This window comes from Xenopus tropicalis, chromosome 4 (assembly GCF_000004195.4).
Source record: "Xenopus tropicalis strain Nigerian chromosome 4, UCB_Xtro_10.0, whole genome shotgun sequence".
In the NCBI taxonomy this organism is placed as follows: Eukaryota; Metazoa; Chordata; class Amphibia; order Anura; family Pipidae; genus Xenopus; species Xenopus tropicalis.
Genome location: NC_030680.2, coordinates 145268951 through 145775544, shown reverse-complemented (window position 1 = coordinate 145775544; position 506594 = coordinate 145268951). Strand labels below are relative to the sequence as shown.

The following is a 506594-nucleotide window of genomic DNA, read 5'->3' as shown; positions in this document are numbered from 1 at the left end:
GGGGACAGTTCACTCCAACTTGCAGCGCAGCAGTAAAGTGTGCCTGAGTCTGAGCTTTCAGCCAGCGCTACACATTAGAACTGCTTTCAGCTAACCTATTGTTTCTCCTACTCCCATGTAACTGGAGGAGTCCCAAGCCGGACTTGGATTTCTTACTATTGAGTGCTATTCTGATACCTACTGGGAGCTGCTATCTTGCTCCCTTCCCATTGTTCTGCTGATCGGCTGCTGGGGGGGGGGGGGGGGGGGATATCACTGCAACTTGCAGCACAGCAGTAAAGTGAGACTGAGTCTGAGCTTTCAGAAGGAGCTTTTTCTCTGTAATAATAAAACCCCTTAATAATTACCCCTTATTGGGGGCAGAACAGCCCTATTGGGTTTATTTAATGGTTAAATGATTCCTGTTTCTCTGTAATAATAAAACAGTACCTGTACTTGATCCCAACTAAGATATAATTACCCCTTATTGGGGGCAGAACAGCCCTATTGGGTTTATTTAATGGTTAAATGATTCCCTTTTCTCTGTAATAATAAAACAGTACCTGTACTTGATCCCAACTAAGATATAATTACCCCTTATTGGGGGCAGAACAGCCCTATTGGGTTTATTTAATGGTTAAATGATTCCCTTTTCTCTGTAATAATAAAACAGTACCTGTACTTGATCCCAACTAAGATATAATTACCCCTTATTGGGGGCAGAACAGTCCTATTGGGTTTATTTAATGGTTAAATGATTCCCTTTTCTCTGTAATAATAAAACAGTACCTGTACTTGATCCCAACTAAGATATAATTACCCCTTATTGGGGCAGAACAGTCCTATTGGGTTTATTTTATGGTTAAAAGATTCCCTTTTCTCTGTAATAATAAAACAGTACCTGTACTTGATCCCAACTAAGATATAATTAATCCTTATTGGAGCCAAAACTATTCTATTGGTGTAAATTACTATTTAAGTATTTTTTTAGTAGACTTAAGGTAGGCGCTCTGAATTACAGAAAGCCCCCTTATCGGGTCTAAAGCATTCTGGACAATGGGTCCCATACCTGTACTACAATGTGCCCCTGTTCTCTCTGACTATATGCATTGCTCTTTCCTTCCTAGAAAAGTAATGGATAGATTTTATTTGAAAGGACAACCATTCGTGTTCCATGTTTTTGCTTGAGATGCTGATGACCCAGTCTATGGGTTTAAAAGGTTAAAAAGTTTGGTTTCATAAAATTTCCGTCTTTGTTTGATTTTTCCAACAAAAATGAAAGAATATTATGGTCACTATTAGCCAGGTGTTCTAATAAGGGGTTTTATGTGATTGGGCAGTAGGGCAATGGCTGGGAATTGCACAAAGTGACGTTCCCTTGGGAGCCAGTTACCAGGCCATACTGTTCTTTGTTGACTTCCCCGACCAACTAAATGCTTGTGTGCCCCCGGTGAAATATCAGAATGAGGGTACATTGGAAATTTGGGATGACTTATACCTTTGATTGCTTTTAAAGTTTTGTATTAATAAAGTTTTCTGTATAAGCTTTACATGGGAGCACCAATATGGCAGATTGGGTGTGCTAACATTTAACGTTTTATGAAGTTTTCTATGTTTTGAATGGGCTTCAATTATGAGAGTACCAATATGGTGGATTGGGTGTACCTTAATTCAAGGCCTTTTGTGATTGGTGAGACAATTACCTTGTATTGGCAGGGACCATCATTAAATATCTTGTAAGTGTTGCTGAACACGAAACGTGTAGGGTGGTGATATTGCTCCTAAAGGTGCCCATACACCTTCAGATCCGCTCGCTTGGCAATGTCGCCAAACGAGCGGATCTTCTCCCGATATCCCCCACCTACGGGTGGGCAATATCGGGCGAATTCAGGCTAATTCGGTCGTTTGGCCTTGGCGCCAAACGATCGAATTATAATGACCATTATAGGCAAAGTCGGCCTGGGGACAACATCAACGAGCCAATGTGGTCCCCGATACGACTAGATTATTTGACCTGCCCGATCGATATCTGGGTGATTTTACTAGCGATGCATGAAATTGCGAATTTCCGCATATTTGCCATTTGCAAATTATTTCGCAAACTTCTGCCAAAAGTAACAACAAGAAAATTCAGCGCACGTCAAAATAAGTCGAAGCCGTGTCAAGTTGGGGCAAAGTTGCGTCAAAATAGGGCGCGGTCGTGTCAAAAAAAGACACCGGCGACAAGAAAAAGACGCCAGCAACAAAAAAGTAGCGTGACAAACGCGTTTTGCGAAATGGGACAGATTCGCTCATCACTAGCGACCAAATTTCCATTGAACTTAACAACCACTAAACACAGAAAGTTGCTCAGAATTCGATTTTCTTTCCTTCGGCAGAAAGTTATTTTTGGGCGCACGTCCCTATGAATCCATCAGACAGGCGGCTGACTCACATTGTTGGCAAAGATATCGAAGAAAGGAAAAAAAAAGCTGCTCCACAAAAAGGAATCCGCGCGGAAAGCTACCCTGGGGGGCATATTCATAAATGTGTGTAAAATATCCGACGCCAAAAAAAAAAAGGTGTAAAAATTGATGTTAAAAAACTGGCATATTTATAAAGCTCGGTGGTGCGCGGAAACCCAACATATGTATCGGCGTCACTGTAACGAGACTACAAAGAGCTGAATTAAAGGTGAATGGCTGCTCCTTACTGGCAGGGAAATGGCGGGCGCGGCCTATCGGAGTCAGTGGGCGTGAAAAGTTCCAAAAGGGCACATGCGATGGTTCTTTATGAGGCTTTTATTAAAGCAAATAACTCTTTCCATTTAGTCTTTTTATATTCAGCTCCACATTCACATAACTACTGTAAATAGCTGTTACTTTACAAAGTACACTGTTTGTTTGAAGTGGCAATGTTTTGTGTATTTTAATGCATTTTTTTATGTTCTTTTATAAATACGCCCCATTTGAACAATTTAACAGTGATTTTTTTACCTAAAGTAGGAAATATTACATTACTCCCAAAGTTGCCATATAAAAAGTCTATATATATATATGGTTCTGGGGTATTATACATGGAATTGGCCCTGTATTTATCCCGCTGTGTGTTCTGGGGTATTATACATGGAATTGGCACTGTATTTATCTGCTGTGGGTTCTGGGGTATTATACATGGAATTGGCACTGTATTTATCTGCTGTGGGTTCTGGGGTATTATACATGGAATTGGCACTGTATTTATCCTGCTGTGGGTTCTGGGGTATTATACATGGAATTGGCACTGTATTTATCTGCTGTGGGTTCTGGGGTATTATACATGGAATTGGCACTGTATTTATCCTGCTGTGGGTTCTGGGGTATTATACATGGAATTGGCACTGTATTTATCTGCTGTGGGTTCTGGGGTATTATACATGGAATTGGCACTGTATTTATCCTGCTGTGGGTTCTGGGGTATTATACATGGAATTGGCACTGTATTTATCCTGCTGTGGGTTCTGGGGTATTATACATGGAATTGGCACTGTATTTATCTGCTGTGTGTTCTGGGGTATTATACATGGAATTGGCACTGTATTTATCCTGCTGTGGGTTCTGGGGTATTATACATGGAATTGGCACTGTATTTATCCTGCTGTGGGTTCTGGGGTATTATACATGGAATTGGCACTGTATTTATCCTGCTGTGGGTTCTGGGGTATTATACATGGAATTGGCACTGTATTTATCCTGCTGTGGGTTCTGGGGTATTATACATGGAATTGGCACTGTATTTATCTGTCATGTGTTTTGGGGTATTATACATGGAATTGGCCCTGTATTTATCCCGCTGTGGGTTCTGGGGTATTATACATGGAATTGGCACTGTATTTGTACTACCTTGTGTTCTGGGGTATTATACATGGAATAGGCACTGTATTTATCTGTCATGTGTTTTGGGGTATTATACATGGAATTGGCCCTGTATTTATCCTGCTGTGGGTTCTGGGGTATTATACATGGAATTGGCACTGTATTTATCCTGCTGTGGGTTCTGGGGTATTATACATGGAATTGGCACTGTATTTATCCTGCTGTGGGTTCTGGGGTATTATACATGGAATTGGCACTGTATTTCTCCTGCTGTGTGTTCTGGGGTATTATACATGCAATGTGCACTGTATTTATCCTGCTGTGTGTTCTGGGGTATTATACATGGAATTGGCACTGTATTTGTACTACCTTGTGTTCTGGGGTATTATACATGGAATTGGCACTGTATTTGTACTACCTTGTGTTCTGGGGTATTATACATAGAATCACCCCACATGTGCAGGAGGCCAAACTACAATGATGCCTCTGGCACAGGCCAAGGTTTAACAAATAAAGGAATATTCTGGCAAAGTGGCCGTTCCCCAGTTTCCCATTCATGGCTCCTTGTTCCCTCTCACTCAATTTGCTTAATCACCGTATCCCTTGTCTATAATTTCATACAATGAGCTGTAAATTACAGACAACGGCTAATGTTATCATTGAAATTCTAACGGCAAAGCAGCACCCATTAATTCAATTATTACATGATATTCTGGAGCATGCACGGCCTTATTAAATGCCCATGGAATAGCCAACTGGGCACAGCAGGGCCGGGATGCTGAAAAATAACATCATTGTATGTTCTTCCTCGTTCGAGAGTCAGCTCTCTGCTCATTTTCACCGGTAAGAATGAGAAGTTTGTTTAGATTGACCAGGAATTGAATATTGTTGTTCTGGGAAATCAGTGGCTGGGTTTGGGGTAATAGGGGGAGGTCACTTGCATCGCGCTCTCCCAGCCTTAGTGGAGGCTTCTTGGAAGGAAAATGTATTTTGTACAAACTGTGTAATATGGTGAAACAATTGGAATTTTTGTCCAGATGGCCCCTCGAATGACACATTTGGCAGACAATATATAAACCACACCCACCAAACAGAATCTAGGAACATCCCGGCAGGACACCAAAACCCAAAAAGCAAGTCTCTTTAATGGTATAATAGATAAATTCTGCCTTTATTGCATTTTTATTCTACCATCAAAGTCCTTAGTAGGTCTCATAATATGGTCTTCTGTGGTGCTTTGTGCATGCAATAGGAAACCTCTAAATCTTCTTCTTAAGTTGTAGAAGAAATGGATGGAAATGGTGCACCAAATGCTTTTATACATCTTACCAGTGAATTTCATCTCTGGAACCTTGGTGTTGTGCCAATCTAGTAAGGGTACGGTTTTTGTCTTTACTGCCATTTTTATCCAAAGGACTGCGCATACGTCAAGAGCATCTCCATTGTAGTTGGAGGAAAAATGATTTCACCATTATGCCATTGTCATACAGGGACCTGTTATCCAGAATGCTCGGGACCCAGGGCTTTCCAGATAAGGGATCTTTCTGTAATTTGGATCTCCATAACTTAAGCCTACTAAAAAATAATTTAAACATCATTTAAACCCAATGGGATTGTTTTGCCTCCAATATGGATTCATTATATCTTAGTTGGGATCAAGTACAGTTACTGTTTTATTATTACAGAGAAAAGGGAATCATTTAACCATGAAATAAACCCAATAGGGCTGTTCTGCCCCCAATAAGGGGTAATTATATCTTAGTTGGGATCAAGTACAGGTACTGTTTTATTATTACAGAGAAAAGGGAATCATTTAACCATTAAATAAACCCAATAGGGCTGTTCTGCCCCAATAAGGGGTAATTATATCTTAGTTGGGATCAAGTACAGGTACTGTTTTATTATTACAGAGAAAAGGGAATCATTTAACCATGAAATAAACCCAATAGGGCTGTTCTGCCCCCAATAAGGGGTAATTATATCTTAGTTGGGATCAAGTACAGGTACTGTTTTATTATTATAGAGAAAAGGGAATCATTTAACCATGAAATAAACCCAATAGGGCTGTTCTGCCCCCAATAAGGGGTAATTATATCTTAGTTGGGATCAAGTACAGGTACTGTTTTATTATTACAGATAAAAGGGAATCATTTAACCATTAAATAAACCCAATAGGGCTGTTCTGCCCCAATAAGGGGTAATTATATCTTAGTTGGGATCAAGTACAGGTACTGTTTTATTATTACAGAGAAAAGGGAATCATTTAACCATTAAATAAACCCAATAGGGCTGTTCTGCCCCCAATAAGGGGTAATTATATCTTAGTTGGGATCAAGTACAGGTACTGTTTTATTATTACAGAGAAAAAGGGAATCATTTAACCATTAAATAAACCCAATAGGGCTGTTCTGCCCCAATAAGGGGTAATTATATCTTAGTTGGGATCAAGTACAGGTACTGTTTTATTATTACAGAGAAAAAGCAAATCAGTTTTAAAATTCTGAATTATTTGATTAAAATGGAGTCTATGGGAGACAGGCTTTCCGTAAGTCGGAGCTTTCTGGATAATGGGTTTCTGTATAAGGGATCCCATACCTGTATTTAATTCTACCCAGTGCTTTAATATTGATATAGTTAAAGAAAAAGTCACAATACAGCAGATTGATGTGCCCTCCTGTGCAATAGAGTGAGTGTTTCCCTTGGGTACAGAGTAGGCGCCACAATAATGTTGGAAAGAAAGACAAACTACTTTAATAGTTTCCTCTCTTCTAAATATAATTTAGTACATTAAAGGCCAGTAAGAGCTTCTCATTTCCCATCGGGTCCGTCGAGATACATCTTCTGTAAGAGCCCGATAGACTTCTTGAGGGATCTCTGTTTTATTTTCTCGTAATACGAGAGGGTCCACAAAATAATATTTTGACAGATCAAATCCCTTCACATCAAATCCAACAAGCACCCTACGGGATTGCGATTCATGGAAGATATTTCCGAGGTACTTAAAATTTAATTTCAGAAGAAGGACTTTTCTTTAACAAGGAACATGAGAAAACCGAATTCCAGTCAAGGGCTGCTGATAAGGAACGATCCCCAGGTAGGAATAAGTACAGGATGAGAAAGGAGAAACCACTGAGTAGCCCAGATGAAATAGAATATGTGTTATTTTCCCCAAGTATTATTTATCACTCCTATTTTTAAAAAATACTTTTTGAGCACAAAGCATTTTTTGATCACATGAGAAACATACAGACTGTTTGGTACAGACATAACTTGGTGATTGATGGGTTCTTCGAGCTCTCGAACCACAACAAAAGAACAAATATGGATCGGGATGATGAAGATATTCTACCCTGCTGTGTTAAACTCCTTTGAGATCCATATTTTTTTCACCATAAAACAAAAGGTATTTTTTGGACTTCTTCAGGACAAGATCTGAGAAGGTTGCAATGAAGAGCATAGTTGCTGTTCAAGAGTGAGCAAGATGAGCAGTAGGCAGAGGGTTATAGCAGTAACTTTGAGATCCATATTTTTTACCATAAAACAAAAGGGTTTTTTGGACTTCTTCAGGATAAGATCTAAGAAGGTTGCAATGAAGAGCATAGTTGTCATTCAAGAGTGAGCAAGATGAGCAGTAGGCAGAGGGTTATAGCAGTCCACATTGGTCTACCAAATAGCCAAGCAGTCCACATGGGGATACCAAATAGCCAAGCAGTCCACATTGGGCTACCAAATAGCCAAGCAGTCCACATTGGGCTACCAAATAGCCAAGCAGTCCACATTGGGCTATCAAATATCCAATTAGTCCACATTGTGCTACCAAATAGCCAAGCAGTCCACATTGGGCTATCAAATAGCCAAGCAGTCTACATGGGGCTACCAAATAGCCAAGCAGTCTACATGGAGCTACCAAATAGCCAAGCAGTCCACATTGGGCTACCAAATAGCCAAGCAGTCCATATGGGGCTACCAAATAGCCAAGCAGTCCATATGGGGCTACCAAATAGCCAAGCAGTCCAAATGGGGCTACCAAATAGCCAAGCAGTCTACATGGAGCTACCAAATAGCCAAGCAGTCCACATTGGGCTACCAAATAGCCAAGCAGTCCACATGGGGATACCAAATATCCAAGCAGTCCATATGGGGCTACCAAATAGCCAAGCAGTCTACATGGAGCTACCAAATAGCCAAGCAGTCCACATTGGGCTACCAAATAGCCAAGCAGTCCATATGGGGCTACCAAATAGCCAAGCAGTCCATATGGGGCTACCAAATAGCCAAGCAGTCCAATTGGGGCTACCAAATAGCCAAGCAGTCTACATGGAGCTACCAAATAGCCAAGCAGTCCACATTGGGCTACCAAATAGCCAAGCAGTCCACATGGGGATACCAAATATCCAAGCAGTCCATATGGGGCTACCAAATAGCCAAGCAGTCCATATGGGGCTACCAAATAGCCAAGCAGTCCAATTGGGGCTACCAAATAGCCAAGCAGTCCACATTGGGCTACCAAATAGCCAAGCAGTCCACATTGGGCTACCAAATAGCCAAGCAGTCTACATGGAGCTACCAAATAGCCAAGCAGTCCACATTGGGTTACCAATTAGCCAAGCAGTCCACATGGGGCTTCCAAATAGCCAAGCAGTCCACATTGGGCTACCAAATAGCCAAGCAGTCCACATTGGGTTACCAATTAGCCAAGCAGTCCACATGGGGCTTCCAAATAGCCAAGCAGTCCACATTGGGCTACCAAATAGCCAATCACAGCACTTATTTGGCATCCCAAAGAACTTTTTTCACGCTTGTGTGGCTCACTAGTAAAAATTGTTGGAGATCCCTGATTTAGTGCATTCCTGATATGGAAATTGCATTGTATGAGAATTGGTCCATGTTTGGATGTTGTGTTCCCTCAGGAAATAGTTATTGGGGTGCCCTTATTTAATTTAGACAGTTAAACATAGCAAGTTTAGACTTTATCTTGGGATATCCTTTATTATACAGCATGTTTAGATATTGAGATTCCCCGATTTTACTCTCTAAGATAATACTTTGTAAAACTCCCAGCTGTTGAGTATAACGTTCCTTTAGTGATATTAGTTGCAGAAGACGTGAGTTTGAGGTATCCGGGCGGCATATGGTAGTCTATAATGATTAACCTTCTCTTGTTCAACCATTTGCCTAATTATAACGGTGCAGTTAAAGACGAGCAGAATTAATTACTTGATTTTTTTTTTTTTACATTTTTCCCCTTTACTGTAAGAGCGGAGCCGGAGAAAGTGACTTGTGATTGGACATGATATCAGTTCCCAGCAGAAGCAGAGACGGCTCAGAAGGTGCGCAGTTTGGTATTGGCTGCGAGACACAGCGGGGGGCACAGGCAGAAGCTGCACGAGAAACTCTGCGGTTTTATGTTTGGGTTTTAAATGAAATGAACAGTTGGAACAGAACAAAAAAAAAAAAGGAGTCACGCAACGAGGTCATTCTCACTTATACTGTGCTTGCAGATAAAGGTGTTACCCACAGAGGGAACAGAACCTTGTACCGTTTATTGATAGGTATAGTTATGTGTAGTGATGGGCGAAATGTTTCGCCAGGCATGGATTCGCGGCGAATTTCCGCGTTTCGCCATTGGCGGATTGTTTCACGAAATGGATGAAAAAATTTGCAGCGGCAAAATTCGCTGCACGTCCAAAAATTGTCGCCGGCGTCAAAAAAGAATAGCCACGCGACAAAATAATAGCCGTGGGCAACAAAAGAATAGCCGTGCGACAAAATAATAGCAGCGGGTGACAAAAGAATAGCCATGTGACAAAATAATAGCCGCGGGCAACAAAAGAATAGCCGTATGACAAAATAATAGCCACGGGTGACAAAAGAATAGCCGTATGACAAAATAATAGCCGCGGGTGACAAAAGAATAGCCGTGTGACGAAATAATAGCCACGGGAAACAAAAGAATAGCCGTGCGACAAAATAATAGCCGCGGGTGACAAAAGAATAGCCGCGCAACAAAATAATAGCCGTGGGTGACAAAAGAATAGCCGTGTGACAAAATAATAGCCGCGGGCGACAAAAGAATAGCCGTGTGACAAAATAATAGCCGTGGGCGACAAAATAATAGCTGCGGGCAAAAAATAATAGCCGCGCGCGGAAAAATAATAGCCATGGGCGACAAAAGAATAGTCGCGGGTGACAATTTTTTTGGCCGCACAACATTTTTGCCGTTTCGCAAATTTTCCGCCGTTTTGCGGATCTTTTGAAAGATTCGCAAATTTTTCGGCGAAGCAAAACGGAACAGATTCGCTCATCACTAGTTATGTGTGCTCCTTAGAGCAGTGATCCCCAACCAGTGGCTCAGGGGCAACATGTTGCTCACCAACCCCTTGGGTGTTGCTCTCAGTGCCCCCAAACCAGGGAGTTATTTTTGAATTCCTGACTTGGGGGCAAGTTTTGGTTGAATAAAAACAGACAGGAGACCCCTATCATTTCCCAGGGACGCGTTAAACATGAGATGACAACACCATGATACTTGGCACCAATCAGCACTGGGCCTGTCCCAACCTACCAATGGTGCATTCACTCCGCACTGAGTAACTAGATACATCAGAGAGGAACATGCAGGGCCAACTGCTGGGCCAGGGCCTAAATATCTCCTGTGTTCCCTCTTGTTATTCCTCTCACTCTCAACTATTCTTTCATTTACACCTTATATTTCTCTTTCTTCTTCACCATCTCCTCATCTTTCTCTTTATCTGGAAGTGTTTGGTCCTTTCCAGTTCAGACCTGCTCTTTGGTGCCCAACTCAGACCCACTCCCCTTAGCCAATAATATAGTCACAGATATTAATCAGCCACAGATCTAAGGGCAGTAATTAAGTGTTTGGCCCACATATCACTATAACTGATCTTCTTGATGGACTTTCAGAAGAACCATAAGGCAAATCCTAATCTCATTCTAACCAACCCCTCTCCCAACCATGACAGACCCACCATATGGGAACCACTGCTTTAATCCATTACAGCTTCTCAATGGTAACCAGTTCCCCCCTAAGCCATTCTATTTGGGGGTCAGTTTTTTTTTTCTAAGATCTTGTACCTTGTCCATAACTGCAATGCTTACTGGTCATTTGCTTAGTGCCTGGCCAATCAAATCCCTGAGGATGTAGTGTTACCCGTATGTGATTGGTAACTGCTATTAGCGCCATGGGTGGAGCTCATGAATGTCAAGGTCTTGGCCACCATGGCAATACTTTTGCATTCCTTGATAAATAAGCCCCCTGGTCTCCCTTTCCTGTGTCTCCATGGCTGAATATCACTAGGTGGCTCCTTCTGGGAACAATACAGTTGGCTGGACATTGCATCAGACTAGTCAGGCCTATATATAAGCCCCACATACATACATGTGCAATAATCGGCACCCAGTGACACCCAACAAGGCCTCTGAGAATGAAGGGATAATGAATGTTATGGAAATATAAAGAACCCTAAATATGTGGATTAGCTCTTATACAACATAAGGGGTGTACAGATTGCCTAGACCCACTTCAACCAATCTGATTTATTCTTTCATTATTTAAATTGCCAAAGACTGGTCAAAGCTCGCATCTAATTGGTTGCTCTTTGGAGTTGCTCAGTGCAGCCAAGGGGAACCTAACGCTCATTACATTTTATTAACACACCTTTTTTAATTCTCACTTCCCACACATCAGCCACAATGTATAGAAAGAAGCAAGAAGGAGTAAATGTGGGTATTGCGGTACCGGCCCCCGGGATGTGCGAGTTACTGAGCGTTATTCCCGCGGCCACAATAATACCCGCCGTGCTGCTCAGGCTCCTAATGCTTTTATTCAGCCGGCAAAACAATATTATAAAGCAATCAAAATCTTATTTTCTATTTGTATTCCCTGCCATCGCCCTAATCTTCTTAAGTGTTTCATTATTCTGCTATATTTGCCGCTCGCTGGTATTAATGTTAATCTCTCCATCTCCATATTAGCCTCCGACTGCAACTAATTTGTTGTCCGGCGATTTGCTTTGCTCCAACGGCACAAATATATGGATATTGTTTCCCAAGGAATAAGGGAAAGTCGGCAGAATGCGCAGAGTCGCCCCCATTTTATATGAACTGCATTTAGTAAGAAGCTTTTGATAGGGACGGCCCATTAATGGTGCTTATGTCCATGGATGGGTTTGCGGACCAGAACCAGCAGTGACACAAAGTAAGATCTGCCCAGTGGCCTTCCTAGACCGTGCCGGGCTCCCGCAAAAAAATCTTTGGAGGGGCCCGACCGCAACACAAGCACCACCCACCTGCCCCTCCCATTCCACACCCACCACACATGCCCCTCCCCGCTCACCACTCACGTCCCACCTCCCCACCCACTAACTCTTGGGTAGGATAGCCGTGGGGAGGGGGTTTCGATAAAGCTATAGAGGAAGCAGACCCTGAGGTCCGGACCCCCATGTTTCCCCCCCCCTTGCTTATTGCTGTTCATTTGTATGGGAGGCGGGGCAAAAACTGAGCCACAGGTGGTAAGTTTAAGAGCAAAACTTTTACACTGGAGGGGTCATATATTATATACATTATATTGTGCAGGGCAGGGAGCAAAGTGCAACAAATGGGTCTCAATCTGCCATGTTTTATGCACATAGAAGCATTGCCCCATCCCTCTGGCCTCCACATGGGACCGCAGACCTGCTTGCCTCAGATGAATACAGCACCGCTTGCATTGGGCAGCTCTGTATTCATGAGGGTCCAGCCGTGGGAAGCCCATAGGCACTTACAAATTATTAATTTTGTGGTCACAGTCACCTCCACCTAATGGTTTACAATGTAGTGGTGAGCACAACTATCCCTTTATAGAGTGGGCTCAGGCCACATCCGGGCCCTGTTCCTATCGCTTTCCCCATGGTTGGTGGTAAGGTCTGGGCTGCCTTATAGGCGCACTTTTGCATCCCTTGGTGCCCTACACTTTTTGGGTCTTAGTAAATGATCCTGCCCAAGCCAATGAGAGTGCAGCGGATGGGGTGTGAAGGGGCAGCACCAGGTTGTGATTGAATTGATGGTGGCACAGCTTCCCGGGCACTACAGACCCACAGCAGCCACACTCTGCTACAACCATACACAACTATACACTAAGCACTAACTAAAGCACCACCAATGTCTTCAAGTTTCAAATCACCTAGTGGGATCCAGGGCCTGGAATGGCCTGAAACACTGCTCCGTGCTTTGGTCTGGGCCTGTCTGAGCCCAATAAGGGTCATTTCAAACAGAAAGTGATTCGGAGTGTTATCCATTTTATGGGGCGGGGCGGGGGGTCTTATTAACTTCTACATCAGGTAATTTCCATTATTTCTTTCAAATTATCCAGATATATCCAGATCTCATTTGAAAAGTATCTCTTGATTGTGAGCTCTATGGTGAATAAATGCTACAGAAAGATACCCCAACATAACACATATGTCCCAGTAGGATTAGGTTCTTATAAGAACGTATCACCTTAGTAACCTACCTTTCAGGCCACTTTGACATCCTGTCAATACTTTGGAGTTGCCGGAGCCAAGATAATTGAAGTTCTATTTGGCCTTCCAACCTGTCAGCCCAATAGACAGTGGGTATAACAATCAGCTGACTGTTGGAGAACCCAGTTCCTAAGAGATAGCCTTTGAGATTATGAATGATAAGCATTAATATGACCCTACTATCCAACCCACCATGGTCCTTCCCATCTAGAGAAGGTCACACCATGGCAACCTGAGTGCTCCAGCATTAACCTCGCACTTCCATGAAGCTTCTTTGTAGGTGCAACTTTATTAATGGATATTTGCTGATAGAGAGTCCAAGGATAACTTCATCCAGTGGAAAGATGGATCTCCTGAGGGTTCTTCAGAAGAGTGAAAGCTTGGCCAAATAGTAGAACATCTGTGTCAATGTTTTATTCTATCTCTGTGTAGGTCTTAACCATCATCTCTACCTGACATTGACTCCATCACAATTTTACAGCCGTCTAAATGCCTTAACTCAAGTGCAACCACAAAAAACATCTGTACACAGTCTCAGAATAACATTGTCCATTTCAAGTTGCCCCAGGGACTGGTCCGATTGCCATCTTGGAGTCAGGAAGGAATTATTTCCCCTCTGCAGCAAATTAGAGAGGCTTCAGATGGGGTTTTTGCCTTCCTGGATCAACTGGCAGTTAGGCAGGTTATATATAGGCATTATGGTTGAACGTGATGGACATTTGTCTTTTTTCAACCCAACTTACTATGTTACTATTTCAAAAGAGTGGTCAAGGAAATTCGAAAAATGAGATTGTTGAGTTAACTTCTAGTATGATGTAGAGAGTAATATTCTGAGACAGTTTGCAATTGGTCTTCATTTATTTATTATTTATGTTTTTTTTAATTAGTTCACTTTTTGTTCAGCAGCTCGGAATTTCAGCAGTTATCTGGTTGCTAGGGTCCAAATGACCTTAGTAACCAGGGAGTCGTTTAATTGATCGATTGGTATATGAATAGCAGAGGGGCCTGAACAGAAAAATAAGGAATATAAAGTAACAATTTGCAATTGGTCTTCATTTTTTATTATTTGTGTTTTTTTTTAGTTATTTCAATTTTTGCTCAGCAGCTCTTCAGTTTGAAGTTAAAACAGCTATTTGGTTGCTATGGTCCAAATTACCTTAGCAACCAGCGAGCAGTATGGGGGAGAGACTGATATATGAATAGGAGAGGGGCCTGAACAGAAAAAAAAGTAATATAAAGTAACAATAACAATAAAACTGGAGCCTCACAGAGCAATAGGGTTTGGCTGCCGGGGTCAGTGACCCCCATTTGGAAGCTGGAAAGTGGCAGAAGAGAAAGGCAAATAATTCAAAAACTGTAATAAATAAATAATGAAGACCAATTGATAAGTTGCTTAGAATTGGCCATTTTATTACATATTAAAAGTTGAACCACCCCTTTGGCTACGAAATTATAAGATAAAATACAAATGTCCACAAAGAAACCTATTTATATAACAAAGAGTTAAAGATAAATCCCTGGTGTTGTAGAAAATATGAATAAACTCCAATTTGGGAAAAGGAATAAATTCCAGGGGAATTCAAATGAGCAACAAAATGTTTTGGATTTTTTCCCCTGGGCTTTTGAGCTCACAATCCTTATCGGACAGGGCGGGGGGGGGAGGGGGTCGTTCATTCTCTCTCCGGCTTTTGAAAAAGCTCACACATTCTTTGGGACTGGACTTAATAAAACCAAAAACAAAACAACCCCCCCACCCCGGACTGTTCCAGAAAAACTTTCTTTGTAGCTTTAAATCCTCGCGGCTGCCAGTTAATCAAACCAATTAATGCAATTGCCACATATGCCAGGCTGGGCCTAATTAAAAGAAACAAAAGGATCATGAAAATACATCAACATTTGGCTGCAGCTTCTCTCGTGATCCAGATGAGGGGTGCCGGCGGGTTCAGAAATATCAGCATAAAAAGGCGAAATATCCAACTGCAACTCAGTCTGAGCTTCTCTCCGTCCTTTATATCCAATAATTACTGAAATGTCTGAGCGAGGAATAAGGAAAGGAAGGAGAATAAACACGGCTGGGTGTGTTCCTGGCATTCTAATCATTATTATAGAGAAATCATTCATTTTAGCTTCCTTGTAGGGAAGGGGTTAATGGCTAATGTACCTCCTACTGTAAATGATAAGGATATTAGCAGTCACTGAGGGGTTCTGTGCCCCCCATATAAAGGCACAAGGCTGCAGGCTGAGTTATACAGGGAACTCTGAGTATCACTCATGTATTATAAGGGATAATGTACCCCCTACTGTAAATGATAAGGATATTAGCAGTCACTGAGGGGTTCTGTGCCCATATAAAGGCACAAGGCTGCAGGCTGAGTTATACAGGGATCTCTGAGTATCACTCATGTATTATAAGGGATAATGTACCCCCTACTGTAAATGATAAGGATATTAGCAGTCACTGAGGGGTTCTGTGCCCCCCATATAAAGGCACAAGGCTGCAGGCTGAGTTATACAGGGAACTCTGAGTATCACTCATGTATTATAAGGGATAATGTACCCCCTACTGTAAATGATAAGGATATTAGCAGTCACTGAGGGGTTCTGTGCCCATATAAAGGCACAAGGCTGCAGGCTGAGTTATAGAGGGAACTCTGAGTATCACTCATGTATTATAAGGGATACTGTACCCCCTACTGTAAATGATAAGGATATTAGCAGTCACTGAGGGGTTCTGTGCCCATATAAAGGCACAAGGCTGCAGGCTGAGTTATACAGGGAACTCTGAGTATCACTCATGTATTATAAGGGATAATGTACCCCCTACTGTAAATGATAAGGATATTAGCAGTCACTGAGGGGTTCTGTGCCCCCCATATAAAGGCACAAGGCTGCAGGCTGAGTTATACAGGGAACTCTGAGTATCACTCATGTATTATAAGGGATAATGTACCCCCTACTGTAAATGATAAGGATATTAGCAGTCACTGAGGGGTTCTGTGCCCATATAAACTCAACTTCTTTGAATTCAATTAAGTTGTGTTTTCTTGGCGTCAATTCAAAAAAGTCTATTTTTTTACATTTTTTCTTGGGACTTTTTTATTGTAAATATTAGACATTCGGGTAAACAAATTTAGTCAAATTTGAAAATAAGAGAAAATGATAAACTATGGAGTTTTAGGAAATCTGTCCCTTTTGACCCTTATCGGTCTGGTTTGGGTACATGGGGCACCAGGTTTGCCCTCAGTCTTTTGACCCTTATCTGGTTTGGGTACATGGGGCACCGAGTATTTCCTCAGTCTTTTGACCCTTATCGGTCTGGTTTGGGTACATGGGGCACCGAGTTTGTCCTCGTTCTTTTGACCCTTATGTTTTTGGTTTGGGTACATGGGGCACCAGGTTTGCCCTCGTTCTTTTGACCCATATCTGTCTGGTTTGGGTACATGGGGCACCGAGTATTTCCTCAGTCTTTTGACCCTTATGTTTTTGGTTTGGGTACATGGGGAACCAGGTTTGTCCTCGTTCTTTTGACCCGTATGTTTTTGGTTTGGGTACATGGGGCACCAGGTTTGTCCTCAGTCTTTTTACCCTTATCTGTCTGGTTTGGGTACATGGGGCACCAGGTTTGTCCTCGTTCTTTTGACCCTTATGTTTTTGGTTTGGGTACATGGGGCACCAGGTTTGTCCTCAGTCTTTTGACCCTTATCGGTCTGGTTTGGGTACATGGGGCACCGAGTTTGTCCTCGTTCTTTTGACCCTTATGTTTTTGGTTTGGGTACATGGGGCACCAGGTTTGCCCTCGTTCTTTTGACCCATATCTGTCTGGTTTGGGTACATGGGGCACCGAGTATTTCCTCAGTCTTTTGACCCTTATGTTTTTGGTTTGGGTACATGGGGAACCAGGTTTGTCCTCGTTCTTTTGACCCGTATGTTTTTGGTTTGGGTACATGGGGCACCAGGTTTGTCCTCAGTCTTTTAACCCTTATCTGTCTGGTTTGTCCTCGTTCTTTTGACCCTTATCGGTCTGGTTTGGGTACATGGGGCACCAGGTTTGTCCTCGTTCTTTTGACCCTTATCGGTCCTCGTTCTTTTGACCCTTATGTTTTTGGTTTGGGTACATGGGGCACCAGGTTTGTCCTCAGTCTTTTTACCCTTATCTGTCTGGTTTGGGTACATGGGGCACCAGGTTTGTCCTCAGTCTTTTTACCCTTATCTGTCTGGTTTGTCCTCGTTCTTTTGACCCTTATCTGTCTGGTTTGGGTACATGAGGCACCAGGTTTGCCCTCGTTCTTCTGACCCTTATCTGGTTTGGGTACATGGGGCACCAGGTTTGTCCTCGTTCTTTTGACCCTTATCTGGTTTGGGTACATGGGGCACCAGGTTTGTCCTCAGTCTTTTGACCCTTATCTGTCTGGTTTGGGTACATGGGGCACCAGGTTTGTCCTCGTTCTTTTGACCCTTATCGGTCCTCGTTCTTTTGACCCTTATGTTTTTGGTTTGGGTACATGGGGCACCAGGTTTGTCCTTATTCTTTTGACCCTTATGTTTTTGGTTTGGGTACATGGGGAACCAGGTTTGTCCTCGTTCTTTTAACCCTTATGTTTTTGGTTTGGGTACATGGGGCACCAGGTTTGTCCTCAGTCTTTTTACCCTTATCTGTCTGGTTTGGGTACATGGGGCACCGAGTTTTTCCTCAGTCTTTTGACCCTTATCTGTCTGGTTTGGGTACATGGGGCACAAGTTTGTCCTCGTTCTTTTGACCCTTATGTTTTTGGTTTGGGTACATGGGGCACCAGGTTTGTCCTCAGTCTTTTAACCCTTATCTGTCTGGTTTGTCCTCGTTCTTTTGACCCTTATCGGTCTGGTTTGGGTACATGGGGCACCAGGTTTGTCCTTGTTCTTTTGACCCTTATCGGTCCTCGTTCTTTTGACCCTTATGTTTTTGGTTTGGGTACATGGGGCACCAGGTTTGTCCTTGTTCTTTTGACCCTTATGTTTTTGGTTTGGGTACATGGGGCACCAGGTTTGTCCTCGTTCTTTTAACCCTTATGTTTTTGGTTTGGGTACATGGGGCACCAGGTTTGTCCTCATTCTTTTTACCCTTATCTGTCTGGTTTGGGTACATGGGGCACCGAGTTTTTCCTCAGTCTTTTGACCCTTATCTGTCTGGTTTGGGTACATGGGGCACAAGTTTGTCCTCGTTCTTTTGACCCTTATGTTTTTGGTTTGGGTACATGGGGCACCAGGTTTGTCCTCAGTCTTTTTACCCTTATCTGTCTGGTTTGGGTAAATGGGGCACCAGGTTTGTCCTCAGTCTTTTTACCCTTATCTGTCTGGTTTGTCCTCGTTCTTTTGACCCTTATCTGTCTGGTTTGGGTACATGAGGCACCAGGTTTGCCCTCGTTCTTCTGACCCTTATCTGGTTTGGGTACATGGGGCACCAGGTTTGTCCTCGTTCTTTTGACCCTTATCTGGTTTGGGTACATGGGGCACCAGGTTTGTCCTCAGTCTTTTGACCCTTATCTGTCTGGTTTGGGTACATGGGGCACCAGGTTTGTCCTCGTTCTTTTGACCCTTATCGGTCCTCGTTCTTTTGACCCTTATGTTTTTGGTTTGGGTACATGGGGCACCAGGTTTGTCCTCGTTCTTTTAACCCTTATGTTTTTGGTTTGGGTACATGGGGCACCAGGTTTGTCCTCAGTCTTTTTACCCTTATCTGTCTGGTTTGGGTACATGGGGCACCGAGTTTTTCCTCAGTCTTTTGACCCTTATCTGTCTGGTTTGGGTACATGGGGCACAAGTTTGTCCTCGTTCTTTTGACCCTTATGTTTTTGGTTTGGGTACATGGGGCACCAGGTTTGTCCTCAGTCTTTTAACCCTTATCTGTCTGGTTTGTCCTCGTTCTTTTGACCCTTATCGGTCTGGTTTGGGTACATGGGGCACCAGGTTTGTCCTTGTTCTTTTGACCCTTATCGGTCCTCGTTCTTTTGACCCTTATGTTTTTGGTTTGGGTACATGGGGCACCAGGTTTGTCCTTGTTCTTTTGACCCTTATGTTTTTGGTTTGGGTACATGGGGCACCAGGTTTGTCCTCGTTCTTTTAACCCTTATGTTTTTGGTTTGGGTACATGGAGCACCAGGTTTGTCCTCAGTCTTTTTACCCTTATCTGTCTGGTTTGGGTACATGGGGCACCGAGTTTTTCCTTAGTCTTTTGACCCTTATCTGTCTGGTTTGGGTACATGGGGCACAAGTTTGTCCTCGTTCTTTTGACCCTTATGTTTTTGGTTTGGGTACATGGGGCACCAGGTTTGTCCTCAGTCTTTTAACCCTTATCTGTCTGGTTTGTCCTCGTTCTTTTGACCCTTATCGGTCTGGTTTGGGTACATGGGGCACCAGGTTTGTCCTTGTTCTTTTGACCCTTATCGGTCCTCGTTCTTTTGACCCTTATGTTTTTGGTTTGGGTACATGGAGCACCAGGTTTGTCCTCAGTCTTTTTACCCTTATCTGTCTGGTTTGGGTACATGGGGCACCAGGTTTGTCCTCAGTCTTTTTACCCTTATCTGTCTGGTTTGTCCTCGTTCTTTTGACCCTTATCTGTCTGGTTTGGGTACATGGGGCACCAGGTTTGCCCTCGTTCTTCTGACCCTTATCTGGTTTGGGTACATGGGGCACCAGGTTTGTCCTCGTTCTTTTGACCCTTATCTGGTTTGGGTACATGGGGCACCAGGTTTGTCCTCAGTCTTTTGACCCTTATCTGTCTGGTTTGGGTACATGGGGCACCAGGTTTGTCCTCGTTCTTTTGACCCTTATCGGTCCTCGTTCTTTTGACCCTTATGTTTTTGGTTTGGGTACATGGGGCACCAGGTTTGTCCTTGTTCTTTTGACCCTTATGTTTTTGGTTTGGGTACATGGGGAACCAGGTTTGTCCTCATTCTTTTGACCCTTATGTTTTTGGTTTGGGTACATGGGGCACCAGGTTTGTCCTCAGTCTTTTTACCCTTATCTGTCTGGTTTGGGTACATGGGGCACCAGGTTTGTCCTTGTTCTTTTGACCCTTATGTTTTTGGTTTGGGTACATGGGGCACCAGGTTTGTCCTCAGTCTTTTTACCCTTATCTGTCTGGTTTGGGTACATGGGGCACTGGGTTTGTCCTCGTTCTTTTGACCCATATGTTTTTGGTTTGGGTACATGGGGCACCAGGTTTGCCCTCGTTCTTTTGACCCTTATTTGTCTGGTTTGGGTACATGGGGCACCAGGTTTGCCCTCATTCTTTTGACCCTTATTTGTCTGGTTTGGGTACATGGGGCACCAGGTTTGTTGGGAGTCAATAGCCTTTCCAGCTGGACTGAGAGGAAACAAAGACACAAATCAGACTCTGAGGACATCGGAATAGTTATTTATTGAGAAGCCACAGTCCTCACACTTGTACAACTGTCGGCTTTTGTAAGGCAAAAGCAACATGGATCCACTATTTTACACCAAAAAAAAGCTTCTTGAGGGACCCCGGTGACATGCAATTACTGGTTAAAATGCAATGTACATGGCAGATATAAAAACAATTGTGAAACACAAATTAATGTAAATCAAGGTTACAACCTACGGAAATAAGTATTATATATTTTTTATAAACACAGTTTATAGTCTAAGATTCGTTATTAAAGTCGATTTCGTTGTTTTTTTTTTTTACGTACAACTTTTTTTTTATTATTAAAACCTAAATAAAATGTTCAACATTGAAGGATCAGACGTCAACATAAAATGGGTCGGCGACTTGTTCGATTGGGTCGGCATCTCCTAGCGACAAGGGGGGGCGTGGTTGTCGGAATACTAACATGTGACCTCTATGGAAGCGGTAGAAGGTTTGAGTAAAGGTCTATGATTTACAGAGAAGGTTTCCGGGTTGGATCTCGGCTTTTGAATGGATCACATCGACTGGACCTCTTTGGGTGTAGCCCTACTCTTGTTTACAAACAACGCCTTTTATATCTTTATTATTTTTTCATTCGTTTGAGCAGTTTACATCCACGCCAAAGAAATGAAAGAACTAAGTCACTCGTTTTCACGACAATGAAACCATCGACGGATATACATTTACAGTAATGAAGCATCGGATGATTTCCGCTGATTGGCCGGGACACACCTAGCATAGTTCCTATATATTTCAATTAACAGTGTTTAAACGAGGGTGCTCTATATTGCTTATGAACATACAGATCTGGAGAGAGTAAAACCCATGGAGGTGGGTGCTTGTCGGGTTAACACACAGCTAGGATGGAAATCATAGTGGTAAAACTGGTATGGGCGGTTAGAGCTGCCATGTGGCTAAACTGAAGAACAGACATGCAATGGGTACCAGGCTACATCCAAGTGAGGCTCTAAACCAAAATACTTAATCATCCTCCTCATCCTCCTCGTCGCTGTCCTTCATGGTGATTCCCTGGAGGCCTCCCCCCTCGCTCACGGACGCTGTGGCTTCTTCCACGGTGAGGCGGTTTCTAATGGTGTCGTAGGTCTTGCTGTTCAAGGTGGAGTCCAAGACGCCTTGCAATCGGAAATCGCGGTAGGTTTTCTGGGCCGAGCAGAGGAAACAAGATCATTAAGCATGATATTGACACATAAAGAGACAAATGTATTATTTGTTTGGATCACTTTACTATAGCAGGTTCCCTCATCGTGTATTGGGTCATGGTTATCACCAACCAGTGGCTCGGAAGCAAGATATTGCTCCCCACCCACTTGATGTTGCTCCCATTGGCCTCAAAGTAGGCGCCATTTTTACAAGTCATGGTGACCCTCAACCAATGGCTCGGAAGCAAGATATTGCTCCCCACCCACTTGGATGTTGCTCCCATTGGCCTCAAAGTAGGCGCCATTTTTACAAGTCATGGTGACCCCCAACCAATGGCTCGGACGCAAGATATTGCTCCCCACCCACTTGGATGTTGCTCCCATTGGCCTCAAAGTAGGTGCCATTTTTACAAGTCATGGTGACCCCCAACCAATGGCTCGGAAGCAAGATATTGCTCCCCACCCACTTGGATGTTGCTCTCAGTGGCCCCAAAGTAGGTGCCATTTTTACATTTCTGGCTTGGAGACAAGTTTTGGAAGCCCTGAGACACTTTTAGCTCAAGCAAAGCCTTCTGCAGGTCACATGGGGCCACCAAATAGCCAATCACAGTCCATATCTTCAAGATATATTTTTCATGCTTGTGTGGCATGGGTAACATCACAGGGAGCAGTGGCCAGTGATATCACGGGGATTCAGGGTCGGACTGGGCCGCCGGGACACCGGGAAAAATCCCGGTGGGCCCCGGCCCTAGTGGGCCCCAGCGGCCCAGTCCGACCTTTGCCGGCGCTCCCCGCTACTGACTGTTCCTCCCCGACGCGTTCAATTTATACGCGCTCGGGGAGGACGTCAGGCAGGGGCCCTTCGGGGGGGTTAGGGGGGCCCTTGGGGGGGTTAGGGGACGCGGCTGGGGCACCAGCAGGGCCCCTGGGGCGGGAGCCCCGGTGGGCCCTGCACCCCCCAGTCCGACCCTGCGGGGATTAGGATGGGGCAGGTCAGTGACATCATGGGGGCGGGGATTTGACATGGAGATCGGCGATTGGCCAATTGCCATGTCAATCTCAGCGAGTCCTGCGCGGTTTTCCTAATTTGGAAAGCCGGGCAGGCGTTTTTGACCTGGACAGCCCTTCTGAAAACCGATCAAAAGTGGACCGGTGGCAAATAGTAATGAGGCAAAAAATCCACCATTTTAGGGTCCAACTAAACCGAATCCTTTGTGAAAGTATTCAGCCGAATAGCGAACTGAATGGAAGGATTAAAGAGAAGTGCATGGTGAAATTGTTTTCATGTGAACCTACAGGGAGAATAATAAATTATTTACATAACATTGCCAGCATAGGGATTCCCCTGTACTAAGCACAATTCAGCAGGAACAGCCTCCTAAGTTTGCTCATAGCCTGTACAGAGAGATACCATAAAACTATGGCAACATAGGGATTCCCCTGTACTAAGCACAATTCAGCAGGAACAGCCCCCTAAGTTTGCTCATAGCCTGTACAGAGAGATACCATAAATCTATGGCACATAGGGATCCCCTGTACTAAGCACAATTCAGCAGGAACAGCCCCCTAAGTTTGCTCATAGCCTGTACAGAGAGATACCATAAAACTATGGCAACATAGGGATTCCCCTGTACTAAGCACAATTCAGCAGGAACAGCCCCCTAAGTTTGCCCATAGCCTGTACAGAGAGATACCATAAAACTATGGCACATAGGGATTCCCCTGTACTAAGCACAATTCAGCAGGAACAGCCCCCTAAGTTTGCTCATAGCCTGTACAGAGAGATACCATAAAACTATGGCACATAGGGATCCCCCTGTACTAAGCACAATTCAGCAGGAACAGCCCCCTAAGTTTGCTCATAGCCTGTACAGAGAGATACCATAAAACTATGGCACATAGGGATCCCCCTGTACTAAGCACAAGTTCATTAGGAAATATTGATGGTATTGGAGAACCTAGAACAACATTCCTTGTAGAGAACACAGAATTCCATACCAGTTTCTATGCACCGTCACACCGACACAAAAGAATGTTTCTTGCAGACAATAACGTGTTTTTTCTAAAGCATTATTTCATTTGTAGGTGTTTTTATTTCACAGAGAAACAGATTTTCCCTTTCTCTAAGGTTCCCTAAGTAGCAGCTTCAATTAAAAGCTAATAAAAATGGGGCAAAATAGGTGACAATTAAGTTGATATATCGATGCTGAGGGATATGTTTCAAAACCTTCCTTTCACACCAATTTCCGTGTAAAAAATAATACTTTTACAGCTTTGTATGTGGCATTACTACAATACATTCCCCCCGGGGGCACAACTTATTAGCGGCGTGTTTAAGGAGGTGATGATTTGATGGTAATAGCACTTCAGAGGCAGCCGCCTTCCTATCAGGGAAATTTGGAAATATATATATATATAGTATATAGAATATACAATAAAAGCAGGGTCGGACTGGGTGGGGGGGTGAAGGGCCCAGGTGCCCCTGCAGGTGCCCCCAGCCAGGGGCGTCCCCTAACTGCCCCCCCCCCCAGCAGGGGCCACCCTATCCCCCCTCGCAGGGCCCCTCCACTCGACATCCTCCTCCGAGCACGTAAATTTGACGCATCAGGGGAGGAGCGGCAAGGGTTGGGTCTGGGCCGCCAGGACCCACCAGGATTTTTCCCGGAGTCCTGGCAGCCCAGTCCGACCCTAAATAAAAGGCTTGTGTTCCAAATGGTGGCACCCAATGGAAAGTTGGGTGTTGGGAAGAGCAACGACCATTGCATTTGTATTAAAACTCTTAAGGTCCCCATACATGGGCCGATTCTAGCTGCCGATATGGGTCCCTTAGACCGATTCGGCAGCTAATCGGCCTGTGTATGGGCACTACCGACGGGCCTGCCCAACCGATATCTGGCCTGAAATCGGGCAGATCTCGATCAGGCAGGTTAAATCTCGTCGGATCAGGGACCACATTGGCTCATTGATGCGGTCCCCTGACTGACTTTGCCTATACCCTTCGTTATAATTCGATCGTTTGGCCCCAGGGCCAAACGATCGAATTAGCCTGGATTCTCCCGATATCGCCCACCCGTAGATGAAATCGGCCAGATCTCGATCGGGCAGGTTAAAAAATCTAGTCGGATCAGGGCCACATCGGCTCGTTGATGCGGTCCCAGGACCGACTTTGCCTATACCAGTCGTGATAATTAGATCGTTTGGCCCCAGGGCCAAACAGCCGAATTACCCTGGATTCTCCCGATATCAGGAGAAGATCCGCTCGCTTGGTGACATCGCCAAGTGAGCGGATCTGAAGGTATATGGGCACCTTTAGATTTACATGACTGAGATGTTTAGGCTCCAGTAGAGGACTTAGGTGGATGAAGATATAAAAGTAACACCAGCTAAGGAACTTGTCTTAAATTCAATATGTTTAAACATTCTACTAAAAAAAGGCTACAAAAATACTAATGCAACAGTCACTTTAGGAAACTGAGTTGTTAAACGCTTCCATATTGAAGGAGGGGGTGGGATATTTTTTGGAAATGCTCTGGTTGTTCTATGGCCTACTTTAGTACCTACTCTAGCGCCATTAAACAAATGCAGGGGATGTGAAGGAGTTAAGATGGCCATATACACTGTAAGATCTGTTCGTTTGGTGAGGTCGTTAAGTAAGTAGATCTTCTCCCAATATGCCCAAATTACGGGTGGGAGATATCAGGCTAATTCGATAGTTTGGCCCTAGGGCATAGGCACCATTGGTTCAGGGACCACAACAAGTCAATGTGATCCCCAATCCAATGGAAAAATCAAACCTGCCCAATCGAGATCTGGCCAATTTGAGGCAGTTTGGGGAAGCCCATACACAGGCAGATAAGCTACCAAATCGGTGTAGAATCGGCAGCTGAAATTGGCCGTGTATGGCCACCTTTACTCTTCCCCTACTATGTATGTGTAAGTTTATGGGAGGTGTGATTTCCCATTGAAAAAGTGGTATTATGGGAAATCTCTTGTCTATAAGTAGGGATTGATCCTATAGTTATTGCTCTTTGGACTCCACCCAAAGAGAGGGCCCGAGGCACAGATTCTCAACAGAGGAGAAGCCATAACCCAAGGACGTAGTACAAGTTAGGGAGCCTGTGAATAAGGGCCTATAGCCAGGACCCAGGGACCCAGTAAAAGTTAGGGAGCCTGTGAATAAGGGCCTATAGCCAGGACCCAGGGACCCAGTAAAAGTTAGGGAGCCTGTGAATAAGGGCCTATAGCCAGGACCCAGGGACATAGTACAAGTTAGGGAGCCTGTGAATAAGGGCCTATAGCCAGGACCCAGGGACATAGTACATGTTAGGGAGCCTGTGAATAAGGGCCTATAGCCAGGACCCAGGGACTCAGTACAAGTTAGGGAGCCTGTGAATAAGGGCCTATAGCCAGGACCCAGGGACATAGTACAAGTTAGGGAGCCTGTGAATAAGGGCCTATAGCCAGGACCCAGGGACTCAGTACAAGTTAGGGAGCCTGTGAATAAGGGCCTATAGCCAGGACCCAGGGACCCAGTAAAAGTTAGGGAGCCTGTGAATAAGGGCCTATAGCCAGGACCCAGGGACCCAGTAAAAGTTAGGGAGCCTGTGAATAAGGGCCTATAGCCAGGACCCAGGGACCCAGTAAAAGTTAGGGAGCCTGTGAATAAGGGCCTATAGCCAGGACCCAGGGACCCAGTAAAAGTTAGGGAGCCTGTGAATAAGGGCCTATAGCCAGGACCCAGGGACTCAGTACAAGTTAGGGAGCCTGTGAATAAGGGCCTATAGATAGTGGCAGGGTAGTTCTTGCTATGGCACAAGGGTGAGATAGATAGGCGAAGTCAGGCTATAGATGACACCCACCGGACTGTAGGGACTTGGATTGTTAGGCAACACTGTGGGATCCTGGGAGGCTGGGGCAGATGCCTCTGGTGTAAGTAATACCCATACTGAATTTGGTGATGTGATATTATATATATTGTGAATACCAGCATTTCCCTTATTGTATCTCTTTCTCTTACAAAGTTCCAGAAATACCTCCTATCCTCCATGTCCTATAACCTTCCCAAGTCAGTACATTAACTAAGTTGACACTATCTGATTAAATATATATTGGATACAGCCTTTGCCTTTAACCTATTATCCAGAATGCTTGGGACCTGGGGTTTTCCGGATAAGGGATCTTTTTGTAATTTGGATCTCCATAACTTAAGTCTGCTAAAAATAATTTAAATATTGAATAAACCCAATTGGCTTGTTTCGCCCCCAATAAGGGGTAATTATATCTTAGTTGGGATCAAGTACAGGTACTGTTTTATTATTACAGAGAAAAGGGAATCATTTAACCATTAAATAAACCCAATAGGGCTGTTCTGCCCCCAATAAGGGGTAATTATATCTTAGTTGGGATCAAGTACAGGTATTGTTTTATTATTACAGAGAAAAGGGAATCATTTAACCATTAAATAAACCCAATAGGGCTGTTCTGCCCCCAATAAGGGGTAATTATATCTTAGTTGGGATCAAGTACAGGTACTGTTTTATTATTACAGAGAAAAGGGAATCATTTAACCATGAAATAAACCCAATAGGGCTGTTCTACCCCCAATAAGGGGTAATTATATCTTAGTTGGGATCAAGTACAGGTACTGTTTTATTATTACAGAGAAAAGGGAATCATTTAACCATTAAATAAACCCAATAGGGCTGTTCTGCCCCCAATAAGGGGTAATTATATCTTAGTTGGGATCAAGTACAGGTACTGTTTTATTATTACAGAGAAAAAGGAAATCTTAAAAATTAGAATTATTTGCTTATAATGAAGTCTATGGGAGATGGCCTTTCCATAATTCGTAACTTTCTGGATAGCAGGTTTCCCATACCTGTATAATTTACATTTGATTTGTCGATTTTGCAGTCATTTTCAATATTCTAGTTATGAATATTTCTAAATGACTTTAGTTGAATGTATTGACGGAATCCCGTTCTTGGCTCTATTTTCCACCAATCCCTATTTCTGCCTATGTACATATTCTCCTTTTCATTTGGGTTCTTAATTTTCTAGAAAACCACAAATTAGTCTTAAATATTAAGACATTTTTAACGGTTAAATCTGTGTTTCCCATATCTCTTTCTAATGTGTCACAGAATAGGGCCGTCTCATACCTCAGCCTACTCGAACAGATTTGTGTTCATAACGATAGGTGACAAAGCATCTATTTATAATTGAGCCTAATTTCTGAAGAGGGTAAAAAAAAATACACTGATGTCATTAGTATTCACCAAAGAAAGCGTCATTATTACCAGATCAATGGGAACGTGTCAAAACACCTACATAATTAATATTTCCAGTTAACGCTCGTCGTCTCGACTGCTGAGTGTACATTTCTCAACTCACTTCTAGCTTTGAATATTTGGACTATTCCTTACGTTTATACAGTGCTGAGCTTCCCATGTCCGAGTCTAGATACAAATCTATGTACAGGTATGGGATCCGTTCTCCGGAAACCCGATATCCAGAAAGCTCCGAATTACGGAAGGCCTGTCTCCCATGGACTCCATTTTAATCAAATTGATTTCCTTTTTCTCTTTAATAATCAAACAGTGCTTTGTATTCGATTCAACTAAGATATTGGGTTTATTTAATGGTTAAATGATTCCCTTTTCTCTGTAATAATAAAACAGTACCTGTACTTGATCCCAACTAAGATATAATTACCCCTTATTGGGGGCAGAACAGCCCTATTGGGTTTATTTAATGGTTAAATGATTCCCTTTTCTCTGTAATAATAAAACAGTACCTGTACTTGATCCCAACTAAGATATAATTACCCCTTATTGGGGCAGAACAGCCCTATTGGGTTTATTTAATGGTTAAATGATTCCCTTTTCTCTGTAATAATAAAACAGCACCTGTACTTGATCCCAACTAAGATATAATTACCCCTTATTGGGGCAGAACAGCCCTATTGGGTTTATTTAATGGTTAAACGATTCCCTTTTCTCTGTAATAATAAAACAGCACCTGTACTTGATCCCAACTAAGATATAATTACCCCTTATTGGGGCAGAACAGCCCTATTGGGTTTATTTAATGGTTAAATGATTCCCTTTTCTCTGTAATAATAAAACAGTACCTGTACTTGATCCCAACTAAGATATAATTACCCCTTATTGGGGCAGAACAGCCCTATTGGGTTTATTTCATGGTTAAATGATTCCCTTTTCTCTGTAATAATAAAACAGTACCTGCACTTGATCCCAACTAAGATATAATTAATCCTTACTGGATGTAAAATAATCCTATTGGGTTTAATTAATGTTTTATTGATTTCTTAGTAGACTTAAGGTATGGAGATCCAAATTACAGAAAGACCCCTTATCCGGAATACCCTTGCTTCTGAGCATTCCTGATAACGGGTCCTATACCTGTATATATATATATACATTTGAAAAAAAATTCAAAATGAAAACAGTTTTATAAAATGTATTAATTGTGAAAAATAAACCTGATATAAAATTCCATAGGAATTCATGAAATAATTTTTGTTGAGTGATTACTAGGCATTAGAGATATTAAACTGATTTAAACTCCTATTTCAGGGCAGAACACTGTGATTTCACGCTGAAATAATTATCATTGCCCAATACATGCATACACAGGAATTAAAGAAAAAAAAAAATAAATCCTTGCAGGGCATGTGATCTCACTTTCGTGATCTCCTATATTTCAGTGTAAACACCCATTGTAAGAGAAACGACTTCAGCTAATTATAAGAACAATATCCATTTGCATTTTGTTTAATGATCGCAGAATATATTAAGCCGCGCTGTGAAACACTATTTGCATCACAACTAGGTACGGAAATGCGCTCCCCCTTTGTTATCGGATCTGCTCTTTTGGCTCCTTATAAACTTATTATTTAATTAGCAAGGGAATGAGTTATGAATTGGATTTGGGGACGGACAAGCTCGACGGCCAATGGATATTGCTGAACTATTAGTATCTGGATGGCTTCAAAGTTCCCCCGTGCCTTATCTAATGTATAACTCATTTAACTTCCAATTAATTCATATTCTGTCAAAATTCCTAAATGTCAATATATATATTGCTGTACAGGTATGGGATCCCTTATCCGGAAACCCGTTATCCAGAAATAACGGAAAGGCCGTCCCCCATAGACTCCATTTTAATCAAATAATTCAGAATTTTAAAACTGATTTCCTTTTTCTCTTTAGAAATAAAACAGTAACTTGTAATTGATCCCAACTAAGGTATAATTACCCCTTATTGGGGGCAGAACAGCCCTATTGGGTTTATTTCATGGTTAAATGATTCCCTTTTCTCTGTAATAATAAAACAGTACCTGTACTTGATCCCAACTAAGATATAATTACCCCTTATTGGGGGCAGAACAGCCCTATTGGGTTTATTTAATGGTTAAATGATTCCCTTTTCTCTGTAATAATAAAATAGTACCTGTACTTGATCCCAACTAAGATATAATTACCCCTTATTGGGGGCAGAACAATCCTATTGGGTTTATTTCATGGTTAAATGATTCCCTTTTCTCTGTAATAATAAAACAGTACCTGTACTTGATCCCAACTAAGATATAATTACCCCTTATTGGGGCAGAACAGCCCTATTGGGTTTATTTAATGGTTAAATGATTCCCTTTTCTCTGTAATAATAAAACAGTACCTGTACTTGATCCCAACTAAGGTATAATTACCCCTTATTGGGGGGCAGAACAGCCCTATTGGGTTTATTTAATGGTTAAATGATTCCCTTTTCTCTGTAATAATAAAACAGTACCTGTACTTGATCCCAACTAAGATATAATTACCCCTTATTGGGGCAGAACAGCCCTATTGGGTTTATTTAATGGTTAAATGATTCCCTTTTCTCTGTAATAATAAAACAGTACCTGTACTTGATCCCAACTAAGATATAATTACCCCTTATTGGGGCAGAACAATCCTATTGGGTTTATTTAATGGTTAAATGATTCCCTTTTCTCTGTAATAATAAAACAGTACCTGTACTTGATCCTAACTAAGATATTAATAATCCTTATTGGATGCAAAACAATCCTATTGGGTTTAATTAATGTTTTATTGATTTTTTAGCAGACTTAAGGTATGGAGATCCAAATTATGGAAAGACCCCTTATCTGGAATTCCCTTGGTCCCGAGCATTCTGGATAATGGGTTCTATACCTGTACTTCACAATATTAAATATTTTATGAAATCAGAAATCTATGTGTATCTTTATATATTGTTTTAACGTATTGATGTTTTTGTCTATAATTATTTCATTTTCCTAGTTGAGTCGGACTATTATAAAATAATATTTTGCCTGGCCAGGGGGGCTATGTGTAAAGTATAATGTAAAGAAGGAGGAAAAATAACCGTTTTGGAATGAATGATTTACCTTGACGACCCTAATTAGGGTTTTCAGCTGATAAATGTGAAGTTGCAGATCCATACGGTCGGTCAGCCAAGTACAAACAACATTCATTGAGCTGGTATACCATTGCTGAAAGAGAGATAAGAGTTCTCCAGACACACCATAAAAACAGAATACAACAGAGGGGGAAGAGCAGTGACCCTCACTTTTTAACATTCACAAAAAAAATTAAACACATTTAATTTGAAAGCGAGATTTCCTGTTAACTCTAAAGGGGAAATAAATCATATTAATGAATAATTCCTTTGTGCTCCTCGTTCGGCAAACCCTGCAAAGGCGGCAAAGGCTGAAAGAAATAAAAGATGAATCCAAGAACGCGATGAACTCACCTTGGAAGTCCCAAGTCTAGGTCGGAACCCTTCAGTCAGAAGATAAAGAGCATATGTTCAATCTTCAAAAAAGGCCTAATTATTCTTACACCCCCCCCCCCCAGCTCCCTTGGAACATACTAGGGAAATAGTCTAAGGAATAAACGGTTGTGTTTTGGATGGGAGTAAAAGTTATCATCAATTTACTTGAAATTAGAAGAATAATAGGGAAACACGTAGACGTATAAATGAGGGCTGATCAAGCTGTTGAAATAATAGTTCCCTGTATGAGAGATCATTGTGATTCCCGTCTGTGAGAAGCGCTCGGAGCTGTGACACTGCCGACTGCCACCCCTGCAGAGCAGGAAGTCTCGGGAGCACGTTTAGTCAACCGCGGAAATTTTCATATTTTCTTTCCACTCGGAAACAACAGGGCAGGTTAATCATTTTTTTTTTCAACTTCCCATGAAAGATTTAGCTGAAATTCACGGCTAAAGTCGAACGCGCTCATGGAATTGAATAACAACAATAGAATCTTCTACTGGCACCCGGATAATTTATTAACCACAATTAAATAGGGTGGGAAACAACGACTGTGCCAAATTCCATTTAAAAAATTCCAAGCAGAATATTCCTATAAATAAGAGAAATCATCACTTCATCTATGACTTTTACAAACACTTCTATCAAAAACTCCATCCATTCGCTCCAAGGAAACAATATCTGTATTCTAAACATGTTTCCAATGTAGATATAGATCAATATAAATGCAATTACCAAAAAAATCACAAATTGTTGTAGCATTTTACAAAGGGGTTCAAGCCCGTACAAACACAACTTTATAAATATATAATATACAGGTGCAGAATTATGAAAAGGCCATCTCCTATAGACTCACTTTAAAAAAAAAAAAAAAAATGATTCCCTTTTCTCTGTAATAATAAAACAGTACCTGTACTTGATCCCAACTAAGATATAATTACCCCTTATTGGGGGTAGAACAGCCCTATTGGGTTTATTTAATGGTTAAATGATTTCCTTTTCTCTGTAATAATAAAACAGTACCTGTACTTGATCCCAACTAAGATATAATTACCCCTTATTGGGGGCAGAACAATCCTATTGGGTTTATTTAATGGTTAAATGATTCCCTTTTCTCTGTAATAATAAAACAGTACCTGTACTTGATCCCAACTAAGATATAATTACCCCTTATTGGGGGCAGAACAATCCTATTGGGTTTATTTAATGGTTAAATGATTCCCTTTTCTCTGTAATAATAAAACAGTACCTGTACTTGATCCCAACTAAGATATAATTACCCCTTATTGGGGCAGAACAATCCTATTGGGTTTATTTAATGGTTAAATGATTCCCTTTTCTCTGTAATAATAAAACAGTACCTGTACTTGATCCCAACTAAGATATAATTACCCCTTATTGGGGCAGAACAGCCCTATTGGGTTTATTTCATGGTTAAATGATTCCCTTTTCTCTGTAATAATAAAACAGTACCTGTACTTGATCCCAACTAAGATATAATTACCCCTTATTGGGGGCAGAACAGCCCTATTGGGTTTATTTAATGGTTAAATGATTCCCTTTTCTCTGTAATAATAAAACAGTACCTGTACTTGATCCCAACTAAGATATAATTACCCCTTATTGGGGGCAGAACAGCCGTATTGGGTTTATTTCATGGTTAAATGATTCCCTTTTCTCTGTAATAATAAAACAGTACCTGTACTTGATCCCAACTAAGATATAATTACCCCTTATTGGGGCAGAACAGCCCTATTGGGTTTATTTAATGGTTAAATGATTCCCTTTTCTCTGTAATAATAAAACAGTACCTGTACTTGATCCCAACTAAGATATAATTAATCCTAATTGGAGCCAAAGCAATCCTATTGGGTTTAATTACTGTTTTATAATTTTTTTAGCAGACTTAAGGTAGGAGATCCAAATTACGGAAAGACACTTTATCGAGAAAACCCCAGGTCCTAAGCATTCTGGATAAAGGGTCCCATACCTGTATAAACTTTTTTTCAAATTTACCCCCAAGGATTATATTAAACACTTCTAAGCTGGTAAAACCCATCTGCAGAAGTTCAAACCAATTTTAGAATACAATGAAAGCTTAATCAGCCATCTAGAATGGTATATTGACTAATAGCCCTAACCAATGGTGAGTTAGATTTTCAACTTTACCTTCAATTCACAGTAACATGAAGCTTAATTTGTACCAATTCACCAAGTCTCCCCTAAATTTACATTAAAATTGATATAATACTTGTCTTACTGAAATGACCTGGTTTAATGCTGAACTCTAGCACCTGACATTATATTGGTTTTGCATTTATAAAATAGGTCTAAGAATCTCAAAGGGCAACTTTTTATTGTAAAATGAGTCTGAATCCTCTACAGTGCAAACAAAACCTTTTACTTTTATTTGGACATTACTCTGATCCATTTGGCAATACACCCAATGGTGAGTATTTTTGTAAAACAAATCTGAACATATTTACTTCAATTCAGAGGTCGGGCAACAAAGAGACGGCCTATATTAAATTCAATTCAAGGGAAAGTTCAGCCTAAAATGACATCTATTATGTTGTGCTGTTCTCTGGGTTTCTATTGGATTTCTAGGGCGGTTAATCCTAGCAACCAGGCAGGAGTGAAACATTTACTGGAGATGAATAGGAGAAAAGGAAGAAAAAGATACCTTACAAAGCAAAAGTAATAACGCAAACTACCTTATAATGTGTAATATATGTATCTATATAGATCAGGGATCCCTAACCTTTTATACTCATGAGCCACATTCAATTGGAAAAAGTGTTGGGGAGAAACACAACATGGAAAAAGTTCCTGGGGGTGCCAATAAGGGGTGTGATTGGCTATTTGGTAGCCCCTATGGGGACTGTCAGCCTATAGAAGGCTCTGTTTGGCTTTACACTGGGTTTTATGCAACCAAAATGTGCCCCTAGGCCAGAAATTCAAAAATGGCACCTACTTTCATCCAAGGGGTTGGGGAGCAACATGTTACCCCCGAGCCACTGGTTGGAGATCCCTGATATAGATGATGAGGCCCATTTACCAATTTAGGAGCAATTACCCCTATCAACCAGTTAGCCCTTGGCAACTATAACAGTGCCATTTAGAACCAATGTTGGCAAATGGGCCCATATTTTAGGATATATTTTTATATATATATATATATATATATATATCATTAGGTATCAAAAATGGGATTCTGTGTATTGTAGAAGTGTTAATCTCCTAAAGGGAAAGTACGACTCAGAGAGAGAAGAGAGATAAATGGGTGTATAGAATGGAGGAATAACTTGCTCTCTGTATGGATTTTACACATAATACAACCTGACATTTCTTTCTCAAGCCGACACATCTGTAGAAGAGAAGTATTCACCCATTAATAGGAGACCCTGTTCTGATTATATGGACAGTTAAAAAAAGAAAGGAAAGAGGAGCAGGTGTTTTACTACAAGCATTTGTCTTTCATTTAGATCTTTGGTGACTGCCCCAGAGCCTCGGTTATCAAATTATCTGCAGGGAGACAATGGGGATGATAATGCTTTCCCCTCATCTTAATGCACTTTTCTATCTTCACATTAGCTTAATGTGTTGTGATATTTCCTTTTAAATCAGTTTTTTGAAATTACATGTAAATCAGATACAACCAGGAGTGTCTGTAGTAGTGACAGCGCCCAAGGGCTTGAAGGAGACCATTAATTAGGGCTGTCTCACTTATTGTTCTGCAGATGTTAAACTACAACTCTCAGTATGTCTTAACTGCCTCCAGCTGTTGAGGGGTAACAGGAGTCGTACAACAAGCAAGTGCGACAGTTTCAACTGAAAGTTGCAATCTTGCCCTAATTTACCTTCTATACCATAGTCACAGAGTCTAGTATCCCCCCACTGCTACTATAGGCACCATCTCTCCCTACTATACCTGCTATCCCACAGCCCCAGTCCCTTCCCAGAGGCTATTATCCCCCCACTGCTACTATAGGCACCATCTCTCCCTACTATACCTGCTATCCCACAGCCCCAGTCCCTTCCCAGAGGCTATTATCCCCCCACTGCTACTATAGGCACCATCTCTCCCTACTATACCTGCTATCCCACAGCCCCAGTCCCTTCCCAGAGGCTATTATCCCCCCACTGCTACTATAGGCACCATCTCTCCCTACTATACCTGCTATCCCACAGCCCCAGTCCCTTCCCAGAGGCTATTATCCCACTGCTACTATAGGCACCATCTCTCCCTACTATACCTGCTATCCCACAGCCCCAGTCCCTTCCCAGAGTCTATTATCCCCCCACTGCTACTATAGGCACCATCTCTCCCTACTATACCTGCTATCCCACAGCCCCAGTCCCTTCCCAGAGGCTATTATCCCCCCACTGCTACTATAGGCACCATCTCTCCCTACTGTACCTGCTATCCCACAGCCCCAGTCCCTTCCCAGAGGCTATTATCCCCCCACTGCTACTATAGGCACCATCTCTCCCTACTATACCTGCTATCCCACAGCCCCAGTCCCTTCCCAGAGGCTATTATCCCCCCACTGCTACTATAGGCACCATCTCTCCCTACTATACCTGCTATCCCACAGCCCCAGTCCCTTCCCAGAGGCTATTATCCCCCCACTGCTACTATAGGCACCATCTCTCCCTACTATACCTGCTATCCCACAGCCCCAGTCCCTTCCCAGAGGCTATTATCCCCCCCACTGCTACTATAGGCACCATCTCTCCCTACTATACCTGCTATCCCACAGCCCCAGTCCCTTCCCAGAGGCTATTATCCCCCCACTGCTACTATAGGCACCATCTCTCCCTACTATACCTGCTATCCCACAGCCCCAGTCCCTTCCCAGAGGCTATTATCCCCCCACTGCTACTATAGGCACCATCTCTCCCTACTATACCTGCTATCCCACAGCCCCAGTCCCTTCCCAGAGGCTATTATCCCCCACTGCTACTATAGGCACCATCTATCCCTACTATACCTGCTATCCCACAGCCCCAGTCCCTTCCCAGAGGCTATTATCCCCCACTGCTACTATAGGAACCATCTCTCCCTACTATACCTGCTATCCCACAGCCCCAGTCCCTTCCCAGAGGCTATTATCCTACTGCTACTATAGGCACCATCTCTCCCTACTATACCTGCTATCCCACAGCCACAGTCCCTTCCCAGAGGCTATTATCCCCCCACTGCTACTATAGGCACCATCTCTCCCTACTATACCTGCTATCCCACAGCCACAGTCCCTTCCCAGAGGCTATTATCCCCCCACTGCTACTATAGGCACCATCTCTCCCTACTATACCTGCTATCCCACAGCCACAGTCCCTTCCCAGAGGCTATTATCCCCCCACTGCTACTATAGGCACCATCTCTCCCTACTATACCTGCTATCCCACAGCCACAGTCCCTTCCCAGAGGCTATTATCCCCCCACTGCTACTATAGGCACCATCTCTCCCTACTATACCTGCTATCCCACAGCCCCAGTCCCTTCCCAGAGGCTATTATCCCCCTCACTGCTACTACAGGCACCATCTCTCCCTACTATACCTGCTATCCCACAGCCCCAGTCCCTTCCCAGAGGCTATTATCCCCCCACTGCTACTATAGGCACCATCTCTCCCTACTATACCTGCTATCCCACAGCCCCAGTCCCTTCCCAGAGGCTATTATCCCCCCACTGCTACTATAGGCACCATCTCTCCCTACTATACCTGCTATCCCACAGCCCCAGTCCCTTCCCAGAGGCTATTATCCCCCCACTGCTACTATAGGCACCATCTCTCCCTACTATACCTGCTATCCCACAGCCCCAGTCCCTTCCCAGAGGCTATTATCCCCCCACTGCTACTATAGGCACCATCTCTCCCTACTATACCTGCTATCCCACAGCCCCAGTCCCTTCCCAGAGGCTATTATCCCCCCACTGCTACTATAGGCACCATCTCTCCCTACTATACCTGCTATCCCACAGCCCCAGTCCCTTCCCAGAGGCTATTATCCCCCCACTGCTACTATAGGCACCATCTCTCCCTACTATACCTGCTAGATATCTTTGGATCTCTTATTAGCAATCAGTTTACATACATGAAACAAATTTCATGTTATTTTATCTAATTATAATAACATTTTCTTTTTGCAAAAGAAACACCATTCTAATTCATGTCCGGCTCACTACAAACTTACCCAAACAGAACCAAACCACCGAGTATGAAAAACAATTCTGGAAATCTTTCATAATGAGATATTAAAAACCCTTCCATAAAATGATACAGTACTAATTCTATTTACAGAAGTAATTTCAGTTACTAAGTACTTTCGTGTTTTTTTTCTCTGAGAAAAATGTAGCGCACATAACATACTTGACTCTGAATATATAAATTGTAAAAATTGAAATGAATAAATCTGTAAATTGCACCCCGTCGGTGGCATATTTTAGCAATGAGGTCTCTTGGTTCCCTGCATCCCAAGAGATGGTGTCATTACACATGCCCTGCAACATCTGCAACCCCCCGTTTCATTTTGTTAGATTTCAATGGTGACATGACCTCCTGCTCCTTGCTATGAACCCTGAGTTCACACTCATATTTTACATGTTACAGGAAGCCGCTGATCACCCCAGGGGTGCTGCAAACAGAATCTTGTAAAGCAGATGCAGCTCTGGGTTTTTTTTTTTTAAAGCACCTGAAGGAGTTGAGTTCTTCATTCAAAAAGCATTCGTACTAGTAGCTTAATGTTCCTTTAGCTTTTTTTGTGAAGAGCAGAACAAAACCAGGAATGCTTATGGGCTGCAGTATCAGCAGGGAAGCCAGGGGATTACAAGGAACCTGTGACTCTGCCTCTTTCTGCCTTTGCTGGTAGTTTTTTTGTGTGAACAAGTGCTATACAACAGATTGGAGCCGGTATAAAGGCCTGAGACTGTGCAAGAGCTTCCCGCTGTGCTTCAGCTGTGCTTGCAATTAGCAATAAGCATGAAATGATTATTGTTTTGTTGGCTGATGGCAATCTAAAGTGACAAGTTGTACGAGGGAAGTTCTAGTGGAGATGTTCGTGCAACTTATTCTGCTCACTTTGCCAAAGACTGGGCGATATGGTCAGCCCGGGACAAAAGAGGAGTTGGGATGAGTTTAAAGAACATTTTCCATCTTTCAGCCGGTCCCATCTTGGTGTTGGGAATACCAATGGGCCTCAAATTAGCAGAAAGCTCCTAGTTAAGGGTTAGAGATTAAGCACACAAAATTACTCAGCAGGTGACCGCTGGGTGGATTTGGGAGTTGAGAAGTCTTTAAAACGGACTACAAGACATTTTCTACGCGGAACAAAAGGCAAGGGTAATCCTACCTGCTTGCTTTAACCACTATTATGTGCTTTAATGCTCATGAGAGCAAAACTATTGATGATCCTACTCAATTACCATAGTAACCCGCACCAGTGACCTCTTGTTTCAATACTAGCTTTCCAACTCCGGCCAAACCGAGCATTTCAAATCTATTTAAAAGGGGGACGCGTCTTACACGGCAAATAACTTTAGAGAAAAGAAGCGGCTTCTTTGTTGCCTTCTGTGCGAGGCTGTTTTTAAAGAGGAATTTAAAGAAGTTGTATGCAGTTTGTTGGCCTACTTTCTGGCACTCTTAAATATTGAGGAAAACAATCATCATTGATCAACAAAGGCCAGACCAACCGGACAAACCTAACTGCACAAAGGGAAAAGAGTAAAAAGTAATACATCCAGATATGTAATTCCAATGTAATGTGAGCAGATATTGCTGATAGGGCAGTCGTTTCCTGAGCAGTATCTGATTGGGCTTGTTGAGATGGTAACTGGGCCACTTGGAAAAACCAACTAGCTAAGGACCACATTAGTCCAAGTATGAGTTTAATGGATAACGGCAACTTCCACCCCAACCATACACAGGCAGATCCGCTTGCTTGGCAATGTCGCCAAGCGAGCGGATCTTCACCCGATATCTCCACCTACGGGTGGGCGATATCGGGTAACATATAGGCGAATTCGATCTTTTGGCCCTGGGGCCAAACGATCGAATTCTAACGGCGGCAATGGGGCAGTCGGTTCGGGGACCGCATCAACTATCCGACTGAATTTTCTAACCTGCCCGATCGATTTCTGGCCAATTTCAGGCCAGATATCGGTTGGCCAGACCCCTTGTTTCTGCCCCTACACGGGCCGATAAGCTGCCGAATCTGTCCAAGGGACCCATGTCGGCAGCTACAATCGGCCCGTGTATGGATGGGGACCTTAAGTTAGATTTAAAAAATTTACATCGGTTAAGATCTCCTTGTTTGGCAATTCGGCTGAACACGATGTGATCGTTACACATTATAGGAAACATATAAGTGGGGTTGTCAAGCACTTAAATACCCACTATAGGTAATAAAAAAAGCCATAAATGGTAAAATATATGCATATATACTTTTTTCCATTGTGGGAAAAATGTTTAATTTGTACAAAATAGTTTTTGCTATACATCCGGAAACCCGTTATCCAGAAAGGTCAAAATTATGGAATGGCCATCTCCCATAGACTCTATTAAAAGCAAATAATTCTAATGTTTAAAAATGATTTCCTTTTTCTCTGTAATAATTAAACAGTACCTGTACTTGATCCCAACTAAGATATAATTACCCCTTATTGGGGGCAGAACAGCCCTATTGGGTTTATTTCATGGTTAAATGATTCCCTTTTCTCTGTAATAATAAAACAGTACCTGTACTTGATCCCAACTAAGATATAATTACCCCTTATTGGGGGCAGAACAGCCCTATTGGGTTTATTTCATGGTTAAATGATTCCCTTTTCTCTGTAATAATAAAACAGTACCTGTACTTGATCCCAACTAAGATATAATTACCCCTTATTGGGGCAGAACAGCCCTATTGGGTTTATTTAATGGTTAAATGATTCCCTTTTCTCTGTAATAATAAAACAGTACCTGTACTTGATCCCAACTAAGATATAATTACCCCTTATTGGGGGCAGAACAGCCCTATTGGGTTTATTTAATGGTTAAATGATTCCCTTTTCTCTGTAATAATAAAACAGTACCTGTACTTGATCCCAACTAAGATATAATTACCCCTTATTGGGGGCAGAACAGCCCTATTGGGTTTATTTAATGGTTAAATGATTCCCTTTTCTCTGTAATAATAAAACAGTACCTGTACTTGATCCCAACTAAGATATAATTAACCCTTATTGGGGGCAGAACAATCCTATTGGGTTTAATTAATGTTTTATTGATTTTTTAGTAGACATAGGGGCACATTTACTAATCCACGAATCCGAATCACGAATGGGAAAAAATCGTATTGGAAACGAAAATTTCGGAAGATCGCAAATATCACGAAAATGCTTACGAAAAAATCGTATTAGTCACGATAATATCGTATTGGCGATCCGAAAATCACGAAATTTTCGTACCGAACAATTGTAAACAGCGGTAAAACCTTTCCGATTTTTTTCGTACAAACGTCCGAAAAAAGTTGTGCGCTGTACAAAAAAGTCGTGTGCCGTACGAAAAAGTTGTGCGCCATACGAAAAAGTCGTGCGGACGCCCGAAAAAAACGGCAAAAATACGCTCGGAGCGTTCGTGCTTTTGTAAATGTGCCCCTAAGGTATTGAGATCCAAATAACGGAAGGAACCCGTTATCCGGAATACCCTTGGTCCCGAGCATTCTGGATAAAGGGTCCTATACCTGTATATGTATTTTTCAAGCACATAACATCTGAAAGCACCTATTCCCACTTTATTGGCGGAACTGCATTTCCCTTCATTCCCCGACGCCCCACTACTAAACACCAACGTGAAACTGGAGGACGCTTCATTATTCGCCGAGGAACCTGTTGCTTTGCCAACATGTAAGCACCAAACGAGTTAAACAGTAAATTAGCAATGAGTTAATATTGTGAGCGATGATCAGCTAGACTTACAATTAATGCTTCAAAAAAACATCTCCATTATCCGCCGTGAAAAAAAAAAAGAAAGAAATTAAACACTTGTGGGTTGATTCTAAAGGCTGAATGCGACTGAATAAGCCGGCGAGTACTTGAGATTCTCAGTGTGCGCTTGAATAGAGCAAACCTCCGAAGTTGAATAGACTGCCTTTTGGGACCAATTTGTCTCTTTGCACTTTCTATTCTTCCCTTTCTGCCGACAGATGTACAAAGGCGGAACTGCACTGTGCGGCTTATCTGCATACATCGAGAGCAGCTGTCACTTTTTGTCAGGGAAGTTAATCAAGCAAATGCCACCATATCCCTCCTTTTATGTAAGAAATAACATGTTATGGGCTGCAGCCTTGGGAGAAGCAGATGACGTTCTAACTTGGATTTGGCCAATATGTTTATTTTTTTTTTTTTTCTCCACAAACAGTGCAAGGCAACACATCTTTTTTTCACTAAAACTGCTAATTATGTCAATATATTTAAAAACATGTATTGCCGAACTGGGCTGTCCTCTTTTAATTAAAGCGAGAAAAATAGATTTGCCTTCGATAAGTGGCTTCTTTGATCCAAATAATATTGGCAAAAGCAGACTACAATATTGGACTGTGTCTACATTTAACCTTTCAGAGCAAATCAAAGAGAATTTCCCCGCACACTAGGGGGCACATTCATTAAAGTACGACAGGTCTGAATACAAAAAATTTGTATTTTCTTCTAAAGTCTACAACTTTTGCGTATTTTCTGCGATATTTTCGTTAATTTGAGCAACTTTTTACGACAAAATCGTATTTGTCCCAACGAGTAGGAAAGATTCGGATCCATTCAAGCTTCGGTATGGTGACTTTCCTTGGGCCGGGTTGGAGCTGCAGAGTGCCATTGAGCCCTATGGGAGACTTTCCTTGGGCCGGGTTGGAGCTGCAGAGTGCCATTGAGCCCTATGGGAGACTTTCCTTGGGCCGGGTTGGAGCTGCAGAGTGCCATTGAGCCCTATGGGAGACTTTCCTTGGGCCGGGTTGGAGCTGCAGAGTGCCATTGAGCCCTATGGGAGACTTTCCTTGGGCCGGGTTGGAGCTGCAGAGTGCCATTGAGCCCTATGGGAGACTTTCCTTGGGCCGGGTTGGAGCTGCAGAGTGCCATTGAGCCCTATGGGAGACTTTCCTTGGGTTGGAGCTGCAGAGTGCCATTGAGCCCTATGGGAGACTTTCCTTGGGCCGGGTTGGAACTGCAGAGTGCCATTGAGCCCTATGGGAGACTTTCCTTGGGCCGGGTTGGAGCTGCAGAGTGCCATTGAGCCTTATGGGAGACTTTCCTTGGGCCGGGTTGGAGCTGCAGAGTGCCATTGAGCCCTATGGGAGGCTTTCCTTGGGCCGGGTTGGAGCTGCAGAGTGCCATTGAGCCCTATGGGAGACTTTCCTTGGGCCGGGTTGGAGCTGCAGAGTGCCATTGAGCCCTATGGGAGACTTTCCTTGGGCCCGGTTGGAGCTGCAGAGTGCCATTGAGCCCTATGGGAGACTTTCCTTGGGCCAGGTTGGAGCTGCAGAGTGCCATTGAGCCCTATGGGAGACTTTCCTTGGGCCGGGTTGGAACTGCAGAGTGCCATTGAGCCCTATGGGAGACTTTCCTTGGGCCGGGTTGGAGCTGCAGAGTGCCATTGAGCCCTATGGGAGACTTTCCTTGGGCCAGGTTGGAGCTGCAGAGTGCCATTGAGCCCTATGGGAGACTTTCCTTGGGCCGGGTTGGAACTGCAGAGTGCCATTGAGCCCTATGGGAGACTTTCCTTGGGCCGGGTTGGAGCTGCAGAGTGCCATTGAGCCTTATGGGAGACTTTCCTTGGGCCGGGTTGGAGCTGCAGAGTGCCATTGAGCCCTATGGGAGGCTTTCCTTGGGCCGGGTTGGAGCTGCAGAGTGCCATTGAGCCCTATGGGAGACTTTCCTTGGGCCGGGTTGGAGCTGCAGAGTGCCATTGAGCCCTATGGGAGACTTTCCTTGGGCCCGGTTGGAGCTGCAGAGTGCCATTGAGCCCTATGGGAGGCTTTCCTTGGGCCGGGTTGGAGCTGCAGAGTGCCATTGAGCCCTATGGGAGACTTTCCTTGGGCCGGGTTGGAGCTGCAGAGTGCCATTGAGCCCTATGGGAGACTTTCCTTGGGCCGGGTTGGAGCTGCAGAGTGCCATTGAGCCCTATGGGAGACTTTCCTTGGGCCCGGTTGGAGCTGCAGAGTGCCATTGAGCCCTATGGGAGACTTTCCTTGGGCCGGGTTGGAGCTGCAGAGTGCCATTGAGCCCTATGGGAGGCTTCCAAAATCATGCTCTGAAGGTTCAAAGTCAGAAAGGTTTTCCTGCCATTTCCGATTGTTTGGATACAAAAATTTTGTGACTTTCGGATCGCCAATCATAAATGATCGTAATACGATCTTCATATTCAAACGAACAGTATCGGATTTCGTGATTCGTATTCGTACTTTAATGAATGTGCCCTTAGGTCTTCCCTTCTCAACTGGTTTTGCCACTTGTATCACGTGGTGATACATTATATTGTCAAAAGTTGCCGAGCTTCTCAGGATCAAGATGGCTTCCACAGAATATATAATGCAAAGGTTTAGACTACAGTCTCTAAGTTGAAAGACCATTTATTCCTTACAAATCAGTGAAGCCCTTTGGGCATAATAGGGACCTGTTATCCAGAATGCTCGGGACGTGGGATTTTACGGATAAAGGATCTTTCCATAATTTAGATCTCCATAGCTTAAGTCTGCTAAACATCATTTAAATATTGAATAAACCCAATAGGGCTGTTCTGCCCCAATAAGGGGTAATTATATCTTAGTTGGGATCAAGTACAGGTACTGTTTTATTATTACAGAGAAAAGGGAATCATTTAACCATTAAATAAACCCAATAGGGCTGTTCTGCCCCAATAAGGGGTAATTATATCTTAGTTGGGATCAAGTACAGGTACTGTTTTATTATTACAGAGAAAAGGGAATCATTTAACCATGAAATAAACCCAATAGGGCTGTTCTGCCCCAATAAGGGGTAATTATATCTTAGTTGGGATCAAGTACAGGTACTGTTTTATTATTACAGAGAAAAGGGGATCATTTAACCATTAAATAAACCCAATAGGGCTGTTCTGCCCCAATAAGGGGTAATTATATCTTAGTTGGGATCAAGTACAGGTACTGTTTTATTATTACAGAGAAAAGGGAATCATTTAACCATTAAATAAACCCAATAAGGCTGTTCTGCCCCAATAAGGGGTAATTATATCTTAGTTGGGATCAAGTACAGGTACTGTTTTATTATTACAGAGAAAAGGGAATCATTTAACCATTAAATAAACCCAATAAGGCTGTTCTGCCCCAATAAGGGGTAATTATATCTTAGTTGGGATCAAGTACAGGTACTGTTTTATTATTACAGAGAAAAAGGAAATCAGTTTAAAAATTCTGCATTATTTGATTAAAATGGAGTCTATGGGAGACGGGCTTTCCATAATTCGGAGCTTTCTGGATAACGGGTTTCCGGATAAGGGATCCCATACCTGTATTTCAGGGTTTTATTTGATCACATTTTTTATTCATATTATTTCAGCTGAACCTAAATGCGCTACAGTTTATCTCCCTTTGTTGCTAAGGATTTTTTCCATTCCCACTTGATCTTTTTTGTTTATATACAAATCTCTCTTGATCTTTCTGTGAAATCCGTGCAAGTCTCATTATGCTTAGATATTGTTATGTATCAGGGACTGATATATTATATATATGTTATAACCTGACCTGTGCTGAATAGTTACCCAGAATGCCTCATAGAGTTTTGAACTTGTAACAAAGAACAAATAAAATGAAAACTGTAAAATTCAGGGTTTAAGTTTTCTTTTTATGGATAATTATTCAATTCACAATTTCTAAAGCATCGTAAGTTCTTCCAGAAATTGGAAACAACAACTCCCTTTTTTATAGGAGCCAATGTGACTTTCTCACGGACGTCTATTAGATTATGAAATTAAGGGGAAGATTTATCAAAACACAAGTTCGAAATCCCGAATTAGAAAAAATTCGGATTGAAAACGAAAATTTCTGAAGATCGCAAATAACACCAAAATGCTTGCGAAAAAATCGTAAAAGTTGCGGAAAATACGATTGGACCAATCAAACGAACGCTTGGAGCGTTCGTGAATAAGTAAATGTGCCCCATTTTTACATAATTGTTCTGATACCTGAAACAATAGTTTGGTGAGAAAAAAAAAACTCAAGGGAGAGCTAAAGATCCAAAATAGTTACCGAAAAATATGAACATTTTACGAACACTAATTATTATAGTATCTACTTATTATTAGTGATGGGTGTAATAATTACCCAGGCATGAATTCACAGCGAATTTCCGCATTTCTTTAGCAAAATGGTTGACAAAACAAAATTGTTGCCCACGTCAAAAAAATGTTGCGCAGCAAAAAAATTGTCATGCAAAAAATTTTTTCCCGATGCGTAACAATTTTGCCGTTTCACAATTTTTTTGCCAATTTTTGGAACGATTCGCAAATTTTTGGGTGACATGGGAGAGATTCTCTCATCACTAATTATTATTATTTAGTTTCAAAACATTATCATTCGTTTTTCTCCAGTTTTAAAACACATGACCTCATGAGCTAGCCAATCATGAATTTGTAGGGTATTTTGTCAGAGAATGATTTTTGTGAATTTCAAAAACTTCAGGAAAATGATGAAAGTATTACTAGCAAGTGTCTATATAGCAACAACGTGCCACTTAGTGCTTCACAATAGAAGGCATGCATGTCAAATACAAAGACTATGTACAAATATTGACCAAGGCAAGAGGCAAATAGGGCCCTGCTCGTTAGAGCTCACAGTGTAAAATTAGTTGTAAAGTGGCTTTTTGTTATATATTACCAAAATGAATGCACCTTGATTCTGATTCTTTATAGACACTTGTGTGTAAACAGTAATAAGATGGGAGAAATAAGAAAAGCAGATTTCAACTGAAAAAAATCTACACTCACATTTTGGTAAATTAGCAGATTTTTGACTAGGAAAAGAGAATTCAAATTAGGGATGCACCGAATCCACTTTTTTGGATTCAGCCGAACCCCCGAACCCTTCGGGAAGGATTCGGCCAAATACCCAACCGAATGCAAATCCTAATTAGCATAGGCTTTAAATCTGGGAAAAATGGGAAAATTGTCAACTTCCGTGTTTACGTGACAAAAAGTCACGTCATTTTTGGGATTTGGATTCGGTTCAGCCCGAGGCATGGATTCGGCCAAATCCGAATACTGCTGAAAAAGGCAGAATCTTGGGTGAATCCCTAACCGAATTCTGGATTTGGTGCAATCCGGATCAAAATGCAAAGGTAGAAAACATATTTTTTTTATAGAGCTGGGGTTGTCAGTAGTGTTCAGCCTGATTGGCTGACTTTGACTCCACCTACAAACTATTTGCATTGGTGTCCACTAGTGATGGGCGAAATGTTTTGGCAGGCATGGATTTGTGGCGAATTTCCCTGTTTCGCCACTGGAGGATTATTTTGTGATACGGATGAAAAAAATTGGTGTGGAAAAATTCACTGCACATCCAAAAATTGTTGCAAGAATAGTCATGGGCATCAAAAGAATAGTAGTGCGTCCAAAAATTGTCGCAAGAATAGTCACAGGCGTCAAAAGAATAGTTGCGGGCGTCAAAAGAATAGTTGCGTGTCCAAAAATTGTCACAAGAATAGTCACGGGCATCAAAAGAACAGTTGCACGTCAAAAGAATAGTCGCGGACAACAAATTTTGACGCCTGTGACTATTCTTGCGACAATTTTTGGACGCACTACTATTCTTTTGATGCCCATGACTATTGTTGCGACAATTTTTGGGCATCAAAAAAATAGTAGTGCACCCAAAAATTGTCGCAAGAATAGTCATGGGCATCAAAAGAATAGTAGTGCGCCCAAAAATTGTCGCAAGAATAGTCATGGGCATAAAAAGAATAGTAGTGCGTCCAAAAATTGTCGCAAGAATAGTCACAGGCGTCAAAAGAATAGTTGCGGGCGTCAAAAGAATAGTTGCGTGTCCAAAAATTGTCACAAGAATAGTCACGGGCATCAAAAGAACAGTTGCACGTCAAAAGAATAGTCGCGGATGACAAATTTTGACGCCTGTGACTATTCTTGCGACAATTTTTGGACGCACTACTATTCTTTTGATGCCCATGACTATTCTTGCGACAATTTTTGGGCATCAAAAAAATAGTAGTGCGTCCAAAAATTGTCGCAAGAATAGTCATGGGCATCAAAAGAATAGTAGTGCGCCCAAAAATTGTCGCAAGAATAGTCATGGGCATCAAAAGAATAGTAGTGCGTCCAAAAATTGTCGCAAGAATAGTCACAGGCATCAAAAGAATAGTTGCGGGCGTCAAAAGAATAGTTGCGTGTCCAAAAATTGTCACAAGAATAGTCACGGGCATCAAAAGAACAGTTGCACGTCAAAAGAATAGTCACGGACAACAAATTTTGACGCCTGTGACTATTCTTGCGACAATTTTTGGACGCACTACTATTCTTTTGATGCCCATGACTATTGTTGCGACAATTTTTGGGCATCAAAAAAATAGTAGTGCACCCAAAAATTGTCGCAAGAATAGTCACGGGCATCAAAAGGACTATTGCACGTCAAAAGAATAGTCGCGGACGACAAATTTTTTTGCTGTGCAACATTTTTGCCGTTTAGCTAATCTTTTAAAGGATTCGCACATTTTTTGGCAAAGCAAAACGGGACAGATTTGCTCATCACTAGTGTCCACCCACACTCCAAAAACATACAGGAAGGTTAAACATTTCATAATAGAACGGACCCTAGTGTGTGTGTAAAAGGGACCTCCACTGGGTCAGGCACTGAAATAAATAATGTATCATTTTTGTAAAAAGCTATAGAACAGGGGTAGCCAATAAGTCGATCACGGTGCACCAGTCGATCCCCAGTGGATTTCTGGTGGACCGCGATGAAGCATTCACGTCGCACTTCCGCATTTTCCGGTCAAGCGTGGACGAAAAAAGTCTGGCCACCCCTGCTATAGAATATGTTGGTTACCATATAAATAAAAAGAAACTAAAATAACTATTAAATGACCATGGACGAGCATTACTAAGTGCCACCTAGTCACAAACAGTGTCCATTTGGATGAGTGCGGTATCTGAAGATGCTAGCTTGTACAATTCTTTTGTTCCTATTGTCTAGTTACACTACACTACTGAATGAAAGATGCTTGGTACGCGTCTCGGGCTTGCAGAGATTGCAACAACAAGGAAGAGCTCTTGAAAACTTCTGCCTTATAATCCACTTACAGATTAACAACATCCACAAATGTCTTTCCTGACAACAGAAAAAAAACAAGGGCGGGGAGGAGGGCCAAGACCAGTAAACCCATACAGATTAGGAACTAGGATACACAGTGCTGTGGGCAATCTGTCTCTCATATTAATAGGAAATTACACAGTTTAACGCGCTGCTTGAAGGATAATAGGATCATAAAGGAATAGAGCGGTACTTTTCCCCTTAAGACGCATAAGGACAAGCCGATCTGCAATGAAAACAATTATCTTGTTCTTCAAAACAAGAAGTTTTTCCCTTCCCCCCTCACCTCCTAAAGGGGGTCACTGCATATACCCCCCCCACACCATTTTGCTCCATTCCCGGCTTCTGTAAAGCCCCGCAAAGGTATATTATAGAGTAGAAGTAATTGGAACACGAATTTCATCCCCATCAGTCGGGCAACACTGAGGTGACCTTAACATTTTCAGAGCAATCAGTTTGGCTTCTCGGAATGATTAGGGGAACAATCTTCTCAGCAAAGGATACAAAACAAATTAACTGTCTTCGGCAAATATCTATCACTGCTGCTAAAGCTTGTTCTCTAAAACTCTTATGAAGAGTCACAATCCTCCGGATGATCTACAACCGGGGAAACGTATTAAACAAAGCTCTCTGGGTTTGACCGGATAAATGAAAAAAAGGCACAACATGAGGGATAAAATGGACATATTTAATGAGGTGCGCTTCAAGTAGCACTTTATAAATACAAATACACATCCATGTGTATTGTTGTGATAACTGCTGGTCATGTGTAGGGTTATGGACCTCAAAACACTTTTTAAAGAGCATTTTTCATTGCTATTATCTGTTGTATAATGCCGACATATTACGCAGTATGTTATAGAGTATGTTCCCGTCAGTCCCTGCCCAGTCAAGCTTGAAATCATTTGTTTCTATCCTATAAGACACACATATACAAGTGAGGAACCACACAGCAGCCTAAAGGCAGCAATTAAAACCACTCTACAACCTTCAAACCTAACCCGACATTAGTAAAATAAATGAGGTATAGTTACTGTAGTTCACTTCTTAAGGTGGCCATACACGGGCCGATTCTAGTTGTTGATATTGGTCCCTTAGACCAACTCGGCAGCTTATCGGCCCCTGTATGGGCACTAACGACGGGCCTGCCAGACCATTATCTAGCCTGAAATCGGGCAGATATCGATCAGGCAGGTTTAAAAATTTAGTTGGATCGGGGACCGCATCGGCTTGTTGATGCGGTTCCTGAACCGACTGTGCCTATACCCGTCGTCAATCATTTGGCCCCAGGCCCAAACGACCGAATTAGCCCGATATTGCCCACCCGTAGGTGGGGTTATCGGGAGAAGATCCGCTTGCTTGGCGAGGTCTTAGCTTGTATGGCCACCTTTACACTATTACTAAGGTCCCTACTATGCACTCATGAAAGGCTCTGCGTAACCCATTAGCCAATAAAGGTATCACCTTAACACTACTTTTGTTATGCTTCACATCAAGAGTTTTACCCTATGACTTTAACCAGGGGCCAATTAATTGTGTGGGTGAAAAAGTGCTAACCACTATGATGCAATTTCTTATGGAGCTATACAGTATATATATATATATATTTATTAATCTGTGTGGCCACCCATACCAAGTAACCTGGCTACTCAAACTGCATTGCTATTGCTCTAAATAGCCTAACCAAACAGTTCAAATTTTTTAAAATAATAATAAAATTTTACCTTGTACTTGATTCTAAGATATAATGAATTCTTAAGGTGGCCATACACAGGCCGATTCTAGCTGCTGATATTGGTCCCTTAGACCGATTTGGCAGCGTATTGGCCCATGTATGGGCATTAATGACAGGCCTACCCGACCATCATCTGGCCTGAAATTGGCCAGATCTCGATCAGGCAGGTTTAAAAAGTAGTTGCATCAGGGACCGCATCAGCTCATTGATGGATGCTTATACCCATCGTTCTAATTTGATAGTTTGTCCCCAGGGCAAAACGACCGAATTAGCTCGATATCGCCCACCCGTAGGTGGGGATATCAGGAGAAGATCCACTCGCTTGGTGACCTTGCCAAGCAAGTGGAACTTAGTGTGTACGGCCACCTTAACTAGCAGGGCCCTAATTGCAGGTTTAAAAATTAGTCTGATCCGGGACTACATCAGCTTGTTGATGCAGTCCCCAAACTGATGGACGCCTATACCCGTTGTTCTAATTTGATGATTTGGCCCCAGGGCCAAATGACCGAATTAGCCTGATATTGCCCACCCGTAGGTGGGGAAATTGGGAGAAGATCCGCTCACTTGGCGACCTCACCAAGCAAGCGAATCTTAGCGTGTATGGGTACCTTAAGTGAAGGTGAAAAAATCCTATTGGGTTTAATGTTTATCCATAAGGTATGGAGATCTGGAAACCCCCAGTTCCTGACCATTCTGGATAACAGGTCTCATATCTGTACCATTTCCCCTATTATGAGCTGTTTCAGCAATATAAAGCACATTGTTACTAATATAACGTATAATAAAGTTTTTTTTAGAAACACAAGTGGTTAATAAAATGGTGTAGCCTTCTGACCAGTAGCCATCTTGTTGCTGTGTCCTACACTCACTTATAGAACTTTTATTTAAATAAATGTGGCCAGGAGTAAATCATAGATGCTCTGTCTGTAAGAACAATTCAAACCCAATCTGTTTATGCAACAATAGAGTTACTCAGGGGGGCAAGGGACAGCCAAATGGTATCCGATTACTCTTGGAGAAAGAAGTAGCACAGCTGGCATGTGGTTCTTCATTACCAATCGGCCCCTATCACTACTTGATTAAGTTCTTATTAGACTTTCCAGTAAGGGCAACCCGTGCTGATCTGATAACTGCCAAGGACAAGCCAAATACTCAGAGTCAATCTATGGCAGCTTAATCTCCCCAAGACAGATTAAGTATATAATTGACCCATATAATCCACGTATCATCTACAGTCAAATGTTTTCTGTGTCTGATTTGCTCTGACAAGGGCTCTATAGGAAAGCGATCAAGCACAGTATTACGGATGTGGTTGTTTTCATCAAAGTTGGGGATGGCTTTTTAATCAATGCTGTTGGGGACTGCTAGGCTTAAGCAGATCAGCTGGCACTAAGCACATCTGTTTTAATCTTTATCTTCTCCTTAGGACTTGTCTCCAAGATATCAAGGCAGGCAAAAATATCATATTAGTTTTGTTGACTTCCGAGTAGTGATTATTAACTAGTGTTATACCAGCTCCTTATTTACTGGTGCAATCCACGCGGGACGGTGTTGCTTGAAGTGAAGGACCATTAACATCGGAACATTAACGTTTTTTGTTTTTTTTTATTAAAAAATCTTAAATGTAATGTAAAAATGTAAAAAAAAACTATTTAAAAAACTCAAATTGAAATTTTTTAATGTTTTATAAACCCGTAAGCTTTTGATTTTACATCAAAGTTTTTCTAATATTTTGTGCTTTGAATTTTGTAAGCGCTAATTCGAATTTATGGGTTTTAGTGCCCATACACGGGCCGATAAGTTGCCGAATCGGTCTAAGGAACCGATATCGAATTGAAAAATTTCTTATGTTTTATAAATCCGTAAGCTTTTAGTTTTACGTTAGAGTTTTTCTAATATTTTGTGCTTTGAATTTTGTAAGCCCTAATTCGAATTTATGGGTTTTAGTGCCCATACACGGGCCGATAAGTTGCTGAATCGGTCTAAGGAACCGATATTGAATTGAAAAATTTCTTACGTTTTATAAACCCGTAAGCTTTTAGTTTTACGTTAGAGTTTTTCTAATATTTTGTGCTTTGAATTTTGTAAGCGCTAATTCGAATTTATGGGTTTTAGTGCAAAAAAAAAAAATTCAAATTGAGGAAAAACAGCCCTATAGTCCCCTATGCCCATAATGTTAACTTAATTTTAGGGGGTCATTTACTAACCATCAGTTTTTTTTTCTGATATGGATTTTTAGCTCTAAAAGTTGCAGAAAAAAGTCTCAAATTTTCTGAGATTTACTAAAATCAGTGATTCACCGTGGAAAAATGAAGAAAAAGTTGTGGTTGCGTCAAAATGGGCACGGTCGCATTAAAAAACCCCAATGCGCAACAACAAAAAAGTCACGTGACAAACACGTTTCATGGATTTTTTGCTATTTCAAAAATTTTCCTGTTGTTTCGTGAATTTTTAATCGAAGTGAAACGGGACAGATTCGCTCATCACTACTAATCAGAATCCAACAATTCGCCAGCTAAAACTTGCCGAGATCACGTAGAAGTCAATGGCAGAGGTCCCTTCTCTTCCCTGGAGGATCTTTCTTTTGCTTCTAACCTTAGGGGTTTTTAATAAATGTAAGACATTTGTGAAAATTAGTTTATTCGAATTGAAAAAAAAAAATAAAAAATGAGAAACCCGATTTTTAGTAAATCTACCCCCACGTTTCAAAGAATTAGGGGCAGATTTAATAACATTCAGATTTTTGTGGCTTTATAGTTTCCACAAACTCATTTCCACAAAAACCACCAATGTCTAGTCATTTACCAAAAGCACGAATGAAAAATGACGCAGAAAAAACCCCCAAAAACTTGACGTCTTTGAACTGACGCATAGTGATGAGCGAATCTGTTCCGTTTCGCTTCGCCGAAAAATTCGCGAATTTTTGAAAAGATCCGCGAAACGGCGAAAAATTCGCGAAACGGTGAAAATGTTGTGCGACAAAAAAAATTGTCGCCCACGGCTATTATTTTGTCGCGCGGCTATTGTTTCGTCTCCCGCGGCTATTGTTTCGTCGCGCGGCTATTATTTCGTCGCGCGCGGCTCTTGTTTCGTCGCGCGGCTATTATTTCGTCGCGCGTGGCTCTTGTTTCGTCGCCCGCGGCTATTGTTTTGTCGCGCAGCTATTATTTCGTCACCCGCAGCTATTATTTTGTCGCACGGCTATTGTTTCGTCGCCCGCGGCTCTTGTTTCGACGCCCGCGGCTCTTGTTTCGTCGCGCGGCTCTTGTTTCGTCGCGCGGCTCTTGTTTCGTCGCCCGCGGCTATTATTTTGTCGCCCGCGACTATTCTTTTTTGACGCCGGCGACAATTTTTGGACGTGCGGCGAATTTTTCCGCGGATCCATGCCTGCCGAAACTTTTCGCCCATCACTACTGACGCACAAATGAAAGCATCAAAAAACTAAAACCCCTTTAGAACCACGAAGCAAAGTAAAAATAACACCTGCCATTGACTCCTACATGATCTCAACAGCTTTTAGATGGTATATTTTTTCTTCCTGATTTGTTGCAATTTTGTCACAAAATAAATGGTGAAAATTTGATTTTTTTCTGTGAAAAAAATTGCATTTTTGTACAAAATAAATATAAATCATTAAAAAAAAAAAATTGAATGTTAATAAATGCCCCCCCTAATATTCAGCATCATGCCACTTTGTTCCTTAGGGTTGACACTTTTAAAGCTCAGTTATTTAAAATGAACATTTTGTGCAACCAAATACAGTATGTTCTATTTCACAAATTTTCAGTCGTTTCAAGTCATGTCTGAGTTCCCAGCGAATTTCCGCAAAACGGCATGAAAATTCATCACAGAAAAATGTGGCGCACGTCAAAAAATTGTCATCTGCATTCAAAAAAATTGACGAGTGCGTAAAAAAAACCAATAAGCCAGGCATGAATTAGCGACAAATTTCCACGAAACGGGCGTCAAAATTTGCCACATCCAAAAAAATTGTCAAGCACGTAAAGAAAAATGACTCGCATCAAAAAATTGTTGTACGCATCACTTTTTTGACGCGTGCGTAAAAAATGTGACATTCGCGGCAATTTTTTTTGCCGCAGAACAGTTTTGCCATTTCACAAATTTTCCTTCATTTCGCGAAGTCATGTCTGACTTCACGGCGAATTTCCATGAAACGCGCATCAAAATTCGCCACAGAAAAATGTGCCGCGTGTCAAAAAATTGTCATCCGCATCCAAAACAATTTGCAAGTGCGGAAAAAAAAATGCCGCGTATCAAAAAAATTCTTGTACGTACGAATTTTCCGCCATTTTGCGCATCTTTTAAAAGATGAACAATTTTCTTTGGCGAAACGGGACATATTCGCCCATCACTAGTGCATATTTATACGGAATCTATGAAGGCAAATATGACTTATATAAGCTACTTGTTATAGGTCCTGTCCTCTTGTCCATCATTTCATTCAGGGGCGTTGCTTGTTTCTCAAAAGACCTCCGGCACACTGAACCCCAACTGAAGAGTTCTAAAATACTCAAGTTGATTTGCAACGCGCCTGACTCAGTTTATATGTATCACGTGATATAACTGGATCTTGTCACCGGTTCCCAACCCACCAACCCATCAATCTGTATGTATATGCCATCTCTAGAGATGTAGTGAACCTCAAAAAAAAAGTTTGCGAACGCGTTCGCGAACTTACGCCAAAAAGTGCGAATATTCGCGATCTTTGTGAACCCCATAGACTTCAATGGGAAGGCGAACTTTAAAACCTAGAAAAGCCATTTCTGGCCAGAAAACTGATTTTAAAGTTGTTTAAAGGGTGCCACGGCCTGGACAGTGACATGCAGGAGGGGGATCAAGGGCAAAAATTTCTCTGAAAAATACTTTGTTGACACAGCGTTGCATAAAACTGCAAAGGCAGCTGGCAGATCTAGCGGAAATACGCAGCGTTTCTTGCTATTTCGCACTATTAGCACCATGGAAATGGGATTTGCTTACACCAGTACTAGGCTGAAAAACGCCATGTGTGGCTTGTGCGGCATTTTTAGGCCGAGAAAAAAACGCAGCGGGAAAAAAAACGCGGCGAACCCAAATTGCAAACATAGGCGGAAAGTTCAGGAACTTCTGAACTTGCGAACACCCGATGTTCACGTGAATTAGTTCGCCGGCGAACAGTTCGCTACATCTCTAGCCATCTCCATATGAATATGATTAGCGCTACATTTCAGAAACGTTACAATTAGGGATGCACCGAATCCCGGATTCGGGCCAAATCCAGGCTTTTTTTTTTAAGGATTCGGTTTCGGCTGAATCCATGGTCCTGGCCGCACCAAATCCTAATTAGCATAAATTAGCATATGCTAATGGTCAGGGGGAAAATTAATTTAGCATATGCTAATTAGGATTTGGATTCAGTTCAGGATTTGGCAGAATCCGTCAGGGTGGGTTTGGGGGTTCGGCCGAACCCCAAAAAAAAGTGGGTTTGGTGCATCCCTAGTTACAATATAAAACTGTGTTTTCAAACTAAAATATACAAATAACCTGTAAAATATGAAATATTTGTTAAAAAGTGACCCATTCAAAACCACATTTCATATTTCATATACATTTCCATGAAGCTCACTATGTAAGGAATACAGACACAATATTGCAATTTCTGAGCCCAAGGGTTGGCATAATGTTTTTGGCTCAAAGTACCAAGACCAAGGAATAAAGTCCCCCAAACGTATATGTTCCAAGTTAATATGGAGACGCAGGAGTTGGGTTGTTGCCCACTTTTCTCTATAAGAGCACCCAGCAGTGCTTATTGGTAAATTGGCCAATTAAAAAAAAGCCCCCAAAATGCGGTGATTTAGTAAAAATATGGGCCATTCTCAGTGACTCGTAGGGGCAGCTTTATCAAAGTACAATCGCTCCGAATACAACTTCAGAAAGGTTTTCCCGCCGTTTACAATCGTTCGGATACGAAAAAGTTGTGACTTTCGGATCGCCAATACACTATTATCGTGACTAACACGATTTTCTCATAAGCATTTTCGCGATATTTGCGATCATCAAAAAATGATCGTATCCAATCCGAATTTTACCCATTTGGGGATTTGAACTCGTACTTTGATGAATCAGCCCCATAGAGAGAGAATAATGGACACCGCTGCCATAGTGCGTATATACGGCTATGAGATCTGATTTTCACGTTTAACAGTACCTGCACCGTCCTTTCCATTCCTATGACAATAACAATCAATTCAAATTGCTCCACTGTGTACTGAGATAGAGAAAACTCTGAGGAGAAAGCTGGCATTAGAACTTTCCATTATAGAAACCATCACACGCCATGTAGCGTTGGAATGCTGTCACCACCACAAAATAAAACAGTAAAATGATGCTAAAATGAGTAATGATCTTGAGAAACGGAGATGGCAAAAATGAACATTTTTTAGATGAGAAAAAAAAAATTACCTCCAATATTCTCAGGTACATGACAGAACTATTACCATCCAGCCTTTTCTAAAATTGGAAAACAAGAGGGGTAAATAAAAGGATATGCAAAAAGGGACAGTGAGCAATTCACGCACAAAAATAAAAATAAAAAACAATGGGGTTGGGGGGGGTCACATAGAGTAAACTTGGGCCGGGAAGAGATAGAAAACTTACAATTTTTTTAAATGGTTTGGAAGACATAATAGTTATTTAATGGGCTGAACAGGTAGTACTAGAAACTGAATGTATTTTTTAAAGGGATACACCTTCAGATCCGCTCGCTTGGCCCACCTACGGGTGGGCGATATCGGGAGAATCCAGGCTAATTCGAACGTTTGGCCCTGGGGCCAAACAATCAAATTATAACGACGGGTATAGGCAAAGTCGGTTCGGGGACCACATCAACCAATACGGTCCCCGATCCGACTAGATTTTTTAACCTGCCCGATCGATATCTGCCCGATTTCAGGCCAGATATCGGTTGGGCAGGCCCGTCGGTAGTGCCCATACACGGGCCAATTAGCTGTCGAATCGCTCTAAGGGACCAATATCGGCAGCTAGAATCGGCCCGTGTATGGGGACCTTTATTCATTAAAAATTATAGCACAAAAAAAAATCAATTTAAACAAATTAATTTACACTGATTAATCAGTGTTCATTGATAATGCCATTTTGTTTGAGTCAGGCTGGCATCAAACTATTCCCCCCCACAATTTACATTATGTTATAGTTAGGGAGGCACTTTTTTCGGATTTGGCTGAACCCCCGAATCCTTCATAACGAACCAAATCTGAATCCTAATTAGCACATGATAATTAGGTTACAGAAGGGTTAAATGGGTTAAAAAGGGTAACATTTTTTTTAACTAATTCACTAGTGATGAGATGGTGGCGTCAAATTGGGACAAAAAAAGAAGCGGGCAACAAAACATTTGAGCGACAAACGCGTTTCGCAAATTTTCATGAATTTTACGGGAAATGGGACAGATTCGCTCATCACTAGTATTCACGTGACAAAAAGTCACATGATTTTTTAGGATTCGATTCAGTTCAGCCAGGAGCGTGGATTCGGCTGTATCCGAATCCTGGCGAAAAAGGCTCAATCTTGGCTGAATCCTGGATTCAATACATTTAAAGGTGGCTAACATCCAGATAATATGGCTAAATCTGTGCTGGATATTGATTACAGTAGGGGAAAAAGATAATGACATTAGAAGAGAATATCTAATAGTTTTATTTATAATATTTGCATTATTATACATTTTTGTTTTTTTGTTCTTCGGATCGTCAATTGGGGATTTAGACCGATAGTTGTCACTGACCCCAGTAATAAGGCATTTTGCCCCATTAAAAATAAAAGGAGAGGCCTGAACAACCATGGAGTAGTGCCCTATATCAGCAGTCCTCAACCTGTGGGTCGGGACCCCTTTGGGGGACGACCCTTTCACATGGGTCGCCTAAGACCATGGGAAAACACATATTTCCAATGGTCTTAGGAATAATTTTATGGTTGGGGGTCACCACAACATGAGGAACTGTATTAAAGGGTCACAGCATTAGGGAGGTTGAGAACAACTGCCCTATATCCAATCACAAGTCCTGTGTCTTTTTGCCTTATTATGGTAACAGGACGCCTCACTGCTAGTAGCCTCATATTTTTAAATAGGGCTTTATAAATCCCTTCATTTACCCACCCCCTGCCCAGTTTTTTTATTTGTTCTCCAAACCATTACTTTTTTGTAAAATGAAAGACCAAAAAAAAAAAAAAACATGGAAAATTGTTCGTTCTGATTTCTTTATCATTTAGTGGGTTTTAGGGTTAATACGTCTGATTTTCTATCAGACGATATTCTGTTAAGAATCTTAACAGGGCGATAAGTGCAATGATGAAATACAGGACAAACACGACCATGTTGAAATAAAAAGAAGGAAGGGGAGGGGAAAGGGGTCAGAAAAGGCAACATAGGCATCGAAAAGAACAATCCGCTGGGAATTTAGCGATGAAAACGGTTTTACCAATTGGCAGAATGACTGCGTTTTGCCTTGGGTTGACTCTAGGTCCGATGCCTAATGGATGAGTTACTTTTGGCTCAGGCTTCTATTGGTTGAGGCTTTGGATGAGCATGCATGCATAGAGCCTTATGGAGGTACTGAAAGTGCGCTTTATGCATGTATGATGCATTCTCAGTGGTAGCGGGTCATGCTAGTAGATGTACACAGGAAGATTATTTGACTCTAATTCATGCCGCTTGATAGAATGTGATAAAACATCTGACATGAGAGATAAGTTCCATTTTCATTTAAAAAGAAGATCAGTGAAGAAGTAAGAAACCATAAAGAAAAATCAAAAATAGATGTTTCCCTTTACAAAAACAAAAAAAGGAGGAGAAAATGCATGGATAACAGAACGAAAAGATAATGTAGAAGAAGATTGAGTGAAAAACAAAAGTTCTCAGCACACCATGGACATAAATGATGGTTGGATAAGCCGGGCAATGCATGATGGGGAGCGCAGAGGGCTCGGAGGTGGGGGTTGCACACATTTAGATGGCTGACAGAGAAAAAGAAGAGTTATTACAGAGATGCATGCCACACACAAGACTCCAGGTAATAACAGCGACATTGTCTGCGGCCGGACGTTGGCCATATCCGCTACAGTGTTGCACACAGCAATACACTATTGGCTTCACAGAATGAGGGAACACGAACATAAACGACAGAGAAGTCGGCTTTGGAAAAAGTCCAATATGTCAAAAAGTGAAGAGCAATTCCAGTGATTTGGGAAACTCCACTCTTAACATATCGGCCGATTGTTTTTATTCCAATTCTAAGAAAATGTACCCGAGGCAGTTAAAGGGGAACTACGTCCAGGCAAAGTATTAGGCTAGAAATAATGTATTTCGGACATTTGTTTTGCTTCAACGACCCGGAGGTTTTATGTGATAGACTGATAATCAACGTACAGGATATTAACCTTAAGTGCTCCCTTCATAAATACTAATACCTACAGTTAGTACTAGTGGGTGTATATATAGTTTATGTATGTGAGTGTATAGATTGGTAGGTGTGGGTTGTGTGTGCTGGGTTTACTTGGAAGGGTTGAACTTGATGGACTCTGGTCTTTTTTCAACCCTATGTAACTATGTAAGCCACATATACAGTACAGGTATCGGACCCCTTATCCGGAAACCCATTATCCAGAAAGCTCCGAATTACGGAAAGCCCGTCTCCCATAGACTCCATTATAATCAAATAATTCAGAATTGTAAAACTGATTTCCTTTTTCTATGTAGAAATAAAACGGTACCTTGGAATTGATCCCAACTAAGATATAAATCATCCTTATTGGATGCAAAACAATCCTATTGGGTTTAATTAATGTTTTATTGATTTTTTAGTAGACTTAAGGTGTTGAGATCCAAATTACGGAAAGACCCCTTATCCGGAATACCCTTGGTCCCGAGCATTCTGGATAATGGGTCCTATACCTGTATAAAGAAGGACTCCTGTACCTTCAAGCGTGAGAAACCCCCCAGCCGAATGCAGTTCATTATTTCTAGCCTTATACTTTGTGGAGCTTTGGCCATTTAGTTGTTTGAAAGGTTAAGATTATAAAAACCTATCAAGGAAATCCTGAATAAACGTTAGTGTTTTTATTTACTAGTTTGAACTTCTATTAATTGATTTCTCCTCATCACCCGATTCAGCCAATTTATTCTAAGACCCTGTTCTATTTATTTTTTTTGACATCTTGACTGATGCGGTTGGTTTCACAACACACTTCAGGGTGTTGCATAGGAATAAAGACTTATAATATCTCTTTACCTACATAAATCCATTATTAGACCGTTTCATAAAACCTAATTATGAGTAAACCTATATTATAAATAACCATTGATATCATTTCACCTGGTTTTGTCTGTGCAACTTTTCTCAGAAAAAGTCTCTGGAACAAACAGAGCTGGTTTTAGGTTAGGGCTAGGGATACACCCAATCCAGGATTTGGTTCGGTATTTGGCTGAATCCCTTACAATGGATTCGGGGGTTCAGCCGAACGTGAAAAACTGGGTTCGGTGCATCCCTAGTTAAGGTAGAAAGGGAATTCGTCATTAAAAAAATAAATGTAAAGGGGGCCAGTATTAACTGTTAGATGTTTCCTGTATAAACATCACATTTATATATCAATTACCCCCTTACTGGAGTAATACCCTGGCCCTGGGCAATGCCTCCTTTTCTAGTGCCAATATGAGAAGAGATCAGTTCCCATAAGGCTGATGGCAGATGAGACGTAGGGCGGATATTTACGGCTAGCGGAAAAGTGATTGCTGAAAATACCGCCCTACGCCTCCAACATATGCCTGCACCCGAAGGAATGAGATACGCTCTGGCGCAGGAACATGCAGCCGAAATACGCATAAAAACGCAAGAGAATGCAAAGTCTTGTGTTTTTATGCGTATTTCGGCTACATGTGCCCCCAATAGTATGTCATTCATTCCGGTGAAGGCACATGTAGGAGGCGTAGGGGGGTATTTTCAGCAAGCGTTTTTCCGTTTGCCAAAAATATCTGCCCTACGCCTCGTCTGCCATCAACCCAACAATCTAATGTTGCTCCAACAGGCATTCTGAGGCAATAATCTCCCCTGTGTGCATTATTTTTGCCTATTCTCATTGGCTGATATGGGAAGTAACCCCAAGAGTTTTTTTGAAAGAAGTTGCCACTTGAAGCCACCTATGGAGCTACCCTTTAGCAAATCCAAGCCAATGGCGTTACTATCAGCCCCAAGGACTATACTACGATTAGTGTCACACAAAGACCAAGAGACGGTACACCAAAGTACAGATTTAAAGCAGAAAAAAGAGCAAATCAGAGGGGAAAGGAAAAGCTCTCGTAAAGATAAGTTGTCTCAAAATGTGACTTATCCCCCTGTCTTTTATTTTGTCACATTTTGGCGAGTCTCCACCTTGCTTCCCAAGGAGGAGAAGGCATTTACTTACATCAAATAACCTTTCTATATATATCTCCTCATTGACCTTATCACGCAGGACATCCTGAGAGTGGCGCACAAATGTCACGTAGGCGTCGGCAAGGTCCATCCCGGGTTTCTGCGGAAACAAAACAAAACAAAAATTTGAAAATGAATTAATTCAAGAATTTTTATTACATTTTATTTCTAGTTATTGAGGGAGAATCTATAACAAAAATGTTCCATATACCTGATTTGATTATGCTTTATATATGCCAATATTTTATCATGTACTTTTCAGCTGTCAGAGTTAGGGGGGATTTTTAAAAGAGGGAAGACATATGCCCCCCCAAAAATGACTGGATTTGATATTTTATTAATAACCCTTCTTAATTTTCAAATAAAATTATATAAATACCATATATTTTTTCATGCAGAGAAAGGCTGATTAAACTCAAGCATATTTAGGGTAAGATTTATTTCACACATTTTGCTGTGATTTGGTGAAATCACAGTCCTGCCCTGCTTTATGGCTGAGATTCTAGCTATCTGTATAACAGAGCATTCTGTCACAGTGGCACAGATCCTATCTGATCCCCCCCATTGTAAGCAGCAGTCCTGCCCTGCTTTATGGCTGAGATTCTAGCTATCTGTATAACAGAGCATTCTGTCACAGTGGCAAAGATCCTATCTGATCCCCCCATTGTAAGCAGCAGTCCTGCCCTGCTTTATGGCTGAGATTCTAGCTATCTGTATAACAGAGCATTCTGTCACAGTGGCACAGATCCTATCTGATCCCCCCATTGTAAGCAGCAGTCCTGCCCTGCTTTATGGCTGAGATTCTAGCTATCTGTATAACAGAGCATTCTGTCACAGTGACACAGATCCTATCTGATCCCCCCATTGTAAGCAGCAGTCCTGCCCTGCTTTATGGCTGAGATTCTAGCTATCTGTATAACAGAGCATTCTGTCACAGTGGCACAGATCCTATCTGATCCCCCCCATTGTAAGCAGCAGTCCTGCCCTGCTTTATGGCTGAGATTCTAGCTATCTGTATAACAGAGCATTCTGTCACAGTGGCACAGATCCTATCTGATCCCCCCCATTGTAAGCAGCAGTCCTGCCCTGCTTTATGGCTGAGATTCTAGCTATCTGTATAACAGAGCATTCTGTCACAGTGGCACAGATCCTATCTGATCCCCCCCATTGTAAGCAGCAGTCCTGCCCTGCTTTATGGCTGAGATTCTAGCTATCTGTATAACAGAGCATTCTGTCACAGTGACACAGATCCTATCTGATCCCCCCATTGTAAGCAGCAGTCCTGCCCTGCTTTATGGCTGAGATTCTAGCTATCTGTATAACAGAGCATTCTGTCACAGTGGCACAGATCCTATCTGATCCCCCCATTGTAAGCAGCAGTCCTGCCCTGCTTTATGGCTGAGATTCTAGCTATCTGTATAACAGAGCATTCTGTCACAGTGGCACAGATCCTATCTGATCCCCCCATTGTAAGCAGCAGTCCTGCCCTGCTTTATGGCTGAGATTCTAGCTATCTGTATAACAGAGCATTCTGTCACAGTGGCACAGATCCTATCTGATCCCCCCCATTGTAAGCAGCAGTCCTGCCCTGCTTTATGGCTGAGATTCTAGCTATCTGTATAACAGAGTATTCTGTCACAGTGGCACAGATCCTATCTGATCCCCATCGTAAGCAGCAGTTCTGCCCTGCTTTATGGCTGAGATTCTAGCTATCTGTATAACAGAGCATTCTGTCACAGTGGCACAGATCCTATCTGATCCCCCCATTGTAAGCAGCAGTCCTGCCCTGCTTTATGGCTGAGATTCTAGCTATCTGTATAACAGAGCATTCTGTCACAGTGGCACAGATCCTATCTGATCCCCCCCATTGTAAGCAGCAGTCCTGCCCTGCTTTATGGCTGAGATTCTAGCTATCTGTATAACAGAGCATTCTGTCACAGTGGCACAGATCCTATCCGATCCCCCCATTGTAAGCAGCAGTCCTGCCCTGCTTTATGGCTGAGATTCTAGCTATCTGTATAACAGAGTATTCTGTCACAGTGGCACAGACCCTATCTGATCCCCATCGTAAGCAGCAGTTCTGCCCTGCTTTATGGCTGAGATTCTAGCTATCTGTATAACAGAGCATTCTGTCACAGTGGCACAGATCCTATCTGATCCCCCCATTGTAAGCTGCAGTCCTGCCCTGCTTTATGGCTGAGATTCTAGCTATCTGTATAACAGAGTATTCTGTCACAGTGGCACAGACCCTATCTGATCCCCATCGTAAGCAGCAGTCCTGCCCTGCTTTATGGCTGAGATTCTAGCTATCTGTATAACAGAGCATTCTGTCACAGTGGCACAGATCCTATCTGATCCCCCCATTGTAAGCTGCAGTCCTGCCCTGCTTTATGGCTGAGATTCTAGCTATCTGTATAACAGAGCATTCTGTCACAGTGGCACAGATCCTATCTGATCCCCCCCATTGTAAGCAGCAGTCCTGCCCTGCTTTATGGCTGAGATTCTAGCTATCTGTATAACAGAACATTCTGTCACAGTGGCACAGATCCTATCTGATCCCCCCATTGTAAGCAGCAGTCCTGCTCTGCTTTATGGCTGAGATTCTAGCTATCTGTATAACACAACATTCTGTCACAGTGGCACAGATCCTATCTGATCCCCCCCATTGTAAGCAGCAGTCCTGCCCTGCTTTATGGCTGAGATTCTAGCTATCTGTATAACAGAGCATTCTGTCACAGTGGCACAGATCCTATCTGATCCCCCCATTGTAAGCAGCAGTCCTGCCCTGCTTTATGGCTGAGATTCTAGCTATCTGTATAACAGAGCATTCTGTCACAGTGACACAGATCCTATCTGATCCCCCCATTGTAAGCAGCAGTCCTGCCCTGCTTTATGGCTGAGATTCTAGCTATCTGTATAACAGAGCATTCTGTCACAGTGGCACAGATCCTATCTGATCCCCCCCATTGTAAGCAGCAGTCCTGCCCTGCTTTATGGCTGAGATTCTAGCTATCTGTATAACAGAGCATTCTGTCACAGTGGCAAAGATCCTATCTGATCCCCCCATTGTAAGCAGCAGTCCTGCCCTGCTTTATGGCTGAGATTCTAGCTATCTGTATAACAGAGCATTCTGTCACAGTGGCACAGATCCTATCTGATCCCCCCATTGTAAGCAGCAGTCCTGCCCTGCTTTATGGCTGAGATTCTAGCTATCTGTATAACAGAGCATTCTGTCACAGTGACACAGATCCTATCTGATCCCCCCATTGTAAGCAGCAGTCCTGCCCTGCTTTATGGCTGAGATTCTAGCTATCTGTATAACAGAGCATTCTGTCACAGTGGCACAGATCCTATCTGATCCCCCCCATTGTAAGCAGCAGTCCTGCCCTGCTTTATGGCTGAGATTCTAGCTATCTGTATAACAGAGCATTCTGTCACAGTGGCACAGATCCTATCTGATCCCCCCCATTGTAAGCAGCAGTCCTGCCCTGCTTTATGGCTGAGATTCTAGCTATCTGTATAACAGAGCATTCTGTCACAGTGGCACAGATCCTATCTGATCCCCCCCATTGTAAGCAGCAGTCCTGCCCTGCTTTATGGCTGAGATTCTAGCTATCTGTATAACAGAGCATTCTGTCACAGTGACACAGATCCTATCTGATCCCCCCATTGTAAGCAGCAGTCCTGCCCTGCTTTATGGCTGAGATTCTAGCTATCTGTATAACAGAGCATTCTGTCACAGTGGCACAGATCCTATCTGATCCCCCCATTGTAAGCAGCAGTCCTGCCCTGCTTTATGGCTGAGATTCTAGCTATCTGTATAACAGAGCATTCTGTCACAGTGGCACAGATCCTATCTGGTCCCCCCATTGTAAGCAGCAGTCCTGCCCTGCTTTATGGCTGAGATTCTAGCTATCTGTATAACAGAGCATTCTGTCACAGTGGCACAGATCCTATCTGATCCCCCCCATTGTAAGCAGCAGTCCTGCCCTGCTTTATGGCTGAGATTCTAGCTATCTGTATAACAGAGTATTCTGTCACAGTGGCACAGATCCTATCTGATCCCCCATCGTAAGCAGCAGTTCTGCCCTGCTTTATGGCTGAGATTCTAGCTATCTGTATAACAGAGCATTCTGTCACAGTGGCACAGATCCTATCTGATCCCCCCATTGTAAGCAGCAGTCCTGCCCTGCTTTATGGCTGAGATTCTAGCTATCTGTATAACAGAGCATTCTGTCACAGTGGCACAGATCCTATCTGATCCCCCCCATTGTAAGCAGCAGTCCTGCCCTGCTTTATGGCTGAGATTCTAGCTATCTGTATAACAGAGCATTCTGTCACAGTGGCACAGATCCTATCCGATCCCCCCATTGTAAGCAGCAGTCCTGCCCTGCTTTATGGCTGAGATTCTAGCTATCTGTATAACGAGCATTCCTGTCACAGTGGCAGCAGATCCTATCTGATCCCCCCGCATTGTAGAGCTGCAGTCCTGGCCTGCTTTATGGCTGAGATTCTAGCTATCTGTATAACAGAGTATGTTCCTGTCACAGTGGCACAAGACGCCTATCTGATCCCCATCGTAAAGCCAGCAGTCCTGCCTGCTTATGGCTGAGAAATTTTCTAGCTATCTGTATAAAGAGCATTCTGTCACCATGGCACAGATCCTATCTGATCCCCCCATTGTAAGCTGCAGTCCTGCCTGCTTTATGGCTGAGATTCTAGCTATCTGTATAACAGAGCATGTCTGTCAGCAGTGGCACAGATCCTATCTGAATCCCCCCCATTGTAAGCTGAGTCCTGCCCTGCTTTATGGCTGAAATTCTAGCTATCTGTATAACAGGACATGTCTGTCACAAGTGGCACAGATCCTATCTGATCCCCCCCAATTGTAAGCAGCAGTCCTGCCCTGCTTTATGGCTGAGATTCTAGCTATCCTGTATAACAGACATTTCTGTCACAGTGGCACAGATCCTATCTGATCCCCCCATTGTAAGCAGCAGTCCTGCCCTGCTTTATGGCTGAGATTCTAGCTACTGTATAACAGAGCATTCTGTCACAGTGGCACAGATCCTATCTGATCCCCCCCATTGTAAGCAGCAGTCCTGCCCTGCTTTATGGCTGAGATTCTAGCTATCTGTATAACAGAGCATTCTGTCACAGTGCACAGATCCTATCTGATCCCCCCATTGTAAGCAGCAGTCCTGCCCTGCTTTATGGCTGAGATTCTAGCTATCTGTATAACAGAGCATTCTGTCACAGTGGCACAGATCCTATCTGATCCCCCCCATTGTAAGCAGCAGTCCTGCCCTGCTTTATGGCTGAGATTCTAGCTATCTGTATAACAGAGCATTCTGTCACAGTGGCACAGATCCTATCTGATCCCCCCCATTGTAAGCAGCAGTCCTGCCCTGCTTTATGGCTGAGATTCTAGCTATCTGTATAACAGAGCATTCTGTCACAGTGGCACAGATCCTATCTGATCCCCCCCATTGTAAGCAGCAGTCCTGCCCTGCTTTATGGCTGAGATTCTAGCTATCTGTATAACAGAGCATTCTGTCACAGTGGCACAGATCCTATCTGATCCCCCCATTGTAAGCAGCAGTCCTGCCCTGCTTTATGGCTGAGATTCTAGCTATCTGTATAACAGAGCATTCTGTCACAGTGGCACAGACCCTATCTGATCCCCCATTGTAAGCAGCAGTTCTGCCCTGCTTTATGGCTGAGATTCTAGCTATCTGTATAACAGCATTCTGTCACAGTGGCACAGATCCTATCTGATCCCCCCATTGTAAGCAGCAGTCCTGCCCTGCTTTATGGCTGAGATTCTAGCTATCTGTATAACAGAGCATTCTGTCACAGTGGCACAGATCCTATCTGATCCCCCCATTGTAAGCAGCAGTCCTGCCCTGCTTTATGGCTGAGATTCTAGCTATCTGTATAACAGAGCATTCTGTCACAGTGGCACAGATCCTATCTGATCCCCCCCATTGTAAGCAGCAGTCCTGCCCTGCTTTATGGCTGAGATTCTAGCTATCTGTATAACAGAGCATTCTGTCACAGTGGCACAGATCCTATCTGATCCCCCCCATTGTAAGCAGCAGTCCTGCCCTGCTTTATGGCTGAGATTCTAGCTATCTGTATAACAGAGCATTCTGTCACAGTGGCACAGATCCTATCTGATCCCCCCATTGTAAGCAGCAGTCCTGCCCTGCTTTATGGCTGAGATTCTAGCTATCTGTATAACAGAGCATTCTGTCACAGTGGCACAGATCCTATCTGATCCCCCATCGTAAGCAGCAGTTCTGCCCTGCTTTATGGCTGAGATTCTAGCTATCTGTATAACAGAGCATTCTGTCACAGTGGCACAGATCCCTATCTGATCCCCCCATCGTAAGCAGCAGTCTGCCCTGCTTTATGGCTGAGATTCTAGCTATCTGTATAACAGAGCATTCTGTCACAGTGGCACAGATCCTATCTGATCCCCCCATTGTAAGCTGCAGTCCTGCCCTGCTTTATGGCTGAGATTCTAGCTATCTGTATAACAGAGCATTCTGTCACAGTGGCACAGATCCTATCTGATCCCCCCCATTGTAAGCAGCAGTCCTGCCCTGCTTTATGGCTGAGATTCTAGCTATCTGTATAACAGAGCATTCTGTCACAGTGGCACAGATCCTATCTGATCCCCCCATTGTAAGCAGCAGTCCTGCCCTGCTTTATGGCTGAGATTCTAGCTATCTGTATAACAGAGCATTCTGTCACAGTGGCACAGATCCTATCTGATCCCCCCATTGTAAGCAGCAGTCCTGCCCTGCTTTATGGCTGAGATTCTAGCTATCTGTATAACAGAGCATTCTGTCACAGTGGCACAGATCCTATCTGATCCCCCCATTGTAAGCAGCAGTCCTGCCCTGCTTTATGGCTGAGATTCTAGCTATCTGTATAACAGAGCATTCTGTCACAGTGGCACAGATCCTATCTGATCCCCCCATTGTAAGCAGCAGTCCTGCCCTGCTTTATGGCTGAGATTCTAGCTATCTGTATAACAGAGCATTCTGTCACAGTGGCACAGATCCTATCTGATCCCCCCATTGTAAGCAGCAGTCCTGCCCTGCTTTATGGCTGAGATTCTATCTGTATAACAGCTTAAACCTACTGCAACAGTTTTCTACATGCAATAACCTTTTAGCACAATGAATTTTTAAAACCCTTAATGAAAGGAAAGTATTAATACAAGGCATGATAGAATACGTCAAAACAAAGTACAATGTACAGAATGCCTATAACACTGCAATTCTAAACCTGTTTGTTACCTTTATTTTGGATAAAGAGTTACATCTTGAGCCTCAATCTTCAAAGAACGGCTGCACGTAACATTTTATAAATAACAAAATGCATATTCCTTCCTAGAGACCCCCCCAGGCACCGCGGCAGGATAATATACTGGTCATGGTTTGAATATAACTGGTAACTCTGAGTCACGGAAAGCCTATAAAAAGCTCGTTTTCGGCAGCAGAAAATCCACTGTTTATTATCTCTGTTTTGATATTTAATATCCGTCAGTTTTCCAATCAAACCATTGCACTTACGTTGGCGATTAAGTTTTACACTTTCATCTCAAACCATCAATTTCTCGTACTATGTGTTTGTCAGGCCCTGTAAATTGAAGTTAGTTAACACTCCGGAGTAATTTCCATGGTGAAAATGAGGAGCATTTGGGGAGCAGAAGAACTGTAATTTGACTTTAAAAAAATAAAATATATATATTTTATACCAGGCGAACAATTACAAGCAATGGACGTCCCCTGAATGTTGCAACACTTGCTGAAACAATGACAAGGTACTAATTTGAAAAACAATAGGAGGAATCTCAGTGTTATTCAAGGCGAGCGCTTGATGCCCGGGCTGTGCGCAATGCACTAATAAACAGCAATTAGGGGCGTATTCGGGTTAACGGCGTGGGCTCCGAGGCGGTTTCCCCGTGCTCAATGGATAAGCGACAATCTAAATACAATCTTATCATCTTCTTAGCTACAAGCAATGTTTAGGCTGGATTTTTTTGAGTAGAAATTCTTCTTCTAAAAAGCAAAACAGTGGGGGTCATTCCCTTTGCGAATATAAATAAGCAATTGGCGAGATCATTTAAGCGAATATTTTTTTCCGCCACTAAAGTTTGCGGCTAGTGATGAGCAAATCTGTCCTGGCAAAAATGTTGAAAATGATGTGCGTCAAGCAAATTGTCACACTCATTATTTATTTGATGTGCGTGGAAAATCCGCTAATGGCGAAACATGGAAATTTGCTGGGAATCTATGGCTAGGAAAAATTTTGCTTATCACTAGTGATGAGCGAATCTGTCCTGTTTCACTTCACCATAAACAACAAGAAAATTCGCGAAATGGCGAAAAATCCGGTGAAACGCATTTGTCACACGGCTTTTTCGTCACCTGTATCTTTTTTGTCGCCTGCGTCTTATTTTTGTCACCCGTGCCCAATTTGACGCGACTGCACCCAATCTGACACAACCGCAACTTTTTCTTGACGCACATCAAATTTTTCCGCAGCAAATTTTCACTAAAGTTTTGCAGAATGGCAAAATGCGGAAATACACTGCGAATCCATGCCTGGCGAAAAAATTCACTCATCACTACTAATCACTAACTGTGGCGTAACTTGGACACAGAGTTTGCACATAAATTGCGAATTTGCCATATTTAAAAAGGACAATCACACTATGCATAAAAATCTTGCAATTATGTTTGCACATTAAATGCACCGGTTTTGTCCGGCTTTATAAATATAAACAGGGGCAGGGCAAATATGTTCACTGTGCAGCGTCGGACTGGGCCGCCGGGGCATCGGGAAAAAACCCAGTGGGCCCATATCAGATCCCCCCCAGGGCACTCCCGCAATCCCCTAGTCTCCCTCCCCTGATGCTCCGCAGGTAAGTTGAATTTAGGAGCACTCGGGTGTTGGGGGCCCCTGCAGGGGTAGGGGGTGAAGGTGGTGGGGGCCATTGGGGGGGTGTAGGGGACCCTAAGGCAGAAGCCCGGTGGGTCCTTCACCCCCCAGTCTGACCCTGTGCGGGGTACCGGGAAAAACCCCAGTGGGCCCCGGCGGCCCAGATCCGATCCCCCCAGGGCACTCCCACTATCCCCCGGTCTCCCTCCCCCGACGCGCCACAGGTAAGTTTCATTTAGCAGCGCACGGGGGAGGGGGTCGGAGGGTGTTGGGGAACCCTGCGGGGGGGTGTGAAGGCAGCAGGGGCCATTGGGGGATGCAGGGGACCCCAAGGCAGGAGCCCCGGTGGGCCCTGCACCCCCCAGTCTGACCCTGCACTGTGTACCGGGAAAAAACCTAGTGGACCCCGGCAGCCAAGATCCGATCCCCCCAGGCACTCCCACTATCCCCCGGTCTTCCTCCCCCAACACGCCACCGCAGGTTAATTTCATTTAGCAGCGCTCGGGGGTCAGAGGGTGTTGGGGGCCCCTGCGGGGGGAGTGAAGGCAGTGGGAGCCATTGGGGGGGTTGCAGGGGCCTCTGAGGCACCCCCAGGTCAAACCCTATTGCTGTGCAAATATTTCTACAGTGCACGAATTTTAGAAATGACCCCCAGTGTTTTTATAAGTGACAGCCCGTGTTTGTTTACAGCGCATACACACGATATGCCAAACGGAAGTCGCATAGTCACAGTGCTCCAGGCAAATTGTATATAAATGTGTATATTGGGTGCATATTACTCCCACTTTACTACCCAGACTTTCCCTTACACCTATAGCTTAATGCTTAAGGCATTTTGTCTGTCACCAATGCAACAACAATAGTGATTTTTTTTTTTTTAATTTCTAAGATTTCAAAACAACTTCAGCGAAACAACAGCGGCTGAAATTATAGTCTTCTCTATCACCCTTGTTACTAAGTGCCACTCAGGAACATAACCCTGTAACCCAATGCCGCTTACCCCTTTGTCTCTTATGTTAGAAATCCTTCCCTATTAACTGCCCTAAGCCCAAAGCATTCAAAGTTACCATTAGAAACCCAGTCAAACAAAGTATAATTTATCATCTAATTTCCACTCGATTATATTGATTTAATCCAAATGGCCGGGAGGAAATCTGGCACACTGAAGATCGTACTTTTCAGTCAAATCAAATACGATTGAGATGACAGCAAAAGGCTAAAAAATAAAATTAACAAGAAAATAAGATTTTTGAAAATAAATATCAATCTCATTATATAATTGGGGGGGCTGTAATTAATAAAAGGGTTGCAGATTGCAGTTCCCTCCATAAAGTCTGATATTCGGCGGTTATTATGTATAACGGTGTAAAGTAAATCCCAAAGGGGGTTTAATGAGCTCTTAAACTGTATGTACTGGCGCAACAGCGAGTTCTTATCATTCGCTTTAATCATAACCTCGATAAAATGTGTCTTTTTTGCTAAATATTTCATATAGATTATTCTAACGATCAAATAAATTAAGGCTAATTGAATATAAACTAGAAAAATGTCTTGAAAGAGACCAAACTGATTGGCTGATTTCTAGTGATGAGCGACATGTTTCGTCAGGCATGGATTCTCAGCCAATTTCTGCGTTTTGCCATTGGCTGATTTTTAAGCGAAACGGGCGTCAACATTTGCTGTGGAAAAAGTCGCAGAGCGACGGGAAATTGTCACCCACGTCAAAAAAAAGGGTTTTTTTGCAATCTTTTTTGGCGCTCAACATTTTCACCGTTTCCTGAATTTTTCACCGTTTTGCAAATCTTTTGAAAGATTCATCACTAATTTCTATTGGTAAATGATATAGTGACTTGCGGTGAATTTCTACATTTCGCCATTTTTCAAAATACTTGCCGTGCAACTTTTTTTTTTGCTGCGCGTTTTTTCTGCTGCAAATTTTTGGTGAACAAATCCACCAATGGCAAAATGCCGAAAATGGTGTCAAAACAATGTTGCTCGTGTCACGTTTCGCGAATTATTCACCATTTCACAGGTTTTTTTTCGCAGTTTCCTGAATATTTTGGCGAAGCGAAAAGGGACAGATTCGCTCATCACTACCGATTTCCCCTTATTGAATACACACGGCCTATTCATATCTTTTCAAATTATTAATAATAATAATTTCAAATATTTTTATAATGTGGGAAGGCTCAGTTATATCAGAATTCAAGGTTTACTGAATGCACTTTTTTGGATTGTGCCGAACCCCCGAATCCTTCGTAAAGGATTCGGCCTAATACCGAACCGAATCTGAATCTTAATTAGGTTTTGGAAGGGTTAAAAGTCAGTTTCCGTGTTTATGTGACAAAAAGCCATGTGATTTTTTTGGATTTGGATTCGGTTCGCCCAGGACTGTGGATTCGGCCGCATATGAATCCTGACGAAAAATGCCAAATTTTGGCCAAATACCGAACTGAATCCTGGATTTGGTGCATCCCTAAGTTAATGAAGGTTTATGTTTAAATTAAAAAAGGACTTTTTCCGGCTGAAAATATATTTACTGTTTCAGGGTCTCTGTTTGCTCTCTTTCTTGAATATATATATAATAATGTTCTTTTTTTTTAATATGCTGAGATTAAGACTATATGATGCTTTCCATATACTGTCGGAGAATATCATTTGGGTCCCGTGGCTTTAAAGAACACCATATTGCAAAGCAATGCCCCGTAATATGGGAAATTGTAGCGGATTGGTAGGAAGACGTGGTATTTCGCTGTGCCGGGCACTTCAGCATGTACCGGTGGCTGGGGGTTTAACAGAATATTTAGATAAGTAGTTAAGTATTAATTTTAATCACCAAAACTAGAGTTCAATTCGGAAGCTAGAGTGTTTAATCGTGAATTTGCTTGAAGCACTGCGCGTTTATGAAAGCGGACCGTTGCCTGCAAAGCTTTCAGTCAATATTCATGTGCTTAACCTCAATTTAAATGCAAATTTTACCCAAAGTACAAGTGTTTTATCGTCAGCTTCCATCAGGCAGTCATGTACGACCCAAAACACTCTAGGAAAATATAGCGCTGAATAAACGGATAAAAATAGCACCGTGATTACGCGGCAGATCGACAAGGAAGGGGATTATTGTTATTTGTAGTCCCTAAAAGTGTCAGAATTATAGTATTATGGTAGCTTAAAGGAACAGTAACACCAAACAAATTAAGGTGTATCAAACTAATTAATATATTAGGCACTATTGTCCTGCACTGGTAAGGGTGAAGACACACAGAGCTACTTAGTAGCAGCTTCTTGTCATGGCTACTAAACGCCAGAACATACCATGCCATAGACACTACATGAACACATGTACTAAAACACATGTAGTGACAATTATCAGTAAATGATCAGCATAATCTACTTTAGTAGCCATGACAAGTAGCTGCTACTAGTAGCTCTGTGTCTCTTCAGCCTAAGGGCTCTGGCACACGGCGACAAAACTCCCTGTTCGCGGGCGACTAATCTCCCCGAGTTGCCTTCACCTGCCATCCCACAGACGAAAATGTAAGTCGCCGGTGGGATGGCACATGCGGCGGCGCGATTTCGGGAAATCGCCGAAAAAGACTCGCAAGGCTTTTTCGCCGATTTGCGCTAAATTGTGCCGCCACGTGTGCCATCCCACCGGCGACTTACATTTTCGTCTGTGGGATGGCAGGTGAAGGCAACCCGGGGAGATTAGTCGGCCGCGAACAGGGAGTTTTGTCGCAGGCGACTAATCTCCCCGTGCGCCAGAGCCCTAAAAGTTGTGTGTTTGCTTTAAAAACCCTACTAGTATAACAGATAAGCTCTATAGAATACAATGGGAATCTATGCAGCTTATCTGTTATCTGCTATGTAACCTGTGCCTTTTCTCCTTTTTCAAGCTTGAATGGCTGCCCCCGTGGCTACACAGCGGGGTATTTATATAAACTATAGTAGGGTTTCTGTAGCAAACACCCCAGCTGTACCGGTGCAGGAATGGCTGCCCCCGGGGCTACACAGCGGGGTATTTATATAAACTATAGTAGGGTTTCTGTAGCAAACACCCCAGCTGTACCGGTGCAGGAACGGCTGCCCCGGGGCTACACAGCGGGGTATTTATATAAACTATAGTAGGGTTTCTGTAGCAAACACCCCAGCTGTACCAGTGCAGGAATGGCTGCCCCCGGGGCTACACAGCGGGGTATTTATATAAACTATAGTAGGGTTTCTGTAGCAAACACCCCAGCTGTACCAGTGCAGGAACGGCTGCCCCCGGGGCTACACAGCGGGGTATTTATATAAACTATAGTAGGGTTTCTGTAGCAAACACCCCAGCTGTACCGGTGCAGGAATGGCTGCCCCCGGGGCTACACAGCGGGGTATTTATATAAACTATAGTAGGGTTTCTGTAGCAAACACCCCAGCTGTACCAGTGCAGGAATGGCTGCCCCCGGGGCTACACAGCGGGGTATTTATATAAACTATAGTAGGGTTTCTGTAGCAAACACCCCAGCTGTACCAGTGCAGGAATGGCTGCCCCCGGGGCTACACAGCGGGGTATTTATATAAACTATAGTAGGGTTTCTGTAGCAAACACCCCAGCTGTACCAGTGCAGGAATGGCTGCCCCCGGGGCTACACAGCGGGGTATTTATATAAACTATAGTAGGGTTTCTGTAGCAAACACCCCAGCTGTACCAGTGCAGGAATGGCTGCCCCCGGGGCTACACAGCGGGGTATTTATATAAACTATAGTAGGGTTTCTGTAGCAAACACCCCAGCTGTACCAGTGCAGGAATGGCTGTCCCCGGGGCTACACAGCGGGGTATTTATATAAACTATAGTAGGGTTTCTGTAGCAAACACCCCAACTGTACTGGTGCAGGAATGGCTGCCCCCGGGGCTACACAGCGGGGTATTTATATAAACTATAGTAGGGTTTCTGTAGCAAACACCCCAGCTGTACCAGTGCAGGAATGGCTGCCCCCGGGGCTACACAGCGGGGTATTTATATAAACTATAGTAGGGTTGGTGTTACTGTTCCTTTAATGCTCAAAATGCCTTAATGTCCTTCCCTTATTGATAATGGCTGCAGGGGACCTCTGTAAGAATTCTAGACCAATCCATTTTTCATACACAAAGAATAAAACTGTACATCACCGAGCACTAAAGAACAAACAAGAACTAATCTATGAATTCCACAAATGACGAGACTTGCGGAATTTTGCCACATGCAATCCATAACAAAAATAAAAGCACACCACGTTGTGTATACACAAAATACCAACATTTAAGGAATACTTACTGGTACATCCACATACTTGGAAGCTGCTTTCACCTTAAAGGAAAAAGGACAGTTAAAGAAGTCTATTTTATTCTCCTTGTTTCAGAATAAATATCAGGAGATCATACAGTATGGACTGGGCAATATTAATATATAGGAATAGCGTTTGGAAGCAGAATCTGAGCCATTGTTTCAGCAACATGTACAGGGGGGGGATTAGATGTTTGTTTCAAGAATTTTCTACCCAAAACTGCTAATAAAATGATTATAACACAGTCAGGTCTGCAAAGCAACACAGTCTGGACTCAGAGTTACCAGGGGTTTCGGGGTAACAACGCTCTATCTACAATTGCCTAACGTAGGAATATACATCAGAAAGAGGGGGGACTTACAGTAAATGACAGAAAGGAGGAAAATAATGTCCCTTCATCGTATCTGGATAGTTTGGACAGAACTCCTTCTAGAATTGTGACAAACTAGGAATAAAGAAATATAAAAAAAAAGAATTGTTAAGCATTTTAATAACAAGCCGGAAAAATAAAATTACAATTCAATTACATTAAAGGGCACCTATCACTGTAATCTGTTTCCATGGTTGGACTGGGGGGTGCAGGGCCCACCGGGGCTGCTGACCCAAGGGGCCCTGCAGGTGCCCCCACCAGCCGCATCCTCTGCACCCCCAAACCCCCCCAGAGATTCCCTTACCCCCCCAAGGGCCCCCCCTGAGCCTCCCTTACCCCCCTGCAGGGGCCCCGCTGAGTCTCACTTACCCTGCCCCTGCCTAGCCTCCCTTACCCCCTCAGGGCCCCCCCCCCTGAGCCTCCCTTACCCCCCTGCAGGTGCCCCACTGAGTCTCACTTACCCTGCCCCTGCCTAGCCTCCCTTACCCCCCCAGGGCCCCCCCCTGAGCCTCCCTTACCCCCCTGCAGGGGCCTCGCTGAATCTCACTTACCCTGCCCCTGCCTAGCCTCCCTTACCCCCCAGGGCCCCCCCCTGAGCCTCCCTTCCCCCCCTGCAGGCGCCCCGCTGAGTCTCACTTACCCTGCCCGCGCTGAGCCTCCCTTACCCCCCCGCAGGCTCCCCCATCCGACTTCCTCCCCTGAGGAACAGTCAGCCAGTGGAGCGCTGGCAAGGGTCGGGTCTGGGCCTTCGGGGCCCACTAGGGCCAAGGCCCACTGGGTTTTTACCAGTTTAAAATGTATGCATAAATACCATTTTTATATGTTTGAATCCAGCTGCAAATCAGTCCTTTTTGCATCATGAAAAAAAAGGGGAGAAGGGACTAAACCTCACAGATGGTATGCAGGAACTACATATCCCACAATGCATTGCACTGTGATGTTCCTTTCCTTATTGACATCACATGTGCAGCAGGGAATTGTGGGATTGGGACAGCATCGGCTTGTTGATGCGGTCCCCGAAACTATGGTGCCTATGTCCACCATTTTAATTCGATCATTTGGCCCTAGGTGGGCATACCGAGAGAAGAACGAGCGGATCTTACAGTGTTTGCCCACCTTTAGTCATATTAACTAGCTCTGCTGGGCTGCTGAGTACGGCCAATTGCAATTTATCATTGATAGTGAAGGTTCCCCATCTCAGTCATTCCCAAAGATTTTTAAGACATCCCCACAGGGAGTAGTTGTAGAATTCCATATCTAATTTCTTGTGGTGGTGGGGGGGGGGGGGGGTGAGTTTAATTTTATGGCTACACAATACAAAATAATTTGAGAGTAGAGGCTGCCAGATAATTTATGAGACCCAGTCTCCAAACTATTATAATTAACTATCTATTTCTACAGTAGAATGGTAAAAAATTGTGATAGTTATATTATATATATATATATTATATAGTTATATTTTTGTATTTTTATTTTGGAATAGTTATTTAAACCTTATTTGAATCAAATTCCATTACTTTCCGGATAAATGGTTGCCTTCCCTACTTCCCTACTAATACAGAATTGTGTATTTTTTTACATATATATATATACAAATACATATACAATGGCCGTTATATATTTGTACAGTCCGACGTGTGTAATCACTAGCACGTTTTAGATGATAGAATATGTGGACCCATAGGGTTAATATGCCTCTATAGCTTTAAACCCTACAACTTCCTTTAGTCTTGTTGTTACTGGGCAAAGTCCCATGTATCAGTTCAGAGATACCTTATTGGTTTATAGGTTGACTCCACCCCTTGCACTCCAATATAGTGTTTGGCAAAGGGGTGGGTCTTCCTCTTTGGCTGCATCTGCTGACCCAGGTGGGAGTTCCACTGAGCCTGGGATCAACAGGGCCTACTCTAGAGAAGTTGGGGACAGGGACCCCATGAACGAGGACCAGTTAGATAGTAAGTCATGTCGAGCACTTTTTAGGAAAGTGAGATAAGAGAGGGAAGGAAGCAAGAGCAGTTTTGGCTCCACCAAGGAAAGTAGTTGGAAGTAGCCTTCCAGATAGGCACTGTCGCCTCAGCATAGGGCCATGGTTAAGACATAGGAGGCAGGCAGTATCTGAACCCTGATCCATAGTTGCTGTGGGACCCTGTCGGCTAGAGGTAATCAACCTGAGGGGTGTGGTATCCAACCTGACTGTTCCAAGGGGTTGACAAACTGATCAGGTGGCACTGACCCTGCCCAGACTCAAGAGGAGTTGGGATAAACCGGTGTGCACCCTCTCTGTGCCGTCCTCAGAGTATTGCTATTCTAAACTGCTATATTGCTATAACCCTGAATATTGATTGTCTCTGACAATAAACTGATTCTTTTGTTCAACTGCAAGAACCTTATGGCGCCCATTTGTTACTCTGCACTGCACACACTACAGTGGGTTGTAGTTGCGCTACACCATAGCTCCTTTTGGTCCCTTCCACTTAGCGAAGGCCCATCCTGAACGACTGAGTCGCGTGTACCCCATGCTCTAAGCCTACACTAGCCGTGCTGTTGGCTTGGTTACAGCCAAGAAGGGGGTTAGAATTGAAACTCCCACAGATTTCCACCAATGGCCTCATTATATTAAACAAAGGCAGCTTCTGCAACATTATAAACTACACTGTATAAGGCGTTGCCACCTAGAAAATCACAGGACTTAATAGATGCAAATATTTTAACATTGTGGCTAAACATGTAAACAAATGGAAAAGTCAGCAAAGCTCCACTATATAAATAGCAACGTTTCTCCGAATTCCCCGGGCAGATGGAGGCAACGTATACATCGCAGGGTTTCAGCGGGTCACATCTCCTTATGCAGAAAATTACCTTTGCCACTAAGAGTGTGATCATCTCTTTAACTGTTTCTTCAATTAGCTCGTCAATTTGGGAGTGGTACTGGTGCTAGGGAAGACACAGAAGGGCAATTTTTAGAACGCAGTAAACAAGAGCAGCGGAATCATAATGCTTTTTTTTTTCTCTCTAAAGTAAAATCTGAATGCTACTTTTTTTAATTTTAATCAGCTGCGAACATAAACTGTTAATTAACCTTTTTCGGAGAATCAATACACGACGTGTATTTCTACAACAACAGTTTTTCCTTTTTACTTTTAATGTCCGGTAGCAAAAAAGCTGCAAGACGAGACGTCTTTTGTTTTTTTTATATAAAATAAATTAATATATTGAAATAAAAGAATAATGAAAAATATATCTCCGAAGATTCATTTTCACTTGCTTGCATTAATGTCTATTTAAAATGCTAATTAAGTCAAAACAATGCGCATGTTGACAGAAGGGAGAAAAGGAAACTGATATAAATGCTAATTATACATCGGGGAGTGAGAGGTGACATTACGGAGGAAAATGTTAGGCACACTTACCCACTGTTTAGCAAACTTTCAGATGATTGGGAACAGAAATAAAGGAGGAAGGTACAGTAGACATGGAAAAGAATAAATTGAGGTAATGTTTAATGAGAACGGAAACAGAATGATGGATTTAAAAAAAAAAAAAAAAAAATACGGAAAATTGTAAATGAGAAAATGAATGGTGTGAGCAAAAGATGAGAAGGAATTAATAACAAACAAGGTTGAAGAACGAGGCAGGTAATAAGGTAACATTATACAGGGGTTCTGTGTTGGTTTATTGCTCAAAATAAGTTCTATAAATTACAAGGCAATAAAAGTTATAATTATATCTTAGTTGGGATCAAGTACAGGTACTGTTTTATTATTACAGAGAAAAGGGAATCATTTAACCATTAAATAAACCCAATAGGGCTGTTCTGCCCCCAATAAGGGGTAATTATATCTTAGTTGGGATCAAGTACAGGTACTGTTTTATTATTACAGAGAAAAGGGAATCATTTAACCATTAAATAAACCCAATAGGACTGTTCTGCCCCCAATAAGGGGTAATTATATCTTAGTTGGGATCAAGTACAGGTACTGTTTTATTATTACAGAGAAAAGGGAATCATTTAACCATTAAATAAACCCAATAGGGCTGTTCTGCCCCAATAAGGGGTAATTATATCTTAGTTGGGATCAAGTACAGGTACTGTTTTATTATTACAGAGAAAAGGGAATCATTTAACCATGAAATAAACCCAATAGGGCTGTTCTGCCCCAATAAGGGGTAATTATATCTTAGTTGGGATCAAGTACAGGTACTGTTTTATTATTACAGAGAAAAGGGAATCATTTAACCATTAAATAAACCCAATAGGGCTGTTCTGCCCCCAATAAGGGGTAATTATATCTTAGTTGGGATCAAGTACAGGTACTGTTTTATTATTACAGAGAAAAGGGAATCATTTAACCATTAAATAAACCCAATAGGGCTGTTCTGCCCCCAATAAGGGGTAATTATATCTTAGTTGGGATCAAGTACAGGTACTGTTTTATTATTACAGAGAAAAGGGGATCATTTAACCATTAAATAAACCCAATAGGGCTGTTCTGCCCCAATAAGGGGTAATTATATCTTAGTTGGGATCAAGTACAGGTACTGTTTTATTATTACAGAGAAAAGGGAATCATTTAACCATGAAATAAACCCAATAGGGCTGTTCTGCCCCCAATAAGGGGTAATTATATCTTAGTTGGGATCAAGTACAGGTACTGTTTTATTATTACAGAGAAAAGGGGATCATTTAACCATTAAATAAACCCAATAGGGCTGTTCTGCCCCCAATAAGGGGTAATTATATCTTAGTTGGGATCAAGTACAGGTACTGTTTTATTATTACAGAGAAAAGGGAATCATTTAACCATTAAATAAACCCAATAGGATTGTTCTGCCCCCAATAAGGGGTAATTATATCTTAGTTTTGTTTTATTGATTTTTTAGTAGACTTAAAGTATGAAGACTCAAATTACGGAAAGACCCCTAATCTGGAAAACCCTTGATCCCGAGCATTCTGGATAAAAGGTCCTATACCTCTATCTCCCAAAACAAATAACAAATCCGACACAAGACTATGGGCAATGTTTTATTTGATAGGATCTACATGAAAACTAACTGAATTAACTTTTTCAAAACTGAACATGAAGTTTTGTATCTATTATAATCTATTGATTCAAAAGTATTTTTTGCCTTACTCTGTGAGGTGTAAGGTAGATATAACCCTAACTTATATGGATGGAGCAATTACAATAATTACATACTACATCTAAATGAATAATCATTGGGCAAAAAAACCCCCTCAATGCCTAGTGTAAAATATCTCTTTCCCATCTTATGAGCATTTCAGATTTTTTTTTTTTATATTTTCTCTTTAACATGCAACCTGCCATGTCTAATTGTGGTTTATAAAACGGTACAATAATTTATTCATGAAAAACACAATAATTAGGAATTTCAGAGTTGAAATAATTATGATAATATAAATAACAGGTGGTATTACAGTGTGTTTGTAATTGTGGGCTTGGTAGCCATATGAGCTAAAGAAAGAAAGAAAGAGAGACGCTGCAAAATCGAAAAAAGTAAAAAGTAACGTGAAACGACCATAAATAAATGCAGAAAAACCATAATGCTGCAAATTTATATCTATAAATCCCTTTATTCTTCACACTCACACACAAGAAGTGAGGAGTTTATAAAGGTGTTGAGAATTCAACACTATTTGCTTGATTTGTGATCAGGGCAGGTTAGTATTAACCCCAGGAAACATCTAGCCCTCTTTGGACCTTTATTAAGCATGAAACATTGTTCTACTGCGATTTATGTCTAAACATGTCAATAAAGGGTTTATTTTTAATTAAAAAAGCCATAAGAAGTGTTGTCTGTGCCACTGGAATTGTCCGGTGTAAGGTGGTCCTCTATCGGTGTGAACCCTGGGACTGAAACATGTCCAGTAGGAAGTTTGTTTTGTCTCATTATTTCTCATCATTTGTCTCATCAAAGTAAATAAAGGTTTTATGGTATAGACTATATTGACTATCTAGTGCAGGTATGGGATCCCTTATCCGGAAACCCGTTATCAAGAAAGCTCCCAATTACGGACAGCCTGTCTCCCATAAACTCCATTTTAATAAAATAATTCAGAATTTTAAAACTGATTCACTTTTCTCTGTAATAATAAAACAGTACCTGTACTTGATCCCAACTAAGATATAATTACCCCTTATTGGGGGCAGAACAGCCCTATTGGGTTTATTTCATGGTTAAATGATTCCCTTTTCTCTGTAATAATAAAACAGTACCTGTACTTGATCCCAACTAAGATATAATTACCCCTTATTGGGGCAGAACAGCCCTATTGGGTTTATTTCATGGTTAAATGATTCCCTTTTCTCTGTAATAATAAAACAGTACCTGTACTTGATCCCAACTAAGATATAATTACCCCTTATTGGGGGCAGAACAGCCCTATTGGGTTTATTTAATGGTTAAATGATTCCCTTTTCTCTGTAATAATAAAACAGTACCTGTACTTGATCCCAACTAAGATATAATTACCCCTTATTGGGGGCAGAACAGCCCTATTGGGTTTATTTAATGGTTAAATGATTCCCTTTTCTCTGTAATAATAAAACAGTACCTGTACTTGATCCCAACTAAGATATAATTACCCCTTATTGGGGGCAGAACAGCCCTATTGGGTTTATTTAATGGTTAAATGATTCCCTTTTCTCTGTAATAATAAAACAGTACCTGTACTTGATCCCAACTAAGATATAATTACCCCTTATTGGGGGCAGAACAGTCCTATTGGGTTTTATTAATGTTTTATTAAGTTTTTAGTAGACTTAAGGTATGAATATCCAAAGTACGGGAAGACCCCTTATCCGGAATACCCTTGGTCCCGAGCATTATGGATAATGGGTTCTATACCTGTATAAATAAATCTAAAGCAACTGGACTTGTTCAGTAATCACTGAAGATGTTTCACTACTCACCCGAGCAGCTTCTTCAGCTCAACTGACTGGTATGAACTGAAGAAGCTGCTCGGATGAGTAGTGAAACATCTTCAGTGATTACTGAACAAGTCCAGTTTCTTTAGATTTATTTATACTAGATATACCATGACCTGGATGAATGAAAAATCTTCATAGTCATACTGTATTGAATACATACTGTATACATCTTAATACACCAAATGTTCTTTAGAGTCTAAAAGGCAAAGCCAACTGAACTGGAAAAAGTATATACCTAAATTGGGCTTTTTGCCATTAAAATGAAAAAAAAAAAATGTCTGGATAATTGCTGCATATTTAAAAGTATGTTTCCAACTCTAAATGTAATTTGCTTGGACTGAATCCATCAGCAAAAATAAACAATAACATAAATGATATATATTTAGTAGTCAGAGAATTAATTAATGCACAGATTCTGAAGGAGAACAAACTGGACGCTGATAAGAAATATGCCTCCATCTAAAGTTCTATTTATTTGACCAGGATGCCAATGAAGTGGATATTTAAAATGGTTAATCCAATGGTTGGTTAGTAGGTTGATATAGTCACTTGGCTAACAGGCCAATGACTGGACTGTTCTGCCCCCAATAAGGGGTAATTATATCTTAGTTGGGATCAAGTACAGGTACTGTTTTATTATTACAGAGAAAAGGGAATCATTTAACCATTAAATAAACCCAATAGGGCTGTTCTGCCCCCAATAAGGGGTAATTATATCTTAGTTGGGATCAAGTACAGGTACTGTTTTATTATTACAGAGAAAAGGGAATCATTTAACCATGAAATAAACCCAATAGGGCTGTTCTGCCCCAATAAGGGGTAATTATATCTTAGTTGGGATCAAGTACAGGTACTGTTTTATTATTACAGAGAAAAGGGAATCATTTAACCATGAAATAAACCCAATAGGGCTGTTCTGCCCCAATAAGGGGTAATTATATCTTAGTTGGGATCAAGTACAGGTACTGTTTTATTATTACAGAGAAAAGGGAATCATTTAACCATTAAATAAACCCAATAGGGCTGTTCTGCCCCCAATAAGGGGTAATTATATCTTAGTTGGGATCAAGTACAGGTACTGTTTTATTATTACAGAGAAAAGGGAATCATTTAACCATTAAATAAACCCAATAGGGCTGTTCTGCCCCAATAAGGGGTAATTATATCTTAGTTGGGATCAAGTACAGGTACTGTTTTTTTATTACAGAGAAAAGGGAATCATTTAACCATTAAATAAACCCAATAGGGCTTTTCTGCCCCCAATAAGGGGTAATTATATCTTAGTTGGGATCAAGTACAGGTACTGTTTTATTATTACAGAGAAAAGGGAATCATTTAACCATTAAATAAACCCAATAGGGCTGTTCTGCCCCCAATAAGGGGTAATTATATCTTAGTTGGGATCAAGTACAGGTACTGTTTTATTATTACAGAGAAAAGGGAATCATTTAACCATTAAATAAACCCAATAGGGCTGTTCTGCCCCCAATAAGGGGTAATTATATCTTAGTTGGGATCAAGTACAGGTACTGTTTTATTTTTACAGAGAAAAGGGAATCATTTAACCATTAAATAAACCCAATAGGACTGTTCTTAGGACTGTTCTGCCCCAATAAGGGGTAATATATAAATATATATAAGGATGATGTAATTCAGAACTTTCGGGATAATGGATCCCGCACTTGTACTAGCGCTCTGGAGCCCACCTGAGTGTCTGAGTGGAAATCTATCAAACCACTCAGAACCACAAGTAAAATCTAAATGTTACTGTCCCATTTATAACGATGCATAAAAATATCATGAAGTTTTGAGGGACAGCAACCTTCCTCAGGAGTAACCCCAAAGCTGAGGCTCCACAGTGGGGATGGGACCAGCAAACTCCAGTGTTAAAACAGCTGAACAACTCAGGGAATTGTACTTGGAAGAATAAAATCACATACTTTCACGGCAAAATTTCTCTTGGGATGTTTAGAATGAGCTGCTGCATATTTTGTTATACAGTTGCCCAGTAGAACTGGCAAGGTTTGGCTGGTTGCAAACTTATAGCTGATAAATTATGGGTTTTAGCAAAAGGATAATGACTAGGCGTGTGCAAAATAATACAGCGTGAAATGTATTGACAAGCATATCATGCAGATGATTTTCAATTAAACCTTTTCTCTGAGGATTTGAGTGTGTACAGAATACTAGACGCAGCAGACATTCATTAGAGCGTTTCACACACATATTTACTTGCTTGAGTGAAAGGCCGGGCTTTTTTGTCTGACTGGGGGGAATTTAATATTGTACTTGCCCTGACCAATCAGCCCTTACAGCTCCATTAGTTGTACAGGAAATATGTAAAGATTCTGGGGTTTGTAGCACTCAATTATCTCATCTGTTTCAGAACCTATTGGAATTAAGCACTATTTATATAGGTTGTTATTCTAAAGGGCCACCATGGAACCTTAGGCATGATGGATATTTCTTTAAAACTACCATTTACAATAAAAGCTAAGGATATCTATCATTTTTTTAATTGAAATCACCTATCATTATATGGATGGTTAGGCTAAGCCAATATTTTATAAAAAATAAGCACATTTTGCAGTCTTTTTCTTTAAAGCAAAGGGCTGTTCTCAAGACTGAAAAAATGGCTAATGTTTCCAGTTTTACATTTGTATCTTAAACCAAAATATAATTGATATATAATTAGCTCAAATCTGTTATTATTATTTCCTACGGGAGGGTGAAGAACTGTCACTCCTATTATTTCCTTAGGGGGGGCGAAGAACTGTTACTCCTTTTATTTCCTAAGGGAGGATGAAGAACTGTTACTCCTATTATTTCCTAGGGGAGGATGAAGAACTGTTACTCCTATTATTTCCCAAGGAAGGGTAAAGAACTGTTACTCCTATTATTTCCTAGGGAGGGTGAAGAACTGTTACTCCTATTATTTCCTAGGGAGGGCGAAGAACTGTTACTCCTATTATTTCCTAGGGGAAGATGAAGAACTGTTACTCCTATTATTTCCTAGGGGAGGATGAAGAACTGTTACTCCTATTATTTCCCAGGGAAGGGTAAAGAACTGTTACTCCTATTATTTCCTAGGGAGGGCGAAGAACTGTCACTCCTATTATTTCCTAGGGGAGGGTGAAAAACTGTTACTCCTATTATTTCCTAGGGGAGGATGAAGAACTGTTACTCCTATTATTTCCCAAGGAAGGGTAAAGAACTGTTACTCCTATTATTTCCTAGGGAGGGTGAAGAACTGTTACTCCTATTATTTCCTAGGGAGGGCGAAGAACTGTTACTCCTATTATTTCCTAGGGGAAGATGAAGAACTGTTACTCCTATTATTTCCTAGGGGAGGATGAAGAACTGTTACTCCTATTATTTCCCAGGGAAGGGTAAAGAACTGTTACTCCTATTATTTCCTAGGGAGGGCGAAGAACTGTCACTCCTATTATTTCCTAGGGGAGGGTGAAAAACTGTTACTCCTATTATTTCCTAGGGGAGGATGAAGAACTGTTACTCCTATTATTTCCTAGGGGAAGATGAACAACTGTTACTCCTATTATTTCCTAGGGGAGGGTGAAGAACTGTCACTCCTATTATTTCCTAGGGGAAGATGAAGAACTGTTACTCCTATTATTTCCTAGGGGAGGATGAAGAACTGTTACTCCTATTATTTCCTAGGGGAGGATGAAGAACTGTTACTCCTATTATTTCCCAAGGAAGGGTAAAGAACTGTTACTCCTATTATTTCCTAGGGGAAGATGAACAACTCTTACTCCTATTATTTCCTAGGGAGGGTGAAGAACTGTTACTCCTATTATTTCCCAGGGAAGGGTGAAGAACTGTTACTCCTATTATTTCCTAGGGGAAGATGAAGAACTGTTACTCCTATTATTTCCTAGGGGAGGATGAAGAACTGTTACTCCTATTATTTCCCAGGGAAGGGTAAAGAACTGTTACTCCTATTATTTCCCAGGGAAGGGTAAAGAACTGTTACCATGTAGAAATAAAAAAATCCACTGGAGAGCCAAATGCGTTCTGTGTTGTTTATTAATTCAGAGATGCATAGCACTACATGTTTCGGACCGCTGGGGTCCTTCCTCTGGTGCAGAGGAAGGACCCCAGCGGTCCGAAACATGTAGTGCTATGCATCTCTGAATTAATAAACAACACAGAACGCATTTGGCTCTCCAGTGGATTTTTTTATTTCTACATGGTACCAATTTGTAGACCTGGCGAAATCTACACCATTGTGATTGAGCCTCCTCACTGAATTTCACATTTTGTGGCACACCAGCTGTATTTTCCTTTTTGTTAAAGAACTGTTACTCCTATTATTTCCCAGGGAAGGGTAAAGAACTGTTACTCCTATTATTTCCTAAGGGAGGGTGAAGAACTGTTACTCCTATTATTTCCTAAGGGGGGTGGGGTAAAGAACTGTTACTCCTATTATTTCCTAAGGGGGGTGGGGTAAAGAACTGTTACTCCTATTATTTCCTAGGGGAAGATGAAGAGCTGTTACGAAGAATTATTACGCAATCTATTATCCAGAATGCTCAGGACCTGGGGTTTTCTTGAAAAGGGGTCTTTGGATATCCATATTTTAAGGGGGGGATTTGTTAAAGATCCAGTTTCATGATTCCAGATTTTGTGTGCTAAAAAAATTTAAATTCATATTATGGTTTAAAAACTCAAATGTCTGATATTTATTAAATGCCAAATATCCGAAAACTTGTCCTATGAAAAGTCAAACCAAATTTGCATTTTTGAGTATTCTGAGTTTGTAAACTTGAAAAATTTGAGGAATTCGAGTTTTGTTATTAGAATGGGTTTTACTTATTAATAAATAAGTGAGCATTCAATATGCAAGTGTATTCGATTTAGACTAACGGACTTCAATTCACAAACTCGAAAACTCATAAATTAGCCAATAAGTCTACTAAAATATTATTTAAACATATAATAAACCCAATAGGGCTGTTCTGCCCCAATAAGGGGTAATTATATCTTAGTTGGGATCAAGTACAGGTACTGTTTTATTATTACAGAGAAAAGGGAATCATTTAACCATTAAATAAACCCAATAGGGCTGTTCTGCCCCCAATAAGGGGTAATTATATCTTAGTTGGGATCAAGTACAGGTACTGTTTTATTATTACAGAGAAAAGGGAATCATTTAACCATGAAATAAACCCAATAGGGCTGTTCTGCCCCCAATAAGGGGTAATTATATCTTAGTTGGGATCAAGTACAGGTACTGTTTTATTATTACAGAGAAAAGGGAATCATTTAACCATGAAATAAACCCAATAGGGCTGTTCTGCCCCCAATAAGGGGTAATTATATCTTAGTTGGGATCAAGTACAGGTACTGTTTTATTATTACAGAGAAAAGGGAATCATTTAACCATGAAATAAACCCAATAGGGCTGTTCTGCCCCAATAAGGGGTAATTATATCTTAGTTGGGATCAAGTACAGGTACTGTTTTATTATTACAGAGAAAAGGGAATCATTTAACCATGAAATAAACCCAATAGGGCTGTTCTGCCCCCAATAAGGGGTAATTATATCTTAGTTGGGATCAAGTACAAGGCTTTACTTTATTATTACAGAGATCGGTATCTGTGCAATATTTTGAAGTGTGGCGTTAGTGTGTTACACACTACTGATTTGTGCCCAGCTAGTTAGAACAGTGTGAGTTGTTTGCAGCAATACAATTTATCAAATAAGCACAATAATTAAATTTAAATAAAAACTTTGGTTAAAAAAAAAGTATTTGTATATTGGCAAAATCTTGGCAAAATCACGTCAAAATCTTTTGCTTTAGTTGTTAAATATGAATACTCTCAGAATCTTTCAATTTTTGAAATTGTCTTTTTTCATTAATTTTCATTAATACACAACGTCCTGTATAAACTGTTGTGGGACAATTTAGTAAAGTACTAAATAAGTTCTTTGTTGAGAAGGACTGTCTAAGGGGCTGATTTACTAAGACACGATTTTGAATCTGAATTGGAAAAATTCCGATTGGAAACGAACATTTTGCAACTTTTTCGGTAATTTTGCGATTTTTTTCGTATTTTTTGCGATTTTTTCGGCGTCTTTGCGATTTTTGCGTAAAAACGCGAGTTTTTCGTAGCCATTACGAAAGTTGCGCAAAATCGCGATTTTTTCGTAGCGTTAACACTTGCGCGCAAAGTCGCGCCTTTTTCGTAGCGTTAAAACTTAAAAGGCGCGACGGTTCGCGCAAGTTTTAACGCTACGAAAAAATCGCGACTTTGCGCAACGTTCGTAATGGCTACGAAAAACTCGCGTTTTTACGCAAAAATCGTAAAGACGCCGAAAAAATCGCCAAAAATACGAAAAAAATCGCAAAATTACCGATCATTACGAAAAAAACGCAATCGGACGCATTCGGCCCGTTCTTGGGTTAGTAAATGTGCCCCTAAGAGTTGACTCCAATAAAACATGACAGGTGCCATTTTTTTTTGGTAGAAACATATACAAATGAGAAATTGTTTACTTTGTAATATACACTAGGAAAGACTTTAAAGATGTAGGCCATTAATACGGCCCAAAGAAATAGAACTTTTATAAATGCTCTGTGAGCTGACACAGGGGAACAAAATATTTTTCTTTTGATTTTTCTTTTTCGATTCTTTTCTTATTATCACATTCTAAGAGTTAAATGTTATAAGTTATAGAAATGCCTTTGTACGGTGTATAGTTCTCATAATGATACCTTTCTATTCAGCGTAGTGGCTTCCAAAAAAATCCTAGTGGCACCAACTTCAAAAGTACCTTTGCTAAAATTGCGGAAGCAATTATGAAACAAAGAACATGACCTTGTGAGCATTGTATTTAATTGCAACCTTTGCCGAGGGATAGTATTACTATATTGCTGAATCTCATAAACGGAAGTATTAATTTTTTTTTATTTTGTAGAACATTGGGGGGGGGGGGGGTATATTAATGCCTCGCTGATTTGATGAAAGCATTATACATCCCAAAGCTTAAATAAACGGAAAGCTTTAGAATAATCGAAGGAGAAACTAGAATTGATGGAGTTGGACCAAACAAAGAAACAGGTCAGACCGAACGCGGAAACAGATGAATAAGATGAAAGTGAGAAGCATTGTTTGTTTCTAATAATATTATAGAAAGCAAAGCAGAGTTGTGACTCCCAATACACGCTGATTTGTCTCTTTCTAATTAGACAGCAAGGTTGCAGTGGCTTATTTTACCATTCTCATATAGTTCTCGCCATGCATTCATCATTAAAGAGCCTTACCTCTTGGCCCATTTCCATGCTACAAAGTTTCGTTGACTGAGCTTTGGCATCAACCATAACATTAAACATGGTGCATATTGATTGCGGTACTCGGAAGTCTGTTGATCGACTGGTTTTCTGCAGTTTGACTTCGAATGCAATTCTAGTTCTGTTGAGAATGAAAGATTAAGGGCTGGTTATTAGATAAGAAATATTGCATCGATGCTAAACGATGAATGTTTATTTATGGAGACCAGCAATAGGTAAAATATACTGATAAAACCATGTAGGAAGAATTCTTATAATATATAATTCATAGAATGTTGAGCTTAATTATAAAACATTTACCTAACTTATTATTTTTAAAACAAGGAACGCGACTATTGATTGGCTTATTACACTTAAAGATAAACAGAAGTACTTGCCAGTTTGTATAACGCAAAAAATTTCCAGTCTGTAATTAAAGTTCATTGACAGAGGTGATACCTATATTGTGCTTTCATAATTCTGGGCACATCTAAGCATTAAAGAGCAGCTGGTGGTTTCTGTTGCCTGCAGTGCACTAATTGCCTCAATGAAGCCTCCATCTGCTCCCTACGACTTCAAAGAGAATTCAGGGTGCAAATGGAATCGATCAAGTGCAAACTGGGTTTTTTAGCTGAGGCATGTGGTGTTGGCAAAAGGAAGCAGCAGATAGGGTAGGCGTGTCCAAAACTAATGCCACTGTGGGAAGTCACTCATTACATGGAGGCTGGTTGTTGAACCAGAATTTGGCATATGTGTTCCCATGATCCCTACTGTATCGTGCTAATTTTCCTTATTATAAGTTGGCATTTGGCTATGACACTACTTTATGGGGACGGCCATGTTTAATCATCTTCTGCAAAGGCTACATCTATGCAAGATAGCTTTTTGCCAGTATAGATGATTCCCCAGCGAGCAATATTTAATATGGAAGCCATAATGTACAGAATGCGGGCATCTGTGTTGGTATTTTTCCATAATATGCATTTCATATGGATTTGATTTCATTTCTGAAGCAATCTCCAAACAATATATTTATATTAATATATCCTAGCAACATAACTGAAACAGAAAATAAACACATCCCATCCATATTCCATTTTTTTATAATTCCATATGGCCTTATTTTAAAGAAAAAAAATATATACATACATACATACACAGGTATGGGATAAATTATCTGGAAACCTCCAGAATGTTCTTAAATGGCTGCAATGATGTTTCCCAGAAACAAATAATTCTTTCTTTTATACTTTTTCGTCTGTAGTAATTAAATGATAGTTTTGTAGTTGGGAGTTGATAATAATTAAGCTATCAAATACCCATGTTGATGGCAAAACAATGGTATTGGTTTAAAGTAAATGTCTAACCCCGATATGTAATACAAGGCACTAAGTTTGCCCAGGAGCAGTAACCAATAGCAACCAATAAGATGACTGCTTTTAACAAGGTGGACAGTAAATGCTTCCAGCTGATTGGTTGCTATGAGTTACTGCTCCTCATACAAAGAAAACAACAGGTTCCTAACAACACAGACAATGTATACCCCAGATAAAGAGAGAAAGTATCGCTCTCACAGGAACTTCTCACTGTTTTATTCACCAAATTCCAACGTTTTGAGCACCAGCTGTGCCCTTCCTCAGGGACAAACCAGCCAATATATATAATGTTGTCACTTCCTATATTTGTCACTTCCTGAGCACAGATGTTTAGATGTTTATAAGTTTATGTTTGTAAAATATGCTTTTTCTAACTATTATCATGGGGAGGTATTGTTGGTGCCAGTTTCAGCCACTATCCCCGGGGTATAGGTTTATAATGTTTACATGATTGTTAGCAGACTTTAGCTATGGTGATGCCAATTAAAGAAGGAAAATCCCATGTTCTAAACATTACTGATAATAGATCCCACATCTATCTATCTATCTATCTATCTATCTATCATCTATCTATCTATCTATCATCTATCTATCTATCTATCTATCTATCATCTATCTATCTATCTATCTATCTATCTATCATCTATCTATCTATCTATCTATCTATCTATCATCTATCTATCTATCTATCTATCTATCTATCTATCTATCTTAATTATTAATTTCCAACAACAGACACTATGGTTTTCAAGTGTGAAGACCAATTTCCATTTTACTTTTAGGTCCCAAGCTCCCATTACAGATAATAGATCCAGCATCTATCTATCATCTATCTATCTATCTATCTATTATCTATCTATCTATCTATGTATCTATCTATCTATCTATCTATGTATCTATCTATCTATCTATCATCTATCTATCCATCCATCCATCTATCTATCATCTATCTATCTATCTATCTATTATCTATCTATCTATCTATCTATCTATCTATCATCTATCTATCTATCTATCTATCTATCATCTATCTATGTATGTATCTATCTATCTATCTATCTACTGTATCTATCTATCTATCATCTATCTTAATTATACATTTCTAACAGACACTGTGGTTTTCAAGTATAAAGACACCCATTTCCATTTTACTTCCATTTTACAAGCAATATCATTCTTATGGGGGATACTATTTTACAGAATACATTTATTATTGAATATTTACATTAAATAGGCTTAGTTGTTTACTTTTTTTTTTTAATATATTATACAATATTAAGGAGCATTTTTGTATGTATTCCTTAGCTGAACTTTTTGACAATAAAAAAAGGAAGGATTTTTTTTATATGATAAAAGCATTGAAAATCTTAGCTGCCTGACGTCTGTCCAACATGATTAGATTCAATTAAGTTCCAAGCGGTTAGCTTGCCTTCTCCTTCTCAGATGCCAATAATGATCATGTGCATCTTCAGATATTCTTAACAAATCAGATTCATGATCTGCCTCGAGATAGAAATGAAAACCTTGTGGTGGAAAAGTCTCTCTAGTGTCTACATACTTACAATTATGTTAAATAATTACGTTTTGGGGCAGATTTAAGACAAACGGCAATCGTGTTACAGCAATAACCCCACTTTCCTGCTTATTTTTTAATGGAGATATTTTTTCCATTCAGTCAATGCAAATGCATAGCCTTATGGACTAAAATCAGTTCTATAACTGAGCATGTCTGTTTGTAGATAGGAACAAAAATACCTCAGAGGCGTTAAAAGTAGCATCACTATTTTTTCAGCCACTTGTGGTTAAGTGACTGATTAAACAATAGTGCTTTCGGCCATTCAAACTATGGAAAGACCAATTACTAAATGTTTAACTTAAATAAAAATGCTAGGATATATACTGCTGTAGGGGGTAGACTAAAACAGTCAAAGATTTTTTTTTTTACTTAATCCTTCCACTTAGCTCAAGTGCCTTTATAAATAGAACCAGGGGCTAGATTCAACATTCTATGTACATTTCTTTTTTGTCCATGCCTGAAAGCCCTATTGTCATCTCATCTGTTTCATCCGGGCGACTTCTCTTGCATTCTGTCCTGGGCAACCTAGGCTACAACGGGTGTAATTACAAGTGATCTTTCATGAGAAATTAAAAAGTATTCTGCCTCTTTAGAAATGTGGACTCATTTGCTCATGTAACTAAGGCCTACCTCCTTCCACATAAAAGAAGATACAACATTTCATCACCATTTGTGATTTCTTTAACTCCTTTAGCTATCATTAATTAAAATTATAATGATATTATATAATATATAATATATATATATATATATATATATATATATATATATATATATATATATATATATATATATATATATATATATATATATGTATATATATATATATTATAATATATTATTAGAATATGTATTTCCATAACTTAAGTCTACTACAAATCATTTCAATATTGAATAAACCCAATAGGGCTGTTCTGCCCCCAATAAGGGGTAATTATATCTTAGTTGGGATCAAGTACAGGTACTGTTTTATTATTACAGAGAAAAGGGAATCATTTAACCATGAAATAAACCCAATAGGGCTGTTCTGCCCCAATAAGGGGTAATTATATCTTAGTTGGGATCAAGTACAGGTACTGTTTTATTATTACAGAGAAAAGGGAATCATTTAACCATTAAATAAACCCAATAGGGCTGTTCTGCCCCCAATAAGGGGTAATTATATCTTAGTTGGGATCAAGTACAGGTACTGTTTTATTATTACAGAGAAAAGGGAATCATTTAACCATTAAATAAACCCAATAGGGCTGTTCTGCCCCCAATAAGGGGTAATTATATCTTAGTTGGGATCAAGTACAGGTACTGTTTTATTATTACAGAGAAAAGGGAATCATTTAACCATTAAATAAACCCAATAGGGCTGTTCTGCCCCCAATAAGGGGTAATTATATCTTAGTTGGGATCAAGTACAGGTACTGTTTTATTATTACAGAGAAAAGGGAATCATTTAACCATTAAATAAACCCAATAGGGCTGTTCTGCCCCCAATAAGGGGTAATTATATCTTAGTTGGGATCAATTACAAGGTACTGTTTTATTACTGGAGAGAAAAAGGAAATCAGTTTTAAAATTCTAAATTATTTGATTAAAATGGAGTCTATGGGAGACGGGTTTTCCGTAATTCAGAGCTTTCTGTATAGCGGGATCTCATACCTGTACAACATTTATGATTTCTTTAACTCTTTTAGCTATTTTCCCTTTGCTTATCCATCATTAATTGCAAGACTGCAGATAGAAATAAAAGGTTCTATACTGCATGTATACAACTCCCCTTTGCATAGAAAGGCTGTGCAAGAACATTTTTTGGTTCAAAATGATACAAATATTATAAAGTATCATGATTCTATTGCAGGGAAAATGTAGGTACTTCATAAGTTGGTGCCATTACCAGCACCAGCAATCATAGAATGTATGCTGCACCCCAAATGACCAACTCATAAATGATGGGCCATTAAATGAATGACTTTATAACTGAAAAAATATAGGGAGGTGCTACCGGGCTGATTAATAATTTCTGATGCTAATTGCACTGGTTTCAGATCTGCCATGCAGTGATAATCAGCCTTATATTGTGACATTTATATTCTATATATACAGTATATTATGAGTGGGTCCCTAACGTAAGTACCAGCAGCACAGAATATGTGGGGGGAATCAGCAGGAAAGATGATGGGGGGCTACTGGGGCACCTTTGGGGGCACAGATCCTCACTGCTAAAGGGCTGTGGTTGCCTTACCCCACCCACAGGGGCCCCCGCTGAGCCTCCCTTACCCCCCGCTGAGCCTCCCTTACCCCTCACTGAGCCTCCCTAACCCCCCGCAGGGTCCCCCACCCAACGTCCTCCCCTGAGCATGCATAGGTTTAACGCATCAGGGTAGGAATGGTCGGCCGGGGGAGCGCTGGCAAGGGTCGGGTCTGTGCTGCCGGGGCCCACCGGGTTATTTCCCAGCCCAGTCCGACCCTGCGGAAGCCAAAAATATAATTTACAACATTTCTAACCTACTTCTTTGGTTACACTTTAGTTTTCCTTTAATATTCCAGTCAGCTATATTCTCTATTTAGTTTTTTTGTTTTATTATTACAGAGAAAAGGGAATAAAAGGGAATACAGGGAATACAGCCCATGCACAATAATTATATTTTTCGACCAATTTAAATACTGTTATTGTGCATACTATTCAAAGTTCCTAGGACAGAGATGATTAAGAATAAGAATCTTTCATACAGTCATTTAGATATACTGTATACTGAGAATTAATTTCCCATCTGAACCCTCATCTAGACCATTAAATAGTCCAAAGCCATTTGGGGAAAGTCATTTTTTTTTACTTTACCACTGCATTTTAGGCAATTGCATTTAATATGTCAGCACTGTTTAGATGTCTCTAACACAGAGGAAGAAGAAATAAGACTATAAAAAAAGTTCAAGAAACTGTTAGAGCCCTGTATTACTGCTCACCTAAACATCTTCTAAAGATCAGTTTCTAGTGGGTATATAATACAAAAATAAGGGGTATTTTTATCATGCTGTGCTAAAAGTGGAGTGAAACATTGATGTTGCTCATATCAGCCAATCAGATGCTTTGCTTTGGTTCTCTAACTGTTGAAATCTAGTTGCTGACTGACTATGAAGATTTTCATTCATTGAGGTCATGGTATATCTAGTACAAATAAATCTAAAGCAACTGGACTTGTTAAGTATTCATTGAAGATGCTTCACTACTCATCCGAGCAGCTTCTTCAGTTCTTCAGCTTCTTCAGTTCATACCAGTCAGTTGAACTGAAGAAGCTGCTCGGATGAGTAGTGAAAAGTCTTCAATGATTACTTAACAAGTCCAGTTGCTTTAGATTTATTTATACTAGATAGTTGTTGATTGTTTGCCTTGGGCAACATTAGAGATGTAGCGAACTGTTCACCGGCGAACTAATTCGCGCGAACATCGGGTGTTCGCAAGTTCGGAAGTTCGCAAACTTTCCGCGTATGTTCGCAATTTGGGTTCGCCGCATTTTTTTTTCCGCTGCGTTTTTTCTCGACCTAAAAACGCCGCACAAGCCACACATGGCATTTTTCAGCCTAGTACTGGTGTAAGCAAATCCCGTTTCCATGGTGCTAATAGTGCGAAATAGCAAGAAACGCCGCGTATTTCCGCTAGGTCTGCCAGCTGCCTTTGCGGTTTTACGCAACGCTGTGTCAACAAAGTATTTTTCAGAGAAATTTTTGCCCTTGATCCCCCCTCCTGCATGCCACTGCCCAGGTCGTGGCACCCTTTAAACAACTTTAAAATCAGTTTTCTGGCCAGAAATGGCTTTTCTAGGTTTGAAATTTTGCCTTCCCATTGAAGTCTATGGGGTTCGCAAAGTTCGCGAATATTCCCGCTTTTTGGCGAACGCGTTCGCAAACTTTTTTTTTGAGGTTTGCTACATCCCTAGGCAACATCACCACTCTATCCACAGCATGATAAATATACAAGTACTGGACACAACACATCTTAGTTTCTCCACAATTGGTTTTGTTGCCCTCCATCAAGTAAAAACAATCCTATAATGAATAAAGTAAGAAATAAACGTCTCTAATTCTTACCGTTTGACACACGATTCGATCATATCGCTAGCCATAAGTTTAAGGCGTTGCTCTAGGTGTTTCCCGAATTCCTCCTCGGGCCAATGAAGATCTCGAATGAACGTTTGCAGAGCGTCAAGCTTCCAGAATAGATCTTCCGAAGTTGCTGATCCATTGCTGGCAGAATAACATCAGAAAATGGTTCTTAGTTGAGCGTTCAATCACCAGCCTGACGTGGAGAGCTTTTTGTTTTAACTTAAGGCGGCAGATAACACCTCCTTTCATCATTCAAAACAAATGGGAAACCTCTCCAACATCAGGGGGTTTCATATAAATATGCACAATGTATTTCCTAGTCTAACTTGCTGTCTGAGCCTATGACACAACATAAAAAAAAAGAAAATCAGACAAAACTGGATAGTTTGTATGGTAACATTTGACCTTAATTAATAATCACATCAGCATATGTAATTATTGGAATTAAGGATACAAACTGGGGGGGGGGGGGGTTGTGATTGTTAATAACTACACTGAGTTATGTAGTTATTAAAAATCAGCTTTCATGCATTGCATTTTAAAGTTGAAGCACTTGGGTGGCAGATGTTTCCAATGCGTTTGGACCAGAATGACATGGGCCACGGTTCTGCCAACCAACAGGCTGAGATATTTTGAGTCTACTGGGTAAAGGGTAGTGCTAACAAGTGGTGAGCGAGGACATGGTTGAAGAGCGGTAAAGATAGGACTAAATTGTTTCCCACATAGAAGCTGGGCTCAGTTTACAATTGCAGAATCCTGAAGAAGCCCAAGGGACCGTGGCCTTATTAATGATAGCTTTTCCATATAATACACATTAGTTACAGACATAGCTGACTGTTGTAGTTGCCTTTCCTTGCATGTATACTATCATTAGGTTTTGACAACCGCAGAGCACGTCTGCATCTTGAAGTCCTTCTCTGAGGTTCTGACTCCCTCCTCGCATACCACTATTGCTAACACAGTATTTGTTCCGATGCTCCATGCTTTGCCACTTGTCCTGACATCGTCTATAGAAACAGATGAAGGTGGGTGTTTCTATTATGACAGATGCCAGCAGCATTGATTTAATGCTATAGAGAGCGAAACCAGAGCTAATGCAGACATGGCTATTTCAGGGTGATAGAAAAACATACGTCCAACATGCCAAAGGTCCAGAGGTCCTGTTTTTTAACAAAGGGAAAGAGTCATATTCACTGTCATTTATGCTTCTGGCAAGGGAGGAAAAGATAATGTTTATAATTGGAGGAAGAAACAGGAATATGGGGTGAAAAGATAGACAATCATATACTTTGGATTTATGACGGCAAACAATAACAAGCAAATTTGGGCTTGGGAAATGTATATTTTCTCATCTGATCAGAGTTTTGGAACAGTAAAGGTTTGTGTTTTAAATCACAGAGCATACACAAATGAAATAATTAATGTCTATTGCAACAACATTTTGACACCCATCTGGCTTGAAAGTTCTTTCAAATTTCCTTTTTTTTTTCTGTCTTTTTTTTTTTTTGCTTGTTCTTTTTTAAAACAATCTTCCCAAACATCGCGACTCAAACGTTTCTGGTAATGAAAGCCGTCATAGGCTAAAGTCTTGATTTGTATCTTTTCAAAAACCAATGTTACAGATCATGCACATAAGGGGAGGGGGGGGTAAACTGTAAATTAGCTGCTGCCTAATCTACCCTTTCTGAAAATACAGTAATCAAAGCATGAATATGATTTTTATTTCTTTTAGAATTAATATGCAAGTATTTTTGATTGTTTTGGAGGGAATCGATACTTTTGACATAACAAAACTGCCGAATTTGTTCTTATGTCAGGAGGAATTGAGAAAGTCCACTGTTTTCTGGGTACATATAAAATCCAATTATAGGTAGTTTACCTATCTGTAAGGCACCTGGTATGTAATATGCAATCGACCTGTGTGTAATGAACCTTGTATATAACATGTGTTCTATATGTATGTCATTCATCTATATTTATATATAAATAATGCCCAAGCCCCATATACAGGTATCCGGAAAGCTCTGAATTACGGAAAGCCCTTCTCCCGTACACTCAGGGAATCATGTAACCATTAAATAAACCCAATAGGGCTGTTCTGCCCCCAATAAGGGGTAATTATATCTTAGTTGGGATCAAGTACAGGTACTGTTTTATTATTACAGAGAAAAGGGAATCATTTAACCATTAAATAAACCCAATAGGGCTGTTCAGCCCCCAATAAGGGGTAATTATATCTTAGTTGGGATCAAGTACAGGTACTGTTTTATTATTACAGAGAAAAGGGAATCATTTAACCATGAAATAAACCCAGTAGGGCTGTTCTGCCCCCAATAAGGGGTAATTATATCTTAGTTGGGATCAAGTACAGGTACTGTTTTATTATTACAGAGAAAAGGGAATAATGTAACTATTAAATAAACCCAATAGGGCTGTTCTGCCCCAATAAGGGGTAATTATATCTTAGTTGGGATCAAGTACAGGTACTGTTTTATTATTACAGAGAAAAGGGAATCATTTAACCATTAAATAAACCCAATAGGGCTGTTCTGCCCCAATAAGGGGTAATTATATCTTAGTTGGGATCAATTACAAGGTACGGTTTTATTATTACAGAGAAAAGGGAAATCAGTTTTAAAATTCTGAATTATTTGATTAAAATGGAGTCTATGGGAGGAGACAGGCTTTCCGTAATTCGGAGCTTTCTGGATAACGGGTTTCCGGATAAGGGATCCTATACCCGTACAAGCATATTTATAACCTCGGCTCATAGCTTCCAGTAATGCAAATGAGTTGCAAAGTGTTAAAGATTTTGTAAGGGTTTCATATGTGCGCAAAATCTTTCTGGTCGATATGTATAGACATGAGAGTATTGCAAAGATCTAGCAGACGGTTGGAACTTATGCCAAAATCAGCAGAACCTTTCATATTGTTCCATATGGGCATATTTCTATGGTTCGGATTTGCACATGACTACATGCAACTGACTACTTTGCAGTTTTGCGCGAGGGTTTTTTTTTTTGCCAAAATCTGGGAAAAGTTATTTATATGTGTTTTTTAGCAGCCAGAGCATAAAATCTTTATCTGCTATGTACTGAATGCCTCTATGTATCTATCTAAGGATATCTATCTATCTATTTATCTATATATCATTCTATCCCCATCTGCATCTAAATATGTTTTCTATTGTACATATAATAATAAAGTGTTTTGACAGTGTTTTGAGATTGACTTCTGCCAGGCACAGAGGGTTAAAGCTTATATCACACAGGGGTATCAGTAGCTCCTGCTTGGAGTTGGCAGGAAATATATCACCCTGTTGTCTATGAGGATGGAATACTAGGAGCATAATTTAATTATCTACAAGTAGCAGCCAACAATTTCCCTTTGTGACATTGCGCTCCCCGCAGGCTACAAAGCCCCTCATGTGCCATTGCCCTTAAGGGAATCAGATGCAAAAGACAAAGACCAAAACAAACACTGGGCTATAGTGCTAGAGTGCTAATAGACAACTATATACTTAGCAGCTTTGCCCCTTGTCCTTGCTGTGTTCTGTGTCTTTAGATGTAGTTCAGGGCTCTGGATATGTTCCTACCTGTATGTGATGAATTGATGCGGGGCATTATCCGGGCATCCAAATGCTCCCCCAACAACTGATGGAGCCATGGCTGGCTTTTGAGGTGTCTGACAGAGCATCATAACAACAAGGGCTGGCAGACTAATTAACACTTGAAACATAAAAAATAACAGTATATGTGATATTCTTGACTATTAGCCTCTGAAAAGTAAGAGATTGCCTCTAGTTTTGGCCTGTGTTTCAACCAAACAAAGGAACACTTAACCCTTTCTATCTCGCTGCTCCTTCCCTCTGGAACTCTATCCCTGAATCCCTCTGTAGGGAACACTCACCCACTCTCATTAAGATAAAGCTCAGACTGTACCTTCTGGAGCACTAAAACATTATTTTGCCCAGTCCTGCGCTTAAGGGCAAATGCCCATACCTGGTGCACCCTTACCTTCCAGTTTGTGCCTGTATGTTACCCAACCACTTAGATTGTAAGCTCTACGGGGCAGGGACCTCCTTCCTACTGTGTCTCATACCACATAGCACTTATTCCCTGTGTATTTATATATATATTTATTGTATTTTTTATAACACTTGTCCTCCCTGCGTGTAATTTTGTATATTGTAAGACTGTACAGCGCTCCGTACCCTTGTGGCGCTTTATAAATAAAGTTATATATACATACATACTTTACCCTAGGGCTGTCCTTGACGGCAACTCCTTGGGAAGGGTGGTACTACTTACTTACCTACCTATTCTGTAGTAGGTGTCGTGTAGTCAGTAGTCAGTGATGAATTAGGGATGGATTTAAGGGACAGAGGAATGATCATAGATGCAATATAGAGGTGAGGTGGAGACCAAAGTAGAAGAATAAGACCAAAGTAGAAGAATAACATCCTATTGTTGATTTAGAAATGAACCAATATATAATTGAGTTAACACATTAAATGGGGCATAGCCTGAGTTATCTCCAGGATACCCCTGACAACAGCCATGTTGAGCTTTTGTACTCCAGAAAAAGGACTTTTCACATAGCCATACAGGTGAAACGCTCTACAGAAATAATTCATACACATTCATGCCTGGATTGCTGTATACTGAAATTAGATCTTAGGTGAACTGAATACACACTCCGAATCATATATAGCTGCCATCCATGACGGTGCAGAAAAACTAGGCATTTGTGGGAGGTTAACTGGTAAGGTAACTGGTACTTTAGGGAGATTCACATTTGGTAGATTCACATTGGGTAGATTACTTGTTAAACTCCTGTAGAAGAAACAGACAGAAAAGAAAAAAATACCATAACAGTGACAATGCAGATGTAGCCGATGCACGTGACACTCAGAACATAACTGGCAACGAGACAACGGTTTAAAGGAAATCGAAGCAAACTATTTCATAAAAAGCGTGGAAATGGAGAAATTTAAGATGCTTATCTGCTCGGCAATAAAAGCAAAGTTACTCGATGAACACAAAAGACACTCACGAAACAAGTCACAAATATAGTACAACGAGTTATAGAAAATACTAAAGGGGTTTTAGTGTACGGCGGGGGGGGGATTACCTGTCCAAAAATTTTGAATGTAAAAAGGTAGATTTCATATGTTAAAGGGCAACTGTGCTGTTTTTTTATTCTATCTTGTCTAATGGAAACATTATGGGGCTGGGTTATGATTGCCCAAGCCTCTACACTCTAGAAAGCAAGTGTGAGGGTTATTTTTCTAAAATTACGCCGTGGAAAAAAAAAACCTGTTTCTTTCCAAAGCCAAAGTAATTGATTATAGAAAACAGGCGTGGGGAACTCACACACACTTTTTATAACTGACTGCTCGAGCCTGGAGAGTCAAGCAATTGTCTCAGTCTTGACTAACAAGATATCAAAAAGAGGTCTAAGGACTAGGGAGGTACCAAATCTACTATTTTAGGATCCAACAAAGCCCTGAATAAATAGTAACATAGTAAGATAGGTTTAAAAAAGACATATGTCCATCACGTTCACCCATAATGACAATATATAACCTGTCTAACTGCTAGTTGATCCAGAGGAAGGCAAAAACCCCATCTGAAGCCACTCTAATTTGCCCCAGAGGGGAAAAAAAATCCTTCCTGACTCCAAGATGGCAATCGGACCCGTCCCTGGGGCAACTTGTACTAAGAGCTATCTCCCATAACCCTGTATTCCCTCACTTGTACTGAGAGCTATCTCCCCTACCCCTGTATTCCCTCACTTGTACTGAGAGCTATCTCCCCTACCCCTGTATTCCCTCACTTGTACTGAGAGCTATCCCCCCTACCCCTGTATTCCCTCACTTGTACTGAGAGCTATCTCCCCTACCCCTGTATTCCCTCACTTATACTGAGAGCTATCCCCCTACCCCTGTATTCCCTCACTTGTACTGAGAGCTATCTCCCCTACCCCTGTATTCCCTCACTTATAATGAGAGCTATCCCCCCTACCCCTGTATTCCCTCACTTGTACTGAGAGCTATCTCCCCTACCCCTGTATTCCCTCACTTGTACTGAGAGCTATCTCCCATAACCCTGTATTCCCTCACTTGTACTGAGAGCTATCTCCCATAACCCTGTATTCCCTCACTTGTACTGAGAGCTATCTCCCCTACCCCTGTATTCCCTCACTTGTACTGAGAGCTATCTCCCATAACCCTGTATTCCCCTCACTTGTACTGAGAGCTATCCCCCCTACCCTGTATTCCCTCACCTTGTACTGAGAGCTATCTCCCCTACCTGGTATTCCTCACTTGTACTGAGAGCTATCTCCCCTAACCCCTGTATTCCTCACTTGTATGAGAGCTATCCCCATACCCGCTGTATTTCCCTCACTTGTACTGAGAGCTTATCTCCCCTACCGCCTGTATTCCCTCACTTGTACTGAGAGCTATCCCCCTACCCCCTGTATTCCTCACTTGTACTGAGATGCTATCCCCCTACCGCCTGTAATTCCCTCACTTGTTACTGAGAGCTATTCCCCCTACCCCTGTATTCCTCACTTGTACTGAGAGCTATCTCCCATATCTCCTGTATTCCCTCACTTGTACTGAGAGCTATCCCGCCTACCCTGTATTCCCTCACTGTACTGAGAGCTATCTCCCATACCCCTGTCATTCTCACTTGTAACTGAGTAGCTATCCCCCCTACCCCCTGTATTCCTCACTTTGTACTGAGAGCTATCTCCCATACTCCTGTATTCCCTACTTGGTACTTGAGAGCTATCCCCCTACCCCTGTATTCCCTCACTTGTACTCGGAAGAGCTATCTCCATACCCCTGTATTTCCCTCATTGTACTGAGAGCTATCCCCCTACCCCTGTATTCCCTCACTTGTACTGAGAGCTATCTCCCATACCCCTGTATTCCCTCACTTGTACTGAGAGCTATCTCCCCTACCCCTGTATTCCCCTCACTTGTACTGAGAGCTATCTCCCATACCCCTGTATTCCCTCACTTGTACTGAGAGCTATCTCCCATACCCCTGTATTCCCTCACTTGTACTGAGAGCTATCTCCCCTACCCCTGTATTCCCTCACTTGTACTGAGAGCTATCTCCCCTACCCCTGTATTCCCTCACTTGTACTGGAGAGCTATCGCCCTACCCCTGTATTCCCTCACTTGTACTGAGAGCTACTCCCCTACCCCTGTATTCCCTCACTTGTACTGAGAGCTATCTCCCCTACCCCTGTATTCCCTCACTTGTACTGAGAGCTATCTCCCCTACCCCTGTATTCCCTCACTTGTACTGAGAGCTATCCCCATACCCCTGTATTCCCTCACTTGTACTTATCTCCCCTACCCCTGTATTCCCTCACTTGTACTGAGAGCTATCTCCCCTATCCCTGTATTCCCTCACTTGTACTGAGAGCTATCCCCCCTACCCCTGTATTCCCTCACTTGTACTGAGAGCTATCTCCCCTACCCCTGTATTCCCTCACTTGTACTGAGAGCTATCCCCCCTACCCTGTATTCCCTCACTTGTACTGAGAGCTATCCCCCACCCCTGTATTCCCTCACTTGTACTGAGAGCTATCCCCCTACCCCTGTATTCCCTCACTTGTACTGAGAGCTATCTCCCCTACCCCTGTATTCCCTCACTTGTACTGAGAGCTATCTCCCCTACCCTGTATCCCTCACTTGTACTGAGAGCTATCTCCCCTACCCCTGTATTCCCTCACTTGTACTGAGAGCTATCTCCCCTACCCCTGTATTCCCTCACTTGTACTGAGAGCTATCTCCCCTACCCTGTATTCCCTCACTTGTACTGAGAGCCCTGTACTGAGACTATCTCCCCTACCCCTGTATTCCCTCACTTGTACTGAGAGCTATCCCCCCCACCCTGTATTCCCTCACTTGTACTGAGAGCTATCCCCTACCCCTGTATTCCCTCACTTGTACTGAGAGCTATCTCCCCTACCCTGTATTCCCTCACTTGTACTGAGAGCTATCTCCCTTACCCCTGTATTCCCTCACTTGTACTGAGAGCTATCTCCCCTACCCATGTATTCCCTCACTTGTACTGAGAGCTATCCCCCTACCCCTGTATTCCCTCACTTGTACTGAGAGCTATCCCCCTACCCCTGTATTCCCTCACTGTATTCTACCCTGTATTCCCTCACTTACTGAGAGCTATCTCCCCTACCCCTGTATTCCCTCACTTGTACTGAGAGCTATCTCCCTACCCCTGTATTCCCTCACTGTTACTGAGAGCTATCTCCTCCTACCCCTGTATTCCCTCACTTGTACTGAGAGCTATCTCCCCTACCCCTGTATTCCCTCACTTGTACTGAGAGCTATCCCCCTATCCCTGTATTCCCTCACTTACTGAGAGCTATCTCCCCTACCCCTGTATTCCCTCACTTGTACTGAGAGCTATCCCCCCCTCCCCTGTATTCCCTCACTTGTACTGAGAGCTATCCCCCCTACCCCTGTATTCCCTCACTTGTACTGAGAGCTATCCCCCCTCCCCCCTGTATCCCTCACTTGTACTGAGAGCTATCCCCCTACCCCTGTATTCCCTCACTGTACTGAGAGCTATCCCCCTACCCCTGATTCCCTCACTTGTACTGAGAGCTATACCCCTGTATTCCCTCACTTGTACTGAGAGCTATCTCCCCTACCCTGTATTCCCTCACTTGTACTGAGAGCTATCTCCCCTACCCCTGTATTCCCTCACTTGTACTGAGAGCTATCTCCCCTACCCCTGTATATTCCCTCACTTGTACTGAGAGCTATCCCCCCTACCCCTGTATTCCCTCACTTGTACTGAGAGCTATCTCCCATACCCCTGTATTCCCTCACTTGTACTGAGAGCTATCCCCCCTACCCCTGTATTCCCTCACTTGTACTGAGAGCTATCTTCCTACCCCTGTATTCCCTCACTTGCTAAGAATTGTTGGCAAGGATAGAGGCATGGATTTGACCGAATTTGAATCCTGCTGAAAAAGGCTGAATCCCAAATCGAATCCTGGATTCGGTACATTCCTATTAAAGGACACAGGGTGGAAGATGGGGAGTTGGATGTTGAGATTGTAGTAAGCTAAACATAATTAATGACACTATTTAGGAGAAAAAATGAAGTTATAATGGCTCTAAGAATTTTTATCAAACACAATCAACTGGGGCATCATGGCTGTCATTGATCTTTGACATGAATCAAATGGTGGAATTGTGAGCGAGTTGTAGTTTCAAGACTGATGATGGGCCACAGATTGAACAACTGTTTAATAGCTTTGGGGGGGGCCCAGCTTTCCTGAATTGCCTAGAGGACCCAATTCTCTTCATCCAACTCATAACATAAATGACAACCACAAACATAAAGAAGATTAATCAAGGATAGAGTTCCTGACTCTTCTGGTCATAGTAGTAAATTGCAATACATACACAAATCTAATATTAGAGTAACTATTTTATAAAAGCTGTATCATTAGGAACTCCCACACAGACACATTTAGCTTCTTGTTAACCTGCCCTAGGACTTTTTGGATTTGGCCACATATTGACTCCTGTAAAAACGATTTGGCCAATTACAGAACTGAATTTGAGCCACAATCTTCCTATTTTTATTAAATGCATCGAATCTGAACTAAATGTTGTGCTCAGTTGTACACAAGTCATATGACTTTTTATTTGGGTTTATTTATCAATTTTCGAGTTAGTTTTTCTAAAATGAATAAACTTGCATATCGAATGTTCACTTATTTATTAATAAAGAGAACTCCTTTGATTGATGAGCTCTAAAAACTCGAAAAATTTGAGTTTGCAAATATGGCTTGCCTTTGCCTAGGAAAACTCCCGTCTGACTTCTATGGAAACTCGCAAGCTTTTAAATGGCGAAGTTTTACATTCGAGTTTTCGGGTTTTTTGCACTTAAAAAAATACCAGGCATTCAAGTTTTTGAACCATAACTCGAATTCTATTTTTTAAAGCGCAAAAAAACTCAAATTGAGAAGAAAAATCAAACTCGACCGTTGATAAATCACCCCCTAAGGGTTTAGATTCAGTTCTGCTGAACACTCATGGGCTGATTTACTGTTCATTGGGGGTTGTGATCACTAAAATGAGGTAAAAAGTAAAAAAAGGGGGAAAACGAATGTAAAATGCTAATTTTTTTATCTCACTCGCTTGTTTTTTTCTCCAATCCTGTAACTTTTTGGAGATCACATTTTTCATCAAAGAGTGTTACATTTCAAGTGAGATAAAGAACTCTCCTGCATATTTTTAACATGTTTAACCCAATCTCCGCCCTCAATTAATAATAAAGCCGATTTAGCCAAAGCTGAACTTAGCTAGAAGTGCTGGGATATGACTGAATCCTGGATAAAATACTTTATACACCAGCGCAGTAGCCCACAGCAACCAATCAGAATTTGGCTTTACTTAATCTACCTACAGTAAGCTGGTAAAGCCTGTTGCGATTGGCTGCTAGGGGTTACTGCATAGAAGTGGGCTAATGAGCTCCAATGAGTTGAGACAGAGGGAAAGGAGTGGGGCAGTATTCATAAACTGTAGTTGTTTTTGAGACAGGACCTGCTTTTACTAAATAACCAACAATTAAGGTGAACTTAGGACCCCTACTTAGTTCATGACACCAGGTGACTAGGGTCTAGGGTTGTAAACTGGGTTTTAAACCATGCCAAAGACGACCCGTCTCTGGCATGGTTTAAAACCCAGTTTACAACCCTTGACCCTAGTCACCTGGTGTCATGACCTAAGTAGGTGCCTATAGAGAATCACCTGGTGTCATGACCTAAGTAGGTGCCTATATGGAGTCACCTGGTGTCATGACCTAAGTAGGGTGCCTATAGGGAGTCACCTGGTGTCATGACCTAAGTAGGGTGCCTATAGGGAGTCACCTGGTGTCATGACCTAAGTAGGGTGCCTATAGGGAGTCACCTGGTGTCATGACCTAAGTAGGGTGCCTATAGGGAGTCACCTGGTGTCATGACCTAAGTAGGGTGCCTATAGGGAGTCACCTGGTGTCATGACCTAAATAGGGTGCCTATAGGGAGTCATCTGGTGTCATGACCTAAGTAGGGTGCCTATAGGGAGTTACCTGGTGTCATGACCTAAGTAGGGTGCCTATAGGGAGTCACCTGGTGTCATGACCTAAGTAGGGTGCCTATGTTCACCTTAATTGGTGGCTATTTAGTAAAAGCTGGTCCTATCTCAAAAACAACTACAGTTAAGTACTAGGTCTACTCCTACGTCCACATAAATACATTTTGTTTCTTATCTTCAGGAAGCTAAGGTACCCAGAGCAATGTAAATGGGGGCAAGTCTCAAGTCCTATAATAATGAAATTTCAAGCTGACTGTTTGTTTGGTGTCTTGCCTATCTCTGAAAATACAGGAAGCCATGACATGTGTCCTTACGTCTGTGGCTTTATTATGAGCTAAGGAGGCCAGTACAAATGTTGGACTTCAAAGAAAGCAGGTACATTAGGGTTCATTAATACAGTTTCAAAGGCCAACTTTAAAATAAAAACAAGTGCTGAAAATAGACGGTTCTCCTCTTTTGCAGTTAATGAAGAATGGTTCCTCCGAATTAAGAAATACGATAGCTCCCAATAATATGTATAAATGCTAATATATGGGAAAGAAATGTTCCGCGCACACAGGCGGCTATGCCTCATTCCTTACTAGGAGTCTTTAGATTATCATTCTCTGTCTAGATTTATCGCACTGCATAACCATCTCCATGCCAAGAAGATGTGCATAGGAAATGTGCTTCCTTATGGATATTTATCAACACCATAAGCGTCATCACATTTCACATCTCTGAAATCTTGACATGTCTATCTGTAAAAGTTACAACATATTCTCTTTTCTAGCAATTAAGATAATATTAATTACAACAATATTATTGCAGGATATGACTTTCACATAGCATCGTACCCGGCAATTCTCTGCCACACGCTTGAAGTTGGATTTTCTATCGCATAAGAACGAGAAGACAAAGGTAATGTAATAAAGGGCACAAAGTTGGCCCAGGTCTAGTAACCTATAGCAGCCAATCAGATATTTGTTTTTGAACTGCTGACCAGTAAATATTACCTACTGATAGGTTAAAATCACATATAGGAAAGATGTTTATATGTGATTTTCTCCATGATGGCTCCTTAAGCTGAAGGTCTGGGGTATGAGCACCCGGACCCATCTTTACTACTGATAGGATTTGCACCCTGTTTTTGCTAAGACTGTGATTACCCCTTAAGATGTTTTGGATCTCATCTACTGATAGGTTACTATGGGTTACTAGACCAGTAGCAAACTTTGAACCATTTTTTATATTACCACCCAAGAGTGGAGTCTATGAACAAAGCTGACCTGCTCTGGTTGTAAACTCAACATCTACTGGTGACTGTGGATTTAGGTGATTTAGGTCTTTACACTTTTCTATGACTTGTCCATGGGGAGGGCCATGTAACTTAAAGGTCAAGGAAACCCTTTTCCTTAGCCTTTTAGTGGATGAGCCCTTCCACTCATGGACTGCAATTTTGTAGGTCAAAAGTCTGCTTAGTTTGCCAGTGTTTCCCTCTGTAAATTTTGTCTTTACCATCTCCATTGCAGATGTTATATTGCTGTCCTCTGCGTCACTAAGATGGCCATTATGATGCCTTTGCGTATGAGCGAACATTACCCCATCTACTTCATGTTCATGATTAAAAATCTTGATTACAATTCATTTTACTGCTCTTGTGCTGCTTCTTAACCAATGGCTATTGCTTATGATCCGTTCAAGAGTGATGGATTGTGGGAATTTTGTTGATAGACTTTTTTAAGTATACTCTTAAGTGGTATATTTATCATACTGTGTAAAAAGTGGAGTAAAACATTACTGGTGATGACTATGAAGATTTTCATTCATCCGGGTCATGGTATATCTAGTATAAATAAATCTAAAGCAACAGGACTTGTTAAGTAATCATTGAAGACGTTTCACTACTCATCCGAGCAGCTTCTTCAGTTCAACTGACTGGTATGGGAAGTCCTCAGCATATATACTCTTCCACTCTTGTGATTGGATTAGTGGAAGAGTATACAGTATATGCTGAGGCAGTGTTGGACTGGCCTACAGGGATACCAGGAAAACTCCTGGTGGGCCCAGGTGTCAGTGGGCCCTCCTGCTTCTAAACATTTGGCCTAATTCATGGTCATTCCCTGTTTCTCTATGGTAACAAATTGACTAAATATAAAGAAAAATAGATTATAGTACCTAAAGAAAAAAAAATAGGAAAATATAGAGGCTGAGTGAAAAGTGGATGAAAAATAATTTGAAGAGTGGGCCCACGGTCTAAGGTTTTCTGGTGGGCCCTGGCATCCCAGTCCGACACTGTGCCGAGGACTTCCCATACCAGTCAGTTGAACTGAAGAAGCTGCTCGGATGAGTAGTGAAACGTCTTCAATGATTACTTTACAAGTCCAGTTGCTTTAGATTTATTTAAACTAGATATTACTGGTGATGTTGCTCATAGCAGCCAATCAGATGTTTTGCTTTGGTTTTCTAACTGTTGAAATCTAATGGCTGATTGGTTGCCCTGGGCAACATCAACGGTAATTCTTCACTCCACTTTTTACACGGCATGATAAATATACCCCTTAATGAGGGCGTTTATGAGCACTAGTGAACTTCTTGGAGGTGCGCTTCTCTACCGATGTAGGGTTTCCTTTCCTTCAACCTCAAAGCTTAATACATAATATTGATATTGTACATCAGTCAGGGACCCCACTGGCCCCCCTATACTCCTGCACCCCCAAACCTTGGGGATAATGATCTGTATCTCACACATATATTGATATTGTAATCAGTCAGGGACCCCACTGGCCCCCCCTATACTCCTGCACCCCCAAACCTTGGGGATAATGATCTGTATCTCACACATATATTGATATTGTAATCAGTCAGGGACCCCACTGCCCCCCTATACTCCTGCACCCCCAAACCTTGAGGATAATGATCTGTATCTCACACATATATTGATATTGTAATCAGTCAGGGACCCCACTGGCCCCCCTATACTCCTGCACCCCCAAACCTTGGGGATAATGATCTGTATCTCACACATATATTGATATTGTACATCAGTCAGGGACCCCACTGGCCCCCCCTATACTCCTGCACCCCCAAACCTTGGGGATAATGATCTGTATCTCACACATATATTGATATTGTAATCAGTCAGGGACCCCACTGGCCCCCCTATACTCCTGCACCCCCAAACCTTGGGGATAACGATCTGTATCTCACACATATATTGTACATCAGTCAGGGACCCCACTGGCCCCCCTATACTCCTGCACCCCCAAACCTTGGGGATAATGATCTGTATCTCACACATATATTGTACATCAGTCAGGGACCCCACTGGCCCCCCTATACTCCTGCACCCCCAAACCTTGGGGATAATGATCTGTATCTCACACATATATTGTACATCAGTCAGGGACCCCACTGGCCCCCCTATACTCCTGCACCCCCAAACCTTGGGGATAATGATCTGTATCTCACACATATATTGTACATCAGTCAGGGACCCCACTGGCCCCCCTATACTCCTGCACCCCCAAACCTTGGGGATAATAAATTAGATATCTTTTATTTCTATTTCCCTGTTTATATATAGGACTGTAAGGTTAATCTATAGCTCTCATTGGTACATCAGATCATATTACTGCTTATATTCCTATATTGTGGCGTATATATAACCACAACATAACAATATAAGTTCTATCACATGGAAATACAAGCTGTATATTAACATTGCGGCTCCTATTAAATGCACATACGCTCATGAATACAGTCCCATATGTTCACAGAACAAGGCATTGTTTAGTGGCTAACGTCTTGTTGAAACAAAGCAGTGAAACAAATATGTTTTATGATCTCCATATATTTTTTTTTTTAAGCTAAAACACTATTAATTGGACTGGATGTTTTTTTTTTTTTCCATATTCCTCTTAATTAATGTTTTTTTTTTTCGCACGGCAGAATTTTAAGACTCTTAGAAAACGTTGGTGTTGTCCAGTTCTAAAAATACTCTGTGTACAACTCTCGGTTTACAGCACATTAGAGAGGATTTGAATTACTCAGTCATTATGAGATTGTTATAACCCTTTATGGGACTTGTAATTCAGTACAGTCTGGTTTTGTGTTGAGTTCGGCATGGGGGGGGCGGCAGTCAGATTTCGGAAACCCGATACTTATGCCCCTTTGACTTTGAATAAGTTACTAAGTTCTACTGTTTACAATGCAACTGTCGTGGCAGATGAAGAGTTAACTTCATGACAAAGCCCGGGATGGGTACAATATGGAGTCTGCTGCACTTTAAAGCCTTGACGTGTATAGTGTATGGGGCTTCCCATATGCGTATGAGGGAAACTGCCCCCCAAAAAGTTGGCACAATAAAAAGTTGCAGAGTGATGATAAAGTGGCGGTATTGTGGCACAACAAACCTGAAAACCTTTTAAAGCCATAGAGCAAAGAAATATTTTCCAATAGTATAGGGGACGTCTGCCATTGGCTTCTACATGATCTCGACAGGTTTTAGCTGGCGTATATTTTCATTTGGAATTGTTGCGGTTTTGTGGTATGATAAATCATGGAAAAGTTGATTTTTTTTCAGGATTCGGTCAAGATTCCTTCAAATCATGTGACTTTTTGTCATGGAAGACAATTTTTCTGCTTTTTAACTGGGGATGAACCGAATCCAGGATTCGGTTTGGTATTTGGCCAGGATTCGGCCTTTTAAGCCAGGGTTCGGATTCGGCCTAATCCATGGTCCTGGCTGAACCAAATCCTGGCTAATTAGGATTTGGAAGGGTTAAAATTAAAAATTTTCCACTTCCGTGTTGACATGGCAACATTTAACCCTTCCAAATCCTAATTGGGCATATGCTAATTCGGATTCGGCCGAACCCCCGAATCCATGGTAAGGGATTCGTCCGAATACCGAACCAAATTCCTATCATACGCTAATTAGGATTTGGAAGGGTTAAATGTTGCGGTGTGAACAAGGAAGTGGAAAACTTTTGATTATAACCCTTCCAAATCCTAATTAGCGTATGATAGGAATTCGGTTCGGTATTTGGATGAATCCCTTACCATGGATTCGGGGGTTCGGCCGAATCTGAAAAACTGGGTTTGGTGCATCCCTATTTTTAACCCTTCCATAGCTCGGTTCGGTGTTTGTCCGAATCTTTTACGATTGGCCGAATCCAAAAATAGTAGATTCAGTGCCTCCCTACTTTTTTGCCAAGTGTGCCGTGCGTTCCTATACATATATAAAAAAGATTTATAAGGGAACCCTATTAATTCTTTCTAAGGGCTTATTTTTTTATTTTATTTTTGTGCACAAAACTACATTCCTTCTCTTAATATTTACATTTATAGACCAGAACAGGGGCTGCCGTATTTCTTGTCTCAGCTGAACCATTCTCCATATTGTTTAATATGAAAGCATCCATGTTTGTTATAGATATATGATAGTGTTGCCTTTACAAGAGGAGACACCTGAACGTATTCATACCACATTGCCTATATTTAAACATACAGTAGTGTTCCATAACATTATGGGTTAAGATTTGCCATCCAACAGCACATTAGCAGCGTCCTGTGTAAAAGGAATCCATGTGTTACATTCAGCAGATACTTCTATGGGGATTAAGCTGTTGCCGGGTATGGGAAGCAAATTGGTTATCTCCATTTGAGCAACAGATTCCATCAAACACCGACTGTATCAAAGGTTTCCTTACTTTACTGGTTCCCATGATTCACGCTCAAAGCCCCTGTGAATTGACTGTGCAATTGAGGACTCCATGAGGTCGACGTATCTCACAACGAGTGGAGCAAAGAGATCTTGAAGGTGTTTGTGGAATTTCCCATTGCATAAATTATCTAGAATCATAAGCATATCACAAGACTGGTTGTTAATAACCTGCACCGTTTCACTATGATATGAGTAAGCCACATTTATAATGTATCTAAAACATGCAAAGTAAAATATTTATAATTTAGAAAACTTTTAAGAAGTGTGGTTTTCAACACCGGCATTCAATATTTTACCAAGCCCTGCCAGTTAGGGGGGGATTTGGGGTGAGTGCTTATTTGTGCCCTGGGTACCCCTGGAACTATAGCAGGGTGACTGTTACCCCAATGTTTCTATATATCTGTAACCTTGTTATGGGCTAAGGGGGCCCAGCCTGAAGGCCAGTTAGGGGGGGATTTGGGGTGAGGGCTTATTTGTGCCCTGGGTACCCCTGGAACTATAGCAGGGTGACTGTTACCCCAATGTTTCTATATATCTGTAACCTTGTTATGGGCTAAGGGGGCCCAGCCTGAAGGCCAGTTAGGGGGGGATTTGGGGTGAGTGCTTATTTGTGCCCTGGGTACCCCTGGAACTATAGCGGGGTGACTGTTACCCCAATGTTTCTATATATCTGTAACCTTGTTATGGGCTAAGGGGGCCCAGCCTGAAGGTCAGTTAGGGGGGATTTGGGGTGAGTGCTTATTTGTGCCCTGGGTACCCCTGGAACTATAGCAGGGTGACTGTTACCCCAATGTTTCTATATATCTGTAACCTTGTTATGGGCTAAGGGGGCCCAGCCTGAAGGCCAGTTAGGGGGGGATTTGGGGTGAGTGCTTATTTGTGCCCTGGGTACCCCTGGAACTATAGCAGGGTGACTGTTACCCCAATGTTTCTATATATCTGTAACCTTGTTATGGGCTAAGGGGGCCCAGCCTGAAGGCCAGTTGGGGGGGATTTGGGGTAAGTGCTTATTTGTGCCCTGGGTACCCCTGGAACTATAGCAGGGTGACTGTTACCCCAATGTTTCTATATTTCTGTAACCTTGTTATGGGCTAAGGGGGCCCAGCCTGAAGGCCAGTTAGGGGGGATTTGGGGTGAGTGCTTATTTGTGCCCTGGGTACCCCTGGAACTATAGCGGGGTGACTGTTACCCCAATGTTTCTATATTTCTGTAACCTTGTTATGGGCTAAGGGGGCCCAGCCTGAAGGCCAGTTAGGGGGGATTTGGGGTGAGTGAGTATTTGTGCCCTGGGTACCCCTGGAACTATAGCAGGGTGACTGTTACCCCAATGTTTCTATATATCTGTAACCTTGTTATGGGCTAAGGGGGCCCAGCCTGAAGGCCAGTTAGGGGGGGATTTGGGGTGACCAAATCTTTAAAATATCTCCTCTGAGGAATGGCCGCCAACCATATGTACAAGGTAAAAGGAAAAGTCCAAAGATAATGAATTTATTGTGGTTGAAGTCCACTTGGACTATGGGTTATCTTGTGACAATGATGATCAGACTGACAGGGCTGTAATTTGAAAGACTTAAAAAATGGAAACACATTTGCATAATCAACGTTAAAGGACTGAAATGTTAAGTAAATGAGGGTGAAAACCCAGAACAAATACAGGCACGGCTGCGTTTGGCTGCACTAAACCAATTCTATTTTACAGTACAGCATGATGGAAGGCATCATGTAACAACTCATTTATACCAGACATATTTCAGGAGGGGAAAAAGCAATGCTTTTAAAAATTGGCTTATGATACCTTCAAGACAGCAGGCAAAAGGCAGCAAATTATCTTTAGATTAGCAGATGGCTGACTTCTCTCTGAAGCAAATACTATCCAGAGTCCCATATTCCTAGCAGTCTAGCAGATGGGGATGCTTAGGAGAACGGAGGATTCTCTTTTTCCAATCCAACAATTTGAGGTCACTGATAAAGGCCATCACACACACACACACTTACACACACACTTACACACACACACACACATACACACTTACACACACACTTACACACACACACACTTACACACACACACTTACACACACACTTACACACACACTTACACACACACACACACATACACACTTACACACACACTTACACACACACACACTTACACACACACACTTACACACACACACTTACACACACACTTACACACACACACAGCACCGCGGGCATGCGCGGATGCACACAATGCGAATATGGCTGATTTTTAATTATATAGTGAATAAAGTACCCCCTATTGTAACATATAGGGATATTATAAGTCCCCGAGGAGTTCCTTATAATATATAGTGAATAAAGTGCCCCCTATTGTAACATATAGGGATATTATCAGTCCCCGAGGAGTTCCTTATAATATATAGTGAATAAAGTGCCCCCTATAGTAACATATAGGGATATTATAAGCCCCGAGGAGTTCCTTATAATATATAGTGAATAAAGTGCCCCCTATTGTAACATATAGGGATATTATAAGTCCCCGAGGAGTTCCTTATAATATATAGTGAATAAAGTGCCCCCTATTGTAACATATAGGGATATTATAAGTCCCCGAGGAGTTCCTTATAATATATAGTGAATAAAGTGCCCCCTATTGTAACATATAGGGATATTATAAGCCCCGAGGAGTTCCTTATAATATATAGTGAATAAAGTGCCCCCTATTGTAACATATAGGGATATTATAAGTCCCCGAGGAGTTCCTTATAATATATAGTGAATAAAGTGCCCCCTATTGTAACATATAGGGATATTATAAGTCACAGAGGAGTTCCTTATAATATATAGTGAATAAAGTACCCCCAATTGTAACATATAGGGATATTATAAGTCACAGAGGAGTTCCTTATAATATATAGTGAATAAAGTGCCCCCTATTGTAACATATAGGGATATTATAAGCCCCGAGGAGTTCCTTATAATATATAGTGAATAAAGTGCCCCCTATTGTAACATATAGGGATATTATAAGTCTCCGAGGAGTTCATTAAAATAGTTAGGAGACAAAATTCTCTTTTAAAGGGAAAGGAAAGCCATACTAAACCTAGAATTATATTATAATATGCAGTGAATATCTTTTTGGGGCAATCCTGTCTTTTTAAATTGCTAAAAAGATGTAAACAAAACATGCCCTAGCTTGGTCTACTATGAAGCATTCTGTAAAGCCCCAGCTTTCCAATGTGTATGCTCCATTTGGGCTCAGGTAGATTGGAGGCATTTTTTGATGAACCTTCAAAGGGGTCAACATGGTGGTTGGAAAGGGAGTTGGGATATAAACTCTGTGCCATAGCTTATTCACTCTTTTATAATATCTTGCCTGGACTACTGTAACTCCCTGTTAATTGGCCTTCCCCTCCAAAGACTGTCCCCTCTCCAGTCCATAATGAATCCTGCTGCCAGGCTCATACACCTCTCCAACCGCTCCTCCTCTGCCGTGCCACTCTGCCAATCCCCCTGCCGTGCCGCTCTGCCAGTCCCCACCTCTCACAACTCTGGTCATGCCCATTCCCACACCTTGTGTCTCAACCCTTTCTCCTTGTAGATTGTAAGCTCTTTTGGGCAGGGCTCTCTTCCCCTCTTGTATCGGTTACTGATTGCTTTATATGTTACTCCTTGTAGAGTGTAAGCTCTTTTGGGCAGGGCTCTCTTCCCCTCTTGTATCGGTTACTGATTGCTTTATATGTTACTCCTTGTAGAGTGTAAGCTCTTTTGGGTAGGGCTCCCTTCCCCTCTTGTATCGGTTACTGATTGCTTTATATGTTACTCCTTGTAGAGTGTAAGCTCTTTTGGGCAGGGCTCCCTTCACCTCTTGTATCGGTTACTGATTGCTTTATATGTTACTCCTTGTAGAGTGTAAGCTCTTTTGGGCAGGGCTCCCTTCACCTCTTGTATCGGTTATTGATTGCTTTATATGTTACTCCTTGTAGAGTGTAAGCTCTTTTGGGCAGGGCTCTCTTCACCTCTTGTATCGGTTACTGATTGCTTTATATGTTACTCCTTGTAGAGTGTAAGCTCTTTTGGGCAGGGCTCCCTTCCCCTCCTGTATCGGTTACTGATTGCTTTATATGTTACTCCTTGTAGAGTGTAAGCTCTTTTGGGCAGGGCTCCCTTCACCTCCTGTATCGGTTATTGGTTGCTTTATATGTTACTCTGTATGTCCAATGTATGAAACCCACTTATTGTACAGCGCTGCGGGATATGTTGGTGCTTTATAAATGTTAATAATGTTAGTAATAATAATAGCTTTGACAGGTAAGCTATGAACCAAATGTCTCAGTATGCTACTAAAAACATAGCAGTTAGAGTTGGGGACTTATAGGCTTTTTAATGGCTGACATGGGGCACTTAGGCTTTCCATCCCCTTTAAAACATTCAAATACGATTCTGCTGATATACCCAATTGAAAATAAAAAAGAATAGATAAAAGATACATACAGTCACTTCGAAGGAAGTCATTTATTAGCTGAAAAAGAGGGAAGCTGTCCCAGCTGTCTGGCGGTTGCACCTCTAAAGCAGCATCCATATCCACCGCGAAAAGCGAAAGGAAGGTCTCTGCGTGTTCCACCATCAAGTCCGACCACCAAGCAAACGCCTTTACACATGGTTACAAAAAAACACGGAAAACACAATCAGTAAAGTAAAAGAAAGCTACAAATTCCCCCTTGGAAGGTTCTACAACTATAGCCAACAGTAACTGTTTATTGTAAAGAGAACAGCAGATTGTGATTGGTGGCAAATTTGATTTTGCCCATTGTGCGGAAATTAAATGAACCAATTTTGTTCTGTTTACAATAATTATCTTTTTCAAGTCTGAGTTCATGCTCAGTTGCTTTCAATTCAACTAGGTGTCATTGTGCATTGGCTACATTCACAGTTTTGGTTCACAGAGTTCCTTCACTGAATAGGCAATTGTTTTATTCATTATCTGCCGTTTAATTTAGAATTTGACTAATGAAATAACACAAACATTCTCACCAAAATCTGTTTTTTTAAGTGACGACGATTCAATTTCCAATTCACCTGCAGTGAAGTAACTCATGTTCATGCTCAGTTTTTGTATTTTTAGATTATTTGGATTTTCTTATTTTCAAATTGAAGTACCATTCACATCGTACACAGCAGAGATGTGAATGTGTTTCAAACGCATGCGTGTTTTTGTCATTAGAACTGAGAAGAACATGCAGTATGGGTGGAATTGTTCACATGTCCTTATGCATTATTCTTGCAATTGATCATTTGTTAACAAAAAAGGGAAAAACAGAGAAAAGGAAAATAAAAGATAATATTTCTAGCACAGTGTTCAGTAATAGTGATCAGAAGCATTTTTCTGAAAATGACTATAGATGTGCACTAATATACATGCTTAGTGTCAGACTAGGAACCCAGGGGCCCCCGGCCCTAGGGGGCCCTGGTAGCCCAGACCCGATCCTTGCCGGTGCTCCCCCTGCCTGACCGTTCCTCCCCTGATGTGTTAAATTTAGGCACGCTCACGGGAGGATGTCGGGGGGGGGACCCTGCTGGGGGGGTTGGGGACTCGACCACCGGGGGCCCTGCAGGCCCTGCAACCCCCAGTCCGACCCTGGGCCCACCAGAAAACCTTAGACTATAGGCCCACTCTCCAAACTATATTTCCTCCTTTCCTCGCCCAACCTCTTTATTCCCCAGGTCTCTTTTATTTACATGCTAGCATCTATTCTTCTATCTATTTCTCCTCTTTCTTCCCATTCTGAAATAAGGAATGACCATAAAGCAGGCCAAATGGTCAGAAGCAAAAGGGCCCACTGACACCTGGGCCCACCGGGATTTTTCCTGGTATCCTGATGGGCCAGTCTGACACTGTACATGTTGGCTTTCCTCTTCAGGCACTATGTATACCAGGGGTCCCCAACCTTTCTTCCTCGTGAGTCACAGTCAAATCTAAAAAGACTTGGGGAGCAACACAAGCACCATAAAAGTTCATGGAGGAGCCAAATAAGGGCTGGGATTGGCTATTAGGCAGCCTCTATGCACACTATCAGCTTACAGGGGGCTTTATTTGGTAGGAAATCTTGTTTTTATTCAACCAAAGCTTGCCCCCAAGTCAGGAATTCAATAATAACTCCCTGGTTTGGGGGCACTGAGAGCAACACCCAAGGGGTTGGGGAGCAACATGTTGCCCCCGAGCCACTGGTTGGGGTTCCCTGCCCTACAGTTTCTCTTCATATCTACTTCTACTGGCCAAAGATGTTCATCCCTGCTATCCAAAAGGATGGTCAAATACCATCATCATTAACATAAACCAGTGGCCTGTCTAACCTTAATGATGGCCTGGTCATATTATGAATATAGGCAGAATTCAAGTTATACTATATATATGTTACCTTTGAATTTTATTATAAATGTTGAAATAGTATGGGCTAATTCTTAGCAGCAGGGCAAAACATATCCCTTTGAAATATTAAAGGGAATTTATAAACGGACTATTTCTCTACTCCTAGCTCTGCAGGAGTAGGTATAGGTAGGAGTAGGTATCCCAATTTCCCAATAAGAATCCTTACTATCAGAACTATGTCATCTACATTATCTACCATTGGGATTACCATGCAGTTTTTCTTGCCAATATTACACTTTATTCCAATGTCTCAATGCCTGGTATAATGCTGTTTAGGTTTTTAGAGGCAGAAAACAAGGCAATGATTGTATGAAACCAAGAACAGAGAGACAGATGTAAGCAGATCAGATCTCCTCCCTGAAAAACACATCTTCATCATTTGGGCTAAAGGAGGACACAGAAAAATCCTTGACAATATGCTGGAGGTTTCTGGCAGTTGTAGTCCAACATTAGGGTGGAGCAGAACTGCTTTGGAAGATGTCTAAGTCTATGATTAATCTCAAAGTAGAAGAAAGTGGTAATTTCCTCCTTATCATTATTAACTACAACCTTGGGTTATTAGAACTAGGGATGCACCGAACCAAGTTTTTTGGGTTCGATTGAACCCCCGAATCCACCCTGATGCATTCAGGGATGCTAATTAGGATCTGGAAGGAGTAAAAATCAATTTCCCACCTAAAATTTAACCCTTCCAAATCCTAATTAGCAAATGATAATTTATACTAATTAGGATTTGGATTTGATTCGGCCGAATCCGAACCCTGCCGGAAAAGGCAGAATCCTGGCTGAATACCGATCCGAATCCTGGATTCGGTGCATCCCTAATTAGAACACCATTCTATATGATAATAAGTTGATACAAATTCTGTTATAATCACACAGAAATAAAAATGAAAAAAAAAATCTCTCTCTCTATATACTGTATATACAGGTATATATATATATATAGATAATTACTGAAGGGAAACACTTGACACCTACATGTTAAGTTTAAAGGTCTTATTTGTAAACTGTCAAGTTAAAAATATGGTCAGATGTGGTCATGGCCAGTGTTGGACTGGGGTGCAAAGGGCCCACCCTCCCCATCTCTGTTCACTCACTTTCTTTAGTCTCTTAATTAATTCTATTTACATACTATTATCGATCCTTTTCTGCATTTCTTCTGTTTATTCTCATATAGAATTGAGTAATGGCCATGGTATAGGCATCCAAGGCAAATGGTTGGGTGAGCAGGAGCGCCCACTGACACCTGGGCCCCCCGGGAGTTTTCCTGGTACCCTGATTGGCCAGTCCGACACTGGTCATGGCTATACATAACAATCCTCTCTAAACCAAAACCTTTCATTATGAACATGTGCCTCAACTGCTGTTCTTCTTGTTATAAAGAAAATAAAAACACAAATTTGTTCTCCTTCTGACACCCAAAGAAAGCCATTATTTTGTAAAATTGCAAAAAAAAAAAAAACCCTAACTAAAATGATATGAAACATTTAATTAACATTTGACTATTTTGAAATTTCTATTCAAATACTTTTAACTCAACTACAGGTATAGGACCCGTTATCCAGAATGCTCGGGACCAAGGGTATTCCAGATAAGGGGTCTTTTCGTATTTGGTTTAAAAAACCAATAAAACATTAATTAAATCCAATAGGATTGTTTTGCATCCAATAAGGGGTAATTATATCTTAGTTGGGATCAAGTACAGGTACTGTTTTATTATTACAGAGAAAAGGGAATAATTTAACCATGAAATAAACCCAATAGGGCTGTTCTGCCCCAATAAGGGGTAATTATATCTTAGTTGGGATCAAGTACAGGTACTGTTTTATTATTACAGAGAAAAGGGAATCATTTAACCATTAAATAAACCCAATAGGACTGTTCTGCCCCCAATAAGGGGTAATTATATCTTAGTTGGGATCAAGTACAGGTACTGTTTTATTATTACAGAGAAAAGGGAATCATTTAACCATTAAATAAACCCAATAGGGCTGTTCTGCCCCAATAAGGGGTAATTATATCTTAGTTGGGATCAAGTACAGGTACTGTTTTATTATTACAGAGAAAAGGGAATCATTTAACCATTAAATAAACCCAATAGGGCTGTTCTGCCCCAATAAGGGGTAATTATATCTTAGTTGGGATCAAGTACAGGTACTGTTTTATTTTTACAGAGAAAAAGGAAATCAATCTTAAAAATCTGAATTATTTGATTATAATGGAGTCTATGGGAGACAGGCTTTCCGTAATTCGGAGCTTTCTGGATAATGGGTTTCCGGATAAGGGGTCCGATACCTGTATTTTGCTTACTCTTTCATTTAATTGAAGTCTGTTTGACATTTCAACAGTATAGTTTTAATGTATTTTTTTTTTTTTGTTTACTACCTATATGTAATTAAAAAGTTAATTTTCTAATAACACGATCCTTGGATCTGATAACTTACCTGTTAGTTAATTGTGTTGTTACCAACAATTGTTGGTTTGAGATCAAATTTACTTGTAATTTACCCAGCGTATAGATGGATCAGCTGCAAGTTCACTCCATTGTATTTGTTTGCTTTCTATTATTATTTTTTTTGTTATTTTCTTGGCAGTGTAGTGGGGATGAAAATGCATGTACAGTTTGGGTCTGAGCTAAGGTAAGTATTTGAAACAAAGCCCCAGTAGGGTAAGAAAGAACACAATGTCTGGGGCAAGAAAAGAAACGTTCTGCATATTTTATATCCACAGCAGCCACATATTAACTTCCGGCCGTCCACATCTTCAGTCATACTTTAGTTAATAGGAACAAGAAGGGTGTTAATATGTTTATTTTAACCCCAACATGACTGCCTTTGGTGAATTTTAGAATACAATATAGTGGACAGCACTCTAATGAAAATTATTCTAAACTATTTATTAAAGATCAGATAGGCTTTAAAGGAAAACTATACCCCCAGAATGAATACTTAACTACAGATAGTTTGTGATGTTAAGATGTCAGATGTCAGATGTTAAGTGGCCTATTAAAGAATCTCCCCAAACTGGAATATATATATCAGTAAATATTGCCCTTTTACACCCTTTCCCTTGAGCCGCCATTTAGTGATTGGCTGTGTGCTCCCTCAGAGATCAGCTGACAGGAAGTGATGCAGCTCTAACTGTAACAGGAAGTAGTGTGGGAGCAAAAGGCAGAACTCTGCCCATTCATTGGCTGATGGGGCCTAGCATGTATGTGTGCCTTGGCTTGTTTGTGTGCACTGTGAATCCTATGATCCCAGGGGGCGGCCCTTAGCACTTAAAATGGCAGTTTCCTATTTAGGATTACCCAATGGCACATACTGCTAAATAAGTATATTTATATAAAAATGGTTTATTTAAGCTGCATTATGCAATATATTTTTATAGAGACCTACATTGTTTGGGGGTATAGTTTCCCTTTAATAAGAGATCACTAGTGATGAGCGAATTTTTTCGGCAGGCATGGATTCGCAGCAAATTTCTGCATTTCACCATCGGCGAATTGTTTTGCGTAACGTCCGTGAAAATTTCCTGTGGAAAAATTTGTTGCGCCGATTTTTTTTGCTTGCGCATCAAATTGGGTGCAGTCGCGGCAAATTGGGCATGGTTGCATCAAAAAGGGCGCGGCCGTGGCAAATCAATGTAAAAAGGACGTGGTCACATCAAAATTGGGCGCGGTCGCGTAAAAAAAAACCACGAGCAACAAGAAAAATAGCCGCCGGCCACACCGAAACAGGACAGATTCACTCATCACTAGAGATCACCATTATATTCTCAACAACAAATAGATAGATAGATAGATAGATAGATATAGATAGATGATAGATAGATAGATGATAGATAGATAGATAGATAGATAGATAGATAGATAGATAGATAGATAGATAGATATAGATAGATGATAGATTGATAGATAGATAGATAGATAGATAGATAGATGATAGATAGATGATAGATAGATAGATGATAGATAGATAGATTATAGATAGATAGATTATAGATAGATAGATGATAGATAGAGGATAGATGATAGATAGATAGATAGATAGATAGATAGATACATAGATAGATTATAGATAGATAGATGATAGATAGATAGATAGATAGATAGATAGATAGATGATAGATAATAGATAGATAGATAGATAGATAGATAGATAGATAGATAGATAGATAGATAATAGATAGATAGATAGATAGATAGATAGATAGATAGATGATAGATAATAGATAGATAGATAGATAGATAGATAGATGATAGATAGATAGATAGATAGATAGATAGATAGATAGATAGATAGATAGATAGATGATAGATAATAGATAGATAGATGATAGATAGATGATAGATAGATAGATAGATAGATAGATAGATAGATAGATAGATAGATGATAGATAATAGATAGATAGATAGACAGATAGATAGATTATAGATAGATAGATAGATAGATAGATAGATAGATGATAGATAGATGATAGATAGAGGATAGATGATAGATAGATAGATAGATAGATAGATAGATAGATAGATAGTTAGTTTTATGGTGCCTTTGTATGGACTTGAGAGTGTTTTTTCCCCAACAACATTTTTCAGCTGCTGCTTCTGCTAAAGTCAGGTTGTTAGTATCATACAGTACTATTACTGAGGGCTGACAAGGGCAAAACAGTGGGTGTAGGGTAGGATCAAGGAAAGTTGGGTTGTGCTGGGATACAGCGGCAATGCTTGTAAAATACACTCATTGCTGCATGCACAAAGTGGATTATCAATGCGCACCTTGGCGGTGCCGAGGAAACAAGATTTCACAAGCACTAGAAGTGAGGTAGTTGCTACATTAGTTCAACTAAAACTAAGGAGGAGGTAAAAAAAGGGTAAAATCCCATCAAAAACATAAAGGACATGCACAAAATATGATAGCAGGTGACTCTGTTGAGTTTTAGCCACATACCTCTTTCCCCTGTCAGGACCATCCAAGATAGAAAGAATCATAGAAAACAGGGAGGAAATTTAAATACGCAATCAGCCATTAGTTGGGTCTTTTGGACTTATTGTGAATTAGAAAAAAAGGCAATGGAACTTTCTACTGACAAAAGACAAGGTAGATGGTGGTACCTTGTTATCTGTAGATGAAACAGGAAAGTGAGGTGATACGTTTATTGACTAATTACCGAGATTTTATTGTGGGTGGAAAAGAAAACCCACGTTTTCTAGAGTTAACCAATAAAGGTTTCACCTATGATGAATCGTTTGGCTATTATAAGTTTACCGCTAATATTTAGAAAAGCAAATCGGAGGAAAAAAAAGCTGCAGAAATCGGAAAAATGGCAAGTAAAAAAAAGAATAAAAATATATTTGAAACTGAGATAAACACAAAACAAAAAAAGTAGTAAAATGGTTATCAGAAAAAATGTCTAACTTTGTAAAATGGAATTTCTTCTTGTAAAAATAATCTGAAGTATGAATTATTTTCTAATAAACTTCTGAACAATAGAAAACAACAATCTTATAAAAGCTCTAGTATAAAATATTTCTAATTTTTAGAAAGGACTTTCCCTCTCATATAGGGCAGAGCAGCTTACGAAATATATCTATGTGACATATTATGAACTATATTTTTGTTATGGAGACGTAGTGAAATTTCAATAAATACTCAATTATCCAAAAATAGCTGCAATTATTTCTTTTTCATAATCTTTCCTGCAGCTCTGGAACGGTTCTCCCCCAGTAACCTGTGTTTGTTCCGTGTCGGTATAGAACACAAGCTGAAGGAGCCACCATTTTTGGGTTTTATTTGGTTATGGCGTCATTGTAACAGAAGGAAAAAGGTCCTCACCTCCGCATGGTGCTCCTCATTCTGCTGTAGAACTTCAATGACAAGTTCTGCGAGCCGTATTGTATCTTCGAGCTTTTTGGCAGGCGTTACTAATCGGCCTACATTTTCTGAAGTACAAGAGAAGGAGTTAGAAGACGATCATGATGGGGCAGACAAGGGACTGCAGCTTCCGCCATTAGTTACACTCCCACTGTATAGTACAACTGTATAAAGTCATGCAAGATTTAAGTGCTAAATAATTAGTATTAAACAAACCATAAAAAATCACGTTCTTGGTTAACTACAGAAACAGTGCTCCAGCTTTACAAAGCTATAAAAAACAACCGTATTGAGACATTTAGTCTTTTTATTCGTCTGCAAAATTTTGAATAATATTTCAGAGAGGAATCAATTATTAATATCATTTCAAATGATAAGTGTCGGGGTTAAAATAAAGCCAGCATTGGTTGGGAGGGTAGACAATGAAAAACAGTCATATATATGTATTTATTTACATTGTGAATACGTAAAAATGAATTTTCTTTGGTCTTATGTCTCCCTGTTGCCCATTACTAGTGACAATCAATTTCTATGCATACCGAAGCCACCAATCACAATTCAGAGCTTGGTAACCTGCTGCACTAGCTGCAATATAATTTGCCTGACCAGGTAAGGGTTAAATATCTTCTTACAGTCATTGGGCACGCAAAGCATTTCTTGTTTTTATAAAGCCTTCCTAAGTACTCATTTGAGTTACATCAAAATAAGTACTTGGTCTCCTTACGTTATCACAACAATTCAGTCTTCTTAAAAATGGGCAAGCAGGGAGGAGGAGGAGGAGGAAGCAGAAGCCTACACACTAAATAACAGGCAAATATAATCATAATGAAAAACAGAATGAGATCTCCAAATGTGTTTTTAAAAAAAAACTTGTCAACCCTACATCGTTAGAGACAACAGTCAAAAGCTTGGTATTAGCCGTCTAAAACAGTTAATGTCCCTGAACCCAAAAGAAAAATCAAAAATTAATGTATATTCTCTCTATACCGGTATAGGACCCGTTATCCAGAATGCTCGGGACCAAGGGTATCCCGGATAAGAAGTCTTTACGTAATTTGGACCTTCATACCTCAAGTCTACTAAAAAATCAATAAAACCTGGGTTTATTTAATGGTTAAACGATTCCCTTTTCTCTGTAATAATAAAACAGTACCTGTACTTGATCCCAACTAAGATATAATTACCCCTTATTGGGGGCAGAACAGCCCTATTGGGTTTATTTAATGGTTAAATGATTCCCTTTTCTCTGTAATAATAAAACAGTACCTGTACTTGATCCCAACTACGATATAATTACCCCTTATTGGGGGCAGAACAGCCCTATTGGGTTTATTTAATGGTTAAATGATTCCCTTTTCTCTGTAATAATAAAACAGTACCTGTACTTGATCCCAACTAAGATATAATTACCCCTTATTGGGGGCAGAACAGCCCTATTGGGTTTATTTAATGGTTAAATGATTCCCTTTTCTCTGTAATAATAAAACAGTACCTGTACTTGATCCCAACTAAGATATAATTACCCCTTATTGGGGCAGAACAGCCCTATTGGGTTTATTTAATGGTTAAATGATTCCCTTTTCTCTGTAATAATAAAACAGTACCTGTACTTGATCCCAACTAAGATATAATTACCCCTTATTGGGGGCAGAACAGCCCTATTGGGTTTATTTAATGTTTAAATGATTTATAAGATCCAAACTATGGAAATATCCCTTACCCCGAAGACCCCAGGTCCAGAGCATTCTGGATAACAGATACACCATGATACATGATTCTATTTTAGTAGGTTGATTAATCGTCTCCAAATCAAGAACATTTATCAATAGTCAAAGTGAATTTCACGACAACAACAAAAACTGTTCCTGTTATTTTGTATTGTGATTGTGGGTTTAACCAAATCGTGGCCACATTTGCCTGCAATTATTGCCAAATCAGACCTAGTGCTATAATATACCATATAATATAATATACATTAGCTATTATACCCCTAAAAACTAACACACAGCTATGGGTATTTTTAAATCAGAAATCCAATGCTGCAACTAGTTTTGTGTCGATAAAGTAAAACACATTTGACTTTGTGGAGCCAAATTAACGTCAAATGATCTCGCAATCACTTGCATAAGTACTGGAGAAGTTCATATGAAACTTTTGTTTTTAGAAGGAAGAATTTGGATTACAAATCTAACTATCTGGCTCCATGTATCAAACATGCAGTTGTTGTTTCACTCATAGATACCAAGGCATATGGTGTGCAATGTGCTTGATTTTGCAGACAGGGGGAAGAGATTTTGTCTACACGTCTTACTTCCTGCTGTTTATCACCCTCTTATTCGAGAGTAAGGCAAGGAGAGATTCTTTATCAGTCGGCTCACAAACAACCGTACTTCATGCAACAATCCAAACACTTTTATCTTTATAAATGTAGTCAATGTGAACATTAATTAAAAATGTGAAACCTGAAATTTGTACTGTACTTAGAATTTGCTTGTACTCACTGTAAATGAACTAGCCAAAAGTACTTCTGTTTGAACTTTATAGATAGGGACTAAAAAAAACAAATATATATATTTATATTTATATATAGGATCTTCTGAAATGTCTACAAAGGTATATTTATCTCATAATAGATTTATAAGCCATGAATATCCTGTATATTACTGTATATCCTTATAAACAGTGCTTAGTGATGTCATCAGTTATAATAGGTGCTCAGTGATGTAAATTCTGTCACATGACTGGCTGAAACTTGTGTATTATACTAAGCAATGTACACCCGGTTGTAAAATATGAGATATTAGAAGTAGTGAGGAGCAAAATTTTTCATCAGGCATGGATTTACGGCGAATTTCCGTGTTTCAACAATGGCAGATTTTTTTTGCAAAATGGCCACCAAAAAAAAAGTAGTGGTCACGTCAAATTTGGCGCATTCACAGGCGCAGTTGCATGAAAATAGGCAAGGCCACGACAATTTGGGGTGTGATCACATCAAAATGGGCTTGGTTGGGTCAAATAGGCTTGGACTTGTCAAAATAGGTGTGGACACATCAAAAAAGTTGCGTTTTGCGAATTTTTCTGAAGTTTTGCAAATGTTATAGCGAAGCGAAATGGGACAGATTTGCTCATCACTAATTAGAAGTCCCTTCGGCCTTGTGCTTTAATCTGGTCAGAAGCTGCTCAACGATTTATAATATCCTTATACTGTACAATAGGGGGTACATTATTCACTACATTATGTATAGATTGATAGAAATTAATGTGAAAATACTGTACAAGGATCAACCACTTTTAAGACAAAGACATCTTCAAGCATTGTCCAACAAAGGATAGAAGAATGTATGCAGAGTCAGACTGGGCCACCGGGAAAAAGCCCGGTGGGCCGTGGCCCAGATCCGACCCTTGTTGACACTTAACCGGCTGACCGTTCCTCCCCTGACGCATTAAACGTATGCGTGCTCAGGGGAGGATGTCGGGTGGGGGACCCTGCGGAGGGTTAGGGAGGCTCAGTGGGGGCCCCTGCAGGGGGTAAGGGAGGCTCAGCGGGGGCCCCCCTGTGGGAGGTTAGGGGTAAGGGGTATACAGCCAGTGGGGGTACCTGCAGGGCCCGACCCTGAATGTATGGCAAACCAATCACAGTCTGTATAGCAGTCAGGCATTAGCAAGTATAACAAGAGAAACTTATAAAGGAGTTTTTATATTTCAATATAAAGGCACAGGGCTCTGTGCAAGGAATCTGGTTGAGATCATATTCAGATCATATAAATCCAATGTCTACAATATGTATATTTTGTGAGGGTGCAATATTTTCTACAATAGACAATTGCAACGGATACAATGGATATATTTTCCAGGATATCCGTGGCTACTGTATATTATACATTTGGTTTGTCCCTGAGGAAGAATACAGTCAGTACTCGAAACGTTGGATTTTTTTCAATACATTTTTTCACTTTATTGTTAAGTCCTTGTGTGTGCGGCTCTCTGTCCTTGTATATTATACATATGTATATAAATGTCTATTTAATCTATTATAGTTAGCTATTATACTATAGGCATACACTTTCTTCAAGGGTCTTTGGAAGAAGAAGAAGTTTTAGAAAGCAGAAATAAAAACAGTGTCTTGCTATATTCTACATTTATTCATCATTTATATATAATATTTAATTTTTTATATGCTGTTGAGCAGTGTCCACCGTCCCTATTAGCCAACACAACGCTTTTATAAATGTCAATATGTGCAGAGATATCAGGCTGAGCTTTATTTTAACGAAGATCAACGTTACCGAATATAAGCCAGAAATACATTTCAGTACGAGCGATGCCGTTCCTTTTTTGATCAGAATTTCAAATATTAAATTACCAGCTGGAGCACTGACAAATAAAAAATAAACATGTACATTATATTGAGAAAACAGTTCAGACATTGTTCCAAACTTATAAATATTAAAATTGTCATGCAAAATGTTATGTAACAACAATGTTATTTTGTGCTGACATTCAGATTTGAAAATGTAGTATGTGCCAGACATTGCTCGACATAAAATGGACATATTGAAAGTGCTCTGAGGCCTACAGCGGAACTAAGCTATGCTAAAAGCTACATAACCCAAAGGAGCCAACAATGCAAAACTGTGAACCGCCGTGCATTGTGGGTCCTTATAGCAGGTTTACTGGAAGAGCGACAAAAGTGGCTACTCTATACAAATGAAATAAAATGAAGCCATTACAGTACTTGGTATTTGCTTATTCATGCCCTTGAGCCTCTGATTTAAAAAGTTTGTCTGCGTTTGAATGGATGGAGGTGTTGGTGGCGGTTTCGGCCTAGGCCGATGAACTGGTCATGCATGATAGAGAAAGAGAATACAAAATAAAGATATGGTTTTCTATATATACATATAAAAAAACAGAAATAGGACAGGAAGAAATGATCAAAGAAAGGACAGCGATGATAATGATATCATATGATAAAATAAAGGAAACAGCAGTTGCCGAAAACATTTCTACAAACGAAAACTAGGCTACTCCATAAGAACAAACTACAGCGAGTCAAACCGTACACACTAAGGGGCTGATTTACTAAGACACGAATTCGAATCCGAATTGGAAAAATTCCGATAGGAAAACGAACATTTTGCGACTTTTTCGTATTTTTTTGCGACTTTTCGGAAATTGTCGCGGCTTTTTCGTTACCAATACGATTTGCGCGAAAAAAACGCGAGTTTTTCGTAGCCATTACAATTCACTCGGATCTTGTCGCGACTTTTTCGTATTGAGCGCTCGTAAGGGGCGGGCGAAACTTTCAGACTTAGCATGATTTTGGAAGCCTCCCATAGGACTCAATGGCACCCTGCAGCTCCAACCCAGCCCAAGGAAAGTCTCCCATAGGACTCAATGGCACTCTGCAGCTCCAACCCGGCCCAAGGAAAGTCTCCCATAGGACTCAATGGCACTCTGCAGCTCCAACCCGGCCCAAGGAAAGCCTCCCATAGGGCTCAATGGCACTCTGCAGCTCCAACCCGGCCCAAGGAAAGTCTCCCATAGGGCTCAATGGCACTCTGCAGCTCCAACCCGGCCCAAGGAAAGTCTCCCATAGGGCTCAATGGCACTCTGCAGCTCCAACCCGGCCCAAGGAAAGTCTCCCATAGGGCTCAATGGCACTCTGCAGCTCCAGCCTGGCCCAAGGAAAGTCTCCCATAGGGCTCAATGGCACTCTGCAGCTCCAACCCGGCCCAAGGAAAGTCTCCCATAGGGCTCAATGGCACTCTGCAGCTCCAACCTGGCCCAAGGAAAGTCTCCCATAGGGCTCAATGGCACTCTGCAGCTCCAACCCAGCCCAAGGAAAGTCTCCCATAGGGCTCAATGGCACTCTGCAGCTCCAACCCGGCCCAAGGAAAGTCTCCCATAGGGCTCAATGGCACTCTGCAGCTCCAACCCGGCCCAAGGAAAGCCTCCCATAGGGCTCAATGGCACTCTGCAGCTCCAACCCGGCCCAAGGAAAGTCTCCCATAGGGCTCAATGGCACCCTGCAGCTCCAACCTGGCCCAAGGAAAGTCTCCCATAGGGCTCAATGGCACTCTGCAGCTCCAACCCGGCCCAAGGAAAGTCTCCCATAGGGCTCAATGGCACTCTGCAGCTCCAACCCGGCCCAAGGAAAGTCTCCCATAGGGCTCAATGGCACTCTGCAGCTCCAACCCGGCCCAAGGAAAGTCTCCCATAGGGCTCAATGGCACCCTGCAACTCCAACCCGGCCCAAGGAAAGTCTCCCATAGGGCTCAATGGCACCCTGCAGCTCCAACCTGGAGTCACCATACTGAAGCTTGAATGAATCCGAACGCTCCGAAAAAATCGCAACATTTTGCGCAACTTTCAGAATGGCTACGAAAAAGGCGCGACTTTTCGCGCAAGTTTTAACGCTACGAAAAAATCGCCAGATTTTGCGCAACATTCGGAATGGCAACGAAAAAGTTGCGATAATTTTCCGAAAAAACGCCAAATACCGATCATTACGAAAAAAACGCAATCGGACGCATTCGGCCCGTTCGTGGGTTAGTAAATGTGCCCCTAAGAATAGTAGTAGTAAAACACAACATACAGGGAACTGGTAGTAAAATAATAAAGTGAAAACCATCTAAAAGAACACTCCGATATAGTTTGACCCCAAACTATATCTCTATTACACAGGCTTTATTGTGAATAACGAGGCGACTGCAATTCACAATAAGGTATTACAACACACAGTTGTAATATAACACTTGGACGTACATAGATTGACCTATTTTGTAGATAGATAGATATATTTTGAATTTTGGTTCTATGTGTGAAGGGGGTCTTAATGGGGAACTATAGCCAAAATACTTTAGGCTATATCTAGTTTAGAGTAGGGCTAGATTTGTGGGGTATGAAAAATCTTGTAGGCAGCTAAGGGCAATAAGCTATTTGGAACATTAGAATCTCTGAAGGGATAGAACAAGAGGCCACTCAGAGCACTGGGATGTTTACCATTCAGCGTTGGTAATGCCAACTGCAAACTCCAATAGAAACTATAATAAAATGTGTGGAAGATACATAGTGACATAGTAAGTTGGGTTGAAAAAAGACGTACGTCCATCACGTTCAACCATAATGCCTATATATAACCTGCCTAACTGCCAGTTGATCCAGGAAGGCAAAAACCCCATCTGAAGCCTCTCTGATTTGCCCCAGAGGGGAAAAAATTCCTTCCTGACTCCAAGATGGCAATTGGACCAGTCCCTGGGGCAACTTGAACTGAGAGCTATCTCCCCTACCCCTGTATTCCCTCACTTGTACTGAGAGCTATCTCCCCTACCCCTGTATTCCCTCACTTGTACTGAGAGCTATCCCCCCTACCCCTGTATTCCCTCACTTGTACTGAGAGCTATCTCCCCTACCCCTGTATTCCCTCACTTGTACTGAGAGCTATCCCCCCTACCCCTGTATTCCCTCACTTGTACTGAGAGCTATCCCCCATACCCCTGTATTCCCTCACTTGTACTGAGAGCTATCTCCCCTACCCCTGTATTCCCTCACTTGTACTGAGAGCTATCTCCCCTACCCCTGTATTCCCTCACTTGTACTGAGAGCTATCTCCCCTACCCCTGTATTCCCTCACTTGTACTGAGAGCTATCCCCCCTACCCCTGTATTCCCTCACTTGTACTGAGAGCTATCTCCCCTACCCCTGTATTCCCTCACTTGTACTGAGAGCTATCTCCCCTACCCCTGTATTCCCTCACTTGTACTGAGAGCTATCCCCCCTACCCCTGTATTCCCTCACTTGTACTGAGAGCTATCTCCCCTACCCCTGTATTCCCTCACTTGTACTGAGAGCTATCTCCCCTACCTCTGTATTCCCTCACTTGTACTGAGAGCTATCTCCCATAACCCTGTATTCCCTCACTTGTACTGAGAGCTATCCCCCTACCCCTGTATTCCCTCACTTGTACTGAGAGCTATCTCCCCTACCCCTGTATTCCCTCACTTGTACTGAAAGCTATCTCCCCTACCCCTGTATTCCCTCACTTGTACTGAGAGCTATCTCCCCTACCCCTGTATTCCCTCACTTGTACTGAGAGCTATCCCCCTACCCCTGTATTCCCTCACTTGTACTGAGAGCTATCCCCCCTACCCCTGTATTCCCTCACTTGTACTGAGAGCTATCCCCCCTACCCCTGTATTCCCTCACTTGTACTGAGAGCTATCTCCCCTACCCCTGTATTCCCTCACTTGTACTGAGAGCTATCCCCCCTACCCCTGTATTCCCTCACTTGTACTGAGAGCTATCCCCCCTACCCCTGTATTCCCCTCACTTGTACTGAGAGCTATCCCCCCTACCCCTGTATTCCCTCACTTGTACTGAGAGCTATCCCCCCTACCCCTGTATTCCCTCACTTGTACTGAGAGCTATCTCCCCTACCCCTGTATTCCCTCACTTGTACTGAGAGCTATCCCCCCTACCCCTGTATTCCCTCACTTGTACTGAGAGCTATCCCCCCTACCCCTGTATTCCCTCACTTGTACTGAGAGCTATCTCCCCTACCCCTGTATTCCCTCACTTGTACTGAGAGCTATCCCCCTACCCCTGTATTCCCTCACTTGTACTGAGAGCTATCCCCCCTACCCCTGTATTCCCTCACTTGTACTGAGAGCTATCCCCCCTACCCCTGTATTCCCTCACTTGTACTGAGAGCTATCCCCCTACCCCTGTATTCCCTCACTTGTACTGAGAGCTATCTCCCCTACCCCTGTATTCCCTCACTTGCTAAATACCCATTCAACCCCGTCTTAAAGCTATATAATGTATCAGCCAGTACAACTGATTCAGGGAGGGAATTCCACAACTTCACAACAAGTTCAAATGTGCAACCAATAGAAATTAGCTTAAGGGTAATGGGACATGGGGCCAGCATTGAGGAGGGGCATCAAAATGCTTGGAATCATCATTCATTCCTATGAGAAATAGATAGATGTGAGTAGGCACATAGGCAGTTCCTTTAGGAATGAACGGGGTTTAAGCATATTGTTGCCCTCCCATCAAACTGGAAAACAAAACATTTGAGCCATTTCTGTAAAACATTATTTTCCTGTTTCTTCCCAATAATAAAGTCTCTGGTTTTAATTAATTAATTAATTAGAATGATAAAAAACATACAAAGGAAAAGTATCTTCCTGTAGATGTATTAAACCAGTACATTAAAGGAGTACAACTCAATTATCTTGAGTGTCTAGAGGTTTAAATGGGCTTAAAAGGGGCTACAGTAGAGCAAAGCATTGTTTGTAAGTGACAGTTATTCCAATATAATGAAATTGTAAAGCCGGGTAAATTATATATATATATAAAAAAAAATCTCTTACTTTTTCGATACAGTGTATTAACTAATTAAACGCAATTTAGAATTAATGTGAGATGAGTGTTCAGCACCAGGGTCATCATATTTGATTGACACAGAGTAAACCTACTGTTTTAGATGATAGATAGATAGATTATAGATAGATGATAGATAGATAGATAGATGATACATAGATGATACATAGATAGATAGATAGATAGATAGATAGATAGATAGATAGATAGATAGATGATAGATAGATGATAGATAGATAGATAGATAGATAGATGATACATAGATGATACATAGATAGATCGATAGATGATAGATAGATAGATAGATAGATTATAGATAGATGATAGATAGATAGATAGATAGATGATACATAGATGATACATAGATAGATAGATAGATAGATAGATAGATAGATAGATAGATAGATGATAGATAGATAGATAGATTATAGATAGATGATAGATAGATAGATGATACATAGATGATACATAGATAGATAGATAGATAGATAGATAGATAGATAGATAGATAGATAGATAGATAGATAGATAGATGATAGATAGATAGATAGATAGATTATAGATAGATGATAGATAGATAGATAGATAGATAGATAGATAGATAGATAGATGATACATAGATGATACATAGATAGATAGATAGATAGATAGATAGATAGATAGATAGATAGATAGATGATAGATAGATAGATAGATAGATAGATTATAGATAGATGATAGATAGATAGATAGATGATACATAGATGATACATAGATAGATAGATAGATAGATAGATAGATAGATAGATAGATAGATAGATAGATAGATAGATGATAGATAGATAGATAGATAGATAGATTATAGATAGATGATACATAGATAGATAGATAGATAGATAGATAGATAGATAGATAGATAGATAGATGATAGATAGATGATAGATAGATAGATAGATAGATGATACATAGATGATACATAGATAGATAGATAGATAGATAGATAGATGATAGATAGATGATAGATAGATGATAGATAGATAGATAGATAGATAGATGATACATAGATGATACATAGATAGATCGATAGATGATAGATAGATAGATTATAGATAGATGATAGATAGATAGATAGATGATACATAGATGATACATAGATAGATAGATAGATAGATGATAGATAGATAGATAGATAGATAGATAGAATTCACAAGATTCAGTTGTGAATTCTAATTCTTAATCAAGTTTTTCCAAACAACTCTATATATCAACATCACATGTAGGTCCTGGGTTATAGTTGGTATGTATGTATGTGCTGTATGTATGTGAAAGCCTCAGGTCTTGTGTGTGTGGTTTTTGTTTCAGGGGGTGGGGGATCGTAGGGGGGGGGGTTGTGTGTGAAGGAAGCATTTAATAAATATTTAAATTGTTTATAATTATAATTATGGAAAGTTTGATAAGTACAGGGATAGGATCCTTTATCCGGAAACCCGTTATCCGGAAAGCTCCGAATTATGGAAAGCCTGTCTCCTATAGAATCCATTTTAATCAAATAATTCACATTTTTAAAATAGATTTCCTTTTTTTTGTAAAAATAAAACAGTACCTTGTATTTGATCCCATTTAAGATATAATTACCCCTTATTGGGGGCAGAACAGCCCTATTGGGTTTATTTCATGGTTAAATGATTCCCTTTTCTCTGTAATAATAAAACAGTACCTGTACTTGATCCCAACTAAGATATAATTACCCCTTATTGGGGGCAGAACAGCCCTATTGGGTTTATTTAATGGTTAAATGATTCCCTTTTCTCTGTAATAATAAAACAGTACCTGTACTTGATCCCAACTAAGATATAATTACCCCTTATTGGGGCAGAACAGCCCTATTGGGTTTATTTAATGGTTAAATGATTCCCTTTTCTCTGTAATAATAAAACAGTTCCTGTACTTGATCCCAACTAAGATATAATTACCCCTTATTGGGGGCAGAACAGCCCTATTGGGTTTATTTAATGGTTAAATGATTCCCTTTTCTCTGTAATAATAAAACAGTACCTGTACTTGATCCCAATCAAGATATAATTAATCCTTATAGGAGGCAAAACATGCCTATTGGGTTTATTCAGTATTTAAATTATTTTTAGCAGACTTATTGTAGAGATCCCAATTATGGAAAGATTCCTTATCTGGAAAACCCCAGGTGCCGAGCATTCTGGATAACAAGTCCCATACCTGAATTTTATTTTATTACCAGAACCACCCTTACCATTAAGAACTAACTGCTGATTGGCTAGTATTGGTTACGGACTGAGACACCCATTGCTTCAGTTATTGCTCAACCCCCTTAGCATTTGTATAGAAAGCTACGACCATGTTAACCCCTCTTGCATTTGTTTTGTGGCGTCGATCACACTCCATTTAGTCTTCTATTGTTGAAACTCTTAAGATATTACATGTTTCAAGAGCTTCCATATTGCCTGACAAATTAGATGATAAAATTACAGCAGTTGTTAATCTGACCCATGAATTATTCTTATATCCTTTTGTCTAATTTAAACATGTAGAACATCTGTCACTTTTCAAAATGTGTGCTTTCTAATTGTTTCCAACTCCTTTAATTATTTTCAACGTGAAATCCTAGTGGCTCTCAGATTGTGGCTTGAATCAAACAGTATCAAATCATGCCAGCTCCATCAAATATGTTACTTGCTATTCCAAATGTTAGAACGCAGCGATCAGAGCCTGACCCATCTGTCATTTCTTTTAATATACCAGCAAAGCAAAAAGGATTTTTCAAAATGAAAATAGTATTCTTTTCACAGTGCACACAGAAACAAGCTCTGAATGCTGGGGAGGCCAGCTGGGAAATATGCACGGTACCTATACCTATATGTGTATAAAAAGTCTCTTTTCTCTGCACTGAACTACAGACTCACTCTATCTCTATATATATACAATATAAAGATGGGTACTGCATACTTAATGCAAGAAAAAAAGTGTTTATTGAAAAAAATCCAATGTTTTGGGGCCTGTCTGTGCTCTTCCTCAGGCACAAACCACCATATATATATATATATATATATATATATATATATATATATATATGTATATATATATATATATATATATATATACATATATATAGTGGATATGTAGAAAGCACTCACAGCATATAAAGGTAAAACAAGAGTTTGTTTGTTTATTAGCTCATCGCATCAACGCGTTTCGATCCTAATAGGATCGTCATCAGGATATATATATATATATGGTGGTTTGTGCCTGAGGAAGAACACAGACAGGCCCCCAAACATTGGATTTTTTTCAATAAACACTTTTTTTCTTGCATTAAGTATGCAGTACCCATCTTTATATTGTATATATATAGAGATAGAGTGAGTCTTTTTTTATATATATATATATATACAGGTATCAGACCCCTTATCCGGAAACCCGTTATCCAGAAAGCTACGAATTACGGAATGCCCATCTCCCATAGACTCCATTTTAATCAAATAATTCAGAATTTTAAACCTGATTTCCTTTTTCTATGTAGAAATAAAACGGAACCTTGTAATTGATTCCAACTAAGATATAATTACCCCTTATTGGGGGCAGAACAGCACTATTGGGTTTATTTAATGGTTAAATGATTCCCTTTTCTCTGTAATAATAAAACAGTACCTGTACTTGATCCCAACTAAGATATAATTACCCCTTATTGGGGGCAGAACAGCCCTATTGGGTTTATTTCATGGTTAAATGATTCCCTTTTCTCTGTAATAATAAAACATTACCTGTACTTGATCCCAACTAAGATTTAATTAATCCTTATTGGATGCAAAACAATCCTATTGGGTTTAATTAATGTTTTATCGATTTTTTTAGTAGACTTAAGGTATTGAGATCCAAATTACTGAAAGACCCCTTATCCGGAATACCCTTGGTCCCGAGCATTCTGGATAATGGGTTCTATACCTGTATATAAAAATATATATATATTTTTTTTAACCTGGTGGTTAACATAGAGAAGCTCATTTACATCTGGTACAAAGGGGGTTGTGTCCATTAGGGTGCCTAAACAGCCCTACGTTTGCAACATTTGTATCAGCGGTAAATGAGCCCTAGTACAGGTATGGGACCCATTATCCAGAATTCTTAGGACCTGGGGTTTTCCGTAATTCGGATGTCCTAACTTAAGTCTTTAAAAAAAATATTTAAACAATAATTAAACCCAATAGGATTGTTCTGCCTCCAATAAGGGGTAATTATATCTTAGTTAGGATCAAGTACAGGTACTGTTTTATTATTACAGAGAAAAGGGAATCATTTAACCATTAAATAAACCCAATAGGGCTGTTCTGCCCCAATAAGGGGTAATTATATCTTAGTTGGGATCAAGTACAGGTACTGTTTTATTATTACAGAGAAAAGGAAATAATTTAACCATTAAATAAACCCAATAGGGCTGTTCTGCCCCAATAAGGGGTAATTATATCTTAGTTGGGATCAAGTACAGGTACTGTTTTATTATTACAGAGAAAAGGGAATCATTTAACCATGAAATAAACCCAATAGGGCTGTTCTGCCCCCAATAAGGGGTAATTATATCTTAGTTGGGATCAAGTACAGGTACTGTTTTATTATTACAGAGAAAAGGGAATCATTTAACCATTGAATAAACCCAATAGGGCTGTTCTGCCCCAATAAGGGGTAATTATATCTTAGTTGGGATCAAGTACAGGTACTGTTTTATTATTACAGAGAAAAGGGAATCATTTAACCATTGAATAAACCCAATAGGGCTGTTCTGCCCCAATAAGGGGTAATTATATCTTAGTTGGGATCAAGTACAGGTACTGTTTTATTATTACAGAGAAAAGGGAATCATTTAACCATTAAATAAATCCAATAGGATTGTTCTGCCCCCAAAAAGGGGTAATTTTATCTTTGTTGGGATCAAATAGAAGGTTCTGGGGTCCGATACCTGTACGGAAAATTGCCTATGCTAAAACATAGGTAGAGACAATTATCAGTAAATGATCAGCAATGTCTATTTTAGTAGCCGTGACAAGTAGCTGCTGCTAGTAGTTCTATGTGTCTTTACCCTTATAGTTCAGTAACAAAGAATTATTTAGCTTTTACCCGCTGCAATTAGCGGAGTTATTTTAACTGAAGATAATGAGATCTGTATAAACAAACCCTGTCTTGGGACCAATTTGGCTCACAGATAAGCAGAAGGTTTATCTGTATACTGGTATTATACTATAACATGTGCCTTTGGCAGGCAATACGTACGGGCCTTCCAATGACCCTCCTGCTTTGCACATACCAAATGACACACGTGTTGGTCTGTGAAAAGAGCACTAAGCTCACAAATGAATGAATTATAGATTACTAAGAGAGCGCATTCAGATGTTAACAGCCTGCTGGATGATTAACTTCATTATTCATTCTTCCAAATGGTTTTGACTCATCTATCTATCATTTCTGTAAGTAGATCTACATTTATATGTCACGTTTCGGTTTGAGTTTTACGTGTCAGACGTTATGAGGGATGTGATTTCGTTCATCTTGCATTCAGGGCTCTGGGCGACGAATTCACAAGCAACAGAACTGCACTATGTAAAGTATGTTCATGACCCTTAAGGGCTGCATATATTTTAACGAAGGCACAATAACCACCCTCCCCCCCCCCCCACGATTCTCAATTCTCTTTCTACATAGCAAGCTGATCATTTAACAGACTGACAATCATAAATGCTTTGGAGAAATTAACTGTTTCTGTAAGCTGGAGCGAGGAAAAGATGCCATGGGTTAATGTCTTCTAAGGGGGAAACAAGCTAATGGACACATCTTATTTGTAGGGAAAACATTCAGAATGAAGCATGATGTTAAAGGGATATTATCATACCGAGAACCTTGGGCCCTTGTATGGATACGGTAAGGGATACGAGGCTACTAGTGATGGGCGAAAAGTTTCGCCAGGCATGGATTCGCGGCGAATTTCCGCGTTTCGCCATTGGCGGATTGTTTCGCGAAATGGATGAAAAATTTCGCCGCGGAAAAATTCGCCGCACGTCCAAAAATTGTCGCCGGCGTCAAAAAAGAATAGTCGCAGGCGACAAAATAATAGCCGCGGGCGACGAAACAATAGCGCGCGACGAAACAAGAGCCGCGCGACGAAACAAGAGCTGCGCGCGACGAAACAATAGCCGTGCGACAAAATAATAGCTACGGGCGACTAAATAATAGCCGTGCGACGAAACAAGAGCCGCGGGCAACGAAACAAGAGCCGCGGGCGACGAAACAAGAGCCGCGCGACGAAATAATAGCTGCGGGCGACGAAATAATAGCCGTGCGACGAAACAAGAGCCGCGGGCGACGAAACAAGAGCCGCGGGTGACGAAACAAGAGCCGCGGGCGACGAAACAAGAGCCGCGCGACAAAACACGAGCCGCGGGCGACGAAACAAGAGCCGCGGGCGACGAAACAAGAGCCGCGGGCGACGAAACAAGAGCCGCGGGCGACGAAACAAGAGCCGCGCGACAAAACAAGAGCCGCGCGACAAAATAATAGCCGCGGGCGACAATTTTTTTTGTCGCACGACATTTTCGCCGTTTCGCGAATTTTTCGCCGTTTCGCGAATTTTTCGCCGTTTCGCGGATCTTTTCAAAGATTCGCAAATTTTTCGGCGAAGCGAAACGGAACAGATTCGCTCATCACTAGAGGCTACTTCCCTTCAGAACTAATTTGCTCTACTGTCACATATTCAGAGAAATATTACCCTGGTCTGTTGCTCGGCTATTAACGTTTCAGCTTATCATTCCAGATGCTACTTGAAAGCTAGGGTATGTGGCAACTAAAGAACAATTCTAAAACTAAACTGGCAAGGAGCAGACCAAAAATGTTGAAAGTATGAAGGAATAGCTTGATGTCTACTCGAGACCTTCCTTCTTTGTCTATTGCAACCTTCTAAAGCATTAACTATAGATAGTATCTAGTAGAATTAAGTCTAAAACAACTGGACTTTTCTGAGTTTTTCTTGAAAACGTTTCACCACTCATCCGAGTGGCTTCTTCAGAAGCCACTCGGATGAGTGGTGAAACGTTTTCAAGAAAAACTCAGAAAAGTCCAGTTGTTTTAGGCTTAATTCTACTAGATACTGTATATCATGGCCTGGATGAATGAGAATCTTCATAGACATATTTTAACTATAGATACTAACCTTCAAAATTATTTCCAACGTTTAGAATGACATTGTTTTTAAATAATGATTATTTATAAAATATAAGTCACAGTCTACATAGCAGACTAATATATTTTGTTGTAATTTGCCTGGAAATAAATATATAATGCACAGAAAACTGCAAGAGATCGTATTTCAAATGCAATTTCCAAACCAACTCACTAAAAGTTCATGTATTGGTGGGCAATGTTAAAAGATTTATTTAACGATGAGTTATATATCTCCTTCAATAAATGTAATACAGGTATGGGGCCTGTTATCCAGAAAGCTCGGGACCTGGGGTTTTCCAGATATGGGGTCTTTCCGTAACTTGGATTTCCATAACTTAAGTTTGCTAAAAAGCATTTTAATATTAAATAAACCCAATAGGGCTGTTCTGCCCCCAATAAGGGGTAATTATATCTTAGTTGGGATCAAGTACAGGTACTGTTTTATTATTACAGAGAAAAGGGAATCATTTAACCATTAAATAAACCCAATAGGGCTGTTCTGCCCCAATAAGGGGTAATTATATCTTAGTTGGGATCAAGTACAGGTACTGTTTTATTATTACAGAGAAAAGGGAATCATTTAACCATTAAATAAACCCAATAGGGCTGTTCTGCCCCCCAATAAGGGGTAATTATATCTTAGTTGGGATCAAGTACAGGTACTGTTTTATTATTACAGAGAAAAGGGAATCATTTAACCATGAAATAAACCCAATAGGGCTGTTCTGCCCCCAATAAGGGGTAATTATATCTTAGTTGGGATCAAGTACAGGTACTGTTTTATTATTACAGAGAAAAGGGAATCATTTAACCATTAAATAAACCCAATAGGGCTGTTCTGCCCCAATAAGGGGTAATTATATCTTAGTTGGGATCAAGTACAGGTACTGTTTTATTATTACAGAGAAAAGGGAATCATTTAACCATTAAATAAACCCAATAGGGCTGTTCTGCCCCAATAAGGGGTAATTATATCTTAGTTGGGATCAAGTACAGGTACTGTTTTATTATTACAGAGAAAAGGAAATAATTTAACCATTAAATAAACCCAATAGGGCTGTTTTGCCCCCAATAAGGGGTAATTATATCTTAGTTGGGATCAAGTACAAGTACTGTTTTATTATTACAGAGAAAAGGGAATCATTTAACCATTAAATAAACCCAATAGGGCTGTTCTGCCCCAATAAGGGGTAATTATATCTTAGTTGGGATCAAGTACAAGTACTGTTTTATTATTATTATTATAGAGAAAAAAGATATCATTTTTAAAAAATTAGAATGATTTGCTTATTCTTGAGTCTATGGGATATGGCCTTTCTGTAATTTAGAACTTTTTGGATAACGCGTTTCTGGATAAGGGATCCCATACCTGTAATAGAATTTAAGAATGTTCTCATCAAAGGTCTAACACACACAGTTGGCTTCAAAACTGCTATGGGTTTTACTGAACGTGAACTAAAGGGAACTTTCTGTTACAAATTCAAAATTGGGGATGATGCAAATGGGCCTAGGGTCCATTCTGATATCATGAATAAAGAACTTCTATCCTTCTATGCTCATAATGAAAAGTTTCCCTAGGTGCCTATGATTCTTTTAAGTTGGCTCTCTTGAGTCTAAATTTACTAAATGGCGTTGTCTTGATACATTGAGCAAAAAAAGGATCAAAGTAGAGGCCATTTTTGTGTGATAAGAGGGATCCATTTACTGCAGAAATTGCCAGTACTTACAGTATGTAATCATTGTGTTTATTGTGTTTAGCCTGACTATGCACATATCTAGGATATTTTCTTTTAAAAAAACTTTGAGATTGTAGATTTATACCAAAGGGACTAACATATCAGGCATGAAAAGTATATTATTAATAAGTAGGGATATATTAGCTTCCAGATTGGATATATTTCACTCATTTATATCTATATTTCCCATATTACTTTGGTAAAAGATGACAAATTCGATGAGAGGATTAAGACTGAACAGCCTTGATTTCATAAAATATCTGAGGAATGGATTTTTTTACTAAAGATTTACAATAATAGAAGACCAACAATATTTGTAATGCTACTCTGTTCTTATATCATTATAACTAGGTTAGGTTCCAACAAAGTGATATAACTAGGTTCTCTGAACTATTATATGGTCAAATAAAGTTTACTGCTTTAGTATATTGTGAAGTCTAATTTCAGTGGTTTTTGCATTGATTTTTTTTAACAATTCAATTAAGATCCTAGAGGGATTAGCCATTCTAGTTAGTGTCTTGCAAATTGGTGAAACTCCCTTCCCCATCCTACCACTCAAAATCATACAGGTTTAAATTTGAGATAAAACATTCAGCATCACTGATATTTCAATATAGAGTTTTCCTGGGAAACATGGTCGATGGCTCTTTCATTTGATGGAGAAAAATATTGTGCCTTTGGGTATGTTAACGTTTTAGCATTTTCTATGGGCCAATTAAAACGTCAATCATGGAAATATCCTTGATCTCTATAGAACGGCATCTGCAAATTCTAAAATTGATGCCATTTTATAATGGTAGAAGATAAAAACATAGAAATGCTATTAAACTCCTCTACCCAAATCGTACAATGGGGCTGGGAGACTACCCCAAGGCTAAAGGTGGCCATACACGCACCGATATTATCGTACGAAACCTCGTTTCGTACGATAATCGGTGCGTGTATGGTATGTCAGCGAGCCGACCGATATCGCAGGAAGCTGCTGAAATCGGTCGGCTCGTCGATCGGCCAGGTTAGAAAATTTTGATCGGGCGCCATAGAAGGCGCCTGACCAAAATTCTCCCTTCAGAGCTGAATCGGCAGAAGGAGGTAGAAATCCTATTGTTTCTACCTCCTTACCTGCCGATTCAGCCCTGAATGGTGTGTGGCGGATCTGACGATGTTTCGTGCGACCGATGGTCGTACGAAACATCGTCGGATCGCCACGTGTATGGCCAGCTTAACTCAGAGCATTAGGAGCACACTAGCTATTCTTTCAGTTATTACAGGTTTCAATGAGGAATTTTGTGGAAGGTGTGACAAACAAGGACAAAAAAGAAGTGAGAAGACTCACTCTATGGCTTTTAATCCCTCCTACAGAAAACAGGACAACTTGTTCTCCAAGCTGTCATCTCCTGTTCAGTCAGATGCCACTTTCAGATGAAATATGATTTTGGTGAAACCCAAACATAATACTAATTAGTCAGAGCTACAGTATATAGTTTCTGTAATGTAAATAGCCATTGCAGATACTTTCCTTAACTTTTCCGCCCTCAGACTTTGGTTCATACGTCTTGTTACAATTAGTGATGAGCGAATTTTTTCGCCAGGCATGAATTTGCAGCGAATTTCCGCATTTCACCACTGACGAATTGTTTCGTGAAACTTCAGCCAGCAAAAAATTTGTTGCGCGTCAAAACAAGATGCAGATTTTTTGCCGTTTTACGAATTTTCCTAGCGTTTCTGCGAAGCGAAACGGGACAGATTCGCTCATCACTAGTTACAATACAAATGTTACTTTCCTTTTGTATCACTTTGGGGCCCATTCATTAAAGCACGAATTAAAAGCACAATTGGAAAAAATTCTGAGTAACCACGATACTTTCTGATGTGCAAAAATTGCACAAAAATAATTTTCTTGGTCGTACAAAAATATTGTGGTTGCGATCTGAAAGTCATGAAATTTTCAGATCCGAACGATCTTAAATGGCGTGAAAACCTTTCTGGCTTTGAAACCTTCAATGTATGATTTTGGAAGCCTCCCATAGGACTTAATGGCACTCTGCAGCTCCAACCTGGCCAAAAGATAGTCAGGATAACAAAGCTTCAATGAATTTCCGAAATGATCGTAGTCTTCGTGAAAAATACAAATTTTTCGTGGAATTTAACGAAAACTATGAAAAAAGTTGTGCAATTTTAACGATATTATTGTGGTCATTAGGAAAAATCCTAAAAATTGGAAAAAAAAATTGTGGTTTCATGAATGGGCCCCTTTGTACGAGTACAGGTATAGGACCCATTATCCAGAATGCTCGGGACCAAGGGTATACCGGATAAGGGGTCTTTCCATAATTTGGCGCTCCATACCTTAAGTCTACTAAAAAATCAATAAAACATGAATTAAACCCAATAGGATTGTTTTGCATCCAATAAGGATTATTTATATCTTAGTTGGGATCAAGTACAGGTAATGTTTTATTATTACAGAGAAAAGGGAATCATTTAACCATGAAATAAACCCAATAGGGCTGTTCTGCCCCCAATAAGGGGTAATTATATCTTAGTTGGGATCAAGTACAGGTACTGTTTTATTATTACAGAGAAAAGGGAATCATTTAACCATTAATTAAACCCAATAGGGCTGTTCTGCCCCAATAAGGGGTAATTATATCTTAGTTGGGATCAAGTACAGGTACTGTTTTATTATTACAGAGAAAAGGGAATCATTTAACCATGAAATAAACCCAATAGGGCTGTTCTGCCCCAATAAGGGGTAATTATATCTTAGTTGGGATCAAGTACAGGTACTGTTTTATTATTACAGAGAAAAGGGAATCATTTAACCATGAAATAAACCCAATAGGGCTGTTCTGCCCCAATAAGGGGTAACTATATCTTAGTTGGGATCAAGTACAGGTACTGTTTTATTATTACAGAAAAAAGGGAATAATTTAACCATTAAATAAACCCAGTAGGGCTGTTCTGCCCCCCAATAAGGGGTAATTATATCTTAGTTGGGATCAAGTACAGGTACTGTTTTATTATTACAGGGAAAAGGGAATCATTTAACCATGAAATAAACCCAATAGGGCTGTTCTGCCCCCAATAAGGGGTAATTATATCTTAGTTGGGATCAATTACAAGGTACTGTTTTATTTCTACAGAGAAAAAGGAAATCAATTCAATTCTGAATTATTTGATTAAAATTGAGTCTATGGGAGATGGGCTTTCCGTAATTCGGAGCTTTCTGGATAAGGGATCCCATACCTGTACTAAAGTTATCATCATATTCCATTTTAATCCTGTCCTTTCCTAATTGCACCTACAGTGATATAATTATTTTTTTTTTGCTCGTTGGAGTCTCATTTAATATACATCTTGCTTCTAACTGTCATCAGTTATACCTAACTCTAAACTTATCTATATTAAGCAACTTCCCACCCCGTCCTTATATTCTTGCTCAATCCCATCAGTTCTTGTACATCATCATTACACAGTAGCCCAGTGATCGGATATCTTAGTTATATTGAATGGTGTATGAGGTATGACCAAATGGGTGTTGGGGTGGAATAATGTTTTTTACTTGTAATCTATGTACCTCCGTTTTTTGACACTTTTGCGCTTGAATCCAGTTGGACTAAGAATAAATCATCTAATTTAGGTCAACAGGAAAATAAAGTAAAACAAAACATAATTATAGTGTTTTCATTACTAGGGGAAGGATGGCCTTTTTAGCTAATTTTCAACTGTCAGAAACCTGTGGTGTGTGATTTCACAGCTACGGGTGATTCATTGTTAAGAAAATGCTTAACTGTTTTGAGCCGTGCACCAGTAAATCTCATTATCTTACAACATAAAGGACAGATAACACAAGATTGTTTTCCTCTCGCTGTACTGTTAGTACACATCTACGAAAAACACAAACATTTCAAAAAAGGGCATCAACACAAATATGAAAAGGGAGAATGGATTTTTATTTTTTTACAATTGGCTATTTTAATCTGAATTTGGAGATATTTAAAAGGGCAGTGTGGTTGCAGGTCAGAGGCTAGTCTTGTTCTCCCTAGCGTAATTATTGCGTTTGCAGAGGATATGTTCGTAGAGACAGCACAAATTAACTCCTTAAGTAGAACGGTGACTACAGCCTGTAGGATCACGCAACTTAAGGAGCTATGAAATAAACAAAATAAAAAAATAAAAAAAAAACTTGCAATCCTATAACTTTATAATGCATATACAGTTGTTCACCTGCGTCCTTTTGATTCTCTATATGAAAGAGAGAGAGAGCGACAAGAAAAAAAAAAGAGAGAGACAAGAACAGATATGCACGATTAATGAGCAAGTGGACTAAATATGTCACCCCATTCATGAGTGTCATCTGACATTTGATTGCCCCAGCACAGTATTTATAAGTATTTATATCAATCTGTCATTGAGAGAGAAAGAGAGATAGCTGCACCAAAAATAATAAAGAAAATAAAAAGGTACAAAAGTTATAAAACACATAACAATTTGCCAAAAATACGGGGTTAGTCTTATGTTTTTTTTTTATCTACACACGCAACAAAAACTGCAACGCGGATCTTAAAGAAATCGTTGTCGAGAACAAAGTGGGATTCGGGACAAGGAGAAAATGATCTCGTCCCTTGATATTTAATCTATATATTCACCAAGAATCTTCAGAAGGAGATAAAATGAATCGGTTGAATCGAATCCATCGCTAGCATACGACCCTTTCTTGACTAGTTCCCTTTGATTACTTTTTCTTTTTTATGCTAGTGGTAAGCACTTAACAAACTGGGGTTACACAAAAGCAAAAGTAAAAATGCATTCAGGTCACAGACAAAAAGAAAAACTGAAAAACTTACAGACAGTTGCCGGTTTATCACAGACAAATGGCTTTTTTAATTGTTTAACCTGTTTCAGGCTGATAAATAGTGACTGGACTTCCACACTGGGTTTCACAGACAGAAGCAACAGACAAGGCAAAGCTAGGAGACTTAAAGCAAGGGGGGAGTGAATTGGTTTGGATCTGGAGTTTCTTGAAGTAATGAAAAAACAGAGTGGAGACAGCATGGAGAGGAGGCGGATAGGTACTCACGAATGGTTAAATCCATCACTTGGGAGGCCAAGCAGAAGACAGGATGTTCATACATTTCTCTCTTTTTCCCTATAAAAGAGGATTTGGGCATGCAAGAGGCTTAGGTCAGAGGTCAGAGAGGTAAAGAGGTCATAGCTTAGAGGAAAATGTTACATTAGTTCAACGGGGCAATAATCCAAAATACATGTTGCTGTTGGTTTTTAAAAAGAAATGTTGTAACATCCAAAAAAATATGCACATTTTTCGAATTATCGTTCTAAACTATTTCGCTTGGGCAGGGTTGCCGCCTCATGCTTTAATACTGGCCCCCTTATAAAATCCACATGCTCCAAAGCATATTTGAAATGAATCATTTCAGGTGAATTCTGCATGGTTGATTAATAAGAAGGGAAGCCTCTGACATGCAACTGATTTTATATGTGGTTGGTATTAAACGGATGAGGCAACATGTCTCTGTTATGGGCAAGTTGCAAAAAAAAAAAAAAAAAACAAGGTTCCTTTGCCCTTGTTACATTCTTTTTGTTCCTTGGAAAGCCTAGAAATATTAACAAAATATTGGTTCCCAATAGCAGGTCTATAGGCGTCTTAGCCCGATAATATTGAAATATTCCATAAATATTATCATGGAAGTAACTAATTATAAAATAAAACAAGGGCTCGCTTTGTAAACACGCACACTTTTTGAATGTTACATCGATTTCAGACAAGAGCAACTCGTATTTCAGCTTTATTGGCTCCCTGGAAGGAGAAAAGATTGTAGAGTCTTTGGGATACACAGGATAAGAGAATAGGGTGGTTTAAATTTGTAGAGCTACTGGATTAACCATTCAGCATGCCCAGAAGCCACACAAGATTGTGACCATGATGTAGAGAGTCTTGACTCATTTTCACAAGACTCAGAAGATCCAAACATAAATAAAAGAAAATAAAAACAATATTGACTGAACTTGACTTAAGATACTAAGTGTTCAAGCCTTAAGTATCCAAGGCACTGAAAGGTATTTCCTCATAAGCATAGTTTCAAGTCAATTTATAAAACTGAGAAACCAATCAATAATTGGGAGTTCACTCAAATACCGTGTCATTGTATGTTCCAATTGAAAAGCACAGGCCAAAGTGCTCTAATTTTTACTCAAATACTTTATTTCGGCCATAAAAAACCTCAATAAACTATGCATATAAGAGAAACCCTGGTTCATGCAATTGGTGGATGTTGGGTTGTTATACATAACAATCCCAGCATGCTCTGGAATTGGCATCGAAACCAGTTTTAGAGAGGCAGTACAAAAATGGCTGTGCCAATAACGGATAAGGAAGGAAAGAAGCGGAAGAGAGCAGGTAGTGTGGAATGAGGTACTTCTCTAAGAAGAAAGCTGGAAAAAAAAAAGAATTTGTTGCTTCACAGTTTCCCAGACCTAAAAGTCGCAGTACAAAAAAAAAATAAAATAAACAAAAAACGGCATATAATTCACACGACTGAGAAGAATTGCAGCACAGAAGGAAAGTACGCGCTAGAGTGTTCTACTTTGGAAATGAATGCATTTTTACTTACAGATCTTAAAGTTTGTTTTGCACTGATTTATCTGAAAGAAGAAGGCAGATCTTACCAACGTGTTAGAGTTTCCTACAGAGAAGCCAGCATGACGCAGAAACATCTATTGGAGCAATGTTGCTAATGGTCTCACTTTAACTCCTCCCATGTGGTTTTAAGAGATCAAACGAGTGATGAATTCAAAGGCGAGGGACTTTTGATTCATCACCCTAAGCAGCAGCTTATACAAAACCTACATTTTTTTTTCTGCGTGGTATCATTTATTACCAGTCAAGAACTGATAAACGATAACACATGTACTGTTCTTTAGCGCTTCTCACTCGGTGTATTATAAAAGCTTTTAGGGGTACCCATTCTGACTTGCCAGAAGCAGAGAGATGACATTTTATCTTTAAAGAAACCTTAAACAACGACCTAAAAAAAAGTACTTATTGATCCAAAAATCCAGAAATTCTTATTTGCTTAAGAATGCTCAAATATTCGAAGGAAGGGTTTGAAAAAAAAGAAATGAAATTGAGGTTAAAGACAAAAAATTGGTTTAACAAATACATCTATTTTGTTGAATCAAGGTGTTTCCAACTAAAGTGGAATAACCAAAGGTAACGTACCCCGAGAATAAGAATTTAATTAAACACTGCTTTTTTGGAAAACCATATCTTTCATGTTTGATACCCCTGACTCCGAGCTTTGTTGCTACGTATAAGTGTTTACGTATCGTAGATTCTGAATATTGTGCAGAGCAATAATCCCTGAATGACAAAATATTTCAAAATTCCTTGTTAAGAACCCAAACAGGACAATAAACATTCATTTCTTGAAGACTTAAATATACAACTCCTTATATAACATAAAGCACAGTTATAATTAGCTTGTGATTTTTATTTGACATTGACATTTTTTTTTTATTCAAGAAAATAAAAACAATTGTTAATCTTTCCTCCAAGATTTTTGAAAACGTGTCTTACCTTCGATTTTGGCATATTCGGATAATCTCGTGTAGTTAACTAAGGCTGCTTGCTCTAAGCATTTACGGATAACGTTTTTCACTTCTTCTTGAGGGACGGGAGTTACTATGTCTTTCATTAAAACCTTGACATTGGAAGAAACGATAACCGTAAAAGTCCACCGCTAGCCTGCGATGTATTGAAAGCGGTTAACTATACACATTTCAGAAATGCATTTCAATTAACCCCTTGAATCCTGGAGAGGTAGAAAGCTATAACTGTGCGACATCAAACTATTGCACACCATCAGCTAAAGCCTGGTGTGTATAGAGTATACACATTATATTTACTCTTTACAAATCTAAATAAAATTTTGCGAAAGAGGGCACAGTTGACTTTATATGTAATTGCACCAGAAAAAAAAGGCTTGCCTTGTGTTTTTATTTCCAAGATTCGAATCAACAGACCCAATATTTCAGATCTGCTAACGTAGTTGAGCAGAACATACATTTAATAACACAACAACAATAATACGTACCCTTTCCAGCAATGACAGAGTGGCTTTCAAAGCACCTTCTGGTCGGCCAAATGGAAAGCAGTACCTAAGAAAATAAGTTTTGCGCGTTTCCTTAAATTGTATATAAACAGTAAGCTAAAAATAGATCAGCCCGTGCTTTCATTATAAGATGTTCACATTGTTTACCTAAAATGCGTGATCTGATTCTCCAAAAGCAAGCGGAGACGTTCTTTGATCTCTTCAAAGCGCTCTTTTTCTTCCACGGTTACAGTTCCGATGCCATCAGGCCTGAAGGAACACAGAAAGCTTGAGTGACTTGGGGAAGTTCACCCCGTGACACCAATAAGTCGACTGTACGGCAAACAAAACACAACCCACAACTGGTGCTGATGACACAGTCTACTAAACTTATCTTGCCTGGGTGTGAGTCAGAGGAGAAATAAACAATGACTGGAAAAAGTGTTAAAAAAGAAAATGATGTTCCGCCGCACATTTGCATTGTTATTTAGGATTTCCATCATGGAACTTTTATTATTATAGACTCAGAAATGTATTAATATAATAAAAATAGGATATATTTTGTCTTGTGATTGCAAATACATATGGGTGATCTAGAGACAGTAACATAAGTGTATGTAAAATTCCATAACAACAAGGAAATGGCATGTTTTCTTTTTCCTCACAACAAAACTATCGTGTCATTCCCACAAACATATATAAACATACACTGTACTTTGTTACAGCAATTTCATGGTCATTAAAAGTCATTGTCGCGTAAAATAGGAAGTGTAAAATAACTCAGTGACTAAACAGTCAACTGTCCCCAGAATGCTCTCTCCTTTTCATTTTATTCAAAGCTTGTACAATGTTTTACTTGATAATCCGTGAAACCCTGCCTTACATGACTCAAAGAAACTGTGCGTTGCCGAACAAAAGAAGTATAAGGTGACACAGTACAACTTTGTATTTCCTCTCTTCTTTAGCCCTAGGCTGCCAGACAATGTGGATACCACTTGAATATTTACACCACTGCATAATCCATAAGAACAGGGTAAGAGACATGTCTAATCCATTCACCAAAGAAATCAGCAACCCAGACAGTCATTATTATCGCTTTCCATTATTGTCAGGCAATGTATACAGATTTAACCGTTACCTACACAGTCTTATATCACCCAGTCTCCCTCTGGTAATACAAGTAGTCTGAAAATTGAACAAATGGGCTCTGCCCTCCTCCGGCGAGCAGCCTAAGCTGTTCAAATCCTCTGCACTAGACTAGTTTAGCTATACAAAAGCCTTGGCAAAGGATTACAAACCTTTAATGAACCTCCTGTCAGGGGTTAATTGGTAAGCTTTACTTCTCTTTATTAAACAAATCAAAAGACCATAAATTCCAAAAATTGCAATCTGTACTGTAATGTTTGCCTGACCTTTTCGAGAGAAGCCTCTTCACACCAAACAACTTGTGCCTCTAAAATGAGCTTGCTGTGTGTGTGTGTTTTGTTCTGTTAAGCACAAACAACCCGGGGAAGATAAATGCACCGAGGGCTCTGTCACTCGTTTAAGTTTGCAAATGCAGGAAAAGCAAATGACTCTATAGGGAATAGTGTTTACTATTGTTTTTTTTCAACAAAACATAAAAAATAAACCACAAGGTAAAATAATAATCATTAATAAAACTTGTCATCATGGGCTGCTAACAATCTACAGGTCCCCGGTAGGCACATACGGATATACTGTATCTGTGGGCGCGCCAACTGCGACCCATCACAAGAACAATGACTATTTTTTCTTCCTTACGAGACGACGCACTATATAACATCTGACACGATGATCCTCTGTCGGATCTACCTTTCAAAATTTTGGCAAACCATTTTTCTCATTGTCTTTCACAAAGTTGACATTTTCGGCAGCATGATAGAAAATATGTCACGTCGCTTGCTTTTCAAGTTGTTGTCACAGAGGTTAGCACCAATTCTGTCATCTTCACTCTCCTCACAATCTCCTATGCTGGGCCATGTCACAAATAATAAGACTTCCACCGATTTTGTCAAATTTCAACTACTCTACCACTCAGCTGCGTATCAAGTTGTGCTGGGGTTTTAAAGATTATCTATCTCCCCACCAAGAAGCAAATCTTATTCATCTACATTATGTGCTATAACCATCTTTAACATGCATAATTCCAACAAAATAGAGAATATTCCCGACTTATAGCTGTTATGCCCATATTAATTTTATGGTGGAATACCATATCACATGTATAAACAAAAGTGTGGGCAATTTGCTCTCATTAATCTACATTATGTGCTTAAACCGTATATAATTTCAACAATAAAGAGGTTTTTAAGATTTAGAACTGAATGTTGTGTTTCACATTTCATGGCCTAAGATTTGGTAGAAATTAACTCAAGAACCATATTGTTAACTCTTATACTCTGTGTTTCTTTAAAACCTTATTTCCTTAACTGTTCTCACTTTTTATATGTTATACCTAAAATAATACATGTATCCAAATATAATGAAATTGTATTTTCCTTAGAAATAATAAAATAATAAATTAAATCCAACTTGAAACACAAATGTGTTTTGTGTGTAAATAATGCTTGCAGCTTGGCAGTTGTTCTTTATTGTTTATATTTTTTTAAAAAGAAGGTTTTTTTCATTTGTAAGCCATTGTATTTCTAACTGGAAAAATAAAATTAAATATCTGTGACCCCCAGCAAATAAAAGGCAAATAGTGTTTTCATCTAGAAAAAGATATTGTTAATTTGATTTACTGCCAAAGAGAAAAGAAAAATAAAATTCAAGAATAAAAAAAATATATCTACGGTATCTATTTATCCAATCTATCTTTATAACTAATATAACTTACTATATACCTTGTGTTATTATTATTATTATTATTATCACAGTCCTTTCCCATAGACTTCATTTTAATCAAATAATTCAGATTTTTAAAATTGATTTCCTTTTTCCCAGTAATAATAAAACAGTACCTGTACTTGATCCCAACTAAGATATAATTACCCCTTTATGGGGGCAGAACAGCCCTATTGGGTTTATTTAATGGTTAAATGATTCCCTTTTCTCTGTAATAATAAAACAGTACCTGTACTTGATCCCAACTAAGATATAATTACCCCTTATTGGGGCAGAACAGCCCTATTGGGTTTATTTAATGGTTAAATGATTCCCTTTTCTCTGTAATAATAAAACAGTACCTGTACTTGATCCCAACTAAGATATAATAACCCCTTTTTGGGGGCAGAACAGCCCTATTGGGTTTATTTAATGGTTAAATGATTCCCTTTTCTCTGTAATAATAAAACAGTACCTGTACTTGATCCCAACTAAGATATAATTACCCCTTATTGGGGCAGAACAGCCCTATTGGGTTTATTTAATGGTTAAATAATTCCCTTTTCTCTGTAATAATAAAACAGTACCTGTACTTGATCCCAACTAAGATATAATTACCCCTTATTGGGGCAGAACAGCCCTATTGGGTTTATTTCATGGTTAAATGATTCCCTTTTCTCTGTAATAATAAAACAGTACCTGTACTTGATCCCAACTAAGATATAATTACCCCTTATTGGGGCAGAACAGCCCTATTGGGTTTATTTAATGGTTAAATGATTCCCTTTTCTCTGTAATAATAAAACAGTACCTGTACTTGATCCCAACTAAGATATAATTACCCCTTATTGGGGCAGAACAGCCCTATTGGGTTTATTTAATGGTTAAATGATTCCCTTTTCTCTGTAATAATAAAACAGTACCTGTACTTGATCCCAACTAAGATATAATTACCCCTTATTGGGGGCAGAACAGCCCTATTGGGTTTATTTAATGGTTAAATGATTCCCTTTTCTCTGTAATAATAAAACAGTACCTGTACTTGATCCCAACTAAGATATAATTACCCCTTATTGGGGCAGAACAGCCCTATTGGGTTTATTTAATGGTTAAATGATTCCCTTTTCTCTGTAATAATAAAACAGTACCTGTACATGATCCCAACTAAGATATAATTACCCCTTATTGGGGGCAGAACAGCCCTATTGGGTTTATTTAATGGTTAAATGATTCCCTTTTCTCTGTAATAATAAAACAGTACCTGTACTTGATCCCAACTAAGATATAATTACCCCTTATTGGGGCAGAACAGCCCTATTGGGTTTATTTAATGGTTAAATGATTCCCTTTTCTCTGTAATAATAAAACAGTACCTGTACTTGATCCCAACTAAGATATAATTACCCCTTATTGGGGCAGAACAGCCCTATTGGGTTTATTTAATGGTTAAATGATTCCCTTTTCTCTGTAATAATAAAACAGTACCTGTACTTGATCCCAACTAAGATATAATTACCCCTTATTGGGGCAGAACAGCCCTATTGGGTTTATTTAATGGTTAAATGATTCCCTTTTCTCTGTAATAATAAAACAGTACCTGTACTTGATCCCAACTAAGATATAATTACCCCTTATTGGGGCAGAACAGCCCTATTGGGTTTATTTAATGGTTAAATGATTCCCTTTTCTCTGTAATAATAAAACAGTACCTGTACTTGATCCCAACTAAGATATAATTACCCCTTATTGGGGCAGAACAGCCCTATTGGGTTTATTTAATGGTTAAATGATTCCCTTTTCTCTGTAATAATAAAACAGTACCTGTACATGATCCCAACTAAGATATAATTACCCCTTATTGGGGGCAGAACAGCCCTATTGGGTTTATTTAATGGTTAAATGATTCCCTTTTCTCTGTAATAATAAAACAGTACCTGTACTTGATCCCAACTAAGATATAATTACCCCTTATTGGGGCAGAACAGCCCTATTGGGTTTATTTAATGGTTAAATGATTCCCTTTTCTCTGTAATAATAAAACAGTACCTGTACTTGATCCCAACTAAGATATAATTACCCCTTATTGGGGCAGAACAGCCCTATTGGGTTTATTTAATGGTTAAATGATTCCCTTTTCTCTGTAATAATAAAACAGTACCTGTACTTGATCCCAACTAAGATATAATTACCCCTTATTGGGGCAGAACAGCCCTATTGGGTTTATTTAATGGTTAAATGATTCCCTTTTCTCTGTAATAATAAAACAGTACCTGTACATGATCCCAACTAAGATATAATTAATCCTTACTGAAGGCAAAACAATCCTATTGGGTTTATTTCATGTTTTAATCATTTTTAAGTAGATTTAAGGGATGGAGATCCAAATAACGGAAAAACTCCGTTATTTGGAAAATCCCAGGTCCTGAGCATTCTGGATAATGGATCCAATACCTGTAGTATTATTATTATTATTATAAGGCTTAGAATACCATTTTCACACCATGAATAAACGCCATGGACATAAATTCCGAGGGTAGAGAATCTGGGCAAGCAATAATATTGAATGCTGTTCATATCCTTTGATCATTGCCCCAGCTGATCATAATAATGTTACTGATTTAAGAAATGTCTATATTGGAGAGAGCATAATGCAGACTAGAAGCTAATGAACAACAATCTATTGGTAAAAACAAGGGAAACTGCTCTGGGCCCCAGATAAACAGGGGGAATTACGATCTAGTAGGGTGAAATCAGCTGGATGCAATGGGCTGCACATCAACAATAAGAATAAATTTGACAATCTAACAATTAAAAAAACTCAGTTTTGTACAATTTCTGCTATAAGTAAACACAGATTTGTCAACGCCGCCTAGTTCAAACTGCGACTGGCCAAATGTACACAGCGTCAGCATTAACTAAACTCATTTCTTTTATCCCAAGCCAACATCCCAATTACCCCTGAAGCTTCAGAAATTTGGATTTCAATGCATGAACAATCTCATTTTCCCATCTGCCTTGTATGTAACGGGGAAAATGCCGTATGGCTAAGCCCTGTATGCTTTCTGTATCAATGGAGGCTTCATATTATCGCCGGCTCTATAGATTTCACGTTTGATGTCTCTGTGTTGGAATTTCTTGATGATTGACACCCCACTTGCGCACTGCGGTAGTTATTTCATTGCAATTTGAGTTCAGCTGTTACATATCTGCAGTAGCTCTCGCGGGAAAGGTGCACATCTCCCCATGTGACTGTAATGCGCTATGAAACATAACAACCCACTGAACACCTTGCTTCATTTCCCGTGGCACCAAGGTCAGAGTAAGGTTAGGGGTCAGTTTCAGCGCTGCCGTTTCCCTCAGCCGCGGTGCCGATCAGATGCAGCACAATAGCAGCGCATTGAGACAGGACCCTGGACAGCAGCGAGTTCGTTAGCTCTATCCGATGGCTTGTCATGCTGTCAGTCCGCACCTTCAGGCTGTCCTGAAACATCTGAATCACATTCTCGCTGCACTTTCTCACTGACTGCGAGCTACTGTTGTCTAACTGTCTGACCTTACACATACACGATACAAACAGACAACCCACCTCAGCCTAACCATCAACGTCTATTTCAAATAAAAGAGATTGATAGCCACAAGAATTTGACCTTCATTACTGGAGTGGCACATTCTGACTGACAGCCAACCTCATTCCAGAAAGCTAATCTACTGGTTCTTTTATGGATATGTAATAGCACATTAACATCTACTGTACATGAAGAATGAACTCCTTCAGGCTGGGCCCCCTTAGCTCATAACATGGCTAAAGGTATATAAAAACATTGGGAGTAACAGTCACCCTGCTATAGTTCCACTCACCCCAAATCTCCCCCTAACTGGCCTTCAGGCTGGGCCCCCTTAGCCCATAACAAGTTTACAGATATATGGAAACATTGGGGTAACAGTCACCCTGCTATAGTTCCAGGGGTACCCAGGGCACAAATAAGCACTCACCCCAAATCCCCCCCTAACTGGCCTTCAGGCTGGGCCCCCTTAGCCCATAACAAGGTTACAGATATATAGAAACATTGGGGTAACAGTCACCCTGCTATAGTTCCAGGGGTACCCAGGGCACAAATAAGCACTCACCCCAAATCCCCCCCCCTAACTGGCCTTCAGCCTGGGCCCCCTTAGCCCATAACAAGGTTACAGATATATAGAAACATTAGGGTAACAGTCACCCTGCTATAGTTCCAGGGGTACCCAGGGCACAAATAAGCACTCACCCCAAATCCCCCCCTAACTGGCCTTCAGGCTGGGCCCCCTTAGCCCATAACAAGGTTACAGATATATAGAAACATTGGGGTAACAGTCACCCCGCTATAGTTCCAGGGGTACCCAGGGCACAAATAAGCACTCACCCCAAATCCCCCCCTAACTGGCCTTCAGGCTGGGCCCCCTTAGCCCATAACAAGGTTACAGATATATAGAAACATTGGGGTAACAGTCACCCCGCTATAGTTCCAGGTGTACCCAGGGCACAAATAAGCCCTCACCCCAAATCCCCCCCTAACTGGCCTTCAGGCTGGGCCCCCTTAGCCCATAACAAGGTTACAGATATATAGAAACATTGGGGTAACAGTCACCCCGCTATAGTTCCAGGGGTACCCAGGGCACAAATAAGCACTCACCCCACAGCCACCCCTAACTGGCCTTCAGGCTGGGCCCCCTTAGCCCATAACAAGGTTACAGATATATAGAAACTTTGGGGTAACAGTCACCCCGCTATAGTTCCAGGGGTACCCAGGGCACAAATAAGCACTCACCCCAAATCCCCCCCTAACTGGCCTTCAGGCTGGGCCCCCTTAGCCCATAACAAGGTTACAGATATATAGAAACATTGGGGTAACAGTCACCCCGCTATAGTTCCAGGGGTACCCAGGGCACAAATAAGCACTCACCCCAAATCCCCCCCTAACTGGCCTTCAGGCTGGGCCCCCTTAGCCCATAACAAGGTTACAGATATATAGAAACATTGGGGTAACAGTCACCCTGCTATAGTTCCAGGTGTACCCAGGGCACAAATAAGCACTCACCCCAAATCCCCCCTAACTGGCCTTCAGGCTGGGCCCCCTTAGCCCATAACAAGGTTACAGATATATAGAAACATTGGGGTAACAGTCACCCCGCTATAGTTCCAGGGGTACCCAGGGCACAAATAAGCACTCACCCCAAATCCCCCCCCTAACTGGCCTTCAGGCTGGGCCCCCTTAGCCCATAACAAGGTTACAGATATATAGAAACATTAGGGTAACAGTCACCCTGCTATAGTTCCAGGTGTACCCAGGGCACAAATAAGCCCTCACCCCGAATCCCACCCCCATCAGTTTGTAAATCTATGCCATAAGGAAAGCATTAATCCCACCGTCACTGAAAGACTCATTGCTGATATTTGCAGTATAATGCAAATGATAGTTATGATAACATAATTATTTAGAAATGTATAGCTATTCTATTTGTAATGTGCATGGAGTATTGTTAAAGAAAGTTCATTGTGTACAGACAGGATCTAACAGTCCTTACCTTTTAGGCTCTGCATTCGTCTGGGATTTTGAATCTTTTCGTTTTTTTGAATCCCTTTTGGAATCTCTCTTAGGTTCTGGTTCAGTGGTTGAAGGGGTAGGGCTTTTGCCTCCATCCCCTTCTTGAGTTTGTGATGACCAACCAAGTAATTCAGGCAAAAGTGGGCTTTGGTGAATGGATGATGTGGGATAGCACAAGGCATGCAAAAATGATCAGATAAATAGGTAGATGAAAAAAGAGATAGGAGAGAGAATGTGAAATAAAGACTGAAAAGAAAACAAACTTAGATAATAAGAACATAAAATAAGGCATGCAAAAGAAAATAGAGAGAAAAATTATAAAATAATGGATGTACTAATATAGGCCATGTTTACAGACTTTTAAGCTAGTTTTAAAAAACCTTCTTATAACGTTAGAGAAATGTGTGTTAAGAAGAACTTTCTTGGGTGGGGGGGGGGGGGGGGCAGCTCCCAAATAAAAGGTCTTCTTTTAGTAAAAGGTCCCATTTCAGACTAATACAATTAAAACCCCCTATTGCAGGGGTGGGCAAACTTTTTGGCTCAGGGGCCACATTAACTAACAGACGGGCCGGACCGGGCCGGGACAGCGTTACGCCCGGGGCTGCCATCAAAAATGATGGGGCCTCTCAGCTCCCCCCCAGCGACCCGCTGCTTCCTCCGTCCCGTCCTTCTGTTCCCCGGCGCCCCAGTGCATTCTTTTATATGGTTGCTCCCCGTGCGTGCTGACGCTGTGCGCACGCACGGGGCGCAACCAATCAGGGCCCGTCATTCTTTTAAGGGGGCCGGAGACGGCGGGCCGGATTGAAAGGGCTGACGGGCCGGATGTGGCCCGCGGGCCGTAGTTTGCCCACCCCTGCCCTATTGTAATCTTTAACTCATTTCCCTCTCTTCTGAGCAGATTCATAGCCCTCCAATAAGCCGCCATATATAGGTCCTATTGTCATCGCAATTTACATTTTGTGTGTCTGCTGAGGAAGAATGCTGGAAACGGTTTGTGACAAAAACATGAGTGCCGGCAATTATTCTCTCAAACTATCCTCATTGTGAGAAGACACTGGACCAGAAACAAGCAACCTATGTTGCCCAAAACAAGCAAGCAACCACTTGCGCCAGTCTGGCTTATAAAACCATATGGCAAATGCTAGACAGAACCAACTGAAACTTTAATTCCATGGTTCCATGGAAGTCTCGTTATTTCTGTCACTCTGTAATGAATCCAGTCAACAATACGTATAAACGACGGTGTTCAGATTAAATCTGTGATGACATACGTCTCAATGCTCTGTTATAGAGACAGCTAGAAGCAATATAAACTAATCCACCCATCTGTTTTTGTTTTTTTTAAAAACCTTAATATCGTTCAAGATGGGTGGATAACTGGACTCATTTATGAAGCAAGAGTAGGAGGTATAAGGGCCTCAACATATAACATTACACAATTAATGTTATATTAATATAACATTATCCCTATTTGTGATATGGAGCAAGCATGGAGCCAAAATATAAAATCTAAACAGCAATTTATTGGTTCTTTCATCAGGCTTCTTATCCAGTTACATCATTAAGCCATTATTGTTATTTCAATGTGTTACCTAAAGCTTCATTTTCTATTTAGAATTAAAATATCTGTACTTAGTTGAGATTCCCATAAGGTTTCTATGGGTTACTGAGCTCCCGTGTGTGGACAAAAGAAGAAGGAAAACTAACACTGTTTGTCAAAATTCATTGACTTTAACCAATCAGTCACAGACTGAATTCTATATTATTCTACATTATGGAAGTGTATAATGTTTACGGAATCTGTTTGGTAGATGTATATTATAAAAGCTTTAGGTAGGAGTTTCTGCGTCAGTATGGACAGAATTTTGAAGCTGAGACTGCTGGGTCAATTTGTTATTTTATCGTTGAACCTGAGACATGAATAATCGTAAACAGCTAGGCTTAAATTATTTTAATATTAATATAATAATTATTAATTATTATAACTTGCATTGCAGGGGGGTTATATATATAGGAAACTGAAGCATTCAGTCTTCTGCATAGAGGATTATTCATTTTCACATTGGTTACTGAGCCAATAATTATATCCAGACTATTAGCCATAAAGCATGTCAAAACGTTGTCTTAACTACATATGATCAAAAGCATTTTTATGTTATGCTTGGTGCAAAATAATTATTAAATAAGATATATGTGTGTGTTTGTTTTGCTCTACTTGAAGCATGCAATGTTTCTTAAGTTCAAACGATTTGTGTCAGGTAATATATGAGGGTTTATATACCGCGGAGAGGAGTACAAGTGCTGGGGTGGTAAAGGGTGCACCCCTTACAGCCCATACAGCAGTTGCAAAGAACACAATGATGACAAATACAAGGGAGCCGTAGACATAACATTGAGTTATGTACCTTGAGTACCCTGGATAATTCCCAAAGGATAGGGTTGTTCAGAGGGTGCCTCAATCCCAAATGCAGGCAGCATTGCATACTGAGAGTAAAACGCGTTGCTCATTGGGAGTGGAAGAACTCAGGGTATCAAGGGTGTCAAGTTAAATTATGAACAAAAAAATATGGCTGTTTAAACCTATTTTTCATCCTTTGCACCTTTCCATCCTTCAGTATAGAGTCCTAACGTGTTTTATGTAACAAAAGTAGACCAAAAAATTACAGTTTTAGAATTCTACATATTTATATGCACCTCTGAAGTGTGATATTCAGAATCATCCACTGATTCATTTCATAACGTCCAACAAATGAGGTATAGAGCATATTTATGATGATATCACTCTAATTCTCCCTTTCTGTAGCAGTTTATCTTACCTGTTGCCATGTACGTGGGATGCGCAGAAGGCAAAACTATAGTGAAGTAAAGTTGGGTCGACCATTGACCCATTCTCTGCTCGTTCTAGTAAATCACCAAGGTAACACAAATGCCTATGGCAGCCTCGGACTCCATATCTTGCACAATATTCATCGAGTACAAAGACCTGACCTGGACTGAACCAACCCTAAAAAATATTGAAAAACAAAGGAGAAATGTGACATTTTTATTTGGGAAGGCAACAAACAGGATACTTTCGATGGGATAGCTTTAACCGTATAGTAATATATAGAAGAAGATTTTCATTTGGATATAGAATACAGAATATTCTCTGTTTATGTTAACAAAAGATAAATACTTTGAAATGTACTACAGCAAAAGAGAAAAGCAATGATGTAGAATGGACATATAAAAGCATCTCAAGACTGCCTAATTCAAAAGGCTCTGAATTAGTACAAAATGGAAATATATAGGAAGAGTGGGCCAGCCCACTTATGGGAGGATGGGTCTCTAAGGGAGGCAGCATAAGAAAGTGTATTGAAAAGGGTATGGACAATTGTGTGGAGACCAAGAAGCAACCTCTCACATCAAATATTAGTTGGAGCAGTTATGGGCTTTTTTCTGTTTCCCGATGGGCCCCATCTCTATCTAATGCAAAATGTGTCCAGCAAAAAAACAGTTGAGGCACATGAAAAGTATGTTTTCAATAGAATAGAATGAACCATTATTATTAAGGAGCATAAGAAAAACAAAATACTAACCAGACATGAGTACGAGTCGTTGAGTCTGTGATCCAGTGTGAGTCGCTGAACCATCTCAAAGAGGGTGGCGTGGTCAAAGTTACAGGGATTGGACGAGATAAATTCATCCATGCCATGTTTTTGTGCCCTATCAGCATCTGTTTGTTTACATATATGGAGAAAAACAAAGTTTAGAAGACTGGAAACCAACCTTTTCAGTAGGGGTTATGTAACAACAGAGGCAAAATTTACCCAGGTCCAGTAACCCATCATAACTCATGTTTGCTTCATTACCCTACCTGCACTAGGCACTAACTACTAGTTGCTTTCTACGGTTTATTAGACCTTTAAAACTTTGCCCATGTTGCCACATAATACTCTTTAAATATAATGTTGCTGAGTTTATTCATAAATAGTTTCATAAGTTCACGGTCAATCAATTCAAGCATATTTCTACGTAGGTTAAAAAGTATAAAAACTTCAAACTATGCTAAAACCAAAAAGAACCTCCTTGATTGTCATTGCGGTGCGTCACGTTCCGAGTATGATATTATTTTATCCACATCAGTTATCTTCTTATTGCTTTCACTTTAGTCAGATATTATTTTAAGTATAAACATGCAACATATGTAGGTTATAAGAAAGTTTGATATAGTTATTTATGCAGTATTTCCTATTTAGATTTAGTATTAAATAGATACTGCCATTCTAGTGGTTAAGTCTAAATCAAATTGTTTTTATAGTGTAAGATTTAGGTCTGTTGTTTCCAGAGACGCAGTAAAAAATTAGAAGTAAAATATAGAAAGACGGAAGTTGAATGGTGTCTGTGATGACTGTTAATAATGTTTGGTTAAAAAAAACACAATAAACATCAACTAAGAACCTATTTCAGATTACAAGTCTATACCGTTACATGGTTTGGTGCTCATGAGTTTGGTTAGATCCAGGGGTGGCATTAGCTATTCTAATGGGACAGAAGCTCCCCTTTGTACAACATAGTCTAAATTACTTTAATCCTTCTTAAACTCAAAACAAAGTAGTTTTGGGATGGTTTTTTTGTTGCTTGGCTCTTCATTTGGCCCCACAGAAAACTACATCTAGTTTGGAGCAGATTAGGAAGACCTAGATCCAAATAATGAACAGCTACCCATTTTATTTTTAGATAAAATAAGAGTTATATAGAGATATCAGACTTGTGCCTTGCTAATGACTGGGAGCCCCTATCCCTGTCATTCTTTGCCAACCAAGAATACTGGAAGATGCCAGGTGACAAGGGCTGGAGGGTGCAACATTGAGCCCAAGTCCTGAAGCATAGTCATACACAAGGCATGCTCACACCGTAATAAACCACGCATAAAATGCTTAAACTAGACTAGCAGGAATCATCTAATGCAGGGGTTCCCAACCTTTCTTACTTGTGAGCCACAGTCAAATGTAAAAAGACTTGGGGAGCAACACAAGCACCATAAAAGTTCATGGAGGAGCCAAATAAGGGCTGTGATTGGCTATTAGGGGCCTCTATGCACCCTATCAGCTTACAGGGGGCTTTATTTGGTAGGAAATCTTGTTTTTATTCAACCAAAACTTGCCCCCAAGTCAGGAATTCAAAAATAACTCCCTGGTTTGGGGGCACTAAGAGCAACATCCAATGGGTTGGGGAGCAGCATGTTACCCCCGAGCCACTGGTTGGGGATCACTGATCTAATGTATTGCCAATATTAAGTGCCCTTGAAAATCTAGATACCTGAAGATTTCTGCTATACAGGTCCTTTTCAAAAAATTAGCATATTGTGATAAAGTTCATTATTTTCTGTAATGTACTGATAAACATTAGACTTTCATATATTTTACATTCATTACACACAACTGAAGTAGTTCAAGCCTTTTATTGTTTTAATATTGATGATTGTGGCATACAGCTCATGAAAACCCAAAATTCCTATCTCAAAAAATTAGCATATCATGAAAAGGTTCTCTAAACGAGCTATTAACCTAATCATCTGAATCAACAAATTAACTCTAAAAACCTGCAAAAGATTCCTGAGGCTTTTAAAAACTCCCAGCCTGGTTCATTACTCAAAACCGCAATCATGGGTAAGACTGCCGACCTGACTGCTGTCCAGAAGGCCATCATTGACACCCTCAAGCAAGAGGGTAAGACACAGAAAGAAATTTCTGAACGAATAGGCTGTTCCCAGAGTGCTGTATCAAGGCACCTCAGTGGGAAGTCTGTGGGAAGGAAAAAGTGTGGCAGAAAACGCTGCACAACGAGAAGAGGTGACTGGGCCCTGAGGAAGATTGTGGAGAAGGACCGATTCCTGACCTTGGGGGACCTGCGGAAGCAGTGGACTGAGTCTGGAGTAGAAACATCCAGAGCCACCGTGTACAGGCGCGTGCAGGAAATGGGCTACAGGTGCTGCATTCCCCAGGTCAAGCCACTTTTGAACCAGAAACAGCGGCAGAAGCGCCTGACCTGGGCTACAGAGAAGCAGCACTGGACTGTTGCTCAGTGGTCCAAAGTATGTCATTCGGAAATCAAGGTGCCAGAGTCTGGAGGAAGACTGGGGAGAGGGAAATGCCAAAATGCCTGAAGTCCAGTGTCAAGTACCCACAGTCAGTGATGGTCTGGGGTGCCATGTCAGCTGCTGGTGTTGGTCCACTGTGTTTTATCAAGGGCAGGGTCAATGCAGCTAGCTATCAGGAGATTTTGGAGCACTTCATGCTTCCATCTGCTGAAAAGCTTTATGGAGATGAAGATTTCATTTTTCAGCACGACCTGGCACCTGCTCACAGTGCCAAAACCACTGGTAAATGGTTTACTGACCATGGTATTACTGTGCTCAATTGGCCTGCCAACTCTCCTGACCTGAACCCCATAGAGAATCTGTGGGATATTGTGAAGAGAAAGTTGAGAGACACAAGACCCAACACTCTGGATGAGCTTAAGGCCGCTATTGAAGCATCCTGGGCCTCCATAACACCTGAGCAGTGCCACAGGCTGATTGCCTCCATGCCACGCCACATTGAAGCAGTCATTTCTGCAAAAGGATTCCCAACCAAGTAGTGAGTGCATAACTGAACATAATTATTTGAAGGTTGACTTTTTTTGTATTAAAAACACTTTTCTTTTATTGGGCGGATGAAATATGCTAATTTTTTGAGATAGGAATTTTGGGTTTTCATGAGCTGTATGCCACAATCATCAATATTAAAACAAGAAAAGGCTTGAACTACTTCAGTTGTGTGTAATGAATCTAAAATATATGAAAGTCTAATGTTTATCAGTACATTACAGAAAATAATGAACTTTATCACAATATGCTAATTTTTTGAAAAGGACCTGTATATAGAAAAGAGGGAGTCAATAACATAGCTTATGTGGTTACAGGGAGGTTCAGGTATTTCTGTTTCTTTGTTCAGAAATTAGACACACACAGTCAGATGGGGAGATGTTTTAAGCCCCAACTTCAATTATATACTGTTCTAGGTCTTTACAAAAGGTTTCCCACTTTCCATGGAGTCCTAGGTAGCCTAAGCTATTTTTTTAAACTAATGAAGTCTGTAAAATGACTGTAAGAACATAGAATGGAGGTTCATGCACGCACAATCACACACACACATAGTCGGGACAGAGTTTATGATAAGAGTTGTTGTTGCGGCCCTAATGCTGGATTCTTCTGTTTTCATAGGCAAAGTATAATTCACCTGACTCATATTTTTATTACCTTTCACCTACAATTTTTAAACATTTTAAAAAATCAATTAAGAAGTAACTTTGTGAGTGTTTTATCTCCAAGACAACAGTGGCACTTGCTCCTCTATGGGGTCATCTGATGTGGAAGTGAGACAAAGATTTGGGGAGGAATGGGTTGGACTTGGAGAGGGGGAAAGAAATCAAAGTGGAAAATTAGGAAGTACATGTTGACAGCTTTAGCGCAAGAGACAGTGGAGTGGAGATTACTTAAATGATGCATGAAAGACAAGTGGGAGGTAGAAAGGGTGTTATATATAAAAAGGTAAAAGAAAGAGTTAGAAAGAGAGGGATATGGGTGGGGTAGAGTTACAAACAGACAAAGGGGCAAAAGAATGCAGAGAATGAAAGGAAGAAGATGGTGAGATGAACAAGAAGGCAAGAATACAAGGATGTGGTTAGAGAAAGAAAAAGAGGAGCAAGGCAAGTAGGATGAGACAAAGCTGAGGAAAAGAGAAGAAGAGCAATAAGGGAACATAAGTGAAAGAATAGACAGACAATGTTGAGGAGAAGAAAATACTACATGGATGAATATATACGTATGAAAAGTGGATGGAAACTCCACCTTTACTGGTAAAGCATTTTCTATGTGAGTGTGAATGGGTCACTTGGCTCCTGGGAGTTTGTCTACATCTTTGGGGACTTGAATGTAGTAAATTTGGGGTTTATTGAGTTTAAAACTGGGACATACTAAGGGGCACATTTACTAATCCACGAATCCGAATCCCACATGGGAAAAAATCGGATTGGAAACAAAAATTTTGCGACTTTTTCGTCACCGTCGTGTTTTTTTTTTTTCGTATTTTGCGCAATTGTTTCGTCGTCGTCATGACTTTATCATATTTTGCACGACTTATTGTATTGAGCAATTGTAAACGGCGGAAAAACCAATCTGATTTTTTCGCGACGGCGCCGAAAAAGTCGCGGAAAATATACGATAAAGTCGCAACGCCAACGGAAAAATCGCGGGACAAATGCCGATCATTACGAAAAAACGCATTCGGACGCTTTCGGTCCGTTCGTGCATTAGTAAATCTGCCCCTAAGTATTTGATTCTACACATTGACTTATTTTTATAAATATATAATGAGGTCAAAGGATTGGCAAACATTTATAAAACAAAAAAAAGAGTCCCCATTAAGAACTAATCATAAGCAGTTATAGATGATGGATAAACACGTATTTTAACTTTTAGAAATGTTTAAACATTTTACAGAGCATTTTCAGACTAAAAACTGTTTTTAGATTTGAGTGAAAGGGATGGGGGTTTTAGAAAGCTGAAATACACCAGCCTAAAAAGTATTCCAGTATTTTCACAAAAAATACTGTTGCAAAAAAAACAACATTGGGGCCAATTTATCAATGTACGATTGGTTACGAATAGAAAAAAATCGTTTTTTTTCTGTGAGTATTTTCCGTGACCTTTTCATTAGTGATGGGCGAAAAGTTTCGGCAGGCATGGATTTGTCGCGGGCGACAAAACAATAGCCGCGGGCGACGAAACAATAGCCACGGGCGACAAAACAATAGCCGCGCGACAAAATAATAGCCACGGGCGACGAAACAATAGCCGCGGGCGATGAAACAATAGCCGCGGGCGACGAAACAATAGCCACGGGCGACAAAACAATAGCCGCGCGACAAAATAATAGCCACGGGCGACAAAACAATAGCCGCGGGCGACGAAACAATAGCCACGGGCGACAAAACAATAGCCGCGCGACAAAATAATAGCCACGGGCGACGAAACAATAGGCGCACGACAAAATAATAGCCGTGGGCGACGAAACAATAGCCGCGCGACCAAATAATAGCCGCGGGCGTCAATTTTTTTGTTGCACGAAATTTTTGCCGTTTCGCGTCGCTGAAAAATTAGCGAATCTTTCAAAAGATCCGCGAAACGGCGAAAAATTCGCAAAACGGCTCATCACTACTTTTCATTAATTTCCGAGACTTTTTCGTACTTTGCGACAATTTGCATGACAATTTGTGCGACAAAATAATATTTGTCGCAACAAGTACACAAGTTTCGGAATTCATTCAAGTTTCAGTATTGTGACTTTCTTTTGGCCAGTTTGGAGCTGCAGAGTGCCATCAAGTCCTTTGGAAAGCTTCCCACATCATGCACTGAAGTGTCAGAAAGGGTTTCGCTCTGTTTGGGATCGAAAATTTAATGACTATCCGATCGCCATACGTAAACGGTTGTTTGCATACGAAAATTTCGGATCTTCTGGATCGTAAGTACGAAATTTTCATATTCAAACGAAAAGAATTTTCGGGACATTTTTGATCATCAGAAATTATTGGATTCTGTCAATCGTATTCGTACATTAGTGAATCGGCCCCATAGCTTACTACTGATGAACAGATGGAATTTCCAACACTGGGATTTTAGGGGCATTTTGCTGAAATAGTGAACTGTGCCTGGTTACCTGCAGAGAATCCTATTTTACCTATTCATAAATATGACCCTAAATATAAAAAATTGAAAATTGTATTACGAGTCACTATTTTTTAGTATGTGATCGGTTTGGATGATTTGGTTTAACCTAATGTCAGACAACCAAGGTAGATCTGCGATGAACACTAAACTGTTTGGCTAAAACAGCTACAAAATCATTTCGGTAAGATGCCAATGTTTCCTATGTAAAAATCAAAGTTAAAAAATGTACCGTATTTTTCGCCGTATAAGACGCACTTTTTCTTCCCCCAAACTGGGGGGGGAAAGCCTGTGCGTCTTATACGGCGAATACTCACCCACTGCCAAGTCATCGCCGGAGGCTGCTCTCTTATGCGGCGGCGTCAGGCCTTTTTATAAGGTTGCGCCCGTGCGTATGATGTCACACGTCAGCAACGAGGCGCAACCTTATAGAAGAGCCTGTTGCAGCGGCATAAGAGAGGAGCCTCCGGCGATGGTCTGTCAAGGGTACTTTATATGGGGGCAATTGGGGGCTACTGTTTATGGGGGCAATTGGGGCACTTTCTATTGGGGGCACTGTGTGTAGGGGCTATTGTCTATGGGGCAATTGGGGGCACTGTTTATGGGGGCAATTGAGGCACTGTGTATGGGGGCACTGTTTATGGGGGCAATTGGGGTACTGTGTATGGGGGTACTGTGTATGGGGGCACTTTCTATTGGGGCCCTGTGTGTGGGGGCTACTGTTTATGGGGCAATTGGGGGCACTGTTTATGGGGGTAACTAGGGTACTGTGTATGGGGGCACTTTCTATTGGGGGCACTGTGTGTGGGGGCTACTGTCTATGGGGCAATTGGGGCACTGTGTATGGGGGCACTTTCGTAATATTTGGGGGGATATTACCCCCCCCCGTGGTCGTCCGTACCATGCGTCCTCTTCCCCTTGCAGTGCCAATTGGCACGCACTGACACTGCTGACATTGGCGCGCGCACCTCTAGTCACGCAAAGCACACAGCAGGATGGCAAGTACTTGATAATTAGTATATTATATAGTTCAGAATCTAGATTTGTCTCCTTTAAAATTGGGTGCGTCTTATATTCCGGAGCGTCTTATATGGCGAAAAATACGGTAAGTCTCAAGGGTATAATAAATACTGTTACGGTTAGATATACTTGGCTGGGCTTCTATTCATGTTATTTTTATCGAAATCACAAAAGTCGTTGTCGGCACATCCATGAAACAAGAATATCAGACAAGCGGTTTAAATTGCGTATCTCTGTGTGGAAACTTTTGGTCATTAGAAGGGTCAGGCCTCTACAAAACAGTCATTTGCATTACTATAATCAAACGTCATGTTGCAAATTGCAGTAAGTCAACTCGTTTTCCTTGTTGTGCAAACATGTCACGTGTCCGTCGAGCAGCTTCCCCCCCTTTAGCACATTTTAATGAAATCTGTTGTCAGATTTTATAGATTCATGTGGCCTTTCCTGTAATGAAAATAGCGCGTTACTTACACAGCTTATTTACACTAGACCTTGTTTCTTTTTTTTTTTTTACTACACACTAGATAGGAATCAAGCAGCATAGAGCTGCCTTTCTATATTTTTTACCAATGTCTATGGAAAAATTACAAAGAGAATTATCTCCTCCAAAGTACTATTTATGCCATTTTAGCCTTTATTTATTATTTTATTTAATATTACAAGAGTTTGTACTATTTTCATCACTTCTACAGTGCCTTAATATTGCCATAAATGAAAGTTAAGCTGTATTTTATCCGTGTAATATCCCTCATATGTTATATTGAATAATACAAAAAATGATATGCACCCTACGAAAAGCCAATTATATTTAACAATCCATTACCTGGTACAGGTATGGGACCCCTTATCCGGAGACCTGTTATCCAGAAAGTCCCAAATTACGGAAAGGCCATCTCCCATAGACTCTATTATAAGCAAATAATTCTAATTTTTAAAAATAATTTCCTTATTCTCTGTAATAATAAAACAGTACCTGTACTTGATCCCAACTAAGATATAATTACCCCTTATTGGGGGCAGAACATCCCTATTGGGTTTATTTAATGGTTAAATGATTCCCTTTTCTCTGTAATAATAAACAGTACCTGTACTTGATCCCAACTAAGATATAATTACCCCTTATTGGGGGCAGAACAGCCCTATTGGGTTTATTTCATGGTTAAATGATTCCCTTTTCTCTGTAATAATAAAACAGTACCTGTACTTGATCCCAACTAAGATATAATTACCCCTTATTGGGGGCAGAACAGCCCTATTGGGTTTATTTCATGGTTAAATGATTCCCTTTTCTCTGTAATAATAAAACAGTACCTGTACTTGATCCCAACTAAGATATAATTACCCCTTATTGGGGGCAGAACAGCCCTATTGGGTTTATTTCATGGTTAAATGATTCCCTTTTCTCTGTAATAATAAAACAGTACCTGTACTTGATCCCAACTAAGATATAATTACCCCTTATTGGGGCAGAACAGCCCTATTGGGTTTATTTCATGGTTAAATGATTCCCTTTTCTCTGTAATAATAAAACAGTACCTGTACTTGATCCCAACTAAGATATAATTACCCCTTATTGGGGGCAGAACAGCCCTATTGGGTTTATTTCATGGTTAAATGATTCCCTTTTCTCTGTAATAATAAAACAGTACCTGTACTTGATCCCAACTAAGATATAATTACCCCTTATTGGGGCAGAACAGCCCTATTGGGTTTATTTCATGGTTAAATGATTCCCTTTTCTCTGTAATAATAAAACAGTACCTGTACTTGATCCCAACTAAGATATAATTACCCCTTATTGGGGGCAGAACAGCCCTATTGGGTTTATTTAATGGTTAAATGATTCCCTTTTCTCTGTAATAATAAAACAGTACCTGTACTTGATCCCAACTAAGATATAATTACCCCTTATTGGGGGCAGAACAGTCCTATTGGGTTTATTTCATGGTTAAATGATTCCCTTTTCTCTGTAATAATAAAACAGTACCTTGTACTTGATCTCAATTAATTCTTATTGTAGGCAAAACAATCCTATTGGGTTTATTCAATATTTAAATGATTTTTAGCAGACTTAAGTTATAGAGATCCAAATTATGGAAAGATCCCTTATCCGGAAAACCCCAGGTCCCGAGCATTCTGGATAACAGGTCCCATACCTGTATTTTAAGTTGAGCTTTTGGGTCTGTTGGCTGACAGTTAAGCATAGCCTTTGCCTTCCTATACATCAGAATTTATTTAACTTGATTTCAATGGACGTATTAATATCACATCAAAATGAAACTGATGTCAGCCAATGGCATTTTGGCTAACTTTCCTGAGCCACGTAATACGGATAAAATGTTCCCTCTTTATTTCTGAATAAACACAATACATTACACAATAAATTAAAAATAAAAAGGCAGCGTATCTGAGAGTTTGCCTCTCGAATAAAGGGCAAGAACTGGAAACTAAACTTTTAAGTATCCTGCAATGTAATACTATTAGGAAAAATAAACTCAAGTTTTGCTTTACGGAATCAACACTGCTCATGCACCCACCTCTTTTTGTTTTAAAATGTAACACTATGTTGCATTAAAACAGCTAACCTTCCCTAGACTTATAGACACACAAATGATTATACATTAATATACAGATGCAGGCTCTGTTATCCCAAAAGCTGTTCGGTTTATCTTGAGCCTTTAAATACACCTAGGAAGGCATTAAAGATATTGGATAGCCTGTGATACCTCTTTTGGATGGGCATCTATCTAGAGATATCACTTTGGGATAACTCTGCCTACATCCATACATTATACAGCATAGTACATAAGATATGAGAGACAACTTGAACAAAATAATAGTTTAAGCATTTTTTTTTCTCATCTTTATGAGTTCACACTTAATGGACAATTTAAAAAAACATTTTATGGGAACAAATGTCAGAAACAGCATGCTTTTTAGTGATTTTGCAGCACATTTTGTTCATGCCAGTAATGTGAATGTTAAAAAAAAATCGGTTTTCAGCCCCTCAGCTGTTCAAGGCGAGCGTTAAACTGCGTCAGAACATGATGGGATGCAATGCAGTTTACACTAGGCCTCTTAACACTGAAAAGCCAAAAACAGCATTTGTGAAAGAAGCAGATACAAACTGATCATACAAAAAGAAAAAAAAGAAAAAAAAAAACATAGCCGTGAATTTAATGACGTGTCAGAGATTTATGTCAAGCAGAACATACAATCATCAACATCTCACAAAATAGCGAATGATGCAGATATTGCAAATTGTCAGTCCAAGAGTCCATTCATTCGTTCTCTCATTCATACTTTCATTGTAGAAAACAAAATAGCAAACTCCAGCATGTTATCATATTGCAGCACCAGTAACTGGAGTCCTCATTAGACACCCAAAAAAAGGAATATGGTTTCTGCTTGAAAGAGCGTAGATTTAATTCTGCCTGCTATCCAAGGGAAATATAACCAAAATAAAGAAGGAGAGAAAGAAAGAAAGGAAAAAAGGAGTATTGTTTTCATGGTCAGGAGGGACAAAGCCACCTGCTCCTTCTCATATTGCATTCAGAATACTCCAAGTACATATTTGCCAACTCTCATGACCAAAAGATTCGACTTCATCTTTAGGAGGAAAAACAAAAGCAAATAATAAGGGGTTGGGTGAAGGGAGTTAAAAAAACAACCAAACTACACATTCACAAACAGAAATATCAAGACTCGGTAGGTGGTGGTGGATCATCTACTGAAATTTCCATACGAAAATGGGGACACCCGATGATTGAGCTCCTCCTTTTCAACTGACAAATTTGATTGTTTTGATTTCACATTCATGGCTTTTGCAAACTTATCTTTGGGAAATTCTTTGCCATGCCAAAAAATACCTATGTGATGCAAGCCACTTTGGCAAGTAAACTTTTTCCATGTTTAAAATGTATTTTGTCAATTGCCACTTGCAGCACTAGTGTAACATGAAATACTGGTCAGAAATATACAAAATATACATTATTCCTACAAAAAAATTGGAAAAAAGGCTTCTTCTATCAAGGAAAATCATCCTGTGACCTCCCAGTAGGAGCTGTAGATGAAATACAGCTGAAAAGGCTACAGGTTGAAGGTCTTTCATTTATATCTGATTCATGCTTTTTGTTTGAAGTGTTCTTAGTATTAACATATATATTTTTTAGCATTACATAATGTAATCGGTGATTATTCATGCTTAGCACCGGGACATCAACAGTAACATGAAAAAAACTACAGCAAAATGCAAACGGCTCTAGCATTGTGCAAAATGACCTCTTCACAAGCATTGCACAGTCAACAGGGCATGAAAGAAATCAAACCATTAAATGAAAACGGAATTGTTAGATTTAGAAATGATAAAGGAAAAATAAAATAATGACTGTACTTTTTTTTTTTTTTAGAGCATCTCTTGATGCTAATGTCAAAGCCAAGGAGAGAAGGCAATTATGCAAACATCACATGCATCCTAATTTCAGTATGGAAACTTAAACAAGTCAAACCTAAATTTTGGAAGAAAGAACATGAAGAGTTTTACTAGAAATCTAAACATGAGAACGATTTAAGAGAGAGAGAGAAAAAAAAAAAGCACATTGCATATGTCAGATAATCTGTTTAGATTATCTGAGCTGTGCTAGCTATCGGGAAACACTTACCCTTCAGTCCAGCTAGAAGATAGCAGGGTAAGAAGGAACAAACCAGAATAGCATAAAGACTCAAGAAAGCAGACAAGAGCCCCAGTTTAGCAATTTAAGGACTAGGGTTCAGGCAAAGAAGAAAAAAGAAAAGCCCTTAAATGTCTAGTCAGGTTTTAACAGCAGAGCAAACTTAACATGTCTATAAAAAGGAGCCATTTTCAGTAGAAGTCTCCGATAGTTTGGTGTAAAAAGGCATTTGAATTGAGAGGATGAAACACAAAAATCAGTTACTGCTTACCAAATTTGATTTTTAAATGATCATTCTGGGCATGTTATTTGATTGAATGTTCTACCGATACACACAAGACACACAATAGGAAATTGCAGACAAGTGGTCACTTTTATGAAGCTTAAACATAGGCAAAACTATGGCAGATTTTCCACTGAGAAGTCATTCGGTATTATGGATCTCATGGGTTTCATAGAATATTTGGAAGAGAGTAAAACACATAAAACAAAACAAAAAATAGAGGGGAGGGCAATTGATAAGGTATTAGACCGATACGTAACTCTATCAGCCAAATAAAAGTGAGTAGCAGAGTCGCACAAATGGGTGAATAGCAGGATCTATTTTAGATTGTTATTTTTTTTTTAAATGCAAAATAGAAACCACCCTTTTTTTCAGAGCTGCCGTGAAAACATCAGTCAAAAGTTACGTAATAATTCCAAATACAATCTGGGAATATCGGATTTGACAAAGCGGATAATAGCGGACGTAACGGTTATACTGTTGGGAGCAAGTCATCTCGCTGGCACAGACAGCTATGAAAACAAGAGTAGAGATATATTTTTTTTCTCTGCAATATAAAACACGTTGAAAATGCTTAGGCATAATTCTCTAGGCTGGGAGAAGCTCATCTATGGATTTATAAGTCTCAAAACACATACAGTACATTGACTAACAAAGAAATGCACAAGGGAAAAAAAAGAAAAGAAAATCTACGTACGGAAAGGACAATAATATATCCTTACCTTGCTGAATGTGAAATAAAAAAACAAGAATCTTAAAATGCAATACGGAATTATAACAATGTTACTCTGCTTTATAAAAAAAAAAAGAATAGCGGGTATAAAATGAGCAAGTGTTTTATGAAAAGTATTAATAATGTGCAAGTAGGATCCTTAGAAAGTTGTTAGTAAATAAACTGGGGATATTTTCTTAAAAAAATGACTTCATCTCGTTCAGTTTTTAGTATTTTCGTTTTTTTTGTAGGTTTGTAAAAGCAAGCAAAATAGAAAATGGGATTCCTGCTAGCGGTCTCTGCTTAATAAAGACACTGTCACCTACTAAGCTTAATTAGAGCTCAGGTCAGAAGTGCAGGCCAGTGTTTGGGAACAGGGCGTGAGAAGAGGAATGTAAGCTGCTGTGTGGGCCTCGACATTAAGGAAAGGGGTTTAACTATCTGCGAGCCAAGCTGGAAGCAAAAATATTAATGAAATCGAAATATATGTGTCCACCACTGAATCAGGACATAGCTAATTAAAGATATAGATTCGAATTATCATAGGTAGATGGGAATGTGAAAAAAAGGCCAGGGCAATGATCTTGCGTTATATTGTGTCCAAATAATGCACAACTGGCAATTTACAATCACAATGAAACCTCTGTCGACCTTTGGAGGACTAAATTTGGGTGATTTTGGGTGTCACAACTACACCCCTTGCTTCACCATGGTTATGGTAACACTATAGGGGACTCCCAAGAAATCGGAAAGGGTTGACAGGTTTATTTCTATGGGTTAAAAATACAAACTTTTAAGCATGTACGCCACATTAAATGTATTTCCGTCCCACAAACAAACAATTGTAAATAACTTTATTCTCGTTGCTGAAAAATTTGGAAGACGAGGGGGAAAAATAGTCTTCGGTAAATTGTGCCCTTCTATAATTCATGTAATACACTGGTAGATAATAAAGAGAAAATGTAAATAATAAGGTTCATATAAATGCACATATGATGTGGGTGTATGAATCATAGGAATATATAGGAGTTAAATTTAGGTTTGTTGCAGTCTTTATATCGATAGATATTCATTTTAAAACTCAGGTATTGCATTTTAAGATTTGGCAAAGCAGAACCCAAAAAATATATTCTTATATTTCACAGTCATATAGCTTAACAAAACAAATGCAGGCTGTATGTATAGGTAAATAGTCATAAATAATAATAACTGATCTTTTAAGAAGCGGTTGCTATTTGCTATAATAAAACTCGGGAATTCTGGAGGTAAGTTGGAAAAATGGAACAGTTCTACAGCTCAGGACCACATTAGTGTAGGGCAAAGAAGGTCATTGTTGTAGAAAAGGTCCCTTTGATGGGAAATTGCCCTTGGTAAGAGTATAAACTACATTTTTATTTGTAACATTTACACCAAGGATATTCAGCCTACGGCCATTTTTGCACTAAATGGGCTGCCGACTGAACATCCATGATGATGCAGTTTTTTTTTTCCTGAACTTTCAGTGCCTGGGGCCTGTTCCCTGCCCTGCTGGAGTTCAACTGTTACAGAATGTAGATACTGTAGAGTCTCAAGGCTGAAACAAAACACAAGCTCTGATGCACGGGATTATCATTTGTTCTAGAACCAGCGATAATGTGTATCCTAGATTTAACACATGTGTTATCATAGTTTTCTCAATGCATAAAAGTAAAAGAACAACAATGCATTAACCAAAACCGAAAGCTTAACCTTAATAAAATAAGCATTAGTAACATTAAGACATTTCTATAATATTATCAGGAGCTTATGAGAACTAGATCTATTTCAGATCAGGCTTTGATCATAATATGTTTATTTTATTAGCAAATAATTGCACAAACATTGTCAAATGCTGGTTCAGTTTCAATGGCCACTTCAATTCAACTGCAAATATTTTGTGTGTTATTTAGGTTCTTGGTTATGAATTTTTCTTTTTTCAAATATATTTATGTACACAGCAAGAAAAATAAATCTATGCACAAAATAAAATGATTTTTTTGGTGGGGGGGGGGGTCAGTAAAATAATTATACTATAGATGTATTTTATTTTATTATGAAATACATTTAATATGGCTCTAGCTAAATTAATTAAATATGTCAAGGAACATAATGTTTTCTGATTATATACAATGTGCAAGTGCATTAAAAGAAGAAGAATAAGATTAAACAAAATGCAACGTAGCTTTACTAATTCCCTATATATATAGCTATTGTGCTTTTAATTAACCTTCTATAGAAGAATGGTGAGAAATATTTTATTTGTGAACTTACTGGCAACCAAATAGCTAATGTCCTTGGTGTACTTACAAAATTGGGATATTGGGGCATCCAGCTGGGGTACATTGCCTCCTTTTGCATTTAGCTTTTGAACTTGGGTTGGAGGCACAGGCTTGTGAGATTGCCCCGTTGCTCTGTACATCGCTTGAACCCATAAGATCCGGTCTTGTTCATCGTCACTTGCAAAGATCACAGTGTCTCCTTCCTTGACTGCGTTGAAAAATGACCTGCCACCTTCCAAACCTTATGAAAGAATATATTAATAAAAAACTATCAACCAAAAATAATAAAATATGACTAGAATTTGTAATGTTACATGTATGTTTGAGTTTATAATCTTCTATATTTTGCAAACTCACATGAGAACAACTGGATTTTTTTTAGATATAACTATATTTTTATCGATATGCAGAAATTAAATATTTCCATTTACATACATCTATTCTTTATTTTTGTAAGTAGCAGTAACTGTACAGTTACACTTATACCAGCATGCCAGAAGGGAGGACCATAAAAATACATCACAAACTGGCTTTCTAACAGTAATAATATTAAAGTGTTTTTATATATATATATATTCGTATGGGATCGATTATCCAGAAACCCATTATCCAGAAAGTTCCGAATTACTGGAAGGCCATCTCCCATAGACTCCATTATAAGCAAATTATTCTAATTTTTAAAAATGATTTTCTTTTTCTCTGTAATAATAAAACAGTTTCTTCTACTTGATCCCAACTAAGATATAATTACCCCTTATTGGGGGCAGAACAGCCCTATTGGGTTTATTTCATGGTTAAATGATTCCCTTTTCTCTGTAATAATAAAACAGTACCTGTACTTGATCCCAACTAAGATATAATTACCCCTTATTGGGGGCAGAACAGCCCTATTGGGTTTATTTAATGGTAAAATGATTCCCTTTTCTCTGTAATAATAAAACAGTACCTGTACTTGATCCCAACTAAGATATAATTACCCCTTATTGGGGGCAGAACAGCCCTATTGGGTTTATTTAATGGTTAAATGATTCCCTTTTCTCTGTAATAATAAAACAGTACCTGTACTTGATCCCAACTAAGATATAATTACCCCTTATTGGGGGCAGAACAGCCCTATTGGGTTTATTTAATGGTTAAATGATTCCCCTTTCTCTGTAATAATAAAACAGTACCTGTACTTGATCCCAACTAAGATATAATTACCCCTTATTGGGGCAGAACAGCCCTATTGGGTTTATTTAATGGTTAAATGATTCCCTTTTCTCTGTAATAATAAAACAGTACCTGTACTTGATCCCAACTAAGATATAATTACCCCTTATTGGGGGCAGAACAGCCCTATTGGGTTTATTTAATGGTTAAATGATTCCCTTTTCTCTGTAATAATAAAACAGTACCTGTACTTGATCCCAACTAAGATATAATTACCCCTTATTGGAAACAAAACAAGCCTACTGGCTTCATTTAATGTTTAAACAATCTTTTAGTAGACTTAAGGTATGGAGATCCAAATTACAGAAAGATCCCTTATACAGAAAACCCCAGGTCCCGAGCATTCTGGATAACAGGTCCCCCACCTGCATATATATATATATATATATATATATATATATATATATATATATATATATATATATATATATATATATATATATATATATATATATATATATATATATATATATATATATATATATATATGCAATTGTTACTTGCACTCTTGGCAGTAAACTTTCAAATACCCAGTAGTAATGAGCAAATTGTTTTCCCAGGCATGGATTCACTGCACAATTATACATTTCGCTGTTGAGAATCTTATATATTTCTATATAACTATCTATAAATAGAGATATAAATATATTGTTTATTATAATAAGTGTTTAATTAATAACGTTTCAGCATTTAAACTATATATCTAAATATTTGCTGTACATTTGTATTCATGGGACTGTTTGTTACCTTGCCTGTGTTATAAATGTACTGTAACATAGCTGAGTATGTATTTATGTAATACTGTGCTTGCTGATGTCATCGGTTACATTTAGTGCTCAGTGATGTCATTTGTATCACATGACTCGGTGAATCTTGTGTGTTATAAAAATTAATGTACCCCCTGGTGTAAAATATAAGGATATGAGAAGTCACCTCGGAGCTCAATGACCTGTAGAAACACTTTGCTTTTGGCCTTGTCCTTTTATGGTCAGGCAAGTCCTCAAAATATTCTAAAAACTGTGCAGATAATTTACCAACTGTTTTACAATGCCTTACCTGGCTGTGGGTCGGTGTAATCCACTGTGTATCCATCTAGCTGAAGAAGCTCCTGAGGTTCTGCTTTTTTCTCTCGGTAACTGCACATAGCAAATGTGTATTGGCTAACCTGAAACACAGGCAAAGTCCTCAGTTTGTAAGATAAACCAGGCCTTCTGTTTAACGTGAGAACATAAAATGCAACATTTTATTTATGCAATCCCAAATAGAATTACATTCTTGTATTAGTGTATGAGGAACGAAGGGTAGAAAGGAAAGAAACCTTCAGATTTTTCCAACATGGAAAAACCATTGCAATTTTACTACCTATTTTCACTGACTGACTGTCTTTCAAAGAAGTTTGTATTCTCCACCACCTACCAGAAGTGACCTTCATGAAGAGAGCAATTTCAATTTATTTAAAGTTAAACAGTAGGGATGAGCGAAAAAATGCGCCAGCGTTAGATTCGCGGCGAACTTTTGCGCTTCGCCACCGGCGAAATGTTTCGCGAAACGGCGGCGAAAATTCGCTGTGCGGCTCGTTTCGCCGCGAGGCGGAAATTTGTCGCACGACAAAAAAAAATCTTTGTTGCGCGGTTGGCGCGCGCGGGCAAATTTTGTTGCGCGCGAGCAATTTTTGCCGCAAACGCCCAGTTTTAGTCGCGCGCGGGCAATTTTTTTACGTGTGCGCCGATTTTTCCGCCACAACGGAAAACTAGGGCGCACAACTTATTTTGCCGTGCACAGAAATTATGGCGAGAAATTACGCAATTACGACAAAATTCACACCGCGCGACGGAAAAAAATTACGTTGCGCGACATATTAGTTTCGTGAATTTTTCACCGTTTCGGGGATTTTTTTGCCGTTTCGCGAAAAATTCGGCGAAGCGAAACGGGACAAATTCGCTCATCACTAGTAAACAGCTGTTGGTGCCCAAAACCATACGGGGCAGGTCTATCAAAGTGTGAAATAAGAGCTCAACACTGTAAAATGTTACCTCTTCTATGGGATTTTAGGCATATTTAGCAAAAGATAAGCTCTAATTTCCCACATTGATAAATCTGCCCCTATATGAAATATTTGTTAGATGACAAATAATTATAGAATACAGAATAATCTTTGATATATATATAGTGCGTAACCAAGGCATAACCATTCTCTGCAAACCATGTGGGTTTGGCCTTGGAACATTCATTGAAATAGAGAAAGTTCATTATTTTTAGCTTCATAATATTTTTGGACTCCCGTAAAAATACAGAATAAAGAAGAGGAACGCAAATAATCCTATTGATCATTAGATGTCTATGGAGAAAACTGATTGTTGCCCGTTTACAGGAAGGGTTCCAAAAATGAGAAACTTTATTAATATTAACCAAAGAAGTATGGGTTAAGGAGAAGAGTCAAAAAGCGTTGGAGGCAGGTATAAGGTGTTTGTAGGTACCCAATTCTTATACAGGTATGGGATCTGTTATCTGGAAACCCGATATCCAGAAAGCTCCGAATTACGGAAAGCCTGTGTCCCATAGACTCCATTTTAATCAAATAATTCTGATTTTTAATATTGATTCCCCTTTTCTCTGTAATAATAAAACAGTACCTGTACTTGATCCCAACTAAGATATAATTACCCCTTATTGGGGCAGAACAGCCCTATTGGGTTTATTTAATGGTTAAATGATTCCCTTTTCTCTGTAATAATAAAACAGTACCTGTAATTGATCCCAACTAAGATATAATTACCCCTTATTGGGGGCAGAACAGCCCTATTGGGTTTATTTAATGCTTAAATGATTCCCTTTTCTCTGTAATAATAAAACATTACCTGTACTTGATCCCAACTAAGATATAATTACCCCTTATTGGGGCAGAACAGCCCTATTGGGTTTATTTAATGGTTAAATGATTCCCTTTTCTCTGTAATAATAAAACAGTACCTGTACTTGATCCCAACTAAGATATAATTACCCCTTATTGGGGGCAGAACAGCCCTATTGGGTTTATTTAATGGTTAAATGATTCCCTTTTCTCTGTAATAATAAAACAGTACCTGTAATTGATCCCAACTAAGATATAATTACCCCTTATTGGGGGCAGAACAGCCCTATTGGGTTTATTTAATGGTTAAATGATTCCCTTTTCTCTGTAATAATAAAACAGTACCTGTACTTGATCCCAACTAAGATATAATTACCCCTTATTGGGGGCAGAACAGCCCTATTGGGTTTATTTAATGGTTAAATGATTCCCTTTTTCTCTGTAATAATAAAACAGTACCTGTACTTGATCCCAACTAATATATAACTAATCCTATTGGGTTTAATTTAACTTTTTATTGATTTCTTAGTAGACTTAAGGTATGAAGATCCAAATTACGGAAAGACCCCTTCTCCGGAATACCCTTGGTCCCGAGCATTCTGGATAACGGAAAATAAAGTCCAATTTCACTCATACACTTTATCTATTATCGTTTTTTTTCTTTAATGACTCGTACAGAGTTTATTATCCTGTACCTACGTTCTCAACTACCCAGTTCTATCTTAACATTATTCTTTGAACAAAGAAAATAAAACACACCTATGTAATCAACTCCTTCTTTTATTCTCAGATCTAAATGAAAGGTTTTTGGATCTTTTTATTATTCCTATAAGACAAACCCTGGACTGACACCTTGTCAGAAAGGATGTGAGTTAAACTGCTAGGTGCCAGTCATATTAAAGCAATCTTGCAACCCCGCTGATCCCTGCCATTGTTGTCATCCGCACTGTAAATGGCAGCTCTCACTCCTCGGAGATTTTGCATTTATGACACGATACATTCAATGTCAGCCCCTTGATGGAAGCCTTTCCTCTTCGGGGAAGTGTGTCAAGCTTGAGAATTGCCTTCAGGAAGGAGTCGGGCCCCATCCAACCCCAGCTTGAATTTAGCATTTGCAAAATCTGGATTGTCTGCAAGAAGACTGTTAGAAAGCAAAGGATTCTCCGTGCTTAAGGCTAGGAACTTACAGGGAAATTTACTGTCAAATGATTTCAAATGACTTTGTTAAGGTTGTGTCACTTCTTGGTCTCTTTGCTTCTTTTGATCCGTTTAGACATTTTCTTGACCTCAAGAGAAGACTTCGGATTTGGATTTTTTTTTTCATGCAAAATACTAAACCCAATGTTTCACGTTAGTTTTTGGGACATGAATGCAAATTTTGATCTTAAGCAACCTGAAGGGAATTATGTCAGACATTAAACCGTACTACATTAAATCCCGTTGAGCAGAATAGTCGAATGATGAACAGAAGACTGGTGCGCTCAGTCATATCTATTTAATGTATCTGTCTGGCACGTAGGGTGCTACTCCCTCTAATGCTTTCACTTCAAATTGCAACATGTTCAGAATGGTTTCAAATACATATCTCTAAATGTGGCAACGAGAAACTGTTTTAATATAATATCAAGTTTGTCCACATGAAAAACTGGGGGCAAAGCTGCCAGTTATTAATAGGCTTACAATATTTATCAGATTTCGAATTTGTGAATTTGAGTTTATTTTTCTAAATCGAATTAACTTGTACAGGTATAGACCTGTTATCCAGAATACTTAGGACCTGGGCCTTTCAAGATAAGGGATCTTTCCATAATTTGGACCTCCATATCTGAAATCTATTAAAAAATCATTTAAACATCATTTAAACCCCAAAGGATTGTTTTTGCCTCCAATAAGGGGTAATTATATCTTAGTTGGGATCAAGTACAGGTACATAGTTACATAGTTACATAGTTACATAGGGTTGAAAAAAGACCATTGTCCATCAAGTTCAACCCATCCGAGTAAACCCAGCACACAACCTATACTAACCAATCTATACACTCACATACATAAACTATATATATACAACCAGTAATACTAACTGTAGATATTAGTATCACAATAGCCTTGGATATTCTGCTTGTTCAAAAACTCATCCAGGCCCCTCTTAAAGGCATTAACAGAATCTGCCATTACCCCATCACTAGGAAGGGCATTCCACAGCCTCACTGCCCTCACCGTGAGGAACCACCTACGCTGCTTCAAATGGAAACTCCGTTCCTCTAATCTATAGGGGTGACCTCTGGTGCGCTGATTGTTTTTATGGGAAAAAAGAACATCCCCCAACTGCCTATAATCCCCTCTAATGTACTTGTACAGAGTAATCATGTCCCCTCGCAAGCGCCTCTTTTCCAGAGAAAACAACCCCAACCTCGACAGTCTAACCTCATAGCTTAAATCTTCCATCCCCTTTACCAGTTTAGTTGCACGTCTCTGCACTCTCTCCAGCTCATTAATATCCTTCTTAAGGACTGGAGCCCAAAACTGCACTGCATACTCAAGGTGAGGCCTTACCAGGGACCTATAAAGGGGCAAAATTATGTTCTCATCCCTTGAGTCAATGCCCTTTTTTATACAAGACAGCACTTTATTTGCTTTAGTAGCCACAGAATGACACTGCCTGGAATTAGACAACTTGTGATCTACAAAAACCCCTAGATCCTTCTCCATTAAGGATGCCCCCAACACACTACCATTCAGTAGATAGTTTGCGTTTATATTATTCCTACCAAAGTGCATAACTTTGCACTTGTCAACATTGAACCTCATTTTCCAGTTTGCTGCCCAGTTTTCCAATTTTGTCAAATCGCTCTGCAAAGCGGCAGCATCCTGCATGGAACTTATAGTTTTGCACAATTTAGTGTCATCAGCAAAAATAGAAACAGTACTCTCTATGCCCACCTCCAGGTCATTAATAAACAAGTTAAAAAGCAAAGGCCCAAGGACTGACCCCTGCGGCACTCCACTAACCACACTGGCCCAATTAGAAAATGTTCCATTTACCACCACTCTTTGTACTCTATCCTTCAGCCAGTTTTCTATCCAATTACAAATATTATGTTCTAGGCCAATATTCCTCAATTTGATCATTAACCTTCTGTGAGGTACTGTATCAAACGCTTTAGCAAAATCTAAGTAGATGACATCAACTGCCATTCCAGCATCAAGGTTCCTGCTCACCTCCTCATAAAAGGCAACTAAATTAGTCTGGCAAGATCTGTTACGCATAAAACCATGCTGGCACAAACTAATAGTATTGTGAACTGCAATGTATTCAACTATCCTATCCCTTATTACCCCTTCCAAAAGTTTTCCTACTACTGATGTCAGACTAACAGGCCTATAGTTTTCAGGCTGAGAACGAGATCCCTTTTTAAATAACGGCACCACATTAGCAATCCGCCAGTCTCTCGGCACCATGCCAAACCTCAACGAATCCTGAAAAATTATGTGAAGAGGCTTGGCAATCACAGCGCTCAGCTCATTTAATACCCTGGGATGAATCCCATCCGGTCCTGGACCTTTGTTTACCTTTACATGTTCAAGTCTCTTTTGAATTTCCTCCTGAGTGACCCACGCGTCAGTAGCTAAATTACTAGCACTGGGTATATTACAAGGGAAGCCTTCATTATCTGGCTCCTCAGATGTATAGACAGATGAAAAATAAGAGTTCAAAATTTCAGCTTTTTCCCCGTTCTCATCAACCAACGTACCTCCCCGTGATAATAAAGTTCCCACCCCTTCTTGCTTCATTTTTTTACTATTCACATAATTAAAAAATAATTTTGGATTCTTTTTACTCCTAGCAGCAATATCCCTTTCCATCTCTATTTTAGCTTGCCTGATAGCTTTTTTGCTGCTTTATTTGCTTCCTTGTACCTGATGAAAGTTTCCGCTGTCCCAGCTAACTTGAATGCTTTAAAAGCACGTTTTTTATTACCAACCTCGACCCTAACTCTTTTATTCAGCCATAAGGGTTTTGCTTTGCGATGCCTCTCCTTGCTTACAAGGGGGATATACTGTTGTGTATACCTGCAAAGCAATGTTTTAAAGATGTTCCATTTTCCTTCTGTGTCTAACCCCATGAAAAGCCTTTCCCAGTTGACACATTGCAGAGATGCCCTTATACTGGCACAGTCTGCACGTCTAAAATTGAGCGTTTTAGTTACTCCCTTATAGAGCTGTCTCTGGTACTGTTTTATTATTACAGAGAAAAGGGAATCATTTAACCATGAAATAAACCCAATAGGGCTGTTCTGCCCCCAATAAGGGGTAATTATATCTTAGTTGGGATCAAGTACAGGTACTGTTTTATTATTACAGAGAAAAGGGAATCATTTAACCATTAAATAAACCCAATAGGGCTGTTCTGCCCCAATAAGGGGTAATTATATCTTAGTTGGGATCAAGTACAGGTACTGTTTTATTATTACAGAGAAAAGGGAATCATTTAACCATTAAATTAACCCAATAGGGCTGTTCTGCCCCAATAATGGGTAATTATATCTTAGTTGGGATCAAGTACAGGTACTGTTTTATTATTACAGAGAAAAGGGAATCATTTAACCATGAAATAAACCCAATAGGGCTGTTCTGCCCCCAATAAGGGGTAATTATATCTTAGTTGGGATCAAGTACAGGTACTGTTTTATTATTACAGAGAAAAGGGAATCATTTAACCATTAAATTAACCCAATAGGGCTGTTCTGCCCCAATAATGGGTAATTATATCTTAGTTGGGATCAAGTACAGGTACTGTTTTATTATTACAGAGAAAAGGGAATCATTTAACCATGAAATAAACCCAATAGGGCTGTTCTGCCCCCAATAAGGGGTAATTATATCTTAGTTGGGATCAAGTACAGGTACTGTTTTATTATTACAGAGAAAAGGGAATCATTTAACCACTAAATAAACCCAATAGGGCTGTTCTGCCCCAATAAGGGGTAATTATATCTTAGTTGGGATCAAGTACAGGTACTGTTTTATTATTACAGAGAAAAGGGAATCATTTAACCACTAAATAAACCCAATAGGGCTGTTCTGCCCCAATAAGGGGTAATTATATCTTAGTTGGGATCAAGTACAGGTACTGTTTTATTATTACAGAGAAAAGGGAATCATTTAACCATGAAATAAACCCAATAGGGCTGTTCTGCCCCCAATAAGGGGTAATTATATCTTAGTTGGGATCAATTACAGGTACTGTTTTATTATTACAGAGAAAAGGGAATCATTTAACCATTAAATAAACCCAATAGGGCTGTTCTGCCCCAATAAGGGGTAATTATATATTAGTTGGGATCAAGTACAGGTACTGTTTTATTATTACAGAGAAAAGGGAATCATTTAACCATGAAATTAACCCAATAGGGCTGTTCTGCCCCAATAATGGGTAATTATATCTTAGTTGGGATCAAGTACAGGTACTGTTTTATTATTACAGAGAAAAGGGAATCATTTAACCATGAAATAAACCCAATAGGGCTGTTCTGCCCCAATAAGGGGTAATTATATCTTAGTTGGGATCAAGTACAGGTACTGTTTTATTATTACAGAGAAAAGGGAATCATTTAACCATTAAATAAACCCAATAGGGCTGTTCTGCCCCAATAAGGGGTAATTATATCTTAGTTGGGATCAAGTATAGGTACTGTTTTATTATTACAGAGAAAAGGGAATCATTTAACCATGAAATAAACCCAGGTCCTATACCTGTACTACTTTCAATTTCAATTGAATTTAACAATAATATTAAAACCATTGAATCTAATTTGTTAGTGTATATTGGGAAGTTGTTTGGAACTGCATTTCCGTTAAGTTCTAAAATTTGAACATTAAAACATAAAACAAAATGGCAACGAAAGGTTTCCAGAACGTGTCTCTTTTAGTTAAAGTTTGCCCATACAAGAACAACTTGTTCTAAGTATTACTGGACTTTTAATGAGCTCGGAAGCATATTAATTAAGCCATTCAGTGACCAAACACAAGTACAGCTTGAGCAATCTGTGCTAAATCAGCTAATGAAAAGCCTGTGTAATGATGCAATTTGCCTTGGTGCACTGAAGTGATGGATCTCATCACAAAAAAAAAAAAAAACCCCAGCAATGAATTAATCAAGTAGCTCTACCCTGCCAAGTGCACAGCATACAGTACAGGCTAAATGACGGAGGGTGTTTATTTCTGGTGGGGAAGAGTGGGCCTGGAAGCAAATTTAGACCAACATTTACAGCAAAACAGGAAGAATGAATCTGTCACTTGGTCTGACACAGAACTCTTAAGAAATGACTCCTGATTTCCAAAACAAAGCGCTTCGTAGAACCCATTAGAAATGATGCCATGTCAATACTTATTGTTCAACAGTCTGCGCCCCCTGCCTATTGCCTTTGCTTTTATTCCTCTGCAGATCTGCCCTGCAGGCTGCTCCATCTATTAAACGCTTGCTATAAAATGCTTCCAGCTATACATGTCATGTCTTCCTCATCCCCATCCTTCTCTGCTTTTACTAATGTTCTACTTCTGTTTATCCTGAACATGAATCAGCCTTCTCTTCTCTTCTGTAAAACTGAAAAGATCTTGTTGATCTAGTCCCCCCCAGCCCAACTAGCAATTATGTTACAGGTATTGGATCCCTTATCCCGAAACCGTTTATCCGAATTACAGAAAGGCCATCTCCCATAGACTTCGTTTTAATCAAATAATTCACATTTTTAAAAGTGATTCCCTTTTCTCTGTAATAATAAAACAGTACCTGTACTTGATCCCAACTAAGATATAATTACCCCTTATTGGGGCAGAACAGCCCTATTGGGTTTATTTAATGGTTAAATGATTCCCTTTTCTCTGTAATAATAAAACAGTACCTGTACTTGATCCCAACTAAGATATAATTACCCCTTATTGGGGCAGAACAGCCCTATTGGGTTTATTTAATGGTTAAATGATTCCCTTTTCTCTGTAATAATAAAACAGTACCTGTACTTGATCCCAACTAAGATATAATTACCCCTTATTGAGGGCAGAACAGCCCTATTGGGTTTATTTAATGGTTAAATGATTCCCTTTTCTCTGTAATAATAAAACAGTACCTGTACTTGATCCCAACTAAGATATAATTACCCCTTATTGGGGCAGAACAGCCCTATTGGGTTTATTTAATGGTTAAATGATTCCCTTTTCTCTGTAATAATAAAACAGTACCTGTACTTGATCCCAACTAAGATATAATTACCCCTTATTGGGGCAGAACAGCCCTATTGGGTTTATTTCATGTTTAAATTATTCCCTTTTATTTAAACAGTAATTAAACCCGAAAAGGTAATTAAACCCAAGGTATAATGTACCTCCTACTGTAAATGATAAGGATATTAGCAGTCACTGAGGGGTTCTGTGCCCATATAAAGGCACAAGGCTGCAGGCTGAGTTATACAGGGAACTCTGAGTATCACTCATGTATTATAAGGGATAATGTACCCCCTACTGCAAATGATAAGGATATTAGCAGTCACTGAGGGGTTCTGTGCCCATATAAAGGCACAAGGCTGCAGGCTGAGTTATACAGGGAACTCTGAGTGATACCCTGTATTAAAAAGGATTAGTGAATGGCATAATAAGTAGGTCTGGCCTTGAGAATATTAAGAAGATTAAGAATATTAAGCAGACATAGAATATTAACAGATTAAGAATATTAAGTCAAAATGTGTTGATTGTGAGTAGGAGATTTGCAAATATCTAACAATTGCTAAATGACTACCACCGGCTGATTCACTAATATAGGTGCCAAATTGCACCCGTGTAGTTACCTATAGAAACCAATCGGTGCTTTCTAATTTGTAAGAGACTGATCAAGACTATTTGCTGATTGGTTGCTTTTGATAACTGCACTAATACAGTTTATAGAGATGCCAAATTTCCAGAGGTGATTTCCATGACATTTTGGATCAAACCCCATTACACCCTAACACATCCCCTCATTGACAGGTCTAAATTTAGTACTTATGTTATCAAATTGGTCTTCAAATTTGGATTCCTAGCACTGAAAACGTTCTTCTTTATTCTGTGAATTCCTTTCGTTTCTTCCCCTAAATATCTGTAGAAAACATCCGGGGATGTACAGACAGTGTGTATCTTGTTTATTGCACTGTTCATTCAGTTTGAATAAATCCAATAGAAATAACTGACTGGAGTAATGAACCATAGCTGTAAAAGCCATATAAGTTGCTCCCTATCATGTTTTTTTATCTAACAACTCAAATGACTGCCTGCTGAGTGTGACTTATTCCTAGTTATTTCCTATTTGCCAGCTTGGATTATAACCACCTTCTCATGTAACTCTGCTGCCACCTCCTGGAAAAACTACATATTCTCACTTAAATATTGTACAGAACTGTCAGCTATGCAGTTAGTTGCAGCATAAGATGCAGCTTTATAAAGGAAAAGACTTATGCGGAGTACTATGGCATTAAAGTGCCAATGGTTTATAGATCCTATGCCATTTTTGAAATACTATATAATTAAAAATATGCCTCAAAGATTTTTAATAATAGGTTTTCTACTTTTAAAGAGTAATTTTGTTATGCAATTTTCTGCGAGTGCAGATCCCTTCCTTGTTGTACTACCTGCCTATTTGGAACAGCACCCAGGCTCCATTATCTTTTCCTAAATGTGAATGCCGGCAATTTATTAGAAGCTTTTATATATATATATATATATATATATCAAATGATATATATATATATATATATATATATATATATATATATATATATATATAAAAATATACATCCTTGAGAAAGGTCCTAATGAGGACCGAAACGTTGGTTTTAACAATAAATCTATAATAAAAAAAATTTTGATAAAACACTGAAGGGTGTGCTGGCCACAGATGATTATTTTCTATATATATATATATATATCTATATATATACACAGATATAGGACCCATTATCCAGAATGCACGGGACCAAGGGTATTCCGGATAAGGGGTTTTTCCGCAATGTGGATCTCCATACATTATGTCTATTAAAAAATCAATAAAACATTAATTAAACCCAAAAGGATTGTTTTGCATCCAGTAAGGATTATTTATATCTTAGTTGGGATCAGTTACAAGACACTGTTTTATTATTACAAAGAAAAAAGAAATCAGTTTAAAAATTTGGAAATAATTGATTACAATGGAGTCTATGGGAGACAGGCTTTCCTTAATTCAGAGCTTTCTGGATAATGGGTTTCCGGATAAGGGGTCCCATACCTGTATTCAAAATACAGATGCACACCAGGTATTTTTACTAAGAAGAAATAGGCCGACGTTTCTCAAGACCGAAGATGGGGACCAAAACATCGGCCTATTGTCTTTTTAACGATGCTGATTAAAAGTTACATTTTTTCTTAGTAAAAATACCTGGTTTGCATCTGTATTTTGATTTTGTGTACTACTGGCTTTAATAGCACCCAGGTTTAGTGATTAGTTTGTTTTTCTGTTTGGTGTGCTTGAACCTTCAATTTTTTCCCCTCTGGGGCAAATAAGAGAGGCTTCAGATGGGGGTTTTTGCCTTCCTCTGGATCAACTGGCAGTTAGGCAGGTTATATATAGCCATTATGGTTGAACGTGATGGACGTATGTCTTTTTTCAACCCAACTTACTATGTTACTATGTAGAATTCGGAAAGGGTTAAATGGGCAGTGAAATTTTTTTCCGCTGCACGCGATTTTTAACCCCTTCCAATCCTAATCAGCATATGCTAATTAGGATTCGGATTCGGTTTGGTATTTGCCAGAATCCTGCTGCGTGGGTTCAGAGGTTCGGCCGAACCCAAAAAAGTGGGTTCAGTGCATCCCTATTATATATACTATTATAGGGCTGCTGAACCTCTGAGTACAGTCATTTGAGTACGTTCAGTATGTGAAATAAAGCATTAGTAGCCATATTCTATTTTTTAATCTTTAAAAATCCAGTGCAGAGAGCAGCGTTAAGGGATGCAGGCCAGCCCTGTCCTTACCGGCTACCATAGGGCAGTTGGTAGGTACATAGCCCTATTGAGGTCTGCTCCCTTTCCTACTCATTGTGTGTTTTTATGTCATTCAAGTTTAGGGGTAGATAGGAGGACACCGGTCATCGCAGAATCCACAGGGGAAGCGACATTTCCCTATGCTCTGTTTTAGTTCTATAGCAATTTGCACAATGTGAGCACAATGCAGTGAGAAAAATGGACAATAATGAACGATTGCGGCCCCTTATACAGTAGATCTTTGGCGCTGAAATATTATAGATGAATGGCCCCTAGGATAAATTAGACCATAGCTGCCACATAGTTTCTGAGATTCCAAATTTAGAAGCTACTAACCCAATAGATAAATAATTTAAATCTATATCTTATATATTATTCAGTAGGTTGTAGCACTGGAAAACTGCTAAGGATAGGTTGCACAATCCATACAATGATTTCCTTGATGTAACAAAGTGTCCCCAGGGGCCTATGTGCTTCTCTCCATCTGCCTCCCACCAATATAGCACTACATAACGGTACAAAATAGAGTGTGGAAAGTTGGTATTCAACTGGTAAATGAGACCTGAGAGGTGTTGGGGTAATAAACATCAGCCAAATCAGCATTATCAGAAGATGGACCAGTTGGACCGGCAGGCAGAATCTGCTTGAATTTTCCTTTAGTTTTGGGTTGGAAGAGATGAGGGTAGAGAACCTGCAACCTCCTCCCAAATTGAGCCCAAAGCCTCACAGTAAGATACTCACAGATACTCACCACTAAAACTATTTTTTTTAGTTCTGTTCCAAAAGTTTTAGAATAATTTATTTTTCGATAGCTGTTTTCATAGCAACTTCTGTTGTGTTGGAGCGGTTAAGCCACAGCTTGAAGCAACCCCTGGCCTGAGTTTGATTCACCCAGCAAAGAAACATGACTACAGACACCGGGCTACACGACCAAACATAAACAAAGCTCAGGAGTCTCAATGCAATCCCCTTTCTGGCAATCCCAACAACAGTACATAGTGATACTTTTGTTCTGGGATAGATAAAAAAAATGTAAAGAATCAGAAATATGAGGCGCTAACGGCATTAACTGTCCCGAACTCCTGACATCCCATATCAGTAATATTCTCAAGCTGAATGTATTTTTCAGCTTAGAAGAAAGTTATTGTATTTCATTATAGAGAACAATCTGAGTGACTGGTGTCGAACAGGACACAACAAGTTGCAGTCTGTCGGCAGTTAGTTTATTAAATGATATCACCTTGTCTCAATTGTCCAAGATGTGCACCCGGTATATGTTATTCTAAAAGGCAGAGAGTTTCTGAATGCATATTGGGCTAGAAATATTATGTGATTATTCTATGGCTTTATTACATGGTTTAAATACAGGTTGGTCTAGCTTTGTGATTGGTCTAGTGTGCTGATTGCCTGCAGACTGGTCTAAAGGGGGCCATACACGGTTTGATTCGCTTGTTTGGTGGCCTCACCAAACAAGCAGATCATCTCACCATATGCCCACCTATTGAGGGCAATATTGGGCTGATTTGATTGTTTGCCCCCTGGGTATATTAGCCCTCCGACCAAGGGATGGAATAACGAGCCCCGATCTGATGGAAAAATCAAACCTGCCAAATCTGCCCAATTTTGGGCCAGATATCAGTCGGGTAGGTCCTTCAAGGGTGCCCATACATGGTGATGAGCAAATCTGTTCCGTTTCGCTTCGCTGAAAAATGTGCGAATCTTTCAAAAGATCCACGAAATGGCGAAAATGTTGTGCGACAAAAAAAATTGTCGCCCACGGCTATTATTTTGTTGCGTGGCTATTGTTTTGTCCCCCGCGGCTATTATTTTGTCGTGCGGCTATTGTTTCGTCGCCCGCGGCTATTTTTTTTTTTTTACGCCGGCGACAATTTTTGGACGTGCAGCAAATTTTTCCATGGCGAATTTTTTCATCCATTTCGTGAAACAATCCGCCAATCGCGAAACGCGGAAATTCGCCGCGAATCTATGCCTGGTGAAACATTTCGCCCATCACTAGTGGCTGCCTGTGTATGACCCCCTTAAGCCTGCAATAGATGTATGGTTCTGTTTGACTGTAGGTTGTCCAAGGTTGTCCCTGAAAATTCTACTGCCCTGAATGACTGAAGTATATACCAACACACTAGGAAATCACATACATGTGGCTTCCATCACAGCATTGTCTAGTGTTCTAAAACAGGAGTAATGTGAAAAGAAGACTTGCAAAAATAAACATGCGATTTTACCTGTACAAGAACAAAGAATCGTTTCTTCCATCTCTTCCAGACATTTTTACCAATCGCCCACAGATACCTGTAGAAGAAACAGAAGAGAGGGATTGTAGTGCCAAACAAGAAGCCATGACATATGGTTATCATATTGCTTATATAGAGCCAACAGCACTTTACAAAGATTTGTTTTATCATTTATGTCAGCCCTGGATCTCCAGGGGAGTAAAAAAATAAATTAATATATTATATTATATTTTATAATATAGGTATATTCAGCAAACAATTAAATTCCTCCCCTTGTGTATCAGCCAATCATCCTCTCTCAGGAGAAGCCTTTTATAGCCCCTGATCACATGACCACACTGCCTTCTCTTCTTCTGAGAGAGGATTGGCTGATCACAAGGGGATGAATTTAGCTGTTTGTTTTCTGAAGGGTACTATATTCTTATAAGGACGTATGCTTGCTGATGTGAGAAGGTGGGCAAGCACAAAAGGTAATATTCTGCTGCTGCTCGCCAGACTGGGGGGTGCTGGGAGTTGTAGCTTTGTGCTGAGTGCTTAAGTATAGAACAATTTATCTATCTTTCTATCTATTGTCTATCTATCATTATCTATCTATCATCTATCTATCTATCATCTATCTATTTATCTATCCATCTTTCTAATAAATCTATCTACCCCTATATCTGTAACTCTATATTTGTATTTATCCCTATTTTATGCCTTATAAAATATTGGGTCTGCCTATAATAGAAAGTTGCAAAAAAATCCAGTAGCACACTGAAGATGCAAGCCATGAAAAAAGTGTTTTATTTGCCCAAGTACATACAAAAACCAAGAGCAACGTTTCGGGCCCCTTTCTCAAGCTAATGGTGCACTATTTAGTGTGCAAGTTATAAAGGTTGTAAAATGGGTGGGGATAGAGGAAACCTCCCCTGCTCCAGTGATAGCATGGTTAATTACAACAATTTAACCCCATATGTGCATACTGACAACCAGTCCTTGAATATTCTTATATATAAAAATATACATTTAATCCACATTTGTGCAAAATTCAAATCATTGTGTCAAATATCAGCATAGTGTATAACTGGAACACTCATCTCCGAGACGTATAGAGGACTAGTTCAGCACATCATTCTCAGTACCTCCCTGAGACTCATTGTAGTATGCTGGAATAGTCTTTCACCCTCAGCGTATCCAGTGTTATTCAGTTAGTAACCTTAAAAAAGAGTATTTCAAGGACTGGTTGTCAGTATGCACAATTGGGGTTAAATTGTTGTAATTAACCATGCTATCGCTGGAGCAGGGGAGGTTTCCTCTATCCCCACCCATTTTACAAGCTTTATAACTTGCACACTAAATAGTGCACCATTAGCTTGAGAAAGGGGCCTGAAACGTTGCTCTTGGTTTTTGTATGTACTTGGGCAAATAAAACACTTTTTTCACGGCTTGCATCTTTAGTGTGCTACTGGATTTTTTCGCTGTTGGATACTGACCCCCATGCAAGGTGAGGTTCTTCCAGTATTTGCACCTGATACCTGTTTGGGTAAGTTAACAGAGGGTTGAGCTCCCCAATACTGCTATTGCTGTAATAGAAAGTTGCAACATGATTTGCTTTGGTATCTTTGAATAACATGATTTCTGGTTCCCACAGGGGACACTCACCCTCGCTCTCTCATTTGCTGTAAGTACTTCCTGGTTCCCACAGGGGACACTCTCCCTCGCTCTCTCATTTGCTGTAAGTACTTCCTGGTTCCCACAGGGGACACTCTCCCTCACTCTCTCATTTGCTGTAAGTACTTCCTGGTTCCCACAGGGGACACTCTCCCTCACTCTCTCATTTGCTGTAAGTACTTCCTGGTTCCCACAGGGGACACTCTCCCTCGCTCTCTCATTTGCTGTAAGTACTTCCTGGTTCCCACAGGGGACACTCTCCCTCGCTCTCTCATTTGCTGTAAGTACTTCCTGGTTCCCACAGGGGACACTCTCCCTCGCTCTCTCATTTGCTGTAAGTACTTTCTGGTTCCCACAGGGGACACTCTCCCTCGCTCTCTCATTTGCTGTAAGTACTTCCTGGTTCCCACAGGGGACACTCTCCCTCGCTCTCTCATTTGCTGTAAGTACTTTCTGGTTCCCACAGGGGACACTCTCCCTCGCTCTCTCATTTGCTGTAAGTACTTCCTGGTTCCCACAGGGGACACTCTCCCTCGCTCTCTCATTTGCTGTAAGTACTTTCTGGTTCCCACAGGGGACACTCTCCCTCGCTCTCTCATTTGCTGTAAGTACTTCCTGGTTCCCACAGGGGACACTCTCCCTCACTCTCTCATTTGCTGTAAGTACTTCCTGGTTCCCACAGGGGACACTCTCCCTCACTCACAAGACACATTCACTCACTTTTTTATTTCGAATTACCTTTTTCCTCTATTTTAACCACTTCTCTGCCTAATATTTTCCTATTTCCTTCTGTTCTTACACAATTTGCTTCAGATATTTTGGTATTTATATGGATTTTATATGCTGAAATAACATAAGCAAGAGACCGTACCAGTGTGGTTACACAGAGCAATTAATTTGATATTAGCTCCCTGCATTTCTAAAATAAAACTCAGAGTTAACCATAACCACAATGTAAGAGTGCTGTAATTCAGACATGGGGTAAAACCAAACAGTTTGACATCATCTGGTGACTGACACTTACCCACAGTGCTTCATGTTCTGGGGTTTATCCATTCGAACTGCTAATTTGATTTTCAAATCGTGATCTGGACAATTTTTGGATATTGTCATTTTGTGCCATTCTGATTGTTTGGGGCTATTCGGTGTAGGGTGAAGAACAACCTAAAAGAGTAAACAGCTCCACGTTAGAATGGCGCAGGTAATGTGAGAATGTGAATATACTGAATACAAAGCAGAACCAGAGAGAGGGGATCACATTGGGAAATCTGGGGTACAGCCTACTAACTACTCCAGCTTTCTTCTTCTTTTCGTATTTCTCTCTACCTTACCTTTTATTATCGTCACAACTGTTGTTATCCTACCGCTTCTCACCTTCTATTTCCTTTCATTTCTTCCAAATCACTATTTTTCTTCTCTAATATTCTGTCATTGGTTCTTTTTACTGCCCCTCTAAATTCATTCCCCTTTCATACCCCATTTTTTTCTGTCCATGACTCCAGAGGATACTACTGTACAGTGAATGGTCCCATCATTATTTAGCCACTAAATCAACATTTTAAACTGTTCAATCGCCTGACTGACTGTACATGATGGTTTCAAATGATGGGTCTATTCAGAAGAAGATAGCACTTCAAATGAATAAGAAGTCCATCTCAAAAAAACAAATAACAACCATGGTGTTGAAAGGGAATTGTTGTCAACTGACTAAAGGTGCCCATACACTCGCCAAGCGAGCGGATCTTCTCTCGATAACCCCATCTACGGGTGGGCGATATCGGGAAAATGTAGGCTAATTCGATCGTTTGGCCCTGGGGCAATGGCACAGTCGGTTCAGGGACCGTATCAACGAGCCGATGCGGTCCCCGATCCGATAAATCGTTTAACCTTCCCGATCAATATATGGCCAATTTCAGGCCAGATATTGCTCGGGCATGGCCGCCGTTTCTGCCCCTACACAGACCGATAAGCTGCCGAATCGGTCTAAGGGAACGATATCGGCAGCTACAATCGACCCTGTATGGCCACCTTTAGTAGATTACAGGCTTCACAAAGAAGTGGGTATATTATCAGATATCCTGGTGGGACAGAGCATTTCTGACTGAATACATTACCTGGTACTCTATGTAAGTTATTTTCTATCTCTTAGGTTCATTTATGACATAGGAGGCAGGGTGCCAATAGCATAAAGCAAGTGTAAGTTGGCATGTTTTGCAATTTACACCCTGGCTTAGAGTCTTTGTGCTATGTTTTGGAGATCAGAGACCAATGGTTGCCCCATAAAAACAGTACTGGCTGTATGTATTCATGGGGGGTGGGCAGAGGCATGTAGGCATCCAGCCTCCGGTCCTTGCCGTTTATGTTATGTTATCCAGACATGCAAGCTAGGGAGTGTTGATAGGCACAGGCTGTAGTGGGGCCCTGTACCTACCAGTAACCCTATGACTGGGGGTAAGGACAGCGCTACCTTGCTCTGGCTCAAGGTACACTGTGTTGCCACCCTGGACCAGCATCATACTGGTGTGCCAGGAGCCCACCCTCAACTTGTCCTTCTCTCTTCACTCACCTTCTTCATTCTCTTAATCATTTCTCTGTATATATTATTATTGATCATTACTTTTTTTTATCTTTGTTCTCATGTAGAAATGAAGAATAATTATTTTATAGGCTTACAAGGCAAATGGCTGGATGAGCAGGAGGGCCCACTGACAACTAAGCCCACCAGGAGTTTTCCTGGTATCCTGGTGGCCCAGTTCGACACTGCCCTGGACAAAAATGCTCTATAAATAAGCACTATGAGGTGTTTAGTGCACTTAAATGAACAAAAGGACCTTTCTCACACACCTTCAACTCTCCAAAACAATTCAGCGCTTGGTGCACACTGCTGGGGGGATCGGCGCCCTCCCAAAAATTCCAAATAGCAACAAAAGCACTGGCGCTCAGAGCTGCAAATCTTTATTGCGGAGGTGCGCCTTTCAGGGCAAAGTGACCTTGATAAAGGGGTCACTTTGCCCCGAAATGTTGCACCTCCGCAATAAAGATTTTTTAAAGGGCTAGTCCTGTTTGCAGCTCTGAGTGCCAGTGCTTTTGTCGCACGTTTAGTGCACTTGCCTGCACATCTTATTGCTCTTACACTTATATTTGGGACTTTGTAGAAGAACTTGACCCCGGACACAAGTGCAAGAGCACTAAGAGACATGCCTTCCTCTGCCTGCTCCACATGAATACAGTGCTGCAGAACACAAGCAGAGCTGTATTCATTGGTGCCTGCACCTGGAGCCACTGCATCAGCCTTGATTCAAACACATGGAGTGGATTTTGGCATCAAAAATGCACTCTGTATGCCTGCACACAAGCCAATGCAGTGTCTCCATGTGCAGACAGAGGGGTAGGCTTATAGGAGCATTGGGGCTGATTCTCTACCTATATTTATTCCACAGGACCAGAATCAGCCTGGAGTGGCCGTAGCCTGAAGTCTGACCCATTCAGTGCAGCATATATAGGAAAAAGAAAAGCGTAAGTCCTAATTCTCTTACCCGTCCAAGTTCTTTATCTTCCAAAGCCAAAACTCCGGTGCTTTCTGTGAAAAGCTTCACTTTGACTGCAGGTAATGCATGGGTGGTTGAGAAGTCACCTTGAGTCCCCCACCTGCAAGAAAGCATTATGTTAGTATGTGGGTGCACAATGAGCAGAGCCAGGAGACGGTTAATGCAAAATGACAATGTAGCACAAAAAAAGTGCTACAACTTTGTGACAAGAAACGTGTTAATTAATTTGTGAGATGATGGGAGGCAGCTGTCGGCAGCTCAGGGATGGCGGTTCTGTTCTGAAATGTGCTAGGTGCTAGATGTATCGACTCAGCAGCACAGGAGGAGCTAGGGCTTCGCCTCTTCCAAATATCGAGACTTCTGTAATGAAAGTGTTCTGCCTGATTAGCAGCACCATAAAGGGCAAATAAATAAGTGTGTTTGCATCACAATAGTGATGATTTGTTTTTCTTTCCTATGTGCAACTTGACTTAAGGGATTTTGGCAGGATATTTATCAAACGGAGAGAAAAAAAAGCACCGCTATGTAGGTAATCAACAGTTCTGTCTCGGGCACAGAGGGGGTGAAAGTTAACCCCTTCTGTGCTCTGCAGAATACATACGGGCATGTTTATGACCCGCAACTGCAAAAAATATAATATACAGTACAGTTATGGGACCTGTTATGCAGAATGCTTGGGACCTGCTTTTCCAGAAAAGGGCTCTTTCTGTAATTCGAATCTCCATACCTAATGTCTACTAAAAAATCATTTAACCATTAAATAACCCAATAGGGCTGTTCTGCCCCCAATAAGGGATAATTATGTCTTAGTTGGGATCAAGTACAGGTACTGTTTTATTATTACAGAGAAAAGGGAATCATTTAACCATGAAATAAACCCAATAGGGCTGTTCTGCCCCCAATAAGGGGTAATTATATCTTAGTTGGGATCAAGTACAGGTACTGTTTTATTATTACAGAGAAAAGGGAATCATTTAACCATGAAATAAACCCAATAGGACTGTTCTGCCCCCAATAAGGGGTAATTATATCTTAGTTGGGATCAAGTACAGGTACTGTTTTATTATTACAGAGAAAAGGGAATCATTTAACCATTAAATAAACCCAATAGGGCTGTTCTGCCCCCAATAAGGGGTAATTATATCTTAGTTGGGATCAAGTACAGGTACTGTTTTATTATTAAAAGGAAATAATTCTAAAAAAATGAATTATTTGATTCAAATTGAGTCTATGAGAGACAGCCTTTCCATAATTTCTAACTTTCTGGAAAATTGGGTTTCCGGAGCATGGATCCCATACCTGTACTATACAGTATTTAAATTAACACCAGCATTCTCTCCCACAACTGCTTATATAGCACATATTCTGATAGAACAGAGTGATAGCTGTCTAGGTATATCTACAGTATAGCAGTGTTCCCCAACCAGTGGCTCAGGGGCAACATGTTGCTCCCCAACCCCTTGGATGTTGCTCTCAGTGCCCCCAAACCAGGGAGTTATTTTTGAATTCCTGACTTGGGGGCAAGTTTTGGTTGAATAAAAACAAGATTTCCTACCAAATAAAGCCCCTGTAAGCTGATAGGGTGCATAGAGGCCCCTAATAGCCAATCACAGCCCTTATTTGGCTCCTCCATGAACTTTTATGGTGCTTGTGTTGCTTCCCAAGTCTTTTTGCATTTGACTGTGGCTCATGAGTAAGAAAGGTTGGGGACCCCTGATCTATACATAAATGTTCAGCCACTTCTGAATTAACAGAGATTTCTCAGCATAGTGGGCAACCTCCTTTGGAGGGCCACATCCAGCCCACAGGCCACCAGTTGGACAGCCATGCTGTAGAAGACCACATTGTTGTCTCCCCTCACACTTATCCCACCCCTCCCTCTGTTTTCCTTAGCTACCCCAAAGATAATATTGCAGAAAGGGAAATCTATCACACAAAATCCCACTGGTTCTTTATGTTGCCTTTGTCTTTTAATCTAAGAGCACGGTACAATGTTAGCTCCCTACAAAAACCCCAACTGATGTTAAAAGTGCCAAAAAAAAAGTGCTTTTTATTTAAAGCAGTATTGTATTTGGCTGTAAATATCATCTGGTGTTTTTGCCCTTACTTTCTTTTGCCTTTTTCTTAGCCCAGAGATCCTTAGTGATTGGCATATGCTAATAAATTTATGTAATTGAACATTCATTCCAATGTATAATAAGAACAGAAGAAACACGCGCCTCTCTCTGTACTTGAGTGTACCCTTCTGGAAGATACAAAGCCCGATCAGCTGGATGCAGTTCAACAGCTGGTGCCTGCCAGCAAATGCATTTGATCAAGAGCTGATCTGCGAGCTGAGCTGAACGCCGTACTGCTTTCCTCCCCAGCGTGGCAGCTGTGAACCTTACAACAAACGAGAATGCCTCCTGGCACACAGGTAACAATGCGTGAAAATGCATTCGCTACCTTCCTTGGAATTGTTGACTTTGAATGGAAGGCTCAGAGGAGTAAACTTGGCTCGGAAAAAGCAAAAAGAACATTCGGAAACCAGAAATATAAAGTTGATAGTGCTACAGAGAGTGCACACATAAGAGTGGTTGCCTTGGGGAAGCAGCTAAGCGTGCCGGCAAGTTCCCCTTATACACGGGGCTATAGATATGTTACTTACATAGCAAACTAGGAAAGCTGTTGGGGTTGATAAAAGTGCAAAAATGGAGATGAATGCAGTCCCTGAATCTAGTTACTGTGCATATCAATAGCACTATCTTGTTAAGGTGGCCATACACGTAGCAATAGAAGTTCTACCTCCTTCTGCCGTTTCAGCCCTAAATGTAGCTTTTTCTCGGGTGCCTTCAATGGTGCCCGATCAAAATCTTTTAACCTGCCTGATTGACGAGTCGACTGACGATATCTGCAGCCTTTTGCGATATCGGTCGCCTCGTCGAATCGCTATACACGCACCTAATATCGTACGAAGCGAGGTTTCATCGGATATTATCGGTGCGTGTATGGCCGGCTTTAGTTTGCTTATTTTGCGCTTGAAATCAGTTGTATCGGTGCAACCGATTCACATTGGCAATTTCACATCATTTCAGTTCTCATCTCCCTAACTCAAAATGAAACTTCCTTTCACAAGAGATCGCCTGAGTATCATACTTTTGATTTAAACGGGCCCTATGTAATGGGTGCTGCATTTTGCCATGCAGAGACCTTTACCTACAGGTGCTAAGTGAGAGACAGGGTGCAAAAGACTTGTGTCTATCCGTTAGTTAGTTAGTTAGTTAGTTAGTTAGGTAGACCCGCCAGCCTCCATTAAACAGGAAGTGCTGTTACTGCAAACAGGAAGTAAAAATTTAAACAAGTAAATATAGATAATAAAGGTAATATTAAAAAAAAAGAAATATGGATAAGACCCACAACCTGACCCACTGGCCTGCATCTATACCCATATTTGAAAATCCAACCCACAACCCGTAGGATACCTACGAGTATCCGACCCACTGTAGGACTCTCATCCATAACATCGGAAAACCTTTATTCACTATACAATTATAAAAAATTGCTATATAAATCTAGTACAAGGAGGTTTGGTGCCTGTGTTTTGGAGGTTGATCTAAATCATCTTGTAAGTCAACAACTTCTCCCGATATCCCCACTTACGGGTGGGCAATATCGGGCTAATTCAACTCGGTCATTTGGCCCTGGAGTCAAACAATGGAAATAGAACGATGGGTATAGGTGTCCGTCAGTTCGGACGAGCTGATGCGGTCCCCGATCCATACATGGGCTATCTAAGTCTAAGGGACTGATATCAGCAGCTAGAATCGGTCCGTGTATGGCCACCTTTAGTCTTGTATTGGATCCTTCAGACTCTTCTTCTACTGCAGAGGGATTGTAGCTTTGATTTTCAAAATTAAATAAAGGATAAACATACCCTATTTATTGTATATGTTGCATTTGTATTGCACTACAGGCAGTTATGAAAGAAGGCATAGCTGATGGACAATAGAGTGCATCCCACCTGGATTTAGTGCTGCCATATTGGCTTCTTCAGCAACTGACATTGTTCATCAGCTTCAATAATAGCAATGGCAATTATAGCACAGCCCTGTGTTGCCATAAACATGTTGTTTATGGAAACTCCAGTTTGCTGTATTACTGAGGCCCAATGCCTTATTCTATATGGAAGAATGAAAGCTACTTACAATGGAAATTTCCACATATTAAGCCAAGACATCTACTTCTAATGGCACAAACATCAGACAACAGATCAGAGCGGCTACAAATCACTTGGGTGTGTAATCATATGCACGCTCTTTAGTCAGCTCGAAACAATATTGCCGTTCTCACCCCGCTGCAAATGTCAGGGAAGTGATATATAATCCTTGAAGATTGGGGGGGGGTGAATCGCAAAGTACAATGCTCGGCGTGGCAGAAGCGGCTTTCCAGCCGTCGCTCCTGTTTACTATTAAAAGCTTCATATTTGCAGAAGTGTTCCCAGACCATATGCTATCAGCAAATGTTGCTAACTAAAAACAAACAATCATTTTCAGCTTTTATTCACGGCCCAAATTTCTACAGAGGGAATAAAGTAAAAAATAAACAAAAAATGATCCGGAGCCGTGGATTCCAAAAGCTGGATCTATGTAACCTAACAACATAAAATGTTAGCTAACAGAACAAAATGTCATTCTAGGAAACCTTCCCATATACATATATTGATATTTTATTGATTTAAAAATGACTTACTCTATTGGGCAGGGCTCTCTTCACCTCCTGTATCGGTTACTGATTGCTTTATATGTTACTCCTTGTAGAGTGTAAGCTCTTTTGGGCAGGGCTCCCTTCCCCTCCTGTATCGGTTACTGATTGCTTTATATGTTACTCCTTGTAGAGTGTAAGCTCTTTTGGGCAGGGCTCCCTTCCCCTCCTGTATCGGTTACTGATTGCTTTATATGTTACTCCTTGTAGAGTGTAAGCTCTTTTGGGCAGGGCTCCCTTCCCCTCCTGTATCGGTTACTGATTGCTTTATATGTTACTCCTTGTAGAGTGTAAGCTCTTTTGGGCAGGGCTCCCTTCCCCTCCTGTATCGGTTATTGATTGCTTTATATGTTACTCCTTGTAGAGTGTAAGCTCTTTTGGGCAGGGCTCCCTTCCCCTCCTGTATCGGTTATTGATTGCTTTATATGTTACTCCTTGTAGAGTGTAAGCTCTTTTGGGCAGGGCTCTCTTCCCCTCCTGTATCGGTTATTGGTTGCTTTATATGTTACTCTGTATGTCCAACGTATGAAACCCACTTATTGTACAGCGCTGCGGGATATGTTGGCGCTTTATAAATAAATGTTAATAATAATAATCGCAATTAAAGCAGGATTTTTTTAACCCTCTACTGCACTGCTGACCCAAGTCAGGCCTTAAGTGGCAGTAGCTTGAGGATTCCTCAGGGCGACGGCATAATTAGGGGACCATGGGCCTTGGCTCCTTTACACCCCCACCTGGGACACATGCCGACATTCCTGTGGCTTCCAGGCTCCATGTCTTATGTCTGTTGTGCCCAGTGGACCCTATGGGGGTGAGGGGCGGGCTCAGTTGTAGTCACACCCCCTTCCTATCCTGGTAGTTAAAGCAGTGTCCTAGGGTCAGTAGGCGCAGTTGCATCCATTGACAACAAGGTGGGAGTACAGGGGCATATGCAGTAAGTACTAGTATGGGATCCATTATCTGGAAACCCATCTTGTACCTTGTACTTGGTCCTACAAGACAGTCCTATTGGGTTTAATTAATGTTTAAATGATTTTTTAGTAGGGTATGGAAATCCATATGATGGAAAGACCCCTTATCCATAAAATCCCAGAATCTGAGCATTCTGGATAACAGGTCCCTTACCTGTACCTTAATAGATTATATCTATATGTGCTAGGAATGCACCGCATCCACTTTTTCGGATTCGGCCAAATACCGAACAGAATCCAAATCCTAATTATCATATACTAATCAAGTTTCGGAAAGGTTAAATGTCGGCGCATGAATAGCACACGGCAAAAAAATGTCAAATTCCGTGTTTACTTGACAAAAAGTCACATGATTTTTCGGCCAGAAGCATGGAATACGGCCAAATTCCGAATCCTGCTGAAAAAGGCTGAATCCCGAACCCAATCCGGGATTCGGCGCATCCCTAATATGTGCTCTCTGTTGCATCCATTTTAGAGCGTACAAGGCTTGCAAGCTCGTTAGCAAACCTGTTAATCAGCCGGCTTCTGTTAGATTGTTTGAAAGTCAGAGCCGCGAGGCAGGGAATAGACTAAAGACAGATATTGCTGTCAATACATTTATTAGTAACTTTAAAACCAATGAAAATGTTTGATTAATGTATATTGGAAAGATGCTTAGAATTACAATTACATCCCCTTTAAAAATCTGACTTGCCGAGTGAAAAATATAAGGGGTGGATTCCTAAAACAAATCAGATAAGTTTGCAGTACATGTATAGCCGATCTTAAAATTGGCAACTCTGGTTAGAAGGCCAACAACAGTCACACTAAGGTAGAAATAAATCCCAACACTATAATAAATATATCAACTCAATCGATCAATCAATCAATAAATACATGCAACTCTCAGGTTCCCATCAGCTCATTTTACCGCCGAGAATTTTTTTTTATAACTTTTCCTATAAGTAAACATGATCCATACTTCCAGGATAAGCTAGAGAGCACTTTTATTGTGGCCATAACTCATGGCGTTGGACCATTATCCACTTACAAGAGACATGACATGCTATATTTATAGCCCTTACTAAACAGAGGGGATGGTTGTGTGGTTTAAATGGAAGGTTGGATTCTTGAGTTCTGCAGTTCTCTATCCTATAGGCCCAGGGAAACTCAACATCTTTTTGCTTTGGCTGATCATCCTTTGTTTTGGTTGATCTTCTTTCAACCTTGTTCCAAAAAGAGTCATGTTTCTTTCAGTTGGATCACCCAAAGTTTCAGAAGGACAAGCACTGGTTTTATATCCATAGGCAACTGCCTTTTGTGTACCCCAACCTTGAAAATGATTCTATAATTGCTGCCAGGATGAGCTTCAGCAAGTTTTTTCAGCTGTTCTGACCTACCATGATGAGGGTTTAGAGACACATGAATAACATCCCAGCATGAATTTCAAGTTACTTCAGAAGAGCAAATGGACTGGAACCCACAAGTACCACAGGACCCATCACAAAGTGACGTGCAATTGTCACGTGGAGAATATATATCCAAAGCATTTGTAATAAACAAGGTCAGTGAAACTATTCCCACCTCCTGCCTCAACACAAACTTGTGACTCATGAACTCATTAAGACTCATGAACACCATTTGTAAGTATTTGTTATTGGTCTATAAACACAACATGGGAAAAAATACCTAACTAGCCGGTTTCAGGCTTGTTTGTGTTGAAGAGCCAAGACTTTATTGTTTCTCAGAGTCCCTAAGAACATCAGCCACAGGAGTTTAATTTGTGGCACCATGGCCATACACATACTGATATAATCATACAAAACCTAGTATGATTTTTGGACTCCGTGTGGGCTCCAAATTATTGTCGCAATAATTTTCGTACCATGACAACCGATCGGATAGGTTAGAAGATATCGGTTGGATAAAGATAAAATCTGAGCATGTATTGTGTATCTGACGATATCTTCGGGTGACCTACAATGGAAGCCACTTTCCTATGATTGGTGCCTGCCTACTATTTCATGTTCAGAACATCCTCCCATTTGTATTTTATCCTACAATTTCAGTCTGAATGTTAGTTTTGGATTTAAAAGTACAGGTATAGGATCCATTATCCAGAATGCTCGGGACCAAGGGTATTCCGGATAAGGGTTCTTGCCGTAATTTGGATCTCAATACCTTAAGTCTACTAAACAATCAATAAAACATTAATTAAACCCAATAGGATTGTTTTGCATCCAATAAGGATTAATTATATCTTAGTTGGGATCAAGTACAGGTACTGTTTTATTATTACAGAGAAAAGGGAATCATTTAACCATGAAATAAACCCAATAGGGCTGTTCTGCCCCAATAAGGGGTAATTATATCTTAGTTGGGATCAAGTACAGGTACTGTTTTATTATTACAGAGAAAAGGGAATCATTTAACCATTAAATAAACCCAATAGGGCTGTTCTGCCCCCAATAAGGGGTAATTATATCTTAGTTGGGATCAAGTACAGGTACTGTTTTATTATTACAGAGAAAAGGGAATCATTTAACCATGAAATAAACCCAATAGGGCTGTTCTGCCCCAATAAGGGGTAATTATATCTTAGTTGGGATCAAGTACAGGTACTGTTTTATTATTACAGAGAAAAGGGAATCATTTAACCATTAAATAAACCCAATAGGGCTGTTCTGCCCCCAATAAGGGGTAATTATATCTTAGTTGGGATCAAGTACAGGTACTGTTTTATTATTACAGAGAAAAGGGAATCATTTAACCATTAAATAAACCCAATAGGGCTGTTCTGCCCCCAATAAGGGGTAATTATATCTTAGTTGGGATCAAGTACAGGTACTGTTTTATTATTACAGAGAAAAGGGAATCATTTAACCATTAAATAAACCCAATAGGGCTGTTCTGCCCCCAATAAGGGGTAATTATATCTTAGTTGGGATCAAGTACAGGTACTGTTTTATTATTACAGAGAAAAGGGAATCATTTAACCATGAAATAAACCCAATAGGGCTGTTCTGCCCCAATAAGGATTAATTATATCTTAGTTGGGATCAAGTACAGGTACTGTTTTATTATTACAGAGAAAAGGGAATCATTTAACCATTAAATAAACCCAATAGGGCTGTTCTGCCCCCAATAAGGGGTAATTATATCTTAGTTGGGATCAAGTACAGGTACTGTTTTATTTTTACAGAGAAAAAGGAAATCAGTTTTAAAATTCTGAATTATTTGATTAAAATGGAGTCTATGGGAGACGAGCATTCTGTAATTCGGAGCTTTCTGGATAACGGGTTTCCGGATAAGGGGTCCAATACCTGTACGATTGATATCCAAACATTCTTCAGAAGGGTCGGACTGGAGTATCCTGCCTGGGCCCAGTGGGGCTGCAGCTTTGAGAGCCCCCCCCTTGCAAACTCAAGGCCCTCCTTCTGGCATCCCCCCATCAGCACGAGCTGCGTCATGTACCGCTTGGCTGCCTCCTCTTTAACTTTGTGGCTGTGATTGGGGCAGAGAGGACAATCTGGGTGGGTACGCAGGCCTGGGTCGGTGGGGCCCATCGGGTTTTTTTCCGGCCCAGTCCAACCCTGCTTGTGAGCGTAACTGAAGGTTTGGGAGCTCTGCCTTCTCAATGGCTGCCACTTAACTGCATATTTATTCTTTTCTATTGAATTGCACTCTCTGAGCTGTGCTATAATTGTACCATTATATAAATAATTTCATTTTGTTGAAACTATAATTATGATGTTTACCTTTTTGTAAATGAAACAGAACATTTAATAAAATGATAGAATTTTCACTTCAGACCGGCTGTTCCGCACATCAAACAATGTTACAAGTGCCTAATAATGAGGAAAGAGACGTGAATTTCCTCCGGCGAGCAGCACATTTAATCCATCAGAGCATCAGTGAGGGAATAATGGGCACGCTGGTGTGCGCAGTCAGCGCCTATACGGGAGCCGGAAACGTGACTGCATTATAGGAGGGGAGGAGAGAATCACTTTTGGGCCGGGTTACAGCCAATAAGAAGGGACAGTGCCAGCTGGGAAAGTAAATAATGATTTCAATTAAGATCAGGTCATTTGCTGTGCATTAAATATATTAAAAACTGGGGGGGCGCCTAACATTTTGGCAACTAGTGATTCAGCCTTTCATTCTCCTTTATAGGTAATTGTGTCTAAGTGTGCTCCTTGCCCCTCACTATAGTTGGTGCCGCCCAGTCCTTTCTGCCTTCCAATCCATATCATACACTGCTGCTATTGGCACAGGACAGCCCTACAGTTACCGTCATCCCCAGACCAAGCGGTAGCTCCAGGATTCCCTCAGTGCCCCGTGTCAAACAGAGCAACTCAGTTACACCAGAAGAACACTGGCAACGAAGCCAGACTATATTGCGCCTGGATTGCGCTGAAGCTCACATGCGTGCAGTACCGCCGCTCCCTATACGCAGAGTATGCAGTCTGAGTAGGGCACCAACAGACCAAGTCATCGGCGGCGGCTGCGGCTCCTTCTCTCTTATGCGGTAGCGACAGGCCCTTTTATAAGGTTGCGCCCGAGCGTATGATGTCACACGTCAGCGACGAGGCGCAACCTTATAGAAGTGCCTGTTGCAGCGGCATAAGAGAGGAGCCGCCGACGATGACTTGGTCTGTTGGGGGTACTTTCTATGGGGGCAATTGGGGGCACTGTGTGTGGGGGCTACTGTCTATGGGGGGTACTGTGTATGAGGCAATTGGGGGCACTGTGTGTGGGGGCTACTGTCTATGGGAGGTACTATTTATGGGGCAATTGGGGGCACTGTTTATGGGGGCAATTGGGGCACTGTGTATGGGGGCACTTTCTATTGGGGGCACTGTTTATGGGGGCAATTGGGGCACTGTGCATGGGGACACTTTCTCTATTTATGTATTCTGGGAAAAAAACACTGCATGGCGAAATTTTTTGCGACCACACCCCCTAAATACCACTCCCATTTGACTACATTTGGCAGGTTATTTAAAGTTTGAACACATTTCTGGGAGTTTTGGGGTCTTGTTTAATGTGTTATTACAGTTTTGTTAAAAAAAACTGTAATAACAAATTACAAAAACTGTAATAACAAATTACAATAAATTGCCCATTAAGCTGCACTCAGTTCCCCCAAGAAACCAAAAGCTACTTATTTAGTTAAATGTGAGAAACAATGTTTCTAAGTTCAGGTGAAGATCGTTAAGATTTTTGGGCTCTCTGCCAAAAGCTACTTTTTAATTAAATGTGAGAAACAATGTATCTAAGTGCAGGTATAGCTTGTTAACTTTCTGGGCTGTCTGTCAAAAGCTACTTTTTAATTAAGTTTGAGAAACATTGTATCTTTTTTAGCGTTTAGTGCAGAAGATCAAAGGGAAACGAAAGACTTTTCAGTAAGAATCTGGGACTGCGAAAATCGGGCTTGTTGTGCTGCAGGGTCAGACTGGGCCGGTGGGACACTGGAAAAAAATGCAGAGCCTAGGGTTGCCACCCTCTGATGGTTTTTTCGCAGGGTAGGGGGGTGGGCGGTGATGTCACGGAGGGTGGGTAAGAGGCGGGGATGTGATGTCACTGGGCGGGGCTATGGTCAATCTCAATGAGTCCTCCTGCCCTGTTTTCCTAATTTGGAAAACTGGGCTGGAGGTTTTGACCCAGACAGCCCTTCTGAAAACCGGGCCTGATTGAGCCTGATCATTGGTATCACTGGCCAGATAGTACAGTTATGGGATCCCTTATCCAGAAACCCATTATCCAGAAAGCTCCGAATTACGGAAAGCCTGTCTCCCATAGACTCCATTTTAATCAAATAATTTAGGATTTTAAAACTGATTTCCTTTTTCTCTGTAATAATAAAACAGTACCTGTACTTGATCCCAACTAAGATATAATTACCCCTTATTGGGGCAGAACAGCCCTATTGGGTTTATTTAATGGTTAAATGATTCCCTTTTCTCTGTAATAATAAAACAGTACCTGTACTTGATCCCAACTAAGATATAATTACCCCTTATTGGGGGCAGAACAGCCCTATTGGGTTTATTTCATGGTTAAATGATTCCCTTTTCTCTGTAATAATAAAACAGTACCTGTACTTGATCCCAACTAAGATATAATTACCCCTTATTGGGGGCAGAACAGCCCTATTGGGTTTATTTAATGGTTAAATGATTCCCTTTTCTCTGTAATAATAAAACAGTACCAGTACTTGATCCCAACTAAGATATAATTACCCCTTATTGGGGCAGAACAGCCCTATTGGGTTTATTTAATGGTTAAATGATTCCCTTTTCTCTGTAATAATAAAACAGTACCAGTACTTGATCCCAACTAAGATATAATTACCCCTTATTGGGGCAGAACAGCCCTATTGGGTTTATTTCATGGTTAAATGATTCCCTTTTCTCTGTAATAATAAAACAGTACCTGTACTTGATCCCAACTAAGATATAATTACCCCTTATTGGGGCAGAACAGCCCTATTGGGTTTATTTCATGGTTAAATGATTCCCTTTTCTCTGTAATAATAAAACAGTACCAGTACTTGATCCCAACTAAGATATAATTACCCCTTATTGGGGGTAGAACAGCCCTATTGGGTTTATTTCATGGTTAAATGATTCCCTTTTCTCTGTAATAATAAAACAGTACCTGTACTTGATCCCAACTAAGATATAATTACCCCTTATTGGGGGCAGAACAGCCCTATTGGGTTTATTTAATGGTTAAATGATTCCCTTTTCTCTGTAATAATAAAACAGTACCTGTACTTGATCCCAACTAAGATATAATTACCCCTTATTGGGGCAGAACAGTCCTATTGGGTTTATTTAATGGTTAAATGATTCCCTTTTCTCTGTAATAATAAAACAGTACCTGTACTTGATCCCAACTAAGATATAATTACCCCTTATTGGGGGCAGAACAGCCCTATTGGGTTTATTTAATGGTTAAATGATTCCCTTTTCTCTGTAATAATAAAACAGAACCTTGTAATTGATTCCAATAAAGATATAAATAATCCTTATTGGATGCAAAACAATCTTAGTAGACTTAAGGAATGGAGATCCAAATTACGGAAAGACCCCTTATCCAGAATACCCTTGGTCCCGAGCATTCTGGATAATGGGTCCTATACCTGTACATCTGAATGGCCCAGGACCACATTGGGCTGTGTATGTAATTACCCAGCAGACCAACCAGCAGGCCCAGATTTGTGGGAAGGCCACAAAGTAAAAGGCAGAAAATACAGCAGTTACACACAGATACAATGAATAAGAAAGCAAAGAAAGGGGCACTTAGGGCCCAACATGTCCATAATAATGTTCACTTTAACAAGGGGAATACAGTGTTGTGCACTAACCAACATGCTCAAAGGGGATCAATTGTGTAAGAATATTGTGATACTGTTCCCTAGCCAGGCAGGCTGGAATGAGTGAGCTCTCACAGATTGCTGGGGGGCAGTAACTGGTGTAACCCTGTAAGTGCTGAGTGTCTCCATTCATTATTAAACCCATTTCGCCTACAGGCACCAGATGTTGCACTCACATGTTTTGCACAACTTTTCCACTAGGTGGCAGTGTCTGACTGAATATAACAACTGAGCCTCCGAGCAGAGATGTATTTCACTCTAATTGCCAGGTACGCTATAAACTACAGAAGATGTTAAAAAGAAATATACAGAGGAAGGTACAAGTTAATTATGATGATTTGTTCTGCGTTTTCATTTTTGTTTAATGCTTAATCACAGGTTTTATAACTAATATACATTCCTGCAGAATATGATTCTTTCCTTTTCTTTTAGTTTATACAGAGTAAATGTAACTGAATCAGTGCTTCCCAGCCCATAAAACTGTAAGCTCTTGTGAGCTCCAATTTTTACTGGAACCATAAAAACACATAACACATATAAATGGTCTCAGGACCCCTCAGTGACTGCTAATATCCTTATCATTTACAGTAGGGGGTACATTATCCCTTATAATACATGAGTGATACTCAGAGTTCCCTGTATAACTCAGCCTGCAGCCTTGTGCCTTTATATGGGCACAGAACCCCTCAGTGACTGCTAATATCCTTATCATTTACGGTAGGGGGTACATTATCCCTTATAATACATGAGTGATACTCAGAGTTCCCTGTATAACTCAGCCTGCAGCCTTGTGCCTTTATATGGGGGGCACAGAACCCCTCAGTGACTGCTAATATCCTTATCATTTACAGTAGGGGGTACATTATCCCTTATAATACATGAGTGATACTCAGAGTTCCCTGTATAACTCAGCCTGCAGCCTTGTGCCTTTATATGGGCACAGAACCCCTCAGTGACTGCTAATATCCTTATCATTTACAGTAGGGGGTACATTATCCCTTATAATACATGAGTGATACTCAGAGTTCCCTGTATAACTCAGCCTGCAGCCTTGTGCCTTTATATGGGGGGCACAGAACCCCTCAGTGACTGCTAATATCCTTATCATTTACAGTAGGGGGTACATTATCCCTTATAATACATGAGTGATACTCAGAGTTCCCTGTATAACTCAGCCTGCAGCCTTGTGCCTTTATATGGGGGGCACAGAACCCCTCAGTGACTGCTAATATCCTTATCATTTACAGTAGGGGGTACATTATCCCTTATAATACATGAGTGATACTCAGAGTTCCCTGTATAACTCAGCCTGCAGCCCTGTGCCTTTATATGGGCACAGAACCCCTCAGTGACTGCTAATATCCTTATCATTTACAGTAGGGGGTACATTATCCCTTATAATACATGAGTGATACTCAGAGTTCCCTGTATAACTCAGCCTGCAGCCTTGTGCCTTTATATGGGCACAGAACTCCTCAGTGACTGCTAATATCCTTATCATTTACAGTAGGGGGTACATTGCATGAGTTTCCTGTATGCCTGAAACCTTCTCACATTGTCCACTTAGTAAATGAGGCCCATTATATAACACTGCATATTGTCATTTTGAGGGAATAATGTCTCTTTAGAAACAGAAACAAACGCACAGGAACGCTGAGTCACTGACATTTATTTCTGCAGATCTTTCATTCTGACAGCGCTCAAGCACTTTATTCAGTATAATATTCAGTATAATACTCAGTATAATATTCAGTATAATACTCTGTATAATAGCTCACAATACAGTTTAATGCACAATATATATTTATAGAAGTCTGAAACTCTCTAAAGGATTTTGGTCCCTGGAGTATAAAATTGAGGCAGACTTCCAATATGTTTGGGGTTTTGTAATCTGGGGCAACCTAACTACCCAGGGAATTAAGCACAAAGGGCAACTATACCTACATTTTTTTGCAAAATGTGCTCTTTACATTTCTCTTTTTCTTAGTAGATCTCCCCACCAGTCCTACTACTTGTGGGGCAGAACATGGACTGCAAAGTTCTATTCCCTCCCATGTAGAACAGCCCTGAGTAATATTGTTCTTGCTGTGATGTAACTGTAATTTACTAGAGATTGTTGCTCAGACAGTGCTGCGTACTACTTCTTGAAATTAAGGCAAAATATGCACTGTTAGCGCCACCTAGTGGCCATCTTGTGCTCTTACATCGCTGAGTATGGATCCATTCCCAAGCTGAGGCCTAGCCTATGGTATATTCACATCATATACGAAAGTCTTTCTAACAGTATGGTGGAAAAACAAAATAATACAACCCCCTCAGGCTCCCTTCAACTGCACCAGGTTGTTGCCATCAGAGCCCATGAATACAGGGGTCTGGGAGTTGCACTGGGTCTGTATATCCTCAGTCTTATTATTTACACTTCTCAAGCCAAAGTGGCCCATTTATAGACTTCCGGCCTCTGGTCTTTCCCTTCTGCTTGATCCTTCCATCACAATCCTAACCAGGCCCAATCACAGTGCCAGTGCCGGGCCAAAGGCTAACTTTCTGCCATCTAGTGAGCAATTTAGGGAATTGCCTTGTACATTAAACCATGGCATGCAATAAATACAATTAATACAAATTTCTATTTACTCCTTTTAAAGATTGTTCTGAATTGCATTCAGTGCTACACAGCTTCTTTACCTTTGGCCATGAATGACAATGGCAAAACATGAAACTACTGGCAATTTGGGGCTTTAGTTGTTCTGTTTTGGGCCAATTAGTTGTTTGGTATTACAGGTATTGGACCTGTTATCCAGAATGCTTGGGACCAGGGGTTTTTCAGATCTTTATGTAATTTGTATCTCCATACCTTAAGTCTACTAAAAAATAAATTAAACATTAAATAAACCCAATAGGGCTGTTCTGCCCCCAATAAGGGGTAATTATATCTTAGTTGGGATCAAGTACTGGTACTGTTTTATTATTACAGAGAAAAGGGAATCATTTAACCATGAAATAAACCCAATAGGGCTGTTCTGCCCCAATAAGGGGTAATTATATCTTAGTTGGGATCAAGTACAGGTACTGTTTTATTATTACAGAGAAAAGGGAAATCATTTAACCATTAAATAAACCCAATAGGACTGTTCTGCCCCCAATAAGGGGTAATTATATCTTAGTTGGGATCAAGTACAGGTACTGTTTTATTATTACAGAGAAAAGGGAATCATTTAACCATTAAATAAACCCAATAGGGCTGTTCTGCCCCCAATAAGGGGTAATTATATCTTAGTTGGGATCAAGTACAGGTACTGTTTTATTATTACTGAGAAAAGGGAATCATTTAACCATGAAATAAACCCAACAGGGCTGTTCTGCCCCAATAAGGGGTAATTATATCTTAGTTGGGATCAAGTACAGGTACTGTTTTATTATTACAGAGAAAAGGGAATCATTTAACCATTAAATAAACCCAATAGGGCTGTTCTGCCCCAATAAGGGGTAATTATATCTTAGTTGGGATCAAGTACAGGTTCTGTTTTATTATTACAGAGAAAAGGGAATCATTTAACCATTAAATAAACCCAATAGGGCTGTTCTGCCCCAATAAGGGGTAATTATATCTTAGTTGGGATCAAGTACAGGTTCTGTTTTATTATTACAGAGAAAAGGGAATCATTTAACCATTAAATAAACCCAATAGGGCTGTTCTGCCCCAATAAGGGGTAATTATATCTTAGTTGGGATCAAGTACAGGTTCTGTTTTATTATTACAGAGAAAAGGGAATCATTTAACCATTAAATAAACCCAATAGGGCTGTTCTGCCCCAATAAGGGGTAATTATATCTTAGTTGGGATCAAGTACAGGTTCTGTTTTATTATTACAGAGAAAAGGGAATCATTTAACCATTAAATAAACCCAATAGGGCTGTTCTGCCCCAATAAGGGGTAATTATATCTTAGTTGGGATCAAGTACAGGTACTGTTTTATTATTACAGAGAAAAGGGAATCATTTAACCATTAAATAAACCCAATAGGACTGGTTTTCCCCCAATAACATTAAAGTGAATGGATTTCTAGATTAGACATGAGAAGGTCTCTGTTCGAGGTCATTCTCCATTGGGTTCCAATATGTTGTATGGGAGTTTAATTTACCCCTTACAAATGGCACCCATCTCCCGGCAATGCTAGGAAGCTGGGAGCTGTGGTTGGACCTCTCTACTCATATTGACTGATTTCCAGCCAAACCTGCTGTTTCCCCAGACTCCCAGCAACCCTCAGCCAATGTCTATGAACTGGAGGGCCGCAGATCTCTTGGACCCTTTCCCTGCACTCAGTGTGACGTCTCTTTCTTGCCAAGATCTGTTTCTGTTGCCACCGCACTTTATTCCCATAATTACATATCACAAGGGCTCTAACCCTACCACTCTCTGTGCTATTCCTTTCTCTATCAACTTCTGAGAGCACTTTAAAGTCCAATAATAACACGTAGCAATTTCCTTTTCCTTCTCTCTGGCTCTAATGGTTCCTATTGTCTTACCATTTCCGAATATAAACCCGAGGGTGAGTTTTCAGTACTCATTCATGGTCCAATCACAAACACAAATCTTTATTTTTATTTAATATAATTGCCTTTATTTCAATTATATGACTGGGGGGGAAGGGGATAGAATTTAAAATATGTAATTACACCCCCAGAACAGTGACACGGGGTTCACACACCTGCAGGCAAATAATGAAATACTCATGATATAGAAAATAGTTGTATTTTTTGCCATCATTAACTCTTTCTTGCCTATGCTTAATGAGACCTACCATTGTACACACTCAGTAAGGCTCTGCTTTATAAACCCTACACATTATACAGATATGGGACCTGTCATCCAGAATTCTCAGGTCCTGGGGTTTTCCAAATACGGGGACTTTCTGCTATTTGAATCTCCATACCTAAAGCCTACTAAAAAGTATTTAAAGATTAAATAAACCCAATAGGGCTGTTCTGCCCCAATAAGGGGTAATTATATCTTAGTTGGGATCAAGTACAGGTACTGTTTTATTATTACAGAGAAAAGGGAATCATTTAACCATTAAATAAACCCAATAGGGCTGTTCTGCCCCCAATAAGGGGTAATTATATCTTAGTTGGGATCAAGTACAGGTGCTGTTTTATTATTATAGAGAAAAGGGGAATAATTTTTAAAAATTCGAATTATTTGCTTATAAAAGAGTCTATGGGAGATGGCCTTTCCATAAATTGGAACTTTCTGTATAATGGGTAACAACTGCTGCTTTTTGTGGCCCCACAGTGTTCAGGACCTAGGGCCGCTCCCTCTGATTGGACCCCTAGTATAGAACAGCTGTGGATATGAGATGCTTTTTCTTCTATAAGCTAAACTGCATCTTTATCTGTTCGTTCCCACAGCGGAACTATGGCGAGTTGTCTGGAGATTGCGCCAAAGCACAATTACAAGTGTAATGGGGTCAGTCTATTACCCGCCCGGGGACCTGTCACATCGGCGCACATCATGCCTGGGCAGGAGCAGATAAACTACAGGTCGTGGGGATTTGCTGATGGAAGTGCCAGTTGGAAATTAGATTTCGGAGGATGTCTCTGTGGAAAAACACTACATGGATAGAATGTTCCATTGTGTATCACAGCCTGAGACCCAAAGGTCCCTGGTGTGTGTGTGTATACATATAACCAATATTATATATATATATATATATAGAGCAAAGTTTGTGCCTAGTGGCCCACAGCAATCAGATATTTACTTTCAGAGAGGTTTCACTTGTGGATTGGTTGCCCTGGGTTACTAGACCTGGTGCCAACTCTTATTACATTACTCCACTAGGCTATCATTGTGTCCCTATCTGCCTTCTGTAGTCAAGTGGAAGTTTTACATTTGCTAATCTTGGCCCTACACGGACCCGGCCGCTTTAGACTAAGCTTATAAACCAGTTTATGTGCCTTTGTGAAGGCAGAATCTTGCCTAATAGGTGCTTGGGGCAGAATCTTCTTAGTCCAGGGGACCCCACACCCCTCCTGATTGCCCACTAACCCAACGCCAGCCCCTCCCCTTATCCTTCACCATGATCGGGGGAGGGAGGGCAACAGCGACAGTGGGAGTGGCAGGTAAGGTCTGGGTGGGCGGGGCCCAGAAGGTTTTTTCCAGTGTCCAGTCGGCTTGGTCTGACCCTGGACCTGCCTAACAGAAATCCCTTGCCCCCCCCCCCCCCCCCACTAGGTGGCAAAACAGTACCTTGCCCTTTCTTGGGACTATCTACTGTAAAGGCCGACCAGAAAGCTGCAAATTAATCCCAATTACTCACATGACTTTAATTACATAAAGGTAAGTTAACCTTTGGCAAAAGAAAACATGGTGTCATTAATAAACTTCACGCTAATTGGGAGCGCAGCTTTTGTTTGTACAAGATTATATTGGGAAATATGCTCTGAAATAAAGCGCAGCCTTTATTATCCCTTCCAAATGTCAACAAGGCCATTTATATAACCAACCGCTCTGCGCAGTAAATGATAGGGGAGATCGTGCGGCTTGAGCTTATCTCCCCGCTCTTATCCATCGTATTAAGCTGAGAGGGAATCTGCCATCGGAGATATATTATCAAAGTGATTGCAAAGCTGGAAAGGCTTATCCTGATGTGCTACAACCGGGGGTACGTGCAGAGCCCCCACCCCCTGGTCATTACAAAAGCTTGTCCATAGACTGGATTTCTAAAATTGCTAATAAATCTGCCTCCCCTGGAAACCAACATCCCTGCTTGTTGCTAAGTCCCCTTATGTATAGTTATTAGATCACTGGAAACATCAGGGACAGTTCTAATAAATGCAAGTTACTGACTGGGCTGCCTGGATTGCTTACGGAACACTGCAACCCTGACTGCAGCCAATCACAGCATTAGAATATCTAGAAACTTAGGGGGCATATATATTATAGTGTGTAAACCAACATCACCGGTGATGTTGCCCAAAGCAACCAATCAGATCTTTGCTTTCGTTTTCTAACTTGCAGGTCAAATCTAATTGCTGATTAGGAAGTATGAAAGAAATATGAAATATTAAGAAATATGGCACATTTAGTGATTTTACTATTCAAGCAAACTCACATGGGTTTGGAAGCTTCCGCTTGGTCGGTTTGAAGTTTTTCCCCTCCTTCTACTTCCATGGTACAATAAACAATGCGATTTGGGGCTAATGATTTTAAGCCTTGGACTTCCATTATTACAACCTGAAGGGTAAAAACAGAAAAACAGAATTATCTTTTACTAATCCGTATTAACTTACCAGCAGAACACCTAAGAAACAGCCAACCAATCAGCATCTGCCTTTGGCTGTTATCAACATATTCCCCCTAGGGGCCCCTGTAATATAGAAGCCCTGGGGAAATGTACTTTCTGCCCTTCACTTGATTGTATAAGTTTCCTTTTTGCAAAGCAGCACAAGTCCCACTGCCCAGTCTTCAATTTGTGAATTGCCATCTCCTGCCAGAATTTATTTCATATTATAAAAGCAAAAGAGTGGAATATACAATGGTATCCGTGCCAATCACATTGGATCCCCCTTATGCTGAATGCTTCCAGCTTGCTAATCAGCTAAATAGTTCTCATAAGATTAAAACATTTTGTACTTTTGGCCCCCAGTCAGACACTTCTAGTGAGATTAACCAATCCAAGGTCCATCTTTACATGTGGAGAAGCTCAAAGTAAAATGCGCTTAGTGGGCACCAATCATTTATAAGTGCCAAACCTATGGTGACATTAAGGCAAGATAGCAATGGTAGGATAAGATGGCATGAGTAAGGCAAGACTTATAGAAAGTCAAACTGCCAAACCTATGGAGACATTAAGGCAAGATGGTGACAGTAGGACAAGATGGCATGAATAAGGCAAGACTTATAGAAAATCAAACTGCCAAACCTATGGTGACATTAAGGCAAGATGGTGATGGTAGGATAAGATGGCATGAATAAGGCAAGACTTATAGAAAGTCAAACTGCCAAACCTATGGTGACAGTAAGGCAAGATGGTGACAGTAGGACAAGATGGCATGAGTAAGGCATGACTTATAGAAAGTCAAACTGCCAAACCTATGGTGATATTAAGGCAGTAAAATTAGTCACAATAGTGCAAGCTAGAACGCTTTATTTATTCTGCAGAAAGCTTTACCATACCTGAGTAACCAGCCCTAGAAGCTCCCTGTGTTTGCTTAAGATAGCAGCTGCCATTTTAGCTTGGTCTCAGTAGTGGCTAACATTACACAGATTGGAGGGGGAACAAATTCTGATGGCAAAGGGAGAAACATCTGATGGGAGGGGGAGGAGGACAAGGGAGGGGGAGAGGAGCAAACTGAGCAGACTTGTGACCCTGAAGGATTTTTCTGAGAGCAGGAAGTCTGACACAGAAGAACGTGTTTATACAAAAGAAGACAAGAAATCCTGTGTTTGTTTTGATAGAGAACTCAGTGCAACTTTTCTGCTTATGGCTGTATTTACATAGACCTTTATGATACAGCTTAATTAGTTTTTACCTTTCCTTCTTCTTTGCAGAAAGTCAAACTGCTAAACCTATTGTGACAGTAAGGCAAGATGGTGATGGTAGGATACGATGGCAAGAGTAAGGCAAGACTGGGATGATGGTATGACAGGCTGGCATGGGTAAGGCAAGTTGGTATGACAGGATAGCAAGTATAAGGCAAGGTGATGATGGTATGATAGGATGGTTACAGTTAGGCAAATTGGCAATGGTACGGCAAGATGGTGATAGCGTGACAGATGGCAATAGTAGGGCGTGTTGGTATGGCAAGATGGAGAAAGTAACAGATATCAGTAACAATGTAGCCTGTGGCTCTTCAATTGTTTTAAAAGTACAACTTTTTGCAACATCAGCATCTTTCCTTGTCATCAGCCTATTCACCCTAGTCTTACCCTAAAGTCAGCCATTCTGCCAGACAGTCACCTACTTGCCCTACTGCCAGCCATGCTGCCCTGCCACCCTTTCCCTAACACACCTCCATTCTTTCTACCTACAACTGCTGCTCTGCGAAGACCCACTCTCTTGCCCTGTGTTTGTGACCCCTGTATCACTTACCTCTAAGCTAAAAGCCAGGACAACGTCCGACTTGGACAGTTGGTTCTCATTCTCTTCCCCCATGTCAATGATGGACGTGTTGTGGCTGCGCTTCAGCTTCTGCAGTTTAAATTCCGAGCCCCCTTTAGACACGGGCATGCTCTCCAGATTTGCCATGAGGAGATTCACAGAAGACTTCAGCTCCTCGATGTACATGTTCTCCATTTCTTTGGAGACAAATTTTGGAAATTTGCGTTCCTACAAGTAAGAGTAAGTGTTAAGAGTGAATGATCTTGCATTGTAATAGGTCAGTAATGGTTACAGTGGTGCTCATGTCTTCCTAATGTGCCCTAGATATAAAGCAGCACCCAGCTGTAGGGTGTATGGAAGACATTGGTTTCACAAGCCTTCGTTCACTTTCATTTATTATTTTAGGCATTTTGATGTTCTTGGGGGCTGATACAGTGATATACATACATGGAAGGTCAATAAGCAAAGCTTAGGGTTTGTAGGGTAGCCATTTTGTATGAATCAAAAAGTAGTGGGAAAGTGGAATTTAGCCCTGGGTTATTGGACAAGAAGCAGAGCATAACCAATAGTTCAGTAATACCTGGATTAGTATTTTTTAATCTATTGCATATACTTGAGTATAAGCCTAGTTTTTCAACACCCAAAATGTGCTGAAAAAGTCACCCTCGGCTTATACTCGAGTCGGGTGCCATGGGTCCCTCTAGACTAGCACCCTCTCTCCTTTGTGTGCAAATTAGGCCCCCCGCAACCAGACCCTCCAGTGCCCTGGCCTAGGTTCCCACTAGCAATACTTATTTCCCCTTACATCCCTCCGGGACCGGGTCTGCTGCCAGTTTGCCAATGTGCAATGAGCGTGGGGTAGTACTCATATTGTTTTTGTTGACCCTCTTCTCCACTTACAGAGCTAGTTTACTGTTTTTCTTGATGCCTCAATTAATGTAATTTTATTAGTATTTATTTCATTTGTTAAAACTCAGCAGTAGCGGCTGCATTTCCCACCCTAGGCTTATACTCGAGTCAATAAGTTTTTCCAGTTTTCTTAGGTAAAATTAGGTACCTCGGCTTATATTCGGATTGGCTTATACTCGAGTATATACGGTACCTTTCTGGTTTTCTTGTGGTTTTTTCTGTGTTTTTCTTGTGTTTTTTCCCCCATTTTTTCTGAATATGGCCAATATGATGAGCGGTGGCTTATGAAGAAGAACATACATTTTTATAAAACAAAACATGTCTCCTCCTATCCCTTGGTTTGGGAATAAGATGTTGGGTGGTTGGTGTTAACCAATTTTTGCACTTTGTGCCTGGCCTTCCATTTTGAGGTCTTTGAAAATTCCATACACCTGGATATGAAAACCAAACCAAGGACCGGCCTTGGGTTGCCTTTAACCCTTTATTGGGGAGCTATTACGTGTAGCTGCTACCAGTTCATATCCTGACGCAGAATCAATCTGCGAGAGCCTAAAATGCCAAAATAAAAACTGCTAAAACCCATTTGATGCTAATGCAAAGGGACAGGAGGAGACAGTTTGTGACATGCTCCAAGGTGCTTATTCGGAAGGATGAGATCTAATTTATGTAGACCTGCTCGTGCCATAAATAAACCATCAATATTTATTAGAGCGAGACCAACATGATGATCTCCTGTTTATGCTTGGACTTCGTGTCGCCATTTCCACAAGCGAATCAGATGCTGATCTCATTGGGCTGAAGGTATGATAATGAAATTACTTATTTAAAGTTCAATTACAGTTAATCAAGACACACCGATAAACACATTTTAGATTTTACACCTACTCTGATATTGTCTCAGCATATCTATCTATCTATCTATCTATCTATCTATCTATCTATCATCTATCTATCTATCTATCTATCTATCTATCTATCTATCTATCATCTATCTATCTATCTATCTATCTATCATCTATCTATCTATCTATCATCTATCTATCTATCTATCTATCATCTATCATCTATCTATCTATCTATCTATCTATCTATCTCTCATCTATCTATCTATCATCTATCTATCTATCATCTATCTATCTATCTATCTATCTATCTATCTATCATCTATCTATCTATCTATCTATCTATCATCTATCTATCTATCTATCTATCTATCTATCTATCTATCTATCATCTATCATCTATCTATCTATCTATCTATCTATCTATCTATCTATCATCTATCTATCTATCTATCTATCATCTATCTATCTATCTATCTATCTATTTATCTATCTATCTATCTATCATCTATCTATCTATCTATCTATTTATCTATCTATCTATCTATCTATCTATCTATCTATCTATCTATCTATCTATCATCTATCTATTTATCTATCGTTCTATCTATCATCTATCTATCTATCTATCATCTATCTATCTATCTATCTATTTATCTATCTATCTATCTATCTATCTATCATCTATCTATTTATCTATCTATCTATCTTTCTATCTATCATCTATCTATCTATCTATCTATCTATCTATCTATCTATCTATCTATTTATTCAGTAATGAAAATACTAGATCAGCCTGAATTTCAAACCTGCAAGCTGAATGCAATTGTCAGTGTTGGACTGAGGAGCCTGGGGCCCATCAAAAAACTTGGCCTATAGGGCCCCCACCACAATCAAAGCTATAATCTTAAAACAGTTTCTGCTGTGCCCCTATTCTTCCTACCTACAACTTCTGCAGTAACCCCTGGCACAAGTTATACAGGGAACTCTGAGTATCACTCATGTATTATAAGGGATAATGTACCCCCTACTGTAAATGATAAGGATATTAGCAGTCACTGAGGGGTTCTGTGCCCATATAAAGGCACAAGGCTGCAGGCTGAGTTATACAGGGAACTCTGAGTATCACTCATGTATTATAAGGGATAATGTACCCCCTACTGTAAATGATAAGGATATTAGCAGTCACTGAGGGGTTCTGTGCCCATATAAAGGCACAAGGCTGCAGGCTGAGTTATACAGGGAACTCTGAGTATCACTCATGTATTATAAGGGATAATGTACCCCCTACTGTAAATGATAAGGATATTAGCAGTCACTGAGGGGTTCTGTGCCCATATAAAGGCACAAGGCTGCAGGCTGAGTTATACAGGGAACTCTGAGTATCACTCATGTATTATAAGAAATAATGTACCCCCTACTGTAAATGATAAGGATATTAGCAGTCACTGAGGGGTTCTGTGCCCATATAAAGGCACAAGGCTGCAGGCTGAGTTATACAGGGAACTCTGAGTATCACTCATGTATTATAAGGGATAGTGTACCCCCTACTGTAAATGATAAGGATATTAGCAGTCACTGAGGGGTTCTGTGCCCATATAAAGGCACAAGGCTGCAGGCTGAGTTATACAGGGAACTCTGAGTATCACTCATGTATTATAAGGGATAATGTACCCCCTATTGTAAATGATAAGGATATTAGCAGTCACTGAGGGGCTCTGTGCCCATATAAAGGCACAAGGCTGCAGGCTGAGTTATACAGGGAACTCTGAGTATCACTCATGTATTATAAGGGATAATGTACCCCCTACTGTAAATGATAAGGATATTAGCAGTCACTGAGGGGTTCTGTGCCCCCCATATAAAGGCACAAGGCTGCAGGCTGAGTTATACAGGGAACTCTGAGTATCACTCATGTATTATAAGGGATAATGTACCCCCTACTGTAAATGATAAGGATATTAGCAGTCACTGAGGGGTTCTGTGCCCATATAAAGGCACAAGGCTGCAGGCTGAGTTATACAGGGAACTCTGAGTATCACTCATGTATTATAAGGGATAATGTACCCCCTACTGTAAATGATAAGGATATTAGCAGTCACTGAGGGGTTCTGTGCCCATATAAAGGCACAAGGCTGCAGGCTGAGTTATACAGGGAACTCTGAGTATCACTCATGTATTATAAGGGATAATGTTCCCCCTACTGTAAATGATAAGGATATTAGCAGTCACTGGGGGGGTTCTGTGCCCATATAAAGGCACACTGCTACAGGCTGTGCTCATGTGTTTTGTAATTTTTAATTTACCAGAACCTTATTATAGAACAGCACCCTGAGACAAGGTTCTAAGCATAACTGATGCTTTATTTATGAAACAAAGACAGAGTTGTGTGGAAGCTTTCAGAAACACAGAGCAGTAGCTGAAATGTGTCAAAAACAGCTTCACCTGAAAGTCTCAGCCTTGTATAGATCATTGCCTACCTTATCATTTTACTGCTGTCTGTGTACTCTGTGGTTACAGCTGTGCAAACAGCAAAGTGTATGTAGGGGTTAGCCAGTCAGCTCTATCATGTCAGGGCCTTGTGGTGTTACTGTAAGATGGCATATTGAACTTATATTTTATACTTATAGATATAGCATATTTATATAGTGAATAAAGTACCCCCTATTGTAACATATAGGGATATTATAGGTCCCCTAAGGAGTTCCTTATAATATATAGTGAATAAAGTACCCCCTATTGTAACATATAGGGATATTATAAGCCCCCTAAGGAGTTCCTTATAATATATAGTGAATAAAGTACCCCCTATTGTAACATATAGGGATATTATAAGCCCCCGAGGAGTTCCTTATAATATATAGTGAATAAAGTGCCCCCTATTGTAACATATAGGGATATTATAAGCCCCCGAGGAGTTCCTTATAATATATAGTGAATAAAGTGCCCCCTATTGTAACATATAGGGATATTATAAGCCCCAGAGGAGTTCCTTATAATATATAGTGAATACAGTGCCCCCTATTGTAACATATAGGGATATTATAAGCCCCAGAGGAGTTCCTTATAATATATAGTGAATAAAGTACCCCCTATTGTAACATATAGGGATATTATAAGTCCCAGAGGAGTTCCTTATAATATATAGTGAATAAAGTGCCCCCTATTGTAACATATAGGGATATTATAAGTCACAGAGGAGTTCCTTATAATATATAGTGAATAAAGTACCCCCTATTGTAACATATAGGGATATTATAAGTCACAGAGGAGTTCCTTATAATATATAGTGAATAAAGTACCCCCTATTGTAACATATAGGGATATTATAAGTCACAGAGGAGTTCCTTATAATATATAGTGAATAAAGTGCCCCCTATTGTAACATATAGGGATATTATAAATCCCCGAGGGGTTCCTTATAATATATAGTGAACAAAGTACCCCCTATTAAAACATATAGGGATATTATAAGCCCCCGAGGAGTTCCTTATAATATATAGTGAATAAAGTGCCCCCTATTGTAACATATAGGGATATTATAAGTCCCTGAGGGGTTCCTTATAATATATAGTGAATAAAGTGCCCCCTATTGTAACATATAGGGATATTATAAGTCCCTGAGGGGTTCCTTATAATATATAGTGAATAAAGTGCCCCCTATTGTAACATATAGGGATATTATACGTCACAGAGGAGTTCCTTATAATATATAGTGAATAAAGTACCCCCTATTGTAACATATAGGGATATTATAAGCCCCCGAGGAGTTCCTTATAATATATAGTGAATAAAGTACCCCCTATTGTAACATATAGGGATATTATAAGTCACAGAGGAGTTCCTTATAATATATAGTGAATAAAGTACCCCCTATTGTAACATATAGGGATATTATAAGTCACAGAGGAGTTCCTTATAATATATAGTGAATAAAGTGCCCCCTATTGTAACATATAGGGATATTATAAGTCCCCGAGGGGTTCCTTATAATATATAGTGAATAAAGTACCCCCTATTGTAACATATAGGGATATTATAAGTCACAGAGGAGTTCCTTATAATATATAGTGAATAAAGTGCCCCCTATTGTAACATATAGGGATATTATAAGTCCCCGAGGGGTTCCTTATAATATATAGTGAATAAAGTGCCCCCTATTGTAACATATAGGGATATTATACATCACAGAGGAGTTCCTTATAATATATAGTGAATAAAGTGCCCCCTATTGTAACATATAGGGATATTATAAGCCCCCGAGGAGTTCCTTATAATATATAGTGAATAAAGTACCCCCTATTAAAACATATAGGGATATTATAAGCCCCCAAAGGGTTCCTTATAATATATAGTGAATAAAGTACCCCCTATTGTAACATATAGGGATATTATAAGCCCCCGAGGAGTTCCTTATAATATATAGTGAATAAAGTGCCCCCTATTGTAACATATAGGGATATTATAAGCCCCCGAGGAGTTCCTTATAATATATAGTGAATAAAGTACCCCCTATTGTAACATATAGGGATATAATAAGTCACAGAGGAGTTCCATGACCATATAAAAGCACAAGGCCTTCAACCTTGTGCTTTTACATTGTCATGGAACTCCTCGGTGACTTCTAATATCCTCATATTTTATAACAGGGGGTTATTATTTATTGTAATATACAAGTTTTAGTGAGTCATGTGACAGAAATTGCATCACTAAGCTCTGCTTATAACTGATACATTTGTTGGTTCAAGAATAAAAGTTTAAATGGCAGAGGGATATAAAACCAGCTTTATACATACATAGGACTAAGTTTGAACAATTAACTTACGATTCCAGTTTTATTTACAAACATATTTTTTTACGATTCCAAGGTCTTTTAGTATTTTTTAAGATCATCCACAAGTTGAATTAACCACAGAAGGCCGTAAAGATTGCATTTCATGGAAGAAGTCACGTGCAGCTCTAATAAATACGCTGCGTTTATCTGATCGAAAGAGATCTTTGATTCTTAATGGCAGTGCAGGCTGCCATCTTGCAAATTGCCTCTGGGTTAATCCCAGTTGGATGAGAAGATTAAGTGCTCTGCATAAAGGGATGCGCTGCCGACAAAGGTCACATCTAAATTTAGTTTGCTCAGAAGCAGTGCCATATGGCGGGTTATGGATTGCTGAAGTCTGGCCTTTAATGCTTCCTTTATAGGATAGCTATGGATTGTGAAACAATTTCAGCATTCACATTCAATGCAATACAGGATAGATTAGAGCTACTGACGAAACATAATGTATGAAGGCCCGGAGGGACGAAGGAGACAATGCAGGAAGGCTAGAGCCCCTTTACAAAAGGCTTGTCGTTACATAAATCAGAAATATTCATCCTGCAGCCCTCCAGCTGGAGTTCAACTGAGCCCATATGGGATACAATTAAGAAAATGGAACAATTACTATATTGTTCCGAATTATAACACAATGTAATACATCATTTGTTATTATTACGCATTTCCTCGGATGCTGGGGACACCGTGCCAAGAGTGTACCTTACAATATTCCATGTTTTGTGTGATCAGAATAAGACTTGTACCTGAAACATGGAAGGTTTTACAATGGAATGGGGTGTGTTTGGGTCTAAAGGGATGGCCATGACCAGTGATCCCCAAGCAGTGGCTCAGGGGCAACATGGTGCTCACCACTCCATTGGGCTTGGAGACAAGTGTTGGAAGCACAGAGACACCGTTTTACCCCAAGCAGAGCCTCCTGCAGGCCATCAGTCCCCAATGGGGCAACCAAATAGCCAATAGCATCCCCAAAGAACTTTATTCATGTTTGTGTGGCTCACCTACACTTTGTAAGTCTGAGTAAGGTTTACAATGGAATGGGGTGTGTTTGGGTCTAGAGGGATGGCCATGACCAGTGACCCCCAAGCAGTGGTTCAGGGGTAACATTTTGCTCACCACTCAGTTTGATGTTGCTCCCAGTGGCCTCAAAGGAGGTGCCATTTTTGAGTTTCTGGCTTGGAGACAAGTTTTGGAAGCACAGAGACACCATTTTACTCCAAGCAGAGCCTCCTACAGGTCACATGAGGCTACCAAATAGCCAATCACCGCCCTTATTTGGCAGCCCCAACTGAGCCCATATGGGATACTGGTAGATACAATTAAGAAAATGGAACAATTACTATATTGTGCCGTATTATAACACAATGTAATACATCATTTGTTATTATTACGCATTTCCTCGGATGCTGGGGACACCGTGCCAAGAGTGTACCTTACAATATTCCATGTTTTGTGTGATCAGAATAAGACTTGTACCTGAAACATGGAAGGTTTTACAATGGAATGGGGTGTGTTTGGGTCTAAAGGGATGGCCATGACCAGTGATCCCCAAGCAGTGGCTCAGGGGCAACATGGTGCTCACCACTCCATTGGGCTTGGAGACAAGTGTTGGAAGCACAGAGACACCGTTTTACCCCAAGCAGAGCCTCCTGCAGGCCATCAGTCCCCAATGGGGCAACCAAATAGCCAATAGCATCCCCAAAGAACTTTATTCATGTTTGTGTGGCTCACCTACACTTTGTAAGTCTGAGTGTGGATTTCGAGTAAAAAAGTTCTTAACTGAGCGAGGTGCGACCTACAAAATGTTGCCGATTTTCTATATTATCATTTTGGAAGGTGGAAGAGACTTTACTGGCTCCGCTCTTATCATTTAATTGAAGCTTGTGCATAATATGGCACATACTTATACAGGTATGGGATCCCTTATCTGGAAACCCGTTATCCAGAATGTTCCGAATTACGGAAAGGCCATCTCCCATACACTCCATTATAAGAAAATAATTCTAATTTTTTAAAAATGATTTCCTTTTTCTGTGTAAAAATAAAACAGTACCTGTACTTGATCCCAACTAAGATATAATTACCCCTTATTGGGGGCAGAACAGCCCTATTGGGTTTATTTCATGGTTAAATGATTCCCTTTTCTCTGTAATAATAAAACAGTACCTGTACTTGATCCCAACTAAGATATAATTACCCCTTATTGGGGGCAGAACAGCCCTATTGGGTTTATTTAATGGTTAAATGATTCCCTTTTCTCTGTAATAATAAAACAGTACCTGTACTTGATCCCAACTAAGATATAATTACCCCTTATTGGGGCAGAACAGTCCTATTGGGTTTATTTCATGGTTAAACGATTCCCTTTTCTCTGTAATAATAAAACAGTACCTGTACTTGATCCCAACTAAGATATAATTACCCCTTATTGGGGCAGAACAGCCCTATTGGGTTTATTTAATGGTTAAATGATTCCCTTTTCTCTGTAATAATAAAACAGTACCTGTACTTGATCCCAACTAAGATATAATTACCCCTTATTGGGGCAGAACAGTCCTATTGGGTTTATTTCATGGTTAAACGATTCCCTTTTCTCTGTAATAATAAAACAGTACCTGTACTTGATCCCAACTAAGATATAATTACCCCTTATTGGGGCAGAACAACCCTATTGGGTTTATTTCATGGTTAAATGATTCCCTTTTCTCTGTAATAATAAAACAGTACCTGTACTTGATCCCAACTAAGATATAATTACCCCTTATTAGAGGCAAAAGAATCCTATTGGGTTTATTTAATGTTTAAATTATTTTTTAGTATCAAGATACAAATTACAAAAATATCCCTTATTGGGAAAACCCCAGGTCCTGAGCATTCTGGATAACAGGTCCCAAACCTGTACTTCACAGTATAAAAAGGTAATATATATATTGAAAACCTGGTCGTTTACGCAGAGCTCCAGGTTTATTTAAAAACATCAATAAGGATTCAGCTCCACTTTATATTATAACTGGCCTCCTGATGAACCCTTATGCACTGCTTTGAGTCCCCCTGTGGCCATTTGGGAAGCACCAAGATAAACAATCCCCCTCCCTGAATTTAACCAAGAGGGACTTAATTATGAGAAAAGGCCTTCCGGCAAGAAAATGCTGTGGGTGTCTTTGCCTTCAGCTGTTTTCTTATCAATAAACCTGAGATTCCCAAGCTGCGCCGTTGCCCTTGTGTTGACTACCACCCTGACGCATTTTACCTAGAGGGCCCCACTTTATTATAAGAGAAGAGCTGCAGGCAAATATATTTATATCCGAGGCTTTGGCCTTGTGGTGCTGTCATACATTTATGGAACACTGTTGTGTTTCTGGTTTTTTTTTCTCTTTTTTTTCACCCACAATTAAGACTCAACTGACACGTAATCAATTTCCTGAAGGCCAGATGTTTGCTATAAATACGCGTTTCTCTATTTTCCCTTTTTAAAGGCCCACCACCATGATTCATATGTATACGCCTCAACTTCTTCCAGTTCATTTCGAGCCTACGCTCTCCTAGTTTGTCTTCAAGATACCAGATTGAGGTTAGTGTCATAAGTCCATATATTATTTTGTAAGTAAGATGGTGTCTCTTCACAGTCCCCCTAGAAGACCTTCTATTAAGAGTGTAAAGGACCATGTAGACTTACCCTTGCAATCTGATCTGCCATCTGAAGGCGGCCATCTAATTCACGTCTTATCTGGGCGGCTTGCTCATCAGGGTTATCCAGCTGTGGGGCACAAATACAAATAAATTCCATTAGGATCAGGTTTGTACAGTAAGGACAATGCTTAGGCAAACAGAGCTGAATGAACTGAATTGAATATTGTCATAGAATCCCATTGTCTACATCACACCAACAGGTTTTTAGGGGGAACGTGCCAATACATATATACCTTATATACAATACATATATACCTTATATACAATACATATATACCTTATCATCTGTAACTTCCGCCATTGGCATTTCATGTTACTATTTAGAGTTGACTTTAAGAAAGAAACTTCCTATTTTAATTAATTAATTTACTGTAAGAGAATGCAAGGTGATCTAGCTCTCCTGACTTCAGCACCCTGCCTCTCCTGACTTCAGCACCCTGCTTATCTTGACTTCAGCACCCTGCCTCTCCTGACTTCAGCACCCTGCCTCTCCTGACTTCAGCACCCTGCCTCTCCTGACTTCAGCACCCTGCCTCTCCTGACTTCAGCACCCTGCTTATCTTGACTTCAGCACCCTGCCTCTCCTGACTTCAGCACCCTGCCTCTCCTGACTTTAGCACCCTGCCTCTCCTGACTTCAGCACCCTGCCTCTCCTGACTTCAGCACCCTGCCTCTCCTGACTTCAGCACCCTGCCTCTCCTGACTTCAGCACCCTGCCTCTCCTGACTTCAGCACCCTGCCTCTCCTGACTTCAGCACCCTGCCTCTCCTGACTTCAGCACCCTGCCTCTCCTGACTTCAGCACCCTGCCTCTCCTGACTCCAACACCCTGCCTCTCCTGACTTCAGCACCCCGCCTCTCCTGACTTCAGCACCCTGCCTCTCCTGACTCCAACACCCTGCCTCTCCTGACATCAGCACCCTGCCTCTCCTGACTTCAGCACCCTGCCTCTCCTGACTTCAGCACCCTGCCTCTCCTGACTTCAGCACCCTGCCTCTCCTGACTTCAGCACCCTTCCTCTCCTGACATCAGCACCCTGCCTCTCCTGCCTTCAGCACCCTGCCTCTCCTGACTTCAGCACCCTTCCTCTCCTGACATCAGCACCCTGCCTCTCCTGACATCAGCACCCTGCCTCTCTTGACTTCAGCACCCTGCCTCTCCTGACTTTAGCAAACTGCCTCTCCTGACTTCAGCACCCTGCCTCTCCTGACTTCAGCACCCTGCCTCTCCTGACTTCAGCACCCTGCCTCTCCTGCCTTCAGCACCCTGCCTCTCCTGACATCAGCACCCTGCCTCTCCTGCCTTCAGCACCCTGCCTCTCCTGACTTCAGCACCCTTCCTCTCCTGACATCAGCACCCTGCCTCTCCTGACTTCAGCACCCTGCCTCTCCTGACATCAGCACCCTGCCTCTCCTGCCTTCAGCACCCTGCCTCTCCTGACATCAGCACCCTGCCTCTCCTGACATCAGCACCCTGCCTCTCTTGACTTCAGCACCCTGCCTCTCCTGACTTCAGCACCCTGCCTCTCCTGACTTCAGCACCCTGCCTCTCCTGACTCCAACACCCTGCCTCTCCTGACTTCAGCACCCCGCCTCTCCTGACTTCAGCACCCTGCCTCTCCTGACTCCAACACCCTGCCTCTCCTGACATCAGCACCCTGCCTCTCCTGACTTCAGCACCCTGCCTCTCCTGACTTCAGCACCCTGCCTCTCCTGACTTCAGCACCCTGCCTCTCCTGACTTCAGCACCCTTCCTCTCCTGACATCAGCACCCTGCCTCTCCTGCCTTCAGCACCCTGCCTCTCCTGACTTCAGCACCCTTCCTCTCCTGACATCAGCACCCTGCCTCTCCTGACATCAGCACCCTGCCTCTCTTGACTTCAGCACCCTGCCTCTCCTGACTTTAGCAAACTGCCTCTCCTGACTTCAGCACCCTGCCTCTCCTGACTTCAGCACCCTGCCTCTCCTGACTTCAGCACCCTGCCTCTCCTGACATCAGCACCCTGCCTCTCCTGCCTTCAGCACCCTGCCTCTCCTGACTTCAGCACCCTTCCTCTCCTGACATCAGCACCCTGCCTCTCCTGACTTCAGCACCCTGCCTCTCCTGACATCAGCACCCTGCCTCTCCTGCCTTCAGCACCCTGCCTCTCCTGACATCAGCACCCTGCCTCTCCTGACATCAGCACCCTGCCTCTCCTGACTTCAGCACCCTGCCTCTCCTGACTTCAGCACCCTGCCTCTCCTGACTTCAGCACCCTGCCTCTCCTGACTTCAGCACCCTGCCTATTCTGACTTCAGCACCCTGCCTCTCCTGACTTCAGCACCCTGCCTCTCCTGACTTCAGCACCCTGCCTCTCCTGACTTCAGCACCCTGTTTCTCCTGACTTCAGCACCCTGCCTCTCCTGACTTCAGCACCCTGCCTCTCTTGCCTTCAGCACCCTGCCTCTCCTGACTTCAGCACCCTGTTTCTCCTGACTTCAGCACCCTGCCTCTCCTGACTTCAGCACCCTGCCTCTCCTGACCTCAGCACCCTGTTTCTCCTGACTTCAGCACCCTGCCTCTCCTGACTTCAGCACCCTGCCTCTCTTGCCTTCAGCACCATGCCTCTCCTGACTTCAGCACCCTGCCTCTCCTGACTTCAGCACCCTGCCTCTCCTGCCTTCAGCACCCTGCCTCTCCTGACTTCAGCACCCTGCCTCTCCTGCCTTCAGCACCCTGCCTCTCCTGACTTCAGCACCCTGCCTATTCTGACTTCAGCACCCTGCCTCTCCTGACTTCAGCACCCTGCCTCTCCTGACTTCAGCACCCTGCCTCTCCTGACTTCAGCACCCTGCCTCTCCTGACTCCAACACCCTGCCTCTCCTGACTTCAGCACCCTGCCTCTCCTTACTTCAGCACCCTGCCTATTCTGACTTTAGCACCCCTGCCTCTCCTGACTTTAGCACCCCTGCCTATTCTGACTTTAGCACCCCTGCCTACATATTGTAAAACAAGTCACACTTTATATAATGGCAGTAGGAGGAGGAGAATCATGGAGCTAAGGGAACATTATGAAAGTGCCTTTATCAAGTGACTCCAGTGTCCTTGATATGAAGAAATTCACTGTCTTTCGCTTATTCCCAGTTCCCCTTGGATCTGTCTTTCATACAAGCTTTTTAGCAGGATGATATGTGACAGGAGAATGATAAAGAGACAGTTAACTCTCCCTAAATGTGACGGCTGCCTGCTAAGTTGCAGCAAATTAGACAAAGTCTGCTCCAGGAGATTACTATCTCCAGTTATTGTGTATTATCCCAGCCATCACATCCGTCAGAATTCATCAAGGCTAAAATGTTTTTTGTTGCGCTTTCCTTAGAATGGGAGAGGAACTCATCCCTACACTACCCAGCTACGTGTCTATAAATATATATATAGCAAAGATATAATAGGCAGTTTCTAAATGCAAAGCCACCTCTCTAAGGGGAAACAAACCTATACAGCAACAGAATAATGTGAATAATATAATAACGTGTGAAAGGAAAAGGGCTTGCTGGCAGTGGGAGGGATTTGGGCACATTGTGGGTGGGGTTTGTGGTTAATGGTGTCTTAATTCTACATCATGGCAGGGGGCCCAGATGGCCATTGGGCTAATGATGGGCACCCTTGGGGGGGGGGGGGGGGGGAGAACTGCTAACTCTGTAGTATAATTACTGCCAATATATGAAATTAAATTGCATTTGGTGCAGTGTATATTTCAATAGGGGGAGTAGGAGTGGCTGTTTGCCTGATGTTTTCATTATGCTTATTTCTTTATTACTTTATTTCACTTTACAAATACAGTATGTCTCTATCAGCAATACAGCGTGACACAGTACGGCGGTGCAAATTAACTGACTGAGGATAAAAGAGCAACAGGTAGAGATGTAGCGAACCTCAAAAAAAAAGTTTGCGAACGCGTTCGCGAACTTACGCCAAAAAGCGCGAATATTCGCGAACTTTGCGAACCCCATAGACTTCAATGGGAAGGCGAACTTTAAAACCTAGAAAAGCCATTTCTGGCCAGAAAACTGATTTTAAAGTTGTTGAAAGGGTGCCACGACCTGGACAGTGGCATGCAGGAGGGGGATCAAGGGCAAAAATTTCTCTGAAAAATACTTTGTTGGCACAGCGTTGTGTAAAGGCAAAGGCAGTTGGCAGACCTAGCGGAAATACGCGGCGTTTTTTGCTATTTCGCACTATTAGCACCATGGAAACGGGATTTGCTGAAAAACGCCATGTGTGGCTTGTGTGGCGTTTTTAGGCCGAGAAAAAACACAGCAGAAAAACGCCACGCGAACCCAAATTGCGAACATACACGAAAAAGTTTGCAAACTTGCGAACACCCGATGTTCGCACAAATTAGTTCGCTACATCTGTAGCAACAGGTACAAAAAGAACCTACAAACAGGAAAATCAAGAACCTACAAACGTTCTTGATTTTCCTCACTTGACCTCACAAATGGGAATTCTCCAGTTTCTCACTTTTCTCGTGTTTTCTCATGTTTTCTGGTGCAAAGAACTGACCCAGATTATGAATTCTCAATTACGTATGTCTATGAAGATTCTCATTCATCCGTGTCATTATATACAGTATCTAGTACAGTGGTTCCCAACCTCCCTAATGCCGAGACCCTTTAATACAGTTCCTCATGTTGTGGTGACCCCCAACCATAAATTATTCCTAAGACAATCGGAAATATGTGTTTTCCCATGGTCTTAGGCGACCCCTGTCCCGACCCACAGGTTGAGAACCGCTGATCAAGTAGAATTAAGTCTAAAACAACTGGAATTTTTCTTGAAAACGTTTCACCACTCATCCGAGTGGCTTCTTCAGTTCAAATGACTGGTAGGGAATTCCCCAGCATTTAAACCCTTGTGGGTAGTACAGTCACAGACTTAATTCTACTGGATCTCAATTAAGTCCATTGTGACATAAATAATAAATTCCTTGTTCTTTGGTTAACATTGAGCTATGGTAAACGTCTCATACGCTCAACTGCTACGTGGTTGTTAGGGCTTATTACCCTAGGAACCTGGCAGCAGTTTGAAAGTCAGAATCAAGATAAAGGGTCTAAAACTAATTAAAATTATTACAAAAATTGAGAGTGAATGAAACTTGTGCAATAACGTAGGGTTAAGAAAAATAAAAAAAATTATAAAGCTAAATAATAAAAATTAAAAATAAGCATAAAAAATGGGGGTTAAACAAAGAAAAATGTAAAAATGAGACTTAAAGAATAAAAATTTAAAAAATAAGGCAAACCATAAAAAACAAAAACAAAGAAAATAATACTAAACCATAAAACTGAATTTTCAGCCAATCTGTTTTCTGGTTGCTTGGGTCAGGACAGATTGAAAGTGGGAATAATAGAAAAGCTAATAATTTCAAACCTTTTCAAGATAAATAATAAAGAAAATGATAAAAAAATGCTTAGTATTAGTCCTTCTGTAATGTTAACTTCCCCTTTAAAAAAAAGCATATGATGGACATATACAACGTAGTCCATACAAACATAATTATGATACAAAACAGATGATGGAAAAAGACCTTTGATATAACACTGTACAACCAGATTGGTAATTAAAAATAATGAATAAACTCTTCAAAATACAAAAGTCAGAGTAAAACAGCAATTTATATCTCCATTAAGGAAGCAGCCCCCTCTCTTTAGCTGCCTATCACTTGCACAAGGACTATGATTAATATAAATCCATCCTATATCCACTAAAAAACAACCTTTAACCATGAAATGCTCACCATTTAGTTAAATAAGGCTAAACTCTGATGATCAAAGTAGCTCTATAATTAATCTCAGTGTTGCACAGGAGAAACCCTAGCCAGCACGCTAGCCGGCCTCCTTTAGCTTTTAATTAAATTGGAAATATGAGTGCTGTTAAGCTGACATGGTGCCTGAACTCAATCATACCGAAGCAGAGTGCTAATCCGTAGCACTGTAAATTCCAAAGCCGGGTCCACCAGATGTCCTTCGGAATTAAAAGGAACCGAGAATGTGGGTATCAAACTCACTGAGCCTCGGTAGCATGAAAATGAAAAGCAAAAGCTCCATGGGTGAACCTCTCACTGTGAACCCAATGACTGTGTCAAGAACGTAAAGATGTCCTAAGTGGTGTCTGCCCAGGGACCCGATTAGTACAGCAAGATGGTAGCAATCAGCAAGACTAAATAGGCAACAGTAGTGCATGATGGTCAGTAAGGCAAGATGGTGTCAGTAAGGCAAGATGGTGTCAGTAAGGCAAGATGGTGCCAGTAAGCATGATGGTGTCAGTAAGGCAAGATGGTGTCAGTAAGGAAAGATGGTGTCAGTAAGGCAAGATGGTGTCAGTAAGGCAAGATGGTGTCAGTAAGGCAAGATGGTTTCAGTAAGGCAAGATGGTGTCAGTAAGGCAAGATTGTTTCAGTAAGGCAAGATGGTGTCAGTAAGGCAAGATGGTGTCAGTAAGGCAAGATTGTTTCAGTAAGGCAAGATGGTGTCAGTAAGGCAAGATGGTGTCAGTAAGGCAAGATGGTGTCAGTAAGGCAAGATGGTTCAGAAGGGAAATGGTGTCAGTAAGGCAAGATGGTGTCAGTAAGGCAAGATGGTGTCAGTAAGGCAAGATGGTTTTCAGTAAGGCAAGATGGTGTCAGTAAGGCAAGATTGTTTCAGTAAGGAAGATGTGTCAGTAAGGCAAGATGGTTTCAGTAAGGCAAGATGGTGTCAGTAAGGCAAGATGGTGTTCAGTAAGGCAAGATGTTCGTAGGCAATGGTCAGTAAGGCAAGATGGTGTCAGTAAGGCAAGATGGTTTCAGTAAGGCAAGATGGTGTCAGTAAGGCAAGATGGTTTCAGTAAGGCAAGATGGTGTCAGTAAGGCAAGATGGTTTCAGTAAGGCAAGATGGTGTCAGTAAGGCAAGATGGTTTCAGTAAGGCAAGATGGTTTCAGTAAGGCAAGATGGTGTCAGTAAGGCAAGATTGTTTCAGTAAGGCAAGATGGTGTCAGTAAGGCAAGATTGTTTCAGTAAGGCAAGATGGTGTCAGTAAGGCAAGATTGTTTCAGTAAGGGAAGATGGTGTCAGTAAGGCAAGATGGTTTCAGTAGGGAAAGATGATGACTAGGACAAGAAGGCAACAGGAGAGCAAGATGATGACAATAGGGCAAGTTGGTGCCAGGTAAGGCATTAGGGTAAGATGGTGTCAGGAGGGTAAGATGGTGACAGTAGGACAAGGCAAGGCAAGATGAGAGTAAGATGATGGAAGTAGGGTGGGATGGTGCCAACAGGACAAGATAGCAACTGACGCTATCAGTAGAGTAAGATGGTGACAGTAGGACAGGAAGGCAAGATGAGTGTAAGATGATGGAAGTAGGGCGGGATGGTGCCAACAGGACAAGATAGCAACTGACGGTAGCAATAAGTAGCAATAAGTAAGATGGTGACAGTAGGACAAAAAGAAATAGTAGGGCAAGATGATCTCAGAAGACTGAGAAGGTGGTGGTAGGGCAAGACAGAGTCAGGTAAGGCATTAGGATAAGATGGTGACAGTACGACAAGAAAGCAAGAGAAGAGCAAGTAGGTGACAGCAATGAAAGATGGAGCTCACAGGACAAAATACCAACAAGAAGGTGTCAGTAGGAAAAGATGGTGAAAGTAGGACAAGAAACAACAGGGCAGGAAGTGTCCAAAGAGAAAGAAGGTGAAAGTAGGAAAAGACCAAGTCACTTAAAAATTCATGGACACTTCTTAAAGGCAAGGCAGCACTGATTGCATCTAAATTATATTACAATCAGTGCAGCCCTTCCAGCTGGATTTTCTAGATGTGACCCTGAATTTTCAAGTGATCTGGTAACCCTAGACAATAGGACAAGAAGGTAATAGGAGACCAAAATGGCGTCAGTAGGGTAAGAAAGTGACAGTAGGACAGATAGGCAAGAGGAGAGAAAGATGGTGACAGTAAGGTAAGAAAGTGACAGTAGGACAGATAGGCAAGAGGAGAGAAAGATGGTGACAGTAGGGTAAGAAAGTGACAGTAGGACAGATAGGCAAGAGGAGAGAAAGATGGTGACAGTAGGGTAAGAAAGTAACAGTAGGACAGATAGGCAAGAGGAGAACAAGATGGTGACAGTAGGGTAAGAAAGTGACAGTAGGACAGATAGGCAAGAGGAGAACAAGATGGTGACAGTAGGGTAAGAAAGTAACAGTAGGACAGATAGGCAAGAGGAGAACAAGATGGTGACAGTAGGGTAAGAAAGTAACAGTAGGACAGATAGGCAAGAGGAGAACAAGATGGTGACAGTAGGGTAAGAAAGTGACAGTAGGACAGATGGGCAAGAGGAGAGCAAGATGGCATTAGTAGAGTAAGAAAGTGACAGTAGGGCTGATAGGCAAGAGCAGGATGGTGACAGCAGGGCAAGATGGAGTCAGTAAGGCGAGCTAGTTTGACTGGGGGAAGATAGCGAAAGTAGGACAAGAAGGCAAGAGGAGAACAAGATGGTGAGAATAAGGCAAGATATTGTCAGTAGGAACAGATGGTGGCAGTAGGACAAAAAGCAGCAGTAGGGCAAGATAGTGTTCAAAGTGAGACAGTAGCCCAACTGGCAACCCTGCAGTCATTACTTAAGTATATGTCGCTCTTAGCGGTATCCTACTGTCTCCTACAGCTGCACAGATACCTTATATTAAGTGACCTATGAAAATGGTTTATTTAGATGAAGCAGGGTTTTACATATGAGCTGTTAATGCAATGTATTTCTATAGAGACCTACATTGTTTGGGGGGGGTATAGTTTCCCTTTAATAGACTAAGGCATAGAGCAGCGACTCTCATTACAGTAAGTAGCTGATTGCTCAGCGGAGATCTGTAGGTGTCTCTCTCACTGCGGTTCCATTTACGTCTATGGGAAGGGAGCGCTGCGGCTGATATAGGAATCAGGCTATGGTATAAAGAGGCATTAGTACTCTGTGTGCATTTAGGGGCAGAAAGAGGTTAATAAACCAGTCCAGCCCTTAATTATCTAATGAGCTTTCTTTGCAGGGAAAAACAACATGCGAGAGGAGTCTATTTAGAAACACACAAGGGGCTCGGGAATATTTTCAGAGCCGCTGCTTCTTTCTTTAATAATTGAAAACCCATTTCACAGCCCGGTGGCTCCAGTGCTGTACGTGGCAATACAATAAACAGGTTGTAAATGCAAAAACAATGCAAGCGCCACCGGAGGAGAGACTTTCCCTTTGTTTCAAAGCTTTGATGGTGAACGGGGGCAGGTAGCCAGTTGTGGCATTTCCACTTAAATAGGCACCAGCTGTGAAAAGCTATAATATCCACTAATAATCATTTCAGCATTAGAGGCTCACGTCATGTGACTCACAGGTTTATTATACCCTGCAGGGGGGGGAGGGGGGGCAAGAACATGAATAGTCAGGAATAGAATGGGAGGAAGCCATTACGTAGCGCTGAGGGGAAAAAGGCCATCCCCACCAAAAATGTATGTGTTGGGAAACGAAAACAACAAGCTAAAGGGGAACTCAACCCAAACACAACACAAGGAAACATCATTTCAAGCAACTTTGCAATATACATCAATTGAAAAATATGCAGCCTTTTCATGATGTTTAATGTAATAATATAGTTTGGAACAGTTCCCTAAGCCCCGCCCCCTGTCCCCTAAGCCCCGCCCCTTGTTCCCCTGCTAATCCGGCTGCCTACTTTGTGACTCAAATAAACTGTAACAGTAGTCGCCTGTCCCCAGCCTTCAGCCTGCTTCCTCCCAATCCCACAATTCCCTGCTGCACACGTGATGTCAATAAGGAAAGGAACATCCCAGTACAATGCATTGTGGGTTATGTAGTTCCTGCATGCTGGCTGTAAGCTGGGGAGAAGTTGTTACAATTTGTAACATCAGTGTTTTAGTCCCTCCTCCCCTGCCAGGATTTCAATTGATGCAGAAAGAGTAGAACTGTTTTGCAGCTGGATTTCAGCATATAAACATGGGATTTATTCCTACTGTTTTGAAGGAACAGATTACAGGGATAGGGATATTAGGGGTTTCTGTGTTGTGTGGGGCTTTGTAACAGATTTTGGTTTGGAAGCGGGAGTTAATAAACCTAGAGAGCAGCTGGGGGTAAACTGGGCCGAGGTTGAACTGGTCGGTCATGTTAAATGTAATTTTAGTTTAATTGGCAAATGTCACCACAAATTTCTTTCTTTTATACAGCAGCAGCAAATGTGCACAGTGCTTTACAGGTATTTTACATCCGGCCCTCTGCCCCATTAGAGCTTGAAAACTATGGTCCTTGGCTACTTATTGTATAACATGGTGTATATTATTAGTAGCCCAGGTCAGAATTGACTTCAGGACTGGTTCCGTAACTATATATAGGCAAATGAGAGCCTGTGTCTATATAACCAATCATTTTAAAAAATAATAAATAAAAACCCTCCCCATATACCACGTATAGGCATGCATTGCTTTTATTGGCCTATGTTGTTTTGACCTTTGTAGGAAGAAGGTGAAAGGGTACGGTGTAGTTAAAGGGAACTGGTTTCCGAATCAATATTTGTTAAAGAGACTTGTTATATGCTGAAATACAGCTGCAAAACAGATGATTTTCTCCTTTGTGGCAGGGAGGAGGGGCTAAAACAAGAATCACAAACTGACAATATGAGTGCGGACTCTAATATCCTTGTCAATACCTGCATTAATACCTGCAAGAAGTAATAACAACTAGTACCCTCAGTCCATTATACAGGTTTGGGATCCCTTATCCGGAAACCCATTATCCAGAAAGCTCCGAATTACGGAAAGCCTGTCTCCCATAGACTCCATTTTAATCAAATAATTTAGAATTTTAAAACTGATTTCCTTTATCTCTGTAAAAATAAAACAGTTCATTGTACTTGATCCCAACTAAGATATAAATAATCCTTATTTGATGCAGAACAGCCCTATTGGGTTTTTTGTAATGGTTAAATGATTCCCTTTTCTCTGTAATAATAAAACAGTACCTGTACTTGATCCCAACTAAGATATAATTACCCCTTATTGGGGCAGAACAGCCCTATTGGGTTTATTTAATGGTTAAATGATTCCCTTTTCTCTGTAATAATAAAACAGTACCTGTACTTGATCCCAACTAAGATATAATTACCCCTTATTGGGGGCAGAACAGCCCTATTGGGTTTATTTCATGGTTAAATGATTCCCTTTTCTCTGTAATAATAAAACAGTACCTGTACTTGATCCCAACTAAGATATAATTACCCCTTATTGGGGGCAGAACAGGCCTATTGGGTTTATTTAATGGTTAAATGATTCCCTTTTCTCTGTAATAATAAAACAGTACCTGTACTTGATCCCAACTAAGATATAATTACCCCTTATTGGGGGCAGAACAGCCCTATTGGGTTTATTTCATGGTTAAATGATTCCCTTTTCTCTGTAATAATAAAACAGTACCTGTACTTGATCCCAACTAAGATATAATTACCCCTTATTGGGGGCAGAACAGCCCTATTGGGTTTATTTCATGGTTAAATGATTCCCTTTTCTCTGTAATAATAAAACAGTACCTGTACTTGATCCCAACTAAGATATAATTACCCCTTATTGGGGGCAGAACAGCCCTATTGGGTTTATTTCATGGTTAAATGATCCCCTTTTCTCTGTAATAATAAAACAGTACCTGTACTTGATCCCAACTAAGATATAATTACCCCTTATTGGGGGCAGAACAGCCCTATTGGGTTTATTTCATGGTTAAATAATTCCCTTTTCTCTGTAATAATAAAACAGTACCTGTACTTGATCCCAACTAAGATATAAATAATCCTTATTTGATGCAAAACAGTCCTATTGGGATTAATTAGTGTTTTATTGATTTTTTAGTAGACTTAAGTTATGGAGATCCAAATTATGGAAAGACCCCTTATCCGGAATACCTTCGGTCTCGAGCATTCTGGATAACGGGTCCTATACCTGTACTATGGTGTCTGGTTGTTCCATTTCATTTAGCAGTTTCAGCCATGGATAAGACTCCATTGTTCTTTTATTGTCCAAATAGAGCTTCCCATATTTTTACCAAACATAAAAAAGTAATCGAGGAGACATAGCCATATATCATAGAAATAAATATATATTATATTATTCATAAAACTATGGAATAATATGCACTCTTGTTGACTATGCACAACATTCAGACTATAGTCTAACCCAGGGGTGGCCAATACGTCCATCACGGCCCACCAGTCGATCCCCTGTGGATTTCTGGAGGACCATGATGAAGCCGGGGGGTGCGGACGTGCTGCGTGAATGTGTATGTACGTCATTGGTCGATCGCCAATGAAAAAGGTCTGGCCGCCCCTGGTCTAACCAATACCAAATCATGCAGCCGGTTCTCAATAGACTTACCGCTCTTTCCTTCACTAGCCCTTGGATAAGCCCACGTACCACTGAGTAAGTGCTAATGTGCCGGCACAGACTGGGACCTTGGTGTTATAATAGATTTTCAATGCAAACAGAGGCTCCATTATTCAGAACTCAGAGAATTCTCAGAACCTACAAAGTCAATATTGAAAGAAAAGCCCAGACTCTGGGGAATATCTCATCAATATCCTTTCCACGGACAGTGTGAAGATGTCTGATATTGGATTAATCGTAAATTCTGAGCCCGACTGTACAGCTCTTTTAAGTAAAACAGCACAAATCCTTCTTAGACGGAACTTGTTGCTTTGTTCCATTGTCATCCCAGAGAGCAGGGAATGGATGTGGTTCTACTGTTGTAGCTTCAAATGAACTTGCTATTCACTATCATTCTATGCTATTTGTAACAGACATTTATTTGGGGGGAGAAGTTCTTCAGTGCCTTCAAGGCTTTGTCATCCCACCCTTACTATCTCATTTTACTTTATTCTACACCCATTGGCCTCTTCTACACCCCTTGACTAAAATCAATTCTAAATATGTAGCTTCCATTACCGTTAGAAATATATATATTATTAATAGACAGATCATTTTCCAACAGATTTCTTCAGTAGAAGAGATGATGTAGCTTCATGAATAGCAATACAGTAGATAGAAGTGGGTGCAACTTCAAAAGATGATTCTTTCTGGGTGCAATATATTAGGCCTGCTGGGAGACCCTTGTGAAGATAAAGAAGTATCTCTGATTCTTGGTGCAGTCAGTGTTGGACTGAGCCTTATAGGACCACCAGAGAACCCGACGCCCTGGGCCTACAATCACAGCAAAACAATATAGATGGTGCTAAATTATATCGGTTTTCTGTAGGCCCACAGTGGGTTGGAAATATGGATGGTTCCACTAGGGACTGGATCCAACAGGGTCATCTATAATTCCCTGATTGGCCAGTATGCCCCTGGGTGTGGTACATATCTACTGAATTACCAGTCTTTCCAATGATCTTCTCAGTGGCAAATGCAAGGGACTCGTGTATTGGCCCAGTCATTCCTACCGTAAACACATAAGGTCCCCATACAGGGGCTGATTCTAGCTGCCGATATGGGTCCCTTGACCGATTCGACAGCTTATTGGCCCATGTATGGGCACTACCGACAGGCCTGCCCGACCATATCTGGCCTGAAATCGTCCAGATCTCGATTGGGTAGGTTAGAACATCTAGTCGGATCGGGGACCGCATTGGCTCGTTGATGCGGTTCCCGGACCAACTTTGACTATGCCCATCATTATAATTTGATTGTTTGGCCCCAGGGACAAACGATCGAATTAGCCTAAATTCCCCCGATATCCCCCACCCATCGGTAGAAGATCCACTCGCTTGGCGACATCACCAAGCGAGCGGATCTTAAGGTGTATGGGCACCTTAACCCCCATTGATCGCCAATACACAGATACTGCCATGTTCCCACCCCACTGCACTATTTATGCCACTCTCTGAACCATTTAATCCAGGTCTTCTGTAGGCAAATGTATAAAATGGCATTTATTCTAAGGCTGATAGCACAAGGGTCCAGAAAGCTGCCCACCATGGTACCTGTCACTGGATATAACACAGTCAAATGTAATTGTTTCTCTACAAACATGGCAGCTGAGAATCCTCCCCATTCCCTATCAGCCCAAGGGTATTGGTACCATGATAAGCTATAGTAGATCTCTCTCTTTATCTCACCATTACCTGTACAACACAAAAAGCAGTAAAACACAACAAAATGCTCACCAATTGTTGCACTTACAACTATACAATATTATTCCAACAGGCAGGATATGTTAGGGCACATTAGAAGCAATCTGTAGGGTTAATTTACAACAGTAAGACTCAGCCTTTCTTTTTGTTTTGTTAAATATATGTAAATACAGTAAGTAGGCTTGAATTAGCCCTAGGCAGGTTTCTTTTGAAGCTTTTTATACTGTAACATCAGTAAGTGTCATGTATACTAATGTAATCCCCATGTCTCTCCTAATTAGGTCCCATTAGCTGTACCTTTGGTTATTAATGTTCTTTTTTGTCCTTCAAAATACTCTTAGATTATTGAGAGACTGCTCTCAGTATGATATGTGTATAATAATAAAGAATGTGCCCCCTGTTGTAAAATATGAAGATATTAGAAGTCACTTTAGAGTTCTATAACCTGTATAGAAGTCTTTGGCCTTGTGCCTTTATATGGGCACAAAACCCCTCAGTGACTGCTAATATCCTTATCATTTACAGTAGGGGGTACATTATCCCTTATAATACATGAGTGATACTCAGAGTTCCCTGTATAACTCAGCCTGCAGCCTTGTGCCTTTATATGGTCACAGAACCCCTCAGTGACTGCTAATATCCTTATCATTTACAGTAGGGGGTACATTATCCCTTATAATACATGAGTGATACTCAGAGTTCCCTGTATAACTCAGCCTGCAGCCTTGTGCCTTTATATGGGGGGCACAGAACCCCTCAGTGACTGCTAATATCCTTATCATTTACAGTAGGGGGTACATTATCCCTTATAATACATGAGTGATACTCAGAGTTCCCTGTATAACTCAGCCTTGTGCCTTGTGCCTTTATATGGGCACAGAACCCCTCAGTGACTGCTAATATCCTTATCATTTACAGTAGGGGGTACATTATCCCTTATAATACATGAGTGATACTCAGAGTTCCCTGTATAACTCAGCCTGCAGCCTTGTGCCTTTATATGGGCACAGAACCCCTCAGTGACTGCTAATATCCTTATCATTTACAGTAGGGGGTACATTATCCCTTATAATACATGAGTGATACTCAGAGTACCCTGTATAACTCAGCCTGCAGCCTTGTGCCTTTATATGGGCACAGAACCCCTCAGTGACTGCTAATATCCTTATCATTTACAGTAGGGGGTACATTATCCCTTATAATACATGAGTGATACTCAGAGTTCCCTGTATAACTCAGCCTGCAGCCTTGTGCCTTTATATGGGCACAGAACCCCTCAGTGACTGCTAATATCCTTATCATTTACAGTAGGGGGTACATTATCCCTTATAATACATGAGTGATACTCAGAGTTCCCTGTATAACTCAGCCTGCAGCCTTGTGCCTTTATATGGGGGGCACAGAACCCCTCAGTGACTGCTAATATCCTTATCATTTACAGTAGGGGGTACATTATCCCTTATAATACATGAGTGATACTCAGAGTTCCCTGTATAACTCAGCCTTGTGCCTTGTGCCTTTATATGGGCACAGAACCCCTCAGTGACTGCTAATATCCTTATCATTTACAGTAGGGGGTACATTATCCCTTATAATACATGAGTGATACTCAGAGTTCCCTGTATAACTCAGCCTGCAGCCTTGTGCCTTTATATGGGCACAGAACCCCTCAGTGACTGCTAATATCCTTATCATTTACAGTAGGGGGTACATTATCCCTTATAATACATGAGTGATACTCAGAGTACCCTGTATAACTCAGCCTGCAGCCTTGTGCCTTTATATGGGCACAGAACCCCTCAGTGACTGCTAATATCCTTATCATTTACAGTAGGGGGTACATTATCCCTTATAATACATGAGGGATACTCAGAGTTCCCTGTATAACTCAGCCTGCAGCCTTGTGCCTTTATATGGGGGGCACAGAACCCCTCAGTGACTGCTAATATCCTTATCATTTACAGTAGGGGGTACATTATCCCTTATAATACATGAGTGATACTCAGAGTTCCCTGTATAACTCAGCCTGCAGCCTTGTGCCTTTATATGGGGGTCACAGAACCCCTCAGTGACTGCTAATATCCTTATCATTTACAGTAGGGGGTACATTATCCCTTATAATACATGAGTGATACTCAGAGTTCCCTGTATAACTCAGCCTGCAGCCTTGTGCCTTTATATGGGCACAGAACCCCTCAGTGACTGCTAATATCCTTATCATTTACAGTAGGGGGTACATTATCCCTTATAATACATGAGTGATACTCAGAGTTCCCTGTACTGGTAATGAGCAAATTTTTTCTTTCTTTTTCTTTTGCACATTTTTTCCACCAAAAGAAGCAGGCCAGTTTCACTCATTTATATACAATATATATATATGTATTTTTAAATCCTAAATAACAAATTCTTACAGTTTCATTTCGAAGCCCTTAGTGACCTATATTTTTGCAGTATGGACAGTAAATGGAACGTGTCCTTTTGTCAATAATTTATAGGAATATATATAGTGAATTAAAAGAAAGGGATTACGGAGCTTGCTGTCACATATAATCAGGGGCAGCGCATTGTACCCCCCAGAAAAGCACGTGAGCATGAAACAAGCCGATTTATTATGGCCGAGCTTGTAAACCCCTTGTCCAATGATGCAAAATGGCACATTTGTTGCATAAGCAAATCTTGTATCATGTTGTGCAGGGATATCTCTCTGGGGTGCGGATCCAAACACATGCATTTTTATTGGTACTCGTAAATCATAGCGGCACATACCGGCACCATTACGGCTTCATGTTACTCTGAATATCACATACATGCTAATGGCAAAGTACAAACAAATCCATCAGCAAATGGGGGGGAATTCATTATCTTTATCTGCAATAAAAGGGAAGGGGGGAGCGGAGACTTTAAAAGAAATTGCATTTCCCATTCAGACCTTCCCGTACTAACAGCAGGCAACATGCAGATATTGGTGCGATTGTCTTAAAGGGAAACTATACCCCCAGAATGAATACGTAACCAACAGATAGTTTATATTATGTTAAGTGACCTATAAAAGAATCCCGCCAACCTGGAATACAGGTATAGGATCCCTTATCCGGAAACCCATTTTCCAGAAAGCTCCGAATTATGGAAAGTCCGTCTCCCATAGACTCCATTTTAATCAAATAATTCAGAATTTTAAAACTGATTTCCTTTTTCTCTGTAATAATAAAACAGTACCTGTACTTGATCCCAACTAAGATATAATTACCCTTATTGGGGGCAGAACAGCCCTATTGGGTTTATTTAATGGTTAAATGATTCCCTTTTCTCTGTAATAATAAAACAGTACCTGTACTTGATCCCAACTAAGATATAATTACCCTTTATTGGGGGCAGAACAGCCCTATTGGGTTTATTTAATGGTTAAATGATTCCCTTTTCTCTGTAATAATAAAACAGTACCTGTACTTGATCCCAACTAAGATATAATTACCCTTATTGGGGGCAGAACAGCCCTATTGGGTTTATTTAATGGTTAAATGATTCCCTTTTCTCTGTAATAATAAAACAGTACCTGTACTTGATCCCAACTAAGATATAATTACCCCTTATTGGGGGCAGAACAGCCCTATTGGGTTTATTTAATGGTTAAATTATTCCCTTTTCTCTGTAATAATAAAACAGTACCTGTACTTGATCCCAACTAAGATATAATTACCCCTTATTGGGGCAGAACAGCCCTATTGGGTTTATTTCATGGTTAAATGATTCCCTTTTCTCTGTAATAATAAAATATTGCCCTTTTACATCCTTTCCCTTCAGCCGCCATTTAGTGATGGGCTGTGTGCTCCCTCAGAGATCAGCTGACAGGAAGTGATGCAGCTCTAACTGTAACAGGAAGTAGTGTGGGAGCAAAAGGCAAAACTCTGTCCATTCATTGGGTGATGGGGCCTAGCATGTATGCGTGCCTTGGCTTGTTATATTCGCAAAGTGAAACTTAGCGCTATAATCACGCACAACATACGGGTATGATGGCCAAACCTTATTTGTGAGCCATTTGTGAATTTTTCCGTTTTATTGCAACGTCTCTCCTGCGCTCCCTTTGCGCAGGTTTTCCATATGTTTCATGTGACACACGGGTTCTGAGTCACTGGATCGGCTCCGGTGCCGCACTGTATAAAACAGCATCTCTCGTAGCGTTCACTGCCAGACTAGATGAAACATGACATAAGCTGAGATGTCTCGCTCAACTCACAGCTCACTGGGGCCGCTTTCTAGGTGTCTCGGATCAACCTTCACTCACAGAGAAGAGCGCGTATCTACTGAATATTTTGTATCTCTTGAAAATTTTGTTCTGCAAAGGGGTCAATGCCCAAAGGACATGCTACTCCATTAGTTAAAAAGCCAACCTGTTGCTTTAGGTTTAAATTCCTCATTTGTCTCCCCTTTGCGTTTGGGTTCTTCTAGTGAAGCCTTCCCCTTGTATTCCTAGAGCAAATGGAATACACAAGGTTCCACCATGACAGCAACAGGGTCAGTCTGGGCCCAGACGGCCCAGACCTGACCCTTGCCGGTGCTCCCCCTCCCGATTGCTCCTCCCCTGACGCGTCAAATTTAGGCGCTTGGAGGAGGACGTCTGGTGGGGGGGCCCTGCGAGGGGGGTTAGGGGGGCCCTTGTGGGGGGGTTAGGGGATGCGCCTGGCTGGGGGCACCTGGGACGGGAGCCCTGGTGGGCCCTTCACCCCCCAGTCCGACCCTGGACAGCAACGTGCCGTGCAACACACTTTCCCCTAGCATGGACCACTCCTGAGGTAAAGAGAGGGAAGGTGGCCTTGGAATTTAATTGAGGGTGAAGGAGAGGTTCGCCCGAATCCGAACTCTGCCGAATACCGAATCCTGGATTTGGTGCATCCCTAATTGGTACATCCGCCCCAATAACATGATATAGATGATATAAGCCATTATGAACTTTACTGTCTGAGGGGTGGTTCACCTTTCAATTAACTTTTAAAATTATGTAGAGAGGGATATATTGAGTTATTTAGCTTCTTTTTTAGCAGCATTCCAGTTCGCAATTTCAGCAATCTAGTTGCCAGGGCCCAAATTACCCCAGCAACCATGCTTTGAATGAAAGAGACTGGAATACGCATAGGCGAGGGCCTGAATTGAGAGATAATAATTTATAACAACAAATTTGTAGCATTTGTATTTTAGGAGGGGGTCAGTGACCCCCATTTGAAAGCTGGACATATTCAGAAGAAGAAGGCAAATAAATGAACATTCATACTGTGGATGTAGGAATATCCACTTCCCAGGCTGAAGGTCTGGATCTGGGGGACCTGGACCTCTTGTCTTCTATGTTGAGTAGTGATGGGCGAAATGTTTCGCAGTACATCCAAAAAGAATAGTCGCGGGCGTCAAAAGAATAGCCACGCGAAGAAATAATAGCTGTGGGAGACAAAAGAATAGCTGTGCAACAAAATAATAGCCACGGGCGACAAAACAATAGCCGTGTGACAAAATAATAGCTGTGCGACAAAATAATAGCTGCGGGCGACAAAATAATAGCTGTGCGACAAAATAATAGCCGCAGGCGTCAAACTAATAGCCGCGGGCGACAAAAGAATAGTCGCGCGACGAAATAATAGCTGTGGGAGACAAAAGAATAGCCGTGCGACTAAATAATAGCCGCGTGACAAAATAATAGCTGTGCGACAAAATAATAGCCGCGGGCGACAAAACAATAGCCGCGTGACAAAATAATAGCTGTGCGACAAAATAATAGCCGCGGGCGACAAAACAATAGCCGTGTGACAAAATAATAGCTGTGCGACAAAATAATAGCCGCGGGCGACAAAACAATAGCCGTGTGACAAAATAATAGCTGTGCGACAAAATAATAGCCGTGGGCGACAAAACAATAGCCGTGTGACAAAATAATAGCCGTGCGACGAAATAATAGCCGCGGGCGACAAAACAATAGCCATGTGACAAAATAATAGCTGTGCGACAAAATAATAGCCGCGGGCAACAATTTTTTTTGCCGCATGACATTTTCGCAGTTTCACGGATCTTTTGAAAAATTCGCAAATTTTTCGGCAAAGCGAAATGGAACAGATTCGCTCATCACTAATGTTGAGCCATTTACGTGATACATTCTGGCGTCTCGTTTTATTTCCTTTTGCCCGACTGCCAATCACAAGTCAGCGTCCATCAGATCAGCCTGAGTTTTCTGGCTCAGATAAAGCCCCTTTTTCCCCCCATACAGTGACCTGCCTGGGACCGGATATTGATAAGACTGAACCCTGAGGCTGCTGAATGAGGAGATACTCTATGCAGATATATTAATATTGGTTCTATCCCTGTAAAGAATGAAGAGAACCGAGAGCTTTCTCAAATGAGAAAATGCTTTTAATAATATCATCAACGGAATTTGTTTTATCCACAGGGAAAGCTCAGGGAACAATATAACATCCCAAGCCCAAGTGCAAGGGGCCATTATAGCCCACACTACGCACATAAAGAGATTTAATAACAATGTTCTGCTGTATTTATTGCAAAGGCGGCCAGGCCACTGCTACAATAGTGAATAAATCCTTCTGAGGAACATATCAATCTATCAATAGAGCCTGTAGGAAATACACTAGTGCCCCTCAGGCAGCCGCAGGGATGTAGGTACCGAGAAGCTTTTAGGGGGGAGAAATCACGAGCAAAGAGCTAATTCATACTGGGCAACCTTGAAGCAGAGTTATACACATTGTGGCCTTCAGACTCATAAATGAATGTATTTAAGCACATAATTAAATGCTGATAGTGATGAGCAGGTCAGACATTTTTCTGCTAGAACCTCAACCTTAACCAACTGCTTCCCAACCCACACCCTGCCCAGTCTCTTCTACTTTATGTTACAAACCTGACCAAACTCCCTCTGAATAGTAATGGGAGAAATGTTTCGCCAGGCATGGATTCGCGGCGTATTTCCGCGTTTCACGAAACGGATGAAAAAATTTGCAGTGGAAAAGTTCGCTGCACATCCAAAAATTGTCGCCGGCGTCAAAAAAGAATAGTCGCGGGCATCAAAAGAATAGCCGTGCGACGAAATAATAGCCGCGGGCGACAAAATAATAGCCGTGCGACTAAATAATAGTCGGACGACAAAAGAATAGCCGTGGGTGACAAAATAATAGCTGCGGGTGACAAAAAAATAGCCATGCTACAAAATAATAGCCGGACGACAAAAGAATAGCCGTTGGTGACAAAATAATAGCTGCGGGCGACAAATTTTTTTGGCGCACGACATTTTCGCCGTTTCGCTAATTTTTCGCCATTTTGCGGATCTTTTGAAAGATTCGCAAATTTTTCGGGGAAGCGAAACGGAACAGATTCGCTCATCACTGTGCCGCCCCCGTTTCCCTGGAGCACAATGTGTAGCCAACAGAGAGGCGGAAATTCAACGCGCAGCGCATCTAAAGGCGAGAACACGCCGTAAGCAAGAATGAACGTACGCGCAGCATGCATTAAGGCACAAATTAACGTAAGACCGTGCCTGCGCACCCCCACCCCCCACCCAGTCCGTGGAAACATTTTTCTCCTTGCAACCGGTCCTTGGAGAAATAAAGGTTGGGGACCCCTGCTTTATGAAGGGGTCGACCAAATCCAAAAAAAGTGGATTCCATGCGTCCCCAGTGTTTATGCATTGAACTTTTATCGCTTTTTTTATATCATGCCAACATATAAGACAGCAATTATTAAAGGGCACGTTAAGCCTATGTATATAAGTTGGGCACATCTCCCCCACCCAAGCCACACTGCATATATCTGCTCTGTTCACCAGAACTATCCCATTTTTCGGAACAAATAGTAGCTTTTACCCAGCAGCCATTTTCCCTCTTACATCATCAGTACCATTTACATCTGCAAGTTCATGCAATAAAAAATGCAGGCTTACACAGGCAGAACTTACTTTGCTAAAAAGTCCTGCTTCGTTGGAGCACTGTAATGGTTAAGCTGAGCTTAGGAGAGGAGGTTAGGAGAATAAAAACATGTTTCTCCAATAAATTATATTTATTCCTACTGAAGGAACAGATTACAGGGATAGGTATATTAGGGGCTTCTGTGTTGTGTGGGGGTCTTTAACACATTTTGGTTCCAAAGCCCGAGTTCCCCAGCGCACCAACAAATTGTGCCAAGGATTTTCCAGGTAGATCGACGTTGCTTTATATCTGCAATGGTTCTGTAATGGAAACCCGAGTGACAAATTGGACATTGATGACTATTAGACTCGCCTCGCCAGCCGCTGCAAGGAAGTCTGGGTATGATTAGCACATTCAAGGTCCAGCCGCTCGAGTAATAGAGGAAGAGCCGGTGATGAATGGTTTCCTTATTCCCCCATAAGATAGATACAGTATTGAATCATTTATCTGCACCCGATATTGTCGCTCATTACACAGCCGAGTAAACAAAATGATGAGCAGCCGACAAGTAAATGAGGAGTGTGAGTAAAACATGTGTCCCCTCCCGCAGGCCCCGTGGCGCACAGCTCAGCTTTCATGGGGAATATCGTGTGTATTGTCTCTATGGCAAGGGCTCAGTTATACAGAGCTGGGTGCAAGCGATAGAGCAATAAGAGTACTTTGCACCCAGTCTATGTGCTGTGCAAACTGGGCTATGTGCCCAATTATAGGGGCCTGTCACCCACACATCAAAAGCTGTATCATAAATCATGAAATTATAATCAGAGGAATGTAAATAATTACAAAACTATAAAAAAATGAAGACCATCTGAAAGGTTGCTAAGAATTGGCTGTTCCATATCATACTAAAGTAAAGGTAAACTACCCCTTTATTGTGTATTATACATGTTTTTGGCAATTTTGCACCTTGTGCCCATTGGTAAATGAGCCAGGGCTATCATATTTTATATAAATAATAAGATAATACCTATTTCTGACACAGTAAGGATTCCAGTGTTGTGTGTTTGTGCATTGTACAATCTGAGTGTAAAGGCCATACACGGGCCGACTATAGCTGCTGATATGGGTCCCTTGGACCGATTCGGCAGCTAATCGGCCCGTGTATGGGCAGAACAGAGCGGCTTGGCCGACAGATATCTGGCCTGAAATTGGCCAGATCTTGATCGGCCAGGTTAGAAAATCCGGTCGGATCGGGGACCACATCGGCTCATTGATGCGGTCCCCGAACCGACTGCCCCATAACCACAAATGTAATCCGATCGTTTGGCCCCAGGGCCAAACGATCGGATTATTTTTTTTTAAGTTACTTGGTACCCGATATCGCCCACCCGTTGGTGGGGATATCGGGTGAAGATCCGCTCGCTTGGCGACATCGCCAAGCGAGCGGATCTTATAGTGTATGGGCACCTTTATTTAGGAATGGGGGGGGCAGAGAACAGGACACACTCATTTCTGGTGCAAAGCAACCCGCCGGCAGTTAGAAGCCTCTTAAATGAGTTATATTTGTTTTTATGTGTCCTCAGATCTCAGTGCACAGACCGTTATTAGAGATATATTTACTGTACAATAGGCACCGTCTTGTTTTGGTACAAAATGTTGCGCTGCTTTGTCAGGGGGCTCCTTCCTTATTCTTATTAACAGCAAAACCTGCAGAATGTTTATCCCCATGTTTCCTCTGAATATGGAATACACAATATCACCCCTCTGTCCACTAGGGTTTGCCTGGGTACCCCTGGAACTATAGCGGGGTGACTGTTACCCCAATGTTTCTATATATCTGTAACCTTGTTATGGGCTAAGGGGGCCCAGCCTGAAGGCCAGTTAGGGGGGGATTTGGGGTGAGTGCTTATTTGTGCCCTGGGTACCCCTGGAACTATAGCGGGGTGACTGTTACCCCAATGTTTCTATATATATATCTGTAACCTTGTTATGGGCTAAGGGGGCCCAGCCTGAAGGCCAGTTAGGGGGGGATTTGGGGTGAGTGCTTATTTGTGCCCTGGGTACCCCTGGAACTATAGCAGGGTGACTGTTACCCCAATGTTTCTATATTTCTGTAACCTTGTTATGGGCTAAGGGGGCCCAGCCTGAAGGCCAGTTAGGGGGGATTTGGGGTGAGTGCTTATTTGTGCCCTGGGTACCCCTGGAACTATAGCAGGGTGACTGTTACCCCAATGTTTTTATATATCTGTAACCTTGTTATGGGCTAAGGGGGCCCAGCCTGAAGGCCAGTTAGGGGGGGATTTGGGGTGAGTGCTTATTTGTGCCCTGGGTACCCCTGGAACTATAGCAGGGTGACTGTTACCCCAATGTTTCTATATATCTGTAACCTTGTTATGGGCTAAGGGGCCCAGCCTGAAGGCCAGTTAGGGGGGGATTCGGGGTGAGTGCTTATTTTCTGACTAAAGCAAGGGAACAGCTACAACAACATTTTATCTATCTGCTAAATTCTCAAAAGCTATTGAGCTTTGCTGGCACATATATCAGGCCTCACATACAAAACACCATCCCTATAATGATGTGGTGGAGCCAGAATCCTGTTATCAGAACACTTGTTGTAGATACAGTAGGAGCTGCAACACCATCAGTACAGAAAAAGGGAATTGTGTTTACCTGGAATAAACACTGAGATTGCCCCATGACAGTGAGCCACAGCTAAATAAATAAAGATAAATATCCTTGGGAGGTATAGTTAGGGATATGTCCTTCATCAGAATGAAAACATGAAAACCCATTAAATATATCAGTCAAATGTTCCAGAGAAATGTAACCCTGCGTGGGCAGTTATACTGTTACTGTTGCTACTCTCTGTCTCCAAGCCAAATTAGGAAGGCGGTGCAGCTGAACTACAACTCCCTATACTGTAACTGTGACTGTGACAATCCTGAAACAAACTGGGCACCATAGGTTGGTTGGACCTTTGTACAAAATAATGAAGTGCCCTCAAGCACACACAACCATGTGACCTGTGTTCTGATAAACTTCAGTCACACTTTATTGCTGTGCTGCAAGTTGGAGTGATATCCCCCCCTCACCCCCAGCAGCCGATCAGCAGAACAATGGGAAGGGAGCAAGATAGCAGCTCCCAGGAGGTATCAGAATAGCACTCAATAGTAAGAAATCCAAGTCCGGCTTGGGACTCCTCCAGTTACATGGGGGTAGGAGAAACAATAGGTTAGCTGAAAGCAGTTCTAATGTGTAGCGCTGGCTGAAAGCTCAGACTCAGGCACACTTTACTGCTGCGCTGCAAGTTGGAGTGATATCCCCCCCCTCACCCCCAGCAGCCGATCAGCAGAACAATGGGAAGGGAGCAAGATAGCAGCTCCCAGGAGGTATCAGAATAGCACTCAATAGTAAGAAATCCAAGTCCGGCTTGGGACTCCTCCAGTTACATGGGGGTAGGAGAAACAATAGGTTAGCTGAAAGCAGTTCTAATGTGTAGCGCTGGCTGAAAGCTCAGACTCAGGCACACTTTACTGCTGCGCTGCAAGTTGGAGTGATATCCCCCCCTCACCCCCAGCAGCCGATCAGCAGAACAATGGGAAGGGAGCAAGATAGCAGCTCCCAGTAGGTATCAGAATAGCACTCAATAGTAAGAAATCCAAGTCCGGCTTGGGACTCCTCCAGTTACATGGGAGTAGGAGAAACAATAGGTTAGCTGAAAGCAGTTCTAATGTGTAGCGCTGGCTGAAAGCTCAGACTCAGGCACACTTTACTGCTGCGCTGCAAGTTGGAGTGATATCATTGTGGGGGTGGGGGTCATTGTGTAACAGTGTAAGTGCAATATTCTCCAGCGATACCTTTATAGACCATCAAATATAAATGATAAGTAAAGCATTCGACTGAGCGTCGCCACAGTCGTATAATTCTGCCTCCTGAGAAATATAAAATGCCCGCGCATTCCCGTACTTCTCTACCAACTTCTTTAAGGTGACTTTTTCCCGTGCAAATGTCTATATTTGCATAATGCAATCTAAATGGAAAAAAAAAAAATCTAAGATGTTTTTAAAGACGGAGGTCAAATCAATGTAATTGTATAAAACAAAGCGGTAGCGGCTGCCCGCGAGAAATATAAAATGAAATCTTTTCAAAGCCAAAGAAATATCCGCATCTCTCTCTCTTCCTAATGTAATAGCCCGGGACAGCCTGGAATACTTTATCCTAAAGCCCCAACAACGGCGGAATTAATCAGATTAAACTATGTTTTCCAATTAACTCAGATGACATTAACGATAGGCCGCCCTAATCTGCCCCATTAGTCTGCAGGAAGCCTATGGTTGCGCCATTGATTGTTGGGAACGGGCAGACGAGTTATCATAGACATTGAGCATGTACAGAGCGGCTCTATCGAATTAGCAGTTTATACGGTATACAAATATAGATTTAGATAAGGAAGTCTAACAGGTCCATAAACATTCATTAGAGTAATCTGTTTGCTTGGTACAGAGATGTGGAGCTGGATATTCCATGCGTTTTGGTGCCATTAAAGGGGAACTCCGGCCTCCGAACTGTAATCTGTTCCTTCAAAAACATTATGAATAAATACCATGAGCCCTCGATAGAAGTATCTGCAGGTTTATTGCTAATTCTTTCATGGCCCCCTGCACTCTGTCTTCACTAAGGATTGGCTAACTTAGACCAGGGATCGCCAACCAGTGGCTCGTGAGTAACATGTTGCTCCCCAACCCCTTGGGTGTTGCTCCCAGTGGCCTCAAAGCAAGGGCTTGTTTTTGAATTCCTGACTTGGGGGCAAGTTTTAGTTGCATAAAAAACAGTTGTTCTTCCAAATAGAGCCTCCTGTAGGTTGGCAGTCAACATAGGGGCTACCAAATAGCCAATCATAGCCCTTATTTGTACCCTAGACACCTTTTAATGCTTGTGTTGCGTCCCAACTAGTGATGGGCAAAATGTTTTGGCAAGCATGGATTTGCGGCGAATTGTTTCGCGAAACGGAGGAAAAAAAATTGCAGCAGAAAAATTCGCCACGCGTCCAAAAATTGTTGCGGGCGTCAAAAGAATAGTCACGGCATCAAAATAAATAGTCGCGCGTCAAAAGAATAGTTGCGGTGTCAAAATAAATAGTCACGTGTCAAAATAAATAGTTGCACATCAAAAGAATAGTCGCGGTGTCAAAATAAATAGTTGCGTCAAAAAATTAGTCGCGGTATCAAAATAAATAGTCGCATGTCAAAAGAACAGTTGCGGCGTCAAAATAAATAGTTGCACATCAAAAAATTAGTCGCGGGTGTCAAAAGAACAGTCGCGGGTGACAACATTTTTTTGCGTGGGACATTTTCACCAGTTCGCAAATTTTTTTCTTTTGAAAGATTCGCAAATTTTTGGTGAAGCGAAATGGGACAGATTCGCTCATCGCTAGTCCCAACGAGCAACACAAGCCTTAGAGCTTGGTCTCCTGTAATAAGTCCTACCTCCATCTCAAGCCCTTTAGCAGATCCAACTCCTACTATATTGGAATCCAGAAAAAGATGAAGAGCCATGGGTTTATTCCCGTTACATAAGCCTTGGACAGGAACTAATCACAAGACGTCTGGCCCAGTTGAGGAAACCTCCATCCCGCAGGGTATAGGTGACAGAACCAGGACTTCCTGAGCCTTTGGGTCCACTACATCAGCTTGGGCATTTAGAAAAGGGTTGATCTCATTCCAGTCTAGACCTCTTTGACCTCACTTAGCTGGATCTCCTTGGTTGCAAACCACAGACAGATTCAGAACCAACATACAGAGAGTTGGCGCATTGCTTAGCAACATGCAACGTTCCAATGGAACCCTTGATAATTTTATCCGAGATCCTTTTGGGAATAAGCAGCAAGAAAGAACTAATCTTGCTAATATGTAGGTACCCCTTCCACACTCTATATTGCTTAATGGGACCGGGGTGTAATGATATAGACCAGTGCTGTCCAACTGGCGGCCCGCGGCCCCCCTCTGTGTGGCCCCCCACCTGTCTGGCTGCTTTGATGGTTTACCCTTGTATAAGCTTTAAATGGTATCAGTACTGTGATTAACTGCCCCCCCTGCATGGTTCTCACCTCAGATTCAGGCTGTAATCCCCCTGTATTGTTTAAACATGTAATCCCCTGTGTTGTTCACACCTTTTAATCTCTGCATTGTTCACCCCCTGCAGTGTTCACACCTCAGGCTCAGGCTGTAATCACCCACATTGTTCAACTGTTCACACCTCAGGCCTGTGTGTAGGCAGCATAGGGTAGGCAGAGTATGGCACATAGGCAGCATAGGGCAGGGAGGGTATGGCACACACAGGCAGCATATGGCACGTAGAGTATGGCACACACAGGCAGCATATGGCAGGCAGAGTATGGCACACACAGGCAGCATATGGCAGGCAGAGTATGGCACACACAGGCAGCATATGGCAGACACAGGCATCATAGGGCAGGCAGAGTATGGCACACACAGGTAGCGTAGGGCAGGTAGAGTGCTACCCTATGCTGCCTGTGGGAGGTGAACCTGGCAGGGGTTTGTTCTGGGAGTTTGTTAGCATTTGAAAATAGCCAGTAAATGGTCCCTAAGGTGTGTAATTATGTACTGGGGGTTGCTATGCTTTCCACAGGGGAGGAGAAGTCATATGGATTTTAGGGTGTGTCTTAATATGACATAATATAATTCTTTCACATATGAATTATGGTTGATATCCCTGCAGTGAGGACCAAGCATTTGGGTTTTTGCTGCACTACCACCATTGTGATAAAATGGGTGTGGTCTAAAGTGGGTGTGGTTTAAAAGGGGGAGTGGCTTCCATTAGCGGCCCTCCACCATGTATGTGCGAGAAATTCCGGCCCTCAGCAGCACTGATATAGACAAACAGGCCCAGCATCTCCTTAGGAGTACAGGAAGCTGAGTGGTACGGTTGCATCTTCCCTACGGTTTTTAGAATGAGGCCCTGGGCCCTAAATAAAAGGGATAGTGTTTGTAGCTCCAGCAGTGCTTACAGACTGCAAGAAATATAATTAAAAACATAAAACACGTGAAAAGAGCTGTCAGGCTGGCAAAAACCAAAGTGGAAAACAAAAGTTCTTCGAAGAAAGGGAATCGTATCAAAACCAGTTGCCCGGTGATTAATAACAAGGGCTGTAAAGCTGAAAGGCAGGCCCAGAACAGACGAGGATAATTAACGAGCAGAAGGAGAAAGATGATGCATGACGTACAAATCTCCGATTCCGATTCCACCTGGGAGAAGCCGGAATAACCCACCTGTATTCCCACAAGCAACCGACTGCGATATAAACAACAAACGAAGAAGCCAAATTGCCCCGCTATTCAGCTATAACCTACATCTTGAACTGCCAACACATATAATAGGATGAAAAACTGTCCCCCAATTGGATAGGGAAATGGTACTGTGCCTGTTGTTATCATTAAATACTATATTCCCACTGGGCTCTGTAGGGCCTCGGATAATGAGCTTTGTATAATAAGCTCCTCCCCCCAATGTATTGCTTGTACTATCATAAAGAGTTCATTATAAGGGGGGGGGGGGAGAAATCAACTGGGGCATGGGGCAGTGAGTGGAACTAAATCATTCCCTCTTCTTCATTAGAATCCTGGAATAGAGATCCGAAGATACATATGAGCTATATCTGATTATCTGAATGGTTAGCCTTGCAGAGATGGGGGTCCTAGCTTTAATTCCAGCCAGGGGGTCTCCTATGTTCTCCCTCTATCCCCACAAAAAAAATCTAAATCCCAGGATATTGGTTACATTCAGGGTCGGACTGGGCCGTCGGGACACCGGGAAAAATCCCGGCACTAGTGGTCCCCGGCTCTAGTGGGTCCCGGCGGCCCAGACCCGACCCTTGCGGCGCTCCCTGCGAGGGGGGTTAGGGGGGCTATGGGCGCGGGCACCTGTAGGGCCCCTGCGGCGGGAACCCCGGTGGGCCCTTCACCCCCCAGTCCGGCCCTGGTCACATTTAATATATAACAATATACAATACCTTCAGAAAGAGTCATTCTAAAGCCTTATTAATTCTTTATCAAATCAAAGAATAAAGAATAACAATATTATGACACAATCAGTTCTATAAAGGTTGACACAAGAAGAGATCACCAAGGAAATAATAACAAATGTGTATTTGTGCAATACTGATGGCTAGCAGTGCTCTCACACCTACCCAGATCCCGATTCCATCATATCAGCCACATACACAATAGGGATGAAGTCTATATAACATATTATTGGAAGATCATATAAACAAGGTAGCTCCAGATTAAATAGAATGGCTGAAAAGATCAAGGGTAACAAAATACACTATGGCTTTAATCATCAATTTCCAGCTGGAAAAGTTTGTGTCCATCATCGACCTCAGTGTGGGACTGGGGTGCCAGGGGCCCAATAGCAAACCTCAAACCAGGGGTCCTCTCTCCAAACTATTTTTCTTCCTCTTCTCATTTAACCTCTTTGCTTGACTAGTCTATTTTCTTTACATGCTATAATCTATTCTTCAGTCTCTTTGTTTCCAAGCAAAAAAAAGGAAATGGCCATGAAATAGACCAAATGGTTAGAGACAGGAGGGCCCACTGACACCTGGACCCGGCGAGCCAATCCAACACTAATCAACCTCATCATCATTACATATTTATATAGGGCCAGTAAGTTCTGCAGATTTTTACATTAAGGAACAGGGGTCTTACAATTACAGGTATAGGACCTATTATCCAGAATGCTGGGGACCAAGGGTATTCCGGATATGGGATCTTTCCGTAATTTGGATCTCCATACCTTAAGTCTACTAAAAAATCAATAAAACATTAATTAAACCCCATAGGATTGTTTTGCATCCAATAAGGATTATTTATATCTTAGTTGGGATCAAGTACAGGTACTGTTTTATTATTACAGAGAAAAGGGAATAATTTAACCATTAAATAAACCCAATAGGGCTGTTCTGCCCCCAATAAGGGGTAATTATATCTTAGTTGGGATCAAGTACAGGTACTGTTTTATTATTACAGAGAAAAGGGAATCATTTAACCATTAAATAAACCCAATAGGGTTGTTCTGCCCCCAATAAGGGGTAATTATATCTTAGTTGGGATCAAGTACAGGTACTGTTTTATTATTACAGAGAAAAGGGAATCATTTAACCATGAAATAAACCCAATAGGGCTGTTCTGCCCCAATAAGGGGTAATTATATCTTAGTTGGGATCAAGTACAGGAACTGTTTTATTTCTACAGAGAAAAAGGAAATCGGTTTTAAAATTCTATATTATTTGATTAATATGGAGTCTATGGGAGACAGGCTTTCCGTAATTCAGAGCTTTCTGGATAAAGGGTTTCCGGATAAGGGATCCTATACCTGTATTTAATAAACAAGGATTAAAGAGTAAAAAAAAAAGGATTAGGGGAAACTATTCGCAAAAGCTTACAATCTAATCATCATCATGCTCTTTGCATTCATGGGAAACACCTCCCTAAGATAAACTGCAATGTCAATAGGTGAGACTCCCTTGGGAACATCAGCTGGAGATACTCGCCTATTGGCGCAAGTGTAAGGGTCAACGTTTAAAAGACTAAGAAACTCTGGTCAAGAGCGGTTCCGCTAATGCCTTCCCCTGAGCCACTGAGTGTATAAAGCTGGAAATTGATGGATGTACTCGGCACATTGTTGCTATAGAGGATTAAACAGGCACAAAGGTGTAAAGAAAAGGCAATTAATCATAACTGAGGGCTCACCTGGCACGCGTTGTACAGAAGCTGATGCTCAAATTTTTTAATTCCCAAGATCTGTTGGAACATTTCGTAAAGCTGCTCTTTGCTGAGTATGAGCTCCGACGCGGCACTCGCCGTCATCCTGGCCTGCTGCTTGCGCGGATCTTCCTCCCCGCGGTAAATAGCATCAAACTTAGCCATCCAGGAGCTCAGGACTGTCTCTTTGCTGAGGCCGTCGATCTCGGGGAGGCTGCGCACCCTCTTTTCTATATGCTTCTTGAACACTTCCCGAGAGTCATTGGCGGAGCAGCCTCCACTTTGCACCATTCTGGCCACGCGGTCACTCTTCAGAAAGACCTAGGATGTTAGAGTAAAGTCTCAGAGATACAATAGTCCCATCTAAACACATGCAACAGGCAGTGCTGAAGTCTATAGAGATACAGAGAGCTTTCAAGTAGGGATGCACCGGATTTAGTTTGGGATTCAGCCAAGATTCAGCCTTTTTCAGTAGGATTTGGACCAGCCAAATCCATGCCTCTGGCCGAACCAAATCTTTGAAATCACGGGACTTTTTGCCACATAAAGACAGAAGTTGAAAAATTTTCACCTCGCCCCTTTGTGCGCGGTTCTCTCTAACCCAGGGATCCCCAGTAGTGATGAGTAGTAATGAGCGAATCTGTTCCGTTGCGCTTCGCCAAAAAACTTGCGAATCTTTCAAAAGATTCACGAAATGGCGAAAAATTTGCAAAATGTTGCACATCAAAAGGAAATTGTCGCCCGCGGGCTGAATTTTTTCAACCGTTTCGCGAAACAATCCGCCAATGGTGAAACGCGGAAATTCGCCGCGAATCCATGCCTGGATAAAACATTTCACCCATAACTGGTGATGAGTGAATTTTTTCACCAGGCACCCGGCGCCCAATTTGACGCGCAAACACGGATGTTTCGCGAAACAATTCGCCAATGGCGAAATGCAGAAATTCGCTGGGGAAACATTCACCGTGCAGATTTATTTTATTTTGCGCGTCAAATTGGACGCGGTCGCATAAAAAAAGTGCGGGCGACAAAAAATAGACGCCGTTTCGCGAATTTTATTGCCGTTTCGCGAATTTTATGGCAAAACGGAACGGGACAGGTTCGCTCATCACTAATCCCCAACGATTTGTACCCGTGAGCAACATTCATATGTAAAAAGAGTTGGGGAGCAACACAACCATAAAACATATTCCTGGGGGGGCCAAATAAGGACTATTGGCTATTTGGCAGCCCCTATGGGCACTGGCAGCCTACAGGAGGCTCTGTTTGGCAGTACAACTGTTTTTTATGCCCAAAAGCCAAAAATTCAAAAATGAGCACCTGCTTTGAGGTCACTGGGAGCAACATCTAACGGGTTGGGGAGCAACATGTTGCCCCTGAGCCACTGGTTGGGGATCACTGCTCTAACCCTTAGAGCAGCAAATTAGGATTCGGATTCAGTTTGGTATTCGCCCAATTCTTTTACAAAGGATTTGGGGTTCCTATGGTGCATCCCAACATTCAAGCTACAAAATAAGTTTCAGCACTAATGGAATCCTATGCAACCCGCCGATATGGCAACGACTGCCACTAGCAAAATCTAACATATGAAGTGTTTGCGGCATGGATTATAAAACGAAGACATCCCAAAGAGAAATCTACCGGAGCCAGATACCCAAAATAACCAAAAGTAACAATGATCTTATCTCATGTTGCCCAAAAAGGTTATTAATCCTCAATGACTGGAAAAACAGTAGAGACGAGGTCACTTCCAGAATTCTCTACGAAACAAAAAACCAGGGGTTGTGTAAACTGAGGCTGAAAAACCCAGTACAGATTCTGGCAATAAAGAGTCATCCGCTGTAGGAAAGGGGAGGGGCTATGAGTGACCTCTCTGTTCAGGAAGTTAAGAACCAGGAAGTAGGGCATTCGCTTCGGCAGTTTTGGGAGATCAAAGAAGAAAAACTGTTAAAGACTGTGAGTTAAATACATATAATATTCCTGGATTAAGTTATTATTATTATTATTATTATTATTAACATTTATTTATAAAGCGCCAACTTATTCCGCAGCGCTGTACAATACGTTGCCCTAATAGTGGCGGAGATGTCAAAAAAAGGTTTCTGAGGCATTCAGGCTACCAGAGAACCAGTCTCTTCTGGTGTCAAAAGAATTAATTTTTTACTTCATATTCCTTTAATGCAGTGATCCCCAACCAGTGGCTCAGGGGTAACATGTTGCTCCCCAACCCCTTGGATGTTGCTCCCAGTGCCCCCAAACCAGGGAGTTATTTTTGAATTCCTGACTTGGGGGCAAGTTTTGGTTGAATAAAAACAAGATTTCCTACCAAATAAAGCCCCTGTAAGCTGATAGGGTGCATAGAGGCCCCTAATAGCCAATTACAGCCCTTATTTGGCTCCGCCATGAACGTTTATGGTGCTTGTGTTGCTCCCCAAGTCTTTTTACATTTGACTGTGGCTCCCGAGTAAGAAAGGTTGGGGACCCCTGGCTTTAATGTCTTAATTAATTGTGGCAAACCCTGCTGTCAATAAAACACAGAAGAAGCCCTGCTTGAAGTCTGTGCATCACTGTTTGAAAAAGTTACGGCCACTTCTGCCATTTGACTGAATTCAAATAGGAAATAATGGGATTTGACAAGGTCTGAGCTGACAAACAAATTTCAAAAATATTTTTGGTCGAAGAGGATAAAGTTCTTTATAAAGAAAGAAATCCGGAAAACAAAGCTGGAGACAAGCATTTCAGATGATGCTGAGCTCTCATAAATAGCCTGGCCTTGAAAATATTCAAACGTGAACCAATGATACGTTGATACTTTAGGGTGAAGACACTTGGAGCTACTTAGTAGCAGCTACTTGTCACAGCTACTAAACACCAGAAAATCCCCTGCCATAGACAATAATGAGAATTGCCTCTGCTAAACACACGTGGGGACAATTATCAGTAAATGATCAGCATTGTCTGTTTTAGTGGATGTGACAAGTAGCTGCTACTAGTAGCTCCGTGTGTCTTCACCCTTAAGGTGCCCATACACGAGCCGATTCTAGCTGCTGATATCGGTCCCTTAGACCAATTCGGCAGCTAATCGGCCCGTGTATGGGCACTACCGACGGGCCTGCCTGGCCGATATCTGGCCTGAAATTGGCCAGATATCGATTGGGCAGGTTAAAAAATCTAGTCAGATCGGGGACCACATCGGCTCGTTGATGTGGTCCTCGAACCGACTTTGCCTATACCCTTCGTAATAATTTGATCGTTTGGCCCCACGGCCAAATGACTGTATTCGCCTACAGGTTCCCCGATATTGCCCACCCGTAGGTGGGGATATCGGATGAAGATCCGCTCGCTTGGTGACCTCGCCAAGCAAGCAACGTGTATGGGGACCTTTAGACATAGGGTTCATTATTGATGAATGGCATCAGAAAGCCTGTATTTAACTCTATCTGCCCCCTAACTTAATGAATGCTTTGACTACAAACCAAAATGAAAGTTCCTACTGCATTCCCTATTTTATTTACCCTTGGGTTCCTTACCTCGTAGTAGCTCTGAACGGCATTCATGAACGCCTCATCGGCCACAATTTGAGTTTCTCCATTGAAGAAGGCCTGAAAGCGATCCTTGACGGTCTGAAGTTGCTGTTTACTTATCTAGGTGAACAGATAAAAAAAAGAAAACATTCCATTAGGATTCCAATGAAGTCCAAGATGAGTCTGTGCAATTAGGAGCCATTACATTGTTTCTTGCTCTGTTGCTTTCTATAATAAAGACTAAATGACTGTTCAACAGAAATCAGAAGCGGTGATTTGCATTGATCTCTATTTCCCCGTATTCTCGCTTGAAACCCATGCACGTTGGCCTAGCGAGCAGAAAACTGCGCTCGGCGGAGGACTTGGGGTGGAGGAAGTCAATGCTTTATCAATAAAAGATAAAAAATGAAGGTTATACTGCCCAGCCTTTCATTATGTATCAGTGATTTCTTACAGTACTGCCACAGATAATCTAATTCCCTATGTATACGGCATATCTGATGAGCAGTTCGGAACTGCCAGATGTTATTATTGTCTTCATCTTAATTAAAGCACTCTTTCAAGTAAGTCTGCAGCCCTTTAATGGAGTTTTAGTACTAGTATCTGTTTGGCTTTTTGGTTTCACCTAGAAAATGAGAATATTTGGTATAAATATATATATATATATAAGTGGGCTCAGAGGGGTATTTTTGTCATCATAAACCTTATTAAAAAGTCAGCAAATATAGGAGAGTATAAAAAGAGTTGGTTTATTGTATAATTAACTTCTTAAGTTTGAGAGTAAGGCAATTTTGACCACGCCCACTGTTGTGGCCACACCCCCAACTGCCACACCCCTTTTTTTTTTTTTTTTTTTTTTTTTTTTTTTTAAATACTCCTTTTATACAGTTGAAATGGTGGGATCAGACGCAAATGTGCTATACCCTCATACTGTACTACCTAAGGAAAACAATATAGCAACTCCTACGTATAAATACAAATATAGAGAGAAGTACACAGTGCCCCCAAAGGCCCAACAGATAGTACCCCCCATACACAGTGCCCCCAATTGCCCCCATATACAGTACCTCCAATTGCCCCCATACACAGTGCCCCCGATTGCCCCCATACACAGTACCCCCATACACAGTGCCCCCAATTGCCTCGATAGACAGTACCCCCCCATTCACAGTGCCCCCAATTGCTCCCATAGACAGTACCCCCCATACACAGTGTCCCCAATTGCCCCCATAGACAGTACCCCCCATACACAGTGCCCCCATAGACAGTGTCCCCCATACACAGTACACCCCCCCATAAACACTCCTCCTTCTCTTCTGTTCCTTATGCGGCGGCGACAGGCCCTTTTATAAAGTTGCGCCCCTTATAAAAGGGCTTTCGCTGCCACATACGAAGCAGAAGCCGCTAGCGCATCCCGCTGTCCCGGATAGTTCCATAAATGTCCCGCATTTCCGTATGCGGTATTAAAACCGGAAAGCAGGATAGTTGTGGGCTATGAAAAAGTGCGTAGTTCAAAAATCACACAGGTGCACAAAGGGTGCAAAATTGGCTAGTCCATAAAGGGATTCCCACACTTCACCGAAGCTAGGGAGGCCCCTTTATCCCCGACCCCCGTACCAAAAGGCTCACGAGGGCAAGGATCAAAGGCTTTCGCCAATGAACAGCATGTGCGGGCAGACCCACCTTCGCCGAAGCTAGGGTGAGGACCACCAAGTCTTGGCCTAGGGTCAAGCCCAGAGGACTATGACACCTATCCAGGGTGCACAAATCCAACAGATACTTTATATTATATATATTTGCACTGTGTGAGTCTATGAGAGCGCTGTCTAAAGGGGTGTTTAGTATGTGGTCTTTAGGGGGTAAAGGTCCCATCTGGTCTTCATACGTTAGGGAGATGCAGTTTCAATTCCTTCCTCTATGATTCCGCAATGGCCGATACTGGTTGGGGCTGATTATGTCATTACTAGGTGAGGAGGCTCTGACTTTGGTGTCACCTTATTAAGAAAGAGATAATCCCATTCTGGGAAACCTTAATGCCCCCTTTGAATGCCACGAGACTCATCTTCGATGATCTGGATAGAAGTGCAATAGCAGAGGTGGTACCCTTGCATATTAGATGGATAAGTAGGAGAAATCAGATACCAAAGGCCAGCTGGGTCAGACGGATCATGATAAGCAATTGGACGTAATCGCTGAGATGTGCAGAGAGGAACAGGAGTTGGGGAATCCAAAGGGCTGCACTGGGCTCGGGCTTTGTAGTAAGAAGGGGCTATGGCTGCTGCATTCTAGGCAGGTCAACTGTAGTCGAATAAATGAACTGGTGCCTTTTATTTACCCTATAAATGTTGTGATTTCCTCAAATGCATTAGTGCTGGTTGTGTCTGAGATTTGGGACATCCCCTCGCTAAGCAGCAATGGGTAGTAGTAAGAAGCACAAGTGTCTTCAAAATGCAAGCCTACGTGTCAACAACATCCCACCAAAATGAAGGCCATTAGAAGAAATATCAAATGGGCAAGCAGGACCTGAGTAACATTATTTCATACAGACATCTACTCAAGTATGTCATCAAGTACCGGCCTACTAGATAATGTATATTGAGGTTCTCCTACTGGAGGCCCTTGGCCCAAAATCCCAGGTTAGCATTGTGACTACCAAATACTCAATGGGGTTTTATGATCTCCATAGCCTTTTTCTTGTACCCCTTAGTGCACTTCTTTCCCCATTAATGACCCCCGGAAATGTCCTATGATATTTGACTATACAGGTATGGGACCCGTTATCCAGAATGCTCGGGACCTGAGGTTTTCCGGATAAGGGGTCTTTCCGTAATTCAGATCTCCTACCTTAAGTCTCCTTAAAAATTAAAGAGAAAAGGGAATCATTTAACCATGAAATAAACCCAATAGGGCTGTTCTGCCCCAATAAGGGGTAATTATATCTTAGTTGGGATCAAGTACAGGTACTGTTTTATTATTACAGAGAAAAGGGAATCATTTAACCATTAAATAAACCCAATAGGGCTGTTCTGCCCCAATAAGGGGTAATTATATCTTAGTTGGGATCAAGTACAGGTACTGTTTTATTATTACAGAGAAAAGGGAATCATTTAACCGTTAAATAAACCCAATAGGGCTGTTCTGCCCCAATAAGGGGTAATTATATCTTAGTTGGGATCAAGAACAGGTACTGTTTTATTATTACAGAGAAAAGGGAATCACTTAACCATTAAATAAACCCAATAGGGCTGTTCTGCCCCAATAAGGGGTAATAATATCTTAGTTGGGATCAAGTACAGGTACTGTTTTATTATTACAGAGAAAAGGGAATCATTTAACCATTAAATAAACCCAATAGGGCTGTTCTGCCCCAATAAGGGGTAATAATATCTTAGTTGGGATCAAGTACAGGTACTGTTTTATTATACACAGAAAAAGGAAACCATTTTTAAAAATGTGAATTATTTGATTACAATGGAGTCTATGAGAGATGGCCTTTCCATAATTCGGAACTTTCTGCATAATGGGTTTCTGGATAAGGGGTCCAATACCTGTATCTGTGTTGCGTTAGAGACCAAATGACTAAGCAAAAACTTTACTTCTGTATATCATGACCTGGATGAATGAAACCGTCACAGACCTACAGTAATGAATTCTTTTCATTTAAGGTTCTGTTACATAAATAGAGTAAAAACCCATATTATACTGTGCTGCTCAACCAATGAGAAGAAAGGGCAAGGGCTTATTTGTTTATTATAAAAACAAAGTTCTGTGCTGTTTATTTCAGACTGGAAGGCAGCATTTGAATAAGCACTCAAACCCTTCTGCTCAAACAGGATAATAATAATAATAATAATATGATACAAGGACAGAGACGTTTTAATACAGGGATTCAATTATATTTTAGAATTCTGACTCAGACTCCAGTAATGTCATAGTCCCGTCTCGTACATTGTAGCCATTAATAACCAGATGCAGAAATGACTTTCCTCTGCTTGTTGGAATACAAAGAAACACAGGGCTTCCATGACATTGCGGAATCTGGTATAGAATTATAGGGTCACTGTGACCCCATTTTTCATTTTCCTTGTGTATTTGTCTGATGGAAACCTTTAGATTCTTGTTTGAATATATAAAGGTAAAGTAAAGCTCAATATTCATCCCAATCCATACCCAAGAATTTGAGGATTTAGTCAAATACTGAAATCAATGGTTCAGAGCATTCATAGTACAAGTATAGGACCTGTTATCCAGAATGCTTGGGACCAAGGGTATTCCGGATAAGGGGTCTTTCCATAATTTGGAACTTTATACCTTAAGTCTACTAAAAAAACAATAAAACATTCATTAAATTCAATAGAATTGTTTTGCATCCAATAAGGGGTAATTATATCTTAGTTGGGATCAAGTACAGGTACTGTTTTATTATTACAGAGAAAAGGGAATCATTTAACCATTAAATAAACCCAATAGGGCTGTTCTGCCCCAATAAGGGGTAATTATATCTTAGTTGGGATCAAGTACAGGTACTGTTTTATTATTACAGAGAAAAGGGAATCATTTAACCATTAAATAAACCCAATAGGGCTGTTCTGCCCCAATAAGGGGTAATTATATCTTAGTTGGGATCAAGTACAGGTACTGTTTTATTATTACAGAGAAAAGGGAATTATTTAACCATTAAATAAACCCAATAGGGCTGTTCTGCCCCAATAAGGGGTAATTATATCTTAGTTGGGATCAAGTACAGGTACTGTTTTATTATTACAGAGAAAAGGGAATCATTTAACCATTAAATAAACCCAATAGGGCTGTTCTGCCCCAATAAGGGGTAATTATATCTTAGTTGGGATCAAGTACAGGTACTGTTTTATTATTACAGAGAAAAGGGAATCATTTAACCATTAAATAAACCCAATAGGGCTGTTCTGCCCCAATAAGGGGTAATTATATCTTAGTTGGGATCAAGTACAGGTACTGTTTTATTATTACAGAGAAAAGGGAATCATTTAACCATTAAATAAACCCAATAGGGCTGTTCTGCCCCCAATAAGGGGTAATTATATCTTAGTTGGGATCAAGTACAGGTACTGTTTTATTATTACAGAGAAAAGGGAATCATTTAACCATTAAATAAACCCAATAGGGCTGTTCTGCCCCCAATAAGGGTTGGCATGGATCAGGTGGATCAGGGACAGTCTGGGTATAATGCCTATTCTTGTAAACATAAATCTGGCGAGTCATTAAAATGACTGATTAGTTGGATCACGGTGGTTCTGATGTAACCTGTGCCTTCCTCTCAGCTGCTGGTTAGTACTTAGCAGACAATAATAGAATAAAAAATGTAAATTATGCATGCACATTAAACGCTGAATAAATACACTAAGTGCCTATGGAGTTATCCTTTCCCTTTACCCAATCGCAATCTTTGCCTGTTTGTATTGCTTAAAGGCTCTAATGCGTTCATGGGATGCAAAGCTCTATAAATTGCTAATGGAAAGTGAAAATATCATTCATTCCCCGTGCTGCATTGCGCCCGTAATTACATTTCCATTCTGTTTTAATGGTTACGTAACAGTGCATTTGTTTCTGCTGCTTTAAATAATTTAAACAGCATTATGTTAAGCTTTTATTTATAACTTCCCAACAGCCGCGCTGCCGAAAATCGGCATAATTATACAGAAAAACCCAAAGACATAACACTTGTTTGTAAGGCTGATTGAAGGAGATAAAGTATAACTGAACAACATCTAAATGTCTCTCTGTATGGGAGGGGGGCATTTAATGACACCGCCTATAGACTGAGTTACTGGGAAGGGATTTACTCACCAGCTTGCCCCAAAGGGGTTAGAATATAATCTTGGGACTATTAATGTAAAGTAAATTATATTCCATTTCCTCAGCAGAGCAAGAAGTATGGCAGCTCCTACACGTATTGTTGTAGGATAGGAGGCAAAATAGAACTAGTAAGTGGTTGCATCCCTAGTATTAATAGGGATAATAGCCTCTGGGAAGGGACTGGGGCTGTGGGATAGCAGGTATAGTAGGGAGAGATGGTGCCTATAGTAGCAGTGGGGGATAATAGCCTCTGGGAAGGGACTGGGGCTGTGGGATAGCAGGTATAGTAGGGAGAGATGGTGCCTATAGTAGCAGTGGGAGGATAATAGCCTCTGGGAAGGGACTGGGGCTGTGGGATAGCAGGTATAGTAGGGAGAGATGGTGCCTATAGTAGCAGTGGGGGGATAATAGCCTCTGGGAAGGGACTGGGGCTGTGGGATAGCAGGTATAGTAGGGAGAGATGGTGCCTATAGTAGCAGTGGGAGGATAATAGCCTCTGGGAAGGGACTGGGGCTGTGGGATAGCAGGTATAGTAGGGAGAGATGGTGCCTATAGTAGCAGTGGGGGGGATAATAGCCTCTGGGAAGGGACTGGGGCTGTGGGATAGCAGGTATAGTAGGGAGAGATGGTGCCTATAGTAGCAGTGGGGGGATAATAGTCTCTGGGAAGGGACTGGGGCTGTGGGATAGCAGGTATAGTAGGGAGAGATGGTGCCTATAGTAGCAGTGGGGGGATAATAGCCTCTGGGAAGGGACTGGGGCTGTGGGATAGCAGGTATAGTAGGGAGAGATGGTGCCTATAGTAGCAGTGGGGGGATAATAGCCTCTGGGAAGGGACTGTGGCTGTGGGATAGCAGGTATAGTAGGGAGAGATGGTGCCTATAGTAGCAGTGGGGGGATAATAGCCTCTGGGAAGGGACTGGGGCTGTGGGATAGCAGGTATAGTAGGTAGAGATGATGCCTATAGTAGCAGTGGGGGGATAATAGCCTCTGGGAAGGGACTGGGGCTGTGGGATAGCAGGTATAGTAGGGAGAGATGGTGCCTATAGTAGCAGTGGGGGGATAATAGCCTCTGGGAAGGGACTGGGGCTGTGGGATAGCAGGTATAGTAGGGAGAGATGGTGCCTATAGTAGCAGTGGGGGGATAATAGCCTCTGGGAAGGGACTGGGGCTGTGGGATAGCAGGTATAACAGTACAACATGAATCCTGTCAGCAGTCGTTGAAATACAAATAATAGAAGCCGTAGGAAGGACAGATGGCGTTAGATAATTATAGTTTATATAAATATTGAGGCCCCACAAACCCTGCTGGCTCCCTGTCCCATTAACACCACTAGACCCAGCCCTAGGCCACTATAGGAATCGGTGCTATTTACCAGTTACCAACACCCTCCAGCCGCTATTTATCTCTCTGAATGATACAAAGCGCAGGACCCATTGGAACCCGCAGTGCGCTAGAAACACATTAAAATAGCAAAATACAAAATATTTATAGCTGAAGGGAAAATCCTGCTCCCACTTCTGATATAAACTGCCACTGATTAATCCTCACTCCCTCCCCCACACACAGAGCGTTCGGCTGGGGGGATCATAGAGCTGACCCCACGCTAGACGGGAGCCCTCCTGCCGCCGCCGCCGCCGCCGCTTCTCGTGTTTTGCAGTTTTACCGAGTGTTTTGGAAACAGCAGGTGATGTAATTGACGATCCATGTGTTGATATAAAAGTCTCCTGGGAGGGTTAGCTAGAATGTAAATACAAAATACCCAGGGGTGCAGCTAACTAAGCTGTGAGGCTACAATGCTACAACTTAAAGTAATACTATAAGGGGAAAACATGTTTTTTTCCAAAACCCCATCAGTTAATAGAGCTTCTCCAGCAGAATCCTACATTGTAATCTGCTTTTCCCATGGGGCTAGCCATATTCTTCATTTCCCAGGGTGCCACAGCCATGTGACCTGTGCTCTGATAAACTTCACTCACACTTTACTGCTGCGCTGCAAGTTGGAGTGATATCCCCCCCCCCCCCCTCACCCCCAGCAGCCGATCAGCAGAACAATGGGAAAGGAGCAAGATAGCAGCTCCCAGTAGGTATCAGAATAGCACTCAATAGTAAGAAATCCAAGTCCGGCTTGGGACTCCTCCAGTTACATGGGAGTAGGAGAAACAATAGGTTAGCTGAAAGCAGTTCTAATATGTAGCGCTGGCTGAAAGCTCAGACTCAGGCACACTTTACTGCTGCGCTGCAAGTTGGAGTGATATCCCCCCCCCCTCACCCCCAGCAGCCGATCAGCAGAACAATGGGAAGGGAGCAAGATAGCAGCTCCCAGTAGGTATCAGAATAGCACTCAATAGTAAGAAATCCAAGTCCGGCTTGGGACTCCTCCAGTTACATGGGAGTAGGAGAAACAATAGGTTAGCTGAAAGCAGTTCTAATATGTAGCGCTGGCTGAAAGCTCAGACTCAGGCACACTTTACTGCTGCGCTGCAAGTTGGAGTGATATCCCCCCCCCCTCACCCCCAGCAGCCGATCAGCAGAACAATGGGAAGGGAGCAAGATAGCAGCTCCCAGTAGGTATCAGAATAGCACTCAATAGTAAGAAATCCAAGTCCGGCTTGGGACTCCTCCAGTTACATGGGAGTAGGAGAAACAATAGGTTAGCTGAAAGCAGTTCTAATGTGTAGCGCCGGCTCCTTCTGAAAGCTCAGACTCAGGCACACTTTACTGCTGCGCTGCAAGTTGGAGCGATATCCCCCCCCCCTCACCCCCAGCAGCCGATCAGCAGAACAATGGGAAGGGAGCAAGATAGCAGCTCCCAGTAGGTATCAGAATAGCACTCAATAGTAAGAAATCCAAGTCCGGCTTGGGACTCCTCCAGTTACATGGGAGTAGGAGAAACAATAGGTTAGCTGAAAGCAGTTCTAATGTGTAGCGCTGGCTGAAAGCTCAGACTCAGGCACACTTTACTGCTGCGCTGCAAGTTGGAGTGATATCCCTCCCCCCTCACCCCCAGCAGACGATCAGCTGTTTTGGGCCAACAGACTCCAGTGATTCAGTCTGACTCAGCAGCCATTGCCCATGTACTGACTGGTCTGACTGGTAAAATGGGAGAGCTGGAGGTACTGGCGTTGGAGCGGAAATATGATGTGATTGGTGTTGCTGAAACTTGGTTGAATGAGTCTCATGACTGGGCTGTTAATATTGGGGGGTATACATTGTTTCGGAGGGACAGGGGCAATAGAAAAGGAGGAGGAGTGTGTCTGTTCATTAAGCACGACTTAAAAGCAAATATTAAGGAGGAAGTGATGGGGGTAACAGAGGGAGCTGAATCCTTATGGGTTGAGCTTCTCACAGATAGTAAAGAATCTACCAAGCTAATTGTAGGGGTATGCTATAGACCCCCTAATGTAAGCGAAGAGGAGGAGGCCCAGCTCCTGTTGCAAATAGAAAAGGCTGCTAGTTTGGGGCAAGTGATAATAATGGGGGATTTTAATTACCCTGATATTGACTGGGGCAATAGTACTGCCAGGACAGTAAATGGGAACAAGTTTATAAACTTGCTGCATGACAACTTTATGTCACAGGTTGTTGAGGAGCCAACCAGGAACAATGCTATACTAGATCTAGTGATCTCTAATGACCCAGAACGTATAGCAAATGTGCAAGTGGTTGAACCCCTGGGTAATAGTGACCATAATGTTATTTCATTTGATGTTTGGTGCAGGAAACAAATTTACACGGGGGCAACAAAGACACTGAATTTTAGGAAGGCAAATTTTAGCTCCTTAAGGGCAGCGCTTCAGGGCATAGATTGGGGCATTATGTTTTCTGATAAAAATACAGAGCAGAAATGGTTGTCATTTAAAATGATATTAAATCATTACTGTTCTCAATTCATTCCATTAATAAGAAAAAGTAGAAGTGTTAAGAATCACCCCATGTGGCTTAACTCTGAGGTAAAGAAGTTAATAGGGAAAAAAAGGAAAGCTTTTAAGAAATATAAGTCAGAGGGGACAGTAGCTGCGTTTAATGAATATAAACACTATAACAAGTGTTGTAAAACAGCAATCCGGAAGGCAAAGATAGAAAATGAGGAGCGCATCGCGGCCGAGGCCAAGACTAACCCCAAAAAGTTTTTTAAGTATATTAATAGTAAAAAGATGCAGGTTGAGGGTGTGGCCCCATTGAGTTATAATAACAATATGGTTACAGCGGATACAGAAAAGGCAGATGTGCTTAACCAGTTCTTTTCTTCTGTGTATACAGTAGAGGAGCCAGTGGGCCAAGTCTCACCCAATAGCTTCACTGTTGCCTCAGCTCCAACTACACAGTGGTTGGCACAGGATATGGTGCTTAAAGGGTTACACACGATAAATGTAAACAAGGCACCTGGGCCAGATGGAATACACCCTCGGGTACTGAGAGAGCTAGGGGCAGAATTGCAGTGGCCCTTGTTTCTGATATTCTCAGACTCTCTTTCATCAGGTATGGTACCTAGTGATTGGAAGAAGGCGAATGTCACTCCCATATTTAAAAAGGGAATAAGATCTCAGCCTGGCAATTATAGGCCTGTAAGTTTGACATCCGTGGTGGGCAAGTTATTTGAAGGCTTGTTAAGGGATCACATTCAAAATTATGTAGTGGAGAATGGCATTATGAGCAGTAATCAGCATGGCTTTATGAAGGGCAGGTCATGTCAGACCAATTTAATTGCTTTTTATGATGAGGTAAGTAAGAAGCTGGACAGTGGGGGGGGCAGTAGATATCATCTATTTGGATTTTGCCAAAGCATTTGATACCGTTCCCCACAAACGACTGCTTTCTAAGCTAAGGTCTATTGGTCTTAGTGAAGTCGTTTGCACATGGATAGAAAACTGGCTACAGGATCGGGTACAGAGGGTGGTTGTTAATGGCACATTCTCTACTTGGAGTAAGGTTCTCAGTGGGGTCCCTCAGGGTTCTGTACTGGGTCCACTTTTGTTTAATTTGTTCATAAATGACTTAGGGGAGGGTATTATGAGTAATGTATCAGTGTTTGCAGATGACACAAAACTCTGCAGACCAGTCAATTCTATCCAGGATGTGACATCCCTGCAGCAGGATCTTGACCAACTGGCAATCTGGGCAGCTAAGTGGCAGATGAGATTTAATGTGGATAAATGTAAGGTCATGCACCTGGGATGTAAAAATATGCAAGCCCCGTATAACCTTAATGGGACTGCACTAGGCAAATCCATAATGGAGAAGGATCTTGGAGTCCTTGTAGATAATAAACTTGGCTGTAGCAAGCAATGCCAGGCAGCAGCTGCAAGGGCAAACAAGGTTCTGAGCTGTATTAAAAGGGGTATAGATTCACGGGAGGAGGGGGTTATTCTTCCCCTTTACAGAGCACTGGTAAGGCCCCATCTAGAATATGCTGTTCAGTTTTGGTCTCCAGTGCTCAAACGGGACATTATTGAGCTAGAGAGGGTCCAGAGAAGGGCAACTAAGCTGGTAAAGGGTATGGAAAGTCTCGGTTATGAAGAAAGACTGGCCAAGTTGGGTCTGTTTACACTGGAGAAGAGGCGCTTAAGAGGTGACATGATAACTATGTATAAATATATAAGGGGATCATATAATAACCTCTCTAATGTTTTATTTACCAGTAGGTCCTTCCAACGGACACGAGGGCACCCACTCCGTTTAGAAGAAGGGAGGTTCCATTTAAATATTCGGAAAGGATTTTTTACAGTGAGAGCTGTGAAGTTGTGGAATTCCCTCCCCGAATCAGTCGTACTGGCTGATACATTATATAGCTTTAAGAAGGGGCTGGATGGATTCTTAGCAAGTGAGGGAATACACGGTTATGGGAGATAGCTCTTAGTACAAGTTGATACAGGGACTGGTCCGATTGCCATCTTGGAGTCAGGAAGGAATTTTTTCCCCTCTGAGGCAAATTAGAGAGGCTTCAGATGGGGTTTTTTGCCTTCCTCTGGATCAACTTGTAGTTAGGCAGGTTAGGTATAGGCATTATGGTTGAACTTGATGGACGTATGTCTTTTTTCAACCCAACTTACTATGTTACTATGTTACTATGTTACTGGCACCCTGACACACTGACTCAGCTCTAAATGAAGGCATGAATAATTGCGAGATAATTAGAGATTCTCCAAATCCAGAACTTCAGCTGCATTCTCTGTGTTTAGTCAAACCCAATCTGAACCCTAAAAGTCATGTTCCTTTAGGACAGTGATCCCCAACCAGTGGCTCAGGGGTAACATGTTGCTCCCCAACCCCTTGGATGTTGCTCTCAGTGGTCTCAAAGCAGGTGCTTATTTTTGAATTATTGACTTTAAAACAAGTTTTGGTTGCATAAAAAAACCAAGTATAATACCAAACAGAGCCTTCTGTTGGCTTCCAGTCCACATAGGGGCTATTAAGTGGCCAATCATAGCCCTTATTTGGCACCACCAGGAACATTTCCCATGCTTGTGTTGCTCCCCAACACTTTTTCCATTTGAATGTGGCTCCCGGGTCTAAAAGGTTGGGGATCCCTGCTTTAGGGCATTGGCTGGACAATCCATGTTAGGGGTTTGGGTTTGGTTTAGAGAGTCAACTAAATATTTTGTGAATGATCCTGCATTTGGCCGAATCCAAAACTGGTGGATTTGGGGCTTTCCTAGAGACAATTCCTCCAGAACTGGGCAGTGATAGCATAATCCGTTTATCCATCATTCTGAAGATGGGAATGTTCCTCCTGGAACACTGAGGTTTTATCCATGTGTAAGAGGGTGACATACAGATAAGTAGAGTTACCTACCCAGTAGGTGCAGCACCAGATCCGATACCCAAGCCAGAGGCAGAATAACACTACGTGGGCTATATTTCTCTGCCTGTTAGGGGTAATTGTGTTTGAAGATCCACCAACTTGGGCCTAATGTCTCCCAATACAGCAGCCTATGGTAAGGCAACAAAATTCTTTAAATGAAGGTTGTGATCATCTGCAGATATATACTGTATGGTCTTTTTTATCAGACCTTAGGGTTTTTTCGATCAATCCAATATGGCCGCCCATATTGATCACAATATGGTCTGCTAAAAACAAAGAACCCTGTTCCATACATCAGCAATGATCTGATTAGTTGCTATGAGCAACTAGACTCGACTAATCAGCCCTAACATCTGTTGGAGAATAATGTTGCACTTTGCCCCGGAGTCGGAAGTATTTACATACACATTTGTTTTTCATTTTCCATATATTCCATTTTAGGTGCTGCCTGCAGAGCATCAACACATCAGCTTGAAGCCACCTATTTATATGTGATAGATGTCACTTTCTATTGATGTTGAAGACCCCCCCCCCCCCCCACCGTGTCGGAGTGCAGAGTGGCTTTGGGAAGTTGCTGTCTGATGAATAATGGATGGCACTGCAGGTCATTGGCTATTATCTGCTGCAGGATGGCCTTTAAAGTAACAATGTCTGACACTAGGAGTAATCAACTCTTACATGGTGTTAAATTGTCTTGAGTAAATCCTTTGTGGGGCCAGATGTAGTGTCAGCTGCTACACTTGTTTCTGAATTCACTGTCAGATCATGTATTGCGCGGGTCCCATGGCGAATTGTGCTTGAAATTGCACTTTGCCCACTGTACTTGCTCATAAATGAGCCCTACTGACTACTGAGTGAGGTCTGTCTGCCCAAGAACCCCTGACCTGGACCCGCAATCAGTGACTTGGACCTGCAGCTTGCATTTTTATCTGCTTGGACCTTCTACCTGACCCGACCCAAAACTGCCTTATCTGCAGCCAGACCCACAACTGCCTTATCTGCAGCCAGACCCACAACTGCCTTATCTGCAGCCAGACCCACAACTGCCTTATGCGCAGCCAGACCCGCAAATGCCTTATCCGCAGCCAGACCCACAACTGCCTTATGCGCAGCCAGACCCACAACTGCCTTATCCGCAGCCAGACCCGCAACTGCCTTATGCGCAGCCAGACCCGCAAATGCCTTATCCGCAGCCAGACCCACAACTGCCTTATGTGCAGCCAGACCCGCAAATGCCTTATCCACAGCCCGAACACACAACTGGCTTATCCACAGCACGTCCCAAAACTGCCAAATCTGCAGCTAGACCCACAACTGCCTTATCCCCAGCCCGATCCGTAACTGCCTTATCCGCAGCCAGACCCACAACTGCTTTATCCCCAGCCCAACCTGCAACTGCTTTATCCGCAGCCAGACCCACAACTCCCTTATCCTCAGCAACCTGCAACTGCCTTATCCCCAGCCCGATCCGCAACTGCCTTATCTGCAGCCCGATCCGCAACTGCCTTATCTGCAGCCTGATCCCAACTGCCTTATCTGCAGCCCGATCCGCAACTGCCTTATCTGCAGCCTGATACGCAACTGCCTTATCTGCAGCCCGATCTGCAACTGCCTTATCTGCAGCCCGATTTGCAACTGCCTTATCTGCAGCCCGATCCGCAACTGCCTTATCTGCAGCCCGATCCGCAACTGCCTTATCTGCAGCCTGATACACAACTGCCTTATCTGCAGCCCGATCTGCAACTGCCTTATCTGCAGCCCGATACGCAACTGCCTTATCTGCAGCCCGATCCGCAACTGCCTTATCTGCAGCCGATCCGCAACTGCCTTATCTGCAGCCTGATCCGCAACTGCCTTATCTGTGGCATGATACACAACTGCCTTATCTGCAGCCCGATCCGCAACTGCCTTATCTGCAGCCTGATCCGCAACTGCCTTATCTGTGGCATGATACACAACTGCCTTATCTGCAGCCCGATCCGCAACTGCCTTATCTGCAGCCCGATCCGCAACTGCCTTATCTGCAGCCTGATACACAACTGCCTTATCTGCAGCCCGATCCGCAACTGCCTTATCTGCAGCCCGATCCGCAACTGCCTTATCTGTGGCATGATCCGCAACTGCCTTATCCACAGCATGACCCAAAACTGTCTTATCCGCAGCCCGACCCGCACCTGCTTTATCCACAGCCCGACCTGCACCTGCAGCCGAACCAGAACTGCTTTATCTACTGCCCAATCCACAACTGCCTTATCCGCAACCGGATTCACAACCCATTGACCACTATTAAACAGGAAGTTCTGTTGCAGCAAACTGGAAGTGACATCATCAGAAGTGGGCAGACATGACAAAAACCTTTCAAAAATATAATATAAGATAATAAATATAGTTAAGACCCACAACCCGAGCTGCAACCCTCAGATCCACCAACCCACGTCTGTAACCTTATCCAAAAATCCTACCTGCAATCCCATGGGTACCTGAACAACGCTACCTGTTCTATGTGTAACCCTTACTGCCCTGAAAGATCTGGAGACCTCAGTCTGTGCATCATTGGAACCATGTGTTGGCCTACCATTCCAATTAAAATTGGCTGCAATAACTAGTGATGGGGCTAAACCATTTAGATTGGTAAAATCTGTTAACTCAAAGCCCATCAACACAGCCCTTTATTATTACACCCAACCTGATATATTTATAGGAGAGGGGACAATAACAATAAAACTGTACCATCGCAGAGCAATGGTTGTTTGGCTGCCGGGGTCAGTGACCCCTTGGAAAGGTTTAGAAGAAGAAGTCAAATAATTTCAAAACTACTGCTTAGAATTGGCCATTCTTTGACATATTAAAAGTTAACTGAAGACCAAGGCGGCCAAACTAAAGCAGGAAAAAGCCCAATAAACGCCACGGAGTATTTATGAGCTTGATCTATTCCCTCCAGTCCCCCGATGGCAAAGCGCCGCCTTCCACCTTGAAAATGTTCCGACGTTCCAGTTTGGCTACAAGGGCCTTCATATATTTTTAGCAGAAGTTCAGCGACACGGCAATTTAACAGGCAAGACTGTCGTCTATTGGAAATCACGTGACTTTATCCGCAGCCAGACCCACAACTCCCTTATCCTCAGCAACCTGCAACTGCCTTATCCCCAGCCCGATCCGCAACTGCCTTATCTGCAGCCCGATCCGCAACTGCCTTATCTGCAGCCTGATCCCAACTGCCTTATCTGCAGCCCGATCCGCAACTGCCTTATCTGCAGCCTGATACGCAACTGCCTTATCTGCAGCCCGATCTGCAACTGCCTTATCTGCAGCCCGATTTGCAACTGCCTTATCTGCAGCCCGATCCGCAACTGCCTTATCTGCAGCCCGATCCGCAACTGCCTTATCTGCAGCCTGATACACAACTGCCTTATCTGCAGCCCGATCTGCAACTGCCTTATCTGCAGCCCGATACGCAACTGCCTTATCTGCAGCCCGATCCGCAACTGCCTTATCTGCAGCCGATCCGCAACTGCCTTATCTGCAGCCTGATACACAACTGCCTTATCTGCAGCCTGATACACAACTGCCTTATCTGCAGCCCGATCCGCAACTGCCTTATCTGCAGCCGATCCGCAACTGCCTTATCTGCAGCCTGATCCGCAACTGCCTTATCTGTGGCATGATACACAACTGCCTTATCTGCAGCCCGATCCGCAACTGCCTTATCTGCAGCCTGATCCGCAACTGCCTTATCTGTGGCATGATACACAACTGCCTTATCTGCAGCCCGATCCGCAACTGCCTTATCTGCAGCCCGATCCGCAACTGCCTTATCTGCAGCCTGATACACAACTGCCTTATCTGCAGCCCGATCCGCAACTGCCTTATCTGCAGCCCGATCCGCAACTGCCTTATCTGTGGCATGATCCGCAACTGCCTTATCCACAGCATGACCCAAAACTGTCTTATCCGCAGCCCGACCCGCACCTGCTTTATCCACAGCCCGACCTGCACCTGCAGCCGAACCAGAACTGCTTTATCTACTGCCCAATCCACAACTGCCTTATCCGCAACCGGATTCACAACCCATTGACCACTATTAAACAGGAAGTTCTGTTGCAGCAAACTGGAAGTGACATCATCAGAAGTGGGCAGACATGACAAAAACCTTTCAAAAATATAATATAAGATAATAAATATAGTTAAGACCCACAACCCGAGCTGCAACCCTCAGATCCACCAACCCACGTCTGTAACCTTATCCAAAAATCCTACCTGCAATCCCATGGGTACCTGAACAACGCTACCTGTTCTATGTGTAACCCTTACTGCCCTGAAAGATCTGGAGACCTCAGTCTGTGCATCATTGGAACCATGTGTTGGCCTACCATTCCAATTAAAATTGGCTGCAATAACTAGTGATGGGGCTAAACCATTTAGATTGGTAAAATCTGTTAACTCAAAGCCCATCAACACAGCCCTTTATTATTACACCCAACCTGATATATTTATAGGAGAGGGGACAATAACAATAAAACTGTACCATCGCAGAGCAATGGTTGTTTGGCTGCCGGGGTCAGTGACCCCTTGGAAAGGTTTAGAAGAAGAAGTCAAATAATTTCAAAACTACTGCTTAGAATTGGCCATTCTTTGACATATTAAAAGTTAACTGAAGACCAAGGCGGCCAAACTAAAGCAGGAAAAAGCCCAATAAACGCCACGGAGTATTTATGAGCTTGATCTATTCCCTCCAGTCCCCCGATGGCAAAGCGCCGCCTTCCACCTTGAAAATGTTCCGACGTTCCAGTTTGGCTACAAGGGCCTTCATATATTTTTAGCAGAAGTTCAGCGACACGGCAATTTAACAGGCAAGACTGTCGTCTATTGGAAATCACGTGACTGGTGATGTTTTTTATATCTGGGGTCCATTTAACATTCCATCGTCCTCTGTAACCTTGGCAATTCCGCTTCAGTTTTATCTCTGCTCTTCAAACAGCAAAAGGTTTCTATTCTCCACAAACGACAAATACGTAACTTGTTGTGAAGAATGAGTTGGGGTTTGTGTTGTGCTGAAAAAAGTCTCCGGAACTGAGTCTTCTCTTAGGGGCCACAGCCAAAGAGTCGCAAAGGCAAAGGCACAGCTGGGTAGCCTCGGTTGTTGCTAAAATGTTGATGATTAGGTAGAACTTACCAAATTCCCAGTGCCCAGGGTTGGACTGGGGCACCGGGGAAAAACCCACCCTAGGGTGCTCCCCCGATCCGCTGGTCCCCCTCCCCGATGTTCTTAAACATGAGAGGGAAGGGGGTTGGATGGGTGGTGGGGTCCCCTGAAGCAGTAGCCCCGGTGGGTAGTGATGTAGCGAACATCGCCGAAAATGTTCGCGAACCCGTTCGCGGACTTTCGCCAAAACTCGCGAATATTCGCGAACTTTGCAAACCCCATAGACTTCAATGGGAAGGCGAACTTTAAAACCTAGAAAAGCCATTTCTGCCCAGAAAACTGATTTTAAAGTTGTTTAAAGGGTGCCACGACCTGGACAGGGGCATGCAGGAGGGGGATCAAGGGTAAACATTTCTCTGAAAAATACTTTGTAAAAAAAACGCCAAAAAAAAACGCCCAAAAAAACGCCAAAAAATAGCACCAAAAAAAAACGCAAGCTATTCCTATGTTTATGCAATGGCGAAAAACCGAAGTGCAAAAAAAAACGCGGCGAACCCAAATTGGGTTCATCGGCAAAAGTCCGCGAATTTGCGCGAACGCGAACACCCGATGTTCGCGCGAATTAGTTCGCCGGCGAACAGTTCGCTACATCTCTACCGGTGGGTCCTGCACCCCCCAGTCCGACCCTGCCAATGCCGGGGGATATGTCGCTTACTGGAAGCACATCAATAATTTAATTGGCCACTACACTTACTACACATATTTACTATAATCTTACATTTTCATAAATATAACAGGACTGTTAGATGAAGATGATGGACAAACATTCATAGAATCTATAGGTGAAAAAGTACCTTTGTGCTTCTATATCTCTGGTTGCCTATTGAGCCACACATTTACCGGCAAGTGAAAAATGCTGCAGTATTAGGGTTATATATAAATGCAAAATCATGGCCTTCATCGAGGAGAACTAAACCCTAAAAACGAATATTGGTAGAAATGCTGTACTTTATATACTGAACTTATTGCACCAGCCTAAAGGTTCAACATCTCTATAGTAGTAATGATCCAGTACTTCAACGTTGCCACGGGAGCTCCACATCTTGGATTTAGTTAGGAGAGTCAGTGGCACCACACATGCTCAGTGGGCAGCTGTTGAGAAGCTAAGCTTAGGGGTCGTAGCAAATGATCAAGTAAGAATTGCCTGCTGCCTGCACTTACCCTCGGATTTGAAGCTCGGATATTTTTGCCACTGCTCCACAGGCCTCAGTGACTCGACGCATCGACGCTCCACTCACGGTACTAACTACATGTTCTCCACTGCTACAGCCGCTTTAATTAGCCTCATCGATAAGGATTTCATTTGCCTGATCGTTAATAGACTTGGTTAAGAGAACTTTTCCCCCCTTATTCAGCTGCCGTTGTGTTATTTCCATCCCCATCTCTCTTCCTTTCCACCCCAAGCTCCATCCTGTTGTTTTACATGGGCGCCTCGAGACCTCGCTGGCTATTTCAATGCTAGAGGCAAGGTGGATTGCATTTCTATGTAAAATAGGTCAATTCCCCAAGTGCCACGAGAGAACTAAAAGTAACAAGCCAACAGGAAATGCTGGACTCCACCACTGAGTTATTTTTACTATTTGACCTTTTTTCGTCCTTACCGACTCAAACATCCAATAATTGCTTATTTCTCTAAAACCCAGAACACATTTTAGGCAGGAATGAAAAGCGCAGCATTGATTTGTTACTAAGGACACCGCGTTCCCATAAAGTATTAACGTTAACAGTATTAGGATGTTGCATATTCTTTATGTTAATAAACTCATTGGTCCTCAAGGTTGGGCTGGGCTGCTACAGACCAGATGTTGAGTGGGCCATAACACAGGAAGATTTAAGCTGCTGATTCGGGCCCTTCAGACCAATCTGGCTGGTTATCTGCCCTTGTGTTGGGCCCTCAGATTGGCCTATATGACCGATATCAGTCCAAAAATTGGCCAAATGTTGGTTGACCAGGTTTGAATCTCCTGTTGGACCAGAGACAACATCTGCTCATTGATGTGGTCCTTGCTCCGCTGGCTCAATGTCATGATCGGTTGCCCAAAACCCAAAACAATTGTCCCGGTCACAGCTCACACTATAACAGCCTATAACAGCCACCTTTGGCTTTGAGTGGAGCCCTTCACTACTCGGGTGCCGCCAGATCTTAAAGTGAGAGGATCAGGGCAAAGGTTCCGAGGGAACAAGGGAACCAGATAATTGAAGAAGGACTGAGGGAGCTTACAAGAACCAGAGTCAGGCAGGTCGGGTCAAAACCAGAACAGCAACACGGTACAAAATCAGGATCCAGAAGTGAAGTCAAGAAGGCAACGGGGTCAGTCCAGGCAAAGTTCGGTCAAAGTCGGGTTCAGAATCAGATAGACAGAACAGAAGCACACCCAGGAACTATGCTAGATAGACCTATAATGGGCGTGGAGGGAACTGAGAGGTAGGGGTTTATAGGCTGGATAATTGGAGATTTAGAACAAGTATGGGTACATAGAGAGCACCTGTAGCCAACATTCCTGCCTGGAAAACTAGGGATATTATTGAAGTGAACCCGAAACCCCGAAGTCTGCTTATATAGGTGAGAGGCAAGGAAATGGCACAGCAAACAGTGGCTTCCTGGTTCAAATCCAGGCAGAATGTTACACTCATATTCCCATTGTTGTAATCCGTTGGGCCAAATCATCGAATTACAGTAGCCCAATTTAGGTGGCACATTGGAAGAAACATCCACTCGTTTGCCAAATGAGCAGATCTTATAATGCATGGCCAGCTTTACAGATTTATGTAATTGTTCAATTATATGTTCAAATAAGGCTTTTATAGAAGGTTTTTCTATTTTGACACCCATGGTCTACTCATGAAAAGCTGGACCATAATGCATTGCTACTCAGCCCTTACTAGTGCTATATGCACAAAAGGGGTAAGGCTATGCGGTCTCCCTACCAAGGATCTGTGCCTGACATTAATATTTAGTATGGACAATCTCCTTGAGCAGCAGGACTGGGGTTTGTGCACCCACACTCCACTAGTGACCTATTCATTTGGTCCGTCCACTACTATATTTCTGAGTTGCCCACATGAGGATCATGGCCGTCAAATCCAATATGTGCCATAACCTTACACACCACTGTCCAACTGCTTCCAAATGGTGGTACAGTTACCCTTTACACTAGCTGCTTAATAAGAAAATGATAAAGTCATTCAATATCTGTGGCCACAATTATCCAATGGGGCTACTGGTTCTTTTCTACCATGACATTTAACATGATAAGGATGAAACGCTCCCTTAAAAATACAACTCAAAAAGGAACATTCTTCTCCTCATTTCTTTTTATTGATTCATTCAACTTTATCAAATTTACTTTATAGACAAGGCAATCTCGGCTTATTGATCGACCTTCATAATGGACTTGTAAAAAAACAAAATTGCCCTTTATTCAATGCATCATCAAGTTGGTTCCCAAGCAGAATAGCTAAGTGGCGGTTCCTATTTTGTTGGATTTTTCGGGAGGCGATACTGTTGCCTTTAATGGACTCTAATCTAAGAAGTGCTTAAATTCCTAATTCTCTTCGGGTTTAAAAACACTTTTGGATGGCGTATGCCAAGCAGGTGCTTATTGTCTAAAGTGCAGAGATGATTGCGGGTCTGTTGTGTTTTCTGTTCCACTAAGTAATGAAAATCAGCTAATGGATAAACACGCGAGTACTTAAGTAATCCTCAGGAAGGAGCGAGTGTCTAACGGTGACATCAGCGGGTAATTGCAAAGCAGCGCAACATTACAGCAACTGCCGCTTCTACTTCTTCTCCAGAAGCCACACCTGCGCCTCCTAATAACCCCAAACATGGGCACCGTTGACAAATAATTAGTGATGAGCGAATTTGTCCTGCGCCGAAAAATTCACAATTCTCTGTTTCTCCATTTTTGTTGAAGCAAAACGGAGACAGATTCGCTCACCCAAGTGTCCTGCTTTCCGTGGGACAGTCCCCGGTTTTATAGCGCATCTTGCTGTAGATTACGGAAACGCGGGACATTCTTTGAAATATCAAGCACAGCGGGATGCGCTGGATGTAGCCGGACATTCTGACTTCTTCTGCTGCTTTGCTTGTTATGCGGCTCCTTGCGCAGACGCAACAGGCCCTTTTATAAGGTTGCGCCCCGTGTGTACGTGTGACGTCAATATGCACGGGGGGCAATCTTATAAAAGGGCCTGTCGCCTCTGCACAAGGAGCCGCATAAGAAGCAGGGCAGCGAAAGAAGCTGGAGCACTATGGGGGGTACTGTGTATGGGGGCATTTACTATGGGGGCACTTACTATGGGGGCATTGTGTATGGGGGGTACTTTCTATGGGGGCACTGTGTATGGGGGTACTGTCTATGGGGGGCACTGTGTATGGGGGTTCTGTCTATGGGGGCACTGTGTATGGGGGGTACTGTCTATGGGGCACTGTGTATGGGGGGTACTGTCTATTGGGGCACTGTCTATGGGGGCACTGTGTATGGGGGGCACTGTGCATGGGGGGGTACTGTCTATGGGGGCACTGTGAATGGGGGTACTGTCTATGGGGCACTGTGTATGGGGGGTACTGTCTATGGGGCACTGTGTATGGGGGCACTGTGTATGGGGGGGTACTGTCTATGAGGGCACTGTGTATGGGGGGCACTGTGTATGGGGGGGTACAGTCTATGGGGCACTGTGTATGGGGGAGTACTGTCTATTGGGGCACTGTGTATGGGGGGTACTGTCTATGGGGGCACTGTGTATGGGGGGCACTGTGTATGGGGGGTACTGTCTATGGGGGCACTGTGTATGGGGTACTGTCTATGGGGCACTGTGTATGGGGGTACTGTATATGGGGCACTGTGTATGGGGGTACTGTCTATGGGGCACTGTGTATGGGGGTACTGTCTATGGGGCACTGTGTATGGGGGGTACTGTCTATGGGGGCACTGTGTATGGGGGGTACTGTCTATGGGGCACTGTCTATTGGGGCACTGTGTATGGGGGGCACTGTGTATGGGGGGGTACTGTCTATGGGGGCACTTTGTATGGGGGTACTGTCTATGGGCACTGTGTATGGGGGTACTGTCTATGGGGCACTGTGTATGGGGGTACTGTCTATGGGGGCACTGTGTATGGGGGGCACTGTGTATGGGGGGTACTGTCTATGGGGGCACTGTGTATGGGGGTACTGTGTATGGGGGGGTACTGTCTATGGGGGCACTGTGTATGGGGGGTACTGTCAATGGGGGTAGTACCCCCCCATGTGTATGGGGGCACTGTGTTTGTGGGGCACTGTCTATGGGGGCACTCTGTATGGGGGGTACTGTCTATGGGGGCACTCTGTATGGGGGGTACTGTCTATTGGGCCATTGGGGGCACTGTGTATGGGGGGGCAAAACTGGTATATAGTTATAACTCGGTTATTACTGACTGCCTTCTCTCTATATTTGTATTTTATATGTAGGAGTTGCTATATTGTTTTCCTTAGGTCGTACAGTATGAGGGTATAGTACATTTTGCGTCTGATCCCGCCATTTCAACTATAGAAAAGGAGTATTTTTTTTAATGGGGTGTGGTAATTGGGGCGTGGCCACAAAAATTTGCTGTTTCTCCCTCTTTTCATTTTTCAAATGTTGGGAGGTATGAAACAGTAGCCTGCTTTATGTGGCATTTTTTAGCTGTCCTCTATTTACTTAGAATTTAAGGGGCAGATTTATCAAAATGTGAGTTTAGAGCTTAATACATAAAAACTCACCCACATTCTATTCATTCCTATGGGGTTTTTAGGAGGGTATCTATCAAATGGTGAGTTCTAACTTTCACTCATTGATAACTACACTGATAAAAATCCCATAGGAATGAATAGAATGTGGGTGAGTTTTTATGTATTAAGCTCTAAACTCACATTTTGATACATCTGCCCCTTATTGGGTAAAAAAGTTGAAGTTGACATATCTTTTTCCAAAAAAACAGAATACAGTTGTCATTTCTATAAAAAAAAATCTCAAAGTGGAATTAGTTTAGACACAAGCCGCAGGGTTGCTAAGGGGAATGAAAGATTTTAATTATAAGTAATGGCTCGTCAGTAGTGATGGACGAAATGTTTCGGCAGGCATGGATTCACAGCGAATTTCCACGTTTCGCCATTGGCGGATTGTTGCCGGCGTCAAAAAAGAATAGTCGCGGGCGTCAAAAGAATAGGCGCCGAAATAATAGCTGCGGGCGACAAAATAATAGCCGTGCGACAAAATAATAGCCACGGGCGACGAAATAATAGCCGCGTGACGCAATAATAGCCGCGGGCGACGAAATAATAGCCGCGCGACAAAATAATAGCCGCGGGCAATGAAATAATAGCCGCGTGATGCAATAATAGCTGTGGGCAACGAAATAATAGCCGCGGGCGACGAAATAATAGCCGCGGGCGACGAAATAATAGCCGCGTGATGCAATAATAGCCGCGGGCGACGAAATAATAGCCGTGCGACAGAATAATAGCCGTGGGCGACGAAATAATAGCCGCACAACGCAATAATAGCTGTGGGCAACGAAATAATAGCCGCGGGCGACGAAATAATAGCCGCGGGCGACGAAATAATAGCCGCGTGATGCAATAATAGCTGTGGGCGACGAAATAATGGCTGCGGGCGACGAAATAATAGCCGTGCGACGAAATAATAGCACAGGGCGAAATAATAGCCGCGCGACGGAATAATAGCCACGGGCGACGAAATAATAGCCGCGGGCGAAGAAATAATAGCCGCGTGATGCAATAATAGCTGTGGGCGACGAAATAATAGCCGTGCGACGAAATAATAGCACAGGGCGAAATAATAGCCGCGCGGCGGAATAATAGCCACGGGCGACGAAATAATAGCCGCGGGCGAAGAAATAATAGCCGCGTGATGCAATAATAGCTGTGGGCGACGAAATAATAGCCGTGCGATGAAATAATAGCACAGGGCGAAATAATAGCCGCGCGACGGAATAATAGCCACGGGCGACGAAATAATAGCCGCGGGCGAAGAAATAATAGCCGCGTGATGCAATAATAGCTGTGGGCGACGAAATAATAGCCGTGCGACGAAATAATAGCACAGGGCGAAATAATAGCCGCGCAACGGAATAATAGCCACGGGCGAAGAAATAATAGCCGCGTGATGCAATAATAGCTGTGGGCGAAGAAATAATAGCTGCGTGATGCAATAATAGCTGTGGGCGACGAAATAATAGCCGTGCGACGAAATAATAGCACAGGGCGAAATAATAGCCGCGCAACGGAATAATAGCCACGGGCGACGAAATAATAGCCGCGGGCGAAGAAATAATAGCCGCGTGATGCAATAATAGCTGTGGGCGACGAAATAATAGCCGTGCGACGAAATAATAGCACAGGGCGAAATAATAGCCGCGCGACGGAATAATAGCCACGGGCGACGAAATAATAGCCGCGGGCGAAGAAATAATAGCCGCGGGCGAAGAAATAATAGCCGCGTGATGCAATAATAGCTGTGGGCGACGAAATAATAGCCGTGCGACGAAATAATAGCACAGGGCGAAATAATAGCCGCGCGACGGAATAATAGCCACGGGCAACAATTTTTTTTGTCGCATGACATTTTCGCCGTTTCGCGGATCTTTTGAAAGATTCAAAAAATTTTCAGCGAAACGGAACAGATTCGCTCATCACTACTCGTCAGATTGAACGGCACACATTAGAGTGTGAGCACATACTCGGGAGTATAATTACTATACACTAATGCACCGTGTTGCTACAAGCCTGCTCTTGGGGGGGCGCCCATCTCTAAGGGGTACAGTGGCACAAGGTCATTAAAGGGAGTGTTACTGTGGGTTCCTCGGAAGAATAACAAAAACATGGAAACAACTAATTTTTCATGTTTTTTTATGCTTTTCCAGGAATCTTCAGGGACTTTCACATAAAAGAAAACCTTAACCCCCCCTAAGAAATCCCATTTACGTCTATATGACCTCCACAGCTTTTAGATGGCAAAGTTTTGTATTAGTGGTTTTCATGTTTTTTACTCTTAATAAATCACAAAAAAAAATGTCTTTTTTTTTTTAACAAAAATTTTTAGTGTTAACACAAAAAAACATGAATCGTGCAAAAAAAAAAAAAAGTACAGGTATAGGATCCCTTATCCGGAAACCCGATATCCAGAAAGCTCCGAATTACGGAAAGCCTGTCTCCCATAGACTCCATTATAAGCAAATAATTCAGATTTTAAAAATTGATTTTCTTTTTCTCTGTAAAAATAAAACAGTGCTTTGTATTTGATCCAAACTAAGATATAATTAATCCTTACTGGATGCAAAATAATCTTATTGAGTTTAATTAATGTTTTATTGATTTTTTAATAGACTTAAGGTATGAAGATCCAAATTACGGAAAGACCCCTTATCCGGAATACCCTTGGTCCCGAGCATTCTGGATAATGGGTCCTATACCTGTAACAGTAAATGCCCGCAAATATCTATTGTATATGAACTAGAAATGAGAGATTCCATTTAAATAAATCGAAAGTCTTTGCTAGAAATTTCAGGTCATTTCCAAAACAATGAATTTGCTCATTGATCCAGTCATTCCCTAAATTACAAAATTAATTATTTTTGCCAATTTGTTCTCAGAAACCAATGAGCTCATTGTGAATTATATATCGATTTGTGGGGCCTTCCCACATGCACTGAATATTAATGTAAGTCCTTTTATTTGCTAACTAATCAAATTCATATCCAGAACCCATTATCCAGAAATCTCCAAATTATGAAAAGACCATATCCCATAGACTCCATTTTAATAAAATAATTCAGATTTTTAAAAATGATTCCCTTTTCTCTGTAACAATAAAACAGTACCTGTACTTGATCCCAACTAAGATATAATTACCCCTTATTGGGGCAGAACAGCCCTATTGGGTTTATTTAATGGTTAAATGATTCCCTTTTCTCTGTAATAATAAAACAGTACCTGTACTTGATCCCAACTAAGATATAATTACCCCTTATTGGGGGCACAACAATCCTATTGGGTTTATTTAATGGTTAAATGATTCCCTTTTCTCTGTAATAATAAAACAGTACCTGTACTTGATCCCAACTAAGATATAATTACCCCTTATTGGGGCAGAACAGCCCTATTGGGTTTATTTCATGGTTAAATGATTCCCTTTTCTCTGTAATAATAAAACAGTACCTGTACTTGATCCCAACTAAGATATAATTACCCCTTATTGGGGCAGAACAGCCCTATTGGGTTTATTTAATGGTTAAATGATTCCCTTTTCTCTGTAATAATAAAACAGTACCTGTACTTGATCCCAACTAAGATATAATTACCCCTTATTGGGGGCAGAACAGCCCTATTGGGTTTATTTGATGTTTTATTGATTTTTTTATTAGACTTAAGGTATGGAATTCCAAATTACCCTTATCCGGAATACCCTTGGTCCCAAGAATTCTGGATAACGGGTCCTATACCTGTACTATTATTTTTCAATAACAAAGATGTCTATTATTTAGGTATTTATTGACCAACTACTCATATAGACAGAAAAGTCAAAATTGAATTTGCTGGTTACGACTGTTCCAGTCTGTACAGAGCAATATCTGTCAACAAATACGTAAATCAGTGTCTGATTTAAACCTGGTTCTGTTCGGTAATTAAATTAACCACAGATAGAGAGGCCGTGGATTTCCAAGAGCAGAACTCTATTTACATTACAACAGCATCCTTATTGCGCACTTTCTTCTGCCGGATAATCAAACCCCAGGGTTAATGGTCTCCTAACGAGTTCACCTATTTACTTGCCTTGGCGTGAAGGTTTCTATAGAACGGCAGGGAAATATCTTATAGAGTTACATTCAAAATATAGGAATGGCAACTTTTAAAGGAGAAGTACAACACAAAAAATCATAAAAACTGGACAATATTGGGATTGTTTTGCTGAAATCAAGAATTAAAAAATCTTTAAGATGATTACAAATGTTTATTCCCCTTTTTTTTATAGGTATGTTAAGGTTCTGGCTGGGTCCTATACAACACAAAGCACAAACAGCAGGTAATAATTTCAAAATACGGGTATAGGACCCATTATCCAGAATGCTCGGGACCAAGGGTATTCCGGATAAGGGGTGTTTCCGTAATTTGGATCTCCTACTACTAAAAAATCAATAAAACATTAATTAAACCCAATAGGATTGTTTTGCATTCAATAAGGGGTAATTATATCTTAGTTGGGATCAAGTACAGGTACTGTTTTATTATTACAGAGAAAAGGGAATCATTTAACCATTAAATAAACCCAATAGGGCTGTTCTGCCCCAATAAGGGGTAATTATATCTTAGTTGGGATCAAGTACAGGTACTGTTTTATTATTACAGAGAAAAGGGGATCATTTAACCATTAAATAAACCCAATAGGGCTGTTCTGCCCCCAATAAGGGGTAATTATATCTTAGTTGGGATCAAGTACAGGTACTGTTTTATTATTACAGAGAAAAGGGGATCATTTAACCATTAAATAAACCCAATAGGGCTGTTCTGCCCCCAATAAGGGGTAATTATATCTTAGTTGGGATCAAGTACAGGTACTGTTTTATTATTACAGAGAAAAGGGAATCATTTAACCATGAAATAAACCCAATAGGGCTGTTCTGCCCCCAATAAGGGGTAATTATATCTTAGTTGGGATCAAGTACAGGTACTGTTTTATTATTACAGAGAAAAGGGAATCATTTAACCATTAAATAAACCCAATAGGACTGTTCTGCCCCCAATAAGGGGTAATTATATCTTAGTTGGGATCAAGTACAGGTACTGTTATTATTACAGAGAAAATGCTAATCAGTTTTAAAATTCTGAATTATTTGATTAAAATGGAGTCTATGGGAGACGAGCTTTACGTAATTCGGAGCTTTCTGGATAATTGGTTTCCGGATAAATGATCACATACCTGTATTAGAGATCCCTATGTCTTGAGTGAAGTACTTGAGTTCATTTCAATCGTCCTATGGCAGCCATGGCAACCAAATCCATTGTATAATTATAATTTGCACTTATACTATATACATACTTTATATATTATACATATCATATAGATTGTAAGCTCTACGGGGCAGGGACCTCCATCCTCTTGTCTCTTTGACTCTTAACGTATTGCAACAGTATCTTGTATTTATTTGTATTTATTGTTATACTGTGTATTTATCTATTATTATCTTAATAACCCCCTGTTTGTATTAATGTATTCTACTGTACAGCGCTGGGTACATAAGTAGCACTTTATAAATAAAGATATACATACATACATAGAATATCTCTATAGAATTAGCCATTTGTAAAACCAAAGTAAATTCTCGAGAACAAAAACTCAATCCCAATCATAGTTACATAGTTACGTCGGGTTGAAAAAAGACCAGAGTCCATCAAGTTCAACCCTTCCAAGTACACCCAGCACCCACAACCTATACTGACCTATCTACACCAGTTATAATACATACAAATACATCCACAATTCTGCAAAATTTCTACTCTAAACCTTTTATAAAACTAATATTAACTATGTTCCACTACATTTATCCTAATATCTAAAAAAAAAAAAAAGTTTCAATTGCATTTAATTTAACCATCAAGCAGGGCGAATTCTTATCATTATGATCTGGAATTGATTTTCTATTCAGAAGGTATTTTTCCCCATGAAAAACTTGATGAAATGATCAACACTAGTGAAGAGTGAATCTATCACGTTTCGCTTTGACAAAAAATTCACAAATCTTTCGAAAGATTTGTGAAATGGCGGAGAAATTTGTGAAACGGCTAAAATGTCGTGCATCAGAATATTCAGACAATTCTTTTTGATGCTGGCGACAATTCTTTTGAGATTAGTGACAATTCTTTTGACACTCGCGATAATTCTTTTGACGCGGGCGTCAATCTTTGGAAGTGCTGGGAATTTTTCCGCAGCAAATTTTCCGCCCACTTTGCGAAAAAATCAGCCAATGTCGAAACGTGGACATTTTCCCATGAATCCACGCCTGACAAATTTTTTCGCCCATCGCTAATCAACACATTCGTTTGCAATAAGAAATTAAAAAAAACAAAACATCAAATTGCTACATTTATGTAAAAAAATGGCACTTCAAAATTTTGAATTCTAAAATAGAGATAAAATAGAGATTTTATAAACTCCAATTTGAATTATGTTTCAAAAACTCGAATGCCCGGTATTTATTAGAAAATTTGCCATCTAAAAGCTTGCGAGTTTCTGTAGAAGTCAATGGGAGTTGTCCTCGGCAAATCCAAGCCCTATTTTCAAAATCAAATTTTTCAAGTTTGTAAACTCAAACTCGAAAAATTCGAGTTTTTTTATTCGAATGACTTTTCCATATTCTAAAATAAGGGAGCATTCGATTTGCCAGTTTCTTTGATTTCAAAAAACAAACTTGAATTCCTGAAGTTGAAAATTGCTAAATAAGCCTATCAATGTTGACCATACACCTCTCATTGACTTCAAAAAGAGCCCAGCAGGTTTTCGTTCCTGGATTTTCTCCATTTGAATTTTTGAGATTGTTTTGCTCAGAGTTCGGAAAACTTAAACGAGAAAATATTAGAATTTGCATCCATGTCTGGCAATTTTTTTCACCCATTACTAATCAACACATTCATTTGCAAAAAGAAATAAAAAAAAACTATCAAATTGCTAAATTTATGTAAAAAAATTGGACTTCCAAATTTTGAATTACAAAATAGAGATAAAATCAAGATTTTATAAACTCCAATTTGAATTATGTTTCAAAAACTCAAACGCCCGGTATTTATTGATCAATTTGGCATCTAAAAGCTTGCGAGCTTCTGTAGAAGTCAATGGGAGATGTCCTTGGCAAAGTCAAGCCCTATTTTCAAAATGGAATTTTTCGATTTAAATCGAAAAATTCAAGTTTTTTTTATTCGAATGACTTTTCCATATTCTAAAATGATTTGATTTAGAAAAACAAACTTGAATTCCCAAACTTGAAAATTGCTAAATAAACCCATCAATGTTGACAATACACCCCTCACTGACTTCAAAAAGAGCTCGCCGGGTTTTCATTCCTGGATTTTTTCCATTTGAATTTTTGTCATTGTTTTGCTGAATCTCAGAGTTCGGAAAATTTAAATGAGAAAATATTAGAATTTGTATTTTTGCCCCAGAATTTTCTCAAATCCCGGCACAATCTTTATTAATTTGCCCCCCAGTATAAGCCACATTACCTTTGTCAGTATCACTTTGTCGTAGGCTACTTTGGACAAAACCACTTCGCTGGAGCAGGGTCCAATACTTCAAGAGACTGAAGAAGCCGATGAAGGGAAACTGCAATTTATACTCAGCAGGGACGGTAGGAATTTGCAAGGGGTACATTTCCACAAAGATTTAGCTAATTAACAACAATTTAATTGCCATTTTTTTCTCTTTGGGATTAGCCTGGCTGTTTCCCTTTGAGATGTTTTTGAAGTCCCCAGCGCTATTGTCCGACAGAAGTAAACTGTGAATTCATCAAGGCCAATGTGCGCCATTAAAGCGTTTACGGACGGCTTTGTTGGACCCACTGCAAAGAAAAGATTTCAATGGGGGGATTGTCTTATGTTCCAAAATATTAGCTCAGATCTAGGGCTAATCTTCGTCACAGACCCCGGCTCACAATTGGCATTTGATAACGGGTCCAAGACTCCTATTCCTTTCTCTCCCCCCGCTGGCAGTAACAATTTATAGGCTCTTCAGGTTTAGTGGAATCCATTTCTATTTCAGGTTCCCATTCAATTTTTTTTCTTATTGGGAAATCTATGTTTTTCATTATTCAGAAATGAACGCCGAAGGCACCATGAGATTTTTTTTTTTTTCATGACATTAAAGAAAAAAAACCTTCTTTGATTTCTGCATGGGTGAAGTACATAAGCCCCAATCAATAGTAATAAGGTTCCGTGCTGGTACCCAGCCAGAACTGTGTGCTCAGGAACTTTTGTCTCACATACTGATCGTCTCATTGTCCGACGTATCTCGCGCAATCGAGGGGATCTGATAACAACGTAAAAGATCGGCAAAACTGCAATTGAAAAGAACATCTGCCCATAGAAAAAGAGGGTTTGATGGAATTGCCTATGAAGAGCTTCTCAATGAGCCAAAGGGAACTCTAAATTGTTTCTCAATCCCACAATCCAAAATGATTCACAAAAATATATATACCCAGGCCCCCCTAAATGGATAAAATACCTTTCTCCCATCCTGTGCTCTACATTTTATCTCCATTTTGTGATAAGAAGTAAAGCTGAAGCCATTTGGGCTGTTTTTTTACCCCCAAATGTCATTCTTTTTGCAGGAAGGTACAGTGGCGTAGCTAGAGTTTGTGGGGCCCCCCTGCAGAGGAAGAATTAGGGGCCCCCCTACGAGGAACTTTCGTTACCCCACCATTTATATTAGTGTGGCAGGTATTGTCATTTCTGGGTGTACGTGGTGGTGACCCGGACGCAGGCGCTTGTAGGTCCCCTTCAGGTCCTTCAGGACTCGGGGCTAGTGATGAGCCAATCTGTCCTGCTTTGCTTCGCTGAAAAATTAGCGAAAAATTTAAAAAAATAGCAATCGAGGGGATCTGATAACGTTTAATTTGACAACGTACGAGATCGGCCAAACTGCAATTGAAAATGAAAAGAACATCTGCCCATAAAAAAGAGAATTTGATGGAATTGTCTATGAAGAGCTTTTCAATGAGCCAAAGGAAAATTGTTTCTTAAACCCCAAATCCAAAATGATTCACAAAAATATATATATAGGCTCCCTTAAATGTACAAATGGATAAAATACCTTTCTCCCGTCCTGTGTTCTATATTTTATCTCCATTTTGTGATAAGAAGTAAAGCTGAAGCCATTTGGGCTGTTTTCTTTACCCCCAAATGTCATTCTTTTTGCAGGAAGGTACAGTGGCGTAGCTAGAGTTTGTGGGGCCCCCCTACGAGGAACTTTCATTACCCCTCCATTTATATTAGTGTGGCAGGTAACGTCATTTCTGGGTGCACATGGCGGTGACCCGGAAGCACTTGTAGGTCCCCAGACAGTGCAGCATCAATTCCGCAGGCGTCCTTACCTTAAATCCTTCCCCCACCCCCCCGGTACCGCAGAAACAATAATGACGTCCAGGATGGGATATAAAGGGCTGCAGGTTTATTAACAGAAAATATGTAACTAGATAAATACAAAAATAATTTATAAAATGATCAAAATGTTACCAATATTAATAACCATCCATGTTATGCCCATTGGAATGCTTGCCCACCCCAAATGACCAACCATGGCTGTCTGCCATGCCGGCCACCTTCCGCAGCTTCAGGTGGGCAACTGAGAGCAACCAGAATCCACCACTCTCCTGGGACCCTTGTCCAAGGAGGTTACCATCCACCTTTTGACACCCATGTGCCAAAACTGGGGCTTAGCCCCTACCTTCCAGCAAGCATTCCTACCACAAGCTGTGACAGCATAAACAAACCCCTCCCTGGCCCTGCTTGTACTCAAGGGCAGGTGGGCGGGACAATGCTCCTTGACTTCCACAAGGTAATTGGTACCGCCTCTTCCTCTGCTGTAACTTTCAATATCCTGCGCCCTCCTCCTACTTTACAAACCCTCCTCCCCCCAGTCCTAACCTGTATTAATTAACCCCTTCCACTCCCCCTGCTCTTCCTAGCACCGTCAATGCTCCTGTTACCTTACAGGTACGAAGCCCCCTTCAGGGCTCGGGGATAGTGATGAGCGAATCTGTCCCGTTTTGCTTCACTGAAAAATGTGCGAAACTCCAAAAAATTAACATTTTTGACTGCACCTTTTTGGCGGCACAAATTTGCCGCGAAACTACGGCAAAATGCAGAATTTCACTGCGAATCCATGCCAACGTGTAAGGATATCATTTGGTCCAATAGCAAAATGACCAAACTGCTTATTATATATATATATATATCCCCAGCAGGTTATCTCCCAAAATTCTAAACCCGCTAAAGAATCACTGCTCACAGCGCTTGGAGTTTCTATATCTTGTTGTTACAGAAGGTTGAAAGGGAGAAGGATATAAATGAATCTGCTACAATGCGAGTTGATTTCTCTGCGCTAAACCCCCCGTTGGTTAATGGTAAGGAGAGCTGCATTTTTCCATATGAATAAGCGGCTTTGTACCTGCTGCACTGGTGTTTCCTGAGCATAATAATAAGTAGGGGAGAACATTACCTGTGGCAATAAGAGCTGTAATGTCCCTCTCCTGCCCGTTCCGACTTTCACACATGCATTATAGCTCCTAATGTGCTCACACAGCCTCAGGAACGCCATTTGTACATGGGATTTATTGTGCCGCCATCATGTCATAAAAATGCTGCTTCTATAATGAGAATTATCTGCGCCTCACAAATGTGTTTGTTCCCAACAGGAAAACAGTATAGGGAAAAAAGATTTGCTAAAATGGTTCCTTTCTTGGCCTTGCACTGGGTATAGAGTGTCTGACTGACCCACCAGGATAATAGGAAAACTCCTGGTGGGCCCTCCTGCTCCTATGGTCTGGGGTTTTCTGGTGGGCCTCTGGGGTCCTAGTCTGACTCTGTGGGTATGTATCTAAAAGCTTAGTAAAAACCAACATAGATTGTCTGTGCCTTTTCATGTTATATACAACACTATACTCTGAACTGAGTCTGATGAGTATCACTCATATATTATAAGGGATAATGTACCCCCTACTGTAAATGATAAGGATATTAGCAGTCACTGAGGGGTTCTGTGCCCCCCATATAAAGGCACAAGGCTGCAGGCTGAGTTATACAGGGAACTCTGAGTATCACTCATGTATTATAAGGGATAATGTACCCCCTACTGTAAATGATAAGGATATTAGCAGTCACTGAGGGGTTCTGTGCCCATATAAAGGCACAAGGCTGCAGGCTGAGTTATACAGGGAACTCTGAGTATCACTCATGTATTATAAGGGATAATGTACCCCCTACTGTAAATGATAAGGATATTAGCAGCCACTGAGGGGTTCTGTGCCCATATAAAGGCACAAGGCTGCAGGCTGAGTTATACAGGGAACTCTGAGTATCACTCATGTATTATAAGGGATAATGTACCCCCTACTGTAAATGATAAGGATATTAGCAGTCACTGAGGGGTTCTGTGCCCATATAAAGGCACAAGGCTGCATAATAAGTATTTTTAAACATGTCACATAAACCCGACATCTGCTTATATATATTTTGGTGGTTCACAGCATCAGTCATTGTTGTGCCCAGGATTAAAGTGCTTCACATATACTTGATATACAAGATATACTCTCATTGGTCGGACTATGGAAGGTCACAATTTTCAACTCCTATCACCGACGAATAAAAGAATAAAATACACAAGGGCACCTTTACCCGTAACCCAATAACAGTGTGCAGGGACCTGTATGCAGAGCACAATGATATGTGCAGAATTCAGTGACACACCCACGTGCCCCAGCAGACAGTGACAGATATAAGGATATATTTCATATATTTCACAGTATATGTCACGCTCTCACTTTAGATGCCGACAGATAATGGTGACAGCATTTAAGGAAACTATTTCCTACCAGATGATCTTCTGATAAATGTTTATTCCAATCCCGCCCTAATGTGTTAATCATCTGTATGGGAGAAACTGACTGATTTAGTAGAGGATATGCACCAAGTCTAGCACCCATTCTAGCACCCATTCTAGCACCCTCATGTCCATCCGTAACGCCTCTCTTAGCAGATTAAGGAGCCAGAAACCTGACACTATGGCCAGTAAGTGACTCGATTGCTTGGAAGCCATTGCACTGGCTACAGTTACCCCCATGCCTCGTGCATCAGGGTCATTTATAAAAGATTCCTGTGTGTATAGAAAATAATTTACTAACTGAACAGCTAATCTATTTGTTAGCTAATCTTCCCAGGCCTAGCAAACCTATGTACACACACACAAAAATCATATTTATAAAGTATAACAGATTTTTTTTGTTTTTTTTTTACACTTTAATCTCAACTAGTTCATCTAAAGAAAATGAGCTCTGCATAAACATCCTCCTCCCTTCAGTCCATAATGCAGGGGGAGTATGTGAAGACAGGGTCGGACTGGGGGCCCACCAGGGTTCCTGCTCCAGGGGCCCTGCAGGTTCCCCCGCCAGCCGCGTCTCCTAACCCCACCTCAGGGGCCCCCCTTATCCCCCACAGGGGCCCCCATCCGACATAAGGGGAGGAACGGTCGGGCAAGGGGAGCGCCGCAAGGGTCGGGTCTGGGCCACCGGGGCCCATCGGGATTTTTCTCGGTGTCCCGGCGGCCCAGTCCGACCCTGTGTGAGGACTGGCAACTTGATTATCAAGTATTATTGCAAGTAGTTAAATATAATATACTGTTATTATTATTAAGTTTTATTTATAAAGCGCCAACATATTCCGCAGCGCTGACTGTTGTTCTGCACTTGCAAAAACCATTTGTTTGATTCAGAAACACTGCTGTAGATTATATAAATAAATTACTGTGCAGCCGTGGGGGCAGCCATTCAAGCTGGAGAAAAGGCACAGGGTACAGATAAGCTCCATTGAATACAATGGTAACCTTTGCAGCTTACCACAGAGATCATCATTATGCACATTAATGGTCCCCATACACGGGCCAATAGTAGCTGGGTCCCTGCCCGACCGATATCTGGCCTAAAATTGGGCAGATATCGATTGGCCAGGTTAGAAAATTCAGTCGGATCGCATTGGCTCGTTGCTGCAGTCCCTGAACCGACTGCCCCATTACTGCCAATATAATTCCCTGGGGCCAAACGATCGAATTATTATTTTTTTTGCCTACACGCTCCTCATTATCGCCACCCATAGGTGGGGATATCGGGTGAAGATCTCGCCAAGCAAGCGAATCTCAACGTGTATGGGCACATATACAGTACATGTTTATACAATAGACCTCTTCCCCTCACCCAATCACAACACAAGACAAGCCTCCCTTTCATGTTGAGACCCACCAACCAGCTTCATAAATAGAAGAAACTGAAGGGGTAAATAATGTAAACGATAGGGGTCAGACAGGTACCTCTCCTTCCTACCCCTATAGTGTGCGCTCCATGTCATTGCCCACCCCCTTGTCAATGACCCCCCCCCGCGATGGCATGCAGGGGATGTGGGGAGGGTACAGGGGCAAGGTGGCCAACCGGGTTGCCTTGGGTGCCTGGTCGGCTTGGCCAGTCCCTGGAGCAGAACATGACAAAATGCGCAGGGGAAGATACAAAGCACAAAAAGTAAAAAAATAACATATAATCCACCTTAAATAGCTTGTTTATGTTACAGGGCACAGGGCGGCAGCGCCAACGTGTTTCATATAAAACCGACTTGCTATTCTTAGCGCTGTCACATTTAATCTGGGCCGACGTGTTACATTCTATTTGCGTTCCGCTAGGTGTGTGCAAAACATGCGATTTCAGCTCCTGAAGGTACAGAATTCTCTTTATCCCCCCCCCAGCCTTCTGGGATCCGAGATATTCTGTTATTTCCCCGCCGAGCGCTTAGCAGGAAACCATATGAAATGTGCCCGTAATTATATTTCCCTGACAATCCAGATTAAATTGAATATTGAACCCAGAAGCACGGTTGACAGTAGAATTGCATGAATTTATTGTTTCTGTTGGGAACTGTCTCTGCTGATCGATATACGGATATAACTAATCTGGTAAAGCGAAGGATTCCGCGGTAAATAAAGGGCAGGTAGATGGTCCCGGGTTTTGGGTTAAACTTCTGGAAATGTCTTTGCTTCATGGGAATGTACAGATGGAGCTCTTGGCACACCATTGTTTCCCCCGGAGCAGAGTGCAGCGGAGGGACATAGTGTGAGCATAAGGTCCAACTAAAGTGTAGGAGATGTGAAGGGGTTAACCTTTCCTATTGTGAGAAAGTATAACCAGTGCCCTGGGGGTGGGATGTGTTCCAATAGGCCCAGGGGTAGGGATTCTACTTCCTGTTCTCTAGTCTATAAAAGGGGAAGGAGCACATGGTTTTGTCTCTTTGGACTCCATATATGGAAGGGGTTGGATGTGGCAGGTAGAAGGCCTTAGTAAGAAGAGTTAGACCTATGGTGAGGGTTGCCACCTTTTGTGTTGTCTAACCCGGGTAGACGGGTGGGGCATGATGTCACTGGGTGGGGCACTGACATTATGTGGGTGGGATTATGATGCCTCAGGGGCAGGGCTATTACCTGGGGATTGGCGATTGGCCGATCGCCATGTCAATCTCAAAGAGTCCTGCATGGTTTCCAAATGAGGTTCTAAAAACCAGGCTGTCTGGGTCAAAACCAGACTGGTGGTAACTCTACCTATGGCTGATCAAGCCTGGGTGAAGTCAGAATAACGCACTCCATGAGGGAGGTGAAGATAATGGCAAGATGGCGGTGCCTGTTAGAAGACAATCTAGAAGGGTTAGACAGACAGGGCTAGCTAGTAGCAGTTTGTGCTCCACCAAGGAGATTGTGGTGTCGGGTAACCCCCCAAGTGACAATTGCTGCCAGGCTGTAGGGACTCCAGTTGGCTGGGCTCAGGGACAGTGAGTGATATCCCCTCTGAGCCCACTGCTCTTGACTTCCCAAAGCAGTCCCCATTGTGAAACAAGGATTTTCTGCCTAACAAACAAGAGACAGATGTGGCACGCCTACACCCAATAGGTAAGTATGAAGCTCAGCCTGGAGATCAGCTTTAACACCAAGATGTGACTCTAACGCTGCAACTCTCTATATAGAGACATGGAGAGAAGATTCTCACATCGGCACAGCTTGTCTCGCTGGATTCAGTGCTAAAATTAGAGCAGCCCCGTTCCTAAGGAGATACAGTAGCCTCGGTACCATTAGCTAACGATTATGTAGTAGTCAAAATAAACCGTCTGTGTCCCGTAATTGGGATGTATAGAGAGAAACTGAGCAGGGGAAGAAGCTTGAATGCAGGAGATGATAATAAAGACCGACCCTGATGCTTAGGCACCGTGCTCTGAGCGACCCCTGTAGCTTTATGGCTTGGAGCCCTGTATATATATAGTGAATAAAGTACCCCCTATTGTAACATATAGGGATATTATAAGTTCCCGAGGAGTTCCTTATAATATATAGTGAATAAAGTACCCCCTATTGTAACATATAGGGATATTATAAGCCCCCGAGGAGTTCCTTATAATATATAGTGAATAAAGTGCCCCCTATTGTAACATATAGGGATATTATAAGCCCCCGAGGAGTTCCTTATAATATATAGTGAATAAAGTACCCCCTATTGTAACATATAGGGATATTATAAGCCCCCGAGGAGTTCCTTATAATATATAGTGAATAAAGTACCCCCTATTGTAACATATAGGGATATTATAAGTCCCCGAGGAGTTCCGTGACCATATAAAAGCATGAGGCCGAAGGTCTCCTGCTTTAATATGGTCATGGAACTTCAAGTTGACTACTAATATCCTCATATTTTACAACAGGGGGTACTTTATTATATATATATATATAATCAGTCATATATATATATATATATATAGTCATATATGTCATGTGACAGAAATTACATCACTAAGCACTGTTTATAAGAATATAATTCACAGTTTGGTCCAATAGGGAAATGACAAGGCTGTATATTATATATCTATATCTGATGGATGTGCTCTTGGCCAACGTCCCTCACAGCCTTTATGATAGAGACCTGCCAAGTTCTAATGATTTGTTTCTCTTGCTGGGATTCAATCTCACTGAATGTGTAGCCTTGTACCCAGGGACATATTTATCAAAGTCAGAAATTCTTCTCCGAAATAAAGTGCAGCGCTTGGACCAACCCTAGCAACCAGATAGCTGCTGGAACGCCAAGCCGGAGAGCTGCCGGATAAAAACTGAAATAATCGAAAAACTACAAATCATAAAAAATAAAGATTGCAGAACAGCACAACTTGGTGGGAGAGTCTAAGTAGCGGCGCGGGGGGGGTGGGAGATTCCAAGTAGAGGCACGGGGGGGGGGGGGTTCATCGGCAGCAGCGCAATGAGCCCCAACACAGACTGAGTTTGGGATTAGATCCCCCCCCTCAGTAACTCGCTCTTCCGCAAGGTCGGCCGATTCCCCCGCATGGATTGTTCCCTTCGCTCCTGGCGCCCAAGCACGCTGCGCACTTAATGGACGGGAAAATTAAATATTGGGCCAGGAGATGGATCAACCTTTAAATCCGCTCGCATTTTATAACATTTTTTACAGTTGGAATGAAACAAAAGTTTAGAGAGGCGCTCGCTGGCTGGAGATGACATTTAGAAAAAAAAATCCTGAGATACTTTGAAAAGTCGCAGCATTTACGCTGATCTACAGTTTCATTATATTCCGTTTATTTTCCCTTGAGTAGCGAGTGTAATGCCGCCATTTCTGCCCTGCACCCAACGCTGGGAGCTGCCATATTCCATAACAACATGAAGGTACAGTTATGGCATAAACAGAATATAACTATACATATAGGTACGGCCTATGCTATTGGTTCCCTTAGACCAGTGATTCCCAACCAGTGGCTCTGGGGCAACATGTCCCCAACCCCTTGGCTGTTGCTCCCAGTGGAGGTGCCATTTTTACATTTCTGGCTTGGAAACACAATTTTACTCCAATCAGAGCCTCCTGCAGGCCAGCAGGCCACATGGGGCTACCAATTAGCCAATCACAGCCTTTTTTGGCACCTGAAGGAACGTCCCATTTTTCAAAACAGCAAAAAATTCCTGAAATGTAGCTACCATACTGTCCGCGATCAGCATTGGACTGGGCTGCCAGGGTATCAGGGAAAACACCTGGTGGGCCCCTGCCCTAGCGGGCCCCAGCGGCCCAGATCTGACCCCCCCCCATGGTGCTCCCGTGATCCGTCGTCTCCCTCCCCCAACGTGCCACAGGTAAGTTTCTTTTAGGAGTGCTTGGGGGAGGGGTCGGAGGGTGTTGGGAGCCTCTTTGGGGGTGGGGATAAAGGCAGCGGGGGCCATTGGGGGGTGAAGGGGTCCCTGTGGCAGACGCCCCGGTGGACCCTGCACCCCCCAGTCCGACCCTGACCATGACTTATTTGACGCAACCTCGACTTTTTTGATGACCACAACTTTTTCCCTCACTAAGTGAACGTCTGTCATGTCACCAAAAAATTCACCAATGGCGAAATGCAGAATTTCACAGCGAATCTACTCCTGGCTACTCCTACTCCTGGTAGAAAAGGTTGGGGATCCCTGGATTAGGCTGTACGGTATGAGGGTACACAGACCAAGATATTAGGGGTCATTAGGGGCAACCAATCAGGTATTTGAAGGAAGAGTCATGTGATGTTTTTCTGGTCAGTTCTGAATTTCATTAGCCATCGGTTGAAATGAACAGCAGATGGCGCTGTGGTTTCAAGTTCACTATATTTACAGTGTAAGATCTGCTAATATCTTGAAATTCAGATGTCAGTCAGTAGATGTAATGGGGAGTGGGCGGTTACATGGGTGCTAGGTGGGTGCTGTGGGCAAGGTGACGTTGCAATGATTCATTACCCACGTTCCCACAACCCTCTTACAATGTTTCCTTGGGTCTCTGTGTCTTGTTGCTATAGCAACTTCTCCCCGCTGGATAATGGTGAACTCACACTTGACATTTTGCATGACCCTCTGCTCACAAACAGAGATTTCCAGGAATTTCAGAGATAAAAAAGGCTGGAAACTGTCACCTTGGAGCCGGGGCTAATTAAAGCGCCCAAATTTTAAACATCTGCGGCTAATTACTTACGGATGAAACAACAACAATAATAAGTTGGCCTTTAATATTTTTTATAATGTTACATAGTTTCATATGATGTTACTCGCTGTGCCGTGGGATATTAGAGGTATTTCATTCCGTTTGGACACAGCTTTATGAATACGTCCCCGGGTATCCGGCTATGGCTCATATAAAGCAGCGACAGAATCAAGCGTTTCCATGATCTCTCCATCCGGCAAAAAGTCCTTCAGTCACCCAATGGGAAAATATAGGGCAATTTCCTTATCTTCCCCCACAATACAGTGATTTTTCCCAATAATTGCAGTTGCACTGGGGCGACGCTCTTGATACAATTGTACGACCCTTTATACAGCTCCGTCTGATTCGCCAAAATACATTTGACTACACATATACTTCTTCACAAAGTTACACGTGTCACTTCTACCCTTATACGTGTCACTTCTGCCCTTATATGTGTCACTTCTGCCCTTATACGTGTCACTTCTACCCTTATACGTGTCACTTCTGCCCTTATATGTGTCACTTCTACCCTTATACGTGTCACTTCTGCCCTTATATGTGTCACTTCTGCCCTTATACGTGTCACTTCTACCCTGATATGTGTCACTTCTACCCTTATACGTGTCACTTCTGCCCTTATACGCGTCACTTCTACCCTTATACGTGTCACTTCTGCCCTTATACGTGTCACTTCTGCCCTTATACGTGTCACTTCTACCCTGATATGTGTCACTTCTGCCCTTATACGTGTCACTTCTGCCCTTATACATGTCGCTTCTGCCCTTATACGTGTCGCTTCTACCCTTATACGTGTCACTTCTGCCCTTATACGTGTCACTTCTACCCTTATACGTGTCACTTCTACCCTTATACGTGTCACTTCTGCCCTTATACGTGTCACTTCCGCCCTTATACGTGTCACTTCTGCCCTGATACGTGTCACTTCTACCCTTATACGTGTCACTTCTGCCCTTATACGTGTCACTTCTGCCCTGATATGTGTCACTTCTGCCCTTATACGTGTCACTTCTGCCCTGATATGTGTCACTTCTACCCTTATACGTGTCACTTCTGCCCTTATACGCATCACTTCTACCCTTATACGTGTCACTTCTGCCCTTATACGTGTCACTTCCGCCCTTATACGTGTCACTTCCGCCCTTATACGTGTCACTTCCGCCCTTATACGTGTCACTTCTGCCCTTATACGTGTCCCTTCTGCCCTTATACGTGTCACTTCTGCCCTTATACGCATCACTTCTACCCTTATACGTGTCACTTCTGCCCTTATACGTGTCACTTCTGCCCTTATACGCATCACTTCTACCCTTATACGTGTCACTTCTGCCCTTATACGTGTCACTTCCGCCCTTATACGTGTCACTTCCGCCCTTATACGTGTCACTTCTGCCCTTATACGTGTCCCTTCTGCCCTTATACATGTCACTTCTGCCCTTATACGTGTCATTTCTGCCCTTATACGTGTCACTTCTGCCCTTATACGTGTCACTTCTGCCCTTATATGTGTCACTTCTGCCCTTACACAGACTGGGTTTACCACCTCTCCTGGTTCTTTACTCTGGCCAGGGGGTGGTCGGTGATGCCACAGGGAGGAGGGTGGGCGATGACATCATGGGACAGCCAGTGGGAGAACCGGTGACATCACTGGGGGGGGTCTATTACATGGTGATCGCTGATCGTTGCTGCCCCTACATGGGCCGATAAGCTGCCAAATCGGTCAAAGGGACCCATATCGGCCCTTTACACATGCACTAATGGGGCAGGGCAAGGGCAGCGCAGCCCCTCACACATTTACACTAGTGCCCACACTGAGCTCTACACGTGTCGCCTTGCGTGTTCCCGGTGAGCAGACTGCATGATGGATATGACAGATATGATGGATATGACGGATGGTTGGCCCTGGGTACTGCTGGCACGCTTGGCGCTTACACAAGGTGACATTGAGAGAAGGAGAAATAAGGGGGGGGGGGTAAGAAGCAGGTTCCAATTGCAACTCGGAGCCACAGATGGAAGAGGCGCCGGGAGGTGCTGAGAAACCATCACTGGTGCCCAGAAACCGGTTGGGATCATTGATGATATAAATAATGAACATGCACAATAAATTAAAAATAACCAGTGAATTATATATATATATATATATATAATACTAATTCCATTGGTACAACATTACTCAACCTCTGATACAGTGACTTCTTCTAATGTCTAACAGCCATAAATAACTGCCCCACTGTAACCTGTATATTATAAAAACAACAAATATAACCAAGTCACTTTGGGGTTCCAGTGGCTTTCGATACTTGTCTGTTATCTGTAATACATGAGTGATACTCAGAGTTCCCTGTATAACTCAGCCTGCAGCCTTGTGCCTTTATATGGGCACAGAACCCCTCAGTGGCTGCTAATATCCTTATCATTTACAGTAGGGGGTACATTATCCCTTATAATACATGAGTGATACTCAGAGTTCCCTGTATAACTCAGCCTGCAGCCTTGTGCCTTTATATGGGCACAGAACCCCTCAGTGACTGCTAATATCCTTATCATTTACAGTAGGGGGTACATTATCCCTTATAATACATGAGTGATACTCAGAGTTCCCTGTATAACTCAGCCTGCAGCCTTGTGCCTTTATATGGGGGGCACAGAACCCCTCAGTGACTGCTAATATCCTTATCATTTACAGTAGGGGGTACATTATCCCTTATAATACATGAGTGATACTCGGATGTGCCTGGCTGTGCTTATTAACCCTTTGGTGCCTGTGCTCAGTGTACAGATCCTGTCAGCTGCTTCCTTTCTGCTTGGTCACCCCCAGCTCGCGCTGAACATCCGATCATTACAATGAATAAAACATGGCTCCCGTGCCAGCAGAGTGGGAATCAATGCGTCTCACTAACCCGCTATGGCCGTATCACTGTATCACGGGCGGTTAAAATCCAATTTCTAATTGCGTTTGCCCGAGGTGCGGCGGATTTATTCTTCTATAGAGCAGTTCCTGTATTATTCACATCATTTAATAGGACTCACTTGCGACTTTGAATCTGTGATAACGGCTACAGTTCTCTGAAAAATGCTGCTGTAAAAGGGCAACCAATCAGCAATTAGATTTCAACAGTTAGAAAACCAAAGCAAAGCATCTGATTGGCTGCCATGAGCAACATTGCCGGTAATGAGAGTAATATTCTGCAACACTTTGCAATTGGTCTTTATTTTTTTTTATTATTTGTAGTTTTTTGACGATTTCACTTTTTGTTCAGCAGCTCTCCAGTTTGGAATTTCTGCAGCTATCTGGTTGCTAGGGTCCAAGCTACATTGGCAACCACAGTGTGGTTTGAATGGAAGACTGATAAATAAGTAATAAGAAGTAACAGTAACAATAACAATAAAACTGTAGCCTCACAGAGAGCAATAGTTGTTTGGCAGATGGAGTGACACTTATTTGAAAGCTGCAAATAAGGCAAATAATTCAAAAACTATGAAAAACAAGCACAATTCAGCAGGAACAGCCCCCTAAGTTTGCCCATAGCCTGTACAGAGAGATACCATAAAACTATGGCACATAGGGATTCCCCTGTACTAAGCACAATTCAGCAGGAACAGCCCCCTAAGTTTGCTCATAGCCTGTACAGAGAGATACCATAAAACTATGGCACATAGGGATTCCCCTGTACTAAGCACAATTCAGCAGGAACAGCCCCCTAAGTTTGCTCATAGCCTGTACAGAGAGATACCATAAAACTATGGCACATAGGGATTCCCCTGTACTAAGCACAATTCAGCAGGAACAGCCCCCTAAGTTTGCCCATAGCCTGTACAGAGAGATACCATAAAACTATGGCACATAGGGATACCCATGTACTAAGCACAATTCAGCAGGAACAGCCCCCTAAGTTTGCTCATAGCCTGTACAGAGAGATACCATAAAACTATGGCACATAGGGATTCCCCTGTACTAAGCACAATTCAGCAGGAACAGACCCCTAAGTTTGCTCATAGCCTGAACAGAGAGATACCATAAAACTATGACAGCATAGGGATTCCCCTGTACTAAGAACAATTCAGCAGGAACAGACCCCGAAGTTTGCTCATAGCCTGTACAGAGAGATACAATAAAACTATGGCACATAGGGATTCCCCTGTACTAAGCACAATTCAGCAGGAACAGCTCCCTAAGTTTGCCCATAGCCTGTACAGAGAGATACCATAAAACTATGGCACATAGGGATTCCCCTGTACTAAGCACAATTCGGCAGGAACAGCCCCCTAAGTTTGCTCATAGCCTGTACAGAGAGATACCATAAAACTATGGATGCAAATCATTCACCTGCCCAAGGATCTATCAGGCCTCACTCATTTCTCTATGCAGACAAAGGCTATAGCGCACTAAGAGCTAGTAAATGTTTATAAATAATAAAGGAGCCTTTGCTTGTCTCTCTGTAGCCGCACAGCGAGGGGCTGAGCAGATGCTGATCTGCGCTACTGACTCGTGGGGAGAAGGAATGGAGATTCATGTGATCAGAGCCCAGGGATATTGCTGCGCGCTGCAGTACTGAGAGTCGGATCCGTATGGGCCCTGGCGGTTCCGCTGAGCCTGCTGCCCTCTCAAGGTCACGCCAACACCGCGCAGGGTGTGCCGCCTACTGACTCTCCCATTGTGGCTCAGCGGGGAGAACTGACAATGCAGGGAAAATCATCCGGGGCTGGGGGGGGTGGTTAGAGAGAAGGTGGGGGCAGTAGTGGGTTTGGGGTAAGAGACAGGGTATAGGGCCCTCAAACCCCCAGGGACCCTCAGTTAGGAACCTCATCAATAAAAGTAGATGATGTAATTTGAGATGCATTATAAATAGGAGTAAGGAGTTCCTTATAATATATAGTGAATAAAGTACCCCCTATTGTAACATATAGGGATATTATAAGCCCCCGAGGGGTTCCTTATAATATATAGTGAATAAAGTACCCCCTATTGTAACATTTAGGGATATTATAATCCCCCGAGGGGTTCCTTATAATATATAGTGAATAAAGTACCCCCTATTGTAACATATAGGGATATTATAAGCCCCCGAGGGGTTCCTTATAATATATAGTGAATAAAGTACCCCCTATTGTAACATATAGGGATATTATAAGCCTCCGAGGAGTTCCTTATAATATATAGTGAATAAAGTACCCCCTATTGTAACATATAGGGATATTATAAGTCCCCGAGGAGTTCCTTATAATATATAGTGAATAAAGTGCCCCCTATTGTAATATATAGGGATATTATAAGCCCCCGAGGGGTTCCTTATAATATATAGTGAATAAAGTGCCCCCTATTGTAACATATAGGGATATTATAAGCCCCCGAGGAGTTCCTTATAATATATAGTGAATAAAGTAACCCCCTATTGTAACATATAGGGATATTATACGTCACCGAGGAGTTCCATTACCATATAAAAGCACAAGGCCTTTATGGAACACCAAGGTGAATTCTAGTATCCTCATATTTTACAACAGGGGGTACTTTATTTATTATAATATACAAGTTTTAGTGAGTCATGTGACAGAAATTATATCACTAAGTTCAGATTATAACTGACAGTTTGTTCCCATAGGGAAATGACCAAACTGTATATTATAATAACATGCACTCTCCCTGCTCTCCCTCTCCCCCACCTAATTCATTTCAAAGTGAACTTCCCCTTTAATCCCTACTGTTTCTTTAATCAGCAACATAAAGCTGGGCCTGGGGAAGCCTGCCCATACATACAGTGGGAATAGCAAACAGGGATGCCCAATAGGAGAGCAATACTGGGAGGGCAGTAGAGAAAGCTGTAGTGACTGGCAAAGGCTGCTGGGAGTTGTAGTTAAAATAAAGGCTACAATTTCTATGACACCTTATTAAGCGGTACATATTTGCGTGGCTGGGAGGCCAAACAAAAGCTCAATTAATTTGTGCTCGTTACCAAGCGCCCAGTGCATTCTTGTTCTAATTTGTAAGACACTTCTAGAGCCGCTAATTATGAGAGACTATTAATAATTGGCTTTCTAATCCCTTCAGCGCCCGCGGGAGTCGCACCCACTGCTGCACAGGGGCCAAGCGCTACCGTGGCTGTGTGGCTCACTCCATAGCACTGTATTTGATTTAAAGGGCAAGTCCACCTTACACTTAACATTAAGTATGGTACAGGCAAATTTACATGAGTCTTGTTTGAGCAGCCATTGTCTACGACTAGTCTTGTATCACCTGTAGAGGAGATTTGTATTCATTGTATGCAGGAACAGCCCTTTACTGTACATTTGTTCATAGCCTATACAGTGAGCTACTATAACACTATGGCACCATAGGGATTCCCCTGTACTAAGCACAATTCAGCAGGAACAGCCCCCTAAGTTTGCTCATAGCCTGTACAGAGAGCTACTATAACACTATGGCACCATAGGGATTCCCCTGTACTAAGCACAATTCAGCAGGAACAGCCCCCTAAGTTTGCTCATAGCCTGTACAGAGAGCTACTATAACACTATGGCAGCATAGGGATTCCCCTGTACTAAGCACAATTCAGCAGGAACAGCCCCCTAGGTTTGCTCATAGCCTGTACAGAGAGATACCATAAAACTATGGCACATAGGGATTCCCCTGTACTAAGCACAATTCAGCAGGAACAGCCCCCTAAGTTTGCTCATAGCCTGTACAGAGAGATACCATAAAACTATGGCACATAGGGATTCCCCTGTACTAAGCACAATTCAGCAGGAACAGCCCCCTAAGTTTGCTCATAGCCTGTACAGAGAGATACCATAAAACTATGGCAGCATAGGGATTCCCCTGTACTAAGCACAATTCAGCAGGAACAGCCCCCTAAGTTTGCTCATAGCCTGTACAGAGAGATACCATAAAACTATGGCAGCATAGGGATTCCCCTGTACTAAGCACAATTCAGCAGGAACAGCCCCCTAAGTTTGCTCATAGCCTGTACAGAGAGATACCATAAAACTATGGCACATAGGGATTCCCCTGTACTAAGCACAATTCAGCAGGAACAGCCCCCTAAGTTTGCTCATAGCCTGTACAGAGAGATACCATAAAACTATGGCAGCATAGGGATTCCCCTGTACTAAGCACAATTCAGCAGGAACAGCCCCCTAAGTTTGCTCATAGCCTGTACAGAGAGATACCATAAAACTATGGCAGCATAGGGATTCCCCTGTACTAAGCACAATTCAGCAGGAACAGCCCCCTAAGTTTGCTCATAGCCTGTACAGAGAGATACCATAAAACTATGGTACATAGGGATTCCCCTGTACTAAGCACAATTCAGCAGGAACAGCCCCCTAAGTTTGCTCATAGCCTGTACAGAGAGATACCATAAAACTATGGCACATAGGGATTCCCCTGTACTAAGCACAATTCAGCAGGAACAGCCCCCTAAGTTTGCTCATAGCCTGTACAGAGAGATAACAAAAACCTATGGCACATAGGGATTCCCCTGTACTAAGCACAATTCAGCAGGAACAGCCCCCTAAGTTTGCTCATAGCCTGTACAGAGAGATACCATAAAACTATGGCACATAGGGATTCCCCTGTACTAAGCACAATTCAGCAGGAACAGCCCCCTAAGTTTGCTCATAGCCTGTACAGAGAGATACCATAAAACTATGGCACATAGGGATTCCCCTGTACTAAGCACAATTCAGCAGGAACAGCCCCCTAAGTTTGCTCATAGCCTGTACAGAGAGATACCATAAAACTATGGCACATAGGGATTCCCCTGTACTAAGCACAATTCAGCAGGAACAGCCCCCTAAGTTTGCTCATAGCCTGTACAGAGAGATACTATAAAACTATGGCAGCATAGGGATTCCCCTGTACTAAGCACAATTCAGCAGGAACAGCAGGACAATCAGTCGTACATCACAGTATATGTTATAAATACATTACAGGTTGTGCCGTCTATTTCTGGTATATAACTGGAAGGTAAATATCACTAAGTACATGGTCCCATTTACCCTTGAAGAAACAAAAGGTTATATCTATCCCACTTATTAACAGCCTGGATATAGACATTTAATAAAGTCCCCAATTAGTTCCCAAAAGGTTAAGGAACCTGCGGAGGAGTGAGAAGGACCGAGCGCAATAAGAGAGAATAAAAGACTTGCCCTTGCCTGGCATTGCTAAAAATAAACGGGTCAATAAGGAGACTCCGGAGTGAGAAACAGGCAGAATTTAGCAACAGAACCTCAAAGCTTCATTCAAACCGGACTGGGTAGAGAGGGTGTCAAACCCACGGGCATTTAACCCTTTCTGTGCCACTGCCTTGTATTATATGGGGGCGCATTGCCTGGCAACCAGCGATCCCACATCTGTTACCCAACCCTGGCAACCGAGTGCCAATCAGAATATCCGTCTCTAGCTAAGCAGGTACCATGTAGCTACGTGCCCAGGGGCCCCAGGGGCCAGTCCCCTGATTATTGCCCCCACCCACAGATGATGTCATTTTTAGGGTTAAGATGACATCACATCTGGTTTAATAAATCAATTTTGATTGATTTGCTTTTTCTTTCTGTTATAATAAGAAATCATCTGTACTTGGTGATAACTAAGCCATTATTATTATTAACATTTATTTATAAAGCGCCAACATATCCCGCAGCGCTGTACAATAAGTGGGTTACATACATTGGACATACATTGGACATTGTAAAAGAGCTTACAATCTACAAGAAAAGAGCTTACAATCTACAAGAAAAGAGCTTACAATCTACAAGAAAAGAGCTTACAATCTACAAGAAAAGAGTTTACAATCTATAAGAAAAGAGCTTACAATCTAAGCCATATTGATAGAAAAAGATCATGGTGAGTATCTTGAAGGGGTTGTTCACCTTTCTGTTAGTATGATTTAGAGAGTGATAGTCTGAGACAATTTGCAATTGGTCTTCATTTATTATTATTTGTAGTTTTTTTAGTTACTTAATTTTCAGTTCAGGAGCTCTCCAGTTTGGTTGCTAGGGTCTAAGTTACCTTAGCAACCAGGGAGTGGCTTGGATGAAAAACTGGTATACAGTATGAATAGGAGAGGGACTGAATAATATAAAATAAGTAATATAAAGTAACAATAACAATAAAACTGGAGTCTCACAGAGCAATAGTGTTCGGCTGCCGGGGTCAGTGACCCCCATTTGAGAGTTAGAAGAAAAAGGCAAATAGATCAAAACCTATAAAAAATAAATAATGAAGACCAATTGAAAAGTTGCTTAGAATTGGCCATTCTATAACATACTTATAGGTGACCCACCCCTTTATTATTATAAATATTTTTCACTTATTACCCAGATTATTGTTCCCGTTTCACAAGGCTGAAAACCAAACAGACAATTCAGACCTGAACAGGCCTAAGAAAAACCAAACTTCGGGTTCGGGTCAAAACCAAACAGTTGCCATCCAGAGTTCGGACCCTGGGTGCATGCTCATTGGTCCCCCCCCCACCCCCCTCGCTGTGCAGTTGGATCACATCCCCGCGCCCGCGACTCCCCATAATAATTTCACTCCGGTGACAGATATACCGTTGATCATTACGGATTTCTCTCACGCAACCGATCTGCCTCCGGAGTCCTGGGAATTCATTTCTTCAAACACAAAATCGATAGGCATAATAACTTCTTCCAAATGGCTAATAACTTAACGAGGAGGAGAGGAGGCTGGGACCAATCGCAGGCGGGAAAGCAAATACCCTGTCCCCACAAACGCCACTTTTTTTTATCCATCAAATTCTTTTATTCTGGCCGGCTATACCCACAATCCATTTCCTCTACAATCCACTCATACAGGTTTCCTGATTTCAATGCCCCCTGCATGAATGTACTATCTAATCCCCCATTGTAAGCAGCAGTCCTGCCCTGCTTTATGGCTGAGATTCTAGCTATCTGTATAACAGAGCATTCTGTCACAGTGGCACAGATCCTATCTGATCCCCCCCCATTGTAAGCAGCAGTCCTGCCCTGCTTTATGGCTGAGATTCTAGCTATCTGTATAACAGAGCATTCTGTCACAGTGGCACAGATCCTATCTGATCCCCCCATTGTAAGCAGCAGTCCTGCCCTGCTTTATGGCTGAGATTCTAGCTATCTGTATAACAGAGCATTCTGTCACAGTGGCACAGATCCTATCTGATCCCCCATTGTAAGCAGCAGTCCTGCCCTGCTTTATGGCTGAGATTCTAGCTATCTGTATAACAGAGCATTCTGTCACAGTGGCACAGATCCTATCTGATCCCCCCCATTGTAAGCAGCAGTCCTGCCCTGCTTTATGGCTGAGATTCTAGCTATCTGTATAACAGAGCATTCTGTCACAGTGGCACAGATCCTATCTGATCCCCTCATTGTAAGCAGCAGTCCTGCCCTGCTTTATGGCTGAGATTCTAGCTATCTGTATAACAGAGCATTCTGTCACAGTGGCACAGATCCTATCTGATCCCCCCATTGTAAGCAGCAGTCCTGCCCTGCTTTATGGCTGAGATTCTAGCTATCTGTATAACAGAGCATTCTGTCACAGTGGCACAGATCCTATCTGATCCCCCCCATTGTAAGCAGCAGTCCTGCCCTGCTTTATGGCTGAGATTCTAGCTATCTGTATAACAGAGCATTCTGTCACAGTGGCACAGATCCTATCTGATCCCCCCATTGTAAGCAGCAGTCCTGCCCTGCTTTATGGCTGAGATTCTAGCTATCTGTATAACAGAGCATTCTGTCACAGTGGCACAGATCCTATCTGATCCCCCCCCATTGTAAGCAGCAGTCCTGCCCTGCTTTATGGCTGAGATTCTAGCTATCTGTATAACAGAGCATTCTGTCACAGTGGCACAGATCCTATCTGATCCCCCCATTGTAAGCAGCAGTCCTGCCCTGCTTTATGGCTGAGATTCTAGCTATCTGTATAACAGAGCATTCTGTCACAGTGGCACAGATCCTATCTGATCCCCCCATTGTAAGCAGCAGTCCTGCCCTGCTTTATGGCCATGACCAGTCCCTAATGGATGAACTCATGTTGATGTAAATATCTCCAGCAGAGATGTCAAAATGGAGACAGCAGATCCAGTAGCCAGAACTACTGAGGGCACAATGGGGGCCTGATTAATACACAATTATAATAACATTAATACACAATTATAATAACCTCCCTCCTCCCTGCATAATGTTAATGCTTATAACACTGTGAAGGAACATTATTTTATTGCCTGATATATGAAACTGAAACAATAAAGCAGGCTTGCTGTAATTTAATATCAGGCGGCTTCTAGATGTGCAGTCGGAGGTTGGAGAATTCATGGGAGAAGCAACAGGAATATTAAACATTAACAATAGGAAGCACCCACCGTGGCCCTAATGCAGGACCTGCCAGGAGAGAGAGATGGCAATACGTTTGGGATTATCAATATTATCTCTCTATTTCCATATTCACTGCTGCTTGGGATTCAGCCGTCACAATACAATTCATACTGCAGCAGGTTTCCATGATTCACATTTGGTCAGATCCTTATGTGCTCGGCCAGAACCAATCGGTACCCAATATAAATCATGTGACTTTGGGCAAAGCAGGAACATTTCCATCATCCCCATAGCATTGTCTAATGACTGCAGGGGTGGGGCCCTTCATATAAGGTTCCTTGCTGTTCCTTAGAGGGACCCAATAGTATATCACTCCAATGTAAAGAATAGGGAGGAGAACGTAACCTATTGTTTCTCCTACTCCCATGTAACTAGAGGAGTCCCAAGCCGGACTTGGATTTCTTACTATTGAGTGCTATTCTGATACCTACTGGGAGCTGCTATCTTGCTCCCTTCCCATTGTTCTGCTGATCGGCTGCTGGGGGTGAGGGGGGGGGGGATATCACTCCAACTTGCAGCGCAGCAGTAAAGTGTGCCTGAGTCTGAGCTTTCAGCCAGCGCTACACATTAGAACTGCTTTCAGCTAACCTATTGTTTCTCCTACTCCCATGTAACTGGAGGAGTCCCAAGCTGGACTTGGATTTCTTACTATTGAGTGCTATTCTGATACCTACTGGGAGCTGCTATCTTGCTCCCTTCCCATTGTTCTGCTGATCAGCTGCTGGGGGGGAGGGGGGGATATCACTCCAACTTGCAGCGCAGCAGTAAAGTGTGCCTGAGTCTGAGCTTTCAGCCAGCGCTACACATTAGAACTGCTTTCAGCTAACCTATTGTTTCTCCTACTCCCATGTAACTGGAGGAGTCCCAAGCCGGACTTGGATTTCTTACTATTGAGTGCTATTCTGATACCTACTGGGAGCTGCTATCTTGCTCCCTTCCCATTGTTCTGCTGATCGGCTGCTGGGGGTGAGGGGGGGGATATCACTCCAACTTGCAGCGCAGCAGTAAAGTGTGCCTGAGTCTGAGCTTTCAGCCAGCGCTACACATTAGAACTGCTTTCAGCTAACCTATTGTTTCTCCTACTCCCATGTAACTGGAGGAGTCCCAAGCCGGACTTGGATTTCTTACTATTGAGTGCTATTCTGATACCTACTGGGAGCTGCTATCTTGCTCCCTTCCCATCGTTCTGCTGATCGGCTGCTGGGGGTGAGGGGGGGGGATATCACTCCAACTTGCAGCGCAGCAGTAAAGTGTGAGTGAATTTGGACCCTGGCAACCACATAGCTGCTGAAATTCCAAACTGTAGAGCTGCTGAATATAAATCTAAGTAACTCAAAATAATAACAAAATTAAGATCAATTGCAAATTGTCTCAGAATAACACTCTCTGTGTTATACTAAAGGTTCATTTAAAGGGGAACTACACCTTTAATATAGCACTTTAAGAAGCAAAGAACAATTATCTATTTATACAAACAGTAAAATCTCTCAGCTCTCCTCTAAAATGGATCCTATTAATATTACAGGCCTATATATATATAAATATTTATATATATGTTAAAAAATTTCCACATTTGCTTGTCTGAAGCAAAATTAGCAGGACTCCTAGTCTAACCCGCTGGGGCTGACAATAAGCAGATGGGAGGTTGATATTCTGTACAAACACATGGAGCGGCCCAATCTGCAGAACAAACCCTGTAACCGCTCATTTACAGAACCAAAGGAAATGCTTAGCTGGTAAACATGAGCAATATATATATATATATTATATAGCAGGAATATATACACAATTAAAGTAATATTAGTCAGACTCAAAATCCTATCATGGATTTCAAAGGCAGGATCGTCGCACAGACAGGCACGGTAATTGCAGGATTTGGATCCGTCTCCATTATCCCCGGCCAGATTGCTCATACCAGAGTTCCTACTCAGCTGCTGGGTTTCCAAGCTAAGTTTGTACATTGTGTAACCATTTCATCTGCCTGGGTGTCCTCCTTCAACCTACCATTACTAGAGTACAGAAAAATAAATGGTTTATAGCAGAATTTAAAGAGGCAGCTTACTTGTGCCATGGAACTCTTCAGCGACTGCTAATATCCTTATCATTTACAGTAGGGGGTACATTATCCCTTATAATACATGAGTGATACTCAGAGTTCCCTGTATAACTCAGCCTGCAGCCTTGTGCCTTTATATGGGCACAGAACCCCTCAGTGACTGCTAATATCCTTATCATTTACAGTAGGGGGTACATTATCCCTTATAATACATGAGTGATACTCAGAGTTCCCTGTATAACTCAGCCTGCAGCCTTGTGCCTTTATATGGGCACAGAACCCCTCAGTGACTGCCAATATCCTTATCATTTACAGTAGGGGGTACATTATCCCTTATAATACATGAGTGATACTCAGAGTTCCCTGTATAACTCAGCCTGCAGCCTTGTGCCTTTATATGGGCACAGAACCCCTCAGTGACTGCCAATATCCTTATCATTTACAGTAGGGGGTACATTATCCCTTATAATACATGAGTGATACTCAGAGTTCCCTGTATAACTCAGCCTGCAGCCTTGTGCCTTTATATGGGCACAGAACCCCTCAGTGACTGCTAATATCCTTATCATTTACAGTAGGGGGTACATTATCCCTTATAATACATGAGTGATACTCAGAGTTCCCTGTATAACTCAGCCTGCAGCCTTGTGCCTTTATATGGGGGGCACAGAACCCCTCAGTGACTGCTAATATCCTTATCATTTACAGTAGGGGGTACATTATCCCTTATAATACATGAGTGATACTCAGAGTTCCCTGTATAACTCAGCCTGCAGCCTTGTGCCTTTATATGGGGGGCACAGAACCCCTCAGTGACTGCTAATATCCTTATCATTTACAGTAGGGGGTACATTATCCCTTATAATACATGAGTGATACTCAGAGTTCCCTGTATAACTCAGCCTGCAGCCTTGTGCCTTTATATGGGCACAGAACCCCTCAGTGACTGCTAATATCCTTATCATTTACAGTAGGGGGTACATTATCCCTTATAATACATGGCATTATTGGCTTCTAAAAGGGGCCAATGATGCCAGTCTGAACCTCCTTCCAGTTAAAAATGAACGTATACTGGAAGCTCTGACATTTTTTTTAATAAGGTTCTGGATCCCCTCTCTGATTTCTAAGATCCTTATTATGTACAAGAGGGGGTTAAATGCACAGATCTAAACACAGCACTGGAGAACAAGGTTCCTGTATGTGGGAACAGCACGGCCCTCAGCAAATATCAGTGTTGAGCCGATCACGTATGACAGGGTCACGGCTGTAATATTGATGCAGATTTTGGCCTTGCCGCGAGCAGCCATGTATTATTCCAAGATAAATTAGGCAATTGAGCCCCAATGCTGAGCTGCATACACATCCACATGGGGCCTTGGGATCCTGTCCCGTCTCATCTCCTTGTGACCTTGGGCAATGGGCTGGATCTGGCGTCCCTAAGGCATCAGCCTTTGACTGTGATTTCCACTGAGCAAAGAATTCAAAAAAATTTATTTATTTTGCAAATAAAAAAATCAGATTTCTAGTAGGAAATGAGTGTCCTATTCAGTAACAACCCTACATAGCAACCACTGGTGCCATAAATATCATGTTTACATGCTGAAATCCAGCTGCAAAACAGTGCTTCTCTTTCTGCATCATTTGAAATCCCGGCAGGGGAGGAGGGACTAAAACCCTGATGTTACAAATTGTAAAAACTTCCCCACAGCTTACAGTCAGCATGCAGGAACTACATAACCCACAATGCATTGCAGTGTGATGTTCCTTTCCTTATTGACATCACGTGTGCAGCAGGGAATTGTGGGATTGGGAGGAGGCAGGCTGAAGGCTGAGGGGAGGCTACTGTTACAGTTTATTTGAGTCACAAAGTAGTCAGCCAATCAGCAGGTGAACATGGGGCGGGGCTTAGGGAACTGTTCCAAACCAGATTATTACAGTAAGTGGAGTTCCCCTTTAACATAGTTTAACCTCAACGCCATATCACCACACCCAATGCTAAACCTGCGACTAGGCACCCACCTACTAGGGTTTCTATCCTGGCCTATCCCTTGTATTCCCTTTCTATGCATTCACCTTAGTCTCCACCCTTAGGGCCGCCAAGCACCCATAGATGTGCCAGAATTACCCCCCCCCCCCCCCCACCAAGCTAAGGGAGGGTGGGTAAAAACCTCTTCATTCTCCGCTGTCCCAGGTAAAATAACTCTTCGGAGCTCTTGATCTCCCCTAATAAAAGCTCTCGTCCACCTCCCACCAGATCCATCTCACAAACTACAAGGCCCACCTTTCCCAAACCGGTCCCTTAGGAAAATTGTCCCCAGCTAATGTTCCCATCTTGGAAAGCTGTCCCCGGCTGTCCCCGTGGCAATAGAACCGCCCCCCAGCCAATCATTGATCCAGGACAGGAGGAAGGAAGGAGTGATCTTTTGTCACCTGACCCCATTCCCTCCTCCCACGTCCTCTTTCCACGGCAACTTTGATAATATATCAAGATTAAAATATGTGGTTGTGATATTAAGCAGGTGTACGGCAATGGGGGAGTGGCCAAAAAGTAGGCAGGGCCTAAGGATTTAGAAGTTGGCTGCATAAACTCGTTTACTAGACGGATGAGAATCCAGAGAATATAGAGGAATTCATGAGGATTCCTATCTCAGACCTCGACATGGGGAAAATATAAATAAATTAGCAAATGGGAAGAAAACAGCAGCCTCTGCTTCCTACTGGCTGTCAGGCTGAGGAGCCCAATTGGACGTAATTACGGTGAAGCACAAGTGACAGATTCTCCGCGCCGCGGGTTGCCACTTACTGGGACTCCATCACCTCTAGAAAAGATAAAAATAAATGTGCATCTCCTTCCGCTGACAAACCCCCTTATAAAGTAACAGAGGGGCATTAGGGCAATAGGGCAACCCTTGGCCGGGCTCTCAGGGGCAAAGACCGCTATGCTGGAAGGAAGCTTCTTTGGACCCCCCCACCCCAGCACCCTATCCTATCATACTTTTAGTATGATATAGAGACCAGTATTCTGGGACGATTTGCAATTGGTCTTCATTTATTTTTTAGTTTTTTTTATTATTTCACTTTTTACTTAGCAGCTCTCCAGTTTGGGAATTTCAGCAGCAATATGGTTGCTAGGCTCTAGGACCTTAGCAACTTGGGAGTGGTTATAATGAGAGACTGGAATATGAATACAAAAAGAGGACCTCAATACAAAATAATAATAGTAATAATAATAATAATTGTATTTATATAATCAATGGGGGTCTATCGAAGGTTATTGGTGAGAGAGCTTAAAGCTGTTCTACTGCGGGAAAAACCAATGTCACTAACAAACCGACTCACAGGAAAGTATCTTTGTGTCCCGTTACTAATCCTTCATCAGAGCCCAATGTTATACAGGTATAGGACCCATTATCCAGAATGCTTGGGACCAATTGTATTCCGGATAAGGGATGTTTCCGTAATTTGGATCTCCATACCTTAAGTCTACTAAAAACTCAATAAAACATTAATTAAACCCAATAGGATTGTTCTGCCCCAATAGGTACAGGTACTGTTTTATTATTACAGAGAAAAGGGAATCATTTAACCATTAAATAAACCCAATAGGGCTGTTCTGCCCCAATAAGGGGTAATTATATCTTAGTTGGGATCAAGTACAGGTACTGTTTTATTATTACAGAGAAAAGGGAATCATTTAACCATTAAATAAACCCAATAGGGCTGTTCTGCCCCCAATAAGGGGTAATTATATCTTAGTTGGGATCAAGTACAGGTACTGTTTTATTATTACAGAGAAAAGGGTAATACATTTTAAAAATCAGAATTATTTGATTAAAATGGAGTCAATGGGAGACAGGCTTTCCATAATTCGGAGCTTTCTGGATAACGGGTTTACGGATAATGGATCCCATACCTGTAATATCCCTTTCGCATCCCCCCATAAGGCCCAGCAGTCAGTCAGGGGACTCTGTAGCTGAGCGCAAGGTTACAGAAAAGCTGGATCAGTTATTCGGCACCAAGGACACCATAGTGCGTCGTATCATTGCTCAGCCCCATCCTCTCTGTAACTGACCTTCAGGGGGGGCTTCCAAGTGTATACAGGGCAAATAATCATTTTGTCCTAGCTGAGCTTTCTGTGCCCCCCAGCTCAGCCATCTCTAAAAGGCCTGTCCCAAAATGTGAATCCACTCTGTCAGATTATTATTGTATTTTGTCAAGGACAATGGATAACATCATAAGCCCATCCATAGAGATAACATACGAAGGCATTATCCTGGGAGAGCACAAGGCTGCAGGCTGAGTTATACAGGGAACTCTGAGTATCACTCATGTATTATAAGGGATAATGTACCCCCTACTGTAAATGATAAGGATATTAGCAGTCACTGAGGGGTTCTGTGCCCATATAAAGGCACAAGGCTGCAGGCTGAGTTATACAGGGAACTCTGAGTATCACTCATGTATTATAAGGAATAATGTACCCCCTACTGTAAATGATAAGGATATTAGCAGTCACTGAGGGGTTCTGTGCCCCCCATATAAAGGCACAAGGCTGCAGGCTGAGTTATACAGGGAACTCTGAGTATCACTCATGTATTATAAGGGATAATGTACCCCCTACTGTAAATGATAAGGATATTAGCAGTCACTGAGGGGTTCTGTGCCCCCCATATAAAGGCACAAGGCTGCAGGCTGAGTTATACAGGGAACTCTGAGTATCACTCATGTATTATAAGGGATAATGTACCCCCTACTGTAAATGATAAGGATATTAGCAGTCACTGAGGGGTTCTGTGCCCGTATAAAGGCACAAGGCTGCAGGCTGAGTTATACAGGGAACTCTGAGTATCACTCATGTATTATAAGGGATACTGTACCCCCTACTGTAAATGATAAGGATATTAGCAGTCACTGAGGGGTTCTGTGCCCATATAAAGGCACAAGGCTGCAGGCTGAGTTATACAGGGAACTCTGAGTATCACTCATGTATTATAAGGGATAATGTACCCCCTACTGTAAATGATAAGGATATTAGCAGTCACTGAGGGGTTCTGTGCCCATATAAAGGCACAAGGCTGCAGGCTGAGTTATACAGGGAACTCTGAGTATCACTCATGTATTATAAGGGATAATGTACCCCCTACTGTAAATTATATAGTGACTTTCATACCCCCTATTACAAAATATAAAGGTATATAAGTCATTGAGGCGTTCCATGACTATATAAAAGCACAAGATCAAACACACTTTAAAACAGATCATAGAACTTCTAAGTAACTTGTGTTATCCTAATCTATCGGCCTAAAGGTGCCCATACACGGGTAGATTTCAGTTGGCGATTTGGGTCCTTCAGGCTAATTCGGCAGCTTATCTGCCCTCTGACAGGCCACCCCAACCGATATCTGCCCAAAAATTGGCCAAATCTTGATCGGCAAGGTTTGATTTTTTTGTCAGATGGGGGGCCGCACCGGCTCATTGAGGTAGGCAAATCAGGAGAAGATCTGCTCACTTGGCAACCTCGCCAGACAAGCAAATCTTCCCTGTATGGCCACCTTATGGGCTGTTTCTGCTTAACTGGATTAGTACACCCCCTATGGCTAGAGGTACAGCTCCCTGGGGGCCACAAGGCAAAGCTGCCTTCTGGATTTTTTGCAAGTCATACAGCAACACAATGGGAGGGCTATGGGAAGAGACAAAGAAGCTTTCTGCCGGCCCAAGATTCAATGGCAGTTTATGAAACAATAAAACTACAAGCTGAGTCCGTACCATCTTCATAAAGACTAAGGGGAACCGAAAGAAAAAAACAGCTGCTAATTATTCCATCTGATATCTCCTCTTCTATGGGCAGCTTGGCGTTTCAATGGCTATCAGGTTGCTAGGACCTAATTGTCCTAGCAGCTAGTCACAATGGAATACGAATGGGATAGGGTCTGAAAAGAAAGATAAAGAATAATAAAAATGATTTTTTTGTTGTTGCTGGGGTCAGCGACCCCGACAGCCAGATCACACTTTTAAGTTCCAAGCTGGAAAGTTGCAGAATAGGAAAGCTGAAAAACATACAAAATATTTGAGGTTGAACTTCCCCTTGATGATTCTATCCAACCTGTGGTTCTGGGCAGCTGCCCCCCCCCCCCCCCCCCCCCCCCCAGCCCAATGCTCACTGTCTGTATAAAAAGGATAAGAGTGAAGGAGATATAATTCCTTATAATTTACCCCCCCCCCCAAGACAAAAAGCCGTCAAACTGTCACCTTGCAACCGTCACATCCAGCACAAACCGACACTTTCTATCTGCCCTCGGAATCCTGCGCAGCCCAATATCCCCTGTGACAGCCAATCAGCATCTCCGGAGAGGCAGCCACAAATCACCACTGCCTTTTAGGAGCTGAGATTTTTAATAAAGAGAATGATGAGAGCCATTAAGAAGGGGCCTAATCATAGCGCCTTATCCTAATGGTGCATTTGGGGCCCATTCACAGGGCTCTCCGAGCAGCTTCTGGCCAAGCAATTGATGGGACTGAGCCACTGGTCACCCTGCATTAAATCTTTTCATGGCGAAACGCAGCAGTGCCGATTGCTCCGAATAACTGCCGCTGCGCTCTGATTCATTATGGGGAATGGCAGCGTTTCAGCAGGGGGGGCCCTTGTCCCCCCCCCCCCCCATATTCATGAATGGAGATTTATATCTATAATGGTACATACATAGAATAAGATATTAACCAAAAGATCAACTAGGCTCACAGAAGGGACACAGGTGTTTTTGAACTACAACTCCCACAGCCCCAGTACTGCAACAACTGCAATATGATTTAAAGGGTAAGTAAAGTCCTGTGCAAGAGTGTTAAATAACCCGTGTCGGTGCTCTGGGGGCACCTACACCTCGTCCCAAAGGTGCCAATCACAACCCCATTGGGCACAGCAGCCCCTGTTCTTACCACCTGGTACCTTTGTGACTGCCCCTCATGAATACATTGCTGCTGAGCTCAGGTACAGCTGTATTCATGGGTAACAGGTTTTTTGCACTGTGTAGTAAATAACCCTACGTGTAGTAAATAACCCCTATTGTGAGCCATCTCAGGTTTCACTCCGAGGGGCTCATTTACCAACGTAGGTGCTACATTGCATCATCCCGGTTACCTATAGCAACCAATTAGTTTTAATGAGTCTACTACAAATTAGAAGATGAAAGCAGGGAACTTACTGGCAGCTAAGGGTAACGGCACGGGTCTATTTAAAACCCTTATTGATTAATAAGCCCCTACCGGCTCCCAAGTAAGTTGTTCTGCCCCCATTTATGCCATATTACCCCATTTATTACACCATTACAGGTTTAAACAACCAGGCTTCCCTATAGGTTAAGCACAAATCCAGTGCAGGTTTGAACCTGATGTTTCTTTTTTCCACCTCAGCTACTATATTCCTATCTAACAGCCAATCACTGCCCTGCTGGCAGAAGTCCATGCTCTGTTAATCCCACTGCTGCCACAGTGTCCTTATACTTTCTCCTTGAATCCGGCAGTAGCTGCATGGCCATTCCCCACGTTGGACTTCCAACCTGGACTACAAATCTCACCCCCCCCCCAAGAGCTCATAAAGAATGCTGGGATTTACAATTCTTCAACATAGGGTTAAAGGTTGCTCAGATGCTGGGGGGGTTGTTTTAATCCTGTATGCCCCTCTCTAGACTGTAGACCACCCCCAAACCACCTCCTTTGGGTCCGAATGCCCAACCATACAACCAACCCTGTGATTTTTTTGTTTCTTTCATCATTAATTCATTCCATAAGCTCAGTTAGTGTCATAAAATAGACTTCAAAGACTTAGTGGGGGCTTCTAATGCCACTTTGCAATAAAAGCCCCCCCCTGCGCTCAATACCAGGGCAAATCTCTGATGCGTTATTAGGCTCCATGCCAGCTTCTCCCAGTGCAAAAGCACTTTCAGAGACTGTAGGACTTATGGGACGTAACATAACCCTTTACTTGCCATCATGGCTGGAAGGATTACAGTTAACCCCCCCAGAAGTGCAAGACGATAATGCACTGCTGACCTTATTCCTGATCTGAGCGCGGCTGATTTATCACTGTCTATACTGGGTGCACTTGAGATGACATTGATCCCATCACTAAACAAATGGAATCAGGAATAGGATAGAATGAATAGGATTGAATGATTCATAGGGATATTATTACACCCCCCCCCCCCCCCCCCAAAGCCTAGTTATCTACCCTGTTACCCCATTCCTATATACACGGAGATTCCTTAGTAATGGAACCATCTCAAGCAGAACTCCTTGGAAGGTTGCCTGTAGGTGGCGCTGCTGCATGGGTGCCAGCCTGGAGACGCCTATGGGTTATGAGAAGGAACAGATGCTGGGATTCTGCAGTTCCTATTGATTTATCCTGCCCCAACATGAGCCCCCCAAGAGGCTTTTAAAATCAATACCCCAGTGGCCTCCTATATACAAGGGTAGGCATTAACCCCCCGATGGACTGAGGCCGCTGGGAGCAGCACTGCAGACTTGGCTTTAGCCCCCCTCCTGTAGGACTTACCGTGACCCTGCCCTCCCCAATAGGAAACACTGCTGCTTTCTCCCATGATGCAAGTCTGACCTCCCCAGGGCTATTGTTAGACATCTGGCCCCCTGCAAGGGGCTTTAAAGAGCCACATTAGGTAATCTTGTGTGATCTGAGAAGCCTCTTTGGCTACTAATTGAGTGGAACACCTTAACTCATTGAGCGCCAGCATATACTCTGCGCCAGAGGGGTCACCCAAAGCCAAGCTCTGTAGTCCCTAGCCCCCCCCAATTGGTCACAGCAAACCATTATAGCGTCATCCTATAGGGATAAATATAAATGTATTTGTCGCTGCTCTTGTCCATGGAAACCCTTTGCCAAGAGGTGCCGCAGCAGCTGGGCCTATGCCAGATAAACCCATTAGGGGCAAAGTTATCCTTTCTTTCCCCACTTGCGTTGGGCTGGCGTCTGATCAAGCGTAAGACAACTGCGATAGACAACTTGAATCCAGCTGAACTACAACTCCCAGCATTCCTAGAAAGCCAGAGGATGCTAGGTGGAGCTGTTCAGAGGCATACTGTTGGAGTCTACCTCCTTATCCCAATGACACAGGCCCAATGCAGACCTGCACACGGTGAGTGGGGAAAGCTGGGAGTTGTAGTTCAGCAACAGTAGGTTGGAGAGCTCCTCCTTATCCCAATGAATGAGGCCCTAAGCTTCTCTCATACACTGCAAGGGGCTTCCCAGGCCTCACACATGTCAGTGCCCCCCCCGGTTGTGCCCCCTTTACCTTCTGCTGCCTCCTGGCCATGTCGGTGGGCTGCTTGGCATTGAAGGGGTAGGCGATGCACCTCATCACAAACACATAGAGCTGAAGCTTCCTCTTCCTCTCCTCTTCCTCCTTCTGCAGCCTCTCCAGCTCTTCCTTCTCCTTCTCACTCACCACCGACGGGCTGGGGCTGGAGGGCCGGACGCTGCTGCTCCGACTGCTGGGTTGGAGCCCCCCAGAGCTGTCGCTGGTCCGACTAGGGGAAAGGCGAGTCCCGGTGGTCGGGGCCTGACCCTCCTTGATTTCAGGCTCCTCCACAACCTCGTCCGATTCCTCCTCGCTGGAAGACGGGTCCAACATCTTGCCTGGCTCCGGCGGGGTCGGGGGGGAACAGCAAGGTCCAGGAGATGGGGTTCTGATGGGATACAAAGACCACCTTCCAGCCCCCCCTCTTGCCTTGTAATCCTGGGCTTTAAAAAAAAACAATCGCAGGAAAAAAAAATCACAACATGCGATCCAAATGGAAAAGGGACGCCCGCCGCTGCGATCTGTTGTTGCAGCTTAAGCGCAGAAGAGGCAGAGCAAGCGCTTACGTGGTTTATCGATTTAACTCTCTCCTCCCCGCCGCCGGGGGTGGGAGTTGGGGGGGGGGGGGGGATCCGCCTGCACTCTCACTGGGGAGAAAGGGACCCAGTCCGGGCGATGGGGGCTCTTCCCATTGATAAATGTCGGGCAGGAACGGCAGATGGTGCGTCTCCTCCTCTCTCCGCCGGCTGCGTCTTTGTCCCTCTGGGCGCAGGGAGCTGACCGGGGTGCTGAAGCGCCTCACTGGCTGCAGTCGGTGGGAGGATCTGCTCGGAGCTCCGTCTACTACACATTAGGGATCGCTGGGCTCCATTCAGAACCTGGACAGCGGCTTTAGCGCAGCCGGAGGGTCGCACTCAGCTACATGACCCACATTCCCACCCAGCAACAGAATGGATATATGTGGGTATAGAACTAGAGGAACGCTATTTACTGTAGAGCAGGAATATTCAATCTCTGCTATTGTTAAACTACAACTCCCAGAACCCTCCACCAGCCCAACTGTCGGCTCCACAGGGTACAGAGCACCGACAAGCAGTAAAATATTTCATTTCAATCTCATTCCTAAAAAGGGGTATTAGCTGTGCATTAGGGCTGAGCGACTAAAGGGAATGTGAACTACAACTCCCAGAACCCTCCACCAGCCCAACACTGACAGGCAGTAAAATATTTCATTTTAATCCTATTCCTAAAAAGGCTCAGCCGGATATTAGCTGTACATTAGGTCTGAGTGACTAAAGGAAATGTAAACTACAACTCCCAGAACCCTCCACCAGCCCAGTTGTTGGCTCCACAGGGTGTAGAGCACCGACAAATATTTCATTTCAATCCTATTCCTAAAAAGGCTCAGCCGGGTATTAGCTGTGCATTAGGTCTGAGCAACATAAGAAATGTGAACTACAACTCCCAGAACCCTCCACCAGCCCAGTTGGGCAGGGTGTAGAGCACCGACAAGCAGTAAACTATTTTAATGTAATCTTATTCCTAAAAGGCTCAACTAGTTATCCATTAGGGCTGAGCAACTAAAGAGAATGTGAACTACAATTCCCAGAACCCTCCACTAGCCCAGCTGTTGGCTCCGCAGGGTATAAAGCACCAACAAGTAGTAAAATATTTCTTTTTAACTTTATTCCTAAAAAGGCTTAGTCGGGTATTAGCTGTGCATTAAGGCTGAGTAGCTAGAGGAAATGTGAACTACAACTCCCAGAACCCTCCACCAGCCCAGCTGTTGGCTCTGCAGGGTATAGAGCACCGACAAGTAGTCAAATATTTCATTTTAATCTTATTCATAAAAGGCTCAGCCGGGTATTAGCTGTGCATTAGGGCTGAGCAACTAAAGGAAACGTAAAACTACATCTCCCATAATCCCCCATTAGCTGAAAATCAATCATTGCTGCAAAGGCATCTTCATCTCGTTGACAGTTGATAATTGATTTCATCTGCTCCAGAGCAGGGATAGTTGGCATATTTTGTTGGACTACATATCCCAGCATTCCCAGAGAGGAGTGTTACTATTTCATTTGCTGAAAGCCTGAGGGGTGCAAACATGGGTAACTGACCCCCCTGACAATGGCACATATTGGGGCCCCAGGAAGCAGAAGGTACTGGTAGGAAAATGGGGGGGTGTATAGGGAACAATGGTAAGAACCCCACTTTATAGAGGTGTTGTGCAGCCAATAGCCTCTCAGTTGCTGTTGAAATACCAAATACCAGTTAGGCAGAGATATGGCCGCCCTGTGAGCCTTAGGATGTTGTTGAACTAAATCTCCCCTCACCCCAGAACAAGGTAGTTGCTGCAGAAAAGGCGTCTTTTGAACTAAAACTCCCAACAGGCTTAACTATGTATCTTAATACTATCAAAATCTATCTTCAGCAACGGACTACATTTCCCAGCATCCCCTGTTACACCCATCAATGGTGAACCACTCTTGTGGTTTTTATCACTGAAAGTTTTGGGTGTCCCAAGAGGTTGTGCAGCAGTTGCTAATTGCCCTATTAACCATTTATTGACACGGGGCCACCTGCATCTCTGCCCAGAGAGACCTTCTGCTGTTATTGAACCGTCTCTCCGTGCCCCTGGGCTGTCAGGGGATCTAGCAGCTTCCAGCGCTGAATTGTCAGCTGTGTGGTTCCTCCTGATTAACCCCATGTATTTATGGGTTTATGTATCCCAAGAGCTTGTGCAGCAGCTGCAGCCTTCCCTTTAATGAGCCTGAGCCCCACCCACCACCTGCACCTCTGTGCTGCTCCGCCTCCATGGGGTGGGGCTCTATGCACGGAATGAATGAAGGGAAAAGGTTGGGGGGGGTTCCATCAATATCCCAAAATGTAACCTTTTGTTGTGACTAAGCTGGTGAGTAAGCTACTGATACCCCCCTTTTCATTAAATAATGGTCCAGTCCTGGTAAAGGGTAACATGAAATAAGTCACAGATAGACCCAGAGTAAATGATTATACCCCTAATGAAAGGGGGCATCACTTGGGTGGCGGGGATTGAGCTTTCTTGTGGAAAGGGAGGCAATTCCTGTGCTGTAATTATTGTTACTATGTTTCTAGGGGTGTATATAGCACAGGGGGGCCTAGGGGTGTATATGGCACAGGAAGGCCTAGGGGTGTATATGGCACAGGAAGGCCTAGGGTTGTATATGGCACAGGAAGGCCTAGGGGTGTATATGGCACAGGAAGGACTAGGGGTGTATATGGCACAGGAAGGCCTAGGGGTGTATATGGCACAGGAAGGCCTAGGGGTGTATATGGCACAGGAGGGCCTAGGGGTGTATATGGCACAGGAAGGACTAGGGGTGTATATGGCACAGGAAGGACTAGGGGTGTATATGGCACAGGAAGGACTAGGGGTGTATATGGCACAGGAAGGCCTAGGGGTGTATATGGCACAGGAGGGCCTAGGGGTGTATATGGCACAGGGGGGCCTAGGGGTGTATATGGCACAGGAAGGACTAGGGGTGTATATGGCACAGGAAGGCCTAGGGGTGTATTTGGCACAGGAAGGCCTAGGGGTGTATTTGGCACAGGAAGGCCTAGGGGTGTATATGGCACAGGAAGGCCTAGGGGTGTATATGGCACAGGGGGGCCTAGGGGGTGTATAAGGCACAGGAAGGCCTATGGGTATATATGGCACAGGAAGGCCTAGGGGTGTATATGGCACAGGAAGGCCTAGGGGTGTATATGGCACAGGAAGGCCTAGGGGTGTATATAGCACAGGAAAGCCTAGGGGTGTATATGGCACAGGAAGGCCTAGGGGTGTATATGGCACAGGGGGGCCTAGGGGTGTATATGGCACAGGAAGGCCTAGGGGTGTATTTGGCACAGGAAGGCCTAGGGGTGTATATGGCACAGGGGGGCCTAGGGGTGTATATGGCACAGGAAGGCCTAGGGGTGTATATGGCACAGGAAGGCCTAGGGGTGTATATGGCACAGTAAAGCCTAGGGGTGTATATGGCACAGGAAGGCCTAGGGGTGTATATGGCACAGGAAGGTCAAAGGGTGTATATGGCACAGGAAGGCCTAGGGGTGTATATGGCACAGGAAGGTCTAGGGGTGTATTTGGCACAGGAAGGCCTAGGGGTGTATATGGCACAGGAAGGCCTAGGGGTGTATATGGCACAGGGGGGACTAGGGGTGTATATGGCACAGGAAGGCCTAGGGGTATATATGGCACAGGAAGACCTAGGGGTGTATATGGCACAGGAAAGCCTAGGGGTGTATATGGCACAGGAAGGCCTAGGGGTGTATATGGCACAGGAAGGTCTAAGGGTGTATATGGCACAGGAAGGCCTAGGGGTGTATATGGCACAGGAAGGTCTAGGGGTGTATATGGCACAGGGGGGCCTAGGGGTGTATATGGCACAGGAAGGACTAGGGGTGTATATGGCACAGAAAGGCCTACGGGTGTATATGGCACAGAAAGGCCTAGGGGTGTATATGGCACAGAATGTATATGGCACAGGAAGGCCTAGGGGTGTATATGGCACAGGAAGGTCTAGGGGTGTATATGGCACAGGAAGGCCTAGGGGTGTATATGGCACAGGGGGGCCTAGGGGTGTATATGGCACAGAAAGGCCTAGGGGTGTATATGGCACAGAATGTATATGGCACAGGGAGGCCTAGGGGTGTATATGGCACAGGAAGGCCTAGGGGTGTATATGGCACAGGAGGGCCTAGGGGTGTATATGGCACAGGAAGGCCTAGGGGTGTATATGGCACAGGGAGGCCTAGGGGTGTATATGGCACAGGAGGGCCTAGGGGTGTATTTGGCACAGGAAGGCCTAGGGGTGTATATGGCACAGGGGGGGCCTAGGGGTGTATATGGCACAGGAAAGCCTAGGGGTGTATATGGCACAGGGGGGCCTAGGGGTGTATATGGCACAGGAAGGCCTAGGGGTGTATTTGGCACAGGAAGGCCTATGGGTGTATTTGGCACAGGAAGGCCTAGGGGTGTATATGGCACAGGGGGGCCTAAGTGTGTATATGGCACAGGGGGGCCTAAGTGTGTATATGGCACAGGAAGGACTAGGGGTGTATATGGCACAGGGGGGCCTAGGGGTGTATATGGCACAGGAAGGTCTAGGGGTGTATATGGCACAGGGGGGCCTAAGTGTGTATATGGCACAGGAAGGACTAGGGGTGTATATGGCACAGGGGGGCCTAGGGGTGTATATGGCACAGGAAGGTCTAGGGGTGTATATGGCACAGGGGGGCCTAAGTGTGTATATGGCACAGGAAGGACTAGGGGTGTATATGGCACAGGGGGGCCTAGGGGTGTATATGGCACAGGAAGGTCTAGGGGTGTATATGGCACAGGGGGGCCTAAGTGTGTATATGGCACAGGAAGGACTAGGGGTGTATATGGCACAGGAAGGCCTAGGGGTGTATATGGCACAGGAAAGCCTAGGGGTGTATATGGCACAGGAAGGCCTAGGGGTGTATATGGCACAGGAAGGTCTAGGGGTGTATATGGCACAGGGGGGCCTATGGGTGTATATGGCACAGGAAGGACTAGGGGTGTATATGGCACAGAAAGGCCTAGGGGTGTATATGGCACAGAATGTATATGGCACAGGAAGGCCTAGGGGTGTATATGGCACAGGAAGGTCTAAGGGTGTATATGGCACAGGAAGGCCTAGGGGTGTATATGGCACAGGAAGGTCTAGGGGTGTATATGGCACAGGGGGGCCTAGGGGTGTATATGGCACAGAAAGGCCTAGGGGTGTATATGGCACAGAATGTATATGGCACAGGAAGGCTTAGGGGTGTATATGGCACAGGGGGGCCTAAGTGTGTATATGGCACAGGAAGGACTAGGGGTGTATATGGCACAGGGGGGCCTAGGGGTGTATATGGCACAGGAAGGCCTAGGGGTGTATATGGCACAGGAAGGCCTAGGGGTGTATATGGCACAGGAAAGCCTAGGGGTGTATATGGCACAGGAAGGCCTAGGGGTGTATATGGCACAGGAAGGTCTAGGGGTGTATATGGCACAGGGGGGCCTATGGGTGTATATGGCACAGGAAGGACTAGGGGTGTATATGGCACAGAAAGGCCTAGGGGTGTATATGGCAACAGAATGTATATGGCACAGGAAGGCCTAGGGGTGTATATGGCACAGGAAGGTCTAAGGGTGTATATGGCACAGGAAGGCCTAGGGGTGTATATGGCACAGGAAGGTCTAGGGGTGTATATGGCACAGGGGGGCCTAGGGGTGTATATGGCACAGAAAGGCCTAGGGGTGTATATGGCACAGAATGTATATGGCACAGGAAGGTCTAGGGGTGTATATGGCACAGGAAGGCCTAGGGGTGTATATGGCACAGGAAGGTCTAGGGGTGTATATGGCACAGGAAGGTCTAGGGGTGTATATGGCACAGGAAGGTCTAGGGGTGTATATGGCACAGGAAGGCCTAGGGGTGTATATGGCATAGGAAGGTCTAGGGGTCTATATGGCACAGGAAGGTCTAGGGGTGTATATGGCACAGGAAGGTCTAGGGGTGTATATGGCACAGGGGGGCCTAGGGGGGTATATGGCACAGGAAGGCCTAGTGGTGTATATGGCACAGGGGGGCCTAGGGGTGTATATGGCACAGGGGGGCCTAGGGGTGTATATGGCACAGGAAGGGATAGGGGTGTATATGGCACAGGAAGGCCTAGGGGTGTATATGGCACAGGGGGGCCTAGGGGTGTATATGGCACAGGGGGGCCTAGGGGTGTATATGGCACAGGAAGGCCTAGGGGTGTGTATGGCACAGGGGGGCCTAGGGGTGTATATGGCACAGGAAGGCCTAGGGGTTTATATGGCACAGGGGGGGCCTAGGGGTGTATATGGCACAGGAAGGCCTAGGGGTGTATATGGCACAGGAAGGCCAAGGGGTGTATATGGCACAGGGGGGGCCTAGGGGTGTATATGGCACAGGAAGGCCTAGGGGTGTATATGGCACAGGGGGGCCTAGGGGTGTATATGGCACAGGGGGGGCCTAGGGGTGTATATGGCACAGGAAGGCCTAGGGGTGTATTTGGCACAGGAAGGCCTAGGGGTGTATATGGCACAGGAAGGCCTAGGGGTGTATATGGCACAGGGGGGGCCTAGGGGTGTATATGGCACAGGAAGGCCAAGGGGTGTATTTGGCACAGGAAGGCCTAGGGGTGTATATGGCACAGGAAGGCCTAGGGGTGTATATGGCACAGGGGGGCCTAGGGGTGTATATGGCACAGGAAGGCCTAGGGGTGTATTTGGCACAGGAAGGCCTATGGGTGTATTTGGCACAGGAAGGCCTAGGGGTGTATATGGCACAGGGGGGCCTAAGTGTGTATATGGCACAGGAAGGACTAGGGGTGTATATGGCACAGGGGGGCCTTGGGGTGTATATGGCACAGGAAGGCCTAGGGGTGTATATGGCACAGGAAAGCCTAGGGGTGTATATGGCACAGGAAGGCCTATGGGTGTATATGGCACAGGAAGGTCTAGGGTGTATATGGCACAGGGGGGCCTATGGGTGTATATGGCACAGGAAGGACTAGGGGTGTATATGGCACAGAAAGGCCTAGGGGTGTATATGGCACAGAATGTATATGGCACAGGAAGGCCTAGGGGTGTATATGGCACAGGAAGGTCTAAGGGTGTATATGGCACAGGAAGGCCTAGGGGTGTATATGGCACATGAAGGTCTAGGGGTGTATATGGCACAGGGGGGCCTAGGGGTGTATATGGCACAGAAAGGCCTAGGGGTGTATATGGCACAGAATGTATATGGCACAGGAAGGCTTAGGGGTGTATATGGCACAGGGGGGCCTAAGTGTGTATATGGCACAGGAAGGACTAGGGGTGTATATGGCACAGGGGGGCCTAGGGGTGTATATGGCACAGGAAGGCCTAGGGGTGTATATGGCACAGGAAGGCCTAGGGGTGTATATGGCACAGGAAATCCTAGGGGTGTATATGGCACAGGAAGGCCTAGGGGTGTATATGGCACAGGAAGGTCTAGGGGTGTATATGGCACAGGGGGGCCTATGGGTGTATATGGCACAGGAAGGACTAGGGGTGTATATGGCACAGAAAGGCCTAGGGGTGTATATGGCACAGAATGTATATGGCACAGGAAGGCCTAGGGGTGTATATGGCACAGGAAGGTCTAAGGGTGTATATGGCACAGGAAGGCCTAGGGGTGTATATGGCACAGGAAGGTCTAGGGGTGTATATGGCACAGGGGGGCCTAGGGGTGTATATGGCACAGAAAGGCCTAGGGGTGTATATGGCACAGAATGTATATGGCACAGGAAGGCTTAGGGGTGTATATGGCACAGGGAGGCCTAGGGGTGTATATGGCACAGGAAGGTCTAGGGGTGTATATGGCACAGGAAGGTCTAGGGGTGTATATGGCACAGGAAGGTCTAGGGGTGTATATGGCACAGGGGGGCCTAGGGGTGTATATGGCACAGGAAGGCCTAGGGTGTATATGGCACAGGAAGGCCTAGGGGTGTATATGGCACAGGGGGGGCCTAGGGGTGTATATGGCACAGGAAGGGATAGGGGTGTATATGGCACAGGAAGGCCTAGGGGTGTATATGGCACAGGGGGGCCTAGGGGTGTATATGGCACAGGGGGGCCTAGGGGTGTATATGGCACAGGAAGGCCTAGGGGTGTGTATGGCACAGGGGGGCCTAGGGGTGTATATGGCACAGGAAGGCCTAGGGGTTTATATGGCACAGGGGGGGCCTAGGGGTGTATATGGCACAGGAAGGCCTAGGGGTGTATATGGCACAGGAAGGCCAAGGGGTGTATATGGCACAGGGGGGGCCTAGGGGTGTATATGGCACAGGGGGGCCTAGGGGTGTATATGGCACAGGAAGGCCTAGGGGTGTATATGGCACAGGGGGGGCCTAGGGGTGTATATGGCACAGGGGTCCTAGGGGTGTATATGGCACAGGAAGGCCTAGGGGTGTATATGGCACAGGGGGGCCTATGGGTGTATATGGCACAGGAAGGCCTAGGGGTGTATATGGCACAGGAAGGCCTAGGGGTGTATATGGCACAGGGGGGCCTAGGGGTGTATATGGCACAGGAAGGCCTAGGGGTGTATATGGCACAGGGGGGCCTATGGGTGTATATGGCACAGGGGGGCCTAGGGGTGTATATGGCACAGGGGGTCCTAGGGGTGTATATGGCACAGGGGGGCCTAGGGGTGTATATGGCACAGGGGGGGCCTAGGGGTGTATATGGCACAGGGGGGCCTAGGGGTGTATATGGCACAGGGGGGCCAGGGGTGTATATGGCACAGGAAGGCCTAGGGGTGTATATGGCACAGGGGGGCCTAGGGGTGTATATGGCACAGGGGGGCCTAAGGGTGTATATGGCACAGGGGGGCCTAGGGGTGTATATGGCACAGGGGGGCCTAGGGGTGTATATGGCACAGGAAGGCCTAGGGGTGTATATGGCACAGGGGGGGCCTAGGGGTGTATATGGCACAGGGGGGCCTAGGGGTGTATATGGCACAGGGGGGCCTAGGGGTGTATATGGCACAGGAAGGCCTAGGGGTGTATATGGCACAGGGGGGCCTAGGGGTGTATATGGCACAGGGGGGGCCTAGGGGTGTATATGGCACAGGGGGGCCTAGGGGTGTATATGGCACAGGGAGGCCTAGGGGTATATGGCACAGGAAGGCCTAGGGGTGTATATGGCACAGGGGGGCCTAGGGGTGTATATGGTACAGGGGGGCCTAGGGGTGTATATGGCACAGGGGGGCCTAGGGGTGTATATGGCACAGAAAGGCCTAGGGGTGTATATGGCACAGGGGGGCCTAGGGGTGTATATGGCACAGGGGGGCCTAGGGGTGTATATGGCACAGGAAGGCCTAGGGGTGTATATGGCACAGGGGGGCCTAGGGGTGTATATGGCTCAGGAAGGCCTAGGGGTGTATATGGCACAGGGGGGGCCTAGGGGTGTATATTGCACAGGGGGGGCCTAGGGGTGTATATTGCACAGGGGGGCCTAGGGGTGTATATGGCACAGGGGGGCCTAGGGTGTATATGGCACAGGGGGGCCTAAGGGTGTATATGGCACAGGGGGGCCTAGGGGTGTATATGGCACAGAATGTATATGGCACAGGGAGGCCTAGGGGTATATGGCACAGGAAGGCCTAGGGGTGTATATGGCACAGGGGGGCCTAGGGGTGTATATGGCACAGGGGGGCCTAGGGGTGTATATGGCACAGGGAGGCCTAGGGGTGTATATGGCACATGGGGGCCTAGGGGTGTATATGGCACAGGAAGGACTAGGGGTGTATATGGCAGGGGGGCCTAGGGGTGTATATGGCACAGGAAGGTCTAGGGGTGTATATGGCACAGGGGGGCCTAGGGGTGTATATGGCACAGGGGGGCCTTGGGGTGTATATGGCACAGGAATGCCTAGGGGTGTATATGGCACAGGGGGGCCAGGGGTGTATATGGCACAGGAAGCCCTAGGGGTGTATATGGCACAGGGGGGCCAGGGGTGTATATGGCACAGGAAGGCCTAGGGGTATATATGGCACAGGGGGGCCAGGGGTGTATATGGCACAGGAAGGCCTAGGGGTGTATATGGCACAGGGGGGCCAGGGGTGTATATGGCACAGGAAGGCCTAGATGTATATATGGCACACATTGTCAATAGGCGACTTTATGCTCAAAATACTGACATTTACCTGAACCCAAACCCTAAATACACTGAACTGTCCCTTTGGGTTCTGGGGCAGAAGCAGTATAGGCCCCCCCTTGTATGAACATAAGGGACGCAGGGAATGGAGGCCCCGGGGGACAAAGTAATCTTTTCCCTAATGCCCTTCTGTATATGGGAAATGTTTATTATTGCCCCTCACATCTGCTGGGAGGCTGTTCCAAAGCAGCTTATTCTCTTGTTATCTCTGTTTATCTCTGCTTTACACCGAGGGTTAATAGATATATCTACCGAGAACCAATCAGAACTTGCCATTAGCAAAATCTGCAAATCTGCGGTGGGTGTTGCGCTACATTCTATAGACTTTGCCAGAAGCCGACCCCCCCCCCCCCGCTACTGGTACCATATGGTAGAGCCGCAAAATGGATTTTCTGCCTCAGAACCTCTGGTCATTTATTGTATTATCTTCCCAAGAAATTGTATTTGTGCCTGGGGAACCTGCTCATTATATATAAACCCTGCAGCCCCAGCGGGCACTCACTTGCCTTAGTGTACCCTCTGTCCTACACTCACAGCCCCAGCAGGCACTCACTTGCCTTAGTGTACCCTCTGTCCTACACTCACTGCCCCAGCGGGCACTCACTTGCCTTAGTGTACCCTCTGTCCTACACTCACAGCCCCAGCAGGCACTCACTTGCCTTAGTGTACCCTCTGTCCTACACTCACAGCCCCAGCAGGTACTCACTTGCCTTAGTGTACCCTCTGTCCTACACTCACAGCCCCAGCGGGCACTCACTTGCCTTAGTGGACCCTCTGTCCTACACTCACAGCCCCAGCGGGCACTCACTTGCCTTAGTGGACCCTCTGTCCTATACTCACTGCCCCAGCGGGCACTCACTTGCCTTAGTGTACCCTCTGTCCTACACTCACAGCCCCAGCGGGCACTCACTTGCCTTAGTGTACCCTCTGTCCTACACTCACTGCCCCAGCGGGCACTCACTTGCCTTAGTGTACCCTCTGTCCTACACTCACTGCCCCAGCGGGCACTCACTTGCCTTAGTGTACCCTCTGTCCTACACTCACTGCCCCAGCGGGCACTCACTTGCCTTAGTGGACCCTCTGTCCTACACTCACTGCCCCAGCGGGCACTCACTTGCCTTAGTGTACCCTCTGTCCTACACTCACAGCCCCAGCGGGCACTCGCTTGCCTTAGTGTACCCTCTGTCCTACACTCACAGCCCCAGCGGGCACTCACTTGCCTTAGTGTACCCTCTGTCCTACACTCACTGCCCCAGCGGGCACTCACTTGCCTTAGTGTACCCTCTGTCCTACACTCACAGCCCCAGCGGGCACTCACTTGCCTTAGTGTACCCTCTGTCCTACACTCACTGCCCCAGCGGGCACTCACTTGCCTTAGTGTACCCTCTGTCCTACACTCACTGCCCCAGCGGGCACTCACTTGCCTTAGTGTACCCTCTGTCCTACACTCACAGCCCCATTGTGGCCCGCAGGTCAGTAACCTTCTTACACCCCCCCCCCCCCCGTAGGCAGCCATGATCTATTCTGCTAAGGGACATAAGGAAACGCAGGGTGACTTTGAGACAAGGTCAGAGAGGAAAGAACAAGCGCAGGGTGTGCAATACAATAAATCATCCCCACTAATGCTGGAAATATAAATATATATCTGCCCTGAATGCAGCAGAGAAGGACATCTGTTCCAATACTGGGCACTTCAAATGCAGGAATTGTTTGTTCTGCTTCCCATAGACTTTAATGGTGAGTAGATGTGCAACGTTCCCTCGCACTAGTGCTGTCACTCACTCACACTGCTGTGTATGGGACTCTGATTGATTAAGCAACCAATGGTAGTTAGACACACGTGTATGGGATTGGCAGCTAAAGAGATAGTTATAGGTTTGATAGACAGATAGACAGATAGATAGATAGATAGATAGATAGATAGATAGATAGATAGATAGATAGATATAATAGATAGATAGATAAAGAGAGCGAGATAGATAGATACATAGATAGACAGATAGATGATAGATGATAGATAGATAGATGATAGTTAGATAGATAGATACAGTACATAGATGATAGATAGATAGATAGATAGATAGATAGTTAGATAGATAGATACAGTACATAGATGATAGATAGATAGATAGATAGATAGATAGATAGATAGTTAGATAGATAGATACAGTAGATAGATGATAGATAGATAAAGAGAGATAGATACAGTAGATAAATAGATATAAATAGATAGATAGATATAGTAGATAGATAGATACAGTAGATAGATAGATAGATAGATAGATAGATAGATAGTTAGATAGATACAGTAGATAGATGATAGATAAAGAGAGATAGATACAGTAGATAAATAGATAGATATAAATAGATAGATAGATATAGTAGATAGATGATAGATTGATAGATAGATGATAGATGATAGATAGATAGATAGATGATAGATAGATGATAGATTGATAGATAGATGATAGATGATAGATAGATAGATAGATGGGTTTTCTTTATTTCCAGGGGCCCCTAAGCTGACAGTTGTACCATATTTCTAATATTCAAAAATATCTACTTACTGTACCCATTTTGCTTGGGTATCAGTTTTGGTCCCACTTACAAGGACACATTAACCAGAATCCAGTCTGTGCTGTAGGAACCGACCCAGACACAGGCAAATAAACACAAAATCAAGACGCGACAGACAGGGATAATAAGAGCCTCCAAAAGTCACCGTGCCCTCCCAGTGTTCTAGCTGCTTGGTAATAATAAAATCATAAGATTCTGTTCAGTTGTGTTACTGTGATGCTGGTTCTATGGAAAATCTACACACCAATGGCAACTAACAAAGCACTGGGTTTGCTGAGTAACTAAATCCCCTTTAGAAAAGCAGATCCAGTTGGATCCAGCAGATCCAGGAACCATGGTCAGCCGCAAGTCAAGGGGCAGATGGACCTGAAAATAACCCCAGAACTGAATCGGCTTTTCTCTGACCCAGTGAAGCTTTGACCAACCAAGTTGGAATATACAAGGTCAACAAAACCTGGATCCCTGAGCAATGGGAACAAGTAACCTGGTCTTGCACCTAGAACCCCAATGGAACCACACTGCTTGCTCTCAGGTTTTCCACATGGGTATGGGTCCATGATCTTGTGGGAATCATTAGTTCAGGGATTCTCTAGTCTAGATAAGTGGTCTTCGATAGATAGATAGATAGATAGATAGATAGATAGATAGATAGATAGATGATTGATAGATAGATAGATAGATAGATATAGATAGAAAAAGAGAGATAGATGATAGATAGATAGATAGATAGATAGATAGATAGATGATAGATAGTTAAAGAGAGATAGATAGATAGATAGATAGATAGATAGATAGATAGATAGATAGATAGATAGATAGATAGATAGATAGATAGATAGATAGATAAAGAGAGATAGATAGATAAAGAGAGATAGATAGATAGATCGATAGATAGATAGATAGATAGATGGATAAAGATAGATAGATAGATGGATAAAGATATATAGATAAATAAATAGATAGATAAATAGATAAAACCCTGCACCGGTCCATGGCCTGGTGGTTGGGGAAACCTGGTCTAGATGGTTATGGGAACCAAGTGGAACCTTCTAGGTGCATTTTCTAGGATGACAGTGCCACGTACACTGTGCTATGGAAACTCAGTGGTTGTATGATCACAAGGATGGAATCAAATGTCTTCCATGGCCTCCACATTGGTCGGATATAAACTTCATTGAACCCTTTAGGGAAGTTCTAGCATGCAGGGTGTGAGACAGATATCTACCAACTTTCTATCAAAGAACAGGAGGATTCCCACAATTCAGGGCTCCCAGGTGGTTCCCAACTCAGGCCATTTGACCAGTGGTTCTCAACCTTCCTAATGCCGCGACCCTTTAATACAGTTCCTCATGTTGTGGTGACCCCCAACCATAAAATTATTCCTAAGCCCATCGGAAATATGTGTTTTCCCATGGTCTTAGGCGACCCCTGTGAAACGGTTGTTCAACCCCCAAAGGGGTCCCGACCCACAGGTTGAGAACCGCTGCCTTAGAATTTTCTCGAGGTGACTCCAAGCCCAGGGCAACTTATGGATGAGTCTCCTGTTCCCTAGGATGGAGGAAGCCTCCAAACCAAAGCACCACTCTAAAGGACGATCCATCCTCGACTCCAATGTTTTTATAGAGAAGACTTTTATCCAGGTCTTCTTTAAAAATCATACAAAGTCATTTATAGGGGCCAATCAGAGGCTGGGTACTTTCAACGTTTTATCCATAGGCCTTCTGCAAATTTTGGCAAGATCAGAAGTACCGAAAGTACCTCCAGATCTTCTCCTACACAATAACTTTGAATTCTGAATACAAAGGCAATGAAGCAAGACCAGACTCACTTGATGGCCCACTGCAGGGTTTGTTAGCCAACAGGCACAATAACACTGGGCCCTACACTTTCTGAGGCCCAGCTGAGTCCATTTGAGCCTATCAAACAGGACAGGGATCTATGATATTGGGTTGACTCCTTGCATTATTTATGATATTTGCACTAAGCCAACTGAAGTGTGTGGCTTGGATAATAACCCCGGCTATGCTTGTCCAATTAGGCTAATTTTATTTTGGACAGACTGTATCTCTCCTGCTAAACAACCCTTCAGAATACGCCACATGTTTTCTGTTTATCACTAGTTTGATTTAGTTTAATGAAATTACACACTAAATTGTGTTGATTGGTTGCCTGCCAACACTGCTGCAAACGCCTGGAAAATGCTATATATATAGTATAAAGGGAAGGTACTTGGAGCAGTGGCACAGCCTGAAGGTCAGTTGGAGTGGGGTTTTAGGGTGAACATCCATTGACACCCCTAAGTGTTCTTAAGAACTGGATCCTTGAATGTTTTATACAGATATGTCTCACCATGTGTTTGCGGGGGCCTGACCATACGCTGGAGCCCAAGGGGATGCTTGAACCAAAAAGTCACAGCAGCAGGAATAAAAATAAATAAAATTAATAAAAATAAAATTACATCTATCATTCTGGGCTCTCTGCCAAAAGCCCTCTTATTTAATTAAGTCTGAGAAACAACGTATCTAAGTGCAGGTGAAGCTTGTTAAGATTTCTGGGCTCTCTGCCAAAAGATACTTTTTAATTAAGTTTGAGAAACATTGTATCTTTTTTGGCATTTAGTGCAGGAAATCAAAGGGAAATGAGGGACTTTTCAGTAAGAATCCGGGACTGTGGGCTGAGCTGTTAAAAGAGGGACTGTCCTGCAAAAATCAGGACAGTTGGGAGAGATGGGGAAGGACAGATTTAAAATTGAGAACAAGCTGGCTAAATGCCATACGTACCTTGCCATGGGCAAATTTGCCAGTGTTTAGAAACAAACCCCACTGGGTATTGCTAATCTCCCCACTGGGTATTGCCCCACGGGGTATTACTAATCACCCCACAGGGTATTGCCCCACGGGGTATTACTAATCACCCCACAGGGTATTGCTAATCAACCCACAGGGTATTGCCCCAGGGGTATTACTAATCACCCCACAGGGTATTGCCCCACGGGGTATTGCTAATCACCCTGCAGGGTATTGCTAATCTCCCCACTGGGTATTGCCCCACGGGGTATTGCTAATCACCGATGCTAAAATCAGCCTGTGACCCACAACATGAGTGGGTTGTTAGCAGCAGGAATAAAAGTAAATAAAATAAATACAAATAAACTTGTAAATATCTAAAACAAGTAAGAAATAAAATATAAAGGAATTGTAACGATTACACAAAGGTCAAGTTTCGTTCCCTGACTTTTATTACACATACGCTGCATATTAGTGGAATTTGTACCCTAATGACAGTTGCTCTTTAATATAATTGATGGCAGCAAGTACGTTACGTTGAGTGCCGCTCAGTCACTGTGCTCTGCCCAACGTCAAAAGGGCAATTTAACCCAACATCATACATCAAAGTGATTGAAGCAGAAAGCAATGATTGTGCCTGTCGCTGTATATACGTATATATCTGCACTTACATAGCGCTACTGTATTCCTACAGCCCATTATTATTATTATTATTATTATTATTATTATTAATCCATTATTGGTGCAGACAGAGGTTACAATTGAACAAATACCCGTCGCTACTGTCAGTTTGCTTCTCAGCGCAAGTCTGTCCCACTGCTGTAACCCAATATAAATAAACTGGCAGTTAGTTGATTAGTCGCCTAGAACTGGCAAAAGTCTGGCTGGTTGTAATTAGGGATGCACCCAATCCATTATCTTTGGGTCCGGCCAAACTCCGAATCCTTCATGAATAGTGATGAGTAGTGATGAGCGAATCTGTCCCATTTCGCTTCGCCCAAAAATTTGCAAATCTTTCAAAAGATTCGCGAAACGACGAAAATGTTGCACGTCAAAAAAAATAATGTGGCCCACAGCTATTCTTTTGTCACCCACGGCTATTCTTTTGTCACCCGTGGCTATTCTTTTGTCGCCCGCGGCTATTCTTTTGTCGCCCGCGGCTATTCTTTTGTCGCCCGCGGCTATTTTTTTGTCACCCACGGCTGTTCTTTTGTCATCCACGGCTATTCTTTTGTCGCCCGCGGCTATTCTTTTGTCGCCCATGGCTATTCTTTTGTCGCCCGCGGCTATTCTTTTGTCGCCCGCGGCTATTCTTTTGTCGCCCGCGGCTATTCTTTTGTCGCCCACGGCTATTCTTTTGTCACCCGCGGCTATTCTTTTGTCGCCCACGGCTATTCTTTTATCACCTGCGGCTATTCTTTTGTGACGCGCGACTATTCTTTTGTGATGCGCGACTATTCTTTTGAAGCGGGCGACAATTTTTGGACGTGCAGCGAATTATTCCGCGGCAAATGTTTTCATCTGTTTCGCGAAACAATCCGCCAATGGCGAAACACGGAAGTTTGCCACAAATCCATGCCTGGCGAAACATTTTGCCCATCACTAGTGATGAGTGAATCTGTCCCGTTTCGCTTCGCCATAAAATTCACGAAACGGGGAAAAATTTGCGAAACACATTTGTTGCATGATTTTTTTGTTGCCGTGTCTTTTTTTGTCGCCCCCGTGCTTTTTTTACGCAACCGCACCCATTTTTGACACGCTCTGAATTTTTCCGCTGTGATTTTTCATGGAAGTTTTGCGAAACAATTCGCCAGTGGTGAAATTCGCGAAATGGCAAGAAAATTTGTCGCATGATTATTTTGTCGTCCACGTCTATTTTGTCGCCTGAGTCTTTTTTGGTCGTCCCTGTCTTTTTTTGTCGCCGCACTTTTTTGACGCGACTGCACCTTTTATTTACATGGCTGCACCCATTTTTGACGCACGCCAAATTTTTCCACGGCTAACTTTTCACTGAGAATCCATGCCTGGCAAAAAATTTGCTGGATTCGGTGCTTCCCTAATTGTAACCTGTATGATCCATACTCAGCCCTATGTATTTGTTTGCTCATTACCTGTCCCATAATACCTTTACCTGCTGTCGGAGGTCCAACCAGTGATACCAACAGACCCTAAGACTGCAGGTTCCAGGGGGGCCCAGAAAGGATCCTAATTCTCCCAGCAACTTCCAACTGTGCTGTCAGACCCATTCAGGGGGTCACGGTAACAAGACGTTGAGTAAGAGTGAAGCTGCACCCCTGGATCCAACCAGAACTGAGAAACTGGTCCCAGATCCAAATCCTTCATTTATCTACTCACGCCCATTGCATTGGGGGTACCATTACAGTTTATGAACAGTTTGAGTCTTAGTATTGTTTGTTGAGGCAGATCAACAATAAAGGACCCCTATAATTTCTCAAAGGCTTTGAGGAGCAAACACACCAAACAATACATGAATATCAGGTATTTGATAAGGGTCCCCTTTGCCCTTTGAAGTATATAGGAGGTGAAAATACTATGCACTCTGTATTTCACGAGTTTCAATTACTAAGGCCATGCAAAGTGCAAAAAAAAGATTGCAACTTTGGGGGATTTACCAAGACAGGGGCAAATTGGAATGTGCATGAAATTGCGCTCAAACAGCTGAGCAAGTCAATTCATAGGGAATTAATAATGGTATTAATGTTGGCAAGTCAGTTGTGTGTGTAGGCAGAGTAGGCAACTGGAACAATGGAAGGAATAGCTTCTCCAAGCCAGTGCTAATTCCAGGGTTCCCTTGGCCTTGGGCCCTGCACTCTGCATGCAATTCTTTAAGGTTTTTATGTTTTTTATTGAAAACTTCACAAGGAAAGATTAATATAACTCAGACCGATATGCTGGGCAATAATTCCAACTGATATTATACAACCAAAATCCACCCCCAGTCAACTGGCCAATGATCCTGATGAAGGACTTGACAATTGGACGAAAGCAGTCTGCACTGGCCCATTGGTGGTAACACAAGGTCTGTAGAGCAAAAACTTCTGACAATAGCATTTCAACTTGCCCTTTACACCATTACAGATAGACCACAGATACACGGATTCAATGATATGATAAATGCCAGACAAGGAGGGGTCTCCTAACCTGGGACCCACTAGGAATTGGGTCCACCAGGTAATCCTCTGGTACTTTAGTAGGCCAGTCTGACCCATTCAGGTTGGGCAATATTCCTTACAGGTTTAGCCCAATTAACCACTCCCCTTGGCAGACTATATAGTGTCTTGCACAAGGAAGTGTTTTCCTCTTTGGCTGCTGATCTGCTACCTGAAGCAGGGCTCCATTGAGCCTGGGTACTGATCCGGCCCAGTAGCCACTATCCATCCAAATTAAGTCGGGGACAGGGTCCGTGAACGAGGAAAAGACAGTATAGCAGCATATTTCATAGCACCCTCTAGAAGTGGTGAGTTCAGACAGAATTATACAGAAAGAGCAGCCATTTGCTCCATCCAGGATAATAGCAAAGGAGTAGTCTTCCTAACAGGCATTACTGGCCTTAGATTAGGGACACAGAAGTGCTAGGGAAATAGGTTAGCAAATATGCCTTGCCCTAACCTCCAAAAGAGCATGGGACTATGCCGGTGAGCTTTCCTACCTATCACGCTGTTGTTGTTCTACCTGCCCAATCCTCTTGATGAGAAGGGATACACAGGGGAGCATCATACTTCTGCTATTTATCCATTTTACATCAACTGTATAACTGCATACTGTTCTGCATCTATTAAGTGAGTATTGATAACCCTGATTACCTTTATCTTGGACAAATAAAGTATTATCCAGTTCATTCATAAGAATCCTCTGGCGTCCATTTCTATCTATTGCACCACACTACTGCAGCTAGTTGTAGTTCAACAACCCCTCAGCTCCATTATATACCTCCCACGTAGCAGAGGCCCACTCCTGTGCATTATGGTCGCATGTAACACATGCTCTACAGCACGTTACTAGCCTGGGTTGGCCATATTATAGCCAAATAGGTGTTACACAAGCCACACCTGCACTGAGATACAATTGTAACTAATAAGCTAAACAGATTTCTTGGAAATATCTAGGGGGTGTGATCGCAAAAATGGGCGTGGTCAAAAATCTTTTTGTCCCCAAAGGTCTTAGACAACCCCACCCACTCCCTACCACTCCCTTAACTTGCATATCAATTGCAACTTGCACTAACACTGTACCATTCCGCTTACAAATCAGAATTATGCCTCAGACTGGGGGGAAAAAAGCCTTCCAAATCGTATCTGCCTTGCTGTATAGCAGTTGTTTTCCATGAGCGGTACAGAGGGACAGAACTTTTTAAGTCTTTTTCTTTCTTGTTCTGTAAACTGGCCATATTTATGCATCAATGGGGAGGAAAAACTTGTATTGGCTCCCCGAGGCTTGAAGTTGTGTTTCCCTCTAACTGACATTGCCATAATAACGCAAAGTAGAGCTGAGAGGTGCAACACAAAAACACAAACTTATCTATGTGTGTATAAATATGTAGATAATATACTGTAAGTGGAGGCAGTAACCCAATACCCATCTACTAGTGATGAGCGAATCTGTCCCGTTTTGCTTTGCCGGAAAATTCCTGAATCTTTAAAAAGATTCACGAAACGGCGAAAAATTCGCGAAAAAAAAATTGTCACCGGCGGCTATTCCTTTGTCGCCCGCGGCTATTCTTTCGTCGGCCACAGCTATTCTTTTGTCGGCCACGGCTATTCTTTTGTCGCACGGCTATTCTTTTGTCACCCACAGCTATTCTTTTGTTGCGCGGCTATTATTTTGTCGCATGGCTATTATTTTGTCGCCCGCAGCTATTATTTTGTCACACGGCTACTATTTTTTTCATCCGTTTCACAAAATAATCCGCCAATGGCGAAACGCGGAAATTCACCGCAAATCCATTCGCCCATCACTACTATCTAGTGCTACCAACCCCTATGTGAATCTATGCCTGGCTAAAAAATACACTCATAACTAGTTGTCAGTAGGGATGAGTGAATTTTTTCGCCTGGCATAGATTTGCAGTAAATTTCCTAATTTCGCCATGGACGAGTTGTTATGCGAAACTTCTGAGAAAATTCACTGCCAAAAAATTTGCGTGTCAAAAAAAAGTAGTGGTTGGCCAAAATGGGCAAGGTTGCGACAAAATAGGGGCGGTCACATTAAAAATGGGCGTGGTCACACGGAAAAAGGCCACGCAAAAATGGCTGCGGGCGACAAAAAAAATTGTGCGACAAACCCGTTTCGCGATTTTTCCGCTGTTTCGAGAATTTTGCTGTTGTTTCACATTTTTTCCGGTGAAGCGAAACGAGACAGTCCTGGCATTTTGTGAATTTTTCAGCAGTTTTGCTAATTTTTCAGTGGACAGATTGGCTCACCACTAGGCAATAATAATAATACTAATAATAATGGTACTACTACTAATAATAATATAAATAACATTATTAATTATAATATTAATAATTCAAGGTACTACTACCATTACTAATACTGCTACTGCTGCTGCTGCTACTACTACTACTACTAATGGTACTACTACTACTAATAACAATAATAACTCGAGATCGTTTCAAAATAGGCGGGGTCACGTAATAATAGGCACAGTCGCATCAAAATGGCTGCAGGCGACAAAAAAAAATTGTGCAACAAACCTGTTTTGCGAATTTTTTGCCGCGTCAAAATGGACGCGGTTGCGTCTAAAAAGACAAGGGCGCGTCAAAATGGCTGCAGGCGACAAAAAAATTGTGCGACAAACCCGAATTGCAAATTTTTTGCCATTTCGAGAATTTTGCTGTCATTTTGTGAATTTTTCGACAAAGCGAAATGGGACAGATTCGCTCATCACTAGTTGTCAGGTCAAAAAAGTCATGCAGTTTCGTTAATTTTTCAGTAGTTTTGCAAATTTTTCAGTGGACAGATTGGCTCATCACTAGGCAAGAGCCCTAAGTGGTGCAAACGTGTAGTAAAATGGTGCCCCCTTATGTGGGCAAGGTGAGGTACCAGGCCCGGAAGCAGCAGCCGGTATTACAGCAATAGTCACAATTAGTGATGGGCGAAATGTTTCGCCAGCATGGATTCGCGGCAAATTTCCACGTTTCGCCATTGGTGGATTGTTTCGTGAAATGAAAAAAATTCGCCAGGCGACAAAATAATAGCCGCATGACGAAAAAATAGTCGCGGACGACGAAAGAATAGCCACGGGCAATGAAAGAATAGCTGCGGGCGACAAAAGAATAGCCGTGGGTGACAAAATAATAGCCGCGGGCGACAAAATAATAGCCCCGGGTGATAAAAGAATAGCCGTGGGTGACAAAATAATAGCCGCGGGCGACAAAATAATAGCCGTGGGTGACAAAAGAACAGATGCGGGCGACAAAAGAATAGCCGCGTGCAACGTTTTTTTTTATGCACCGTTTTGCGAATCTTTTGAAAGATTCGGGACAGAAACGGGACAGATTCACTCATCACTAGTCACGAAGCCGGATCAGAAGAAACGCACCTCGCCGGGCCCCCCATCACGAGAGAGCTGAGAGCAGCGAGAGTGGCCCATTGTATTGGGAATGAGAGAGGCATTAGGTATTCGAGAGCCGTGCCGCTGGCGAGAGATCAAATGAAGGAAGTCGATGCAATTTGCTTCTCTCTCATCCTCCTACTCCTCCTGTGCGGCACAAAGGGAATGTTTGTTGCCTAAATATAGAATAATGAAGAGGGGAAGGTTGGTTCGGCGCTGACCTATTTTGCATGGAGTATAATTTTTCAGATTTACCACAAGAATACACCCTTTGTAAAGGCCCAGCTTTCATGTTCCTCCCAACTGCCCCCGACGGGGGTCCGGGAATAACAAACCCGCGTCTCCCTCCGCCAACGTTATTGTTATGAATGATGCGCCATGGGGCTTCCACGCCTGACCAGACTCCGACCTCTATGGAAAATGGCCAAAGGTTATGGGGCTAATGCAACGAGCAGCCTATAGTACAGGGGCTGACACCTTAAAAGCACATAGAAATATAAGGAATACGGGGCAGGAAGGAACCTATTAGTGTAATAGCTGCATTTACCAGGCTTTGCAATTAGACTTTGGGGGGGGGGGTTTTACTGCAAATTGCTATTTTAGCTTCTATCGGGATGACAAGAAAAGCTGCCCCAGGGCAATAATCCAAAACTCCACTCAGAGATTTGCTTTTATTATTTGAGCTGCTCAAGACAAATGAAAGCTGATTGGCCGCGACTGGGTATAGCACTGGGGTCAACTAACAATAGAAATAATACAATAATAACAATAATAATTATTACCACTGCTACTACTTCTACTAATAGAAATAATATCATAAAAATAGCATCATAATAAAACTATATCAGGAACAGCATAATAATAATAAGATACTACTACTACTACTACAGGTACTAATAATAATAATACTATTACCAATAATACTATTTCTTCTAATAATAATAGGAATAATATACTACTACTACTACTACTACTACTACTAATAATAATAATAATAATAATAATAATAGAAATAACATAAAATAATAATACTAATTATAATAATACAGGGTAGCAGCACTATTACTACTACTACTACTACTAATAATAATAATAATAATAGTAATACTACTACTACTACAGGATAATACTATTTATAATACTACTAATAATGGCACTACTACAACTAATAATAATAATAAAAATAACATAATTATAATACTAATAATACAAGGTACTACTACTACTGCTACTGCTACTAATGTTACTACTACTACTACTACTAATAATAATAATATTAATAATGGTACTACTAATAATATAAACAACATAATTATAATACTAATCATTCAAGGTGCTACTACTATTCCTACTACTAATAATAATAATACAAATAATAATTGAAATAAATTAAAATAAATAATAATAATAATACAGCGTACTACTACTACAACTAAAAATAATAATACAGGATACTAATAATAATACTACTACTACTACAGGATACTACTACTAATAATGGTATTACTACTAATAATAATATAAATAACATAATTACAATGCAAATAATACAAGGTACTTCTACTACTATTACTACTAATAACACTAGCATAATGCCAGGGTGCGTTGCACTCAAAATTGCAGTAAATGATCCCGCTGGAGCGTATTGTGCATTGTCTAGAATGAATGTTCAATAATCCAATTCAGGATTGGAGTATTTGAGCTAGTAGTATTTTTCCCACTAGCAGCCGTAGGTTTATGGCTGTACTTTTTCACATGAACCACTGATTGTGTTTTGATTCCATTCTTGAGCGAGTTGTATAAAGTGAAGTCTGACAGTGGGGGGGGGGTTGGGTGGTGGGGTTGGCTATGGAAGAAACCAAGAGTAGATCCCTTTTTGGATCATGGTAATGGGTAACTTGGATCCTCAATACTGGAAATGCATTCCTAGAGTGGTTACCAGCAAGAATTCACTTCCTTCTGAAGGTTGAATGTAGAGGATAAAGATTATCCTTCTTAACCCACTAAATCTCTGTAGGTTCTGGATCATCACTAGTTTCACATTGAATGTCCTTCATGTCCTTCACATTGTGTATCCTTCATTTCATATGGTGGCTGAACCTGGGCTGATACTTCTTGTAAGAAGGATTAATATCCTACAACAGCACCACAATCCTGTTGAAAAGCCGGGGAAGAGATGACTTTTGCAGTTTTCCTGCTGCTAGAGCAGTGGTTCTCAATCTTCCTAATGCCACGACCCTTTAATACAGTTCCTCATGTTGTGGTGACCCCCAACCATAAAATTATTCCTAAGACCATCGGAAATATGTGTGATAGGGATCCCGACCCACAGGTTGAGAACAGGCCCGGATTTGTGGCGAGGCCACAAAGGCCCGGGCCTAGGGCGGCAAAAATTTAGGGGCGGCATGCCGCCCCGCCGCAATAAAATGTGTAAGTTTGCCTCCCTTACGGAGCAATGGGGACCTCTCCCCACTGCTCCGTATCGGACTTTAAATGCTTGCGCATGCGCGCTCGCGACCGGGTGGTGGTGGTTCCGCATTTGCGCATGCGCACACGGGGGGGGGCTTAGGGGCGACCAACGGGGGTGGCTTAGGGGCGCCGAAAGGACAAATCCGGCGCTGGTTGAGAACCACTGTGCTAGAGCAATGATGAGTGGCTGTCTACAGAGGGATCTTTCTGCACATCTATCTGGTATCGGTAATCCCCATACTACTATGTTAGCAAGGCCCTCCCCTCAGTTGCTCACTTATTAGCCCAGTAGTCACCTAGGCCCCCTGGAGGGTGGGCCCTGTCAGCATGTAAAATGGGGTTCCAATAAAAAAAAATGGCTCTTGTTGGCACTGCTACTCCCCTGATTTGCCCCAGAAACACCCCAATTTTTGCAAATTCCACCACTGATCTTCATCCTTTCCCCAATTATACAAAAACCGACCCATTATCTTCCCTGTCCCCTTTGCAACCGCCAAAATTAGCTTTGACCTCCCTCCACCTACACTACCCCCTGTACCCCCTGATGTTAACCATTACTTCTGATATCTGTGGGATATCAGCTTGGTTTTACTTGTTTTTGTAGTTCAAAAATACCTGCAAAGCCGCAGCCTTGTCCCAGGCAGATTAACTCTGTAGTTCTCTTTCTCTTATTACTATTTGCCCCGGGGGCCAATTAGGGAGCTGGAAGCCTCCAAAACCCCTCATTAAGTTCCTGCATTTCCAGCTGGGTACATGCCTACTGAGAGTTGCCACTTAACACAAGTCTTTAGTTTGATTAGGTTTGGATTCTGATTTTTTCTTGTTGACTTGGGACCAGTTTTCCTATAACCGTGAGGGTATATATGGATCTACTTCCCTGGCATGACTTGACTACTTGGCTGAATCCATCTAACAAGACCTAAAGCCTTTCAGAAATGTTTTGGGACATCCTTTGCTTTGAACTATGTAACAACATATCACATTTTCATTCATAAAGGAGACACAATAAAGGAACTGGTGGTGAAAAACCTTCCGTGTAGGCACTTAAGACGTTGCTAATTGGATCTGGGACTAATCTGCAATCTATATCTGTTATAACCTTTTAATTTTTTTCTACAATGATAGGACATCTGCTCGTCTAAATCCCTTATTAAGAACTGCACATTCTCCACCTGTTGAGCTCTAACAGATCACTCTGGTTTGTCCTGGAGATCCCGTTAACCTTTAGTGTCAATCTAGATTGGCTTAGGACCTACTATAAATGTTCTAAGCAATGTGGTTCCACCTTCAGGTATAACAGCTTGGAACCCAAGTAGAGCTAGATGGGAATGAGAAATAGAAATGTTTGGGCTCTGATTGGAGTAAATTCTTCATCCCACTATTGATGCTTCACTGGTGGACCTTCTTTAGGGTTCAAGGACTCACCATACTTTTCTTGTGCAGCAGAGGCAGTAATCAAACCACATTATAGTTCTACATCTCACTTGTGTCAAAACAGGGATTGATGGTTCCGTATATTGCAATATACATTTTATTATAGTGGCCATTGCCAACCACATCAGTCATCCTCTGGCTATTCAGCCTTACACTTCTTTACATTCAGTACATTCTGGATTCCATTACAATTACAAGTTGTACCTGCATTTTAAGATACTGTATATTAATAATGTGTTGATATAGTGCTATTAAGACATTGCCAAGAAATAAGAATAAAAGTATGTTCTTCATCCTGAACCTGAATGTATTTTCTCCTGGTATCTCTATGTATTGTTGATAATCCATTTTTCCTCTATTGTATAGATTAAAGAAGGACAAGCAAAGAGATGATAATAATTTGCTGATGGTCTTTTCATCCCAAACAGATGTGGCAGAACCAATTAGCATGCCTGTGAATAACTGATTATTTAATGCAAAACAACCTCTATTATGTCCAGTTGGATAGGAGATGCCTCTGGGATACTAATATTGCCTCTCAAGCTCTTTCTACCTGCAAATATGGCAGATTGGGTTTAACAGGAGATTTTTTTAACTATATGGTTTGGATCTTTGCGATCTTTTGAGACTGTAATCTTCCAGATTGTGTGTCGCCTTCTTTCTGAGGCCTCAAGGCCTTAAGGGGGCCATACACATTGTGATCCACTCATTTGGCTTACTGGGAACATTGCTGTGATTCAACCAAAGCTCTGGGTCCAACTAGGGGGTCCAGCCTAACTCTGTGGTAGCTACTGGCTTACAGAGAACATTGCTGTGATTCAACCAAAGCTCTGGGTCCAACTAGGGGGTCCAGCCTAACTCTATGGTAGCTACTGGCTTACAGGGAACATTGTCATAGTTCAGCCAAAGCTCTGGGTCCAACTAGGGGGTCCAGGATAACTCTGTGGTAGCTACTGGCTTACAGAGAACATTGATGTAATTCAACCAAAGCTCTGGGTCCAACTAGGGGGTCCAGCCTAATTCTGTGGTAGCTATTGGCTTACAGGTAACATTGTCATGATTTAACGAAAGCTCTGGGTCCAACTAGGGGGTCCAGCCTAATTCTGTGGTAGCTATTGGCTTACAGGGAACATTTTCATGATTTAACGAAAGCTCTGGGTCCAACTAGGGGGTCCAGCCTAACTCTGTGGTAGCTACTGGCTTACAGAGAACATTATCATGATTCAGCCAAAGCTCTGGATCCAACTAGGGGGTCCAGCCTAACTCTATGGTAGCTACTGGCTTACAGGGAACATTGTCATAATTCAGCCAAAGCTCTGGGTTCAACTAGGGGGTCCAGGATAACTCTGTGGTAGCTACTGGCTTACAGGGAACATTGTCATAATTCAGCCAAAGCTCTGGATCCAACTAGGGGGTCCAGCCTAACTCTATGGTAGCTACTGGCTTACAGGGAATATTGTCATAATTCAGCCAAAGCTCTGGGTCCAACTAGGGGGTCCAGGATAACTCTGTGGTAGCTACTGGCTTACAGAGAACATTGCTGTGATTCAACCAAAGCTCTGGGTCCAACTAGGGGGTCCAGCCTAACTCTGTGGTAGCTACTGGCTTACAGAGAACATTGCTGTGATTCAACCAAAGCTCTGGGTCCAACTAGGGGGTTCAGCCTAACTCTGTGGTAGCTACTGGCTTACAGGGAACATTGCTGTGATTCAACCAAAGCTCTGGGCCAAACCAGAGTGTCCAGCCTAACTCTGTGGTAGCTACTGGCTTACAGGGAACATTGTCAGGGTTCAGCCAAAGCTCTGGGTCCAACTAGGGGGTCCAGGATAACTCTGTGGTAGCTACTGGCTTACAGAGAACATTGCTGTGATTCAACCAAAGCTCTTGGTCTAACTAGGAGGTCCAGCCTTACTCTGTGGTAGCTACTGGCTTACATGGAACATTACTGTGATTCAATTTAAGCTCTGGGTCTAACTAGGGGGTCCAGCCTAACTCTGTGGTAGCTACTGGGAACCATGCAGTGATTCTAAGACCATGGACATACTAAACCCTTATTGTCTTTGTAGTAATGGTTCAAACAGATGCGGTCTCGGTACAATGATGAGAATATGGGGATAAAATAAAAAGATTAGGAAATGCTGTTGTAGCTGTCACTGGGGAATGAATAGCCCAACAGGAAAGCATGTCATTAAAAAGCCATTCACCATATCCTTGGTGGCTTTCCAGGAAGCAATAATAGTCCTACTAAGACCTGCTAAGCAATTCTTTACTGACAAGATATTTCAGCTCAAGCTTCTACATTTTCAGCAATATTTCTAGGCTTTGAGGCTCGAGTCCTGTTCAAGGTTGTTAGCGACATGATAAACTATTGATATTAGATAGGATTCCAGGTCCTCTTAGTTCTCCCCCATTTGTACATTACATGATACCCCCCTCCCCTCCCCCGGGCCTGGCTTCATGTCCCTGGAGCTTAGAAACAAATTCATCATCTGTCTTACCCTTTAACCAATAGCATCAATAAGGCACAGTTCCATGTTCAATACACATTGTGCGCCGAGGCTGTTCCTGCTGAGCCAATGTGGGAGGGAAGCTTTGATTACACAAAGGCTCTCGTGTCCGTAATTCGTTAACATTATCGTTTGACTGAAAATCTAGTTTTCTCATCCACGAACCTGTTGCTCAGAGAAATTGAGTTGTCACTGTTGGGGGGGGGGAGACTCCAGCGCTGTTGTAGCTGGGATAAATGGTAACCGCGGGGCCGGCCATTTAAATTGCACATCAATAATTTCTGTTTTGCCTAGAAATCTCCAGATGGCAATAAAGATGATAACGAGCTTATCAGGACTTCAGCCGTAGTAAAGGAATGTCTCATAGCAACACATAGGCGGGGGGGTGTTGTATGGAATACGGGAAGGGAGCAAGATAGCAGCTCCCAGTAGGTATCAGAATAGCACTCAATAGTAAGAAATCCAGGTCCGGCTTGGGACTCCTCCAGTTACATGGGAGTAGGAGAAACAGTAGGTTAGCTGAAAGCAGTTCTAATGTGTAGTGCAGGCTTCTTCTGAAAGCTCAGACTCAGGCACACTTTACTGCTGTGCTGCAAGTTGGAGTGATATCCCCCCCCTCACCCCCAGCAGCCAATCAGCAGAACAATGGGAAGGGAGCAAGATAGCAGCTCCCAGTAGGTATCAGAATAGCACTCAATAGTAAAAAATCCAAGTCCGGCTTGGGACTCCTCCAGTTACATGGGAGTAGGAGAAACAATAGGTTAGCTGAAAGCAGTTATAATGTGTAGCGCTGGCTGAAAGCTCAGACTCAGGCACACTTTACTGCTGCGCTGCAAGTTGGAGTGATATCCCCCCCCCCCCTCACCCCCAGCAGCCGATTTTTACATTTTTTTCTCCATCTCTACAATTCATGGCATTTGAAAGTTCAATATGCTAGTAAGAAGCATTTTAAAAATTGTTTTTCCATGAATGTTTATTGAGAGATGGAATTTAACTTGAAAGCCAGATGAGGAACAATATGGCAGCTACTTGTTCGAATTTACAGAAATCAAATCTACACGAACTAAACTCTTTCTGATATCAATCAGAATTGCCCAATGTGTTGACCTTGAGCTTTTATTGTAATACAATTCCCAGCATCTCATCCTTAACCCCTACTATAACCCTACAGTTAATATCCTCCATTGGGAAGTGAACAGAGGTCATAGCTGATATTATAGGAGTTTAACCTAAAATTTAGCAGCATTGGAATTCCCTGTACTTAGCACAATTCAGCAGGAACAGCCCCCTAAGCTTGCTCATAGCCTGTACAGAGAGATACCATAAAACTATGGCACATAGGGATTCCCCTGTACTAAGCACAATTCAGCAGGAACAGCCCCCTAAGTTTGCTCATAGCCTGTACAGAGAGATACCATAAAACTATGGCACATAGGGGTTCCCCTGTACTGAGCACAATTCAGCAGGAACAGCCCCCTAAGTTTGCTCATAGCCTGTACAGAGAGATACCATAAAACTATGGCACATAGGGGTTCCCCTGTACTAAGCACAATTCAGCAGGAACAGCCCCCTAAGTATTGAATTTTAACTACAAATTTGCGATTTTTGAAACAGCATTATTGTGACATTTTATAAATACAGCAATGATCGAGTTTAATTTGAATTTCTACCATGTCGAGTTTATATGACGTTTATATGACTTTCTTTTTTCGGTCAAATGAAAATATGGTAGTTATGATCCGAAAGTCACAAAATTTTTGTATCTGAACAATCATAAACAGCACGAAAACCTTTCCAACTTTGATCCTTCAGTGCATGATTTTGGAAGTCTCCCATAGGGCTCAATGGCACTCTGCAGCTCCAACCCGGCCCAAGGAAAGTCTCCCATAGGGTTCAATGGCACTCTGCAGCTCCAACCTGGCCCAAGGAAAGTCTCCCATAGGGTTCAATGGCACTCTGCAGCTCCAACCCGGCCCAAGGAAAGTCTCCCATAGGGCTCAATGGCACTCTGCAGCTCCAACCCGGCCCAAGGAAAGCCTCCCATAGGGCTCAATGGCACTCTGCAGCTCCAACCCGGCCCAAGGAAAGTCTCCCATAGGGCTCAATGGCACCCTGCAGCTCCAACCTGGCCCAAGGAAAGCCTCCCATAGGGCTCAATGGCACTCTGCAGCTCCAACCCGGCCCAAGGAAAGTCTCCCATAGGGCTCAATGGCACTCTGCAGCTCCAACCTGGCCCAAGGAAAGTCTCCCATAGGGCTCAATGGCACTCTGCAGCTCCAACCTGGCCCAAGGAAAGTCTCCCATAGGGCTCAATGGCACTCTGCAGCTCCAACCTGGCCCAAGGAAAGTCTCCCATAGGGCTCAATGGCACTCTGCAGCTCCAACCCGGCCCAAGGAAAGTCTCCCATAGGGCTCAATGGCACTCTGCAGCTCCAACCCGGCCCAAGGAAAGTCTCCCATAGGGCTCTATGGCACTCTGCAGCTCCAACCCGGCCCAAGGAAAGTCTCCCATAGGGCTCAATGGCACTCTGCAGCTCCAACCCGGCCCAAGGAAAGTCTCCCATAGGGCTCAATGGCACTCTGCAGCTCCAACCCGGCCCAAGGAAAGTCTCCCATAGGGCTCTATGGCACTCTGCAGCTCCAACCCGGCCCAAGGAAAGTCTCCCATAGAGCTCAATGGCACTCTGCAGCTCCAACCCGGCCCAAGGAAAGTCTCCCATAGGGCTCAATGGCACTCTGCAGCTCCAACCCGGCCCAAGAAAAGTCTCCCATAGGGCTCAATGGCACTCTGCAGCTCCAACACGGCCCAAGGAAAGTCACCATACCGAAGCTTGAATGAATTCCGAAATGGTCGTAGTCTTTACGAAAAAAGTCCACGACTTTTTTGTGGAATTTAACGAAAACCACTATTTTAACGTTAGTATCGTGGTCAATAAGAAAAGTTCTAACAATTAGAAAAAATACACATTTTTCTCATTCGTGCTTTAATGAATGGGCCCCTATGTGTCCTTTATTGTATGTATGTATATTAGTAATGAGCGAAAATGACACAGAGAAAAAAAATTGTCACCTCTGACTATTCTTTTCACGCCTACGACGATTCTTGCAACAATTTGGACGTGCAACTATTCTATTCCGTTTCGCAAAACAATCCGCCAATGACGAAATGCGGAAATTCACCGCGAATCCATGCCCGGGGAAACATTTCGCCCATCCCTAATGTATATCTTTATTTATAAAGTGCTACTTATGTACACAGCGCTGTACAGTAGAATACATTAATACAAACAGGGGGTTATTAAGATAATAATAGATAAATACACACTATAACAATAAATACAGATAAATACAAGATACAGTTACAATAAGTCAAGAATCAAAGACACAAGAGGATGGAGGTCCCTGCCCCGTAGAGCTTACAATCTAGATATGAAAAGTGCTTCTATATAATAACAAGATCCAGGCACAGAAGCATTAATTACCCAGCAAGCTGTTGGTCTCGGCCCTGGGTGCTGGGCGAATGTGTTGGTTTTTGGCTGTGTGGGGTTTCTTTCCTGTTCCCCCAGCAATTTGTGCAGGATATGCACCAGAGTTAATCAGTTCTACTGGGCTCCGTCCCAAAGCTCATTAATAAATGATTCTAATGATTAACAATGCTCTGCTGAGATATGGTGTTCCTGTTGCAAAGGAACAAATATGAACTTGCTGGCAAAAGGAATAGTATTAGGGTGCAATCAATCATCCTTCAGCGGGTGTGGGTGCAGAGCAGTTATGGCAGTCGATCATTTCATTCATGGGTAAAAATATAAAAAAAGTAGAGAAACTTGATTTGTAGAGATCAAAAATTAAGGTCCCCATACACGGGTCCCTTGGACTGATTCGGCAGCTTATCGGCCCATGTAGGGGCAGGAACGAGGGGCCTGGCCGACCGACATCTGGCCTGAAATTGGGCAGATATCGATTGGGCAGGTTAAAAGATTCAGTCGGATCGGGGACCGCACCGGCTCATTGATGCGGTCCCCGAACCGACTGCCCCATTGCCGCCATTATAATTCGATCGTTTGGCCCCCCGATATCGCCCACCCGTAGGGTAGACCTCGCCAAGTGAGCGGATCTTCACGTGTATGGGCACCTTTAGTTATTTCATAGGGCACAGGGACTGGTATCTTATAGTACAGCCATATAGTGTAAGTCTAAATAAAAATGTCTTCTTTTGGGCATCAAAGTGGTAAACGAAGGGTGCCTCGGACTGTGGGGAGGTGCTGGGGGCGGAGATAACCCTGGGAGCTGCTACGTGGTGGTACAGGATTGGTTGGATGTTCTGTGGGAGGGATGGTATATTAAAGGGGAAAGCCTTACCCTTCCCCATCACAGGCACCTAGCAGCGTGTCTGGCACCCAAAATGGAGACCGATCATCCCACCCCCTTTTTTCTTTTTGCGTTTCTAGAACCTGAATGTTGTTTCATGCACAATGGTAAAGTTAATCTTGTTCTATTATACGACTTTGTTACTGATACTTTGGGCACATTGTCACAGGTGTGGGAGGGTATTTTTGAATTTGTTCCTTGCCCTTTGGGGTATGTTTAATAGGTGGTACGTTACATGCCCCCCGCGGTTGCAGTGGCTGGCATCTGGGTGTGTATCTAATTGTGTAGATATACACATCATTTTTGGTTATAATGGAGAAGAGTTTACCTGGTTTACCTGGTTGACATCATTCAATAAAGCTGTGGCCAAACCCCACCCACTTAAGGGAAACTCAAGTCTTAGGGGCACATTTACTAAGCAATTTTTAGAAAAAGTCGATTTTTTTTTTTTTTTACTTCTAGATATTTTCAAGATTTACAAAAGGGTTTTTGCTTGTACTCGACTTTCCTGATATTGTTTTTCAAAAAATTTTGCGTTTTTTTGAAATTTTTCCCAAAAAATTCAAGTTTTGCAAAAATAATTCCCATAAATTATGATTTATGAATGTTTTGTTATTTTTTTTATGTCAAAAAAAAAATATGGCGGGTTTGATCTGTCAAGCACCGTTGGGTCCTGTGGGGGCTTAGAATAGTAGGGGAATAGAATAGTCAGTGATTGGTCTTAGTATGTGAAGCAATCAGTTCCTAATATTCTATTTCTTCCTTACTGCCCTATATTTTCTAAATGTATAAGTAATGTTTCCATCACTGGCGTAACTAGATGTCACTGGGTCCCATAGCAAATTCCATTTTGGGCCCCAAAACATTGGTAAACTGACCTAATATACCAAGATACCTTATGTACTCAAGTATAAGCCGAGTTTTTCAGCACCAAAAATGGGCTGAAAAATTAACCCTCGGCTTATACTCGAGTCGGGAGAAATACACGCCATTTTTAAAAGAAAATCTGACCTGCACGACCCCTTCCAGCGATTGCGGTCGCCATCATACAGATGTTATTCTGCAGTTGGGATAAAAATCTCAACATCCCTCATGCCTCAATTAATGTAATTTTATTGGTATTTATTTTGATTATTGAAAATCTGCAGTAGCGGCTGCATTTCCCACCCTAGGCTTATACTCGAGTCAATAAGTTTTTCCAGTTTTCTTAGGTAAAATTAGGTACCTCGGCTTATATTCGGATCGGCTTATACTCGAGTATATACCGAAATCGCTCATTAATTAAGGCCTTGCTGGGACTCCTACACTCCTCCTGGGTAGAGATGTAGCGAACTGTTCCCCGGCGAACTAATTCGCGCGAACATCGGGTGTTCACAAGTTTGCGAACTTTTCGCGCATGTTCGCAATTTGGGTTCGCCTTAGGCTGATGCCACACGTGGCGTTTTTCCGCTGCGTTTTTTCTCGGCCTAAAAACGCCGCACAAGCCACACATGGCGTTTTTCAGCCTAGTACTGGTGACGTAAGCAAATCCCATTTCCATGGTGCTAATAGTGCGAAATAGCAAAAAACATCGCGTATTTCCGCTAGGTCTGCCAGCTGCCTTTGCGTATACATAGGAATAGCTTGCGGTTTTACGCAACGCTGTGTCAACAACGTATTTTTCAGAGAAATTTTTGCCCTTTATCCCCCTCCTGCATGCCCCTGTCCAGGTCGTGGCACCCTTTAAACAACTTTAAAATCAGTTTTCTGGCCAGAAATGGCTTTTCTAGGTTTTAAAGTTTGCCTTCCCATTGAAGTCTATGGGGTTCGCAAAGTTCGCAAACTTTCGCACTTTTTGGCGGAATTAAGGTTGCACTTTTTGGCGGAATTTTTGAGGTTCGCTACATCCCTACTCCTGGGCAGGGTCTGCTTCCTCTGTATTTATGCCCCTGGTCTCCCATGTTGAAATATCCTTCTATTTGAGCTAAGCTACACTGGTTTGGCCTTCACCCCTTTACCTCCACCAACAGTGTGGGACTGGCCCACCAGGATACCAGGAAAACTCCCGGGGGGCCCAGGTATCAGTGGGCCCTCCTGCTTCTGACCATTTGGCCTGTTTCATGGCCATTCCCTATTTCTGAATGGGAAGAAAGAGGAGGAATAGATGGAAGAATATATGCTAGCATGTAAATAAAAGAGACTTGGGGAATGAAGAGGTTGGGTGAGGAAAGGAGGTAAAATAGTTCAGAGAGTTGGCCTAGGGGCTAAGGTTTTCTGGTGGCCCCTGGGGTCCCAGTCCGACACTGTCCACCAACCTACTAAAGAAATGTTACACACACATTTTGCTTCCGTCATACGGTTGGATTTTGCCTTTAAAACCTTGCATGGAAACCTTAATTAGAGCAATCACTCTACAAATATGAAACAAATTTTGAGAATATGGAATTTTTCCCTTCCCCTGTACGGTATGAGTGCAATATATCAACGAGCGCCGGCAGAAAAGGAACCATAAATGTCTGAATCAGAATACAAATCAGTTGAGAGAGTTACATTTGAATACGGCTAATAAAACACGGGGCCTGCGCTGTTACATTATTGCCATTAGTTTCTCTTGTTTATAACTAATAATCAACACGTTTCCCCGTGGATATCCGGTAGCACTGCAGTTTATGGCGCTGCAAACACCGCCGCTGTAGGAAAGAAACACTCATTTTAATGTGTGTTCAGTGTTAATGCAACTGGGTAAAAATAAAATGAATGTTAGGGTTATACAGTAAGGGAGAAGGAAAGGTAAAAACTAAGTAAACTTTATCGGAAAGATCTATGTAAATACATTCATAAGCACTCACAGAAATGCTGCACTGAGTCCTCTGTCAAAAGAAACACAGCATTTCTTGTCTTCTTTAGTGTAAACATGTTCTTCTGTATCAGACTTCCTCTCTCAGAAAAATCCTTCAGGGCAAGGGCACGAGTCTGCTCAGTTTGCTCCTTTCTGCTCTCTCCCCCTCCCTTCTCTTCCTCCACCTCCCATCTCTCCCTGTCAGGTACAGCCACAGGTGGGTGGCTGGCAGGTAGGAGCCTATATGCTGTGTAATACAGATATAAAGGGTACTGTTGTTGTAGATAGGAAGAAGGCATGTTGGGATGCAGAGACATTTATTATAAGGATTGAGCAAGAAATACAAAGTCCATAAAACGGGCAGTGGTCAGAGGCAGGCGGCAAACAATACAAGTCCATTAAGCAGGCAGAGGGTCAGGACTAACAGCAGGCAAGAAGGGTCCGAATAACAGGCGGTGGTCAGAGGCAGGCTGAAGGCAGAGCAGTCAAATAAACAGGCCGAGGTCAAATACCGGGAGATCCAACAGAAGTCAGGGACAGGAGACGAGGAACGGGGTGGAGCGAACGGAACCAGGCAGGAGTCAGGCAGGAACACGGGCAGGTACAGGTGCAGGAACCAGGTAGGAGTCAGGCAGGTACGGATACAGGATCACAAAAAGGGCTTAATGAACAAGCAACCAGGGGTTGCTTCTAACTGGCTTATAAAGCCCGATAATTGTCCAATTGCAACCACCTGGGCTAACTAAGGGAGGAGGAGGTGGCAAGTCTGAACAATGGAGCAGAAAGGAGTGAATATAATGCAGAACCTGCCTAATATAGAATCCAGAGTTCAAGTACAGGCAGGTCCTGACACTCCCCCTTCCTTCTCCTCCTCCCCCTCCTGTTCTCTACCCCCCTCCCATCAACTCTTGCTTCCCCTCCCAACTGTGCTGTGTAATCTGTATTAGTTATAAAGTTATACATACATACATCTACCAGCAGCCAGAGCTGCAGCAGGAAGCTACTGAGACCAAGCTAAAATGGCAGCTGCTTAAACAAACATATTAAACAAACAGAGGGAGCTTCTAGGGCTGTTTGTTCATGTATGGTAAAGCTTTCTGTATTATGGCTAATCTATTGGTAGTAAATTCCAAAATGCCTTTCGTTCTCCTTTAAAATGTTGGGGTTGCTTTTATTTAGAAGGATTTGGGGATTATTGTGGATGACAAGCCGTGTAACTCTAGGCAGTGTCATTCATCGGCTACTAAAGCAAATGATGAAAGCTAGAGATGTCATGATGGCAGATTCTATTAATACCTTTAATGGAGGTTTGGGTAACTTAATATCCAAAGCTATTGGCATCTCAACATCTAGACACCCAGAATCTGGCTCGACACCCAACTAAACCCGACATCCTGAAGAGCAGAGAGAAACCATAGAAACAATAGTTTATCTGCTTATGTTCTGTTGTACGTGACACAAGTAGAAAGAGATTTGCTTCTGTAGCTGCAACTTGGGGGTCATTTTCCAGCAGAGCAACAAAGGGGATGAGAAACCATTTTATTATATCAGTTAAACTGCTGGAGCTCTTGGCTTCCCGGCTCTCACCGCTGCCTACAGCTACGTGTAACCTTCTATCATTAAACTCCCTGGCAACAATTCAATTAGTTACACAGAAACGGATTTCCAATATAGAAAAATCTAATCTGTGGGAATCCTGCGTTACTTTCCGGCAGCAAAACTGTCATTTAATATGATGCGACCAAAATCCTCATAAAACATATTGAGATTAACCCATTAGGAAAGGTTTCCATCAACAAACATACATCGGCCTATTGAATAAATGGATTCAAATTCAATATTGTGTTTTTCCCCCAATTAGAAAAAAGGTACAAAAACATGTGATCTTAAATTTTTTCAGATCTAAAATGTCTGAATTTGAATTCTACGTGAATTTTCGCATTTTGCCATTGGCGGATTTTCTAGCAAAATGCATGCAGAAATTTGCCACGTGTCAAAAAAATGAAATTAAAATGTTTTTGCCGAAGCAAAACGGGACAGATTCACTCATCACTAGTGATGAGCGAAATGTTTCGCCAGGCATGGATTCGCGGTGAATTTCCGCGTTTCGCCATTGGCGGATTGTTTCGTGAAACGGATGAAAAAATTTGCAGCGGAAAAATTCGCCGCACGTCCAAAAATTGTCGCCGGCGTCCAAAAATAATTGTCGCAGGCGTCAAAAGAATAGGCGCGCGTCAAAAGAATAGCCGCGCGCCGAAATAATAGCCGCGTACGACGAAACAATAGCCGCGCGACGAAATAATAGCCGCGGGCGACGAAACAATAGCCGCGCGACAAAGTAATAGCCGCGGGCGACGAAACAATAGCCGCGCAACGAAATAATAGCCGCGTGCAACAAAATAATAGCCGCGGGCGACGAAACAATAGCCGCGCGACAAAATAATAGCCGCGGGCGACGAAACAATAGCCGCGTGACAAAATAATAGCCGCGGGCGACGAAACAATAGCCGCGCGACAAAATAATAGCTGCGGGCGATGAAACAATAGCCGCGGGCGACGAAACAATAGCCGCGCGACAAAATAATAGCTGCGGGCGATTTTTTTTGTCGCACGACATTTTCGCCGTTTCGCGAATTTTTGGCCGTTTCGCGGATCTTTTTAAAGATTTGCAAATTTTTCGGCGAAGCGAAACGGAACAGATTCGCTCATCACTACTCATCACTATTTGAAATTGCAAAACGGCAAGAAAATTCACGAAACGGCAAAAAATTTGTGAAACGCATTTGTCGAGCGATTTTTTTTGTCCCCAAGCGTCTTTTGTAAGGTGACCATGGCCATTTTTGACGCAACCGCAAATTTTTTTAATCAAAATTTTTCTGCGCAAATTTTCACGAAAAAAAAAAATTGCTCATCACTATTTGGAAGTGAAGTCTTGGCAAGCTTCTATGGAAGTCACAAGGAGATGTATTTAGGGATACACCGAACCCACTTTTTTGGGTTCGACTGAACCCCCAAACCCACCCTGAGGGATTCGGCCGAATCCTGAACCGAATCCTAATTAACATATGTTATTTAAGATCGGAAGAGGTTAAAAATCGGCGCACGCAAAAAAAAAAATAAAATTTCCCTCATCATTAACCCTTTCCGAATGCTAATTAGCATATGCTAATTTATGCTAATTAGGATTTGGATTCGGTTCGGCCATTTTTAACTTTTTTTTGACGCAACAAATTTTTCTGCGGCGGATTTTCACAGAAAAAATTTGGAAGCAAAGTCTTGGCGAGCTTCTATGGAAGTCACTAGGAGGTGTATTTAGGGATGCACCGAACCCACCCTGAGGGATTCGCCAAATCCTGAACCAAATCCTAATTAACATATGTTAATTAGGATCGGAAGGGGTTAAAAGTCGCCGCTCGCAAAAAATGTTTTCCCCTCACCATTAATGCTTTCCGAATGGTAATTAGCAAATGATAATTAAGATTTGGATTCGGTTCGGCCATTTTTTGATGCGACCATGACTTTTTTTTGACTCGCAAAAATTTTTCTGCGGCGGATTGTGAAGTCTTGGCGAGTTTCTATGGAAGTCACTAGAAGGTGTATTTAGGGATGCACCGAACCCACCCTGAGGGATTCGGCTGAATCCTGAACCGAATCCTAATTATCAGAAGGGGTTCAAAATCACCGCACCAGAAACTTTTTTCCCCTCACCATTAACCTTTTCTAAATGTTAATTAGTATATGCTAATTTATGCTAATTAGGATTTGGATTCGGTTCGGCCATTTTTGATGCGACCGCGACTTTTTTTTTGACTCGCAACAAATTTTTCTGTGGCGGATTTTCACGTAAAAATTTGGAAGTGAAGTCTTGGCAAGTTTCTATGGAAATCACTAGAAGGGGTATTTAAGGATTCACCGAACCCACTTTTTTGGGTATGGCCGAACCCCCAAACCCACCCTGAGGGATTCGGCCGAATCCTGAACTGAATCCTAATTAACATATGTTAATTGGGATCGGAAGAGGTTAAAAATCGCCGCACACAAAGAAAAAATTTCCCCTCGCCATTAACCATTTCCGAATGCTAACTAGCATATGCTAATGTATGCTACCGTATATACTCGAGTATAAGCCGATCCGAGTATAAGCCGAGGTACCTAATTTTACCTAAGAAAACTGGAACAACTTATTGACTCGAGTATAAGCCTAGGGTGAGAAATGCAGCCGCTACTGCTAAGTTTCAATAATCAAATAAATAATTAAAAGACACTCAGCGTGACCCCCTGTGAACTCTTCATAAATATATCATGCTGGCAGCTACAGATTAGCACAGGTCACACAGTTAAATACACACACAAAATCCAACTAGACCAAGGTTGGTGCCATAAGTCTGCCAACTTTACTTCTAAGAACATAGTTGTAGAGGTAATAGGGGATTCTATTTAGATTAGATATAGATATATTACATTATATTACATTATAAAACAATATAATGATTACAGAGAGGCACCATAGATTAATGAATGCTAACTCGTCAAAAAGAAAATCTAATTAGCTTCTATAAGCAGGTAATAGAATAAAAGGTTGATGCCCTCTATTTGATACTATTCCACATCATAGACAGATGCATAAGGCTTGGGAAGGGTTGTACTTTGGTAGAAACTTGAGTGGCACAGAGCAGAGTTGTTATAATACCATAATACCACATGAATGAGTGTCAGGTCACAGCCTTTGCAGTCTGTCATAAATTATTCTATAGATGGTTTGCAAGGAGAAAAGCAGAAAGAGAAATAGCAGATGAGGTTTAATCTGAATAAATGTAAAGTTATGCAGGTTAGCCTGTAGTAACATCTAGGATAATTATAGTCTAAAAGCTGTTACTTTAAGCAAATCTGTTGTTCAAGATGATGTGATATCAATCAATAATAATATCAAACAATCAATAATAGATATCAAACTTGGCTGCAGCTCTGAATGCAAGGTGCTAGGTTAGACCATATTATAAATTGAAGTTAACGTACTGAACGAGCTGGCTGTGCGCATGGCCGAGTAACAGGCAATCTCCACACCTGCTGGAAAGCAGCAGCCATAACATCACAGTGCAACTCAGGCATCACATGCATCTGGCTAAGGTTACAGTCATGAAGCAACAACAATAACAACTTATTTTTAGAAGAAATCTACCCTATGGCCAGTGGATTCACTCTGTGCTTATACAATTGGTAAGGGGTATGGACCAATACATGGCGGCTTTAGATAAAGTCGGGGCCGCCATAGCGTGTACCTGCAGATAAAAAAAGTATCTGATTGCGATACAACATTCGGGCTGATCAGTACCCTCTCTCCACACCCGCCCGCCCACAGCGGAAACTCTGAGTACTTACACTAAGTAAGCTGCTCTGTTTTCTTTGCCGGAGAGACCCATTGGCTCCTGAGGCTCACAGCTCGGCTCTGTGGACGGACGCACATAAGTGCGCATCAAACTTCGCTGCAGCTCTGAGTGCCAAGTGTAACAGTCGCACTTGGTGCTTGGTTAGACAACTTGCTGCGCACACGTACGCGAACGTCTGTGCACACGCGCAAATGTTCGTCCGCACGGAAATGTGTGTGCACAGCAAGTTCTAGTACTCGAGTATAAGCCGAGGGTTCGTTTTTCAGCACATTTTTGGTGCTGAAAAACTCGGCTTATACTCGAGTATATACGGTAATTAGGATTTGGATTCGGTTTGGCCATTTTTGACGCGACCGTGACTTTTTTTTGACTCGCAACACATTTTTCTGTGGCGGATTTTCATGGAAAAAATTTGGAAGCAAAGTCTTGGCGAGTTTCTATGGAAGTCACTAGGAGGGGTATTTAGGGATGCACCGAACCCACTTTTTAGGGTTCACCCGAACCCCCAAACCCACCCTGAGGGATTTGGCTGAATCCTGAACCGAATCCTAATTATCTAGTGATCAAAATCACTGCGCAATAATTTTTTTTTCCCCTCACCATTAACCCTTTCTGAATGCTAATTAGTATATGCTAATTTATCCTAATTAGGATTTGGATCCGGTTGGCCGGGACCGCGGATTCGGACAAAACTGAATCCTTCCAAAAAAGCCTGACTTCGGCCCAAATCCTGAACTGAATCCGGGATTCGGCGCATCCCTAGTATTTGCAGCATTCAAACCGCTTTATTTTTTGCTTTGTTTTTGTAAAAAAATTAAATGAACAGAAGAAATCAATTTTTCAGTTTAAATGGATTTTTTTCTGCAAAGGAACGAGATTGAGTTTTTCTGATCCAATGAGATTTTATTCCACAAATGAAAGAGAATTAGGCGCGGGCCGGTACAGTGACACCGGAGCCATAGAGCTTGGAACAAAGGCTCATGGGAAAAGTCTGTATTGATGAGAGGGAAAAACAATACACAATACAATGTATATATATATATATTGTGTATGTCAGGAGCAGATCCAGTCTGACAGGATTCTCTCATTAAATCTCATTCCTGACAATGGGAGAAGATTACACAACTGACTGCTCCCAATATAGAATAAGGCCCCCTAATGAGATAATGACAAAGCTGATTAGTCTGTTGCCGACTTCATTTAAAAAGACATTTATTATGAGGTAACACAGATAAATACCACATCCTCCCTATTAGTATATGTATGTGTGTATGTATGTATAACTTTATTTATAAAGTGCCACAAGGCTACGCAGCGCTGTACAGTCTTACAGAATTACACACAGGGAGTAAGTGCCATGTGGTATGAGACACAGTAGGAAGGAGGTCCCTGCCCCGTAGAGCTTACAATCTAAGTGGTTGGGTAACATACAGGCACAAATTGGAAGGTAAGAGTGCACTAGGTATGGGCATTTGCCCTTAAGCGCAGGACTGGGCAAAATAATGTCTAGTGTGATATCCTTTGCTCTTAGGAGAGAGCAGGAGGATCCTGGCAGCAGAGTTTAAGACTGATTGCAGGGGAGAGAGGTGGGAGTCTGGGAGGCCGGTTAGTAGGAGATTGCAGTAATCTAAGCAGGAAAGACCATGGATTAGTGCAGGTTGGACTGGGGGGGTGCCCCCGCACGCCCTAACCTCCCCGCTGAGCCTCCCTAACCACCCGCAGGGTCCCCCGCTGAGCCTCCCTTATCCCCCCCCGCTGAGCATCCGTAACCCCCCCAGGGTCCCCCGCTGAGCCTCCCTAACCCCCCCAGGTTCCCCCGCTGAGCCTCCCTTATCCCCCCCCCCCCCGCTGAGCATCCGTAACCCCCCCAGGGTCCCCCACTGAGCCTCCCTTACCCCCTGCAGGGGCCCCCACTGAGCCTCCCTAACCCCCCCAGGGTCCCCCGCTGAGCCTCCCTTACCCCCTCCAGTGGCCCCCGCTGAGCCTCCCTAACCCCCCCAGGGTCCCCCACTGAGCCTTCCTAACCCCCCCAGGGTCCCCCACTGAGCCTCCCTTACCCCCCCAGGGTCCTCCGCTGAGCCTCCCTAACCCTCCCCAGGGTCCCCCGCTGAGCCTCCCTTACCCCCCCACAGGGGCCCTCGCTGAGCCTCCCTAACCCCCCCAGGGTCCCCCACTGAGCCTCCCTTACCCCCCCAGGGTCCCCCACTGAGCCTCCCTTACCCCCCCAGGGTCCCCCACTGAGCCTCCCTTACCCCCCCAGGGTCCCCCACTGAGCCTCCCTTACCCCCCCAGGGTCCCCCACTGAGCCTCCCTTACCCCCCCAGGGTCCCCCACTGAGCCTCCCTAACCCCCCCAGGGTCCCCCACTGAGCCTCCCTTACTCCCCCAGGGTCCCCCACTGAGCTTTCCTAACCCCCCCAGGGTCCCCCACTGAGCCTTCCTAACCCCCCCAGGGTCCCCCACTGAGCCTCCCTTACCCCCCCAGGGTCCCCCACTGAGCCTCCCTTACCCCCCCAGGGTCCTCCGCTGAGCCTCCCTAACCCTCCCCAGGGTCCCCCGCTGAGCCTCCCTTACCCCCCACAGGGGCCCTCGCTGAACCTCCCTAACCCCCCCAGGGTCCCCCACCCTACGTCCTCCCCTAAGGGCGCATACGTTTAACACGTCAGGGGAACGCCGGCAAGATGGGGTCTGGGCTGCCAGGGGCCACCGGGTTTTTTCCCAGTATCACAGTATTCCCAGTCTGACCCTGGATTGGTGTTTTAGTAGTAACTTGTGAAAGAAAGGGGCGTATCCTGGTGATATAGCAGAGGAAAAAGCGTCAGGTTTTGGCAGTGTTATTAATATGGTTAGAGGAGGAGAGGGATTGGTCAAAGAAAAAGAAAAATAATCAGGATTTAATAGAAACAAAGGCAAAATATTTAATTTTAACTTTATTTATATTGAGCACAACTTAACTCATTCAAATGAATGGGTTGCAACTATGTCTATTGATACTGAGGAACCATGGATCTACCTCCAGCCCCCCAGTAGCTGCTGGGATTCCCCAGAAGGAGACTGTACCTACTAAACGCATTTCATGCTGCACAAACCCTATGACGCCCCCATTTATTAAGGTGAAGCCGGTCCTTCAAGACAATTTAGTTGGTCAAACAGAGTGGAACTAGTCTGGCAAATGTGAGGAGAATGTCCCAGAACCAACCAGAGAGACTGGAAAGGGCTTGAGCAGAACTTCATAATAAGGTGGGTGCCCAGTGCCAGAAATAGGCATGAAATGAGTCAGGCTTTGTGTCTACGTTCCTATAATAAAATCTACAATATTCTTATATAAACATACCTGAAATAGGGTTTTTTTGTGAGTTCCCATCTTGTTATGACGTTCTGAAATTAGTCTCATCCAAACAATTGGACTTTGGAACATTTTGGTAATATTACGAGGGTTTTGTGAATAACTAGCTGACCCTCGTTCTTTGAATAGGCACATACTGTATATGTACGTATAAAAGCAAAATAGACTTCTTTCATCAACTATCAATAGATAATCACAGGCTGAGTCCTGTTCTATTTGAGAGAAGCTCATTCATGTGGTATTAAGGGGAGGGGAATCCATTCAGTATCTGACAGGAAACTGATGATTAAATATTACCCAATCACAGCCTGATATGAACTCATTTTGTGCTGAGATGTAACTTACTGTAATGGGTTCAATTACTTGCTAAGCCAAACCTCATGAAATGTGCCTTTATATGGGCACAGAACCCCTCAGTGACTGCTAATATCCTTATCATTTACAGTAGGGGGTACATTATCCCTTATAATACATGAGTGATACTCAGAGTTCCCTGTATAACTCAGCCTGCAGCCTTGTGCCTTTATATGGGCACAGAACCCCTCAGTGACTGCTAATATCCTTATCATTTACAGTAGGGGGTACATTATCCCTTATAATACATGAGTGATACTCAGAGTTCCCTGTATAACTCAGCCTGCAGCCTTGTGCCTTTATATGGGCACAGAACCCCTCAGCGACTGCTAATATCCTTATCATTTACAGTAGGGGGTACATTATCCCTTATAATACATGAGTGATACTCAGAGTTCCCTGTATAACTCAGCCTGCAGCCTTGTGCCTTTATATGGGCACAGAACCCCTCAGTGACTGCTAATATCCTTATCATTTACAGTAGGGGGTACATTATCCCTTATAATACATGAGTGATACTCAGAGTTCCCTGTATAACTCAGCCTGCAGCCTTGTGCCTTTATATGGGCACAGAACCCCTCAGTGACTGCTAATATCCTTATCATTTACAGTAGGGGGTACATTATCCCTTATAATACATGAGTGATACTCAGAGTTCCCTGTATAACTCAGCCTGCAGCCTTGTGCCTTTATATGGGCACAGAACCCCTCAGTGACTGCTAATATCCTTATCATTTACAGTAGGGGGTACATTATCCCTTATAATACATGAGTGATACTCAGAGTTCCCTGTATAACTCAGCCTGCAGCCTTGTGCCTTTATATGGGCACAGAACCCCTCAGCGACTGCTAATATCCTTATCATTTACAGTAGGGGGTACATTATCCCTTATAATACATGAGTGATACTCAGAGTTCCCTGTATAACTCAGCCTGCAGCCTTGTGCCTTTATATGGGCACAGAACCCCTCAGTGACTGCTAATATCCTTATCATTTACAGTAGGGGGTACATTATCCCTTATAATACATGAGTGATACTCAGAGTTCCCTGTATAACTCAGCCTGCAGCCTTGTGCCTTTATATGGGCACAGAACCCCTCAGTGACTGCTAATATCCTTATCATTTACAGTAGGGGGTACCAAACTGTATTTTTCTAATCATTCACCCCCTGGAATTCAGAGGAATTTTTGATTAAAATGTTCCAATTAGGGAGTGAATGTGCAGCTGGAATGTATTCGTTGGCTTATTGATTAGGAGTCGCCCAGTAAAGCAGTGATTATGTGGGTCTGTGCGGTTATTCTCTGGGAGCTGCCGATAGAATCTGGAGTTCAAGGACATCTTCAGAATGGGTTTTGTCAATATCCCTGACGGCGCTGTCCTGGGGGAACACAGTTATTTCCAGGTGAGGGAATGTAGCGCAGATAATGTGCCGGGGCTGAGAGCCGGGGGCTCGATGATTTCGCTCACAGACAATTCCAATGAGCAGAATATTAAAGGGGAAGTTCAAGTTTAGAACAAATCATTAAGTGGCATATTCTTTATTTACTTAGTATATTTTGTATTCAGAATTATTTACCCTGTTCTTTTGCTTCTCACCAACATTCCATTTACACATTTATCTCTGTATACCCTGCTCTCCCTCTGAATTGCAGCATTTCCCATTTCAGTACTGATATTAAATGAATGTGTTACAATTTACTATAGTGTCGTCACTGTACTGAGCATATGAGAGCTGCAATATTGTCACCCTTACTCAGTGTAGCATGAAGCTTATCAGAGTAGCAGAATATATACATACAGTATTTATATATACATATATATATTCTGCTACTATATATATATATATATATATATATATATATATATATATATTCTGATATATATAATGTATATATAACATACACCAATGTGTCCACAGCACTCCTGAGATATGCAAAAGTATAAGTACAGGTATCGGACCCCTTATCCAGAAACCCATTATCAGAAAGGTCATCTCCCATAGACTCCATTATAAGCAAATAATTCCAATTTTTAAAACTGATTTCCTTTTTCTCTGTAATAATAAAACAGTACTTGTACTTGATCCCAACTAAGATATAATTACCCCTTATTGGGGCAGAACAGCCCTATTGGGTTTATTTCATGGTTAAATGATTCCCTTTTCTCTGTAATAATAAAACAGTACCTGTACTTGATCCCAACTAAGATATAATTACCCCTTATTGGGGCAGAACAGCCCTATTGGGTTTATTTAATGGTTAAATGATTCCCTTTTCTCTGTAATAATAAAACAGTACCTGTACTTGATCCCAACTAAGATATAATTACCCCTTATTGGGGCAGAACAGCCCTATTGGGTTTATTTAATGGTTAAATGATTCCCTTTTCTCTGTAATAATAAAACAGTACCTGTACTTGATCCCAACTAAGATATAATTACCCCTTATTGGGGCAGAACAGCCCTATTGGGTTTATTTAATGGTTAAATGATTCCCTTTTCTCTGTAATAATAAAACAGTACCTGTACTTGATCCCAACTAAGATTTAAATTACCCCTTATTGGGGGCAGAACAGCCCTATTGGGTTTATTTCATGGTTAAATGATTCCCTTTTCTCTGTAATAATAAAACAGTACCTGTACTTGATCCCAACTAAGATATAATTACCCCTTATTGGGGGCAGAACAGCCCTATTGGGTTTATTTAATGGTTAAATGATTCCCTTTTCTCTGTAATAATAAAACAGTACCTGTACTTGATCCCAACTAAGATATAATTACCCCTTATTGGGGCAGAACAGCCCTATTGGGTTTATTTAATGGTTAAATGATTCCCTTTTCTCTGTAATAATAAAACAGTACCTGTACTTGATCCCAACTAAGATATAATTACCCCTTATTGGGGCAGAACAGCCCTATTGGGTTTATTTAATGGTTAAATGATTCCCTTTTCTCTGTAATAATAAAACAGTACCTGTACTTGATCCCAACTAAGATATAATTACCCCTTATTGGGGGCAGAACAGCCCTATTGGGTTTATTTCATGGTAAAATGATTCCCTTTTCTCTGTAATAATAAAACAGTACCTGTACTTGATCCCAACTAAGATATAATTACCCCTTATTGGGGGCAGAACAGCCCTATTGGGTTTATTTAATGGTTAAATGATTCCCTTTTCTCTGTAATAATAAAACAGTACCTGTACTTGATCCCAACTAAGATATAATTACCCCTTATTGGGGCAGAACAGCCCTATTGGGTTTATTTAATGGTTAAATGATTCCCTTTTCTCTGTAATAATAAAACAGTACCTGTACTTGATCCCAACTAAGATATAATTATCCCTTATTGGGGGCAGAACAGCCCTATTGGGTTTATTTCATGGTTAAATGATTCCCTTTTCTCTGTAATAATAAAACAGTACCTGTACTTGATCCCAACTAAGATATAATTACCCCTTATTGGGGGCAGAACAGCCCTATTGGGTTTATTTAATGGTTAAATGATTCCCTTTTCTCTGTAATAATAAAACAGTACCTGTACTTGATCCCAACTAAGATATAATTACCCCTTATTGGGGCAGAACAGCCCTATTGGGTTTATTTAATGGTTAAATGATTCCCTTTTCTCTGTAATAATAAAACAGTACCTGTACTTGATCCCAACTAAGATATAATTACCCCTTATTGGGGCAGAACAGCCCTATTGGGTTTATTTAATGGTTAAATGATTCCCTTTTCTCTGTAATAATAAAACAGTACCTGTACTTGATCCCAACTAAGATATAATTACCCCTTATTGGGGGCAGAACAGCCCTATATTTGTATATATTCACTGTTGGTGTTTCCCCTCAGCAGCTCTGTCAGTTTAAGCAGTTCTTGGCAGTCAAGGTCCCATCACCCTTTTTAATCTTGATGGGCTCCATCCTGATTTATAGCCAATTCTCCTGATATCTGACCCAGATACAAACTAATTTAATTGCAAAAACCTTGTCTGTCGTTAAAAATGTGTAAACTGCAACTTCGCGTGTAACACTTTCCATCTCACAGAAGCCGATTGTTTCTTCATGATTTTGGTAACAGGACAGGGAACACATTCTTTTGTTTGTTTCTCAATTCCAACAGAAGAGAGTCACTAAGGGAAGAGTGCATTGAGTAATCAGGCTGTCTGGGGCCGGGGATATGCAGAGCTAATTAGAAGCCGTTTGGGACAGCAGCCGTATTTCTTACTACTGAGGGAATGGAACGCGGTGATGGATATGACACTTTTTTTTGTATTTCAGAAATGGAAACAGAAAGTACAATATAACTCTGAGAAATGACTTTAATGCTGGCGGCTTAATGAATATATCATTGCTCCCGGAATCTGCAAGGCATGCTGGGAAAAAATAGAGTATTCTGAACCATTTCTCTTGCATTTTGTTCTGTGCGATTATTCTGTTCTACTTCACTGTCCCCAGTCCTACAGAACTCCCTAATCTTTCTTTACAATGTTTAATTTAACTGAACCATAATTCCTGTATATATATATATATATATATATATATATATATATATATGTGACCTTTGTTCAGTCACACTTTACTGCTGCGCTGCAAGTTGGAGTGATATCCCCCCCTCACCCCCAGCAGCCGATCAGCAGAACAATGGGAAGGGAGCAAGATAGCAGCTCCCAGTAGGTATCAGAATAGCACTCAATAGTAAGAAATCCAAGTCCGGCTTGGGACTCCTCCAATTACATGGGAGTAGGAGAAACAATAGGTTAGCTGAAAGCAGTTCTAATGTGTAGCGCTGGCTGAAAGCTCAGACTCAGGCACAATGCACTGAGATGGCGCCTACACACCAATATTACAGCTACAAATACATTTGTTGGTTCAAGAATAAAAGGTTAAATGGCAGAGGGAATTATTTGCTGTGTAACAGTGTCATTTAGAGATAAAAAGCACCCCTCATCTCTTAGAGAATCCTTCCTGGTGTGGCGACCCTAGTCTAACCACCCCTCTATATTTACATCAGCAGGATTTCAGGAATGGCAATGCTACTACCCAACTGTAGCATTCTGGGTAATGCTTTTGGGAACTGCAGCTTGGCCTATGCACAGCTGGTCACGTGAGAAATATGAGATAAAACTTCTATTACTATGATACATAATTGAAAAGAGATTGTCAGAGTTCAGCACAAAGATATAACACACACATATTTTCTTTATTTATTTCCATCTAAATGAACCTGATTTCCTTCCAAATAACTTATTTACTTACAGCAGGGCTGGTGATTTCCCAGGGGCTGTACCGAGGCGCCTGAAAATGTGCCGATCCGCTGTCAGCTCAGCCTTTGTCTTCTAGGACTGACTGTCACATTCTAATGCCTCAGGGTTGGAATAACTGTCGGAGGTACTGGCCAAAAAAAAACCAAGGACCTAAAATATTTAGCTACAAGGGCTGGACTGGCTGCTTGTTGTGGAAACACAATCAATAAAGCCCTGTAACTTGCATTTATTAGATGTGTCCCTGATTTTTCACATCTCGGTGGCTCGTCCATTGACTTTTCTCCGTATTAACCATCAACACATATCTTTCTGTAACCACTAGGAGTGCTGTTCTGCTGAGATTTATATAGAAAGCTGTATGGCACAAAAACACCTTTGCTAAAAATTAACACAATAAATAGGACCTATGTTATATAATGTTCAATTCCTATTTGTTGCCCTTTGAAAGCACTATTTGAAAAGTTGGGCTATTTTCACCAAACTCCCTTCCTTTCTAAACAGGTTAATTGCTCAGAGCTCCTTTGAGCGGCTCATTATCAGGGGCTTCCCAGTGGACTGGTAATTAATTTTCTGTGAGATCAGAAAGTGCTAAAGTGAAACTGGCCTCATATTTGTATTTCGTGTCTGAATTAACAGAAACCATCGAGATTTCTTAATTAAAACAACAGGCAAAAAAGTACATTCCGCACAAGCCCTATTTATTGAGCCCATGTTGAAAAGTGGTGTGTACTGTCCCCTTAAGGAATGCACTTACCTGGTGTTAGAGTTAGCATCACCTGAACATTGACTCAACTCAGTTTCCAATTTCTGAGACAGCCAATGACAAACGCTCAGTGGTTTGGTGTTTGGGTGCCACTGTTTTATTAAAGGAGACATATAGGATAAAAGAAAATCTCTAATCTTGCTGGCAGTTATGAATAATATACAGCGATACAGACTGATAGAATCCAATCCCTTTATTGGAGCTCCCTATAGATCCTCTCAGGTCCCTGTCTGTGTTTGCAAAGAGGGGTGGGCGTGTCCTAACGTTCCCTGCCAGAAGCACAGTAGGAGGGGGAGAGCCAATCACAGCTCTGCAGTCACACAAGCACAGACAGGCTTCAGTTCCCTATCAGGTCAGCCTAGCTGCTGATTGGCTCCTATCCTGCAGTGCAGTGTGCTGAGTGGAATGTGTTTTGGGGGGCAAAGATGAACACTGACTGGTGCAATCTGTACTCTGTACTAGTGATGTGTGGGTCGAGAAAAACTCAACCAGCACCCGACCCAAACCCGCCCACTCCCAAACCCTACCTGACCCGGCTTCTGCCCTGTATTTATAGACCCGTGCCCGCTCTGCCCCTTTTGTGATGTCATTGTGGGGCGGGCACAAGTCTATAAATTCAGAAGTCAAAAGACAAAGGCTGGCAGTGTAAGGTCGTGGGCAGGGAGAACTGAACCCACCCGAACCACGGGTAAACCAGTGGGGCCCGTGAGCATTGGGCTGGCCCTCACATCACTACTCTGTATAATGCACTGGATAAAAAATCCAGAGCAAGGGACCCAGGAAGAAGTGAATGCTGCACAAGGCATAGGCCATGCCAGGGGGGCACCTACATTCTACCCACCTTCCCCTCTTCCAAATATATACTGTATATATATACAGTGCAGCATGGCACCCAAGGCCCTACTACCTGCAATCTCACACACCTTGTGTCTCAACCCTTTCTCCTTGTAGAGTGTAAGCTCTTTTGGGCAGGGCTCTCTTCCCCTCCTGTATCGGTTATTGGTTGCTTTATATGTTACTCCTTGTAGAGTGTAAGCTCTTTTGGGCAGGGCTCTCTTCCCCTCCTGTATCGGTTACTGATTGCTTTATATGTTACTCCTTGTAGAGTGTAAGCTCTTTTGGGCAGGGCTCTCTTCCCCTCTTGTATCGGTTACTGATTGCTTTATATGTTACTCCTTGTAGATTGTAAGCTCTTTTGGGCAGGGCTCTCTTCCCCTCCTGTATCGGTTACTGATTGCTTTATATGTTACTCCTTGTAGATTGTAAGCTCTTTTGGGCAGGGCTCTCTTCCCCTCCTGTATCGGTTACTGATTGCTTTATATGTTACTCCTTGTAGAGTGTAAGCTCTTTTGGGCAGGGCTCTCTTCCCCTCTTGTATCGGTTACTGATTGCTTTATATGTTACTCCTTGTAGAGTGTAAGCTCTTTTGGGCAGGGCTCCCTTCCCCTCCTGTATCGGTTACTGATTGCTTTATATGTTACTCCTTGTAGAGTGTAAGCTCTTTTGGGCAGGGCTCCCTTCCCCTCCTGTATCGGTTACTGATTGCTTTATATGTTACTCCTTGTAGAGTGTAAGCTCTTTTGGGCAGGGCTCCCTTCCCCTCCTGTATCGGTTACTGATTGCTTTATATGTTACTCTGTATGTCCAATGTATGTAACCCACTTATTGTACAGCGCTGCGGGATATGTTGGTGCTTTATAAATAAATATTAATAATAATAATAATACTGTCAGTGCTATTATGAGCCAGTTAACCTTCCTGTTCATTTATAAAGAATGGAACCCTTAAGGCTGGAATTGAACCCAGGGCCCTGTTGCTGTTAGATAGAAATATCCGCGAATGTTATGCAACATACAATATTTTCTGGGGCATAGGGGGCACAGTCTGTGCTACAGTTGTCTCAATAGCTCGGGCCGCCTTTAATCAATCACGGGCCCCGTCCTCCTTAAAATTGGGCATAATCCAGTTGGTTGCACCCCATGCGTACGTGTGATGTCAGTACACACAGGGCGCAACTGTATAAGAGGGGCTGTCTTCTTCCCATGGAGACAGAACTGAGAAGCTGTCTTGAAGGAAGGATCTCACCGGAGGGCCCGAAGCTGCCAGAGGAGCCGAAGAAGCCAACGGAGAAGCCAAAGAAGACCCTGGAGGAGCAGAAAGAAGGAAAAAGAAGGAAAAAGTTTAACAGTATGTCAACTGGCCACCAATGTATTAGGGGGGCACACTGGCCACCAATGTATTAGGGGGGCACACTGGCCAGCAATGTGTTTGGGGAGCACACTGGCCACCAATGTGTTTGGGGGGCACACTGGCCACCAATGTATTAGGGGGGCACACTGGCCACCAATGTATTAGGGGGGCACACTGGCCAGCAATGTGTTTGGGGGGCACACTGGCCAGCAATGTGTTTGGGGAGGACACTGGCCACCAATGTGTTTGGGGGGCAGACTGGCCACCAATGTGTTTTGGGAGGACACTGGCCACCAATGTGTTTGGGGGGCAGACTGGCCAGCAATGTGTTTGGGGGCACACTGGCCAGCAATGTGTTTGGGGAGGACACTGGCCACCAATGTGTTTGGGGGGCAGACTGGCCACCAATGTGTTTGGGGAGGACACTGGCCAGCAATGTGTTTGGGGAGGACACTGGCCACCAATGTGTTTGGGGGGCAGACTGGCCAGCAATGTGTTTGGGGGCACACTGGCCACCAATGTATTAGGGGGGCACACTGGCCACCAATGTATTAGGGGGGCACACTGGCCACCAATGTATTAGGGGGGCACAATGGCCAGCAATGTGTTTGGGGGGCACACTGGCCAGCAATGTGTTTGGGGGGCAGACTGGCCAGCAATGTGTTTGGGGGGCACACTGGCCAGCAATGTGTTTGGGGGGCACACTGGCCACCAATGTATTTGGGGGCACACTAGCCACCAATGTATTAGGGGGGCACACTGGCCACCAATGTGTTTGGGGGGCAGACTGGCCAGCAATGTGTTTGGGGGCACACTGGCCACCAATGTATTAGGGGGGCACACTGGCCACCAATGTATTAGGGGGGCACACTGGCCACCAATGTGTTTGGGGGGCACACTGGCCACCAATGTATTAGGGGGGCAGACTGGCCACCAATGTATTAGGGGGGCACACTGGCCTCCAATGTGTTTGGGGGGCAGACTGGCCAGCAATGTGTTTGGGGGGCAGACTGGCCACCAATGTGTTTGGGGGGCAGACAGGCCAGCAATGTGTTTGGGGGGGCAGACTGGCCAGCAATGTGTTTGGGGGGCACACTGGCCAGCAATGTGTTTGGGGGGCAGACTGGCCAGCAATGTGTTTGGGGGGCAGACTGGCCAGCAATGTGTTTGGGGGGCACACTGGCCAGCAATGTGTTTGGGGGGCAGACTGGCCAGCAATGTGTTTGGGGGGCACACTGGCCAGCAATGTGTTTGGGGGGTACACTGGCCAGCAATGTGTTTGGGGGGCACACTGGCCACCAATGTATTAGGGGGGCAGACTGGCCAGCAATGTGTTTGGGGGGCACACTGGCCAGCAATGTGTTTGGGGGGCAGACTGGCCACCAATGTGTTTGAGGGGCAGACAGACCAGCAATGTGTTTGGGGGGCACACTGGCCAGAAATGTGTTTGGGGGGCAGACTGGCCAGCAATGTGTTTGGGGGGCAGACTGGCCACCAATGTGTTTGGGGGCAAACTGGCCAGCATTGTAAGGGGGGGCCCTGGGCACAAATGTATTGGGGGGCACACTGATGGGAGGGGCCATTGGGGGAGTAGCCCTTGGGGAGGGGGGTCCAGAAAATGTTGTTGTGAGGGGCCCCGTGATTCCTGATATTATAATAGTGATAACTGTGATATTATATCACATTGGGGGGTAAATACACACACAGGGCAGATGAAGAGCAGATGTGCCCCTGGCCATAGGCCGACGCTGGCAGCGATATCTAATCATTAAATGGATATAAAAGCGACGGTCGAGCCGAGTGACCAGCCAGGCTTTCCCCGCAGATAGGCCAGGTATTTTGGACAGGAAATATTAAGCAATTGGATTCCCACAAGGATCAATGAAGTGTAATTCTACTGAGATGCCCGAGTGAAGGCCTGAGCGCCGAGGAGCAGAGAAATTGGTTCGTGCAGTTTAATCCCCAGGGCGCTGATGGGGAGTGAGATCAATTAATGGAGAAAATAACCGATGGGGATCAGACGCGCAGCCCCAAGGCCTGGGAAATGCACTGGCACAGACACAATGGTAACTATAGCTGGTAATTATGTTTAAAGCAGTCACTTCTATAGAGCTAATTGTTATATGTCGCAAATAATATCAGATGCGACAGGCGCAAGAATCCATGCAAAGTATACTGCAATATGCATGTCATTTCCCAAAGCTTGTGCAAATTAGACTCCATGGGGGTTATGTAATAAAAAGCACTAAGTTTACCCATAGAAACCAATCAGAAGAAAGCAATTACTGGTCAGCTGTTTAAAAGGAAGCATCTTATTGGTTGCTATGAGTTACTGCACCTAGGTACCTTTTATTATATATGGGAGCATGTTGTTCAATCACAAGTTGAAATTGTGTTTTTATAGTGTGGAGTAACAGCCCCCCTGCTATAGTTCCAGGGGTACCCAGGGCACAAATAAGCACTCACCCCAAATCCCCCCCTAACTGGCCTTCAGGCTGGGCCCCCTTAGCCCATAACAAGGTTACAAATATATAGAAACATTGGGGTAACAGTTACCCTGCTATAGTTCCAGGGGTACCCAGGGCACAAATAAGCACTCACCCCAAATCCCCCCCTAACTGGCCTTCAGGCTGGGCCCCCTTAGCCCATAACAAGGTTACAGATATATAGAAACATTGGGGTAACAGTCACCCCGCTATAGTTCCAGGGGTACCCAGGGCACAAATAAGCACTCACCCCAAATCCCCCCCTAACTGGCCTTCAGGCTGGGCCCCCTTAGCCCATAACAAGGTTACAGATATATAGAAACATTGGGGTAACAGTCACCCTGCTATAGTTCCAGGGGTACCCAGGGCACAAATAAGTACTCACCCCAAAACCCCCCCTAACTGACCTTCAGGCTGGGCCCCCTTAGCCCATAACAAGGTTACAGATATATAGAAACATTGGGGTAACAGTCACCCTGCTATAGTTCCAGGGGTACCCAGGGCACAAATAAGCACTCACCCCAAATCCCCCCTAACTGGCCTTCAGGCTGGGCCCCCTTAGCCCATAACAAGGTTACAGATATATAGAAACATTGGGGTAACAGTTACCCTGCTATAGTTCCAGGGGTACCCAGGGCACAAATAAGCACTCACCCCAAATCCCCCCCTAACTGGCCTTCAGGCTGGGCCCCCTTAGCCCATAACAAGGTTACAGATATATAGAAACATTGGGGTAACAGTCACCCTGCTATAGTTCCAGGGGTACCCAGGGCACAAATAAGTACTCACCCAAAAACCCCCCTAACTGGCCTTCAGGCTGGGCCCCCTTAGCCCATAACAAGGTTACAGATATATAGAAACATTGGGGTAACAGTCACCCTGCTATAGTTCCAGGGGTACCCAGGGCACAAATAAGTACTCACTCCAAAACCCCCCTAACTGGCCTTCAGGCTGGGCCCCCTTAGCCCATAACAAGGTTACAGATATATAGAAACATTGGGGTAACAGTCACCCTGCTATAGTTCCAGGGGTACCCAGGGCACAAATAAGTACTCACCCCCAAACCCCCCTAACTGGCCTTCAGGCTGGGCCCCCTTAGCCCATAACAAGGTTACAGATATATAGAAACATTGGGGTAACAGTCACCCTGCTATAGTTCCAGGGGTACCCAGGGCACAAATAAGCACTCACCCCAAATCCCCCCCTAACTGGCCTTCAGGCTGGGCCCCCTTAGCCCATAACAAGGTTACAGATATATAGAAACATTGGGGTAACAGTCACCCTGCTATAGTTCCAGGGGTACCCAGGGCACAAATAAGCACTCACCCCAAATCCCCCCTAACTGGCCTTCAGGCTGGGCCCCCTTAGCCCATAACAAGGTTACAGATATATAGAAACATTGGGGTAACAGTCACCCCGCTATAGTTCCAGGGGTACCCAGGGCACAAATAAGTACTCACCCCAAATCCCCCCTAACTGGCCTTCAGGCTGGGCCCCCTTAGCCCATACAAACCTTTGTACGGAGCAACGCCAACACTGTTGTTTTCATAAAAATCTTACTTTATTTATCCATTCTTTTTAAAAAGGCATATTGTGCTTATACAGAAAAAAGACCATACGCTTGACGCGTTTCGTGGTATCTCACCACTTTCTCAAAAGCTGCATGGTATTCTCATTCAGGAGAGGCCTTTTATGCATCACTAAGGCCCTTCCCACAATCAATTAACCCTTACAACACATCTATTAACCAATATATATTAGTTAAAACCAACAATATCAATCAGAATTACAGAGCATCACAGTGTAATTTAAAACTTATAACTTATCAAACACCTCTCAGCCATTGCGAAACAGATACAGACGGCAATAGGGAAATAATATATCATAATATTAATATTATAAGGCCACCCATATGTAATCAAAAGTCAATAGAAACAGGTTAATTCCCACTCTCTATTCATACCTCCCAATGTCTCTATAGTACCCAGCTGATAGATCCAAAATGCTTCCCTACGTAATAATCTATTCTCAAAATCACCTTTCCTAATATTGAGGCCACATGTGTCTATAATTTGAAACTGAAAATCCATATTACCCTCATGTTTCTCCATACAATGTTTAGCTATAGCCGATTTACAATCTCCTCTCCCAATGGCTGACAGATGTTCCAAGATACGTTCACATACTTTTCGAATCGTTTTTCCTATATATTGAGCTCCACATCTACATGTAATCAAGTATATCACTCTTTGTGACATGCAATTAAAATATTGTTTAATAACATAAATTTTCCCAGTATTAGTACTCTTGAACTCTTTAGATATTTTTAAATATTGACATGCTTTACATCTTTTCCTCCCACAGCGATAATTGCCCTTATTTTTAAGCCAAGGTATATTGCTATTCGATTGTTTAGAAGCATATAAGCTCCGAGAAAGACGCGATGCAATATCCTTGTCTTTTTTGTATACAAAAGATGGTCTCCCCTTAGCCCATAACAAGGTTACAGATATATAGAAACATTGGGGTAACAGTCACCCCGCTATAGTTCCAGGGGTATCCAGGGCACAAATAAGCACTCACCCCAAATCCCCCCCTAACTGGCCTTCAGGCTGGGCCCCCTTAGCCCATAACAAAGTTACAGATATATAGAAACATTGGGGTAACAGTCACCCCGCTATAGTTCCAGGGGTACCCAGGGCACAAATAAGCACTCACCCCAAATCCCCCCTAACTGGCCTTCAGGCTGGGCCCCCTTAGCCCATAACAAGGTTACAGATATATAGAAACATTGGGGTAACAGTCACCCTGCTATAGTTCCAGGGGTACCCAGGGCACAAATAAGTACTCACCCCAAAACCCCCCTAACTGGCCTTCAGGCTGGGCCCCCTTAGCCCATAACAAGGTTACAGATATATAGAAACATTGGGGTAACAGTCACCCTGCTATAGTTCCAGGGGTACCCAGGGCACAAATAAGCACTCACCCCAAATCCCCCCCTAACTGGCCTTCAGGCTGGGCCCCCTTAGCCCATAACAAGGTTACAGATATATAGAAACATTGGGTAACAGTCACCCCGCTATAGTTCCAGGGGTACCCAGGGCACAAATAAGCACTCACCCCAAATCCCCCCCTAACTGGCCTTCAGGCTGGGCCCCCTTAGCCCATAACAAGGTTACAGATATATAGAAACATTGGGGTAACAGTCACCCCGCTATAGTTCCAGGGGTATCCAGGGCACGAATAAGCACTCACCCCAAATCCCCCCCTAACTGCCCTTCAGGCTGGGCCCCCTTAGCCCATAACAAGGTTACAGATATATAGAAACATTGGGGTAACAGTCACCCCGCTATAGTTCCAGGGGTATCCAGGGCACGAATAAGCACTCACCCCAAATCCCCCCCTAACTGGCCTTCAGGCTGGGCCCCCTTAGCCCATAACAAGGTTACAGATATATAGAAACATTGGGGTAACAGTCACCCCGCTATAGTTTCAGAGGTACCCAGGGCACAAATAAGCACTCACCCCAAATCCCCCCCTAACTGGCCTTCAGGCTGGGCCCCCTTAGCCCATAACAAGGTTACAGATATATAGAAACATTGGGGTAACAGTCACCCTGCTATAGTTCCAGGGGTACCCAGGGCACAAATAAGTACTCACCCCAAAACCCCCCTAACTGGCCTTCAGGCTGGGCCCCCTTAGCCCATAACAAGGTTACAGATATATAGAAACATTGGGGTAACAGTCACCCTGCTATAGTTCCAGGGGTACCCAGGGCACAAATAAGCACTCACCCCAAATCCCCCCTAACTGGCCTTCAGGCTGGGCCCCCTTAGCCCATAACAAGGTTACAGATATATAGAAACATTGGGGTAACAGTCACCCCGCTATAGTTCCAGGGGTACCCAGGGCACAAATAAGCACTCACCCCAAATCCCCCCCTAACTGGCCTTCAGGCTGGGCCCCCTTAGCCCATAACAAGGTTACAGATATATAGAAACATTGGGGTAACAGTCACCCCGCTATAGTTCCAGGGGTACCCAGGGCACAAATAAGTACTCACCCCAAAACCCCCCTAACTGGCCTTCAGGCTGGGCCCCCTTAGCCCATAACAAGGTTACAGATATATAGAAACATTGGGGTAACAGTCACCCCGCTATAGTTCCAGGGGTATCCAGGGCACGAACAAGCACTCACCCCAAATCCCCCCCTAACTGCCCTTCAGGCTGGGCCCCCTTAGCCCATAACAAGGTTACAGATATATAGAAACATTGGGGTAACAGTCACCCTGCTATAGTTCCAGGGGTACCCAGGGCACAAATAAGTACTCACCCCAAAACCCCCCTAACTGGCCTTCAGGCTGGGCCCCCTTAGCCCATAACAAGGTTACAGATATATAGAAACATTGGGGTAACAGTCACCCTGCTATAGTTCCAGGGGTACCCAGGGCACAAATAAGCACTCACCCCAAATCCCCCCCTAACTGGCCTTCAGGCTGGGCCCCCTTAGCCCATAACAAGGTTACAGATATATAGAAACATTGGGGTAACAGTCACCCCGCTATAGTTCCAGGGGTACCCAGGGCACAAATAAGCACTCACCCCAAATCCCCCCCTAACTGGCCTTCAGGCTGGGCCCCCTTAGCCCATAACAAGGTTACAGATATATAGAAACATTGGGGTAACAGTCACCCTGCTATAGTTCCAGGGGTACCCAGGGCACAAATAAGCACTCACCCCAAATCCCCCCCTATCTGGCCTTCAGGCTGGGCCCCCTTAGCCCATAACAAGGTTACAGATATATAGAAACATTGGGGTAACAGTCACCCTGCTATAGTTCCAGGGGTACCCAGGGCACAAATAAGCACTCACCCCAAATCCCCCCGAACTGGCCTTCAGGCTGGGCCCCCTTAGCCCATAACAAGGTTACAGATATATAGAAACATTGGGGTAACAGTCACCCTGCTATAGTTCCAGGGGTACCCAGGGCACAAATAAGCACTCACCCCAAATCCCCCCCTAACTGACCTTCAGGCTGGGCCCCCTTAGCCCATAACAACGTTACAGATATATAGAAACATTGGGGTAACAGTCACCCTGCTATAGTTCCAGGAGTACCCAGGGCACAAATAAACACTCACCCCAAATACCCCCCTAACTGGCCTTCAGGCTGGGCCCCCTTAGCCAATAACAAGGTTACAGATATATAGAAACATTGGGGTAACAGTCACCCCGCTATAGTTCCAGGGGTACCCAGGGCACAGGGATTAATTATCATTAATGCTTATACTGCGATGTTTAGTAACTGACCCCCACTGATTTTTTTGCACAAATTGAGCACGATTAAAAACAAAAACATGAATGACTTTCCTGAGAATGCATTTGGATAGATGCTTATAAATACTGTAGCTCTTAGCCAGGAAAGCATTCACTTTTGCACAGCACCGGTTACTCATTACCAGAATTTTAGATCAACCCGACTCAAGGTTATTGAAACAGCTGCATCATAATTCAGAATTAATCTGCTAATGGTTGTGTCGGCAGTCGTGCCAGGATCAATTATGCAACACAGCTGCTGTACAAACCCGGAGACCCAGTTTGTCAACGTAAAACACCAATCCCAACGTGATAAGTAAAGTGCATTCTCTGGCTTTAGAATTAAATGGCGGAGCAGGGAGAAGTGGGTTATATCCATGTTCCCTGAAGAAATTGCTCATTGCTGGGGGGCTCAGAGCCATCATCCCTTTTTGGATTTCCCTTGGTTCCTGTATCACCTGGGATTCTTAAGGCCAATAGTCACGGAATTCATGCTAATGAAGAGGTGAATGGTGAAGCCTGAAAGCCTGAAGAAGACAGCGAATGAAGTGAAAGAACGATACTAATAGTATCCAGTCCCAAGAACCCAATTTGGTGCTTTATTTAATGGACACAGCTAAGCCTTCCAATAATTTCCATTTAAGATGTTGTTAGATTCCTCTTACTCTAAAAGAGGAAGAAAGATTCCAAATAAAGGCAAGAACCACCAGGATAATCTCAAATTGATTTCCCATAATAGTTTGTAGCTTCTTGTATTTGCCTAAGGTTTAGTGATGATGAGGCTGAGTAATGACTTGGATAGCTCTCAGGGGCCCTGTACAGGACAATGTTTGTGTAACACTTCCAGTGTATTCTTCTCTACTGGGAATTTCCTTCAGATTCAAGAAAAAAAATAAAGCAGTGGTCTCTGCAATGGTATGGGGATAATTGGAGTCATGGTTGCCTGAAGGAGGTCCACCATTCCCAGTTGGGTTGTTCCCTCTCTAAAACAAATCCAATTAGCTTTCTAATAACTATGTTGCAGTAATGACAGGCATATTGTAAAGTAATAATGATGGATAATGCACAGTAGCAGAGCATAACCAGTAGCCATTTCCTTAGGAACATACAATACAAGATGGCCTCCTTTTTCTGGTTGACTCTACAGACTAAAGGTGGCCATACACGGGCCGATTGTAGCTGCCGATATCGGTCCCTTAGACAGAGGCAGCTTATCGGCCCATGTAGGGGCAAAACGATGGGCCTGCCTGACTGATATCTGGCCTGAAATTGGCCAGATATCTATCAGGCAGGTTAAAAGATTTAGTCAGATCGGGGACCGCATTGTCTCATTGATGTGGTCCCCGAACCGACTGCGCCCATTGCCGCCATTATAATTCGATCGTTTGGCCCCAGTCTACATTTGCCCGATATCACCCACCCATAGGTGGGGATATCAGGAGAAGATCCGCTTGCTTGGCGACCTCACCAAACAAGCGGATCTTAATGTGTATGGCCACCTTAAGTTGTTGTAGTATCAATAAAAACAGTTCAACTCCTGCAACATTTGGTACAAATTAACACTCAGGTTAAGGGGATCCACGTCCCTCCCCATGCACAGTAGGGTTTCTGACCTTCTCCAGTTGGGTTTTTACCTCTTTAACATAATTAACTAGGGGCCTAACCCTCACCTTCTAACCATACTTGGTGGCCTGATGGGAACAGAAATCTCACCCTCTACTTAGGTAAGTATCTACAGTGCCAATGTAATGGATGACTGTATCTTCTTATATCATGGACAGAAAGCTTCATTGGTGAGGCCTTTCCATCTGCTGCCCAGTAGCCAGTAGCATGTTCTATAGATAATCATAGACCATGGTAACTGCTAACTTTTGCCATAAAGGCAAGTCAACCAACAACTGCTTTGCCATAAAGGCAAGTCAACCAACAACTGCTTTGCCATAAAGGCAAGTCAACCAACAACTGCTTTCCCATAAAGGCAAGTCAACCAACAACTGCTTTGCCATAAAGGCAAGTCAACCAACAGCTGCTTTGCCATAAGGGTAAGTCAACCAACAACTGCTTTGCCATAAAGGCAAGTCAACCAACAACTGCTTTGCCATAAAGGCAAGTCAACCAACAACTGCTTTGCCATAAAGGCAAGTCAACCAACAGCTGCTTTGCCATAAGGGTAAGTCAACCAACAACTGCTTTGCCATAAAGGCAAGTCAACCAACAACTGCTTTGCCATAAAGGCAAGTCAACCAACAGCTGCTTTGCCATAAGGGTAAGTCAACCAACAACTGCTTTGCCATAAAGGCAAGTCAACCAACAGCAGCTTTGCCATAAAGACAAGTCAACCAACAGCTGCTTTGCCATAAAGGCAAGTCAACCAACAACTGCTTTGCCATAAAGGCAAGTCAACTGACAACTGCTTTGCCATAAAGGCAAGTCAACCAACAACTGCTTTGCCATAAAGGCAAGTCAACCAACAACTGCTTTGCCATAAAGACAAGTCAACCAACAGCTGCTTTGCCATAAAGGCAAGTCAACCAACAACTGCTTTGCCATAAAGCAGTGCTCCCCAACCAGTGGCTCGTGAGCAACATGTTGCTCTCTAACCCCTTGGATGTTGCTCCCAGTGGCCTCAAAGCAGGTTCTTATTTTTGAATTCCTGACTTGGGGGCAAGTTTTGGTTGCACAAAAACCCAATATAATGCCAAACAGAGCCTCCTGTAGGCTGACGGTCCACATAGGGGCAATTAAATAGCCAATTATAGCTCTTATTGGCACCATCAGGAACCATTTTTATGCTTGTGTTGCTCCCCAACACTTTTTCCATTTGAATGTGGCTCACGGGTATAAAAGGTTGGGGATCCCTGCCATAAAGGCAAGTCAACCAACAACTGCTTGGTGGCTTTACCCTTATAGACATTAAAGAATGACTGATTTCAGGGAGGATCAAGAGGAGCCATTTCCTATATACTTTTCCTTTGTTCAGACACATTATCCACTTAACACTGTTCTTGTTTCTCATCCAGTTCAATAGAATCCCCCATATTCCCTTAGAGGGTTTCTTCTTTTTTTTTTTGCCTCGTAAATCATTACAATGTGCACTTTGTTCCGAGGAAACAAAAAAAAAAAAAATCATTCCTTCTTCCGGAGACATTAGACCTCCCCAACTGTAGTTCAATTCATTTCCTGCTGAAATGTATTTGTCCTGTGCCGCAAATGGTGGTTCAGTTATTCTTAATGGGACTGGACTTTGATCCACGTGGTCGTTTGTCCTGTGTTTTAACATATTTACGGTAATGAGTAACCGCCTACTGATGGACAAGTTCCCTCTAGATCCTAACAAGGATGAGAGCTTTTTTTATTGCTTACGGATGTCCATATGCACTCAGGGAAAACTATAAAGGTAAAGAGGGGATTGTAACAACAATTAACACCATTATATCCGAGGCCAGGATGTCACATGTTTGTAAAATGGATTGGGGCAAAATATGTGGGGTGAAGTACCCCCTATCCCCCAGTGAAGTCCTATAACATCATCATTAGGCCATAGCGGTGCCCACGCTACCTTTGGCATGCATATATAGGGTTGCCATCTGGCTGGTATTTTTCTGGCCGAGCCATTAAAACATCTGCCAAGTTTGGGTCGGTTTTGTACATTTAATAAGTAGTTGGCCCTGGCCTGCCCCGATCCTCCCCCTTAACCACCCCTATCTGCCGAGGTCTTACCTTATCTCTTCCCAGAGGCGCTCCATTACTTCCCCTCCAGCAGTCGCAATGATATAGCCCCCCTAGTGTCGCAGCGAATTTCCGCATTTCGCCATTGGCGAATTGTTTCACGAAACTTTGCCAATGGTAGGGTCCAAATTACGTCATTGGCGAATTGTTGTTGCGTGTCGACTTGGGCGCGGTCACATCAAAATTGGGCACAGACGCGTAAAAAAAAAGCTCTGCCGACAAAAAAAAATAGCCACGGGTGACAAAAAAGAAGACAAAAAAAAAAAAAAATGTGCGACAAATGTGTTTCGCAAATTTTGTGCCGGTTCGCAAATTTTCTTGCCATTTCGCAAATTTTATGGCGAAACGGGACAGATTCGCTCATCACTAAGCCCCACCCATTTTACATCATCGTTCTGCCCATTTTGCACCATTGTGCCCGCCCCCACCTGCTGGTAAAAACTCTGTAGAAATGTGGCAACCCTATGCATATAGAATGGAGTCCTTGTTTGGACGTTAGGAAAGGTCTGTGGGTTGTTCAACACAGGGCGCTATAAACAAAAGGACAGGCTTTTACTAGTGATGAGCACTCTGTCCCGTTTCACTTCGCCATAAAATTCGCGAAATGGCACGAACATTCGTAAAACAAAGAAAAATTTGCGAAACGCATTTGTCGCATGATTTTTTATCGCCCGCATCTTTTTTTGTCGCCCGCGTCTATTTTTTTGTCGCCCGCGCTTTTTTTGACGCGACTACGGCCAATTTGATGCTACAGTGCCCTTTTTTGACACGCCCGCGCCCGATTTGACATGACCGCGTAATTTTTTGACGCGACTATGCCCAATTTGACGCAACAGTGCCCTTTTTTTGATATGCCCGCACTCGATTTGACATGACCGCGTAATTTTTTGACGCAACTGCGCCCAATTTGACGCACAACAAGAAAAAATTCAACGCCACAAATTTTTCCGCAGCAATTTTCACATAAATTTCGCGAAACAATTCGCCAATGGCGAAATAAAAAAATTTGCTCATCACTAGCCTTTACCCTTCCATATGAACAAATTAATCCCACAAATTACAGTTATATTCTTTGAATTCTAACTTTACAATTATACAGAAGGGTAAGATATAGTATTATTATTATTATGAACATTTATTTATAAAGCGCCAACATATCCCGCAGCGCTGTACAATAAGTGGGTTCCATACATTGGACATACAGAGTAACATATAAAGCAATCAGTAACTGATACAGGAGGTGAAGAGAGCCCTGCCCAAAAGAGCTTACACTCTACAAGGAGTAACATATAAAGCAACCAATAACCGATACAGGAGGGGAAGGGAGCCCTGCCCAAAAGAGCTTACAATCTACAAGGAGTAACATATAAAGCAACCAATAACCGATACAGGAGGGGAAGAGAGCCCTGCCCAAAAGAGCTTACAATCTACAAGGAGTAACATATAAAGCAATCAGTAACCGATACAAGAGGGGAAGGGAGCCCTGCCCAAAAGAGCTTACAATCTACAAGGAGTAACATATAAAGCAATCAGTAACCGATACAGGAGGGGAAGAGAGCCCTGCCCAAAAGAGCTTACACTCTACAAGGAGTAACATATAAAGCAATCAGTAACCGATACAGGAGGGGAAGAGAGCCCTGCCCAAAAGAGCTTACAATCTACAAGGAGTAACATATAAAGCAATCAGTAACCGATACAGGAGGGGAAGAGAGCCCTGCCCAAAAGAGCTTACAATTTACAAGGAGAAATAGTATCAAACTTGTGTTTTATGCTATTGAGGTTGCACAAACTGTATTTATAGACTCGTGTTCCAAACTGTCCAGGGGGACTCCCTGCCCTACTTTTACTCACTATCGGCCCTAAGGACTGCCCTGAAGGGGTAAATTAAGTAAAATAAACAAATAAATGGCCCCTCTATCAGTTATTAAATCCACTGTGTAAATTGTTTGGCCTATAGAGCCAAAGTCTGAGATTGGGTGCAGATTGAATCAGAATGTAATTAATTTCGCAAATCTCTCATCAACTCTCAAGCAATTTCCTAAATGATATGTCGGAGCTCGTGCAGTTTATGGCTGCCCGCATATGGGCGCTGGGGAAGATGAGCCTTATCACTTACAGGACCTGTGGTTTTATTAACAGTCGTCTATTACTTATACTGTGAGGGTGAGTCCAACACAAACCATTTTCCTTCTTGTCATTGCAGATCTATAAGGAACGCCATCATGAAAATAGAGGCAGTCACTTGTAAATTCATCAATAATTTGGGATACAGTAACTGTTAGAATGGTTTGGGGCAGCGATCCCCAACCAGTAGTTTGTGAGCCACATGTTGCTCCCCAACCCCTTGGATGTTGCTCCCAGGGGCCACAAAGTTGGTGCTTATTTTTGAATTTCTGGTAAGGAGGCAAGTTTTGGTTGCATAAAGTGTAAAGCCAAACAGAGCCTTCTGTAGGCTACCAGTCTTCATAGGGGCTATTAAGTAGCCAATCACAGCCCTTATTTGCACCCCCAGGAACTTTTTCCATGCTTGTGTTGCTCCCCAACACTTTTTCCATTTGAATGTGGCTCACAGGTATAAAAGGTTGGGGATCCCTGGTTTTGGGTATAAACAAGAGATGGCTACACACATTCTATAGTTCTTTTATCTTCCAAATGCCAGATGGTGTACAATTTGGCAGTCATTTGGCCCAAGAGTTTGCCAAGGTAGAAAAGGCACAGTTATAAGACTAACAAATGAAAACTATCACACCCGCCCATGAATATCATTGGCTGACTGGGTTTTCCATTTTGAAAGACCATTTAGAATTGTATTAGATTTTAACCTAATTGGAGTATGTCATTCTCATTCATCTAGGTCAGGGATCCCCAACCTTTTATACCCGTGTTGGGGAGCAACACAAGCATAAGAAAGGTTCCTGGGGGTGCCAATAAGAGCTATGATTGGCTACTTAATAGCCCCTATGTGGACTGGCAGCCTACAGAAGGCTCTGTTTGGCATTATACTTGGCTTTTATGCAACTAAAACTTGCCTCCTTACCAGAAATTCAAGAATGAGCATTTGCTTTGAGGCCTCCGGGAGCAACATCCAAGGGGTTGGGGAGCAACATGTTGCTCAAGAGCCACTGGTTGGGGATCACTGATCTAGGTCATGATACACAGTATCTAGGCCTTTACTCTAATGGGAGTAATGGCCTCCAAGTTCAGAAGAAACCACTGCATTGGTCAACTTTAGTTAACCGAGTAGCTCAGATTTGAATTAAGCTGGTTATTTAATGGGCCACCTTTCTCTGGCTATGGCCATTTGTGGAATAGGGCAGATAGATTTAGATGGGAAGTAATGAGATAAAGGAAACGCTGTGATTCTTTTGAGTTGTTTCTGAAACCAAAGGAAAAGGGCTGGGAGTCGGGACACCAACTTAAATTCTCATGATGGCCCTTTGATGTAGCTTGCTCCATTTCACAGCAAGTCTATGCTCTCACCCAAATGACTTCTGCCTAACACTTGGCAAATTTACTTGTGGGCAGTGACTCATGGTAACCAATCAGATTATTGCATTCAGTGTTCTATCCTGCAGCTGGTTGAAAGAAGCCAATCACTGATTGGTTGCTATGGACTACTGCCCATAGGCATATTTGCCCAGTCTTGATTGACCCAGTCTTTGCCAAGTTTGGGCACCCAAACAGTGCACTGACCGTATCGTTGGGCCTCCTGATTGGATTATTAGAAAGCCAATGGCAATCCTTTGGGAGAGGACCACATCAACACTGAGATGCAGTTTTCAGCCAGATATCAGTTGGACAGGCCAATCGGCAGGCACCATATTTGGGCCAATAAGGTGCCATGAGGGCTGGGGCCCAATGGGTTGTTTCCAGTCCAACCCTGGGAGAGAATGTTATTAAAACTTCAATCAGAAGAGAGAAAGAACAATATTGCGCCTTCACGTCCGTATTTAAGCGGCGAATGCAACATCGTTGATGAAATAGAAAACCTTCCAGGCCTAAAACAATGCATTTATCTTGCAGCGAATAATACAGGAAAGTGTAATGAACATGAATTCCGGCTTCACGAATGTAATGAGAACAACCCGTTTCTTTACATTTACATCTAATCTGCCTTCGGCACGACATGAAAGATTCAGTATTAAGAGCGAATGTGAGAAAGAAAATAATAGAATCAGAAAAAAACCACCATAATATATAATGTTTATTATTAAGCAGATTTGCTGCCATGATGGAATCTCAGAGTAATATTACAGTTACAATATTACAGTTATATCCCGTATATACTACTATAATTCTGCTCTGAAAAGATAAACATTGAGATAAATGGAAAAACATCTTTTCAAGGTTAATAGTTGGACTTTAATACAATCAATGCTGTTTTTCCTCAGTCGGTGCCGAGGTGCAGGGGGGGTTCTGCCGCTGTGACCACTTAGTATTTATGGGTCATCTCAAGCCTCCAAGTTACAAACTGAATTTCATTCCAATATGCACATTTTCCTTCCCTCCGGTAAATCCTTGCGGATATTTCTCATCCCAAACCAGGGCACTGGGGTTTGATGTTATCGGAAGGGAAGGCTCATTGGATATCGAATGGCCAAGGTATCATGGCACGGCTTAAATGTAGTGTAATTTCTGCCTCCGTTATCTTCAATTTCCTCTCCGCTTCCTCAACGGTTTAATTAAAATTCTCTGGCTCCCGCTGTTCCAACCTTTCCCTTTACACCTGCGATAAAAAGTGCCCTTTTTAATCTATTTTCCCACAATCGCCTCGTCATCTGGCTTTGCCTTTTGTCACGCCAGCCCCGCCGTCCCTTCTGCTCCTTTATAGATCCTTGTAAATAATTATTGGAAAGGACATAACATGAAATATCATCGGTTATTAGCAGCGGGCATTGGGCCGCCGTGCCGGATAATGAGATGATAATACGAGATGATAGCGTGGAGCGTGGAGAAAACGGAGTCGGGGCAAATGAAATGATACAGACACGGAGGAGAATGAAAGACCCGCGATTGGAGCAAAATGGAATGCTTTTTACATAGTAGTCTTGAAATGGGAAAAGTCATTAAGATTAGTGATGAGTGAATCTGTCCCGTTTCGCTGGTTTTCTTGCAGTGCTGTAGTTGGCCAGGGCTGCCCTTAGTGTTTATAAAGAGGAATCACCATGTGTTCACCCTCCTTGGACCCCACTTGCTGGAGGGGGTTGGTTGGTTCTGGAGAGCCTGAGATGTCGGTAGGAGAACTCAGTGTGAGGAAAGATCTGTAAAGCTCACTCTAGGGGGCCCATTTACTTACTCACGAACGGGTCGAAATGAGTCCCATTGCGTTTTTTTCGTAATGATCGGTATTTTGCGATTTTTTCGTATTTTTTGCGATTTTTTCGGCTTCTTTACGAATTTTTCGTTACCAATACGATTTTTGCGTAAAAACACGAGTTTTTCGTAGCCATTACTAAAGTTGCGTAAAATCTGGCGATTTTTCGTAGCGTTAAAACTTGCGCAAAAAGTTGCGCTTTTTTCGTAGCGTTAAAACTTACGCGAAACTTTGCACCTTTTAAGTTTTAACGCTACGAAAAAGGCGCAACTTTTCGCGTAAGTTTTAACGCTACGAAAAAAGCGCAACTTTTTACGCAACTTTCGTAACGGCTACGAAAAACTCGCGTTTTTACGCAAAAATCGTATTGGTAACGAACAATTCGAAAAAGTCGCAAAATGTTCGTTTTCAAGTCGGAACTTTTCCAATTCGGGTCGGATTCGTGGGTTAGTAAATCAGCCCCTAGGAGTATTAGGGTAGTTAGTAGAGCAGCCAATGCTCCAACAAGGAGACTCGGAGGGTTAGTATCCTGTAGGGTTGCCACCCAAAACAATTAAAAACTGCTATTTAGTAACACATTTATAACACACCCTATTTAGTCTCTGACCCACCCCTTAACGTCATGGCCCCACCCCTTTACAAAACAATCCACTCATTTTATGTTATGATCTGCCCCCTTTAGTCTCCACTGCCCCACTGGCTGGTAAAATATTTTAAAAATGGTGGCAACCCAAGTACCCTGTGGTGTCACCTGTCAGCATAGAAAGTCAAGGCTCAGAGATTCCTAGAGTATGGCACCACTGTGAGCACCCACTAGCACTGGTGAGCAGTAACCAATAATGTAACATCTGTAACCAATACTATGACTGTGTATAGGGTTGGAATGGGCTAGCGGCACACTGGGAAAGAACTAACCCACAACCGATTCCCAGTGCTTTCCTTCTGACCTCTCTCCCCCGATTGCTCCTAGGTAAGTATAAGCTATGCATGCTGGGGAAGGGTGGCGGTGGCCAGGTGGTGGCGGCCCTTGGGGGATGTGGGGCCCATGGGATGGCAGCTGGAGTGGGCCCCACACACCCCAGTCTGATCCTGCCTTTGTTACATCATTACATGCATGAATTAGTCTCTAGTTATATTTATATCTTAGTTGGGATCAAGTACAGGTACTGTTTTATTATTACAGAGAAAAGGGAATCATTTAACCATGAAATAAACCCAATAGGGCTGTTCTGCCCCAATAAGGGGTAATTATATCTTAGTTGGGATCAAGTACAGGTACTGTTTTATTATTACAGAGAAAAGGGAATCATTTAACCATGAAATAAACCCAATAGGACTGTTCTGCCCCCAATAAGGGGTAATTATATCTTAGTTGGGATCAAGTACAGGTACTGTTTTATTATTACAGAGAAAAGGGAATCATTTAACCATGAAATAAACCCAATAGGGCTGTTCTGCCCCAATAAGGGGTAATTATATCTTAGTTGGGATCAAGTACAGGTACTGTTTTATTATTACAGAGAAAAGGGAATCATTTAACCATGAAATAAACCCAATAGGACTGTTCTGCCCCCAATAAGGGGTAATTATATCTTAGTTGGGATCAAGTACAGGTACTGTTTTATTATTACAGAGAAAAGGGAATCATTTAACCATTAAATAAACCTAATAGGGCTGTTCTGCCCCAATAAGGGGTAATTATATCTTAGTTGGTATCAAGTACAGGTACTGTTTTATTATTACAGAGAAAAGGGAATCATTTAACCATTAAATAAACCCAATAGGGCTGTTCTGCCCCAATAAGGGGTAATTATATCTTAGTTGGGATCAAGTACAGGTACTGTTTTATTATAACAGAGAAAAGGGAATCATTTAACCATGAAATAAACCCAATAGGGCTGTTCTGCCCCAATAAGGGGTAATTATATCTTAGTTGGGATCAAGTACAGGTACTGTTTTATTATAACAGAGAAAAGGGAATCATTTAACCATGAAATAAACCCAATAGGGCTGTTCTGCCCCAATAAGGGGTAATTATATCTTAGTTGGGATCAAGTACAGGTACTGTTTTATTATTACAGAGAAAAAGGAAATAATATATATATTTTTTTTTCTATAAGGCACACGGGGCTATGCGCTAGCTGAGAGTCCTATGTCAATAATGTCTCCATCTCTAGGCGGAACGTCCCAGCTTAACAAGTTTTATCCCTTTAAATCCATGATCCCCTATTTATAACCCTTACAAAGCATCTCCCTGCCGGTGAGGTAATAATAACAAAGGGGCCGCTCGCCGCACTGTGGGTTTGTGTAAACACAGCAGCACCGAGGGGCCCATCCAGCACCTGTCTGCACAAAAGAACCCATTGAATGGGAGACTGACAGAGTGGATTTATCAAGCCAAGCCTGTCTGAAAAATCAATCATCCCGTCAATGGCACGAACAGGTGCAACGTGGGAGGCGAATTGAATGCGGCGTTGGCTCCGGAGACCCAAATCCAATAAAGACAAAGATTTGCTTCCTGGACCCGGATAGTTACTAAATAAGCAATGTTGTGTATAACTGGATTTGTATATACGGGGGTGCCGGCTTAACCCCCTAGAGCCTGGAAACATATTTTTATACCATATTGTGCAGTCGCCACTCCGGCCCCCGTGGGTTAACAGATTGGGGGAAATGAAATCAGAACAGCTTGCACATACCGGGCCTGATCCAATGAGCCGGAGAGACATCGCTTTTTTATTGCTTACAGCACATTTTGCTGATAAATAAAAGAGCGTCGCTGACTGTCAATTGAGACAATCTGGGGGTTATTGATTTGTCCCCTCCCCAAAGGAACCACTGAATGTGTAATAAGCCTCACTAGCTATGCACTCACGTGATGGGGTCCGGGGCACCGTGTGGATTCAGCATCAGCAAATATTTTCACTGCAAAAAAAAAAAAGTATTCTGCAGAAAAAGTTGGCGTGAAGAAAAAAATCGCCATGGAAAAACGCCATCAAAACGTCCATAGACTTCAATGTATTTTGCATAGAAAAAGTCACTGCCCATTGACTTCAAAGCAATTCGCTAATTTTTGCCTTTCATGAATTTTGCCACTGTTTTTGGCAAAATGGGACAGATTGGCTCATCCCTATTCTAGAGGATATATATATATATATATATATAGTGTATATAGGGGATATCTACAGGGGTGAGTAACATGCTGGTTGGGGGTCACTAGTTGTGACTATTTATATTCAAGCTCCACTCGGGACTCCAACCATTGGTCAGGGCCCCCCTGAATTCCTAACATAAATGCAGATATAGGTGAATGGAGAATCAGCTAAGATTAAATAGGGCAGCAAATACATAGTAATTAGTGATGAGCGAATCTGTCCCGTTTCTCTTCGCCATACAATTCACGAAACGCGAAAAATGTCATAAAACGAATTTGCTGCGCAATTTTTTTTTGTCGCCCGCGTCCGTTTTGTCTCCTGTGTCTTTTTTGGTCGCCTGCGTCTTTTTCTTCTTTTTCCGACCACGCTTTTTTTACGCGACCACACCCTTTTTCGACACGACTGCGGGCAATTTGACGCACTGAGAATTTTTTTTGACATGCAACGAATATTTCTGCGCCGAATTTTCACTGAAGTTTTGCGAAACAATTCGCTAATGGCGAAATTCGCTGCAAATCCACGCCTGGCGAACAAATTCGCTCATCACTAAGTCACCAATGATGAGCGAATTTTTTTGCCAGGCATGGATCCGCTTAAAAATTCTTTATTTTGCCATTCGTACATTTTTTTTTTGAGAAATCTCCGCAAAAATTGGCCACGACAAAAACTCGCCGAAAAAGTCGCCACGGTTTGCAAATTTTTATCCGTTTTGCTGCAGATTCGCTCATCGCTAAAACCATATTATATAGAGACAGAAAACCAAACTTGTAGCTGCCGGTGTTTCTTCCCACCATCACATTGCAATATCCTGCTGCTGTACGGTAGGGGGTACATTATCCTTATACAGGAAGAGATCAGATGCAATAAAAGAAACATTTGCATTTCACAGTGTAACTTTGTACATTGGATATTCCATTGTGAATTGTAACTGAACATGAAGCGTTTTTCAGACCTGATTTTCTCATTAGGAAAGGTAATTAAATCGGCTGAAATAAACTATACACGCACAGGGGCAGGTTTAATAAATAGTGAACTGGAGGGAATTCAGGTTTTTTCATCCATTAACATTTTACTGACTGGTAAAAAGTATTTCAAGAATCGATACATTTATCAGGGCGTTTATAGTTGGATCAATGTGTCAGTTTGTCAGTATGTGTTTAAGAAGCTTTGAGCAATCAAGCTCCGTTCTATGCACTGGGGTGTTAAAGGTCAGCGGCTGCTCTGAACTCTAACCCCTGACTGAGTCCTTTTGCCAGAAATTGACAACCATTGCATTACAATTAATGCCGGTCAATGGGAGTTTAACAGTTCAGTAAAACCTCTTTTCTGTTCTGTAGGAAGAAATGTGGCAGTCGTCTGGGTAACAGTTGACATTTAGTATGGGGAATAGGAAAAAGGGGTGGATCTAGGGTTTGCCAAAGGGAAAATGGGAATAGAACTTAGAAATGACAGTCCTAAAGAGAATGATCTGGGGAGACCATCTCCTTTGGTAGTGGCAGAGGCCAGGGTCGGACTGGGCCACCGGGACACCAGGGAAAATACCCGGTGGGACCCAGACCGGACCCTACTGCCGCTTCCTCTGGCGATAGGGTCGCATTTCACATACGCACGTTCAGGGGAGGACGTCGGACAGGGGCCCCTGCGGGGGGGGTTAGGGGTGCGCAGTGGGGGCCCCTGCAGGAGAGGCAGCCGGAGGAGGCACCTTGGGGGGTGCGGGTGCCCCTGGGGTGGTAGCCGTGGTGGGCCCTGCACCCCCCCAGTCCGACCCTGGATGAGGCCAGGGGTTGGTGTAGGCGCATTGGGGTTATAGGGGGCTCACTTTTTAGAAAGAGAGGAAAATATGTCATCTGGATCCCCTCAACCAAACAGTTTGCTGTCTCCTTGGTGCCAGGGTGCAGGAAATTGGGTGAATGGATGGAGAATTGATTGGGTGCAGCTTGACACACCCCCGTGGTTATGGTACAAATTGCTATTAATGACAAAGTTAATTGGTAGATGGAAGACCTCAAAGCTTGAGTTTACAAATCTAGAATCTAAAGCAAAGGAATTTTACCACTCACATTAGAAAGCCAGCAGGGCTCTTATACATCCCCAAGTGCAGCAAGCAAAATGCAGTTTTTCCCACAATTCAGTGTTTTTTATCAGAATTCCAGCACCATTACAGATGCAAACCTGCCTGGTATGGACGCGGCTGTAGGTCCAGGGTTGTCCTGCATCAGTAGGTGCAGTAGTGCCCGATTTGGAACGGAAGGCAGGAAGGACGGAGCAACAGCGAGGCGACTACAGTATATGAAGGAGCAAGTTCTTTTACACACATTGGGTTTACACCCCATTGGGTTTTCAGACGTAAATGAGCCCTTTAGGGAGCTAAATGCTTGGCCAAAGTCTTGGTGTAGGAAATAACGGTTTGGGTTTTATGATTGGCTGATTTTCCAGTATGGAGAAGTCTTTATAACTGTAATGCACCTCAGTGGAAAAGGGTTCACTGTATTCACTGTATTCACTGTATTCACTGTATTCACTGCGGAAAGGTTGGCAAATGGGCTGGAGGGGTGTTTAACCTGGGCAAGGTGTGGGTGGGTTAGAGCTTTATTGGGAAACTTAGATATGGACCTGGGGGAGAAGGGAGGGCAAGAGAGAGAATGCAGACTAAGGAGATCCCACTGTTACTATTAAAGCAGTAACTATAGGTAAAACTATCTAAAGAATAATGTCAGTATCAGACTGAAAAGTAGTAACTGCTTGTAACTGTACCAAATGTGTCGGGTAAAATAACGAGGTTAATTGTATGTACAGACATTGACTATATCATTGGTGTTAATGGGACCTGAAGGGATGAATATGCAACTGGCTGTATATGGAGATGGCTATATCATTTTTAGGAGGGACATAGGAATAAGAAAGATTGGGCACTGGGAGGGGGGTTATGGGCCCTGTGGGTAGAGATTTGTCTTGGACAAGTTGTTATTATGGGGGACTTCAGTTGACATTGACTGGGGTAATGGGGCGGCCAAGTCAGATTTAGGACCCTACTAGGAAAGAGTCTGGTAATATCTAATAATACTGAATGTATCTCCAGCATTTGTGGGGGTGAGCATTTAGGGATTATAATATGGTCTCCTTTGGGATTATATCGCACAACTGTATAATGGGGTGTCTGGGACACACAATATTAGGTGCGCTAACTTTGCCAGTATAAGGGCTGACAGTTAACTGGGAAAACTTCTTACAGTGCTGGAAAATAGGATGTCTTTGTCGTGCCAATCTCTGTATATTCCCCCCCTGACACAGAGCAAATGGTTCTTCCCCATGTGGAACACCCCCCGCCGATGGAACATTCCTCAGGTCTATATCACTGTCTAGATGGAGCTTTATATATGAAGCATGTCTGCTGTTGTGAGAATAATCTTTATACATATTGACTTCTCTTCGGTATCATGGCCTTTTCAGTTCCTAGAAAACCCATTCCCCGAAGGGCTGCCATTCTCTCTGTCTGCAAAGTGATCTTGTTCCATTTTATCAATATCTGCTCTTTGATACTCTGCCTGTAGCTCCCATAGAGCCCTTAGCACACTGGAAAAACAGAAAACTTCTTTTCTATACTTTGTTGTATATATTCATTGCCTATATTCATTAATATATTAAGGTACAATCATTAAACCTTGTATTTAGTAAAGCCTTAAGGAGAAATAAATATAGCGTTCTAGATCTGGCACATTAGTGCCACCTAGAATGCTATATTTATTCTGCAGAAAGCTTTACCATACCTGGGTAACAGCCCTAGAAGCTCCCTCTGTTTGTTTAAGATAGCAGCTGCCATTTTAGCTTGGTGACAGTAACTTTCTTGCTGCTGCTCTAGCAGTGGGTAGCTCATATTACACAGCACAGTTGGGAGGGGGGAGGAGGAGAAGGGAGAGGGAGAGAGGAGCATTACAATTAATGGCGGTCAATGGGAGTTTAACAGTTCTGAAAACCTCTTTTCTGTTCTGTAAGACTTTTTTTTTAGATAAAGCTTACTTAGTTTTTACCTTTACTTTTCCTTTAATAGCTTATAATGTAACATGGGGAAATTGCCTTCATTCTGCAGCCCGATCTGCCCGGAGCAGCTGGAACACTGAGCGCCAACATCTGTCTGGTTCTATAAATCCACTATCAAAGGGGAATCCAGCCCTGTTATTGCTTAATGAAACCAAATTCTAAGCAGCTTTCCCATATGCATTAATCAAACAAATTGCAGCTGAAAGCAGTATTTATAGTATCTGTAGTACACTACTCTGCACTGCTCATTCTGACTCCTGAAACCATGTAGCAGCAGCCAACTGATTAGCAGGCAGAAGACAAAGACGGAACGCACAAGTATGTTGTAAATTTCTGTGGTAGGAACGATCTTGCCATTGAATCAAATGAAGCCTCAGAAATGGAGTTATACCGTATACAGCACACATGGCTGTGTCCAAAGGGGCGTGGTTACATAAAAAGGGGCGTGGTTGCATACAAAGGCACAGTTGCATCAAAAAAACGTTGTGCGGTACCCACGTTTGGAAGATTTTTTCACAGTTTCACAAATTGAAAAGTGAAATGGGACAGATTCACTCATCACTACTCTCAACATATACTAATAGGATTCAGCTCTGGATTTCTTATCCGGGCACCCCTAGGCCGGCCCCATTCGGCGCCCCCTAGTGATGAACGATTTTTTTCACCAAGCATGGATTCGAAACGAATTTCTACATTTTGCCATTGGCAAATTGTTTTGCGAAACTACTGTGAAAATTCACCGCGGAAAAATTCGTCTTGTGGATTTTTTTTTGTCGCCCGTCAAATTGGGCGTGGTCGCGGCAAAAGGGCACGGTCGCATCAAATTGGGTGTGGTCACGTCAAAAAGGGCGCAGTCGCATCAAAAAAGTCATGGTGGCGTAATAATTGGGCGAGGTCGCATAAAAAAAACGCGAGCGACAAAAAAATAGATGCAGCGACAAAAAAGACATGGGCGACAACAAAACAAATGTGCAACAAATGCGTTTCGCAAATTTTCATGCCGTGTCGTGAATTTTCTTGCCGTTTTGCGAATTTTATGGCAAAGCGAAATGGGACAGATTCGCTCATCACTAGTTGCCCCCAAATTTGATCCGCCCTAGGCCTGGACCAGGGCTGGAACTAGGGGTAGGCAGAAGAGGCAGCTGCCTAGGGCGCAATGATTAGGGGGCGCCAGGCAGAAGCCTCTGCTGCCTACCCCTAGTTCCCCTACTTTGCCATTGCCCCCGCCGCTAATGACAAGCGGCGGGGACAATGACCCACGGCATCACACCCCCCCCCAAACTGCGCATGTGCGCCAACGGAGGGGGCGGGGCGGATGAGGTGGCCAACCGGGTTGCCTAGGGCGCCCGGACGGCTTGGCCCGCCCTTGGCCCGGACCATTTTGGCCTCTCCACAAATCTGGACCTGATAGGATTAGTGCACAGTCTTTGGAGCAATCTTTGGGCAACATTTTTCGGCAGCCATGTATTCACAGCGAATTCCCGCGTTTCGCAGCTGGTTGTTTTTTTGGCGAAATGGACTCCAAAATTCGGCACGGAAAAATTAGCCTTGCAACAAACCATCGGCACCAACGTCAAAAAAATGACGTGCGTCAAAAATATTGCTGCGCATGTCATTCTTTTGACGCACTGTGACAATTTTTTTTGACAGTTTCGCTAATTTTTTGGATTTTCCGACGAAGCGAAATGGAACAGATTCATTCATCGCAGCGAATTTCCGCATTTCACCATTGGTGAATTGTTTCGTGAAACTTCCATGATAATTCGCTGTGGAAAAATTTGTTGCGCGGAATTTTTTTGTTGCGCGTCAAATTGGGTGCGGTTACGTAAAAAAGGGTGCGGTCACGTCAAAAAGTGCGGGTGACAAAAAATATACTTGGGCGACAAAAAAAGACGCAAGCGACACAAAAAATCACGTGACGAATGCGTTTTGCTAATTTTCTTGGCGTTTCATGAATTTTATGGTGAAACGAAACGGGACAGATTCGCTCATCACTAATCGGGCGTCAGAATTGGGCGCGGTCCCGACAAAAAAAACGCAGACGACAAGAAAACGACACGCGCAACAAATGCGTTTCGCAAATTTTATGGTGAAGCAAAACGCGACAGATTCGCTCATCGCTACTCTTGAGCCCCAGAAGAGCAGCTGAAGAGGCAGAAGAAGATCATCGCGGATAGAAGATGAATTTTAATGATGGAATTTGTATGCGGCGCCGAACTAAAATGCGCTGTTTTTAACGGATTATTGTTCTTTCTGTTGAGTAGACTTCATATTCATTTATATTCTTTTATCCCAACACATGAGTTATTCATAGATAGATATTAATGGGTAATGCATTCTGCCACTGGGAGGAACAGAAAGTTAGAAACAATAGCAAAATCCTTGAAAGATAATAAATGACATTGAGACAGAGTTATAACTCCCATCTAAATAAACTGCATTACCTTGGAGCAAATTCTGAAATATTTAACTTTTCTGGTCTAATAAAGGCCGGGGCTCTTTGAAAGAGCCTCTAAGTTTGCTCATAGCCTGTACAGAGAGATACCATAAAACTATGGCACATAGGGATTCCCCTGTACTAAGCACAATTCAGCAGGAACAGCCCCCTAAGTTTGCTCATAGCCTGTACAGAGAGATACCATAAAACTATGGCAGCATAGGTATTCCCCTGTACTAAGCACAATTCAGCAGGAACAGCCCCTAAGTTTGCTCATAGCCTGTACAGAGAGATACCATAAAACTATGGCAGCATAGGTATTCCCCTGTACTAAGCACAATTCAGCAGGAACAGCCCCTAAGTTTGCTCATAGCCTGTACAGAGAGATACCATAAAACTATGGCACATAGGGATTCCCCTGTACTAAGCACAATTCAGCAGGAACAGCCCCCTAAGTTTGCCCATAGCCTGTACAGAGAGATACCATAAAACTATGGCACATAGGGATTCCCCTGTACTAAGCACAATTCAGCAGGAACAGCCCCCTAAGTTTGCTCATAGCCTGTACAGAGAGATACCATAAAACTATGGCACATAGGGATTCCCCTGTACTAAGCACAATTCAGCAGGAACAGCCCCCTAAGTTTGCTCATAGCCTGTACAGAGAGATACCATAAAACTATTTTAGAATCTGCCAACATTGTGGCCCTAAATTTTAACCTCCGTATGTAATAAATAACATTAAGTTTGCCCAGGAGCAGTAACCTGTAGCAACCAATAAAATGTTTGCGTTTAAACAGGGGACCAGTATAGTCTACATGCTTATTGGTTGCTATGGGTTACTGCTCCTTGCAAAACTTAGTGCCTTTTATTTTAAAACCCCATTAAATTCTCAGTATTTTAAGAGCCTTTAGTTGCGAATATTGAGCGCAAAGGATAATGTGACACTATAACAAAAATATAATCTCAAAGCTGCTCTGATCCCTCACAGGAATAAGAAACCTTTTTAAGCTAAAAGCAGATATTCCTTTATTAATGTTTATTTTATTAAATAAAAGATCTGAGTGAGTGTATCCAGTCTTGTATTACACACACCAGAGGCTTTAAATTTCTATGAAATTCAATATACACTGTAACCTGGAGTTTTGTGATAACAGATCGGCACCAAGGTTATTGGGACAGAATGACTTTAATCTGCACTGCGCAAATGTGAGAGTGATGGGAATTGTGCAACTGTATCAATCTGCCCTTCTCTGTTACAGGTATATAGAAACATTGGGGTAACAGTCACCCTGCTATAGTTCCAGGGGTACCCAGGGCACAAATAAGCACTCACCCCAAATCCCCCCTAACTGGCCTTCAGGCTGGGCCCCCTTAGCCCATAACAAGGTTACAGATATATAGAAACATTGGGGTAACAGTCACCCCGCTATAGTTCCAGGGGTACCCAGGGCACAAATAAGCACTCACCCCAAATCCCCCCTAACTGGCCTTCAGGCTGGGCCCCCTTAGCCCATAACAAGGTTACAGATATATAGAAACATTGGGGTAACAGTCACCCCGCTATAGTTCCAGGGGTACCCAGGGCACAAATAAGCACTCACCCCAAATCCCCCCCTAACTGGCCTTCAGGCTGGGCCCCCTTAGCCCATAACAAGGTTACAGATATATAGAAACATTGGGGTAACAGTCACCCTGCTATAGTTCCAGGGGTACCCAGGGCACAAATAAGCACTCACCCCAAATCCCCCCTAACTGGCCTTCAGGCTGGGCCCCCTTAGCCCATAACAAGGTTACAGATATATAGAAACATTGGGGTAACAGTCACCCTGCTATAGTTCCAGGGGTACCCAGGGCACAAATAAGCACTCACCCCAAATCCCCCCCTAACTGGCCTTCAGGCTGGGCCCCCTTAGCCCATAACAAGGTTACAGATATATAGAAACATTGGGGTAACAGTCACCCTGCTATAGTTCCAGGGGTACCCAGGGCACAAATAAGCACTCACCCCAAATCCCCCCCTAACTGGCCTTCAGGCTGGGCCCCCTTAGCCCATAACAAGGTTACAGATATATAGAAACATTGGGGTAACAGTCACCCCGCTATAGTTCCAGGGGTACCCAGGGCACAAATAAGCACTCACCCCAAATCCCCCCGTAACTGGCCTTCAGGCTGGGCCCCCTTAGCCCATAACAAGGTTACAGATATATAGAAACATTGGGGTAACAGTCACCCCGCTATAGTTCCAGGGGTACCCAGGGCACAAATAAGCACTCACCCCAAATCCCCCCCTAACTGGCCTTCAGGCTGGGCCCCCTTAGCCCATAACAAGGTTACAGATATATAGAAACATTGGGGTAACAGTCACCGTGCTATAGTTCCAGGGGTACCCAGGGCACAAATAAGCACTCACCCCAAATCCCCCCATAACTGGCCTTGAGGCTGGGCCCCCTTAGCCCATAACAAGGTTACAGATATATAGAAACATTGGGGTAACAGTCACCCTGCTATAGTTCCAGGGGTACCCAGGGCACAAATAAGCACTCACCCCAAATCCCCCCCCTAACTGGCCTTCAGGCTGGGCCCCCTTAGCCCATAACAAGGTTACAGATATATAGAAACATTGGGGTAACAGTCACCCCGCTATAATTCCAGGGGTACCCAGGGCACAAATAAGCACTCACCCCAAATCCCCCCCTAACTGGCCTTGAGGCTGGGCCCCCTTAGCCCATAACAAGGTTACAGTATATTACCCATAGTTCCATATTATGGTCTAACAAAGCAAATACATATTCACCAATAGTTTAACCTTCAGACTAAGCTTCCAGGAATATCTAAGAGAGCAAAAAAGGCATTTTCCATGAATTTCCAGGTTGCTCTTCATTCCAATGCCAAGTTGGGGGGTCAGCCTGCAGGAGTGGCACATACAGTATTGGGGTGCGGCTAGCTAAACACTCATCTGTGGTCTCGAAGGAAATTGTACTTTGTTGTCATTATTTAGAAGAACTCTATCCATATTGCTCGATGGTCGCCTCTCCTACAGCCCAGACTCTAGTTTCCAAAATGTCTTCCATATTCTTCAACCAAAGAAGGAGAATAACAGAACTGCGGGAAACTGAGTCTATAATGGAGGAAAGCTGATTTGTGATTTGTTTTGTAGTAGGAAAGGAGGGAAGAGAATAACAATGTGGAGACAGATACAAGCTCAGCAAATTCTTATCCGAGTGTATCAATACCCCCGCAGTTATAATGACTTTATAGATCGCTACAGGGTATTACACCTGGAGAAATGTGCAACTATTCTAACTGCCCCATGAAGCAGAACTACCAGATCCAGTCCGGCAGTCAAGCTGTACAACTATTGCACCCGATAGACCAGCCACTTAACTCTTACTGTATACCTGTTACTTGTCCTTGGATATTGCAGTCAATTTCTTTTCCTAATACAATATCTGTAAAGTGTAAACACCAATGTTTGTGGGGAAGGAAAGGGAATCATTTAACCATGAAATAAACCCAATAGGGCTGTTCTGCCCCCAATAAGGGGTAATTATATCTTAGTTGGTATCAAGTACAGGTACTGTTTTATTATTACAGAGAAAAGGGAATCATTTAACCATGAAATAAACCCAATAGGGCTGTTCTGCCCCCAATAAGGGGTAATTATATCTTAGTTGGGATCAAGTACAGGTACTGTTTTATTATTACAGAGAAAAGGGAATAATTTAACCATGAAATAAACCCAATAGGGCTGTTCTGCCCCAATAAGGGGTAATTATATCTTAGTTGGGATCAAGTACAGGTACTGTTTTATTATTACAGAGAAAAGGGAATCATTTAACCATGAAATAAACCCAATAGGGCTGTTCTGCCCCAATAAGGGGTAATTATATCTTAGTTGGGATCAAGTACAGGTACTGTTTTATTATTACAGAGAAAAGGGGATCATTTAACCATTAAATAAACCCAATAGGGCTGTTCTGCCCCAATAAGGGGTAATTATATCTTAGTTGGGATCAAGTACAGGTACTGTTTTATTATTTTCATCACTACTAATTACAGTATGTGGCTTAAGTACGGCAACAGTTGCTTAAGATAGAGTTCCCAGCATGTCTGGCTTTCATTATGGAACAGTATCTGGTAAATGTCATTTGTCATAAAGGGCCCGTGGGTATTGTGCCTGATATACTATCCCTTATAAAATCAGCAGTTTCATTTGAATGTGTCGCAGTTGCGTTATTGCCATTTCCCTGGCGAGAGTGCACAATACAGTGGTGTGAAAAACTATTTGCCCCCTTCCTGATTTCTTATTCTTTTGCATGTTTGTCACACAAAATGTTTCTGATCATCAAACACATTTAACTATTAGTCAAAGATAACACAAGTAAACACAAAATGCAGTTTTTAAATGAGGGGTTTTATTATTTAGGGAGAAAAAAAATCCAAACCTACATGGCCCTGTGTGAAAAAGTAATTGCCCCCTGAACCTAATAACTGGTTGGGCCACCCTAAGCAGCAATAACTGCAATCAAGCGTTTGCGATAACTTGCAACGAGTCTTTTACAGCGCTCTGGAGGAATTTTGGCCCACTCATCTTTGCAGAATTGTTGTAATTCAGCTTTATTTGAGGGTTTTCTAGCATGAACCGCCTTTTTAAGGTCATGCCACAACATCTCAATAGGATTCAGGTCAGGACTTTGACTAGGCCACTCCAAAGTCTTCATTTTGTTTTTCTTCAGCCATTCAGAGGTGGATTTGCTGGTGGGTTTTGGGTCATTGTCCTGCTGCAGCACCCAAGATCGCTTCAGCTTGAGTTGACGAACAGATGGCCGGACATTCTCCTTCAGGATTTTTTGGTAGACAGTAGAATTCATGGTTCCATCTATCACAGCAAGCCTTCCAGGTCCTGAAGCAGCAAAACAACCCCAGACCATCACACTACCACCACCATATTATACTGTTAGTATGATGTTCTTTTTCTGAAATGCTGTGTTACTTTTACGCCAGATGTAACGGGACACGCACCTTCCAAAAAGTTCAACTTTTGTCTCGTCGGTCCACAAGGTATTTTCTCAAAAGTCTTGGCAATCATTGAGATGTTTTTTTAGCAAAATTGAGACGAGCCATAATGTTCATTTTGCTTAAAAGTGGTTTGCGCCTTGGAAATCTGCCATGCAGGCCGTTTTTGCCCAGTCTCTTTCTTATGGTGGAGTCATGAACACTGACCTTAATTGACGCAAGTGAGGCCTGCAGTTCTTTAGATGTTGTCCTGGGGTCTTTTGTGGCCTCTCGGATGAGTTGTCTCTGCGCTCTTGGGGTAATTTTGGTCGGCCGGCCACTCCTGGGAAGGTTCACCACTGTTCCATGTTTTTGCCATTTGTGGATAATGGCTCTCACTGTGGTTTGCTGGAGTCCCAAAGCTTTAGAAATGGCTTTATAACCTTTACCAGACTGATAGATCTCAATTACTTTTGTTCTCATTTGTTCCTCAGTTTCTTTGGCTCTTGGCATGATGTGTAGCTTTTGAGGTGCTTTTGGTCTACTTCTCTGTGTCAGGTAGCTCCTATTTAAGTGATTTCTTGATTGAAACAGGTGTGGCAGTAATCAGGCCTGGGGGTGACTACAGAAATTGATATTGAAAATTGAAATTGATAAACCACAGTTAAGATATTTTTTAACAAGGGGGGCAATCACTTTTTCACACAGGGCCATGTAGATTTGGGGTTTTTTTTCTCCCTTAATAACGTAAACCTTCATTTAAAAACTGCATTTTGTGTTCAATTATGTTATCTTTGACTAATAGTTAATGGTTTTTGATGAGCAGAAACATTTAAGTGTGACAAACATGCAAAAGAATAAGAAATCAGGAAGGGGGCAAATAGTTTTTCACACCACTGTACATGAATGATAGGTAACGTTATTGCCCATTTATTTATTTTCTTTAAATTAGATGTGTGTCATAAACAATACAATCCCCAATCTAAAAAGTTTGAGCTCAACTGTATGTGATTCATAAAGATGTACAAACACAATTGTGTGCGTTTTAACCAATCAGTTGCAATTGTGATAGATTGTGGCTAATTAAATGGTGAGAAACTGACCCTTTGTAGGTGGTGAAAAGCTGAAATCAAGAAGACAAAATCAGAAAACGGAGGAAATAATTGTGTTACTTGCAAAGACTAATCCCAAAATGGTTAAAAGTGTATCTGTAGTCAAACGATAACGGTTAAGCGTGTGTCTCCATTAATAATGGCAATGCTTTGCCTAGGGGGCATATTCATCAATATATACAATAGAATATTCCCAGTTATAGGACCCAGTGTGTTTTAGTTCCCTAGTCCCTTAAACAAGACATATAGGATAAACAAAAAAACTATAATCCTGTAGGCAGTTATTAATAATATACGGGGCTGGTTTCACATTAATCCTATCTGTAAAATTATTGGAGCTCCCTATAGATCCTCTCAGGTCCCTGTCTGTGTTTCATGTGAGGGGTGGGCGTGTCCTAACATTTTCTGCCAGAAGCACAGTAGGAGGGGGTGAGCCAATCACAGCTCTGCAGTCACACAAGCAAAGACAGATTTCCGTTCCCAATCAGGTCAGCCTAGCTGCTGATTGGTTCCTATCCTACAGTGCAGTGTGCCGAGTGCCACCGCCCCCCCCCCCCCCCTGCTCAGCCTGGGAAAGAGGCAGCAGGAAGTGGAACAGATGGGTTTTTTTGGAGACATTTTCAATAAATTGCTGGATACTAGTGATGAGTGAATCTGTCCCGTTTCGCTTCGCCATAAAATTAGCGAAACGGCAAGTAAATTAGCGAAACATTTGTGAAATGCGTTTTTTTTTTTGTCGCTCACGTTTTTTTTCCGCAACCGCGACCACGCCGGATTTGTTGCAACCGCTCACTTTTTTTAAGCGACCATGCCCAATTTGCTGCGCGTCAAAATAAATTCCGGGCGACGAATGTTTCTCGAAACTTACGTGGAAATTTGCCACGGTCGCGTCAAAAAAGCGCGGGCAACAAAAAAAAGACGCGGGTAACCAAAAAAGATCCGGCCAACAAAAAAAGACGCGGGCAACAAATAAATCTTACGACAAATGCGTTTCGCGAATTTTTCGCTGTTTTGCGAATTTTCTTGCTGTTTTGCGAGTTTTATGGTGAAGCAAAACAGGACAGATTCGCTCATCATTACTGGATACAGAACTTAACATTCCCTCTATAATTAGATGAGTACAATTCATTGGCACAATATTGTTATTCACACAATACTTCCCCTTTAAACCCCCAACACTGTATCAATAGTAATGGTGCCCTTAGGTGACCGGGCCGTTGCCACTGAAAATACAATATAATATACATTACAAACACGTGCAAAGGGAACGCATTGCCTCTTTATGTCTGATATCTAAAATGTTCAAATGGTTGAGATCTAAAAACTCTCCGAGCTCTAAAAAAAAACCAGAAAAAGGGAAACTAAACACAAAGAAGAGATTATTTTTAGCCATTTGCATGGGGAGAACAGCAGGCAGCTCGGGGCAGTGAGCGGCGGAACAAAGTGATACGTATCCTGCATTCTGACAAGGAAACCCAGCCCCAATGTTTGTCACAAATAGATAATCACAATAATTACAACAACCACTAAAAATACAACTCCGCGTTCCATTTGCAAAACAGAAAGACTAATTACGGGGGAAGAGAATTTTTTGGAAAGGTTGAAAGCATCTAGATATGTTGAATGTATGGAACCATGGGATCATTTGTAGGTCGGCTTCCATGCCCTATGCTTTATATCTACTTGATAAATGGCCGTGTACTTGTAATGTCATCCATAGGCATCAGAACTGGGGGTCCAGGGGGGCGTGGCCCCCCAGAATTCCCCCCTACCTTGGTTTTGGAAGTTCTGGCTTAACTCATAGAGATGGGGGCAGAGGGGCGGGCGGCTCGGACAGGAGAGGGACTGCCAGGGTGGGTTTCAGAAGGGGTCTTGTTGGCCACAAAAAGTGGGCACAGTACAGCCGCTCCCTATACGCAGAGTACGTGGTCTGAGCACCAACAGACCAAGTCATCGTCGGCGGCTCCTTCTCTCTTATGCGGCAGCGTCAGGCCCTTTTATAAGGTTGTGCCCGAGCGTATGATGTCACACGTCAGCGACGAGGCGCAACCTTATAGAAGTGCCTGTTGCCGCGGCAAGAGAGAAGGAGCCGCCGCCGATGACTTGGTCTGTTGGGGGTACTTTCTATGGGGGCAATTGGGGGCACTGTGTGTGGGGGCTACTGTCTATGGGGGGTACTGTGTATGAGGGAATTGGGGGCACTGTTTATGGGGGCAATTGGGGCACTGTGTATGGGGGCACTTTCTATTGGGGGCACTGTTTATGTGACAATTGGGGCACTGTGTATGGGGGCACTTTCTATTGGGGGCACTGTTTATGTGACAATTGGGGCACTGTGTATGGGGGCACTTTCTATTGGGGGCACTGTTTATGTGACAATTGGGGCACTGTGTATGGGGGCACTTTCTATTGGGGGCACTGTTTATGGGGAAATTGGGGCACTGTGTATGGGGGCACTGTGTGTGGGGGGTACTGTCTATGGGGCAATTGTGGGCACTGTTTATGGGGGCAATTGGGGCACTGTGTATGGGTGCACTTTCTATTGGGGGCACTGTGTGTGGGGGCTACTGTCTATGGGGGGTACTGTCTATGGGGAAATTGGGGGCACTGTTTATGGGGGCAATTGGGGCACTGTGTATGGGGGCACTTCCGTAATATTTGGGGGAGGGGGCACAAAAGAAATTTCTGCTTAGGGCACCCATTTGGCCAGCAGCGGCCCTGAGTGGGCATGGCCAAAAATATTGGCACAAAATACTCCCTCCCCTGCCCCCCCCAGCCAAAAACATCTTCTGCTGAAGTCATAAATACAATAAAGTTTTAATAAACAAAAAATAGATGAGGGTATAAACTGGAGCCCTGATGCCACCGAATACAAACCCACCGGTCTGAGCTTTCTCTAGAAATATCCATGCAATCCTGAATTCCGCAGCAGAGAAATCCTAAAAATCCCAATAGGTTTCATACAGATTTTCCAATCAACAGAATTTCCTATCAAAATGTTCTTATCTGCCCATAAGCCAATAGGACAGCTATATCATTTAGCTATATCTACCTATAATTGTATTGGTAGAAGGCCCTGGTCAGGTCCTCTGAGTAGGAGACCCAGTCATCATCATTATTAATATAGCCCCAGCAAATTATTAAGAACATTCTAATGCTCTGATTTGCTTAAGGATTATCTATCTCTGAGAATGTTCTGATTTAGTAGAGGATCAGGGGTGTAACTACAGAGAAAGCAGACCATGGAGTTGCAGGGACTGTACGGGGCCTAGTGAGGTCCTAATTAATGAGCAATTTTAATAGATCTTGGTAGAATAGGTGAATTTAAGAATATTTTGGGGCCCTATGTTATATTTGATGTGGGGTCCAGTGATATCTAGTTACACCACTGTACAGGATGGTGGATCTCTGAGAACATTCTAAAGTTCAGTTTTGCTTAAGGATTAACTATCGCTGAGAATGTTCTAATGATCTGATTGCTACAGATGGTCTATCTCTAGGAACATTCTAATGCTTTCATTTGCTTAAGGATTATGTTTCTGTGAGAGTGTTCTAATGCTCTGATTTCCTACAGGATGGCCTATCTCTAGGAACATTCTAATGCTCTGATTTCCTACAGGATGGCCTATCTCTAGGAACATTCTAATGCTCTGATTTCCTACAGGATGGACTATCTCTAGGAAACATTCTAATGCTCTGATTTCCTACAGGATGGCCTATCTCTAGGAACATTCTAATGCTCTGATTTCCTACAGGATGGACTATCTCTAGGAACATTCTAATGCTCTGATTTCCTACAGGATGGAGTATCTCTAGGAACATTCTAATGCTCTGATTTCCTACAGGATGGCCTATCTCTAGGAACATTCTAATGCTCTGATTTCCTACAGGGTGGACTATCTCTAGGAACATTCTAATGCTCTGATTTCCTACAGGATGGCCTATCTCTAGGAACATTCTAATGCTCTGATTTCCTACAGGATGGCCTATCTCTAGGAACATTCTAATGCTCTGATTTCCTACAGTATGGACTATCTCTAGGAACATTCTAATGCTCTGATTTCCTACAGGATGGCCTATCTCTAGGAACATTAGAATGCTCTGATTTCCTACAGGATGGCCTATCTCTAGGAACATTCTAATGCTCTGATTTCCTACAGGATGGACTATCTCTAGGAAACATTCTAATGCTCTGATTTCCTACAGGATGGCCTATCTCTAGGAACATTCTAATGCTCTGATTTCCTACAGGATGGCCTATCTCTAGGAACATTCTAATGCTCTGATTTCCTACAGGATGGCCTATCTCTAGGAACATTCTAATGCTCTGATTTCCTACAGGATGGACTATCTCTAGGAAACATTCTAATGCTCTGATTTCCTACAGGATGGCCTATCTCTAGGAACATTCTAATGCTCTGATTTCCTACAGGATGGCCTATCTCTAGGAAACATTCTAATGCTCTGATTTCCTACAGGATGGCCTATCTCTAGGAACATTCTAATGCTCTGATTTCCTACAGGGTGGACTATCTCTAGGAACATTCTAATGCTCTGATTTCCTACAGGATGGCCTATCTCTAGGAACATTCTAATGCTCTGATTTCCTACAGGATGGCCTATCTCTAGGAACATTCTAATGCTCTGATTTCCTACAGTATGGACTATCTCTAGGAACATTCTAATGCTCTGATTTCCTACAGGATGGCCTATCTCTAGGAACATTAGAATGCTCTGATTTCCTACAGGATGGCCTATCTCTAGGAACATTCTAATGCTCTGATTTCCTACAGGATGGACTATCTCTAGGAAACATTCTAATGCTCTGATTTCCTACAGGATGGCCTATCTCTAGGAACATTCTAATGCTCTGATTTCCTACAGGATGGCCTATCTCTAGGAACATTCTAATGCTCTGATTTCCTACAGGATGGCCTATCTCTAGGAACATTCTAATGCTCTGATTTCCTACAGGATGGACTATCTCTAGGAAACATTCTAATGCTCTGATTTCCTACAGGATGGCCTATCTCTAGGAACATTCTAATGCTCTGATTTCCTACAGGATGGACTATCTCTAGGAAACATTCTAATGCTCTGATTTCCTACAGGATGGCCTATCTCTAGGAACATTCTAATGCTCTGATTTCCTACAGGATGGCCTATCTCTAGGAACATTCTAATGCTCTGATTTCCTACAGGATGGACTATCTCTAGGAACATTCTAATGCTCTGATTTCCTACAGGATGGAGTATCTCTAGGAACATTCTAATGCTCTGATTTCCTACAGGATGGCCTATCTCTAGGAACATTAGAATGCTCTGATTTCCTACAGGATGGCCTATCTCTAGGAACATTCTAATGCTCTGATTTCCTACAGGATGGCCTATCTCTAGGAAACATTCTAATGCTCTGATTTCCTACAGGATGGCCTATCTCTAGGAAACATTCTAATGCTCTGATTTCCTACAGGATGGCCTATCTCTAGGAACATTCTAATGCTCTGATTTCCTACAGGATGGCCTATCTCTAGGAACATTCTAATGCTCTGATTTCCTACAGTATGGACTATCTCTAGGAACATTCTAATGCTCTGATTTCCTACAGGATGGCCTATCTCTAGGAACATTAGAATGCTCTGATTTCCTACAGGATGGCCTATCTCTAGGAACCTTATAATGCTCTGATTTCCTACAGGATGGCCTATCTCTAGGAACATTAGAATGTTCCGATTTCCTACACAATGGTCCATCTCTGAGAACATTCTAATGCTCTGGTTTGCTAGAGGATGGTCTATCTCTAGGAACAGTCTAATGCTCTGATTTCCTACAGGATGGTCCATCTTTGAGAACATTCTAATGTTCTAGTTTGCTACAGATATTTCTATCTCTGAGAATATTCTGTGTGCTTATGGCTTAACTCTGAGAACATACTAATGCTCAGATTTGCTAAAGGATAGTCTATATCTGAGATCTTTCTAAGGATCTCCATGCACATGTATGCACCCAAACCTCTCCCAGCCTCTGATAAGTCCCACCGCTTTAGGGTCCCGATTTCTGTTTTCCTGCCGCACTTCAGAAAGAAACACTTTATGTTTTACAAAGAGACTCAATAGCCGAGATATAAATAAAAATTTTTTTTCCGGATCTGAAAAACCTTATTTGCATTCCAAACATCATTTTTTTTTTTAATTGAGCCCATCTATTAACGAGGTCCCATTGTGCTTAACGAGTGCCAACACATTATCTGGTGTCATAGTTGCCAGGGCTGTATTTAGAAACATGATGGCAGATAAGGGATTAATGATCCGGCTAAAAATAGCGACGTGCCAGCAAACAGCTTCCGTATGACTCTGTTACGTGTTATGAATTATTATCATGGGGGCCCAGCGCTATGGCTTTGTTACCGTTAGGCTTTGTTACCGTTAGGCTTTGAGACAAGAGAACCGTATTAAGTTACCCTTAAAAAGTAGCAGTCAGTTATGTGGTTAAATCTAGACCCAAACTATTGCTCTCTGAGGCTACAATTTTATTGCCATTCTTACTTTTAATGATTTTTATTTCTTTTTAGACCTTCCTTTACTTATTTTCTATTTATCTTTCAAACCACTGTCTGGTTGCTAGGTTAAATTGGACCCTAGCAACCAGCTACTAAAAAAACTCCAAACTGGAGAGCTGCAGCTGAACAGAAAGACTAAATAATGCACCCCCTAATGGGACCCCACAGAGGCCCCCACCACCCACCCAACCCCTCAGGGACTCCCACCACCTGTCCAGCCCCTCGGGGACTAGGGGAGCACCCTGCAAAGGCCACTGCAGGGACCCATGGGGGGGTGTAGGGGCCCCTGGGCAGCACCCAGTCTGACCCTGCCCAAGCACACAATTTGACCTTAGTCAACCACTCAACTTATCAATCCCTTTTCGACCCTGAGGCAATATCCCCAGTGGGCCCTGCACCCCCCCAGTCCGACCCTGTGCTTGGGTGGGAGGGCCTATAAAGTCCTATAGAGCCCCATGATGAACAATTACTAACAAATTTACTCTCACATTCCATTGTGTTCAGTTAAACATTAACAGCAACGTAAAAGAACCAGAACGTTCTATAAAATGACATCTAGAAATTCTAAATGAAAATATCTCTAGATATATTTTGGACATTTACAGCATTAGGAACAACTCCCAGGGCAATTCTCAAGGTGATAACTGCTTTTATTCTGCGTTGCTCTTTGAGGATTACTTGGCAAAGGGGAAAAAGGACTGGGCCAATACAGACTGGGCTCTTCTGACACTGGTACAGGTATAGGACCTGTTATCCAGAATGCTCGGGACCTGCAGAGTGCCATTGAGCCCTATGGGAGACTTTCCTTGGGCCGGGTTGGAGCTGCAGAGTGCCATTGAGCCCTATGGGAGACTTTCCTTGGGCCGGGTTGGAGCTGCAGAGTGCCATTGAGCCCTATGGGTGACTTTCCTTGGGCCGGGTTGGAGCTGCAGAGTGCCATTGAGCCCTATGGGAGACTTTCCTTGGGCCGGGTTGGAGCTGCAGAGTGCCATTGAGCCCTATGGGAGGCTTTCCTTGGGCCAGGTTGGAGCTGCAGAGTGCCATTGAGCCCTATGGGAGACTTTCCTTGGGCCGGGTTGGAGCTGCAGAGTGCCATTGAGCCCTATGGGAGACTTTCCTTGGGCCGGGTTGGAGCTGCAGAGTGCCATTGAGCCCTATGGGAGACTTTCCTTGGGCCGGGTTGGAGCTGCAGAGTGCCATTGAGCCCTATGGGAGACTTTCCTTGGGCCGGGTTGGAGCTGCAGAGTGCCATTGAGCCCTATGGGAGACTTTCCTTGGGCCGGGTTGGAGCTGCAGAGTGCCATTGAGCCCTATGGGAGACTTTCCTTGGGCCGGGTTGGAGCTGCAGAGTGCCATTGAGCCCTATGGGAGACTTTCCTTGGGCCGGGTTGGAGCTGCAGAGTGCCATTGAGCCCTATGGGAGACTTTCCTTGGGCCGGGTTGGAGCTGCAGAGTGCCATTGAGCCCTATGGGAGACTTTCCTTGGGCCGGGTTGGAGCTGCAGAGTGCCATTGAGCCCTATGGGAGACTTTCCTTGGGCCGGGTTGGAGCTGCAGGGTGCCATTGAGCCCTATGGGAGACTTCCAAAATCATGCTAAGTCTGAAAGTTTCGCCCGCCGCTTAAAAGCGCTCAATACGAAAAAGTCACGACAAGATACGAGCGAATCGTAATGGCTACAAAAAACTCGCGTTTTTTCGCAAAAATCGTATTGGTAACGAAAAAGTTGCGACAATTTCTGAAAAGTCGTAAAGGCGCCGAAAAAATCGCAAAAAATACGAAAAAGTCACAAAATGTTCGTTTTCCAATCGTAATTTTTCCAATTCGGATTCGAATTCGTGTCTTAGTAAATCAGCCCCTATGTCTACTAAAAAAATTATTTAAATATCATTTAAACCCAATAGGGCTGTTCTGCCCCAATAAGGGGTAATTATATCTTAGTTGGGATCAAGTACAGGTACTGTTTTATTTTTACAGAGAAAAGGGAATCATTTAACCATTAAATAAACCCAATAGGGCTGTTCTGCCCCAATAAGGGGTAATTATATCTTAGTTGGGATCAAGTACAGGTACTGTTTTATTATTACAGAGAAAAGGGAATCATTTAACCATGAAATAAACCCAATAGGGCTGTTCTGCCCCAATAAGGGGTAATTAAATCTTAGTTGGGATCAAGTACAGGTACTGTTTTATTATTACAGAGAAAAGGGAATCATTTAACCATGAAATAAACCCAATAGGGCTGTTCTGCCCCCAATAAGGGGTAATTAAATCTTAGTTGGGATCAAGTACAGGTACTGTTTTATTATTACAGAGAAAAGGGAATCATTTAACCATGAAATAAACCCAATAGGGCTGTTCTGCCCCCAATAAGGGGTAATTATATCTTAGTTGGGATCAAGTACAGGTACTGTTTTATTATTACAGAGAAAAGGGAATCATTTAACCATGAAATAAACACAATAGGGCTGTTATGCCCCCAATAAGGGGTAATTATATCTTAGTTGGGATCAAGTACAGGTACTGTTTTATTATTACAGAGAAAAGGGAATCATTTAACCATTAAATAAACCCAATAGGGCTGTTCTGCCCCCAATAAGGGGTAATTATATCTTAGTTGGGATCAAGTACAGGTACTGTTTTATTATTACAGAGAAAAGGGAATCATTTAACCATGAAATAAACCCAACAGGACTGTTCTGCCCCCAATAAGGGGTAATTATATCTTAGTTGGGATCAAGTACAGGTACTGTTTTATTATTACAGAGAAAAAGGAAATCATTTTTAAAAATGTGAATTATTTGCTTATAATGGAGTCTATGGGAGATGGCCTTTCCATAATTCGGAACTTTCTGGATAAAGGGTTTCTGGATAAAGGATCCTATACCTGTACCGCACATCAGGAGCATTGTCCATTTTGTGAACTTGATAAATGGAAACTTACTGTTCTTATAACTGTCTCTGAAACTCAGAACATTGTATAAAACAGAGACTGGATTATATTGAGATGCCGCAATATTTACAGCTTTTTATTCCGTCCTTGGTTCCTGCGTTCTGCTCAAAACAAAGTCCTCTGCCATTTATACATAGACTTTTCTGTTCCTCTGTGGAATTTACCACCCACCCGCTAACTGATCCTCTGTGGCACAAAGATGTTATTGTTCACTTTATTCCCTTTCAAAAAATAATGTGAATAGAGAAAGGAAAAAAGATGGCATTCGGTTGCAAAGAGGGAAAAAGGATTTGCCACAGATAATATACTCGCTGGAGATTCTGCCCATAGGAATTTTGGGCATTTTATTAATAAAAGATCAGGTCTCTCAGTTGTGTTTCAGAGAACTGCTCTATTATAAACTGTGCAGCGGTTATTACTGGGGATTTATAGGTCTTTAGCTGGTAATAGGAAAATAACATGGATAAAAAATAATGAACCTCTGGTATAAAAGATGTATAGGTGCTACCTGCCATTATATAAGGGATAATGTACCCCCTACTGTAAATGATAAGGATATTAGCAGTCACTGAGGGGTTCTGTGCCCATATAAAGGCACAAGGCTGCAGGCTGAGTTATACAGGGAACTCTGAGTATCACTCATGTATTATAAGGGATAATGTACCCCCTACTGTAAATGATAAGGATATTAGCAGTCACTGAGGGGTTCTGTGCCCATATAAAGGCACAAGGCTGCAGGCTGAGTTATACAGGGAACTCTGAGTATCACTCATGTATTATAAGGGATAATGTACCCCCTACTGTAAATGATAAGGATATTAGCAGTCACTGAGGGGTTCTGTGCCCCCCATATAAAGGCACAAGGCTGCAGGCTGAGTTATACAGGGAACTCTGAGTATCACTCATGTATTATAAGGGATAATGTACCCCCTACTGTAAATGATAAGGATATTAGCAGTCACTGAGGGGTTCTGTGCCCATATAAAGGCACAAGGCTGCAGGCTGAGTTATACAGGGAACTCTGAGTATCACTCATGTATTATAAGGGATAATGTACCCCCTACTGTAAATGATAAGGATATTAGCAGTCACTGAGGGGTTCTGTGCCCATATAAAGGCACAAGGCTGTAGGCTGAGTTATACAGGGAACTCTGAGTATCACTCATGTATTATAAGGGATAATGTACCCCCTACTGTAAATTATGAGAAAATTAGCTTGGAGGTCTCTGGCCATTTAAATTAAATAGGACACGGTACTAGTTATTTAAATTAAATCTAATAGCCTTTAGGTATACAATAGGGAATAATTTAGCCTCTAAAAGAAATAAATATAGGAAAGAATGGCACATTCTGTAATTTTATGAGTAAAATTAATTTTGAAACTCTAAATCTAATTTAAATGAGAATAGGTTCCGGGGAGATCTGGCATTATAAGGTTTTCTCTTTAAAATAAATGTGGTTATGAATGGAGGGAAAGTCCTAGGCTCAGCAGGTTGTGTAATGTTTCTCTGTATTATTATATTAATATTTATATATATATATATATTCTGCAATTGGATATACAGGTATCGGACCCCTTATCCGGAAACCCATTATCCCGAAAGTTCTGAATTACGGAAAGGCCGTCTCCCATAGACTCCATTGTAATCAAATAATTCACATTATTCTGTAATAATAAAACAGTACCTGTACTTGATCCCAACTAAGATATAATTACCCCTTATTGGGGGCAGAACAGCCCTATTGGGTTTATTTAATGGTTAAATGATTCCCTTTTCTCTGTAATAATAAAACAGTACCTGTACTTGATCCCAACTAATATATAATTACCCCTTATTGGGGCAGAACAGTCCTATTGGGTTTATTTAATGGTTAAATGATTCCCTTTTCTCTGTAATAATAAAACAGTACCTGTACTTGATCCCAACTAAGATATAATTACCCCTTATTGGGGGCAGAACAGTCCTATTGGGTTTATTTAATGGTTAAATGATTCCCTTTTCTCTGTAATAATAAAACAGTACCTGTACTTGATCCCAACTAAGATATAATTACCCCTTATTGGGGGCAGAACAGCCCTATTGGGTTTATTTAATGGTTAAATGATTCCCTTTTCTCTGTAATAATAAAACAGTACCTGTACTTGATCCCAACTAAGATATAATTACCCCTTATTGGGGGCAGAACAGTCCTATTGGGTTTATTTAATGGTTAAATGATTCCCTTTTCTCTGTAATAATAAAACAGTACCTGTACTTGATCCCAACTAAGATATAATTACCCCTTATTGGGGGCAGAACAGCCCTATTGGGTTTATTTAATGGTTAAATGATTCCCTTTTCTCTGTAATAATAAAACAGTACCTGTACTTGATCCCAACTAAGATATAATTACCCCTTATTGGGGCAGAACAGCCCTATTGGGTTTATTTAATGGTTAAATGATTCCCTTTTTTCTGTAATAATAAAGCAGTACCTGTACTTGATCCCAACTAAGATATAATTACCCCTTATTGGGGGCAGAACAGCCCTATTGGGTTTATTTAATGGTTAAATGATTCCCTTTTCTCTGTAATAATAAAACAGTACCTGTACTTGATCCCAACTAAGATATAATTACCCCTTATTGGGGGCAGAACAGCCCTATTGGGTTTATTTAATGGTTAAATGATTCCCTTTTCTCTGTAATAATAAAACAGTACCTGTACTTGATCCCAACTAAGATATAAATAATCCTTACTGGATTGGTCCCATACCTGTATTATATTTTTATATATATTGTATATATTCTGCCATTGGATATATCAGGTTTAGGATGCCCTTATCATTGGCTGCCTTACTGGGTGGCAGAAAAACCAACCTCCCTCCTATGACTGACAGTTATTCTTTTTTACATACAATTTATTTTACTTTTTACCGTGGCTTTTGGTGTGGGTACTTTTTGCTCTTGAAATCACATGCTTCACATACAAACACATACTTCTATGTCCCCTTTTGCTTTAATCGCTTAGGAGTTTATATTTTCATGTACAAATAGGTATGTCAGTGTTTTATGGAGCCGTCCCACTGTCTTCAGATTGATCCTCTGCCTCATTGCCCTTCTCTGCTGAGAAATATGTGCTAATGGCTTCACTGAGGCAAACCGTATGTCTGGAACATGATATCTTTGCTCCATTGCCCTTTTGCTTATTAGAACAGCAATGGAATGGAGAGAACCCCGCGTGAGATGGAACCAGCATATTGTGCCATGTACAGCACCTTTCTACTGGCTTCTCTGAATTATTTGCATGGATTGTACTCATCAGAACCAAAATGGCTGCCCCCATTCATATGAATAAATACACAGATCTCTGCAAACAAACATACAGTTATTCCAAAACAACTGACATGCTATATTTACAAATTAATAATAGTGGATTAGATTAAGAAAGATAATCTATAAGTTATATCCCACTGATCCTGAATCAATATATGAACAAATAACATATTTCAGTGAAATAAACAAACCATTTATTGGCTCAAAATTCTGAGCAAGCACCCAATGGTGCGAAACGCGGTAGGAGTCGGTACCAAGAGGCACTGGGATGCACCTATCTATTGTTTGGTATAGTATGTTTACATTTTTGAATTGTTTGTTTAATTTTGAGCCAATAAATGGTTTGTTTATTTCACTGAAATATGTTGTTATTTGTTCATGCTATATTTACAAATAGAAGATCATTTGTTTTTAAATAAACAATTGTTTTTCACATACATAATATACAATTGCATCATTGTTAATTATTTGTATTTCATTTATAAATAACTGAGCAACATGTATGTAAAGCATGTAAAAAGTTTACCAACCTTGGAAACCCTTGTAATCTAAGCTATGGCCTGTGAGAGGGATGTGTCCTTATTGGCCCAGAGGTGTTATGGGTAAACCCTAGTCTATAAAAGAGAGGGTATTTAATGGTATAGTCTTTTTAGATTTCACCCTATGGAAGGGATGGGTGCTCCTGGAAAGCCTGAGGCAAGAGACCTCTTTATGAGCTGAAGGAAGGAGGACTAAGTAAAGCCTGGACCCTAAGGTAGGACAGACACATAAGTGAAAGTTGGGTAAAGGGAACCAGTAAATAAATTGTAGCCCCAAAATATTCCTAGTTCTTTTATATCATAACATTCTGCTCTTCTATGGAGGGTTTCTTCTAGATGTTGGAACATTGTTGGTGGGATTTGCTTCCATTCAGCCACAAAAGCATTAGTGAGATATTTGGGATCAGGCCTGGCTCACAGTTGGGCTTCCAATTCATCTGATATGGGTTTATTTGGGTTGAGGTTAGGGGCTCTGTGCAGACTAGTCAAGTTCTTACACTCCCACATCAGCACACTATTCTGTAAGGATCTCCCTTTGTGCATTGGGGCATTACATTCACTGAAACCAGGGGCCTAGCCCAAAACCATGAAAAAAAGAGCCTAGGAGCATTATTTCACCTCACCCACACATTACAGTGGGCATTATTAGTAGCTTCTCCTGGTTCTAGTCAAACCCGGACTCATGTTTCAGACTTCCAGGCTGTAAAGCACAATTTTCCATCCCAGAGATGTAACATTGTTGGTGGGATTTGGTTCCATTCAGACACAACAGCATTAGTGAAGTTGGGTACTGATGTTGGGGATCAGGGCTGCCTCACAGTTGGGGTTCCATTTTTATCTCATAGGAGTTCAGTTAGGTTGAGTTAGGCTCCATGCAGACTAGTCAAGATCTTCCACTCCCACATCAACACACTGCAAGGATCTCTCTTTGTGTATTGGGGCATTACATTAACTGGGGATTTGCACTGACTGAAACCAGGGGCCCTTGCCCAAAACCATGAAACAAGAGCCCTGAATCATTATTTTACCTCAACCTCACTTTACAGTCGGCATTATTAGTAGCTTCTTGTAAAACCCAGACTCACCTTTCAGACTGCCAGGCAGAGAAGCCAGATTTGCCCTCCAGAGATAATGTTTTTCCACTAATAACTTTGCACCATTCAGCCATCAGCATTAAGCTTGGCCATATTAGGCCTGAGTGCGGTGCTTGCCCATTAATAAAAAAGTCACTGTTCTTGTGCTGATGTTGTTTCTCAAGACAGCTTGTAACTCAATAGTTGCTGAGCATTGCAGCTGAGGACACGCAATTCTTGTAGAGATGTCGAGATACATTTGCCAAGTAGCAGATATGAGGCTTTAGCAATAAGAGTGGGAATGTCCTTGAGCGGCCTTGTGTTCAGCAGAATATCCGTGCCGGCTAATTCTCTCCAACCAGAATACAGAATATTTCAGAGCAAAGTGTGCCAAGCTGGTAAAGACTAATCCATAAAACTTCAAATTTATAATGCCGCTAGAAGGGATTCTACCTGAAAATTAATCAAAGGGAAAAATACCCTTTTACTTCATTTTTGCTGCATCTATAACAGTCACATTTATAGCCAAGATAATAGCCAATATATATATATATAGGACTGTTCTGCCCCAATAAGGGGTAATTATATCTTAGTTGGGATCAAGTACAGGTACTGTTTTATTATTACAGAGAAAAGGGAATCATTTAACCATTAAATAAACCCAATAGGGCTGTTCTGCCCCCAATAAGGGGTAATTATATCTTAGTTGGGATCAAGTACAGGTACTGTTTTATTATTACAGAGAAAAGGGAATCATTTAACCATGAAATAAACCCAATAGGGCTGTTCTGCCCCAATAAGGGGTAATTATATCTTAGTTGGGATCAAGTACAGGTACTGTTTTATTATTACAGAGAAAAGGGAATCATTTAACCATTAAATAAACCCAATAGGGCTGTTCTGCCCCAATAAGGGGTAATTATATCTTAGTTGGGATCAAGTACAGGTACTGTTTTATTATTACAGAGAAAAGGGAATCATTTAACCATGAAATAAACCCAATAGGGCTGTTCTGCCCCCAATAAGGGGTAATTATATCTTAGTTGGGATCAAGTACAGGTACTGTTTTATTATTACAGAGAAAAGGGAATCATTTAACCATGAAATAAACCCAATAGGGCTGTTCTGCCCCCAATAAGGGGTAATTATATCTTAGTTGGGATCAAGTACAGGTACTGTTTTATTATTACAGAGAAAAGGGAATCATTTAACCATGAAATAAACCCAATAGGGCTGTTCTGCCCCCAATAAGGGGTAATTATATCTTAGTTGGGATCAAGTACAGGTACTGTTTTATTATTACAGAGAAAAGGGAATCATTTAACCATTAAATAAACCCAATAGGGCTGTTCTGCCCCCAATAAGGGGTAATTATATCTTAGTTGGGATCAAGTACAGGTACTGTTTTATTATTACAGAGAAAAGGTAGTTGTTTTTAAAAAATATATATTTTTTTTATAACGGAGACCATAGGAGATGGCCTCCCCATGATTCTGAGCTTTCTATATAATTGGTTTCTGGATAATGGATCCCATACCTGTATAAGGTAATTGCTGATTATTATAATATATATTATTATATATAATTGCTGATGGTTATAATAAACCTACTCAAATGTTGTCCATGTTGCTTCATACTGTATGTCCTTTTAGCTTTAATGAAATAAACAGGGCAACATTGCTGGTAAGTCTAGTAACCCAATCAGATGTTTGTTTTTAGTTTTGGTTGCTATGGGTTACTAAACCCAATTTAGTGCCTCTTGCTCCAGAGATCTACTATATCCATAGGGCCCTGGTTACCTCCATTTTATTAAATTCCTATTCCAAATTCATGATTTATACAGTTATTTTCCTCCCTAGGAAGAATGTGAATGTTGCCTTTGTGTTTAAAACATTAACTGGCTAAACATTTCCATTGATTGGCCTTTCAATCCCTCACTCCAGTCAATAACCGGTTGCTCCTCTGAATGAGATGTCATTTGTGAACAGAAAGCTTCAGCAAATTAAAGCTGATCCACAGCCGCCGACGTCTCTCCTGATACTAAATCACACGTCACTTCAGTTGGATATGAAAATCGCAAGCCCATCATGGAGGGCCCTTTATTAATTGCATTGTTTGCGTGTGTGTGTGTGGACTTCCCTCAATACAAATCCAATATATTATAAATGTATTCATTTATTAAATTGCTTATCGATAGTGAATCAGTAAGGGATACCTTTTGCTGAGGATAGTAATTCCCTACCCAGATGAAACTCCACTGTTAATGATTCTCCTCTTGACACAATGTTATTATATTGAGTCAAGACTGGGAAGCTCATTTATTGACCTTGGTAACCTTGCACATCACTAAATATACATCGCTTTGGGCCTTAGAAGAAGGAAACTCATCGTGTTGCACCTTAAACAGTCAATTGCCAACTATGTTCAACATGAGCCAGATAATTAAGACCTCTGCTGAGAGTTGTCTCTAGGGGGGTCTACGTAGAGACTATTACTCAAGGACGTTCAGCTAGTGGGGTCTAATAGATCTGCAATTGTAGGTTGGAAGATGGATAGAGGGTATTGGGAAGATGGTGACAGTAGATTGTGTATAAAAGTATTGGTGATTGGGGGGGCTAACTAAATACATCGAAGGAACTAAGTTTGTCCAGGAGCAGTAACCCATAGCAACCAATAAAATGTTTGCTTTTAAACAGGTGACCCCGTAGATGCTGATGGGTTACTGCTCCTGAGCAACCCTAGTGCCTTTTATCACATTACCCCCCGTAGTATGCTTTGGCCAATTCCATATATAATACCCCAAAAACACCTGACAGGATAAATACAGCGCCAATTCCATGTATAATACCCCAAAACCCACAGCAGGATAAATACAGTGCCAATTCCATTTATAATACCCCAGAACCCACAGCAGGATAAATACAGTGCCAATTCCATGTATAATACCCCAGAACCCACAGCAGGATAAATACAGTGCCAATTCCATGTATAATACCCCAGAACACACAGCAGGATAAATACAGTGCCAATTCCATGTATAATACCCCAGAACACACAGCAGGATAAATACAGTGCCAATTCCATGTATAATACCCCAAAACACACAGCAGGATAAATACAGTGCCAATTCCATGTATAATACCCCAGAACCCACAGCAGGATAAATACAGTGCCAATTCCATGTATAATACCCCAGAACACACAACAGATAAATACAGTGCCAATTCCATGTATAATACCCCAGAACCCACAGCAGGATAAATACAGTGCCAATTCCATGTATAATACCCCAGAACCCACAGCAGGATAAATACAGTGCCAATTCCATGTATAATACCCCAGAACCCACAGCAGGATAAATACAGTGCCAATTCCATGTATAATACCCCAGAACACACAGCAGGATAAATACAGTGCCAATTCCATGTATAATACCCCAGAACCCACAGCAGGATAAATACAGTGCCAATTCCATGTATAATACCCCAGAACCCACAGCAGGATAAATACAGTGCCAATTCCATGTATAATACCCCAGAACCCACAGCAGGATAAATGCAGTGCCAATTCCATGTATAATACCCCAGAACACACAGCAGGATAAATACAGTGCCAATTAGCAATTATAATGCCCCCAGATGAAGCCTACTATGAAGCCTACTAAGAAGCCTACTATGAAGCCTACTAAGAAGCCTACTATGAAGCCTACTTGAAGCCTACTAAGAAGCCTACTATGAAGCCTACTAAGAAGCCTACTATGAAGCCTTCTATGAAGCCTACTATGAAGCCTATGATGAAGCCTACAAAGAAGCCTACTAAGAAGCCTACTATGAAGCCTACTAAGAAGCCTACTATGAAGCCTACCATGAAGCCTACCATGAAGCCCACTATGGAGCCTACTAAGAAGCCTACTATGAAGCCTACTAAGAAGCCTACTATGAAACTGTACAGCCTTGGGGTACATTTGTCAGTGTCAGGGCTTCTTCGCAAGATTGGGGAAACACATTCTTTGCAGGCTGAGTATATTTATTAAACGACAAAGGTTTTCCATGGAGGATTTTCAACACAGTTCTCTGCAATTACCAGAATATACATGGAGAAAAGGGAAAAAAAATACACAAATTTATTTTCTTGACATGGGTCCCTTTGGAATTTATTTCTGGGTAAAAATATGGTGAAAAAATATAACACCTTTAAAATTGATGCGTTGCATAATAAATAACAAGGTTTGTGTGGAGTAATACTCGGATTTGTTGAGGTGACACAAAATAGTAAAACCAATTGATCCAAATTAAAGGGAAACTGCTGATTTAGTATCCACTATAAAAATGTGTTCAATGGAGTGGGAATACCTGCTGCATAAATATAGATTGTATCTACTGGGGCTCGGCAGCCTTGGAACCCTTTAAAGCTTTGACCCTGGGTGGCCACCTAAGGATGATGTCACATACATGCTTTCCAGGCAGATTATTTCAGCTGGCCAAATGGCACCCTTGAATGCTTCATGGGGCTCCTGTTGGCTTGAAGAAGAAAAATGCATAGCTTTGATATGGCCACCATATCCTCATCCCCCCACCCTATCCTCATGGCCCCCACCATATCCTCATATCCCCCCACCCTATCCTCATGGCCCCCACCATATCCTCATATCCCCCCACCCTATCCTCATGGCCCCCACCATATCCTCATATCCCCCCACCCTATCCTCATGGCCCCCACCATATCCTCATATCCCCCCACCCTATCCTCATGGCCCCCACCATATCCTCATATCCCCCCACCCTATCCTCATGGCCCCCACCATATCCTTATATCCCCCACCATATCATCATGGCCCCATATCCTCATATCCCCCCACCCTATCCTCATGGCCCCCACCGTATCCTTATATCCCCCACCATATCCTCATATCCCCCCACTATATCTTCATATCCCCCTACCATATCTTCATATCCCCCCACCATATCCTCATATCCCCCCACCATATCCTCATGGCCCCCACCATATCCTTATATCCCCCCACCATATCCTCATGGCCCCCACCATATCCTTATATCCCCCCACCATATCCTCATATCCCCCCACTATATCTTCATATCCCCCTACCATATCCTCATATCCCCCCACCATATCCTCATATCCCCCCACCATATCCTTATATCCCCCCACCATATCCTCATGGCCCCCCACCATATCCTTATATCCCCCTACCATATCCTCATATCCCCCCACCATATCCTCATATCCCCCCACCATATCCTTATATCCCCCCACCATATCCTCATGGCCCCCGCCATATCCTTATATCCCCCCACCATATCCTCATGGCCCCCACCATATCCTCATATCCCCCCACCATATCCTCATATCCCCCCACCATATCCTCATATCCCCCCACCATATCCTCATGGCCCCCACCATATCCTTATATCCCCCCACCCTATCCTCATGGCCCCATATCCTCATATGGTGGTCATATCAAAGCTAGTCTTCTGCATGTTTCTTCTTCAAGTCAACGGGAGCCCAAGGAATCACTCACGGTTGCCATTTGGCCAGCTGGTAATATTTGTGTTTCCAGGGCTAGTTTCACAAATGTTAGGAATTTAAAGTAAAGGGAAAATAAATATATTTACCTCTTAATATTTCTATTGGAAAAATCCATAGGTAAGTGACCTTCTAATCCAGCCTTTCACTGAAGTCAATATAAAAATAAACCCATTGGCTCATCCAGAAGATGCCTGGGCCGAGACTTACCCACACTCCCCTCAGAATTCTGCTCTTTCTTCCCAATTTGGCCCTTCTACAGGCTGAAATGATTGTAATGGACTCAGTTTGGATCTGGTACAAGAACATCTTGAAATACTCATCCCTTATGGTTATCAGTAATAAACTGCATCAATGGAAATGCTAGTTTTCTATTGTGATGTAAAAAATATCTAATAATGTAATATGGTATTATGAAAGAGTCGGCCTTTGGTCCCTACCCTATCCGAGTTATATCCGGAGTATAATGGGGGCGACGCGGAGAATATGTACAATATCCCTCCCTGAAAGGGGTTTTTTCAGCAAGTTATTAAAAAAGTGATAAAACCTACAATCAGCCCTTCCTTGTGCTACGGCCCTCTTGTCCATAATTCATTAAAGCTATTTAAAAATGTATTTTTAATTTTCAGTAGCAATATCCTCTTGGCACATTTCTTGCCGGGGTCATTCATCACTGTCAGAATGCATAATGTACAATTAACCAGTAATTTGAGAAACCCGACCTATTCCCAAGAGCTTGAAAATAGTCAAAATTCCAACAAGCCATTTGTGCTCTGTGCAGGAGGTATATGGGGGGCAGTTTGTAAGCTCCACTTGGAAGGGACTGATGGGATAGTGATAAGGACCTTAGATTGTAAGCTCACTGGGGCAGGGGCTGATGGGAATGGGATAGGGGACTTAGATTGTAAGCTCACTGGGGCAGGGATTGATGGGAATGGGATAGGGACCTTAGATTGTAAGCTCACTGGGGCAGGGACTGATGGGAATGTGATAGGGACCTTAGATTGTAAGCTCACTGGGGCAGGGACTGATGGGAATGTGATAGGGACCTTAGATTGTAAGCTCACTGGGGCAGGGACTGATGGGAATGTGATAGGGACCTTAGATTGTAAGCTCACTGGGGCAGGGACTGATGGGAATGTGATAGGGACCTTAGATTGTAAGCTCACTGGGGCAGGGGCTGATGGGAATGTGATAGGGACCTTAGATTGTAAGCTCACTGGGGCAGGGACTGATGGGAATGTGATAGGGACCTTAGATTGTAAGCTCACTGGGGCAGGGACTGATGGGAATGGGATAGGGACCTTAGATTGTAAGCTCACTGGGGCAGGGACTGATGGGAATGGGATAGGGACCTTAGATTGTAAGCTCCACTGGGGCAGGGACTGATGGGAATGGGATAGGGACCTTAGATTGTAAGCTCACTGGGGCAGGGACTGATGGGAATGTGATAGGGACCTTAGATTGTAAGCTCACTGGGGCAGGGACTGATGGGAATGTGATAGGGACCTTAGATTGTAAGCTCACTGGGGCAGGGACTGATGGGAATGGGATAGGGACCTTAGATTGTAAGCTCTCTGGGGCAGGGGCTGATGGGAATGTGATAGGGACCTTAGATTGTAAGCTCTCTGGGGCAGGGACTGATGGGAATGTGATAGGGACCTTAGATTGTAAGCTCACTGGGGCAGGGACTGATGGGAATGTGATAGGGACCTTAGATTGTAAGCTCTCTGGGGCAGGGACTGATGGGAATGGGATAGGGACCTTAGATTGTAAGCTCTCTGGGGCAGGGACTGATGGGAATGATGTATAATCTTTGTACAGCGCTGCCGGTTATGTTGGTGCTATGTAAGTAAAGGATGATATAAATTTGGGAAGCAGTCCCTGATGTTGCGCAGGGGGCAGTAATCAGAGATATCAGACAAAGCGAGCGATGACATGATAGTATAAGTGTCCCGAGGGGAAAGCAGAATTCATCTCCATTTACACCTTCACACGTTGGCACAAGCACATGGGAACCCACAGAGACTGCAATACAAACCCACAGAACCCCCCTCTCTTGCTCTGACCCAGGTCTCTCACAGGCTTATATACAGGACTTACACTGAGCTGCAAACTGGCAATTGGTCCATTAATATACATTTGGCCCCATACACAGCAAAGAAACCCTGTAGTTTTCAATTGGTCTTCACTATTTATTTGTTATAGTTTTTTAATTATTTGCCTTCTTCTTCCAACTCTTTGCAGTTTTGAATTGGGGGTCACTGACCCCGGCAGCCAAAATCTATTGCGCTGTGAGGCTCCAGTTTTATTGTTATTCTTACCTTTTATACCTTTCTTTAGCATTCAGCCCCTCTCCTATTCATATACCAGTCTCTCATCCAAACCACTCCCTGGTTGCTAAGGTATCTTGGACCCTAGCAACCAAATAGCTGCTGAAACTCCCAACTGGAGAGCTGCTGAACTGAAAATCAAAGAACTAAAAAACTACAATTAATAAATAATGAAGACCAATTGCAAATTGTCTCAGAATATTACTCTCTACATCATACTCCACATAGAATAATTCTGAAAAATCTACAATAAATCTACCAACGTACCCAGTCACTTACCCCCCTCTGGCTAAAACCCCTGAGATCAGTTATTAGGGGGGACTTCTAGTTAATACTTTCCTCAAAACTTTGTCCAATTTCTTCTGACATTTTCCTCCCTGTTATTTATTACAATTTATAAGACAACTGATTATAAAAGTAACGGAGTAAATCAATAGATTTCCCAGCAGCTTCTGATTTATGGGACGGTTTTTGGGACTAAGAGCTGAGATCAGCTTCCTGTGCGACGGTCTCAATCTTCCCCCTCAGCCCCCCGGTGACAGAGCATTAATGCCCTAGTACTTTATGTTTTGTAATGCTCCGAGCCTTGCTGAACATAATCGCTCATAATTTATCTACTTCAGACGATAAACTTGGCAAACTGCTCAAAGCCAGTTTTCTACAGCCAATATTGCTCATATTACAGCAAAATTGCTCTTTTCAGAGGGCTTGTAAGGAGGAAAAAATAAGGATTTATATTGTAAATGTAAATAATTAAGGCTATATTCTCTTTGGCCACTAGATGGCCCAAACATTAGGGTTGGCCTGTAGGGGAGGTCGCCTTAGGAGCCTATGTAAAGGAACAGTAACACAAAAAAATGAAAGTGTATAAAAGTAATTACAGTATAATGTACTGTTGCCCTGCACTGGTACAACTGGGGTGTTTGCTACAGAAACCCTCCTATAGTTTATATAAATACCCCACTGTGTAGCCCCGGGGGCAGCCATTCCTGCACCGGTACAGCTGGGGTGTTTGCTACAGAAACCCTACTATAGTTTATATAAATACCCCGCTGTGTAGCCCCGGGGTATTTATATAAACTATAGTAGGGTTTCTGTAGCAAACACCCCAGCTGTACCAGTGCAGGAATGGCTGCCCCCGGGGCTACACAGAGGGGTATTTATATAAACTATAGTAGGGTTTCTGTAGCAAACACCCCAGCTGTACCAGTGCAGGAATGGCTGCCCCCGGGGCTACACAGCGGGGTATTTATATAAACTATAGTAGGGTTTCTGTAGCAAACACCCCAGCTGTACCAGTGCAGGAATGGCTGCCCCCGGGGCTACACAGCGGGGTATTTATATAAACTATAGTAGGGTTTCTGTAGCAAACACCCCAGCTGTACCAGTGCAGGAATGGCTGCCCCCGGGGCTACACAGAGGGGTATTTATATAAACTATAGTAGGGTTTCTGTAGCAAACACCCCAGCTGTACCAGTGCAGGAATGGCTGCCCCCGGGGCTACACAGAGGGGTATTTATATAAACTATAGTAGGGTTTCTGTAGCAAACACCCCAGCTGTACCGGTGCAGGAACGGCTGCCCCCGGGGCTACACAGCGGGGTATTTATATAAACTATAGGAGGGTTTCTGTAGCAAACACCCCAGCTGTACCAGTGCAGGAATGGCTGCCCCCGGGGCTACACAGCGGGGTATTTATATAAACTATAGTAGGGTTTCTGTAGCAAACACCCCAGCTGTACCAGTGCAGGAATGGCTGCCCCCGGGGCTACACAGCGGGTATTTATATAAACTATAGTAGGGTTTCTGTAGCAAACACCCCAGCTGTACCAGTGCAGGAATGGCTGCCCCCGGGGCTACACAGCGGGGTATTTATATAAACTATAGTAGGGTTTCTGTAGCAAACACCCCAGCTGTACCAGTGCAGGAATGGCTGCCCCGGGGCTACACAGCGGGGTATTTATATAAACTATAGTAGGGTTTCTGTAGCAAACACCCCAGCTGTACCAGTGCAGGAATGGCTGCCCCCGGGGCTACACAGCGGGGTATTTATATAAACTATAGTAGGGTTTCTGTAGCAAACACCCCAGCTGTACCAGTGCAGGAATGGCTGCCCCCGGGGCTACACAGCAGCCAGAAGGTTATAAAGGGAGCCCGTGCTTTATTGCCAGCCGGAGACCAGATCTGGAGTAAGTAACCAGCCACTTGTGCTCTGCTTTGCATTGAGTTCCAGACTAGAGAGAGAGTTCTGCTTAGTTTCTGGTACCTGCTGCTTGGGATTAACTGTCTATCCAAAGGGAAAGGACTTCCATATTTACCTACTCACAAGTTGCACAAGATATGCCATTCCTTTTGATGGTAAAACGGCATTGGCTTCATGAGGCAGAACTCCAAATAAAAATCCCCATTAATTATCCTATAAAATCCGTCTCACCCATACTCCGGCAAAAACGCTTCCTTGCCAACACATTTCTGGCACGTTCCGGCCAGTTCTAGATCTTTACATTTACAAAGAGCTCTGAGATCCAATTTTTTGATGGAAATTTTGCTGAACTTTTTTTTCTCTCCGCCTAGGACTTGGCCAAATACCATATTTCCCCCGGGAGGTTGAAAACCTTTTTTGGCACCTCATTTTATTACGTTTTTATTCCAGTATTAACAAGCTTTTCAATCAATTGAATGTTGATGAAAATGTTCAGCCAGTTCATAGACTGGTAAAGCCTTCTGATATGATTAAAGGGCACAACGTGTGCTCCATCCATTTGTCCTTGCTGTTTGCCAAACATTTAAGGTCCCCATACTAGTGATGGGCGAAAAGTTTCGCCAGGCATGGATTAGCAGCGAATTTCCATGTTTCGCCATTGGCGGATTGTTTCGCGGAACGGATGAAAAATTTTGCCGCGGAAAAATTCGCCGCACGTCCAAAAATTGTCCCCGGCGTCAAAAAAGAATAGTCGCGGGCGACAAAATAATAGCCGCGGGCGACAAAACAATAGCCGTGCGACAAAATAATAGCCGCGGGCGACGAAACAGTAGCCGCGAGACAAAATAATAGCCGCGGGCGACGAAACAATAGCTGCGCGACAAAATAATAGCCGCGGGGCGACGAAACAATAGCCGCTAGACAAAATAATAGCTGCGGGCGATGAAACAATAGCCGCTAGACAAAATAATAGCCGCGGGTGACGAAACAATAGCTGCGCGGCAAAATAATAGCTGCGGGCGATGAAACAATAGCCGCTAGACAAAATAATAGCTGCGGGCGATGAAACAATAGCCGCTAGACAAAATAATAGCTGCGGGTGACGAAACAATAGCTGCGTGGCAAAATAATAGCTGCGGGCAACGAAACAATAGCGCGTGACAAAATAATAGCCGCGGGGGCGACAACACAATAGCCGCGTGACAAAATAATAGCCACGGGCGACAAATTTTTTTTGTCGCACGACATTTTCCACGTTTCGCGGATTTTTCGCTGTTTCGCGGATCTTTTGAAAGATTTGCGAATTTTTCGGCGAAGCGAAACGGAACAGATTCGCTCATCACTACCCCATACACGGGCCGATAGAAGCTGCTGATATCGGTCCCATATTGGACCAACTCGGCAGCTTATCTGCCCATGTAGGGGCAGAACCGAGGGGCCTGGCCGACTTCAAGCTCCCCGATATTGCCCACCCGTATTTGAGGATATTGGGGGAAGATCCGCTCACTTGGCGACGTCTCCAAGCGAGCGGATCTTACCGTGTATGGGGACCTTTACACAGTTCAGCTCAGATTTACTGGCTTCTGCACTGAAATGACTTGTTCCACAATGGGAAACGGTTTAACTGCACCATTAATCCCCCCCCCCCCCCCCCCCGTTCATTTGCATTGGGGATTAATGAATCAGAACAGAATCCTGTTGACTGCTTCGTGCAATCAGATACATTCTGATATATCGACACTTTGATTTGCTTTGATAAATGTGTCAATTCATTAAACATGTTGCTGATTGTCAATAAAATGTGTGTTTAGCCAAATACAATCCATTTTGGACTTCTGGGAATCCCTGTACGCAAACGATATCCGCATTGGATCACTGGATCTCAAACAGGTGAAAAAGGAAGACACAAAATGAATGGCACACCAATGTTAAAAATAAAATCAAACTTTATTAAAAACAATCCATAATTAAAAAAAACAAGAAAAGAGTGGAAAAATCAAGAGTTAAAAATGTACAGGGCAATCTTAGTACCTATAGATTCAAACACGGTCAAAAACAGACCAGACTGGAGTTCTGGATCTCAAACAGAACAAAAAATGACTAGCGATGAGCACATTTTTCCGCCAGGCATGGTTTCGCAGCGAATTTCCGCATTTCACGTTTGGCGATTGTTTTGCGAAACTTTTGTGAAAATTTGCAGCGGAAAAATTCAGCCAATTGTGCGCAGTTGCGTAAAAAAATGGGCGCAGGCGACAAAAAAAGACGCAGGCGACAAAAAAGTTGCACAATGAATGCGGTTCGCTGATTTTTCGCCATTTCGCGAATTTTCTTGTTGTTTTGCGAACTTCAAGGTGAAGTGAAACGGAACATATTCGCTTATCACTAAAAATGAGCGAATCTGTCCTGTTTTTTTTCGCCGAAAAATGAGTGAATCTTTTAAAAGATTCGCAAAACGGCAAAAAAATCCGCAAAACGTGGAAAATGTCACATGTCAAAAAAAACTTATCGCAGGCAACAATACGCTTGACGCGCAACAATTCTTTTGGTGCGAGACAATTCTTTTGATGCGCGACAATTTTTTGACACACAGTGAATTTTGACGCCCCTTTTGCTAAAAAAAACGCCATTGGCGAAACTCAGAAATTCACCGCGAATCCATGCCTGGCGAATTTTTTCACCCATCACTACTGATAATCTTTTCACCCAAACCTGCCCATACTTTGCCATTATGAGTTGCCATTACTGATGGCATGCTCACTAAGCTTGTTGATCTACTGCCCTACAATTCTTTATAAATAAATGTTATTAATAATAATAATAATACTTCAGTGCCAATACCTCTGTAAGGTAACTTAAAGCAGGTAAATGCCAGTGTTTTATTCACAGCAGGGTTTTCCTACAATTTCAAAAATATTTGATTATTTTGGTAATAGAGCATTCTGGGATATGGCTTTGTCCAGGGTTTTGTAGCCCAGTACAGTAGTCGCCTGTCCCCAGCCTGCCTTCAGCCTGCCTCCTCCCAATCCCACAATTCCCTGCTGCACACATGATGTCAATAAGGAAAGGAACATCCCAGTGCAATGCATTGTGGGTTATGTAGTTCCTGCATGCTGTCTGTAAGCTGTGGAGAAGTTGCTACAATTTGTAACATCAGTGTTTTAGTCCCTCCTCCCCTGCCAGGATTTCAAATGATGCAGAAAGAGTAGAACTGTTTTGCAGCTGGATTTCAGCATATAAAAATGGGATTAATTGATACTTTTTGAAGGAACAGATTACAGTGATAGGGATATTAGGGGTTTCTGGGTTGTGTTTGGGAAATCTATTCAGCTGTATTGATTACATTTATTGTTTATATTTATTTTCTTCTTTGCTGCCCCTATTTTGTTATTTAAGTGAACAGAATATAGGGAGAAGATGTGCATATATACACACACATACAGGCGTATGCAGGGGACTTGAGTAAATGTTTGAAGTGGTCCATTAACCCATTCTTAGCCAATCAATGATGATTGCAGTGCTATAGCCTGGGTTAGTATTATAATATCTCCCTGCTACTGGGACCTTCAGCTCAGTGTCCAAATGGGATTCAGATTGCTAGGGCTCACACAGACTCTGATAGGATGCTTATCTATTACCCAGCATTCCCTGTATCTGTATGTTGGCGCCCGAGGTCCCAAGTCCCTGTGATCCTTAATCTGTATTTTAATAAAATATGATTAAAAACAAACATCTGTCCTTCCAGAGGCTTCCCCTTCATATGACAAAGCAAACACCCTGCTTGCTGGGAATACTGGCAGCCAGAGATAGAGCCAGGAAATTAATACACATTCGTCATTTATGTCCGGCCAAATAAGCCCTTCTCCTGCTAACACCATTTTTTATTATGGGCAATTTGATGGTTACAGTCTGTGCAACTGATAAAGTTTGGCTTCAGCTGCATTTCAGATATCAGGCATATGGTTCCAAAAAGGAAATTATGGCCCCTTTATTGGATCCTCTCAGGTCCCTGTCTGTGTTTCAAATGAGGGGTGGGCGTGTCCTAACGGTTCCTGCCAGAAGCACAGTAGGAAAGAAGTAGCCAATCACAGCCTTGAAGTTACATATGCAAAGACAGGCTTCAGTTCCCTATCAGGTCAGCCTAGCTGCTGATTGGTTCCTATCCTACAGTGCAGTGTGCTGAGTGCTGCCGCCCCCCCTGCTCAGCCTGGGAAAGGAGGCAGCAGGAAGTGGGACAAATGGGTGGGACTAGAGGGGTTTTTGGAGAAATGTTCAATAAATTAGCCCAAAACAGTACGTTTCTCAGAATATTCCTTCTGCATTTAGATGAGTACAATTTATCGGCACAATATTAATTTTCACACAATACTTCCCCTTTAAAAAGAGCTTTTTCCATTTATTCTTCTCTTTCCTTCTCTCCAATGCTCTGGAAGTCTTTGGCTGCAGTTTTCTCATGTTCCGTATAATGTCACTGCCTTCAAAGGAGACATATCATATAAAAATTAAGAATGTACCAGTGAATTATACTTCTCTAGATATAGAAGGATTGTCCTTAAAAAAGTTGTGTTTCGGACTGATTTATTGAGAAATTCCCCCAAAACGCCACTAGTCCCGCCCACCTATTCCACTTCCTGCTGCCTCCTATCCCAGGCTGTGCAGGGGGGCGGCGGCACTCAGCACACTGCACTGTAGGATAGGAACCAATCAGCAGCTAGGCTGACCTGATAGGGAACTGAAGTCTGTCTGTGCTTGTGTGACTGCAGGGCTGTGATTGGCTATCCCCCTCCTACTGTGCTTCTGGCAGGGAATGTTAGGACACGCCCACCCTGCATTTGAAAAACAGACAGGGACCTGAGAGGATCTATAGGGAGCTCCAATAAAGGGGCCATTGTTACAGATAGGGTTAATGTTTAGCCCAAAGGGAAACCAGCGCCGTATATTATTCATAACTGCCTACAGGGTTAGGGTTTTTCCTATTTATCCAATATGTCTCCTTTAACCCAGAAATGCAGATTTTAAAAAACATTTTGGATTTGGCACTTTCTAAACCTGCAGTTGTTTCCAGGCCGTTGGCGACTGATCCGTCGATCTGCAGTAGTTATAGTAGGAATTTCCCTGGGGCAACATTGCCATTACCCAAAGCTCATTTTCTAAATTAAAAAAAGGCACCAGGTGATTTTGTATTTAAATACCTATAGAACGCGGTGAGTCAGTGTAATGTAAAGCTATTTAGGGTTTCCTACGTGGCTGGGCTAATGATCCGATATAACGCATACGGCAAAAACAAGATTATATTACTATGATGTCATATATAGAAGTTGGAGGGCCCTGGGGAATGTATAAAGCAGTGATTTGGTTCCCTTAGATCTTCTGTTCAGAAGAGAAGAACAGCGTCTGGCACAAAGCCTAGATCCACAGAACAAGCCAACAAGCACAGTAATCCATAATATTGGCTGCAGATCTACCATCAGGCTACTAAAGGCCCAAATAAGCACTCACCCCAAATCCCCCCCTAACTGGCCTTCAGGCTGGGCCCCCTTAGCCCATAACAAGGTTACAGATATATAGAAACATTGGGGTATCAGTCACCATGCTATAGTTCCAGGGGTACCCAGGGCACAAATAAGCGCTCACCCCAAATCCCCCCCCCTAACTGGCCTTCAGGCTGGGCCCCCTTAGCCCATAACAAGGTTACAGATATATAGAAACACTGGGGTAACAGTCACCCTGCTATAGTTCCAGGGGTACCCAGGGCACAAATAAGCGCTCACCCCAAATCCCCCCCTAACTGGCCTTCAGGCTGGGCCCCCTTAGCCCATAACAAGGTTACAGATATAAAGAGACATTGGGGTAACAGTCACCCTGCTATAGTTCCAGGGGTACCCAGGGCACAAATAAGCGCTCACCCCAAATCCCCCCCTAACTGGCCTTCAGGCTGGGCCCCCTTAGCCCATAACAAGGTTACAGATATATAGAAACACTGGGGTAACAGTCACCCTGCTATAGTTCCAGGGGTACCCAGGGCACAAATAAGCGCTCACCCAAATCCCCCCCTAACTGGCCTTCAGGCTGGGCCCCCTTAGCCATAACAAGGTTACAGATATAAAGAGACATTGGGGTAACAGTCACCCTGCTATAGTTCCAGGGGTACCCAGGGCACAAATAAGCGCTCACCCCAAATCCCCCCCTAACTGGCCTTCAGGCTGGGCCCCCTTAGCCCATAACAAGGTTACAGATATATAGAAACACTGGGGTAACAGTCACCCTGCTATAGTTCCAGGGGTACCCAGGGCACAAATAAGCGCTCACCCCAAATCCCCCCCTAACTGGCCTTCAGGCTGGGCCCCCTTAGCCCATAACAAGGTTACAGATATATAAACATTGGGGTAACAGTCACCCTACTATAGTTCCAGGGGTACCCAGGGCACAAATAAGCGCTCACCCCAAATCCCCCCCTAACTGGCCTTCAGGCTGGGCCCCCTTAGCCCATAACAAGGTTACAGATATAAAGAGACATTGGGGTAACAGTCACCCTGCTATAGTTCCAGGGGTACCCAGGGCACAAATAAGCACTCACCCCAAATCCCCCCCTAACTGGCCTTCAGGCTGGGCCCCCTTAGCCCATAACAAGGTTACAGATATAAAGAAACATTGGGGGTAACAGTCACCCTGCTATAGTTCCAGGGGTACCCAGGGCACAAATAAGCGCTCACCCCAAATCCCCCCCTAACTGGCCTTCAGGCTGGGCCCCCTTAGCCCATAACAAGGTTACAGATATAAAGAAACATTGGGGTAACAGTCACCCTGCTATAGTTCCAGGGGTACCCAGGGCACAAATAAGCGCTCACCCCAAATCCCCCCCTAACTGGCCTTCAGGCTGGGCCCCCTTAGCCCATAACAAGGTTACAGATATATAGAAACATTGGGGTAACAGTCACCCTGCTATAGTTCCAGGGGTACCCAGGGCACAAATAAGCGCTCACCCCAAATCTCCCCCTAACTGGCCTTCAGGCTGGGCCCCCTTAGCCCATAACAAGGTTACAGATATAAAGAAACATTGGGGTAACAGTCACCCTGCTATAGTTCCAGGGGTACCCAGGGCACAAATAAGCGCTCACCCCAAATCCCCCCTAACTGGCCTTCAGGCTGGGCCCCCTTAGCCCATAACAAGGTTACAGATATATAGAAACATTGGGGTAACAGTCACCCTGCTATAGTTCCAGGGGTACCCAGGGCACAAATAAGCACTCACCCCAAATCCCCCCCTAACTGGCCTTCAGGCTGGGCCCCCTAAGCCCATAACAAGGTTACAGATATAAAGAAACATTGGGGTAACAGTCACCCTGCTATAGTTCCAGGGGTACCCAGGGCACAAATAAGCGCTCACCCCAAATCCCCCCCTAACTGGCCTTCAGGCTGGGCCCCCTTAGCCCATAACAAGGTTACAGATATAAAGAAACATTGGGGTAACAGTCACCCTGCTATAGTTCCAGGGGTACCCAGGGCACAAATAAGCGCTCACCCCAAATCCCCCCCTAACTGGCCTTCAGGCTGGGCCCCCTTAGCCCATAACAAGGTTACAGATATATAGAAACATTGGGGTAACAGTCACCCTGCTATAGTTCCAGGGGTACCCAGGGCACAAATAAGCGCTCACCCCAAATCTCCCCCTAACTGGCCTTCAGGCTGGGCCCCCTTAGCCCATAACAAGGTTACAGATATAAAGAAACATTGGGGTAACAGTCACCCTGCTATAGTTCCAGGGGTACCCAGGGCACAAATAAGCGCTCACCCCAAATCCCCCCCTAACTGGCCTTCAGGCTGGGCCCCCTTAGCCCATAACAAGGTTACAGATATATAGAAACATTGGGGTAACAGTCACCCTGCTATAGTTCCAGGGGTACCCAGGGCACAAATAAGCACTCACCCCAAATTCCCCCCTAACTGGCCTTCAGGCTGGGCCCCCTTCCGGGCTTCCGTAGCTGTATCTGCGCCCCTGTTGTGTAACATCGCCTGGAGAGCAAAACGTTGAAACCCCTTTTTATTTAGCAACGAATCAAAAGGAGAAACCAAAGAACAAAACTTGGAAGGGAGGGATGTTAGGGGGGATATTAGGGGGGATATTAGGGGGGATATTAGTGGGGATATTAGTGGGGATATTAGGGGGGATATTAGGGGGGATATTAGGGGGGATATTAGTGGGGATATTAGGGGGGATATTAGTGGGGATATTAGGGGGGATATTAGGGGGCATATTAGTGGGGATATTAGGGGGGATATTAGTGGGGATATTAGGGGGGATATTAGGGGGGATATTAGTGGGGATATTAGGGGGGATATTAGTGGGGATATTAGGGGGGATATTAGGGGGGATATTAGTGGGAATATTAGGGGGGATATTAGGGGGGATATTAGTGGGGATATTAGGGGGGATATTAGGGGGGATATTAGTGGGGATATTAGGGGGGATATTAGTGGGGATATTAGTGGGGATATTAGTGGGGATATTAGGGGGGATATTAGGGGGGATATTAGTGGGGATATTAGGGGGGATATTAGGGGGGATATTAGTGGGGATATTAGGGGGGATTCCGCGCTGATTACAAATGAACCAACCTCCATGTTTAATGTATAAAACCTACAGTTTCTCAGGTTCTGCGGCTCCCAAGCTGCTGAGTTTAGTGAAACTGCACATTAGCTGGAAATGTAATGCAGAATCCTATAAGGACATTTGCGCTACAGTAATGATATGTGTTTGTATAGGATACACATAATATAAAATATTGTTATCATCACAATGTATAACAGTTATTTTATTACTGCACCTTCCTGTGATTTGGTATTAAAAGCAGCTACTTCTCACATCAGCTAATTATATTTATTGATTTATGGACTATTGCTCCAGTTTTCTTTGTTAGCCTGGCAACCTTACTGTGAAACATTATAAACTGTCAGTGTCCTTCTGTGTCACCTTGTCTACATATAGTGTGTGATTTATAGTTGGAGACAAGTTCCCTGTATAACTCAGCCTGCAGCCTTGTGCCTTTATATGGGCACAGAACCCCTCAGTGACTGCTAATATCCTTATCATTTACAGTAGGGGGTACATTATCCCTTATAATACATGAGTGATACTCAGAGTTCCCTGTATAACTCAGCCTGCAGCCTTGTGCCTTTATATGGGCACAGAACCCCTCAGTGACTGCTAATATCCTTATCATTTACAGTAGGGGGTACATTATCCCTTATAATACATGAGTGATACTCAGAGTTCCCTGTATAACTCAGCCTGCAGCCTTGTGCCTTTATATGGGGGGCACAGAACCCCTCAGTGACTGCTAATATCCTTATCATTTACAGTAGGGGGTACATTATCCCTTATAATACATGAGTGATACTCAGAGTTCCCTGTATAACTCAGCCTGCAGCCTTGTGCCTTTATATGGGGGGCACAGAACCCCTCAGTGACTGCTAATATCCTTATCATTTACAGTAGGGGGTACATTATCCCTTATAATACATGAGTGATACTCAGAGTTCCCTGTATAACTCAGCCTGCAGCCTTGTGCCTTTATATGGGCACAGAACCCCTCAGTGACTGCTAATATCCTTATCATTTACAGTAGGGGGTACAGTATCCCTTATAATACATGAGTGATACTCAGAGTTCCCTGTATAACTCAGCCTGCAGCCTTGTGCCTTTATATGGGGGGCACAGAACCCCTCAGTGACTGCTAATATCCTTATCATTTACAGTAGGGGGTACATTATCCCTTATAATACATGAGTGATACTCAGAGTTCCCTGTATAACTCAGCCTGCAGCCTTGTGCCTTTATATGGGCACAGAACCCCTCAGTGACTGCTAATATCCTTATCATTTACAGTAGGGGGTACATTATCCCTTATAATGCATGAGTGATACTCAGAGTTCCCTGTATAACTCAGCCTGAATTATTGGCAGCAAGAGATCTATTGATATATAACATTAACTGTGGCTGAAGGTCAAACAAGCCAGAAAGTTGAAGAAAATAACACAACAAATATCCATTATCCCTTGAATGTGCATTAACCTTGTCGTTAGGTGCGTCACAATGCAGCGGATTCTGCAGGTTGGAAGCATTTAATGGAAAGTGTGAATACAGTGCGAGAAGCGTTGGGTACTCAGCGAAGGCGACGTCTGGATCCGAGGCTCCTCTGGTCTATCAGCCCGGCCTTGGTGGGGACTAAAGCAAAAAAAAGTAAAATATAAAGTGTTAGCCTTGAGGGTCTTACAGGGAGTCATATCCAGTCCTTGGGATGTATGTGGGCTAAAGGCTTAGTGAGAATACAGAAGCTTTGCTGGGTGCAAGGATTTCATAACCCCAATTTTACACCTAATAAAAGAAAATATAATTCCAATCAACATTCCATTGTGAATATATTGAAACTTTCTAGTGCTTTAAAAGCGTAAATGTAATTGCTGTTGATAGCAGCATTTGCTGAACCGCTGGGTGTTACTTTTGAAACAATGTTGCAAAGCTCAGTCTCCTCCAGCGAGTCAGGTCTGTCAGGCTGCGCCGCACTACTTCTAATAGCAGTTACTGTATATATACAAATAAGTCAAAAACCATTGCACATTTGTAAAGAATGTTTATTGCAAAGTTGTTTAGAATTATGTTTTTCTTTTATTAGGCAAAAAATTATATTTTGGGTTGACTTGGCCTTTAAAGAAATGGATTTGAAGAAGATTATTTACAATCCCGGGAAAAAGTTGACGTCCTTTGCAATTAATGCATTAATATTTTGAAAGAGAATAAGGCACATTATTCCTGGATTCCCCCTTTGTTGAAAAAGGCCATTATGTTGTGTTGCACGAAAAACAAGCGACTTTTTTGTCGCCCACATCTTTTTTTTTTGTTGCCCGTGTCTTTTTTTGCTACGGGTGTGGCCACTTTGACGCAACCATGCCCATTTTGACATGACTGCGCCCAATTTGACAGAACCACAACCATTTTGACGTGTTCATGCCCCAATTTGACAGAACCGCAACCATTTTGACGTGACTGCGCCCAATTTGACAGAACCGCAACCATTTAGACGTGTCCATGCCCCAATTTGACAGAACCACGACCATTTTGACGTGACCGCGCCCCAATTTGACAGAACCGCGACCATTTTGACGTGACCGCGCCCCAATTTGACAGAACCGCAACCATTTTGACGTGACTGCGCCCAATTTGACAGAACTGCGCCAATTTTGATGTGACCGCGCCCCAATTTGACAGAACCGCGACCATTTTGACATGACTGCGCCCAATTTGACAGAACCGCGACCAGTTTGACATCACTGCGCCCAATTTGACAGAACCGCGACCGTTTTGCCGTGACCACGCCCCAATTTGACAGATCCGCGACCATTTTGACGTGATCGCACCCCAATTTGACAGAACCGCGACCATTTTGACGTGACTGCGCCCAATTTGACAGAACCGCGCCCAATTTGACAGAACCGCGCCCATTGTGACGCAACCATAACTTTTTTTTGACGCGCCCACAAATTTTTCCACGGCTAATTGTTGCGGACGTTTCGCGAAATAGTTTGCCAATGGTGAAATGCGGAAATTTGTTGCGAATCCATGCCTGGCGAAAAAAAAAACGCTCATCACTAAACCACATGACTAGTGATGAGCAAATTGGTTCGGCAGGCATGGATTCCCAGCGAAATTCCCCATTTCGTCATTGGCAAAGTGTTTCGCTAAACTTCCGCCATGAAAAGTTGGAGTTGCATCAATAAAAAGGTGCGGTGGCTTCAAATAAAGGCGCAGGCACGTCAAAAAGGTCACGTGGTACCCACATTTTGCAAATTTTCACCATTTAGTGAATTTTTCCGCAGTTTCATTTTTTTTTGGACAAATTCGCTCATGGCTTTATGCTCAAATGGGAGCAGGGGGGATCCAATCCATAAGGAATAGATACACAGTCGTCACATTCCCAGGACGACCCAGTCCATGGTGTCCCATTAGACAGCAGCCAAAAGAGACACCCTAATCCTTACTAGCCAACATAGCCACAGTTTTCCACCAGGACCCAGAGATTTGCTATGAATCTTCTAATGGTACAAGACTGCTTTACTCCAGTACAGTAACTCATAACAATAAATGAGACAAATGACTACTTCATGGTAAATGCCCTTAATTGATCAAATCTATATGCCGATTGGTTGTTATGAATTCATAACTAGTAGTAATGACTTGATGTGACTGTGTTCTGAGATTATATTATCGACTGCTGGCAGTTTCAGTCTTCCCTAACTAACCTTTGTTCTCATTCTGGCTGCCCACAACCTTCCTCATCATCCCTCCTGTACAAGAAGTCAGGAAGGTGTCGCCCTTAGAAACTGGAGCGGCAGGGCACGGGGCTATTTGGCCAGTAGATATTCAGATATGGGCACTAATGGAAAACCTGTGAATAGTGTAAATACCTGCTCGGGTTTGTGTTCATGAATAAGTCCTTGGCTCTGTGAGTTTTTCCTTCTTTATATTTGTCACACAAGCAAAGATTCTGAACCGGTGCCAGGGAGAGTGAAGGAGTATAGATCTCACAGGTCTCTTGAATTTAGAGAGGTCCTTGAGACTGATATTTATTTGACATCTTCCTATTTCCAGCTTAATTGGAATCACTTATCATCTTTGAGGGCATTTATACCGTCTCTTTTATTTCCATTTAATGTTGTTTTCTTTCAAAGCGCACAGCTTTGCAACAAGGTATCAGTTCCAGAAACACAAAAGTAAATACTAATCAATATACTGTATATATATATAGATTGTAAGCTCTACGGGGCAGGGACTTATTGCAACTGTATCTTGTATTTATTTATTTGTATTTATTGTTATACTTTGTATTTATCTATTATTATCTTAATAACCCCCTGTTTGTATTATTCTATTCTACTGTACAGCGCTGGGTACATAAGTAGCACTTTATAAATAAAGTTATACATACATACATACATACATACATACATACACACATATATATATATACTGTATATATATATATATATAAAGGGTAATTTATGAGCTCTGGCGCAGAGTGCTCTTGCCCCCTACCCTGGCGCTCTAACTTTTTCCCCCCCCCTAGTCTTCCTAAATGACCCCTATTATGCCTAACCCCATATGTAATAAAAGGCACTAAGTTTGACCAGGAGCAGTAACCCATAGCAACCAATAACATGTTTGCTTTTAAACAGGTGACCTGTAAATGCTGCCTGCTAATTGGTCGCTATGGGTTTCTGCTCCTGAGCAAAGTTAGTGCTTTTTTTTATTACATAACCCCCTAAATGTCTAAATATTAATACTTTCCTGCCTGCCAGGATGTCTAAGCATTCATAAAAGCATTTACTGAGCAAAAGGGCTTATTCACTAAAGGCAGACAGACAAATGGGCCCAATTATGGACCACTTGAGCCTTTACCATTATGCGGTACATGACGCACTGCGCAACTTGCAGCAGATAAAGAATCCGTCACTTGGTGCAGATTGCCGAGCTATGAGGAGCAGGAGAGCGCTATATGTATAACCCTCCCTAGGCAGGGGGTAAATACAGGGCATTTTGTCCCATAGTGCAATGTACATCTTATTAGCTGTATTTCCCCCTATTTGATAAATATACTGAGCCAGACTGGAAAACCACCAAAACCTTAGACCATAGGGCCACTCTTCGAACTATGTGTACTCCACTTGAGTAAGGACTCAACCTCTGTATTTTGAAATTTACCCAATTGATCCTCCTATCTATTTAGCCTTTTTGTTTTCAGACAGAAACAGGAAATGACCATGAAATGAGCCAAAATGGCTACGAGCAGAAAGGCCTACTGGGAGTTTTCCTGGGATCTCAGTTTGCCAGTCTAACACTGTAACTATGAAATCCTATACAAGTGTATAGTGGGCTGGGCGTTACCATTTGATGTGTTATATGGGGGGGGGGGTCTTTTTTCACTCTTTGCCCCCCACGTTGCTCACAAACAGAGTAAAGATATATAAAAGCATGGTCATTATTGCCACTTTCCTGTAGTTCCACTGATATCCAAGACCTTAGATATATATTCACCCTCAAATTCCACCCTAACTGGTCTTCATACCAGGCACCTCTTCCACTGGCTTGTACGCCCCCCTAGCAGATCAGCCCCCCCATAACTGCCCTACACTTTCCCAGTGTAAATCTTCAGCCATGGAATATTAATAGTTAATAGTACCTACACCTGATTGGGCAAAAACAGTGGGTGGGGATAGAACGTTTTGCTTCCACCCAACCAAATATTTACATTTCCTTTTTAATTTACAACCCATCTTTCCACTAATTGTAATAATATGAATTGCCCTCGTTAGTCAGCTGTCCAAGGTCTGTTCTTTTTAATTATCTTAAGGAATCTGCTGATGTTATTTGCAGGCAGCTTGTGTAGAAGAGACTTTGGGCTCAGCCAGATTCTGAGCCGTGACTCTCGCGCTACTGAATGTCAATTGTTTCTTTAACTAGAGTGTCCGTTATCCCATAATATATCATTCACTTCTGGATTTTTTTCTGCTTTTATCCCAGCAGAGAATTACAGTGACCCCCAACCTTTATTACCCGAGGCAGGAGGAGAACCGAGCTCCTAGTGATGAGTGAATCTGTCCCTTTTTGCTTGGGCAAAAAATTTAGGAAACTATTGAAAATTTGTGGAACAGCAAAAAATTCACGAAACGCGGGTGCCACGCGTCTTTTTTGATGCAATAGCGCCTTTTTTTATGCGGCCACGCCTTTTTTTGGTGGCCGCACCTATTTTGTAGCGACCACACCTTTTTTTGCCACGACCGGGAATTTTCCTGGCAACATTTAGCAGAAGTTTCGCAAAACAATTCGTCAGTGTCGAAATTAGGAAATTCGCTGCAAATCCACCCAAATTTGCTCATCACTAATCAAAACTGAAAGTGTTCGACTGCTTTGGTTCCGTTCTTTGGGGTATTAGAGTGCAGCAGCACTGAACACTAACAGAATCCAAATTCCCCTGAAAAAAAAGTAGTACTGGGCAAGTTTGCCTGTGAGCAGTAACCCATAGCAACCAATCAGTGATTTGCTTTTTTTTTCAGCTACAGGTAGATCATTGAATACAACATTTTGATTGGTTGCCATATGCTACTGCCCATGAACAAATTTTCCCAGGGTTGATAAATGACCCAGAGTACTAGTCTTAAAATTAATAGGGGCAGCAGCAATGGGTATGCCAAGTGTAATACAGGTATGGGATCTGTTATCTGGAAACCCATTCTCCAGAAAGCTCCGAATTATGGGAAGGCCATCTCAAATAGACTTCATTTTAATCAAGTAAATAACATTTTTAAATTGATTTCTTCTTTTCTGTAATAATAAAACAGTACCTGTACTTGATCCCAACTAAGATATAATTACCCCTTATTGGGGGCAGAACAGTCCTATTGGGTTTATTTCATGGTTAAATGATTCCCTTTTCTCTGTAATAATAAAACAGTACCTGTACTTGATCCCAACTAAGATATATTTACCCCTTATTGGAGGAAAAACAGTCCTATTGGGTTTAATTAATGGTTAAATGATTCCCTTTTCTCTGTAATAATAAAACAGTACCTGTACTTGATCCCAACTAAGATATAATTACCCCTTATTGGGGGCAGAACAGTCCTATTGGGTTTATTTCATGGTTAAATGATTCCCTTTTCTCTGTAATAATAAAACAGTACCTGTACTTGATCCCAACTAAGATATAATTACCCCTTATTGGGGGCAGAACAGCCCTATTGGGTTTATTTAATGGTTAAATGATTCCCTTTTCTCTGTAATAATAAAACAGTACCTGTACTTGATCCCAACTAAGATATAATTACCCCTTATTGGGGGCAGAACAGTCCTATTGGGTTTAATTCATGGTTAAATGATTCCCTTTTCTCTGTAATAATAAAACAGTACCTGTACTTGATCCCAACTAAGATATAATTACCCCTTATTGGGGCAGAACAGCCCTATTGGGTTTATTTAATGGTTAAATGATTCCCTTTTCTCTGTAATAATAAAACAGTACCTGTACTTGATCCCAACTAAGATATAATTACCCCTTATTGGGGGCAGAACAGCCCTATTGGGTTTATTTAATGGTTAAATGATTCCCTTTTCTCTGTAATAATAAAACATTACCTGTACTTGATCCCAACTAAGATATAATTACCCCTTATTGGGGGCAGAACAGTCCTATTGGGTTTATTTAATGGTTAAATGATTCCCTTTTCTCTGTAATAATAAAACAGTACCTGTACTTGATCCCAACTAAGATATAATTACCCCTTATTGGGGCAGAACAATCCTATTGGGTTGATCTAATGATGTGCAAGGAGCAACGTTTATACACAAATACTTAAATGGCTCCAATTTACACAAAGTAAAGCATGCTTGAGAAAGGGGTCACTTTGCCCCGAAACGTTGCACTACCGCAATAAAGTTTGAACTAAGGGCTTGTCCCTATTGCAGCTCTGAGCGCCATTGCATTTGTGGTTACTGTGGATTTTTGGAGGGTGCCGATCCCCCCAGCAGTGTGCACCGGGCACATAATCTAAATTGGAGAGCTAAGGGTGTGCGAGGAAGGTCTCTGGTTCGCTTCCAATTTACACAACACATGCCTCCATCTTTTGCAATGGTGGGCAGTAAATTGTGTTGAAATCATAATTGAGCCTTCCAGGCTCCAGTCACCATCAGATTAAAGCCGGGGATTTTATTATAGGGTCACCTTGTATGTTTATATAGAGTGACACACTGTATAAACATCTCCATTTGGCCTGACTATTTTCATAACTGAGATCCTTTATAAACTGTATCCGTTTTATTGTCCAAAACGGCGCTGTATACATAGAATGAGCCTCCCCAGGGCTTGGTAAAAGAAAATAAAGCCACGTGCTCGATACCTACAGTTACTGTATTTCTCCTGTGCTTTCAACCCAGTGGGAGACTCCAGCATCGAGGACGTTCCATTAAACTTTTTTTTCTTTTTTACAGTTGAAACTTGGTTTCCTTCCCAGGATTCCTGCTGTTCTCGATATCGGCTTCTAACATTTATTCCTAATGTTTCTCTCCGAACGTGTTGACATTGTGGTGCATTCATTTCTATTCTCTTTCTCCAGCTCCTATAAGCACAGGCGGGTTTTTCGTCTGCCTGATGATAAAGTGTCCTTGTGTCTTTCATTTTATTCTTTCAGCTTTTGTTCTTGTCTCTGTTATATAAGGGAATGCAGAGACCTTGGGGATAACTTTGTTTTCAAATTCGGCCATCAAAATAGGTGTTAGATTGAAAAAAAGCATCACTTTTGTTGCCAAAAAGTTCTTGGTTGGCTGGAATTGCCCAACAAGTTTAGAGTTTAAAAAACATACCAACCCCAATGATTGGTTCTTTGTATTGAATAATTCCTGTAACTATTATTATTATTATTATTATTATTAACATTTATTTATAAAGCGCCAACATATCCCGCAGTGCTGTACAATAAGTGGGTTTCATACATTGGACATACAGAGTAACATATAAAGCAATCAGTAACCGATACAAGAGGGGAAGGGAGCCCTGCCCAAAAGAGCTTACACTCTACAAGGAGTAACATATAAAGCAATCAGTAACCGATACAGGAGGGGAAGAGAGCCCTGCCCAAAAGAGCTTACACTCTACAAGGAGTAACATATAAAGCAATCAGTAACCGATACAGGAGGGGAAGAGAGCCCTGCCCAAAAGAGCTTACACTCTACAAGGAGTAACATATAAAGCAATCAGTAACCGATACAAGAGGTGAAGGGAGCCCTGCCCAAAAGAGCTTACAATCTACAAATCATCATGCATGACCCTAAATCAACTTGACCACCTATTCCCACTGTCACACAACGTATGATGTATGAGCCGCTAGCACAATCAGGGAAATACCACACATGCCACAAGGGTTGTTTCACAGGGGTTTATTACAACCAAACGTAGATAAACAGGGAAAGGGCAATACGCATGGAAGGTCCACAAGTCCCAATCACATCAAATCCTCCTTCAGGGAGTCTTCAGGGCAACCCCCCTCTGCACAGTCTCCAGGGAACAAAGGCCGAGTCTCCCAGCCCAACCCCCAATACACAAAGGTTTCCCACCCAGACAGCCACAATTACCTGGGTAGCCTCCCCAGGCAGTTCCAATGGGAATAAACAAAGTTCCTTTTCAGGTAGTTCCACAGAAAATGCACTACCTTGGTTCCAGGGCAAACAGTCCTTCCGCAGGGGTTAGGGTAATCCAGTTGGAGGGAATCTTCCTGCCTGAGCTAGGGAGGATCCCAAGGAACCGCAGGGGAGGGTGTCCTGCCGTAGCGAGGTTACACCCAGACAAACAAAAAGCCCCTTCTCCACCCCCAACCTCTGTTTTTTCTACCTTGCTGATGGTACCTCCCCTCTTTTCCACACCCCCTAGGGTTGATTGGTTAGGAGGCTGACCCTGCTTCTGCTTAACCCAACCCTAGCAGCTCCAATTGGCAGGGTCCCCTGCAGCATCATTAGGGGAGGGGATTAACCTAGGAGGGGCTTACCCAGCTCCTCTGGAGGGGACTTCTGGGAGCTTCTTTGTTTAAAACCCTTTCGGCGGAAAAACAGAACAATGGGCTGCCACCATCTTGGCTAGAACATGCACTGGCTAAACATGGGGCCAGTATAAGGGTTTTTGGTCACACCCACCTGTTGCCCCCTAGTATGTCCACTAAGGATTGAATGCTTTAGTAGTCCCTTGAGCATATATATATATATATATATAAAATATATAAGAACTGAGTGTTCCTTCCCCACATGACCCAAGGGGCCCCAGCGGAAAAAAAAAAAACATGGCCCTGGCAAATAAAATCCATAATGTGAATGATCCGATGCACAATCCCCCATTCTGAGGGTGATGAGATGGGGCAGGTTGGAGGAAATGATGATGAAACATTTTTATTAATAGACGGCAAGAAAGTCAGATTGTCAAGGCTCATCAATCAGTCTTGCTCTCAGATCATATCAACATGTCTGAACAATATATGTCATGAAGTTCACAACTGACTAGCAATGTAAAAAAAAAACCAAAGTGAGATTACAGCAAATAAACAAGTTCCAACCTACAGTATGAGGGATCCTGGCAGCAGAAGATTGGTCCTTTATGTTCAATACTTACAAAGCTTCCAGTTAGGGTTGCCACTTTTAGCAGCTGCTAACTCCGAGCGGAGTCATGACATCACTGGGTGGGACAGTGACATCACATGGGGGGATAGTGCTGTTGTTGGGGCGGGGCTATGACGTGGCAATCGGCCAGTCACCATGTGAAGAGTCTTCCATGGTTTTCCAAATTGGGAAAACCAGGCAGGCAGTTTTGACCAAGACAGCCCTTCCAAAAACCAGGCTGTTCAGGTCAAAATCAGACAGGTGGCAATCCTACTCCCTGTTTAGAAGAAGCCAAAATAAATATCAGTCAAGTCACCAAATGGATCTCACAGTGAGACAAATTTCCTTCTAAGTCCAGAATAGTATTATAGTAATAACTACTACAGGTATGGGATCTGTTATCTGCAAACCTGTTATCAGAAAGTTCTGAACTACAGGAAGGCCATCTTCCATTTTAATCACTAATTCACATTTGTAAAAATGATTTCACTTTTCTCTGTAATAATAAAACAGTACCTGTACTTGATCCCAACTAAGATATAATTACCCCTTATTGGGGGCAGAACAGCCCTATTGGGTTTACTTAATGGTTAAATGATTCCCTTTTCTCTGTAATAATAAAACAGTACCTGTACTTGATCCCAACTAAGATATAATTACCCCTTATTGGGGGCAGAACAGCCCTATTGGGTTTATTTAATGGTTAAATGATTCCCTTTTCTCTGTAATAATAAAACAGTACCTGTACTTGATCCCAACTAAGATATAATTACCCCTTATTGGGGGCAGAACAGCCCTATTGGGTTTATTTAATGGTTAAATGATTCCCTTTTCTCTGTAATAATAAAACAGTACCTGTACTTGATCCCAACTAAGATATAATTACCCCTTATTGGGGGCAGAACAGCCCTATTGGGTTTATTTAAATAGGGAATTTAACTTGCCTCCCCTCCAAGCATTTAAGGGGCTACTTGGGAGGGGGGGCATAAATAATAGTACAATGTGCATAATTTGCTATGTAAACATTTTTACATTTCTATACATACAGTATATATATATCAGTGTCCAACCAACAGGTACCCAGGGGTTCTGTGTTGCACTGTCAGGACTCGGGGAATTCTGGGATTGTGAGGCTGAAGGTCGGACCTGCCTGATTTATGGAGTTCTTTCCCCACTCAGATGTGGGCTAAATCCGATCCCCCCCCCCCCCCCGTTACTTGTAAAATGGAACTGTCCTGCATCCCAGAACCTACAGAACTGGATTCACCGAACTTACTTTTGTCCATAATAAAGTAGAGTTACTATAACTAAATAGGCCCATCGTTTCTCTGATTGCAAGCTAGAACTAATATCCGCCGCTGGTTGCCATGGGTTACTATAATATATCATTTTAATTTGACGCTTCGGCATTACTTTACCGTGATTTATTAGAAGCCGTAGAACTCCGAGATAGAATTTTTATATCCCTCGTAAAGTCAAAGAAGATTAGTTTTAAGCGTTACCTTTGTGCTTTCTCTACTGGGATGAACTTCATTTAAGCAACTTTAGGTTACAGGATAAAAATCTGTATTAAAAAGCAAAGTAATGATTATTTATAAATGCAGTGCAATTAGATGACACTGGCTGACCCGTTGAATTGCTATTTTTTGTTTGTTTTTATATTGTAAAGGAGAACTAAAGCTTAACAAACGGGCAGGTTAGAAATCCTACACATTATGGTTTGGGCTTCAGTACTGGCCCAAAGCAACCGCAGTCCATTAGCAGGAAAGGGCTGTGCCCCCAAGATGCCCCTGGTACCCCCATCTTCCTTTCTGCTTTTTTTTAGCCTATACTCTGTGCTGCTGTCTCTTACCTGAGCTTAGGGACCCACTCACAATATTCTGGTATAGGACCTGTTATCCAGAATGCTCGGGACCTAGATAAGGATCCCAGATAAAGAATCTTTCCATAATTGGGATCTTCATACCTTAAGTCTACTAAAAAATCATTTAACAATCATTTCAACCCAATAGGACTGTTCTGCCTCCAATAAGGGGTAATTATATCTTAGTTGGGATCAAGTACAGGTACTGTTTTATTATTACAGAGAAAAGGGAATCATTTAACCATTAAATAAACCCAATAGGGCTGTTCTGCCCCCAATAAGGGGTAATTATATCTTAGTTGGGATCAAGTACAGGTACTGTTTTATTATTACAGAGAAAAGGGAATCATTTAACCATTAAATAAACCCAATAGGGCTGTTCTGCCCCAATAAGGGGTAATTATATCTTAGTTGGGATCAAGTACAGGTACTGTTTTATTATTACAGAGAAAAGGGAATCATTTAACCATTAAATAAACCCAATAGGGCTGTTCTGCCCCCAATAAGGGGTAATTATATCTTAGTTGGGATCAAGTACAGGTACTGCTTTATTATTACTGAGAAAAAGGAAACCATTTACAAATATGGAGTCTATGGGAGATGGCCTTTCCGTAATTCGGAACTTTCTGGATAATGGGTTTCCGGATAAGGGGCCCGATACCTGTATATACAGCCCAACACATAACTGTCTCAAATAATAAGCAATAGGGCTGAATACCTAGTAGTCTGTTCCTTTCCCATCATCCTGCTTCATCTCATCTCTTAAAAAGTTTACACAACTATTTCTTTCCTGGGTTTGTTATATAATCATTATGTACATTACCATGTAGATTGGTCTCAAAGCCCTTTATACAAACTCTGTTAAGCCTAAAGTGAAATGCTGTGCTAAGGGCTTTCATTATATCTCCCTTCTCCATCTTTTTCCTTTGCTCCTGCAAGGTAGAACTCTCGATAGAAATGCAATTAGCTCACAGTTTGAAATTTTCATTATTTTTATGGGAAATGCTGAGATGTGTCTGCTCTCATTTCCCTACAGAAATAGGGGTTGGTAGCACTAGGTAGGTACCTAATATATAGGGACAGAGACATGGGAAAGTGTTGGAAGGGTTACTGCCTGCCCTGCTCTCATTTCCCTACAGAAATAGGGGTTGGTAGCACTAGGTAGGTACCTAATATATAGGGGCAGAGACATGGGAAAGTGTTGGAAGGGTTACTGCCTGCTCTGCTCTCATTTCATACAGAAATAGGGGTTGGTAGCACTAGGTAGATACCTAATATATAGGGACAGAGACAGGGGAAAGTGTTGGAAGGGTTACTGCCTGCTCTGCTCTCATTTCATACAGAAATAGGGGTTGGTAGCACTAGGTAGATACCTAATATATAGGGACAGAGACAGGGGAAAGTGTTGGAAGGGTTACTGCCTGCTCTGCTCTCATTTCCCTACAGAAATAGGGGTTGGTAGCACTAGGTAGGTACCTAATATATAGGAATTTTTCTTTATTAAGAAAAAATAAACCGAACATAAAGATAACAGACAATCACATCACATAATTAACAAAACATAATTGCTCTGATTAGGCTTTCCATTTAAAAATAATAAACATTTATCAAAACGCCCCCCCATTCCCTCCCAACAGAAGAGAGTCATCTTTCAAAGTCCATTCCTCTGTCCACACAAGTCCATAAATGTCCAAAAAAAAAAGTCCAGAGCCCAAGTAGCAATAAAACGAGACAAAAAGAAAGCATCTGCCAAGTCATCTGGTGGGTCCCCTGGTTCTGCAACAATTGACAAGAAAGGTCTTGTTGCTCTGTCCATATCGGCAGTGCTGGGCAGCCCTGTCTCCTGGATGAATATAATGTCGGCCAAGGATTGCCCGAGTGACTGGAAGGCTTGGAACATTGCCCTTGGAGCCTTAACACTTGATACACTTGAGGATATCATCCTGAGTAGTAAAGAAGCCATAATTAAAGGTTATTGTTTTTTTGGTTTCTTTTTAAGCTTACTCGCCCTTTTACTTTCCTCTTGACTGCTTTCCCCCTCCTGATCCCCATACCTCTTAACCTGAGTCCCCGAGGGTATTGGCTCCTCATCTCCAAGAGAAATTATTTCATCAGAATCATCCGATTTCCCTTTGACTCCCTTTTGGCGCACACCTCCCTCTGACACAGAGTGTCTTTTCCTGCTATCTTGCCGTTTTTCAATTTCCATCTCAGATTCACTATCAGTTCCCACTACTGAATGAGCATTAGGCTTCTGCCTATCAGTGAGGGCTTTTATATCCTCCCTTTCCTCCTCTCTAGCCATTTTCTCCAACTCCTCAATTTGCTCCATTGCATCAGCCCAAGATTTACCACTGGACAAAGGATCAAACTTGTTCTGCAAATCAATTTCCATTGAAGGAATTATTTTAGACACATCAAGTTGTTTCCCTGGTTTACCCTTTGGCACCACTGTCCACTTACCAGTGGGGGAAACACCAGCTGGTTTTACAGGCTCTTTTTTGCTTCCCAAGGGAGCGGGCAAATTTACCTTTGGCACCTGAGGTTTTTGGCGCTGGGGGAGAGGCTGAATATTAGGGGGCTGAATGAAGGGAGCCTCAGTGATATCATTTGGTGATACCCCTCTAACTGCCTGTGCAAAGGAAGTTGGGTCAGTGTGGGAAGGGGGCTCTGGAACTTGCTGAAAGGAAACAGCAGGGCCTTGGGCTTCAGACTGGGTAGGGGGGGCATGATCAAGTTCTTCCCTAATTTCCTCCAACAACTCCTCTGCCATCTCCTCTTCCAGCTGAGGGCAGTTTTCCATGATGTTGTGGAGAGCCTCCGGACAAGCCCTGTGTGAGTGACCATAGTACCCACAAAGATTACACTTTACATCATTGCAATCCCTGCTAACATGTCCTACATCGCCACAAAGTGAGCACCTAATCACTGCACAGGCACTTGCCCGGTGACGGTAAGAGCCGCATTTAAAACAAGCCCTGGGCTGGCCCGGATAGAACACCATTCCCCTTTCATCACCAATAAAGAGAGAGTTGGGCAGATGCTGAGGGATATGGTACCTCATGTGCAGTTCTACATTGGCATACTACCCACCCGTCCAATAACCGTACTTATCCATATCCTTTTGGAGAGGTGTGAGCACTTTACACTGCCTTTTCAGCCAGATCAGAATGTCTTCTGGTGGGACACAATCGTTCTTAAAGAGAATGGTGACCTTTTTTGTTTCAGGTTTTGTTATAGGAATAACTCTGAAATCATTCCATAGGCCGGTATGCCTAAACCCATCGTAATCCCGCCAGAAGAATTCCATTGCTTGGAAGGTTTTGAAGACAATATCATATTCATTGTCAGAGAATTTGATAAAAGCCCTCACACCTGTAGGTGCCAGAGTGGATTGTTTGAGCAGCATCTCTGTCGCCAACTCATCCCTTGTGGGCATTGAGTCCTTCTCCTTTAGCCACCTCAATCTTATCAAATTCTTACGTTTAAAGACTGGACCCATGATATTATTCTTCACCCCAGGAACCCTTATCCTGCTAGTGGGCCTGTTCCACGCATTTGATGGAGGGGGTGGGGCATCCCTTACACGTGGAGGGGGCGGGGCATTGCTTACATTTGCGCTACTGGGGTGGGAGGTTGGTTTTGCCGCTGGGGTAGAAGATGACTGACCAGGAACAGATTCGTGGGACTGAACAGTAACAGCAGGAGCCGCTGATGTAGAGACAGTACCAGGGGGGACAGGGGAGGGGACAGTATTAGATGTGGGAGGAACAATTTTAGAAGAAGAAGACAGTTTGGAGGGAGAAGGATGAGCAGAAAAGACAGTGACATTATTATCCCTCAGTGATGTTCCTTCTTGCTGCCCACACTCACTGCTTGATTCATTCAAGACAACTGCCACACACTTCATTGCCACCTTCTCACCCATCCCCTCACTCTCCATAGGAGCGGCTTCTCCTTCCACACTCTCACCCACCTGCCCACTCACACTGTTTTGGTGGCATGCCGTCAATTCCATTTCGCTCAACTCCCCATGCTCCTGGCCAATGGCCAATGAAGCACCCTGCACAGGGGCAGGAGACCCAGCTTTCTCCACAGATACATCTTGTTGCCTGGCAGGCTGCTGAGGGGGGGCTTGGGGATTCTCCTCTTGCAGTGTGGAGGGAAGAGAAGGAAATTCTTCCTGTGAAAAAACAAAAGTTTCTTCTTCTCTAAAAATAGGCTTAGCATGCCCTTTAACTTTACTATCCACTTCATGTATCTCGTCTGCGCTAAAAACAAAGTTGGGCGCATGGATCTGAGCAACAACAGTCTTTTTAGATGACAATTTACCAGACTTTTTGAGTTCATCGTCACTATCAGATGAGGATGAAGAAATGTGATGTTTAGACCTGTAATGTACCGGCCCTTTAAGAGCTCTTTGCGACTCCTCGAACCTCCTCCTGTTAGAGTGCACCTCAGAGAGAGGCCCCATTTGCTTTTGAATTGTAGAAATCTGTTTCTCTAGAGTTTTCAGTTCAGAGCTGATTTCCCGTACCTGAGATTGGTAATAGTCTTGATGCTGAACACTGGCCATAGTGTAGTTATCACAAGCATTTTTTAAGTCTACCCTCAATTTTTTCCTCCTCATTTCTAATTCATCTGCAGTCTTTATTAGTTGCACTAGCTCAGTGGTATCAATGGCAGCATCACCTTTAATTGGAGTAGCAAGATGGCAGCTGGCTCCAACCTCCTCTGCCTGTAAACTCCCTGCTTTACTGGGTGCAGCAAGATGGCCACTGGCAAGGGATTCACTATGCAAACCTTCACACAAAGGAGCAGCAAGATGGCCGCTGGCAAGGGATTCACTATGCAGGCCTTCATACAAAGGAGCTCCCTGTGAATCAAAATGGCTGCTGGCCACATGGAGTGAAACTGCACCAATACTGAGAGCACCAACATGGCTGCCACAAAAGTTTTGTTTGGCATTTTCCTGCTCAGAACCAGCATTACCCAACACATCAGCTGCACCAACAGAGACACTTATGGTTTCTGCCCCAGATGGAGCTGCACATACAGCGGGGGACACACCTGCACCAGGTAAGGACATTACAGAACTGCTCACTGGCACTGACTGCCGGTCCTGTGGGGCCTCTCCCCTCACAGGCAAACTCCCCCCTGAGAAGCCTCTCACTGAGGCCGGGCTCCCAGGGGCCCCGGTACTGAGCTCACTCAATACCACATTATTTACAGGCAGTACTGTAGCTGCAGCAACAGAAATGGCACATTTGCTACTTTCTACAGGTCTTAAACTTTTCTTCATGTCTGGCTTTTTAAACTCATCCTCACTGTTTAACTGCTTCACTTTGCTTTGATGCACAGATTTCCCCTCAGTCACAGCCCCCCCTCCACATTCACTCCCAGAGCCCCCAGGTACTTCCCTTTGCTGTGTCTTCCTCACTGCTGTGTGTGGCCTTGCCCAGTCCTCCAGCACCGCAGCCTCAACTCTGCTCAGGGAGGCCGACCTGTTACTCCTCATGGTCCTTCCAGCTGCCACTCTCTCCTCCTGGCCTTTCCCAGCAGATCTTGTGCACCTTGGCCCCTCCATTGTAGGCCCCAAAGCCTGGGCCTCACGGGAAATTCTCGCCCGCCCAGGCCTCCCCTGGCCTGGGCAGACACTCTCCATTGCTCCTAGCTGCTGTTTCTCTGCAGAGCACTGAGAGCCACGCCTACTCTGATCTCATTTCCCTACAGAAATAGGGGTTGGTAGCACTAGGTAGGTACCTAATATATAGGGGCAGAGACAGGGGAAAGTGTTGGAAGGGTTACTGCCTGCCCTGCTCTCATTTCCCTACAGAAATAGGGGTTGGTAGCACTAGGTAGGTACCTAATATATAGGGACAGAGACAGGGGCAAGTGTTGGAAGGGTTACTGCCTGCTCTGCTCTCATTTCCCTACAGAAATAGGGGTTGGTAGCACTAGGTAGGTACCTAATATATAGGGGCAGAGACAGGGGAAAGTGTTGGAAGGGTTACTGCCTGCCCTGTTCTCATTTCCCTACAGAAATAGGGGTTGGTAGCACTGGGTAGGTACCTAATATATAGGGACAGAGACAGGGGAAAGTGTTGGAAGGGTTACTGCCTGCTCTGCTCTCATTTCCCTACAGAAATAGGGGTTGGTAGCACTGGGTAGGTACCTAATATATAGGGGCAGAGACAGGGGAAAGTGTTGGAAGGGTTACTGCCTGCTCTGCTCTCATTTCCCTACAGAAATAGGGGTTGGTAGCACTAGGTAGGTACCTAATATATAGGGGCAGAGACAGGGGAAAGTGTTGGAAGGGTTACTGCCTGCCCTGCTCTCATTTCCCTACAGAAATAGGGGTTGGTAGCACTAGGTAGGTACCTAATATATAGGGGCAGAGACAGGGGAAAGTGTTGGAAGGGTTACTGCCTGCCCTGCTCTCATTTCCCTACAGAAATAGGGGTTGGTAGCACTAGGTAGGTACCTAATATATAGGGCAGAGACAGCACTAGATAGGTACCTGTTTGATATAAATGCAAACATAATCTTATCATATACAGACAGAGCGATAAACAAACAAACAGATATATACTCCGAGCCATAGGCGGTTATTGTGCTGGAAATCTGTGCTGGATATGCTGGAAATCTCAGTCCCCAAAGGGAATTATTACAATTACACTTTAAACTGGAATAAATGCGCAACTTGTCTTACATTTCCCTTAAAAGCAACATTAATGCATCTTGTAAGATTATGTTTTCCAGAAATAAAAAAAAAACACTCTCTGTCTTATGTTCTCATGAATTATGAATGATGATTTAGTAGCTCTGCGCCAATAACGTTCCTCTGCGCCGCGGAGCATTCGCTTTACATAATAGAACAGAAAAACTCTCACCTTTTATGCTCATTCTATAAGAATAATATAATATTCCGCCTGACTGTGCCCCCTGCATCCTTCTGTTTACTGGTTGGAATTATGAAATGTATTGAAAATTGCTTAAGGGAAATCTAAAGTTTCAAAATGGCGAGCGGATTAGATCGTCCTTCATAGTACGAGACCAAGTTGGGTTTTTCCCTTTTACGTAAATCAAGATATTATAATAAATGGATGCAGTTTGACGTGGCGCAGTCTTGAAGGAGTTTTATTTAAATTGCCCACATTAATAGGATTTAAGGAAAATCAGCTTCTGTACCTTATTATGGCCCCCTAGCAGTGACCAAGACTAGTAGTGATGAGCGAATTTTTTCGCCAGGCATGGATTTGCAGCAAATTTACGCATTTCGACATTGGTGAATTGTTTTGCAAAACTTCCATGAAAAGTCAGCATGGAAAAATTTGGCGCACGTCAAAAAAAGTTGCGGTCGCGCAAAAAAATGGGTGTGGGTGACAAAAAAACTCGGGCAACAAATGCGTTGCGCTAATTTTCTTGCTGTTTCATGAATTTTATGGCAAAGCGAAACAGGACAGATTCACTTAGCACTAAAGACTTATAATGAGTTAATCTGTCCCGTTTTGCTTCTTTGCAAAATGGTGACAAATTTAACATTTTAACCATCAAGTGATAAATTTTACTCTAATTTTCTCTAAGCAGGCATTTCCTCTTCTAAAAATTCCTTTCACAAAAGAATAGCCGCGGGTGACAAAAAAATTGTCGCGGGCGACAAAAGAATAGCTGTGGGCGACAAAAGAATAGCCGCGGGCGACAAAAGAATAGCTGCGGGCGACAAACAATTAGCTGTGGGCGACAAAAGAATAGCTGTGGGCGACAAAAGAATAGCCGTGTGACAAAACAATAGCTGTGGGCGACAAAAGAATAGCCGCGGGTGACAAAAAAAATAGTCGCGGGCGACAAAAGAATAGCCACGTGTGGCAAAAAAATAACCATGTGACAAAACAATAACCGTGGGCGACAAAAGAATAGCCGCGGGTGACAAAAGAATAGCCGCCCGCGACAAAAGAATAGCTGTGGGCGACAAAAGAATAGCTGTGGGCGACAAAAGAATAGCCGTGGGCGACAAAAGAATAGCCGCGGGCGACAAACAATTAGCTGTGGGCGACAAAAGAATAGCCGTGTGACAAAACAATAGCCGTGGGCGACAAAAGAATAGCCGTGGGTGACAAAAGAATAGCCGCGGGTGACAAAAAAATAGTTGCGGGCGACAAAAGAATAGCTGCGGGCGACAAAAGAATAGCTGCGGGTGACAAAAGAATAGCCGCGGGCGACAAAAAAATGGAAGCAAGATAAAAACTCAAGTGCATTGAATTCACATTATACTTATGATTGTCAATAGGACTTCTAACTCTCTCGAAAACAAAGAAAAACTTGAAAAACTCTTTTACATGGGGCAACTTGCTCTGAATTCTACAAGATTTTATGAATGAAATTCAAACATTGATAAATCAGCCCCTTAGAGACTTATTTATCAATTAAGTTGCCCAATTTTATGCAACCGCGACAAATTTTTCGATGCAAATTTTCGCTGAAGTTTCGCAAAACAATTCGCCAGTGCAAAATGCAGAAATCCATGCCTGGCGAAAAGTTTCGCTCATCACTAGTGCTGGTTTCATTGGTCTAAAATTTAATACAGTCTGTGAAAATGGCCCTATTATTGGAGCTCCCTATAGATCCTCTCAGGTCTCTGTCTGTGTTTCAAATGAAGGAGTGGGCGTGTCCAGAAGAACAGTAGGAGGGGGAGAGCCAATCACAGCCCTGCACTCACACAAGCAAAGACAGGCTTTAGTTCCCTATCAGGTCAGCCTAGCTGCTGATTGGTTTCTGTCCTAAAACCACCGCCAACATCCAGAGAACTCAGCCAGCAACAGGTGGGCGGGGCTAGTGGGGTTTTGCTGAATTTCTCAATAAATTAGTCAGAAACACAACTTTTTTAAGCACATTCCTTCTATATCTAGAGGAGTATAATTCCCTGGTATATTCTTCATTTTTATTTGATATGTCTCCTGTAATAAATATCGAGTTTTTTGAAATCATAAATCAAATGTGGAGTTTTTGTGCAAAAAATTTGAATTGGAATATTGAAATATAAGTTTTTCAGAGGCCAAAGGAGGCCCTTTAGGACCGGAGAAAAATGGAGGGACAGGGCCATGACCGGGCAAGGATGAGCACCCAGGAAGTGTTAGGGTGCAAGGGCTTATAGGGATTGTAATCTGGGCAGTGATTGGGTAGAAGGTAGGAGAAGAAATAAAAGGGGCGGGCAGAAGGGGATTTGGCGCCAATTTACCAGAACAGCCCTGCCCACCCACCCTATGGAGTAGCACTAGTCGCAGCTATTGGATGAGGAATAAGTGGCAGGAGTTGGGCAATAGGAGCCATGGCGGAAGTTGTGCAGGTCAGAGGCTAGGGGTGGCAGTGATTGGCCAATAAAAGGGGAGGGACAAAGATAAGAGGAGGAGTCTGTGGGATTTTTTATGCTGATTAACAAAGGATCTCCATAGGAGCAGCCTTCAGCGGCTAGGGGTGGGGAACCCGCGGGATAGTGTTATATATTAATGTGTTGGCACTGTAGCATTAAACAGTTGTTAATTATTTGCAATAAACTTGACTGTGGCCTTTAGAACCCACACAGAGTCTGAGTGTTAGTGAAAAGGGGGTGAGAATTTGGGGAAAGGGTCAAGACTCGACGCTGCCCTGTAAATAGGTCCCATTTGCAATGCTGCCCACCTCAGGTCTCCAATGGCCACAGAACTATAAGACTTTTCTATTTCAGGCCCCCGGGGTAAGTAAGCTGCTCCGGCCAAGGAGTTGTGATTGGTTCTCTTGTTGTCTAATGACAAACTGTCACAAATTAAAATAAAGAATAAAATACAACAATAGAAATATGCAAACATTCACCCCAGGAGTAATAAAGGTGAGTCCCATTCAGATGGAATTACTTTCCCCTTTATATAACGAGTCCCGTCCCTTCAGGGCGAGATATTTACAGTAAATGGGTCACGATAATCCTCCTCCCCTGCTGGGAACCAACGCCCGAGACCCGAGCATCGCCATGGAAATTGGCTCATTTCTTAATCAGTGTTTAAACTGTATTTGCGGGAAAGCATTAAAAAATCAAATAAAGAAACGAGGGGAAAGAAAGGAGACGATAAAAGGAAAAGAAGAAATATACAGGGAGCCATTTTAATTACATTTGGCCATCGGAGGTAAAATAAAAAGGAAAGATTGGAAAGAGAAAATCTATACAGTGATAACGGCTAATTCATTTGTTTATAGTGATTAAATAGAATAGGGCTGAACTTCAAAGATAAATTAATGTGGGAAACTTTTTTTAAAAAATGGAAAACTATGAATTTGATCCCTGGCTATCAGATACAGTGAGCAGTGAGATTGCTAGGAGATCATTTACTCACAATACAGGTATGGGACCCGTTATCCAGAATGCTTGGGACCTGGGGTTTTCCGGATAAGGGGTCTTTCCACAATTCAGATTTCCTACCTTGGGTATTTGGGTCTTTGGCATATATTTATTTTGAAATGTTGCACCAAGCCTGATGCAATGATGTCAAGCACCTACACAATGATGTCACCACGCCACGTCCCATATGGCAGCCATGGCACCACCCTATTGGATGTGGCATCAAAAAGAAACTGTAGCCCCTCTTATTCCCACATCCGATGATGCCTTGTGAATCCACCGCACACACCACATATTGGCAGATAATAAGTTGTCTGTAGGGAACCATCTGATCACAGAATGGTCTAGGCCAGTGATCCCCAAACGGTGGCTCAGGGGCACCATGTTGATCCCCAACCCCTTGGATGTTGCTCTCAGTGCCCCCAAACCAGGTAGTTATTTTTGAATTAAATTATTTTTGAATTGACTTGGGGGCAAGTTTTGGTTGAATAAAAACAAGATTTCCTACCAAATAAAGCCCCTGTAAGCTGATAGGGTGCATAGAGGCCCCTAATAGCCAATCACAGCGCTTATTTGGCTCCTCCATGAACTTTTATGGTGCTTGTGTTGCTCCCCAAGGCTTTTTACATTTGACTGTGGCTCATGAGTAAGAAAGGTTGGGGACCCCTGGTCTAGGCAGTTGATTATTATATTACCTAATATAGGTGAAAATATGATATTCATAATGAAGTGGCCCCATACTGGCACCCCATCCCCCAGTAAATCCTTGTTCCCATGTTCTTTAAAGAAAACCATAACTTAATCCTCTGTATGAATTCTATATCAGCACAGCACATATCCGGATCCCTCAACTTGCTGATAAACCATAATAAACAGATGGCTGAAAATATCCTGTACATCCTTGCAGAAAATGGTACGGAAATCAATTTAATGCTCGTCGGCACAGCGGGCCTTGGGTACGTTTGTGACTCAATCGACAATGCGCTCGCTGGAGCAATTATCCTTGTGAGCATTAATAGGAAACATTCCTCTGTCATCAGAAAATACACTAATTACAGAATAGATGAATATTGCGCTGATAAATAGCGACGATTGCCTTCTCTGCTCTCGGTACAAAACGCGTTGATGCCCTTTTCAGCAGGCGAATCAGAGACAGGTGTGTGCTGACTGGCTGCGGCTATTCTTATCTAATGAAGCAAGGAATTATATGCAGAAAGATCTCTCCGAGGTACATCTGTTACCGGCCTGACTTTTATTGCTGGAGTAAAAGTCCAAAAAAAAAAAAAGCAAAACGGGGAATTGATTTTTAAAAGGGAGCAGTAAGGAGTAATTAAATTTGAATGCACAGGAAATTCAAATTGATATTGGTTCTGGAATCCTTATTTTGCCCATTCAGCTGAGAACAATTAACGTGTCCCATTAATGTGATACTGGGGGGGTATCTACTTCCAGGGGTCTCTATGGCGACCCAATGGATTGTAGGGTACTGTGTTTGTGTTGAGTGTAAGTTATGACCTCTCTGCCAGAATATTGCCCCTAGAATGATAATAGGACCCTACTTATGGGATAAGTATTTTCCAAGGGTAGAAGAAGTGCAAAAGCTTAAAGTCGCCCATTGATAAGGCAATGTCTAGTTCTATTGCCCTATGTAACACATAGAACCATATAGCAATGCCAACTCTGATCATAGAGATCTGGGTGCGTTTTGGGCCTGACCACCCTGACATAATATCTTATATTCTCATATTGATATTATCATTTACCCATATATTCATATACTTTGATATACCTTGGAGCTTAGCTTATCAGACTCCATTTTAGAAATATATCTCCATTTTGTAACTGCAAACAGCAAGGCTTGAACATCTCACAATAGTTTGTTTTTCCCTAATAGTGCCCCTGCATGGCTTGCACAGTGGAAAATACATATTATGTATCTTATTGGTTACATTCAGGGCCGGAACTAGGGGTAGGCAGAAGAGGCAGCTGGGGGGCACCAGGCAGGAGCCTCTCCTGCCTACCCCTAGTGCTACTTTGTCATTGCCTCTGCCGCTTGTCATTAGTGGTGGAGGCAATGACCAATCTAATTGCACCGCCCCCCTGCATCGCCGCCTGTGCTTTGACGCGCATGCGGCGTTCGGGGGCGGGGAGGTGGTCGGAGTTGGCCGAACGGGTTGCCTAGGGCGCCCGGTAGGCTTGGCCCGCCCCTGGTTACATTCCTGTCCAGTACAGGCCAGCCTTGAAGGCCATCTTTTAAACTACAATGGTCTTTTTCTATTTGCTATAACACACCCCTATGAATTTGCTTGTACAGGTATCGGACCCCTTATCCGGAAACCCGTTACCAGAAAGCTCCGAATTACGGAATGCCCGTCTCCCATAGACTCCATTTTAATCAAATAATTCACAATTTTAAAACTGATTTCCTTTTTCTATGTAGAAATAAAACAGGACCTTTTATTTGAATCCAACTAAGATATAATTAATCCTTAGTGGAGGCAAAACAATCCTATTGGGTTTAATTAATGTTTTATTGATTTTTTAGTAGACTTAAGGTATTGAGATCCAAATTACGGAAAGACCCCTTATCCGGAATAGCCTTGGTCCCGAGCATTCTGGATAATGGGTCCTATACCTGTACACAGAAGGTTATAAAAGTTATGATCATGTAACAATGAATTGAACAAGTTTGAACTTCCAAGGTGGTTGCGTCCTTCTTGTTCCCGTTTGTAGGCCTTTGTCCTGGCAGGAGAGCTCCCACAGGTCCCTACACTTACAGTCTGCGGTCAGGAACCCTAACACACCCCACCTCCAGCTCTGCCCCCATTTTACCCTGAACCCCCCCCCCAGCCACGTACCCTGCTCCGTTGCTTTGGGCAGATATCAGAGGACTTTAGGTAGCAATTATATGCATTCCAATTAAGTATATAAGTTGGGTTTCAGGTACAAATTACTGCTAGTGGCTGATGGATCTGTTACTGTGGTAACTAGGTTGGGGGGGTTTAAATCAAGGTGATTCCCAATAAATACAGTTGAGTCAACATGTCAGAACCATATGACCTTCCCTTATCCAGAGACTGGTCCGATTGCCATCTTGGAGTCAGGAAGGAATTTTTCCCCTCTGGGGCAAATTAGAGAGGCTTCAGATGGGGTTTTTGCCTTCCTCTGGATCAACTAGCAGTTAGGCAGGTTATATATAGGCATTATGGTTGAACTTGATGGACGTGTCTTTTTTCAACCTAACTTACTATGTTACTACTGTATGTTACTATGTTACTGGGTAACTGCGAAATTGGCTTGATGCTTTAGCACCCCAGCACCGAGAGCTGAAGTGCATAGGGATAGGTGAATAGGTGATTCTTCCTGCTTTTGTGAGTTGTAATAATTCTGAATCTCATTATTTGTGCTCTTTTGCTTATTTCTCACTACTATATATCCGTGTTCCTAAAGGAATTCTGCCACGGGAAAACATGTTTTTTTCAAACCCATCAGTTAATAGAGCTTCTCCAGCAGAATCCTGCATTGTAATCTGTTTTTCCCATGGGGCTAGCCATATTCTTCATTTCCCAGGGTGCCACAGTCATGTGACCTGTACTCTGATAAACTTCACTCACACTTTACTGCTGCGCTGCAAACTGGAGTGATATCACCCCCCTCACCCCCAGCAGCCGATCAGCAGAACAATGGGAAGGGAGCAAGATAGCAGCTCCCAGTAGGTATCAGAATAGCACTCAATAGTAAGAAATCCAAGTCCGGCTTGGGACTCCTCCAGTTACATGGGAGTAGGAGAAACAATAGGTTAGCTGAAAGCAGTTCTAATGTGTAGTGCTGGCTGAAAGCTCAGACTCAGGCACAATGCACTGAGATGGCGCCTACACACCAATATTACAGCTACAAATACATTTGTTGGTTCCACAATACAATTTTAAATGGCAGAGGGAATTATTTGCTATTTAATAGTATTCAATAAGAAAAGTTGCACAAGTTTTTCTGAGGTTATTTTTTTATGTCAGCCTTTTTTTTCCATGAACTTGAATCTTGATAACTCTGTGCCTTATATTGAGGGAATTACTCTCTGCCCGGCCGGGGAGTAGCTTACCTAGTGCCTGCCATTACTGTAGGTACTTACTGTGCCCACACACTGTGCATTTCGCGCTACTTTGCATTTTCTACGACATGTTATTTACATTTCAGAACATTATTTCTAAAGGTTGAATATTATGTTCCGACATATTTCTCATTACAAAGAAACCCTAATGCAAGTCATTGTCATTTACGACACGGCCTTGTCGACACCCGTAAACATTCCGCTACAGCTTTTCATTTAATTCCATTTAATGCACCTTTTTCCTGCCTTTCCCCATGAACGCCATCTACTTTCAGACGATTCTAATCTGCTCTCCTATTATTCGTAGGCCTGAAATAGAACTGTCAATGGAGTTTCTGTCAAGGATTAAATCACTTTGCCTTATTACTCAGCGCAAGATAAAGTACTAGACCTGAGAAATATCCTCCCGTCAAGCACTTGAGAGATCTGAGCTGTAAATAACGAGGCCGAGTTCTGATCGGTGAGATTTCAAAGAAAGGGAGAGACAACAGATTGCTACAAATGGGGACTTTGCGCTGCGAGACGGTTACAAAGGTTCTTTATAGTTGAACGAGAGCGTAGAAACATCAAGAGTTGTTTTAATTGGTTAGTGCTGTGCTCCATTTTTCACATTGTTTCCAGATATTCACTCTTCAAATAAATATGAATGGAAGAGGCTGGGGTGGGGGGAGCTTTATACAGAGGGGCACCCAAAGGGCCAAAGTGATGCAATGGACCCTCACCAGTGCAGGAAACTGGGACCCCAGTCTGAAGGAAAATAAATCAGATAAATAATTTGCCCAGTATGTGACCCATCAGCTTACAGATAACAGTACCATGCAATGGCCTTCAGCTGGTGTCAATCACTGATTGGTTGCTATGGGTTACTGCCCATTGGCAAATTTGCCCATTGTTGATAAATGAACCCCATGCCATGTTACATAGGGTTGAAAAAAGACCAGAGTCCATCACGTTCAACCCATCCAAGTAAACCCAGCACACACAAACCTATACTTACCTATCTATACACTCACATACATAAACTATATATACAACCACTAGTACTAACTGTAGATATTAGTATCACAATAGAAGAACCCCCCCTATCTGCCTATAATCCCCTCTAATGTACTTGTACAGAGTAATCATGTCCCCTCGCAAGCGCCTCTTTCCCAGAGAAAACAACCCCAACCCTGACAGTCTCACCTCATAGTTTAACCCTTCCATCCCCTTTACCAGTTTAGTTGCAGTCTCTGCACTCTCTCCAGCTCATTAATATCCTTCTTAAGGACTGGAACCCAAAACTGCCCCCATACTCACTGCCCCCCATACTCACTGCCCCCCATACTCAGGGTGAGGCCTTACCAGGGACCTATAAAGGGGCAAAATTATGTTTCATCCCTTGAGTCAATGCCCTTTTTTATATGTGTAGTCTCCATGAAGACATGAACTTGGGGGTAGTTTACAGACTCGTGCACTGACAATTAGTGATGAGCAAAATTGTTCGCCAGTCATGGATTTGTGGCGAATTTTCATGTTTCGCCATTGACTGATTTTTTTTTTTTTGAGAATAGGGCGCAAAATTTAGCAGCGGAAAAATTTCTCAGAACATCAAAAAAACGTCACGGTCCCATCAAAAGAAGTTGTGGCCATGTCAAATTGGGCGTGATTGCACCAAAATAGGTGCAGCCGCAGCAAATTGGGTACAGTTGCTTCAAAATGGGCGTGGTCAAGTTGAAATAGCGAAAGTTGTGTTTCACTCATCACTACTGACAATTAGGGGTATATTTATCATGCTGTGTAAAAAGTGCAGTAAAACATCACCGGTGATGTTGCTCAGAGCAGCCAATCAGATGCTTTGCTTTTGTTTTGTAACTGTTGAAATCAAATTGCTGATTGGTTGCCCTGGGCAACATCACCAGTAAAGCTTCTCTCCAACTTGATAAATATACCCCTAAGTGATGAGTGAATTTTTCACCAGGCATGGATCTGCAGTGGATTTCCGCATTTCACCATTGGCGAATTGTTTTGCGAAACTTGCGCGCAAAAAAAATCGCCACGTGTAAAAAAAAAAAGTTGTGGTTGTGTCAAAATTGATGTGGGCAAGACAAAATAGGAGCACTTGTGTCAAAATGGGCGCGTCAAAAAAAAACACCTGCGTTTCGTGCATTTTTCGCTGCTTTGGGAATTTTTCTGTAGGTTTCACGAATTTCTCAGTGAAGCGAAATGGGACAGATTTGCTTATTACTCCTGACAATGTCTCCATATTATTTCTCATGTCTTTGTACTTCTCCAAAGTCTAAATATTTTCTGCAAAATAGAAGAACTTTCCATTTGCGGGAAACAAGTCCGATCCCCCATTGGGTCTTAATCACATTTTACACAACTGGTGGATGGGAAAAGGGCCCACACGTTACTAACCTCCCCCCCCCTCCCCATTCCCCCGGTCAGATGAATTCTATTTTTCATAGTAATAATAAGAATATGACAGCTTTTAGATGGTTTATTTTTACATTCACAATTTTTTCTGGCTTTGCCGCATAATAAATGAAAAAAAAAAATGCATTTTTTCCATGAATAAAATCATGAATCACAAAAAAAAAGTGAACCTCAGTAAATGGGCCCCTATAAGTAAAAATGTATATTTATAGTTTTCTTCTACCTGCTGGGAATTGTTGAGTGTAAATGGAGAAACAGAAAACAACCTGATGCATTAAGTGAATCTAAAACTCTTTCGGATTCTTTTTTTTCTTGTAATTCCATAGAGTTGGAGCAGACGAATGGCTGTTACTTACTGATGGAGCGGCGAGAAGCATTTTGTTACAATACCCAGAATATAATATATTGGCTCTAATGCACTGACACAGAAAATAAATACATTAGGAAGAATGGGAAAGTGTCCGGCCTACAGGAATAATAGATGAAAAAGCAGCAATGGAAACACTTGAAATGCCAAGCACATACGTATATACAGGTATATATATATATATATAGAAATATGTGAAGCCAAAGGCAGCTGGAAAGACATTGGCCCTTTTCCTTTATTCTGTACTGCAGTTGCTATTAAGAATAGTGATGAGCGAATTTTTTTTTCGCCAGGCATGGTTTCACAGCGAATTTCTGCATTTCACCATAAAATTAGTCGTGCATTAAAAAAGTTGGGCACGGTCACGGCAAATTGGGCATTGTCATGTCAAAAATGGGTGCAATCGCATTAACATTGGGTGTGGTCATGTCAAAATTGGGCGCAGTTGCATCCAAATAGGCGGTACAAAAAAACGCGGGTGACGCAAAAAAAACATGGGTGACAAAAAAAAGATGTGGGTGACAAAAAAGTCACGCAACAAATGCGTTGCACGGATTTTTCACCGTTTTCAACATTTTCTTGTTGTTTTGTGAATTTTATGGCGAAGCTAAATGGGACATATTCACTCATCACTAATGGTGATGAGTGAATTTTTCGCCAGGCATAGATTCGCAGCAGATTTCCACAGTTTGCCATTGGCGGATTTCCACAGTTTGCCATTGGCGGATTTCCACAGTTTGCCATTGGCGGATTTCCACAGTTTGCCATTGGCGGATTTCCACAGTTTGCCATTGGCGGATTTCCACAGTTTGCCATTGGCGGATTTCCACAGTTTGCCATTGGCGGATTTCCACAGTTTGCCATTGGCGGATTTCCACAGTTTGCCATTGGCGGATTTCCACAGTTTGCCATTGGCGGATTTCCACAGTTCGCCATTGGCGGATTTCCACAGTTCGCCATTGGTGGATTTACACAGTTCACCATTGGCGAATTGTTTTGCAAAAGTTCTTTGAAAATGTGGCGCAAAGAAAATTGACGCACGTCAAAAAAGTCACGGTCACGTCCAAATAGGTGTGGTTATGTAAAAAAAAGTCGCGCATGACAGCCACGTTTCGCGAATTCTTTGGTGGTTTTGCAAAGTTTTTTTGGTAGTTTCGGAAATTTTTGGGTGAAGCGAAACGGGACACATTTGCTCATCACTAATTAAAAGTTGAACTATGGATATATTCATTTTTTTTGCCAAACAACCTCCAAACAGCACACAAGTCTCAAAACAAGATTTAAAAACTCATGGGGCTTATTGTGTTGCTGTAAAATCCATCTACAAATAGTAGTCCCAAATATTTCATAATTCATAATGTTGTTTCTCCTACTCAGTGTAACTGGAGGAGTCATGGCTGGACTTGGGTGTTTTACTATTGTGCTATTCTCATAACTACCACTAGGTGGGCAGCATTTTTACTGTGATATAATCCCTATAACTGGATTTGAGGTATCTACTAGGACATTAACGAGGGTAAAACTGATTTCACTCTCCCAATAATGAATTGAATTACTTCTATACGGATATATAAGGAGAGATGATCCATCTTGTCATCTTACATCTTCTCCCAGTATTGATTTTGATCAATGATTTCAAAAACTGCTTAAACGTTCCATTAACAAAATCTATAATATAAGACCATTAATTAAAAAAAACATTTTATTACATTTTCAATTCAATTCAATCCATTTTTTTTCATTTTTAAATGAAACTATTTGGAACGTTAGCATTGTAAACCCTTATCACAGAACTCTGTATTCACGGAACAAAAAGGCTTTATTTTAGAGCAGAATCCTAAATACTGGAAGATACAAATCGACATTTTTTGTCCGCCGAGTGAAAACGTTCACCAAGGAGAGACGCAGAGAGGAATAATAGGGACGCTGATTACATTACAGTGATGTCCATTAAACTAATTAAACCCAAGGAGCAGAAGAATGCTGATTGCTTTCCCTCATTCCTGATGAAGAAGCTATTTTTACTGACCCCAAAAAAATAGAACAGTGGAGATCCATCATTTGAAAGCTGGTATTCCTGGCGAAATCAGCCCCCCCCCCCCCCGCACTTGACGGCGAAGCCGATTGGAGTTATTGTTTGTGTACTGGCAATACTCTATGGAAGCCAATTAGAAGAAGTTAAATTACTAATCATGTCTATATAGTTAACATTCCCAATGAGATTGTAAAAGCTTCTGCCCCCAATAAGGGGTAATTATATCTTAGTTGGGATCAAGTACAGGTACTGTTTTATTATTACAGAGAAAAGGGAATCATTTAACCATGAAATAAACCCAATAGGACTGTTCTGCCCCCAATAAGGGGTAATTATATCTTAGTTGGGATCAAGTACAGGTACTGTTTTATTATTACAGAGAAAAGGGAATCATTTAACCATTAAATAAACCCAATAGGACTGTTCTGCCCCCAATAAGGGGTAATTATATCTTAGTTGGGATCAAGTACAGGTACTGTTTTATTATTACAGAGAAAAGGGAATCATTTAACCATTAAATAAACCCAATAGGGCTGTTCTGCCCCAATAAGGGGTAATTATATCTTAGTTGGGATCAAGTACAGGTACTGTTTTATTATTACAGAGAAAAGGGAATCATTTAACCATTAAATAAACCCAATAGGACTGTTCTGCCCCAATAAGGGGTAATTATATCTTAGTTGGGATCAAGTACAGGTACTGTTTTATTATTACAGAGAAAAGGGAATCATTTAACCATGAAATAAACCCAATAGGGCTGTTCTGCCCCAATAAGGGGTAATTATATCTTAGTTGGGATCAAGTACAGGTACTGTTTTATTATTACAGAGAAAAGGAAATCATTTAACCATTAAATAAACCCAATAGGGCTGTTCTGCCCCAATAAGGGGTAATTATATCTTAGTTGGGATCAAGTACAGGTACTGTTTTATTATTACAGAGAAAAGGAAATCAAGACCCCTTGACCCCTTACCCAGAAAACCTCTTAAAATAACGTTCTTAAGTTCAAACTTTTTAAATTCAATTCCCCCCTACACACATTTATGGACTGGCATTAGCTAGACATATAATTTATAACACAGTTATAACAAGGTTACAGATATATGAAATAATGGTTTTATCCATGATCCTGCTAAAGCCCCAGAGATGTCTCAGCACAAGGAAATGGCTTTAGGCCGGACTTACAGGAATATCTAAGACAAGAAGCCTTTATGTGTAATCTCTGAAAGTCTAGACGTTTTTGAAATCCTTCCTCAAAAACAAATGGATTTTATTATTCTTTATGATACAGATACAGAAGTGAGCATTTGAGGGGAACACTTGCACCCTTAGTGCTCTTGCACGTCTGCCTGGGGGCATAGTTAATGCTCCCCCATTGTCTCCATAAGTATGTAAAGCTAACCTTCTATCTTCAATGTGTATTCCCATGGTAACAACAGTCAATATAGGAAATACAAAATAGGTCAAAAATTGCATGCCAAACACACACACACTGCCTATGATATTGCTTTCCCAAGGAGAAGCCTTCTGCTCCCTGAACCTCATCAGAGTTCTTAGGTAGAGATGTAGCGAACTAATTTGCGCGAACATCGGGTGTTCGCAAGTTTGCAAGTTCGCGAACTTTTCGCAATGTTCGCAATTTGGGTTCGCCTTAGGCGTTTTTCCGCTGCGTTTTTTCTCGGCATAAAAACGCCGCACAAGCCACACATGGTGTTTTTCAGCCTAGTACTGGTGTAAGCAAATCCCGTCTCCATGGTGCTAATAGTGCGAAATAGCAAAAAACGCCGCATATTTCCGCTAGGTCTGCCAGCTGCCTTTGCGTATACATAGGAATAGCTTGCGGTTTTATGCAACGCTGTGTCAAAAAAGTATTTTTCAGAGAAATTTTTGCCCTTGATCCCCCTCCTGCATGCCACTGTCCAGGCCGTGGCACCCTTTAAACAACTTTAAAATCAGTTTTCTGGCCAGAAATGGATTTTCTAGGTTTTAAAGTTCGCCTTCCCATTGAAGTCTATGGGGTTCGCAAAGTTCGCGAACTTTCACACTTCTTGGTGTAAGTTCGCAAACTTTTTTTTTGAGGTTCGCTACATCTCTATTCTTAGGTTCTACCTCAACAGAACCAAGGATTTTGTCTTTCCATGGGGACCCAACAAGGGGTCTCTGGCCTTGAAGACCATGATCTCTTGCTGGATCAAGGAGGCCATTTGTAGAGCTTATGTTGTCCAGGGGAAGTCGCCCCTCCCACTATGCATCACTGCTCATTCTACTAAGGGATTAGCACTGCCTGAGCCTATAAGAACCAAGCTTCAGCTGAACAAGTCTGCAGTACCTCTACTTGGTCCTCCATCCACTCCATTCATCTTTTTGGTATCTGATGCTTACTTTGGCAGGAAGGCACGGCAGGCTGCAGACAATTAACATATATGACCCCACTTCTACCCATAAGAGACATTTATTAGATAATGGGCCTGATTCACTAAAGTGCGTTAAAATGTGCGCTATTTATAGCATGCAGTAAATATTTTATCGTGTCTTAATTTTCGCGACTTTTCGCACGATTATATATATAGTGTATATAAATTGTCACCGCATATAAATGGTAGCATATAAATAGTAGCATATAAATGGTAGCATATAAATAGTAGCATATAAATGGTAGCATATAAATAGCAGCATATAAATGGTAGCATATAAATAGTAGCATATAAATGGTAGCATATAAATAGCAGCATATAAATGGCAGCATATAAATGGTAGCATATAAATAGCAGCATATAAATAGTAGCATATAAATGGTAGCATATAAATGGTAGCATATAAATAGTAGCATATAAATGGTAGCATATAAATGGTAGCATATAAATAGCAGCATATAAATAGTAGCATATAAATAGTAGCATATAAATGGTAGCATATAAATAGCAGCATATAAATAGTAGCATATAAATAGTAGCATATAAATAGTAGCATATAAATGGTAGCATATAAATGGTAGCATATAAATAGTAGATGCTTATAAATAGTAGCCGCTAGTGATGAGCGAATGTGTTCTGGTTATCTTTGGTGAAAAATTAGCAAATCTTTCGAAAGATCCACAAAACGGCAAAAATGTTGTGCGGACAAAAAAATTGTTGCCAGGGACTATTATTTTTTGACACTTGTGTAAATCTTTGGCCGTGCGGTGAATTTTTGCGTGGCGAATTTTTTTCATGCGTTTTGCCATCGGTAGATTGTTTTGCGAAACGCATGAAAAGATTTGCCGCGGGAAAATTCGCCGCACATCCAAAAATTTGCTGCGAATCAATGCCTGGCGAAACATTTCATCACTTGTAGCCGCATATAAATAGTCGTGCAAATGAACGCACACCATGTTAGCCATACACGCCAATACTTGCAGAAAATTACTGTATTAAAAATGAACATTTCCCTGCAAACTGGCGGCTGCGTCACTCTAGGGGAAACACAGACTTGAAAAATAACACTGTAAGTCCATATTTTATTGCCAAAAGCTCATTTACTGTACTTTTCTATAATTATTATACCTAGTAATGTATTTTGTGCGACTAAATATTTACCGCTATAGTACTGCATATTATGGCGACTAAATATTTACCGCTATAGTACTGCATATTATGGCGACTAAATATTTACTGCTATAGTACTGCATATTATGACGACTAAATATTTACCGCTATAGTACTGTATATTATGGCGACTAAATATTTACCGCTATAGTACTGTATATTATGGCGACTAAATATTTACCGCTATAGTACTGTATATTATGGCGACTAAATATTTACCGCTATAGTAGCAAAATTCCATACATGCCAAGACTTTAGTAAAATTTGGTAAAAAGACACATACTTGAATAAATAACACTGTAAGTCCATATTTTATTGGCAAAAACTCATTTACTGTACTTTTCTATAATTTATCGCCTGCCTGTAGTAGGTGTTCATTTTCGCATAGCCGAATGCGATATTTAGCGCGCCTAAGTGATTGTGAATCATGCGATCGTATTCTTTTCATCGCGAAAATTAACGCATGCATTAAAAGTAGTGCAGGCGGTCGCGCAAAAAATAATGCATGCGATATGGCGACTTAACGCACACAATAATACTATGGTGAATCGCGCGCTAATTATTGCATCTATTTTAACGCAAAAAAGCGTGCAATAAATTTTATCGCACTTTAGTGAATCAGGCCCAATGTGTGTTAAATTAGTATCATACTGAGATTGATCTGTGTATTTAGCTATAGCTTTTCTATGGGGGGGCGGGGGTATACCTGCATCTAAAGTGACCGACTTCTGTAGAATTAGTTTTTGTGCTGCCTGAAACCCCAATGGCAAGTTGTGTAGCTTCTCTAACATGGGTGCTTTTATCTGTATACAGTGTTCTTGTTTCATATTTATAGGTAGGATATTCTGGCACAATATGTTACACCTATCAACCATCACTGTGCTAGTGCCAGTAGTACAGAGAAATCAGATGAGTTCCCCAACACCTCATATGGGTATTGAACTTGGGCCCCCATAGATAACAGGACTGGCATAAGGATGAAGGCGGCAGAAAAGAGAAGATTGGGTAAGACTGAGTGTACATAGGAAGGTAGCAGAGAAGAGAAGATGGGAGCATAAATAATAGGATAAGTTGCCAGAGGAGAAAGGAAGGGGTAGAATGGAGTGTAGATAGGAGAAGGGAGTAGTGAAGATTAGATGTGCAATAATGGAGTGCAGACAAATGGAGAAGTGGCAGAGATGAGAAGATGGGGTCGAATGGAGAGCAGATAAGAGGAGGAGGTGGCAGATGATAGAAAATTGAGCATAATTTAGTGTAGATAAATGGATAACATGGCAGAGGAGAAACTATGGGGTAGAACTGAGTGTAGATAAGAGGAAAAGGTGGCATAGAAGAAAAAATTGGGGAGCATTTAGTGTGAAGAAGGTGGCAGAGGAGAGAAGGTGGGGTGGAATGGAGTGTAGATAAGACAAGTGAGGAGAAGAGAGAAGAAGGGGAAATGGGAGAAAGGGAAGAAGGAGAATAATAAGCGCAAAGTGGTAAATGGTTGGCACTGGGTTATGGCAGACAGGACTAGTTTAAATGTTCATTCATGGAAATATCATTAGAACTCTTGCCCCCCCCCCCCCCCCATGCTTCAACTTCTCTATAGACACATTTGTCTGCAGCTGGATACACATGGGCACGGGGATTGGTGCCATATACTAACTGCTGAGGCCTGGGTGTTGGTTTGTTCCCAGTTCTAAACAGGTGGAGACACCACAGTAACGTGTAGAAGATACCAGGTATGTACCCCATACAAACACAAGGAGGCTCAGTTGTCCCTTGCCAACATATACGTTTTACAGAGAGTAAAAACAGGGGGTAATTATATGGGAATGTATAGATGAGAATTATGCCCTTGAAAGGTTCACCCAAAAAAACATTTGTGTGATGCCTCTCTAAAGGTTTGTTTTATTATTTCAATTAACAAATAGCAAAAAGAGAACATTTAAATAGATGGCAAGAGAAGGGAGGACAGATGGCTAGTCTGTATGTATTAGCAGCCAGCTGTATAATGGCTGATGTGTGGCTCCTGATAGGTTTAGAGGTTGCGCAGACACAGAAGTGTCAGGATTCCAAGTTGGAATGTCTGGGACTTGTGTTTATAGGCTCATAAAACGTAAAGCACTTTTCTTTGTTTTACCAACACTCTCTCCGTTTCAGACACTTGCTGGCAAAGTCAAGAAATACATTATGGTTCCAAGTGCCTGTAAGTGGAAGCCATTAGAGCGCTCGTATCCCGCAGCAAGCTGTTCCTGCCGGCGCTTTATGCACTTCCTGGGAGCGTGAATCATGGGAAAGTGCAACTTGGTCTCTGCAGGGATTCAGTCCCGGGGGCAACGTTATGTTTATTGGGCTATTTGGGTAAATTAAAAAAAATAGGGAGAAAAGCGTAGGCCAAATACTGCAATACCATCCTTCCATTTTATCCAGGGCCGGAACTAGGGGTAGGCAGAAGAGGCAGCTGCCTAGGGCGCAACGAAAGGGGGGGCACCAGGTAGGTACCTCTCCTGCCTACCCCTAGTGCTACTTTGTCATTGCCCCCGCCGCTTGTCATTAGCGGTGGAGGAAATGACCGATCTAATCGCACCGCCCCCCCCCCCCCCCCCGCACCGCCTCCTGTGCTTTGGCGCACATGCGCCGTTCGGGGGGGCAGGGAGGTGGGCGGAGTTGGCCGACCGGGTTGCCTAGGGCACCCGGTCGGCTTGGCCCGCCCCTGATTTTATCAGTTACCCTTCCTTTAGTCATTGCCTGTAGCTCATTGCCCCTTTATGTCCCTTCTCTTCTATCATTGCCTGTTGCATTTTTCCCAATAAGGGGTAATTATATCTTAGTTGGGATCAAGTACAGGTACTGTTTTATTATTACAGCGAAAAGGGAATCATTTAACCATTAAATAAACCCAATAGGGCTGTTCTGCCCCCAATAAGGGGTAATTATATCTTAGTTGGGATCAAGTACAGGTACTGTTTTATTATTACAGAGAAAAGGGAATCATTTAACCATTAAATAAACCCAATAGGGCTGTTCTGCCCCCCAATAAGGGGTAATTATATCTTAGTTGGGATCAAGTACAGGTACTGTTTTATTATTACAGAGAAAAGGGAATCATTTAACCATTAAATAAACCCAATAGGGCTGTTCTGCCCCCAATAAGGGGTAATTATATCTTAGTTGGGATCAAGTACAGGTACTGTTTTATTATTACAGAGAAAAGGGAATCATTTAACCATTAAATAAACCCAATAGGGCTGTTCTGCCCCCAATAAGGGGTAATTATATCTTAGTTGGGATCAAGTACAGGTACTGTTTTATTATTACAGAGAAAAGGGAATCATTTAACCATGAAATAAACCCAATAGGACTGTTCTGCCCCCAATAAGGGGTAATTATATCTTAGTTGGGATCAAGTACAGGTACTGTTTTATTATTACAGAGAAAAGGGAATCATTTAACCATTAAATAAACCCAATAGGGCTGTTCTGCCCCCAATAAGGGGTAATTATATCTTAGTTGGGATCAAGTACAGGTACTGTTTTATTATTACAGAGAAAAGGGAATCATTTAACCATTAAATAAACCCAATAGGGCTGTTCTGCCCCCAATAAGGGGTAATTATATCTTAGTTGGGATCAAGTACAGGTACTGTTTTATTATTACAGAGAAAAGGGAATCATTTAACCATGAAATAAACCCAATAGGGCTGTTCTGCCCCAATAAGGGGTAATTATATCTTAGTTGGGATCAAGTACAGGTACTGTTTTATTATTACAGAGAAAAGGGAATCATTTAACCATGAAATAAACCCAATAGGGTTGTTCTGCCCCAATAAGGGGTAATTATATCTTAGTTGGGATCAAGTACAGGTACTGTTTTATTATTACAGAGAAAAAGGAATCATTTTAGAATTATTTATAATGGAGTCACCATTTACCGTGTGATATTGCCCACATGGAAATGATTTTCCATTCAGTGCCAGGGCCTCCTATTTTTTATCTCATTTTGCCCAATTCAGCGCACCCCCCCCCCCCCATATCCTGTTTCTTGCAATGGAGGGAAAGCTGAATAAAATGTTAGCAACGTAAAATCAGTTTTTCAATGTCAGCAGAACATGTTTTATTCGATTCCGGAACTCACTGTCATGTTGATTGTTATGTAAGAGGCAATTTTAAATGCTCACCCATGGGGAAATCCACGCGTGCCCCCCCCTCGCTAGAATTGCAGCCATTACCAAACCTGTCACATCGCTACTCGGAGATTACACAGGAGAGAAGCGTTTAATGTTTGCCATCGGGGTACATTTATAGACTGGGGTGCTGCTACTAAAGAACTGGGCTCTTGCATTTTCTATCTCTCTCTCCTTTTTTTTTTTTTGTTTTAAATGGTGCTACACAAGCTGTTACATTATAAAATATTTATGGTGCAATTTCTTGAAAATAAAATATTTCTACTTGTACTGTAAGAGTTTGTAAAAAGAAAAAAAGGCCAAGAAAACAATGTGATTCACTGGAATAAAACTGTCACTTTTGTTCTTAAAAGTGATTGCAGTTGTTGTTTTACATATGATTGTGTCATGTTGCTTTGTCTCACAACACAGCAGTCCTGCCCTGCTTTATGGCTGAGATTCTAGCTATCTGTATAACAGAGCATTCTGTCACAGTGGCACAGATCCTATCTGATCCCCCCATTGTAAGCAGCAGTCCTGCCCTGCTTTATGGCTGAGATTCTAGCTATCTGTATAACAGAGCATTCTGTCACAGTGGCACAGATCCTATCTGATCCCCCCCATTGTAAGCAGCAGTCCTGCCCTGCTTTATGGCTGAGATTCTAGCTATCTGTATAACAGAGCATTCTGTCACAGTGGCACAGATCCTATCTGATCCCCCCCATGGTAAGCAGCAGTCCTGCCCTGCTTTATGGCTGAGATTCTAGCTATCTGTATAACAGAGCATTCTGTCACACTGGCACAGATCCTATCTGATCCCCCCATTGTAAGCAGCAGTCCTGCCCTGCTTTATGGCTGGGATTCTAGCTATCTGTATAACAGAGCATTCTGTCACAGTGGCACAGATCCTATCTGATCCCCCCATTGTAAGCAGCAGTCCTGCCCTGCTTTATGGCTGAGATTCTAGCTATCTGTATAACAGAGCATTCTGTCACAGTGGCACAGGTCCTATCTGATCCCCCCCATTGTAAGCAGCAGTCCTGCCCTGCTTTATGGCTGAGATTCTAGCTATCTGTATAACAGAGCATTCTGTCACAGTGGCACAGATCCTATCTGTTCCCCCCATTGTAAGCAGCAGTCCTGCCCTGCTTTATGGCTGAGATTCTAGCTATCTGTATAACAGAGCATTCTGTCACAGTGGCACAGATCTAGGATTCCCTTAAGGGGGTGGTTCACGTTAGCGTTTAATATGTCATAGAATGGCCAATTCTAAGCAACTTTTCAATTGGTCTTCATTTTATTTTATATTTTATAGTTGAATTATTACATTAAATTATTTGCCTTCTTCTTCTGACTCTTTCCAGCTTTCAAATGGGGGTCGCTGACCCCGGCAGCCAAAACCTATTGCTCTGTGAGGCTACAGTGTTATTTTTGTTGCTACTTTTTATTATTTATCTTTCTATTCAGCCCCTCTACTATTCATATATCAGTCACTCTCTCAAACCACTTCCTGGTTACTAAGGTAAATTGGACCCTAGCAACCAGATAACTGCCGAAATTCCAAACTGGAGAGCTGCCGAACAAAAAAGTAAACCAATGAAAAAAATGACCAAAGATAAAAAATAAAGACCAATTGCAAATTGTCTCAGAATATCACTCTCTACATCATACTAAAAGTTAACCCAAAGGTGAACATCCCCTTTAACCCAGGCCTGAGATTGTGTCCTACCAAGTCCTACCTTTTCTCTGGGCCTTATTTTCCTGGGGTCCAGGAACCCCAACACTCATATAAATCCGATATCTGAGCCCCAGTTATTACCCTCTGTTCTCTGTCATTAGAGCTGCGCTCGGTTTCGGTTCTGAGCTGCTGAGAACGTTCTTATGTCTCAATCTACAAATGACTAAGAGAATGCATTGAGTCCCAATGAGCTTAGCGAGCTGTATCCCGGTCTCCTGATGCCGCGTTGCCAGATCTCGGGGCTCCCCCTCCTGTTTCCTTGTAGTAATCATTTATAGAGCCATTGTGCGATCTGGGAAACTGAATTTCTTTATTCTATAGCAACAGTCTGTGAATCCAGCCGTGATCTCCAATGGGTTGTTGCACAGCCCCGACGCAATGACTGCCCCCGGAATTCTCCCCATTGGGCCGGTGTTAGGGAAGGGCAGAGAAGGCATTTTCCCTAGGACCCTCATCAACTTACAAGATAAAAAAAAATTTACATAGTAACATAGTAATTTAGGTTGAAAAAAGACACATCCATCATGTTCAACCATAATGCCTGTATATAACCTGCCTAACTACTAGTTGATCCAGAGGAAGGCATAAACCCCATCTGAAGCCTCTCTAATTTGCCCCAGAGGGGAAACAATTCTTTCCTGACTCCAAGATGGCAATCGGACCAGTCCCTGGACTTATTTAAAAATAAAATAATACCTTAAACTGTCTAATAACTGATTTTTATTTTTTAACAAAATCCACAGTGGAAACTCTAAAGCCACAAGTCCAGTGTGGTGGTAGCTCCATAGTTCCCCCAGAATGGATGCATAAGGGTTTATTTACCACCCCTCTCATTTATTCGCAGGGTCAGACTGGGCCGGAGGGACACCGGGAAAAACCCCAGTACTTGAGGGCCCCGCTGACCCAGACCCGGTCCCCACCTGCTCCCCTGTTGCCATAGTTCCGCTGTTCACACCGAAGACAGTATAATGTTCGTGCAAGAGGAGAGGGGCTGGCGGTGGTATTGCTACTTTTTATTATTTATCTTTCTATTCAGCCCCTCTACTATTCATATATCAGTCACTCTCTCCTGTTTACTAAGGTAAATTGGACCCTAGCAACCAGATAACTGCTGAAATTCCAAACTGGAGAGCTGCGGAACAAAAAGTAAAACAATGAAAAAAAAACTACCAATTATAAAAAATGAAGACTAATTGCAAATTGGGGGGGTGGGGGCCCCTGAAGGGATGTGGGGGCCCCAGAGGTAGCAGCCCCGGTGCACCTCACACACCCCAGTCCAACGCTGTTTACTCAGTGGTCGCATATATAGTTGTGCTTGGTGCCAATCTGTCCCTCCTCCTTTTCCAAATGATATGTAAGTGCAGCTATTGGCATCGGGGAACCCTGGAGCTACCACTGCCTTCAAACTGGTAATAATTTTGGGGTTCCCACTGCAAACACCAATACCCAGAGCAGGCCTGCACCTAAACACCAGCACCAAAGATGCCACCATCCTCCCAGGACTTTTTAGCACAATTGTGTCCCATTCCATTACATTCGTGACACATTGGGAGCAATTGCTTCAGCACCAGCGCCCCCTTGTGGCCAGAACTACAGTGGGTCTAATATTAATTGTGGACTGATCCTCACTTACCATTCAGCATTATATTCATGTCTCTTTTTGCATTTTTCTATTCAAAGTCAAGTGCATGAAATATCCGGTTACAGAATATATCCGGGGGGCTCGCCTTTAATCTCACTAAGTGAAATAAGGTCGCCCTGTGCCGCGGCAATGCATCAGCTTCGGGGAACATCCCATATCAGCACGGGACTTAATGCAATTCTCTGGCCTCAAACCATCAATTACGGAACATTTATTATATTGTCATCCCTGCATTCCCTAATACCGTATATACTCGAGTATAAGCTGATCCGAATATAAGCTGAGGTACCTAATTTTACCTAAGAAAACTGGAAAAACTTGTTGACTCAAGTATAAGCCTAGGGTGGGAAATGAAGCCGCTATTGCTAAGTTTCAATAATCAAATAATTAATAAAGGACACTTAGAATGACCTCTTGTGAACTCCTCAAAAACATATAATGTTGGCAGCTGAAGGTTTAAAAATGTTAAGACTCTTGGTATCCCCTTAATGGTGTGGAGTTATGCTGGCCATACATAGATGAACAGTGTCTGCCAAATCAGTGGCCTCACCAATTGATATTTGTAAAAAGGTCAGGTACCTTTTGGAAGTTAATTAATTCCCGTAGGCCAATGACTGCATTGAGCTTTTGGTGTAGTCTTTTCCCAACAGTTCTTATTAAGCACTATTGTGATCTGATCTTTAGTGTGGGGCCAAATGATTCTGTCAGTCAAGTTTGGTTAAACACCTGGTTTGTCAAACTGTGCAGAAAAAAGATGCACACTCACAAATCTGGCATCCTCACTGGCCACATCGTTAAGGTTGCTGTGCTGCCTGGAGGTTCTGTGACTGCAAGCGCTCCAATAAACTTCCGTGCACACTAACGTGCTGTGACTGCAAGCGCTCCAATAAACTTCTGTGCACACGAACGTGCTGTGACTGCAAGCGCTCGCATGGTTACACACGCGGCCCTGGACACTCAAGTTGGAGCGCTTGCAATCACAGCACGTTCGTGTGCACGGAAGTTTATTGGAGCGCTTGCAGTCACAGAACCTCCAGGCAGCACAGCAACCTTAACGATGTGGCCAGTGGGGATGCCAGATTTGTGAGCGTGCATCTTTTTTTGGTGGGTGCGGGTGGGCGATCACGGTTACACACGCGGCCCTGGACACTCACGGGGGGATGGGGTGCATATACCGACTCGAGTATAAGCCGAGGTTGAGTTTTTCAGCACATTTTTCGTGCTGAAAATCTCGGCTTATACTCGAGTATATACGGTACTCTATATAGGCCTATGGGATGCATCAGTGCAAGTAACGTGCAGTTATTAGGGAAATACACTTGGTTATAAAATCTCCAGAGTAAAGTGTTTTTGGCCTCTTCTTTTCCATGTGTGTCCAAGTTTTTATTAATCATAATAGTAACATGAATACTTTATAGGGAAGCGAACCCCCTACTGTTATATAAAAGAATATTATACAATGTTACTACAGACATATTATGGAATTCTAAGGTGCCTTTGATCGAAATCGAAGCAGTGGTTCCTTTTATATTCTGAAATCCGGTTGCAAAACAGTTCTTCTCTTTCTGCATCATTTGAAATCCTGGCAGGGGAGGAGGGACTAAAACACTGATGTTACAAAGTGTAACAACTTCTCCCCAGCTTACAGACAGCATGCAGGAACTACATAACCCACAATGCATTGCACTGGGATGTTCCTTTCCTTATTGACATCACGTGTGCAGCAGGGAATTGTGGGATTGGGAGGAGGCAGGCTGAAGGCAGGCTGGGGACAGCGCTACTGTTACATTTTATTTGAGTCACAAAGTAGTCAGCCAATCAGCAGGGGAACAGGGGGTGGGGCTTAGGGAACAGGGGTGGGGCTTAGGGAACAGGGGGCGGGGCTTAGGGAACTGTTCCAAACCATATTATTACATTAAACATCATGAAAAGGCTGCATATTGTTTAATTGATGTATATTGCAAAGTTTGAAGCTTGAAATTATGTTTACTTTTTAAAAATCTTAAGTTGTGTTTGGGTGGAGTTCCCCTTTATGTAGGTTTTGGCAACTAGAATTAACTTGAAAAGTATGTGGATAGTAACAGAGTGGCAGTAGAGCATATACAACATTCTTGCTATAGATCCATACATTCAACCTTTCGTTTGTCCTCTAAGATTTCCATCAGAATAAGCTCAGCAGATAAATCATTCAGCAGGTTTGTAGCAGAGCGAGAGGCTTTCTCATTAACCTGAGATCAAGTCCTATGAAGTCACAACTTGCACTACTTTTTAGGTATTTAAATACCTTAGAGAAATGATTCCTAATATTCCAGCAGAGCAGGGCTTTCCGGCGGGGGGGGGCGCAGAAGGGACGTGGCCCTCGTTTTGGATGCTCAAGATCTCCAAGGAAATCTTTGTATGGCATTATTCGAATTCGGCCCAATCCACGGTCCTGCCCGAACCAAATCCACCGGGATGTAAAAATACACAGCCATTTATCCCCTTAATGGGACTGCACTGGGCAAATCCATAATGGAGAAGGACCTTGGAGTCCTTGTAGATAATAAACTTGGCTGTAGCAAGCAATGCCAGGCAGCAGCTGCAAGGGCAAACAGGGTCTGAGCTGTATTAAATGGGGTATAGATTCACGGGAGGAGGGGGTTATTCTTCCCCTTTACAGAGCGCTGGTAAGGCCCCATCTAGAATATGCCGTTCAGTTTTGGTCTCCAGTGCTCAAACGGGACATTATTGAGTTAGAGAGGGTCCAGAGAAGGGCAACTAAGCTGGTAAAGGGTATGGGAAGTCTCAGTTATGGGGAAAGGCTGGCCCAGTTGGGTTTGTTTACACTGGAGACGAGGCGCTTAAGGGGGGACATGATAACTATGTATAAATATATAAAGGGATCATATAATAACCTCTCTAATGTTTTATTTACCAGTAGGTCCTTCCAACGGACACGAGGGCACCCACGTTTAGAAGAAAGAAGGTTCCATCTAAATACCGGGGTTATGGGAGATTGCTCTCAGTACAAGTGAGGGAATACAGGGGTAGGGGGGATAGCTCTCAGTACAAGTGAGGGAATACAGGGGTAGGGGGGATAGCTCTCAGTACAAGTGAGGGAATACAGGGGTAGGGGGGATAGCTCTCAGTACAAGTGAGGGAATACAGGGGTAGGGGGATAGCTCTCAGTACAAGTGAGGGAATACAGGGGTATGGGGGATAGCTCTCAGTACAAGTGAGGGAATACAGGGGTAGGGGAGATAGCTCTCAGTACAAGTGAGGGAATACAGGGGTAGGGGGGATAGCTCTCAGTACAAGTGAGGGAATACAGGGGTAGGGGGGATAGCTCTCAGTACAAGTGAGGGAATACAGGGGTAGGGGAGATAGCTCTCAGTACAAGTGAGGGAATACAGGGGTAGGGGAGATAGCTCTCAGTACAAGTGAGGGAATACAGGGGTATGGGAGATAGCTCTCAGTACAAGTGAGGGAATACAGGGGTATGGGGGATAGCTCTCAGTACAAGTGAGGGAATACAGGGGTAGGGGGGATAGCTCTCAGTACAAGTGAGGGAATACAGGGGTAGGGGGATATCTCTCAGTACAAGTGAGGGAATACAGGGGTAGGGGAGATAGCTCTCAGTACAAGTGAGGGAATACAGGGGTAGGGGAGATAGCTCTCAGTACAAGTGAGGGAATACAGGGGTATGGGGGATAGCTCTCAGTACAAGTGAGGGAATACAGGGGTAGGGGAGATAGCTCTCAGTACAAGTGAGGGAATACAGGGGTAGGGGAGATAGCTCTCAGTACAAGTGAGGGAATACAGGGGTAGGGGGATAGCTCTCAGTACAAGTGAGGGAATACAGGGGTTATGGGAGATTGCTCTCAGTACAAGTGAGGGAATACAGGGGTAGGGGGGATAGCTCTCAATACAAGTTGCCCCAGGGACTGGTCCGATTGCCATCTTGGAGTCAGGAAGGAATTTTTTCCCCTCTGGGGCAAATTAGAGAGGCTTCAGATGGGTTTTTTTTGCCTTCCTCTGGATCAACTAGCAGTTAGGCAGGTTATATATAGGCATTATGGTTGAACTTGATGGACATATGTCTTTTTTCAGCCTAACTTACTATGTTACTATGTAAATCCAAATCCTTCCAATAATGTGACTTTTTGTCCCATAAAAAAGCCACTTGCAGTAGTCATACAGCAGAAGGAGCCCAAAAGAAGAGTTCCTTTGGAATTTCTCAGATAAAACGTTGCTTCCTAACCAGTTGCAACTTTCCTGATATATCACAAAATTTTGCAAATGGCCAAAAACTATTTGTAACATCTGTTAGATGAGTTTGTAAAAAAAACAAAAAAGATGAAACGAAACGATAGGATCTCTTGGTGCCTTAAGGGAATAGTTGCAGTTGCAGACCATCAACCATCAGAAGTTCATGGCTGGCAAGTGTTGGGTTAAATATTTATTAGGGTTCTGATCCCAAGAGGAGCCATAATACACGGACTGGGGAGTAATACAATATAGAAGCCCATACGGTTGGGTTGTATTGGGGTCCTGCTCTACAGGAGAAGGATGTTTCCAATTACAATTTCCACTTTAAAGTCTGGTTCTACAGAACCCAAATGAACCCCATGACTCACGTGCCGGTAACAAACTCCCAATGTCGTCGCAGCCACCGAAAGCTATCAAATTAGCCCAAATAAATATACTAATTTCTCCTTGTGACTGCTGAATTGCAGTGCTGTACAGAACGGAATTAGATGTTGTCTTGGGAGAACAATTCACTTTCCAGGGAGAATGTGCCATTTATATTCTGTATCTGCTTATTTTCTCCCTGCCGCCAAGGACAAATGATCCCATCTAGTCCGCCCGTGATTACGGCATGTAACGGCACTTAATGTTTTTCATTAGCTGTTCTGTGAAATGGAACCATACAGTGATATGTAGGAAGGCACCAAACTCTATTGAGGAGGTCCTAGAGACGGGTGACTGGCCATTAGTTCACACCAAGTGGGGATCAACAGAAAGGAGGTTTTAGATAGGGGAGAGAGACATAGCATGTAGTGATAAGCGAATCTGTCCCGTTTCGCTTCATATAAAATTCACGAAACAGCAAGTAAAAATTTGCGAAACGCACTTGTCACTCAATATTTTTGTCACTTGCGTCTTTTATGTCGCCGGCGTCTATTTTTTTTGTCGTCCGTGTTTATTTTTTTTTTTTGTCGCCCATGCTTTTTTTTCCCGTGACCGCACCTTTTTTTGACGAGACTGAGTCCCATTTTTTATGCGACCACACCCGATTCGCCGCACGAAAAAAAAAAAAATTCTGCGCAATGAATTTTTCACGGCGAATTTTCACGGAAGTTTCGTAAAACAATTTGCCAATGCCGAAATGCGGAAATTCACTATGAATCGTGAATAGCATGTATAGTAGGGTAAAATGATGTCGGCAGGGCAGGAAGTAGGGGCAGGCAGAAAAGACGTGTCTAGAGTGCAACGGTGGGGGGGGGGGTTACAGTACTCTTCCACTTCCTCTAAGTCTGGCCCATCTCTAACAGCGCTGAGTGTTGCGGGGGTGCGGGAGAGAGATGTAGAGGGGGGCAGTAGAGTTTAGTATTGATGGGAAGGGGAGAAGATCATCAAGGGCTTCGGCATCAGCGGTGGTGGGGAAGAGAAAGAAGAGTTAACGAGAGGGGCAGGGGGTGGGATTAGGCCGGGGGCTTGCCTTGAGTGCCTATTTGTGTTGTCTTACCTCTGGCAGATAGTGATGAGCAAATTGTTTTATCAGGCATGGATTCACAGTGAATTTCCGCATTTCACCATTGGCGAATTGTTTCGCGAAACTTGAAAATTTACAGTGGAAAAATTTGTCGAGTGGAAATTTTTTTTGTTGCGTGGCAAATTGGCGCGGTCGCATAAAAAAAAGTGCAGTCACGTTAAAAAATAGACACGGGCAACAAAAACAGATGTGGGCGACAAAAAAAATTGCGCGACAAATGCGTTTCGCGAATTTTCCACCGTTTCGTGAATTTTCTTGCCATTTCACTAAGTTTATGGCAAAGCGAAACGGGACAGTTTCGTTCATCACTACTGGCAGAATGAAGATAATAGAGTTTTTCCATTGTTTCTGAAGGGCAAGATGGTGATAGCAGGGCAAGTGGAAGACAGTGGGGGTCATTTACTGAGATCCTGAGTGCAGGTACAAGAGCACTAAGGGGTGAAAAAGTGCCCCATTTGGGAAGAAAAGTGCTCCTGTAGGTAGAAAATGACCCCCACTGACACTTTGGGGGATATTTTTCATAGAGTGAAAATAGAGTTCTTCACGGTTCACTGTTCCCAAGGATTTTCATGGGGAAACTTATCAGAGGGTAAAAGGAAAGTTTACTCTATTTTCAACCTTTGACAAATGTCTCCTTATTAGTCTTTTATAAGTGAACAGAGAGCTGTGAATATTCCTTTGGGCAAACAGAGAAGCTCTGATTTCATCTTTTGACTAATAAGTCCCTTTATACCCAACCTTTAGTCCTCCAGCAGCCGCCGGCGGCCCCTTCCCTATGAAAGATCCTCGCATGTAGAAAGCCGGGGTGTTCCCCACACGGCGCTGCACTCAATTAATTCTGTTAACATAATATCTTGCTGCTAAATTTCCTTTCAATTAGAGATCTGACAGAATGGAGGCCTTTGATGTACTGAAAATAAAGTGCGCCCATCAAAACCAGTACAGACAGGCGGATGGTAGATTGTGTTAACCTATTAAGACTGATGTGCCTCGCTGTAGGACCGGCTGTCAGCCCCCCTGAAAGTGCCTGCTGGTTATTAGAGACGCGCTACAAGGCAAATCTGAGGCAATGATTAGACACCTCTCTGTAAGGGCAACTTGTGAAGGCAGAGAAGGAAAAGTGTAGGAAAATATCAGCTTGGTGTGTAATGAGCAGAGCCCGAGAGCAGGCGCTAAAGGTTATTGGTGACACATTCTACTCATTGTACAGTATCTAGTAGAATTGAGTCTAAAACTACTGGACTTTTTATGAGTTTCTTCTTGAAAACGTTTCACCACTCATCCGAGTGGCTTCTGAAGAAGCCACTCGGATGAGTGGTGAAACGTTTTCAAGAAAAAGTCCAGTTGTTGTGGACTTAATTCTACTAGATACTGTATATCATGACCTGGATGAATGAGAATCTTCATAGACATTCTACTCGTTGGTTCCGGTTCCAGTGATTCCGAATTAGAACCAAGGTGGACTTGCATGATGAGCGGTACCAGCACGGGCCCACTCATTATCCAAACCCTAATGCCTAAAAGTCCCCATACACGTGAAGATTCGCTCACTTGGTGAGATTGGCAAGCGAGCGGATCTTCACCCGATATCCCCACCTACAGGTGGGCAATATCGGGGGCGTGTAGGCTAATTTGATTGTTTGGCCCTACTACAGCGGGTATAGGCAAAGCCGGTCTGGGGATTTTTTTAACCTGCCGAACGAGATCTGCCCGATTTCAGGCCAGATATCGGTCGGGCGGGCCCGTCGTTAGTGCCCATACACGGGCTGATTAGCTGTCGAATCAGTCTAAGGGACCCATATCGGCAGCTAGAATCGTCCCGTGTATGGGGACCTTAAATTATGGGTTATAACTGGTGTGGCGCTTCCCTTGTGACAAAATCAATCAGGCTTTGTTGGGGGCAAGTTTGAAGAAATGAATGAATGAATCATTACTATTATAAGGAAGCAAAACCTCTAGGCTAGTACAGGTATAGAATCCGTTATCCGGAAACCCGATATCCAGAAAGCTCTGAATTGCGGAAAGCCTGTCTGCCATAGACTCCATTTTAATCAAAGAATTTAAAAACTGATTTACTTTTTCTCTATAATAATAAAACAGTACCTGTACTTGATCCCAACTAAGATATAATTACCCCTTATTGGGGGCAGAACAGCCCTATTGGGTTTATTTAATGGTTAAATGATTCCCTTTTCTCTGTAATAATAAAACAGTACCTGTACTTGATCCCAACTAAGATATAATTACCCCTTATTGGGGGCAGAACAGCCCTATTGGGTTTATTTAATGGTTAAATGATTCCCTTTTCTCTGTAATAATAAAACAGTACCTGTACTTGATCCCAACTAAGATATAATTAATCATTACTGAATGCAAAATAATCCTATTGGGTTTAATTAATATTTAGTGATTTTTTAGTAGACTTAAGGTATGGAGATCCAAATTACAGAAAGATCCCTTATCCGGAATACCCTTGGTCCCGAGCATTCTGGATAACAGGTCCTATACCTGTACAGTAAGTTCAGTATATAAAATGCAGCATTAATAGTCAGATTCATAGTTAGGGTTTAGTTGCCCTTTAGGGTATTATAGCCCTGGAGTATGTATTACGCAGTATCAGTTGCCTGTAATACTTTTCCTCTGCACATTGAGATGAGGTACAGTATATTTAATGGCATTTGTGTCCCATTTGCCCTTACCCAGCCAGATAAACAGGAGCTGTCAGGGCTGACATAAGGTGACATTTCTTTCCCTTCCCCGCGCTGATAAGCCTCACGCCGCGCTCATTGTCCTCCAATTCCCCTACATTAATATGGGGATCTCAGTGCAAAAGCCAAGCTCCAACTTTCTTACAGATTGATGCTCCAAATCCCATTTCCATGGTAACAGTCATTAATATGATTCCTCCGTGCGGAGTTTTATGCGGCAATTTCGGGCGGATGTTCTGTTTTTACTGATTCATTTTGTTTATTTGCCTTGTAACGAGCGCAGGATTCGCCCACAAATACCCAGGCGCCGCCATAGTTTTATGTGACTTTCTGACAGCTGCGCAACATTGCAAGAGACTCGGCAGAAATAACTATGAAAACAGAACTTTGTTCTTGATCCCAACTAAGATATAATTACCCCTTATTGGGGGCAGAACAGCCCTATTGGGTTTATTTAATGGTTAAATGATTCCCTTTTCTCTGTAATAATAAAACAGTACCTGTACTTGATCCCAACTAAGATATAATTACCCCTTATTGGGGCAGAACAGCCCTATTGGGTTTATTTCATGGTTAAATGATTCCCTTTTCTCTGTAATAATAAAACAGTACCTGTACTTGATCCCAACTAAGATATAATTACCCCTTATTGGGGGCAGAACAGCCCTATTGGGTTTAATGGTTAAATGATTCCCTTTTCTCTGTAATAATAAAACAGTACCTGTACTTGATCCCAACTAAGATATAATTACCCCTTATTGGGGCAGAACAGCCCTATTGGGTTTATTTAATGGTTAAATGATTCCCTTTTCTCTGTAATAATAAAACAGTACCTGTACTTGATCCCAACTAAGATATAATTACCCCTTATTGGGGCAGAACAGCCCTATTGGGTTTATTTCATGGTTAAATGATTCCCTTTTCTCTGTAATAATAAAACAGTACCTGTACTTGATCCCAACTAAGATATAATTACCCCTTATTGGGGGCAGAACAGCCCTATTGGGTTTATTTAATGGTTAAATGATTCCCTTTTCTCTGTAATAATAAAACAGTACCTGTACTTGATCCCAACTAAGATATAATTACCCCTTATTGGGGCAGAACAGCCCTATTGGGTTTATTTAATGGTTAAATGATTCCCTTTTCTCTGTAATAATAAAACAGTACCTGTACTTGATCCCAACTAAGATATAATTACCCCTTATTGGGGCAGAACAGCCCTATTGGGTTTATTTCATGGTTAAATGATTCCCTTTTCTCTGTAATAATAAAACAGTACCTGT

At 42.3% G+C, this 506594-nt stretch overlaps 1 protein-coding gene across 27 annotated transcripts; it reads right to left on the bottom strand.

The window, feature by feature from the left end:
• Positions 1 to 20707: 20707 nt before the first annotated feature.
• Positions 20708 to 335621, bottom strand: cadps (Ca2+ dependent secretion activator). 27 transcript variants are annotated; one of them, XM_012960425.3, is made up of 33 exons: positions 334682 to 335620; positions 270294 to 270407; positions 266752 to 267084; positions 234909 to 234989; positions 224645 to 224881; positions 222665 to 222786; positions 202473 to 202584; positions 199961 to 200100; positions 197275 to 197341; positions 183188 to 183296; positions 180948 to 181160; positions 177619 to 177630; positions 165768 to 165904; positions 165006 to 165193; positions 153932 to 154033; positions 153767 to 153830; positions 153250 to 153373; positions 150733 to 150801; positions 149880 to 149897; positions 127279 to 127385; positions 126394 to 126402; positions 119508 to 119664; positions 115018 to 115159; positions 102885 to 103022; positions 98173 to 98328; positions 91135 to 91282; positions 79755 to 79829; positions 76887 to 76970; positions 76516 to 76548; positions 62256 to 62363; positions 57240 to 57287; positions 31329 to 31433; positions 20708 to 21896 (listed from the first exon to the last, which is right to left on the bottom strand). In XM_012960425.3, exons 1-33 carry the CDS (start codon positions 335018 to 335020, stop codon positions 21717 to 21719), a joined length of 4071 nt encoding a protein of 1356 aa, XP_012815879.1. In that variant the 5' UTR covers positions 335021 to 335620; the 3' UTR covers positions 20708 to 21716.
• Between the last annotated feature and the right edge of the window lie 170973 nt (positions 335622 to 506594).

Coding starts and splice junctions, on each gene's coding strand:
- cadps (XM_012960425.3), bottom strand. CDS start 335,020: ATGTTGGACCCGTCTTCCAGCGAGGAGGAATCGGACGAGGTTGTGGAG. Junction 76,971..79,754: donor TCACACTCTTAGTGGCAAAG/GTAATTTTCTGC, acceptor CTTTATTCCTAG/TTTGTCACAATTCTAGAAGG. Junction 31,434..57,239: donor TGTACCTGAGAATATTGGAG/GTAATTTTTTTT, acceptor TCTCTCTTTCAG/CAATGGTATACCAGCTCAAT.